The following is a 505,684-nucleotide window of genomic DNA, read 5'->3' as shown; positions in this document are numbered from 1 at the left end:
TGTGAAAACAGGGAAAAGCTCGAATTTGAGATTTCATGGCCCAGATCTATTTTGGTCCAGTGATAGCAGTAGGGGCTGTTGCTGTGCAACATTTTGTTTGGACAGCTAGGATTCAAAATCATTGAATTATATCTTCTGGCGAAGGGGAGGGAAGAGGGAAGAACAGATTGTTTAAATGTACGATTTTAATCATGTAGGAAAGTGGCAGGAGAAGAGATGATGTAAAACCCCAAACTTTCATATGTTTTCATTTAAAGATTGTAGATTTGACCAAACTTCTCTTTCTTCCTCTTTTTTTAGGTTCTGAAAATAATATTTATTATTTTTGACCTCCTTTTCATAGCTCATTTTATACTTTTTTTTCCCCGTCAATCCTTGAAAAATGTTCAGGTTATGTTTAAAAATAAACGCCTAATATTATCCCTTTGCTGCATGATTGTAAAACTACAGATAAAGATTTAAGTCAAATCACTTGGAAGGACTGATGCCAGACTGGAAATTTCTAGTACTTTAGACACTACTTGGGAACCCAGTGTAATAGCTAGGCTCTGTCTCAAGGCTGGTGCCTCGGAAGACTATGGCTGCATTATAACTGCTTTCCTTGGGGAACATGAAATAATTCCTTCAGGGAACAGAGGACATGACATAATAAGGCTGGGTTTCTTTGGTGTGGGGTGGGAATGGTGGGAAGAGTTAACTGCATACATACAAGGCCCTAATTCTCAGACTTTCAAATCCCTTAAGCTCAAGGAAGCTGGAGTAGATGTCATTTTAGGGAAGCATATAGTGGAGCATTCACCAGGGTCAACTTGTACAAAAAATTCAAAGTGAAGAGGTTGCTGATTCCCCTTTGGAAAGGGGAAGGAGGGCCAGAGAGAAAAGTTGAGAGAGTAGAGGATGGCATCAGAACAAGGCGAAAGAAGGCAATTCACCAGTCAGCACTTCCCTATCTCCGGAGGCTTGCGTTTAAGCACATCCATCCAATGCAGCTGCAGCTTCATTTTAGGAATCAGGAAATAAGCTGAGTGGCAAAGAAAGATAGGAACTGACAGCTCTCACTGTTCAGGCTCTGCCCTTCACACTGGGAGAGCAAGTAGAGAAGAGCTTTTCTCTTGCAGAAGTGTGTACCATTCACTGTTGGGCATCATCACTTAGTGGAGAAAATGGTAGAGAGAGCGAAGGACTTGTGGAAGTGTATGGTCCCAGCTGCCTGACTGAATTAAGCACGGTGCCTGTGCAGGTTTTGCTGACTCTGTGCCTCCCTGGGATCGGGGCTGGGGGGGACACAGGATGGGAGAGCAAATGACAGGTGTGAATCTGCTGACATTTTGTTTCCAGTGGCTTTGCCATTAACGGCTAAGCTCCTGTTCTCCACTTTAACAAAACCCTTTTAGAGCCCCATTAGTGCTGCCTTTGTTTTTTCTAGTCTGTTTCATATATAATTGTGTCTTGTTTATGGAAAATCCTGAGGTGAAGTGGAAGCAATTTCTCTTCATTCCAGGTGGCAGCAGAGTGGAAGCCAAATCCTGCTCATGCCAAAGACCAGTGTGTTCCTGAGCCTTCGTGCTTCTTCCTTTTTACCCTCCCATTGTATTCCTGCCAGGACCAAAACCAACACCAACTTGGTGGGTGGTTTTTCTTGAAATAACTGAAGATGGCCTATGGGCTCTTTCACACCATTTTGAATTGCACTGCCTTTTGTGGAGCCTGGGGCGAGAGGGGACACCCATATGCAGACAGATCATACCCTTGATGGTGCCACAGCAGGGTGCTGCCATCACATCTCTGCTCTTACAGTAGAGCTTTTGGCAACTATATGTACCTATGACCTGAGCGTCTCTTCCAGCAACTTCTGGTCTTCTGTGATTATCTGTCAGAGATTTTTAAAAATGATAGTGATGCCACTATCAGCAGCCAAGACTGATCACAAATTATGTTCCCAGTGGGTAACAGGTAGAAGTTAGCACTCAGTGATATTTACTCCTTGGCTTCTTAGAGGGCTACCTACCTATCTAGCTGTCAGCTAGTCCATAAATAATAAACATGTGTGGGGCATTGAATATACAAGCTGACTGAAGAGTAACCCCTGCCCTGATAATGGTTAGTTACAGCAGTAACAAGAAATACTAAACTTAACATCTTTGTCTTCCTATGTTACTTTTGGTCATTTAGTTGGCTTCTGTTAGATGGTGCCTATGTAACTTGTGAGTTATGAGGCTCACAAGAGGCCAAAGCAGTGTAGTCTGCTCATCATTTGTATAGTGGCAGTGGGGTATCTGTGCTGCTTCATTGATAAACCTATAGAATCCTGCAGTTTCTAAGAAGAGGTGTACAGAAATTGGCTTCTTGATTAACACTGTTTTCACATCCTAAGTCTCATGAAGCCAAACACTGGACTGAAATAACTTTTATTTTTAATTCCTCTCATCCCTCCCCCTCCAAATTAGAAACATAAAAATGTTAATTTGGCTTCAATGTAGTGTTTCATTTACAAAAAAGTATTTTTATTTTCAGATAATTAACATAGTAGCCAGTGAAATATAAACTTGGTATGTCATAGAATTGCCTGATAACAGATTATATCACCTGAACCTGTTCAGGTATTTTCCCAGAATATGAGAGAGAGAGGTTCAACTTGTTCTTCTGGATCAAGGAGATTTGGATCCAAAATTACATTTTCTCTCACTCTGCCTCTCTCCTCAGTACTGTGTTTCTAAGTTCCTCTCGGTTACTATTGCTGTACTTCAAAACTCTGTTTGGGAGTCTCCATTCAAATGTGATCTGTGCTGTGAAGAGGCTTGCTGACCCCATCCTAATGGCTGGTTAAAGCCACAGTGCACTGCTTATGTGCTGGTTTTCTTCTTCCTTATAGATTAGTCAATCAGGAACAGTTTCTCTAGTGACTTCAGAGAAGCTGAAATCAGAGGAATGCTAATGTAAAGTGATTGAGGAAGAGTGATGGGATACCCTGCAGTTGTTAATCTACTTTAAAAAACAAATAGTCCTCCCAAACAGCCTCACCACAGCTATTCCAACATCTATTTGCCACCCTGCTTCCTCTGCAGTCCCTTGATTTAGCCTTGTTTACTTCATATTCTCTTGGACTTTAGGAGCATCTAAAGTAAAAGAAAAAATCCTCGAAAAAGTTATGCCTTCTCTTATTACATCTCTTGTTCATACCTTGCCACCTCCTATTGCTGCCTGACTTAATACAGTCCCAGTAGATCTAGTTGGGGGCAGCTTACCCTGACAGGTACCCTGATACCCAGTATCAGGTCATTAAAAGCAATTGAACAAGAAACAAGGAAGCTTTCCTGTCTTGGGAGGGGAGCTCTGCAAGTGCCTCTAGGCATCACTAGAATGACTAATGATTTCCAAAGAGAAACTGTGAGCAGGGGATTAAAGTTTAGACATATGGAATCTCCTATACATAAAAAATTGTGCATAGAAGATATAAATATATATGTAAGTATCTGTATTTGCATAGAGTATTTGGATTCTAGAAGAACTAACTTCCTTAAACCAGCTGCAGTGCTGGTATATGGGCAAGTACATGTTACCATGTACCTCACCAGCAGAAGAAAGCTGTCAGGTAATGATTTTCATTTTCTTCTTGTGGGCAAACTGGCTGAATTATTGATGCTTGACCTCACCACCAGCAGCCTGCATTATGGAGGTGTAATAGCAGCTTCTCCTGCAGGTCACAGAGGAAGAGATCAGGTAGCTTCATCCTCAAGAGATGAGTTTACTGTTTCTTTCCTTTCCAGGTTGTGTTTTGATTACTCAATTCATGTGGGTGTCTGGTGTGTGCTCTTTGGTCGTGTTCCTGTTATTCTGTGTATGATTTTGAGGGCTATCTTTACATTCAGAAAAAACAGACTCCCTTTTTTTTTTTTGGTTGTTTGTGAGACACATATGAGAGTTCTGGCTTTGCAAGAGTGGATTTCCCTGGATTGATTTTGCTGTGCATATATGTATCATTCCATATAGCTTGGAGGTACGCTGGTGTTTGGCTAGAAAGAAGTGTGTGCTTGCATATTTCTTATACCCAGCTTTGCTTCAGTTTTCTCTTTTCCAAGTAATTTCTGTAGTAGTCCTTCCCTTGACCTCTCATCCCATCTTGTATTCTTCCATGCCTACTTCTGTTTTGCAGAGTCTCCCAACAGTTTCATCTCCCATCACAGGTTCCCCTACTCCTGAAAGATACTCCTGCTCATCTGTCTGCTCTTTTCCACTAATTTTAACTTAAAAACGACCTGTACCCCAAATAATTTTGTCTTAATCTCTTGATTAGTACTTTTAAATGGCTTTACTTTGGATTTATGTTCTGTTCACTTCATGTGTTTATTTTTAGTCTGTAATCCTATTCAAGGTGGAAAATATGTCTGCGTTTATAACCCGCTGTATAAATCCACAGTGCTATGTATACCCGATTTTAAGAATTGCTCAAAATAATCCATAGATTCAATAAAGGAAGGCAGCACAACCACTGGGGTAAAGGTAGTTAAAGAAGTGTTCTGTTTCCAAGGCATATGGGCATAAGGAAAGGGACAAAACTCAGTACCTCTGTGCTTCGTTCTCACTTTCATTTATGTTCCTTGAAAGCTATTTAGATTCATGCTACAGCTGTGCAAGAGAAGGATTCAGGTGATATTAACATGCTGATGGAAAAGCAAAAGGTGTCTCTGAAGGCTTCTGTTGCTCTCTTTTTACCTTTACTAATTCATCATGTAGCAGATGTCAACTAAGACCCTACACATCTGCACCGTGGGTTAATGAATAAGTTTATAGAGCGACCTGTGCATTTTTAGGGAGCAGAACTTCCTTTCTATAAAAGCTGGAGATACTAGGGCAGCCTGTGCAAGGGATGGATCAAGGTAAGACAGGACCAAGGCACTCGATCTCATTTTGTGAGTGATACTCCTTCAATTGTAGCCCCCAGTCTCTCTAAGAATTCCCTACTGTTGGCAGTGTACAGTACATGACAAAAGTTTTCATAGCTGAAAGTCTGGAGCATGAGCTGGCTTAATTAGAATTTGAATTCTACTGTACTTCCTATTTAAAGAGCCTTTTTTGTGTTGTGACTTCTTATACTTTGGGTAACCCATCAACACTATGTGCCTGTTCCCCCAAGGTCAGATAGAAAAGGCTCGTGGTTGTCATTGACGTATCCTGGTTGTCAATTCAAAATGAAAAGTGAAAGTCTGATAGCCTGATAATGATCCCCTGGGATGTCCATTTATCCTGTGCATCATTTTCAAGTCCTTAAACACTTGGGAGTATCACAGAACAAGTCCTCAATATGTCACTGGCACCACTCAGAGAGGGTGCAGCAAGAGATGGTTCTGACATGTACTGTGGCATTTGCAGCCCTGTTATTGTGACCTAATCCCATGATAACATGAATCATTTTAATGGAGATGTCATCAGTGGTTTAAGCCCTCACCATCCGGTCAGCCATCATTACATCCACCGAGTACAGCAACATAACTCAATGATACTGTTCAAATTACACCAACAAAAAATGATTGAAATGTTACTCTTGGTTTCTACTTTTACGAACGGTGTATTCATCTCCTGCAGCACAGACATCAAGCAGAAGAGGATATTGAGGGTAGAGGTGCTGCTGTTCAAGTGCAATTAAGTTTTCCTGTCAAAAAGCAATCATTTCCCTTTCTTAGGGTCTTTCACTGCAATTGAAGGACAGAACTTCAGCTGTATGGGATCTTAAAATGTGAAAGTTATATCAAAATTCTGGATGCCACTTTTTTTCTTCAATGAATCATTTGGGTTTTTTTCCTGCTTTGTTAAATCTCCCTCCACAGTGGGAACTGCAGCAAATACGAAAAGCTGAATGATTATGCATCAGTGTTGCATTTAAGGTCTGGAAAAAAAAAAAACCAAAACCAAGATGTGCATCAGATGAGAGTAGTTAATATTTGCAGTACTGGACGTGCAGCTGGGAGCTGAGGACTAAGTCAGACTGGAGTATCTCTGCAGACAGACAAATGGGAGGTAGTTTAAAGAACATGAAAAGCAGAATTCCACTGATCTGTGGCAGAATGATTTTCTCTCTTTTTCTGTGTATATGTATAAGGTTAGTTTTTAAGAAGCTGTTCCTTTTAAGGTAAGAGGCAAGCTATGCTTTGATCAGGGAAGCAGTCAGAAGAGAATTGTTAAGCAACAAAGCAGAGATATGTTATTTCTTGGCTAATAAACTTCCCTCTCTGAAAATAAATTGAGGTTCAGTTTAACTTTGTGTTGGTCATGTGTCCAGGGAACTCAGCCCACAGTTTCTGCTAACTGGCATTCTCATAATTAGCCTCAGCACTGATGCTGGGGGCTGAATGGGCCTCATACACCAAGTCCCTCACCCTCATTTTCAGCAGTTCTTTCCCCTGGTGAGGACTGAGATGTTTTAACAGGAAGTAAAGAAACTTTCTCTGATGATGCCCAATTTTAAGTACAGGTAGTGAGCATGTGTTTCTCAGGAACATCATACAGGCTAGTGACTTGCTGGATGTATAGTAATCAGAGGGCACAGGTGATCTAAGGATGAGGCAGCTATCCAGGATTTCAGAAACCTTAAGCTCAGTTCCTTATACCACTATAACCTGTGTTCCTCTGGACTGCCTTCTAGAAATGTTTTGAAGATGACCACAGTAGAGATTTCAAGGCATTCATGCTGCAGAATAAATAGTTACAGCCAGAAGTCTTTAATTAAGAACTGGTGTTAAAGTATTCAAAACTATTTAATCCACCTTATTGTGATTAGCCTAGAACTCATTGAAACTGCTGTCCTAGCATGCACCATTTCTAGTTTATATTTCTCATGACAAATAAACCTTCGCTTCTCTTAAATGAGTGGTCAGGAATGTTGGAAAAATATTTTCAAGGCATTAGAGCTTGGAAAGAAGGCTTTGTCTGAAGGCTGCCTTCCTTTAGGGAAGGCATGCATGAACAGTGTTAAACAGCTATTTTACTATTACTGTTAGCTGGTTTTTCCATATGTCTAGCATAGGACAGCCTAAAAGTTGTTTATCCAAAGACAAAGCATGCTGCTTTTTGTTGGGGTCTTTTGGCTGTACTAGTTTTTGTAAATAACAGATTTCATATTTCTTCCCATTAGCATGAAAAGCACTTTCTACAGAGAGAACAGTTCTTAGAATCAAATTATCTCATTAATTCCTAGGACCTAATAGAGCACACTAGAACTGCATGGATGCTGTGGCCTGGCACTGGTATTGAGCTGAACGTGGCTTTAGGCTGGGTTGGAGCTGGTGTAGGTCCCTCAGACGTCATTTCGGCTGCTCTAACTTAATGTAACCTTGTGTCCCAATTGTAGAAGAAACTTCTGTATCCTAGAGCAAAATCCTCTTCAGGATTCTGACAGTGGCCTGAAATCTAGCAATATTATTTTCTTTTAATGAAGTTGTTGTTATTTAATGTCCTCAACTGCTGGTGAACTCAGGTGTGGAAAACCTGGCTTGAATTCTAGAGATACTTGTGAAATGGGGTACCTTACCCTAACTGCTTCTAGCTCCTTCTCCAACAGCTTAAAGGTGATTGTAATTTAGAGCATATGTTAGAGGGGGTTCACTTGTCTTTGTATTTTCTTTCTATTTGATACATTGTCAAAAGAGAGGAAAATCATAGAATTTAACATAAATGTTAAATGATTAGGAAATGTCCTCCAATTTTCAGGACTTAACTACACCGAGGTAGTTTCATGTACATCAGAAGGATTATTTAAATCAGTAATAGTTCCAGATTTAGATAATAGCTTCAAATTATAAAAAGATGATGTTAGGAATGGAAGAGAGTGAGTTCCCACTGTGATTATCAGTGAATGGGACAATCATCATGAAGCATGGATATATAAAAGATCTGTTTCCTATAGCTGCAAATGCAGAAGAGAGGGCTCTTAACACACACACACACACACACACACACACACACAAAATACAGAAAGGGAAGAATGATAAATAGAGTGGAAGCAGCAGGAATGTGAGAGAGCGAGAAAGACAGGCTGGCTGCTCTGTATACTCTCTATTGCCCCTCTTCTCTCTTGGTGGTCCGTCAATAGCCAAGAGAGAATGGAACAGGCAATGTTGCTGAAGACTTGGGGGAACTGGCCTGAATGTTGCAATGTGCAGTGCTCTGGAGGATTTACTTCTCATCTTTTTGGTATGCTTATCTGCTCATGCAGGACACGTTAACTTGAGCTATAGTGTCCTCTGGATCAGTGGTGTGTTGAAGATGTCCCAACTGCTAAGAGTTATCTTTAAATTCTAACATGGTAAATAATTGATTTAACTCAGTCTTCTTTCCCTGTGCTTTCTTTATTAGTGATCCATTTAATGGAGATGTTTAAAGTAAATAAGGATCTTGAAATATGCTACCGAATTTTGAGATAACCTCCATTGCCCCCCTCTGTGGTGTATGAGGCTGAGAAGTCATAAAGTATTCACCAATCTTGGTTCCGTTCTGTGCCAAGGGAAGAAAGCTTTGATAAGAACAGGGAGAGAAACCTTTAGCTGACAAGGCTTATATTTGCCTATAGACTTCTTCAGCCTCTTACAATATCCACTCTGAGGGCTAAAAACTTAGCATATCTGTTCCCAAGTGCAGGAAAACTTGCAGCCATGGTTTCAGCTCTCACTGGAAAATTACAGATCAGTTTTAGCACCCCAAAAATAAGGAAAAAAAAAAAAAAAAAAAGATGGCAACACCTCTTTAGCTGTACCACTGTTGTCGTCCAGAAGGTGGCAAAAAGGTAATTCAGTTCAGCCCCTGCAGAGAGGCAGCACCTACCTGTATTTAAGCATTTCTACACTTCTGGTATGCCAAAAAATGCAGCTAGGCCTTGAACTGCTTGTGGACAAACAGCATATTAAATTCTACTCTAGTGTTGCTTGTGTGAACTAATTAAGCCCATGAGAGTGTGCAAGCTATGGCTGAGAGTACCATCTGATGTAGTTCTAGTGCAGAGGTGGCTGTGTGGCTGGGTAGGATTTCAGGATGATGGGCAAACTGCATGTCTGAGCAACTCTGTACTTCCTGGAGACAAGAAGGGACCCTCTAGGTTATGAGTCCATCAATTCACTGGCTTGCTAGCCATGTCTAGGCTATATTGCTATGGGCATGAATTCAGGATGTGCATCTTTTCTTTCCATAGGCTGCCATGTGGATGTTTCTCCATGAAGTTCAGCAATAAACTGGCTCTAGGTCCAATTGATGTTAATAGCAAAAGTTGATCAGACAAGATTAGAGTCATTCTAAGCATATAAGGGACAGTGTGTGACCATCCATCTCAATTTAGGCTGAGAAATTCTATTTCATTAAATTCAAAGGTTGATACTACTGATCCTGATAACTTGTTTTCAAAATATTTATTATGAGCAAGCTTTTGAACACAGATATTTTCACTTGCATGGCAGGGAAAGCAAGACAAAGCAGGATGGTATCCTGCAAGTAAGAAAACATCAGGAAGAGTAACTCCCTAGTAGCATTGCTAATTTACATCCCCATCAACATCCAGTCTGGGTTAATTTCTCAAACCAAGGGATTCTGAGAAATAACCAAGCATGTGTAAGGCACAGCTCTGCACCTCAGCTTCTGGATCCAGCTTCTCTGGCAGCTGTTGTTACAGCTTGGATTAGGTGCTAAACGTTTACCTTGACAACCTCTCTATTCTCTTCCATTCACTGAGCCTCTTGCTCTAGAGAATAGCAGCAAGTGATGCTTGTAGGACTCAAGGCCAGTTCAAGAATTGCACTTTAAAAGATATGATTCTCCCTAACAATGCAGCAAACCCAGAAGAGTGGAAACTAATATTTCTTACGTTTTCTGGATGCATTAATCTCAGGGAAAGGACTCGGGAGAATAGCGATCTCCACATTTGTATAGCAAATGGTCCACAGAAGTTTCCACCGAGCTCAGCTGATTGCAGTGACAGTGCTTTCAGCGGTCTTTCTGCCTTGGACCTGTTGTGTCAGTGGAGTGGTCATAGACCTCACTGTACTCCTGCTTGCAGACAGGAGAAGCAGCTGTTTCTGCTGGCACTGAGGCCAAGTTTGGCCTGAAAGGGCAATTTGTGCCTCCCATCGCAGAAGCGTGGCCTGTCTAGCCTGATCTGTTGCTACTTAGAGGTCTTGCCACTAGTTGTCCTGCCTAACTTTGTCTTTAGTTGGTAGCATTGGATGAATATTTGGGAAGTATTCCTGCTGTAATTACATTGAATTGCATAAAGCACTGATCTTCTTAAAATAAAGTATGTGATAAAAGCTAAAGCCTGCAGGTGATACAAACATTGTCTTTAGAACCAATGTCTCTTTAACGTGATCATCAGGAATATTCCCAGATTTAAAAGATATTTCACAACATTTCATAGAGGTTACACCAATTTTAATTTTTATTTAATTTGATTTTCAAAAGGTCATCAGATGCTGTGATTTCCTCCTAACTCACTAAGCTCCACTGTGACACTTTGTGTGCTTTTGAGACTAATTTTAGCTTAATTACTTTTTGCAGGGGGGTCAATATGGACAGAAGAAGGGTCGGTAGGTAGGCTGAGCTGAGCTTGCTTAGGTTTCTCAATTTTCCTCATTACAGTTTCCTAAAATTGTTCAGTTGCCAAGAAAATAAAGGAAACTGACTTGTGCCTGGATGAATAACATTGTTTAGTAATTTATGTGCAGTTTGAGCTTCTTACTTCGTGGGTTAAAGATCTCCGTGAAGAATTTAACAATTGATACAGCCAGTATTAAATAAAACCCATGTTTGAGGAAAGCTCCATTCCTTATAATTGAATAAAACCACTGAGAAATGTCACTGCTCATCGCTATTTGTCACAAAGATGCCTTTAGGGATTTGGACAAATAGCAGAAATCTCTTCTAAAGGGTGAAGTCATACATGTGCCTGTGAAAACTTGTCTCTCTGAAGGCAGTTTTAATTGCAGTATGTAGTAACTGGTTAATTTTTAACCTTGCTAAAGAGTTACTTTTAAATGAGTATATGACAGAAGTAATATTTTGATATTTGCTAGGAAGAGTTGACATTTCAAGCCCACAGGAGACAGTCTTTTACGATTAAGAGCTAAAATAACAGCATGCATAACCTTTCAGGTAACAAGCTAATTGAGCACAGCATCATCTTAGAAATACTGCTTTAGGGAGAGCAGTCTTTTATAATAGCTTTTGTCTTTTTTTATATGTGCAGCTCCACTGTCAAACCAGACATGATACTCAGAGTACAAGATAATATATCAATTTTAGCCATCAGTGCAGCAGGAACACATAGAGATAATTGTTTCAATCTCAAAATGCTAAACAGGTCACAGACTGAAAAATTCTTCCTCTTTATTTAATGTAGGGGTGGAAGAATTTTCCTTCCTGGAAGCACATTTGAGATGTTCTCTCCTCATGGCAAATCTCTGCTGTATATAACAAGTACTTTTAGGAAATTTTTTCAAAGGTCCATAGTACTGCCCTGTATTTAAAATGTGCAAAAGATGCAGTAGTCAGCATGAGAAGAAGCTTAAAAAGTAGCTGTCTGGAAAATTTGTGCTTTAGATGAGCAGATGAGAATCCCGTGATTGATTGTTTGATTATGGGCATCCAGGAGTAAATATCAACATGGTAGACTGTGCAGCAGCTTAGAAGATGGAAAACCTAATTTATTTGTGTTCTGGATACCAACTTGCCGTGTGCCTTTGGGACAAATGTCAAACTGTGGTGCCTGAACATGCCCATTGCTCTGAAGTGAACTTCACTTTGTACAGGATAAAGCACTCCATTTCCAATTCAGAAGTTGATATTACTGAGCATTGGACAAATATCAGAGTTTAAGGGTAACTCTCTGCAGGCAGCCCTCCATTGCTGGAACAGTCTTAAGGGTTATTTTGAGGACTGGTTATTGTATTTGTTCAATTTATGTGGTGTGCTTTATTTGATGTCTGTAAGCTATTGAACTGTCTGGTATTTCAGCCTCTTCTACAGACACAAACATTATTGGAAAATAATTTAGTGAAACCCCCTCCACTACTTATGTGTATTTTGAATGCTGACTGGTTTCTGGCACTGGAATAGCAGCCACTGTGCTCACTGCTCTGTAGTGTACCAGAGGAGCTGTTTATTCATAACTGTTTTAGCTGCAGTTGACATTGGAAGCTGACGGCTTGTGGAAAGCCTTAGAATTTTGTATGCTATATGTAGCTTTTTTTTTCTTTTTTTTACTCGGGTAAGAATAATTTTTTTTTTATGCGTCTTTTATAAAATGTTGATATAAACGTAATGTCAAAAATTAATTAGCTCTGGTCACAAGTGTTTCCTAAGAAACAATGCCACAATTTCAAAATTTGATGGCCATATTTTAGTAAAGACAGTGTGATAGTATGCATCTCACTTTGATTGAATATGGTTAACTGGATTTTTAAATGCTAGCTGTAAGAGTAGGTCTTACCTATTGATTTTAGTAGTTTCAACAGGTGAGTATGTGCTCCAGTATTAACAGTTGTCCTGAAGATAACAATAGATTTTAAATTAAAGAGATTTTAAGTCCTAATTCCCTATAGCTGTTCCAATGCAAGGATCTGATTTCATTAGGACTGCTTTTGTTGGTAGGGATTTGCAATCATGTCTAAGATATCTGTGGCTGAAAAAGTGTCCTCAGGTAGAAACGTTTTTCAGCTCACAAATTTAGTTTGTAATTTAGTTTGATGTTGAATGTTCATAGATTCTGAAAAAGTCACACACGAACCAGCAGAAAAACCATCAGCCTGCCTGTCTCTGGAGCTCAGACTCTCCGCAAGGTATTCTTCTGAGAGATCTGTTGTGCAAACCTGTTAGTAACTTAGATGATTCATGGATGAAGTTTTAGGAACTACCATTTAATGCAGACTGAGGATATTTTTTCATGAGAAACTATGTCAGTATGTTGTTAAAGATCCATTAAGTTTCTTCAGAGCAATGAGGTGACTGAATCTGCATCATTTCTGCTTTAGAGACAAATTCCCAGTAAAATGAGGACCAGTGGGATAGCAATAATATCAACTGCACAAATTCTTTGCAATTTATCAGACTTTTTTAAAAAGAAAATGTTCAGTGAAGGAAATTGTTCTATAATGCTTTTGGACAATCTTGGATGTACCTTACACTAATAATAATGTATTTTTGAGAGCTACATTTTCAAGCCATTTTCACAAAGTTGGTAGATGGTTTCAGTTGTCTCTTCTGAGCTCATAATTGCACACTTCATATGCAAATACTACCCCACAGCAAAAACCACTGAAAGAGGTATGCATTAAATGAAAAAGGTGGGAGGATTATTTAGAATGATTGATTAAATTTTCAGCTTACCTCCTACTTACTGCAAATGATAATGCTTGTCCTGTGCTTTTCACCTGCAGGTGTCCTCATCTCTGTAAAGCACATTTAGATATGTAAAGGGAAGAGATACCTGAAGTTGCAGGCAGGATAAAGCCAAATCTTCAAACATGGATTGCAAAGGTTGATTTAAATGCCTAAGGCTTATTGTCCTCTGGTATATACGACCTTAATATGGATTTCCCAGTCACTGAGGGCTCTGGTGGTTACTTGTCACAGAATGGCACTATTTTATTTTATCTTATTTTTTTTTCCCCAAAACCTGACGCTGGCTCTGCACAGGCACTTGGCAGAGGGAGGCCTGTCTGGAGGTGAATGAGGTACCTGTGGTGCCTGGCAACTCCGCCTGTTCCCAGAGGCTTAAATGGCCTCTTGTATACAGTACATAGCGTAGTCTACAGCCTTTTGGCCCAAGCAGTCTTCCCTCATACCATGCCTAGACCTCTGCCACTTAGGGCTGCTACCACTGTGTTTGCCACCATGCCAGCAGCACACACAACGTCCAAGCCTGGGATTTTTGTCTCTTGGAAGTGATGAACGTAGTGCTGCTATCACCTCAGCCTCCTTTCTTGGGCGGCTGTTTCAGCAGTGCTTGTGTGGAGGCCACACTGGTACACCTGCCCAGCTCCAGCGTGCACTGGGCCTCACTCTTCACGTGGGCTTTGCCCATTGACTAGTCAGATCACAGGTCAGGCGTCTTCAGTTTCTTGAGAGGCTGCTAAGGAGCCTGGGCTTTTGGGGGCCATAACTCTACTACATCTTTCTCGGTTTCTCAGGCAAACCAGCAAGCTTTGACTTATGAAACTCTGCAGCCTCCAGTGTATGTGACTCATGAACATTTGCATGCTGCAGGTATCTGGGCCCCTTCCCATGGATTCAGGATCTTACTTTTTTTGATACCACTTTGTTCCTTTTTTTTTTTTTTTTTTTTTTTTTGCTAGCCAGAAGTCTGGAAGGTGCTTATTTGAGCCAGGACTCAAAGCCTTCAGAGACTCTGCTCTAACTTCAGGTCCCAGGGCCCAAATTCCTGGGTCTTAGCTTCAAATGTGAGCTTTGATTTGAAAATAGAAAGAAGGTAGGAAACCAGCTGAAGGATTGGTGATGTTTTCCACATCCATAAAGTGATGCATTTTAAGCCCACAAAGATGGACAACTATACTGTGTTTCTAGAATATTTTTCAGTGCCTGTTGATGCTGAAGTGATCTGTTAAATCCTTCATCACCTATACTAACCTCAGTCCTCTTTTTTCAGAATCTTCTTTGAGAGTGTTACCATAATCTCACTGTAGTGTTAGAGAGTTGTACTTGCCTTGCGTTTGCCACAATAATTCATTAAAAGAAATGGTCCTAAACCAATCTCTGTGGTCTGGGGATTACATCATGGATCGTAGGAAAGGGTACAGGCTCCAGTGCCTGTGTGTCACTGAGTCAAAGCTGTCAGCGTAGCTCTTTTTGGAAGCAGGTGTGTTTTCAAATCTGAGGCTTGAGAAAACAAAGAAGTTTAGGCTCTCTAAACAGATTTCCCCTGTCCTTTCCATTGTGCTACTGTATTCTTTTATGCCTATTCTGAGTGTAATTAAAGGTGATAAATGTTTTCTGTGGGACTGAGGCACAAGCACACTTCTCTGTACTCTGAACTTTCCAGAAGGGGAATCTGGAGGGGGAAAAGGGGGATGTTGTCAAGGGACCATTCCTAGCAGTATTGATTGGCTTTAACACCAACTCTTTCAGAGTGTCTTTACACTCCTCAAGAAGAAGCATTGTATGTTTGGTGTGAAGAATTTAAAAGCTTTTTTTTTTTTTTAAAATACGCTATAAACTCATGCTGATTCCCTAGTGAAATTTCTCGACAGTATCTACACTATCACACATTTTACTCTGTCTGTAGACTAACAAAAACATGCAAGGCTGTTTTATATATTTGTGCTCTTGAATGTTAATTACTTTTTAATTATGCTGATTAGTAATATATTGAACGATGAAAATTTTCCATATTCTTTCTCAGGCCTGTTCCCCACTTGCCCATTTTTTTTAATTGCCTGTAGATCATTTTGTCTTGTTTCATTAGTTAGAGTGATTTTATTTTTCAGCAAATATTTTATTCAACAGGGAATATGGCTTAAGTTTCCATAAATATCAGCTCAAGTCACTTATTATCTTTAGTCTGTAAAGAAAGATTAAAAAACAAAGGTTGAACCAGTCTTAAACATAAAAATAAAAAATTAAGCCAGGTAGTCTGGGAGAAGAAAGAGGTGCTGGAGGTGATGGTATTCTCTCTCCCAGGTTTTGAGATATTGGAGACCTGAGTTCAAATCCTGTATTTGCCTTTAAAAGTGTGACTCTATGTCTCCCACAGGAGTGTTGTGACAAATGGACTACATAAATGTTTGACTTAGTTTCTCTCATTGTTCCTCTGATAATGTTATTGGGAGGACATAAGCTGTTGCCTCCTCCTCACAGGTTCTGTGACCATTGCTGAGGATAGCACAAAGTACACAAATAGTCAAGGGACGGCCAAAATCAAAGTAAAGCACTTTTGGAGTTGTACAAAATGTTTTATTCTTCATAAAACAAAAATTGCTGAAGTTCAGTGCTATTCAGAACCAATGTTTTCTCTGATGGGAAGTGAGGACGAGTGAAGGGATATTCTTTGGAGCAAAGTTAATCCACTATGATGCACCCTTAGAACCACCGTTCTGTGTTATGTCTATATAACTTTACTCCCTTAACTTCTGGGACTATATTGGTGCTCTGATTTTGACCCCCAGTGATGTCTGGGAAAGCTTGGCACTAGACTGGAACCTCAGAGCTGGAGTCCTTCCTTCTGGATGGCTAGCCCTGGGCACCAAACCCAGATACTTCTGCACTCTGGGAAGATGCAGATAGCTGCATCTGAATGATGTAGCAATGAAAAACCCTGGTCTACCAGAAGGGTGCATTTGTGGACTTGTTACACCTGAGAATCCAGTTGCAAGAGAGACAGTCTTTGCCAAGAAAGTTCTTTCACATGCTGCTGGCTTGTCAGTCTCCAGTGGTATCAGAAGCTTATCTGTCACAGGTGAATCACTTAGATGTAAAGTTGGCTGGCCTGATCATAAAAACAGGTTTTCCAGGGAGGTATCCCCTACTTCTTGATGCTGGTAAAATGGGAAATATCACAAGTAGAACATTTCTCACAGAATTTTGGCATTTTTTCTTCTAAGAGCAAAAGCACATAAAAATAAAACTAGCTTATTTGCAAAGATTAATGGAACTCATCAGAACCTCTACAAATATTTTGTTTAGGATTTGGGTGAATAAACAGTTTAGGTTCTTACTACAGCCAAGCATTTCTTAAACAGTGAGCCTAATGATTTGGGGAAGTTATTGTGTTACTCTTGTTCAACAATAAGAAATTAAGAGAAAATTTGAGACAGTGGAGAGGTAAAAAAAAAAACCAGTAATTTTTTCTTCCTTGCTGGATAAGACTTAGTTGGATTCAGCTAAAGTAAACCATCTGTCATAAGCTAAACATTCGGAACATGTGGTTATAATTTTGTGTATTAAGTAGAATATGACCAAGAAATAAATGACCAGATCACCTTTCTCACCTAAAAACAATGCTTATAAACTTTACACTCCTAATAAAAAAACCTCAAACCTCAAAATATTTCCTTAAGCATAAGTTTTACTCCCTATTAGAAAATTATGAAAGACTGAAAATCTGATAGGAGCTTTTCCATCTTTCCTGTTATTGCTGCTTTTGCATGGGATCCATGGCAGTAATGGTGGGTTGGAGCCCAATGCTCAAACTAAGTTAGAGATGTATTTGGGAAGTTTCTATTTCTGTGTTCTCTTCACTGTCCTTTTGTGGACTGTCATTTGAGCTGGGAAAAGTTTCTTATAATGTCTGTGTGGTTTTGTGCCTGTCTATAGAAGTGCATTAAAACTATGTACCTACCTTACATTTTCTAATGGTGTCAAGCTTCCATGAAGTGTGAAATTTAATAATTTGCAAAGAATATACTTATGCTGCATTGTAGTTGCATGGGTTATTTGTGTGCTTTTGCCAGAGAACTTCACTTCTGCCTCTACTGATGTGAAACAAAACAACTCACAGTCTGATTGCTTCCCTTTATTTCCCACAAAGCCCTTACAAGAGGAAAAAGAAGGCAGATCTGGGACATCTCTGGTGGAATTTTTTGTCAGCTGTAGAGAAATTGTATCAGAAAGAAATTTGGCCTTAGGAAACCCAGGGGCATGAGGAGTAAAAGCTGCAATGTGAGCTTGTACAAACCTGTAGTCTAACCTGGATTTGCCACCTTTGATTTATTTACTTAAAGACACAGACACACACGCAGCCAGTACCACCAGCCTGAGACTGAAGTGGGTATCAGGAGTACAAAATTCTGGACCTTCATTCTAAGTGGTAAGTGAGATTTGGATGAGTTATTGCAAGAGCTGTTGCAAAAGATGTGAGACTGTAATGTGAGAAAAGAAAAGCTTACAGATGTAGAACTATAGAACTTGGGGAGGAAACATGGCCAGCTGTTGAAGTTAATTTGTGGGGACCATGCAGTAATTGGGTTTATGGGGACAGAAACCTTATACCAAAATCAGTTTCAGAATAGAGGCCTTTCGTATGAATAAACCTATACAGTAAGAGTATTCTGTACAAAATTAGATGCAATCCATCCTAAGTGTGCATTTAAACACCTTGCTAAAGGGAGTTGTTTGTCTGCAACAACAAGGAACCTGGGTTTTTGCATGCTGAATCAGATAATTAACTTTTGTAATTCTGCAAATATTATTCACTGTGGTATCCTTCCATAGCAAATTTTAAGGGATTGCAGGAGTACCTACAGTCTTATGTAGTGAAGCATAAAGAATTTTTGGAGAAGCTGATGAAAAGCTTCACTCTTGTTTCAGTTAGTCCTGGATTATGCAACATCGGAAAAGCAAAGCCATCTCATTTCAGCTAGCTATTGTTGAAAGCAGCTTTGCTGTACCAACTCCCTAGGAGTTTCTGCACTGAGATATCCCCTCCCTTGTCTTTGTTACTTGACCAAGCTGGTATCACTGTAGTACATTCCTGCAGCTTTCTTCCTCAGAGCTGACTTGGGAGATGGCCTTCAGTGGCTTATGTCCACAGGCAGCAGCTGATGAGACCCCTCAGACTGTTGTAAATTCAGATGCTTTAACTTGTGGCTGGGCATAGAGGAGATCATTTGACATTACTTGAGAGGTGTGGATTTGCTACATATTCAGGTGCCATGGCCACAGATGTCTTTTCTGTAGAAAACAGTTTCCATTTTTTTGTCTGTATTCCTTGTTTGTCACCATTCACTGTGGAGCAGTGCCTTCTGGACAAGCTAAAGTCTCAGGAGGGTTTGGCCTTTGTAAATGTTGCCTGAGTGGTGCTAAATAATTATTTTCTTAATGGCCTGCAATATGGTGTTTCTAACTTTAGTACCTATGCTATATCTAAACCACTGCCATTTGCACATGACAAGGTCATCAAGAAGTTACAGGGTGTGGGTGCATGCAATTGAAATGCTGAAGAAGATATAATCCCAAGCATTTAAAGGAACACTCAACCCAGGGTATTATACCATTGAGAGGAAATATCATTTAAGCACATAAACAGAGTTTCCAAGGACATTTCCCAACCACTATTGCTTTTCCTAGCATTTGAAGAATTAGAAGACAGCACTGTTATTTGCTTGTTAATGCGCATGCTTCCCTGCCTGACTTACCTACACCAGATAGTTTTTTGAGGTAAAGCTATTTTTTGTGGTTTCTCCACATGAATTACGGTCTGTTTCTTCCCGCTAATCAGATGGTCATCTTTAGCAAGTATTATTATTAGTGCATATGTAAATTCAGTGAAACCAAGCTTGCAATGCAGATCCCTGTAATATCTGTGGGTATGCACAAAGTTGCTTTTTAAAAGATGGAGTAGGAGCAGGCTTTGTTTTGTGAGAGAATTCAAAGGAGGCAGTGGGGCGGTGGTGTATGCCCTTGCATTCTTCTGGTCCTTGAAAGAAAACACACAGTAACTCTATTATAAAGTCAGGATTATGCAAATCTGAAAATTAATTTTTGTTGGCTATAGCCGGAATCTATGCCAAAGCATGTCTTGTGCAAGGCATCTTGCTCTCCGAGGAGATAGACCTGTTGAGTATTTGACTCTTGGCCAAATGATTTCTTGCTTTATATTCACAGCTTTTGAGAAAGACTGTGGCTGATTATTCTGTGCAAAGCACAAACCAGCCTTAACACACATTTTCTACAATATATCTGAAAATAAAGTTGAATAGAAAATCATGAAAAAACAGAAGTTACAACAGAAGTTGGCCTCATGGCCAGCTATGTTTTCTTTTTGACACTTAAGTCTTTTCCTGGCATGATAGAAAATTCTGGAATTTATTTAATGAGCTTGAGCATCTCATTTTGGTAAAATAAGCATGTAAAATATAAACATATGTCGTTATGTTCACCCAGTTTTTGAAATATAAGAGTAATTACTGGTGTCTCTTGTAATGTCAGGTGGTTGTAAAGACTTAACATAAAAATACGTTACGATAGTCTGCACTAATAGCTAATTTTCCATGTGTTTTCAGGTTTTTCCACTGGTTTAGGAGAGTTATACAGACAATGTCATTATCCCTGAAAACTGGAGGCCTGAAAATGGGGAGCAACAACAGCTCACTGGAAGAATGCTGTCAATTAGGTTTTGACAAAATGGAAAGTTGCTGCAGTACGGAATTATCATGGAGAAGAAGGTGGGTCCCTGAAAGTTTCTACTGAATGAGTTGTGTGTGTAAACAAAGACAGATACATCAACTGTCAGTCATTTATATTGCATTCCAATCTTTATTTTTATATTTATTTTCAAGAAAGCTTATCTTGTGTTATGCACACTTGAACTCAAGAATCGGGTTCCCCAGGGAATGCATGCTCACATCGGGTAGATTTTTCCCAGCCAGAGTAACAGGGCCATGAGGGGGTCTCTAACACAGCATAAAGCTTCAGGAAAGCTTTGACAATGCCAAAGTAAGGATCAGCTGAGAAAAGATTTAGGATTTCAGTCTTGAAATGGAGTACCTTCCTCTTTCTTGACAGCATATTTAGCATGGAGTTATGTGATACAGCCTGTAGTTTACTAGGGATTCAGCCTGTGGTTTACTAGCTACATCTATAGAGACTGTCAGCTGCTATGATGTTCCTCATCAAAGGGAAAATGAGCGTCCTCAGTAGCCATGAAAACAGCTATCATACATCAGACTGACCTTCTGTGTCATTCAGTGTAATGTCAATGAAACATTGACAGCTCTGTAACAACCAACCACCACCAATCTCATGCAACTCAGTGTAGTGGAGGCATATGTGACAAGCTGCACCACATCTGTGGTTGGATGCTCCTGGCCTTCATTTATGTAGCCTGGCTTTTTCCCCCTGAATTAGCACAGCATTACTTGGTGACTGCCTTCTCATTTTTACCTCTATAAACCAAACTTTTTCACCTGCCTGTGTACTGTACAGAACATGGACAGGTGGAATGGCAGCAGCTGTTGTTGCTTTTGGCTGCCTTCCTTAGCTTGAATTTATCATGCCGCCCTCTATCATTTTATTATGTACAATGTTTCTTTAATCTGTTTCTCTATACGCGCTTTTATGCTTGCATAGTGTAGTGTTCAAAACAGGAACTTGTCTCTGTTTTTTTCTGCAGTTCTTAAAAGCTTTCACACTTTTAACCCAAAATATTTTATCTAGGTTTTTTTTTGAAGCCTAGTCAGGGTTGCAGGTGCCACTGTATTGGGATGGGATGACCAAAGGTTAGGTGTAAATAATTATGATGTTTGTTGGAGCAGCAGTGTCAGTTAGTCCCAGCTGAAGACATTAGACTATGTTCTCTGAAATTCTTATCCCAGAGTGGGCTTTACTTTGTGAAAAATAATGATTAGCCATCTGTGAAGAAGGAATGATGTCACGATGAAAATGCAGAACTGGCTCCCAGTCTGGCTCTAGCTAGAAATTAGGTGTCCTGCTCCAAATAAAGACCAGTAGGTAATCTTTTAGTGCCTAAATCCTTTTAGGCTAGTATGAAAACAGCAGGGGTTTTGCTTAAATTTCCTCCTATGGCAGGGGAGACTTGAGAAGATAAATGGACTCATACTTGCCAAGTGCTTTGAGCTCCCTCAGTAGAAAGTGCCAAAACCAAGATAGATGATAGAAGGTTGCTTTGTTTGTAATAATGTAAGAATTTGTTTAAAATATTTCAGAAGAAAAAGGAAGGAATGTGGAAGAGGTTAGGAAACACATATCAGAGAGAACCAATGATAAAAACTTAAGAAGAACAAGGAGATATAAAGTTATACAAAAAATGCCAAAAGGAAAGAGGTAGGAAAAAACTTGCTGTAGGGCAGATAACACAGCAGAAGCCTAAGGCTCCTCAACACTGTGGTAAAAAACAAGAGGAAAAATACATGGGAGAGAAACTGCAAGTTAGAAAAGGGAAGGGAAGGGAACAGCAGAAATATGTAGGGAATTGAACTGAGCAGGTTATCTATTATTTGCTGTGCAAGCCAGCACAGCATAATTTTTTTAGGCTGGCTAAGAGGAATTCTGAGCGCAGAAAACCTAGGGATTGTGCAGGTAGCCTGCAAGAAGGCCTTTATTCAGTCCCAAAGTCAAGGAGATGGAAAGCACTGAAAATATATTTAATTGCAAATAGAATCAATGTTTTTACAGCTTTAACATGATCATGGGAAAGACACATCTTAACATAATTTTCAGCCTAGTCATCCTTGTATCCAGCTGGGATACAACCTTATGCATAGGCTTCTATAGCATAGCTTTTTTGTTGTTTGAGTCCTGCCGTTGTGCACTCTCTTGAAAAGAAGTCAGTCTGTCTAAAACATTATCAGCCACTTCTTCTGCAGTTACATTTTTTGGGGGGATTTCCTTTGACCTGTCTTGTCATGAGGTGAAGCTAAGTAGACATCCTTTTAACTGTAAAACTTCAAGAAGAAAGTCATAAGACATTGCTCTATCTGGGCTATGAACCTCTACCTGAAACAGAAGAACAAAAGTACTCCAAGCATCAGTTCTTGGAATTAGAAAGAACGTGGAAGGTAGTTCTGATTATCAAAGTGTCCTGGGACTTGCCCAAGACTATAAGTAGTTGAATTAACTCTACAGTCATCAAGACTCTTGTTACTTTAAAGATACTTAATGTGGCAACATTTTCAATGCTAAAGACTGGGACATTCCAAAGTCAAGGGCAAAGACTCCCAGCCTGTACTCAGTGACACCAGTTCATAAGATTGTGATAAGAATTAAATAATAAAATACAGGAAGAAGGGAAAAACAATCAGGAGAAGCACTGTCAATAAAACCAGACAAGACACAGCAAAAGTTGAAGCAGCTAGGTTCTGTGGGATTCCCTTTATCATGGTGTAGACGATTTCCAACTCATTTCATGCTGACTGGTTTGATAATTTCCGTTAGGTCACTAGGCTTTCTGAGCTAATTAACTAAAAGCATGTTAAATGAAATAGGAAAGATTGGACCAGATAAATCCTTAGCAAATGAATCCCTTGGGATTGTATTATTTTATTTATTTATTTTCAAAAAATAGCATCAGGATTGCCTCTTTCTCTGCCCTCTATAAAATAAAGTACTTTACATGTCAGCAGGATAAGATCAGTTTTGCTTGCAGTTATGGTATTGGCATTAATCTTGCCCAGTGATATTTTGAGATTGAGTGTTTCTATCAGTTAGAAATGGAAAACAACCTTCTAATGTTGCAGATTATTTTATTCATTGTTGCTTACCTGCTCACACAGCCTGGATACTTAGCTGAGCCCAAGGAGGTCTTGTGAGGCAAAGACCACAGACAGCAAGATCCAAGACCATGTCTGCAAGGGATTAATTCTCAGTGTAGATGAGAACATTTCCATGACCATACCAAGCTGTGAAGGTCACCAGAAATCTCTACAGCCCTTCTAATGCCCCATGTGGTTGTTGTAGTTAAAGCAGACGTTTCAGGAACCAAAAAGCAACTCAGTGCTACAAGAGGCATGCAAGAGAGTACGCTGATAAAAGTGCGACACTGTGCCAGAATCAAGCATAAAGCTGTACTCATAGACTGTAAAAATAGCTCTGTGTCCAGTCTTACCCATGAAGCCACTTAGCTACATGAACAGTTCAAACCATCAAGTTTATGAAATCTTTTCTCCTTCCCCTTTTTACTACCATCACTGGAAAGTCCTTTTCTGTCTTTTGGTCCCTGATCATCAGATGCCTGTGAGAACAGCTTTTCCTTGGACCCCAATGTGTAAGGGTCAGTCACACTCATAGTTGTTTTTTTCAGTCACAAGAGACAGACAGGCAGGTGGACTCATAATCAAGAGGGTGAGAGAGCAAAGACTTTCCGTTGTTTGCCTCCAAGCTGGGCTTGTACACCCTTAGGACCTCAGCCTTCTGTGGCTTGATGGTCCACCAGCATGAACGCAGGCACACAGACACTGTGTGTCTGCATTACTGCTGATATTTTGCTATTGATATTCTCACTGAGAAAGTCTGACCTGATGAAGTTTGTTTTGATTAGCTGCTTAGACTTTTTTACTGCTATCCAGTTGTGAATAAGCAGAATTTTGTGGGCTTTTCAGCATAGAAGCTGAATCTCATGTGTTTTGTTAGACCTAAAGGAATAGATTGAAACTAAAATCATGGGCTTTAATATGACATTTGAGGGGCATAAAGTCTGAGTTTGTCTACTGAAGGATAAGGGACTGACATGATATTTTGGTGGAAATAATGAGCAATAAAGGAAACACAGTGCTATACTGTGAAGAGCATTTAAAGGAAATACTGATTCCTACGGCATAGCATCTATTATTCAGGTGTTTTATTGCCTTCGGGTTTAAATATTGAACATATACATTCAAATATACTCTTAAATTTATTGTTTAAACTGGTAAATATCCACTTAAATTTTATTATATCTCTTTTTAAATAAATTACTGAAATTTAACAGAACTAGAATTTGAAAGCAGACTATTAAAGTATTTTAAAAAATAAAACAAACTTGGCATCAATCTTTCATTTAACTTACACATCTAACAATGCATTATGTCATAAACTTCAGTGCCTACAAGATCATTTTTTTCGATTTTAGGATTATTTTAAAAATGTTTTTAGTGTACTGTGAAAGAAAAATAAAACAATATTTAAGTCAGCACTGTGTTAACAGTTACTAGCCTGGAATTTAGTGGAAAGTAATGACTGGTTGATGCGGGGTGAGCAGTGGACTTTGTCTACCTGGCTTTCTCCAAGGTTTTCAATACAGTTTCCCACAGCCTCCTCCCTGAGAAACTGGTGCATTATGGCCTAGACAAGTGGTCTGTGTGGTGCGTGGGGAACTGGCTGACAGGTTGCACCCAGAGGGTGGTGGTAAATAGCTTTTTTTCAAACTAGCAACCTGTCACAAGTGGGGTCCCCCAGGGATCGATACTGGGCCCAACGCTGTTTAATATCTTCGTAAGTGATCTGGATGATGGGATCAAGTGTACCCTGATGAAGTTTGCCGATGATACCAGACTGAGTGAGGAAGCAGAAACTTCAGAAGGGAGAGCCACCCTGCAGGAAGACCTTGATAGTCTGGAAGAGTGGGCTAACAAGAACCTTATGAACTTCAGCCAAGACAAATGTAAGGTCTTGCACCTGGGGAAACATAATCCAGGAGTGCAGCACAGGCTGAGATCTACCTGGCTGGGGGAGCAGCTCTGTGGAAAGGGACCTGGGGATCCTGGTGGACAAGCAGCTCTGTATGAATGAACAGTGTGCCGCTGCAGCAAAGAAAGCCAACAGGATGCTGTGTTGCATCAACAAGTGCATCACCAGCAGAGATAAAGAAGTCATTATTCCACTCTACTCAGCACTTGTCAGGCCACACCTGGAATACCGTGTTCAGTGTTGGTCCCCACTATACAAAAAGGGAGAGGGTCCAGAGAAGGGCTACAAAGATGGTCAAGGAACTGGGAAGCCTGTCATATGAGGAAAGGCTGAGAGAACTGGGATGTTCCAGCCTTAAGAGAAGGCTTAGGGGAGACCTTATCGCCATGTTCCAGTATTTAAATGGTGTCTACAAAGAAGATGGAGACTCCCTTTTACAAGGAGTCACATGGAAAAGATGAGAGGTAATGGATACAAGTTGCTCCTGGGGAGATTCCAACTGGACACAAGAGGAAAATTTTTCACAATGAGAACAACCAGCCATTCAAATAATCTCCCCAGGGAAGTGGTGGATTCCCCAGCATTGGACAGTTTTAAGATTCAGCTGGACAGGGTGTTGGGCCATCTTGTCTAGACTGTGCTTTTGCCAAGAAAGGTTGGACCAGATGATCCTTGAGGTCCCTTCCAACCTGGTAGTCTATGATTCTATGATTCACTTACCTGCTTAAGTAGTAACATATGGAATCAATTCAAGAATACACAAAGCTGGAACAATAGATAAGCACACTGAAATATTGGAAATATGCATAAACCCCCAATAAATTATTAACATAGGGTGATGACACCACATCATCCAAAACTGTCAAAGATATATGTGGAATACTTGAACAGTAATATGACTGGTTATAAAAATAACTGACTGAATATAAATGAAATTTTGTGACTATATCATAGAGAAAAAAAGATGTAATATGAATCCTCTTTGAACTCATTTAACCTGCCTAATCCACACCGTTGGTCAACAAGACCACTTGGCTATTGTTGCTAATGAAATGCCAGTTTTGTTTATAGTCACTGCATAGTCAGTATCTTCTTATTTAAATGGTTTTAGAGCAGGTCTTGACAGTTTCTTTAAAAGAAAAAAAAAAGTACACACTAGCACTTAGCATTCATCAGTGGAAAAATCTCTCCATCCATGATCATCTTCATTGGTCTTAAACAACTTAAGGGTTGCAGCTAAGCCATGTTCACCCAACATGAAGAAAAAAAATCTTAATAGTTGAGAAGTATTTCAGTATCTTTTAAACTGCATGCTATAAAGATTACCATCTTCAGGGACATGTCTCAACTTCTTCACATATGTAAGGCTGACAAATTGAAATCTCCTCTAACTCTGACACTCTTTTGGTAAAGGGGAAAATATGACATAATATCTTGCTGCAAAACCTTCAAGAAAAAATAATGGCTTACCTGCTGCTTGGTTTGCATGTATGTCCTAGGCAGTAAGCTGAAAGTAATTATTCATTCTGATTTTTCCATTAATTTGTAGATGGTGTTGGATCTTCCACAGATAGAATTAACATTTATCAATATAAGCACTAATTTATTGACAACATTAATACAATTTTATTTTAGCATATTTACATTTTCATATGTTCTTAATGCAGTTCTATTGCTGTCTTGGAATGCTCAAGGAGATAATGGATTATTCTATTTCAGCTGTGTGCTGACAAAACAAATAACACAAATATTGTGATACTCTGTCCCTTGAGAGATCAGAGGTTAAATAGAAAAATATGTATTTTATGCAAATTCTTCAATTGCTTAATTAGCAACAGAAAGAGGAGTCAATCTACTGTCTCTAATATATGAAGGTTTTGATCTATCAGGTATATAATTTTTGTTATTGATGAATCTCAAGGGAAAACACATATAATTTCCTGATACAGTAGTCTGTATGAATAATTATAGATGATTTTATGGTAAGCTTCCTTTACTTTTAAGTGGTTACCAAAAAAACCTTCAGGAAATCTTTGCTTTGCAGCTGTGCAGGAGTTACTGTCATGACCCACTTTGTATCCTGTCTTTCATCTGACAATCCACAAGGAGCAACTAAAAAGTTGTTTTCATGCGGACTATAGCAGTACTTATGATATCTGTGGCTATCTTAACCACTCCTTGAAAAATCATTTTATCACTCCTGCTAGAATCTTATCCTCTTTTTTTGGTCAGTATAACTGAATGGTGCACCGAGACACTGTTACGGTAAGCATAAATCAGCTAAGAGTGTAAATATAATACTTAAACTCAACCTTAAGTTACAATTACCCTGTCTTATCTGTACTTCATATGTGTTGGGAAACTGTGCTGCTCACAGCGGATGTTCACATCGTAGAGAATATGTGTTAAAAAGATGGGGTGTATAAGGTACTTTCAACAATCTATAGATATTCTAGAACTTTGATACATTGCACTGATATTACCTATATGTAAAGTTTGTAGAGAAAGTTAGGATCCCTTGGTTTTAAAGGCATAGCTTAATTATATACTGTTTTTGGTTGGGAGGTGTCGCATGAGGTGGTTTAGAGAAATTACATTGCAGATACCTGAAATCCAGTTATTCAGAATCCTACCAGGGAAGTCCATACGGCACATGCCAAAAATAATATTTGACCAGGCAGAGTCTCAGACATGAAGATCGCAATCATGCCTTCTACTTGGGTGTGCTGTTCAGCCTCAGAGCATCAGAAAGGAACCAGTTTTTGAGTTTTGTGCTTCATTTTTTCTTAACTGTCTAGAGTTCCTCAGGCTGAATCCTGTTGTAAAAATACTGAATCAGCACTTTACCACAGCCTAGTGTTCCACAAAGGTTTGTTTACTTGATTTAACTTTTCTCTTACTTATAATACAATTTTTAAAATAAGGCATGAGTGAACAATCAGCATAGATTTCTGCTTCCTCCTTTATCCTGCGTGTAACACAGTGATAGAGATATTTGCAGTAAAATTGCAGACTTGGTTGTTTTAATTACATAATAAATACATCCCTCTGTAACAGGACTTTGAGATGGAACCTTTTTTGAGATGGATCCTCCTGTCTCTTTTCATTACCATATGGTAAACACAAGAAAGGCTTTCACTCTGTAAGGTTGTATTAGAATATGAATTAGAAAAAGACGGGTTTGAGACAGAGAAAACTTAGATGTATTCAATCACATAGATGAAAATTAAAAGACTTGTAACCCGATTTCTCCTCATCCCTACACAGCCTTGCAGTGCCTTTCTTTCAGGCTTTCTCTTACTCTGGTCATTTTTATGCACTTTCTGAATTACAACAAAGTCCTCAGAGTTCCCCCAGCTTTTTAGTACATACCATTTTGCATCCATCTCTCCTGAGGCTTGCTTGCATAGTTTTTTCAAACTGAGCTTCTTAGAGGTCATCCAATCTCTGCCTATATCAGAGGCTCCCAGTTTGGGGGTCTGTTTCTTTCTGCCTGGCCTGGAATCTAGAAGGTTGCCCAGCTCCTCTGCATGCTCATTTTGAATTTATTTTTCACTTAAGGTAGGGCACTAGCAGACTCGGTTTGGTCCTGCAGGCTTGTCTAAGTGGCATATATAGCAATTAAAGTCTGCTAATTCACAACTGGAGTTACCTCAAAGACTAGATGACGTCATACACCAGCTGGTAGCCATGTAAGAGAGTATCCTGTGAAAATTAATGTAAATTTGGAAGAAAGAAGTGAGATATCTGGACACTGAATGAGAACTCTGCTGCCCTGTGCAGGGAAGAAGGGGGATATTCAGGAACAAGAACGCAGTTTATGTTGCCTCATGGCTACAGACAAAGTTTGTATGGGTATAAGGACCTTAAACTTTTTTGGTTAACTCCATCTTGTCTGGAAGAGACTGTTGTATAAACATCAGAGAGTGATATAACTCCTAAAAGACTGAAACCTCTAGGAGAACTTCAAGATTTTGGACTTTTTTTTTTTTTTCAGTCACACTGAGAAATGAAGCTATTTTAAAGCATCTATCCCAGAGTGGTGGAACTGCAGTTTCCTGTTGCATCTAAGGGAGAGCTGGTGTCTAGCACTAAGAGGCAGAAAGCTCCATGCAGACATGACAGGAGAGTTTCCCATGTTCTAAAGCAATGCTTCCAAAAAATGCAGTAAAAACATGCAAAGTGAAAATATGCAAAGTAATCAGAGGAACATAGAAACATTTTTTTAAGAGGTATTACAGAAAGGATGAATAAGGAACAAGACATAAATCAGGCCTGTTTGTGGCTGTTGGGTCATCAAAAGGATTCAGTTTCTCAGCCTTAACCTGGAGGGTCAGAAACAGCAGCTGGAAGCAAATACTTAGTAGGATGCAAGCAGAACTGGAGAGCCCGAAATAGATCACAGAGGAGGGGAAAAGAGTCAGATGGTGAAAATACCACGTGAAGTGGTGTCCTGGTGTAAGAGAAGGGTAAATACTGATTCCCATGCCACTCTTTCAACCCCCTCACAGCTCAATGAAAAGTTGTTCTGTGGCCAGGCTGTGGTACCTCGCTGAACTCTGGCTATCCCTTACACCTAATTCCTGTTCTAGGTGACATCAGGCCCTTATAGGAAACATCAAGCTCCTTCTCATGATGTTGCTACAAGAGCAGATGGTCCAACTGCTGCTGTGGGAGATGACTTGTGATTTTAACCCAGGATCTCACTAAGAAATTATGAGTCATTCACATGGCCTGTGAGCTTAAGGTGCTATTGAAAGAGAAGTGCTTTTGCATCCACAGGCTCTTAGTAAGTTGTGGTCATATATGTTGTCAGATGGGCTCATTAATTCTAATTGTACACAGCAGGCACTTCAGAAAGTGCCATTTTCTGGGATTGTTATACAGCAACTGACTCACAGGGTGGCCTTTTTCTTCATTGGTTTTCTTGTGTGACACACTCCTGTGACTTTCAAACTGTCTCAGCTACCATCCTGCTGTTTTGCCTTCACAGTTATGAGTGTTCTGTCTTGGGCAAATAGCAGGAGCTCCAGGTACTCCAAGTCATTTTTAGACTGCAGTTTTTCCTCATCTGTCTCCTTAGATATCTACAAGTCCCTAAGGGTTCTTGACAGCCCTTTCTAGTAGCACAGGCACTCTAGTTTTCAATTTTCCATTGAATGAAGAGTCAGCACATGGCAAGCCATACTTTGCTGGTGCCATGCTCTGATTTAACAATGCTGAATACAGCCTCTATCATTTTTCATTAGTAGGTGCTTTATTATTTTGACACTGCTTTCTACCAACCTGTTGTACCAGAAATAATGGGGACTTGTAGTGACATGACTTGTATGTACTTCACTGCAAACTGCTAAAACTCATGTTCATTAAAGGTATCCTGTTGTCAGACATTACTAACCCAAGTATTCTAAAATGCAGCAAGGATAGTACTGACATGCACAAATGACTGCTTAGATATATTTTCTTCTACACAGGAATGAATCTGATAGTCTAGGACACAAATAAGTTGGTTTTCTCCTAGCCAGCAGTGACAAATCTGTACCTGCTTTGATTTAGGGGATTACTTTTTTTTCCCCCCCTTACACCACCTACATCTTGACCTCTCCTTCTGGCCTGTGCAACAACCGTAACAACAATTTCCTCAATCTTGCTGCTTCTTTGAGGCTGGTGTAAAATATCATTGGTCCTACTTTTAGATTTTAAATCCCTAAGTGGTTCTGTGCATGTTCTTTTTAATACTTTTTTCCTCTGATGTCTGAGGATTTCATATGCATTGAAACAAAGCCACATTTAACAATTAAATTTAACCCTTTATTAGCTATTATAATTTAAAGGGGCAAAGCCACTCTATTAGCTGTTCTGCACCATTTGGAGCAACTAGTGTCATCTGTGGCACTGGCCACAATTACTTTCTGCAGGGGTTTGCCCTCAGCAACATCTGCAGCAATCAAAGTTCACATTTCGTCTGACACCAGACAGATAGTTTTTAAAAAGAGCTTGTGTGTGTAACAGATACAAAATCTGGTTCTGGATATTTTTGCTTCTTAGTTCTTTTGTCAAGTACTCCAGAGACCATGTGTCTAACCATCATCAGATCTTGCTTAGTTTTTATGCAACATTGCAATCATATATTTGAAACCAAAATAATTCTATAGCCTTTTTGCTTGTGGGAAAGGTTAGGCTGAGAATTGCCAGGTCCCTTAGGCTGTAAAGAGTTTTATGATCCGTGCGTGAAGACGTGAAGCTTTAATGGCTATGGAGTAAAGCCAAAGCTTCTTTCTTTATTTATGTACACTAACACCCAATTTCTTCTACGGGTAAGTGACTGCTCTCCAAGTCTGACTGTACAACTTTGAAAAAATTATCAATATTCTCAGCAGAAGAATCCAAGGACAAGTTAATTTTGCACTTAGATACCACATCTCTGTGACTGGACCATCTTTGGTTAATGCCTTGAGATTTCCAGATGGTTTTATAACAGTTAAATCCTACGTTTGTTAGACAGTTTGGTACAGCAGTATTCAGGATGCTGAGGCAGGTTGACTGAGCACACATTCCTTTACATGCTTCATGTTTCAAATGAGTCTGTACTCCTTCATCTTAGTGGGGCCAGTCTATCATCTTGCCACATTCACCTTGCTCTGCTGGATATTATTTCCATCATAAGGAATTTACATGGTATTTGTTTAGCTTTTGCCCTACAGCTTGTTTTCGATGCAAGGTTTATGAAGGCTCTGACTGCATTTTTCTCATATTTTTCTTAGATCAAAATGTCATGATACAGACTTTTGTACTGTATGTGCTATCAGAAATGCACTGTATCTTTCTATGCAGTGCACAGCCCAACAGAGAACAGTATATCCCAAAGAAGGTGTTGAAGCTGAGTGAACATTTGCGTTGCTTTCTGTCCCATGTAGATATGCATTTGGTATCAATCACCACTTCAGTGCTTTCTTCTTGTATATGGGGAATATTTTCCACTGGAAGTGAAAACTCCATCTTTTTTTCTGGCAGTGACTAGAACCCCATTGCTGGATCTCTTCTTGATGTGTGGGTAAGGGCTTCTCCCTCATCTCCCTTCAGTTCTGAGGAATTTTCTTGGTAGCATGTTGGGAAGTTCTCTTGCAACCCTATTCTGAATGTTTCTGAGATGTTACAAAGTTCTGTGCTGCCCTCTGTGTTGTGTTTGCAACAGTGGGCAATAATGGACACCCTTAGAAGTACGTAAGATTAAGATAAGCGTGTCTGCTTCCCTCGCCTGGGCTCCAAGAGGTTGTTCTTGAGTGACTGAGCCAGAGATGGTATCATTATTTAAGACCAGTGGGTTTTTTCAATTGCTGGTATCCAGATTCTGGCAGTGCTCTAGCTTGTGCATCAGTGCCCAACTTAAAAGCATGGAATTGTCACAGTTGCTTCCAGACTGACAGTTCAGTTCTCTGCTGATGCAGCCTTGTCCATTGCTCCTAATTACTTCTACAGAGATTTCCTCTGAATTAGTGGTGTTGCTGTCATCTTGTTGATGTTAGGTTTTATCTCTTGCTGTGCATGCTCTTGTACCATTTGCAAACTGTTGGTGAGTGGCATTTGCTTGTAGTTCATGTACCTATTTCCAAATGCTGGGCATTGTTCTGACTTCTGATGTTTTCACACTCTGCATATCTTCTTGTGTTTTTCATTGTGAAACATTTGTTTTTCCACATCGTGTCCTTTATCTTTAAAATCTTTGATTTTTGCCTGGATTGGATGACTTCCTTTGCTTGACAGATGTGGATTAGCTTGCTGAGGATTAACTGCGGACCTTCCAGTAGACCAAGGTTTACTTTTCTGAGCCAGGACTCAAACCCTCAAAACTGGCTAATGAGCCAGTTGGTCAGAGATTAGTCACCTTCCTCTCTGCTTTTACTTTCTGCTTAAAAGCATCACATGCATCTATTTCATTTTTACAGAATGCCTCACATTTCAGTAATGAGCCTCAGAATTCATCTGTCTTGGCCAGACTAAATGAAAACCATGGAAAATGTGAACTTCTTTAAAACTGAGTATTGTCAGAAACAGTGTGATTTCCTCTGTCTCTGCTGCTACTACCAGTTCCTTGCAGATACAGATTTTTTACATTTCTGTTCATAGGAGGGTTTAGGCAAGTATAGAAATTCCTGAGGTGCCTCTACTTTTTAACCAATTGGAGTAAAAAATTACCTGCTTTCCAGTCCCAGAGCCTCAGCCAAGAAAGTTATTTATGAAGAGATGGAAAGCTGGCAGACCTTTTTTTGTGTGTGTCTTGGGTAGGAACACACACTATTCTTGGTTTATTACTTTGCTTGGGGGACAGTTTATATAAATTTAGTTAATAAACAACCAATAATGTCTGTCTTTCTTGCTACTATACTGTTGTAATTGATGTGGCCATAGAGAAAAGTCTCAGAATGATGTTTTCTTCTAAATCATCCAGGTTGTGTTCAGAAATATGCCTCTCTAAATCTGTTGAAAATAACAATATGTTGCTGAACAAAGAGCAAATTTGGAGATCCAAATATATGGTTATAGCACAAAAGCAAGTTCTACCCTTGAGCAGTGCATACTTTCCATAGATATCAGTAGAAGATTCACAGAAGGTTAAGTAAATTCACTAAATTTTTAGCCTAATCTATGAACCACAATTTAAAATGCCATGCAGGCATCTGCCTTGAAAGTGCCAGACCCATCAGGGCTTTAATTCACATCAGCTCCAAATTTCTCCAGTGCCTACAGTGTGACTCGGGTACTACGTGATAAATTCACAACAGTTTCCAATCTGAATTATTGTAGCCCACAGCCATGATAAATGATGCTAATTTGGATTAAAGCACTCCTAATCCAGAGTAAAGGTATCCACATGGAGAATTAATCAGAAAGAATGTATTCGGATTATAAAAAGAGTATCTGTTCTAAAATAAAGTCCCCCTGTGAAGGAAAAAGCCACATGCAAACAAATTGAAGGCAGAGTGAACTAATGTAATTGAAATGCTGATGGACCAGAAGAAAAAGGACTTTAACAAGTAAAGTGATTGAAGAGCGAATGCAGAAGCTTGCAGGCAGAGTACCTACACCTTACTGTATTGCAGGTCCCTGTTGCATGTCTCACCAACTGAGGCTGTCTTGCTCAGGAGTTAGGTAGTAGTAAGTGAAGTTAAGGAAAGGAAGGTGGGTATCTAGGTGTGTAAATAGGTCGGATTTCTCTTTCAGGGCAGTCAGTGAAAGGACTTCCAGGCCAAGGGAATCTTTTCTATCATCTTAAATACAAGCTGAGTTTGGTTCGGGCAGTGCATGTGTCTCGTGTGTGTCATTGAGGCAGCTGCAAGGGAAGACTGAGAAGGGGGAACAACCCAGTAAGATGCTGAATTCAGCTCTTTCTAGTGAATACTAATGCCTAAAAAATTTATAGATGGATGTGTTCACGTCTGAAGGAACTGCCTTATGAATTTGCTGATCGTGCGGGAGCGGTATGCAAAAGAGGAGGAGGAGGGAAGGGAGGAAGGGCGGGAGGGTGGCTCTAGGACCCGTGCGAGCCTTCCCGAGCAGGAGGTGGGAATTCTCCTCCAAGGCAGCAGGAGCCCGAGCCCAGTCTCAGAGCTCTGCAGAGCCCTCAGGAAGAGCCGGGCACGTCCCCTCCAGAGCCGCGCACCCGGCCGGGACCTGCCCGCGCCCCGCAGAGCCATGAACCGGCTCCCGCAGCTGGTGCTGTGGGTCATCACAGTGGGTAAGGAACTTATTTTTTTCCCCCCTCATCTCCTTACGGTGCAAACTCTCTCTTATGCCCAGGGACTCAGACTTCTTTCATTGCCCCTTCCTTTTAACCTTTAAAGCCAGTAAAACATTCTTTTCAAAACAGGGGAAAAAAGGAGAGGGGGCAGAAAGTACTAGCATAGAAGGTGGGTGACATGTGGGAAGATAAATCTTGATGGTTATTGATTCGAAGTAAATTTTGTTCACTGAAATGAATAGGTGATTCGTAGTTTTAGGAAGGCTGCTGCTGCCCGAGGCTCTTAGGCTGGAAGCAGGCGCTGTCATTGTACAAGGGCTCAGCAGGAAAATAACCGCTATACCTCAGGACCGTTTTGCTTCTCTGATTACTGGATTGCTTTCTCTGGGACTGTTTTGGAGAGGTGGGTGAAAGTAATGCTTCAGGAGTAGTGAAGGTTGCTTACAAGAAAAGGTGTAGTTTGGAGAAGATGCTTTGTCTAAGGAGAGAGATGAGGGAGAAGGTATCGGGACTATGAAAGATGGAGTTAGGAGCTCCCTCCGAGAGAGGGGTGCTCAAGCTGAGTTTTGAAAGGAATCTTTTTGCTGGTCTGTTTGTCATTGTCAGCTTTGGTTCTGAAATGCAGAAAGAGGAATGAAATAACAGAAGGAAAGAAGGGAGGGAGATGTTAGGAGGGAAGCTGCAGTAACAGGAGAGAAGTTGGGAAGCGGCAGAATGCCCACAAGCAACGATGGAAGAAAGTAGGAGCGGGTCACGTTTGCTATATGTGCACAGCGGCAAGCAAATTCATTATGAAGATTAGGAGAGAAAAAGCTGTATCAGGACATGCTGAACTTCTCAGAGATTGAAGTTATAATAATGCCCCCAGTGCAGAGACAGGGATGTCATCTTGGTCCTTAGAGAAGGATCAGGAGACACTTCTGTATTTCTCAGTGTAATAAATCATATTACTCCCAGGCAGGGAAGGAGGTAAGGCAAACAGGTTGTTGGTGCTATGGCTTGCTCTTGCTAGTGCAGTTAAATTCTGTCTCTGGCTAAATGCTGAATCAGTATGTATTTTCTTTTATATGAAGACAGGCTGGGACATCAGTTTTTAAGCAGGTTTCATTGTTTAGTTCTATTTACAATTGAATGCCAAAGCATAGCTCAGAGCTTTTGGTTTCCTGACTTTTTCTGGCCTGTTATTCCTATTGGGAGGAGGTTGCTTTACCATCAGAGGGTCCCCGGGCAAGCAGAGCTGTGTGTCCCCACAGCCTCAGTTCTCATGGCATGTGGTCTCATCAAGAGCTGCTAAGTATCATCCCAATGTTTTTAGTGGAGTGACTTTCAACATGCAAGTAAGGTTAGTGTAAGGAATAGTCATTATATTTGCTGTATCTCCCAGTCTGTGGTTTGAAGCATGACTGTATTAGGACAGAGATAAAAAAAGGTGTTTCAGAGAGAGCAAGTAAAGAGCTAAATGAAAACAAATGTACATTTTACAATCTCTGTCCAATCTTCTGCCAAAAATAATCTCAATCACCCAGGGAGAGACTTGGATGCATGAGCATTTAACTGTGTAGCTGCTGTCACAATCTTCACATGGGGATTGCTTGTCTCACTGGGTTCTTATGGTCAGCTCTCAGACTCTGCAGTCAACTATTTTAAAAGCCACTTGTGTTTCCACTGAGGAAGTTTTCCGGGAGCATAATCTCAGTGTGGCTTTACATTTCCTTCTTTATTTGGAAAGCCCGAGGTCTTGGTGATGAGGGAATTTACAGGTCTGCTTTTCTCTTGTTTTAACTGCCTGGCATATGCCTTTCTAATGAGCTGTATCCTAAAAGGAAAATTTCAGAGTTCTCATCCATTGAAAAATTTTGACACACTAAAGCACGGTGGAGGTCGGAACTCCTTTTGGTGCAAAAATTAAGACTCTATGAGAAAATTCAGAAAGTTGTAGAGAACAGCAGAAAAAAACCCTCAGAAAAAGAACCCCAAAACTACCAACAAAAAAACCCAAAAAGGACTCAGTGCACAAATGTGCCTTGTTCAGTGTCAAACAACTTCGCAGTCATTCAGAGGCTGAGGTTGCACACTAGTCTCAGGAGATGGCTGGGAAGAAGGTGAAAAAAGCCACCAAATGAATGTGTGGAAGAATTTTATTTTTATTTTAAGCACCAGCCTTGCTTTGAGTCTTCATATTGGATGATCTTCCTTTGAATACTTCAGCTTGATTGAGGGGGTAGGTCAGTCCTTTTACTCCTCTGAAAAACAGGGTGGTGCTTGACCAGATGTCATGCTCTTTCCTTTGGGTGCAGAGTCCAATCTGTCTGCAAAATTACAGCACAACATATGTCCTGGGCAAACCTCAAACACCTTTCCAAAAGTGCAGTCATCTTTATGTCATTGTTGAGAGTTTTAGCTATTGAGTATAACCACAGTTCCTGAGATAATATTAATAGAGCCATTTCTCAAGTATTTCTTTACAGCCCTTTCCAGTACTTGTAGTGGAGCTGTAACAGAATAGGATATCTTACGTTTAATTTCAGCCTGAGGAATAGTTATGGTTTTGGGTTTTGTTGAATCCTTTCTAAAGCAGAGGGGCATGGGGAGGTTGGTGGCAGGTTTAGGAGTAAGACAGCCAGCCTTCTGTTTGTTTGTTTGTGGAATGGTATATCAGCATGGCAACGGTGAATGCCCTGTTGCTGCATGCTACTTCCTCCATGCATTTGTCTAACAAACTGTTTTCAGAAGCCCTGAAGGTTTTCTTCCTCTCTCTGGGTTTCTCTGCCTCTCAAAACCAAACTGGCCTGTTTTATAGAGTGAGTATTGGCTGGTTTAAATTTAATCAGTCCATACATGCATGAAGATACTTGTGTAGGAGTACCTCATTTTGTTGTAAGTCAACCTGAAATAAACCAGAGCATCTATCTCACTTAGACAAACCTTTACTGCTTTGTGTATCCCTTTGTCTGTCTAGAGGAGAGCATGCCAAGAGTGGAAGGGATGGGGCCCTATATTCTCTTTTGCCTCTTCATTGAAGAGTTTATCTCTTATTTTCTTTTTCTTGTGCCTATCTCCACTCAGTTAAAGTAACACACAGGTGCTTTCAGTACTTTCAGTATTCAGTTTTTAGTACTTTTCAACTGGTTTCAGTATTTTCACTTAAATAGTTACAACGAGGACCGCACCAAATGATCCTTAAAATTTGTCATAGGAGTTAGGTCTGTAGTTCTTTACTATGCATATGACAGCATATCCACCAATACTGTGTCCAGTCCAGATATATAATTCAAGGCACTATGACTGCCACTGAAAGTCAAATATTGGGCAGATGCCTTGAAATAAAAAAAAACCAGTTCAAGTCACAGACATTACAAAGCTGAGGACCCTTTGAAATACAGTGGAAAAGGATAGAACAGATATATGGGAATCCCACAGTAAGGGAGCACATGCAGATCAACATTGGGGATTTGTAAACTACATCAAGAGGGAGGACTAAGGTGGAGGAGGAAGAAATCAGGTAGTGAGCCGTATGTACTGTTACTTTAGAGCTGAAGACGTCGTCTTGTGAACAGCCACAGGAGAAATCCATCTCACTGTCAGTGTTACGTGGTTTCACGGTTTCTAATTAGTCCATAAGATCAAAGTTGGAGAAAAGGATGCCCCTCTCCAGTGGCGTTTCAAAAGCGTTCCTCTCCCACCCCGCAGAGTCCTAAACAGATACACAGGAGGGTCCCTGTCCTCAGCCTGCCTGTATGTGTGATGGGGCGCACGCTGGCTGTGCTGCTGCGTAGAAGTGCATCTGGGAGGTCTGTGGCTAGAGTGGAGAGATATTTTCATCTTGAAATAATTTTAGTGAAAAATGCTTTATGAAGTGGTCTAGGTTTTGAGCGGTTATGTATGGAGGTTTGTTTTGTGTGTGCACCAGTTAGATCATATTGAGACATTCAAATGAGTCTAGTTGTTTTAACGTTTTTGTTTAATTCAAACTTTTGCTCAGAGAAGTCTTTTATTCAAAAATCTTAAGTCTTTATTTAAAAATCTCAAAACATGACTTAGTATCAAATGTTTAGTTTTGACATGAAATGTTATAGTTCAACACTCCCTGAAATGTGTTGGTCTTTGCAGTTCTATAAAAATTCTGAAGAATTTTCAGGCTGACCTGTGACGGTTGGGGTTTTTTTAAAAATTTTTTTGGGCTTGCCGGTAACTTAGAAAATCCTATGTTAAAGCTGCTCAGTTATCTTGTAATACCACATACCAATTTGTACCTGGATTTGTGCATGCAGGTGGTTTCCTCAGGCTGATGTTCATTACTGTACATATGCACAGTGGCTGGTACTGTTGTTTGTAGCTTGGTATTGGATTGAATTCCTCAGAAATAAACAAAGACAACCTGAACTTTTTGCAAACCTTTAGTAAAAGCAGAAGCACAGCTCAGCTGCTGAGAGAAGAGGCAGGTGAGCTCTTTCCAGAAATAAATGGAGAGGAAGGAATCCATGGGGTTCTTACTTAACACAAATTGATGGACCTATACGGGAATACTGTTACAACAGTACATAATCTTGCCTACTGTATCTGGAGACTTTTATCTGAGACTCTTACGAGTAAGCATGATTTCTGTATTGAATACTTAAATCAGAGGAGGAAAATAATGACATTAATTATGTTAATTAATTGGATCAGGCTTGTAGTCTTTTCCTGTCTCTCAGCATCAGTCCTTCCTCTTACAATTCCTCTTCCTCCATTCCATTATAATTGCTTCCCTGCTTCTCTCCTCTCCTGGCGTGTAACAAACCCAGTGCTCTGATGTAGCCCCCCATCAGCAGGACAGGGTGTGCACAAAGATGAAACCTGCGGCAGGCAGGATAGCAGGCCAGCTTAGAAAAGTGGTGAGTTGAATGTTTGATAAGAGGTGACTTGCAACTGGTCTGACAGATGTGCTCTGAGTGAATAGGGAGAACTCTCTGAGAGTGGTGACAGATCACACCAGTGGGTTACATGTGTGCAGGAGGAACATATAGAGCCTTTGGTTCAGACTGTGACTGGTTCAGCACCATGCGGAGTTGGAGGGGCTATGCCTGGGGGATGCCAGTTTCCTGCCTTTATATGCCAGATGTGCGAGAGGGGAGCTAAGGGTGTAGGACCTTTACCACTGAGCAGATGTGACGCCAGGACCTTCCCAGGTCTCTGCATAGCTCCCAGGCAAGTGGCAGGGTGTCACTGAAGCGTTTTGCCTCCCTCAGGTGTGCTGTTTCTAAGAGCTTTCCTCAAAGTGGTGTACCTCCACACTGCAGCTTTTTCCAGTGTGTATGATACCAGCACAGCTGGGCCCATAAGGAGTAATGAAAACAGAGAGAAATGATATAGAAGGAAACAGAGATGACCTTCCAGACTTCCTCACCTAGAAAAGGCAACTCTGACATAAGTACTGAGGAAATGAAGAACTCAGAATTTAAGTAAGATGCTCATCCACAGGCCAGGTTTTAACTTTATAGGAGAATTTCAGGTTGGTTTTCTATATGTGCTCCTTAACATAAAGCTGACTAGAAAAACATGAAAGTCTACACAATTCTGTACAACTTTGTCTTCTACTTGTTGGTGAAAAACCTGTTAAGATTTCTAACTGGCTTTCTTTTAGGCAGTTGGACTACGTATTTGTTGTAGGTCCCTTCCAACTGAACTATTCTATATGAAGGAAAGAAATTCCCTGACAATGGCACTGAGTTTAAAAAAACAGAGACACATTGACACAGCAGACTCATCAGGATTAAAGGCAGTCAAGAATGAGACTCAAGTATAGAATTAAAAACCAAAGTATTTCCAAAAAGCACAGATCTAGCCTTGCAACTCAGCTTAGCTTTTCCCCTATCTATTGGGAGAGCCATGTATGTTAATAAGACATCACAGATTTTCAGCTAATTGGTATCTGAAATCCCATAAGCTTTGGCATATCAGCCAAGAATGATGCATTTATTCATGCATTTCAGTTGCTCACTTAGGATTTTTTTTTCCCAGTCTGTAGCACAGCATGTGTTTGAGGGCATAAACAGCCAAACTTTCTGGGGTTCAAGCATCTACACCTCTCCCCTGTGTCTATGTTTATGGAGATACATATTTATATTTTAAAAACATAGGAATGATAAAGTAACTGAGTGAGAGCCACACTAGGAAGTTACATGAAGGGATGTGATGGTGTTTTGGTCCACTGAGTAAAGTGCAGGAGGTAAGAAGTGTCTGTTCCTGCATTGTCACAGTGAAGTTTTTGTGCTATCCAGGAGCCAAACGAAACCCAGACTGGAACTTTTTTCCTGCCTTGAATCAGAACTAAGCCCATAACAGCAGTCATATTGGAACCTCAGTGAGAACTGAACCAAATAGATTACTGGTTCAGAGTCACAGTTCACTGAAATCTTGCTTCCCACAGCAGAGATGCTGTTGGCATGGGAGCAGCCTCAAACCATGGTGGACTTTTGAGTGCTTTCGCATTGATCTTCTGCTTTCCCATGGGACCCTCCCAAGTGCCTGCTTCCACATAGTGATGCAGACCTGGTTTGAGTGGCTCTGTGGCTGTGACCAAGGCCTTTTTCTACACGCCGAGGGTGAACTCTGAGTGCTCGGGCACTCCCCTTTGTAGCTCTGCCTCACAACTTCTGCTTCGCTTTCCTGGCCTTAGGGAGGCAGGAAGAAACTGTGGGGATACACGGAGAGGATGAGAGGTGGCCAGTGCTGGGCAGAGGAGCAGGATGGAGGAACTCTTTTTCCAGTGGAGTTTGCCAGCCAGTGTGGTTTGGGATTACCAAAAAGGTTAGCAGCTGTCAGTCTGAACCTGAGCAACCTCAGACAAAGCTGAATTTCAAGCTGGAACTGGGCTGAAAAACTTCTTTGCTTTACTAGATAGTTCATTTGACAGTTTTGCAGACCCTGGTGCCTTGACTAATACTTTAGACAATGTAAGGATCATGGACAATTGTGCTTACACATTTCTAATACCTTAGATGTCTTTTTTTTTTTTTTTTAATTTTCTGTTCCTGTTGTTATATTTAACTGAAGTTTTAATTTTCCAAGTATCTGCTATTTATAATTTTTTTTTCCTACTGAGCTCTGAGTGAGTAATACATATTTGCTACTTTGACTTCAGCAAATAGAATCGTAGAAAAGCGTGACTGCTTGAAATTTCCTTGGTCTTTAACATGTTTTTAGAGTTTGCTCTATGGCATTTTAATATGTACTGTGCTGGAGTTCAGATATCTTTACGTGAGTAAGACTTCTAAAGTATGTAATTCACAACAGGAGCATTTTCTGTGTTTACAGTCACTACAGGAGCCTGAATAGTATTTAAAACCTCTGAAAGCAGCTTTCTTTAACTCCATGCAGGCTAACAGTTCAGCCTAGATTTTAATGAGACACTGGACTTTATGAATCTTATAAGCCCTGATAGCACAGTCATCACAGAATACTTGCTATCACCATTTTTTTTAAAGTTTCCTGAAGTCCCACATGCCTCCTGGCCCTTCAAGATCTATTCGGTTCTTAGAAGAGTTTAAACTTTCCCAGAGTTTGACAGATTGTGTTTGTCAGTCTGCAATCCTAGAGAAGAAATTTGAAAGTCAATAAAATTTGCAAAAAATAACCTTGTGAATTAATTATAAGCAAAATGAGGTGAATAAACCAAGCTGACTTTTATTTAGTTATTTCAAAAGGGCTTGTATTCTGGCTATTCAGGTGGATATAAAAATGAAAGACTATGCAGATCTAGCTCTCTTTACTTCATCTAAAGCTGTACTAGATTGGTCTGATTAGACACACACATTTAGCTTCCCCTCTAAAAGCTATTTTCATTTTTGATTTCCTGACAAGTTTTGGACAGGGCATAGCTTTTCTTATTTCTTTCCTCCCCATTGTAATTCCCAAACATTTTTTCCTCTCTTGTGTGCCTTCCCACATATATAGGCATGAAATTAAATGAAAGGAAAAATCTGGGTTTTTTTTCCTGATGGAGAATAATTTTTTCACTTACTTTATGACCTGAAAAGATATGGAAAAAAAGCTTTGCTTTAAACAAGCTGTCTTCCACACTTTCCTTGGTGGATGCAGTTATCCAAAACTGTACAATACTCGGGGGTTGCTTATGATTGTTTATAATAATATTTTAATGATATATTTAATACATAGATTACCATTTTGCAGGGACATACATGACATGTGACTGTACAGGCTATCCGCTATGGTAAATCTAGCTAATAGTTATTTTTTTAATTAAGCTTCAGCAGAATTTACATTCACTGCTGTACCAGGGTACATGTGGAGTAAGCTAGATAGAAACTGCTTTGTGGCTGCAAGAAGGAGGATTGACAAAAAGCAACAGCCCAATTAATAATGTTACCGACATTCTTCCACTGAGAATGGTGGGGAGTACGTTATGTCAGGTGAATGTAGAATTTCAAACATAGAAGTGCTGATTCTTCTGCTGGATTTCTTAGGGCTCTTGAGACAGAGTCAACATGAAGAAGGTCAACATTCAGGCGATGTTTAGCTCAGCTCTCCAGCATTCATGCCCACCTCTCCTGCTAAACCCCAAACAGCAGCATGGACTCATCTTAGCTGTGTCAGTCAGACTGTAAGGATGGTTTGAAACTACCTAGGTTAAAAGCTAGCTTTCTTTTTTGTAAGTCATTTTAATGGTCCAGTTATGGTGTGACCCTATACAGCTTGTGTAGGTACAATTGAGGAGATGGTGATTGAGCAAGGACAAGAAGGGAGTTGGTCTCCCAATGAGGCCAGAGGAAGGTAGCAGGGGGAGGGGAAAGGGGGATGGAATTGTTTTGAGAAACTCTTAAACTGTTGGGTTTTTTTCTGAATCTCTCTCCTCAGTCATTGAATTAAGTGTCTTGTGAAACTAACCTGTAGGATTAGATACCTGAATTTAGACTATTTTACAGCTTAGTGATGTCTGTTTTCCATTCTTTTGCAAGGAAGCAAGTGCTCAATGTCAGCCTTGTCAGATAGATGTCAGTGTGCTGACAACCTCCATATGAGTTTTTACCACTGTGAAAATACCTACAATCCTGTTTTACTAAATAGAAAAACGTTGTTAGCTATCTAGTTTTGTATATGGTAATTTCTTAATTTTGGACCTTGTTAGTTTTTGGCATCCAGTTATCAAAACTTTTAACAGTTTTAGGCGTCGCAAAATTCAGACTAGTCTGAATCCTAGTATTGATGCTACAGTACTGAGGAATAAGAGATACACTGTGTTGTTGTGTGGCCTTCAAGGCTCCCCATAGCCCCTTAGACAAAATAGTCTGTTTTCAGCGTTGACCCGTACCATGTCGAAACTGTTGTTAGAGGAGGTATTCTGAAACAATTGGGGATAGGACTGAATCTGTTCTGAAGGTGGTGAGCTGGGGTTTACATTTATTATCTAAAAGGGAGATAGCAAAATAGTTTGGGGCGCAGGCTTAAATTTTATACACAGAATGTTTTATAAGCTCTAGCATGCACAGAAGTGCTCCCATGAGTTTTCAAAAAAAGGTCAGCTATATTTAAAACTATTCTTAAGCATGTTCTTTCTTTCTTGGTGACCCAAACACAAAAATTATAGAATCATAGAATGGTTTGGGTTGGAAGGGACCTTAAAGACTATCTAGTCCCAACCCTTCTGCCCTGGACAGGGACACCTTCTACTAGCCCAGGTTGCTCAAAGCTCCGTCCAACCTGGCCTTGAACACTGCGAGGGAGCGGGCAGACACCAATTCTCTGGGCAACCTGTTCCAGTGTCCCACCACCCTCACAGTGAAGAATTTCTTCCTTATATCTAATCTAAATCTACTCTCTTTCCATTTAAAACCATAACCTCTCATCCTATCCCTACACCCCCTGATCAAGAGTCCCTCCCCATCTTTCCTGTAGACCCCTTTAAGCACTGGGAGGCTGCTGTAAGGTCTCCCCAGAGCCTTCTCTTCTCCAGGCTGAACACCCCCAACTTTCTCAGCCTGTCCTCACAGGGGAGGTGCTCCAGCCCCCTGATCATTTTTGTGGCCTCCTCTAGACCTGCTCAAGCAGGTCCATGTCCTTATTATGTTGGTGCCCCCAGAGCTGGACACAGCACTGCAGGGAGGGTCTCACAAGAGCGGAGTAGAGGGGCAGAATCCCCTCCCTTGACCTGCTGGCCACGCTTCTCTTGATACAGTCCAGGATATGGTTGGCTTTCTGAGCTGCAAGCACACATTGCTGGCTCATGTTCAGTTTTCTGTCTACTACTACTCCCCCCAAGTCCTTCTCTGCAGGGCTGCTCTCAATCCACTCGTTGCTCAGCCTGTGTTTGTGCCTGGGATTGCCTCAACCCATGTGCAGGACCTTGCACTTGGCCTTGTTGAACAAAGGAGCAAGAAACAAATCTGGTGAGAAGTGACAGCTAAAAGTACCTTGCTTAGTCTTTCTGAGCTTGGCAAAGGATAAATGTATAGCAAGCACTGTTTTTCTGGTACTTAAACTCTCCAAGCTCAGGTTTCACATCACAGGATAGGGTTAAAAATCATCAAATTAAAACAAACATATTTATGAGCCATCTGGTTTCTGAGTCTTTGGAGTTTGTGTTTGCTATCCTGGGTAACTATTAAGCAATTTTTGTTGCTGTAATTTTCATGTCATTACATGGCTCCAGAAACTACACATTTAAGAAATACGCTGTAGAGGACTGAATTCAGAACAGAATTATAAGCACTGGCAGTACTTGAGACATTTGTTATTCTTTCAGTTGTCCTAACCTACTACTAAAAGTAAATGTACAGAATAAATCCATTTTTCCTTTTAATGTGACTTTAAATTTAAGTTAGGCAAAGTGAACTGGAAGGTTCTATTATCTAGTTCTCTTACAATATGGTAAGGGGAGTCAGATTTCCTAGGGCTGCTTTCCAGTTCTGCCACAGCGTTCCATATGATTTGGAGAAGGCTACTTAGTCTTGGTGCCTTAATCCTTGTCCTATTTTACCTGTTTCATCTCCCTTGTTTAGATGTGGTGAGACATAAAACAGTATGTTCTAGTTCCTTGAAACAGAACCAGTGCACCGAATTTATTTTTGGGGGCCTTTTTTTTAAGGCCCAAAAATTTAAGGAGACTCTATAACTCAGTTTCAGTGGACATTTAAACGTGTTGCTTTAGAAAAAAATGTTTATTCTTTTACACTGAATGTTGGGGTTAGTGTGGAAAAAAATATTTATTCTTTTACACTGAATGTTGGGGTTAGTGATAGGAGCTTTCTGACAGCATTGGCTTTTCCATTGGTGGAGGAAACAAAGGTGTTCTCCTTAAAGGTGTGCATTTGTACCGCTTTTCCATAACATATCCTTATCTGCTCCTGAGAAGGCACAGCACTGATGAATAGATGTCAAATTCCCTCTTGTTTCTCTGGTGATGTGATTGATACTCTTCATGCCAGCTCAGTCATTTGTGACACTGAGTCGATTTTCAGAGTATAATTTCATCTTATGAAGAAAGAGAGGAGTGCATATCCTATAATTGCTGGTGTTGGGTTTCTAGGTGCAACCAAATGCTGGTGCTATTTGAAAGTAACACGTTTTGTGAATGCTAACTGAAGTACAGCAATCAGCTTCTCTTTCTCCATCTCCCTCATCTTTTTGACAGAACAGAGTGGACTGAGCATTATCAGTGTTACTCAGTTCGATTTGGTTTTATGGGTCTTGGAACCTTTCCGAGTATTTTGCCTGCTGTGCAAAGCCATTCCCAATCCTCTGCACCTCGTCAGCCCTCCTGCCATGTCTTGCTCTTTCTCCTGTGGCTTGGTGTCTCTTACACACAGTGGGTAGGAGCACCTGGCAGGTTGAGCTCTGTGAAGGATGCACTGATGTCTTTAGGTCTTGTAACAAGTACACAGCTTGTTTTTTCTGCTTCCGTTACAAACACCTGGCATGAGATTTAAAAGAATACAAAGCAATCACTTGGTGTCTCTATGCCTTTAGTTTCAAAGCTCAGATTCTCAGATGCATAAAGAAGAAGAAATGAGTGTATGCAAAGCATAAAGTACACATTACTCAGGGTGAGTGTGCTCTGGAGGCGAGCATTGCTTACAGCTGCAGAGAATGCTAGCCATGATGCAAGGAAGACATTTGAAATCTTGGCTGCCAAACTGTTAAATACCCTGCTGAAATTTGTGCTTAGTTTCACATTCCATCTTCTTAGCCTCCTCTGAGTGTTTGTTTGACTGCTTTCCTCTTCTGGAGTCCAGCTGGCATTGAGAGGCTCAGCTGTTAGGAAGCCCATTTGGGAGTCTCAGCTGGCACTGGCAGACTCCACATGCTGCTGGAGCACTTGCTGGCAAAGTTGTGGTCCCTACCTTAGAAGCTGGCAACAATTTCCAGCTGAGGCTGTGAGGAAGATGTTTGAAAGGTGTTTGACTCTTGCCTAGAGCTGACAGGGCTGCGCTGGGGAGAGGATAATAGGGGTAGGTGTTTGTCCACCTTCACTGGCACAGTAACCACATCTCTTACTCAGAGACGCAGGCCTGGGCACTGCACTGTGCCTTTGGTGTGTTGATTTGGAGCTATAGCAGTGGCCACGACTGCCTTCAAAGCCAAGTGCAGGCTTCCCTGTGCCCAGCACACTGCAGCTTGCTCCCTTGCAGGGCTCCATCAATGAAGCCTGTCTTACTAGTGTCCTGGGAACTGAACTGGCTTTCCATCATGCCTCAGAACAATTTTAAAACCTAATCTTGGTCTGAGTAGAAGACAGTAAAGTAGGAATTCAGTGTCCAAACAGCAACTACTCTCTACCCAGCCTTTCCAAAATATTGTGATATAAAAGGATACGGTAACAGATTCTGGCTTGGATGCTTCAGATGTGGCTATGGTATTATGGCAGGTTACATGTCTCTCCTTTTTTTTAACACAAGATGAAATTACTTCTTGTCAAAGCCATTCCTAGGTGGAGGACAATTCAAATAGAATCACAGGATTATAGAATCCTGTAGGTTGGAAAAGACCTTTAAGATCATCAAGTCCAACTGTTAACCTAGCACTGCCAAGTCCACCACTAAACCATGTCCCTGAGTGCCACAACTACATGTCTTTTAAATACCTCTGGGGATGGTGACTCAACCACTACCCTGGGCAGCCTGGTCCAATGCTTGACAACCCTTTTGATGAAGAAATCTTTCCTAATATCCCATCTAAACCTCCCCTGGCACAATTTAAGGCTGTTTCCTCTTGTCCTGTCACTTGTTAACTGGGAGAAGAGACCAACACCCACCTTACTACAACCCCCTCTCAGGTAGTTGTAGAGAGCAATAAGGTCTCTCCTGAGCCTCCTCTTCTCCAGACTAAACAACCCCAGTTCCCTCAGCCGCTCCTCATAAGACTTGTGCTCTAGACCCTTCACCAGCTTCATTGCCCTTCTTTGGACATGCTCCAGCACCTCGATGTCTGTCTTGTAGTGAAATGCTTCGACATCTGCTTCTAGAAGAATATACTATCTACTATTGACTCTGCAGTTCCCTCAGAGTGCATGTGCTGTGCACGCTCTGTCACACTTTCTCATTACTGTAAATGGAGTTCATTCTCTGCTTGCAAAGAAGCAGTAGCTTTTATTGACCAGGTAGCTGGCTGATGTAGTGATACAGATTCTTGGAAGTGCTTAGGACACTTCTGGTATTTACAGCATCATTTGCGACTTCCTGATGCAGAAGAGTTGAGGCTTCTTCAGGGGGATCTGGCACAGAAAGGATGTTTTGAGATGTGTGATTCTGAGCGAGCTCTGAAAGAAGTTCTGTTGAGCACTGATGGGAGGCTGAAATGACACCAATGATTTTTCCATGTTACTTTCTCCTCCACTGGGATGATATCTACTGAAGTACCAGGAGGGCAGTGGGAACTCTTGACAAGCATATATAGAAAAGAACAGTACTACTCAAATATGTATTTGGTCTTTTCCTGTGAATGATAATCTGCTAACTACAGCTACAATTTCTGGCTGTTTACAGCTGAAAAGGTAAAATGAGAGCTGGGATGAGCAGTTCAAGTATGATCTAAATGTGTACAAACTCTGACAGGTGTGCTGCATTTGGTGGGCACAAGTCAGGGAACCCATGCTTGGTCTGGTAGCTCCTTTCTGGATGTCAGAAGAGTGTGCACTGAAAGTGTAGGAATTGTGTGGAACTGAAGAACCTTTCAGGCAGTGCATGTGTTAACCGTTAAAAGCTACATGCCACTGTTTTGTCACCTTGTGAGCTGCCTTATGTAAGGGACTCCACAGTGATATACTGCACTGGGGGCAGAGCCAGGTTTGCTTTAGGACTTGTCGTGATTCAGGCTTTTACTGGGGGCCAACAGAGAAGAAAACTGCACAAGCTCTTGACCTCATGTTGTTTGTTTTCCTCATTGTGCTGGCTCATGCGTGTTGGCTGGTATCCTGGGAGCAAAGAACTAAGGCTGTCTGCTGTTTGTCTCAGCTTTGAGGGCTGAGGAATAGAAACCTCATTTTTCTCCCTTGTGTGGACAGGTCTGGAGTGACCCCTTGCAGTGAAGAAACTCCAGCCACAGGCCAACAGTAGTCAGGCACTGGTCTTTAGGAAGGCTCTAGTGGGATGTGCAGTCTCTTTCTCTGATAAAGGTCTGATTAAAGTGAGTAATTACCAAAAGGAGCTGAGGGCCTCATACCATTTCCCCACCGATCACTTCCAGAGAGCAAGGGTTATTATTGTGATTCCTAAAGAACTTTTTACTTCGGAAGGTAAGCGGTGGTGAAGCAGGTCTGGACTCCAGCGACTACAGTGTTTCATGAGTTTACTCTAATAGAAGATAGTTTTGTTTTCTCTTGAACAAACATAGGAACTTGAGTTGAGATATCCAGAGATTTTCACATTTATGTGTTCTATTTGTTTTCATCTAGCGTATTCTACTTGTTTCTCGTGCACATAGACACTTTCCAGATATATCCAGAAATGCATCCAGTTGTGTTATTGTACTGCCTGCAAATGAAATAGCTCAGGACTAGTAGGAGGGGCTGTCCCCAGTCATTTTCTTTCAGGCACTATTTTGTTCATTAGTGTTTAATCAATTTATCCATGGTCTGAAACGAAGTCAGAAAATTTCCCAAGAATCCTTGTTTCTTTGCAGACACTCATTCTGGTTTCTTCTGCTTTGATGTCCTTGGACTGATTTCACACTGGGGTGGGGGTCTCTTGTCATATTCTCATCTTCAGCATGAAGCTTAAGTCAGGCTGAAACATCTTTGGAAGGAATGAATGAGAGAGGCCCCCTTGTTTTAAAATGGATCAGATCAGTGCCGGTATGGTTACCTATCAGTCATTTGGGTTTTCTACTACTCATTCCCTTCCATAAAGCTGTCTGGATGTAAGAGCTGGGGGATATTTTCAAAGCACAGTTTGTGGGATGTTAAGAATATCAGATAGTGTTGGCTGTGCCAGTGCACTAGAGTAATTAATAAGGTTGTCAAACCCTGAAGCTCATCCTTGCAGTAATGAGAGACAGTAATCTGAGGCCCTCTTCCTTGGAAGGAAAGAAATTCCTAATTTCACCATTCCTATTTTGGCACTGATCCTGAAAGGGTCCTTTAAAGGAAAGGAAGGGCTCATTATATTTAATGACTTACTGTCAGAAATAAAATAAAAGCATTCATATGAAATATCCCCCCCTTAGGTGCTTTCCAGTTGGGAAGTGTGGTATAGTAACCCAAAGATCTCCCCTCTAAACCACACCTTACTCTCTTGGAAGCCAAAAATAAAATAAAATGAAAAGCCAAGATAAAGAAGTATCCTTCTCATCGTAGTCATTCTTTACAATACAATTGACTGTCTTCTATTTTATGTGTTTTGAGAACATCTGGCTATCATCCCCTCTTTCTTCTATGTTTCTTTAATGGAGGGGAAAACAAGTGAAAAAACTGAAATGTAGGTGACCACTCTTCTGTTTGCAAATTCAGTTTCCTACCAAAAGCAGACTGGTACAATTCATAAATGTTATGTTGTTTTAGGCCATGAGCAAAAACTGTGCTATGTTTTTTCAACCCAAAGGTGATATTTTTGGATTCAAAAATAAAGTTCAGATCTTGGCACAAATGACAGAAATGTCTTTGAAAATAAAGAAACAATTTGCCAAACAGCCATAAGGTAGTCTAAGTCATCCCTAACTTTTAGTCCGTTCAGGAAGTCCTAAATACCAGGGCTCTCCCACCCGCTGAGAATCAGTTACATGAAGTTCATTGCTCACAACAGTAATCCCAACTGCAGTTTGAAAAGGATTCTGCACCTCTTACATTGAGCTGGCTGTGAATTAAGGTATTCATACTAGAGAATCATCTCTTAGGTGGCACATATTTTGAACAGTGTGGACAAGCTTAGTCCTAATCCTTTTCATAAGAGAAACGTGCAGATCTTAGTACACTTCCCAGACTCACCTTCCTCTTGAAGGCTTGGCTGTCATACTGTTCTGTAACAGCGATCAATGAAAACATCACTCTCTTTAATGTTCGGCATACCATCAGGGCTCCATACTTATTAAATTGTCTCGTTATTAAGAAGACTGTTTATATGGGTGCTGTTATTTGAGTTAGCATCCTAGCCCTGTCTGCACAGATTGATTTCCTGATGACTACTCCAAGTCTCTCCTTTTTTTTTTCAAGGTCCCTGATAGTTCATATTTTTTCTTTCCAATGGAGCTTTCACCAACCTCATACATACTATACCCTAGAAAGTGCCTTTCTTGCCATGCCACTGTGGCCTGCCAGGCCTCATTGACAGAGGACATCAACTGTGATCTCTAAACTAGTCTCCCACTTTTTGTTTGTCCTGTTGCTGTTGAGGAGGGACATCCTCTTTGTCACTGCTGTCCTTCTCTGAGACACTCTTTCCTCTGGCTCAGACCTCTTCTTTGCCTCCCTGATTTTTGACCTCCTCAGTCTGGAAATGGTGCCTGCCTGCCCCAACACTGTCATTGTCTTCAGTTTTGGCTGCATTGATGTTTGGAGTCTGAGGTTATCTTGCAGCTTGGTGCTCCCATAATTGCTGCTTCTCGCCACTGCTTTCTGTAGCCTGTCTTGTATCTGTGCACGGATCTGCTCACTTGCACTCAGTATTCTTGGGTCCACAACAAAGCCATGGCAGTGTGGCTTCAGGCAGCTTTTTTAAAGCTCTCCTGGGCTCTTCTTCCTTCCCTCTGGGCTGCAGCACACCATGTCCATGGGGACTGCTCTCGGTACTTTGGGCTCACTGATTTTTGCTCTCTACTTCTAAAAGGGTATATTGTGATGATACAAAACTACCAAGTAGTAGGTCTCCCTCATCCTCATATCTCTTTTTGTCTTTTGGTCATTGGTTTCTTGGCTTTCTAGTCATCTGTTGCTTTTGGAGAGAGGCTGGAGTAGCAGCCCATGGTGCTAACATAATTTCTGTCATTAAAAGTAAAAAAAAAAAAATCCATTCTGACTTTTCCAAGTGTTGGCTTGGGATTTAAAGAAATTGTGAACTGTCCTCTTGTTTGGCAATTGTATTATTTGTGTGTCTTACATTGTTCCATTTGTAGCTTTAAATGCATGTGTGTTTATATATCACACAAAATTGGAAAATTAGTCGTTCTTATTAAACTTCAAACATCTTCTCTCTTTCCTCTTTCATCATTTCTTTCCATCTCTCTTCTCAATTCACTTATTTTGGTTTAGTCATAGCCTACCTTGCGCAGAAATCAATAGATGTCTGATCCAGAGAGTCTCCATTCTAATTTTCAGTTTATGGATATGTGCTTAGCATTTGCTTTTTTATGTCTCTTTGTTAATTGTCATGACTGGGTTTCATGATCCTGGTTTGTTTCTTCCTTGACATAATTTCCATCCCCTTCTCTTCATTCAATAAGCAGGAATGTCCTGGGCATTAGATGGTTAGGGGTCAGTGCAGATTAACTGGAAACACTTTTCACTGCAGTTAACCTAATGATCTACCTAGTCATAGTTCAGTGGAAGTTAGGTGAGCTCTTTTTCTTCCGGGTTTGTTAACTTCTACGCTGGAGGCTGTGCCAGTGCTGATAAAACTCTACATTTTCCTAGGCTGCATGTAGAAATCTTTTTTTGTCTTCAGATTACTTCCTAGATATCAATTTCCTTGGAAACCATTCTTTTTTATGCCACGTGACTGCTGGACGGGGTCTGGTCCTTCATCTGCATCTTTCATCTTCAGGATTATTCGTCAAAGTTACTAGTTGATGCCAAAGTTCTTCACAGAATAATATAAACATCCTCTCCCTTTTCCATGTCCTGATTTTTTTTTTGTGAGGGAGGAGGTGGCATGGAGAAAAAGAATAGGATGTGACCCTGAAGAACTTGGAGGAGACACCAAAGAATAAGCAGGATAAAAACTTCTTCTGCCCTCTTTTTACAGATGACAGCCTGGGCACTAACAGAACAAACCCCAGGTAACACAGAGTGTTGGTAATGCACTGGGGAATTTAATCCAGGGTCTTGATCATGAGGAATGCAAGGGATACTGCCAGAAGATTCAGTTTTTAATCTTGTACTTTTCTCCAACTTAGTTCAGCCACTGAAGGGCTGCAGTCTTTTACTGTCATGTCAGAGAATTTTAGCACTTGTTAAGAGGTACAAACCAATTCACTGTGTGGCACTTACAATAAGACTCCTTTTGGCCAACTTGAGCCATTTAGTAGGTGAGCAGTTTAAGCTAGTCTCTAGACTCTTCCTGCAATGCTTTTCTCTCTCTGTTAACTAGCTTAGATTTTACACCTAAGTACAAGGTGACTGAAATCATAAATCCCACTCTTACATATTTACAAGACAATTTATGGTAAGAAATAGTTTAATCTCTTAACAGTACTCTTGTGCATCCCACCTTTTCACAACTTATGCCTATGAAAACTAAAGTTTGGCATGGAGCAACTGGAATTTCTCCTTCTGGAAAGGAGTTTGGCAGATACTGAGAGGAGACTTGTGGCAGTACTTCCATAGTTTCCTGGCAGTATTGAAGAGAAATTGTAGAGGATGGAATCTTCCATGCTGCTCCACATAGCTGCTGCCAAGGTGCTGGTGGTAGGCATACTGCTAGATGAAGTTTAGCAAAAAATTCCTGTATTCATAGTCTCATATGAAAATATAATCTGAGAAAGATGGTCCTTTCTGACAAAGGAAAAACACAAGTTCTGATACAACTGTATACATCTGATCTGTTAACTGGAAAGCTAAATTATACATTAAAATACTTGTGGTGTAAGTGAAAAGTAGGATGAAGCAAGTTACTGTGAAAAATAGGCTGGGCACTAGAAGCTGTTAGCTGTTTCCAGCTGTTAGCTGTTTGTAAAGTTGGTATGAGCTGCATTTCGCTGATACTAGAATCAATGGCACACCTATTAATGACCTGTGCCTGGCACACAGACTGTAAACAAGAGTACATAAATGTCAGTGATCAGATCAGATTGTTGCAAGTACGGTGGCAAAGACTCCTCTCAGAAAAGAAACAGAAAATGCAAAGGTTGTATGCTTCTGAAACCTGCTCTCCATGAGCAGACCTAGAAGGTCCCTGTCAAAGTACATCAGTTTATTATTTTTTTCTATTACATGCAAAGCAGCTGAATATCACTGTGAAAGCCAGGAGTTTGCTGCCCTAACACTTCCTGGTCTGTTCCCTGGAGACCTAGCATATTCTTTAATATCCATACTACACAGTGGCTCATAAAGAATGCAATACCAACAAATAAACTAATGAATGCCATTAAAAAGAAAAATCCATGAAGGATGGAAGGATGTGTTTTCATGCAGATTTAGTGAAAAAGATCTCAGGAGTAATCTTCTGGAAAGCTGATGGAGTATGTCCTTGTCATTAGAAAATCACCAGCTGCAGGTGTGGTTTTAAATTGATGGTTTTGTTGCAGCTTCAGGGTGTTGAAAGATTGAAAAGAGCTCAGGAGCTGTAGGGAATGTTCACGTGGACAGGGCTGTTAGAGTCTCCAAATAATAAGGAGCGTTTAAGGCAACTTTTTATTCCATGAAACATGGTCTTTTAAACTGTATTCCTATTGTTAATGAAACAAACATAATATAATTTTTCCATTATTTTGCTCAAGATTGTGATCAGGATCCAGCATTTCTTTGGTTTCCCTTTCACCCTTTTTAAACATCAAGAAAATGCTCACTTTCTTTTCATACTGAGATGCTTTCAGCATTCTGAGACTTTCTAAAACGAGTGTTACGACAGAGGTACCACCAGCCAGTTTGTTAAGGACTTCTGGGTTCAAGCTGTCTAGAGCTCTTTATTTTTAAATTGTTTATGCCTGAGGAGGTAGTGCTCTTACATTCTTACATGGCAAACGTGTACTGTGAGGTTTTTTTTCCTCATAAATACAGAATCTACTGTTAATGGAAAAATTTGCTTTTTCAGTATCATTATTATGAACCTTATGATTTCTATACAGTAAATGACCATGTCTTTATTTCCTCTTGTGCTATGTGCTACTTAATATTAAGCCACGTGCATTCAAATCTTGCAGGACTGAAGTAGGAGTGGTATAATATAACATGTCACTGATTTGTTTCTTCTTTTCTCTAACGCAGCCTATCCTTCCTATGCAGATTCATAATCTCATAGCAGCTTCCCTCATATCTCAAGGTTTCTGGAAAGGTGTGTACCCAGGAGCTAATTACAGAGACAGATACACCAGTTGCTGGTTCACTGGATATCTGTTAATAATTTGATACTTCTAACCTGGCTGAATGACCTCAGATTCTCTTTCTTCTCTGTGTGAGAGAACATCCGTTCACTTCTTTCATTTCTGTACTGTGGTTATTTTATTGCTCATCTATACCCTTGTGGTTATCTGATATATATCACTGTCACATGAGAATAAAAGCATCAACCATCACTTCTTAAAATCAGTTGAGGAAGTTTTGTGCACACATCAGCAAAGAAAAGGGTGAGGGGTTAAGAAAAAATGTTGGTAGATTTGTCAGATAGTGCTTACAGCTGTTACGTATGTGATCAAATAGATATTGGAATTGTGTCAACCCCTGAGGTGCACCAAAACACCAGGTGTCTGATCACTGCAAGCTGTGCGACATGGAAATGAATGTTAATTCTTGACTGATGTGAAGAGGGTGAATGTTGAATTCTGTTCTGCAGCATGCGATCAGAAAAGCTTTAAAATGACTGGCAATGGTTAGGCAGCACCCACTATACTTTGAGTGTGATGTTGCAAAAACTGAGTTTACATGGAAGCAGCTCAATTAGCAGAAAGACCTTAAAAGGAGGAGACAACAACTCAGTGCATGTTAACATCTAAGCATCTTCATTCTTAGATTATCATAATCAAAATTCCATAAAGAAGGAGTTCAGCCAGCACAGGAGAGCTTTGATGTGACTGATTAAAGAAAAACTGATCTTTTTATTATTTTTCAAAAAACCTGTGGAAAGCACGATGCGGAAAGCATTGAATGCATGATAGGGTATATACTGTTTACTTCTTCAGGAGGATAGATTCTTTAAGCATTGACAATAACAAAATAGGATTGTGGCCGTACTGAGGAAAGAAAACTTTAGAGACTAATTGGTAGGAGTTTGTTTATGGGTAGAAATCACATAGCGGTAAACACTCAAAACCTGTGTTACAGATACTGTAGCATCATCTACACTTCAGAAAATGAACATAATGTTGCAAAAGTACTTGCTACTTGGAATAACGATCATAAGTTTTCTTAGAGGCATGCTTGAAAACAGATAAACTCTTAAATAATGAAGGGGTTAACATGAGTTTGAATTGTGGTGGCTGGAAGGGGTTAGACTGCCGCCTAGCTCCAAAAGCATCATCTAATGAGGAGTGCCTCATGCGCTCCTTCCCCACCCCCAGGCCTGCCTCTCCTTCTCAAAATAAATCTGTGTCTGAATAATGGAAACAAGGAGTTTAAATAGAAGACTTGGAAATAAGGTTATTTCCAGCAGCACCCATTTCTGGAGAAAATGGCACCATGAGAAACACAAAATGATCTAATATACAAGTTTAAGAGAGTATTTAATGCAACTGGCCCAACTTCCAAGCATAAAAATATAACGTGCTTAGCGCTATTAAGTTGCGGAATATTTAATGACAGTATACATACAATTGTGTGAAAACATAATATAGCATGCGATCGGAAATCTCACATCACAGCTTCAGTGCCCAACTTATTACTGAGAAAAAGACTGAAACTTCTAACTTTTGTCAGTGTAACTGTTGCCATTATTTCTTAACCTTGATATTTACTTATATGTAGCCAATTCAGGAAGCTACATTAAATTCCTAGTAGTGTTAGCCCATAGTGGATGTTAGTCTACTTGAAATAAACAGGAAAGATTTCCTTTTATTAGCTGTTATTCCAGTTTATTCGCAACTGAACTGGAATAACTCCTATACAAATGCATCTGGGTAAACTTACATTTTAATAAATTAAATGACACTCACACTGAAAAAGTTGAGGGCAAAATTTATTCTCACATAATTCAGATGAGGCTTTCTCTACTTCCCTCATTTTCTCAGGTGCAGTGATAGGACAGTGGTTAAGAGCTTTGTGAACATACACATTGTTTTTTGGGGGGTGTGGTGTATGTTTTGTTTATTTTCAGAGCTGCTAGTAGACTGTATGAGTTTGGCTGAAGAATGGAAAGTAATGCTTCAGCTGTGAATTACAGCTATAAAGATTCTGGGATCATGTTAAATGAAGTTGATACTACCTATACTGTCCAACTGTTACCCCAAAGGCAGGAGGAAAGGAGCATCCTTGACATTGTCTCCCGTTCACCCCATCTAGGTAATGTTTTTGTAACATTCACCGCTGCTGGTTGCACCATGGGGTTTTGTGAGAGTGTCATTGTCATTGGGGTTCTCTGTGGGGACACAGGCCAAATTTTAAAAGGCAAATGCCTAAGTGGTTTTGTTGGTTTTAAATGCATTTAAAAACTCTGTCTAGCATGCATTTTACAAGAGAATGAGACCACACCATCTATTTCTAGGATGCAGAAGTCACTTAACTGTCCCTGGATTTCTGATGTAAGCGGATCCCTGAATCCCTGAGTAAGCGGAAGTCCATCCCAGTCCTGACATTTTAAATTTGTTTTTATTCTTAAAAGAAAAAAATGTGGTTATTAGGAAGAAGGGCTCTTTCTCATGATTTACCAGTCCTATTGGGCAGACAAATATCTCCAGTTCACTTTTGAGTGTCTGGGAAGTGAAGACACTTGTCCTTGGCTGTATCAGTGTAACAGTTCAGTCCTGAAACACTGGGATTCATTCCACCCAGGCTGTCCAGAGAGGATTCAATTCTGTTGCTAATCCATGACTGGCAGACATGCAATGAACTCTCCATGTCTGGAGGTACTTTTCTCTTCCCAGTGCCTATATGGGAAGCCCCTAGACAGGCCATGTAATTTGGACACCTCTCCATTTAGAGATGTGTAATCTCATTTTACTACTAGTTTTTGTTTTCTTGACAAGCTACTGCATTGCTTGGTGCCAGTAATTGCAGTAGTCTGCATCAAAGCTTCCAAGATGACAAAGCGAAAAAACCCCTAAACCTCTCATTCTCTCTTCCTTTAACCTTGAAGGAAGGAAACTTCCTTGTCTGTTACTCTACAGAATAGGTAGAGTGTGGGCATGGTTGAAATGGTGGGAAATAGTGCTGTTAATAGTTCCCTGTATGTAAATGGGAAGTGGATAGGACTTTTTGAAAATAGGAAGCAGGTGAAGAAGTATTATTCGGAGCTATACTGTGAATTAATGTTTCAATAATGACTTTTGTTAAAAATTTGGGGGTTTGTATGCAAGATCAGAAGTAAGACTAGCGAAGTAATGATAGTTTGTGTAATGACAACATGATACAGGAAAGAAGCTTGCTGCACTCTCTTAAAACTTGTTTAAGGGTTTAAAGTCAGCCTGGAATGTCATGGCCTGCAACAGCTGCACCAAGTCCACTGTGCTAGACTGGAACCAAGGTGCAGCTTCAGATCAGAGGAAAACAGCCATCACTTTCAATCTCTTGATAGAGAATTGATGAAAAGCAATTCTGTCTGTGTTAACCTTGTGATTTGATTTGATTAGCTGATGCATTCATTTGATGATTTCAGAATTTGATTATTTAAGACATCACCATTAACCCATTTGATTTATTGATCCGAATTCTTTGTGACCTAGACTTGGCTATAGTTAGATTTTAATTTAGAGAATTTAAACCAGTTTTGCCCTAGTGATACCTTGGTTTGTTCTTAATATTTCCTTACTAATTTTTAAAAAGAATATTTATGCAGAGTGCATAGAACTATGTTTTGTATATTCTTTGCTCTTTTAAAACCAGAAGCCTTTAGGGAAAAAATGTAATTTAGCTTTGGTATTTGAAAGATATTTGGCTCTCTTTAAATTAAATCCTTTGTTCCCACATATTGCACAATACTTCAAGCAGCAGCAAAATAATACCCTGTAAGTTGCATTTTGCTCATTATAAGATCCAAAATTAACTAATAACGGGTAATTATCCACAAAGTGCTATTCGCTCATTTCGGCAAATCTCTTGAATACATCAGTTCACACACATAAAACCAGGTCTTTATTGTACTGTGAACTGAGTTAGGAGAAATGTCCATATAAATAGCAAAAGAGAAAACGTCTAAAAACCCAACATCTAGCTCCACCAAAATACTGTAGTATCGTTCAGAATGACTCATCAAATTCACATATTTAGACACCTGGCTGGAGGTCAAAAGCTTTTATATTCAACAGGCTTCTTCAGTGAAAGTCAGTTAATCCTGAAACAGCTGTGAGTGAATACAGTGTGCTAAGGAGCTAGAACAGAGGGAAAGCTACAATGTCAAACTGTGTGTGGGAGTCAAGACTGGATTTCAGTAGAGAGGTGAAAGGCTCCTAGAAATGAAGGTCTGTTCTGCAGGAAGCAGAAATATGTGAAATATCTAAGCACAGCCTAGGAGGACACCTTGACTCTCTATTGCTTGAGAATACACAGAACACTGTTGAAAAACACTGCTGTGTCACTACTAAAGCAGCCTTACAGCCTGAATTCTTCATGGCTTTTTGTCTGGTTTGGTGTTCATGCCAGACTACTTGGACTTATGTAATGGTGGTGTAACGTGCCAAGGCAAGGAGGAGTCAAGTGTGTGACTTACTGACAGCAGATTCACTTGATCAGCCAAGCATGCTGCAAAAAACTAGAGGACTATAAGACCAGTTGGGTCCCTTGGGTTATTGAGTACAGCCCTGTCATGAAAATTTAGATGAGAAAGGACTTCCAAACCTCCACCCTGTGCTGGGAGTACTGGAAACACAAAAAAAAGCAGGAGCTGACTGTGATGCTAAACTCTCAAATCTGTGGCAATGGAGTAGAGCTGTCTTGTGGGTTTTCTTACCCAGGCCAAGTGTAGAAGCCAAGGATTAAGTCTGATCTCTTTTCCAGGTGACAATTGCATCATTCCACCTGAAAAAGATAGTTGCCTCATTAAGTGATGGCTTGATTTGAACTGTATCACAAAGACTGCTGCAGTATTGCAGGAGTATCAAGCAGAAGTGGGTAACTGAACATGTGCTCTAATGCTTGTGGGAGCAGCAAAAAGTAATAGTATAAGTCCTTTTCACTAGCTTGATTTTTCTAAACATCTGAAATCAATTTTGGACAGCTTAAATAAGTTTCCCACATGCTAAGATTCTTCCTGTTTAATGGAATATGCTGAAAGGAAATGACTTTGCTTAATTTCTAAAATGCTGGGTTTAAATTTTCCGAGCAAATTGTCCTATGTACCAGTCCTACCAGCAAGGAAATTAAGTACTAACTGTGCAGCATGCTTGCTGCCCTGATTTTTTGAGGTAATAAAGAACCTGGGGGCATCCTTCCTTGCTCATCTCTAACTCAGTTATTAGACTGGTTTCTAAAGAAATAGTAGAGTTAGGTTCTAACACCAATAACGATATTTCCCATGGATGTCTCCACTAATGGTATAATGCAATGAAAAGGTAAGATGTGCTTTTAGGGTATTTGCTGATTGCCTTCATGTGAGCTGAAAGTTCAATTGGATGTTCACTGATCTGCCTCTTTCCTTCCCAGTCTCAAATAGCTATATTACTGGGAATGGCAGAAGAAGCATGGACAGAAGACATTTTTGTCAGTCTTGGATTATGTGTTGAATGTTAAAACCACCACGACAGGTCATTTTCTTATGGATTGTGACTTTCCCTGTTTTGTCTTAAGGCAGGGGTCTCTCCTGTTCCTAGTCCACCTAACATTGATGGGCAATTCATGAATGAAGCATATGTGTGGAGAGCTCTCCAGAACCTTCTTTCATGATCATTGCCTTGTCTCCTCTGCTGATTCACAGTAACAGGGCTCACAAGCTAGGTGGGAGGGCACATCTTTCAGAGAAGACATAGGATACAGGGTTGACTCTATTTTTCATTTATTTCTTTAGCAACACCTGCTACCTGTCCCGGGGGTGGGGGGCGGGGAACCAACAAACCCAACAAAACCCAACTAATGAAGAAATAAAGCCTTTAAGGTTTTCCTAGCTTGCCTGGGGGTTTTTGAGCCTAATACATAAAGCAATGGGTTTTCGCATACACACATGTTGAGAAATGTGACTGAAGTGGTTGTTGAGTGTGTATAGATTGTAGAGTGACTTCAAAAATGTGCTTAAGAAAAGGAAGAGAGAAAGGCAATCAATTAAAAGCATTATGGATTCAGAAAATGTGGGCAGAACAAGGGCTGCCCTTTTCAGGAGGGAGAGAGAGCTTCTTGGCCTGTCAGACATGTGATGGGCATTAGCAGCAGAATTCAGACAGTGCCCTGAAGAAATCGAATTGTCTATTGAAGAAGCGCGTAAAATGTATATCCTTCCCTTTAACAAAAATAACTGCATTTTTCCTCCAAGAGATCAAGCAAGTCAAGTGGTTTTAGTGTCTTTTTATGGCCTAAACCAAATTTTCACAACTGGGTGTAAAATTGGGAGACATTTTCTCACATGATCTAGAGGAGTGTATCCTATATCCTTTTGTATTCCTGGGGGAGCATTTTCAGTACATAGTGTTGAGCAGATTTCTGTCAAGAAGAGAAACGTGATTTGTACCTAGGACCACTGTACTTCACAGACAGATGATTTTTCCTAAGACTCCTGATAATAATACATCCTTCTCTCAGAACTAGAGTAAAGTATCCTAGGCAAAAGCAAGTCTGTCATGCTTCAAAAGTCGTCTGCTCTCTTTCCCCCTACGCAGTTCTTCTGGACTGTGCTATTCATATTTGTGCTTTATTTAGCAGTATCTGGGCATGTCTTGGACAAAGATGCTTAGATGCTTTTTGGGGGGCACATACTGTTTCATATAAAGAAGCGTTGCAGTCTCCGGCCCTTTGAGAAGAGCAGGTAAGTTCTTTGGAGCAGGCAAGAGCAAGAGGTAAAGAGAACATGCAAGCAGAAAAAATTATTCTCTCCCCCTTGTGTGTTTACAACTTCTAAAATATGATTTTGCAATATAAAAACTTATCTTACCTATAAGAATGCAAAATTTCTGGAATCCAGTCCTTCAGTTCCCCTTTGCCATTTCTACTTAGACTTTTGGTCTGCTTTTTTTCTGCCTTTGCTTATTTCCTTCACAGAAATAAGCTTTTTTCCTTGCAGGTTCAACAGTCTGGCTGTCAGGCACACTGGGGCCACATGGCAGGTAGAACAGCCAGCAGCAATGTGTGGGGATTGTGCTAGCGTGGTATGAAAATGATTGAGATCTGAAGCTGTTACCTGAACTCCCAGCAAGACTTAAGTTGTAGTGACACATGTTCAGGGTCTAAGCTTCTGGCCATAAAGATACCTTCTGTAGTTTTAAAAAATGATCAGTAAGGCTTTCCTAACTTAAAAAAAAAAGCATTGCATTGCACAAGAAAAGTCAGTTTTATCAGTTGGGTTGGTTTTTTTTTTTTAATTGTGTGACTAAAATTAGTCTGCTTAACTGCACGTTTTCATGACTTTCTCTTTTGTACAAAACAAATGTAATCGCGTCTCAGTCACTAGTATATGCAGGCACACTCACATGCATGCTCAGTGATACCTATAGATAAAGGCTATAGTAATGTGTGAACTGTAAGTATCAAGTATATTCTCAGATACTGCCTTCTTATGTGGAAGCCCACCATAATTATGGTGTGATATATTTTTCCCTTCTCAGTGGCTTTAATAAAGAGTAGTGAGTGGGGCTTCTGAGCAAAATAATTCTGAGAAAGTCAGTATTTTATGGCAAAACACAAGTTCTGCTCCTCTAAAAAGACATAGGTCTTGTACTCATTTACGTGGTTACCCCAAGATGTATGTAGCTGGAGCATTTGGATGCTCGCAAATGAGAACCTATAGAAGTAGCTCTGTTGCAGTGTAGTAGTAAGTTTTATTAAGCATACTTTACCACTAACAGTCACGTTAAGTTCTGTAGTTTCCAGGAGGAAGCTACATATCTATATCCACAATTCCATATCTAGTCTTCTGCTTGGGAAAGCAGGAATTGACAGCACAGCTTGTGACAGCTGAATACTCACTTTGGGAGCCCAATGATGTATTCTCAAAGCAGTGGATGCCACCTAAGGTTGATAGCTTATTTCTCTGAGTTCTTTTTGTAAAAAAAGCTCATTTTAATATTTGAGCACAATTCAGTTGTGTCTGTCTCTTCTCTCCTAGCATATGTGTTTATTCCTCTTCTCTCTATGCATCTTTATTTGCTGTGACATCTCTTCATTGCCTCTTGTCTGAGAATGTGAGGTCTTCTGAGCTGGGATTTTGCCTTCCTCTACATGGGATAGAGCCTGGTCCTATTTATCTGTGTTATCTATGTGGAATGTATTATTGATTGGAGCTTCTGCCCATGCATAAACTGTTAATAATCAGTGGAAGAGCTGAAAATAAGATGCAGTTCTGCAGGTCTTGAGGGTTTCTCTTCCCCTCCTGAATTTCATAAAAGATGTTTCACACAGCTCTAAGAAACCACAGCCTCATACAGCTTAAAAAGAGGTGGCCAGCAGCCAACTTTCAAATAAACACTCTCTGCTCTTTCATTAAAAGAAAACATTATCATAATATTAAATTACAAGCCAAATGGTGAAGGTATCTTTCCTTGTGTACAAGCTATTATCCTTTGAAGTCATAGAGCCCAGAGTGATTTTCACATGAGGGTGACCAAGTAGGAAAAAGGGAAAAAGTAAATAAAACAGTAACATTGGTTGTTTTTCACATTCCTCTCCTGGTTATAGAAACAGACGTGTTTGGATAACAAGTTTCTCGTTACCCACATCTTTTTCTTTCCCTGAACTTCAACGCCCCTTATTCTTTATTTGTCGTCTAGGATATGTTACCTTTCTGGCATGCCTCTCCATATTGACAAAAAAGGCTAACATTGCAACTGTACCCTTGTGAAACATTTTAAAGTCATATATTCTATTCAAACCCTTGTTGATGCTGTTGCAAGAAAGTGTAGGAAGCTTGCCAGTAGATCTAGCTGAGATAAAAGAGAAATTTCATGAAAGAGCTGATAAAAGGCCAATTTTTGTCCTGGTCCTAGATAGCAAACCTGTTAGATGAAAGAGACTACTAACAACTAATCCTACCAATTATTGCTATTTTTTCTTCTTTTTAAAAACATGTAAATAAAACTTCTCACTCATAGACTAGCACTTAGCACTTTGTAGAATGCAGAACTGGATGATCAAGATGGGAAGTTAGGAGAGCAACCTGGCAAAGCAGTGTGTGGGTCTGCCTCGTTGCACATTTGCACCAACAACTATCTTTGGACTTTGTGATCACACAGTTTCTTGTGCCCTGACCCCTTCCAGCTCAGCTGGGGGCCTTATCTGCTGCTGACAGGGGTTTTCTTTGGCAGCTGCTGACTGACCGTCTCTGTCACCATGTATCACAATGTCTTTAGCATTCTAGACAGTACAAAGAAATAAAAAAAATCTGTTTCGTCCTTGAGGTTACTTTGGAGTTTTTGGTTCTGAACTCTCTTTTAAGGGTTCCAGACAGTTGCTCTTTATGCAAATTGTACAGTTGCTACCCATTAAAGTTTGCTATTGACTGTCTCTTGGAAATTCTGATGTTCACGTCTGCTAGGTGGGTAATTGGGTGACATTCTTGGTAAAGTCTTGCTGTTCTGGTTTCCCAGCATGTTAGTGTTTTAACTGCTGCTCAGTCAATTTGTCTTTGGTGTAAAGACATCAAGCATAGGCAGTAACAATTGCATTCTCCTCTCTTTTGTGAGTCTGAACTATTAAGTGATGAATGATATGTTGCAATAACTATCAGGTCAAATTACTTGCTATTTGTTCAGCTCACCTTGATACATTTGAACTTCTCTTTCAAATTAATTAACCAAAATGAGAACTGAAGCCATAACTATGGTAATCAAAATGCAGTTTACAGTGTTTTGCTACGTTATTACTGTGAAACTCCACTCCAGAAGAAACGTTAATAGTAGTGCTCAGTAATAATAGGTACCATTTCTGATACCAGCATCAAACCAAGGACAACCAGGAATATCGTGGTTCTAACAAATCTGTCTCATTCTACACTCTATGCTCTGTACCTGCTGCTGATTCCTCCTCTGGATGCTTTTTTCCAACAGGAGTATTTGTGCTATGTTAGAGATTTGAGCCTCATTCTTACACTTTCATACTTAGATCAGTACTTTAAATCACACATCGTGCTTTTGATACCAGACCGCATTTCAATACTAGGAAGACAACTGGGAGCTTTTCTTGCTGCAAGAAATTTTGCCTTCTTTACAGAGGTTCTTTGTGTACCAGGACAATATTAGAAGTAGTCATGTAACTGTAAGTGTCCTTATATAACTGACGGTTTAACAGCATTTTCCACAGTCTCCTAGGAAAAAACCAAATAGCTGGTACCTCTGCCTCTTCTCCCACTTACTAACTACTCTGCTCAAATTGTATGTGGGTTGTTTGTTTGTTTCTTTTTTTAAAAAGTTGGTTTTGGGGCAGGAGCGGTTTCTTGGGTTTGACTTATTTATTTAGTGGTGAATTTGCAATCCCTCTCAGTTTTCTTTTTGATAGATTTATTTAGACTTTTCCTAATCCCTTGCTCCTCCTTGGGTTGAGATGAAAGTCATCTCTGGGGCAGTCTCGGAAGTGATGAATAGAGGCAAGTAGAAGCAACTAACTAGCCGGCTCTTACAGGCTTCTGTCTTTCTAAAGGGGTGGTGTAACTCCTTCTTCCCTCTTGTTTTTCATTAAAAAGGAAGCTGAGAGCAGAGCCCCATTTTAAAGACACGAGGTAAAGACAGGGATAGCCTAACCTTCTTAATAAAGCAGTCAATCATTAGTAAGGGTGTGGAAAGCAAAGGAACTAGAGGAAGTTCACAGTGTTTACTACTGATTCCACAAGGAGGATTTTGTGATTTAGAAGAGAAAGTACAATATGCTCAATAGCAGAAAATCACAAACAATGATCTTAAAGATTGGTATGGCCAAATGAAATGGATACTCACTCTTTACAACTTACATTATGTGGATTAGACTGTCCTTTTTTGATTAAATATGAATTTTTCAGCTTAAAGCATGGCATCTGGTGCTTTCCCAAAGTGGTAGTTTCATTTTTTTTCTGCTACATTTGTCACTGTCACATCTTGGAAACAGCTGTATATATTGAGCTGCTTGGTTTATATATACTCTATTTAATTTATTATCTGAGTGTGTTCTCATTGTTAAAAATAGATGTGGCAAAATATTTTTCTTTTTTCATTGCTGGTCAGGCTGTTGTGCAAATGGCCTTGTGTGTGTGAATATCACATATTTGTGAATATCACAGTGCACAAATGTGCATACTCACTTCAGGGCAAAACTGTATTGAGAAGCACTTTGCATGCAGTTTGTGCAAGTGACTTAGAGTATTAACGTGACAAGAGTATTAACGTGGAAATCATCTGGGAGCATGCGAGTTTTGAGGCATTTCTCTTCTGTCACCTGTATCTTCTCAGTGTTGCAGACTTCAGTGGTGAATGTGCTCTTCAGTGGAGAGTGCATTTTGGTAGGTTTTAATGAAACTAGGAGATAACATTGTTTCTGATATGAAATTACAAAAGGATGGAATTATCTGCCATGTATGGATTAGTTTCAGATCCCTCAATAATCTCCTAACAGATTCATACAGAAGCTGAATATTGGAGAAAAACTTGTAGGGTTTCATGGCCAAGAGTCTTGGAGAAGGAAATTAGGTTGGCTGTGATAGTTCTTCCTTCTCCTTTAGGAGAACCAGGAGGGTAGGTAAGACAAGAGCAGCCAAGTCTTTGCATCACACTTTCATTTCATTCTGCTAAAAGCACCATCCCCAAGAGGTTGATCCCATCACCTGTGTTGTTATACTGGGTTGTGACTCAGAGGTCTAATAGCAGAGGGGTAATGGAAACCCTGCTCCTGAGTAGTGTCTTTGTGGCATGAGAACCTCTGTTCTTATCTGGGAAGAGTTACCAGAGAAAGGTGTGTATCTAATAAAAATGCTTACAATGATGTATGGAGCATCCTTATAGCTGATTTATGCTGCTATGCAAGGGTTAAGTTCTCAAAGGGGAATCCTTAGATGATGAAGAGCTGTTGGCAGCCATCCTTGTGTCAAAAGTAGATCAAAGAAAAAAAGCAGTGCAGGAAATGTGCCTTTGTGCTTGGATGGCCTCTGTGAGCAGAGCAGCCCCTGAGGGATTCTTGGAGCAGAGCATTCCTAAGGCTGTTCCTAGTAAAACAAGGATAGAAAGGAATATTAAGTAACCTCGAAGATCAAGGGAGCTCAAGGACAGCTTAAAGTCACTTTTGTCCTCTCCACTTAAGTTATGTTGTGTGAAATCAAGTAACTGAAAATAATTTTCTTTTTACTAAATTGAATTCTACAGGATCAATTTCACATTCATTGTAATAATTCTATCAAAACCTGGATCTCAAAATTATATTTCTTTCACTTTCTTGCTGGCACACAATTTCTCTTTTGCTGCAAAACGTTGCACTGCTGTGCCACGGAAGCTGAAGGGCAGGGACACATTGTTCCTGCCACAGGCCACAAAATGCAGAGGCATCTTGAAGCTTGTAGCTGAACATCTCCTAGAGTGCAGCTGTCTAGCAATTATGTCTCCCATTTCTCTTTTGCCTAGATTTACTGTTCACTCTAGGCAGCTCACAGAGCGTTTTTTGGCATTTTAGCATACGAGTTTGTTGAAAACTAAATATTCTATCTCATGGGAAACTGATTTTGGAAATCTTGTTTCATTTCTAATCATGATGAAGACTCAAAATCCTAACATTTTTCACAAACCAAATTGTTTCAGATTTATGCTTTGACTTAATCAAAATGAGTCATTCAGTATGGCAAAGTCTGTTTTGAAAGCATTAAAATATTTTCCTTCAGCTAGGTATTACACCATTTTACTGCATTAATGTTACAAACTCTGAATTTGAAGCAGATTACAGAGTAAAGAAGACATGTTTCGACCTTAACAAAATGCTCTAATAGTTTCCACGTGAATATTTGGAAGATATTAGTATTTCCCATTAAGTAATGGAACTGGCATTTTCATATAAAAACATGCCATGAGAAAATAATCACTGCTCAGCATTTTACAGTCATCAGCAGAGAGTGAGGCTATGAGCAGTCTTTTGAGGGAGCCCTTCTCTTCCGCTTTCTAACTCTCTCTGCGTCTACAGGCTTTATATCTTCCTTCACCTTCCCTTGTGACTAATTATGCCTGTCACATCTACATGTGTGAATTCACACATACAGATCTCCTTTTAAGCTGCAATTGAAAAACCCTATGAGTGCTGTTCTGAAGGAATAAAACAATTATTTCTTCCTCTAAGTTTATGCATAAGAGCACAACGGTTTTGAAGTGCTGTTCCCTTGGAAGGCAGAATGTATTTCCATCATGTATTCCTTCTTAGTTCTTCTTTGGAGCTGCTTGAAAACCTCTATTAAGAGTTGGACACCTGCCCCTTAATTTTATTCATCTCGGAGTTATATGTCTAATGTAAGTCAGTCATCCAAGCTATGCTCCCTCTGTGATGATGGTTCTTTGACAGTTTGTATTAAAACAGGTATCTTAGGGTGCAATTTCATATCCCTTTCCTCTAATGACAAAGCCAACTTGAAAGGCTTGCATCCTTCCTCTTCCCACAGCTTGTCATTGTGGTTTTGACAATATAACCATTTGCATGGCCTGACTGTAAACCTAAAAAATGCCAGGTTAACCTAAAAAATTTAACCAATGAGAAAGGAAAATTTTCCTTAAGAATGGATGGTGGGCTTATTGTAGAAAAATGAAAGAGTGTTTTAAGGTTTGAAAAGAGAATAAAAGGTCTCAGGGAATCAAAAACATTTTCTTTCACTTTTTGGTTCATTGAACACTTCTGATACTTTGGGTTCCCCCCCCCCCCCCCCCCACCCCCCCTCTTTTTTTTTTCCCACCTCTGTTTTGGCCAGTTTTTACAGACCCAAGAAGATCCATATTCCCTCTGAGAAAAACACAGTTATGTCTCTCTTAATTTACTACAAATTTTTCTTTCCCCGTTAATGTGTATGGAGGAACAAGGGAAGAAAAGATACCAGATTAAGAGTTCAGGATCTGGAACTCTGCTGTCTCCAGCACAGATGTGATATAAACAGCAAATGTGGTTTTTACATGCCATCACCCAGGAATGCCAAACATTCAGATGCAAGGCTGTAGCTCAGACCAATGAAATTCTACCAAGAAGTTGATTGCCAGTGAAACTTTAGGTCATACGGACAAATCGCTCTTATTTAGAACCACCATCAGTACAACCTGTGTTAGCTGTCAGTATAATTTCTGTACAGAGTTAGCAGAAAAGGAGTGGATGCCTCTGCTGCTAGCAATCACCCCAGCCTGAGAAGAGAAGAGAAGAGAAGAGAAGAGAAGAGAAGAGAAGAGAAGAGAAGAGAAGAGAAGAGAAGAGAAGAGAAGAGAAGAGAAGAGAAGAGAAGAGAAGAGAAGAGAAGAGAAGAGAAGAGAAGAGAAGAGAAGAGAAGAGAAGAGAAGAGAAGAGAAGAGAAGAGAAGAGAAGAGAAAGTAAGAAGTAGGACAGAATGGAGCTTCCCTGAACAGTGCATCTCAAAGGTCCTTGGAAAGCCTTCGGACAATTGGATAGCATGGGATTGATTCCTGGCAGCTTTCATAGAGGTGAGACAATGCAAAACCTAGTCCTTATTAGCTGTGAGTAATAAGCAGTTAGTATTATAAAAATAGACATATGAGTAATGAGCAGCTGTGCTATAAAAAGAGAAATCTTTCTAAGTTAATGTGACAATATGTGTACACGTGAGTATGCGCATGTATACACTACACAATTAGTAGATTAGGAGGACACAGTAGATGGCATATTTTTGGATTTCAAGAAGTGGTTTTGGCAGCCTATTTCTCAACTGTAATTAAAATAGTCATTTGGATCTATTTCAGTAGATGTACATGTACACTGAAAACTGAATAAGAAATCATAATTAGTAAGTTGCTATTCAAATGCAATATGCCAGGTTAGGGAAGTAGTATCAAAAGGAGGACCCAAGAATTCCATCTCATATCTTATATAATAGGTGAGTTTTGTGAGAAAAATGTAGATGGCATGGACAAAACTTCTGTCTAATAGCTGTAGCACAGTGATGGAAACCTGCAATGAACTGTATTTTGTGTCGGAGCTTAAAGAGTCTTTTTTTTGAGTGCAGCATGGTGATTTTATTAGAAAGAAAGATTTGAGGCATGAAAGGATGAGTACGCAGTCTACAAAGCATTGGAGAGGATAAAGAGTGGTTGGACAACCTGATTCAGGAAACATCACTATCCAGGGAAGGAATTGGCCACTGAGTGACCGAATAGAGAAAGTGAGGAAATGAGAGACAAAGCAGCATTTTGTGTAACTAGGGGCAGCAAGGAAGCAGGCATGCTGTGAGCAGTGGGGAGGAGGACTGTAGGAATTTTGTACAACTGCAAATCTCTAGTCATTCTGTATGTCATGGAAACTGCAGATGATCTTTGGCAATCCAAGTGAACAGTGTAACAGGGAGTTACTCAGTGCCTGGTTGTGAAAAGCTCTTCAGACTGATCCACTTACAACCCTTCAGGGAAGATTCTTGTCACAAGTCAGCAGGTGGGCAAGGAGGTGGTGTTCTGTTTCTTGTGGGTGGGATACCAGATAGGGTTGCAACAGCTGAGTAGGTTCTCTGAAGTAAATAAGCAAGGAGCTACAAGGAAAATCCGTACTAGCATGAATGACTGGTTTTAGTTTTGCAGAATATAACTAATTTTTAGAAATCTTCTAATGGTGCTGAAGAAGAGCATATACAAGGTATGTTTGTAGATGCCATTCATGTTCTGCACATAAAACAATACAGAAAGTTTTTTTAAAAAAAGTCTGTAAGTATTCTGCTAGCCAGGTATGTTGCATAAGACTTGGGTCTGTGAAATGCATGTCTATATTCTCTGGGGAAAAGAGACTCTGTGGTTTGACTGACCTCCAGCTCACTGGAGGGGAAGCAATCTTCTAGACTTTTTAGGCCAGATTGGTTTGGTTGATATTAAATTAGCAACCAAGGGAAATGATAGAAAAGTGAGGAATAAAAATCACTTGTTTAGCAGAGAGTCGAGAATAAAATTAATCAAGGCACCAAGGACTGAAAGAAGAGTTCTTTAATTGCCTGCTACCAACGTGATGAGGCTGGCTAATAAACAAGTGGCAATGGAATGGAATTACTAATTTCTAAACTTAAATGCTGATAAACTGGAATTTCTCAGACTAGGAAGGAGGATTTCTGTGATTGGAATCAAAGGACAGAAGTAGGTTGGGAACAGTACTACGTGGCAAAAATGACATTTCATCTTTCCCTAGCCATTGAACCAAATGATCTTGAAGGCCAAAAGATCAATTAATACCCAAAATAAATGTTGATGTACTTGCTGATGACTGCTGTAGACTGTCAAATCTGACTAAAGACCTGGATGAAATACAAACTAGCCCCTTTGTGTAAGGGGAGGAAAAAAGAGTGTGCATGTGTCTGTGTGTGTGTGTGAAGTCTTCAATACAAGTGACATCTTGGAGGTTTCATTGTGCCAGCGTGAGAGCATCTTTGCAAATGTTGAGTAGATGACAACATCTGAATGCAAATCCTCATGTCACATATTACAATGTTGTCTGAGACCTATTCTCAGCAAGTGAAGAATTGAGGTAAGAACTGAGCTCAGAACTAAACCCAGACGTTATACAAGTGGAAGTGATTGTGGCTTGAATACACACTTCTTTGAAACAGAATAAAATCTGAAGCGGTCTGACATGTACTTCAGTCTAGATAGTCTAACAAATGGACTTTAGTGCCTAAATAACATCTGAAGTGATGTATCCTGGTACTTCCAGAAGAGGTAAATCTCCCAAAGTTTAAAACAATGTCACACTAACTCAGTTGGAAGAAAGGCTGTGGACATAAAAATGCAGATAATGGTTGGGTTGTTTTTGTAAATGGCTAGCAAGCCACAAGCCTATAGCTGAAAGGGAGGCTATGCTGGTATAAAAATAAGGAAAAAAGTACATTGCTTGCAGTAAAAAGAAGCTGAAAAGTCAAAAATTTAGCAATAGATGAAGAAAGAAAAAGAAATTAAGAAGAAACCAGCAGCAGAGTTAGGAAGTCTAAGGATGTTTCCCAAGTGCATTAGTATCAAAAACATCTTAGCAATTATATGAATCTGTAATAGATGTGTGTAGTAGGTTTGTCAAAAATGGAGACAAAAAGAAAAAGAGTTCAATAAACATTTCTAGGAAAAAAAACCCAACAATTGATGCTTCACTGTCACATTGAAATGATGCAGAAGTTTTCATAACACAAACATGTGAAAAAAGCAGTAATTAAAATGCCTTGTTTGTAAAACAACTGGTCAAGATAGCTTGTGTTCAAGAATTTTGAAAAACTAGCTAAGGAGCTTTAAAAGACATCCATGTTGAATTTTTCAGTCAGTGCTGTGATACTGAAGAAATGTGAAGAACTGGAAGAAGGTTAATGTTTCATTAGTATTTAAAAGGGTAAATGGAATATGCTGGATGGCTGTATTTAATTATGTGTGCTGATATACGCTCTAGTCATGTGAGTAAGACTTGGTAATACGAAGATTGCTGCCTTAACATCAGTCTTGAGTAAAAATATCAGAACACTTGATAAAGGTTTAAAGAACTAGAAAAGGCTTTATAATTATATGTCAGTCTAAAGGGCTTATTTGAAAAGACATCTTGATGCACTGCAATTTTTTTTTTTCTGAGTTTACCAGTTTGACAAAACTCATAGTGTGGATGTAGGGCATTCCTACTTCAGTCACAGACTTAAATTGGGAACTCTTGATATGTACTTTGGTGTGTGCCTGGGCTGGTACAAATCACTATGTCACATGTAGATTTAAAATGAAAGTATAAATAGGAATTGTTATTGACTAACTCTGCCTGTAAGTTTCCTGTAAGGGTAAGTTCTGGGCTATGTGTTATTTAACAGTTTTAACAGTAAGTCAGAAAACAACGTAAAAACTGTACTGGTGATCTGCTGATAACATAAAGATTAAGATAGGGAAAAATAAGGCAGAGTCCAGCTCAACAGCGCACTAAAAACAGCTGTCTCAAAGGAAAATAATACACCTACGGAGGATAGAAATACCTGTTCTGGAAGAAAACATGTCAGAGAAAGACTTGAAGTCATGGTGGATGATCAAGTAAGAGTTTTTATTCTGGCCAAAATGACTGATGAGATTGTTGCACAGATGAACAGGGACATTTCAAGACAAAGCAGAACGGCCATTCTGCATAGCATGACATTAGTGTGCACTGATGTCTGCCTTTCAGTAAGAACCCTGAAAAACTGGAGAAGGCTCTAAGAAGATCCTAAAGTATCACCTCACATAATAAGCTTTGGCAAAACTGCATTTTGTCATGTTGCTCCCCTTTTTGACCATTACCTGCAATCTATCTGGACAGAGTACAAAAAGAGTGATGAAGTAAACAAGGGACATGGGGACCAACCAACTAATGAGCAAAGAATAAAAGTTTAATAGCAAGCAGCAGGAGATCATAGTGATATTTTCAAGGTGAAGTGTTAATAACTTAAAGCTGTAAATACTCATGAAGGAGAGAGATTGAGCTGAAAGTGGAAGGTTTAGGAGTAACTGAAAAATGCTAGGATACGTAGTAGACAAAGAGTCTTCTTTTCACTAGTCTGACTTCCTGACAGTCAGGTCTATTAGTCTGTACATTAGTTTAGCTTCTCAGAGAAGCAGTGAGAAATAATGAGTTGCTATTTTGATATTAGATGGGGAAAACACTAGAAAATTTTCTAAACGAAATTCCTTTAATGCTCTAAAGGAAGATGGCTTTGCTGACCTGGAATTGATTTACAATCATGAGTTCTAATTATTTTCTGTAGTTCTCTTCTCTTCTGCAAAGTAACATTAGCATTCAGGAAAAATTTCAGCTCTGCAGGTGTCCGAATGGTTTTTTTTGTAAGATAGTGAAAGAATTGGAATTACCTTCTGAGTGCTGGTGGCTTCTGATTTTACTGTGTTTGATTACAGAAAAAGCAATAGATTTGTGCTGTACTGTTAAAAGATCCCATATTTTTGCTGTGACAGTTGAGTAGTGATACATTTTCTGTTTCTTCCTGATCATTTTATGTTCCTTAATGGCAGACCTAGCTTAAAATCACTGATCTCCTTTCTCTTCATCTTTTATTCCTTTTCACTTAAACCATTGCCTTTTGGCTGATCAAAACAGAGAAATTGGGTATTAGATAAGCAATAGTCTTTATTATTTGTTTAATGCTGAAATTCATGTCATACAAGAATTACATACAAGCGTGTATGAGAGGATATGATGTGAGGTCATTAGAAGCATCTCTGGAGTTCCCAGTTTCAAAAGAAAATGAAGAAGAGTTTCTTTTAGTGACTGTGTGCACTAGATTTTAAGTTCACTCAGAGAGGTTGAATGAGTGAGAGAGAAAAATAATTGAGATACAAAGTCAGAGTGTAGGCTGGACTGGAGTGTTACAGAACCACTATCCAGATCTCATGTATGGAATCATCATACTGTAAATTCTCCTCTACTCAGCCATAGCCAGAAATTCTTTGCTATGAGGAAAAAAATGAATGGGGACGTATTTCTGTGGGTGCGTATGAACAAATTCCTTGCCTATCACTGAATCTAGGGTCTTCTGATATTTTGTTTCTCAGTGAACTCAGCTGTAATGACTGCCTTTTCTTCCTCTCATATGACCAGTTCAGTAAGTGGCATCTTCCCAGAGTAGGCAAATAGGGTTGTTACCAGGTGTTTGAATGAACCCTCTTGGCTTTTTGCCAAAATTGAATAGGGTGTTGCTGACAGAATACACAGCGGATAATGTAATTAGCAGATCAAGTTTCATGCAGTGCTCTTTGTGACAAAGCAGTAAAGTGTTAATATATCTTAATACCAGACCAGCAAACTTCATAGACGCTTACCTCAATGGTACAAAAAACTGTTGTACCTTGTTTGTCTCAGCCATCACCAATGCAATGGATTTTTTTTTTTTTTTCACACTGAAGCAGTAAATCCATGGTTCAAGTAGATTAGGTCTCTGTTCATGGTAAATCTGCCACTGAAACTTGTCTGCTAATGAGAAAGAAGAGGAAAATCCCAAAGGTGTGTATGTAATGGGTGGAGGGGAGTGCAAGTCAGATATTTTGATTAAGTTTTAGTTTTGTCAGGAGGAATGTCTCTAGCAGAACTTCTGCAATGACTGTACTACATTTTGTGGGTCCCATGATATTTAGGCTATTTCCAAAATATATGAGCAACTTGGATTGTAAGGAGATGAGTGGGTGGAACAGGCTTTACAGAAAGCCCTGAGGGAAGTAAATACTGAACCTACAGCAGTGTTTAACAAAGATCAGGAGATATAGGACTGAGCAACAGACACAGAACATAAGTTGGGAGGAACAGACTCAAGTTGTCAGAAGGTCTTGTTCTCTTTCCACAGCATAATTTCTTTTAACGTAGTGAAATAGATTTGTTTGCAGTACGTGATTGATTTTTAGCATGGATTTTTCATAAGGCAAGCCTTTCATAAGGCTGCCCAAACTTTGGCCAGCTAAGTGCCACATAAGAATTCACATTTTTTTTGAGGATTTCATCCCGTTATTGAAGATACCTTACTTATAAGACACTGACACTGATCTGCTATACAGTGCAGAATCAGCTTTTCCAACATTAATATCCATAAATATTTGAACACAGAGGCAGGAAAAAATGTAGGGATTGACAATTGTTCTGTGGAGACTACAGGTCTGGCATCAGTACAGTGTGTGTCTGCTGCAGCATGATGCTGTTCTGTTCTAAAGTTATCCTTTCCTTAGAACCCCATGAAGACTGATGGCTGCCTTTAGTACTATAATAAAAGATGGAAGGATATAGCATTCTTATGCTATGAAACATTTCACAGTATTTTATTCAGAGTGGTGCACGTTGCTGTATATGTTAAAATGAAAATAATTTTAACATTTTAAAATCAGACCAGATATTGCTGAAAAACCAAAAGCGGTGGTAAGTTTGAAAAAGTTGAAGATATGTTCAAGTTTTGGGTGGTTTTCGGTTTTCTTTTTCTAGATCCTTCTGTATGTTTTCATAATATTACTGTTCAAATTAGTTTTGCTGAGAATATCTTAGCTGTTATCAATGGGATGTCTACACATTTTTGTCTCAACTGCAATTTATGTGAATAAGATTCCTGTTTCCTCCAACATGATTTCACATTTTTATATTGCTGAATTCATAACCCACATGGCTGAGGTTTGAAAGAAATTCATTTTGCATCTCTCTGTCTTTGAACATCTTTTGAAAATAAATATGTTTTAGTCAACTTGTTTATGATTCCTAGAAAAGACTAACACAATCTTAAATAAAGATTACTGTGTGCTCAGTTTGGGACTTGTGTATTTTCACATGCACATGTTGGTTAAATAAGAAAGCCATTGTTGGTATGAGTTGTTCAAAAAAGAGATACGAAGGTAATGAATATTTAATAGTCAGAAGTACTACAATGGATAATAATTTTGGTAAAATTGTTTTCCTTTGAATAACAAAAACTTGATCCAGAACACCACCTCCATTTAAAATTGGCTAATCTTAGCATGCTGGATTTACTATTCACATTGGTGAAGTAGAAAATAATTTCTATGGCCTTCTATATCTTCTGAGATTTTGGTCTTTTTATCCAGCACAACCAAACTTTACATCAGGACTCTAAGGTCTGATCTAAGTAAAAATGCACAACTGTGTATGTCTTGGCGCCATAATCATGATCAAATGTCACAGTTACCTATGAAGGTTTTTATAGCTCTATGACAAAGGGATCCCTAAGATAGAGCAGTGCAGGGGGATTAATAAGAAGGGTATTGGACAGACTACATGTTCTAGATATCAGATACAGGAAAGTTACTTGATTCCTTTGAAAATCCCAGGCTTTGTTCCTGGCAGTAAGAAAGGAATCTGTTCTCTGGATGTGTGCAGTGATGCAAAGGTTTCATTAGTGTTAGTTTCAGATGGAGTGTTCTTGTGTGGTGAAGATGAGAGGACTTATGCAGGTCATCCCAAAAGATTGCTGATAAATCCATGTCATGTATTGTATAGATAGCACATATTTTACAGTTGAACTCTTCTAATCACAGAATCATAGAATGGTTTGGGTCAGAAGGGGCCTTTTAAAGGTCATCTAGTCCAAGCACCCTGCCATGGGCAGGGACATCTTTCCCTAAGACAGGTTGCTCAAAGCCCCGTCCAACCTGAATGCTTTAGAGGTGTAGTTGTTGGCAGGCAGCTGGGTGCTGCAACATGGGCACTACTGGAATATACAGTGTCTCTGTAGACTATATATGCTGGTAAAAATGTCAGTGGATAAAGAATAGTAAAGAACACATTATTAAGTAAAGTATTCTGCTGTAGTTATGTTTCTGGGAAGTGGTAGGTCTATTCTGAAACATCACTGGGACAGTACTGCACCAGTACACTGCAATGAGGTTGAGCGTAATATAACAGGGCTTTGTTAAATATATGTTTCTGCTTAACAATATGGGAGCATAGTTTTGTATAGAAACATCAAAATCTTCCCCTGTTCTTTTTGTTTTGTTATAGTTGTTGTCTCCTGTTCTGGATCACATGAAGAAAACTCTTCTTCACCAAATCCACCTCAGAAGCTCTCCCTGATAAAAAGTAGGATGATTTCATTGCATCAGCCTTCTAAACCAGGTACCATAAGTCCTCTTCCTTACATCCTCCTTATTTCTACTTCAGAATATAGGTGCCAGATAGATGCTGGCAGTCACAAGGACCCTTTACCAGAAAGTTGTGCCACTGGATTTCTGACTGGAAATGGAGGAATGACCCAGAAAGGCCAGTGTAACCTTAAGGGAATCCCTTACTTCCTTATTAAAAAAAAAAAAAAAACAAACCAGGAAAGAAAAAGTATAATCTTCTCCATCAGCACAGTGAAATCCACCAGATTTGGGGTTGGGAGTTCTTGAAATAAAAGCTAATTAGTGGAGCTACTTTCCAGCAACTATAGAACAGACTACCTTCCTTGATACCAAATTAAGTTTTTTTTCAACTGTAATTATAAAAGCCCAGTGAGCTGGACAAAATGCTTGTGAGATAAGTAGGATGAATTTTGTCTTACTGTGGTTCTGGGATAGATGAAGCAAACACTAAATGTCTAAGAGAAACGAGTCAGTTGTTATCAGTGGTGTGGCAACTTGGAAATTGAAGTGGTGCCTCTTCATTTAGTGGAATAATGACAGAATGTTTGAGGATGGAATGGACCTCTTGAGATCATCTAGTCCAACCCCCCTGGCTCAAGTAGTGTCAGCTAGAGCAGGTTGCCCATGACCATGTCCTGATGGCTTTTGAACATCTCCACAGATGGAGACTGCACAGCTTCTCTGGGCAACCTGTTCCAGTGTTTGACCACTCTTACAGTAAAAAGTGTTTTCTTGTGTTCAGATTGAATTTCCTGTTTTGCTTTTTTTAATTTGTGCCCAATGCCTCTTGTTCTGTCAGTGGACACTACTGAGAAGTGTCTGGCTTCCTCTTCATTCCCTCCCATCAGGTGTTTGTAGACATTGATAGAATTTGCCTAAGCCTTCTCAGACTTGAACAGTCCCAGCTCTGTCAGCCTCTCCTCTTACGAAAGATGCTCCAGTCCCTCAGTCATCTTTGTGGACCTATGCTAGACTTGTTCCATTAAGTCTGTATTTTTCTTATATGGGGGAGTCCAGAGCTGGACACAGTACTCCAGTTGTGGTCTCATCAGTGCTGAGTAGAAAGGAAGGATCACCTCCCTTGATCTGTTGGCAACGCTCTTCCTAATGCAGCCCAGAAGGCTGTTGTCCTTCTTTGTCACAAGAATGTGTTGCTGGCTCATGGGCAGCTTGTTGTCCACCAGGACCCTGAAGTCCTTCTCTTTAGAGCTGCTTTTCAGCCAGTCAACCCCCAGCATTTACTGGTGCCAGGGGTTATTCCTCCTGAGGTGCAGGACTTGGCATTTTCTTCTGTTGAACTCCAAGAGATTCCTTTCAGCCCAATTTCCAGCCTGTCCAGGTTGCTCTGAATGACAGCACAGTCATCTGGTGTGTCACCTGCTCCTCCCTGTTTTGAAACCTCTGTGAACTTGCTGAGGGTGCTCTCTGACCCCTTGTCCAGGTCATTAATGAAGATGCTAAACAATAAAGAAAGGCCTGTGCATGTTAGAAAAGTCACATACATTCCTCACAGGAGGTGGCAAGGTGACCTAGTCTTGCCAGAGAGGAGTTCCTTATAGTAACATCTTGCAGATGGTATCCAATTCTTTAAAGTGTGATTCTTCTTTCTGACATGCCCGGAACTGTCCATGAGCTTTCTTCAATCTAAGCTTCTTCAGAGTACTTTTGTAACATCTTAAAATATATCCTTTACTGATTGTAGTAACATAGATATATTTCTCTATTTTACTTTTTCCTTTTCATTTCTGTCACATTTTGCCTTTCTTTCAACCTGCCCTTGAAGTTCTCCAAGTTCAGAGTGCTAAACAAAGCTGGATGCGAAGCATCTGTAAAGTGGTACACAGCAGTGTCAGAGGCTGCAGCTTTCAGCGTTCTCTTTCACTGTGACCACATGAGTGTACCCAGTTCTTTTCCTCTGTGATTTATGCTAAACAGCAGCTTCTTCTTGATGGATCTTTCCATCGCAATGCAATGCACGTGATTGTCGGGGCCATCCCAAGCACAAACACAGGCTGGGCAATGAGTGGATTGAGAGCAGCCCTGCAGAGAAGGACTTGACTAGATGATCTTCAAGGTCTTTTCCAATCTAGATGATTCTGTGACTTGGGAGCAATAGTGGATGAAAAACTGAGTATGAACCAGCAATGTGCACTTGCAGCCCAGAAAGCCAACCATATCCTGGGTTGTATCAAGAGCAGTGTGGCCAGCAGGTCAAGGGAGGGGATTCTCCCCCTCTACTCTGCTCTCATGAGACCCCACCTCGAGTACTGCGTCCAGCTCTGGAGTCTCCAACATAACAAGGAGATGGACCAGCTTGAGTGGGTCCAGAGGAGGCCACAAAGATGATCCAGGGGCTGAAGCACCTTCCTTGTTGAGGACAGGCTGAGAGTTGGGGGTGTTCAGCCTGGAGAAGAGAAGGCTCCGGGGAGACCTTACAGTGGCCTTCCAGTGCTTAAAGGGGCTACAGGAAAGATGGGGGGGGACTCTTGATCAGGGGGTGTAGGGATAGGATGAGGGGTAACAGTTTTAAATGGAAAGAGGGCAGACTTAGACTAGATATAAGGAAGAAATTCTTCCCTGTGAGGGTGGTGAGACACTGGCACAGGTTGCCCAGAGAAGCTGTGGCTGCCCCCTCCCTGGCAGTGTTCAAGGCCAGGTTGGACAGAGCTTTGAGCAACCTGGTCTAGTGGAAGGTGTCTCTGCCCATGGCAGGGATGCTGGAAATGGATGATCTTTAAGGTCCCTTCCAACCCAAACCATTCTATGATGATCTATTGCCAGAAAGCTCAGAGTCCTTTTTTTACTGGATGTCAGCAACTTCCCTGATCTATTTCAGACTCTTCTTCCAGGAATTCAGATCCTCTCAGGCCTCACGTTGTGGCAGATAGGTTTTATACAGCTTGGAGAGTATGGGAATCAGATGCTTTTGAAGGAGAATGTTGTGTTCACTTATCTGAGCTGCAAACTGCTTTGTTATGTGAGGCATGTTTGAAGGATTAAGTTTGCATTTGTACAGTCCTTGCTACTGCAAGCAGGGATAGTGGTAAGATTTAATGAAATTATTTTGTCATAAATATTAGCTTCAAGTAAGCCTCTATTTAAAAAAGAAAAGGAATATTTTCTTTTCTGAGCTCTCAAGTTGCTTTCTTGCGCTGTCATGCTGTTGTGAGAGAAATTGCTTTCTGGGTTTTATGACCAACTAGATTTTTACCTGATAGGAATATTTCTACTACTGATAATAAGTTTGTGGATACCGAGTTAACCTGTCAAACTTTAATAAATTTGAAACAGCACAGCAGGTCTGGATCAGGACTCTGCTTTGTCTCACAGAGCCATGGAGTTTCTGAGCTATTGAGATCCCTAAAGCTGCTTCACTGGATCATCAAACCCTAGCCTGAAGCTGTGCACAGACACCTTTCCCTAGAGCCAGCAGAGCCAGGAGAGTGGCCGGTGTCCTCCATCCTGTGTCTTACTGGAAGCTGGCATTGCATACACACATACACACAACCTGTCCTAAGCCACAGCGATGTGCAACTCTAACATCTGTGTTTCTCTTACCCCTGCACACTGGGTGGTGTTTTATAAAAATGTAATTACAAGACTTTAAAAATTGGGAAAACTTGTCTACTTCGGCTGTTGCATTCAAAAGATGTTTCCATTTCTTCTTTTTCTGAAAGTTTAGTTGAAGTATAGCCAATCTTCTAGAGGCTCTTATGTTTTTATTTCTGCCCCACCTGTGTTGCCTGTGCAACTACCTATCCTTGTTATATCACTGACCTTAATTCTGTTCTTTATACCTGTCTTCTCCCCAGGAATAAGGCAACCAAAGGGATAACATTGTGTCATTCGTGTTTGCAAGGTTTGAATATACTCCAAACATCAGGATCCCAAATACAAATGTTTAGTCTTATTATTTCTCATATGGCCTAGGGGTCCTCCAGTTATTACTGTAATATTATTATTACTACTGAAAATAAATATCGTGCAAGTTAATATCAGTTTACCATATCTATTCAGCCTCACTCTGCGTGGGAGAGCTTTGTGCAGCTAACAGCCCTTCAGGGAGTTTATATTAGATTGATGAGAGAACAGTGAATTACTTCTTGTCTGGTTTATAATATGCTGATTATGAAAAATTCTGGGCAGGATGATCTAGTGTTCTCAGTGCTGCAAATGGACTCTGGAGTTTGTTAAGAAGGTGTTCCTGTCCATCCTGCTGGAGGAAAGCAAAGCTGTTTTAAAAAAATAATAAATAAATATGTAAAGCTTGCATTGCTCAGCTATTCTGCTTAAGACCCTGTCAAAATCTTTCTATTGCTGAAAGAGGGTTGCCCTTAGAGTTTCATTTGTTCCTCTCTGCCAAAATGCTAAAGCCATACAGTTTCACCATTCTTGCTGCACTAGGTATTATCCTCACTCAGGATTTTATATTCGTGTGGGTTAGACCTTCCACTGATGTAAATTCACTATTGATACTGGTGGGAGGATGCTGATTTACACCTGCCAAGAGTTTACAGGGTTGTTTTTCATTCTGGCATGTTCCTTTAACTGCCCTGGGAGAGACTCTGTTGTTATTGCACAAGACAAACTTTCTTTTTCCCCTCAACTCTTCCATTTCTTGGGAGAGATAGTCCCCATACGCTGTACATCTGCTCATTCATGTGTCCACATCACCCCTGTCCCTTGAACTGGGGAAGGTCTCATTGAAACCTTTGGTTTCTCATAACAGAAATCTCTTGTATCATCGGCTCAAGCTGTTCATGGGTGACGTCTACAGACAGTTTTGGAAAACCGGACTGGGTGTTATCTTCAGTTGGTGTCCTGGTGTCTCAGGAGAGGCAGCAGCTTCTTCTGGAAAACAGTTCCTCCCATGGAGATGTTGAAGGTAGGCAGAGTTACAGATCCCCTCGAATGGACATCTGCTTTCTCCCAGCACTGGTAGCAGCTGTGGGTGGTAGCAACAGAGCCAACATGCTGAGGCCTCAGGCACACGTCACTAAAAATACTGCCATATGCTTGTTCTGGTGCACAACTCGTAAGTGCACTGTCAGTGCCCAACAGTCACTAAGAGCCATATAATGTATGTGTGCTGCCTGAGTTGTGTATGTATGTACCTTGTAAACAGCCAGCCCCTTTATATACTCGTTTGGTATCTCCCTGTTTTAGGATAAGCTACTTTTGCTTACAGAGACTGGATTTTTCTTAGGAAACTCAATCCTTTACAAGCCAGGGCTGGCTTCACATGTCTGCTGTCTGACTTGCAAAGTCTTTGGCTTTTGTTTCATTGGACATGTCTTCACTCTGCTTTGTTTGGTTTCTTCTCTTCTCATTCCTTCTATCATTTCTTCACTTATTTCCCTCATTTTTTCTTTATTCTTCTTTCTCTACTTTGTTATTTTTTGGGGTTTTGTGCATAGTCTTCTCCTTTCTTCTTATTTCTTTCATCAAACTCCTTATTCGTTTTCCTCTTATTACTCTCTTATTTCTCTCTTCCATCCACACTGTGTGTCTCTTCTTTTTTTTTTTTTTTTTTTTTTTTTTCTCCTCACAGGGGACATTTTCCTTCTGAACACCAGTAGGCTCCCAGATAGATGTGAGTTCAGCCTGCATAGCCCCATCCTGCCTGGGAGCTTGGACTCTTGCGTGCTGGAACTGGCCATATGTTCACAGGATGCTGTTCCTCTCCTCCAGAGGTTCACAGTTGAAATCAGATATGTGGAGACGAACAGAAATATAATAATTTCTCTGAGAGTTGGCCATGAGGAGGATGCCGGGTAAGACAATCAATTTGCAGCTGTTTAGACTTTGAATTGCAGGGCAGGGTGGAGTCCCCCCATGCCACTGTTTATAAGCATCTTCTCCCTTCTTGAGATCATTGCTGCTGTTACAGCAGAAAATGAAGGTAGAACTGTCAGGACTGAAGCGTGCAGCTTCCTGACAGGATGTCTGTAACAGACCCAGGTTTTGAGTGTCCCCTTTGCAAAAAACACACTTGCTTAGGACTCACTCTTCTTCACTCACATGTGTAAGGGTCAAGACTGGTTGACACTCTCACTGATGCTAGGACTATAGCTGTGAAATGCACTCAGTCCAAAGACTGCCTTGGTGATGTGACTGGTATGTCGAAGTATTCAAGGAGTCCTATCATTGTTACAAGGGTCACGTTTCTCATTTTAGGTAGGGCTAACTTTACCTCTTTTGTATTTTCCTCCTTCTGTCTGCTAAGTTCAGGAGCATCCTCTGTTGCTTCATTTGTAGAGTTAAGGCAGGTGAAAAACAGAGGCTAGAGGTGAGAAGAGGTGAAGACAAAAAAAAAAGTGCAGCAACCCTGGATCTTGTTCTGTATTCTCTTCTCTTTGACCTTCCCAGTGTTTTACTTCTTAATTCTTGTGTGTAGCAGAATGCAGTAAGGAGGAGAAATGAGCAAAGGGAATCAATCATAACAGGAAAAGAAGGAGAAAAGTCCACGTGTCATCTGATTTTGCCATTTTCAATGTGCTTGTTTTTCCTTTGCTGCAATCTGCCTTGTAAGAACCTGGGTCAGACACACAACGGAGCTTTTTATTTCCATCACCTGACTGACTCCCATGGAGAACTTAAGCAATAGATCCCAGTTCTTGTTTTCTTTGAATTCTTTGGCACTCTCCAGGCTGCCATGGAGATCTGTAGCCAAGACTTCTGGTCAGCCAAAGATAGCAGAGTTTGACTAAAAAAAGGTGTTTATTTTCTTTCAGATCCTCCCCTCTCTCTCTCTTGCTTTTAGCTATTGCTCACTTCCTTCCTGGCTACTCCTTCCCCTTCTTCTTGCCAGTTTTACAAGGAACCTGTTGCATTTTTTGGGATCAGTTTCTAATGTCCTTTTTTACCTACAACTGCCCTTACTGCTTTGAATATTTGACAAGGCTCTGCAACTGCAGTCACAGCTCCATTCCCCTGTATAAACTCATAAAATACCTTTTTGATATACCTAGCTGGCCAGACCAGGCTTTGATCACAATCACTGCCATATCTCTGGAACAGATCGTATATGTTGTTTAACAGCTTATTTGAGCTCTGCAAAACAATTCTACATGCAATCAAGATTATCATCTCTCTAAAAGTGATGGCATTTAGTTTTATTAGAATGGAGTTAGCTTGACTGGAACTTGGCATAGACACTGGTATTACTTTTTCTTAGTGAAATGAAGCACTGATAAGCTCAGAGAGTTTAGTATTAAGGTTTTAAAGGTGGAAGGTGACTGAGTCCTGTTTTAAATCAAGATAGAAAGGAGGGATTGAAAAGAGACAAAACAGAGTTAGGAACCATATTAAGTCAAACAACCTTCCTTTTCCCCCTCATTACAGGGAAACTCTTTAAAATCTCTGCACAATTCCAGAAAAATCTGAGCGTGCAGGCAGGACAAAATTTATTTCTAACACAGTGATTGAGCTGCTTCTTACTAGGCAGGCAGTCTGAAACGAACATTCTCTCCATGATTAAGATTTTAGCAACATTGGTTGTTAAGAAGAGAGACCATCCTGAAGCTTTGCAGAGGCTTTCCATAGGCAATGAGAGTTCTACAAGCTTTTCGATGCTAACCAAGCACTGCTGCACAATTTAGAGCAGAACAAGGAGGACAATGAGCAAATGACCTTGAGATAGATGCCTATGTGTAGTACATAGTTTAACCATTGACAATTACTACTAAGGGATTGTCTTGAGATCAGGGTAGAAACTTAGATATAGAAAAAAGTCTAGGTGGCACTTTTTCAGATAATCAGGCACTCCAGAAAATCCTACTCAGTCCCTTTTGTCATCCCTCAATTCCAGGATCAATTCCTTCATCATGAATTCCAGCTGCACTACTAGGATTTATCGTTAAATTGTTAATATTTTCACATATACCTTATTCAAAGAACAAAGAAACAGATGGACCTTCAGACACCATGTCCTCTGAACAAGCAGGTCAAAGTCACAGTATTAATTGTTATATACCACAACCATAGGGCGTGGGTATTCTGAGTTACTACCATTAGAGGGAGAACCACTGAGGGAGTGAGGCATTTGAATTCTGTATATTTACAGAAAATATATAAAATTACATTTCTCATTATCTCAGTAGAGTTCAAACATCAAGACCCTCTAGCTTTGCTTGGAAGCCCAATCCTTCTTCATCTGGCACTTGGTTCAGAAAGCTGTCTTCACTTTCTCAGGGTTACAGTTATGGTGCTTCTTCAGGTCACATCTAATGTCTTTTTTACTATTTTGCTTATCCCACCTTTATCCTCTTTACCACACAGACCCAGGAACAGTCACAGCTGAAAATTCTTCCAAGTCCTGTATGCTTTTGTTTTGAATGGTTTCACATGCTTGTGTTTGTTGTTGACCACAATTATTTCAGTGTTGTCAGCCAAAACTGTTTCTGTAAGGAGCTAGTTTCTTTCAACTCTAAGTGCTCACAGTTCAGTGAAAATGAAAAAGCATCACTTGGGGCAGGGATAATCCTTTCACTTTCTGTGGTCAATAAGCCAAACTGATTTTGTTCTGTTTTCTTTCTGAAGTATAAGGCACTGACCATGATGGTCTGATGGGTCAAAAAGCAAAAAGTTCATGACCATGTGCACACATGGATTTTCAGTTAGCCAACCTCACAAAACAATTATTGCTTAGCTTTTTGTGTCTTCCCCCTTCTTTTGGGGGGTGGGTGGGGGTGGTGCTAGCTTCTGAGACACTTGTAGAAACTTATTATCTTTGACACTTCTGTTGTACGAATGTGGTTGGTTTTATCCACAAAAATTATTTAACTTCTACTATCGTACACGGAAACATTGTCATATAGTTCATCTGAATGTCTAGAAACATGTATGGTACTTGGGTTTCATAAATTAGGTGTCCAACTACATAAGCCTTTGAAAAGGAGTAGTCTGGTAGGCATCCTCAGAAAATGCCTAATATGTACTGACAACAATGAGCAGAGCCATTTTGATTTTAAAATGCAGCTAGAAAAGGAGAGGCTGTCCAGCCGTTATATAAGACCATGATTTTTGAACACTAATCTGGGAGTATGACTTACTGCTCCTCGTTCTTCTGTTAAAATTGCACCCAAAAATACACTGGGTCAAGTAAGAACCCTCTAACTGTTTGGTGAAGGCAAAAGGGGTAGGCACGTGTTCTGCTCTCTCATTCATTTCCTTTTAAGTCCAATGGCTACAACTGGATGTTTGTGAAGACTTGCAGGCAACAACTTCCTATATGTAGAAAAGTAATGTAAAACTTCTAATCTGTATGTTCACTGATTAAGCCTAGAAGCGTTTAGTGTGCATACCTTTGTACAATAACCCATGCAGCGGTCCCCCTAATTCAGAAAAGGTTTCAGCTTTCCTGTTCAGCTTCATTGAATTTTTCACTCTTCATTAAGAAATTGCTGTTCGTAATATTAAAAGTCTGTCTTAAAATTAATGAGTTAACTTTGTTGGATACAGAAAAGCATGGCATAGAAAGGAATGGTAAGGAGGGGGTGGAAACCTTTTGCTCAGCAATGGAGATTGCGAGGCTAATGAAAATCAAAAGTTGAAAATACAAATCAAAAGTTGAAATTATAGGTTTGCAGGGTGAATCTTGATTTCTCTTGCCTCTTAAGCATCAGGTTGCTTGCAACTTCAAACTTTCTATCCATGCAAATTTCTCAAAATTATGTCAGACTCTAGTAGCCCTTCCATACATACAAATCAATTTTAACATCTCTATTTAGAAGAAGAGTAATATTACCTCCTTACTTGAGATCTGGTTTGACGTAAAATCAATAGTAAAGGTATTGCCAAGCTTGGCTTATCTGGAAGCCTGCTGCAATGATCCATCTTCTGCTAGATCAACAATGGGCTTTGTTCCTGATTCCATTAAGAAAATTAAATTGGCTCGGACTAGCCCCTGTTTGGATAGTGGAACCAAGCAAAGAAGGTGTAATTATTTACAACATTAGAAATCTTGCTGCAGTTGGATCTTGGGGGTGAGGCTTTCTTTGAAGGGGAATACCTTAATGATGATGAGACTCCATGCACAGAAGTATTCTAGGTGATGCAAAGCTACTTGTCATTTTTGTGGTCTCTGGATGCTTGCCAGCTTTTGCTCTGGTGTTATAAATGGAGTCAAATTTCAGTACTAGAGATATTTCAGTGCAGAACTAGAATATTTCATGGTACCTTAGGGCTCTGACTCAGAAAAGCTGCCAGTTCACACAAGTAGTGGTTTAAGACAGTGGCCTTGCTCTTCTACCAGATGCCACAGTTCTCCCAGCAGAGATGTCAGACCGGACAATGTGTCTTTCTCAGTTGTGACGTTTCAGAGGTTGGTTTATTGACTTAGATCATCAGTGGTTTTCATTTATTTTGATATACCAGCTCTAAACGGCAAGTTCCAAAGTGTCTGGCTCATAAACCATGTAGGATTAAGGTGCAGCAGCTGAACTAGTCACTGTTTTCATCTGTGAGGCAGTAATCTCTTTAGCTGCTGCTACTAATTGTAACACTGGTTGTGAATCAGAGGCTGTGTGCTACAGGTTCCTGCACGTGAATCAGAGGCTGTGTGGTACAGGTTCCTGCACTCAGGGGTGTGATAACACTGGTGATACTGTGATGTCTCAGCTGCGGCGTGCGTTGTAACTTGGTGGAGGTACTGGAACTATGTCTCAATGCTTGGAAGGTCTAGTATGCTTAATAGGTAAATTCAAAATATTTAAAGACTGTCTGTACCTTCAGTGGCTCATTGAACCAATTTGATTAAGACCCATTGATTTTTGTGGCCAACAGGATGTAATGGAGTGATGAACAAAGCTGTGTCATGTAGCAGAAGTGATTCAGCTCTGGGTCAGTGCTGAATGATCTTGGATGTTGTGCCACAGTGTGGCGGGAGGGGATATATTTATAAGTGTATTTGTAAGGTATATTTACAAGTGCTGGACATTCCTGAAGCTGCACTGTAATGCAAAGTGAAAGTAAAGTAGTTGTTCTCCTTTGGGTAGTAGAGATGGTGCAGTTGTGGTTCAGGGCTGGACATTTCTGAAGCAGAATTAAATTATATTGAATTATTGAATATGATATGATGGGGCAGGAAATGGGAGAAATAGGGTTATCTTGATAAGAGGAGCTCAACTTCAGATGAGTTTAGGATATCTGTGGTATGTGTGTTCAATGGTGAAAGTGGAAAATGGGGGAATGCCATAGAAGGGATAGTAAGAAACTCACCAGAAAAAGGTTGGTTTGTGGAGGGAAGAATGAGTTAGGTAACTAATCAGTGACAAGTAAAAGCAGGGAGAGTGATAAAAAATTAAAGTTGCTTTGGGTTTTTTGCAAGTTGCAAATTAGGTGATCTCTGATTTTAATATTGTGTTCAGTAGAGATGTGTTTGTTGTCTGAGCGTTGCCTTCTAAGGTGTTTTTGGGGCAGGACAAGGGCTAGATGATCACTTCATGGCAGCTGAAGACATTTCTCAAATGAAAAAGTAATACTAGGAGCAGAGCCTGAGCAACATATCTTAACACTGTGGCCTGGCCTCCTTATCATCCCACTGGCACTGACTTAGAGCACTGACACCTCACCCCATGCCAGGCCAAGAGTGCCCCCGGCAACATCAGCAGCATGTAGGGTATGAAAAGAGCTTAGAGCAAGGATTCCTTTGCCAATATCCTTGCTACAACCCCTTTACAAAATAATAGTGTATAGTTTTAACTGTATTTTATTGTCTTGTTAACATGAGGTAGAAGGGCAGTTTTTAAAAATAAAAATAAAACAAAAAGACTTAAGAATCCTCCTGGATTTTTTAATGACACCTGGATACGCTGACTTCCATCAGACTGATTTGAGTGAGGTACTTTGACAATTCCCAGTTAGTATCTCTCTTAAGCTTTCAATGCCTAACAACCATCTTTAAAATTAAAGTGCATGGGACCATCTGTCTTTCTCTGAACTGCCGCAAGTGCTGCACAACTGAGAAACCTATGCTGTCTAGAGGCTATGGCATTTGTTCTGTGGCGAAATGTGAATTGCCAGAGCAATCTGCATTTTCTGGAACACCACTTCTCTTCTTCCCCTTGCTTTGTGGGTGCACTCTAGCTTGTTAAACTGGGAGATTAGATAGAGAACGCACAGAAAAAGGTTCTCACACTTGACACAACCACGAAACATTCAGGGCCAGACATTTACTTCCAGAACATACAATGTCACTCTCAGCTTGAGGACAACCAGAGACTTCTGCAACTGCTTGGTTGATCTGTACTTGCAAGAGCAAGCAGAACACCATATATGTGGAAAGTACATACGAGGCGGGTGTGGGATGTTGGTGTGCAAAATTGGTGATAACAAATCCCATTTTAACTTAAGAATCATTGGGAATGGTTAGATCTTTTAATCGTTAACAATAGGTTCTGCAGCAAAGATAACTAAACACGAGCTTGTTAGGCTGAAAATGATTTGGTTTATATTAACACCTGTTTGTTATGTTGGAGTTTACATTCATCGATCTATTCCCCATGTGGATACTATTACTTCTATTTGGTGCAGTGCAGAATCTTTATGCTAGAGACTCCATGGATTTCAGTGTGTTGTGTGTATGTCTGTTAGCTCTTTGTTGTTTTCTAGGATGAAATGGAAATACCTCATGGCCCAGATTGGCCGAATAGAAAGACCTTTTAAAATCACCTTGGTGTATTCAAACTGTGGAGCACAAGAGGATGGAGTACTGGCGGTGGGCTCCTTGCAACTCAGGAACTGCTTTCATGGTATGTTGCAATACAGTCAGGTTTGGAATAACCAAATGCAGTCAGAAAAGAGAGCAGCACCCTCACCAAAACCGGTGAGTGTGATCAGGGAGTCGGTCAGATGGGATTTAAATGAAAGCTGAGTCTCCTCTAGAGTTTCTAGCAGTACTTACCTGTCAAGGGTCACATTTGCGTGTGTTTTATGTGTGTGAGCGCATGTGTGTGTGCTCCAAAGGCAGGGTTGAAGCTCTGATTATATATTATATTATATGTAGCACTGATTTAAGTGATCCTCTCTGCTTTTCAGCTTTGCTTGATCTTTGTGTGAGAAAACAACAGGGTTTATGCTGCATCCAGCAACAGGAATGGAAAAAAGTACTTGCCTAGATTATTTTAGCATTTAATATTTTTCTTTCTTAGATAATCAAGAACAAAAGACTACCTTGTGTCACCAAAGCCTTTTCCATATTGGGGCTCTATCATCCAAATCTATAAAGAAAAGAAACATTGATCTGCACTCCATAGGGTCTGTTTGCTACTGCCAGGCTGAGAACTTCTGTCTGAAATGAAAATAATTGGAATGTAGTTACTTTCTCCAAAGTACTGAGTGCTGAGCTCAGAAATCATCAGTTTTACCTGGCACGCACAGTCCTGTTGTGAATGTCGTGCAAATGATCCTCAGTAGCTGTGCAGAAACTTGCTAATGTCATCTAGGCTTCTTGGAAGTACAAGAGTCTGTCAGCACAGGCAGCCTGCAGGTTGGAGACATCATCTTCTTCACTTCCTGTTTTTCATGCATTAATATAATGCTGTTGCCTCCGTTTTGCAGACACTGTAGAAATAGCTTGGAATGTAATGTAAAAACTTCGATTGTAAAAAGAGAATACTGAATACTGGTTTCACAGAGTTGTTTCATAATATATTATGAGACTAGTTTTGAGATTTAATTCTATTGCACTCATTAATCTTTTAATTTAACAAATGTTATATTTTTAATGTAATTATTTTCTGACAGTCATGGAGTTTTGAGGGGATGCATACAGCCTGAAGCACTATGCTAAACACTCAGTCCTTAAATAAGATGATACATGTTCACAGCACAACACAGTGCCATGGAGAAATACTATTTCAGACTGTGTACCTGGATTGCTGCAGAGGTGTCCTTTTCTCTTTCTTCTGGAATTGGTTCCCTAACTTTTGCATTTTTTTCCAGAGCAGTAACAATCTCAGTGGAACTTCTGTGCAGAGCTCTGCTAAAGGGGGCAGTAGGTCCAGAAGAGACCTACACAAACCTGCAGGTCCATTACAGATCCATGCACACACATCTATGGGGCAGGCTGGCTGCATTAAGAGTCATGCTTTTGGGAAATATCAGATTTAAAAATTGTGTTCAGTCTGGTCGCTGGGTACCTGTGCAGTCAGTCAAATGCTCCTGCAGTACAGCTGACTAGACTATGAGCGAAGTTGCTGTGCAATGAGCAGACTTGCTGGGGAAGCAGCTGTCTTCACGGGCTGGGTGCCACAGAGCTGGCACAGAAATGTGTCAGCAGCAGGACTGTTAGTTAAGCCTGAGTCTCAATAGGGCATAGCAATGTGTCAGTCAGGACAGGTATCTCTGCCTCCAGCAGCAGAGTGTCATGCAGCATGCCACAGCTGCCTGGCAGGCGCACAGTCGCGTGTGCAGAACTGAGGAGCACACCGCGGTAGGAAACAGCCAGGTCCTTCTCAAAATAAAAAATAAATTAAAAGTGTTTATCTAAAGATAGCACAAACACAGCAGAAGAGAGTGAATAAGAGAGAACGGAGCAGTAAATTTGGTCTCCATGAGAGCTGAGGTGATCTGCAGCAATCTCATGCTGGATAAAAACCTACATGGTAAAAAACAGAGGTGAGTATCACTTATCACCCAAATGACACTTTCTGAGGTCCTACACATGAAGGCTGATACACTTGAAGGTCATACACATTCTGCCAACACATTTCTGGGCTTCTTTCCCCTTTTTCCTTTAGATAAAGAAAACCAAGGTCTTTCTACATATGACAAAGGCTCCACCTTCCCCTGCCTTCATGGAGGCTGTGTCAGCCACCTACAAATATGTGAATTCATCAGTGATTGCCCTGCCAAAGAACAGGAGGGAGTGAGGTGTGGTGAGTATGTGGCATGGCACTTCATGGGAATCTTCATCCCATTAGAAAAAATAATTTAGAATGAAAAATAAGTTAAATTGATTCCATCTCTAGATTAATTCAGTGTTTGCCTTCTGAATTAATTTAGCCTATTTACATTAATTGGATATCAAGATTCTCTTTGAAAATTCACCCTATACAGGCTTAAATGGATTTGGGTTGTTTGGTTTGGTTTTTTTTAAGTATTACAGTAAGGATTTCAATGACTTGCCTTTCATAGTTGCTGTTACTTCAGAGAAAGGCAAAATGTTATTTACAGTTCTGCAGCTGGGTGAGAAATTCCTTCTGGACTCAAGGTCTGAACATCCCTTCAGTGGAAGGTGCTGATTATCTTTCTAGTGCCAGCCATGAAACACGGTCATAAATCTGTCCCTCCAAGATCCCCGTTTAGTGTTCTTCTTGCATATCATGACAGAGAAATCCCCTGACTCAGTATATGTGGTGCTAAGAAGCATTTAGCTTTATTGCAAGTACAGTGGCAGAGGTCTAAAATAATCTGTTGATTGTCCTTCCTTTAAATGGACACAAAAAATTTTGTGATGCCTGCAATTTCATATGCAGCAAGGCCTTTATAAGCATATGGCAGTGATTTACCATTCTTTAGATTGTGGGAGCTGCAGTTTTGCAGTGTCTAGAGCAGGACAGCACTGCAAAGTCTCAAATAACTCCAGATGCAGTGTTGGTTTTCTGATGGTGACTCTGGAAATAAACAAATAAGACATATTTAATATTTTGACGTTGAAAAACTATGTGGCATAGGTTGGGTAGCTTAGACCACCACAGTGAGTTTTGACTTCTGCTGCTGTTTGTGTTGTTCCATAATCAAGCTTCTTCTATTTTCCTGCTTTTTCTTATTCTCCATTGTAGACAGTCTCCCAAAGGGCTCACATTGCTCTTTTGAAGAGGGTCCATGTGGCTGGACACTGAATGAAACCACAGCATCTCCTTGGTCTATTCAAGGCTTTACTGAAACGATTCAAGATGACTCATTTGTAGGGTCTACCTTGCAAGCCACTGGTGGTAGGTTCCTCATAGTTCTCTCTCGCTCTGTGTGTGTGTGTGTGTATGTACATTAGCCTTGAACTTAGGGGTTTTTTAATTGGTTTAGAATCACTGCCAAAGAACCATTTAGCATCAGTATTATCTATAACAACTTTAAAGGTAGCTAAAATGAACTTTTGAACATGATTCAAACCTCTATATGAAACAAGTTCTGCAACAAAGTTAATGTAAAACTATCAGAGACTAGGGTTTTCCTTCACCTTAAGAAAATTATATCATGAATTCTCTTTTCTCTACATGTACTTCTTCTCTCCTTCCTCTTATGAGCTATGCAATTGCAGAGTACTTCAGCAGCAACATGATAGCTGCTGCATCACAAAGTAAAAATTGCCCAACAGAACTAGGCAGCTTGTAGAAACAAATAATTTGGAGACCCTTGCCAGACTCCGCCAGTGGGTTAGGAAGAGCATCACATGTAAGCATATCCCAAGGTCAAGTGATCGTACACGTTCTGTGCCATCCAATACCACAATAAAAAAGTCAGCTAATTCCCAGAACTGACAGCTTGGTAAATAAGAAAGAGAGAGGCCAGACCCCCACATATTCAGGTTGAAATTCAGAAGTGTTAGCACAGATGAGTCTTGCCTCACAGTTCCCTGTCAAAATGGTGTCCATATGAGCGTCCTGTTTGTCTCTTGAGAGCTTGTATAAACTGTCCCTGGGAACAAAGACTACAAATAAGCTCTTCCAGCCCAATGTTTGTCTCAGCCAGTCACTGATGCTAAATGGTATAAGAATTAGGGCCAATCAGGACTTCACTGATTGGTGTGAGCTTCCGTATGGGAAGATACTTGAGTGGTGTCTGAGGTTTGTGCACTCATCTCCCAGGAAAAGGTTTGGGATGTTGAATTCTGTGCTGCTGAAATCTACCAGAGTGCTTATTATATCCTCACTAGTAGATCTGCTCTCAAGCCACACTTGTCATCTTACTTATGCTGTGCTTCAGCACAATGATGTTAAATTATTTCAAGAGACTATAAAAAAAAGCAAAACATCATCTTGTCTTTTCTGATTCACTTTTCTGTTCACAGGACACTTCCTCTACCTGCGAGCAGACAGCAATCAGACAAGCGGTGTGGCCAAGGCTTACAGTACCAGCTTGCCAGCCAGTATCACCACTGAAAACTACCAGGTATATCACTCTGTCTTAGCACTGTTGTGGAGTTAATCATCAGGTTGTAGGCACTGTTTGCACAATTATCCCATTCTCCTGTGTCTCTGCACACTCTACAAAACACTGTAAAGCAGAAGAATTGGATATACCACCTAGCTAGCTGTGTGTTGAAAACTGGAAAGAAGATGTGAGGTGCATCCCCTGAAAGTGAAAGCAGGAGCCCCAAATCAACTCCTCAGCATAGGAAACTCCCCAGCCTAACTGTACCAACTGTTTCTCTGAAGGGTAACCAGAACTGTACGGGGTGGCCCTGGTTTGTAGGAAAGGGAGCTGCCTGGCTGGGCTGTTGAGTCATTCAGTATACGTGCTGCTGAGGCTTTTCTTCATAAATTCTGCAATACTTTCGTAGGAGTTAACAAACTTGACAGTCTCACTGAGAACAGGAGTGTGAAGTTAGCAGGCATTAGATTTTACAGGAATAGATGAAGATGATAAACTTCTGTTCATATTCTTCAGGAATTTCAAAAGGTGAGGGCAACCTGGCATGGATAAAATCACATAACCTGCCTTCAGCCCCCATCTCTACAAAGAATAAAGTGAGCTCCGAGATGCTGGAATTAAAAATATTAAATAATACTCATAACACTTAGGAAAATTAAGCTGCAAGTTTGAGCTGGAGTCAAGCCCTGCTAGGGGAAAACAAAAAGCTTTGATGCCTCCTAATTAGAGTTGGCAAAAGAAATATAGTGCAGGTGCCAAAAATGTAACTGCAGAATTTATATTTATTTATAAATCCAGGTCAAATTTGCTGGGTAGTTCCAATAAAATAAAATGTGCTTGGAGCTAGGTTCACAAAACCAGGAGAAGGAGTAACTGTTGGTTATGGTGTACAGGTCACAGGAGATCTGGGCCCATTCTCTCCTCCCCTGGCAAGGATTTGAACCCACATTTTAGGAGCAAGGAAATTCCTGTGGTTGTTCCTCGCAGCACATGCGTGTGCGTGCTCCCTTTCCTGCTGGTGCTGGTGTCCCTGCAATATAAAGAGCAGCTAACTGCTCAAAGCAGTGGTGGAAATAGCAGTTCTCTCTTGCTCTGTGGTAAAATGGAAGTTGTTGCTCCAAAGAAAGAGGAACGAGTCCTGCTTCAAAATATTCTTTGGCCTGGTGATCAGGTTGCTCACCTGTCATACGGGTGCTACGATCCAGATGGTGCCTATGACTTGGAGCAAGTGTAGGCATTGAGGTTTCTAGCCTCTAGAGACAGCCTAATTCCTTATTTCAAGGGCATTTGGGGCAGGGCATCTCTCCACTTGGAGTGCTTTTGTGACGTACATAGTGCCTGCATATAGACTGAGCCATATCAGTACAACACATTAACAGGGGTGGTTACAATGGGAATCCTTAAAAGATCTAAGCTGTGGTTCAAACCCTTTCACACAAATCTTTAAGCTGGTGAGAACGCTGAAGAGGAATACAGTTAGGATTGTTTTTCTGCAATAACCTGACTCTAGAGGAAGCATTCAATGATAAAACATTTCAGAGTTTAAGCCTGTGTTCCTCTACTTCACTACTTTTTTCTTCCTGAAGGAGGTAACAAGGAAACCAGTTCTCTCTCACCCAGATGGTGCCTGAGGCCATGGATATTGTCTCATCAGTGGCTGGGGAACAGCAGCCCAACAGGAGTGTCAGTCAGGGTGTCCACTGAGAAAATTCTGTGCTAGGAACACTGATGAGTCATACAGAAGCTGGGGGGGGGGCTTAGTGGTGTTCGTGATTAAACAGTTTGACCCAGGATCAAAGGTTTGGTGTGTCAAATCCAAGGAAAGGGAGAAGTGAGAACCTCTCCTTTTTTATCACAGGATACCATTCTTTTTCTCTTCTTTCTCTGTTACAGATCCAATTCGCAGTGCATGTTTTTGGCAGCTACAATGGTACCATCTCCTTGTCTGTCAGGGAAGATGTAATGGGAGTTCCAATCACCTTGCCAATGTGGGAAAGGGCGGGGAGCTGGAGTGATCACTGGTTTCTCATCACCTTACCAATGCCAGTGCTTCAGAACCGGTAAGAACTCCACTGGCAGCATCCAGGGTTATCCCTAGAGATTTAGTAAATTATCACTGCTTTTGTTGTGAAGCATCACTTTCATTCTTGCCTCCTTCCAGGGCCATTTCTACTGAAAAAATTGCAAGAGTACTGCAATTCTGCTTGCTGAGGAAGTATTCTGTCATACATGCATATATCTTCATGCATATACACAGCTCAGCTCAGAGCTCACAAGCCCACGCTGTGTGTCTGCAGCCTCAAACAGTGCTTAGGTATTGGAAATAGCAAGTGTCTGTACCAGAAACATTCTGCCAGTCTGGGAAAGCCAGTATACTCACAGTGGTAAAGTGCTCCTAGTAGGGAAACAGCATTATTAACATAGCTGCACTTTGTACTCCCACAGTAAAAACAGCCATGTGAGTCAAATGAGTGGTAAAACCACAGTTTAGCCAATACAGCTGTTTAGTCTAGGATCTATATCAGTGCAGCCTAGACAACTGGAGGTCATTCATTGCCACATCACTGATGCAACGATCTCAGGAAAAGACTGTTGCCCAAATCAGCCTTGCACTGAAGTTTTCAGTTTAGGTGTGAAAATACAATGTGACATTGGTTTTCAAATGAAGTCAAATACTGAAGATTCAAAGAATTTCAACCCAATGTAATTTTAATCTGGTATTTCTCTTCCCTCACCCAGTGTCGTTCAGTCTCAAGCCATGTAGTTGGTGTTGGCAGCTGGTTATTTTGCACGACACAAACAACTTTTAAATTGCTCCAATCTGGCTTTTTGCATCCTCAAGAAGGCCTGTTTCACATGACACTTAAGACAAAAAAATATCAAGGTCTATACAGTGAATATTATAAATGGAAAAGTATCTACCAAATATTGGCAATAAATAATGTCTCAAAACTTCATGGATTAGAAGGTGTGAGAACATTCCTTTTAACTTCAAATTTTCTCTCTATCTTTGTGTAAAAGGCTGAGGGATGTGGGTCTGATAGCAATTCAGACCCCAGCAGCAGTAAAACTCCGAGAGAGATGGTGTTGTCCCACCCTCTTTCTAGTTTAAATTCATTATTGTCTTTGGTCTCAGCACTATCATGTGTTGACCATACATACCTTTGTCCTGAATTATTACTTTGGGATGGGATAGGTCTGCATGCTGGCAGTGTATTTAGTAATCTTGTCTGAACTAATCTGGAGCCCTGTGGATTAGCATCTGTTTAGTTCTGCTTATGTAAAGTATGACCAGTGAATTTGCCCAGAATAGCTCTTTTCCCCAGGCATTTTCATGTGGACCTAACCACAGCAGAGCCCTAGGGGTTCTTCAGAGGTATTTAAGACCTTCTGCCTCCTCTGATATACGGTCCCTCGTGCTTATCCCCTGAAGCCTCCAATTTTCTACACCAGTCCTCTGTTCTCAAGCGAAACGGATCTTCTGTGGCAGGCGGGAATGGACAGTAAGAGGCTTTTAGGGAGCACTAGCCAGCACTGAATGAAAAGCATTACAGTATTTGAATATCAATGTTTGAAAGAGTTGAGCACTTGGACAAAATGAAAGAAGTAGGTAGGTCATGCACAGATGTATTATGACAGTCTGCTTCAAGTAGTTCTACCTTGTTTCACTTCATGTAACCTTCTTGTATGCCATTTTCAAACAAATTTAAAATTGATGTGGCACAACAGTGACAATCATTGTGGGTAAGGCTGGAACTGTTCAATCTGGCAAGCAAACCTGTGCTACCTGAGCTAGCCAAGTGACTAACAGAAGTAATATGTTGTCATTTGCTGCGCTGATCTATAACAGAAACAGCACACACTTTGCTGGAAGGTGTTGCAGCTGTTTGCCCCAAGTGAGGACAGGCCTCTTGCCTTGTTCCTTCCACGTTCTGCTCCTTCTGCCCTGTCTCACCTGCTTCTGTGAGCAGTCAGTGCCTTTCTTCCTTGTTTTCATATACTTGGTCTCTGTTCCTTCTTCAGGTTCCCATTTGTGAATCCATTTTATCTGTCTCATGCTTCCAGGCATAATTTTCCTCTCTGAACTCCTCCCTGATTGTTTTCATCTCTCTTCTAGCAGGTGCTATGTCTCTGTGTGTTGTTTTATTTTTCATTGTCTGACTCCCTTCCCTGCACTTCCATGCCCTTCTCCTCCTAGTTAATTCTTGTTCACTTTTATTTCAATGTTCCTAGACCTACAATAAAGGTTTATTCCCAGTCTTCCTGTTTGACTGGCTATTTGTTTCTCTCCATAGATCTCAGGCCCAAAGCCCCTGCACACCAAGTCCAAGCTCCCCTGTTGTAAAGTTTCCAGGGAGCTCCCCAACCTCTCCAAGATGCCACCTCGTTTGCTCTGGATTCAGTTTAGGCAGCTTTTTTCTCCTATTTGGTCAGGGTCAACAAAACAAAGAAGGTCTGGGGAAGAAAAGGTCTATTTGTTAATTTGGAAGGGCAGTTCTCACTTCATGTATCTGAAGCAGGACCTGACACCCTTCATAACAGTACTGCCATGGAAAGTACCATTTAGCCCCAGACTTGAAGATATCCAGGGAAGAGGTGACTGCAGGATTAAAAAAATTCAGCCAGGCATGGAAATGTCAGGGATTTTAAATTTTCAAGGACATTTTACTAAAATTTGAATAGATTCTAATTCAAATGGAAAAAAACTCATCCCTGCCATGTGAATCTTCCTCACAGATTTCAGATCTCACTTCCAATACCTGGTAACACAGAGCACTTAAAAACTTGTCAGCATTTTCGAGCATGGTCAAAATGATGAATCCCTGCATTGCCTCATCCTCAACACTGGCAAAATATTTTGACTGCTAGGCAAGCCATACCAAAGTGTTAGGTTAATGGTTGGACTAGATGATCTTCAAGGTCTTTTCCGACCTAGATGATTCTGTGATTCTGTGAAATCACCCAAAATAGAAAAGTTTAGCCTAAATTGGTTTAAAGTTGGTGAAGTTGCAAACAATTGTAAATAGAGGTGCATGGTGAACACTGCTGTACAGTCTTAGTACAGTTTGTTATAAACCTCCATGAATGACTTTTCCATATATTTATGAGTGCTGGCAGCTTTCCTTGGTGATGCAAACTCCAACAATGCTGTACTTAGGGAATTTTTTAGTACAGTGTTTGGGCTGGCATGTCATTTTTCCTGTATCCTGAATCTTCAGGAAACTCCTCTCCTTCTCTTGCAGTGCGAAAGTGTTGTATTTTTCCCAGGTTCCTTGAAGGGATGATAGCCAGTAGCAAAACGGGTGGGAGGGGACAGATCACACAAGGAAAAGGGGTAGACATGAACTGCAACACCAATAGTTGCTGTAGCAGCGCATGAACGGTTTGATGGGCCTAGAAGTAGAGAAGCCTTAGGATAGAAGGAGGAGGCCATGGAGGGGATACATAAGTAGTTTTTAACAACAGCTTCCTCCTGTGAATTTATTTCTTAGGAGAGAAGGAAAACAAACTAGAGTTTGCTGATCAACCTCTCAGTTGAGTGGGCATCTAGCTACTTGGAAAACTGCTTCTGGTGATCAGGTGGCAAATTCACTGTCTTAGTTCACACACACAGGGAAGAAGGCTGCTATCAGAAGAAAATCAGACAGGCAGAAGACCAGACATTAGAGAGCTGGAGAGTGTAATATGCTGGAGTCAGCAAAATGAGTCAATGCGCAGGAACACTGGAAACCCCTCTGGCTAACACAGCACAGAGTTCAAAAGGCAAATTCCTTCCCTTTTTCTGAAGTCGTGAGGAAGGGGAGGCATACAGAGCACAGAGCTTATGAGATGTCTATTCTCATGCACTGGGGGAGGAGGGGTCATTCCTCAGGCTCCCACTTGTACTCAGCTGGAACAGAAATCTACCTTGTAGCGCAGTGCTGTGGACCCTCTTGGGCTCTGACTCTGTGGACCAGACACAGCAGCTTGACCTGACCAAGGGTATACTGCCATGTGGGTGCCTTAAGTAAGGGGTAGGCCGTGGTGCTGTATCTATGGCTGTGGGTCCCAGAAGTGCCCTGGTCCTGGGCTGAGAGTGCTGTGACTTTCTCTTCCCTCAAATGGTTGGGGGAATTACTGTCTTGTGTCAGTAGACTTATGTATGAGGTCTGAAAATACAAAAGTATTGCTAAACCTGCTAATAAAGAGACAGGTTTCTGTAGGAAGGGGATCTAAATTCCCCTGCTAACCCCATAGCTAAGAGTGAGCATTCAAGAGACCCTTGATTTGCATTTGCTCCAGAGCGCTCAGATCCAGCAGGTGTGAATGCTTTCATTTAAGCGCAAGGGGCCACTCTTGAGTTAGGGTAAAAGCAGCTTATCCCTAAAGATTTTGATTCAGCTATGGAACATCCTATTAACTGTGGGTATGGACCAATACCTGGCTGATGGGTGGAATATGCACACATACTTTATTGCCACTAATTTAGGACGTGTGTTCCTATGCTGAATGATTAATTATTAGGTCAGTGCTTGATCTCTCATAAATCATCATTGAGCTTCACCACTGACAGCAGTAGAGGTCCTCTCTGTACGCTTTTTAATAAGCTCTAAATGGACTGGACATTGGACATCTGTTTATTTCTGAGATTTAATGACAATTCAGTCCTATCTATTAGAAGGAGATCCTCCACCCCATTTTCTTTCTTCCTTGTGAATTCAGAATGTGGCAATGCACATGGGACATGACAGACCTCCTAGATAAGTAGACAAACACCTGGTCATGGTGGAAGAAGATGAGATAGCCCAGAAAGCAAACACTTCAGGGAGTTATGGCTGAAATTTAAAATGTCCTGACCTTCAGCTGAAATAAACTCATGTCATCTGATTGAATTACATTGGCTGAGGATCAGGCCCAAGATTCCTGTCTATTTGGGTATTGTTCTGTTCAGTTTTTATTCTGGCTACCTCTTTGGGGATGGAAAGGAGGAGATTACTTTTTTCCCTTCCCTTTTGCACATGTCTAATCCCTGACTGTTTATAGCAATTGAATAAGGAGGATTTTCTGTGTTTTACTGAGGCACAGTAGCTTCTGTTTCTACATGTGTGTGCAGTTAGCAGGAGAAGTAGGGCTCTCATTTTTGTTCCCCACGAAATGTGGCATTATATGAATGTTGTTTGGTCCTTACTAACTGTTGATGTGTGACTGAGATTTCTAGCAAGCCCTTTTGGCTGCTCAGCAGAGCTTGTCTGGAAGAAACATTCTAAATAGTGATGATCATAATTTGATGATAAAGGAACATTGTGGTTTTAGTTGGGTTTTGTTTGTTTGTTTTTTCCCTTGCCCCTTTGTCTGTCTTCTCTAACACTTCTGTCTTATTGCAAAGGTTTCAACTGCACCTCCTGGCAACCTGGGGCTGGAATTCCCAAGCTGACATTGCAATCGACAATATTACATTTGGACTGGACTGCTTCACTGACGGTGAGCCACAAGTGTTGCAGAATCCCTTAAAGAATCTGGGTAGTGTAATCAGCATCCCACAGATCCAGGACACACATGCTCTGTTCTCCCTACAGAGTGCACATGGATCATTTGTGTTAGCTTTTACAGCACAATGCCATTCTACCTCAGACCCACTGAAGATGGCAAGTAGAGGCAATTTTACAGTGTGTCACAGTCTCCTAGTGCTTTTTTTCCCTCTAATCTGGGATATCCTGTATCACACAGTTGAGACCTGTCTGTGTGTCTTGGCAAGAAACACTAGACTTACTCCTTAGCCCCTAAATGGCAGGATTACATCACACTGTTCTTCAGCAGTCCCTGCTGACCTATGCACCCTGGCAATTGATAGCTGAAGGGAATTTGTTGAAACCAAAGGGGAAAGTCACCATATTTTAGTGGAGGGAAGAAAGAAAATGAAGGAATAAAGTGACTCTCTGACACTAAAGTTGAGATTATTGCAACAAGTTTGTTTTACTCCGCAAGGAGGTACATCAGCTGTCACTGCCAGATATATAACAGACATGCTTTCCTTTGCTTTGTTACTGTGAATGTGACTCACAACAATGTATTCCACTGAAAAATGGAGCCAGTGCTACCCTCTGAAGCATGTTAGCAAGAGTTGGATTTTCTTAGCAGACAAGTGGAAAGAGGTTGGATAGTTGAACCACTTGCAAATACTAGAAACTTCCTTCTTTTTGTCCCTGGAGAAAAGACCTATATGTTCTGTTGTAAAGGAACTGAAGAATATGCAGCACTTGAATTGTGACTTCTGTTGCAGACAAAATATGCATCAGTGGTTCTGTGCTGCTCTTCACGTGCCACCACACGCAGTATGTCAGTATTTAGGGTAATAACGTGTCCCTGCAGAGGCTAGCTGTAGCCTAACATAGCATGTGGGAAGTCTTATGTCAAAACAGACGTGTGTTAAAAGTTTATTACCAAAAGTCCCTTTTCCCTCCCACCTTTGTCTGATTCAGTCTCCTGTTCTCTGTCCCTTTCTTCTGTGGGCACTGAAACTACCCTTCTGTAAAATTCTGAGCATGCACATTTTCATTTGAAATTAAGAGGAAGAGATGTTCCTTGATGATAATGTCATTTGTTCACTCCAGCTCCTTAACACCCTTGGCTCCCAAACACTTTGGGACCTCCATGCTAACACTTTGCTTTGAAATCTTTTGAGGAAACTGAAGGGAGTGTTTCTAGATTCTCTTCCGCCAGCTGATGTGCACCCAACTGCTGGAGTTTATTGCTCTCCTGGGAGCCTTCAGTTTACCTGCAGACATTTTGCTGGCTCTAGTGTAGGGATGTATCCTTTGGCAAATAGGTGGGGCATAAATGCCACTGCAGCAATTTTATCAGAGCTTGTCCATTAGACTGCCGAAGTTACTCCTCAGTTTCAATTAGTATAAATCGCAGGAGCAGCTGGCACTTACCCCCTCTGAAGGTGTGACCCAGAGATGTGTGACTCATGCAGAAGAAAGGCATCGTGAAGGAAACATGTTTCTTGGAAACCTTGCACTTGCCACTGTTCCTTGAATTCTCTTTGCAAATGGACGTTTTCTCGCCTCTGAAAGCAACACTCTTACATTTGTCTTCTCATGACTTTAATTTAGTTAGGTTGCAGAGAAGCCCAGCAGCTCTGCTGTGTTTTCAGTAATGAAATTATTTCTCCCTTGCAAGGACAGGTTTCAGATGTCAGTGATGGAGCCAATTAAGATCCAAGCAGTGAATTCTTTGCATGAGGGCAGCAGGAAGGATGTATGGCAGGAAGGAAGAATTTGCTGCTTGCTAGGACGTAAATATTATTTTCTCCATCTATTTCAATCCTGTAGTTCAATTGCTCTACAAAACCCAGTGCAGACTCTGAAAGCACTGCTCATCTGTATGCAGGCTGGGAAAGAAGGTGAGATTTTCCATATACCTCAAAATCGAGGGAGAAGATTCAGTAAGATTTAGGAGGAAAACAAGTGGGTAGTGAGGGCAGCTCAAGGAACACCAATAAGGACAAAAAGAAACAGACCATTCTTTGGATGGCAGCTCCTGGACAGTGACAGATGTATTCCTTGTGAAAAAGGTGAGATGAAACCACCTTCTGGTTCATACAATCACCTTGTGTATGATGGTGTCACAGACCAGGTGACATGGGTCTGGTTCATTGTGAGAACTTTTAGGGGACAGGCATAAAGATATTTTATTGTTTTAGTTAACTGGTGCTTTTGTAGAAAGAGATCTGAATTTTGAGTGTCTGAACATGAAAATGTGGGCTGGCATGGCAAATAATGCTGACTGTTGCCCTCCTCAGTACCTATGCAGTCGTTGCTTTTACTATTATCTTTTGGTGCTCTGAGAATTATATTGTTCCAATTAAGATCACAGGTCTATGGTCTATCCAAGTGCACTCTACTGCCTTGGCCTAGGAATTACACTTCATTCTGTGCATCATTTACAATTTCCCAGAAGACTGATTTGTAAATGGCGAGATAGTCCAAAGAGAGCTTTTGTATAGCATATCTCTAGTTCTTGACTTTGGAGTCCTCGACCCAGCAAAGCCTGGTTCTATTGACCTGCCAGTCTCATTGCTTGAGCTGAATGGTGGGGGGTGGTTCAAGCTTCATTATGGCCTCATTTCACAGATTTAAGAAGCTGTTGACTAGAAATGCAATAGATCAGCCAAAGGGATGGGGAAGAGGGAAGCTGGTGCAGCTTCCTCATTCTCGATCCCACTCCAGGACAAGCTGGAGAGGCTTTCAGGAATACTCCAACCTGCATCACTAAGGTGGGATCTCTGAGGAGACCATGCACACTTTGAGTATCCTGTGGGGCACCTTACTCTGATTAATCCCGGCCACAGGACCAGTATATATTTTTTCATTACAGTCCCAGAGACAGAGAAGTGGGAGTGAGTTACTTTAGCTCTTTGCCTGCAGGAGATGCCCTGTCTTTCTCCTTTACACTTTCTTCTGTCCATTGTCAGTGTGGAAATCGACAGCATTAACTAAATCCTGGAGAAAAGTCCTGTGCTCTTCCTATTTTTCTGCTATAGGCACACCTTAATATGAATTAAGTCTTATTCCCTTCCATTCACTTACAGTCAACATATTGTCTGTCAGAGGAGGAAGTGGAACCTAAAATAGACTGGAGCACCAGCCCCTGGATCCCATGTTTGTAGAAAATGCCACCTTATAAATTCATGTCTGACAGTGCATAAAATATCAGCCTTCTAAGAGTTAACAGCTCATGTGGACAGGGTGATGCTCAGCCTGTCTTGCAGCTTGTCTGCTGCTGAGCACGGAGGAGACAGAAACTTTCTTCCAGCACGTGAGGGTTTGAGACTGTTTAGAGAAGGAGGAAAGATTGTTTGTTTGGAAATGAGGCATTGCCTTAGGATACACAGTTGGGATGCTGCAAAAAAATTCATGCAGACTCACAGACCGACCCTCTATTTCAGGCAGTGATTTACATTCCTTTGCTCTGGCAAACATAACTAGACTTCTTGTACGTCTTTAAGTATCTGAAACTGTTGTGACCTTTGGGATTCGTAATTCAGTGCAGGCCTTGGGAGACCAAGCATCTTTTCTGGCCATGCATTGTCTTTTTCATTTGCTTTTCCTTCTTGTGTTTGATCCAGTTCATTTGTTTTGGGTTAATTTAATTTTTCGCTGGCTTGACAATTTCATCAATTGAAGTTCTCTATCTCAGTACGAACAGAGTGTGTCAGTACAAAGCTCCCTTTTACTTCCATCCATCAATGTGCCTTCAGTCAGACCTGGGGGGAATATTCTCAGGAGTAAAAGCTCAGGAAGGTCTCCATGCTTCAATTAGCTATTTGGCCTTTCTGACACAGCTAACAAGGGTGTTAATTATCGCTATTTAGAGCAGTGGCTTTGCAGCAGAGATAATTGTCCAGCTGGAATTGAGTGAGTCTCTTTTGAATAGAGCATCAAACAGCTGTTAGATTCTCACAACTGGAACAAATTGAAATATTTGTAATGTTTTTCAACTGATGAAAAATGTTCAGTATTAAATTAACTGAGGGCTCATAAAATGGATGGAAGTCTCTTCTTTTTCTTATAGAGATTTTCCAATCAAAGATCTGCATAAAAATGGGTAATTTAACTATTGAAACAGGATGCTTGCAAAGCAAGGGCTCAGTTATTACTTTTTCCTGTTGTAAGGCAGCTTTGGTTGTGTGATATTCTCAATGCATTCAGATGCTTTGGATCAGCAATTGCTTTGAAGTCCCTCCTCTCTGAGAAAGGGCTGATTTTTAAAGGTCTGTTTCACTAGTCAGAAGTGTAGCATTTTACTTTGTGTTTTTCAAAAAGGTTTGTCCAAAGATTTACAGCTTGTGTCAAGGGTATGCTGCTGTTTCTTACCTGTGTTTGTTAGTGAGACATGTAATTTTATTTATTACTTTACTCTCTAAGCAAGGTCTGAGCTGCTCAAAGTTGGTTGCTGAAAGGGGAGAGATCTGTTAGGCTGGTTTACTTACAATGACGCCATTCAGAACCAAAGATAACAATGTTTGCTATCACTCTCCTTTACACCTCCACTCATTTGTCTGTCCAGAATTGTCACCTGCCTGCCCCTTTGAGCAGCAGAGCATCAATACCTGGTATCTGTTCTCCCGCACTATGCTTTTCCTAACTTCTCTTGTAATCACAGCCAGTGGAATTTGCTGGCCAAGGAGCTTATCCTGCACATGAGTCTGCATGGGATAAAATAGATTTTATTCATGTGAAGACCCACTGACTTCAGCACAAATACAAGTAGCTAACCCAAGGCACGGGCCCAAAAGAATAATAATAAAAAATGATTGTTTAAAACACCTTTTCTGGCCAAGGTATTATTCACTTATTTTAACCAAATGGTTGTACTTTGTTCATTCGTGTGATCTTTAAATTTTCCATCTCTCTTTTCTACCATTCTCCCATCTCTCTCATCCATTCTACAAACTATTACAGGAAGACAACCAAATCATTCTGGTGGGAAGCACCAGTACCCACAGGAGATTAGTATCCTGGATGAGCATCTTCTGAATCCCCTGGAAGAGCCCTCCCTCCCAGGTACATGATTCGGTACTGAAAACCTGTCTTTTGGCTATAAAAGGTGGCTCCCTTCCCATCTCCTCTGTGTGATCTGTCTGCCCTATAGCAACAGGACAGCTAAATATAATCCATCCCAAAGATGTGGAGACCATATCAGGCAGTGTCTGTTTGGCTATATGGCAGCAGTTTGCTGGAGTCCAACTCACCAGTGCTTAAATAACAGGAACTCTTTAAAGAAAAGAAGCTTTAAGTAAAAGCAGAAGCTGCATGACTCAAATTCGGAGTACACAAAAGCCAGCTCAGGAATGAAAGGTGTAGACCAGTACAGAAATCTGGGCATAGAAAGAGACTTACTGTGACTTAGTGAGCAGTGAAGCTGAACATAATGAATGGAGAATAGGGGTGTAAGGGGGTGTAAGGATGAAGATTCAGGGAGGGGAAGTAAGTGAGGATCTGGAAATCCATTGAGGAGAAAAACTGGATGAAAAACTAGGAGAATAGGGGGCACTGGGGACAGTTTACTGATAGCAGTAGAGACTGCCACTCTGGAGGACCTGAGGATGGGAGGTTGTGCTTGAGGCTGCTTTGCTGCCAACAAATACCTGTGTGAGACTGCACCACCTTCTGAAGACTGTGTCCACCTGAAATGTGACAATCTGTACTGCTGTCAGTTCCTGTTAGCTCAAGGGGCAGACATTTCTGTAATGTAGCTAACACTCTTATCCCAATGATCCATCTGCATGTTCACAGGATGACATCTGTTGGGTATAGTTGTGCTTGCCTTTTCCTTTAAAAAAGATTAGAATTTTTCTTTTAAATGTTTGTGATTTTTACTACTATTAATAATTCAGCTCTTAAACAGTTCTACTTCTGACTCTGGCCCTTGTGCATGCACTGCATCCTACAATTTTAAAATGCATTATTAGTTTTATTCTTAGGACCCATCTCATTCACCGGACAAGATGGATATGTCTGGGCCTTGAAGAAGGGTTGTGAAATGGAAGAGATGGTTATCTGCTGCACTGTTGTAGAAATGAAAGAATAATGCTTAATGAGAGCCAGGAAAAAATTAGCTTGAAGGAAAGAGCCCCTACTGAAAGTAGCAAGAGACTGTCCTCCCGACTGTTGCTGCTGCCACAGGGTTCTTGTGCAAGGCTGAGACAAGTCACTTAAAACCTTCACCATGTTTCGTAGATGGTCGCTAGTTGTAATGGCAGATGTTTTCCACCCTTATTTCTGTGTATATGCTTCAGTTCTCGACTAGAAAGTTGAATAATATCTCCTTGCTGCATACTGGCACTGAGAAGAGAAATTTGATAATGTCTGTGAGACACTTGGATAAACCCCTTCCTAGAAGTCCCATCCCTCCCTCCCCACACCCCAATTGATGGGCTTTATCTGCAGTCCATGATTTGTTAAATAGTGTGCAGGAAATAAGGTGAGAGGGGGGAAAAGGCAAATAATGACTACATACAGAGTGCTATGACTAGAATAAAGTTGGGATAATAGAAGTACTCTGTGATCATATAATTAAGGGTGGTATCTTGGTGGATGGTATTATGAGGGAGCTGCTTTAAAGTTGAACAGACAAATTTAACTTTAGCATGTACTGGCTTTCAAGTCCTCGACAGTACAAATGCAAGTTTAAGCATTTTTTGGTATGATTATAATAATAAGCATGTGATCAAAGAGACATATTGAGTTTTAAAGTCCTGTAGACAGCATATGGTCTTCCTCTTGATCATCTGTTTTTTTATATATGTCATTAACGTTCTTTGTGAATAATAATAATATGAATTTTGTTATCAAAGGATTAAGGAAAGATATCAACAGGAACAGTTGTTTGTTTCAATGACACTTGCCCTTTGGTTATATAGTTCTGTGAGTTATTGCGCATGTCTGAGAAATAAAGGGAAGCTCACATCTGCCCCAACTCTTGCTATTTTGGTCACAGGGGACACATCTGTTGTTCTCTGGTGGTTCACAACATGTGGTGCCAGTGGTCCACACGGGCCAACTCAAGCTCAGTGCGACAGCGCCTATAAGGACAGCAACGTGTCGGTAACTGTGGAGAAAGAGGGCAGGCTCCGGGGAGTGCAAGTCTGGAGAGTGCCAGCCACAAACCGATACAGGTGACTATCAGTGTGTGCTGGAGAGGCAGCCACATTTAACTACTTTTTGTTTGTGGAGTTTCAGCAAGCATAAGTGTGGGACCATCTGTACTGAGTGAGTGGAGGGGGCAGTTAAGTAAGAGAAAAATAGGAGCATCAGCTGTAAGGATCTGTGTCTGAGCTACTGTGAAGCATGGAATGGTGGAGTGGTGACTTAAATCAGAACAGGAGTGAGCGTGGGAATGTGGTCAAGTGGAACTGCTGCCATCATTTCAGTCCCAAAGTCTCGGTCTTTTAGATTTGTCTATATCAGCTCATGCTATTTGCTCCTGAAGTCTCTGTCTCAAGTGCTCTGGTGTAGAGTGGGTCTATCCTCTTGAGCAGCCTAGCTCCATGGGTCTCAGACAAAGAATAGCCATGAGATGCTGCAGCAGAGGAGCCTGCTCTGAAAGCAATGCCTGTTTGGAAGTGCAGGCTGGGGAGAGCTTGCAGATGGAGCTGCTTTGGGGATGAGAAGTATGAGATTTGTCTCTCTAACTACTTACTTTTTCTTCCAGGATTTCTGCCTATGGAGCAGCCGGGGGGAAGGGAGCCAAAAACCACAATAAGAGGTCCCACGGGGTCTTCATCTCAGCCACCTTCCAGCTGGAGAAAGATGAGCTGCTGTACATCTTAGTGGGGCAGCAGGGGGAGGATGCCTGCCCTGGGGTGAGGGCTGCACAAACACATGTGGGCAGAGACTTTGCAGATACGATTCAGTGAGATTCAGTGGGTGGCTTGGGGTTTAGTGATGAAAGATAGAAATCTCAGAATCCAGCAATGAAATCCAGTCAGGAGACTGGGAAGAACCAATAAACCAAGTTAGAAAGAATCTCAAAACAAATATAAAGAACTCTGAAAAGAAAAACAATCCCAAAATGCACAAACAAATATGAAGCCCACAGGAACTTTGCTTTAAGCTCCTGGTGTTTGAAGTAAGTTCTTCATCAGATTTCTTCTGCTTATTTTAAGCAGGGAGCTAGTAGCCAAGAGTTGTGTGCTGCCTCTCTTATTTTTCCACAGCCTGGGTTTCTTTCTGTCTGCCAGCATTTCAGATAATTTACTATTATTTATGGAAGCATCCAGCAGCGTTGTGGCTGCTCTCTGTTAGACACTTTCTAAGCTTAGAGACTAAAGTCTGAATCCAAGGTCTATCAAAACCAGTGGGAATCTTCCCACTAACTACAGTGGCCCCTGGATTAGGCATTTGTAATGACAAAAACCACTCATGAAAAACAGAAATTGATGACGTGAATGCTTATATATGTGTCCTCTAATGCTAGACCCAAAGATTTGAAAGTCCTTTTATCACTTAGGCTCAAAAGTTGCCTCTTTTCAACATGAATTCTTCGGTATTGTCTCTTTCGAGAAATGTGATCTGTCAACGCCTGCCCTGGAACAAAGCTGTTTTCTCTTTTCCCCACAGATAGACTGCTGAGTTTTGGAATACATACACTATTCTTGTAGGCATCCAAAGTTACCATTTACCTTGCCCAGAGCATATGATGCCTTGTGTAAATACTGCAGCAGATACAAAACCCAGCCTTTTTTTACTTTAGATAGTACAAGGATTGTATCTATCTAAATAAAACATACACTTGTATATCTGGAGTTCCCTCTCCACTGAACTCTAGGCTTAGCTCATAATCTGAAAAGTTGTCCATTATTCCATTGCATTTCATGACTTGTTCTCTAAATTGCAAAGTATAATGCACCACTAACTAGCTCCCTTTGGCAGACGCTATTGGAAAAAGTTTTCATTCATTTTTCCCATTTCCAAAGCCCAACTTTCTTTGGCTTTGGAAATCCTGATTAATCTATACGTTGAGTAACTAATGTTTGTTTTTCTTTCTCTGAAGAAGTTCTGCAGCTCCAAACCTTTGTTCTCTCTCCTTAGATTCAATTCACTTGCTTTTCCCTGGTCCTCATCTACCTTGTCATCTTTTGTCCTCTTCTTTGAATGAGAGGACACAGGCAGTAAAACTGGTGCCACGTTTCTGGCCTAGATATGTGACATGACCCTCACAAGTAGGGATTTCACCTGCATTGAGACAACATAGCAGTTTCTGAAATCATCCAGATTTCATCATCTGAGTGAATCTGGGCAGATTTACAAAGTCATTGAAACTTGTGGAACTCAGTGTTGAAAAAAAAAAAATAAAACCTAGAGATGGCCAAACAATCTTTATTTTTTATAGCTTTTTCAGTGTTCTCTAGTATTTAGAAGGAATAGGAAGCTGAGACTCCAGATTTCTCTTCCAAGATGTGTCAGTAGGTCACTTAACTATGTGCAGGTCACCTCTGTCTGCTTTATGTGTTTATGACCTTGAGAAATACCTAATAAATACAGCAGGAAGGAAGTTCTGAGAATTAATCAATAATTCAACACATTTTAATGTTCTTGGGTATAAGAAGTTCTAAATATACAAAATATGAATTATGTGATGTCAATAATGAGTTATTGCTGTATTGCTTTGTTTTTTTCTGTGAACATTGTGTTTTCACTTGCATGTGTAATGTGAGTTTGCAAATCAGAGGTTACAGAGACCTCAGCTGTTGGTCCTTGTAGAAGAGTTCACTTTCCACAAAGATAATACTGATTTATATATGCCTCATATACATCACAAACAATACAGTATTGTTATACTGATATATACAGACAACTCTCAAGAGTTGGACTTTGCTTATATCTGAGTGCATCTCTTGTCTCCATTCAGGGCAATCCTGAAACCCAGAAGATCTGCTTAGGGGAGTCATCTCTCATTGAAGAAGATTACAAAAAAAAAAAGGACCTTAAGGACTGGGCTGGAGGAGGTGGCGGTGGAGGAGGAGCAACCTACATCTTTAGAGTAAGTACTTCCTCTTTGCATCCTCCCTGAACAGTGCCCAGCAGAACAAGTAGCTTTCACTGTCAATCATGGCATATGATACTCAGTTCTTAAAAAAGGTGATGAAAAAGGAGTCGTCTCCTCCTCTCTTTCCGTCCCTCCCTCCCTCTCCTTCTGTCTCTCTTTTTGTCTTTTTAATTTAAATTCTTTATCTCCTTTCATATCCTTGATTATATTGTCATTGTCACTAAGATAGCTGAACTGGTTCCTCAGTTCTTGACAGCTCAAGTCTGGGAATCACACCAGGATCCCACTTTAATACTGGCAGTCCTAAAGAAAAAAAAAATCCCCAAACCTTGGTGTTCAGTTAAACAGTTACTTTTGCACACAGGAACACGATGTAAAACATTTTTGTAATGAATTTAGGAAACAATCAGTAGCATTGCACTGGCCTTGGGCCACTCTTCTTTGGCATGCTTTCATGCTTTTTGATGAGTTTGTGTGAGTTCACTTATCCAAGGGATGTGAAGTTTTTCTGATGTTTGATGGGGGGTTTTCCAGCAGAAGGATGGGATTTTCGAACCTTTGCTCATCGCAGCAGGAGGAGGAGGAAAAGCCTACCTGAAGGCTCAGGACAGCTCCCTGGATGATGCACCCCTGGAGCAATTTGAGAACAGCACTGCAGTACCTGGAGTCAGCGGGAGGACTGGGGCAGCAGGTGAGACATTAAAACCACAAAAGGTCTGAATCACATAGCTGAATACACACATTGTCCTGTAGGCACGAAGTGAGGAGCTTCTTTTCGATCTTTTGGAATTTTTCTGTGGCAGAAGTTAAAAATATGCTGGTAGTCTATAACAGATGTCTTCTTACATGGTGTGTCACCACTAAGATAAAAGAGAATGCATAGGACAGGTGATGAGTGCTCCAGTAGAGGCTATAGGATGACTCCTCTCTTCTGTGAAATAGCTCAGCGAAAATTATGTTTGGGGGATAGAGCTCACTCCATAACAGAAGACATTTTCCCTGTTACTCCCCTGAAACCCTAATAGCAAGAATTACATTATGGGAATTATATTAGAAATAGCAGCTTATTTATGATCTTGCAACAGCTGTGCCTAGAATCCATTCCTGAGACAAAAAAATCCAGTGGTTCTTCATCTCCTGCTGTAATAGACTTATAGAGGGACCACTAGCGGGAGATGAGGAAATCCTGTTTAATTTTATTTCCTGAGGGAACTCAGCATCTCACATGGCTGAAAACCCTAACCAGTTATCCCAAAGGGGAGTGGTGGGCTCCTTATTTCCCTAACACCACTAGAAATTGGTGCTAAGGTGCTGGTTATGCAACACATACCACAGGTTGTGCATTAGATTTCCACTTTGCAACTACCCATGGCAACAAGGAGCTTGTCTGTATATTCTCTTAACCTTAAAAAAAGAGTTAACTTGAATGCAGGCACGTAAGAAATTAATAAGGGCCAATCTCTGTCTCTACAGTATCTCTCCTACTTTCCTTTGCTTGTGCTTCCCTCATCTGTTCTTGTTTTGTTTTCTCAATCTCTGACTGAAGGTGGAGGTGGAGGGTGGCAAGATGAGAGTCTGCTTCCTCAGGCTGGGAAATCCCTTCTGGAAGGTGGAGAAGGGGGTCAAGCTTGTCCCCAAGCACTAACCAAGCTTCAGTGGGCCACCTCTGGTGGCTTTGGTGGGGGAGGAGGTGCTTGTACTTCTGGTGGAGGAGGTGGAGGCTACAGAGGTAAGTACTAGAGGAATAGTCATGATGTCTAATTTTGTACCCTTCAGAGCATCTGCAGTTAAGGGCTAGAGCTCTTAGGGCAGAGGTACACTGCTGCAGATTCACAGGTGATTCACAGATACTTCAAGCTGAACAGTATGAAACCTGCCCTACTCCCCACCATCTCTCTTTAATTGGGGAAATCAAGGTTATAGAAGTGTTCCTATGTCATTTAGTATTTGAAAGGTGTGCTGAATCACTCCTTCATTCATTCCCAAGTTGCCCAAGGAAAATGTTCCATTTCTTTTTTCTGTTTAAAGCAAATATATTTTTACCTTTCTGAACTGAGAAACCTACACCGGAATAAGTCACTTCACTAAGCTTGGTACTGACTGGGTCAAGTGAGCATTCATCCATCAAGGACATTATACATATTAATATCACTGAAAGGTTGCAGAGTGACCCCAAATTCCCCCAGGAATGAATGCAACACTTCGGAGGCATCACATTTTTTGCAGCACGCAGCACTGATCAGCTAGCCATTCTATTCTTTCCCCAGGGGGCCATGCCTCTATCAATGATGATATCACAGCTGGTGGGCAGGATGGAATCTCTTTTGTGAACCCCATTGGAGAGATCTTCTTGCATCCCCTGGCAGGTACAACATACTTCTTATTCCTCTTAGTTCTTTTCTTCCTCCTTTTTCCTTCTTCTTCTCTATTTCCTCTTTCCTGCTCCCTCTCCTCCTGTCTTTGCTTCTTATGCATTTCATTCAGGCATATTTCACTCTGCAGGTCAGATCTTTAGCTGTGGTTGTTTCTTTAAATATTTCTATAGTGCTCTAGGACCTTTTTCCTCACAACCTCTAAGCCAGGAGAAACACCAGTCATCAGGTTCAACTGCATATCCTCAGTCCCAGACATTTCCAGGTCAATTCACTTCAAGACCTCTCTGTTTGCTTGAGGGACCCAATACCTTCTTCCATCCTGGCCCCCATCAGGTTTCTGATGTGTCCACACTCTGTTGGACTATCTGATCTCCTGCAGAGGAGGAGAGAATTTTTGTGCCTGCTGGGTTTTGGGGTTTTTTTTCCTTACCAGAACCAGATGGGAAAAACTGAACTAAGCCCACCTGTTGTGTCTAATTCCTTGCTCAGCCATGGAGAGTCACGGTGAGGTGGAGGTTCAGATCTATCTTAACTGCAGCCACTGCCACTCAGACAACTGTAAGCGGGACCCTGACACCAACCTGCCAGTCTGCCAATGTGAGATGGGGGCTGTGCTAGCCAATGACAACGTCACCTGCACTGGTAAGATGTGAAGTTTTAGCCTCATTGGATAACGTCTGTATTCTTTCTATCGCTTCTCCTGGTTTTTGTGATTGTCAGTTCCTCAAGTTACAGCTAGTGGCTCCAGTGAATATGGTGTTACGAGAAATGTCAGTCAAACATATGACTGAAAATTCCTGATGTCCTTTCCTTACACACTGAGCTGCATCTCTGTCATCATCTCCAACATTCAGGTTTGGATTAGGTAGAAGGTAAAATACCCATAAAGAGACACAGTGTAAATTTCCTGAATGGGTACAGTGTATCAGATATTTAAGCGCAAATACCTCTCTGGTATAACATACCACCTACTGCTGAGTTATTTAAGCCACAAATTACTTCCTTCCACAGCAGTGTCCCACTGTGCCTGTTCAGCTGATGCCTGGTATTCACTGTTATTTCCTGATGTAGTCTTTTGGAACTCCAAAGCATAAAGGCTGTAGAGAGTTTCAACTTGTGAGCAGTGATGTTACCCAAAAAAATGAAGAATGGATAAGAAATCCATGTTTTAGCAGTTAGTTTTCTATCTTCACAATGTTTTAAAAATTATTTAGGTATTTTTTTCAACCTCCAGGGCTAGAGGGATTTGCTGTAATTTTTATAAGGTGGCCTGGCCATGATCTCTGTATTGTTTTCTGAAATAGGAGCAACCCTCAGAGGGATGCTTTACAGCAGCTCTGGTTGCTTTCTGATTAATGCACCTCTATTTTTCTTTTTCCAGTGCCCCAGGGTCCTATCCCAGAGGGACACCTGCCTCTCCCACTCCTCCTAGCTGTGGTGACTGTGATTGTGGTGCTTGGAATGATCCTCACTTGTGGCAGCCTATCTATCAGTAAGAAACGTTTACTCCTTATCACCCTTAGACGTGTCTTTTCCCAGCTAAATTAGACAAAAGGCAACCACCCAACCACATGCCACTACTTTTAATACTTTAAGCCAGAGTGTTGTGGTCTCCCAAGTGGATCAGAGGGACAGGGAGAAAGAAGTGACAGAAAATATCACAACTCCACAGTTAGGCACAAGCATAGCCCCAAAGGGTAAGGACTGCTCTGTCCTGGTATTTGCTACAGAGAAAAGAGCTTGGAAAGCCTTCTTAGCAGGTGTTTCTTCAGCAGCCACTGCTATATAGGCTGAATTCACAGTCTGTAATTAAACATATAATTCATTCAGGGAATTGCTATGCTTTTTGGGACTCGATGCCAGCAAGATGTCTTGTGGAGTACCGTTTCCTCAGCCAATATACAAAGAATCGGAAGAAACCTAAGTTGCTCTACACGAATAAGACTGTTTGCATATCCAGTATTAAATCACTATAGAATGTGGAGGAGAGCATGATACTCATGAGCTAAAGACACTTCTTAAGCATTTATAATTATGGAGTTGGTTTCTTTCTGTTCTGTGTGGTCAGCATTATCTTTTCTCTCCAGGTGTTGATCTTGTTTGTGCATTTTTATTTGCCTCCTCACCCACAGTTTACCACCTTAAGAAGCAGCAGCTGGAAGGAGCCAGAGCACGACTGCAGAGCCCAGAATATAAACTGAGCAAAATCCGCACATCGACCATCATGACAGATTACAACCCCAACTACTGCTTTGCAGGGAAGTCCGCCACTCTGAGTGAGCTGAAGGAGATCCCGCGGAAGAACATCTCTCTGCTTCGGTAAGGCTTGCTGCAGGGCTTGCTCTCTGGCACAGGAGAGGAAAGGCAGCCTGAAGCAAAGGCAGAGGTAGGGCTCACATGCTTGTTTTACTCATCATCAAGTATCCAGGACAAGAAAACAAGGGCCACCTGTCTGACTAACTGGAAAGCACCTAGTCTAAGCCAGCCAAAATATGATAGATGTGACACTATGTTCTCTAAGATATTTTGATTCCACAAAGTTCTCAAACAGAAGTATAAGTTCCTGGGTCTCCTGTTCCATGTTCCCACACAGAGCATAGTGTATTTCACCTCTGTATTTTTATATGATGTGCTAGATGACACTTGCCACCTGGCAGTAACTCCCTTCCAACCCTATAGCAGTATTTCTTTTCCAGCATTTCCTGTCACAAGAAAATACATGCTGGGTTGCTCTTTGGCTCTCAATACCATCCAGATGATATTGATCAAAGTTATGTAAGCTTTAGAAGAAAAAACTTGATCATTCTTACGTGCTGTCTCCTGAAGACATCAGTTTGCAGCTACCTTATTCTGTTGTTCTCCAGCTCTTTCTTGCCTTGCTGTTGCCATACTTGGTGATAGGGCCCTAGGATTGAGCAGGCTGCTTTATTTGTTCAGAACCATTAAGGACCCAGCCTCCCTGCTTCAGTGACAGTGACAGAAAATACCGAGAAGTTGTTTTCAGAAGCTTTGAGATGAAAACAAAACTCTGCTGTTGAGTCCATCTCTCACAGCAGGTTCTAATCCTATTCTTGGACTGGATGAAGAAAAGAGCTCGGCCAACACTGGATCCAGGGGCATAGTATCATCTGTTTTCTCTTCCAGGGCACTAGGACATGGTGCATTTGGTGAGGTTTATGAGGGAACTGTGGTAGGCATTGCAGGGGATCCCAACCCTCTTCAAGTTGCTATCAAGGTCAGTACCCACAAATTTCTTATACAACAATAATTACCCATAAGAACCATATTATCTTATTATCTCATAATGACATATGCATGTGTGTGGTGCAAGTTTCCACACATTGCTGCATCCAGGAATTATAAACTTTGATTTTTAAGCTGTATGACACTAGGAGCAGGCTGAAAGTAAAGCATCTTGTTTGCTGCATGCCTAACGGCTGTAAGTTGTGGTGTAACTAGAAGAATCTAAAAAAGGCAATCTGTTCTGTAAGCTCCATTGCTGTTGCTCAGGTGAGATAGAATCAGTGCCCTCAGATGGGAAGTTTTGTGAATTAGTCACCTGGAGACTGCATAATATGATTAGTTAAAATAACAAATTCTTTATCAACATAAATAAATATAGCTCCCTTGAAATCAACACAGAACCATCAGTTCACCCCAGCAGAGAATCTGCCACAACGGCTTTTCTGCCACAGTGATTTATAGATCTGAGTAGACAAGCCAAATAGAAACTTAAGAAGAAAAAATAGCAATAAATAAATATTTTGGGGACATTGTGGACTAGAAGGGGATTTCTAAATCTTGTCTAAAGAAAAGAAAGCCCTGGCAAATATTAGTATGAAGCATTTATGTGACAGCAAACAGCAAACATCTATAGTAATGCTTATATATTATTACTTCTTCATTTCAGTGATTTTGAGTGCTTTTTCCTGAGTTTTTCACGTGACGTTATCATATTTAAAAATTTGTATTGTTTCTCAGTTACATTTCCTTTATACTGAGAGTAGTGTTTGTCTGCCATATGCGAAAATATCCTATTATTGCACAGCGTTAAATATGCTGCTGTGAATATTTATTGCGATATCATGCTAATTTCTATGGCATTAATGGCAAGAGAGAACAGTCTGGTTTTCTGTGAAATTACTGCTGTTGCCTCAGGATTTGTCAGTTACTCAGCCCTGAAGTTAAGGATGCTCGTAGCCTGCTTTTGTTCTTTTATAAGCCTGTGACTCAGAGAACCAAATCTACTTCTATGAGTTCAGCCCAAAACATAGCCCTCATTCATAAAAAAAAGTTCTATTGTTATTTGTCCTGTCTTTCAAAACCCTCTTAAAAAAAAAAAAGAAAAAGTGAAAGGATCACGCATTATGACACTTTGTTATGAACTTTCCTGTGCCACTGAGCAAATGTGCATGTGTATGAAAACCCAGAACAGACACTAGCAAGCAGTTGTAACTGCCCAACCCAGTTTCACTGTCCAGACTGGAGGAAGCACCACAGCACAGTGGCAAACAGAAGTAGATCAGCATGTTTTTCACTTGTGATAATACAGTGAGGATGTCATCAGTTTTGAAAGTCTCAGCAATGATGGCTACTTGTTAGGGCCCTGTCTGCCCACCTGCCCCTTTTCTCACTCATTTCCCTGCAAAGTGACACCCTGAACATCACCAGAAGGCTGCTCTTCTCCCTGGCTGGAAACTGGTAGAGTATGCGTGGGGGCCAAGCTGTGATCACGCTCACCTTGCTTCGTGATGGAGCCTATCAGTCCTGATCTGACTTAGCAGAAGAAGCAGGTGTAGACTGGGAATAAATTAAAAAATATATTTGCAACATATGCTACATATTGTTTGTGGATATTCCACCAATTTAACAGATCATCTGCACTGTCCTGTGTGAAGCAATTACTTATTTCAGTAACAAAATGCAACCCTGTCTTCTGTAGCCCACGCTACTGATGACAAGACCTGTTTCTCCATCAGCCTCACCACACTAGGCAGTAAACGTCCCACCTCTCTGCATGCAGTTTGGCAGCGGGCACTACACGCAGCTGTGGCTAAACCGTTCCGTAACGTTAAAACAGTGGGCACAGCAGCAGGCGCTGCTTCTACTGCTGCCTGCGCTCTCAGTTTGTGGTTATCAGTGGCAGATGCTGTCCAAATCTGCTGGCAGGAGAGAAAGATACACGGCCACGTGACACAATTATTTAAATCATGTGGCTGTTTGTGTCATATGACATAGAAGACATATAGAAAAGGGAGAATAAATTAACACCTGTCATTTTAAAGTGCTTACTAGACCTGTAATTCCACACCTAATGCCTTTCTTGATGTGTACGTGAAGCTATTTTGCTCCAGAACACTGCATAAATTTAAATGCAGACAAAAAACCCCCCTCCAAATAGGTCACCAGCTCTCTGTTCTAACTTTAACTACCAAATGAGTCATTGGCAGTCCAACAAACTGGGTACTGAAAAGATGAGCCCCTCCTCGTAGATTCCTGAAGTCATTCACATGTTACATGCTCTTTCTTTTTTTTTTTTTTTTCTTTTTCCTTTGGTGGTCACCTAAATGTTCTCAATTCTTTGGTGGGATGGTCCTCACCGTCTTTACCTCTCAACAGACACTGCCAGAAGTCTGCTCTGAGCAGGATGAGATGGATTTCCTGATGGAAGCATTGATTATCAGGTATAGTTTAAGGTTTTTATATTGGTGGTTGGCAGGGGGGAAAAGCGTATTGCAGGTAATAAGAATCATTTATCCACTTGCTTGGATTTGGAAAAGAAATCCAGCCTTATTTTTCACCAAATGGCATTTTAGTAGCATATGAGTTACTGGTTTCAGCTACTTGTTCATCTCGGACAAGGTAACTGAGGTTCTTTTGTTGCACATCTCTTGTGGTTTAATGCCAGTAGGCAACTCAGCCCCACACAGCAGTGGGATGGGGAAGAGAATCAGAAGGGCAAGAAAACTCATGGATTGAGATAAAACCAGCATAATAGGTAAAGCAAAAGCTGCATGCGCAAGCAAAGCAATGTAAAAAGATTCATTCACCACTTCCCATCAGCAGGCAGGTGTTCAGCCATTTCCAGGAAAGCAGGACTTCATCATGCCTAATGGTTACTAGGGAAGGCAAATGCTGAACTCTGAATGACCCCCCCTTCCTTCTTCTTCCCCCGGCTGTATGTGCCGAGCACGATGTCATACGGTGTGGGACAATCCTGGGGTCAGCTGTCCCGGCTCTGTCCCCCTCCCAACTTCTTGTGCCCCTCCAGCCCACTCACTGGTGGGGTGGTGTGAAATGCCTTAACGCTGTGTAAGCACTGCTCAGCAATAGCTAAAATATCAATGTGTTATCAACACTGTTTTGATCACAGATCCAAAACATAGCACCATATGAGCTACTGTGAAGAAAATTAACACTATCCCACCCAAAACCAGTACAACATCTCAACAAAAATTTCTGCTGGTTGGTTCTGTTGGTCATGTTTAGAGGTGTAAAAAGGCACATTATTCTACAAACGTGTTCTGCATTTGAAATGTTTTCATTTTCAAAGAACCCCGTTGCTCTTTTACTAAATATAAATCATGTCCCGACACTCTTAGTAAAACAAATTTTCAGTGATGAAATGGAAAACAATAGGAAAGCTCAATATTAGAGTCACCTGTGCAGTGACTCAGATGTTCAGCCTCTGCAAGACCAGCACCAAGGTGGTACAACACAGGCTGTGCCAGGGAGGTACATTTTCAGGCTTGGAGGCTAGGGCTTAAACTATATTCTCTCTTGCAAATAAAAGTAAGAGTTTTTATAGGAGCAGGTTTGGCAGCTAAAGAAGGAGAAAGTGCAAAAAGCTTTTCCCACTGTGGCTTTCAGTCAGTAGCTAAGCGTACGTGCAGCCTTTTTGCTTTTCCTATCTGTGGAACTGTTTGCCATAAGTAAGCACTCTTTGTGGTGGAGGTCCTGGGCTTTTACCTTTCTTTGCACAAAAATAGCTGGGTGAGACACTCTGAAACTGCTGTAGGGATAAGGTAGTGAATACGGCTCTGTGTGTGTAGCTTGCACAGCTGGAACACAGCCCTTCTCCCAGTGTGGCCGCTTCTCTTAGAGGTGTTCTGGCTTTTGATGTCTATGCAAGCTTGACGGAACCTTTATAAGGTCCCATCTGCACGACCATCTGACAGTGAACTATGAGATCTATAAAACCTGCTTGGAAAAGGTGACAGCCAGCCATTCCTATTACCACCTGTACTTTAAGTATTCCGGTCTTGGAGTTTACTTCATTAACCCAAATCCATAACCTTAAAACAATAGTATAGTGAAGGGTGACTTTAAAATAATAGTATAGTCGGGGATGATTGTAAGTGATCAGAACTTATGCATTTTTAATTTGTGCAACATGAAGTTCCTCTTCTTATTGTCTGGCCCAGCTCATACTTAGATGCTAGTTTTCTGCTATTAAAGCATGAATCTCATGACACAGTGCCACTTCCTAAAGTCTGGAAGAACTTTGGCAGCTGAATGGGAGGTCACACTGATGTATGTTTTTTTAAAGAGCAATTTCAATCGATTCACTTAGTAGCACATGACTCTTTCTCTTTCCCAACTTCCTTTTCATTTTTAGTTCCTGTATTATCCAGGTAATCACTCTCCAAGGGAAGATGGTGCTTTCTAATGACTGAGTCTTACTGAGCTTCTTGACAATCTCAGCTTTCTTTTTTAAGAGGCAGAAATCTATCACATAAGCAGCTGCTGCAGTAGATATTAGCTGAATCCTGCTTTGGCAGACTAGACACTGAACTGAGTCCACCAATTAGACAGCAGTATATTTAACATAACTAATGCTGAATTAAAATCCCCACTGGTCAGGATTTTGTTTCAGAAATACCAATAATATTTACATATTTTAAGTGCTTAGCTTTCTTTTCCCTCTCACATCACCCCCATCTTTCAGTCAGTGCGTCCGTTAAATTCTCTCTTTGCAGACAGAAGGCTCTGCTTTGCTTTCAGCTTTTCATTCCTTCTGTTGAAAGCTTTTCATGGGCAAAGCCAGGTATAACCCTGATCTTGGGGCTGTCGTAATCAGAGAGGCATTTTGATATGGCTGAAGCAGGGATTTGTTTAGTAACTTGCACTGCATCAGGATTTGCTTCAACCCAAGTTGTCAAAGCTCAAGGCACAGTGAGTGTGATGGGTGTTGGCCAGGTACTAATGTTGTCTTTCTATTCCATGTTGCTGTGATCTTGGCTTTCAGTAAGTTCAATCACCAAAACATTGTGCAGTGCATCGGTGTTAGCCTACAGACGCTGCCTCGCTTCATTCTGCTTGAGCTCATGGCTGGAGGAGATATGAAAAGCTTTCTTCGGCAGAATCGACCCAGGGTGGTGAGATAACTTCCCTGCTAGGCTTGTGGTTGATTTTAGTATTTGTTATTTTTATGATAAATATTGGATTTTGCAAATTATCTCTGATTTCTAATACTATATTGATGCCAACCAAGTACAGTGAATATTTGGAGTTAATTTATGGTTGGACTAGATGATCTTCAAGGTCTTTTCCAACCTAGATGATTCTGTAATTAGTTTCAATGTTCTTATTATGAATAGCTTATTCCAGATATGTGTTCTTGCTTCTTAACAGTGTGATCCTGGGCACCTCTGTTAAATAAATATATATATCTGGTTGAGTGGAGACTTTTAAAAAAAAAAAAAAAAAGAAAAGAAGAGAGGCCTGATTTTACACTATTTCTTATTGTATTGATGTTCCTATGCTGGCTGCCTACAGGGGCAGGAGGAGGCTGACTGGTGCCTCATGTACTCCTACAGCACATGATGCAGTTGAACAGCTTCTCCTCCACACACATATACACCCCAAATAGTTATGACAATATAGCTTCATGTGTGTATAATCCTATGCTGGTATTAACATGTTGTTGAAAGACCGAGCTTAATCTCTTCTTCATACAGGAGTAAATATACTGATTAAATGCACTTAGAGTGGTATAACAGCACCCAGATGGAGGAGTTTGTATATCTTTATTTTTGGTATTTATAGTGAAAGTGGTACATTTTATGTGAGTAGATAAAGTCTGTGGGCAGCAGAGAATAATAAATACTCTTATTTGACTATTATGTATAGTAGTAATGTAAGGAACAATTATTTTTTAAATATCATGTGAAAACAAACCTGCTGCTATGTTAGCTGCTATGCTGGCAGATAGCAAATACAGTAGTTGAAGTCCCCCTTAGTTCTCAAAAAATGTCCCTGTACACCTTTTCTGAAAACAGAACTAGCCCCATCATTAATGTATTTCACAACAAGTTTCCCTGGCTGCAGAGAAAATGCGTGTCCATCACAGTCTTCTGACAGAGGAATGCCAGAGCAGAGCTAAGGTCTGGAAGTCTGTGGTTCTATTTCTCCTCCTTACTCTTACTTTCCTTTCCAGAAATGCCTACTTTTATAACTGCAAGTCTCCCTGGCAGATGTCCAAGAGCTTTGTCCAATAATTTGCCTAGCCAATTAAAATAGTGCTCAGTGGCTATAGTGTATGTTGTGTGGTTTGAGCACAAGAAATTACAGCAGTAACAGCATCCAGAACTAAAAGCAGCCTTAAAAAGAACAATTTATTTGATATCTCACAGACTTTTGATCAGCGGTGTAGTAATCTCTCCCTACCCTTCCCGAGAGCAATACAGAAGTTCCCGGAGAAGCACCGAGGAAATTTCTCTATGGCGAAATAAATGATGGGATGAAAATAAGCAGGGCTCCTGGAGAAAGACTTCTTTATTGTTCTTAGTTAGGGAAGTGCAGGTGGAGAAGGGCTAGTACCAGTCCCCAGGTCCTGTGGTAAAGCATCCCTTTTTTGTATACGGCTCCTGAGGGTAATCTCTGTCCTTCCACAAGGCTGGATAAGTTGATGAATGCTGACTGCTGGTTCAGAGATGTGCACTCGTGCATCTTTGCTCTCTCTCTCTGAGTTCATGTGCTAATTTCCATTGATAATTAATTACCTCACTCTTTAAAAATGGGTGGGTTTTTTTCTCTCCCATCTCACCTTTTAAACTTGCTTGTCTTTTGATTTCACAAACTCCAACACCAGTAGGGAATAGTTGTCTCCCACCCCCTTTACTAGGCTACTCAGGCCGGGCCACAACTCTCTCGCCAGTTTACACTCATGCACTGTCCTCAGGAGAAGTGAAATCTTCTGAAAGTTTTTTTGCTTAAATAAGAGTTTACTCATTTTCTAACTCTTTACTTTGATCTGCTTATATTCCTTTTCGCTCCTGACTCATTTAACCCTTCCCCACACTGTACGTATGTCTCTCCCTTTCCCTGCTTCTGCCTCTCTCTGATTATCCCCTGCCTGAAGTATATTCTTCTACTCCACTGTTCTTCCCTCATCATTTGCTGCGTGTCCTTTTCCAGAATCAACCATCCACACTAACAATGCAAGACCTGCTGAACATAGCTAGGGACATTGCCTGCGGCTGTAAATATCTGGAAGAGAATCATTTCATCCACAGGTGAGGAGAAATACTCCCTTCTGATGTACCTCAAGGTGCGTGAAGCTCACACAGTTTCTATTTGCAGTGGATTAGACAGAACTAATCTCCAGGGCGGGAGACAGAGATTTCCTCTACCAATATAGGCTTGTGCTTAGATGTCCGGGCCAGTCTCACTGGTATTTGGTAGGAGTTAGGCTCTGCACCACCCTTTGCAATGCTGGGGAGAAAGGAATCCTTTGTTCCCAGTGACCATTTTCAAGTGTTAATTTTCAGGTGCCTACAATGTCGACACATTTGAGATTAGCCCTGTAGTCCACTAGATGGTAGTGTCACTCTGTGTTAGCTTGTAAAACGATAAGGGATCATTTCTCTCTTTTCTCATTTCCCTACCTTGACTTAATGTTTTCCCTATCCCATCAGCACCCAGGTACCTGATATTTGAGCCATTGACTAGAGAAGGGTAAAACAGGGACAATAAGAGGTAAAAACACGACTCTAAGCTTCCTTTCCAGCTCAGCAGCTGACCTGCTGTGTGATCTTGGGGAGCCCCTATTTGTCTGTTCACACCTCTTTTTCATCTTCTGTAGAGAAAAAAATGTTGATATGTCAGGCTTCAAATAAGAACAAAATTTTATAGAAGAGGTAAAGGTTATTATGGGGAGTCTTTTAAAATTCCCAGTTGGATATTGGACTCCTTTGTTTCTGATTAAGTGTTGTTTCAGCTCATGATGTTCCCAGGCATAGTATAACAATTCCTTTCTGAGCATGAACTCCATGCTGAGTTCAGCCCTTGTCTGTAAAGGAAAGGAGAGGTCTGCACACAAGAGGGTCACACAGGCTCTAACTAAACCGACGTGCAGCCTGGTGTTATGCAAGCAGACAACTGATTCACCCACACGCCCAAGCACGTGTACGTACGCATGACATTGCACAGAGCAAAGAGGCAGAGCTAGGCAAGAGTGGGTAGAGGCTGGAGAAACTGAGGGAAACAAGTGGCAAGCAGCAGTTGGAGCAAGAAGCCATGAGATTGAGATATGGGATATGTTATGGCTTTATGATTAGAGCATCTGAGACAGTTTTCAGTCTCCTTTATATTGTAACAATAAATAAGTACCCTTTGAAAAAAGGATTAGAGTCACTAAAAAAGAGCAGTTAGAGCATGCAACAAGTTTTGGTTCTTGGATCTCTTAATAAGTACACAAGGGGTCAGTATTCTAATTGGAAACTTCAGAGTTAATTGCTACAGCATTATTTTTAAAAATCCTTACTGTAATAGTAATATCAAACTCCACCCACCCTGATCTATTGCATTCACGATAAGGGCCAATTTTTGCTTCTGCTGCAAGAAACACAGTAGAAACAACAGACATTTTCTCCACAAGCGTTTTATAAAACCAATTTTCATTTCTGCTGTCAGGTAGATGTTCCCTGGTTTTCTTATCATATGTCACTGAGCCCAGCAGTCATCACATAAAGCTTCTAACATTTATGTCAACAAATGAAAAGGCCAGCTGTTATTGCTCAAGACCAATCTCCATTTCAGAAGAGAAATGGAAGAAACTAGTGTTTGATTCTTTTAACAGCAGCATATCACTTTTAAAAAAACTCTCTGGGTCAGGTTTTGTGCTGTTAGATCTCTAGGATAAGCAACCTGGGAATGGACTTGTTTTGTTTTAGCCAACAATTTAAGAAATCAGTACAGAAGGAATTTCATTCAGGTTCTATATTAATATTTGTTAGTGATGTCAGTGTTACTTGGAGTGGGTTGGGAAGGGAAGAAGGTTACCATTTCAGGCAACAGGTATCCTAGGGGGAAAAGGTAGTGTAGTGGGGTTGTGGAGATGTCACTAAGGGCAGGTGTTGTCATCCAGGAGTCACAGTTGATGATGGAAGAGAAAGCTGAGCTTGACATCCAAATCCTGAGGGATTTTTCAAGGCTGGCAGTGGGAAGAAACATATGAGTTGTTCCAGGAGCTCGTTTTTCTTGGCAGTCAACAGGACCCCCACAGTGCTATGATTTTTAATGAGTTCCTTTTCACAATGCGTATTTAAAATGAACAAAAATCCTTCAGTCTTGGCCATGCAGTCATTACTGCCATTTGCCACAAGCTAAACCTGCACACAGCAAATGGCTGCTCCCATATGTATCTTTGCTTGGTTCCACGGGAGATATCCAGAAGCACCAAAGCAACAGTTTACTGAATCTGGTCCTACATTGACTTTTCAGGCAGTTTACTAAGACTACCCCGTAGCGTCACATCTGAAACTGCTGGAGACACTGCTGAGATGTCTCTCTTTAAAAAAAATAGAGCAAGACAGAAATCAGTTGTAATGCAGTTGAAGCAAAAGAGGTTGGATCTGTCCCTGGTCTGACACTGACCCTGTTTTCTGCCTTAGCAAAAGGACATAGGAGTGTGGAATGATTGGAGAACACTGGGTGGAAGATGTAATATAAATGCAGTTTAAGAATTGTGGTTAATAAAAATTACAGTGTAGCTGACATTATTTCTTATTTTTAATAAGGCTTTTCTCATTTGTGTAAAGATGAGTCAACTAAGACTTGCAGGACTGAATCTAATATTCTTTCTTTATTCCTTTAGCTAGTTAAGAGTTTAGAATTAGAATTGATAATTTTTTTTTTCTTTTTTAAGAGATATAGCTGCAAGGAATTGCCTTTTGACCTGCACTGGAGCAGGACGAATAGCCAAGATTGGTGACTTTGGGATGGCCAGGGATATTTACAGGTAAGTGAAAGGCCATTTCAGTTCTATGAATAACTCAATAATCTGTATCATTTTTGACCAGTTTGAACTGTCTGATAGAATCTGAAGCAGTGGAACCGTCCACTTCTGTGTCTGAGTTTGATTACCAGTTAACTAACTGGCACTACCAGACTGTAAATTAACACATCTATGCCTACTAGCCAATGGATTTCAACTGTGTTTATTCCAGATTGGGCAACAGAGAACGCTACAAACACATGTGGACACTAAACCAAGCATAAGCAAGTTTATTAGCTAGTTGATCATAAATAATCTTAAATTTTAAAAAACCCTACCATAATTCTCAGTTTTTGATGTCAATAAGACTTGCTGCATCAGCAAAGCATTGACAAATCTGATGTCTTCTGCTGTGCACCTACAACACGCTCAGCTTCCATCCCAGTTCCAAAGAGGGTATAAAATACTGCTTCAATGCACTGTTGGTGTTGATGACTTTTCCTTTTTCTCACTTGGCCCCCATTGCCGCATGCAGTCCCCAGCTCTGTTGCTGTGGTGATAAAATCTTTTATGTATCTGAGCCCTTTCAGACTGTGTGACATTTTCCATGTGTTTTATCTTTGCCAGAGCAAGTTACTACCGCAAAGGAGGAAGAGCCATGCTTCCTGTCAAGTGGATGCCACCAGAAGCTTTTCTAGAGGGCATTTTCACCTCCAAGACTGATACCTGGTAACAAAAGTCTTTTAAGCACTTCTGCTACTCAGTGATAAGGGTCAAGAAATGTACTGCTCAAGAAAAAAATATCTGCTCAGCAGGAGCCTTAAAAAAATGACAGAATTTCCCAGAAAATTATTGGAAGTCTTCCCTCTGCATTCAGTAGAAGCATGGCTAAAGAATTCTGAATACAAATTTAAAAACCTAATGTAAATGGAGGTAATAAAAATTCACTATACATAAATGCAGAGTATCATATGAAGACAATCAAGAAGTGAAAAGAGAAAGTTTAGATTCCCAAGAAGTATCAGTTAAAAATCCAGACAAATACCATCAGACACTTCCCTCAACCCTCAGTATCTGCCCCTCAGTTTCTATCAGTGATGAGTCCTGCTTGTATATCTTGTAAATGACTCTCTCTGTACCACCCAGGATTACTCTTCTGTATAATTTTTTTCTGTTGTATATAAAATGACAGCAGATTTAATCAGAAGTCCTTGCTGGTTGCTGAGGAAACAATATTTATATATTGATTCCTCGTGTAACTTGATCTTTCTTTAAAATAAGCACCCCCTCAGCAGTAGCACATTCATGCACAGGTGCTGGGGAATGGAAACTTTCCAGTTGCTTAAGAACACGTCTCTCTGCCTGTACAGTAGATTCTTCAATACACTGTACTGAGACATTCCCTTAAATGCCACACTGACCCAGTTTCCTGAAGTTGTTAGTGATGCCGGAAGACAAGGGATTGCTTATCAGTGCCTAACTGTGAACAGCCAGTACTAAATATTTTGAAGGAAAGTGCTACAGTTCCTGTAATAGGCAATAAGTAACATGTGTGTACTGGAAATTTCTTCCACCTTTGCAGCAAATAGTGACTCTTAAAAGTCTGACCCTGCTGAAGTCCTGGCAGGATCCTCTTGACTCCCCTGGCTCTAAGTCATGTGTTATTTTCAGTGGCACTGCCTGACTGACCCGTGGATATAAAAAAGGAGAACAACCGTATCATGACAAAAATAAGTGCTGCGGCCTTTCAGTTTCAATGGATGTCTCTCACTTGATTTTATTCTTGAGCATCCTGCTCCCAAACACTGATTCAAACCTCTCGAGTCTTCCCAAGTAAGGTAGGAATCTCCACACCAGATGTAACAATTCTTTTCAGTTGGACCATACATAGCAAAGGGTGTCCTGGCATTTCCTGTTCTAGAAATAACGAATGCAGCAGAAAGAACAACTTCAGAGTTATTAAAATATTTTGAAACATCTGCAAAGCTAGTTCTGGAACTTTAACAAAGGTTTTGATTGATTGCTTTTCTATATCAAGGTTGACTCATAATCACGCTAATTGCACGTTACTGTGGTCAGCCCACAGCTTCGAAAGGTTGTTGCTGTGGTTTTACCTACACAGCTTCGTGCCAGGTTTGTGGAGCACAAATGAAACCTAATTGGTATTGTTGGCTGGTTTCTGACACAGGTCCTTTGGTGTGCTTCTGTGGGAGATTTTCTCTCTAGGCTACATGCCCTACCCTTGCAAAACCAATCAAGAAGTGCTGGAATTTGTCACCAGTGGAGGAAGAATGGATCCACCAAAAAACTGTCCGGGACCAGTGTAAGTATTTCCTTACTCCTACAGGCCAAGGGATAGCGGGTATCAAACAGGTTAGACAAAGGCAAGCACACACCATCAGTCAGGGAATGGTGAGTGCCCCCAGTGTTAGGTGGGTATTGTTGAACGTCTCTTGAGCTGCTGCCTCTTGTGTACAGCTTAGACTATAGGATTTGCTTTAAGTAGTGGGCCCCTAATGGCTCAGGATCCAAGAATGCAGAAATGACATGTCCACTTTTGCTCTCCTCCTCGGGGCCACATACTGAGTGCAGTTCCTCTGGATCCATGATCACTTCATACTGAAACACATTTTACATAATTATCTTTCTTAATCGATACTGTTTTTTTAAAACTTATTTTAAGGTACCGGATCATGACACAGTGCTGGCAGCACAGTCCAGAGTATCGGCCAAACTTCTCCACCATCCTGGAAAGAATCAAGTATTGCACACAGGTAGGTCTTTGGTATCCAGGTGGATGATCATCCATGGAATGCCAACTATCCAAAGGGAGGAGTCCTGACAGACTGATCTAATTACTTTCTTGATTGTGGTGGTGCTGTTGGCTCAACTGCTCTTTTCATTTGGGTTTTCCAGTATCCATCCTCACTCTCTTATCTTCAGCCCAACCAAAATGAGATTATACTGTTCCTGTGCAAGCGGATCCTTTCAGCTCTCAGCTTGTTCAGTAGCAAAATGTCCTCCATTTTGTGATGCAAAGGTATTTAGAATCTCTTTCAAGGTCCATATTCTGACCTTGCCTAATGTTGCTCGAAAGCCACAGCTGAACTGGTATGGAGTGGAGGGGGGAATGAGACGGCAGGGTGAGTTCACCATCTGGTAGCACTTTACAGCCATAGGCCTGAATCCAGCCTCCTGAGAGAGAAATTATATATGAGTGACCCCCAGATTAGCCACTGATTTCAGTAAAGCACAGCCTCTGCTCAAAGGAAGCACGTAAATGAAAGAGCATTTCTGCAAGTCCTAACAGTGTGCGATATCCAGATGGCACATAGCACCTGGTACGATGTGCAGGAATATTGCCCAAACCTGATGTCAGCCTCTGCCAAAAGCTTTTTTGCTCCTGTAGCTATTTCTCTTAAAATGCAGGTGTGACAGTCACCCTCGTGAAGCTCAGGGTGTAACAGATTCTTGTCTCTCTTCAGGACCCTGATGTGATCAACACTGAGCTGCCCATGGAGTGCGGCCCTGCACCAGAGGATGAAGGGAGTACAGTCATGCGCCCAAACATTTCCAGTGGGATCGTGCCCCTGTTGGTAAGCCCTTCTCTCACACCTCAGACAACACCTAAAACACTGGACTCCCACCATGTTGGGCACAAACCTGCACAGTGTCCACAAGAGCTACTGGTGGAGAATCTGAGCAACTGGACTGCTCGAGGGCCCAGCCTGCCATGCCTCAGCGATTTCAGCAGCGGGTCCTGGTTCCAGCAGACCTCGAACCAGAAGTTGGAGCTCAGCAATCCACCAACCCACAGACTTAAAAACAAAACAAAAAATCTTTGGAACCCAACCTATGGATCGTGGGTGCTAGAGAACATCTGTCACTTCAGCCCCAGCTCCAAGCTCAAAGCAACTCCAGAGCGGGAAGATTCAGGCTTTGATGGGAATTGCAGTTCCTCTCCTAGCTCTCGGGCATCGCCAGCATCTCCAAGTCGAAGCAACCGCCCTCACCTGGATATCAGTGGGATTGAACTGGTGAAACTCCAGACCTTCCCCTGCGGCAACGTGAATTATGCTTACGATGACCTGTGCTATAGCAATGACCACCAGCCACCAGCATTGGTGGAGGTCAGAGCAGCTGTGCTGAGGAGCTCAAGTCTGCATAGAGATGAAAAACCTTTTTATAAAACAGAGAAAACATCAAGAGAGAGGGACTCCGGTCTGTCTTTGTCAGGTGACCTGAGTGTTACTCCAGTATAACAGAAATGATTCTTCCAAAGATCAGGGAATGCGTGTGTCTGGAAGGACTACTTCCTATTTCACCTACTTCCTCCATTTAAGTTCCTTCAGATGGGTGATGTTTCAACATCAGCAATGTTCTGCTTCCTCCTTCTACCTGCTGGATTCCCAGATCATTAAAGACAGTTGAATTTCTCTCTCTGCCCCTCAAATGTGTTCCACTGAACCAGCTTAGAGGCAGTGCTGCTCTGATTCAGAATACAATACTTAACAAAAGGATTCCTCCTCAATCTGCTCAGGTGAAAAGAAATGGACCTACCATCCAACTGCAGCATTTGGATGGAAGTAACGACCAACACAGATTGCGCTTCTTTCTGACTGAAGAAACCAAAAACACATGCTGTGCCAGCAGCAACCAACTTGCAAAGGCTGCTCTAGTCCCAGGAGCTTTTTACAGTCCTGATGACTTACTAATGCTGCTCAGTAAATAAATAGCAGCTACACTTGCATCTGTTTTATTAGCAGAACTTGTGGAAAAACATGAAAATGGAGCTACTGCTCAAATTGGAAGCAGTAGGAAGGGTGAAGAAAAAATCTGGGCTCCTCTGAGCATGTGCTTTGAAAACAAGCAATGACGAGGAAAACAAATTTACTATTAAAAAAGAAAAATAGCTGGTGGAGCTGACAGCATCCCTTTCAATAGTGAAGGAAATGTTCTGCTTGCCTCGTGGTGTCTCTTTCCTTGCAGCTCCTGGCATGGAAGGGGCAGGTGGTTTTTCAAGAAAGGGTGAGCTGCATGGCATGATGAGAAATGGACTGTTTTTATCTTTTAGGGGACTTTACTTGGGATGAACTTCATTTTTTGTAAGTACTTTGATATTCAGCAGTAATTTCCTGTGCTATGTTGGTAAGCATTAAGCTGAGGCTCTCAGGTAGCTGTCTAGCATTTGGTGCACTGGAGTTGTCCTTGGTTTTAGTACCTACTTCTCTAAGGTGTCAGGGCACCTTACAGTGCCCTTTACACAGGAAGGTAGAATAGCTCAACCATTTGAGAACCCTAAAACCATGAGTTGGCTTCACACACCTGTGCAGGTCTTCATTTATTCTTGCATTGCAAGCATACAGACTTGCTGGTAAAGATAGTTGTTTGTTTTGAAGACAGCTTTCTTCTGTTGCTTAGGGTCTAAACTGATGTTTACTGGTTAAAGCCTGCAAAATAAGGAGACTGAAAAAGTAAATAATTTGGATTAACCTGAACAGTCTCAGAAGCATTTTGTCTTTGTCCCACTCCTGAATGTTGCACTGCCAACCTACAGTGGCAAATTACATGCTGCCTTCGTGTGTAATCAAGTTGTCTGGTGAGATGTCAGTTGTAGACTCTGCCCGATTCCTTTCCCAGGGAAGAGATGCTCTGGTACAAGCTTCACGCTTAGCACTCAGCTGCAGGTACAGTCTGAACATGTGGGCTGGCAGGAGAGGGTTTGCTCTGACCACACAGACTGCCTGTCCTCTGCATCTTCCAGGGTGGATGCTACTGAGATGTGGTACAGAAAAGCACCAGGTGAAGAGTCTGAAACCATCTTGAGTGAAATGCATCTTCAGCCCAGGTTTATGCTTTGTTGGTCTGACTTTGTATCTGTTCCAAGCTTCCTACAGTTTTAGGCCTTTGGCTTTAGAATGAACAGCTTCACATACCATCATTTCCAGACCCGAGTGGTGGTGACGGCCACCTTTCAGCAATGACCCCTATGCTATGGAAATAATTCCCATGTTGTGAAATGACAGATGGTCAGAACAGAGGGGTGCCTCTGTGGGCCAATGCCAGGCATGGTGTCAGGACCGATGGGCTTAGTGACCAAGGGAGACCATTTCACTTTTGCTTTAGCTCTCTGGCTTCTCTCATGTTTAGCTCAGAGCCTGTCCTATCTTACATCCAGGAGCTGCTACAGCCCACTTAGATGAGACAGAAAAGCCCAGTTAGTGGGAAAATTTCTCATTCTTTCCTCTTGCAGAAGGTAGTGGTTTTGGTCAGGGTTCAAGCTGGCCACCTCTGGAATGTGCCAGTCACAAATACCTTATCTACTTATCTACTACTCCTCTACCCTTAGCTAATTGGAATAACATCAGTTATTCTTCAACATCCTTACCTTTCGGATTATGTTAGTCCTATGGTTTATGCATTACTAGTTTTTTTCCCCAAATGTGAGCTATCAGGTTCTCTGACAGTTGTGACTGGGCATCAGCAACTCAGCCCCTTCCTCCCTGCGGACGTGACAAGGCTGCAGCAGGGTGCAGTGCTCCTAGGTGAGCTGCAGTGGACGTGACGCTAGCTCGCTTTCCAGCCCTTGTCTGGAGCGGGCTCTGTCCTGAGCAGAGCACTGGTCATGGCTCTGCTTTTGCAGGCCCATTAGGACTCTGCTTTCACTTCTCAGCCCTCAGCATGGGTGGGACATTGGTGGTAAGAGAGGGGTGAAATAATGACTTGTTCAGAAGCCACAGGAGGTTAACTATACCACATTTTTCTTCCTGCAGACTTTATGTTATAAAGTAGCAGGCACAAGAGAGTTCTTAATTTTTTTCACGTGGAAATGACTATACAACCCCCTAAGATTCCCATGAGAAGCAGGTAGGATCCCTGCTGTCCATATGGTTACCCAGCTTGAGCTACCACTGTTTTCCCCATACGCAGCACTTGCCTCAACATAATTCACGAATTTAGAAAGGCCCATAGTGATAAAACAAGGTAAACAATTGAAAAGTGAGGCGAGGGAAAAGCACAGTCCTGTTACAACTGCCACAGGCAGTCTTGGCTGCAGCTATGCCTTCAAAGTTCTTCAGCCCAGCACTTTGGACAAATACCAGTTTATAGCTGCATCAAGGTACGTACTTACAGGAAGAGCACAGACAAAGCTGCGCTGAGCCAGCACACACCACCACCCTGCACCATATCTCATCTCTAAGAGCGAGCAACAGGGGGGTGTTGAAGGGCAACTGTAAGAGTAGGGTGAGCATGTAGCAGTTATTTCCCAGCTTTGCTGGTTTACAACAGCACGTAGCTCAGGGACGTGGTGAGCCAGATGCAGCGTCTTGTGATAGGACAGAACATGGACCTGCCCGTACCCAATAGGTGCTGAAAGAAAGAGCTGGGAATTTTAAAAGAATCTGCATTAGCAGCCTCAATTTTATACAAGCTCTTAAACATCTCCAATAGAACTAAAGTAAACGATCTTCTGTCAGTGCAGTTGCCATGAATCTTTGACCTGTAACAGTTTTTCTGTGCATATCTGATCTCTTAGCTGCTTTTTACAAACCCTCACAGATAATGAATTTTTAATTAATATCCTGGAGGAAATAATGCTAGTATCACTCCTGTTGTGATGCTGAAATGCTACATGCTGTCCAAACCATATTATCTAAAAAGAAAGCAATTGCTATGACATACACTACAACTTTCAGTCCTACAATTCTGAGACTGAAACTTACTGTTCATACAATCAGATCTCATAGTGCTCAGTTGCTACCCTTTCAAAATATAACTTGCTTGGAACTGTTTTTTAAGGAGACACTTTATAATCAATGAGTTGAACCCATAGTGTCAAAACTAGATTACTTTGGCAGTTGAAAGCCAAAACCTGTTTTGAGGAATGGCATGAGTTGGAGATCTGGGATTAATTCAAGTGAAGTCCTGTAATCCATGTGAAAAGTCTTCCAACACTTCCCCACTGGAGAAACAGCCATTTACAGGATTATTATAAATTGCTCTTCCATGGGTGTCTGTCTTTTAACATGTTACCAACTTGGTTTTAGGATTTGTGTGTATAGAGTTGTTGGGTTTTTTCCTTCTGGGCTCAGCATTAGTACTTTATGTTGCTTCATACAATCTCACATCTACATTTTAAAGAGGGGACTGAATAACAAAAGATGAAATAATAATGCAAATTTCAATTTGTCTTTCCTTTCTTTTCACATTTGTTGATATTCTTGCTTCTGATTTGTCATCTTTTCTCTCCTCAACTTCAGTGTTTTGCATCTTCACTTTCCCTTTAAAGAAACAGAATTTTTAACTGCACAGATTTAAGGTGTCCCCCTCATATCAACCCTCTTCCTGAGGTAAGTTCTCCACTGATTTGCCGATGGGCAGGTGTGTGCTAAGAAAGCTTTGCAAGTCTAATGAAATAATTATGGGCTTCTGCAAGCGTAACTCACTCCTCAGCTCCTGTGCCCTCCTGCTACTTACCTGAAAGAGAAGAGAAGGCTACTGCTGGGAGCAGAGTTTTCCCCAGTGTATTTGCATCTCCACAGCTGTGTCAGCCAGGGACCCCACTTCCCCAGGCCCTGGAGCAGCAGAGCTCCTGTAGCCAGGGCCGTGCTCGCTCCTCCTGTCTGCCTGCCCCTACCAGGGGCAGAGGCCTTAGGCATGACATCACTAACATCTTCCCCTCTCATCACATGACTCTTTCATTTAGTTGAATTGGTTTTGATTACCTCTGCCCATGGCAGCACTTCTTGCCAACTTACCTTTCTGGGTGAGTACTGGCTGTAAGTAGATGACACGCCTGCTTCTACGCGATTTAAAGCTGGACAAGTGTATACTTCTAGATTTGCAACACAAAATAAAGGGATGCTAATGGTGGCCGTTTCCCTCTCTGCTAAGCACTCTTTGCACACAGGTAAGATGGGTTTTGGAACCAAGCCTCCAATGCTAGTTTCTAGATGTATTTCTTAGAACCACTTTGGTGTAGGAAATATTAGATGCTAAAGACTACAAGCACAAGAAACACTGAAATAAATAGCTTTTGTCCCTTCTCTAAGGAAATTCTTGAAGATATTGCTGTCCTGTGACCAAATCACAGTGGACGTCTTTTTTCCTTCAGTCTCATTTATTTAGTAGCATACACACTTCAGAGTAACAAACACTCAACCAATACAGTCAATGTCAAAAGTGACCATGGTCAGCATTGCATTGTAGTGTTCAGAACGGATGCATGTGGATGATACAGGCCATTTGATCTCAATACCTTAGGAATAACAAATAATAACAACAGCAATAAAAAAAATAGCAAGAGCCCTCTGAGATACTTAAGGGTTTGGTCCAACTCCCATTGAAATCTTTCCCTATAATAGGAACTGGATCAGATGTTAAGTGAATTCCCCCTGTGTAAAATTAAGAGGGATTTAATTTTTACCACTGGTTAAATTTCATCCAAATTTATATCCTTGTGGGGCTGCAACACCCATCATTTTTAAACTTAGCTGATGTATCTCTTTGTACATTTCCTTCTATATTGCACCTTCCTCCAAAGAATCTCACAGCATCTTGCAAGCAATAATGGACCTCACACCATTCCTGTGAGGTAAGTAGGTACTATTCCCATCTGTAAAATGGGAACAAAACTGAGGCCTAGGACAGTTGTCCAAGGCCAAAAAAACAAGTCACCGACAAAGTTGAGGGAGAGAAGTCCTACTGCTAGATTCACACAGGAATACAGCAGTAAGCATCACTGCATTTATCTAGTGAGTTTAAAGACCTTAGTGCCAAAGTCAGAGGTTAGCTGTTCAGCACCGAAGTGCCTCTGGGCCAGCATATCTTTCCGTGCTGTGGAAACACAAGTGCTCTCGGTGGCTCCAGAGTGAGGCAGTATCTCCACGGAGGCATTAAAGATCTACATTCCAGATGCGTATGTGAACAAGAACCTTGGTCATCACGCACCAGCTCTATGTTACATGCCTGTGCAAAGGCATCACGTTGACCCTCATTCAAGGCAAGCGACTCCACAGTGAAAGGCGGCTGTGCCGCTTCCTTGCCCTCACAAGCGAGGGCAGGCAGACAGGCACTCTGGGCCAGCGATGGGAGTCAAGGTATCCAACTCACCCCAGGGTAGTTTGCTCACATGCTCAGAGTCTCAAGCCCCTTAGAGCTCCAGCGCTCAGCTGCAGTCCCAACTTGCAGTTTGCTAATGAAAAGCTGCCTCCTCTCCTCCTTTCCCATAACAGTAGCAGAAGATTGTGACTCCTTCCCTTTTAATCCCTTAGCAGGCAAGAGAGCCATCTCAAAACTAACTTGATAGAACTATCTGTCATCTAGAATGAGTTTCCAGACCAGGGTCTGCCATAGCAGAGGTTTTCTTTTTTTTCCCCTGACCTTTTCAACTACTGCAGAGGAATGGATCATTCTCTGTGTTCTCCCCCAAGACCAGGTCCTGCAAACCATCCAGGTGCTAGCAGCCATTGGTTTGTTTGAAGCCACTGGTACCACGTTGCTTCTAGTTGTCCTTTAGTACTCAACAGTCATTCTAAAAGTTTGTCTCAAATTCTCAACTGACATTTGAGCATCAGCTTTTACCCTCTAACTCTCCCCTCTAGAACATAAGTTACACTGGTGCAAAAGATTCACAGATGTGGTAAAAGAAGAAAGAAATTTAACTCTGAAGATTAATTAGGCAAGCCACTAATGAATTCTATCACCTTCACAGTCTCATTTCTAACTTTTCTAATTTTTTTTATTATGGTAGGACTGCTTGCAAGTGCAGTTTCATAGAAAAGGTATTGTTATTAACATCCTCCCCTGTGGGACCTGCTTACTTCCTATTCTCCTTAAGCACTGCTCACCAATGGCTTACCTGTTGGCTGCAGGGAAGGAGGAAGACTTTTAGTTTCAAATTGTATGAAATTCACCACAGATTAGTTCATCATCTCATAGCAGTTCAAAAGTTAGGAGGCATCTGGAATGATATCTGTGCTCTCTATTGAAGGCTTGCTGTCACTTCAAAAAAGAAAGGGTAAACCCTCTCAAACATCTAAGTGGAAAATTCATGAACAAACTATCATGAAAATAAAACTGAGAGGGACTCTGGAGGCCACAGCAGAAGTCTGAATTTGCAGCGAACTGCAAAAATAATTACCAGTTTGAAACAACTTCTGTTTTAGGATGAAATGTTTCCACATGTCATTACTTCCTACAGAATATCCACTCTATGTCACCTAATGTTTAGGTCACAACAGAGCTTGAATTTTCAATACTGTTGTTTTGTTTAGAGGTGATGAAAGAGCCATGAAATCTGACTGATCTCTTGGTACAGTAGTGTGTTATCTAAAGTAACTCCTTTTAGAAGTTATTTTAGGCTCTTCAATTCTAATTACAAATGTTATAGATAGATTTCATTCCGGATCTGGACTCTACAGTCTTTTTTTGCTCATGATCACAATTATTACTGAAATAGCAGTTTCCCAAAGCATGGAGTCAGTTTCACATATCCTAAAGTTCTCAGAACCTCTCCTGAGCACAGGACACCAGCAAAAGACGGCAATTCCTGGTCAATTACTAGCTTTAGATGTTGAAAGGCAATTAACAATCAAATAGTAATATAAGTCATGTCCTCATTTTGAAAACTGCATCACATTATTAATGTTAAAACCTGGAATGTGAGTGAACATGTGAATACTGATAGTATTTATACTGCTAGTATTTAAAGAACTGTTCAAGTGACTAGAGGCAACCAACAGAGAAGGTATGTGAAGCCATTACAAGAAATCACTTCAGTCTTTCTCAGTTTAACCTAAACACTGTGAATTTTCTGTGGCTGTGCCTGGGCCACAGCAAAAGAAGAATGAACCACAGATGGCCCCGCGATTCCAGACGGGGACTAGGGGCTGTGATATATTGACATCCCTTCCCCCAAACTGCCCTGAGTTACCAGCTGATACCCTGGAGGAAGGGTGCCTGGGAATTATCTCACCATTAGTGTAGTGCTGTGAACGCAGAAACGTTACCCTCCTGATCGCTGCGCCAGTCTATGCACTTAAGTGGCAGCATCGTCTTTGGGAACAGGAACATGGCCAAGAAGTCACGTGCATTAGGAGACAGTCCAACCACGATCGTAAAAGATCACACTAGTTGCTGGCTACTAGTGCGTGTGTGTGCACATGTGTAGGGCTTTTATCTTTAAAAATAAACAAGCCTTGGAAAAACCCCTTAGTTTCCTGGTCTGTGTGCGAAAGAGTCATTACTGATTTTCAGAACTGCAGTTCAGCTGCAAGAGGCCAAACTTGCCAAGCTAGGCACTTGCCCAACAGCCCACCCAGCCTGAAAGTCAACTGTGTTTGGAGACAACAGGCTGCTATTCTCTCCCTAGAGTGTCTGTAATCTCCTGAGAGGCTACATAAAAAGCAAAGGCTGCTCTTCGATAGAAGTGAATCAAGGCGAGGGTAGGGGAGAGGAGGAACGGTCAAGAGCAGTTACCACACCCAGCCACTACAAACTGCCGTCTCCCTTTGCTCCAGGTTTCTTCTCCCATTTCCACCTCGTGCACACCGTAACACAGTGCAGCAGAAGTTGTTGGTCCAACCTATAGCGTACACAAGAGCAAGGAGACTTGGAATTAGGGGGAAAAAAACCCACTCTTGCTGGTTTCAAAACTATGCAGTTCCCTGAAAAATTGTATTCCTACCCTGAATCCCCAAGAACTTGCTCTGGCTCACTAAGAGATAATCTGGAGTCCCATCTGTTTGCCAGAAATCGGAAGCATTCTGGGCTGCCACACAGACCTCTTGACTCATGCTGGTGTGATTCCTGAGTATGGAGATCTTCATTCTCTGAGGACCAGTCTGAAGCTGGGCTGGTGCAATACAGACCAATCCGGAGTTATTTAGGTTCATAGAGGGCCAATGCAAAGTCATTTTGATCACTAACTGCTGGGTTCTGGATGCAGCTCCCTCTGCACTGATGACCTCAGGAGTTTGAAGAGAGTTAAAGGTTTCCTTCTAACTGAGTGAGCCCAGTAGAGCAGAAAGTTACAGAGAAGCCCTGCAAGTTTTGTGCCATTCTCAACTCATCTTTCAGTGATGCTTTCCAAGATGCCAATCAAATTGTCCAACCCCAGCAGGTACCCATCCTCCCTGTTGCCTTCTTGCCAGGGGATCCTGTGATCCAGTGTCTGCCCATCAGGGAGAAGGGTGGTCTTTCCAAAATCGATCAGCCACACATTGGCATTCCCACTGCCATCATGTACAAAAAGTAGTGAACTTCCAACGACCTGGAAGACAGATTGAGACGACATGGTTAAAAACACAGCTTTGGCTCTCCCCTATCCCTTAACACTTCCTGGTATGCAGATGACCTCCTCAGATGACCTTCTCACCTGTGACCCAACAGACTTTTGGGCTCGACTTAAACACTGACAATTTACATGCCCCATTTGCATAACCATATCCATCTGTAACATATAAACAGGCGTGTAGATGGGAAAAGGGACCCTGTAGACAAAGGGAAGAAAAGGGATTCCCCAGCTCCCTGGGCAGCAGGTCTCAATTTGAGCAATTCAACAAAAGCCAGTGACTACTTTCAAAGAAAGACCATGACCCATCATTAACAAAAATGCCTCTAGCAACAAGAGGACATCAACAAGGTAAAACGTCTGATCTCAGAATCTTGAGCTGTGACAAGCAGAATGTACAGTGCTAAGCATATAAGCAGAACATACAGAGCAGAATTATACAGTGTTTCAACATAAATCCAGTATAATTAATATAGCCTTCACTGTCAAACTACAACTGAGTGCTACTGTAGCAAATGCAAGCTTCCATGTTGCCATTTCCATGTAAAGATTCCCACTAGAACACACCAAGATTAGAGAAACCACAGGAAACTGGTACTGATAAACCACTCCCTGCAGTGTCCCAGAGCTATAAGTGCTGGGATGTTACAAAGATGGGAGGATTTCTTATTCCTCAACTAGATTAATCTTCTGTATCGTTGTGATAGAAGCTTTGTGGTATCTGTGTTGTTAACATATATTAGTTTTCTTGTACTACAAACTCCTTTCTGCTAATACAGCAGGCTATGCTGAATTAACACCTGAAGACCAAACGAAGCAGCAATGCACCTCCACAGCATTACACTCACTGCTCACCTCATGTCGCTTGAAGAAGTCTGAGGATTCAAGAATGATATGAATTTCCTGCAGACGCTTGAGGTATTTTTTCTGGAGGAAGAGGAGAAAAAACCCAACCCATAAACATTTAAGTAAGGAATGAATGAAGATAGTCTGTTTACAAGAGTCAATATAATGAAGAGATCATGTTAATTTTAGGTCCTTCAAGGTCCTAGAGGTCCTTCAAAACATCAGGTTCATCATTTGGAAGTCAATCTGAGCATACACTTCAACAGGCCTTCATAGTGAATGAACAGCCTGGAGTTTCTCTGCTGCATGTGTTACACCAAGCATACTCATCTGCCTTGCTTCAGATGCAGTAAGACTTTCTGCATCCCTTCTTTCTTCTTTGTAAGAAAGAGAAAACAGTTGCAAGCAAATAAAAATCTTTCAGTTCTCCACAGTGAAAAGAATGAAATTGTGTTAGAGACAAGGAGCTTCAACTGGGGGGGGGGAGGATTAAAAAAAAAAAAAAGTAATTATAAAATTAAGGCCTAATGCATAAAGCTCCAGTATACATTTTTAATACTGCCCTGTGTTACCAAGCATGCTCGTCCTGGAGGGCTAATGTGCCTTCATAACAGCTTCTACACTGCAGCAAAACACTAGGGCATCCTTTGAAGTTCCAAAGACAGGAGACATGTCACGCCACGTACCCCACGCCTGCTGTGCTCCCGTGAAGCAGCGCAGGAACTGCTCTTCGAGGCGAGTCTCACCCACAGGAGCACAGCCAGCCACCAATCTCACTTCCTGCCCCCATGCTCTGGTTTTAGCCTCTCCAGACTGAATTCCCAAATCACAAGTTTTCCTGCCAACACAAACCTTGCTTAGACATCGTCATCCCTCTGATGCATCTAACACCCATGGTCGAAGGTGGCAAGCCGTAAGTTAGCTCGACTGACGTTTTGCTAGCACGAGGAACTCAGGGTGAACTCATGGCGAGAGCTGACAGAACTGCTCTCAGCCAACTACTTCTCACAGCCCACCAAGTCCCCATGTCCACTCCATCTGCTGAGAGGGACTGGAAGTCAAAACCATTTTCTTCCTTGGTAGCTTAATTCACTTTTCTTGTACCAGAGGAAGCACAGCCCTGAAGGAAGTTCACTGGGTCAAAGATCAGTGAACCTGAAGAGTTCAGACTCACCAGAATAGTTGTGTTGCCCTCAATGAATTCCACAAAAACCTGTAGAACTTGCTCCTGCGTCTTTGTAGTTTTGAAGTTTGTGTTACATGTTCCATCCGCCTTCTGCACAAAAACGCACAAAGACAGAGACGATTTACGCTACACACATATCATTCCCCTCATCAGTCAATCCTCTTGAACCATCAACAGCTCAGCTCTTGCTAACCAGATGAAAGGGAGTAGTTGAACAGGAAGAGAGCAGATAAACCAAGCAAGCAGCAGAGGAGAACAGATACAAAAGCTGATTGGGTGACTTTAAATGGCATTTCATTTCCTGTTGAGTGCAGTTAAAAAAAAACAACTCACGATATTACCAGTTGCAGGAGGGTTTTCTCACATGCCAGTACTAGCAGTGCAAAGTTCAATGGGGCAAACCGCAGTGACCTCTTTGGTTGTCCTCTCATCTAGCCTGGTGTAGTCAAACCCTGGCTGGGGCTGTAAGGGGACATTTTCAAACCCAATTTTACCAGTCCTTTTTGGTTTTGTTTTGCAATGGGGAAATCAAAGAATTGCGGTTAAGACTCTGTTTCTGAGATACCTTTGCACATTAATGTGACCCAGAAGACACAGAATGGAAAGCTAGTTGCAGTCAGGAACAACCCAGGATTGGCAATGCTAGCAGTGACAAAGCAGGTGTGTGAATTTTGGCAAAGGACAGCACGGGCATGCTGGTATCCAACTGGGTGCTGGAGAAAGTCAGAGTATTTTTGTGCTAGCAGGAAGGCTCAGTACAGAAGCATCCTGATGCTGAAAAAACAAGTCTTTTCATGTGCTGGTACTGACCAGTTTGTTTTTGTGGAGCTACAAGTAACTAAGAGCAGTGCAGGAATCAGAGAAATCTGTCAACATCGACTACATGAATATGCATTTCTCCAAGAACACCCCTGTTGCTTCAAGAGACACAAACAGGAGCTTTTAGGACACGCATGTAAAATACAGCAATTACTGCAGTTGGTAGCCTGTGTCCACTAAAAGCCTGCAGGATTACCAAACTGTATTCCTCTTTGTTGTATCAGTCTGAGTAAATCCCTCATTTCCATTATAAGAGTAAATCAACAGGTCATCAAAACGTGTTCCCTCCTACATGTTAAGTCACCGCACCAAAACTGGGTAAATTCAGCTCCAGTCTCAGCAGGTGAAACACTATTTACTCCACAGCAGAACTCAGCTCCTAGTATATACATGAAAAAAATCTGATAATGCTAAATTTCCAGATTTATCATGCAGGAGAATGAACTGACTGAATGGCAAAGCCATGCAGAACAGCCTCCCACCTACCAGACTTTCTAGCAGCAGAATAAACAGAATTTTCTTCCAATGCTGTGGGCCAGATACAAGTGTGGCATGTCAGCCCGATGAGATGTGTAAGTTATGCAAGAGAAGTTCAGCAGGTAGGCAGTGAAAGTTAGGAGCCATCTGATCTGGTGCATGGTAATACTCAACAGCACACAGAAATCTGGGACTCAGTCTGATGCCTCGTACCTCTTCACTGGAGTAAGACTGTTTTAAAAATAATTTCTCCCTGTGCCCCAAATCCCAGAATAAGTCTGGAATAGCTGCTGTGTGTTCCCTTTTCACCCATTTTTGTCTGGACAGACTAGTTGCTCGCTTCCCTGGTGTTTACAAACACTTTTATGGATTTTGTTCGTTTGCAGTGGTTGGCAGGAAACGTAACTGCTGCCTGTCTTTCCTTGCTGTAAACAACATCCAGGTTTTGAACGACACCATCCCTTGTATTCTACAGCAGGTCCTTGCAACAACTCCAGATGTACCTGATCCCCAGGAGGCACTTGCCTGACTCGCTCCTTGGAGTCACACCTTGGTCGAGGGCTCCACATCCATTCCTGCACAGCAGAGCGGGCCGTTACGTAGTGCAGCTCAGGGGCCACTTGCAGCACTTCTCATTTCATGGCTGGCAGGAGGGCAGGCTTGGTGGCTCCACAGAACAGTGCTACCTATCTTAACCTGCCTGGTCTCGCTCAGATTCCTCTGTGGACTTGCCTTAAAGGGCTCGGGGTTAAGGTCGTGACCTAAATGGATTCACAAAGGTTTATGAATCGTATCTGATGTCCTCCTGGGAAAAGGGCTATCCCAGATCTACAGCTAAAGGAATGGTACCAAAGGAAGAAGTAACTTCCCAAACTGCACAGAGACTCGGTGACAGAATGGGAAGCCAGAACGCCTGATTCTCAGCCCCACGCATCTCTGCTCTGCAAAACTATTTGCTTCGGGTTGTAGAGACAATGTTTGTGATGCCTAGCCTTCAGACAGCTCCTTCCAGAGAGGAAACCTGCGTTCTGAATCTGGCAGGCACAAGAGACTGAGTATCAGGTGCCAGCTGTAAGGAAACCCAATGGTTCAAACTATTTTTCATAAGAGGAAGAGTGACAAACCCCATAGATGAACCTGGCTCAATTTCAGAGATATGGAAGCAAGGCAAGGAAGAGAGACGAATCAAGCTAAAGAGAAAAGGTACCCCACTGATGAAGAAGGAGTCCATATGGTAAATCAGATCTCATTTATTGGCAGTCACTTCACAGAAGGGCTTCTATGATTTCACTTTCTTTGCTTCTGCTTCTTACTTCAGCAGCCCCAGGGCAGGACTATTTCTGAATGACCAAACCCAAGATACCTGTTCAGCCAACTCCAGGAGTTACCAGCACACTCGGGGAGAACAACCCCTTTTTCCCCATCAGCCACTAGCTGGCACCACTGATCCTTATAGGCTCTCCTCTCAAAATGGGGATCTCTGCAGCACAGCTTTGCTTTTCTGCAAATATACAGAACTGGATGCACAGTTCAGCTACAGTGAAACAGTGCAGGGAGTACAGACTAGCTGTACTGCTTGAACAAGTCACTTTCTGTCACCATTTCTCCATGTAAATAAAGAAAAACCACACACAAAAAAAAAAGTGATACCTACATCCCTCATAACAGCACAGGGAGATAGAGGAAAAGGTAACGTACTGCACTACTCCAAGGACTAAGTATTTGTGTCCTGTTTTGCAGTTACAGCATTGTCTGTAACAGAAATATCATGCAGTCTGTGTGTCATCCTGCTCCTACCCACCTCTGATAGCCAACCAAACCACAAAGAACAATCAGGAGGCTCTACTGGAGCTCCCCTGTGCTCCCTTAGCTCAGTCACTCTCCAGGATTCAACATAAATCTGTACGACTTCTACACTGACCAACTATCTTCCCAAGAACATATGTAAAAGGTTTCAAGATCATCTGGGCTTCTGATTCCATTACAGAGAGCATCCAAAAGACCTAAAATGGTACAGGACTAAAACAGGTATATTGATAACATCATGAGATGGCTAAAGGGTAAGACAGGAAGTGTCTTGGCTGGATGGGAGCCAGATCATCTACCGCCCAGACGGATCCTGCCTGAGGATGCCTGTGTCTAACAGCCAGGAGTGGGAGGCACAGCGTGCAGGGGGCCAGCACAGCATGAGCTGGAAGCCCTAGTTCCTGTATCGCAGCAGGAGAATCTGTGAGTGAGGAAGGGAGAAGACAACACAGGGAAGCAGAGAAGAAAGGGGTGTTTAAAGAGCCTTCGGCTCATCAGCGTCACCTTCTTTTATCCCTTTCTTCTTCCTACGTGCTTGAACTATGAAATGGAAGGAAACCAATCCAGATTACAATTTACAATGTCCTAACATATCTAAATTAAATGTGCATGCTCTGGGAATATCCTGAAATCACACAGGGTAACCCTTGCCAACCGCTTCACAGCTGTCCCACCACAGGCTTCAGGTAACAAGTACCCATCCAGGGTGTGGGTGGGTTTGGGCAGCCCTTGCCACGCTCTGTGCTGCTACAGGTACACCACCACTGAAACCCAAGCGAACCAGTTTAAGGCTAGCTGTGACAGGCCTCTGCAAACAGAAAGCAGGCTTCTGCATTCCAGCAAGTGTCAGCATTGAAGTAACTGAGGCAGGTGTTGATATTCTGCAAGTAGGTCCTAATGGGCTTCTGGGTGGGTACCTGACATTGCCACGGGGCACAACAAATATAAAGAATTAATGGGTAGGAAAGAAAATTGCCAAGGTTCTTTTGTGGCAGTAAGGTAGTATCCTAGGAATGGTACAGGGGCACAAAGATATCCATCAGGAACAGCAGATAGACTTTGTTGATGGAGAAATTTTATTTTTGGTTGTTTTGGCTTTATTCCAGCTACATCTATACCGGATATTGTCATGTACTTAAAAGGAAGAGGAGTTTCCTCGATCCCAAGAATATCTAAGCTAATGCTTTTAACATACCTTGCAAATAAACATAACTGGAACAAAAACACTTTACTGTGATTCACTTGGAATAAATATGTATAGTTCCTGGATAAAACAAGTAATTGCACGGGGAGAGGCAGTTATTTCTTCAGTTCTGAATTCTTCCTTATAACCGTCTCCTTTTTATTCTATCTACACTGTGTACCTGCTTCAGTCCTTCCTACAACGTCTCTGCAGTTGAACCAAGTATGGCTGATGTGCATTTGGTGCTTCACTTCATTGACACAACTCTTATAATTACAATGGATGTTTTAAAACCACAATACAGTGAACTCTGTGGATTCAATTAGTGCACTTCACATAGTCCTCTGGAAAACCTGGCTACTGATGCACACTACCTTTTTGATTAATCAAAAAAATCAAACAAGTTCAGCCTCCAAGAACAGGCAGAAGGGAAATTATTACCTTAATCCCTTCAATCCTGAAGCCCAGGTTGGCACTAGAGCTGATGGTTTCCCTCCACTGCATGTATCGGGGTTTGGTGACAGCATGCTGGGCATTCTCTTCAGCCGTGGGAGCAAGAGGATCCACTTCAATCATTTTCTTGTACATGTCCTTACGCAGCTTTGGTTTCTCACGGGCCTTAGTCAACTCCTCCTCTAGGTATGTCCTGCAAAAACATCACATCCCAACAAAACTGTAAGGACTCCCCAAATGTTTCTTTTTACAGCTTATAAACTGGCCTCAAGAAACGTCAACCAAGTGTTATCATTACCCCAGTTTCACATATAGGGAAACTAAAGAACACAGACTGATGACTGCACAGGGGTATTTAGAGAAACAGCCGCAGGAATCGGGAATTGTATCATGCATTTGTTCTAACTATACCTTTACTTACTGTTATATGTTATTGTTACAACTGCAAATAAGAGAAAGCTGAATTCCTACTGTGCCATGAAATAGAACTGTATTTTCAGAGGACAGTTAGGAGAGATCGCTTACAATGAAATCAAAAGCAAATAGGGCTGCTGAAGTCTTACTGTCTCTTCTCTCCTCAAAAAAAACTAACATCTGTCATGTGTGACTTTTTAGGCCTCAGAAGGCAATTAAGGTTTTACTTAATGCATCACAGTGAAAGACAGATTCACTCTTCATATAGTAAAAAATTAAAGAGTAAAGCAGATTATCTGAGCAGTTCCAAACCAGAAGAGCTAACCCGAAGAACAGGAAGGTGAAAAGTGACAAGCCTTCCACATTTTGCTGTTATCACACTCAATCCATCCATCTGGTAACCGTTAGAAAGGCACTACCTATGTTCTCTACATTCCCCTGGACTCCTAAAGCTTGCACCTTGTCAGGTGCCTGGAACGTACCTTCTTCATCACAGTGTAATAAGCCAGGCTAGTGTTTAGGAGATGCTGTCACTCATTACCAGAATGTCACCTACTTTGAATAAAATATGTACTGCTGCAAATCCTTCTACTCTTTCTTCGGGGCATAGCAGTGCTACACATTTCTACTCTGATTTAGCTGACAATTCCTTTAAGATTTTGCATCTATTTGAAAAGGCTTGTCTGCACTCCTGTAAATTGAATAACTCATTTATGACAATAACTCTTGAGCATCTGAGCTGACACCCAAAACACTATTACGACAGTTCATACCTCTCTGTACTGTTACTCCAGGCTCTGAACAGATTTCTTATCTCTTTGTTATGCTTAAATAACATTTTTGAGGTTTTCCTTAATCTCAGACAAGAAAAGGAAAAGAAAAGTGAGAATCTGGAGAACAAGGTGATAGCATCACAGAGATGTTAGAGTAGGGAAAAACACAGGTCAGTCCTGGGTACATGGTCAGCTCTCTGAAGAAAAGATTAATACCAGTGAAGACTCAATCAAGCGTTGGAAATGGGCTTTCACACTGTTATTCAGTCATTCGCACTGAGATGAGAATTTTACTCCATCAGGTTTCTTGAATCACTGAATACACGAAGATTAAATGAACTGGTAGTGAATGAATCATGTAATTTTTTCCCCAAGTATTATTAGGCCACTGCAGAAAACTTTATCTTAAACCACCCCTGAAAATTTCTCGGTATGGACAGGTTTTGAGGCTATAGATCAGTTTCCAGAATCCACGCACAATCAGGCAACAGGGGGACATACTTTCCCCTCAGGTTGTCCAAGGTGACTGCCAAACCAACAACAGGTTGTCTGGACTGAATCCCAAGGCTCTCAAAATGCTACCAAACTTCTCTAGACAGAGCATGACCACATCTCCCCCCTTCCTTCAAACACACTTGGGTTAGAAAGCACTTTCTCTTTCGTGTACCCCACCTGATCCCCATCTTGCAGTCCATCACACAAGGCCCTTCAAAATCAGTAAGCAAGTCATCCAGCTGAATGTAGCTCTCGCCATCTCTCTCCACCACACCATGGAAGCAAGGGACGCAGGAGCGTAGCGGGTCTTTCATCAATCGCTCAAAACACTCCTTTTCATTCTCTGAGAAGCGTTTGAGAATCTTCCCACTATCAGCTGCCTTGAAACTCCCTAGAAAAGAAAATCGAACACGTGCTGACAAGACTGACCCACAAAAAAGAAAAACACCTTCCCCCAGCACTCCAGCTTCATCTACCTCAGCCTCATGACACGAGTTAAAGACTTCCCCTGAACAGAAAAGATAACATGCTTTACATAAAGAATAAAACTCCCAGGACAAACACAGCCGTTGGCAGTGAAAGTCCGTTTGGATACGTTCCCATGTTAGAATTTATAGCTTTAAGGAGTGCAGCTGCTCCAGGCCATCGTTTTTTTTTTCCCCATGCTAAACTCTTTGTTAGGATATTAAACACTACTATACTTACTAAAATGCACAGGAAGAAGCTCTGAGTCAGAATTCATTAATCCTCTGACAGGCTATCTTAAAGCTGCATAACACTACCAGTGTTGGCTTTGTCCTCAATCCTCAGGTAGGGTATTACCTGGTGTGGGTGTGCCTACCGAGGCGCATGGGCAATCAGTGATCGTTAAACAGCCACCAGCAGGCCAGAAGCCAAGCACTGCCCTTCACACACACACACACACACACACGCGCGCGCGGTGACTGCGCAGGTGTGTACCGCCAGGTACTGCCTCTTCTCCAGAGCCCTGCTCATCTGCAGGTATAGCCTGTGGTGCAATTGTTTTTTTACAACCCTGTGTGTGAATGGTATCCAGTCCAAATGACAGTCTGCATAGGCCAGGACTAGCAGTAATTAGACTCCAGCTCTCTGGAGTCTCCTTGTCCAGACACTCTCCTGTCCTGCAACCTGCCAATAGCGTCTGTGGAAAGCACACTTTTCATTCAGAGGTGGTCCCTTTTAATCTACACAACACAAAATACGCGCCAAATTAGGAGCCTCATTAATCCTGGGGCTAACGCTCAACTTTTATCACAGCAGGATCCTTCAGCCATTGCAAACTGGTTCTTCTCTGACAAATCCTGGAACTGGCACTGCCACAGCACAAGGGTGAGGGTGGTGAGGGCCCAGGTTTTAGTTTAGAAAGAACTTGTCATATCAGAGAAGAACAGCTGCAAAAAGGGTGGAATAAATGCAACCACAGAAAACTATTTAAAGCAAACTGGAGCAGTATCTCTCCCAATCAGCTTCTAGTAACCTCTTAACCCTCCCTCTTCCACCCTACTACACAAGCCTCCAGAAGGGTTATGCTGACACGACCAGTGCACCACTCCCCACAGACCAAGCCAACCCCATACACACTGAAATAAAAACTGCAGTAAGATTGGGTCATCTTGGCACTCTGCGCAATACAAGTCAGCCCCTCCAACACCGCTGTGCAAAATGCAGCTGCTCCATTTCTAGGACTAAATAAATTTCTCTGCACAGCTTTGCGAGCACCATATTAGTGTATTAGCATATAAAGAGGTGTCTCAGGTACTGCATGAAAGCACGATGCAGCGTAGGTGCCTGCCCACATGTGTACTAATAAACCCCACACAAGCACGGAGGAACAGGGCTGCATAGGAATTAAATGAAGCACGAGAGAAGCAAACCTAATGACTTCCCTTTGTTGTTTTTTTGCCTTAGCAATGAAGCAAAGCCTACACCAGCAGCACACTTACTAACTTCTACAGACACAAAACTAGAACCAGCCAACTGAGCTGCTCCTTGCACTCATACAGTGAACAATGACAGACTCGCAATGCAAACACCTGGTCAGCAAGTCAGTTTTCACCAAATTTGTTTTCCACCCAAGGGGGTTGGAGTTGGTATTAGAAACACTGTCCTTGCCAGGGCTGAAGCACTCACAGTAATCCTTCCCACTAGGGAACTAATATATTGGCTACTCAGTCAAGAAAGATGATCCCATAGCACAACCAACAGCAATAGATGGACTAGGACTTCAACTCCCCAGTCCCTCTTGTTTCCCTCTAACACGTATTTTACATATATCACCTTACAAGGATTCATCAGCACCTGGGCCCTTCCCCAGAGTCTGACCATTGCTTCCTTGCTCATCTCGTTATTTGGGTATGTCACTCCCTTTCCCTGTCCCCACCGCAACTGAAAGACAGATGTTCTAGTTCACAGATTTACATGATACTGCCTGCTTCCTTTTTACCTGAAGGAAGCAAATAGAAAAACACTGAAACACTATTTTCCGTGCTGCTGCCATTCCCACCCCACAGACAAACACATTGAAGATATCCATCTCACCTGTATGCCCAGCCAGCTGCACCCATGAGTAGCGTTTCTTGAAGGGGCTGATGACTGGTAAGTTAACCATGGTTTTAATTGTATGCCATGCCTTTTTCTGAAATACAAAGAAAAGAAATATTAAGTTGGGCAAAAGCTGAAATCCTGACATGCCACAAACCTACCACATAGATTCATGCACATTGAATTAATTGTTCCTCTCTAATTTGTAAGTGCTCAAAGGTGGAACCACGAAACAGACACTATGATCATCGCTGGAAAAACATGCACATGAAACCAAGAATGGACAAAATACTTAAATATAATGCCCTACCATCCACAAGAAAGCTGCCTGCAAGAAATAAAAAAGTCATAGTGCACGTCACAGGCCTGTTCTTAGCCACACCTGACCCTCTCTGGGTGTGAGTCACACAGTATGGGGACGGCAGATGCTGAACATACACTTATGCACATTTAAGTTTCCATGAGACACGAACATAAACTGTTTGCCGCTGTCAGTAACACTTCCTTTCCCAGAGAACTTCGGCATCACCCCATGATTAACAGCTTTCTCCAAGTCAGCAGGTGAGTCTTACTGCGACAAATGCATAGAAAACGCATCTCTAGTTAGACAGGGAGGTCACCCAGGTTCCCCCAGCACCCACTCACAGTGTGCTGTAGAATCTACTCCAAGTCACAGATTTTCCTGCTCCCCACCCTCTTTCCCAATCTTGTTACTTTTTAACAAAGCTGGGCATTGCTCTGGCCACCTTTGGCTGCGCACAGTGCAGGTGTCTGGGTACCGCTGCAGGCAGACAGGGAAACAGAACAGCTGCTCACTGGCTGAGTGCTCCCTCACACAGGCAGAAAGGAAAAAAAAAAAGTAGAAAGCGAAAAAGTCTTATGCTCTGGAACTGAAACCCAGGTGGGAGAGAACCACAGCCCACTGGTGTTCATGTTACACTCTGAGGGATCGCAAAGTGCTCTATAAACAAGGACAGCAGGCTCATTTCCTCTGTTGCTAGAACATGATACTCCGCTGGAGAAAAAAAAAATGGAGCTGCACAATACTGGTGCATGACAATTTAGTGCTGAGGGTTTTTTTGCTGAGATCACATATAGTTGGCCATTAGCCTGCATTTACAGAAGTGCTTATCAATGGTCTAACTGGGGTCCACCAAAAGCAATTAGAGGCATTGACTTCACTGAAAATGAGTTTAGGTCATTGCTCAACGCCTGAAAAATCCACCTTCAAAAACAACCGTGTTTTCTCTAGCAGGGATATTGATCTGATGATCTGGATGCTTAGGATATGGGATTTTTATTGTCTGCCACACTGTGCTTCTGTAGAAGTGAAAAATACAAGTGAAATTGCAGGCAGTGATACACGGGCAAAAAGTAGCTTTTCAGATCACACTCTGACGTGGCCACCCTTCCCCAAACTTGTTCACTTATACCACGTTTCTTATAAGGCACCCTCTTGCAGCGTTGGTCACCATGTGAGGGCAAAACCCTGCAGCTGTCTGTATCAAGAGGATATGGGAACTCACAGTAACCAGTGATCTTTAAGGATTTGTCTTCACAATAAAGTTTTAAGTTATGCTGCAAATTAAACTGACATAACAATATAATCACCATATGAGCATACTTAACTCTGAAATAAGATTGCTTCTTCCTATTTAACTTACTTTGGTTCTGAATGCAGCTCAAGCTGAAATGAAATCACTCTCGGTCTGATCTAAGTGCCCCATGGAGCAGTAATACTTTTGAAAACATACTGTGCCAGGGAGAGGAAGCATCCAAAGAAAATCCTGGTGGTTTGAGAATCATGAGTCAGTTGCACTTATCACAACTCCACAGATGTTTCTAGCTCTAGCTAAACTCCAGTTTCATAAATACCTTCTGCAAGTTTAAATGACCCTTTCATATTCTGTATTACTTGGATTTTGTATTTTATATTATTTGCCTTAAGTCATTCCAAACTGCAACCCTGCAGTGCTAAACAGTGACTTGGCTCTGCCACAGAGCTAGCTGCTGTTTAGTGAGGGAGACTCTTGCACGCCACTTACAAATGTCCATAGCCTCCTTCTGGAGGAAAGTGAAATGTAAATATTGTTATTCAAGTATCAAAGATAAATTACTTTTGTATAGTCTATTTGCTGGAGTTAACTGATAGCAGAAGCCCTTCAGTCTACTCTGCTGTTTCTACTCCAGAGGGACACAGTCCCAAATTATTTAAAGAACAGTTGAAAGTAAACATCATTCTGAACTAAAATGACCCCTTTGAATGTAACTCCTGCCAAAGATTGAGTTTTTGAAGACTGCAGCCAAATTTTCAGGTAACGCTGCTTTTCCCCCATCCTTTAATCAGAAGTCAGCATTGCTCCATAACTCTCCCATAAAGATCCTGTACTCGTCATAATGTCCCACTCCCAACAAACTGCATCCTGTCTCCCAGTGACGTGTCATACTGCTATATCCAGAAGTGATGAGCAGCACAGGCTTTCAAGGAATGCACATCAACTGTCAGTGCCACACCACACTCCAGTGGCTTTCCCGCCTCCTCCCTCCCACCCAGCCCTAAGAAGATGCAGCTTTTATTTGTAGTGTGGGTGTGAAGGAGAGACAATGGGACAAATCCAGCCCCAGCTCAAGTGGACTTTGGCTGCTTAGGTTACAGCTGCCTTGGATGAGTATGTTTAAGCTACTTATCCAATATGCAGTCACTGATAATTTTTTTTTAAATTTAAAAACAAAAAATCTCTTCGTAAACCTTTTTCCCCCCACAAGACAGGGAAAACGTGAGTCTCAAGCTAGGAGGGAACGGATTGCTTCCAGACCCATTCCATGGGGCGTGCTGCCATCGGCAGGGGTTCAGCAGTTGCACTTTCCTCTACCGCAACTTCCAGCCTCCCAACTTACTCAAACCAGGATGCAAATTGCCAGGATGCAAACAGGACTGCATGCTGTTGGAGCAGTAGTGTGAGTGGGAAGATGAAAACTTTGTGTGCCTGCTGTAGGAGGAATCTTTCTCACTTCTATTTCTAAAGCAAGATCTCTTCCTCTTTGTTAGTAATGGTATTATGTGCTTTTCAAATCACTGCTTTATGCTGCAATGGCAAAGAGGACTGCTACCACTGCCCATCTGTATTTGCAGTCCATATCTCCCTCACTCCCTGTTTCTTCTAGATTCCTGTTCAGTATTCCTTGATCTTTTGCTGTCTGGGTTTTTCCAAGCCCTTGTTTCTTCTAGATTCCCAGCCAGCATATGCTATTGACATATATTCAACGAAAATTCAGATTATCTCTGTACCAGGATTACCTGAATCAGATGCCCTTGACATCACCGATGCTGTTTTATACGCCTCAAGATCAATATACTCAAGAGTTCTCCAACAGGAAAAAGGAAACCATTCCAAAAGTGCCAAGAGGCAAGCATGAGAAGTATTAGCATTCTTAGATTCAGCATATAAGTTACTCAATGTGAACTGTAACTAACACACACTACATATATATATATCTATCTCCCTAAAAAATAAAAGGTGTGGGATGCTAAAGAGGGGAAAAGCCAGTTTCCTGCCAACGGGTCAGCATGTGACAGGCTGTGCTACTGGAACCACGTCCCTGGTAGCAAACGAACAAAAATTCAGGGGAAGAGAATGGGAGAACCGATTCCAGCAATGGCAGCCACAATGCATACAAAGGACTGTGGCTTGGTATCTGACATTGATCTGTGTTATCTGGATTACTCTTTTGAATGACTCTTCCGACTTTGAAGCGCCACACTGAGGAGAAGCATAGAGCCACGCAGCAGACGTGGCAGCCTTGCTCTGTGTTAGCACTGGCAGACGCAGACAAGATGCTGGCCAGATCAGGTATTCCCAACCTATTCAACCCTGGATAAAGGCAGCTGCTGCCATCATGTCTATCCATTAAGAAACAGCAAAGATGAACAGCAGCCAAGAGCCACTGGCTCCTGAGAGCACAGCTTTCTCCAGGCCTCTTCTCATGATGAGAGCACAACTTCATACGTTACTAGTATGCAGAAGCACAGCCATGATGATCCTGCCCAAATACACCAGTAGGACCTGGCTGAGGAAAACCCACTAAACTCACTGGGAGGTGTTTCATCCATTTTAAGGGGTTTTGGCTTGGTCCCCAAGAATTAACCCCCAGGAACTACCAGGCTTTCCTGAAACCCTCCTACCATTCCAGAAGAAGAGCTGTATCATCCCAGTAGCCAAGCTCACTGAACAGATTAGTGCAGGCTCCCTGGATTGCGTGAGGTTTCCTTGGTTGCTGTTGTTGTTTTGCAGGCAGTATAGAACAAATGGAATCTCTCTCTGAGCATATGCTGAACCCCTCAGGGACAGGAGAGCCACTCTGACTCCTAAGGGCAACGGGGGATAGGGACCTGACCTTCCTCTGCTGTTCTGTGAAAAAATAAATATAATCTCTCCCTTATTTAAGGGTAAAATGAATACAAGGACCTCAGTTCTGTGAACACCTTAAACACATGTAGCTACCCTCAGGTAAGCATCGACAAACAGGTTGCAGAATGTAGTCCTAAGTGAAGCAATTACAATTATTAAAAACAACAAACACATCCAAACTGGGGGTGGGGAGGGTGGGGTGTGTGAAAAACCTTTTCTTCAGGAGGAAAAAAAAAATGCATCAGTTTTAATAATTCTAGCACTTTACTTGAAACTACAGTGAGTTAGAGAACAAAACTACACTGAAAAGTAACATAAATCAACAGGGTCCCTAAAAAAGTTAATTCTTCCATCAGCAGCAGAGTAAAGGAGTAGCTGCCTGTACTGGTAAATTTTCATGGAAATTCTGCTAGACTATAGTAAACAATGACCCTTGAATCCTTTTTCCAGGGATATTTCAGCAGTTTCTTTATCCAAGATCCTGTTGTCTTTTTTTTTGTGCACTAGTACAAAGCCTACGCAAGCCTACAGAGAGCTATTATGACAGCAAGAAACAAAAGGATAGTGATAAATTTCTTTGTAATTTTTTTTCCTAAAAGGCTTTAAGAAAAGAGTACTTAATTGTCAGTCATTGTAATCTACTGTTCTCTTAAAGTCTTTACATCATTTAGGCTAAATTCTGCCACTCTAGGACATGGGGGCTGAAAACTGATCTGTAACACTGGTTGCTGCTGCCTACTCAGTGTCTCACTATCTCCTAGAAGGAACAAGGTTCCTCCACAGGGACTTGCAAGGAGTACAGAAAACTATAATTATCAAAAAGTTACTACATGTGTTTCAAAATAATTCTGCAAGAGCCATGTGCCCAAAACACAAAAGCACTGAGCAATACCTTGCCTGGCAGTCTCAGCCAACACAGTGCAAATGAGCAAGCATGCGAGAAGGTGATGGGTGTTGGCCTCTTTCGGGACACAGTAACCGTAACAATAGTGACTGGAAAAATAACGCCTGGGAACCCGTCAGACCATTAGCTGGAACTGGCTTTATAAGCAGGCCCTAAGCTAACACTAAGCATTACTAAGCTGGGTATCAGTTATGACTTATCCATGCACAGTATTAGTCATTCTCCAGTGGCTCACCTTTCTGCTGTCATTTTTTCTACCCCTCTTCCCTTCCTTCTTCCTTTCTGGGTCACACACTAGCACCCATATTACTGTCTTTGAGTGATACCACAAATCGTCATGAGGTCCATAAGATGATTCACAGAGCTGTTGTAAGTATCAGTGTGAGCAGGTGGTAGGGTCTAGTCCTGCAAATACCTCTCTGTTAATATTTGTTCTCTCAAAACCCTGTGTATGTTTTACAGTTTTATTATTCAGTTTTACTTTTTATAGTATATACATTTACTTAACTCAGTAAAATGTTTTTAAAACCCTATCAGTTAATTTTTTCTACAAAATCCTTGACTGTTTTATTTACCTTGGTTTATTAAAACTGAAATAAATCAGCTTGAAAGCTAGTTTGTTTTCTTAATTCTTTATGCCATTTTACTCAATTATTTAATTCCATTTGGAAAATGAAGTTAACATATTCAGATTTGTTCTCCATTTTCAGCATTGTTTGTCACTTTATTTGAATGGGTTTTGACCTGTCATACTGGACCTGCACAAAGAACTTAAGTGTAGGTCCAAAGCTACTAACCATATTATTTTAATGAACTAAGCCTAGCCCAAACAAAACTTTGCTTTCTTCTGTCTCAATGCAGCCACTACCTGTCATTACCATAAAAACCTTCCGTAAGAAATCATTCTGAGTGGACCACAACCAAGACAATTACTAGCTTAATTTAACCACCCTGTAATTAGATAGGCTTCTCCCTCTGTGTGAATGTAATCAGTAACTACAGTGCTATAATTACAACCCATTAAAAAAAAATTACAAACACTTTAGCAAAGAATTTACCACTTTGACAAAAATCAAAATATTCTACGAAGACAAGTTATCAGCATAATTTCCAAATGAATGAGTTTTCCATGGGTGCAGCTTCAAAGATTATTAGGAATTTCATTTATTCAAGGGAGTGCAGCCCTGGGACAGCCAACCATATGGTTTCATCTCATGGAGATATCTGGGGATTTGAGTGATGTTATATTAAAAAAAAAAAAAAAAAAAGATAGTGAGAGTTGCTGAGCAACATGCTATCTTTCCGGTTACAGTCACAGAATTTGCCTACTGAGGGATTCTGGTTTTGAGTTCTTTCAGTTTGAGGCTTAGTGTCTTCATTAAGCTTGAGTCTTTGCAGATCTGAAAGAGACAGGCAGTTAACTTGGTCAGATCCAGATCCTGGAACAGCAGACATTTTTATGCCCAATATAAGCAAATTGGAATTATCCTTGGTTTTTCTTCTAGTAATATATACAGGGATATATATACACATACATGCACACTTTTAAAATATCTAAAGCAGCTAGTAAAAGCTTTTCATTACAGTCAATCAAAATTCCATGAGTTTTTTGTTGTGTTTTTTTTTTTTTTTAATTGTCCAAACTATAACAACTCCTAGGCTTGGGATCATTTGGTATTTGAAGAAATCTAGACCTAGCAAGGCATTGTACTGCAATGGAGAAGGTGAGGCATACGTGTCAATTTTTCCCTTATTTGTTGGGAGAAATATAACTTAAAATATCCACAAAGGTTCTTGTCTAGGGAAGCAAGGTGCAAGATTTGCCCATAGCTAAAACAAAACTGCCCCAAATAACAAAAAAATCCCTGAATTTGTCATATAAGGCACTTACTTTATACTTTTAGCAGCCAGTTTCTGTGCTTTTGCCCCTTATTAAAGGTTTCTGAAATCCTCAAACTAAGGAGATTCTTGCTGCCAAGTCTACTACCCACTTGGCTGAATCAGATATGAATCACAAATCGAGACAAAGATCTCAATGGGTGGGAGGTGAAAGAGCAAGTCAACAAGAAGAATGCTCCCCAAGCAAGCTCCGATGGGAGTATCTGAGCAAACACTCAAACAAATCTTTATAACTAAGTTTCTGATCACAACACTTGATTTGGCTCCCAAGATAGGGTGAGGCTCTTACAGCAACTGATTTTCTATCTTCTCTTGTCCCTGGGCAGTAAACAGGTTCCTGATGCACACAAACACTAGTCTGCACAGTAGCGATTGTTCATCGACAGAAAAAAAGGTGTTTAGGGCCAGAATTGTTGCTCTATGACAACCTACATCAATGGATAGCCCAGCCCAGAGTCTGGAGATTTGAGCATCAACTTTAAAAAGTCAGTGCCCTGACCTGATATGTAACGGCATCAACCTCAGACTGTCAGAGGTGCTATGCCAACCAACATCAACTGTTAATTCAGCCAAATCACTGCAACTGGCCTTCTGCCAGGGCAGCCGTGCTACTTCAAATGCTGTCAGGTGTCACTCAAGGAATACAAACAGCATAACCATGTCCCTGATCAAGGCAATCACTGAGTAGTCTCCACATGCCAGATGCCTTGGGAGCCTCGACCATCCTTGTATCTGCTTCAGTCCCCAAGAGAATTAACACTCGCTGCTTTGTCACACAGTTGATCTTCCTATAGCATACAAGAACCAGCTGGAGCTGTAAGAGTGATGATTAACAGCAAGGGAGAACGCCCGCTCCTCAAGAGCAGCAGTTTGCATGCTACACGAGCAATTTCCTGATCAGCAGCTCTCATCGGACTGCCAGGCAAACTGTGAACACACCTTCATCTCCCCCACATCTCATTCACCATCCAGCCTCCAAATTTTTGAGAAGAAAGGGTGCTCAGCCTGTGCTTAGCCCTTGACGCTTCCGGTTTTGCACTCAACCATGGGTGAGGGCCACAGCTGCTCACCCAGTGTTTGGCAGGTGTATCCTCTGACTGCAGGGGTTTCATTTCCTGTTTGTACCACACACATGATGGGCTGGGCTAAATCTTCCGAGTCATGAGAAACACTTAATGCAATAAGCAGAAACAACACTGCAAGACAGAAGCCTCAGGTTCCTGTGTTTTCTCCTCTGCCATGCCTCACCATGCAGTGAGATGCACACATCGTTTGGCTTCGCTACCCTTTAGGATACCTGGTAAGCTTGCTGGATACTCACTGTGTCTGGACTAGAGGAGGAAGCGAAGGAGAGAGAAACGGATGGTCGGTATCAGACTGAATTACGAGGAACACAAAATTTCATGTCCCACTCCACAGCTGGATTCTACTTGTAATTCCAGGAGCAGTTCCTCTTCAAATCAGAGGAAAATTAAGTGTGAAGAAGTGAAAGCATTGCTTGCCTTTCTGCAGACAGCATCAAGAGCCACAGTCTGCTGACTATTCTGCAGGAATCAACATTGGCATTTTGGTTCTCATCATTATCAACTAAAATATCTACAACCTTTATGTCGTTCCCAGGCCAAAAGCCAGAACAGTCAAGGAATCAATTAGATGGCTTTAAAGCTGCACTGTCACAAAGGTTTCCTTCACTTTTCTCACAGAGATGTTGTAAAAGCCAATACTGTTGACTCAAAGACAGATTTTATTTTAGTAAGAATCAGCATTTTCTGTTTTAAGGGATACTGAAACGTCTACCTTTGATAGCAGGCACTAAACATGCTACCTTCATAGCTTGGGCTCTGCTCTGAAAGACACTGGTTCTCTAATAGGATGGAGCTCTGCCACCTGCCCCTGCTGAACACAGGAAAGCTGAACCACAGAGATTCTGCCCCTACCAGGGTTCTGCCAGAACATCAGTCTTGCTGGAAACCAAAATGTTATTATCCAAGAAGTAAATGGAAAGTTCCTCACTATAGGAAAGTTGACTCACTTTCAGAGCCCAGACATTTGAGATTTATCCAGGCTGTCCATCACCCAGAACAATTTTGTGGTAAATCAAACATCACTTTAGCAGATGGTGTGGCAGAAGGAAAGAAATCTTTCTTAACCTCAAAAACAACTGCAGTTTAAATCTTCAGAAACTTTCTATGCTACAGTATGGCAATTTGAGAATTCTCTGCCCGTCCTCCATTTATCCTCTGCTTGTCATGGGTTACTGATTGACACCACCAGTCATGAGAAAGGAATATCTAGAACGACAACACTCTTTAGATGAAAAAATGAGCCTAACATCCTATTAGGTAGGACACAGAATTACCAGTTCCAAACAGGATGAATATTTGGGAATACTTAAAAACTAAACACATCCACACTTCTCTATACATAGACCAATAAACACGTTCAGCCTGAAATATAAGCACAATTTGTTAAGGCACAAACATGTCACTTGCGAACTGTGTATGACCTCAAATCAAATGTACTACAAGAAGTCCATTTAAATCAGGTGTAGTTTCTGCTTAACATGAAGAGAGACTGTGTTCTGGCAACAAGCCAGGAAAGAACTCCAAGAAGCTAATCTCCCCTGAGTGAACTCCAGGCACTTGGGAAGGAAGCTGAGCATGCGCTTCATCTTATGTGCAAAGGTGGTGCAGCCTGTTACCTAGACACACAGCTCTACCCTGCCTGTCCAGGGCTCGGTTCACCACCAGTTTAACACCCCAGTGATTCAGTGGCCACAGGAGAATCTCCAGTCTGAACAGATAAAGAGAAATGAAGGAAATTTTAATGCTTATCCTTTTTAATAATGCTTATTACACTTCCCCATTTGCCAAAAACCACTACCATCAGACAGAAATTGCAAAATTGTCTTCTATTAACCGGTCAAATACTCCTCTCTTCCTATCCCTAGCAGCTTGGGTTAGTGAACACATGTTGAAAGCTTACCATGCTTTCGACATATCCTCATGTAAGGGCCCCAGAAGCCATACTCCATATAACTCTGGAATTCTGCCTGAAAGGAATGTCACACTGGAAGATTATTGTGCTATAATTCATTTTTTTCCTGTAGGAAAGGATAGGAAGCACAAGGATAGAGTTAAGGTTGCTGTAAGAACCTACAGGTTATCTGTGATGATTGTGCTCCATTTTGGTCACTATTCCATGAAAGTTTTGACAAACTGGGGGAAAGTCCAGGGACAAATAACAAACATCATATCGCTGAGGCTGAGAGAATTGTGTTTGTTTATCCTGAGAGGACCAAGCATGGCAACTGTCTTCTAATTCAAAACAAGTTTTCATAACTATAAGAGCAGTCAATTTTTCTCCATGTCCACTGCGAAGGACAAGAACAAACAGCTTTAATTTGCAACAAAACCAAAACATTCAGGTGAAATATGAGAAAACGACTTTCTGGGGTATCAGTGAGTTTTCAAACAGGCTTCACAAATGCCTGTAAAATCATGGTCTAGCTTAGTCACAGGGGACAACACCTGCAACCAAGATAGAACCGGGCTGATCCCAGCGTCAATGAGTGGCAACACTTTTAAAGGAGTTCTAGTCACAAGCACCAAGATGGTTCATCATCAGTGGTCTAAAGATAATTCTGTCCTGCAGGACAGTGAAGAGTATTACATGATTTCTTTATGTGCTTTATTTCCACTTCCTAGAAAGTATTAAAACATTCATTAAAAAAAATTAAGTCCCTCAAATTAAGTCTGCAAATCAGGATTTCTGAAGTTATTGTGCGCATGCCTGTACATATGCACATACATATAAAGAGGTTACTGACAGGTTGGGGTTTTTTTTTTTAAATGTACTTATATAATTTTTTTCTTTCCTACCATGATAATTCAGCTTCTAACATCCTAAAATATCAGACACTCATTTGCAAAACATCTGAGCAAACTCCACTGCTTCAGTACGGGATCTAGGTCCAGACACATGCCCTTTCTCTGCTCCAGCTCCCACAACTGCAGGCTGCAATAGCTCCACTTCAGAACACTGTTGAACAATTTAAGTAATTAATGCTTGTAAACTAAATTAGAGGCACTCAGATAAGCCATTCAAGTACTCAAATAAGCAGCAATATAGTGTTAAGTGAAAAGGATTATTAGAGTCTAAAAATATGTCATGCAAAAAACAGATCAGACATACACTGGTAACAGTTTGCCATCTGCTCTTCTTATCTATCACAAGACAAAGTGCAGTACTCGGTCTCTCCTCTCCTCCTTTGTCTCCTCCAAACTCACACCTCCATTTTCCTCTAAAGCAGCGTAAGCAGTTACTGCTTCACCTATCACGTACGCACCGTTCAAATCCATCCCACCCTTTGCAATGGAATGTGTCAACACGCGATAGGCACTGCTATTTATCGGGGTGCGGTATTTACCTAGGGGAAAGCCACATCCTTCAGCAACCACTTTAATAACTCTGAGCGTCAAGGTAGTAACTATGAGATTATTCCAAACCACTGTGTTGAAAGGATTTAAAAAACAAAACAAACAAAAAACACACTCCTATTGGGTTAGCATCAGAACACAACAAGTGAGGCCAGTGTCCCAGACAGGTTGGGAGCCCATAAATGGAACGTGGCAATGATGGAGAAACCCGGAATTAAATGGAAATGGGGACCCTTCACCTTCCCCCATAGGAGTGAGGGGGACTTCTGGATTACACGGTAGTCATTTGGTTTTGGAGCAAATCTAAGATTAGAGAAACTCTTCCTGCCTCAAGACAGCACTAGGAACTATGTAAGGAATCTGGAGAAAAGATGACTTCTCCCTTGAGCAAAACCACAGGATGAAAAGAGAATTTCTGTTAACAGAACAACACAAGAAAGGCGAGTTGAATTCCTCCTCCGTATCAGAAGCAGGTAGTCCCAGCAGACAAGGGATTATTTAAGATTTTAATTTCCATAATGTAGCCTTAAGAGAGAGTCAAATTCAGATCTTACATAAGCAGGAGTGACTCAACGAAAGACTGAAACTGAAACAAGGCATCTGCCTTCCTGAAGAGTTGTGGGTGTTTGAACAATAGTGAATGTGTTGTACAGTGTATGTTTCCTCTGCCCTGAAGGTAAACAAATGTGCTTACAATCAAGATCCTGGAGATCCCACCTTTTTAGAAGCACAAACATCAATTGCCAATTATTAAGACGCAAACCCACCTAAAAATAAAATAAACAGGGTGTAGTTTATACATAGACCATTTATCTACCAAAACTTCCATTTCATAGTAAAAGAGACCAAAAAAACCCATAAAACTTTTAAAGAATTTCATACTGTTGGCTCCTAGCAACAGAACTGGAAGCCACGCTCCCATATCTTGCACAACCACCTACATCAGCCTCCTGAAATACGGAGCAAGCAGCTTCTATGCCAGATTGGACATAGGTAGCAGAACCCAAGAGTGACCAACATCAACACACCAGGGCTCAGCAGACAAAGAAAAGACAAACATTTGAAATGTCATTTGCACACAGGGGAACAAGCCATGCAGTTAAGTTACTTCATAAGCCGAGACTGATTTGCTGCTCCATCTGCTCTTTTTCTTGAAGAATGCAATGTAAAAAGAAAATTGGTGACTTGGCCACATTCATCATGTAGCCATCCCCTGTCCCAGACAGGATTGCTGCCTGTACAATCAGAGGACTGAAAAGGCAGACTGGCATTAAGGCACACAACTATGGCAATGAGAGAGGACGTATTTGTAGAGATAAAGCAGAAAATCCTAATGGATAAAAATGGATGGAAAAATGACCGTTAGTTTTCTGTCACTCCAGTGACAGTAATATTGGAATGGGAAACCATGCTCAGGACATCAGCCAGTCCTGCTGCTGGATGAAGACTTGGAGATTGCTGGCGTAGCAATTAACATGCACAGGGCTATTGTATAGCACAGGACTTCCTCCCTCCCTGGTCTCATTGCTGAAGGCTGTCAGTCAGTCATATATTCTCTTTGGTCTTGCTGTAAACTTTGGGAAGACAAGTCATGAAACTGTTATGAGGGCCTGATTAGTGCCCAGATCCATGCAGATCATTAGGCCAGAAAGAACTCCAGAGATTCACTTCTTCCTAACATATTTAAAATACAGCTTCATTATTTTTTTCTACTGAATGCCTTTAGTAGCCATGGTGGCATCATGAGCAAGTGACAGGCAAAAGCACTCGGAAGTCAGAAATCTCCACTTTAAAATCCTCTCATAGGATTTTCAACAGAATGGCAGGATCTGTCCTGAAATGAGTACCTCAGGATTCAATTGCTTACTCCTTCTGCGTTAGTATAAAGAAAGCAAAGAAGTTCCTCATCTAAACTCCACAGAACAAGACAATACAAACTGTATCCAATTACCAGCCCAAGATTCTGACACTCAGCATTTTGCACTATGAAAAGTGAAAACTGGAGCGTAGGAAGGTTTCCTAGTTTCTTTGGATTACATTCTCCTCTGAACAAAGCTGACCCTTTGTGGAACCGGCGCCGCTGTTTCTGCAGAACGTGCATGGGTGGGAACGGCTGAGGAGGGAGCCCACAGCAAGCAGAGCTTATCATGATTAGAACATTCAGGTCAAGTGCACTTAGCCAAAAACCCACTCAAACCCCGCAAAAGATAACAAACAGCCAATCTGCACGCACGAACACTGTTCACAGATTTTTATCCTTTCTATCACTGCATCACATAAGCATACAGCAATGGAGAAAAACACAGAGGCCACCTTTTAAGACTTGCTCTGCCTCTGCCTCTTACAGAAGATCAGGGTCTCAAAACCCAGATTTCCTGTACATCCACTAAAGCACCAATGCACAAGAAGCCCTTCTCTTTCTGCGTGTCTCATTCTGCTGAGAATTGCTCTGAGTTACTCACCTTAAAGAAGGACAAATAATGTTTGCTTCAGGCTGAACAATTCTGACAAAACTTCAGTTGTTTCCAAGTCTAAAAAAAGATACATATTGATCCCATTACCAAATTTCTGATGACTCCTCTGGAAAGCTTTTTAACCTTGAATTGTGAGGAAGGAGCCTGATATTTGACAGGAAGAACAGAAGCCAACCTGAACAAATCTGGCAAATTACAAGAACCTCGAGTTCATTTGCAGTAGACACTCATTAGTCTTTAGAAGTTACCTTCTGTGGAGATTGCTGGGCACAGCACACACAAGGGACTGCTGGAGTTCAGCCGTGAAGGGGATGTTCAGCCATCCCACTCTTCAGATACAGGAGGCAAGCTTGGGGAGGCTCAGCTGTGCACCTCGCTTTGCCCGATACAAGAGGGCCCTCTCTCACTGGGCCCGAGAGCCTGTCAGGGTACAGCGTGGCCACGTGGAACGGATCAGCCTGCCCTGGCTCCCGCTGCGACACGCGCTTGGGAAGGAAAGGGAAGGGAAGGGAAGATGAAACACCCTTGTCACGGGTGCCTTCCACTACTGAAACCTAGTCAGATGCTCTGAAATCACCACCTCTGCTGAAAATCTCCCCTGAGCTGTGGCAGAGGCAGTGGTCTTCTCTTGTGCTTTCACATGACCAGTCTTACGGGCAGACACGTTACAACAGGAAGCTGCGTGATTCTAATGCAGGCTAGTCAAGAGCAAAACTTTGGAGACTAGGGAGGTAAGAGGGCTGTGATAGGTACAGAATACACACAGGCAAACAGGAGGGGCATGAATGGGATGGGTCAGGAATGTCACTGGAAATGCGAGGGGAAAGACTAGACAGAAGATCAGAACTTAATGGGTAAGCAGACTATCGCTTTAAAAAACAAGGAAAATAAATTCTCAGCAAAAACACATCAGGAGAACATGAGACAACTGTAGTAAGAAATCGTCATTCAGTCAGGCATTGAAAATATATGAAATAAGAGAACTAAAGTGACTTCAGTGTGTGTATATTAATATTCTACAGTCTTTAATTACAAGCAGACATAGTACTTGATGCACAGAATGCACGACTCCAAACTAATAAACATCTGTTTCATATTTCTGATCAACTCAAAGGACAAGTTACAGTTCCATAGTGACGGATGCCATGTGTTGCAGGACCTCTGTTTCTTCATAGACAGGTATGCAGCAAATCAGGCAGGTCACAGGAAGAGAAAGACTGACTTGCCGATTTAACACTGCTTAATGCTGATATGGAGAACTGCTCGTCTTTCACAGTGTCCCTGGGAGAGACTACGCAAGTTCATTATACAGACTTTCACCATGGCCACTAATTGTATTTTTCTCATTCTCCTGTTGACTGACTTGAACGGATGGGTCTTACTGGCAGAAATGCTGAAGATTTGTACCTGCAGCCGAAGTTAATAGGAGCTGTTCTACAACACTGCTCTACAGTATTGTATACCCCTAGGTATTAGGAAAAGCAAAAATTGACACCTCAGGTCAGGCTTTCAAAATTAGTGGGTACTTTTCATATTAACCTATATCTCCTTCAGTATTTTCCCTATAAGAGATAAATAAAACAGTTTGCATAACAGAGGTTGTGAAAACAAATTCATTAAAATTTGGAAAGCACTCTACTACTGCAGTGATGGCTGTCTTAAGACTTCCACACTACTCCATAACTATGTTTACAGCAGATTTCCAGTAAGTGAAGTAAAAACAGTAAAGTCAATGAGGACAGAATAAAAAATAGGCTGCTTTTTATAGAGTAAGGAATTGTTTGTTTACACTGAATGAATAGGAACTACAATATGTTATTATATAATTAAAGACTATATCATAAGCTCTGCAGAAAAGGGTAAGCATTGCCATAAAGAGGATAACTTAGTTTGTACCGAAAACTTCAATTCTGAAAATTTAACTTTTTGAGTACTCTGTTTTGCATTTGAGACGTTATTAGAGTTCCAATGCAAGCTTAATTCTGCATCTGAACAGGTTCTAGTAGCGGAAGTGTTTCACCCTCCCTTCCCTTCCCAAGCAGAGGGAGACAGGGCGGGCTGATCCGTTCCACGTGCCAGCGCTGTACCCTGACAGGCTCTCGGGCCCAGTGAGAGAGGGCCCTCTTGTATCGGGCAAAGCGAGGTGCACAGCTGAGCCTCCCCAAGCTTGCCTCCTGTGTCTGAAGAGTGGGATGGCTGAACATCCCCTTCACGGCTGAGCTCCAGCAGTCCCTGGGTGCACTACATACAGACTTCAATGAGCACCAGCACCTCAAAGGTGAGAGGTAGAATCCTACATTTGATTCAGCACTCCACCACAGGAAGCAAAGCAAGTAGAGCACAGAAATGACATGCTGTCCACGGTGAACATTGCTGAGAAGAACCACTGCAGTGTTCTCAACTATAGGGAGCTGCTTGAGAAAAGCTAAGGCACAAAGAAAGCTGTGTTCTCTGTAGCAGCTCAGAGCAGTGAAGGCAGCTATAGCTAAGACTGGATCATTTTATGTCAGGATGTGGCAGAGACCAGCGGACAGAAGCAGTTACACTGACAATGAACGATGATTTCCTACCATCACTAGAGAACAAAGGCATTCTCTTTCTGTGCAGTGTTCAGTGTAATTTACCAAGAGATCTTCCTTATCTTCCCTTATCACATGGAAGTTGTATGAAGACTACAGCAATTTGCACTCTCCTCTGATACGTCACAAGTGACCTGTGCCATTAGCACTAGCTCTCTTACCCACACAGTTCCGCGACATCCCAGTTTCCTGTTAAACAGGTAATCATTTGGTGGACTGATGAATCATTCACATTTCAGTGCCAATTACATCCAGACAATAACGTGTATCTATACCTCTGCTTTATCACCTGTAACCACACCTCTGTTATTAACGTGGCTCAAGTATGGATGAGGTCAGAAGGCTGATGAAGAACTGCAAGTGTGAATCTGAGTAAAATAAAGGTGGTATCGGTGGGCTGGGGTAAACAGTTCAAAGAGCTTGCATTCACTGCACCACCTGACTTGGATATTTCAGCCTGTAGATAAGGAGTGTTCCTGGATTCTGGGTCACTGCCAAGCTCCCACAAAGCAGCGTCTGTGTCATGCTTGCTATAGTCACCAACTGGCTTGGAGATTCTGTCCTGAGCTCTAAATCTGGATCATGCCAGGTCTATGATATTGCTTCAAATGAGCTGCCAACTGGTCTTTGGCTAACTTCTTCCCAAGCTTGCCAAGGAATAGAGGGTTTGGGAACAGGCAACAATAGCCAGGCCTGATGGGTTCAGGGTAGGTTTCTTTAGCATCAGTCTCACACTTCCATGTTTTGGAATGTCAAGGAAAATTTCATCCTTTGTGGGAAGCTCAGCATTTCTTGATATAAAAACCCACCCAAATGCTGCTAGCTATGCATTATCGCAGAAAGCATTCTCCGTTACTGACAGGAATGGATCGGTTGAGGACTGGTAACAATACACTGGTGTGTTTTCTAGTGTGGCACTGGATGAACAGGTAGCTCTCCCTCTTCCCTACGGTTTTGCTCAGAATGAGATGATTCAGACTAACACCTGCTTTTTTTTTTTTTTCCCCTATGACATTTTTCCCCAGGTATGCTATGCTATGGACAGACAACACTATCTTGCCCAAGTGGGGAGCTTTTTAGAGAAAGCTCTGATGGTAGAGAAGGTTGATAAGAGCATTTAAAAATGCAATCTAAACCTACGCTATGCAAGATCCAAATTAACATGGACTGACAAGCCAATTCTTTCTGCCTCAGCCCCCTTTCTCTGCAAAAACTACACTGACAGAGAAGGTAGAAGAGAGACAGACAGTGAGTCGACCAGCACTGTACAGTAAGACAAGATCCCTTTTTCCTTCCAAGATGTGCAAGAATAACATTACCTTTTCTGCAATCACATTTTATAGATAATCACCACAAAACACAGTATGATGATCTTTAGTTCTTGTCTCAGTCACTGCTAAGCAAAACAGCTATCTACCGCATAAATAAAATGTGCATTCTCAGCTTCCAGAAATATTAGCTTTATTAAATTGCATCATATTGTGATCATTTAATCAAACTGATTCACTTTAACACATTCCATTGATAATAAACCTTAGATGTGAGTTAGGAGATTATTCGTCTATGTTAACTACTACTCATACAATTAAAAAAAATGTTCACCCTCATCAAACCAGTCTAATGGGGCAAGAGTGTCAAAATCCAAAAATATACAGACATGCAAAGTTTCCAAACTATTGCTCCAGCCACTACCCTTATTCCTTTTGAGACTGGCATGAGTTTTCACAAATAAATCTTCAACTCTGCTGAGTTGATGGTAGCTTGAGAAAAATCTGCTTAGGTATGCCTTCTTTAAATATGAATGCATCACCCGATGATAAGTCACTGTTACCTTCTTTCCAGATGTAGTAAGAACTATAAGGAGGTTTGAACCGTAGAAGTGCACATATAGTGAAACTTCTATAACATACCTAATCCAACAGGTCCATAAGAAAAATACATAGAGCTCTTTTCACTTTTAAACTGTACACCAAAGCAACAACATATCCTTTAATGTATGAAAAGTGAAAACTATCAGAGGGAAGTTGATTCATGAGAATAATCTTGTAACCTTTAAGTCACCAGTTCAGATATACCGAGGATCAGAAGCTCTTAACTGATAAGACATTTAATTACCTCTCTCTCAACTGATTTGGTAAGAGCTAACTCATTTCCTACTAGACAAGAACCCACATTACTAATAAACAGTCACCACTAGAACTGATACTGCTGATGTTTCAATATACTCCACCACTTGTGTGTACAGTGGAGAAGAAACCACCCTCAAACTGAGAGAAGGCTCTGAATTCAGACTTTTGGCCCAATAACTGCAACATGGGAGTGTGGAACATACTCTACTGCTGCTCACCTAATATTTGTTCAGTATACAATAGAAAGATTTCAGTATACAGGCTTATTATAAATCAGCATTTTTTAGAACCTTGAAATGCATTCAAATAAAAATAGATGTTCCATGAGCAGTAAACTAATGAAGCCCGGTTTCTACTTGACTGGTATCTACTGTCCTGGACCCTTATCAGGGTACCTACAGCTTGTCACTGTCCTCTATAAGCTTGTGCCAAAAAAACTTCCAAACCCTGTCACATTTCCACATCCCCCCCACAATTTCCTCACCCTCCTCCCCTGTCCCTCAACTAGTGCCTTCCACATTCCCTAACCTCACCAGCCCACAGCACTATATGCTCCCTCCCATACTTTCTCCTTGTTCCCCTCAGGACAAGAGACACTACCTGCTGCGGCTGGCTCAAGCACGTAAGCACGGACCGACTAGCCAGTACGCACATGCCAATTTGCTAGTTAGCAAGCAAAACAGAAGACAACTGTTCAACTCCTCTTGCACCTTCTCCCCCAGAGAAGAAAAGGTATGCGCTTATTTTGGTTTCCTCTCTGATCTCTGTGGAACTTTAAAGAGCTCTTGAAGAAACTTTGAGATGTCTATGGCACTGCCAAATTTGGCTGAAATCTACTAAAGTTGTTAAAATGGAATTGATAGAGTGATTACACAAGCTTTCTTTCCTTTGGAAAGTAGGCTAAAAACCCATTAACAGTCTTACTTATGTCATCCCTTCATTCCCATTCTTCATTTAAAAATAACAATTCTATTCTACTGCATTAGCTTATGTAACCCACCCCTGAGCCAAAGTAGTTGAAACTTTCGGTCTGCATCTATTAAATGTGCATGCCTCTCTATGTGTTTGTCCATTTTAAGGTGCTCGATATTATGAAAAATAATGGTGAGAAGATCAGTGAAACCAAATAAGCCTCACTAACGACTATCCCCCAAAGTTGCTGAACTGGTATCATTGCAAGCAAGCACTGAACTGCTTTTTCTCTAGCAAGCTGTCAGCTGTTCTCATGGTTACAGATCTAGGAATTTGGAATGACGGGTCACAGTTATGAGAACGAGTAGATTTATTTGGCATGTTTCTACCTAGTAAATAACATTCTCCTATGAAGAGGACAAGAGGCTGCTGTACATTGTCACGGTGTTTATTCTCTGTGAAAACCACTTTTTAAAGTCTCTGTCCCAACAAAGAAGGTGCTAACCAGACTTAGGTATTTCTTAAAATTGCTCACTCACAGAATGAAGACAAAAATATATAACTCTTGCACTCTCTCCATTACTATAAATGGACCACTGGTGCTTTCACTGCAAGATTCAACTGTGTATATACACTTCCCAGATGGCGTGAAGCAAGGGTAGAAAAGCACGCTTCCCATTTAAATGCAAGGGAAGGAAGGAATGTTAACTGTTGTCATAGCGTAAAAATCTATTCTGTCAATTGGCTATTTAAAAAATAACCAGTAACTTTTGATTAAGTTAACTGTCAAGATTTGTGAAGCTCCAGCTATGGTGTTATGCAAATTACATTAGCACAGCTATGCACAATTGATTTTCACAGAACCACAAGTTCAGCTAACGGGACAGCAGCAGAAGAGGCTTCTCTCACACTTCCAACTCTTCACTGCTGGAGGGGTCTTCCTCCAGGAAAGCCAGGGCAGTCCAGTTTCCAAAGCCTCTGTTAATTACTGCAAAATGAGATGCGGAACTTGTGCCGAGGAACTGGAACACCACCCACAGAGCTTCTCCAAAAGGTGGGCCTGCCTAGATACGAACAACATTTCGATCCTGCTGAGCCAGGCTGGAACTGTACTGTAATCGTCAGTCATCAGGCCCAAGGTGAACACCCTTGGGTTGAGGTTCCCCCAACAGGGGCCCTGACACTCCAGGGACATGCCCACATACTGAGCTCAGTAAGAAACAAAAATTTAACGTTGTCATGATGTGTCAGTTCATCCAACCCAGAATGCTCTGTGAAACGCTTAACTGAATCACTCATCCTCTCGGAGAGCTCTCTGTTTGCCTAGTGAGCTGCCAAGGAGAACCATCCTCCAAGGGGCACAGTCGGGGACAGTGCTCCCAGACTTACCATCCCAGGGTTTAAGGACTGATAATGCCAGGGCGGCAAGCCCTGTACTCAGAGGAAGGGCTCCAGAGCTTCCTCTCTCTCACGTGGGCCTGCACAAGGTAGCTTGAGAGCCCACAATATTTCAAAGATCCAACTGGGTCTTGATTTCCAGGTCAACAGTCGAGAGGCCTCCAGCCAAGAGGCCTGGGAGGGCCTTCTTCAGCTTCGGTCTCAAGCTCCTGGGTCTGCAGATGGAAGCCTTGAAGCCCTGATAACAGGAACATTATCAGAACTTCTGCTCCCGCAGTTGAAGACCTGGCCAAGTTTCCAAGGTCCCTGCTAAGCACTGGGGAGTCTGGTAGGCTTGACGGTCCAGCAGTCCTCTGAGCACTGGTGTGAGCTTAGTTATAAGGTGTCAGGCTCCAAATTAATTTCTAATATTTCCAAAGAAAACTCTAAGGAAATTCCAATACAAGGGAAACTTTAAAATGTCACCATTTCCCATGAATTAGGTAACAGCAAGTTTGGCCGACCTCTGATTCCAGTTTCCTTCAGAAAAACCTCTATCCTTTGTGTCCCACCCTGAGAACAAGCCTTCATCTATTAAAATATATACACCAAAACCGAGAAATATGAACAAAATGTGCCAATTTGCCTCTAAACAGAATCTTCAAAATATAAAACCACTCCTTGGGTTATCCTAAAATTTCTAGTTATTTTCACATGTGCCTGCCTTGAACCCAGAGCCTTCCGTTCTAAAACATACTTACTCGTTCTGCCTCAAGATTAATTAGTAGAAGGACACATCCTGTAAAGTTGAACCCACGGAGGTTCGAAGCACAGACTCCTACTTCGGCATGCTATGAGCTCACTGCTTCACTAAAGAAACAGCATCTGTAAAGACTGGACAGCTGAGCACAGGGATTGCTAGTACCACAGCCCTGTCCAGTATGAAAAGACATCAAACACGAGAACAAGCCTGTCCCGGTCACCTCCAGGTATCAGCAAGCACCTGAGATGAAGGGCAGTGTGCCTGACCACAGGGAGAACAACAGATTCCCGGGATTCAAGCTCATGGTGGGTAGTGCAGCAAGGAAGGGAGGGATGAGCTACATGAGCAGGCATTACGCAGATGAAAGATTTGGCCCATTTAATTTATTAGGCAGAGTCATGAAGTTGTGACACTTAGTTCTGCTGGTTTAGAATCCTAGGTACCAGCCCCAGCTCTGGTTTGCCAACTTGCCACAGAAGTGATAATGAGATAAGGAGTATCAGTCATAACGCAGGCTCCTGGTGGGCAGTTTGCCCCATCTTCCCCTGCGCTGCAGGTATGCAAAAATAACTCAGTCTTTAAAACCGTGAAGTATTTTACCAGTTGAGTGAATACTTACTTTACCAATGAGACATTAAAAAATCCTGCAGCTGCACTAAACTTGGGAAACGTGCAAAAACTTTTCAAAAATTGAATTCTCATACTACTATTAAAGTTCTCAACTTCCCACGCACCTAAATGAACAGGACATTCTCTTGGAGTTTAAAACATTTATAATACAGCTATTTTTAGTTGGTCTATAAATCATTGTTAAAGGCAACCTTCTTTACTTTCAAAATTTTTTTCCTGTAATTAAAAGGTGACTGAAGCCTTTCCCAATTCTGCAGTGCCTAGAAACTTCATATAATTTAAAAGAAAGGAATACCAGCCACATCCACTTATGCTGTATGTTTTTGATACACATGTGGCAGGCTACGGGGAAGGATACAGTTCTAAGGAATGATTTAGGACTCAATATTGTATAAAATACCAGTGATTTCAGAGATGCAGAAGCAAAACCTTAGAGGTAGCAAGGCTTCTTGCCTGAAGAATCGGGTTTGCTTCAGTCTGTATTCACAGACAAGTTAACCAGACGCCACCATGACATCTCAGAGTTCTCTTCCGTGTTGCTAAAGTGTTACTGCTAAATCCTTGTTCCCTATTAACCACGCATATAGCCCACTGCAAACTGCAATAGCAGGGATATTGAGTCAAATGATCCTGCACTCCTTTTCCCTCTTTCATTTCTATTATTCTGCTATTTTCACAAAATCCCCACTAGCATAGCATGTATTTGAGAAAAGAAAGCAAAACAGTAGAATCTGGTGCGCAGGGGAAACAACTACTATCTCAGGATGAAAAATACAAATTAAGTAGTATTATTATCGGCTTCTTGACATGCAATATGACAAAGTACAAAACGTTCTGTTTTTTTTTTTCTCTTCCAAAACCAGGCCACAAGTTGATGCAAACAAAACCAGTATTGCACACAGCATTTTAGCTCCTGTATTATGTGTCCTCTAAAGTAGTAAACCTACAATTACCATGAGAAAAGTCCAGCTGGAGGTATCCCCTACAAGTTGCATTACTTCTTGCTTATACATTTTTCAAAACATATGTTCTGCTTGAAAACAATTCAGTGCCAACGAGCTGGCAGTAGAACAACAATTTAAGTTGCGGTCTCAATAAAGGTAGGAGGGGGAATTTGCTAAAGCAACGTATTTCAGTTACAAAACCCCAAGAAGCATACTATAAGGAGTCAGGCAAATAGATATTAAAGATCATGACAAAGCAACTAACTATATGCCTTTAAAAGTGAACTTCATGGATGAAAGCTGCCAAATTACAGAGGGGATTTACTGAGAAGAATGTGTTGCTGCCAGAACGGACAAAAGCACGCATTCTACCCATTCCAAGCTCCTCCCCATCTCCTGTCATGCTCACAGCAAGGAGCAGCTCAAAAATTGACAACCACAGACTCCAGGATTGAAAGAGACAAAAATTACCTGCTGGTAAATGCCTGGAAAAATTTTATTTTGAAGATCTGATAAAGGAGACTAGGGAAAAAAGAAACAAAACAAAAACCAACGCACTTATGATCCAAATACGTCCCCCCCTATTCTTGGGACATCAAGCACAGTTTCACAGTAGAAAGGAAACAGCGCACACCTGGCCGGGCTTTAGAAGAGCCAACGTGAAGCGGCAGCGTTTCTCACACAGGCGCAGCAACCTGTGTCCCGTCGCACTGCTGCCGGCCCCGAGGCGGGACTTTCCCGGAGTTTTCGTGGAGTCGGGTCACGGCAACCTCACTCCAAACGGGAGCGCCTGGGGACCCCGGGGGGCAGCCGGCAGGCCCGCCCGCCCGGGCAGAGCGGAGTGTCCCAGCTCCCCCCCCCCCGCCGCCGCCGCCGCGCCGCGTTCCCCTCTACCTGGTTGGTGTCCTCGCCGTGCTCTAGGTGCACGATGCCCTGGCTCCTGCCCTCCGTGTCGCTCAGCACGTCGTCCTCCGAGTCCTCCAGGAGGGACGAGGAGCCGGTGGAGGAGAGCGAGGAGGTGGAGAGCCTGCGGGACTGCAGGTGCAGCGAGCTGTCCGTCCTCAGCCAGCCGCCCTCCGGGTGCGGCGGCCGCGCCTGGGGGCTGCCCTGCGCCTCCTCGCCCTCCTCGGCGGTGACGGTGAGCCGGGGGATGACGGGCGGTAGCACCCCGTTGGGGGGGCGGCAGCCCCTCTTCGCCGGGTCGGGCAGCTGCCGGGCGGCGGCGGCGGCCACGGCGGCGCAGCGAGCCTCGAAGAGGGAGCGGAGCTCCCCCACGCTCAGCCGCTTGGCCCGGCTGAGGTCGGGGCTGTTGTGCAGCCCCGCGCGGGGCTCCATGGCGCGGTCGGCGCCGGGCGGCTGCCGGGCAGCGCCCCAGGGCCGGCGGCCGGGGGCGTGCATGGCCGGGGGGGAGCGCCGCGCCGCCGCCGCCGGGGAAACTTCTTTGTGGCTCAGCCTCCGGCCGCTGCTCGGAGCCCGGCGGAGCGGCTCATGTCCAGCCCGCCCTCCCTGGGCAGCTCTGACTCACCCACGGCGACAGCCGGCGGCGGCTACCGTGCCCGCTGACCCGGCGCCAGGGCCATGGGGGCGCGCTGAGCCCGCCCGCCCGCTCGCCGCCACCGCCCCGCCCCGGCGCTGAGGGGAGGAGCGAGCCGCGCCGCGCCGCGCCGCGGGGAGCCCCTGCCCACCCCTCTCCCCGGCGCCGCCCTTTTGGTTTCGCTTTCCCTGAGGTGGCCCCCGGGGAGCGGCCTCAGGGTGTCCCGGCGGGGCGGGGCGGGGCGGGGCGGGGCGGCTCCGCCACCCCCCCCCACACACACACCACCACCCCCCTCAACCCGCCGCCTCCCGCCTTTACCTCTGCGCGCGCCGCCGCCCGCTCCAACGGCCGCCGCCTCACGCCGGGTAACGGCTCCCCGGGCACGGCGGCTGCGCAGCGCGGGATCCCCCGGCCGCCGGCGCGGCCCAACCCCGCTGGGGGCAGGGGGGGAGCCCTCGCGGGGCTCCGGCCCCCTCAGGGCTCCCCGTGGCGCTCTGGGGTTTGTGTGTGACTTCCCCCCCCCCCCCCCCCGCGCGGTGGTCGCTGCCCGGCCCCGGTGGCCGCGCTGCCATGGCGGCACCTCGGCACCCCCGGGGCTGGCTCAGCGCTCCCCGCGGCGGGCGGGGGGGCACGGAGCTGCCGCCAACCCGCGGGGACCGGGTGGTTGTGCGTGAGGGACCCGTGCAGGGCGTCCGCCTCGCCCCGCCGCGCTGCCTGGGCCGCGCTCGGTGCCTCCGGCGGTTCCCGCCGCCGGCCGGGCCGGGTTTGGCGCCTGGCGGGGAGCGTCCCGCGGAGGTTTGCGGCCGGGCTGTGCCGACCGGGACAGCGGCTGCGGGGCAGAGCCGGCCGCCTGCGAAGCCCGGATTTTCCCTCAGTCAGCGCTTTGCCTGCTGAGCAGTGCTTAATCAGGCGGCCTTAAGCCCCAGGTTGCTGAGATACCCCAGCCCCCTCCACGGAACGAATTTCAGCAAGTAACCCCCCCGCCTCGGTACTTCTTGCCTGCTTCACTCCCCCTCTTCCCCTAAACCGTAACCCAGGGCTGCGGCGGGTGCTGCAACGGCAGCTACTAAGACCTTTGGAACAGGAAAGGCGTCCTACCGTAGGGTTACATCAGCTGAGATGATTAGTAAAATTAATCATTTTAGAACCAAATGCTAAAGTCTTCAACTTCGTTTTTGCTCATTTATCTCATTGTTTCCTTGTACTCTCCCATCTGTCTCCTGCCATCTGTTGTCTCTTGCCTGGGACTTGGGCTGCGAGCTCCTTGCAACAGAGGCTGCGCTCACCCAACACCTAACGCAGCGCAGCCCAGACCATGGCCCCGACTCCGTGGCCCTCTGATACTACCGATAATTTGTGAACCCATCTTGATTCGTTCAGATTATTCGGTTGTGGTTGACTTATTTTACAGCCCGATCTTGCAGATAGTCGTTGAAAAAGTCTGTTTGAACAGGCACCACACGACATGCCTTCTGAGGCAACGGCCGTGCCCACAGCTTGCAAATGCCCGGGAGCAGACAGGAAGGCAGCCGGGGAACTTCATAAATAAAAATTCAGGCGTTTTCAGATGTTATTCTAGAATTAGGTGGTGCCTAGCTAGGAATTTGGGCAGTCTGAATTTCCAGCTTAAACGGCCAAGTCTTGTGGTGGATTCAGTTCTTTGTGTAGAAGGAGTGTGGTGGATTTAGTTCTTTGTGTAGAAGGAGCCGTGGGAGTTCTCCCAGTCTGCTGCCAAGGTGTATGTGGCGGGTGAGGCAAGGGTGACAGCTACCTGTAAAAGTAAAGGCACTGGCAGTAAAGTGCAGAAGAAAATGGTTGGCAGTGCAGCTTTCCACCAACAGAGAGAGAGAAAACCAAAGGAGGGTATTCCTCCATGGCAGACCTTAACAGGTTTAAATTCTCTCTGAAAGAAGATACAGTCATCACTTTTGTTATTAACTTTGTAATTAGTTTCAAATTTTATAGTGCAGAAAGGCAGTGTCAAAACATGAAGACTGATTAGGCCTAATACATACCTAAAGTCAAAACAGTTTCATCAAAAGCATGATTTTATAACTGATGGTTTTATAAGAAGGCTCCCAGTGGTAAATTTATAGAAAGAGCAGAAAATGCAGAGGCCAGTTTTAAACGGTTATCCAAGATTACACACACACGGGTTGGACCCATTTAGCTAATCTATATAGCTGTGGCAGCTCCCATCTGTGGACAAGCAAGATAGCAAAAGAGTTTATTCGGAGGAAAGAGGTTAAGTGCGAGCTTTGACAGGCCAAACAGGAACCCTTTGGGGAGCCCTGCTGTACGTGGAAGGACAGTTCGGTTTCCAGCCTCTTTCAGCCGTTGCTCTGTCTGCTGATTCTGCAATTACAGGATTATGTGTGGTCTGTGATTAGGAAACCTTGTTTAAAAGGTTTCCTTATTTAGGAAACCTTAACCTTAGCAACGGTTCTGAGACCACCAATTCACTCTACATAGGGCTAAGATTAGTTAATAGTTCAGTTATAAAATATAATTTTAAAGGATTTAATTTCAACTAATGAGGATAGAAACAAAATATATGCAATACATTTAATTTTAATAAATGAGTACATGTATAAAAATAGGAAAATGTCATTTTAATAATATCAGTTAGTAGTGATTGGTTGGATAAGATTAGATAGGTTTAGCTCACTGCTTTTATAGCATATCAGCTTTAGAGAGCTACTGATCTGTGACGTTTGTGTAAGATTTAACTCGAAGTCTTTCAACACTACCAGGAGAATAAGGAGATTCTTCAGTCAGTTGGGTATCACCACTTTAACTTGTAAGTGTACAACTGTTTTAACAAAAGGAGCGGTGCTCATGTCCTGGCAAAGTGGTAATGACTTGTACTTTCCACTTGTGAAATCCTGCATTCCTGACAGCAAAGGGCTGTCAGCATCCATTATTGACGCTTGGCAAGAGCTGGATATGATAAGATACAGATCTGTGTGTTCCTGTTTTCCAGATGGGTAAACTGATGTACAGACACTACATGAGTGAGTTGACTACAGGCATATAGTGAGTCAGGGGCAGAAACGGGTGCTTCAGGTTTGCTCTCTGCTACTGTAACCACCAGATCACGTTCCCACCTCCAGGGGTAAAGAGTTTTGTTTATCACAGTCATTCTGATTCATATCAGTGTTGCTTCTCACTGCGGGGTTTCACATTTCATACACTCCTGCTACAAAAAGAACTTTCTGCCTGTATTTATATTGGCAAAAAAACCCCGACTATTTCATTCCCATGAAATCCCTTTCTAAACATTGTTATCACTAACATATCGCTTATTTTTACTTCCTCTCAGTTTGCATTCCCAAGGGGTGTCTAAGCCTTGGCAATACAAAGGCAAAGAAGATGCTATGGACACTTCTAACAAATGTGAAGGATTTCACATAAACAACAGTTTAAATGCGATCTAGAGGAGAGCCCTGGGTTTAACTTGGCCTGCTTAGTATGTACAAAATACTTCATTGCCCACATGAGACTTCTCAGAGGGCTTAGAGCATGACAGCTGAGAAACACCATGTCCTTCAGTTCCAAACTGAGCACAACCTAAGACCTGAAAAGTAACTCAGAGTTGCGATTTGCCTGTCTCTCTTGGATGCAACTGATAGAAGGAAGATAATAAGTAGCTATAATATCTCTTTCAGGATGTAAATGGGGGGGAGAAAAGAGGTGGGTACGTTTTCATCTAGGAAGGCCCTTTTTCAGAACTTGAAGAAAGGTACATGAGCCTGAAAGCTGGTCGGGCCTGAGGGAAGATCCCACCTCGCCACAGGCCTGTCATGACTGAGGCTAAGGTTCCCCCCGGTGGCTGAAATAAAGATCCCAGCTCCACCTGGAAAGTAAAAAAGACAAGCGAGGGATGGGCTGACTTCCCGGCAGGAGCAACTCTGCGGAAAGATGACTCTTCTCCACCCAGAGAAGGTGGGAGCTGAGCAGGCTGTGGGCTGGTGAGCCTGGTGTAGCTGGCAGAGTCGCAGGGGCGGCGAGGGCAGAGAGCTTCATCGTCTAGACATCAACTACAAACGGGCTGGGGACCCCGGCCGGGTGGTTTAGTTGCTCTCTCTTTGTTGCTCACTAGATTAAGTGAGCAAGTTAGTGCCCGTTACAGTCACATCCTCTTTTTGTCATACAGACATAAGCAGATCAAATTATCCAAGTACATAGCTACTGCATGCAAGAGGAGAACGAGACTCCAAACCCAGGTTATATGATGTGAAAGCAGTTGCTGCAATAAATGTGAGCTCTTTATTTTTTTCAGCTTACTTTTTGTAGGCTATTTGCCAATTTTCTCTATGCAAGACTTGGAGTCTTTTTGATATGAACTCTGGGCATCTGCTCAATTAATGCCATATGAAAAAAAAAATTTAGGACTCTGCTTTTACCTAAGAAGCTGCATAGCTGTAACTCAGGCAGCAATTCTTAACATCATACCGTGACTGGATTATTAACATGTGCAGTGACACAAACAATGCTTCAGCTGTCCCCTGCCCTGGATCTCTGTCCCAGAATCTGTGGATCAGCACATGCAGAAATCACTTTTTCCATTCCCCAGTCCTGCTGTCAGCTCAGCTGTAGCACCCCAGAGTGTTACTCCTGAGCAACCCAGAGGCTATGGAAAGTTAATGACCTGAAAGGGGAATCCAAAGCTGCTGGGGAAACACAAGAAAGATGCTGTCGGGTTTAAGCAGTGGAATAAAGTTGGATGCAGATTCCAAGGGTATGACAGTTGACTTAGAAGGGGATACTGGGATCTGAGCAGATCCTCAGCTAGGAGGGAGATACAGTATTTTGGTGGAAGTGAGAATGGTTATATAGATCTCAGTGTACGGATCAGCTGAACCTGCAGGAAAGACAAAATAAACCATGAAGGTCCCCTCGTGGCTGGCATTAAAATTACATTTCCAAGTCATACGCCTGAACTCGAGCTATTCAGCTACCTCCCATACTCGGATGCGAGAGAGGGAGCTAGTGGGGAAGACAACATACCTCAAGCACAGCCAGATGCCACTGGCTCCTGGGAAAAGGGGTTGCAAGTGTTTGAGATCATAAAGTGACAGCCATGCCAGTGAAAAAAAACACGAGGATAAGGCCAGGGGGAAGGAAGGAGTGCACACAGCACCCCTGCTACCAAAATGACTCACAGTGGTCTGCTGGTGTACAGAGCGTAGGGTTACTCTCTAGGGGGGGGTAGGGAAGTACTGTGGGAAGTAAGAGCTACACAGGAGGTGAAGAGAGGGAAGATTTCAACAGAGGGGAAAACACCTGTGTAAAAAAGTGGGGTTTCTCGCACATCTGCCCCGTCTCATGCTGCAGACAGTGGCTGTTCTTCCTTATGAAAGGGGAAGAGTAAGGCCTTTTCATCCCACTTCCCTCTCAGCCTGTCACCACTACTTTTCTCCCTCGCACTCTTACTGGTGGCCTGGGGGCCAACAGATCCAGGGAACAGAATAAGATGGGGAGGACAAGGGGCCCCGGGTGTGCTATTCCATGATGGGAAGCGTGTGCTGAAAGGAGCGGCCAGGTAGCAGCATCGCTGACTGCAGGTTGTTAGTTTGACGTGTGAATTGTGGGCTCCTTCCTCAAAGTGCCTGCAGCTTTGTAAAGAGCATCTGGGATACTCTCATGGTTTCTGCTTGTGTTTTGCCTGTTCTTGGCTTAAATAAAAGATTCATCTTCCAGGGCTGTCATTTTAGTAGAAAATCCACACCAAGATATTATAACAAAGGAAGAAGAAGTTTTGCTGTCATGTGTTTGAGATGATTACAGGTAACACTTCACCCTAATAATCATGTTCTTCTTAGTTCTCTGTGAGCTGACTGTGAGAACTTCAGTATGAAGATTTCATTTAAAGATAATTACTCCAGTGAAACCACTTATTAGTTTTACGCTTTAAGTAAGCACAGTTGTTATTTTTGGTTAGCCATTTATAGCCCTTCAGAACATCGGGACATATTTGCCTGTGTTTACAGTGATGCTTACACTACATTCTGTGGATTTAATCTTGTTTTATAATAGTGTAAAGAAGAGCAGGATACGTCTCATTGTGTATACAGACAGACTGTTTCTAGAAGTTTAATTTTACCTCTTCACCCTGCTATCCAGGGGTGTACTTAAAGAACAAATCATTGTTCTTCCCTATCAGAAGAGGTTAAAAGACCTCTCAGCAAAAGGCTATTCCACTTTTAAGACATTTAAAAGTACAAATTATAAAAACCCCTCCAGATTATGGAGAAAGTCTGAAGTAGCTAGTTTAGATTTTAACAGAGATTAAAGCAGAATCTAATGTTTTCCACAGAAACTATCACTGGTAGTATTTATTACAACAATGAATCTAGCATGGTAGCTGAATAGAAATAGTCTTTTTAACGAAGAATGTTACTACACAAATATGGTCAAAAGTTTATATCTCAACAGTCACAGACTTTTATTTCCCTTTTAAAGAGGGAAATTTCTGGAAAACTCTTAAAACTTATTGAACAATTGAATAGCGTGGGGGGGTGTGTTAGTACATTAAAGATTTCTTTGTCCACACAGTTTGCTTTGCCAGTTCATTTGCCAGTGCTGCACTAAAAATCAAATACAACGTGAAAAGTCGTAGACACACTGTAGTGATATTGATGATGCCATATGAGTGTATTTTAAAGAAAAGGTAAACAGGAGTAATTACTAGGCAATGAGCAAGCAGCTTTTAGTGTAAGGGTCCAGTTTGTGCTTGTGCAAGATTACTCAGAATGTTTTTTAGGGTTTTCTAGGCTATATAGGTGTTCTTTGGCATGAACTAATTGCAAATTAATGCCAGTCTGTCTATAACAATGATCACTTTTCCCTGCCTATTCCCATCATGCCTGTTGGCACACACATTTGCCCGGTTCTGTAGACTAGATCACAGTATGATGAAGGACTTGACAGGGATTCTTAGTCACAAGACTTGGTTATTTGTCCTCTGGAGCCGACTGAAATATAAAATGAAAATAGAAATACAAAATAGAATAAAAATTAAAATAATCTGCAAAAATATTCAGGAAACGTTTTCTCTGGGGTTTTTGTTGTTGTTTCATAAAATTGATTATTTGCATGCTTTTCATTTATTTGCCTGTGAGAAGTACTTGCACATGCTTTCTTTTCTTGAAGTTGTAGAAACAAATTTAGCACTAATATAAGTAGATGCTTATTGTCACTGTCTTCACAGGGGTTTTCACTACCTGTATCTGGCATATTCTTAGGAAAGTGTTGCAAAGGAAAGTGTTGCATTAACGGCTTAGTCCAGTCGATCATAGACGTGCCAGGGAAAAGAGCGATGGGTGAAATTCACCCAGAGCAGCAGAACTGGCCGTTTCCAGACGCCCCGCTGACGTCAGCGCCATGCCCCGCGCTGGGGGCGGGCGGTGGTTTCAGGACGGCGGACAGCTCCCAGCACAGCGGACAGCTCCCAGCACCGCGGACAGCTCCCAGCACCGCGGCCCTGCCTCCGGGGGCTCAGCCAAGACCAAGCTTAATGGTTGTCCTCAGTTACGTCAGCAGTTCTGTCTTCAAAACAGAGAACCCCTAATCTGTCATCATCTAGAAATCCCCAAAACTACCGCTACTAATAATGCCTCTAAAAAGTGGCTGATAAGATTCTTAAACAGTCAAGCAATGATAACACTGTAACCATAACGATGCTGCTAATGCAAGCGTGACATAACCATTGATGCTGTGGGACCAATCACAGTGGACAGCCTACTGCACTAAAAGTTGGAAGAGTAAATCAGTATAAAAAGTCGACAAAATAACATGTAAAATGTATGCTTAAGATCTGGTTCTTCCAAGCTTTTTCTGTGGTCATGTGTATAAAATTTTAATTACTTTTTTTTAATATTGTCTTGAAGGTAAAGTGAGTAGTAGGCTGAATGGAAAATAATCTCTGATTTTTGCATTAAAGAAATATTAGCTCTCAACTTCTGCTGAAGTAGATCAATAATGGGAACTGTAAGAAGGTCTACTTTCCCTGGGGCCATAGATCTGTCTTTTTATTTCTTTTTTTTTTTTTTTTTTTTTTTTTCAAAACAGAATCTAAATTGCTCTTGTTTTCTCCTTCAGCCTATTGGAGAAATTCTGAGATTTCCTACACCTTTGTTCAGATGGATTTCTTCAATTCTGTACATGAACAAACTACCCAGGACCCTGCTGCAGAAGTTAATGCTGTCATATCCATGTGCTGAGCTAATATCTGGCACTTGTCTTGGGTGTTTCTGCCATTGCTAAGAGCACAAAGAGTTCTCTTCAGTAACTAAACTGGGATTGCAGATCATTAGATTGGGTTTCCATCTCTGTTTCTCTTTCCAAGACAGCAGATTGCTGGAAAAAGACATGAAAGCAAGACAGGCTCCTGATAAGGAACTACATTACTATATTATAAGACAGGGGTGGTCAATCTTTCAGCAAACTCTTCAGATTACTCTGACAGAATAGGTGGCTCAACCATCAAACATTCCTTCAACCTCCTGAACTCATGGTACTTTTCACTGTTTCATCTTTTCAATGGGACTAGATGCATAAAGTTGTCCTAATAAACAGGGATAAACAAAATAGCCCTGCAAAAGTACTAGGGGAAAAATACTCCACGCTTTTACTGGCATAAAAAACTATTAACACGGTCTTTAATGTCATGGAAAAAATACAGTGAAACAGAGAAAAATGTCAAGGGTATTTTACTCATGCATCCAATACATTATTGCTTCAGGTAAGTGCAATTTTGAAGGCTGCATGATGACCAGACAGGAAACAAAAAAACCCACATCATCTTTGAAATTGCAGGAAGACCTTTGCTTCTGTAATGGGGTTGTTATCAACTTCAAGAAACACTCTTTGATTTGAGCTTGGGTCTTTTTGTTCAGTTGGTTGTGGGTTTTTTTTAAAGTTAAGGGTGACTTTATTAATTATCATATTTACTAACTAGAACCTAATGTTTTTTGTGGGTTTCTTTCTCTGTATCAGGTGGAGGAATAATAAATCCTCTTTCTCGTATAATGTTATCAAAGTACTTGGCAAAGAGTTTGAGAAATTGCCTCATGAGGGCATAAGCACCTTCAGAAATAGAAACAGTGGGCTGAGATGATACAGGGAGACCGCTATGAAGTGTCTAGGTGTTTGCTGGATTTCATTTTCATTCTAAGAACTGCATTTCTCTCAGAGGCAGTTTTTGGTCATTTTCATGAAAACCTTTTCCCTTTGATACACACACATATGGATTCCTGAAAAACAATGTTATCTGCAGATTTCATTGTGTTAATACATCAGCAGAATTTTAGCTGAGATTAACAATAGAGGTATCGAGCTGCACTTTACACAGAAAATGCCTAATGGTTAGGTGTTCATACATAACCACATACCACACCCTGTTTTCCAGATTGTCACCTGAAGATGAAACTCATATAAAGAGATATTCAAAGAGGGTGGATGGATAAATGTCTCCCTGAAACAGTCACAGAGATGAATCAAAGCACACAAAAGAAAATGCCTTTCTAAATGCAGGCAACAGAAAATTAACTGTCTTCATAATTCATTTTTCTATAACATTGAACCATAAAATTCAGTTAGAGCTTAACAAGGGTGCTGATAAATCAAATCCATAATGCCATATATTTCTGCCCAGTTGTAGGCCAAAAAAAAAAAAAAAAAAAAAAAAAAGAGAGAGATAGTAGGCGTTCACCATGGAAGAAGTTAAGTGCAACACAGAAACACAAAGTTCTTGCTAGAGCAGCACAAGATAATTTCCGGTGTCAGAAGCTGGACAGTCCTCACATCTTGGCAGGTTAGAGAGAAAAGTTTGTGGCAAACTGAAGAGCAAATTACTGGGACAAGAAAGCCGCTAGTGGCCAAGTTGAAACTGAATTCTTGTCCCGGGGAAAGAGGGAGATAATCAGAGGGGGGGGGGAAGAGCAGAGGGAGGAAAGAACAGGCACGAGAGTCTTGAGGTACAAGACTTCAGGCCAAAAAAAGAATGGAAATGCACCAGCCGTCAAGTGCCTCTCCTGGGGCAACCCTCCTTGCCTGGCCCACGGAGCACCACCAGATGGCCTCATAGGAACGTGGATGAATAATCGTTACTCGCTTCAAAGGCACGTGGCGTTTAAATCTAATTTCCAAGGATGCTAGCTGCCAAAAGAAAAAAGAAAAAAAACCAAAAATAACCCAAACGTCCAAAAGTCTGACCACAGGAGGCTGGAGAGTTTGAACAGCTCCAAGTTCAAAAGCTTGCATTAGAATCCACAGCTCGAGTCCTAGGATGTTTGGATACAGTATTGTGGTTCAGTCTTAAAAACACGAGAGGTGACGTACTAGTACAAGGGTGACATTGAATTCACAGTACAAATGGGAATGTAATATGTGACATACCCGAGTTCGTGCTTCCAATCTATGTGGCACTTGAAAAGTTACAGGATCGCACCCAGTTTTGGGCATTGTACTTCAGGAGAGGTGGAGACCACCTGGAACTGGAGAGCTTTCAAAGGAGAGCAGCACAGATGAGTAAAAGTTCTGCAAAACATAATCAGTGTGCAAAGCCTGAAAAGAAATGGCTTGCTAAGCTGTTTGATGAAGAACTTTGTCAGCCAGTTGAAGGCAGCAGCTGGCATTGTGGGCAAGGGTTAAAATAAGGAGGTTTAGCGGGGAGCTAGGACTCTGGTGCCATGAGCCAGCAAAGGAGAGATAACAAATCCTGGACCAGACAGTGTCTTGAGGACGCCTTCAGGTTCATTTTCTAAAGATGTCTAGGAGATTTCTTTGCAGGGGAATTGACAATTACACATATCAGTGGAAAACCACTGAATGCTAATTTCAATACCTGCAGGAATTCCACCAAAATCTTTTCTAGAAAAGGTGAAGTACAGTGTATTTGGCATCCTAGGCCTTTTGACAGGGGTAGGCCAGATGAATGTAAGCTTAATTATAGAGTAGAATTTAAGAGACAATGAGTCCTTGATGAACCAGTGTTTATTGTGAGGTTTATTTATTGAAGTTTAGTTAGTGAGGTCTATTTATTGAAGTTTATCACTTCAAGGTGCAGCAGTGTTGGGCTGCAGTTCTCAGGCTTCTTGACCCAAACAATTCCTGGCCCTCACTGCTGTCCCAAAGGTTCTTGTACACTTCAGTAAGGGGATTCAACTTGGACTTTCCAGTTCTCCTCTTCCAGGTGCAAGGCATTGTGTTCTTCTAATCCCTTATCTCTATTGTTGAAGTGAAGCATGTTATGAATATATTCTCATAGATGCTTGAATTACTGCTGTGGAAGTTTACAAGATCTGTATTCTCTCCTGCCCATGACTACTTGAAACTTCCAGGCTGGACAATCCTGAGCTCACAGCCCTTGAGGCATTCTTTCTGGTCAGTGTGCACAGGATACACCTGTCCCACAGATAAAGGACTATGATATTTCCAAAACTCAACAGCCACGGCAATCCTACTTTTCTTCTCAGACAGAACATTAACCCTGGAAGTAAAAAAATTTGATCTAGAATCCTCTTTAGCCTTAATTCAAAAGTGGAAAGCACCCCACAAACATAGCTATAGCATAAGCACGTTCACTCCTCTGACAGGTTGATGTAATGTTGTGTAAGCGTCCAAAGCAGCTTGCTAGTCCATACCCATACCAGAAAGTGTTGGCATGCTTTTCAGAGTTCATGTGTCCCCCACCCTGGAGGAATGTCCTGTGGAAGCCTCTGTAGTCAGACAGCAACATGAAGCACTGCAGTGCAGCCCTGTAAAATATTACCAATAACTGAATAGTTCATTCCTTCCTTGCTTTCAGATAGAGATGCACATATTGGCTACACCTTATCCTGAGCAAGAGAGCAGGAAGTATTCATTGATGTACTGATTGGTTTGTATATTTTACCCTTCAAACACCACAGGATCATTATAACCCATATAGACACCTTCTGCTTCAACGATAAATTTGAATTGTTAATTGTTACTGCAGGGTGTTGTGTGTGTCCAAGTTATGGGCCCTTTTAGGTAGACCTGATTACACCTTTGCCTTACAGTGTGCTGCCCTGAAAGACAGAAAAATATTCTAAACTCAGAAAATCCAAGGTTTATTAGAACACAAATTAGGAAAAAAATAAAACAAGACAAACACAAATTGACATACGTGGTCTTTACTAAGGCTGCAAGAATTAAATTCATATAAAGAATTTATAAAACAGTTTACATAAGAAATAAATGGTTAAAACAGCTATTTCAGGCTATTTTTTGTGTATATTATTACAATTTTAGAGAGACTAAATATTCTCATCAATGCCTAAACCTGCAGTTTACAGAATGTAAAGGCCAAATCTCTTTCAGATACAAACAAAACCCCAAAACCTGAGTAGAATGAAAAGCCTTGGCAGCGGCTGTAAGCAGTGCCTACCACATAGCGCACAGTCGGCTGTCAGCAGGGAGACAGGGTACTCCTGAGAGTCCCATGGTGCATAAACCACAGCAACAGGAACTCGGGGAAAAAATCCAAATTCTGACACAGTATACAGCTAAGTGGGTGTCTGGCTCTGCACAGCAACAGAGAATATTACTACAAATAAAAGCATTGCTATGACCTGTTGTTTAAAATAACAAAACATAAAGGGCTCTACCTGTAGCAATAGTTGCTGTGCAGCAAGACCCCAAAAAAGCCCATAATCGCAGCCTTCCAGATAGGAACCTAATAAAGAAAGACCAAAAAATGTACAATTCAGCTACTAAATACCAAAAATCTTCAGGATAATAATTTGCTTATATTGTTTTGATTTATTTTCCCCGTTTTTTTTTTTTTTTCTTACCTGTGCTTTCTTGCTGGAACAGGATGGACCCAGAATCAATTGTTTAACGTTCAGATGTCAGGCGGATTCTTTCCCAACTTCATTGCTATATTTTTCCATGCTTATCAAAAGCTAGAAGTCTCAAGGGGGTCCTTTACCATGCAGGCACCCCTGGAAACAAGTCTTAACAAATCTCTGAGGTTAAACAAAATTTAACCCTGCAGGGAGTGATGGCCCTTCATGAGACAGTGTTTCCTGTCTCTTTTGGTTAATGATTAACAGGGCCCTCTGAGACTTGATGTCGATGACCCCCAAATCAGCTTTCTCCCTTATCCACTAAACCGATCTGAATGGAAGATGAGTTTATTCTTAGGGGGCAAAATGTCTTCAAAACATCTTTCACTTTTATATTCACATCTCACCTTGTAGTAATATCTCACCCGTGGAGCAGGTGCTTGAAGGACTTTCTCACACAAAAATCCTTCTTACAATAGTTGCAGTACACCTGGCAACAACCTGTGACTAAGTCAGCATCTGCAGCACCTGTTTGGTGGCCCCTAACTGTGGGAACTCAGCATGAGTCCATACATGCAGTTCAGGTGAATACTGAAGAAGGGATCTGGGAAAAAAAGGAGAACAATGCAGTCAAGTGAGGTGAGACTCAGGATATTAGTCATAGATTTGAGGTGGGACTCAGGATATTAGTCATAGATTTATAGGTAAAAAGCTTTCCCCATAAGTCCGCTAAATCACAGAAAGATAAACCGGAATATGCCTGCCTGGCTTTGGGTACTTGTGCTAAGTTCTGCTCTGAGCTCCAGTAATGGCTGAACTGTTGTACCTTTGGTGAGGCACCACAAATGATGTATCATCTCTTTAACAATGTCTCTACACGGTGGGGTGATGGGACTTTTTGAGAAAGCCCTTTCATCTTGATAAGCTTTGGTACGTGTCCAGAAGAAGCTAGAAGAAGGATCCTGGAGGTAGAAAGAGTTCTAGTAGTTGTGAGCAAAGGTGAGGCGTACGTGGGTAGCTCTGAACCACTGTTGAGCCGGTTCCTTTTCACAGACCTGATCCTGTGATGTATCACTCATTTTTGATCTGCTGATTCACTGGAATTTTAGTCTCAGTATACTGACTGAGATTTATGATCACTTGAGCTTTTTCTTTAAAAATAGTTCTTACTAGGAGCAGCATTGTAACTGCACACCTGTGTACATTCAATATACAGTCAAAACTTCTAAGAGGACATCCTGAAATTTCAGACACATCTATCAGGTAAATTCTCTGCCTATTTTGGTTTTGGTTAGTTTACATTAATTTAAGTAAATTATATAATTTAGTAACTTTTTGTTTTATACTAAAGCATGACCTAGCATATAATTCTGGAAGGTCGGGAGATAAGAAGTGCTGTGACAGCAAGAAATCGTGCCAGGCCTACACCACAATCACAGAGCATTAGCGTCTATTTCTTTTTCATTTTCTTTTCCTCTTTCCTTTTTCCTTTTTCTTTTCTTGTTCTACCTCCATGACAGACAAGCCAAGAAAACTGAAGATCATGGAGATAAAAGCTTTTGACATATAACAGTGTGAATGCAGAAATAGAATCACCTTCTAGCTGTGAGCCGTGAGGGCTGCGGTTTGTTTGATGCACAACGACCTGTACAGGTGATGTTTCCTCTCGTTCCCCTTGGTCAGAGGACACTTCTGTGGAGCAGTGAGCACTCGAAGTTTCTTTGCTCGTGCCTTTTATTCTGTTCACAGCTGTCCTGCTATGGGAAGTTCCCTGAACAAGAAACCATTAATCACAGTTTACCTTTTAAGATTCACATTCAAAACTGTGTGAAAAATTAGAACTGCTTATGGCAGAATCATCACTTCTAAGTGGAGGAGACATCTGCTTCAAGAAGTGATTGGTGGTAAGGTCTCCATTGCTGACATACACTGATCAACCATCAGATCTGTTATACTTTCACGAAGAAAGTATGATGTCAGGCTTGTGGATACCTATCTGGAAAGGAGGTGTGTGTCGTTATCCATGAGAATAGGAAAATTCTCTCTTATTTTCTCACTGCTGATAGATTTGTAGGAAAGCTGCAAGCTTGACTTTGCAATATTTTTTCTCTTCCTTTCCCCGCTTAACTCCATCTTTTCTCCAAACTGGAACACTCATTAGTATTTGTTAATTCTTTCAATTCTTTAGAAGTCCTGTGAGACAGCTTTATATTAATGTACCAAAGCAGAGCCAAATGGCTTTGTATTTGTTGTTGTCTAATAGCGTGTGGCCTGTGTTATAATTTGAAACAGCTCCAAATCTTTTTTTTGAAACAGATGTTATTGAGAAGGATGAACAAATAGACTAATGTGTTAACTCACTACAGTTTATTACGGTAATTAGAGATTAAACATAGCAATGGTCATATCACAGGCATATAACAATACATCAGAAGATGAATTATGGCACCCCCTACCCCTTCGAATCCACACTGGGGCCTAAGCCCCAAGACCCACCACACCACCTCCACCCCTGCTCCCAACAGCAAGCACCCACTTTCCTCCCAGGAAAACATCACCCAGAGTGAGCATCCAAAGAAAAGAAGTTCCACTGGGGGGTCTTCTCCAGACATAGGCAGGAGGGAGGCCGGCCCATCTTAGAGACTTTGTTCTGGACAGTACGCTTGTAGGGGAGACAGTACAGGAAGCCTCACTCCCAGGCCATGAAGTCATCTTATCATTTTCATCATAAAGTTTACATGTTTGCAGTTCTTGTGGGCTGACTAGGACTAAGACCAGAGCCTTCATCAACTTCTATTACATTACAATATCAAGAATGAACTAAGAGTAAGCCCTTTTATCAGTGAACTTACAATGCTGTCCAGTGGAATGAGCCATGGGGTTCTTCTGGGCCATAAACAAGGTGGTACAGTCCCCACTCTGCTCTAGGCAACGGGCAGTTGCTCACACATTTGGAAATATTATAGACCAGAGTTTTCTGCAAGCATTGCTGCTTGACAGCTACTGCCAAAAAATACAGGCAACTTAATACAAGTACTAAATACCTCGCAATTTTCTCCTGCAGACTCATTTTTTGACCTCAGCCCAAACTTCTGTGCCCATCTTCACAAGCTGTGAAAGCTTTTTACAACATATAGCGAGTCACCATTGTTTTCATTAACTCTGAAACATATTGCAGAGCTCTTACGTACTCCTGCACCACTGCACAGCAGCTCTTGGGGGGTGATGTTAGGAAGTATTCTCAAGCTCACAGAAATGGAAATGCGGTAAATTGGCTTGAACATTAAAAGATGCCTGCAGGGGAATGTTACAAGATCCTTTTTAAGGTAACGTCAGTTTTTTCTCTTTTCCAACAGATATCAAACCGTTATTCTCATTTTGTTAGTGTTGGTAATGCACAACTTATACCATTCTTGTGTGACACTGCTTCCTAAAACTGTTGTTATATGTGCACACACGCACACACATGTCCTCTGCAGGTTTCTTTGTTGAGACCCACAGCAGCTAAACAACATTATAGCAGCCAGTGGTTCCAGGCAGTGTGCTACTTACAGTTTCCTATAGGCAAATGTCAAATCTGAAAGTCCATTGTGAATAGTTACAGAGAATTTTCTGCATCAACAGATAGCCTTCTGTTACTGACTAGCGCTTGTAGTGAATGAACCAGCCATCTGTTTTCTGTCACCACTGTAGGAAGAATATGTGATCCTGTGTGAAAGAGGAAATAAGAATAGAAATCTACTCATATTTAACAGCAAGAAGCTGGAGGGGAGTATTAACACTAGAGTGCTGATAGCAAAGACACCTATCAAACTCTATCAGTATCATTTCTTCAGTTTTCCTAGGCTGGCTGATGGTGCCAGAAAATTAAAGTGTCTTTGCTGAAGCTTATAGCTCTGGAGGGATGTATCATGTAGAAACAAGTTATGAAGCAAACTTTATTGCCCTCTTTCTCTGTGTGATCTGGCAAAGAAAGTAGGAGAAGCACATAGCTGGAGATGGCTCTGATTCAGAAAAGAGAGAGAGACTGCATCCCTCTGCATAGCCTTAACTTTGACGGGAGTAATTTCCAGCTTCCTCCACCTCAGCACAATTAAAAAGTAAAAAAATCCACGTGAACTACAGGGTTGCCAGGGTGGCATGAGCAATCCAGCGGCAAGGGATAGTAGGACTGTGGGGACACCAAATATGGTGGTGGTGAGGGTAAGATCCAGAACCATGAATCACTCCACATAAAATCACAAGCTATTTAAAAAAAAAAAAATGTTTTGCTGTTCCTACTTGGTCTTCTCACTTTGGATCTCTCCCTGTGCCAAAGCTGCCCCTTTTATGGAATAGTCAGCCATGCAAGAGCTGCCAGATGTACCAAAGGGGAGTCCTGGCTTTGTGTACCATCTGCTGTCAGGGAGGGATGCAGCGAGCTTCTTCCTCTGCCTCCTCCTGCCACCACGGTCTCATCAGTGTCTGCAGCTGATGTCCAATATATCACTGCATCTTCCCTCTGGGGTAGACCACCCCTGCATCCTACTCCCTGCACTGGGAGCTCTCTTTGCAACCCTCATGGCTCAAGTCCCATTTTTCCCAGTCTGCTTTTCCGTCTCCCTTGGCCATGCTGCTGGTAGCAATGGCTATACAGATTGGTGACTGCAGTGTGATTAAGTTATTTTATTGCTGTCCTTTTCTATGTAATGAGAAGCTGTGAGCCAACTTTGGATCCAAGACTAGCCTGCCAGCCTCTGTACATTTGCAGATATAGCTGACAGGAACTAAGCGCATTTGTGATTTTCAAGTTAGCTGCCGAGAGACTGACATCCCCTAAAGGTGGTGCTAATACTCATGATTTGTTTCTAAAACTTGCTACAATTAATATGGTCACAAATTAATTTTCAATGTGACTAGGCAATAGATTTAAAAAAAAATGGGGCAAGTCTCATACTTAATATGGTAGCATTTATAGACTCTCAGTGACCTAAAACCAAAGCCACCTAGGAATATTAGAAGTGGATAATGGTTTGAGTTGCTTCTCCCACATGCTTCATTGCTCCCCTCACCATAATTCTACAATTTACTTGCACTCAGTCTCCTGTGAGGTGAGAAAGCAGGTAGAACAAATGTATTATCTGAGGTTACCCAGCTCCACCTAAGTGCCATGCTCAGGTAAGTCCCAATGGCTCATGGGCTCCAGCAGGCACAAATGGGGAAAGCCCAAACATTTTCCTCCCTGTGCTGACTGGCCAGTCAGTTGGCTGGGAGGTAAGTGCTTTTGGAGAGTAGATAAGAGTCACCATTCCACTGAGATTTTAGAATCTGCACCACTCCAGTTGTACACTTTAGAAGGTACCTCTAACTACTTGTCTAAAAAAAGATACATTTTTCAGACCTCCCCTCTTAAATCAGACCATAATGCTCACAAAGGCAGTGAGAAGAGTTTGCAAAGTCACCGTGAACAGCAGATCTGCTCATCAGAAGATTTTGAAGAGATGTAAGGGAAACCCTGGCTGGATTGCTGCCAACTATACTGCTTGAGGTATGAGGCTGGTGGGCTGTGGTGAGAGCACTGCGGGAGGGATATATAATCAGGCATTAAGTTCTGTGCAATGCAGCTTCAAGCATCTGAAGTTATTTGCTCCTTTCCTAGACAAAGAGTGGTTTGGCTCTAAAGCAGATTATTTATTGCTTTGTATGTCTTTTGTCAATAAAAAATTAAAATAATTTATATTAAAAAACCAGTGTTCTAAAAATATTCATTGTGAAAAACGTTTGTCATCCTTCCCCTATCTCTTACCAACAGACCAAAATCTATCATGTATGAACAGTCTTCGTGAAACAAACATATGCCATTAATGATCAATAGGAAGACAGTAATTTCATGTAGATAAAGCACTGTACAGTACCACAGATCATGGCAGGGATTTGTTATAAGAGTGCTTAGGATGATAAACAATGTCTCTAAACAGCAGTAAAATCTCTGCAGCAGTCAGCCACCAACCCACCTATCTAGCACCTGCACCTGTGAGGTCCAGTTCAGTCCATTTTGTACAAAGTAAACTGTTCTTTGATGAACCTACATTAGTCATTCAGGGAAAAATAATCCTCATATTTCATAGTATAGTTGAACAAGAAAAAATCCATTTCATACAATTTTTTGATCTTCTCAATTTGTTCTGAGTTCAGTTGTCTGAGATACTCCAAGGTGATATCACCATTAGTTCGTTTCTCTGAGCCATACCTCTTCAAGCTGGGATAGTGCAGGCTCTCTGGTGCTCCAATGACCTTCAGAACATGCTCAGAATCTAAACCAAGAGTTTCATACTTACCCAGAACATCATAGTGAATGTTGCAAGGGTCACAGAGCAGAAACATTGGCTTCCAGTGAATGTCGAGAGTACTTGGCGGTTTTGCTATAATGAAGTTGACAAACTCCTGGAAACTCACTTTTTCAGAAGAATTTTTGTTTTTCCTGAACATTGCCCTAATCTGATTAGCAACAGTGATACTGTAGAATGGCTCAGAGTGCAGAAGTTTGTCTCTGTAAGCTGAAACCAGACGTTCCAAGGGATGTCTGGTGAACATCACTTTGGTATAATTGTTCAGAAATTCCTTCTGTATGGCAGGAGGGTAAGTCACCAGTTTTTTGATCAGCGAGGTTTGGTGGATGTGGTCATGCTCAATTTCTGAAGCTTCTGCATTCAAGTCTGCTTGGAGAAGAAAAATAGTTCTCTTCCAGTTGGAGCAGCCTACCTTGGGCACCTCACAGTACATAAATTTATGTTTGTGCTCCACAAAGAGCTGGTTTGCAACATGAGAATCCAATTTGCTTCTTAATTTAAGAAGGTTGTTCTTCAGGCAGACAGAAGCCAGTGTGCTTTTGCGATCATTTTGAATTGCCAGCCAATCTTCTGTGCGATCAGGAAAAGCACCTGCAACCAAGCAAGAAATTTAAACCATTAGTGTGAAATAGACTTATATAAGTCTCTTTCTCTGTGACAATCATAGCACTCAGTCTATCTCCCTGCATACAAAAATTAATGAAGATGATAAAATCAATTTTTTGTTTACTGTCACGAGACTCTACTATGGCAAACATGCAATAAACTATCCTGCTTAGTGAGAATTTTGTTAAAATTCAAACTTTCAACGTGTTAGCAATATTACTCTAAGTAAGATTAACGTTCTAACACTTTATTGTGGCTTAACCTCAGCCAGCAACTAAGCACCACGCAGCTGCTTGCTCACTCCTCTCCCTTCCCTCCCGGTGGGATGGGGAGGAGAATTGAAAACAAGTATAAATATAAAAACAGTTTAATAATTGAAATAAAATATAATAATAATGATAATGATAATGGTCATTATCACAATGATAATGATCATTATCATTATAATAGTAATGAAAGAAATAGTAATAAAAGTAATGAAAAGGAAGATAACAAAAAGAGTGAAATAAAACCCTAGAAAGACAAGTGATGCACAATGCAATTGCTCATCACCGGCTGACGAATGCCCAGCCAGTCCCCAAGCAGTGATCTGCCCTTCCTGGCCAACTCCCTCCAGTTTATATACTGGTCATGACATCATACAGTATGGAATATTCCTTTGGCCAGTTTGTGGTCAGCTGTCCTGGCTGTGTCCCCTCCCAACTTCTTGTGCCCCTCCAGCCTTCTTGCTGGCCGGGCATGAGAAGGTAAAAAATCCTTGACTTAGTATAAATATTACTTAGCAACAACTAAAAACTTCAGTGTGTTATCAACATTATTCTCATTCTAAATCCAAAACACAGCACTGTACCATCTACTAGGAAGAAAATGAACTCTATCCCAGCTGACACCAGGACACACTTCTAATGTCTATGTAGTTATGTAGTGCTCTTTCTCTCAGACATTGCTAAGATAGCTATCACAGTGATAGGGCCTTGGATATTTTCATAGTCTTGTTTATCCCTTAGGCTCCATAGTTACTTTCTATCACATTTGGGAAAGGTGTCCCTGGTTCTAGAAAACATTAAGTCCTTCTGTTGGCAAATTCTTTACTCACCTGTTAGGGTTTTTTGTCTCTTACAGAAAAACCCAAAGAGAAATATCCCAAAAATAAAATTTGGGAGAAGGAAAACTAACACCTTCTGATTCATATTATTTTCACAGGAAGGAGGATGACGTGATCTCTAAAGTGGAAATCTGCCTTTCTGTCAACAAAGAAAGATAATCCAAGTCAGATTTTGTATGACATATAACAAAGATAACATGGCATTCTCTTACAGAATTTATGATAGCAGAAGGACCTTTCAAGCCCTATAAAAACAGGCTTTGCTAACAAATAAAATTTCTCCTATGACAAAGATTCGCCACAATTATACTGTTAAACCAAACAGAAAAAAAAATATGACCATTTCAAAGTATTACAAAATTCCCCCCACCTTGTCATAACAATGAGCTGTGTATGAGCAAATATGCCTCCCTTCTCATTTAAAGCTGGTGTTCCTGCCAAGAAAACTGTCTATTCCTTCCCATTGTGTAACGATAACGTTATTTAGGATTACAGAGATGTATTTTTTTTAAATAAGTTTACTTGTTGCAGTCTGGGAGTACAAAGTTTTCTGTAACCTGCAACAGGCCTATCCACAAACCTATGATGCATTCAGGATGAGATTCTTCTCATCTCTTGCACTGAAGCTTTCAACTTTGTACAAATAAATTTATATTCACTGCAGGAGAAACTCTTCCACATTCCAGCAGAGAATCCTAACTACTAACAATAGATGACTTTTCCCATTCTCTCCCAAAGTCACAGCACTGCATATATGTTTGCTGCCGCTGGTGCTGCAGCATAAGAGCCCCAAAATGGTTCACTATGGTAGGAAGCATATAGAAGCAGCAGGGGAAACAACAGAAAAGGAGATGTTCCTTGTTCACAGCTAAAAGGAGAGAAGGCCAATGCAGTCTAACACTCAACATATTCCCTTCCCTGTACTCACTCGTTCTGTCCCCTTGCATTTTGTGGAGAGCTCTCTAAGTCCTCTGTAGTCTTACTGTGTTGCCCCCATTAGAAAGCTCTTCATCACCATACTTTTCACTACTTCTTATTTGAAGCAGCAAAATTAAGTGTAAAACCATAACTACTGGCAAACATGACCTTCTACCTCTGTCCCATAAAGTCTGCACCATCAAAAAAGTCAAGCAATACTGTATTCTTTTTCTGCTTTGCAATTTTTCACCCTGAACCTGCTGGGAATAAAAACATCATTGCATGGATTTCTTGAGGATGTAACTTCAACATTTTTTTGTTTTGTTTTTACAAAGATACAACAGGACCACCCTGGAAGTTATTTGTGGTGTCACCCTCTCCAGTGTGGATGTACATAAACCCCAGCTGCCATAATGGAAACCGGTTTCTTGTGTATTCTGAGACAGCAATAGAGGCAGCACTAGTTAAATTGCTGAAAATGTACTTTCACACAAGGTTTCTTCCTTTCAGGGCTGACAGGTGATTATTATCTCATTCATCTTTACCTGAATATCTTCAAACTCATACAGCCAACAGCATTACTAATTATTAAATCCCTCTTAGTGTAGGCATGATCTGAAAAATGGAGAGGGATGACTGTTCACTATCTCTGACCTGTAAACATCATTATGAACAAATCTGCAGTCACATGTGTTAACAATTCACTGGCATTTACATTAAATTGTTAAAATACTCATTCAAATGAATGTAGTATTTTTACACACAGAGGCATTTAGCTAATATTTTTGCATTTTCTTGGCTGCATAAGACCATTGTAAAGGCTACAAGAAAAAAATATGGATCGATCTTTGGCCTTTAACCTTTTCTTCACTGCACGTCAATTCTCCCTTCGCTGTGCAATCTATTGACTTCTAATGCATCAAGGGCTGTTTTCAAGGCCAGCTAAAATCAGTCAGATTGTTCATTGATCTCATGAGGTCCAAGACTGAGTGATCCCTTTTTATTCTTTTTCAGAATTGGATTGAAGACACAATTTCACACTGTGTAGCAATTAAAATAAATATGACACTAAATAATTCTGTACAGGGACTCCTTGTTAGAGTATGCTTAGGAGAAAGAGGTTGGGCTTCATTTACCTTAAATGCTGTCACCTCAGGGTAGTTATTGTTATCATACCCATCTCAGGAATCAGAAAACGTACTAGATTCATTTACTCTATTTAGATACTTGTATCATATATATTTGATAATTAAATTACTGGTACAGAATATAAGGTCTGCCATAAGACACACTTCATGTTCAAACACGTCAGTGAGTCACCAGAGGGAAACTTGCCTCCTTGAGGGAAAGAAGCTGTTTATGAGCTAGTCAAACACAGGAGACAACTCCTATTCTAAGACACGTGCATGTTTGTGGAAGCAAAAGAATCCTTATTTCAAACCAGGAGAACAGTCAGACCATAAGGAGGGATAGAACGAGCTCCAAGGTGACAGGTGAGATCTGTCTGAGCCGCTTAGAAAACTTCAAAGTGCGTATTGTATGTAAGAGCTAAAAAAGTGCATCGACAAGTGAGTTCCACATGACGATTCAGAAAAGCTACCTGAAGGTGAAGTCTGACGGCTTCTTCTGAAGATGTTTTCTGATGGGAGACCCCAGTATGGAGTTCTGTGTAGTGCAAGGTCTCCAGCGATGAAAATCACCTAAGAGCAGCCTGAGGAATAAGAGGAAAGAGCATTCTTAGAGCCATTTTATCAGAAAAGGGACAAGTCACCTGGAAATGAAAAAGTGGGGGGAAAAAAAACAAACAGAAACCACTTTTGTGATATATTCAGTGTCAGTAGATCAGATCAGATGAACTTCCTCTTCTATTTCTTCACTTAAGTCTTTTTCACATATTTTCAATTGTGTTGTCTATTTTAGACGTAATGAATTAATACTTCTCTTTGCATTTTACCTCATCCTACCTTGAATTAAGTGTGATTTAAGGTGACTGGGTAACTACAAGGCATTCCTGAGCCAAGGTGTGGTGAGTCTATTAACACAACTCCGTAATAAATAGTCTAGTTCTGCTGTAACCAAAGAGCAGCAGAATGAGCTCCCACAGGCAAGGTGGCAAGACAGTACCATAGGACTCAAAAGAAGAAAAAAAGGCAGAAATGTCTTCTAGTGAAAACAGATCTGAATGTCTCTTTGGAACTAACATAGTGCCAAAGAGAAGAGAAAATACTAAAAACTAAATACAGGGAATTAATCTGCTTTGTTCTTATTACACATAGTTGTGGGGGTTTTGTGGATTTTTTTTGTCTTTTGGGGTTTTTTATTTTTCTTTTTAATGAAGCATAGAATCTCCTAGATAACAGCCTTACACTGCACTGTTGGTTTCTGCTTGTTCTTCAGATCACACCATTATAGATCAACCATACATAGCTATGGCTTAATATTTTCAACTCTGCATGTGTTACTGGATTCTGCAGATTTCATCAGAAATCACTTTTTGACTCTTCCTTGGACATTACTAAACAGTAAACCAGGCAGCAAGAGGAATGATCTTCACAGAACTCTTTCTTGCAGAACCCTTTCAGAAGGATTTCTATCAGGTGATGATATTTTCTGAGGCCTGTCAGTTAGCTAGTGTTTAATTCCTTCCATGTGTGTCCAGCTGATTTGATGGCTTTCTACCTTCTTAACCAAAACATGCTGCAGTATCAAGTTGAATGCTTTATACAATTCTAAATCCACTATATCAATGTTATTACCTTAATCAACTAAACCCAAACTAACAGTTTGGTGAGATCCATTTCCAAAGTTTCTATGTGAGAGCAACCAGAGCAATTCCTCAAGCCAAGAGTGGTAGCAAATGGGGAACAGATTATTGGAGAAAACAATGCCAATCATCTCATGTGCATGCAAGATGGCAAAAAGACCTGAATGCCTCATAAAATGAAAAATATGTATTGAATTCCAACCTTCTTTGCACTACTGATAATTTTACCATCTCCCCCTACTAATCTGTGGTGAAGATTCTTTTCTTCCCAGCACACACGGTCCTCATAACAAAACCAAAAATAGTTGTATCACATTCATATCTTTGTTCTCAAGTTTGCTGACCATAAAATGTTCTTTCCATCCTTCTGTTTCTTTCAAGAAATTTATGACAGTTTTCTGCTTTTTAATTACTTTCATCATCCCCCTTTTCTATAGGCTACACTGTGTATGGAGGAGTGGCTGGCAACCTACTTGCACATCCCCTGTATGTCAGGCTAGATCATTTGGCCCAGAAGAGCTCTTTGTCTCAAAGATGAGATTGTACTTTTCCAGGGTTCTCACAAAGTTGTCATATGCCTGAGTGGCTGGATAATTTTTTCTGTTAAATTGATTTCTCTTAGTTCATTTGTCTCATACTTTCTGACCGTTTTGTGATACTAGACCTTCTGCAACCATCCCATACATCTGTTACAGTCTGGACTTCAACTGTTTGTACCATATGTAGCTACACCACAAACACTCACATTTATCCAACCACCAACTTTGGTTTTGGAATGAGTTCCTTTTCCCCTGACCAAAACAAGGTCTGATATAGAATCTCTAGTACTCTTTCAATTAGGAAATATTTAGACAGTCTAAAGAGGTTTTAATGATAAAGTCATGTGAGTACATGACCTAGTACATCACAGATTGAAGGTCTCCCTCCTGCCATGCAGGTTTATTCCTAGCACAGGCACCGAAGGAGTAGATTGTGTTGCCTTGAACAGGTATCTGGTACATCGTTCTGCCCTTGAACTGCTAAAACAATGATTCATAATTTATCATTCCCTAATCCTTCTCCTGGAACTGCTGAGCCATTGCAATTGAAAAATCTGCAGTTTTTAAAGAAGTATTTAAAAAATCAGTCTGAAAAAAACAGTATTTTGATAATTTTATAAACAAAGAGAAGTCCGATAACTGGAAATGTTGAATAATGTTAAGTCTTTATCTATGGCACCTATTACCCAAGTACAGAAATACGTGTACACACACTCATGTGTGTGTGTATATGTATATCTATTTCTGAACTATACACATGTGTACACATATATATACACACACATATGTGTAGTTCAGAAACACATTAATATCAGTTATACTGGCATATTATTTGCTCCAAGTAAACTAAGTAGGTTGATAAGGATTTAAAGTCTCCTGGTGATAAACTTACAAAGGTGTATCTCAAGCTAATTTTTCGCAAAGACAGACCTAGGTCACAGCTGAGCATATGGAGTGATCCTCTGTGCCCTACTTGATGATAAGTGGGATTTACCGGATTAAAAAAATGAAATGACAACAATACTTATTTGTGTTCCTGATACATTTAAAGCCAGAAGTAAAAAAAGGTACCAGTAGGGCAGCTCAGAGGAAGGTAGGGAAAATCTCTGGAAACAGATAACATTCTCAGTCACCGAGCCCCATTCTGTACTTAAGCCCTGTTAATCCCTTCAAAAGATGACTGCAAATACATACATACTGATATGTACATGGGTACATAGAAGGTGAGGAGGGGATGACGTGTAGAAACACCCCAAGAACAGCAAGAATAAAAAACGAACAGGACAAACAAGCTTTGCTGGACTCAATTCTGAGTGTGTTGTTCTAACAGGGTGAATTGTGCCTTTAGAAGCAAGACCCTTGCTCACCCAAGTCTGCAGCCCCCTTGTTCCTGTACAACTAGCTATGGATGGACAGGAGGGAGGGAGACCCCAGAAACTGGAGTCTCAGCAGGCAGGCCGGCCTGCTCCATGAAGTGGAAAATCATTAGTGGATTAGGAACCTCCAGCAGGCTGCAGACAGTCAAGGGCTAGAAGAACCATCTGATCTGGGTCATTTTGCCAACAGGAGCTAGGGTGTGACATCATCTCACCTCCAGCAGCAAGGGCTGAAAGGTGTTGTGTGAGAACAGGTACAAGCTCAGTAGGGAGACAACATATGAGCTAGAATGGGGGCTACTGAGGAAGAGGCTGATGGGGTTGTCCTACAGAATAGCACACTTTGCAGCAATGAGGTAGGTACGAAGTCACAATTTCCAACATAGGCACAAGCAAAAACTCTTGTTCCCTGCAGTGGCCATCTCAGCCCTCCACTAGTGCATCAGATTTCTTTCTGGTCTCAGCAACTGCACTGCTGTCTTCCTCATTGCCATCATTAAACTGCTTGTTATTCTCATTACACCACCTTCTCATGCCTGTCTTTTAGCTTCTCCTCTATTCCATCCCTGTCTGCCTTCCAAGGTTTTTCTGTACCTGTCGTTTCTCATGCACTATTAAAAGCTCAACTTTACTTTCTGATCAGTCTTATTGCTAGCCCCTGCTACCATTAGCCCCTGATAACAAACAAATAGCTTCTGCTTTCTCCTCTGCTGCCCTTCTTTTTGGAAAAAGTTTCTGAAGCAGCTGCAGAGCTATTACATTTTTCACCTAAAATCTCTCCTTAAAATCTTCCTTTTCAGGGATGCCAACACCAGTTAGGCTGCCAGTGTGCTAAAACTGATATCAACCAGCCGGCAAAAGAGCAAGTGAAAGGAAGAGCCAATTTGGGGATGAAAAGAACCAAAGTGAGGAGAGAAAAAGAGTACATGGGAAAAGGCAGCACAGTTTGACAGAAAAATTCACAGAGAGGCAGGGAGCAGCAACCTGAGAAGTAGTGGAGCTGGGGCCATGGGAAATAGAAAGGCTGTGTAGCCTGCTCAAAAGATGCTGTGGGAAAGAAAGGTTGAGAATGGGAGTGAAAAAGGCACAAAGTATAATTTGGTAAAGATGAAGAAGAACAAATTCAAGGAAATGAGTATAGAAAGGAACATGCAAAACTATCCAATAAATCACGACAGACATTTAAAGAAGAATAAGATTAAATGCACTACAGTCACTCACACACTGGAATCCAACCCTTACTATGTGATCAAACTTGTCTCTGTTTTCCTTCCTGGAGTTGTAGCCAGAAAGGCCATGGGCTTTTGATTTTGCAAGTATGGCCACTTCCCACTGATACTGTCAGGGAGCAGTGAGGGACAGCTCTTCCTTTCGGGATGGGGAGCTGGGTGCCAAGTGCAATAACCACATGGCCAGTGTGGCAGGGGCCTCACCAGCCTGGATCCATCACCACCCCTGGAGAGTGAAGACCTGGAGATGGTGGCCAGGTCCAACCAAGAGACCAGATCATCAGGCAAAGCCATGGTCACGTCAGCTCGTGAGTAGACCCAGCTCAGGTGGGCCATGGGAAGCTGGCATCCAGCCCTGCTGCGGCATTGCTGGGGCAGGGACCGATGGCCCTGGGGGGGCTGACATGAGGTCCTGGGCAGGGACAATTAGTGCTTTTGGGGCCTGAGAGATAATACGAGAACAAAACACCCCCTCTGCTTGGTTACCTGCTAACAGGCTGTGGGGCCTTCTTATCTAAATGCTTAATTCAAAATCCCACGCACTTATCAACCATTTAAACCACTGCAAAACCAATCACAGTAGAGCAACCTTCACCACTTTCTTTTGGGGAATCTAGATGAGCCTAAGAAACTTGGAAAGGAGGAAGAAAGGGAGAAAGGGGAGTATGGAAAAAGAGCTTAGAACACGATGCATGCCTATCATGGTGGCAACAAATGACCTCCTTCCAGGTTTATTTCATGGGAGGTGGGCCCTCGCAAAATCCCTCTGCTTTTTTCGTCATATAGATAACTAGGTCTCTGGCTTTTCATGTGTCTTAGACTTCCCTCCCATATTTCTCTTCTCAGTTACTGTTGGTAATAGCACTGTTGTCCTTGCCATTCAGGTCTACCCACCTTGTCTCAACCCTAGATCCTCTCTGTCCCCTTTTGCTTTTCTCCTCCCTATGTAAACGTGATTCATTCATTCCTGTCACTGCACACCAAATAGCATAGCCAGAACAGAACTGCTTAGCACACAGCCCCCAGGCAACCTCCTGGCTGCTGTTCACCTCATTATATCCTTCTTGTATTCCCTCCACTAGTACCCCTCTGCCATAACTGATGACAGTCATGATTTCTCTTTTTACACTCCAGTGCATACAAAATGTCTCTGCTTAGATTATTTTCTTTTTTTGCTCCCATCTTCTCCAGCTTCTTCTATCATTCTAGTCCACTTTTTGACCCTTGTTTTCAGGATCCATCACCAGTTTGTCCAAAACCATACCTCTACTCTCATTCCCCCCAACTCTTTTCTTTTTTATACTCCTCCAAAGTCTCCTATACAGAAATCATGCTCGTTTACAGAAGTAACCTCTTTGCCTGAAACATCCTGACCCTTACAAACTGTGCATATGCATTCTCCTCTCTTCCTACATGAATCTCGGCCTATTTTTCCTTTCCTTTCTGGTCTCCTCTGGATTGCAGGACAAGCTGTTCAGCAGAAATATTATGTTTTTATGAAACATATTTTACATCATACTATGGGACATACAGTATCAGATATTAAGACATCAGGAAATAGGATTAAAGTGGTGCATGAGCTAAATCATAGAGAGCATAAGATGAAGTATCTGCTGGCTTTTGGCAACACAGTCTTGAAACTAAAGAACTGACATGTCAGAGTATTTAACGTTACAGTGCACTCTAAGTTCAAAACAGTCTTGCTCATTCAGTTACAGATATGAATGCTCAAAAGATCTGCAGATCTGGCTTCCAGAGCCTGCTCAAGTACCCAGAAAATGGAGAATGGACAGTCCATGAGAGTCTCTGAAAAGGTGGGTGCCCCACACCATGTGGGATTATTGTGACAGACAAAGAACCCAAATCCTCATCTTAAAACCTCTTCACTGCACGCTCTCCCTCATTTGCTGTAGACAGTGGGGATCCTACTGCACAGCCCTAGAGTGTCCCAAGAGCACATGAATTGAGTGTGTCAAGTTGTGTGGCATATTTTGTTTCTTTAAAAACCAATGTTGAAAATGTATTCATGTGGCATCATAACAACATGCACAAAAATCACTGTCAGTGGTGAATCATTTAGCTCCCTTGACTGATCTTATCACAGTCACTCTAATGGAATAACCAATAGTGGCAGCGGGTTGCTGTCTTCTGAACAAACCCAGCATCAACAATGACAAGACCCAAGCTCACCAGACTTACCTGCTGACAGCAACAAAATGGTGAGACTCAGGCATGTGGGATGCCATTCCTGACGCTGGAGGAGAATGGTCCCTAGCACAGCTTGTTCCTGCTTCCCCAGCTCCCACCATCAGCATGGTCTGCCTAGATCTTCCATTCCCACTACCCCCAATTCCATCTCCTTGCACCCCACTGCCCAGCAGCTCTCCAACACTGAGTTCCCCTCCTCCTGAACATATATTTGCATGGGCACCAGTGCTTTTCCCTCAGCCCCTGCCCCAGCTGTGACCCCTTCTTCCCCAGTCCCTGCTTCCACTCCTCAGGCAAAATTTTAACCCAGTCTCCAGCAAATCCTCACCTCCAAAAGCCATTCTCATATCGTTCCCAGTCCACTTGCCCAGCAAATCCTGTTTTCCAGCTTCCCAAATGCCCATCAGCTCTCACCCTGATTCTGCTGTTCAGTCTTCCCCATGCACAAGCCAGCTCTTTGCTGGCTCCCACTGCCAGACTCCTCCCTTAATCTCCTCAGTCAACCTCACAGCCCTCTGCACCAACCACACTTCCGAGCCCAGCTCATCAGATCTGTCTCTCCTTCTTCTTCCAAACCTCCCACGCAGCCCCACTGCTTCTCACTCTCAGCTCTGCACTCATCTAGTCCCAAACTCTGCACTTCAGCTCCCCTAGCTATTTTAGTATCTCCCAAACTATACTGACACATTTTCCTTTCCCTCCTACAGCACTTTTCACACTACTTATCAAGACACAGTTTCTTCCTGCTCATTTCATTCTTTGAATCTATTTTGCCAGTGATCCCCAATGCTTTCCCCCCAAAAATCTTGCTTGTGCTTGCCTTATTATTTAAAATGGGTGGTTTGCTCCCCTGTGCCACCTCAGTCCAGAGAGGTTTCACTGTGAATATACAAGAGGAATCCCCTTAACCTCATTTTTAAATGCTTTTTCCAAAGCCTGCAGAGTGCCTGAACTTCTTAGAAGAAAGGTCACCAGAACCATTTAAGATGAGAAAAAAGAGCAGTTTCCAAAACACCCTGTATAAAAATTTGTAAACTATTTTTTCTCAAAGGCTTTTAAAAATTATCCTGAGGTAGATAACTAGGAAATTACCTATGCAGTTGCCAACTGTATTGAAAGAGGAGTGTCAAGAGGCATACTACCCTTAGCAAAGCCAGAAAGCCTCTGTCTCTTCATTTCATGCACCAGAATCCTCGTAACATCAACTTTTAGCTGTACGTTAAAATCCCCTGTTCTTAACTGAGGAGAGTTATAGCAATGAAAAAATTCCTCTGTAGATTCACTTCTTCATGGTGTGATTTGTAAATCTAAATAATGTCTCAGCTTATTTATCGAGAGATTCAATGGAAATTTCTAAATATATAAATGAAAAAAACCCCAAGAGCTCTGTGACAAAGAAATCTCTCTTTGTGGAGATTTGACTACACTATGAAAATCACAGAAACATTAAAAGCTACTAACAATCCAATTTTACTCACCAATCAGACAACCTCAGTGGAGATTTCCCATTCCTCTGAGTGATGGTAAATAGAAAACAAAGATTGAGACAAAGAGCTATCAGTCCAAAGAGACACATTATTTTAATTTTATGCCTAGGTCTGCAAAGGAAATAAGGGAGAGGTTTTTGTCTTCTCCTTACCTGGACTTTAAGGCTGGGCAAAGTGTTTCTGCATCCACACAGATGCTTCCCCAGAAGAGCATCTGAAACACTGTATGTGTAGTAGTTCTCTTTGACTAAATGCCCAGCTAAAAGGTGCAAGTGTTTCCCTGTGGATGTTTAGGTAAGCATCTCCAGTTGCACATTACAAAGCAATGTGCTGTGTCTGTCTCTGGGTGTAATGAGCAGCATTTAACCACTCCCTGTGTATGGTCTACAGCAGCTGTCAGAGCCTGCCAAGTGCTTCAACAGCAGCCTGCCAAGAGGCTGCCTGCTAAGCAACCAAGAAGAAGGATGGTTTGGAATATGAGGGTAAAGGTAATTTGGTTGAGTGCAACTGTGATGGGATAATGTATATTATTTTTAGATGAGGAACAAGAGGAAAGATCAATTCAAACCCAATGAACTCTTTACAAGAAGACTCCAATAAGCCCTGGGAACTGGAAGGTAAGTTCTCATGGGAAACATGGCTAAAGCAGAAGGAATTCAGTAGAGCTGGCAGTTCCTTAAAGAAATGATGTTTAGGGTACAAACACAAACAATCCCACACAGTAGGAGGATAGGAAGTATGGTCAGAGATCAACTTGGCTAAGCAACACGGTCTTCAATGGCCTGAAACACCAGAAGGAAATGTACAGCATGTGGAAACCAGGTCAAACTCCTAAGGACAAGTATGAAAGAATAGCACAAGATGCTGAAACAAAGTCAGAAAGTACAAAGCACAAGCTTAACTGCAAAAAGTAATAGACATAAGGGATAACAAGAAAACAAATCAGTAAGGAAAAGAAAAACCTAGTGATACCTCACTTGCAGAAGGCTAAAGTACATTTTCTATCACTCTTCATAAAAAGATGATCTGTAATTACATGGCTAACAACTAAACTCAGTAAGAAAGAATCCTTCTAAAATAGGAAAAGAACAGGTCGGAGAATAATTTGGAAATACTGCAGTTCACCTCATCCTCAAGTATGTCTCCAGAAGAGCTCTCTATTGGTCATTGACTGTACTAAGTATCCCTTGACTGATAGGAACCTACACTCCTGCACAGATATTGGTGGTGATCTTACGGGCAGCTAAAGTTAGGTGAAATGAGTCCTATCCATAGTAACAGCTGGGTCTGAGGAAATGCACATGAAGATACCTTGAGAACAGAGTGAAGCAAGCTCAGAGCTGTTAGCTTCCTCTGAAAACTCTCAGAAGTTGTGTGAGAAATGTGTGAAGAGGTAGACACAGTGCTTATTTTAAAAAGCCAAGAAATGAGGAAGAGACCAATTCTGGAAAAATACTAGAATAAATGAAAAAAAAATATTTGTAAAAGGTTAGAGATAGTTAAAAAAGCTATACCGCCTTATATTTTTGGCATGCTGGCTATTAATTTCTGTAACGGGGCAACAAGTCTCAAATACAGAAGCAGCAGGTCATGTAATATGTTTTAATTTTAATAATGTTATTGACATTAAGTTATAACATTTTCAGAAGTAAATTAAAGTGTAACTATTTCAAGGAGAGTGCAAAATTACCTGGGGAAAAAAACAAAACCACAGACTTTAAAATTAGTTTTTAATAATTTGCTATCAAACTCAAAAAAATATCATCAGTGAGATTCTAGCTGGGTCTGTTCTGGGCCAGGTAATGGCCCAAGTCATGAATGACTTGCATAAAGGAACAATCCTTCAACCCTGTAGACAACAATAAGCCCAGATGAACAGCAAATGCATTTCATGATACATTCTATTAAGAATGATCTTGACATATAAGAGAAATTATCTGTAGGAGAAAACACATCACAATGCACTTGTGTTTACAACTGTGAAGTTTTGAGGGGGAATAACAGTTTGTAAAGACGTAGGAGTGGCAATGACCAATTAGGCAGCTATTGTGCCAAAGAGGGATAAAAGACGTAGCAGTCAGTGACAAGGTATACATGAATAAGTAGTGTTACACCATACGTGTACAAGAATGCAAACCACATATTAGGAAGATAAACTGGTTTGCTTGTACAATACATTAAGGAATACCTCCTATTATATTTCTGGCTAGCACAGCAACAAGTGGCACTGTGTCCTGTTCAAGCAAAACTGTTCAGACAGAAGGTAGACCAACTGGAGAGTCCAGAGAAGAGCAGAGAAAGTGGTCAGTTATCTGAGAAAAAAACAAGAAAGAAAGATTGAAAGAATTGGGGTTGCTCAGTCTAAAGAAGAGAAGGCCAAGTGAACAAATGAAAACTATCATCTATATAAGTTACCTGGAAAGAGGTAAGGAGGGATTAATATTTTTTATCTGTAGTGGATATAAAGTGATGGGTTTAAACTATGACACTGATGTTTATGTTCTACATTAAGAAATTCTTATTAACTTTTCATTTCTGAGGTACAGCTGATTCTCTCTTGGAGCTTCAGAATGCACACGATGAGGTTTTGAGGTCTTTTCTGGTCTCCTTTTGTGTAAGTCTGTGGTTCATCCTGTTGTGTAATTCAGAAGCCCTATCTTACCTCTCTAGAGAAGCTACATTTATCAAAGTTTTCATGCTGAATTATACAAAGCCAGATTGTTGTTTCAATATAGTGACTAAGAACCAGCAAAGCCACTATGGGGCTGACCACTGCCCGGATTGGCATGATGCCAATTTTTCTACTGTACATCCTTTTAGCTCTCATAAGAAATGTGAAGAGTTGTGACAAAAGGACTGTTATCTTTCAGAGACTAGTGTATCTGATATGTGATGTTTGTGCACTGATTTTCCAAATGTCAAAAATGTGCCTGTTTCTTTCCTGGGGATTCCTAATGGACTCTGCTAGAGAAGTTGTCCTGGATTTGGCTGGGATAAAGTTAGGGTTCATAAGAAGCTGGGAGGGGGCACAGCCAGGACAGCTGACCTGAACTAGCCAAGGGGATATTCGACAACGTCATGCTCAACCGGGGGAACTGGCCAGAGGAGAGGTGGGATCACAGCTCAAGAATGGGCTGAGCATCAGGTTCTGGGTGGTGAGCAATTGCACTGTACATCACTTGCTTCATATATTCCTTCATTAGTATTATTGTTATTATTACTTTTTCTCTCCTTGTGTTGTCCTATTAAACTGTCCTTATCTCAACCCGTGAGGTTTTACCTTTTTCCTGCAATTCTCCTCCCCGTCCCACTGGGGGTGAGAAGTGAGCAAGCGGACACATGGTGCTTAGTTGCTAGCTGGGCTTAAACCACAACGGAAGTACTCTTATCTGCTGAAGCATGTCCTTCTGGTGAGCTGCCTCACAAAATGCTAATAAGACATGAAACTCATTGCCTCAGGGGGCATTTATGATAAGAGGTAGAAGAGCACTAAACTGAGTGAAGTGAGATGTGGGTAGAAAATATAGAGACACACTTCCTTAGAGGGCTGCAGAATCAGGTTGCTTCATCTCAGTATTTTTTCATGTGCTTGTTCTTTGTATTAATCAAACTTCAATATCATATGAATTTAATAATGTACCCTCACTGGGCAGGAAAGGTTAAATTTCTTTTGTCTGCCTTCTACTAAAGATCCAATTCTGTCACTGTATAGACGCTCTTCGAAAAAGAATTGTATCATATGGATGACCAGCTGAAAGAAAATCTCACAGAGGGGTATTTGTTGTACTAATGCTTTACAGGAGTTCCTAGGACACATGACTCCATAGACAGCAAATATCAGTGTTGGGCGTTAACTGTATTGCCTCTGCGATTCACTTATGTAGACATGTTCAGGTGATTTTGTACAGAAAAAAAACTCCTTAAAGCAGTTTTAACCTTGCAGAAAAACTACATTTTTCACATCTTATGAACTACTGAACCAGGAAAAATACATCTGATACTGCTTTCTGGCCTTCTCAATTTTTCCTGAACACTGCATTTGTCTAAAATACACAAGATAATCAGTTTCTGTGAGACATATTTTTTAAATTCAGAGTAATATACAATGTAGCATGAAATCCATGCTTATCTAATATCGAATACTACAGGAGTCATACAACAAATACTGTTTTCAAAAATTCACTATCCTATGATTTTTCTCTGGGTAAACTTTTCAGACTTTGCTGAAGAAAAGTTTTGGTGAGGGCTAGGTATTTCACCTTGAATAAGGTTGAGAAGAAAGTTGTTCAAAAGAACAAATAAACTAAAGCATTCATTTATTCTATCAGAATTTCAAAACTTTATAAAAACAGGGAATAACCTTACATATAAAGGCAATGTCTGTCTTCCTGCCTGAGCATAGACCTTTCATCTATAACCACATCCATCTAAACCCACCATGCAGTATCAGTGACTGAGCCCCAAAGGTAAATGACAAGAGCTGTGCTCCTGAGCCCATCTTCCAGTGAAATTTAGTGGAAGATGTAATAAATTGTTTGATAAACTTAAAAGTCCCAGGGTCCAAGTACACGAAGCAATAGCTATCTTGAGAGAAAAGTCCTGGTTCTTTGAGTTTAAAAGATGCCAAAGATATTTTCAGATGTGACATAGATTTTTGTGACACTGTGGAATTGTTTTATAATATCAGTATTCTTATAAGGCTGCAAAGATGAGAGATGTTAATTTAAACCATTTTAATTAGTATCAACAGCATCTAAAACCAAGTAACAATTAAGATAAATCACAGCTTTCCCACAACTTCCTCTCTCCAAAAATAAAAGAAGCAACAGCAGCATCTGGATGTAGGAAAACTAATGTAGCCTTGGAAAAGTATATCTGCATGAAGCTCTGCAATGACACCCTCTGGAAAGATCATAACTTTTTAAATTATTGACTCTTCTGATTGTTTTTTTTTCACAGATCCTAGTTCAGCCTGAATACAGTAATACAAAGTAAATATGGCTTTTAATGGCCCCTTTCACAGTTATTTAAGAAACAGGACATGGTATCACGTTGCATAACCATAATAGGGTTTGTACAAATGTGACTAACTGTACATATGCTCAGCTATGACCCAGGGCTTGCTCACCACAACAGAATGAAGACTATCCATTTGAATGAGAGAGGAAGATCGCAGAAGCACTTTGTACAGTCACAATTAAATAGCACTTTTAAAGGTATCTTTTGCTTCATCCACAGAATACAGGGATGATTAAATGTATAAAGCATACCTCTGTTTTACATTTATGTGCTTACTCATAAAATCTGCCAGTACAGGTGACAAGGATCTCTAACTAGTGAAACACTCCTAATATATGTGAAGCCTGAGGGGAAAAACCCAAGGTGATCCTTCATTTCGATTTTCTTTGGTTCAAATTTAGAACTATTATTATCTTTCAAAAGGTTAAAATTTTAAAAATATTAAAGCAGAGTGTGAAATAGAAATAGAAGCTAGTAATTAATTTGTATTCTCAGTAAACCTTGGCAACCCCCACTCAAACACTGCAAGAGCTGAAAAACGAAGGTAGCATACTGCTTCCAAAATAGTGTAGTAGAATTCATCCTACAGGTAAAAGTGCAAAAAAATTCAGAAGTTTTATTGTGGAAAGATTACCAAAGCAGCTTTAGGTTTTGACACGTAAGAATGCGAAAGTAAAGAGTATTCTGGAAATAATCTCAATAATGAAATGACAGTAAAATAAGGAACTTGTGTGTGCTTTTGTATTCTCTGTATGTTTTCATGAATAAGAGTCCTTCCACTAGCATAAAAATAAGTTTACGACATCATATTGGTAGCTAAAAAAAATTCAGAAGTTTGAAAGGGCAAAAATTCTTGTGCCTTAAGAGGATTTTCCAGGGTTTTGCAGCTAAAGGTTTTAGGTATCAAAGAAGAAACTGAAGATGCTAAATAAGATTGTGTCCTGGCTTTTAATCAAAGCACACATAACAAATTACAGAAAACTTAGAATGTAATAACCCCTAAAGTAAATAGTCTATAAATAACATCAACAATTCTTCTTCATACTACTACTTTAAATCTATTGTCTACAAAATATTTAGCATTTTATCTGATTCGTGCACCTCCTTTACACTGATAATTACACACAATATTTCTCGGGTAACAGGAATTAGTCAGTGGATATCTAGCTAACATGTTGTGTATTTATTATTTCCTTTTCACTGCAGTTAAGGCAATGTAAAAAAAACCCAAACAACCAAACAACAAACCACATCAAATCATTAACAACTGCAAAATTATTTCTGCATCTGAAGAGATCAATTGAAAAGCCAATCTCTTTTGACATCACTAAACATAAAGTCACAACTCAGTATCTTTTAAAACACAAATAGAGAATACAAATGCTTTGATTTACTAGCAAAACATCTAGAAGGAAAAAAATCATATTAATATTCTAAGAGAAATAGAAAAAAAGAAGAGAAAGTACGTACCTCTACAACATTTTCTGTCTTTGGAGCTTGATGTCTGGATACAGCTTTGCACAACTCTGGCTCCAGTTTGCTTTTTGTTTACTTAATGCCTTAGCTCAAATAAAAAGAAGGTGTATCCTTGAATACTATACGTACAGCATGACCCATTGTAGTCTCTCTTCAGCAAGAGAGTTTGAATTTTTTTCTTAGCAATATTAGACCCTAGGAAAAAATGGAAGAAAATATTTGGGCTGAGTGACCTTTGCCTTTATTTTTAACATTTTCTTTGATTTTAAAACTTTTCCTTCATCCATGCACTATTCTTGCACTATGCAACCTGTTGATTTCTACTTCAGAAAGGGTCTGATTCAAAGCTCACAGAAGTCTGCTTGAGAATTGACACTGATGTCAAATACATTGATTTCTACCTATTCTGGAGCAGAATGCAATCATTTCACTTCTAGCCTCTCTGGGTTTCAAGAGCTGTTTGGTGACCTAAGGACGGACAAAAGTACATATTTGAAGTATTCAGAGAGATGTATGTGAAAGTGTGTGCGTTGGATTCATCCTGACATTCACATTTATAGAAGGAGAGAGGGATCTATGAAGGCAGGAAAAGGGTACTTTAATACTATGCATTTGGCAATCTTTTTCCAATATCTGTCCTTAACTCTCTTGCAGCTCACTGACGATATTATGAAAAAAGTTCAACTGTAACAAATATGTAAATAGAAAATGGGCCTATCCTACACATAGAGCTCTGTGTACTGTGACTGCACCTTTGTCATGAGCAGGAAGGGGATTGTGTGAGGTAAGCTGGACTTTCTGAGCTGACACTAACAGCAAGTTAAGCTCACAAAAGCTTTAGGTTCTATTCAGGACATGGTAGCTCCCTGTAGTTCTGCCTCAACAGTTCTGCCTAGCCTCTTGTCTTTTAGCTCATTTCACACCCTCATTTGTACCTCAAAACTGAGAGTCTGCAATAGAGTTAGGTGTTTAGTTTGGGAGATGAAAATCAGACCGCATCATTAGACCAGATCACACTGACAGCCTAAAGATGTGTATCACTGGTACTCACCTATCCAAAGAGAAGGGCAACAACCTAAGAACCAAGTCCACAGCAGGAGCCTCATGTGTTCAATTCCTGTAAAGCCTAAAAGTGGTATGGTTTCTTTTAAAAAATGCCAAATTGCAAGTGGTTTGCTTGATAAAGTTGCCGATTTTATGCCTTCTGCAGGAATAGCACTATGCTAACTACTGTCCATTTAAACAAAAAGGAAGAAAAGCCACAGAAGTTCACTGGAAGTTGCTCCCCAATACATTTTTTTTGTCATCTGTGAGCTATTCATCCTTTGATGGATGATGGACAGTTATTGACTATTTTGGTCAATTACCATTTAATGAGTTTTTAAGATTGAATCGTTTCCAGATAATCTTTGTACTGTATCTTGTTAGGCAGAGCAACACCTTATCAGCTAAAACCACAAGCACATCAGTTATACATTACATGTATATCTTTAGAAGTTACAGTACCAACCAAAACTATGACAAAAGTATGACCTACAGGCAACAATCATGACTGTTTTTAAGACAGCAATCCCTAGAGAAGAATCAGAAGATCATTGTTCTTATCTGCATGTAACAGAAAGACAGTCCTCACCCAGGAGGCCTGAATTACAAAGGAGTACTGCTGATAGAACAAACTGATCCTGAGGGAGTGTCCTCATTATTAGGGAGCCTAAGCAGAAGCCTCCAACATATTAGGATAAGTGGCTTTGTTATTAGAGAAATAAGGGTTTTTTTCTTCCTTTATCTTAACTCTCATGTTTTTATTAAAAGCACAGAGAAATATATTTATGGTAGAAAAAAGGCATAAGCAGATCACAAAAAGGTGTTTTAACATGCTTACATTTGCAGATGTGAGAGAGATCAGCAAATGCTGGTATTATTACAGAGCAACATGCAAACTGAAGAGAATCTTTTAATCTCAGTCTTTTACAAAAACTTAGCTGCTCTCTCTGGTAGAGCTTTTTTTCATTCACTTCCATTTCCACCTGTGGTGGGAAAAGGAGAAGGTATAGCAAAGTTTAAAAAAGTGCCCATGCTTTCAGTTGTGATGCCCTGTATTACAGCCTCCCACAGCTCCTGCAAAGCTGTACAGTCCTGCTTGCCATACATACAATTCTTAAAGAATTTTGTTGAAAATTTCCATGACTTAAAAGGCTTGAATTATTTAGAGAGATATAAAGCATCCAAATATGGATGTATTTTCACAAAGTTTTATTCCTGTTCCTGGAAGAACATTCATACCTTCCTGGTTCACATCACAGTTGTATGAGAGTTTCTTAGTGAAATGACTGAGAACTTTAGTATGGGAAAAACATTCCTAGATGTGATGGGGCAAGACACTCTGGTTATGTAGGCTAGTCTCCTGCAGATCTCACATCTGATTTAATTACTGCTTGAAACGAAATACAAGGGTTTGGGCTAAAACACACTTTTCAAAAAAGCACCCAACCTCAATTAAAATTTTTTTAATGATAAGAAATCCATCTTCAGTTCTTCTATCTTAACTCACCACCACTCGTGCCTTTCCTAATAAAAATTTTCACCTTCTTCCCAGCCTGAATTTGCCTAAACTCAGTCATCAGTCCCAGAATCTTGTTAAACATTTCTCCAGTCAGACTGAACAGGCTTCTGCCATCCAGCTTTGGTCTGCAAGGTGGGACAAAGACAGGAATGAAAACAAGCCAATAGCAGCCAGTGACTTTGAAATGTACTCATCATAAACACATTTCAGGTATTTTGGTTATTCTTATCACCCTTCCCAATCTTCAATATCATCTGTAAAGTACAAACAGAAGTACTGGAGCCGATGCCACAAAAGACCACATGTCAGTAACACAGAGAAAACATTCAGCTTCATTAAGTCAGTGTTTGAAATGCAGTATTTTCCCAAAATGTAACACAGAGGAGCCTAAAGGGCTGGCCTCATGCTCTCTTGTCATATGATGGCTTGTAGCAGGCATCAGTTATTAGTCTCTTTTATCCTTTATCTTCTAAAACAGTGACCTGCAACAAAATGCACCAATCTTGCTTTGGAAATATCAAATAAATTCTAGTTTTAATTGCAAAAAGTAACAAGTGAAAATCAGACTTGTACATTTTCAATCTGAACAACTAAATTTGGGAAAGAGTATAAGTAACAAACTCTTACAATGCAAAAAAGTGGTACAACTTTAAATGTAGGAGTATCTGTATATAGCACCCTTTACCTCCATAGGTGGATAAACATTAACATATATACTTACATGGTAGTTCAGAAGCATAATAATATCAGTTACATGCAAACTGTATTATTTGTCCCAAGTAAACTAATGAAAATGGGTGATACATATTTAAATCTTCTGGAGATAAATTTGTAAGTACAGGTGTGTCTCAAACAAACACTTGGCAGGGAGAAATCTTGGTCACAGTCAAGCAGGGTGATCTTCAGCACTTAATCTGGGGATAAGATTTCCTATGTAAAAAATAAAATTACAATAATATCTGTATATGTTACTGATATGTTTGAGTGCCAAGGCAAATAGTTGAAGTGACAGGGTTACCTCATACGAGGCCAGCCAGACCTCTGGAAGCAGCAGGACTAGCGATTGGGCTGCATTCTCTGCATAAACTCTGTTAATCTCTGGATAGTTGATTTGTCACCCAGTTTTTCCATAATTCAAAACTATTTAAATTTGATTATTTAAATAACTGATGCAAAATGAAGTTTGTTTTGGGGTATTTTATAAACAAATTCCTTCAATAGTCTGACAACAAACAAACGAACAAAACTGTTGATGCTCTGATCTGGGTTTGGAAGAGACATTTTCTCTCCTGACAGGGGAAAGGAGGGAAAGTAACGTATGCTTGCTACACGTGAAAAAGCAATATTCACTAAAGAACTTAAAAAGGAAGAGAGAACATGCAGAGAAACCTCCACAGTCCCTCGGTTAATATGGCTCAAAAAAAAACCCCTCAGATTGTTGCTCTTCACACATCAGTTATTAGCACTGCCTCTTCTCAGACCTTAATAAATGCAGTCTTGCCCTGCTGTAACCACTAATTCAGTAGTCTGTCATGTCCCATCCACTCTTTACATCTCCTTTCCTATGTTTCAATCACACCACACATCAAATGCTCTGAAGACCCTGCATGTCTTTACAGTGTTCATCAGAAGTGCAGCTCTCTCAGTGGCAAGATTTCAAACTGATACTATATCAAAGGTTCTCCTGAGCTCCAGGCAAATTAAATCAACAACATTTCTCTTAACTAGATCATATCAAAGATTTTATATCAGTACAGCATGATCTGCCTTTCGAAAAATGTATGTTCCATTTTATTGTCTTGCCTTAATTACTTCTTTCCTTTAAAATCTGTTCTAAAGCTTTGCACACTGTTGAGTCAGACTAATGGCCCTATTGTTGCCTGGATCAGTTTTACTGCCACTCCTGGTCCTTCTTTAGTACGGTTACAATATCTGCTAGAAGAGTAACTGATAGTCCTGTAAAATGCATGATCTGAAGCAGTCCAGAGCTGCAGTGGATTGAGCATGGCTCATTCCCCACAGACACTGAAAGAATTTGTGTGCTAAGATCTGGGTATCTAGCAATCTTGTAATAAACAAGCTGCAGTTTGATCAAAGTGAGCAGTTTTCATTCATCCAAAAAAAGTCAAATCATTCTCCAAATCCTTGACAGTACTACAGCTGTTCAAAGAAAATTCACTATAACTTTATTTTCAATGTGGGCAAAATGCCTGCATTCCCCAGACTCGCACTCACACACTTGAAGTGTTTTGGCTGTCTTGAAAAGAAAAAATAACTCGTTTTTTCTTCTCAGTTGAACTATTTAGTATAATCATAGAGGCTTCCTTTTCTTATTTTCTGCTTTATTGATCTTCAAAACAATGTGGTGTGTTGGTTAACGCAATGATGAATTCTCTTAGGGGTAATATCCCTATACCCAAAGTTCTGCCATTCCCTCTGTACACATACTAAAGGAATTGGCACATGCACTTGACCAGTTAGGGATATTTCTCCTTATATGGAATCTGAATTATATGGAATTTGAATTTAACCTTCTTTAATTGAGGCTAAAACATATGAATATGTTACTAAGAAGGAACAAAAAGCATTTTTCTTTACAGCCCCGAGAGGCAGAACAGGGTAGGTCTGAGGATCTTAAGAGCATTTCATATCTTCAAGTATGAACAGATGACTGGCACCAAGGACTGCAGCCTTGGCAGGTATAGCTAAAACTGTCATAACTAGCATCTCCTTTCTCTGGAAGAATTAACCCTCTGGATGTGGGGCAATTGTAATCTCTGTGGCCTATTTTCTCCTTTGCTGCTGACCGAGACCAAAACAGCATCAGCAGTCAATGGATACAGATGAACGACACAGATTTTCAAAAGAATATTTGTGAAATGTTTTGGTTGCTTACCTATACATAAACTGTATTTATTAATTGGCATGTAGATGTATAAGCATCTTGTTCAAGCCTGGATATAACAAACTTACTAAAATTATATCCTGAACAAAAACTTCCCCCAAACTTCAGAAATTCACATCTAAATTTTGTTTATGCCTTTCTGGGTATTTATATCATGATCATATACACAGCTATGACTCTTCTTTACTTGTGCTTCTTAATATGTATTTTCCAACTTCCACTTGATAAACTCTTTCTAGTTAAATAACAATCTATTGTATTTAAGGTTCCTCTAGGATATTCTTAACACTATTGTGTTAGAGGAATGTTTCTGGGCTTAAGTATGTATCCAAAACCTCATTCCTGAAAAAAGTCATACATTTTAGGGTAGCCAACAAACAGGTAGAGCAAGAAACAGTGCCAAACCTATAGCAGGAAGTATCAGATAATCTTACTCTTATGCCAGGGTTTGTTTCAGAGAAAAGACCAAGAATGATAAGTTTCAAGAAATTCTTCATTAAATCCTTACAGGCTAAGCAAACTTGATCAAATCCATGTTTTACTCATTTACACATAAAGAGAACTGCGAGCCTCCACATGGGGTCATTCAATAAAACCTTTGTTTTATATTCTAACATTGTTTTAAGGATTATGATTTTTTCATGTTTACTTGCAATTAGAGGAAATAAATTTTTTCCTGTACTTTTTCTGTTAGTTTTTAACTGTGTATATATACTTGTGTGTGCATATGTGTATTCCAATTCTTTTTAGTACAGTTCAGTTATACTTTGACATTTCTAAATGAAAAATTGTACCTGTTCTTTATGTGTTTTCTCTTTCTCATGGGGACATGGCACAAGGAACATCCTACTGATTAAAAAAGACTTTCTACAAAGAAATTTCAAGACATTTTTACTGTCTTTATTCTATTGTCTAAATTCTGAGATTTAGTAGTCAGTACTTTTATGTTGAAAAAATAAACTAAATAAAACATAAGAAATCCAAGATACATTGTCTTAGGGAACTAACAACACAATACAAAACTGTTTCTCTACAGGTTCTCAGTTCAAATAGCACTTTTGCAGTTAAGGAACATCTGTCTTCTGGCTGCTGACTCCTGATTTAGGTCAGAGCACACAGATCACTTCTTAAATTCCACTAGCATCTACCAACATACACAGAAACCCTCTGAGGTTTGTCAGAGTAGTCTTGTAATAATTTCATACTTCGCCTTTGTTCAAAATGTAATATTTTCAGTGGCTTAGTTGATAAGTGAGACACATTTTACATTAATGTATTTCACTCTGTGGATTCCTTTATCATGTTTCTCAGAATTATTCACTGAATTGGTGAAAGAACACACAATGGTCTATTATTCCCATATGGGGTTGGTCATCTCTGGCACAAATAGTTTCCTGTTCCTTCCACAGATCTTTCCGGTGTACCTGGAAGACATTCACATCTGCATGGAGCTCTCTCTACTCAGTCTCCCTAGATTACAAATGCCAGAGTGCATGCCCAGGAGAAGTCACCATTCTGCTGAACTATCCATATTATTCAGTAATAGTTGGACATCTCTACTAAAAGGCTAATAAAGCAATAAAGTTTGATTAAATTTCAGAGTTGGTCAATTTAAACAACAGTTTTTTCCTCAATGATTTTTTTCTGGATGAGTTCACTCTGTGAGCCATCATTCTGGAAATGTTTTGTACACTGAATCTAATAGCTACAAATTTTATGATACTTTCTCTGGAACAGTAAGGCCACTTCTTGCTCTGCACCTTTAACATTGGGGAACCCTGGGACACTTTCTCCAATGTAAATCTGAGCTTGCAAAAAGGCAATTTCTTAGCAGTCACAAAAAAGCCATTACAATATGGTTTGATTGACATTGCATACAATGCATAAGTTTTATGACAAAGGACATTCAAAGACACAGCATGCTAACTGAAATCTTCGTTAGCATACATAATACATGACTCCTAGTGATGTAAAATCTTAGCTGTAACACTATAATAGGAACAACCTTTACAGAAGGAAAGAAAATGTAATTAAGAACAGGAAATGTGCTTAAGCTTGTGTATATCAGGGCACGTGAACAAGCAGCAGTCAAGTGTTTCAATATTAGCATAAATGCTCTCTCTGTTGTTCAGAAAGATTAATAATATGGATGTTCACCTGTATCATCATGTGTCATTACGCATAGGAAAAGGAAGGAGACAGGAAAGGGCTATTGAAATAATGGTCAGTTCTCCAAAACTTCACACTCCAAGCAGTTCTCACTAATTACAAAATTAACCTTATTTAATAATCACTGCATCTCAGTGTATTTGCTTGATGCTATAGCTATGCTTTTTTGTAGACCAAATTTCCTTAGTTTAGATGGGCCAAGGGAGCCACGTTCAGTTGCAGAACAGTTTTATGTTTGGCAATTGCATCACAAACAAACCAGAACTGAGAGGTGATTCTAGTGTTACATTATTAGGCTGTACACTGAAGGGTTTGCTTTATAATAAGAACCTGATGTCATACTCCTGGACTGTGATGTTTGGGGCAGCAAGCTGTTTATCCTTGTTGCAACGGAAAATTGAGAAAAGCTCTGAGAAAAAGAACATTAAGCTGTTTTCCAAACAAAAATAAAGACAGATTTTCCTGAGATTGTCATATGTTTTATTCAATTTTGGACACAGCACTTCAGGAAAGACACTGTCAAACCAAAGAGGACTCAGGAGAGAGGTGGAAATGATTAGACATCAAAAGACTATGACCTTTGGTAAAGAAATGTAAAAGCTGAGGTTATTAGACTAAGAGAAGACTGAGATGAAACCTAACAGTCCTCAAATATGTAAAAAGTACTTCTGCAAAGAAAAGAAAATAATCTCTTGTCTTTGGAAATAACAATAAATAATGTGTCTGTATTACAGCAAGGAACTTCAGTTAGTTATTAAAAATAAACTTATAGGGATAATGCCAGTGACTATCCTAGTAGGCTGCAGATTCTCTGCCTACTGGGGCTGGGCGTTTGGTGGCTGATCTGCAGGTCTTCCTGCCCTTCTTTTCTATGACTCTCATGATATGGTTTTCTTAGTTCTCAATGCTTCCCCTCCACTAAGGCCAGAGTTAATGAGACCCAACCCTCTGCATCAGAAGGTCAGCTCTGGTTTCCCCTTTCCTGAGGGAGAAAGGGGGCTCTTTTTGCAGAGCGTGCTGTTCCCAGCCCACACAGCCGTGTAGCTGCAGTATAGCAGCAGCAGAGCTGCCTCTGGAGAACCGTCATTACTTCCCCACGCAAAGGAGATTTGTTCTGCTGTGGTAACCTACAACAGGGACCAAAATTCTGTTCTGTTGTAGAAAATCTATGCACACCCACACATGCACACCAGGGTTGCTGCTTTTTCATGCTTGACGGTGAATACCGCACAATGTGTGCATCAGTGGCCAGGGACAGACAAGAACAATGACTTTCATCTTTGATGCAAACAACTGCTAGAAGAGTGCCTCCAAAAGCCTGAAGCATACACATTAAGCTCTCAGAAAAAGAAAGCTTTTCTTTTGCCCAGATTTATGAGCATTTCTCAACCAAGTCAGGGGTCATAATTATGTCGAAGATCACCTGTCAGCACACTATGATTATATCTTGTCACATACCTCTACAAATGTGAATATACCATCAGGTGTGCATTATACAATGGGTGAAGAAAATACATGTCCTAAATCTTCTGCCCAGTTGATAAATGCAAGATATGCCACAGAAAAGGGAATAAATATTCTGTAACTATCTTGTACCACCACATCAGACTCCACAGAAAGCTTAGTCTGAGTCCACTGTAGTGAAGTTACAATAATGAATAATTTGGTTTCTCTTTCTGCTAAGAAATCAGACCACCCTGAAATTTCCTGGCCTCCAGTGCAAAGGGAGGAAAGTTGTTACAGAAAGGTATGGATGCAGTTCAATTCTTAAAGTTCAATCAGCTGTGGCTCAACAGCAATAATTAAAACAGTGCTGGCACCAGTCAGTATAATAATTTTAGAAAGCTTCTGACAGTGCTCTACTAACTGTAACAGAAATGTAGTAATCAAGAATGTGGTTGTCAGAAGGTGGTGTAATCTTTTATTCCCTCATTTTACTTGGAATATTGCATTCTCTGCTCAGAATGCTGCCACTGTGCTGGTAGGTAGTAAGACAAAGACTATACAATCACAAAAAGAAAAGAAAAAAAAAAAAAGAGCTGGTCAGAAGGTTCCTCTGGAAGTCTCCTGGTCCAACCCACCACTTGAAGAGGGACAATCATCAATGCCAGATCAGACTACCCACAGCATTGTCAAGTCTTTAAAAAGTGAAGCATAGCAAGTTGGAAGGTACCATAGGAGGGTACTACTACAGCTCATACAGTGTTTGTGCTCATTCTCTGGGAACATTTCACTGAGATATATTAATGGTAAGAAGACAAAAGCCCTTGGACAGTGTTCTGAACACACTTATTTCTACTCTTTAGTCTTTGTAATACAACATAAGGGTGATTGAAGACAGCTGAGGAGAATAATCTGTTTATATTTTAGAATACATATTGACCATTTGCATTAGCTGCATGGTTATCATTGCTTTGACAAAATCTCAGAACAAATCTGACATGAACAACAAGGTGTATTAAGATGAGCAGTATTAAAAAATAGCTATCTTTGTTCCGTAATAAAGTTTTCACCTAAACAACTGTTCCAAGAGTTAAAGACTCTTGAAGGGTCACAGACGACGTTTCATTGCTAGTAGAAGTGTTAACTCTGAAAACAATCAAAGATAGGGCTGTCATCTAGAGGGTTTGGAAACTGCAAACAGGAAGTTTTTGCTGAAATTCAGGATAAGTTATCCCATTGAGAAGAGATCAGTGCACATTCACTAGATTCAGGCAACTTCAGGAAGGGCCTAATGAATCATAGAACAGTTTGGGTTGGAAGGGACCTTTAAAGGTCATCTAGTCCAACCCCCCTGCAAGGAGCAGGGACATCATCAGCTAGATCAGGTTGCTCAGAACCTGATCTAATGCAGTCTTTCCGATAACCCTAACACACAAGGAAACTAGTGCACCCATACCATACCTGGTAACAGTCATCCAGGCCTTTACTCCTGACCATCTTCACTTGTCCCCATATGAGAGGACAGTTTTTTTCTAGAGACACCTCCTCAGAAAGTCCCTGTACTTTCCTTAATGCCAGCACAGTCATTATGTCCTTTTTATAGGCAGGGGTGTATCTGCATATCTGACTCTCCTGGGACCTTTTCCATAGCTTCTTGTTGTACAGCTGAGAACAAACTGAGGGGTTAAATAAAACTGTATTTACATTGTGCAGTGCCAGCAATTACGGTCAGCTATGTTGACTGGTTTTCATACAGTGTGTCTTGATTCCTGTCCTGTGCTTTGTAGTAAGATTAAGTTTACCACCAGCTTTCTGATGGTATCTCAGTACAATCACGTACGATACAGCCATTGTGCAACCTATTCTCAGACTCCACTATACCTCTATGACTCACATTTTTGATAACTTGGAAAGAGATTTGTATGAAGTTATTTGTCTTAACTACATCCTGCCAAGAGTGATACGGTTTTATAACCTTAAACAGTGCTTAAACAGCACTGAAAATGTACACTAACAGCTCAGGCCTGTCAGCACTTACCATACAAGTAAAACCTGGCTTGTGCTAAGCAGCCCAAATCATCCTGCATGAGTCTGCTACAATAGTGAGCCTACCACTGCTGTGTCTAGTGAGCGTCCCTTCACTACTCTGCAGTTGATGTTTGCGGTTAAGGTGGCCCTTCCTCATCAGCCTTTTGCCTGCTGCTGGGAGGAGTGAGACACTGTGCCACATCATGCCCTTCTAAGCAAGCTACAGCCTGATGGAGAGACTGCTTTGGACCATATGCTGCACCTCGAAGGACTGGATTGCCAGGAAGCTCGTTAAGATGACCTACAGGGAGAGTTTGGTTTTGCTACACACACTGCCACATCCTCACAGGAGACAGAGAGGAGAAAAGGCAAAATCTAGATCCAGGAACTCCCAGGCAGGAAGAAAGCAGAGATTTCTTGAAGCACTAGGCTCGGTGTCCATAGGCAGCGCTCCCAATGGAAGCTGGCAATGGCGTGAGGAGGGGGCTTTCCAAGGAGAAAGGGAGAGGCTCTAGGAAGCTCAGTTCCGAGGAAAAGGCAGGTTAATATACTTTGGGCTATCACCTCAGAGCTGCCCTAAAAGCCAGCATATTACAGGAAGGAGGGACTGCAAGAATCCCTTCAAAGAGATGCAGAGAACATTTCCTCTTCTTATTACCAAAAGTTTCACAAAAAACAATCTTTTTTTCTGCCGCACAGGAGACTCCAGCCTTTGCAGAAGAGTGAGGAAGGCATGCAAGCATTGTGCAGTCTAATACATAAACAATTGTCTGAGAAATTGGGGAAGAAGAAAGTTCATTATTTTGTTTAAAGGTGTTCTCCTACACCAATAATTGGGTATCTCATAATAAAACAGAATAGGCTGGGCTTGTGCAAACAACTTGGAAAGAATGTATTTGAGGTCTTGAAGATTTGTTGAAGTGATCATTAAACCACAGAATTTACCTGTATATGACTGTTAGGGGAAATCCTTACTACTGCTTATCACTTCATCTTCATGTGTTTGAAAAGCGTTGAATAACTTTTAAAACGTTGTTAAATAAAATGGAAAACTGGAGCCTGCAGAAAGATCAGATTACTTACTCTAACATGTTCTTCTGTAACATAGAGAAAGGGGTTGGCACATTGCTCCAATGAGTGGAAGTGCCCTGCACTACATGAGTTGTATTAATCTACTAGAGTTAAACACATTACTGATCGCTGTGCATGAAAGTATTAAAGGCTCTAATCTTTAACGTCACTTTTGTTACTCGGCACAGTTTGAGGAACATCCTAAGGAATAGCCATTTAGGGAAAGTTTCAAAGAATAAAAACTGAATTAAGATTACCAGGGTAGGGGGTATTTTTCTTTTTGCAGACAGCCTCAGGCTACTGCCTGCATAACATTCTTGCAAATATCCAAATAAGCTCTGGGGAAAAAAAAAAAAATCTTTAGTGCTTTGGTTTTCTTCAGCTTTTTAAAGATAAAGCTTTCCTTCCATAGTGAAGTTGAATAAGCATGCTTTAATCAGCTGTTGCTTTGATGCAAAAAATAAAGCCCTTTTCTGAAGTAGTAAGTGGTACCATTTTCAGCTTAAGAAGTTCCTAACCACTGATTTTTTTGAAACATAGGTGGCTATACTGAACTCAGTGTGCCTGCTGTGGTCTGGTGTATACAGCTCAGTCCGAGTTTTACCAGTCCTTGTAGCTGCCAGCATCAAGTATTGTTATAAAGGATTTAGTGGCCTCTGCAAGAAGAGATCCCATTTTGCCTCATTCCTCTCCTTGTCATCACAACTACAAGCATATATGGATATCCAGGTGTTCCTACTACCTGATATTCTCTTGGTAAATGTGCCTTAGCATGTCTTTGTCACAAGAAGTACTCTTAGTTTCCCTGTCAGAAATCTCAGCAAAACTGAAGACCTAGTGCCACAGGTGCTCCTAAAGGAGGGAAAAGAGGTGTTTATTTTGACTTCAAGACAAGAAGGTGGAGTTTGGGACTCCAAAGAGCAAGATAACACACTAATCACTGTATCTAATATTAAGCACTGTCTCTATCCTATCCTAATTTGATGAAAGATAGCCAATAGAAACAAATTAATGTGGAAGATCTGAGCAATCATCACACATTTAAGTGCCTAAATACTTGGGAAGCTCTGGGACAATAATTGTAAGTCAGGCTAAACACTGCTGATTTTAATCCCCGTCTTCGCCTTAAGATAGATACCAGACACCTAAGAAGTTTCCAACCAGAAAAAAGTTATAACAAGTCTGACTGAGGCTTCAGACTCTGTTTGCAGGGATTTGGCAGAATATGAATTTGGGAAGGCAGATGAAAAGTACAGAAACAATGAGAGGAGAAAGTCAGTCCTAAACATAGGTCCCCACACACTAGGGAAAATCCTGAAGGGAAAAGCACTGGAAGAGCCTACTGAAAAGATATTAGCTGTGAAAAGGAAAGCTACCCGAGAGTCTTCCTGTACTCAGGAATGCAAGACTGATGTCCTTCTGTCACAGAACGAGGCAGTCTTCATATCTGGATCTTCTGTCGTTTTTTCTTCCTCCTACATGACCCTGAACTCCGGCATCTTCCTGGAGCAAAAAAAGGGGAAAATTTCAGGTGTCTTGCTCTTCTGATTTTGATACATGTTCAGAAGCTGTAGTTTCTGGGTTTCTTCTGGTCCAGCTATTCCATAAAATCTAAAATTATGTGTAACCAAGAAAACAGGTATATCATTTTAGAAAGTTTTGTGCTGTAAATAAATAATTTGAACCAGTGGACAAAGAGGGGGTCAGAACAGCTGGTGACCACTGTGAGGTTTTCTGATTATGCAGAGCTCTGCACTATATTTTTAGTAGAGTGAATTAGAGAAGTCATTACACTCCGGTGAGGCCTTCTTTCTAATATCAGACAGTCATTTCACCAACATTTTCTATAAACAACCTGAGCTGGATCTGACAGCAGGAGAGAGCTGCAGGTGTCAGGTACCACAAAAGACAACCATGAGACAAAGGTTTGACCTGTCTGGCTTAGCAACAGGAAGTCAAATTAAATACACCACTCACCCACTTATTTGTTTGTCATAGCACAGCTTTGCACTAATAATTTGACACTGAAACCACAACCCTTCCTCAGGGCAGCGTTCCTCAAACGAAGGCTGTGCATGTGGAGAAGCTCCTACCTCCAGGCTGGGGAGCAGCAATGCCGGCTGCTCCTGCGGGGCTGGGTGCAAGGGGATCCTCAGGATGGCAGGGCCTGTCCCACCACCCAAGAAGGCAGCTGGGTCCAACTGAGAGGACCTGGGCTCATTCTACTGGGGCAGGGCAGGCCAAAACACCAACCCACCAAGCTGGGGTCAGCTTCAGACATAGCCAGGCAGGGCCATGGGGACAGACCAGGACAAGCCATTACCCACCAGTGGAGGCCCCAAGCAACATGCTCCACATGCACACCTGAGTAGAACACAAACACCCCACTAGGTCAGTCAGGGCTGAGCTAAGCTTAAATAGAACCCCTGAGCCCATGGGTGTGGGGAAGCCCCAGCTGAGGCTGGTTGGGGCCATCAGGGCATCTTCTCTTTCTGCTTATTATACTCCTGTATTTCTTTTATGCAATGCTTATTTTGCACTATTTTAATTTGTCCACTGCACTTTGTGAAAAACATTTTCAGTGGAGTCCCTTAAAGCCAATCCTTTTGTTCAGGCTGGTTGGTCCTTCAAGTCAGCAGGATCCCACTCACCTCTGGGTGCCACAGCTTCCTCAAATCTATGGCTGAAAATACTCTGTGGACTATTTTCTCCATAGGTCCCCAGACATGTCTTGGAGACGAACCACTCCTCCCATCTAAACCCTGGTTAACACAAACTCTCTGGGGCTACCACAGTTTTCACAAGGTGCTCAGCACAAGCTCCCCAGCTTCCTTGCAGTGCTGCAGTGACTGTTGCATTGATATGGGTTGTAGGGCTTTGGTTTCCCATGAAATGCCCACGAGTCCTTCTTGTCTTGTGCTCATGGAGTTAATAATTTTTGAAAAGCGACCTTCCCAACAAAATTTCATATCTGCCCTTGTAGCTTTAATCTCATTTGCTGGAGAAAGTAAGATAAACAGTGAATGGAAATAATCATACTGCTGTGCCATAACTCTGTATTTTCTTTTCATTCAGCTTCTAATAGACCTTCAGTAATCCTCTGAAATGTTCAGTTCGCAATTCAAGTTTAAAATATTTTTTTTTGTTCCTTGTCCCTTGTCTTGTTTGTTCAGTGTCTCACTCCCACTATTCTACTGGAAAAGAAGAGAGTGTGAGTAACTAGGCCAGAAATAATGCATGCACCAAGCTGCTACAGTAAATCCACCAGTTCATGGATAATCTAATTAGATTAATATAGTCTAATTTTAAACTGTTTTTTGTAATTTATTTTCTGTACAAATCATCACACTCTCTAATCTATGACACCAAAACCTCTGAACTCCAAATCAAAAACTTATAAGAAAGGTCTATTTTTAACATAGAGTTAAAAGACTGTAGGCGAGAAAAGGGAGTTTAGGATAGAATGAAGTATTGACAGAAACCCAGTATATCTTGCACTGCCTCATATCAATGGTTGATCTGGGTCAGTCATGCCAGTTTCAGAAAGGGACAACTTTACAACTCTGTCTTCCATAAGAAAAAAGTTTACACATCATTTCATGACTCTCCAGAACAGCTCCTGGGATTTGCTCTCTACAATGTTTGGCTCACTCCTGTCCATCAAAGATGTCAAATTTTGACAGCCTGTCCTTTATTTTAACTTAGAAACTCCTACCTCTCTTTTTTACCCCCTTCCCCTTTTTGTGTAAGAATTCAAATTTTCACTATTCCTTTTATATACCTGATCACGTTCAATAATCATCTTGCAGGAACCTGATGAAAATTTAGAAAAGCCTCCAGTCTTTTCCACCTTGTTTGCCACTGTCTCAAGTCTGCTTTTCTCTAGAACATTTTCAGTTTTATTTTTCCCTTGTGCAAGTAATATCACAATATTCACATTTTTAAGACAGCCCATTAGGAAGTCCAGTTCTCAGCTTTTTATTGAAAATGTCATAGGTTCAAATATTTTTAGCTATGCCAATTAAGAATTTGGGCTTAACTCTTTAGTCTTTTTAAATGTCTGTACTTTTTCCCCAGGAATATTGGACTGTGGATACTCTATACTCAATAGAAAATGGGTACAGTCATATTCTTTCACAAAATGTTTGAACTGATAGTAATCAAATTGGGTACTATTTATAAGCAGTTATCACATTTAGTATGGCATTACAAACATACCAGATATTACTTATAGCTTTTTTTAAAAAATGAGATTACATGTTTAGTACTTGAACAGTACTATTTCTGCAAATTGAGAAAATAATCCAAACTGGTACAGAATTTCGTTCAAGCACATGCAAGCAAATCTAGGCCATGTTCAACTGCAGATCTTAAGTTTCTGCAGTTATCATTACAAACTTTTCCTGGGTACTTCTGAGGTTTTTTTACATTTCACATTCTTTGATATACTTCTACATCTACATTCATTTGAGGCCAACAGTATGCAATTTTAGCCATTTTTATATTACATTAGTCCCTGGAGCTAAAGCTAAGCTAAATTTTACACCTTCATTCTCCATAATTACTACAGAATTAAGCCATTTATAGGCTTTTCTTTGCTGTTCTGTTTATCAGATTCCTCTCTATGTTTTTGCTGGAGCACTAAAGAAACATTTGTAGATTTTTTCTTTTTGGCAGTACAACTACATCTTATATTACAATGATTTCCTTCTCACACCTTTAAAATGTTTCTAGATTGATCATGGTGTCTGTAAGTACATGTCTACCTAATGCACACATCCTCTTAACAAGCCCTGGCATGTTTACAAGCATGGAATAAAAGTTTTCTTCTGTAAAGCAATTATAACTATTTATTTCCAAGATTTTATATTTATATCTAAATTACTTATGCCTGGGAAATTATTTCTGTGCGGTACATTCTGAATCATGTTTAATGAAAATATATTTTTCTTTTTTTTTCTTACTGCACATGAACCTAATATCTCACTGCCTGATAAATGCCTATTAAGATTTCAGCCAATAAGTAGACGATTCAGTCTCTTGACACAGCTCTCCCTTTAATGTCTTCAAAATAATTCTTTTGTGTTGTACAAAATACATTTACTCAGTTTCTTGGTAAGCATTTTCAGTCCTTCTCTTTGGACTTTTGTGAAATAGTTTTGCTCCTGACAGGTGTACTGTCTCTTTACAAATGCTGTGGGCTGCTTCAGCCTGTTATTTCCCTGTGCAGCCCTACATACTGCTCCCCGTTAGTGCATGCTGACTGCCTTTTGCAGACTCCTCCTTGGACCTTTTCACTTCCATTCTCCTCTGCCCATTTCCATTGTTGTTGGTTTTGGTGTTTATTTAATATCATCCAGGATTATATAAGCTTTTTCCCTTTCAACACTCAGAGCATTGTTGGTTTTATTTTGCATCCTGGTGCAGTTTGATTGTTGTTTTCTAACTTTAAACTGGGAAATTTCATCTATATTTTCCTCAGTTTTGGATGTTAACATCCTATTGCAAGATGCCCTTGGGTCAGATAGCCTCTCCCCAACACTCTTTTATTGTTGTAAAATTTTGTTGTAAGGATTTAAACTGTATTTCTTTCTTTCTGGAAAGTCAGTGTTCTTTAGTACCTGATTGACTTTTCTTAACTTACCTTGTATTTTTGACAGATACCTAGGCTCTGATCCAGCAACTATTTAAACAGCTGCTTTACTTCTCTTTCACATGGCTCTCTGGGCTCTCAAGGTGAGACACAACTCTCACCTGAGCATCTCCAATTTGCCTGCCACACTCCTGTGGAGTTTCAGGCACTTGGGGTTTTTGGTTCCCTCTTCTCACACAAGTTCTTGTGCAGCTTCTTGACACGCTTTTTTTCCTACCCTGCTTCTGGCACAATTGCCTGGCTTGGCTGCTGATGAAGATGAGGCTCTTGGTACAAAGATGATGCTTCTGGTACCAGGGAGCACTCTTCTGAGGCAGCGAGAATGAAGTCAGACTTGGTGGCTCAGAATTAAGAGGAGCCCTTAATAAAAATCATCAGCTCCCCAGGCCGGGCACCCCCATGTCTCTCTGCCTCTTTCCCTGAGGTTTCCTCTCAGCAAGGCAGACAGGAGGGCCCGGCAGCAGGGCGGTGAAGCAACCGTGGGAGCACAGTACGTGCTCTTTGAATAGACAAAGGACTTTCTCCGGCAGGGCTGCAAGACAGGCACTGTTCACCAGCACCATGTTTGCCCAGAGTAAACAGAGGCTAAGGTATTGCAGATCATAACATTAACAAATCAGATGCTGTAGCAATTTAACGCCAGGATTTCAGCTTCTCCTGAGTGAAATTTCAATCTTTCTGTAACACCATTTTCCTTCTTTCTGGATCAAATTATTCACTGGTTTAAATCTGTTATCATGAGCCTGGACAACAGACTTTTTTGAATCCAAAAGGACAGATTTCTGTAGAGGGCAGTCATAGTTCTTTTTATTCCTCAGTTTCCTGTGAAATTCACATTGTGTGTGTCAGAAATATTCATTCCTAACCCTGATGCATTTAATACCTTCATTTAGACCATGGGGCAAAGCTGAAAACATGTTCAGGCTTGGGGAGAGAGAGAGAGGGAGGGAGGGAGGGAGACGATGAAACAGCCATTGTGGTATACCATTGTTTGACCACTTGGGAACTCTATGACCTTTGAGTTTATTGAGAAATATTAATAAACATGTGAACATAGCAAACCATTTCTCTTCTCTGAGAGCTTATTGTGTGGTTCAGGTTTTTGGAAGAGACTTTTGTAACATTTGTTTGTGTCAAAGATAAAAGACAATTCCTCCTTGCTACCTTTACTTAGCACCAGTGCACACATTGTGTAGTCTTTCCCGTAGAGCATGAAAAGAAACAGCAACTCCAGCGAGCATAAATATTTGAGGACAGAATAGAATTTTCTGTCCCTATCATACACTCTTAAAATAAACCTAGTTTGGGGGGTTTTTTTGCTTTCCAGGAGGCACATGCAATTCTGCAGAACAACTATTCTAGAGGATGGAACAGAAGGTTATGTGCATTACGATGGGGAAAGGACAGAGTTACCAGCAGCCCTGAGAGGGAGTGATGGACAGGGTTGACAAGCAAAGGGCCTATGATGATGTGAATGAAAGGGAACACAAAATCAACAAAACAGGGTTAAGCAAGGTCATCTCAATTGCTTACAAGCAATTGCATGTAAGCAAGGAAGTGCCTACAAAGCACCATTATGTGAAAACCCACCAGCTTGTCAGTGTGCCCTCCTGAAGTGCCTGTAGACTCATGGTTGCAGCATGGGGAATAAACATGAGGAATTAGAGATCTGTGTGCAGTTTCAGGGCTATAATCTCTTTAGGATCACAGAGACGTGGTGGAATGGCCTGTGTGGCTGGAGTGCTCCAACGGGGGCATGCAGGCTCTTAGGAAGGACAGGCTGGGAAGACGAGGAAGAGGAGTTGCCCTCTATGTGACAGAACAGCTTGAGTGCATGGAGCTTTGCCTGGGGATGGGTGGTGAGCCAACTGAGAGCCTATGGGTAAGGACTATAGAGCTGACCATTATGGATGACAGTGTAGTGTCTGCTATAGGCCACCTTGTTACCTGTGTAAAACCGTGTGTTTGAATAAGTGCCTAGGTTATAGTGACACTATTCAAGTCAGAATTAGGTATACCGCATTCAAGTCTTCTGAGGAGCACAGGGAGTCACGGCTTTACTATCTAAGTCTGCTTATATATAATATAAACAACGCAGGCCTTACTAACGACTAGGCCCTTGCAGAGAAACTGACTGATGAGAAAGGAACGTCATGCCCAGAAGGTGCTGAAAGTTGAGTAATTGCTAATGAAGCATAAAGTCAGCAAAAACCTATGGTAACTGGGGGAAAGGTAAAGACAGCATGGGGAGATCGCAACCACCAATTCAATTTAAGACCAAGAAGACGTTTGAGTCACCCTTTGAGTTTGTGCAGAAAAATTAAAAGACACCATAACTTTAGATCAAGACAAGGCATGTTGCTAACCAGTGAGGGACAACGCAATAAGAAACAAACCAATGGTCATTACAGTAAATGCATATTCATATAGTTTGAAGTGTATAAATATACTGAAGTTCTTTCGTGCAGTGTGCTGGCTTTGCCGAATTACCACCTTGCACCCATCTTTGCGCAAACACGAAATAAATAAAATACCTCTGCTCTGTGTGTATACTGGTGTATTGTACACCAGGTAAATGGCCCTGCTTGTGGGACAACAACCTGACCAGGAAGAACAAGTGGGTGAGGCCTTCTACAGACAGCTAGAAGTAGCTTGACTTTCCCAGCCCCTTGTCCTCTTGGGAGACTTCAACCACCCTGAGAAATGCTGGAGAAACAACACAACAGGGCATAAGCAATCCAGGATATTCTTGGAGAACATTGATGGCAAATTTCTGACCAAACTGACAGCAGAGCCAACGAAGACAGGTGCACCACTAGACCTCATACTCACACACAAGGAAGAGCTCATTGGAGATGCAAACATCAAAGGCAGACTTGGCTGCAGTGACTGTGAGATGGTGGAACTCAGGATCCTGAGAGGAAGGAGTGGAGCAAAAAGCAGGATCACAACCCTGAACTTCAGGAGAGTAGACTTTGGCCTCTTCAGGGATCTGCTTGAATGAGTCCCATGGAATAAGTCCCTGGAGAGAGGAGGAGTCCAAGAAAGCTGATTGATACTCAAGGATCACCTCCTCTAAGCTCAAGAACAGTCCATCCCAATGAACAGGAAGTCAGGAAAAAATGCCAGGAGCCCAGCATGAATAAAGAAGGAGCTCCTGGCAAGAAGTGGCGAAAGGAAAAATGGGGAAAGTGTGGGCCTGCTGCTGAATGGAGTAGGGGTCCTGGTGACATAGGACATGGAAAAGGCTGAGGTACTGAATGCTTTTTTCACCTCAGTCTTTACTAGCAAGACCAGCTTCAAAAATCCAAGGCCCCAGAGAACAGGGGGGAAAGTCTGGAGCCAGGAAGACATACCCTTGGTGGCAGAGGATCAGGTTAGAGAATACTTAAGCAAACTGGACATATATACATCCATGGGCCCTGATGGGATGCACCTACCAGTGCTAGGGAACTGACTGATGTCATTGCAAGGCCACTCAATTACCTTTGAACAATCATTGTGACTGGGAGAGGTGCCTGAGGAGCAGAGGAAAGCAAACGCCAATTCTATCTTCAAAAATGGGGAGAAGAAAGACCTAGGGGACTACAGGCTGGTCAGCATCACCTCGATCCCTGAGAAGGGGATGGAACAACTAATCCTGGAAACTATTTCCAGGCACATGAAGGATGAGGAGGTTATTCAAAGTAGTCATTGTGGTTTCACCAAGGTGAAGTCATGCTTGACCAGCCTGATAACCTTCTACGATGAAATGATAGGCTTGGTAGGTGAGGGCAGAGCAGTGAATAATGTCTATCTTGAATTCAGTAAGGCTTTTGACACTGTCTCCCATAAGGTCCTCATAGAGAAGCTGATGAACTGTGGGCTGGATGAGCAGACAGTGAGGTGGACTGAAAACTGACTGAATGGCGAGGCCCAAAGGGTGGTGATCAAGGGCCAGTAATTAGCAGTTTATCCAACATGTCAAATACTGGGTCTGGTACTGATCAATATCTTCATTAATGATCCGGATGATGGAGCAGAGTGTACCCTTGACACAAAACTGGGAGAAGTGGCTGGTACACTGGATAGTTGTTTTGCTATCCAAGGAACCTCTACAGACTGGAGAAATGGGTTGATAGGAACCTCGTGCAACTCAAGAAAAGGAAGTACAAAGTCCTGCAACTGGGGAGGAACAACCCCAGTTACCAGCACATGTTGGGAATGAACCAGCTGGAAAGCAGCTTCACAGAAAAGGACCTGGGAGTCCTGGTGGACACTAAGTCAAACATGAGCCAGAAACATGCTCTTGTTGCAAAAAATAAGTTAACAGTGTCCTGGGCTGCCTTAGGAGGCATGTTGCCAGCAGGTTGTCAAAGAGTGGTTGTGCAGTTTTCATCCCTGGAGATATTCAAAAGCCATTCAAAAGCCATCTGAACATGTTCTTGGGCAACCTGCTGTAGGTGACACTGCTTGAGCAGGGGGGTTGGACAAGATGACCTCCAGAGGTCCCTTCCAACCTCAGTCATTCTATGGTTTTGTGATTATACAACAAGGACTCTAACAGCTGACTGAAGATGAGTGTTGACTGGCTAATCCAAAGGGAGCTGTGGCTTTGGTGCAATAAGAGAGTCAAAAAACAAGTGAATTACAAATTCCATTAGTATGAGTCTTTCCAAACTGCCATCCTATAAAGTCTGGAGATACAATGGGCAGTGAACTGCTTTTCTTCATTATGGGAGCAATCTCTGAGCTCTAATCATAACAACTTAATGATGAATTTGTAACTGTTTCATAGTTTTAATGAAAATGTTAAAGCACTACTGAAAAATAACACCCGGAGTTTGAATGAACAGCACTGTCTTCCAAGGCTGCAGAATGCCACAGTTAGGTTTAGTTACTGCATTGGACAATGTCCTCTGTCCACACAAAGATGCCTATTCATGATGTTGGAAGTGGGCACAAACATAAAAGATGCAATGTTTTAAGAGAAAATTTTTCATTCAAGCCCTGTGATTAATGCAAGGAAGTACTGGAATTAATACTTGTAAGTAAGAGCAATCAAACAACTCATAGATTTGATTCACATAAAATACATTCACACAAAACATTTGCTTTGTTCATTCAGATGATAAATACATCAGTAAAAAATCTCAAGTATTAAACAGAGTAAAGGGATTAAGTCATTGTGCCTTTCCTGTGATACTGATCTGACACTTTTTACAAGAGTTTCCCTATGGGCTTGTATATGCTGGTAAGATGTGAGGTGGAAATATTTGTTTGCTCCAAACTGGGTTGACATTGGCAGACAAGAGATCAGTATCTTTGAAATTAAGCCATATGTTCATTACCTATTTGAGTGGTGTCTGAAAAATGAACTCACCTGATTTATATTACCTAAGCCAATCAGATCCTGAAATTACACATTTTCATTTTTTACTTGTATCCCGTTTAAAAACATGCTGAGATTTTGGAAGAAAAAAAAAAAAAAAAAAGAACATTTTAATCAGTTCATCTCTGTACTTAGTTACTCATAAGAGGAAAAGACTGAATGAAAAGAGAACGTGTGCTGCATATCATTTTAAAGTGGAAAAAGTATGTGATATGGAGAGAGAACAAGATTACTAAGATGTAATGTAAAAGCTGTAAAAGAACCAGAGAAATTTGTGATTTATTTTTCCCACTTTTCATTGCAAAATTAAATTTTCAAACACCCTTACAAAAATCTCAGATAGGTCTGAAGAAAGGTTCTGTGGAAGGAGAAAATATGTGGAAGGCAATACAATTATTATCTTTATGGAAGGTGAGAAAATAAATATTCTGAATACCCAGTGTATGGGTATAAACTTTTCATCTGGAACATTTAAGCAGCCTTTAGGCTCATGATTTAGTTTCCTTTTCAAACACATTAAAAGAATAGTTAAATAAAAAGATACCACTTATGAACGTTTTCTCAACCTGCTGCATTTGCACAGAACTCAGCTGCTTAAGGTGCTCTGTGCTGGGGAATAGCAATCCCTCATTCTCTCCTCAGAGATGTGCCCCTTAAACTCTGCACAGCCTGCCTGAGGCATGCTTGGCGTTTTGTCCCGAGGCCCTGTATTTGCCTTGGATGTCGTAGTAAATATTGCAGCGATCACAGAACAGGGACGTGAGTTTCTAATGAACAGCCAAACAGCTGAGCTGGCAAATCTGCTTTTTTTAGCCCTCGGCCCTTTGTGGCTCCACAGGTACTAAAGGATCAGGAAATATTGTTGCATTTGAAAAATCTTTCCTCTCTACTTTACTTACCATGGCTTGCCACAGAGGATTAAGTTTTCTGCTTTTCCCCCATATCTGCTCCTCAAGACAGGAGGTCTGTGTTTTATTTGCTCTGTGTTACCTTGTCTTCTGCACTTAAGCAATGTTCACCTAGCAAACTCACGACTAATCTCTTCTTCAGACCTCATCTTAAAACAAAAAACTAAAGCAAAGTAAAGGAAAAGCTGCACTAAGTATTACCAAACTGAAGTGGCAGCTGAGCAGCAACGCTCGCCAGCTGGCAGGATGAAGAACCAAATGGCAGCGAGTCTGTACCCCCTGTCCCAGCCTGGAACATGGTTTCCCTTTTAACAACCTGTTGAAAAAGGCTGTCAGTGACTTGCAGCCCAGAATAAGACTGCAGGAGCTGATGCTGGCACTGCAGGCAGCGTCACCGGCAGCCGCCACTGAACGTGGGCTCAAGATCATGGAAAAAATATCTCTGCTGCTTGCGCCCTCTGGATGGCTGCAGTCCCGGCCGCCAAGGTGTGCTGCCCAGGGCAGAGCTGGGGGACACAGCTAAGTCTGACAGGCTGGGAGGGGAACAGGAGGGGAGGAACGCGTGGTTGGAGGTGACAGGGTGGGGGATTGGAGCTCTGCAGAGGAAACAGAAGGATGATTTGAGACCCTTGAGAGCGTTTGCACAAAGTGCCTCTGAAACCTGACAAGCAGCGTGGTAGAAAGCGTGAAGGAGCTTGTCTGAAAGACGTTTAAGTTGGCCATAGACGTTAGAGGCAGGAGTTGGCATCTCATTAATGATGAAAGATAATTAGTAGGGTGGGGATAAAGAGCAGATAGCCTTAAAAATGAAGGCATATAGCCAATGTAATTAGAAAAGTATATGGCAGAAAAGGGTTCAAAAGAGAGAGAGAGTGGATATGTTGACAATCCAAATGCAAGAAATAAGATTTTAGGACAAATCCCCAACAAAGTTATTCTGTAATCAAATTAAGATGATGGCAATGTCATGGGGACGGCATCCGACAGGTTCTGTAACAATTTATCCACAATCTTTTCTCATGACAGCACAGCTCAGCCCTGGCAACAGAGGAGATTTTGAGCACAGCTACCTGCCAGAGGAATGATGCTCATTGCCCCACACCAGCAAAACCCCTGTACTGGCTCTGCTCACACCTCAGCAAGGAGCACACGGCAGCAGCCAGCCAGCTTAGAGGGGTGGCGGTTGGGCAGGTGCTCTGCTCCTACGCTGCTCATGTTGCAGTTTGCTCTCGTTCCAAATAAGAAGCGGAGGCTTTGAAAAGTATCACTGACATCTGCTCACCACAAATGTTCCTGTAATACCCAAACTGAAAGTACTCAAACATCCGTTTCCCCCAGTACCACTTTTTGTCTTAGTTCCTCTTCACCCATTCATTGCTTGGGAAAAGAAAAAAGAAACAAAAATGAAGATCTTTAGCAATAAGTCAGCTATTTTAAAGAGTACAATCACACCCCACACTACGCAATTCCTCTGTAAATTCTGGATGTGATGAAGACCATCACAGTTCCTCCTCCTCCAACAGACTCTTACTAATGAATCTCAGAGACTGCTCCTCTCCATGTCTCTCAGCCTCTATCGCTTGTGAAAAATGTAGTGGTTTCTGCCACTTTGTTCTTCTCTTGGTTCCAAAAGAGACTGTGAACAAACCCAAAGAGGCTAGGTCTGCTGGTGTAATAGTTTTGAAACAACCTCTGCCTCAGGATGCCCCTGAACTGTGGATGTTGAGAAGCTGGGAGAAGATATCGAGGGGAAAGATCACTTTCTTTGCGCCCAGTTTCTTATACTGTTGTCCTAATCATCCCACACTGGCTGTTGTCTGAGACAGGATAATGGCCCAAGGGGGTATTTGATTAGACTCAGCAGGGCAGCTCCAATGGCAGCCCCTCCCCGCCTAGAAGAGGAATGCTGCTTCTCCCTCTAAAGCAGCAACGGAGTATTCCCTGGCAAAACTTCTGACAGTATAACTGCCTTCTTGTGGGAGCCCTTCCCCACCTGGCATCTTTGTTTCCCCACTTGACAGATTTGCAGGATTTAGAAGTCCCTCCTATTGGGAAGCTGTTTGAAAAATGTACTGTATTTCTCCCTCACCACACAATTTTACTGTCAAACTTTCAGTCCTTTTCTATCAAAGAGATAAATCAGTCTCTTAGAGCCTGGTCAGATAAGAAAGTGAAGCTTATTATAGCTGTATGTCTGTCCCACACAGGAAATCTTTACTTTTTCAGAGATCCTCACAAGCATTCACAAGCATATTTTAAATGAATCCCAAATCAATTTAAAGACCAAAAAAAGACTATTCTGCAAAACTCCTGTCCCTCCAAGCCTGACTACCAGCTTCAGGAATCTCCGTGTTTAATTTGTGGAAACTGAATGCAGTGTTCACAGCTGATGTGAGTTAGCTCTGTAGCCTCCTGGTCTGCTATTGCCTAGAACAAGAAATTTCACCTTAAGTGTTCTACCATTACAAGTAAGTGCACTGCCTCTTTTTGTCTTGATAATGCAAGAAGTACCTATTTAATTAAATTACATTTTGTAAAGTCTGGGATCAAGACACATGAGACAAAAAAAGATGTAAACATTTTATCAGGTGTAAGCTAGAGCACCATCTTGACCTGTTCAGCAAGCGAGCCACTAGCTCTTCCACAATCAAGCAAGCAAACCAAACAATTTCACTCACATCCAAAGACTACAGTCTTAGTTCTGCTGCACCAAGAGAAACCCCTCAAGAAACTTACCTTTTGCTATCCTTGCTCAATGTTAGAGTTAAAAAAGCACCTGGAATTGTAACAATTGCCCAAATGCTAATCCATTAAAAGGAGATTGGTCAAATCATATGGCTCAGTCCACATTCAAATGACTACTCCTCCCTGGATTTTGATTTTGTGTGTCTGTTTCTCCTCACTAATAGCTATTCTAATAGACTCAGTAGCTTTGTCTCAAATTCTTTTTAACAGTCTAATTTCAGCCACAGAACTTTTGAAACAGAGTCTCCAGATTTCCTAAAGGCTGAGTCTTCAAATTGTCTTCTGCTTGTAAAGATAGGTATCAGGTAAGGAATTTTCATCAATTTTATATGAAATGCTTTATTGAAGAATCTAGTTTCCTGATATGGTTGATTTCCTGGATGATGTGCATGCTGTAGCCATTTGTTACTACCTTTTTTTTTTTTTTTAAGAGAGATTTAAAAAAAACCCCATGTGCTCCTCAAGGTGATCTTTTTGAATGTGCTTGTCCAAGTGGATGGTTACCATAGCTCCCTGCCATGGCTGAGCGGTGCTTTTCCTCCCTGAACTTGACAAATCGATTCTTTTTAATACTGAATGACTTTCTACAATACCATGTTGGTCTTTTCCCAGGGTTAATTTTCAGCCACAGTAGTAAGTTAAGAGTAGAAATATACATATAAATGTTTACTGTTTTATAAAGAAACCAAAGGCAATATTAAACTCCAGGCACATTTTTTCCAGAACCTAATCAAGTACAGCTGTGTTATTACAGACTTGTGCCAAAAAGCTGGTGAAGGCATTTGGAGAAGGGTGCTTATGAGACGCTGCTGAGCTGCAGGAGTTGATCAGCATGCTCAGCAGCAATGTTGCCTCCTCAATCTCCTGAGCTCAGGGGACTGGGAAAACAAGTCAAGGGACCACCAGTGGAGCCAGTGAAGCCAGGCCCTGCTTCAGAAGAGCAGTTCCCAGGTTTGTGTGGGTCAGCCTTCAAGGCACTGCCTCTCATTCCCCTTGCTCTCCAGGCACCACAGCCCCAGCATCACTAGATCCCCTCACCCCATCCCAGCACCCCAGTCCTTGCTTTCTCTGAGCCCCATGCTCCCCCTTGGGAGAAGGATGCAGGATGAAGGGACAGTCAGAAAGGTTGTTTGAGGAACAACGCTGCTGTGCCTCCTTTCTGGTTTCTGTTGTTGCCACCTTGCCAAACAAAGCACAGAGCTCAAGTGAATAAGCACAGCAGAGCAGTAGGGCTTGGACCCCACAATTCATCTTTGGTGTTTAAGAAAGCCCAAACTCAGCCAAAGAGTTCAAAGTGTTTTCACACAGCATGGGCCACTCACTGTGTCCTCTGACAGCCCACTCAGCGCCTCAGCTAGCCTCTCCTTTCAAAGTTGAGGTTCAGATCACGTTTGATCCTGACAAACTCCCACTTCAGTCTGGCCCTATTTTAACATCTGAAAAAACATCTATTGTTCTGCTGTGGCCATCTGCTACCATCTCCAAGAAGTCAGGCAAAAAATACCCAGGTACTTTGAAGAACTGTGTACTTGAGACCTAATATGTATAAAGACAGTCTGACAAAGGGGATAGCTTAAAACCTTTTATGAATGAATGGGACTTGGCTTCTACCTCCAAGAGTAAGTTAGCATCATTACTCCCTTTGCAAAGGGACTGCAGCAAAGGGAACTAATAGACCATATATATATACAAAGTGTGATAAAATTAAGTATTTCAAGGTGAAAGTTAATGAGCAGGAACACAGAAAACAAGGGGGCAACAAGCAACCTTCAGAACGGAAATGCTCTCTCATTTTGTAGTCATAACTTATGGTTAGTAACCAGGCATCAACAAACTTGTCATGAGTGATGAGTCACTTTATGGTAGATTACAGTGGATCCCATTACGCATCACTTCTTGAAGAGAGCAGGACCAGAGGAATTACCCAGGCTGTCTCTGCCCAGCATTCAAAACTTCAGTGTGTGGCAGTCTACGAAGACCTCAACCTTAGTTTTCAGTAAAATAATCACCACGGGAACAGTCCTGCCCTGTGACTTTACAATTCAGGTCACCTGTGAGTGAAAATATTCTTTATGAGGACTCTATCCAATTCCCACTGCCTCCCACAGAGTCTTTCCATTCGCTGCAGCAGAGGCTAAATGGACCATTATATAATATTTGGGACTGTACGTTTTCAGGCTTCTGGGCATTCAGCCCTAAAGTGTTGCGAGATACAATTTATAAACATAATTTCCTCCCCCTCAGTACTCTTATCTGTCTCTGGAAGAGTACTAGTTGCTGTGAACAGATCATGCTAGCTGAAACAGGCAACACAGTGACAGGAAACTCAGGAGTGCATTCTGTAATATTAATGCTGTAATATTGAAAACTCTTCAGTGCTAAGCAGTAAAGGGATTTTAGCTTAAAGTGAAAGTTTTTGTTAAAGACCGTGTATCCCATGCTGTTACAATAGTTCATTCCCACACCCAGACTTTGCTTGCTAAGCTAAATTGCAGAACTCCTCACAGCAGACCTTTTACTAGAAGCAGAGCTAAAAAACAATTTTACAAAACGCTAAAATTGTTCTCAGCTTACTTTTAATTTCAGTTTTTGCTATCATGCTTTGTTATCTTCAACTTCCTGTCTTTGATTATTTGGGAAAATATTGTGGAAGTTTGCAATGGATATCAATTAATAAGCAACTAATCCCAAATCAAAATTGAAAATTACTTCTTTGCATTTAAAATTCATCTAGTCTTTTTCAGATGAAGTCAGCATTTATTCAAGTGTTCAAGTTTACATTAATAGTGGAAAAAGTTTGCCTCCATGGTCCATTACAATACTTCCAAGGGCAGAGTTTCATTACACGAATAGCTACTCTCAGTTTTTCATGACTGGTAAGTCTTCAAGAGCAAAGCATGAAACAAAAATTTGTCTTTTTCCTTTTCAGTGTTTATGCTGTATATGATCTGCTTTTCTAGTCACATAGATCAGCTTTTTTCCCAAATCAAGGAAGTCTAAAATATTAAACGAGCTGTTGAGCTTGTGTTTGTGCTAACTGCAGCCAGAAAAACCACTGCATTAGGGCCACTCTTGGGAGAAGATGTAATTTTTCATAGTAATCTCCTAAAGCATATCTGCTTTTGTTCTAACTGCCATACCATCAATCATTAAAAAAAGTCAGTTGTTGCTTGAATAAGAAATACCTGGTATAGGTAAGCAGCAGAGGCTGTAACCAGAACTGCCACCTCAGAAAACGTCCACATGTCAGCTGCCAAGTCACTGGCTTTCAGACAGCCTCCTCACATCAGCGTGTGCTCCTCCACTACCGCTTCCCAGTAAAAGGCCTAAAAACTGATAGCCACACATCTGGTTTTAGGAGCTGATCTTTCGCACAGCAATTTCACCTTGAAAAATAATGGAAGTGAGTTACCTGTTGGCAGACGTGCCACCAGGAAGAATTACAGAGAAGGGCTGAAGTAGCCACCATTGACGCTGTTGCACTCAAGGCAAACACTCCTGTGCCCCAGGTGGGATATCTGGCAATTGCGTGTTTGCCCACAGTCATGAAGGAGAGCAAACAAATGATTCGAGAATGGTCTTTTCATAAAGCACAAAGTCACAATCATCACGGATTCCAGATAAAGTTTTATCTGTTTGATTTAGCGGCACATTTTGCAGCTCTTGAGATTTCCTTCTCCCTGCTCTTAAGTGAAGATCTTTTGAATTTCTTTCCTGTAACAGGTGCAGTGAAACAAGGCATAGTGATCTTGTTCATACTGTTTACAAAGGTAGATCACTCCCAGCTTCTAATCAGTACTGCCCCTTCCTCCAATCCACTGAATGACAAATCCAAACTCCCCAAAGACTTGATGTATTTTGGTCATTGTACATATATAAACTCATGCCAGAAAATAGCCTGTACTCTTTACTTCCATGTATGTTATTTAGCATTAATCTGTACTTATGAATCTTGTCTAAAAGGGGCTTTAACAACTTGACAAAGTTACTCATCTGCAGTGTAATTTGTTACCCTATCCACCCTTGTATTTTCTACAGAACAAGCCAATAGGTTTACTGACAAACCAAAAACCTGACCCAGGAAGATTAAGGAAATGTAATATTTTTACTTGAGAATTATCATGAGATTCAGGACACCAATCTGAGACTTCCAGCAAATTTTTTCCCCAATGGTTTTCTTCCCTTTTCCTTTGTTGTGATCATGGGTTTCTGCACTGACCTACCATAATTCCTCTAGAACAGTATCCAAAAACACAGGTCTCAAAGCAAAATTTTATATATTTACTAAAACTAAACAAATTTTAATAATTTATGCACATGCAATTAAGTCAGTGATATTGCTTGGAAGAATTTATATGAGTAACCACTAATTTCCCAATTAACCTATTTCAAAACTTTAATGTTCCTTAAAAATGATTCCAGAAAATTACTTACTGCATGATGGTTTTCTACATCATGGGGGAAAAAAACATGGTTCACTCAAACCAGGTGCCACATTTGGCACAGGTGGAAGGCGAGTTATCAGAAAGCAGCATGTATTATGTCTTGAAGTGTACATAGTATTCATTCTCATGGACCAGAGGTTCTCAGTATTTTCCAGACTATGACCACTCTTTCCCACACTCATTAGGGCTCACTGTTTCTTCTGTGGCCAAGGGATTCAAAATGTGTGGAAAGACAGAAGCTCAGAATGGCATATAAATAGCTTTAGTAGAGCAGAGTCTGCAGCTAGCTTTCAGGAATTAGAAAGACATCAGCTATTGTCAGGATCAAAAAAAGTCATAAGGAAAGTGAATCAACTTTTTTTTTTTAAGCTTGATATGGAGAAAAGAAAAAAACACAAAGGAAACCCCTCCATAACTATTACTCTTTAAGAAAGGAAATTACACTGCTTTACTTCATACTGCATAAGGGTATGAAGTCTCTTAAAGCACTCAGCTCACTCTTTGACATTAAATGCCAGCACTTCTAAAGATAAAATGGTCCTTATTTCAAATAATTCCTCTCATGTTTCAATGCCAAAGACCGAGCGCAAAGTTAAAGAATACATTCTACCCCAAATACATTCTACCTAACCTAATCACACTCAGATTAATTATTTGCTCTACAGAAGATACACTTTATCACCCACAGACTACTGTAAAGCAGGATGCTGAGAACTTAGGAAGAGCCAGTTGTTAAATTCCAGGTTCTTTGCGAGAAGGTGAGAGTCGCTGTCCCCCCAGCAGTGGGCTACGGTAGCAGAACTGCTTTTTACATTTTCCATTCAGCTAAAAAATATAAATTAAGAAATTTATGCATGGACTGTATAATTAGAGAAGCCAGACTGTAATTAAATCAGTAGCCTAAAATCCTCATTTGCAAGTAGCTAAGCGTTGGGTTCGGCAACCTGGATAACTCCTATCACTTGTCTTAAAACAGCTTGACTACGGAGCTGACAAGTTACAGCAAAGTAAACTCAGGTTTCACTTCAAATTTACTGTAAATAGGGTCATAGTATAATTTAGGTTGAAAGGGACCACAGGAGGTCCCTAAGATTAATGTCCTGCACCCAGCAGGGTCAGCACCAAGGCCACATTGCTCAGGGCTTTATCCAGTTGAAACTCCCCCTAGGATAAGCTGCACAACCTCTTTGAGCAGCCTGTTCCACTGATTCGCTCACAGAGGGTTTCGTTACCTTTAATCAGAACCTCTAGTTTCAAATTATGCCATTGTCTCCCATTCTCTCACCACAGGCAACTATAAAAAGCAGACTACTTTCCTGACAACTCCTCCACATTTACTGGAAGGCTGCTATTAGCTCCTTTTGAAGTTGCCTCTTCTGTTACACCGAAGACCTTGTTTATGGGCAAAGAGGAAGCATAACATGTATATAAGCAAAGCTAAGAATTTATTGTTAGCATATGGAAATCTTAACCTAATTCAAGGATCACTATTAGCCTAGATCTAATTATTACAGGAAAAGAAAGAATAATAATGCAGTTAGAGTACTTTTATACAGAAGTAGTTGCAGTAATACAGCTAAAACTGTAACACACGTTTCTCAGTTTCTATCCCTTTCTTAGGGGTTATTTTCACCCTTCTATTGCTCCTCTGGGCCTCTAAGTCAATAGCTCCAGACTGCTGGAAAGGATAACGTGAAGCTGTCAGCATGTGGAGTCCTTTCTCAGGAGGAATATGCTGCTGCTTTATTCCTCCCCCCTCGAGGATCCACTTGGCATTCTTTTTATATTTGCTAACATGCTTTTACATCTTCCTCTTTCCTCATTGGTCTACAGCTCCATGCTATACCCAAATTTGTGATATATGGTTTCCTTCACATATGTTAGATATGACTTCTTTGTTCTGCTACTCCCTAAACACAGTTTTGTCCAGTTCTGGTTCTTTTTTTTTTTTGTTTGTTTGTTTTAAAAAAAAAAAAACAACAAAACACTAACCTAACAAGAACCCAAAAGAACAAAAAAAACCCAACCAAACATAAAAAGACCCTTTATCCTAAAGATTCCTTGAAAATCTGTGACCTTGCACAGTAACTTAAAAGCACGTGCATTTTAAAAAAGCTCGTAGGTAGAAAACTCAAAATGTATTTTGTCGTTCAAAGTGCATCAGACACTTGCTAATCAAATCTCCACTACAGCTCTTCACTCTACAGTGTTAAGAGGCTGAGTCTTCCAGCCTGTTTGGTGATAAATCTACACAATTTTGTTTCACAGACAGCCCTAGCATGAACTCCGTAGACGCACACACCCAGAGTCTCAAAAAGGATGTGTGTGTTGGGAAAGGCCACGCTCCTCATGGTAAGCCACTGTGTCTGAGAGGCAAATTGTGTGTGCTGCATGTAGGAGGGGCATGGGGAGGGGGCAGTGCCCACAGGGCAGACAGACAAAACTGGAGAAAGCAATATGAAATTACTTATAGAATCAGAAGCTAATTCGGGTCAGAGGGGAGCTCAGGGAGGTCTCCAGTCCACCTTCCTGCTCAAAGCTGGGTAAGCTACAAGGTTGGATCGTATTACTCATGGCATAATCCAGCCTTCTCTCGAAAACCTCCAAAACAGAGATGAAACAATCTCTCTGGGCAACTTAGTCCACTCTCTGACTGTCTAAAGGGTGAAAAACATTCTTCTTACACCTTGGCAGAACTTGCTCTGTTTCCAAGTCACACCTGTTGTGTCTTATCCTCCCACCAAGCACCCCCTGAGAAGAGTCTTGCTTCATCTTAATTCAGTAGCTTCTCTAAGTTCAGCTAAGGACTTTAGCATCTTTGATCACAAAAGTAGTCTGGGTTTTAGTGAAATGTAGCAGAGGTGCAAGTGAACTGACCTTCCAAGAGGCTCCATTTGATTCTAACAAGGAGCAACTCGAGTTGTTAGAAAGTGATTCAAGAATCAACAGCCGCTCTTGCAAAAGAGGGGGCTTGCTTTCCATTAATTATTTTACAGTATTAGTATTTTAAATAAAATCATCCAGACTGACAAATGAAGTGTCAGTTTCTGAAAAAACAAATTCCAGACAAGAAACCCTTAGCACCTCAGATCAAGGGATAAACAATCAACCTTATTAAACCAACAAACCAAGTTTATTTATAGAAGTCTGTACAATTGTGATGAACTATGCTAGGACACCAATGAAACAAAGCAAACAAATCTCTCCCTCTCTAACAAGCGGGAGGTGTAGTCACTCACCTTTACATGCACTTAAAGGAAAAAAGATTACAGCTTTCATACACAGTTCTGTAACTATTCAAGAGTACTTTCTTGATGTATTATTCTCAATATAAGAGGTTTGCATGATAATTTACTGACTGTTGCCTCTCTTCAAAGCAGTATTTCAGCAGAATCCAAAGACTTTGAGAGAATAAGTGGCAGTTATGTAGTTGCAGATAACTAGGACATAGCCCATCATTTGGATCTGCATTCTAAACTCGCTGCATCTCCCCTGTTTCCGTTATCTCCACTAAAAGTTACTTGCAACACTGTACAGCTCTCATCGATATTTTGGCTGTAGTACAGACTATTCGTGTGTTACCAAATGTAGAAGTTACCTAGAACCAATACATGAAGGGCAAGCACATTAAAAATACTGAATTTGAGTTAACTTTACCTTTAGAGACCACTTGTCATTGAACCTCAGAGCTCTGAGGCATTTCTGTGGAAAAATCAGTTCCTGAATCACTTGATTTGGCAATTATTTCTTCAAAGCATTGGAGAGTGATTATTTTGAAAACTGGCTATTGCAAAATAACTTTAGATTTTTTTATTACAAATCTGTAACATCATTGAAGCTGTTTAAAAAAACAAAATCATATCAAATGCATATCTACACAGTGAATCACGATGTCTCCTATGAAGTTATCATGGTAGATTCCATAAATCCACTCTTAAAAAGTTAAAAGTACATATATGTGAAAGCCTACTACAACTCCAGAGAAGCTGCTAAAATAGGCCATCAAATAAAGCAGTCTATGATTACATATTTACAGAATAACCCACATATGTCCTAGAACTATGGACTATTCGGTAAATAAGCACTGAAGGATTTCTAATTATTTGTTTACATGGTAGATACGAGCTGCTTCATAGGTTGATTTTCTTTTTATACACAGTCCATAGTATCAATCTGCACACAATTACATGGCGTTTCTTTAAAGCTACTGTTAAAAAAGGAAAAGAAAGTTAAATAAGAACTAGATTAAAGTTTCATTAAGAATCCAACAAGAAAGTATCAAACACAGGTTTAAACATAACCAGTGTATGATTTCAGAAAAACAGTAATGCTCTGACACAAGAAGAGCATCAGCATTTTCCCTCTTCAGGGTCCCCCAGAAACATTCCTATCCAGTTCAGTGCTTAAGTTATTATGTATGTACTGGCCTGAGTAGGAACAAACACGTGCTTGCACGCTTACCTGAACGAGGGCCTCTAACCTTTTAGACTTCTAATTCTCTTTTAATGTAGTTCTTAGCTCCATATATTCAGTTGTATCTTGTTTGGAAAAGTTCTTTGTTAAATGTCATTTATATTTACACTTTGATTATTTTTTTTTTTTTTTACACCTGAGTGATAATTTAGCTGTCACCTTGTGTCCAGTCAAATATTCCATAAAGCCATACAATTCTTGTGCTAGTGTTGCACTCCACTTGTACCACTTCATATATGAAAAATGTGCATCAGCTACTTCTCATACATTACCCACTGACCTTTCTACTATGTCCTTACTGTGTCCTTCCCCTTCCACACAAAGTGATTTTTTTTTTTTTTAATTTTTTGTTTGTTTATAGAAGCCCCGTTTAAATGGTTCACAAAGCAAGAAACAAAGTGAGCTGGAGCCCAGTGAAGACACGATGACTTAACAAATATGTAATATTGGAGGCTTGAAGAAGAAATTAAAGCCCAACCAATGAGCACCCCCGGGCCATCCCAGGAAAAGCTACTCCACTCAGTTACAGCTGGAGACCCCGGATGTGCTATAGATGACAAGTCCCACATCAAGAGCTGTGTACCTCTCTCATCAGCTAAGTGTAAGTAAAAAAGGGAACATGACGTTAAACAGCTATATCAGCCAAGCCGTTTTAGTAAGAAGAATCACATTTAATGAGTTTCTTTCTTGCAATTTCAGATGCTCAAGTACAGCTGGTAGAAATTCAAAACAGCCGTAAAGAACTGTGACAGACGGATACAAATAGTACTGCAGCTTAAAAATGATAAAAAACACCTGAAAAAAAGTCACACAACCCTCCCAAAAAAATTTACACTTTGAACCTAAGCCAGTTTTTGAAGATTCCCTTCTCCATAGCTAGGATGAAGGAGGAAGAAGAAGAGGAAGAAAGTGCAGATGACCTTCCAGCCACAAAGGTCTTGCGCCAATGTTTATTCACTGTGCCTGTGGTGGTATGTAAGGGGAGATCACCAAGTGCTGATTCTGCGACCACCAAGAGATTCCTATGTAAATCCAGACCTCAGGCTAATACTGAACACAGAGTGGACCAACGAGCTGCATCAACAAAATAAAAACAAAAACTCAAACTAAAAGAAATGGGAAAACCCCAAATAGCACAGATCCACATTTGTGAGGGGGGCAGGAGGAAAGGGCAAGAAGGGAGGTCTATACAGTAAATAGTTGTATGGTTTATGTTACAGATGACTGGCAGTTTTAAAGAGTCTCTTCCCAGCTCCATTGCTGCTCCAACCCAGAAGGGAGAACTGAAAAGGGAGGAAGAAAAGGTAGGACATCGTCATGGAGCATGCAGGATCAGAAGCAGCAGAGTGGGCATGCTCAAATAAGCCCCCGCCTCTTTTTGTAGTCCTCCAAGTTCAATGATCGCCGAGGGGCACCATCTTTTGCTGGTGGAGCCTTGGAGGTGATGGCCAGTGCCTTGGATTCTGTTGGGGATAAGAAAACAGTGAGGACCAAAACACATGAAAACTACAGATTTTTCTTGTTGCTGTTGCTGACAACTTCACCACAAAATCATGTTCGGCTTCTCTAGTATACATCAGGTTAGAACTTCAGTTAATAATGCAGGCAGTATCTGGTAGCTTATCTTCATAGATAAAGCAGGTGCAATTTTGCCTCTGTTAATCCAGCCTTCTGCTGATAAGTATACTTTCATTTCTTAAGAAAACTACTCTGTAGTGCACTGAAATCACAATAGAAACAGCCCTTCAGGCTCAGTTCTGGCATCTTTGATAAATCATTATCCCATGAGAATAGCAAGCATAAAGAGACACATAATAAGTGGGCAGAAGTCAAACTTCTACATGTCTACAATACAAATTTTAACCAGTCCCCAGGTCCTTCTGTTAAGAAACAAGACTGCACAAAGCAAGATGCCAAAATGATGTTCTGTCTGAGGAAAAAAACCAAAACAGCCATACTTAAACCTCTACCTATATTGTGTCTCCCTCATACTTCTCTTTTCAGTCCCCTTCCTGGTTTTCAGTGTCCTTTAGTGCCTAACCCTCATCTGCTTGCTAACTCTCTGAAGTTCATAACTCTCACTATCTGTTTCAGGAAGTCTCCTATTCTTGGCAACATAACTCTGTAGTCTTACATCCAGAGTTCCAATCTTGACCTAGTTTGGAAAGACCACCTCTCCTACTTTCCCTTCTTAACAAGGTTTTAAGTCTTTGTGTGTTCTTACAGTATTTCCTAAATTGCTGTCTTCCAAGAAACTTCGGCTCCAATACTTCCAGAAATGCAAGAAAAAGTGAGCCTTGTGAGTCAAATTGCACCAGTATACTCCCATACTTTCTCTCCACTGGAAGGCAGCTTGAGAGGACGAGAGGAAATGGCCTCAAGTTGCACTGGGGGAGGTTTAGATTGGATATTAGGAAAAATTTCTTCACTGAAGGGGTTGTCAAGCATTGGAACAGGCTTCTCAGGGAAGTGGTTGAGTCACCATCCCCGGAGGTACTTAAAAGATGTGTAGATGTGGTGCTTAGGCATATGGTTTAATGGAGGACTTGGCAGTGTTAGGTTAATGGCTGGACTCAATGATCTTAAGGGTCTTTTCTAACCTAAACAATTCCATGAAGCTAAACTGTTCCTGTCACACATCTCAGGCTCTCAAAGTCAAGATCACAAAGATGACAAACACGGAGTCCTTTCTCCAATTTTCAGAAGTCCACCAATGACTTTGAAAGAGCTATTCTGGAAAAAGTGAGCTCTACCGTAATGAGCTGGACAACCGCATCCCCAAATTCAGCTGGAACACCTACCTGAACTGGGAACCTGAAGATCAATCTTTACATCAAAGTCATGCACTTTGAAAAGATCTTCTGAAAGGTCACTGGCTGATTTAGAGTTCATATCTTTATCCTTCCCTTGACCCTGAAATAAAAACTACAGGTAAGTTTCCAACCCTTATCTCTTCAGATAAACAGAGATAAAAATGCTTTTCCCCCACTTCTGTCACAAACATACTTAGTTTAGCTTTCATACTGTTAGAGAAACTTAATTTTCTTTCCCCAAGAAAGAAAAAGCTGTTCCTTTTCTATGATAATGCTCTACAGGACACCTATTTCTAGAAATGAAGCATGCACATCTACTATTAGTCATAAGCTTCTAGAGCAAAACAGTGACAGTAGGAGGAACGTAACAGAGACAGAAATGGAAACTTGCCTTACTCATGTCCTTTGGAGCATCTGGTAATACACCAGACCCGTATTTTGCATTTAGCTGGGCAAGGATGGCAGCTTGGACAGCAGGATCTCTGGACTGCAGGGGGAAAAATTTAAAAAAAGAAAAAAAAAAAAATCACTGTATTTAAATTGACGAAAACTATAATGCCATTTTGTTAAAACAGCACTCATATCCATGAATCTAAAACCATAAGAGACTGTAGATCAGTAAGCCCGATCTTCAGGATCTCAGTGACAACTGAAATCATCCTGCTAGCTGTGTAATGCACCTGTCGGTAACAAACTACGTTATCCTTCAGAAAGTCTTTCTTTGAGAAAATGAGAAATACATTTCCTGTTGATGTGCTTTGCTCCTGGGACTGGTCTTAACACTACCATTAGATGTATTTGTTTCCAGCTTACAGTTCTAGCTGAAACACTCTACTAGAGAGAAGAAATCTTTAAAAGACTTTACATAATAGTTGTTTACCATACTAAAACTACTCAGTTATGATTCTTTTCTAAGACGTAATTATTTAATTCAAGCCCTGCAACAAAGTTCCTTTTCTATTCCCTTGCCAGTTTGTGGGGACTGATGAGAGTCAACTGATCAGTTTTTATTCAGCACTGATACCAGAACCATATACTGTTCCAGAACAGGCCTCAGCAAAGCCAGATTACTTAGAAGTAGGAGCTGATGACCTTGCTATCCATCATTCCTATAGCTAGGGATTTCTATAGCCAGGGACTTCAGTAGCAGGCTTTGCTACAGTATCACAGGGGAACTTTTTGTTAAACTACTTTATCCATCACAGGCTCGAAATGTCTGGTCTCCTCTCTCCTTTCACAGATCTTTCAGGAAAGTTTCAACTAATTAGAAGTGAAACTCACACCTAAAGCAAGCTACCTGCCCGGAGCTAACTAAATCTGAGTAGTTCTACATAGAACTCACTACAGAAATCTAAACCAGTTGCTTCTCCATGTACATACCCACATCACTTATGTCCTTCAGACTTTGCATTAAAAAAAAAAATACTGCTTTTTCCTCCTTTTGGGATAGTGAGACCACGATCTCACTCAACTACATCTCACCCTGGCATCTGGAACATTAACAGCGTACGGCACAGCTGGGAATTAATACAAACCACATTTTCCTTCCTACTCTCCACATTACACTGGTTTCTGTTTCTCTGCAAATTGCTTCAATTGAACTGAAGTATCACACTCACATTAGACACTATTGTGGGCTTGCACTGCCGCCTAGTAAAGGGGTCCATTTGTTGGTTTTTCATGCTGTGACTTTCAGCCTGAAGAAGAAAAAGCAAATGGTTTTGCAGAGTTAGCTACGTGCACCCTTCTAAATCCTCCCACAGCATTCTGTCCATACAAGCACTCATCAGGTATAATATCAAGATCAGAAGAAAACCAGCAACAGCATTACAGATTAGAAAGATTTTGACATACCCACAGTCCTATGCTTCACAGGGCAAAACCAGCCCTGTTGAATATAACACAGAAAACAGACGCACATATCTCAGGATAGCTAAGGCTTAACCAGTTGTTAAGCTTAACTTTTCCTTAATAGAAGTGTCACTGCAAAGAACTGAGTATTCCCTTTACTCTTTTATTGTCTGAAGTCTCCTTTCTGATTTCTTTCCCATACAAAATGCACAAAGTCACTATTACAGTGAGTAATCTGCTGATAATTGAGTTTATCAAAAGGACAAAGCAATCTGCTTCAAAATTATGTCATTTGCCTATATGAAAGATTTTATACATCATTAAAAAAATTGAGTAACTTCACCATGCAATTATCCCCGTTTGCATCATTTCATCTCTACTTGTACAGAAGTATTAATTCAGCACTATTTACCACAAGCGCCTTCTCAGACTCAACAATATTCCACTCTCTGTTTCTCTGGTTGATGTAACTGCAAAAAGGAAAAAAGGGAGGGTGGGGGAAAAGACAAAGAAAATGACTGTCATTTATCAATCCCTACACAACAAAATGTCTGACAGCATTCTTGCAGCTTCATCCTGATCACAAATTACTCCTATTGCAACACAACTGCCAACTAGGGTATATGGACAGGAGTTTGCATTTTTGACAGTTTTAGCTGAATTACAGATATGAGGAAGTGAAGACCAGCAAACACTAATAGAGCCATCATGATACACATTTCATTAATATATTGTACAGAAGAGACAAAATCTTGCAGTTAATTCACTACTGCATTAGTTTCTCTTCTCTGTATATTTTGATTGATATGATTTAAGAAAGAAAACTCCCAATATCATCTTCTTACCTGATTGCAGAAATGTTTTTTGTTCTTTGACGATCCAGGGCCTCTGCTCTCTCTTCAAGTTCATTAAGCTGATCTTGAATCTGTTTGGCCTTATCTTGGTCCCCCAAGTCCTCAGCCATAGCCTTCAACCAAACAGTAACTCATTAGGCACTACTCTCTACCACAGAGCCAGTCAGAGAAACAAGGGATAGACCCATGAATCAGACAGCTAACCCTATTCCAGTTGCAAATGTTCTACCCCACGTGGTAGAACACAACAGAGAGCTAAACTCTCCTTACAGCTCAAGGCAAAACAGGACTTCTTACTCTGAAGAACTCTGAAAACCTTTGAAACTCCTTAAACTAAGGAAGACACAGGAACACTAATCCCAGCATGAGGAGGGCAAGTCAGTTAATGACTTAAGTTGCAGGTTTGATTAAAATTTAGTATCACTATTTACCAGCTCAGGAAAAGAATGATTATTTCTGCAACTGTCAGTTGCTACTTATCGGGGAGTTGGGACAGTCCCCTACCACACCGCCAGACCAACAACAAGAGCTTATTATGCCACCTGGTGACAACAAAAAGCAATTGCACTCTTCTGCAATGAGACACTAACAATTCGTGCATAGTAAAACGATGACCAAACAATACAGTTAATCCAAAGAATGTAGAACTAAAGATTAATCCAAACTCTTTGGTTTTACTGTATATGAAGCACGAATGCCTTGAAAAAGGACTGCGCAAATAAAAACAAACAAAAACATGTTATGTCTATCTTCAGAGGTACTTAAGACTGCTTGTTTTCTTGACTTCTTGGCTTTGGCTTCACTGTTAGGTCTATTCATTCCAGGTGGTCTACATGTGAAATAGTTCAGCGGCAAGTAAATCTTTCGGCAACAGATTCTTTTCAATATAAATTACCGGCCACGAAATGACAATTCAGTCACCCCCGAGTAAAAAACAGTTTAACACAACTTTTATTTTTCCTATCTAAAAAAGTATAGGAAATCAACTTTCAAATGTTACCATGGGGTACTCTAAATGAAAACAAAACAAAAAAAAGTTTCTAAAGCAGAACAGCTTAAGACCTTCTTGTTTAAAGAACACAAAGAGACAGCCATGATTGTTGGCAATTGCCTTTAGAAAAAGAATGCAACAGCTTTAACTGGGTTCTACATGTTCTGAACCCAGCAATGAACCCTGAGATCCACCTTTTAGCTGAGCTTACTGCTGACTACCACCAAAATCCAGATGAGCTCCAGTTCTTCAAAATCAAAGACTGAATTAAGCTTGCAGGCATCATCTCATCTCTCACCTTTTCCTTTAACAGCTGGGTTTTCTTCATAGCATAATTTGGAGGTGCTTTTCTGAACCTTTCCTTCTCTTTCACAATCTGTAAGATGCAGAGGAAACAGCAAGAAAATGCAAATATGAAATGTCTATTTCAATACTCAGACACTAGAAGCAACAGATCAATATCACCTAAGAAATGTACTTAATGCCAATAGAATTTTACTCATGCTCTTCCTCTGCTGGATTTTTTAATTTGTGACTTGGTAATGAGTTACAGCTCCATTCCCCTCACTTAATGACCTACAAAAATCTGATGCTAATCACATTTGGTCAGTATTAAGCAAGTATTAAACTGTAGAAACTGATAAATACATCTATCATGATACTGTTAGCTTTTCAGAACTTGAGAACTAAGTTGCCATACTCAGGAGTTCTGAGCTCTGCAACACAAGTTCAAGAGGAGGTAACAGGACACAAAGGATGAAGTAAAGCATGAGTGAGCACCAAACAACAGCTGGATCACCAAGTTACTCTATCCAGTTATGCAACTTCATTTTGAGCCTTTTATTTTCTTCTTAGGAGGCAAATACCATAATCATTTTGCTTTGTAACAGCTAGGGCTCTACTCCACGAGCTCCTGTCACCTTTAAGCACTGCCACAAACTCACTACAACACACTGTTTACCTCCTCAATGTCCTGGTCATTAAACTTGTAGTTGAGGGCTTCTTTGATAGACACTTCTTTCTTGTTTATCTCATCTAGTGTGGGTAGTTGCATCCCAGCAGAGAACATCTAAACACAAGAGACAAAGAAGTTACTTTCCACTTAAAGTGTCCCTGGCAGAAGGCTCCTAAGAAGAAACTAAAGTCTGGCAAACTTACCGCTTCCTTCCACTTCATAAACTCACTTTCAGTAAATTCCTGATTTGAGACAAACTCCAAACGAAACACACGTGAATCGCTGCCATGCCTGCAACAAGAGAGTGTAACAACATCCCTTTCTGATGGTACAGAACTGTGATCTTGGATCTACAGGTGTAAACTGATTCAAGGAGCCCAAAACCAGACACTTAAGGCTACTCTTGTGGCTTGCATGCTATCTATTCCTAACTTCAGTCAGGTCAGTCACAGTACAGGAGCCTATGTCAGCTATTTGTAGCAAAGGGATACTAGAGAGAAAGTCTGCAGGAAACCTTGTGGCAGTTGTGGCAGTAAAACCCTCAGGAAGAAAGAGAAACAGACCTCTCTCACACCTAAACCTTACATAACCAATTTGGTGACCCATGGCACGATCTTCGGAAACACAAAGCTCCTTCATGTTTGGACCAGTATCAGTCCTGAATTATACAATGCTGGAGCCAACCCCTATCTCATTTTTCATTCGTTGGCCAGTCAAAAGCCAGAAATTCAAAAACATTTTCAGTGGAGCACCACCTTTGGCACTACCAGCTAAACTAGTATACTGCTACTAGCCAAAACTAAAATTAGTTGCCATGGTGTAAATTTCACTCAAAGCATGGAGCTCTCTCTGACATAGCCTAAGAAGTTATTGAATGTCACAATGGATTTAGATAAGATTTTTTTTACTCCACACTTGCACCCACGTGCATTCTCCACACGCCTTCCTGTTTCTCCCAAATGGTTAACATCTTGTCCTATCTCACCAGGATGTTTTGTATTGTAATGTTAACCTTCACCTCATGAACCTTATAAGGGCCGTAAGAACAACTGAGAAATCCAATGCTACATTCAGCAGCTTCCCCGCAAAGTACCATTTTATGTTGTAACACATACGCCAGACCCAATCATGTATGCCTTTAAATGATGCACGTTTCCAACATCTGATTATAACAACAGTGGAGAAAAGTTATAAGAGAGTATTGCAAAGCTCAAGAGGCAATAAACGATCATGGGTTACTAACACAAATTAATTGCTCAGATGTCGACACAATCACAAGTCCCTGCATGAGGTTTTTGGTTTTTTTTTTTAATATAATTATGCCCAAGGGGGGAAAAAACCCCAAACAAACCGAACCCCAACATTCTAGCAGTAAGCAGCATGGCAAGGCCCAGTCTGCTTTTTAGCTCTCGTTGCCAAACCACACACAGAACATTATTTGCTATGAAAAGGGCACCGAATCACAAACTGATGAGGACTACTTTGGTATCTTACCGCAACTGTAGTCCTTTGTTTGTCCGGGTACCACCAAGCTGGTAAACTTTTGCAGTCTCTACCACACCAGTTATTTCAGCAACCTATACCACAGAGTACAATACACAAGAGGAAGGATGTAAGAGGGTTTTTACTAGTGTTCCTGGAAAACACACACCATATTCAAGCCTTTTCACTAGGGATCAAAAACCTTAATCTAACAATTCTAACTAGATCAAGGAAAGCAAGACTCTTCAGTGTACATTATCAGGTACTGAATTAGTTGCTTCATGCATCACCTTTGAGTTGACAAATTATACAATTGGAATACTTGATGCACTTTTTCTATCTTCTCAGTTCTGCCTTCCTGACCAAACAGTGTACACTTTCCTACTTTTCCTATTTCTTTTTCAATTAATGATGTTTTGGATTAACATATGTCCCAAATGAAATACACCAGTGCTGCTCACATGCTGAACACAGCCCCTCTGGGGACCTTTTTAATGTAGTTTTTGAGAATATTATTGTATCCTATGATTGTGTAGTTGCAGCAATGAAAAACAAAACTGTGTTCTCAAGTCCCTTCTCTGCTGAGGCACACTGAGGTACTAGAAACACTAGAAACTAAAAAAAGAACCGAGATCATGCAGTAAACCTGGGAACATTCCCAGAAATAAGGAGTGAAACCTTACTTGGTCAAAGCAGAGTCCTGACCTCTAGTTTGCAATACAAATGATGAGACAAGACAGCATGAACCAAAGCTGGAAGAACAGGCTTTGTCAGTGCTCCCTCTCTCTCTCACCAAATATATCTCTTCACCTAACTGGTCCCATAGATTTATTTTTAAACCAGTCTCCTCCACTTCTTCAGCAGCAATTATGTTTTCCGGTTATAAGCAATCTTTCTATGTTAATCACTCAAACAATCACAGGTACCTGAGAATTCCTAAGCTGCAAATATTATATTGCAGCACTATAAAAAGAACTAAATCCCTTGAAACCAAACTCACCCGATAAACAGGTTTGCTGTTGTGATTTCCAATGCCAATACGGACAAAGCAGCCAGTGACTGTCTTGGCAAAGAAGGGCATATGACACCAGCGTTCCAGCTTGTGTCGTGATAACCGTACTCGGTTCAGTTCTTCAGGCAAAGACACCGGCTGGGACTTTGGAGGAATTTCTTCTTTCCTGATTTGGGAAAGGTGAGAAGGAATAAAGAAAAAAGGTAGAGACATAATCACCAAAAGAGGAGTCCTGAGCAAGGTGCAGCATGAGTGCTACCTATTTAAATTACTAGTAAAAGGAATGATTCATCACGTTGACTGTAGTTGACTGAATTTAGCATTCATGAGGAACTGAATTTAGGATTCATGAGGAAGGCTTAATGCAAAGTCCCTGACTTGTTACCCACTGCCCCTGCTACTTCAGTAGACTCACACACCAAGGCAGTTTATAGGGCAATGCTTTCAGATAAGTCAGCACATACCTCTGCCCTGTTAATACGCCATGGTTCTGCAGCTGCTAAACTGTAGGACTAAACAAATCTGTAAACAACAGTGCAAACGGGCCTAACACTAACAGCAGGGAACTGAAGTTACAAAGCTAGCCGAGGTAAATCAGTCCTGTGCACCATGATAGAGAAGCCAAGGACTCAAATCCAAGCAATGCAAGTGTGCCCAGAGGCAAGACCACTGTAGAGACACTAAACTGCCCCCAAACAAGGCTCTAAAACAGCATGTGTCTACTTAAAAGTGGATCTCTGTTTCTGAACACACACTTACATGTAATCATAGTCCAATGTTTACTACTTACTCTTCCTCTTCATCAGAGGATGAGGATCTGGATGAGCGATCACTTTTCTCACTAGACTTATCATCCTCTTCCTCCTCTTCATCATCAGAGTATACTTCACTAGTTTTTAATGGCTGTTTTTTTGCAAGCAATTCAGCTGGGGGAAGGACAGAGAACAAGGAAAAGTAAGCTGTAAATTTTTTGTGAAATCTTCCTTTTAGAGCTGAAACCTTATTGTTTTTTTTTTAAAAAAAAAAGAGGCAGATAGCTGTTAATTTTACACTGGATACAAGTGCCACATGTTCAAATCCACTAGTAAGCTAAGCACTCCATTGTGTATATTCAAAGAGAGAAATCGAAAAGCACCTTAAATCTCAGTTGTACTTATCTTCAGTCTCCCAACTTGACTACATGTAGCAATACAAGATGGGTATAACAACTGGATATACAAGATAAAACTATTATGATCAGACAACTCATTGTTATTTTGCAAGGAAAAAAAAAAATCTCATGTTTGGAGAGGACAATAAAACCCAGTAGAGTGACAAAAAGGGTAGCATCAAAAGTCTGTGGCAAGACAGACAAGATGATGTGTCAGTGAAGAAACAAGCAAATGTAGATGAGGTAGCACGAGTACGGTAACTTCGGTTTGGATGGTTCAGAGATTAAATACAGAATCTAAGTGACCAATTCAAATACATGAACTAAGCATTACTAAGTGCCATTTGATGGACTGCGATGAAAGTTTGTTTTGTTTTCAGATCGTTCCGGGGAGGAATACAGCATCAGTAGTGCCACACAATACCCTAGGTGGTCACGGTGGGCAAAAGACCAAGGAAAACACAGACACAGAATTCATTCACTCCAAGGTGTAGCATTGCTGCATTAATTAGAAACAGGAAGTAGCACTTTCAGAAATCTGTAATAACGCCTCAAACCGTAGCAACATGCTTTCATACCTGTTCTATTCTTCCTTTTCTCTCTTTCTGCTTTTAGCTCCTCCATTGCCTGAGATTTCTTGTCTAGCTTCTCATCCCGCTTTGATCGCCGCTCTTTGTTATGTGACATGACCTAAAAACATGCACAGAAAGTCCCTCAACACCAAGTACAATTCATAAATTGAAATGCATTAAAACAAAGATTGTTTACATACTTTGAAAACTTTTCAAATAGAAACTACTAACAAACTCCATTTTGAAATCATTTTTTTCAAGTTCATTTTTACAGAGGCGAGGGAGAGGGAAATCAATCTGAAGCATATTTCTTTTTTCTATTTCATATCAAAAATAATGAACATATTTACACTTCAACATTTCTGCCACCAAGTTTTAGTCTCAAAACTCTTCCTTGAAGTTAAAAAAGAACTAGAGAAATAAAATGGAAGTAATTCTGCAACTAAGAAGTAATGAGGAAAAAATGCGATGAAAATTCTTCTCATTTGCTTCTCTTCCTGCAAGGCCAAATCAAGGGACTTGTTCTCATTCAGTAGCAAAGAGAAAAGTTACGTCAAAAAATACTTAAAGCACAAATAAATTGTGTGTAAAGTCTGCAATACGGATCCAAATCTTAAAATGTGTAAGTCTTCTAATATTTTCCGTTTCTAACAGGTCTATCTGGAATACTGGGTAGCATAGAAATCAGCTTCTATAATAAGCATAAGAGACAGCCGTTTGAAGTAAGTCAAAGTAGTTTCTGGAAGGCACTGTAAAAGAACTCTGCACAAGATCCTTTTATATATGCATATATGTATATGTGTCTACACATTATGTACTATATATATGGACTATATAAGTATACACATACGGAGTTGAGAGGGTTAGGGAGATGAGATTCACTCCACTTAATATGTGCCTAAGGGAAAAGTCATCTAACCTAATTTAATTTAAGTGTTCGACATCTGTTTCACCAGAAAATAACATGGCATGAATTGTCAGCTGGAGATGCCCTCCTCCACTGCACAGAGGCAACAAGTGCAAACAATCAACTAGTTCTTAGATGGCTGAAGTTAGGCAAGATGAATCCCATTCCATTCTGGGAGCCCATCTGCCCAGACGCTATAAAGAGTTAAGGGCAGGATCTTAATCATCTGAAACTATAGCCAATTCAACCATTTGCAACTACAGTTCAGTTACAGAGGCCTCACCCCAAAACCAGGTATTATCCTCTTTCTATTGGAGGTGGAAAAACTACGGAACTACTTCTGCTCCTCCTAGCATTCAAGCTTTTCCTTGACACCCCTACCAGTAGAAACTAAGCATTCTTTCCATTGTATGTGCATGCAAAACAATTAAGGGCTGAGCAGTTTCTGGCCTGCTCTCTCAAACTTTCACTTGTGAGAAAGACTGCGTATCTAATCTTTCAGACTGAATGACAGAAGTTTGGCTAAAGGAATTGCAAAAGGTTGCTTTCCTGTTCTCATATGGGAAGACTATCACAGCAACTGCATTTTTCATTAAAAGGAGTTATCAGTGCACCCCTCAGCAGGCCAAAGATGTTAATTCCCTTAAATGAACTGGAAAGGCTAAAGATAGCTTGGGCATATAAATGAACTAAATTCTGACCTGCTTACTACACTGTTTGACATTAAGGGAAAACATGAGGGGCAGAGAGAGGGAGCATCCTATCTCCTATTGCCAAGGAAAACGGTTTGTTACCAAGGACAGTTATTTCCTACCTGGGATTCCTGGATCTGTGTGAGTTTTTTCTTCTCCTGCTCTTCCTCTTGCTTTTTCTTTTTCTCTTTCTTTTCTTTCTTTTTTGCCGTTTTTAGTTTCTTCTTGATTTCAAATCTAGTAGCAGATATTGAAAGAAAAAGAATGCATGAAAGAATGCTCTCTCCCCGAGTGCGCAAAGTACCACTCAGATGCTATCACAGCTTAAGCTGTTAGTAGGTTGTAAGGAACACTTCCAATGCTTGTCCAAGATGGAGAACCCTTTAATGTTATCCTGTCCCCCACTCCCATTCCCTCCCTTCACCAAGAAAGAAAAAGGTGAAGAAAGGCTGAGCATAGAAAACTGCAGACTTACAGACACCTAACCTAAAGGGCTCTGGAGACCACATAGTAATGGCTACTCCCCAGAAAGCTGTTCTTACTCCATCTTCATCTTTGCCAGTGTAGTGACCATTGCATGTTGCCTCCAAATATAAAAACAAGTGGCTATTTCACATCATTTGAATCTCAACAGCTAAAAACTTGGTTCTTTAAAGCCACTATCATGTTAACTTTTTCATGCTCAAACTCCCTTTCTACTGGCACCGGTCCATATAGGAATGACTGCAAAGACAACACAGTGAGTCCTCCTTCAGCAGCTACATTCCAATCAGACTCAGGCAGTTTATGCAGTCCAGTGTAGGCACTTCCATTTCTACCTTCACAAAATATATCACCCTGAAATCTTATTTTCAGCCACTGTATTCAGAAGAGCAGTGATTTCACTGGAACTTTTCTGTAACTGAGATTCCATTGCACCATGGACTGGTAATTGCTTTAGTGAAGTGTACATATGGACAAACACAAGGAAAAAGAATTACTTAACTTCCAATAACTGAAATTCAAAATATGTTATCCACATGCACATTACACAGTCCATTCTCCCCGAGTCCTTTACACCTGGATTTTGTGGACAACAAACTGAAGTGCCAGATGAGCTTGCTGCCCTTTATGCCTTTAACATGGAGCGTAACATATGGGGCACAGGCACTGTATCACATGCAATGCCTGCTGTAATCCCAACGAACTCACAGCACAATGTACAACGTACAAAGAGCTAAACAGCATTTTGAAAGATTCAACTTACCATAAAGTTAAATAACTACCCCCTCCCGCCGCCACCACCCCCTTAGTTCTACCTGCCAACTCCCTTACACAGAACAGGACAAACTCGTTTAAGATTAAATCAGTAACTCAAGCTTAGATTGTTTAGCTTGTTTGTATCAAGTATTCTCCAGTGTTCATTTTAAAAGACAGACTTTCAGTTACCATGGAACAGTGAATGAAATTAAGAAATATGGTGTCCTTCTACCCAATCTAAATCCAATCTTTCACTCATTCTGATCCCTTTGAGGAGAGCAGCAAACTAGATAAGACACTGAAAGTGGTATTAAATCCACAGACAGACAAGCAGCACTCTAACTATGGCTTGGACAAGTGGACAGTCTGACAGCAGCCTGTATTGACATGATTTACTCAACAGATGTCAGTCCTCTAGAGAAATTTCTCAGCAAGTGAGAGAAGAAAGAAGTCACTGAAGAGGGAAGAAACTGGAGAAAACTTGCCCCACACATGCCAAATCTTTTCTGTAGACACATGGGAAGAAAAATACCTTTAGTACAAGGAAGCTGCCTGATAGGACGAGTGTTACAGTAACAAACAAACAAAACCACAACACCTAAGGTACAAATCCACAAATGATCCCTTGAAAATGACATATCCAACACCACTCCTCATTATTTCAAGCTCTCTCCTGTTAGGGCCCCAACCAGCTTCACACCCATACAGAGGCAACCCTAACACTGCTCTGTGCTTCACCGTTGTTTTCTGGAAAATTCCAGAAGCTCATATACATCTTACACTTCGTTTGCCTTTTTTCAAAAGTATCAGCGTGTAACAACTAATACAGAAAAGACAGAAGAGAAAGCAGTCTGTCTGACTGTCTGGCATCTAGTGCGCAAAGCAGTAATAGGGCTACAATGGTAGCTGACAGAACCATGCGTATTCAACAGCTGAGAAATTTTCAGAAACTGACTTTTACAAGAACACGCAGAATTCCTGCTGTGTGCTTCTCAACTAGCTACAAGGACAGTTTATGCAAAAAATCTACAGTGAAGCTTAATTCACTTTATAGTGCTGAACGCTTGGACCCCAAATATGAGAGCACAGACCATACTCTCCATACAGATAAAAATTCACCTTCTCTTTAGCACTTCTCTCTTCTCTATCCGGTTAAACAGCTCCTGCTCTCTCTCCTTCTCTGTCATTTGTTCCAGTCGAGCTCGGTCTTCTTCATCTCCCATCAGATCTTCTCCATAGCCATCATGGAATTCCTCATCTTCAGATGAAGAATCTGAATCTGAGCTAGATGAGGAGCTGTTGCTTTCTGAGTCAGAGACCTCTCCTAAAACAAAAATACAAGGCAGTGAGATTCAACTGGGGCAAAGCCCAACCACTTCATTACAGAATGTTAGCAAAGGATACGAAGAATTAATTTTACACTCCACTTCCACTATACTTGGTGACATGCTTATGTCCCTGAGAAGTTGCTTATACATCCATAACTTCGTGTGTACGTCCACACCTCAAATGCCACTATCAACCACCACAAATATTCCTCATTATAGCGACCTGAAGAACCAAAGTTTGTCATTTGAAGACTGCAATGCTACGAATTGTTACATCGCAAGACAGAGTTGAAACATACTACCCTCAGGACTGGCAAGGCTGCGATGCTAGCTCCATGACTGTAACGAGCCCTCTCAGTTACACATGGGCTTAGTGAACAGCTGGCTTCCTAATAAGATTGGGTAACAACACCTTTAAACTTGATCAAAGTCCAAGTGCTTTGATTATCTCACCTAATCAACTACATTACACCAAATTACAAAAGCAGACATTAGGATTCTTTCTTTCGCTTTCATTCTGGTCTCAGTATTTCTGGAAACTTCCAGCTTACGCTGTGGAAACCCTTGATTTGTAAGCACCAATATATACAGGTTCAGTCACTTCATGCTTTGGTCTGTCTCCGCTGTGCTTGATATACTTAAAATTGTAGGCTACTTTATATTCTTTCTTAACTTTGCTTTTTTAGTATCAACTGAAATCGCAACTAACCACCTGCAAACCTTCACGGGCATGATGAAAACAAGAAAGAACGCAGGACATTTGCCCAGCATTGGAACAGATTCAATATTCACGTAAAAAAACTCTGACAAAGTTATAGTAATGATTTTTCTTCTTCCATTTCGGTATAAATGTGCAAGAAATCCAATTCAGAGCAAATGCATGCAAGATAAGCTCCTATTTGCATCATGCAACACTATACGCCTCTCCCTTTGTCATCACAAGAAGTTCGGGAAGGGAAAACACATCAATGAAAATAAAAGAAAATGCTACCCACACTACAGATGGGACATACTAGAAGGAAGAACAGACTTTTCCAGGAGAAAGTCAAGTAATGAAACGTGTCATACATTCTTCAGTTGAAACAGTATTTAGTGTAGTGTTGCAGTTGTGATGGAGTGCTTACGGCAGTGCTATACTGAATTATATGCACTTCAAGTCAGAGCAAGTTTAAGGGTCATCCAGACTACCGGTAACACAAAGAAAACTCTTTGAAGGTAGTCTTTAACATCACCATTTAACATTACTCTTCAGTGTGCATAAAGGGGTCACTTCACTTGGAATTACACTGTAAGTAGATGCACATGTGTCATCTTACCCTCTTCAGGTGCTGAGCTCTCAGCCGAGCTGTCTTTATCTGAGCTGCCTGAAGAGGCAGCTTTGTTTGTCTGTTTCTTCATGGCTCCTTTCTTCTCTGCCTTACCCATTTTTCCCTTTTTCTTGTTTTTAGAACCTCCAACAGTCCACTGCAAGGAAAGAACCAAGAAAAGGATCATGAAACATGAACATCACTCTTCTCCCTCCCCCAAAGCACTGGAGTAAAAATGACTGAGAAACAGTCCAATACCTGACAGCAACACATCAAGCATACAAGGTAAAAAAAGAAAAAAAAAAAAGCAACAAATAGAAAACTTAAACGAAAGCATTTGATGAAGTTTTTTGGGTTTGGGTTTCTTCTTTTTAAAAAAACCCATAAATCTGTTATCAGTGCAAGCCAACAGTTGGTAGGACACTCCTTTCAAAAACAATGAAGGCTTCAGAGTCCGCAATATCTGCCAGGAGAAAAGAGGTACTGAAAACATCTTCCTAGGAAAATAATTTTAAATAAGTGTCCAACTGCATTTGTAAAGATTAGCTTCAGTTTACTACTATTGAACAGAAGCAACAGATGTATTTCCAAAACTAGTTTATTCAAGAGCACATTTGAGATGTCATGAAGGCACACCAATTATACATGACAGTCTTTCCAAAAATCTCAGTTTTACCAAGAGTACACAGCATCTGTATTTTCATGCAACAAAACAATAGCACACTCGCCCATAGACAGTAGTGCCACCACCTGCATCTACGTTTGTAAGTCAGAACCAAATCAGAATCACAGAAGTCAGGAAAAAAAGAAGAAAAAAAATCAAATACCAAGTCTTAATTTTACTTTTCTCTTAATATCTTATCTTCAATTAACTTAAGACTGCAATTTCCACATACAGGACTTATACCACCACACACATGAGGGTAGCAACTTTAAATCCTAAAGTCCCAGGAGAAGGACTAGTATTTACCTTCCACTGTGACTTCTTATTAGAATTTTTACATTGTCCCAACTCCCTGGATAAAGCCAGAAGGGAACAGAACTGGTAAGGATTGCCTGTGTATTATTTTAAGGCTGTAAAATATTTTGCACTTCAGTACCTCTCCTAGAAATTCTCCAGGCACAAGACCTTTGGGGATAAGAGTTTCTTTCTACATATATATATATATATATATTTAGACTGTTACCCTCTTCATACCTGTATATTACTCTCATCATTCATGCAATTCACCATCTGTTCAAGCATACAGTATATTAAAAAATACATTCCTAAATCAAATGAGGAAATACTCTTCTGCATAACTGAGATCTTGCGCTCAAAACTACTCTTAACTGGAAAAAAAAATCTTTAGATTTGACCTCAGGTGCACACAAACTTCAGGTTTCTCACCCATTCACTCCCTCCTGGGTGATGAATCAAGTACAACTCTGCAGGCAGTAATCATTCCATCAAATTTGATGCTGACTTCTGCCTGATTAGGCACCATCTTCAGAGAACCCTGGTGTTCAAATACTTTAAATGAAACTCATCTGAGTAGTTAGAAGCTACTACCTGATCTACTAATATCTTTAGAATTTCCTAGGTTTTGGTTATTCTCACATCCAGCCTTGTACCTTACATATTACCAACTGCTTCATTACCATCTTTAAGCATCAGTTGTGCATTCAAAAGTATCTGTCCAAGGCCAGGCAGAGGTTTTGTTTTCTGAGGTAAAAGTACAGCTACCTAGTGGTGAGCCTCCAACTGCAACGCTGCCCTATGCAGTTCCCCCAGTCTGTTACGGTCCATAGGATAGGTGAGAAACTGCACAGAAAGGATCTGGCTTTCTATCAGCCCAAGCTTGTACTCAGGCCTTTATTGGCTTGTTATAATACTGCTGCCTAATAATATTCCTGGTTAACTATGCCCATGTAAATCAGTTAAGAACAAGTCTGTACTCCGCCTGAATCTGCTCAAACCTTAAGGAACCATCTCCTAGGTATTACAGAAAAGTCTATTTTTGCTATTTGCTCAAGAGCTCGCCTACTGCCAGCATAGCAGTGAAAACACAAGTGAGAAAGTTAAACTGAGCATTTAGCAGGGAAGAGCAGAGCCCTCTGAACCAGGGATGCAGAGGTGCTTCCTTCCCAGAACTGTGCTACCTCCTTTCAACGTTCCAACACCGAATTACACCTTGCATCAGCATGCTGTATAGCACAGAGAAAGCCATAATATGCACCACACTTCTATCAAGACCCTGAGAGGTCATGCTGAGATGAGAGAAGCTGAGATCAGATAAAAACAGCAGGACTTCAGTTGTTAATAAAATGTTTAATAGCTGTAGATACACGTGTTGCGGATCACTGTTCTCAGCCTTTGACTCACAAATGGAATTGTGGAGAGAACCTGGGTCCAGGAAGATGGGACTGAAGAGAAAACCATGTGACAACCTCTTGAATAAAAGAAGTAATAAAAAAAAAATATCTCCCCTTATCTACAAAATTTTGCTTTGGTTTCTATTTCACCCTGGAGAATACACTTCATCTTGCTTTTGTTTATGCAAGTGACCTTTGTGTCTTTTAAGTCACAATAACTGGTTGTGACCTCCCAGTTTCAGTGCTGTCACAAGCCAAATTCCTCCTCATCCAATTCAGGTGCTTCAGGGGTTATTCAGCTACCCCAATCTCTCATGAATGCCTGCTCATTCCTGGTACCTCTACAGGACAAGACAATGGTTCAAGCAAGTCTTAAGGACAAGTAAATCCTCAAACCCAGGATGTAGACAGTGCCAGGCTCTTTTAGACTCAGAGAATCCTCTGCAGGCTCAGGAACCATCCGTTGTCATTTGGACACTGAATGAGCACTCTGTATTGTTCAGAGAGAGACTAGCCAACATGGAGCTTCTTCTTAGAGATTAGCAGGTCTGGGGTGGGGGTGGGGAAGACAATCCTGGAAAGCCATGAGCTGCATGGCAACCTGCAATCCAAACCAGTGTCTTGAGCCCCTTCCTCACACTCTAGGACACCAGCAGAGATCAGAAAGGCAACATGTTTGCACGTAACATTGAGTAAAAATGCAAAGAGTTATAGTCAGAAGCATTTGTTCACTGCGTTTCCCTTAACTCCGCGCATCTCAAACAGCAAACAATAAACATATTTTTCAAAATCAGTCCTCTGTTGCAGCTTCTCCAGGTTCTCTCTTCTGTGTTCCAGTCAGGCAAAGCCAGTCAATGCTTCTCACATGCTTTCCATGACTATAACGCCTCCCCTAAACAGCCCCTCTATTCACTGCTGTGGCCACGGCCACCATCTGGAACCCTCCATGGTTCCAGACACAGCAAGTTAATAAACCCATGCAGAAGTGTGCTGCAACACGGCTTTCTGCTTACTGTTTAGTACTACTGAACAACAGAGCTTTATGGTTCATTCATAAGTAGCAGCCAGAAGAGCATCTCAATTTTTCCTCTTGCTTCCAAGGTTCACAGTGCTAATAGCTTGCATATTTCCCCCAAGAAACGGTTGGATACAATGATCGTAAAGGTCCTTTCCAACCTAAATGTTTCTATGATTCTAAGAAGTCCAAGTTAAGCCACAGTACCCAGAATGGACTGCCAATAACAAAAGAAAAAAAAAAAAAGCACATTAGAAATTAGCCAGATTTAGAAGTCAGCTCTTACAAAAGCAACTACACAAAGTGATTGAAGAAAATAATTTATAGCCCAGCAAACCTTGACCATATTTCCACTAGGAAGATGAAATGACATCAAGGGGGAGTCGGGAGAAGAAAGAGATAAGTGAGCTGAGAGTGCAGAATGCAGAAGAACTGTTTTACTCCCACTGCTCAGATAGTTGCCATTTTCTTCTATTCACACGGTACCCAAACGCGTTATTTTTGAGATTTTATTTTGTAAATACGTATTCTCCCCGACTATTGTGGTTTTGTTTGGGGTTTTTTGGGGGTTTGGGGGTTTTTTTGTTGGTTTTTTTTGGGTTTTTTTGTTTTTTCCACAAACCTGACAGAGATGCACAACCAAGGTTACCAGCCTGTCATTGCCATATCCTTACCCCCGGGTATGGCTTTTATAAGCAAAAGGCAAATTATAAGCCACAACATCAAAGCAAAACAGGTCCCTTACTAATGGGTTCCTTTCCTAGGCCAGATAAACTTACACACCATGACAACATGACAGCTGAAGAGCACCAAGGTACATAACATCAGCCTACTTTACAAACTTTCATCTGCTCTCCTCCATTCATACAGGGAAAACAGAAGGCAGTCCTCCAAGCAAGTCACCAAACTGCAGTTTCAGCCTGTTTGAAGACAACAGCAGGCAGCACAGATATGAAGGCAACATTTACTGTCTTCAGGGTTTCTCAAAACTGGAAGAACTCTGGAGACAGCACTCCAAGAGCTACAAGGAGGAAAATGCTCTCTACAACTACTGTTAAGACTAAACAGTAAATAAAAAGCCCCTTACTTTTCATGCTCAGGGCCTCAAACACCTTCACAATGACAACAGCCCAGTACTTAGAAAACTTAACGGACCATTTCAGACATAAAGAGGAGACTCAGGGTGTCAACGCCAAAATGGAAAGGAGATAAGCAAATAAAGGAAATACTTTCCAAAGCCACAGAAGAGGCTTTGCCAGGAACTGGCTGAAAGAAAGCTTCGGTCCAAAATATCACCAGACACCTAATCCACCCTTATTGTCTGACTGCTGCTAAAAGGAGCTCACAGAAAGGTAACTAGGAATAAAAAAAGTCTGCCTATAGTAGGTTCAAATTCAGTTTAAACTGCAAATTAACATTTGCTCTAGAAGCATTTCGAGGGGTCCATGTATTGAAAAATGGCAAGAACTGCTGAGTGACAACACCAACATGGTAGATAAGAAATGCCAGTGAAGCAGCACTTTCCGTAACCAAAACAAACTTGGGGATGCTACTGGCTGTGAATACCTGCAGTGTTTTATTTAGGAAGCCTGGGCCAAACAGCTGGAGATGGCAACAGCCATAAAACACTTGGTCAGCAAGTGTCTTGCATGGCTCTAGCACCACCAGCCAGCAAGCATCATCTGGACTAACAAAGGCTTAGTGACTTCTCTGGATATTAGACAGTGCCTTATGACTGGATTGTTCTCAGCAAAAACTGCTCGCTGGGTACAAAGGAAAAGTTCATTCGGTGAAAAAAAAAATTAAATGAAAATCACATATTCAATTCCAGTACCTCCACAAGTCTATCTCTGGAGTAACCTGCTCCCCTTCAGAGCTCCTGCATACTCTCATACTACATAAATCAAGTCCCCAGAAGTTATCCCCATGTAGTTTGCAATTTAAAGCGGCTACTTACAGACCAAACTTTATACCTATTTTGTCCACAGCTGATTCATACTACTTCTTTGGACATGCCAGCCTCCATACAATTACCCTGCGCTATTCAGATTTGCACTTGCACTTTGTTTGGGGTGGGGAAAGTAAGAGCACCTCTCTTCCTTAAGGAAAGCTTTACTATTGCACCCACTAACAGCTGAAGGAAAGTGTCTCCAAGAAAAGTCAAAGTCACAAAGCACACAGCTGATAAGGCTGTGTATAAGAAGATTAAAGCACAGTCTGTTTCAAATTTCCTAAGCTTGAAAAAATGTATGGCAAAGGCCTCACAGGACTGGAGAACCCACTCATTCTTGAAGGTCTAATTAAGCAGTATTATGAAATAAGAGCACACAGGAAAAGATGACATTTAGCATCGTAATCTCTACAAACCCACAAAAGACACCCCCAAACCAGAAGGAACACATGCAGTTTTCTGCTATCTGTGGTACACTAGAGTGCTCTAACTTGAAGTGCAGTAAGTAGATCCAAACTTTCAAGTCCTTTGAGGGGCATAAAGTCTCCTAGGCAGTTACTCGAGACTGATTTCCTCACTAGCTGCATGACCACTGCTCACCACCGCCTCTGTCCCATCGTTCTTGACAAGATCATCAGCTATGCAGTTTCCTACTGAATCTGCACATTTGCAAATAAAGGCATAAATGGATATTCCTCACTAAACTCCAGACTAGTACCAAGCATTCACGGTATAACTTTTCCTGTCTGGCAGTATCTTCTGCTATCATCCTGGAGCTGTTAAAAGGCACAACCGAACCCCTCGCAACATTAGAATGAGCACAGGAGGATGCACAGACTTACACCAGCACTGCTAACGACAAATCTTCCGAGAGAAACAAATGGGGGCTCCCTGAACATCGTGGCTTTCTGTCTAATCTACACTGATGTTAGTGAAGTTGTTGCAGAAGTCATCCAGGCTTCACCACACAACAGAAAGCATTCTCTTCCTGTAAGCAATGATGCCAGGATAAAAGAAAGAGCAAGAACCCAGAATTAACCTCCTGCAACTGAGGAACACCATCCACACAATGCCTTTAATAAGCAACGAGGGTACCTTGTGGACACATATATCTCTAGCAGTCACCCCAGCCGTAACCTGGTTAACACCAAACTGTTTACATACAGCAGGCTAACAGTTTGGGATGGTGAGCTCTTGAGTAGTCACAGCCACACGTTGCTCTACAGATATAGGAACTGTCTGCCTCTACAACTGCTTCCAGCTCAGTGTATCTCTTTGCAAAGTCAGTACTTCCTACTGCAAAGTCCTGCAGTCACTATTTGTCAGTTCTCTGAACAACAGCTCAGAGTCAATTCAGCCATGCACGTTCCACAGACCCACCAGAAGAGGGTTCAAAGCATCCCTCCTATTTCACTGCCTGCAACTCACCTTCAGTCCCTTAGCTAGGTAATTTGATTCAGACCACAGAAGTCCTTAAAGTGTTACAGAACCCAGCATCTGCACCATGTGGCCAAGAGCTTTCACAGACCTGGTGTGACCTGGTGTGGCCAAGAGCTTTCACAGAAGCACATTCCCACTGAGACATACAAAATATAACATTAAAGATCTACTGAAATCCCTTGGACACCACTGTATAGATGTGGCATGATTTGTACAGGATGTTATTCTACAATTCTAAAAGTGCACTTTCTCTCCCCTATGCCCCACAAACTTTCCTCCCTTTAAAAAATGCAGAATGCAGCATTAGCCTCTGAAGCAGAGATTTAGGCTCCTTTCCTGTACATGCAACATGGTGACAATCCTGGAACGTTTAGAGCTTGCCAGGAACCACAATAGATGTGCACACTACAAAACCTTGGTGGAAGCACATGGCTGTGATTAAGCACATTTGCCCAGGGCAACAATTTCCATGCCTTTGCCTCAAGGTCCTCATCTTGCAGGAAGGCCAGTAAGACGATTTCAACTTTTAGACCCCCTCTCCCAACCCCCAAGGTTGAGCAAACTTCAAACCAACCACAAGAACACCGATTAAAACCAAAGTTGTTCAGCAGGAGTAGTGTAGTCAAGACTAGGGATGCACACAGCTAAATGACTGGCAGAAGCATAACTGTTATAACCCAGCCTGTCTCACCCTGCTGTGACAAGCAGCAGTTCAGAATGCATATTTCAGGCACAGGAATAGAAGCAAGTGTCCTAATTACCTCTTTGCTAAATCTTTTCCTCTTGCTGCATGGAGGTCAGAAAGAACAGAGTATCAATTAGAAATGGTACACAGATTAGAAAGAGTATCAAATGCACACAGTGCCACAGAGATACCACTGCATCTGCAAGGTCTGTGCAAATTCGTGAAGAAATACATTTCATATTCTACATATAATGCAAAGGCAGACCTTAGGTGTAGTTAGTTACACAAGCTAAAAAATATAATTTGAAGCATATTATTTATTCTCTCAGTTTTCAGAGATAAACGCAGATCAGAAGGCTTTGTCATTGACATGCTCTCCGCACCTAAGTCTACTTTTCCAGACAAGCTGGTCTCCACACAGCTTAGAGTAAATAAGCTGTGTGCCAGCAGATCAGAACACACACGGTGACAGACTGAGTGGTCACCCAATAACAAATCTAATATATCTAGTTCATTCAGAGTTTTCTCTCTCCTTATGTCTTAACCATGTATTAGATACAAGAGTCTTTTTTTTTTTAAAAAAAAAAGGATTGATTGAAACAGAGTTCCAAGCATATTTATTTCAAAAATGCCTAAGAAAATTAAACCAGACTTTCTTTACACTTATTGGAAGAACCCTGCTACACTACCAAATGGTTAACAGTTTATCACTGGCCTACCCTATTGGTCTTCAAATTGTCAAAATGAATAATCCTTCCTGTAGTTTCAGAAAAAAAATCCACCCCACATAGCTGTTAAATTTTTAAGAATAGATGGAATAAATGACCTCACTATATTGTACAGAAAGCTTTCAAAAGACATTTGTAAGCCTTCAAGAAAGTGTTTTTATTCAAATACCTGTATGACCTGTTTGTCAGTTCCTCTGTTGTAATAACTCTATTTCAATTTTCACTTACAGATGAAAGCAGAGACTTTTAACCAGCTCTAGAATGTAGTCCCGAGAACAAGTAATAAAAACAGATCTAGCAGATAAGCACTGCTACACAACCAATTGACAAAACTCTAGAACAAAGTAACACTAAACACTTCCTTGCCTCACTTCAAAAATGCTAATAAAAACACACTCTACTGCATGTTCTAATGGCCAGACAAGCTAGTTCACAGCAGAGGTCCTGGAGAATCAAAATTGCTAAACAGAACAGTTTTACCACCTGCAAAATAGTACCACCATTTTCTTCTCTGAGGAAGGAAGCTCTCTTCTAAAGCTGAAAACCTCTCTCCCTTAATTCAGAGTCCAGCTTTAGCAGCTTCACTATCACTCCAACCACAAGCATTACACAGGAAAAACACTAGTTTTAAGCAGGCAGATCACCAGACCATTCAGATCCCATATGAACATGGGATTAAGCAGGCAGTCATATTTTCTACAGACATTCAGACTATTTTGTATACAGTTACAATTCAGAGCCTATTAATTAAAAGAAAAAGTATTTTTGAGTACACTTCTTCTGGGCTTAATGGGTCTCCCTCAGTCCCACTGACAGCCAGTCCCACTTTATGAAGTCAGCAGGCTAAATATACTGTATGATAAATACACTGGCACTGCTTAGGTACAAACGGACAAATAACCCACAGTAATTTCACTGATAACATGACAAACTCACCTCATCGTCACTGTCTGACGTCTCAGAGTCTGAAGATGCTGTAGGTTTGCTCACCGGAGGCTCCTTTTCTTCAGAGTCACTGCGTTTACGTTTGGCCAACGACAAGAGCTCCTGGTGTGAAAAACCACACAATTATTTTAAAATGTTGTAGTTTTACCAATCCAGGTCAGTGCATATGAACCTTCTCTGTGATATCTGAGCACATCCCAGTAACATGATTATCCCCACTGACTAAGGAACAGAGTCTACTTACATTTCATAAATACATACACACACACAATTTTAATACATCTGGATACTACAAAAGGATTCTGGACCTATAAGCAGCAAATACTACTACCACTGCTTTCTTGGTATAAATGATATAAGACAAACTACTTTCAGAGTCATGTCCAGATCTGTTTTATTTGGATTGGGTAATAATTCAAAAGCATCCTAACTACATTATGTAGCATTTACCCAAAAAGCCAAATACCACTAGAGAGCAGCTCCTTCCTCTAAACAAAAGAGATGTTTGCAATTATACACTTTAAAAGAGAAATACTTCAGGCATCACCACAATGTCATGGCTGATAATATTCAGTCAGCCTGTTCAATTTCTTTTCACTGTCCCTACACACCACAGAATACACTTAAAGCTTTGGACAGACACACAGCCCGCATCCAGCTCAAACTAAGTAGAGCTGTTCCCCTCCAAAGGAAGCACTTTCAAAGGCAACACACACCAGCACAAAGAACTAAATGGCTCTCACAAATAATCTCATCATCTGCTGTTCACAGCTTGTTCAAATGACAGAAGCAGTAGTACAAAACAAACATTTCTGAAGCTGCATTACTGTCTTTGTAGTCCATGACACATAATTTATTTCTGAAAACATTGCTCGAGGGCTGATGAAACTTAGGTATGAGTAGAAATACAGTCACACCAACTTCTGCAGTTTTGGGAAGTCAATACTAGATTGGTTTGTGTTAGTTTCACAACTGGAAGATTATTTCCACAGCCAATGGATTACAATTTAGTACCTCAAATAAGAACATATACACTGCAGAAAGTGACGGCTTAGCCTACTTACCAACAAAGAAACTTTCCACTAGTAATGGCATTTTACAAACCTTTCTCTGAAGAAGGCATGCAACATCAACAGAACACATTTGTACAATTAACCATTCTCTTCAGGAAGCTCCTGATGTTTGCTACAATCTTTTCTAGAACTTCTCTGTCACAACTGTCTCTAAGTAGTCCTTCAACCCAGATTATGGCCCTGGATGATATCTTGGCATATTTACTACTTTTATTCCAAGCAATTTTCCTTCTTTCTTTCTACCCTTGTTCTGTTTTCCACGATACTGTATTAGAAAGGCTCCTACTCATTTGATTCAACAAGCCTAGACTGCCAAGGGAAGCTGTCAAACATTTAACCTACGGGGCTTCACTCAGTATACTTTCATCCTTAAATCAGACCACAGAAACACTGCTTCCCTGCTAGCTAATCTTCATCCGTGCACATCCATATCCCTGCTGTTATAGTTGCTACAGACAGCTCAGCAGAGGAAGCACCTACTAGTCAGGTACAGCTGCAGATGCATGCTTCCAGTGAACGATGGAACAGATGCAGAACCAGGCGGCTATTCCTACCGCCATCATTCTGATTGCCTGATGTAGGCTAGAACTAGTCCAACTCCTTCTATTTTCAAGCACTGAAGAAACCACCAAACTAATGTACTAGTGGTGAGATGTTGGCAGCTCTGAAGACTCTAGAGGCATGCAAGATCAACAACATCAGGGCAAGCTCTGCTCCAGCGTATTTGTCTAACAGAGCCTCCGATTTGATTTTTTTTGAAGCTCCAAGCCACAAAACTATTTTTGAGTGTTTGGGAAGGCTTTGTATTGCAACATAGCAACAGCTTCTATATTAAAAACCCTTAAGGTCCAGCACATAAATTACATCAGACATGTAGGCTTCAGCATATTTAACCAGCCAAACTTCTCCCCAGAACAAACCAGCTGTAACACACTTCACCTATAATGTCTTTATTTATCATCTGAATCACATCATCAACACCTGCTACACCATAAAGGTAAGGCTTTGAAAGCAGCCCCCTCCAAAGAGGAAGACGCCCCTTTGCAGCCCAAAGACCGTTAAACTGACACCAGACATTGCATTTCCAATCCCAGGAGATGCCATGACATTAAATACTTCCCCTTGTTACAGCTACAGGCTCCCAACTCCATGCAGTTTCCCATCAAGAGCTCCCCCAACTCATCTGCTAACACTAAGGAAGAAGCATTAAACACGATTTAACGACCCCCCCCTTCCCGGGAGCCCTCCTGCCCCGAGGGGCTCACCGGGCCGGTGGAGGCAGGGACCTGACACGCTGCTCTCCCGGCGTGCGAAAGCAGCACAGAAAAGTTGCCCAGCCCTTTGGGCCTCTTCCCCCGCTACCCGAGGGGTGAGGACCGCGGGTAGCCGGGCCTCGCTCCCCGCCCTCCTCAGGGCCAAACCGCCCCGGGAGCATCGCCCCTCCGAGCGCCGCCCTCCTGCAAGCACCGGGCCCGCTGCACAGAGCCCCCGAAACCCGCCAACGCGGGCCGCCTGCCGGGGGCAGGCCGGGGACGCGCCGGAGGAGAGCGGGCTCTCCCCACGGAGGCCACGAGGGCCCGCATCGCGCTGAGGAGAGCGACGGTGGCGCGCAACCCCCGGGCGGGAGTGAGGGAACGAGGGAAGGATGGCGGCGCTTGAGCCCTGAGCGGGCCGGAGATCCCAGGCCCCGCGTCCGGGCCGGGCCTCCCCCTCGCACCTGATCTAGGTTCTCCTCGCTACCGCTATCCTCAGTATCGGAGTCGATAAGGACGCGGCCTTTCCGCTTCTTCACCATGGCGGAGCCGGCTTTTTTTCCCACCCCCTTCCCCGCCCCGGCGCCGACGGCGGCGGCGGCGGCGGCGGCGCGGCGCTCACAGCGGCCCGGCCTGCCCCGCGCCGCCCGCCCGACCGGGACACAAAGGGCACCGCGCATGCGTACCGTGATGGGGCGGGGCCGCTTCACTCCGAGGCCACCGCGATGCGGGACCGCTGAGCTGTGGAGCCGCTGAGCTGCGGGGCCATGGCGCTGCGGGACCGCTGAGCTCTGGAGCCGCTGAGCTGCGGGGCCATGGCGCTGCGGGACCGCTTCGCTGTGGAGCCGCTGAGCTGCGGGGCCATGGCGCTGCGGGACCGCTGAGCTCTGGAGCCGCTGAGCTGTGGGGCCACTGCGCTGCGGGACGGCTGAGCTGTGGAGCCGCTGAGCTGCGGGGCCATGGCGCTGCGGGACCGCTGAGCTCTGGAGCCGCTGAGCTGCGGGGCCATGGCGCTGCGGGACCGCTGAGCTCTGGAGCCGCTGAGCTGCGGGGCCATGGCGCTGCGGGACCGCTGAGCTCTGGAGCCGCTGAGCTGCGGGGCCATGGCGCTGCGGGACCGCTGAGCTCTGGAGCCGCTGAGCTGCGGGGCCATGGCGCTGCGGGACCGCTGAGCTCTGGAGCCGCTGAGCTGCGGGGCCATGGCGCTGCGGGACCGCTGAGCTCTGGAGCCGCTGAGCTGCGGGGCCATGGCGCTGCGGGACGGCTGAGCTGTGGAGCCGCTGAGCTGCGGGGCCACTGCGCTGCGGGACGGCTGAGCTGTGGAGCTGCTGAGCTGCGGGGCCATGGCGCTGCGGGACCGCTGAGCTGTGGAGCTGCTGAGCTGCGGGGCCATGGCGCTGCGGGACCGCTGAGCTCTGGAGCCGCTGAACTGCGGGGCCATGGCGCTGCGGGACCGCTGAGCTCTGGAGCCGCTGAACTGCGGGGCCATGGCGCTGCGGGACCGCTGAGCTCTGGAGCCGGTGAGCTGCGGGGCCATGGCGCTGCGGGACCGCTGAGCTGTGGAGCCGCTGAGCTGTGGGGCCATGGTGCTGCGGGACCGCTGAGCTGTGGAGCCGCTGAGCTGTGGGGCCATGGCGCTGCGGGACCACTGAGCTGTGGAGCTGTTTTGCCACGGGGCCACTGCGCTGCGGGATCGCTTCGCTGTGGAGCCGCTGAGCTGCGGGGCCATGGCGCTGCGGGACCGCTGAGCTGTGGAGCTGCTGAGCTGTGGGGCCATGGCGCTGCGGGACCACTGAGCTGTGGAGCTGTTTTGCCACGGGGCCACCGCGCTGCGGGACCGCTTCGTTGCGGGACCGCTTCTCTGCGGGGCCACTGCGCTGCGGGGCCGCTTCGCTGTGGAGCGGCTTCTCTGCGGGGCCACTGCGCTGCGGGACCGCTTCGTTGCGGGACCGCTTCTCTGCGGGGCCACTGCGCTGCGGGGCCGCTTCGCTGTGGAGCGGCTTCGCTGCGGGGCCACTGCGCTGCGGGACCGCTTCGTTGCGGGACCGCTTCTCTGCGGGGCAGCTGCGCTGCGGGGCCGCTTCGCTGTGGAGCCGCTTCACTGCGGGGCCATTGCGCTGCGGGACCGCTTCGTTGCGGGACCGCTTCTCCGCGGGGCCATTGCCCTGCGGGGCCATTGCCCTGCGGAGCCGCTGCGCTGTGGGGCCGTTGCCCTGTGGAGCCGTTGCCACGCGGGGCCGTTGCCACGCGGGGCCGTTGCCACGCGGGGCCGTTCCACTGTGGGCCGTTTACCGGCCCTCGCCAGTTTTGATTTGAACCATCCCGCCGACACGTTCCTCACAAACAGGCATCTCCCCCTGACCAGCCTTTCTTTAAACGCAAAGATATTTGCGAATAAACCGCTCGGCACCGCGGAGGCAAAAGATTTCATCTCTGGCGGGCCCGTGAGGGCGGGAACGCTGTGGCTACCGCCGTCGGCGGACCCTGAGCCGCGCGGTGCGTGTTGCTCCGCCGGGCCCAGAAAGCGGCTGGACCCGCCGGTACGGGCGGGAAGGTGAGGCGGCGCCTCAGCGCTGGGGAGGCCGTCGGTCACGGGTGTCGAGGTGGGCGCTTTTGCGAAGAGGCCGCTGTCGCGGCCTCGCTTCTGCCCGCCGGGCTCGGGGCGGGCGGGAAACGGGCCCGGTGCCCAGGCCGCGGCGCGGTTCGTGATGAGGCGCAAAGCGAGACCGTCGCTGGAAGCCGAGGTTTTGTAACTGCTGGGTGGTGGAGTAGTGCTGCCCTTAAATCGGCGTTGCGTAGGGGCAAAAATCGGGCAAAAGTAACATTTATTTCCCATTTTCTCCTTCGTGGTACTCGGAGGAGACAAGGACAAGGTACTGCTGCGTGGGGGGCTGCAGCCCTCCTGCTGGTTAAGCTCTGGGTTGGGGCAGGTTTGCCGGCGGGGCCCAGCAATGGACGGGTCACTGTTGAGGCTGTCCTTGCTTTCACGGCGTGTGCTTCACCTCAGTCCCGGGGGCTCAGAAGTCCTGCGAGGGGGGGGGGTCTTTTTTAGGAACTTGCCTGTCTTACTGTGGGATGGAGAAAATGGGAGTTCTTCCCATGTGGTTTTAGTCCGCGGTGTGTAACTTAGAGAATAATAGTAGTGAATTTTACCGTGAGAAAAGGAAGATATGTGGCATATAGAAGATATATGTGGGATGACTGGCTCCATTCTTAAGAGCTCAGAGAACTGATTTGATGTTGTTTTGCGATTTATTCTGTGGAAAAAAAAACAAAACAAAAACAAAACCAACCCCAAACCAGACAACTGGTCTGACTAATTTTATGAGTCAGAGGTATTAGCCTCTGTACAGAATGTTGAACATTAAGGCTCTTCCTTATCAATTACAGAATAGCAATGTGGCATAGCTGTTCCCACCAACAGTGATGCAGAGAGAAGCAAAGACAAGATTTTCAGAATTTTTTCAAAGCTTTATTAAAAAACCCTATTGAATTGCAATCTTTTATGTTAAATTCTTTGGTCTTTACAAACCCCTCTGTAATCCTGAACCAGATACGTTGAGGGGGCAAGGGGCTAGATGACTTACAGAAGAAGCAGGCAGTATGGCTGCTGTAGGACATCATATCTGAACAGTCTTGTCACCTGTGACTGTCAGATGAGACTGTCGTTCTGGTCCATATGGCAGCAGGGTCTACCTGGTGTGAATTTGTGATTTTCTTATGGGGGATAATACTTTAAAAGATGGCATCTATATAGCTATAGAAACCTTCTTCTTGAGGTTGTTTTTGCTGGTGTTACTTATAATACCTAAACTTACTTACAGAGAAAGGGATGAACAGGAATTGCCTTTTTCTATTTTCAGTTCTATTTGAAGTATTTTACTTTGTTTTTCTTATCTGCATGGGTATTTCACATCACAGGGAGGGGGGAACACATAGGGTGGAAATCATTACGTAAACTAGAACTCTGAGGAAGTGTAATACTTGATGTTATTTTTTTATTCCTTTTTCCAATGTCTTAGATTTCTAGTTACTATCTGGTTTAACAATTTAACAGTTTTACAAGCATCCTATATGTAATTTTTTTAATCTCTTCTCTTTTTCATTAAAGGTGGAGATAAACTAAGATAGCTCTGGATACTAGTTTTGTTGTTAAATTAATTTCAAACCCGTTAATTGCCTTGCTGGAAGCAAATTCTTCAAGTTTACCATTATGGCTCTGACTATTACGTGGCTGAACAATGCTTACTTACGTGGTAGGTGCTGCAGGCAAAAAGTTTTGCACCCTTTACTCGGACCTCTCCTCAGTGATTCCATGTCAAAATTGTATAGCAGCTACAGGAGACCAGGGTCACAGCCTGAGAAAAAAAGGTCTTGGCAAAATACCGATTTCAGTTTTAAGAAGGGCATTGATGTCTTAAAGACTCAGCTAAGCATGCTAAAGAAGGAGACCGAAGATTACTTAATAGGACCTGGAGGCCATCCACTTAGTCAGTACCTGTTGGAACAGACAAGGGTGTTGTGGGAGTTTCGAAGCCAAGAAGATTTAAAAAAATGGGTGATTTCCTCTGATGTAGAGATTGGAGGGAAAAGTGAAGTTTACCTCAAATTGGGTAGGAATAACCAGGCTGCTCTGCTGTATGGAACCCTCAATACGGAAGTACCTCGTGATGGGGAGACAAAATACAGTGGATATTGTAGTATGAGAGCTAAACCGCCAGTGGTAAGTACAGCTTCGTGTTTGCATAGCATCTGTTGTTTAATTGGAGAGCATTTTTGTGTAGTCCCCGTGACAACACCTGGGCTGTTGTTTACTGTGGTTGAAACTGATCACTCTCAGGAGTATTAGATATTCCTTCCGGAATGTAATTGCTCTGTCCTTTGACCTGGAAAGAACTTAAACTTCTTCTTGGATTTTGTTTTCCTTTCTTAGAAAAGGAATAATATATGTTTGATCATTTATTTACGTTCAGTAGGGCATTAAGACAGTCCTGTTTGCAGCCTCCTTGCAAATGAAGGATCTGTAATGAACTTTTATATCCGAAATTGGTATGATTAAAATAGATGTGTCTCTAAATTTGAAGTTAATTGAATGTGTCATAAGGACAAATTTTCTGAGCTTTAACTTGGCCTATTCATCAAACTTGGTTTAGGTGAATGAGCTCATCTTTTTTTCTCACAGGAACAGAAATTATGCTTTGAAATGTACTTTTTTAAAGGTCTGACTCCTACTGTACAGTAGAAAAAGTGAGACACAAATTTTTGATAGCTCAAAATTGAGCAAAACAGAACCAGAAATGGATGTGCCTATTATTGATACTGCTTGTTTCGTTCCTTATTTTTAAGCACCCTTAAAAGCAAAGCAACATTTCGACTCAGTGTGTAAAATGTTTAACTTTTTAGTCTGTTCAATTGTTTGTGAGTTGGCACAGGTACACAGGTAAAACCTTTTCTGGGCCAGAAACTTGAAGAGCAGAGAAAAAGAGCGAGCAAAATCAATGGGCAAATGAGAGGGAGGTGAACACTGATTAAAATGGTGACACTGGGTTGCTCAGAAGAATGGAACAGCAAGTTGAATCTCACCTGAGTTAAATCCCCAGGACTGCTACTGACTTGTGCAAATGGGACTCAAACTTTCACCTCCTAATTCCGAAGTAGTAGAGTGTATCAGTCTATCTTTATAATGCAGTTTGAAATCAGAGGGTAAAAACATAAATACAAAGGTGCTGCTTTATTTAAGTAAAAAGGCTCAAAACTGGCAAAACCATAAAATTGTGTAGCCACGGGCCTTGTATTAAGGTATTGATGATCTACTCATCCTGTTACCTATCAGATGAGTTGGTAGAAGGACAGTTGATAGGTAACAGCAGTAGTAGTGCTGTGAAATAAAGGGAAAACCTCTGAACTTTTAGTGCTAATTTTGTCTTGGTTAAAGCAATTCTGGCCAAGAATAGACCTGACCCCTACCCCCCATCTCTCCAGGTGACCTCTGTGTAAGTCTCTGAAGATTCTTGGATCTGCTTATGTGCAAATCACAACACCAGGACTTTTAAGATCTTTGGAAAAAAAAATGCAGGCAAGAATTAGACATGCTTGCAATCCATATCTTTGTGAACAGTTAATGACAAAAAGTATTGGAAAACATTAAATGCTTCTAGGGCTTATGTCAGTTTTCAATAAGAGAAGTTATCGCAGGAGATAAATCATCCCCCTTCTTCAATTTCTTGTAATCACCTCTGAATAACCTAGTACTGGCCACAGAAGATTAAACTTGATGGACTACTTTAAACTTAATGAACTACATAACTACTCATTCATCACTATATTGTTTGTGTACTTGCCTGGTAGGTAATTTGGTCCTAGGAAGGAGGTCTGATTGCTGATAGTTACAAGATTGTGGTTTGTAAGTAAAGCATGAGTCCTCAGAGTGGCAATACTGTGATTTGTGGGCTCTAATACAGTGCTGAAGGAAATTCAGTGAGATCAGCAACTAGTATGATGAAAGAGTAACCCAGTTTTTACTGTGTCACAGTAGATACTATTTGATGACATAATGAGGGCAGTGATCAAAGCAATAGTGCTCTGTTCATTGTAATGGAAGTTTCCCTTTATTAAGGAGGAATAATTCTATTTATTACCAATTTGTAGGGATCTTTTGCTAGGAAGAAGTATTATGACTGGTCAAACTTCAACAGTCTGTATTTACGTGTCCGTGGCGATGGCAGACCTTGGATGGTAAACATTTATACAGACCCTTACTTCTCTCATCAAAAGGATGATCTCTACAACTACTTCATGTTCACCCGAGGAGGCCCATACTGGGAGGAAATAAAGGTGAATTAATGAGTCTTTCAAACTAATGAGACTGTCTTGGGCCTTGGCCATAGCCCTGTGGAAGGGGAATTCCTTCAACAGCCACAGTCTGTTGCTATTGCTGTCCATTCAACGACCTTCTGTTACGTATCATCATACAACAGGCACGTGCCTTTGGCTTGGGAGTTCCCCAAACTGTAAATCTCTGGATTGTGGGAGGGCACACTGCGTCAAGCGTATTAAAGATTTGATCCGCTATACGTTCACGGAAATGCCTGCTGTTAGCTATTACTGGAGTAACAGAACAGATGCAACGATGGAAGCTCAGCAGGTGTTGCCAGGAATATTCGCTGCGATAACCATTTTGTCTGTAATACAAATGGACGTAGGCTGGCGTGGGGTTTGTACCTGTGACAGGATTTGCTTAACTCGCTGGAGTCAGTCAGAGGCTCCCGTCTGGTTTGTCATTTATGGCCTTTGAATGGCCTTTGAATCTGTGACACAAAATAATATTTGGAAGAAATTGGAGTTTTGGCTTTTTTCTGAGGAAACCTGGAGAGCTTTTGTAATTTGCTGATGACAACGTTAAGGAGGTTTGCACGTCCTTATGAATTGGCATGGAGTGCTTCATAATCCCGTTGTCCAGTCGTATGAGAACAGCCCAGTGTCGTGCAGAGCAGGAGTCAGGAGGATGAAGATGGGTGTGCCCTTGCTGGCTTGCATGCTTTCCTCTCACCCCCACCAGCCAGCCCTCCTGTTTCCTACCTCTTATCACAGCACCTCCTCCCTCTTGCTCCCATTCAAAGTCACGTTTACCTTATTCTGAACTGCTTGGCTAGAGTGCTGATGTCTCAGTGTGAAATTTGCACTGTGAAATAAATACTCAGCTTGGGTACAGACGAGCTGTCGATACACACGCATGCTAGACTTTTCATTAATTTCTATTTTATGTTGACATTATTGGAGGGAGATGTTCTCGATGTGAACAGCCACCTTCTGTGCTGCAGCCTCTCGTTGTATCCTAACAGGGTGACAATCCTGCACGATGGCTACCAACGGCCACCACAGCACAGCATGGGCCTGGAGCTGGCTGTGAGTGGTCAGTGACAGGGTCAGTGTGGCCCATTTCTCTGGGCCAGTTCTATGTACCCAACCAGTGCTGGTACCAGGTGTAGCAGAGCATCATTTAATTTGCTAAAGCAGACTTTTTTTCTCCTTAAAATTTTTATTTTATGTACTGGTGACACTAAAGTCTGGTTTTGTTTTGTTTCTGCCAGATTCCGTTCTCCAAATTCTTTCTCTCCAGTCGGGGAAGAGTCCAGGATGACCAACATCCTATCTGGTTAGACAAGGCAAGTTTTCTATAGGATTTATCTGTCTGAAATTTCCTGTAAGATTATATTATCATGATATAGATAATTTACAAATCCTTTAACGTTTGTGGATTTGAAATCAAAGGGCCTCTTCTTGTTATAAGGTACTTATTATTGTATGCTTGCCTTTGCATTTCAGTTATCCTACTTTGTGATAGCAGTGTCAGTTTACTTCAAAGGAGCTCCAAAACTATTTTTAAGAAATCTATATAACCAAGAAACAATTCACAACTTGGCTTTTAAAAAAAAAAAAAATTTTTTTTTGAGGAATGATCAAAGTAACTAAGAAATCTAAAACGCCAGTTGGCACAGTACTGCCAAAAATAATAAAAGTAAGTGTCATAAACTTTCTTCCTGACAGAATACTGTCGGCGATATCATGTGGTGAGATTTTACGTGAGGATGTACTGTATTGGTGACCTTGATGGCGAGCAGCACACTGATGTATTTATAGGCTCTTTTTTTGTTTTTTCAGGCTTTCTAGTCTAAAAAGTAAATGTGTTGAGCATTTTTAATTTTATTTCTGCAGGTAGACTAATTCACTGGTTCACAGGAGGAGACATGTTGGAAAAAATTGTTTCTGTATCTTTTTTTCCTTTTAAATTTCAGTGACCCTCCAGTATGTAATTGAGGGCAGCTTAATACCCAGTGACTACCAAAAGGAAAACAAACAGTGTTAGAAATCTATATTTATATATCTGAAAAAAAAAAAAAAAAAAGGAAATAATTGAGGGCAATTCAGTGATTGGCAGCATGAAAACAATGTTTTAAAACAGAAGTTGAGGCTGTAGAAAGGAGATATGAATGATATGAAGAAGGTGGATCAGCTACAAGAAAAAATATGCTTTATGGGAAAAAGTTGTTATAAAAGGTCTGTGTTTAAATGCAGAAACTGAAGAATTTATCAGGATTTGGAATATACAGTCATTCAAAATGGGAAATGAAAATATAAAGTGGTATATGGGATGTTTAAAAATACTCGCTTGATCTAAGCATCCTCCACTTAATTTTCATTCCTTGTTATCTTATGCTTTGTATTTCACGGTAAAAACGATGCACTTGCATATAATCTGAAGTGTAATTTTACAAATGTGTTTTAAAGAAACCCAAAACTGTGGAAAGCGGAGTGAAGGCAATTAAAGAAATCTTGATCAAATGTCTTGGTCCCTCACGGTACTGCTGTACGTTTTCCCAGGAACCAAGAATGACATTGTTAAACAGGAATAAAAAGGCAGGACATAGCTGGTGTATCTAGGGCTCGCCAAGGCCTGGAGCAGCGTTGAGGTGACTCCTGTTGTCATCCATAACAATCTGAACCAGACAGGTGGAGCTTCACAAACTCTCCAGGCTCCACAAGCCGAGGGGCTGACTGGAGAGCTTGCTTCTGGGGAAGAGGCAGCATTTAAAACGTGAGAATGGTCTGAACATCAGTGCATCTACTCTCTTCAGCTTTGTTCTGCTATTTATTTAGCGTACATTCGCAATATAAATTTGGTCTCAGCCTACAATTTTTCAACTTTATCTGACACATCCTAGGCATTAAATGATGTACAGCTGTCCTTAAAATCATGGGTACGGCTCAGACCTGCACTCCTAGCAGGGCTTAAGGGCAGCTAGAGTTTAAGAGTTGGCCTGCCACTGGTGACCAGCTTGTTCTGAGAACGGCTAACACTGGAGGCTCTGAAAGGCGACTGGTGACACGGCAGAGCTTTCAGGCCAGCCACAGGCTCATGGGAAGCGTGCCTGAGCCACACCGACTTTCATGGCATTTATTGCAGTTATAATAAAAATTATTTTTTTTTCTAAAATTGGAAGAGTGGTGGAGGAGAACGTTGGGGGAAAGGAATGAAGAATGTTCTTGTATTTAGGAATGTTATTCTAATTGGGAAACAGTGGCTAAGGACCATGGCTGAATATAAAACCCAGTAACAAGTTTTTATGCATTTTAAAATGTGTTTTAGTGCACTTTCACTTTATACTGGGTGTCTGAATTGGTCTAGGAAGATTTCCTTCCATCCTTAATTACATGGTCTGTGTTTGCTGCTCACGAAAGAATTGTAACAGACTTCATGAAAATGTGTTTGTAGACCCAGTCACGGTGAGACTGGCCCTACACAAACCTCAAAGGACACCAACTGCAGCGTTGCTTTGGGCTCAGGCCATGTTTACTAAAGGGTTCGATGCGGTGGTGGAAAGGCAAGTGTGAGGTGGTTTCCCACTGGGGTCTGGATTGAAAATGTGATAGTGAAGTGTTCCAGCCTTAAGAAAAGCTGCTGCATTTTGAACAAATATGTTTAAAGTAGATGGCCATCACTTGTTTGTAAAATATGAAAGTGGTAGATACAGTTGTGTTTGACTGTAACGTTGAGTACTGTTCTAAGGTCTGTATCTCTTCATTAGATCAGTACCCTTGGATTCACAATCGGAGATAAAGTAGATGGTCCGTTCCAGCTGGAGATTGATTTTATCGGCCTGCTAAACGATAGAGCTCATACAGAGGAATTTGCCTATGAAACATATGAAAAGAATCCTCCAGTCTAAGGTGAGCTGGTGGCCTTTGGGACATTCATCAGACATTCATTTTGATAAAACACTTAACATGTGGCTTAGAATCTGTGGAAACATTAGAGAGAAGCATTGACTGTAGTAATCTGACTAGAGTGACACCGTTGGTGCAGTTGAGTGGCCAAATACAGAATCCTGGAGAGATTGTACATAACATGGACTGGAGCAGAGCCTGAGGAGAGCTGTGATGTGTTCCTACAAAGTAGTGACTGCTGACTGGGGAAATTGATGTTTTGGCTTGTCGTAACCTTTACAGAAATAAAAGTATTTCATGAGCTTGGTGTAGGTTCTTTTGTACAGTTTCATTTTCTACATTAGATGGTTTGTAGACAGTTGTAAAACACCCCCATCTACTAGTTTTAAACTGGAGAAAGTGTGATGAGAATTAATACCCTGAGGAATGGTGCTTAAGTGTGACTCAGCTGCTGAAGTTTACAAAGAACAGCACCAGAAGTGGAAAAGGCAGAAGTATTTCAACCTTTAGCTGTGGCTCCTCTGAAGAACTAAAAAAAGAACATGCTGCCCCTGCCAAGATGGAAACAGCAGCGATGCAGTGGGCTTGGCCTTCAGTTCAGAGCTGCTGCTGCCTGACCCTCCTACAGCTTTCTGGAGCTGAGGCTGTTGAACAGAAGTAATGCTGCCAGGGTGGGGGCAGGGGGAACCCCCCCTCCCTCTGCTCCTTGGGGAGGCAGAGCTCAGCTTGATTAGCACCATTACAGGGCAGAGCAGATCATGCTTCTGAACACAGCTGTAGTGTAAGAAGCTCCACAGCACAGAAGCTCAATACCTCTTTTTCTGAGAAGTCTGGTTTTCAGTAATTTGAGAAACACTTTAAAGAACAAGCAGTGAATTGTTCATTTCAGCTGTCACAAACTTCATCTAATCAAAGCACTGACCTCTGCTGCAGTGACCCTGTTTAAGTGTACTTTACAAATGTTAAACATGCCTACATTTTATATGTAAGAGGCCACAATGAAGCAAGCTGAAGGAGCGCCTTGTATTATCATTGTCCTCTTGCACAGAATTAAATAGCTTAAGAGCAAAAGAAGGATAAGGGTTATTGTTTCTAAATATGTTTTCATGAAGCAGGAGGCAGGCCCATCGGTAAGGAAAACTCATCACAAAAAAGACACTTTAGTAAATACAAGTGTAAACAAAATGTGCTACGCTAAGGAGGTGGTTATACATAGTACACTAGATGATAAAACCAGTGATAAACAGCATATGTACAAGATGTGTTTCCCCCCATTAATTTTATAACAAAAAAACTTTGTTCTTGACATTTCAGCATATATTTGATAGGACACTAAATTCATTGAAATAATTATTTGCTCAAAGTTCTAGCTGAGATTACAACTACTAAATTGCCTTTCAAGTTCCATCTATAATAAATCCAGACAGCTTTTCTATGTATTTTTTAAGAGTAACAATAACAACAGCTTTTAAGTAAGGTATCGAATGTGCCTCAACACTACTGTAGCTTTTTAAGCATTATAGATATGAAAAGCAGGATTTTGTTAACATCTGTAATTTACCACACAAAGGAACAACCTTAACTGTTCAAAGCATCCAGTTGGTAGTTTGTAAAGCCACTTTTCAGTTGTGACTTTTTAAAAATAATGTATTTTACAATTAAGTTATGCTGTGAGCTTTTAGTTTTCCAGAGGGCTTGCCTATTTTTTCTTCTCTTGGAAATTCCCTACTATTTCATAGGTCTGCAATTAAAAATGGTGAATAATTACTGTAGCTGTTGTTACTGAATTTAAGGATGGACCTGGAGAACAGGGCAGGCAGACGTTTACAACTCCTTTAATTTACCAGTGGAACATTTTGAAGCTCTCTATCCAAAGCGAGCATTCTAGGGGGTAACAAATGCGTGCTGGTGGACAAGTCTGGCCTAAGTTGAAAGGAGGCTTCTAGAGTATCTTTTTTTCCACTTACATGTTCTTCTTTAACATCTTTTGGTAAATGAGTTAGTTAAATGAAACATTATTAAGGAACTAAAAATATTTCTAAAGTTTGTGAAAGTTTAGAGCTCTTAGAGAAGTTGATCACTAAAACATTACGCCCAGATGCATTGTAAGGCCTCATTCAATGCTCTCTGGAGTCCACTAGCTGATAGCAACCTGAACCATACACAGACAGCACAAATATTTACATGACAGGAACAGTATTTACAGGGATTTCTTTGATATTTCTTCTTCCTCCTAACCCACAGGGAGTCCTCTACGGTTTCCAAGAGCCTCAGCCTTTTTCTTTTTTCTCTCTTGCTCATGTTTCTCACGCCTTTCTTCCCTGAAGGGGAAAAAGAAGAGACACAGCCCATATCAAGTTAAATTACAGGCAGAGACACAAGCAACCAAAGGAATCCGAAGCTGACCAGGGCTTAACATCTACTTGACCAGCGTGCTGCATTTGCCATGGGCAGAGAGAAAACAGCACCATTTTGGACTGAATCCAAACATTCAGGCAAATACTTCTGCTCAGACATACAGGTTTAACATTCAAGGTAATCACATGTCCCTATTCACCACTTCTTCCAAGGCGAAGGTAGATCTCCAAACACTAGCACTGGTAGCTTTCACAGAATAAAAGTCGTATCCGATTCAGAGCCACGCTCTTTGTTGGCCTCTCTGATACCAGACAGACTATTTGAGGCAAAAATTGCTTGAATATGCAGTTCAGGAAAGAACACTTTCATATTGAAATCCTAACAAGACAAATGAGCCATCGTATTTTAAATAATACTATTCATAAAAAGCTAGTGGTGTACTAACCTTGTCTGGAGAGGTGGCTGTTTGTAATCTTTCTTACGCAAAGAGATGTTGCTACCGCCAGACTTATTGAGGACTGTATTCTCTTTACATTCTCCCCAAGGTTTTAGTCGTCCTACAATTTAGGGGCAAGAAGAGAGACTATTGAACTACTAGTTTAGTAGTTGTGTGCTTAACTTCTCATGGTGAATTTTATACTAGCAAGCCTGGTTTTTGCTGGTTGACTTTAAGATGAGATGCCTCTTCAGCTGTATTATCAGTTTCACAAGCCCATTCCCTACAGGTAGTTTTTCTGTAAGTAGTAACAGGTGACTGTACTTACAAGCAGCACTCACCACACAAAGTTCAGCTTCTCACACAACAGTGCACTTAAAAAGCCCCATTGTGTAAGGAATATGCCATATCTCCTGTACATACATCTATTCAGTGGAATACAAGGATGTTTATTCTTATATTTATGGGCTTTTGGTCATACTTATTCTTCATTAGGGAGGCTCTTAAAGCATATATTATGTAGAAATTTAACATCAGTCCACTGATTGTGGGGGAATCCAGAGAGAAAGGGGAAGGGACGGGGAAAGAGCCTGCCAGCTTTGCTGTCATGGTTGTATCAGCACCTTACTTTGAGCAGTGGAGTCTGAGGGGTGTGAGCAACCCAAACTGCCCAGGATCACAGTACCTTTGTGTGGCTGATACCGAAGCGGCCTCGAGAGACTTGCTTTGAGATCAAATGTCTTCTTTGCGCTTGTGGGTTCTGTAGAGTGAGCTGCAAACTTGAAGGGGGTGATAACTACAAAAGGCATCAAGAGATCGTACTTAATTACAGTGGCAAGAACATCGCTGTACGTAACAGGTTGGAAAGTGCCTGTGAAAAACACCTTACGACTATCAAGACCAGAAAGCCATTAAATGCTACCTACGGCTGCCTCTAAAGATGGAATTGCACAGATACAGCTCACTTGAAATAGGGAGCTTTGAGGTCTGGAGAGAGCAAGAGTTATAGAGCATTAGCTCTTTTGCTCCAGTTATGCTACACAATAGCATATATAGCTCCATGTATTTTTCTAGTCCTTCAGAGCAAACTGTGTTTCCTTGTCTCTATGCTTATTTGGAACAAAGTGGATTTTTACACTAAAAAAAAGCAGCATTCTTCTGGAACACACCAGCTTCAGATCTGCAGTGGAACTTTTCTTTCCCCCTAAAAAATGTCAATATTTTCATACAGTAAGGCAGACAGCTCTGGGTTCCTGCCCTGTGCTAATGTACCTGTGACGTTAAAGTATCACTGGTTAGACAGCAGAGCCGTGCCAGTGCAGAGATCATTAGTAATCACAAGAATTTTGCTTTTTCTTACAAGTTTTAGTTCCTGAGTTAATAAGGGTTGCTGAGGCTGGCAATAACAGGGTGTCCTGCAACACAGCCAGAAGCCTGGTGCATGCCAATCCCGCAAGGAGAATGAGACCTCTGAGAAGGTGTCAGGGACTCCTCTCAACCACAGACAAGATCTCCCTGTACCTCTTATACAAATCTTTTGCTACATAGTCCCTAAAGGTCTAACAGATTTTCTATATTCTTTTCTGTAGGTAGCTAAGTACCATATATTTAAGTCTTAGCACCTAATCATTTTAGTCAAAACACTGAAAACCAAAGGAAACAAAGAAACTACTGCAGTTTCTAAAGAATCAGTCATAAATTAGAGAATGAAATTAAAACCTGGGTGCATGACATTAGCTTATAAAACAAATTATATAACAATTCAATAAGACAAAAGTCTTCATCCAAGAAAGCCAAATATTTACCATCCACTTTACCCACCCTTTGGTGCAGTCACATCATTATTTCTTGCATTTCCCTTGCTGTTTTTCTGACTTATTAGTTTGCAGCTCTTTTGGCTCTCAGGTGTGCAGATCGCCTCCAAGTACGGAGACATTCTAGATGGAGTCTTGGTAAGAGAGCGTTTATGCTCATTATCTTCTGTGGCTTCCGAGAACCTGAAAGTTATTAAAAATATGAAGACAAAGTCATCTACAAGGAACGTAAGCAATGTGACAGAATACAGCAGGTTCTGTGTTCTACTTTTCTTACAGGTAGAAAGTTTTACTGTGTATAAAATGTTCACAGCTTATGCATAAACTGCACTAAAAGGAACTTAAGAACTGCCAGCAAAGATATAAGCCTTCATCGATAACAGTAAGTAATATTAGGAATTACAAAGAACTGACTTTCTTATTTTGGAGAACAAATATATTTGGATACAATAAGTTAGTAGATTTCTTTACCAACAGAGATTATTTACTTTAGATTTGAATTCTGTAGTAAAACATATAAATATTGTTAATTTTAAAATTCGAATTTAAAAAACCGAAAGAAAATTAACAACAAAACTCTAGAACTCGGATATACAAGGGCAAGAAGCTGGAAATTTTAAGTCAAAAAACCACGTTACCAGCATACCAAGACACACACATGTGCTGTACATATGTGTGTGTATACATGTATTTTTAATGTATATGTGTGTATACATGTATAAACACACAAAAGAAAATTCGGAATCTTGCATGAAGTAATACCCTTACCAAAAAGGTACTGAGAGTAAGCTGAAAGCCTACAAGATACGGAAAGACAGTGAGTAAACGTTGAAGAAAGCTATGTTGTGAGAACTAGGAAGTTTATGGATGAAGTACAGCTTGCAAGATCCACCCTGGCACATCTTTGGACAAATGGAATGAAAGCAAATTCTAAGAGTTTTGTTTTACATATTGCCAGGAACTAAGTAGGGCTGCAGTGAAGACAAAGACCATTCAACAGGACACTGGAGGAAGAATGAATATTGTTTTCATTTTTTGTTACTCACTGAATTCAAAGATAGCACATTTAAAGTAGAAACAAAGCCAGTAAGATTACAAGCTTGATTTTACAAGGAACCTGTAATCTTGACCTTTGAAGAGCAGAACTGCATGCAAGAGTCCCATAAGTATTTATTAGGAGATGTCAACATTACAAGTCACACTGACTTCACAACAATCCCACACACACTTTATTCAGGGACAAAAAAGTCACAGCAGCTATAATCTTGACATGTAAAAATTGAGAAGCGAAGGTTATCAGGAAAATGGAAAAATAACACAACTGAGACCTGAGATTAAGTGGGTATTGCTAGCAGGGGGAGAAGGATAAGGGCAGATTATAGACTGTCTAAATCTGAACTTCAGTCACTGTGGAAAGTTTAGTAAACTGAATAAAGCTAGAATTAGTACAATAGTTAGAAACCAACAAAGAAATAGTAAAGACAAGGAAACACTGGAAAGAAAAATGGGCAAAGGTCATTTATCAATGGAGCACCATACCAGACTGTCCTATTGATTCCTTCTTTTAAAGTTTTTTGTTCTAAGCATATTACTAATTTTTACAAAGTCAATAAAATTTACCGATAGCAAAAGTTAATGAAATATTAACATAACAGAGAATTAGATTACTGTGTAGGAATAATGAAGTGCATGTGATGTTTTAAAAGGAACTGAGATGAGATTTAATAGCACTGAGTACAACTTCATTCATTTAGCAATTCCTCATGACTTTCTGGTGTCAACTTTTGTTCCCATCTGCTAGAAACAATCTGCTTGTAGTAATCACTCACAAGATGAGCCCCTGCTGCAATGTTGGGGGGGGCAGGGGATGGAAGAAAGGAAAAAGATAGTACCCAAATAAAACCCAGATGATAACTCCATTGCGAGACTCACCAAGAATGCTGCATACAGTTCTGGTTAAGTAATCTCAAAGATAAATTATTCAGATATAACAGACACTATTATGTTGCCTGACAAAGTGGAAAACCTAACAAGTAAGAGACAAAAAACAATTTGGCTTGGCTGGTTCAGCAAAATGAAAGCTCAAAAGAGATGCAAGATTCCTCTACCATCAGACATCAAAATGAAGAATCAAGATAGTAACAGCACAGTGAGGCTTAAACCAGCCATTAAGCTAGGCTGAAAGTTAGCAATCAGAATTAGTCTCATGCAGTTTAGTTCATGCCTGGAATAGAAATCATGTAGTCAAATCACCGTCAGTGTTGATTATTTCATGTGTATCATACCAAATTTCTCACTGGTAGCTTGTTTGTTCTTTTTACCTGACATTCATTTTGGATGTTGAAAGGACAGAAGGATTAAATGAAGATTTCCTAGATAAAATACTCCGACTGGCAGCGTTCAGAGAACTCCGTGGTGAGCGCCGGAGGTTACTAGGTGTGCAGGTGGCAGAGGATCTGCCTCTTTCTGGATTTGAGCTGAATAACAATGTCTTGCCACTGGTTTGTTTCTAGGAAAAAGCAAATCATGAGTTAGCAGACTCTGCTAAAAGTTTATCAGAAAAGCAGCTAAGGGAAAAATACACAGTGAATCAGAAGCACAGGGTCTCTTGAGTTTTCCCCTTCTTTAAAAGCATATATTAAACATAAACAGTTTTATTTTCATTAAACTGATCCGAAAACACGTACCTTAGAATTGCTACGTGGAGTGCCTTTTTCTGATGCTCTCAAGTGATACAATTTTTTGGCCAGCACCTGACAATAGTTATTTGCCTTAAGTACACATTGTATCAGTGTATGCCATAGAAAAGAGAAAAGTGGTGTTCAGGAGTTTCAGTGTTATGGTTTTGGTATGGCCATTGACAGATTCATTCATTTATTAATCAATACATTACGGTGACTTTTCTAAGGTCTGCGGCACTCAAAGAGGCCCTTTTAGCAGCTTTCACCCATGCAAGCGTGAAATACAAGAACTGACAACTGGGGCCACTGGGAACAACACAGATTGCATATATTTTAAAGGAGAGTCATATGCAGCCATTAGACAATGGTTAAGGCACAAAAGAGGAACTTAATGTTTAATTCCTGCTCTTTGAAAAAAATCTCATCCCCGTTCTGCAGCAATTCAAGCAGTTGTAAACAAAAGCTCCAGGAGATCCTTCACAAAAGTAATTGTGACAATTATTTTTACTCAAAACTGACAAGTTATTTGTTGGTTCCTATAGCTATAACCATACACTGTTAATATATAAAAACTTATATAACCATATAAGTTTTATGCAAATAACTATATGTAACTAGTTATATAGGACTGCAGCTAAATTTCACTGATCATAACATTCCACTGCATGTACACATGACCAACTACTTACCGCTCTAAAGAGATTCTACAGGACTTTTACAGAGAGGCTCTGGAAATAAGTGAATGCAGGAACAGTGGGTATCTTCCTGTGTTATCACTTACCTTGGCTTCATTGACAGAACTGCTGCAGTTTTCAAGCAATTTTTTTTTTCTCTCAATGTAGTCAGCAATAGATTCCATTTTCTTGAAGTGAGCCTCATGCAACTTCTTAAAGTCTAAGAAGTTCCAAAAATAAGAAGAGTCACATATCTGATAAGCTCCTAAGGAAGTTTACTTAATCGGAGAATCTTGCAACACCTATCATTATGGCCTCAAGGAAAATATAACATATGCCCATAATTAAAAACTGTGTATGTACAAGTAACCAAACAGTATGAAACAGAATCTACTTCACCAGCTACAGCACCAGTCACCTGGTGCATGCTCTGGAGAATTATAGAATGGTTTGGGTTGGAAGGGACCTTTAAAGATCATCTAGTCCAACCCCCAAAATCTGCAGTTAAAGAAAAAAATAAATACATTCATTAGTTTAAAATTTGGAAGTATTTTATGAAGCGATGAAAATGAGCTATTACATATAAATGCTACTGCTGGGCTGTGTTACTGAAGTGAAAACTACACAAGCAGGAGTAATAGCATGTCTTCATGTGCTTTGTTGTTTTGAAAACCATGAATGCAAGTATTATATCCAAAACACAAAGTGTTTGACAAATCAGTTTTATAACATACATGCGAGTCATTTACTACTATGAATTTACAAGTTGGAAGATATATCTTAAAACGTAACCTTTGGGAACTGTTTGCTTGCTTTTTAAAGAGAGGATGTTCTCTTCTTCAAAGAGAAATAGTTTTTTACAACCCAGATTTCTAAGTCAAGTCTCCCCCTCACACGCAAGCAATACAGCTACTTCTAAAGATGGTAGGGTATCTTACTTGGTGTAGTAGCTTTCACTCCTGTTTTCCCAGACCTAGATACACGGCCTACATATAAAGGGATCTTCCCTCCTGTGTGATGAGCATCGCCTAGTACAGTAAGAGTACACAAAATCATTAGAACACCTGGAAAATACTTTGTCATCACAACCTTTTTGAAATTATTTGTCCCAAAACACACCTAAAGTGGGTTTAGGTTTTGAGAAATAAAAACATCACTGGAATAGATAGGTCTTAAGTCTCTCAAAGGCCTTTTAAATCATATGTATGTCAGCAACAGCATGTATCTTACAGTCATACTGGGTTATTACCTTTCAATAGTAAAGTATTTTATGGGGGAAGTTAACAAGAGAACTATGCTTCTGGGAAGCAAAACCAACTTTAAACTCACAGGTCTTGATCTGTTTCATAAACTAGTGTTTTTTAAGTGTTGATAACAAAGAAGAAATACCTTTTGGCCATCTCTGCTGCTGCTGCCTTACATACATACGCAGATCCTAAGTTCTTTTTATTATCTCTGCTCTCAGGTATAGTATTAAGCTCATGTTCACATTTTAGTGATTAATTTTATTTTATTAAGAAAAAAATCAGGTAAAGTCTCCACATTGAGCTCAATATTTGCATATTGAAAGCAAACATTTGCTTTTCTCTTAATTCACATCCCCTTTAAAGTAAACTTGGCTGATCTCAATATACTGAAAGAAATCCTCACTGGAAGCAAATAATGGGTGGTTATTGAAAAAAAAAAAAATAATCAACTTTTCACCATTAAGTGCAGACATAGTATTTTTGTCACACAACTCTTGCTGTCTGAAACTACTGAAAAGAAACAAAAAAACCCTAGAAAGTATGGAAACTCATAATTAGTTACAGGAAGAGAGGTGTAATGTGCCAACTATCAGGATGAATGCTGCCTCAACCAAAGCATTCTCTACATATTCTATTGCTTCTGTTTTTAAAAGAACCTTCATTGAAAATCTTCATTTGCTAAATTAGTTTCAAAATTAGAGGTGGCCTCCAATAAAAATATCCTTGTAAATTCTACTGAACAGCAAGAATATCCATAACACAGCTCTAGGACTATGTATGCTTGGTCTAACAGGAACAAATAATGGTATGTATCTTATTTGACAGACCCACAATATCAATAAATTATCAGATCAAGCAAACTAATTTCTTCATGTCAACTTCATGCACAAAGGAGTGGGGGAGAAACAAATTCATATTTTCAGCAGCATCATGCTTGAATGTCTAAAAGTCACCAGATAGAAAAATGATCCACTGTAATACATTCAGGTATTAGTGGGCAGTTTAAACAAATTATAAAGGTCTATATGCCCTTTTCTATTAATTTTAGAAAGAAAATGACAAAATCTGTTCATCTGGAGGAAAAGAAAAATGAAGCATGAGCTCTCCCTTTCTTGCTACTTTTTAAAGGAGCCAAGTAGCATTTCAGGTTATTCCAAAAGGCACTGATCCTAAATATCAGGTCCAGAGCTCTGAAGGCAAGCCAGCACAATTCCTACACTGCAGCATTTGTGGATTTGTGTTACAATATGTCAAACAAGTACACAAACGAGACAGATTTTTTCTGGTATCCCCAAATAAGGTACTGATCATCAGGCATGCCTCAAAAATCTTAGTAGACAATAAAATAATCAAAAGGTGCATTTTAAGTAGTACAAATTACTAAACTTACTTTTTGAGAATTTTCTACTTACATTTATCTCCACTACCTTTAGTAGAAGTCTTCTCTGGTTGTTCTTTCTGATGAGTACCTATCCCTGGATTCTCAATATCTTTCTTTTTAGTTACTTCTTCCTCATTTTGGAATACCTTCTGTTCCTTTTGATGCTTGGCCTGAGGCACTTCATTTTCTTTCATTTCCGAATGCTCCTGCTGTTTAAACATACTTCATTTAAACAGTCTGTTCTGACTGGATATAAAGAAAGGCTGTTGTTTTGAGAACAGTCAGTCAGTGGAACAGGTTGCCCAGAGAGAATGCCTCCATCCATAGAGGTTTTCAATATCAGATTAGATAATGCCTTAGGCATTGTGGTCTGACCTTGTAGTTGACCCTTCTTTGATTGGGAGATTGAGCAAGAGACTTTCTCAAGTCTAACCTGAATTAACCTGTGAAATACTCGTACTGTTATTTCACAAACAGATCTATATTAGAAAGCTTTTACCTGCACAGCTCTAACATTTTAGTATAAAAATGCCTTTATTGGCAAAAGCTAATTATTTGCAAGTGAAAATAAATTTACTGGCTATGTTACTTTTTACTATTATAGTTTTGGTTACTGTACAATCCTTTATCTAACACTAACAGACTAGCACTCCTCATCTTCTCATTTCCCTCCTCTAACTCTAAATCAGTAAAAGTCTTTCATACAGTTTTCAGTTCACCAATACTTGCACGTAATTCTAGAGAAAAACAATCCTACTGCCATCTCACCTGGAGACTTCCCTTCCCTCAGTCATACAACCCACAAACAAAGAACCCACCGAGAGGAGTGGGAATTCAAAAAATTGTGAAGTTAAGGCAATCATCCAACTTCTGTTAATTTTTTTCTACGTAAAGAAAGGGAATACAGCCTTATTTTAGATAAATTCTGAAACTCGTCTCATATCTGGAATACTGTAATGAACTAGTGAAAGAAGCCTTACATTCAGATAAAGAGTTTGGAATTGTATATTTCTTAGAGGAATTTAAATTATTTCCTTGAAGTAATGACTAGCAAGTAATCTCTGTTCATTATGGAATAGCACAGAGTCAAGATGGACAAAATCAGTGGTACAAAGTACAGAAGACCAGTACCAGAACATTCACGTAAGAACTTCTTCTATATATAAACATCCACACACAAAAAATATACACCACGTGCTAAATGGCAGTAGGAAAAAAATCAAGTGTTTAAATTATGCTTGGGAAAAGGGGAAGGGTGGCCAGCACACAAAATCAAGCAATGCAAATCACCTCTTTCTCATCACAAAGCCCTGTATTTTCTTCACTGGTATTATTTTCCACACTGGAGTTTCTCTTTTTCTGGGTTATTTTCTTTCCTTTACCACGTCGTTTTGTAATAAAACGTACTGACTCAGGCATAATTTCCTCCCGATTCCTCAGTTCATCTGATTCAATGGAAGAAGATGCAGGTTTTTCAGAGTCCTGTAGCAGAAAAATACTATAATGTGGAACATATTCGACACAAACATAAATTAGATACTCTAAAGAGACAGTTTCAATTTTATTATTGGAAAAAGCATTTCACACAGAGGAAACACAGTAGCATGCCATTTAGGAGTGCAGTAATCAAGAAATTGGCAATATCTATATTTCCCTAAACATCAAAGCTCATTGTCTGAAGACTTTAAAAAGAAGTCCTACAGTTGTTTTAGTATATAGCACTTTAAATAAGATGATAAAAATCTAATCCTTTATATTTGTAATCTGACTTGCATGATGCTGTGACCCTCCCAGATTTGTACATTCCTGTGGAATACTCTTCACTAAAAAAATCAGAGCCTCTTCCATTCTTGTTAAAATTAAAAATAAGCTGACAAGGATTACACCTTGCCCTCAAACCTTTAAAGATTTTAAAGGAAGCACTTAAAAGGAGATATATTTTAGAAAAAGCAGATAGCAATTTACTTTCTATCAATAATGTAAAAAACATTGCCATATCCAACAAAATAATTCAGCTTACAGAAGAAAAAACTTCAAAAAAAGTTAAGAAACAATACATTAAGAGGAAACATCATGATTATATCACTTTTATTATAGTGTAAATAAAATGCAGTAATACAAAATCCTTTCCAAAGAGTATCTAGTCCCTTTCATCTAAGCATGCAAAAATGCATAAGAAATTTTTATATTTGGTACTGCCTGGAGCTAAACAAGCAAGACTTAATTTTGGACTGATGCTGAAAGATACATTGTTAATTTTGGCAGCTGAAAGGAAATCAGCTTTGGATCATATAGGAGGCCACTTCAAAGACAGTATTAGCACATGAGTTTCTATCAGTACATGAGTGCATTAAACTAAAAGGCACTATTAAGAAAAATGTAGTTTTATTACAGCTCACATCATGGTAAAAGCCAGTCTCAGTACATGCCCTGCTCTACTAGTTACAAAGCTAGGCCCGTCTCTTAAAAAGAATGGCTGATTTATCATCTATTACCATATTTTCATTTTCTTGTTTTGTTCCATGAAAATGTTGCTGCAGTGCCTTCAACAATTTGTCTGCCTGGAGAGAAATCAAAACAACACATGAACCAAATATTGGATTAAGTCATCAAACAAAAAACTGCATAAACCCAACTAGTGTCCTATAAATTGATCCAACAAACAAGCAGAACATTTCCTGAGTCCAGTGGAATAAGGTATGCATAGAGCTTCATTCAAGTCAGTCAAATTAGAGAAAGTACTAATAAATATGGATAATATATAGATAAATAAATTAGCAAATATATGTGTTAACAATTACATATAAAGACAAATATGCAGCATATTCTCCACAGAGGCACAAAGACAAATTTATCCAACTAGGTTTCTGCCAGTGTGTCTATTTTCCAGAAAGTTTAATTGTTCAAGGATGAGCGAGACTGTTTTTAGAAGTGCTACATAGCTGAATGTGAATTAAAATTGTATCAGATTTCTGCAATAACTTCTGTTTTGCCCACAGTACATGCAAAGCATTCTTCTCACCCATTGCATACATTCAACGATAACAGCAGTAAATAACAACTACATCATTGATATTTTAGGCTATAAAAGACTCTTAAATACCTAATTGGAAAGGACAGCATAAAATCAAACCTGAACTATAAGTTCAACGACAAAATAACGCACAACTAAAACCCCAAGCTAGAAGTCTTAGCCTTGTGAGGACAGGGAGTTCCTTTGTCCACTTCAGTCGTGGATCTTGTTTCTTTTAGGGCTTCATGCCTGCTCCCACGGTTGTCGCAGCGGCCTGACTGCACCCCAGGGATTTACTGGCGGTGCCTACCAGGAGAGACCGAGCCGCTGTCAGAAATCTGCAGCTCTAGGCTAAAGAGACCGGTGCATGCTTCAGTTTCTCTTTCTTAACCACGACGGGTAAACAAACATACGCACTCTCATCCCTTAAGGCACCAGCTCCGACTCCTAAGAAAACCCCCACAGCTAGCCGCACGGCGGGGGCGAAATGCCGGTAACAGGCCTGGGGGCGACCGGCCCCCCCACAGGATGGAGCCGTGTCCCTGCCAACACCGCCTCCAGCCCCGGAAAGGGCCGGGGACCGAAGGCTCCCGTCGGCGTAGCACCCAAAACGAGAACAACTCCCACAAGGGCGGGCGGGGCACGCTCCCTACACGACGTCCACCCCCCTCAGCCCCAGAACCGGGACCACTCTTCGCAGGGCGGGCGGGCGGGCGACCGGAGCCCCCCCACCCGCCCCTACCCCAGCCGCAGCGCTGCCCCCGCCTCACCCGGAGGTTGGCCTTCAGGCCGGCGGCCTTCGCCACCCGCTGCAGCTCGACGTATTTCAGCGACTCCAGCTGCCGGAGCGAGGAGAGCGCCATGACAGCAGGAACGCCCCAGCGCCAACCGCCGCGCTTCAAATCTCGCGCTCAACTGACGCGGCGCGCCTCGTCCCCGCCCCCGCCGTTCGAACTCGCCCGCCTCGCTGGGCTATTGGCTGGACGAGCAAAGGGGGCGTGCCTGGGGGCACGGAAGCCACCAATAGCGGCACATCCACCGAAACGCAGTATTTTTGAAACGCCATAGGCCCTCCTGGCGAGGGAAATCCCCGCCCTCTCCTGTTGATTGGGCATCCGAATGACACGGTGCCGCCCACTTCCCAATCGTCTCGGGCGGCGACGATTGACGCACCCGATGCCCAATGGCAATGCAGATGAGTGAAGCGCGCGCCAATAGCGAGGCCGGGCAGGCCGGGGCGGTGCGCTCAAACGCGGTGCGGGAGAAGATGGCGGTGCGGCGGCAGCTGGCGGGCCTCTTCCAGGACCCGCAGCTCAGCGGCTTCGTCACTGTGGAGCGGCCGGTCTCCCGCGCTGGTCCCCTCTGCCCCTCGCAGTTCTCTTCATCTCCCTCGCCGCTGCGGTCGCCGCCGCTGACCACGGAGGTGGCGACGTCGCTGCCGCGGCTGTGGGGGCCGCTGACGGAGAGCTGCGCCGTATTCCACTGCCGCGGGTGCTGGGCGGTGCTGGGGGACTCGCTGCACCTGTGTGCGCAGGAGGAGCAGCGGGGGCTCGGCTTCCTCGTCTGCTTCAGTCAGTGCTGGGCGGGCTGGGGGTTGGGCAGGGCTGGGGCCCGCGGGGGAGGGCCGGGGAACCGGGTGTGGGGGTGTCTCGGTGTGAGCCGGTCTCTCTTTCTCCGCAGAAGTCACGAACGACGTGACGTGGGAGGACTCGCTCCTGATCGGCCTCGAGGGAGCCCTCCTGGGATGGTGCGTACCTCGCCTTGCTCTTGCTTGTGGACCCCGGCCTGCTGGGAGCAGCCGCCGCGGTAAAATCCCCTGGGTAGAACCGGGCTTCTGTAAAGCTGGGAACTGGGAGCCCCGCTGGCTTGTGCCCTGGGGTTTCCTACGGGCTTGGTAAGCTCCCAAGTGCTTTTTGTACCCCTGCTTCGTCATTTCGGATGGAGAAACCTTTTGTAGGTATGTAGTTTTCGCTTTTGTCAAAATCGTAAGTTTTGCTGCTCTAACCTTAGTTAGTGGAATGTTTGAGCAGCACAGTAAAAGACAGCCTAGCTTTTCGGTATCTTCTGTAAGAAGAAAAGATCTACTACCCAAATTAAAGCATCTCTGGGTTGGTGTTTGTTTATTTGTTTTTTAGGGTTGGGTTTTTTTTTAAATACTAAAAACGAATAACTTCTGCAGCGCAATTCACGACCCTACAATTAGCAACAGGTTTGGTAACACTGGGATTAGTCTGATGGGAAGGATGCAAATACCACCTGAGGACTTACAGAACCAGTAGTTAAAATGATGTTTAAAGGCTATTTTTACAAACTATAAGGGCTGGGAACTTTTTAAATATAAGACTTTTTTTTTTTTTTTCGTTTTCCTCTCTTTGTATGAGGCTATTATAATCTGTTTTTATCAGGAGGAAATTTCACATCTGTGATCTGGCACAGGCATTGTTTTACCAGTTAAATTATGTTTGAGTAGTATAGCCTAAACCACTCTTGATAATGACATTTTCTTCTTTATAATGTATTTTTCTTTAATTGCAACTTATTACAGAGATTATATCTCTCATACAACATGCCCAACTTTTTATGTTCACATTCTCTTTGTATGTATTATTTCTTTAAAGAGAAATAATACATACATTTTCATTACTATGTCTTGATTTGCTGGCCTAAGAGAACTGAAGATTTGGTGTCCTCTGACAAGCATGCAGCATCTATGGTTTCAGAAGCTTCTGTTTAATATTTTTCCCTTTCTCCTTTTAGTGCTTACAATGCATTATCCTGTCGGTTATGTGGCTTGATCGTGGGCTTCATTCTTTATTCTGCCTCCCGTGACCTGGCATATCTCCGAGGCTTCTTCTGTTTCTTCAAGGACAGCATCCTCTGGTGAGTATACCGTATTCATATGGTCAGTGATTTCTCGGGGAATTTGTAAGTTATTACAATACAGCGTACAACTAATTTACAGATAACAACAGCGGCTTTACCTTTGACTGAGCGCACTGGTGTGGGATTTTAATACCCTCTATGTTTAAATTGTTTGTGTTGGTGTGACTCCATTTGATTTGCTTCTTGAGTGTCCTCATGTAATGTCAAAGTTTAAATTTAGTTGTTTGCAATACTAAAATCTCCTTCAGTTCCAGATCTGCTTAGCTAATGTAAGGTATTAACGTAGTTCCACGATAAATTGAGGATATGACTATAGAAACTGTGAATTACTTATAGCTGATGATGAGAGGCTCTTAGGATTTCAAAGTAAAACCACTGTTATGTTTTAAATATTTTCATAATGTATTTGACTACTTTTGGCAACAACTTCAAAATCATCTTAAATAATCTGTCTAAACAATGAATGCAACTATGTGGTTTTTAACTGTTTTTCTTGGGTTTTCTTCCCTTCCCCCTTTTGTTTTCCAGTTATGTCTTAAAAAACCAAATTATAGTAGAAGCTTCTAAGGTGAATTTTCCTACTGTGACCTTAAAGGAACAAGTGCAGGAAGTAAGGTTTCTACATTAATTTCTATGGAAAATATTTCTTAAATGCTGATATTTTTGGGTATTAGTCCAAAAATATTGATACAGTTACTTTTTTTTTAAGTGCATAAGAGGGAGAAAAATACTGACTTATACTGTGACTGATTTAAATGCGGGAGACATGCAAAACATTTTCTAGAAACACTTATCTGCAAAACATACTGAGTTTTAGCTAATTTTTTTACAAGAGTGTGTTATCCTTTTATCTCTGCGCTTTGAAAAGGAAAAAACCAAGAATCATTTAGACAAAGACTTCGCCTAAGTGTTACTACTTGTGTTGTACCTATAATTCATAAGTCACTGTTGAATAACTTAAAAAATAGCAGTTTGCTAATTTGTAAGAGATTCTAGCACAGCTGCATTTATGGCTATGTAAGCTCAAAACAGCATGGTAGTGTTTACTTTTAGCATCAGAGACGACACTAGATTCTCCCTTTTCTTTTGGTGTTTAAGTTGGATGTTCTTTTCTGTAACTTGGTTAGTTGTTAACTTAGTAAATTATCTGTCCCGTGGCTCAAATAAAGTTACTGTGTGTAGGAGACAGCCAGTCTATTCAGTATTTATGTGCTTAATTGTTCCTTACTTTTTTTTCTTTTTAGTTTCTGTCCTAAGCATGGAAATGGGCCTGTGACATTTCTTAAATTTTGTCCTCTTTAAAGTCATCTTCCAGTGTCTTACGTTGGAGTGTTTTTATAGGTCAAGTGAGGCTAAAATGCAAAAATCTTACCCAGGCAACACTTCTAAAGTTGAGACACATTTTTTTAAGTAAAAAAAATGGTAGTACTCCATTGCAAACACAACTTATGTGACTGTGGAGAGTTTGCTTGTTGGCTAGAACAAGTGCAAGAATCTGGTGTTTGCTTTTTGAGACATCATGTCAGCAGGATTTTACTCTTGTGCTTTAGATGTGTTAACTTAAACCCCAGATTCTAGAAATGGCATTTTTGAGGGACTGTCCACATGTAATCCTGAACTCATAATGAAACTGTGTCCACATATTGTCAAAGAAGGTCTCTGGCTGTGTAAAAACTTGTAATGAGTTAACTAGGAAAGATTCGATTGATCATGTTAAGGCTCCAGCAACTCTGCCTCCTTAAGTAGAGTATTTCTGTACATCTCTGAAAAGGGTTATGCTGGTTATACTCATTCCTCTTTCTCCTCTTCATAGCGCAGGCCTCTGATTTGGGTGCCAGTTCTGGCTGTAACTAGCCATGCATTTTTGAGGATAAAGCCTGGTATAATTTTCCATCTTGGAAGTCAGCTGCTCTTTAGCCACTGAAAGCGGGGTACAGATCATTCAAAGATCCAGTGTTAGGACACTTGTCTCTAGCTTTAATACTCTTATTTCTCTTTTTTCCTAGCTGAAAGAAAAACTCGTGGAGATCCACATTCGCATAGAATTGCTGATGAAGCAGCTGCAGGAACTGAAACAAAATAATAATGTGTCAGAAAGGTAAAGGTCTGCATCAAATGCACTTGGCCAGGATATGCAGTAGTCAGGGTCAACTAATAATATGTAATTTTCAAGAACTGCTGGAGTTGTTCCTGCATCTCTGCTGAGTTTCATTATGATGAAGTAATGCACCATAACAGGTTTGAGCGTTGAGCTGTCACTTTATCTGTGTATGGAAAGAACTGATGCTTAAGTGCATCCCTTCAGTCTACATGGAGCACCTGAAAATCTGACAAACTGAAGTTATGCTTGGGGAAAATGAATAGCTCACCCATGCAGCACATCACTCTCAGACAGTGTAACTGTGACTTTGTTTTTGCCCCTGAAGTCATTATAGAGAATCAGCCTTTGAAATACTAAAATTAGGTTTCTGGAACTATGCAAAACATACTAACAAGATGATATTCAACGCTGAACTTTCTTACAGAGATCTTAAGCTCCTACCTTTTCATAGAGGTATGGTGTTAATGGCAGGTAGCTGTTGGTCAGGTGGCTCCTTAGCTACATCTGGTATGTGAGACACTGCTAAATGGCCTCCTGATTAGTTCTTTTAGATTTGCTTGGGTGCGCGGCCTGCAAAAGGAGCAAGCTAGCATGTCACAGAAGCTGCACGGTGTGCTTAGTGCATGAATCTGGATGGCAAGATGCTGGCTGGAGAACAAGGTTTTGGATTTCAGATTCAAGGGCAACCCACATGCCTGCCAAGTCCTCTGGAAGTGCAGCCTCATGGCTGCACAGGACTGAGGCAAGTTCTGGCAGCTCCATGAAGCTTAGGCTGTGAGCAACTGCCTTTAACAGATTTAAGCCTTTCTTTCTGAGGCTGAAGCTGTGAAACCAAGGAACAATCTTTTCTTCTTCACTTGTGCTCAGTTGTGAGAACACTGCTCTGCTGAAGTTGTGATGACCTGCCTGCTGCCTTCGCTTGGGCAGGCAAGATGTTTCATAAAAAATCTGTAGTGGGTACTTGTGGGCTCTTCTCTGTTTTGAATGGGTTCTGCTTCTTTCCAAACACCTAGAAAGTAATTTGATGGAAAAGAATGCTACTTACCCCTTGTTATTGGGACAGAGTATCTTTTATCCTTAATTCTTGGTAATTGGAGGATTAAGGATACTTTTTCCTCTCCCTTTTGCTGCCTAAAGGGCTGATTTTTTTAAACCTTCCATAAAGATTAGTAGTTGTTTGTAGTAGTCAGAGGTTGGTATTTACTTGATCAACTTCATTCCAGTGATGCAATTTGCCATTCCCTTCTGCTTCCATGTATGACTGGCTGATTGCACTCTCCGTTGCTGCTGCTGCCAGTACTCCCTGTATTTCATGGTCTTACTTGTAAAATAACTCTTGTAATAGGCTTGGAGCAGAAGGGACAAAACTCACTGCAAGGCACTTCAGAGGCTTTAGGTGGGCAGCTGGTACTTCTGCTAATGTTCACTGTGCTGCTTGTTTGATTAAGAGTTCTGGGTTGTCTCAGTTCATTCTGATTAAGCAGTAACACAGAGTATCAACAGCCATTCTGCAGGGAGAGGAGGGGTGCTGTCTGTTAAATTCTAATACCGTATGCTGTCTAAATGATTTTTCTTGTTTGTTTTACAGATTTGACAAGCATAAGTGCAAAAATACAGTGCTTATCAGTGACAGCTAAATTCAGGATATTAAAAGTAACTACCTGAAGTAAAAGTTACATGCTTGTAAGTTCTGTTTCACGGCCTGTAATGATAAATACTGTCTTCTCTAAAATGAGCTCTATCCTGAATCCTTAACTGGAAGGTTGTTCTGAACAGTTGTCACAGTATATGCATGTAAAGTTTAGATTTGCTGTATTTGATTATTTCATTAAGAACAAAGAATTTCTTGAAGTTGTGTTGTGCAGTGACTTATGCATTATGTTTAAGGGCCTGTTGGTCTCTAACTGGGGTCTTGTGACTATGCTCATACTGTGCAAGCATCTCCCCATCTCAGGTAAATGTTTTCCATTATATAACTTTACCTTTGTGTTACTTTCTAAGCGACAGCCCTTTTGTTGTTACGTCAGTCTAAGAAACATGATTGATAATGGGACTACTCACTTCTGCCCTTTGTTTCTGTATTGAGACTGTTTCTTGTTACATACTTTAACACTGTTATACACAGTATAGATGTAAATTGTCTTGCTTCATTTAGCTAAGTGTCCACCCCTAAAAGGAGAAGAAAGCTGTCAGTTACATTTTTTTATATTATTAAGTTGTAAAGAAGAAATGTTTTAAAAAAAGCTGACATTCAGAAATACATATTGTGCAGATCACTGATGATATCATGTGAGTCATGAGCCGACTTTCTCATAGATTATGTTTGCAGAAAAAAAACCATCAGTTTATTGTGCTTGGATTATTGGTTCATTATGAAGCATTACATTAATGATTCCTCATATTACATATTATTTAGTACATAGCATGAATTTGAACAAATAATAGCTGGTAAGTTGTTAAACTACACTTCTCTAATCTCTGGAAGTGGGAGGCCCTCCACTGTGAGTCAAGCTGTGGTCCTTCATGTCTATGTCAAGTGATGCATTTTCTTGGCACTGATGATTGCCTGATGCACCTGCTGACACTCACAGCAGCACAGTGTTGGAAGTAAATTCTGGTTTAAGAAGCAAACCACATAAAATGAATGCATGATCTTCAGGAATTTGAGATGAATACTTACTGAGATATCAACCAATGGGTGCACTCTAAGTGATGCTATGAGCTTTTATTCCTGAAAGACTCAGCGTTTGATTCCCACAGCCTGTCCCAGATTCAAATTCCTCTTAATCTACAGTTGATCAGTAAATACTCATTTTGCTTATTCTAGTGTAGAACCTAATCTTCTCTAGCTAGGCATCTTGAGAGATGTGTTCTAGCTTTAAGTGCAGCCAGGGCCAGTCTGGCTTGGGAGAGATGGGTTCCCTTTTTAAAGGAATACCAACCACTTGGAAAGCAAGTCTCAAGGTCAGGCCTTCTGATGTTAGCTATCCAGCAACCATCTTCTCTTGATCTAAAGAGAAAAACAACTAGAAAATAAAACAAATTAAGGTGGTTGCATAGGCTACTGAAGTAATTAACAATCATACTGTGAATTTTCTGTAAGCTAGTGTAAGGGTTTGCAACCCATAACAGGTTTTGGAAAGCTTACAGCAGTGTTGGGAGTCGTGGCTTCTTCAGTGTAGTCCCCATGAGGGAGACACAGCACTTCCCAAAACTTTCAGCAGCAGCTGCAAGAAAAGCTGTGCCTCCCTGCAGGCTGTGAAGGAATTTTTCAGAAATGTAGTTGCCAAAGCAAGAAACAATCCACATATACAAAACAGTTGTCTGAGGGCCTTTTTAATTTTAGGCAATCTATACAAGCAATGGAAGCTTTCTGCTACCACCTAAAACAATCCTTGAAGCTTTTATCTGAGTATGAGTGAAGTAACAATTTTTCTTTGGTTGCCTTCCAAGAAGTCAGAGGCTCTTGGGCCTGAAGTCTGCTGGAACAGCTGGACCCAAAGCAGATATCCAGCATATGAGAGTTTATCTCCAATTGCTAAGTTTTGACAAAAGTACAGCAAGTAGAAACATCTCAGAAGTTGAGTGTAGTGTACAGGAAGTTGGTTAACTTGTCTTCTGAACAAATGACACATCCAGTTTTAGTGCATTCTCAGCCTGTGCTGCTTTATTGCTAAAAAAATTTGTATACAGGTGCAGAGTTTCCAAGTTCATTTTTAAACAGTTCCTCTTTACAGTGTCAAAAGAATAAAATCTTATCTTGAAATCCTCAAAGATGCATAGATATAAAAGCAAGCTGCCTTTTGGAAAAACATCAGAATTTGCAGGGAGACATTCTTTCACTGTTACCATGTAAAACGTGTGCAATGGGAGTACATAGTTCCTAGTGACACCAATAATTCCCTTCACTAATCTGTATGAACATGCCATCAGAAGTTCAGTATAATAAGTATTTTCTAGTCTGGTTTTTTAAGTATGAAGGTAACTTAAGAATCTATAACTAATACTTCTACTTTGTTGTTACATCATACTTTTCAGAAGGAGGATATCTTCACTGACATCCTAAAGTAGTTTATCCCCCAGCTTTTATATTGAAGGAAATAAGCATTAACAAAGGATACAACTGATTACTCATCACACAAAATAAAGTATATTTAACAGAGTTTAAAACCATGCAAAGTGTTCTAAAGAATACCCACTAAAAATTAGGTGGCTATGGTTAATTGCTGGGTCTACTTTGTTTTACAAATTCTCATTTTGCTTGAAGAAGTTGGCTCAAAGGATTTCATTTAGTCTAACTTCTGATACCATAAAATAGTTCTTTTATAATATTCCTATCTTCATTTGGCAATTCTTGTGTAACTAGAAAGAATACTCATGAGAAAAATGCAACACACACACACACACACACACCCCCCTTCTAAACCCAAATCACGGTGCTTTATGGATGGTTGGATATGAACAGGTGTTAACTTGACACACAATTTCTTCCTGCAAGACCCTTCCTCTTTCTGTTTAAGAAAGAGGACTGAGCCTCTGTACATGGAGAAGTGTTCTGCACAAGTTAAGCCCACCTACGAAATTAAGCTACGCTAGAAGTATGGAATTCTGCAGTAACAAGCTAGTATTCTACATGCTTGAATACAAGTTTAAACTTGGAAAAGTATTAGTGATGGAGGCTATGCCACACATTCTACGTTATTTTCAAACTGCCAGCAGAAAATCACTGCATTATCCACTAAGACTCGGGAAATATTACAGAGAACACACTAAAAGTTTACAGAAAGATGGCACCCAAATTCCCTTTTATTTAATAAGTGAAATAAAGAAAAAAGACTATTGCAACCTGTGTTGCAGAAGATAAAAGACCTTCAGTGATCAAATCTCATTTTCTGTTTTTAAAAATCTCTTTAAAGAACTTAAAAAATATACAAGATTACCAGTATTTTCAGGATCATTCCTGCAGGTGCCATTATTGCTGGCTGGTACCAGTATGCTTCAGTACAGCTGCCTATGTGGCTAGAGAGTTACCTGAAAATACTGTCTATTAAAAAGCTATTCAACACCTGAAATATATGTACTGTGCTTATTAATTTCAGTCTTCTCCAAATAATTTCTCTCACCACACCCAAGCTTATTACCTACTGCCTGGCAAATACAACACTCAATTTGAGTCTGTGGTTACTTGTTTTTTTGTGTTTTTTTCTGTTTGTTCTTTTTTTTTCCACCCATTGCCCCCCCCCTGCACCTTGTAAGAAACTCTGCACCCTTTTCCTTGCTACAGCTGCAGCAGGTGAGAAACCTCATCTCGCCCCTAAACATGCTTAGTTCATGCCCTGCTTTTTACATGCTCAGGGCACTAATATGAACCAGACGAGAGGTTATAAAGGCGAGTTCTGCTGATCCTGGTTCCTGATTTACAGTTTTGGTGCCATGCTTCTGTCCCTATCTATACATTCTGCCCCTTTCTCTACAGAGGCAGCACATTCTCTAAAAAAACAAAATTTGAGAATCAAAGCAGGAAGTTCAAGCTATTGGTATATTAATTCCTATTGCTTCATTATGTATAAATGCATATCTCAATTTACTGGTAATAACTACATTACACTAGACATTTTGAATCATGCATAATTAGAATACTAGCTCTAAGATTTGGTTTGTGGGCCTGTGCCACCTTCCTTCAGTTTCTCCATACAGTTCTTCATGCCTAAGGCATTACCAACTAGGCACCTTTTATTTGACCTGCGAACACACTCATTTGGAGGGGAAGTGGAGAGAAGCAGACAGGATTTACACAGGACACACTAAACAGTAAGTTATAACAGTATAACCTTTTATCTTTAACCTCAGATGTTATAAAGCCTTAGGGAATCTGTCTATTATAACCCAGTACATAGGCTCAGAGACAGAAACTCACTCTGCTTACGTCATGAACACCAACACTTTCTCTAAAACTCCAGAGAAAGCGTAGAGCAGACTGAAAGGGAACAGACATCAGAATCCATGGTTAGTGTTCTGCACTGTTAAATGAGACACCCTGGTTCAACTGTTGGCTTTTGTGTGCCAGTCAAAAGCGCTACAGGGGCAAAATGCTGGATCATCCAATAGAAATCTAACTTGAACTGCCATTACGCAGCTCTGTACCTGAACAGCAGGCAGGATTATTCGTTTTGGAGGAAGACCAGACAGTTTCCTAGGGATGCAGGAAGCAGCTATTTCTAAAATTGGTTATCCATCAAAAACTGTTCTTCTCTCTCCTATTTTTCCCTTCTCTGCTCAAAAAAAACCACTGCCAGCTCTTGACAATGCAATCCTTGTGTAAAGTGTCAGTATCCTGAAGCTTGGTACAATTTCTTCTCACTCACTATCAAGGAGTCTTTGCAAGACTCTTTTTTGTCCTAAATTTGACAATTATCCTCAGTTGCAGAAGGTGCAATTCCTGAAGGTGCAATTCTGAGCACAAGTGCTAGACCTTCTGCAGCAGCACTACTGGGTATGGAAACAGCATTTACTCGTATCATCTGGGTTTAGTACTGCTGAAGGGAGCATGTCAGTACTGGTCACTACACCTTTGATATCCCACACTGAAGTGTGGTAGCATTTAACACTTCCACTTAGTTTTAGAAGCAGTAAAATCAAGGGGGTTGGAGCAAAAGTCATGCCATAGTACACGAGCTGAAAGGCAAAGGGATTATTCCTTTTGTTGCTGTGAATAGTAATTTCTAGTCTAGTAGCCCACAGAATACAGATCATTATAAAGTCTGAACTGGGAAGAATATGCAGATTGCTTGCCTTGATTTCCTCCCCCCCTTCTCTGAATAAACCCTTGAATAATTCTGTTCAGCCACAAAGTTCATACTTCTGAAGTATGAACATGACCGTGTTTTCATTATTATTTCATTATTATGTAAATGTACTTGCTGACCACAGACCAGAATAAATTTATAATTTCTCTAGTGTAATCAGATAACCATCATATTAAGGTCCCCTATGGCCAGCTTCCAATTTTATCAATAATTCAATAGTTGGAATTTAAGCCGATTAAAACCTTCCAGATCAATTAGCTCTTCATACACATATTACATATTAGCTAACACTTAATTAGGCATTCTCATGCTTATCTTGGTTACTTTATACCATAAAAACGCTCACAGCCCTCACAGTCCCATTATCAGCTTATGAAAAGCCAAAGGGCTGCACCTCCAGAATTCTGAAACATTTGAAGCCTCCAAATTACAGTCCAAATTACTTCTGCTTTCTAGAAGAAATCCACGAGATAGAGCTAAACCTCTGATGTAATAATTCTGTTCAGAATACATTATTATCTGTTGGGCCATATTGTCTCTATAGACTACATATCTGCACTGAAAACAGTGTCAACTATGGACATTTTAGAACTCCTGTGGCTCTCTTATGTAACCCTTTGATTGCAAATACTTTGCTGGGTGCAGAGGCTACAGCTGTAGGCCAATCTCCCTTTGTGTTACCAGAAGCTTCCCAGTTCTTGCCTCTGCAAAACTCCAGGCATCAACAGCAATCAATTATGGTCTGAAATAGAGTGTTTAGCAAGGCTAAAATTATTTTTTGCTGTAAAGTAACGTTTTTAGAATTCTACAATTGTGCTTGGGATGTACAAATGTTTTGAGTGTCAAGTGTTCTCTCATTTCTTATTTTTTATTTAAAGACCATCACAGATTGGTCTTTTTAAACAAAGAAAGCAAAAAGCCCTTCCCAAAATAAAAGCTTCTAACTTCAGAATCAGGTTCTCTTCACAGTCCAGTATTTTGAAGGGTTTAGTTTCTTCCCAGAGAAAGAGAGCAAGTGCTAGACTACAAGAAAGAAAAAAATATAGGGAAACTTCAGCTATCCTTTAAAAAAGAACTGTCTGCCCTTCCCCCAGCACTCACTGACAGTGCTTCAGACATGTGACAAAGCTAATTTTTTTTTTTTAAATCAGGTTCATTAACTAAGTATTCAAGTGCCAAATTCCCTCCAATGAGAGGAACGTAAGAGGAATTCGCCCATCTTCTCAGGAAGAGACTCTTCAGACAACTACCTGCAGCACAGAGCGCCACAAACTTATTTGGTTATTACCCACTTACTCTACTGTACAGTCTTGCTAATGCAAGTTAGTTACTATCACATGCAAAACAGTTATTGCTACTAAAGTTCTATTTTCTTATTAAATCATCTTATGGCTTTGTTTGCATCAGGGATTCTTCCCCCTACATACTGTGCTATTTTGCATTCCAGTTTCAGAGGTATTTTTCAATTGATTCTCCCAAGCACTAAACTACTTTATTCAATGGTACAGCTACTTCCATTTAGAATTGAACCTAACTCTCAGCACAGGTCCCCCAGAGCTCTGCTGTAAATGGCCCACCTGTCCAATTTTCTTGGAAATGTATTAGATGAAGAGGGTTGTTTGTTTAGGTTTGGGTTTTTTTGCCCCTTATGTACATTAACTCTGCACAGATTACTGGTTTTGCAACAAAGTACATGCTTCTTGATTAATTAGTTGAGAGATATATCGTATGAAAATTTCAAAACCAAGCAACCCATTCCCTCCCTCCCATTAATGGCCATTTACAGGCAGGTCTCAGGGAAAAAAAAGATGCAGTATCCTCTCTAAGTTGAAAGAGAATTTTGTTCTTGTAAAAGAGAGAAATGGGTGAAGAGCAACACTGGCACCAAGTAAAAGACTTTTTCCTAGGAAATCAGAGGATGCCATCCACAGAGCATTGCGCATCTCAGGAATCATACCAGTCTCTTATTTGACCAGCCCAAGCTGCCCATTGAGTGCTAAATCATTTGGACTTCCCCTGGTCTAAACTTTCCTTCTGAAAAAAGCAGAGGGAGAGGCAGAAATTATTAAAACTGCGCTTAGAGCTGGAAAGCAATACTGGAAGTTACCTAAAATACAGGCTATTGAATTCTCAATAATACAGGGGTGGGGAATCTCTGATCCATAGGCTAGAGATAGCCTGCTGCACAGATACAGTCTGCAATGTTGTTTTTCAACAGCCCTTGACCTTATTATATTCTCTCTTCTTATTATTAACATTAAGATGTATGTAAATGCAGGATCCACCAAAGGTGTTAAAAGATTCAATAGGACTTCAGCCAAAAAAGGTTCCCCATTCCTGCAATAATGGATAAGTCTTCTACACATAATTGGCAGATAGCGTTTTGCAACCATTAACTTATTATATAATGAGGATAGTGTTTAACTAGTTATTACAACTATATAGTCAGATCTGAAAAAAAAACCCAACAGATTTTGTAAATGATCTTCAGGTAGCAGAGATGTGTACAAAATGCACACAAACTCCTTAGCATATTCACACTTTTGAGTCTATCACAGGTTGGGTAATAATAAAATTGAAAATGCTGCACACGGAAGAAAACACACTCAACAAAGACTAAAAAGAGAAGAAATCCACTGAGATGAGAATTCTGGACACTTACATACACTAGCTTACTATTGCAGCTGGACAGACAGACTAAAAAGACTAAAAACAAAAAGTCAACTATGATTCTATGAAGCCCATTAAGTGAATGCATTCCATTTCTAAAGATAGCGTTGCCATTGTCAAAGGGAGGATACTGCATGTTTAGACCATGTTTGTGACATTTCTATTGTATCCTTTCTATTGTTAATTACATTATCACTGTTTATTAATAAATTTGTCACTCTGAAATTGTAAAAATACTACTAGGCTCATGCACTGATCCTAACATGGCACTACAGTTTGCTACAAAGCACTAATGCTTATGGAACTATACACATCTCAAAATGGAAGACATTGGTGATTTTGTTGTTTTCAAACAACTTGTAACATCATTTTGTCCACAAGTATTAAAATATATATATGTATATATATATGATCTATTGCACATGCCCCTTGTTTTTGTAATCCTTCATGTGGGAAGATTTCCAACCAACACAGAGAAAAAGTGGAGCAAGAAAAAGTAAGTAGGCTGTGGCAGCATTTCCTAACACAGCAGTTTTATAAAGGTGCTGGCCGGAAAGGTACAGCAATGGGGGTCTTCTGGGCATGCACTATTGGACTATTACTTGTGTGGAAGCCACAGATCCTTAGCCCTGCTGAAAATATTATGTTCTAAAATTAAACTTGAAAACCGATGTTACATTATCATGGATAGGAGTCAGGAAAAATCAGCAATTCTATTTTTTTTGTTACAATGCAGGGTTACAAAATGTTGAGGGTTATTCCTATAGGAAAAGAAATCAAAGAGATTAACTTCTACTCTCTAGTCAGATAAATTCTTAGTTTTCATACATGCCCACAGAAAACAAAAATACCTTCCTGTCCCCAAAGTATTTTGTCATCAAGCTATGCAAGAAACAACTGCTAGCTCTAACATCAGAAGGGTAAGTATGGGCAGAAGGAAGAAAAGAAAATTCCCAGATCTAAAATCAGATGTTTCTTATACCAGATACCTCCCAACCACTTATAATCCTATGATATTGACGGTACTTTCCATCACTTAAGAGATGGATCCTGCTTCTACAGACATCTACATTAAATCCCATTGGTTTCAGCATAAGGAGGCCCTAAAAGGAAATGTGCTTTTCTAGTTGCCTCCAATGCCAGAAAATTCAGACCATATTCAGCAAAGAAATCGTACACTCTTAAAAGAAGTCAGGCCAAGCTGGTGGTAGCCTCATCAAGATCAATGTAACTCTTATCACACAGCTCATCACAACATTACACACAATTTTAGCGTGCCTCTCTGCTCATTACAGTTGGCATTGTTTTGATATGCAATGTCTTGCCCGTCACTCTTTAGCTTACATGTCTGATATTTTCTTCATGGAAACAAAAAATGGGTAAAGCTGTCATTAAATCTTATTGTTACAACCCAAGTCTAAACACAGACTTTACTCTAAAGATTAGGATCAACATCAACACTTGTCCTTATGGAACTTGGTCCCATAAAATGTCACATTTTAAATATTAGAATGTTGCCCTTGCAACCTATCATTAAGATTTAAGAAGGAATTCAATTGTTGGCTTTTTCAGCCATTTTCAGACTGTCTGGCTCTCTCCAGCAGTTTTCTAAAATGAAAAACAGAACAAAACAAGCAATCTAAAACACCCGCCCCAACCATGCTATTATCTCCCAAAACCTATTAACAGAACCTATATACCTTTATTTGATCCAGATTTGAAAATATTGGTTTTAGCTAATAAGTCACATTTTCTAAATCACAAGCTTGGAATAAGGTGCACTAAGAAGAGCTCCAGATTTGAAGTGGAATAGAATACATATCCCAGTTCTGGGGTTTTTTGCCAAGAAATCTTACTTGCCATATACAATACCATAGCAGGGAGCATGTAAACAATATACGCTCCCATCTCAGAATGACAGAAAAGACCCTATATAATCACAAATGATGGAGACAAAGAATCTTGTGTAAACATAAGAACAACAGATTGCGCCTTAGTTTGGGAAGGAATAAGAGGAACCAGAAAAAGGCCCATCCTAAGTATTTCTGCTCTCTCTCAACTCACCCCTCTTATGTGGCTAACAGTTCATTCTCTTGGGCCTATTTCTGCCTAGATGGTGGAAACATCCCGGACATCTCAGCTCTCAGTCACAGAAAAATCAAAAAGCATCAGCAGTACAAAAAGCTGAAACTGTGCCAAGGAAACCGAGTGGATAAACTGCAACTTTACACCTCTGGTCTCTCCCACCCCATCAGAAGTTAATTTATTTAATAAAGAAAGATGTTCTGCCCCATCTCTTCTACAGTAGAATGTTTTTGTTCTTTTTGCTGCTAAGGATTCATAAAAAGCCAGAGGGAAGGAATGATTTAACATAAACCTAATCGTTATCCTGTTACCCCAGAGGCCTTTAAAGCTTCCATTTTTCTTTGCTAAAAATGAAATGGTGCAGAGTAATTTCTCCTCCTGGTGAAAGCTCTTCATACCCAGCACTTACATACGTTTACACATGCAAATATACATTTTGATCACAGACTGGGACGATGCATTTCCACACTACAGACAAGGTGATTCTGCATTTGTTCCTGTGTATTAGCTGCTTTATGTGAGCTGACATCAAGACATCTATCTACAAAGTCAAGCCTGGGTCCTGGCCTAGAAAATACCTGTATGGGATGTCCCCAGTTGTTTGGTAAGTTTCTCCATCGTGTCAGAACAGAAAATACGTTCTGGTTTTCCTGCTGCAACTTTTCATACGTCAGGACAGTCTGACATAGCAACGCATGCAGACACTTTATCCACTGGGAATTCCAATACGACACAGTGAAGTACTTAACCTTCCTAAAATGAAGAAGGAGGTATCAGTGAAGAACACCAGCTTCCATTTGCGTCTGATTAGAAAGTATTTCTCATTTTAGAACAGAATGCAGAAAGCTGGATGAAGAGCTGGCCCAGAAGACATTTCTTCAGGGAAACAAATGTTGATTTCTGTTACTCTGCTTTTGAGTTTTGATAGAACAGTGGGGTACTTCTGTGGGAGAAGTCATCTGGTGAATCAAATGTTGGGTGAGATGGTTGAAACAGGAAGTGGAGAGATCTTTGTTCGTTCAGCTCCATGGAAGTGAAGGACAGGTTTTTGCTTGCTAGATGAGAAGCATCCACATCTCGCAGCCTATGAGCAAGCAACAGGACTACCTTCTTCTTGAATGTCAGGAGAGGATCTGGAATCCCAGAATAAAAAAACAGGAGAGGTAGTTTAGGAATCAGAATAAAATACATTCAACATTAAAATGCCCACTGGTTCATTCCTTTAAAAGCCTGACTCCAATGGACAAAATTAGCTGGCTTCACAAACTGCAATAATCCCTTGCTCTGTAAGGTTTTATATCTAACTGCAGATGTCCATAAGATGGCTAAGGAGATACTACAGAAATGCTGAACTATATGCTTACTCAGAAGCAATGCATCTAAAAATATACCAGTGTTAATTAGCTACGGGGTTTCTTAACTGTGACTCCAACATACAGCATGACAACGTTCAGGTAGCACCAGAATGCACACTGCACACATCGTATATTCTGCTATAGCAGGTCACAATTCAAAGAGACACCATAAACTATCACCTAATTAACTACGAAACTGCCAGTGCTGTAGAGAAAAAAGCACTTATGACAGTTCTAAGATCACACAGATTAGGTACTTTCACTCATTTCTCCCCACTTAGCCACAGCGCAGACATACTTCAATAACTCATCTTGTCACTGATCTCCTGGCCTTTCATCAGTGACACTCACCTGGTATCACCTAGTCACAGTAGCTGTTAAGATATGATTTTTTTGCTTTAAGTTTGATGCCAGCCTGGATTGGAAGGTAACGTGGGTGCACTCCTGCATAGCTAGTGCCAGAAACATTTCATTATCGTTCTCCTGTACTACAATGAAAGATGTGAATTTTTTTTTTCTTTAGTTTCTCTCTCTCACATAAAAGAACATGAGGATACACCATGTCTTCTAACCCCTCCTCTCTTGTCTTTGTCAGTATTTCTCTCTTATTCCAATTACCTTAACCCTTTAGTTGACCAACTTCAGAAATAATCTTCCAGTGACAATTTTCAACTCCTATGGCAGAAGTAGTGAGCAGATCATGAAAATGGAAATACAGCACACGTCACCATCACTTCCTCTCGAGACACTCAAATATTTCAGCTGATCATGAACTTGACCATCCATGCTCACACTGTTGGGAAAGTCTTATTCTTGTTATGAAGATGGGGAAAAACAGACCTGGAGAACTGCAACAAAACATGCCAAAGGTTTGTGGCAGAGCTGAGAACAGAATATAGCACCCTGTTACACACCTTAACTACCAGAATATCTTTATTTCATTCACTGGAAAAAAAAAATATCAAAACTCCAGAAGTTGACTGTCATCCTTAGAAATTTTGAATGTACTTTTTTCTATTTGATAATTGACATTTGGTTACGTTATCGTTCTTCCAATCCTACTGTTTAACAAATACAACTTTTAAGACAACTACTCCAAGTTAATACAATTATGCAATCCGTGTCTCTCAGCAGAGCAAAATGACATCACAGGACAGGAATTTCATAACTTTAAAAGCATTCAATACTGTTAGAATATATAGTTATATCAAAGTTTTTTTCAAGTGAAGCCCAAGCTAAAAGCTGACACTGTGGCAACATTCCAGTTCTCTGAAAGTATCCTACAAAAAACTAAAATCTCAATGACTGATTTATTTGGATGGAAAAAAAACCCTAAATCAACCAACAAACTTGGTAAGTTTAGTACCTGATATTTAGGACCTAAATAACCTTATGGCTTTACTCACCATTATTTTTGAGCAATCCACATCCTCTCAGTGAGCCTAGAGAGAAAGAGACGAACAAATGAAATTAAATTTGTATCTAGAAAGCTATTCAAATCATACATGATTATCTGCACATGACACAAAAGATGAGCCGTACCTTCCAGGAACTAGTTAAGATTTTTAGACATTCTACATAAAACATGCCGATATTACTTTTCAAATGATCATATTCACCCCCTTCCTTTAGTTTAAAGGAAAGAATGGTCAAGTGAGTTGGGCCCAAGTATGGAAGACCCAGGACAGGCAAACTTTAACCAAGAACAGGCTGGGGAGGAGAAGCATATACCCAAAACACGGATGAAAGCTTTTGTTCAGAAACCATTCTGCTTCCTGGAGTAAAATCATGTGTGTAGGTCATTCCACAGAATGTAGTTTACACAGTACAATACCTTTTTTCCCTGAAATTTGTTAGTTTCTACCTTACTGAGAACAGCCTACAGCCCATGCTGGACTGACTATACCTGAAGCATTAAGTGTACACCACTACTGAAACAACTTTTTAATGGAGCATATTTTGAAGATCAATGACCTTGGTCCTTATGGTAAGCTATCATCAACAGACACACACTTCAGTTTCATAGGAACTGAGATGGACACAATTTGAGTCTCCAGTAAGGCAAGAAACTCATGTTAATAACAAAACGTTGTAGCAAGGAAGCATAATGACTGCTCTCAAGGATGCTGAGCTGACAACCTGACTGGAAGAATAATGGATTGCTATAAGCAAAACTATCTGATCACACAGAACACCGTTAAAAACTCCCAGTATCCTCACCAAAGTATTACTAGCTTCCATCCTCCTGCACAACACAGCATTTCTGCAAGCACCAGGGACCTGCACCTGCAGAAAATTCAGTGTCATCAGGTAATCGCTAGCCCTCGATTTCAGGGTCGTTATTCCATTTTCATGTTCCAATTCTGACCCTTCCCATTCCAAGTCCTCCCTCAAGAACCTGCCAAGCACTGTGTGACTTTAAGAGAGGGAGGAACCAACAGCAAATGATTCACAAAGCAATTAATTTGATAAGGAAGAGTTATCAGGAACTCTCCCAAACTTACTTACCATAATGGAAACTATTCCCAATGCCAGTCTTTGAAAAGTTGGGTTTTCTTTCACTTAATCTAAAACTATGAATTAACTAAACTAAATACTAAAGTAAGTCTTATTACAAAAAAGCAGTAGGTGACAAAGCAACTCATACAAAGAAATAGTTCATCCAATACTGAAATTGGTTTAAAATAAAATAAAAACTTGGTTAAACAAGTTCACTGACTTTGGGTGCCCCAGTTTTTAACTACTTTGCTCGATATACTTTCTATCTGACTTTCATAGATTATGTGAGAGCAGAGTTCACACTAGTACCAACAGAATTTGCAAAATCAACTACATATAAATCAAGGCTATTAAAAATTAGCAGGCACTAAAAGTGATAGTGACAATACCAACTCTACAGTTAAAAGCTAGTGGAAATTATGAAGAAAATTTAAGAAAAAATAAGACTGTTTTTCTTGTTTCATACCTTACCCACATTAATTGATCTGGAACAAGAAATATTTGTGAGAATGCAATATTATATATATAAATCCTTTTCTGTTAAAAATACAGGAAATACTATTTTTATTAAGTTTTGACCTATTGCCCATTAATTTTTTTTTTCCTCTACCATAACTAAAGGTTAGTTTCCATGAACTTTAAATCTCACATTCAGATAGACAACTTCTTGGAAACAGGCAACTAACTTCATGAATTTCAAAGCCAAAGAGAGATGATGATACCTCATACATAAATTTATCAGCAAAGTTGCAGTATTTGTCTTTTCATATAGATCAACATGCCTTATTACCAATGTAGCAATGGAAAAAGAAAATAATCATCAGCAGCACACCAGAGTTGAAAACTATACTAAAATGAATAGTGTACGGCTATGCTACCAAGTTTTACTCCAGCCCTCACACTCTGTTTTAAGTTACCCTTAGTTTTAATTACAGTGGTCAGCAAAAACTCAGATCCATCAGATTTGGCTTTCCAAAATACTACCCTTCTCTCTCTCAAACGCACACACAAACGTGCCAGGAGATAAGCAGAATTAACAGGGACATAGAAGATGATTCTTCCTCTCTTCCCTACAACCTGAGAAGTATGTGATAAAGGAAAGATCTAGAAACAGGTTTATGTAGAAAGACCAAGACACAAAAACTTGAAAGTTAAATGTGGTGGAGATGTGTGAAGATACAGAAAGCCAACTTAGTGCTACAGATCACATGTTCATTAAGGTCTTCCCCATAGCTTAAGAAGTGCCAAATTTAACCTGGAAAGCCGATAATGACAAAAGCTTAAATCATAAACACAAAATACAACAGAAGTAGCTTACAGTCCTGCAAAAAAATCAGCTGCCTTTGTGCTCCTTTCATTTTCTATGGACCTTTTAAAAAGGCATCTAAAACCAATCTATGAGGCAATGTAGAGAACTGTAATAGACTGGTGTGACTGGAGAAGGGAGTGCCTAAGCGTGGAGGCACCAACAGGAACAGAGAGCAGGAACAGGGCTCTCAAAAGGGCTAGTGTTAAGGGCACACTCGTTAGCAGGTCATCAAGGCCCCAGCACACCCCTCCTGCAATTTCAGAAGACACCCAGATCTGGAGACAAAGAACACTGATACTCCATGGAGTGGAACAGGGTGGAGACTCAGAGCATTGCCACCTCCAAAAGGGTACACAAAGGCGTATCTGACACCGAGAATGGTTGTCAACTTAGAAGAGGCCAGAAGACATAAGGACCCCCCAGCTGATGTCCCTTGTCCTCTACATGGGGTCCTAGACTTACAGCTCCAACACACAGCTCCAACACGCCTGCTGCAGTGCTCGGCTGCTGGGCAGACGTCGCAGGCACTACTCACCTTCTGCCACTTTGGAGACCGCAAGCCTGAGCGTTTTGTTTTGCTTCACATTTTAAATAAAACCACCTTCCTCTCCTATGAGGTTGCCAATGGATATTTCCTACACTCTTGGTACAGCAGCAGAGAAAATAGGGAAGACTTTTACAGCTGAGCTTTTTACTCCATGATACACATACCGTAATAATGTGCTCCTTGAATACTGTTCAGGCAAAGAAACATCCCTTCCTCCACATTCTATTTTAGAGAAATCCTCCTTTTTTTTTTTTTTTTTTTTTTTTTTTAAATCCTTCAAAGACTGCGCAGGCCCTTGCATCTTGCATTCACATAACCTCCGGCATGTCAGGATTGGTTTCAAACACTGTTCCTTTTCTACGTTTTTAAGAATGAACGTGGGAGGTGTTCAAGAGATGCTCCAGACTCTTCACAGACTCAGTCAGAATTTTTAGCCTTAGTTGGCCCACCATTTTTGACACCCCTCAATGACAGGTCACCATCATAAGATGCATAGCCTGTTCATGCAAATTTTCACAGTGCAGACTCACAGCGCTGTTGGCAAGACTGTAAAACAGTGCATATAATTGATTTGACATATACCAGGGTAACAGAAAACTCCCATTTTTTTTGTTTTTTTCCCTAAGATACTACTTCTCACAGCTCTTGTGCATTCAGAACAATTAAGAATAAATACTATTCCAAATGAATGTACTTACTGCTAAAATAGTGTTACAACTTCACATGAAAGAAAGTTGATTGCTTATTATTCTTTTAATGATAATATAAAGCACAATTACCTTTACATGTAATATGCCAAAGGCAAATCCCCTGGCATATTTTAACAATTCATACACAGACATGTATAAGTAGGAATATTCATCAGTAGCAGCATACTGTGCCTTAATGTTATGTTGCTCATAAGCTGCTATTACTGTTACTACATGAATAATATAGCACATGAAATTGGTAAAACGTTCCTTAGGAAATCCATCTCACAAGCAGCTACTGCTTCCAGAACTAGTTGTGACAAACACACCTAGCAAATTTATTTGGAGTTATTTCACCAGTTACAAACAACTACTTCATTATTAGATCATGTAAGATAACATGCCATATGTCCCCAAGATCTAAAGCTGTATTTCTCATTTAACCACTTCAATTTTCTTCTGTATTGTTATCAGATGTAGAACATAAGGAATCTCATGCTAGTGACAGTAATCCTTTTCCTTTCAGTAAGAAGTATCCCTGCCTTTTTTTTTTTTTAATTTAAACAAAGTACCATGTAGTACAAAATACCTCCAATAATTTTTAAAAATTCAGGGCATACCCGACCTGCATGTTACTAACACGGAAAGGAGAATGGTTTTTAGTAAGTTTCACATGTTTCATCGTGTGTAAAGTCGTTTTCACCTTATTCTCAACAATCACATGAATTCATAAGGCTACAGTCAATTCAACTGTAATCTCTCCACTCTCTGTAAAACTTAATTTTGCACTGTAAATTACTTGTACGTTCTGGTTTTGTAAAATGATTTGGAAGCCATCCCCCTTTGTGCACTCCTGTGTCAGCATGACATAAAGTCACCAGAAAAGGATGTAACTGGTCAGATTAGCAAAATCGACCTAGCAAACAGATTTCATGAATAACAACGACAACAGAAGAGTAACTATGATCAGCTCTATACTTGTAGCCAGAGATGAAAAGGCTCATTTCAGATGGTACGGCTTGGTTTCTCCTCTCCACATACGCCGTCAGCTGCAGCTGTTCACCAAAAGCCCGTTCCCGGCGGTTCCCAACTCGGCTGCCGGGTGTTGCTGTGCAGGGAACAGGCTCTCCCGCCCAGCCGTCTCCTGCCGGCCGGAGCTGCGGCTCGCCCGCGCCCCGAAATCCGAAGTTACTCGGACTTCTCAGGGCGGCGGGCGGCTCGACCCTGCCCGCGCCCCCCCGCCCCCCCTCCGCCCCGCCCCGCCCCAGCAGGTCTCCCTGGAGGGCGCCGGTCGTCACCACACGGACACCACCACCCCCCACCCCACCCCACGCCGCTCGGGGCCAGCCCAGCACTGAGGCCGCGCTGCCGGGCGGGCGGGCTGGCAGCCGCCCTGCGGCGCTCCCCGACCCAGCCCAGAGCGGCGGGCGGAGTGCGCCTCAGGAACCGGCGGGCGCGAACGTGCCCGGGCCCAGCCCAATCACGGAGCAGGACGGGGAGGCGGGTGCGCGGGCGCCCGGGCCCAGCCCAATCAGGGAGCGGGGCACCAGGCACCGGACTGGGTGCGGTCCCGCGCCAGCAGCCGTTGTTCCCCGCCGCACTCACCTGAGCGCGGCCGGGGCCGCGGGGCCACGGCCGGCCCCGGCCTCTCCGTCTCTTCCTCTCACTCCGCCATCTTCCCCTCCTTACCTCGGCCACCCGGCGGGGGGCTCGCGGCGCCCGGCGACGCCGGGCCCGCCCACTCGGCCGCGAGCCTATTGGGTGCCGCTCCTATGCATCAGCCGTCCAGTGTTGGCAGTGATTGGTCAACAGCGCGCGTCCATCAAGGAGGGCGGCCTCCCGCCTGCGAGGCTTTCTTTTCTGATTGGCCCCGGGGAGGGCACGCGCCTGGGAAGGGATTGGCTCGAGCCGCGCGAGCAGGGCTGGCCTGGGGCGAATCCTCCGGTGACCTCCACGAGCATTTAAAGGAGCCGCTCGCCAAGGGCTGCGGCGGCGCCAACGCCTGTCCCACACCCCCGCGGGCTGAGGGGCCCCGGCCCGGGACGGAAAGGGGCGGAGGGACCCGTTCCGGCAGCCCTGCCGGCACCCGCCTCCAGCTACGGGGCTGGCGGCAGCCCGCCCCGCCCCGCCGCCGTGCAGGCCGTGGGGAGCTGCTCCAGGCCTGTGCGGCTCTCACCGGTGCTCCGGGTCAGCCCCGTGCCTCACCGGCACGGCCCGTTCGGGCGGGGGCTCCCCTCGAGAGCCCCAGGGCGGAGCAGTGCTGCTGCCGCTCCCCCGTCCTCCATTTCACCGCGCAGCAACAGCCGCCCCCCCCCCGGTTCCCCGCCACCCGGTTGCGCGTGCAATCCTGGCAGCAGCAGCCCTGCCGCCTGCCTGGGCCGCGGCTAGCAAGCGATCATGATGGCTCTGAATGACTGCCTTTATTCATTCTGCCAGTTTGTGTGTCATCTGCAAAAAGTTTTTTTTTTTTTAGCAGCGGTAATTTTACACTTCAAGCTGACGGGTGAATGTACTGAATTGCATAGAAATACAGTCTGAAATATTTGGGATAATACATACTTCCTCATATATTCTTATGCTAGAGCTTTCATAAATACAGCTACCACCCTCAACACAAATCTAACAGACCAGGACTTCCGTACTGGAAAATAACTACTGATTATCCAGGCCACTATGATTGAAAAAAAAAAATCAGTACTTTGTTTCATGACACTATTACCAGGGGGCAGTGACAGAACTGTAAGCCCAGATTTTTGGCATGGTTAGTTTTCTTGCATTATGTACACTTGTAAACAAGTTTACACTTTCAGAGGCAAAACCACCCTGATGAGAGGAGGGATGCTAGAGCAAAGCAAGCTGGAGAGGGCACTTCATGGTCCACTGGCTGTCAAGCCTGCAAACTATTCAAAGGAAAGTTTCTGCATCTGTTAGTGGAACAATTTAAGTGATTTAGTGCAGAATTCCTATTCCTTTTGAGGACACCACAGCCTGTCTCCACCACAGACTCTCCTATTGTCCCTGTGAATTCATCCCACAAAGAATAAAATCTATTCACAGTACTTTAAAGTACTCTAGGCTATCATCATGCATTCAGTGCTAGTTGTACAATGAAGCCATAGAAATTGAGAAGTCCTCAAGTAAAAGGCAGATTTGGAAGCAGCAAAGAAACAAATCTGCATGTAAAGAGCCAAATGGGAAAGGGGAAAAAAAAAAAAAGAGGCAGCTGTAATGTGATGTTGCTACTGGAAGCAGAAGTGAATCATTATCACTGCACCTAGTATTTGAGTAGGTGCTTGTCTCCAAAGTGTTTTCAGAGGGCACTTCTGTGGCATGTTCCAGTTTTTCCATCCTCAGATTCAGAGCTCAGAAGAATCAGTTTGTAGATTAAACACCAGTACATAAGGAGAGACATTTTTGCTGAAACAGTAGTGCAGAAGGAGACAAGGGAGAAAGGGTAAAAAAAACTGAAGGAAAAGATTTTAAAAAAAATTAAAAATGCTCCTTTCCAAGTTGCATGGCAGCCATTTCCCTTTGTTCCTGATGCACAGGGAATGTTCACATTGGTAGAACAAATCAGGGAGAGGTTGGAGATGTATATGCACCAGTAGCAATGCTCTGGGGGAAGGTGCTAACGAGAAAATGAAGTTCTATTCATTATATAGTAGGGGTAGAAAGGAATAGGTTCTCCATCCATCAGTGAAGAAATCGAATGCTCATTTTCTGCTCTACATCCACTTTCTCCAAAACCTGCAACAGAATTCAGAAACAGCTACTTAAGTTACTGTACATACTTCTCTCCTACAAGGTTTCTTACTCTACTATAGAGGAAATGGGCAGGAACATGGGATGTCTTCAATTTGGCATGCCAGTCTTTCATCTAGAGACTGCTATTTTTCATTCCAGACTAAGGTCCTTCCAAGGAAAGAAACTTCAGCCATTAAAGCTGGAAGAAGGCGTCAACCAAAACGTTAACTAATGCAGTTTCAGTCTGCCAACAGCCCAGAAAGGCTTGGATTCCCAAAATTAGACTGTGTGGGAATACACAGCCAGGAAACAGAAGGGAGAACAGAGTAGAGGAAGTGGCAGGAGCAGTCACTGAAGAGCTAAAAATCAAGACCACAGCATCACTAACACAGATAATTGTAAAAAACTTCATTCACTGAACTGCTATTAACACCAAGGTATGAAGACATTAGGCTGCTCCAGGCTGTTTCAGGCAGTAGACTTTACTGTTCCAAGATTAGAATAATTTATATTTGAAGAGTCCTCTGGAGGTCTTTTAGTCCAACTCACTCAACTCCTACAGGTTGCTCAGGGCCTTGTCCAGTTAAGTTTTAAATCTCTCCAAGGAAGGAGGTTCTACATCTTCAGCAGCTATGATCACCCTCTTAGTAAAAAGTTTTCCTTACAGCTAACCAGAATTTTCCATGTTGGAACTTGTTTCTGTTGCCTCTTGTCCTGTCTTTGTCCACCTCCAGGATAAGCCTGGTTCCTCTTGTCAATACCATCCCATTAGGTAGTTGAAATTGTTCTACTATAGGACAACTTTTTCCACTGACTATGTAATGGCTCCTTACAGTTACCCATTTCTGACTAACAAAAGATGTAATTCAAAGGACTGCTAGAGCTAGGAACTTGAATACTGGTATTAGTTGTGTCACTAAGATAAAAATCTACAACTGAAAACTGATCAGTACAACGATAGCAGACAAATTGCTGTGTTATAACTGTGCTAGTCAGGCTACTTGTGTAGCAAGTGGTTGCAAAATAAAAAAAGTGAAAATTCTGCAGTATATTCAGTGCTGTAGCTTATGTAAGAGTATGAAGAAAATATGGACTAATTATTAGCACCCTGACAGTTTAAAAAAAAGTCCTGATAAAGAAGGGAAGAAAAAGAACTAGCAGAAGGCTTGCTTTGCCCAAATGCAGGCAAGACTATTTGAAAGACTTCCTCTCTGTTTCCATTTGCATTTAAGTCTGAATGACTTGCCCATTACTGAGCAGTTTCATTTAGTAAGTAAAAGTGTAGTTTACCAACCTTTACAAACTCTGCAAAGGAGATGGCACTATCTCCATCTTGGTCAGCTTCCTGGATTGTCCTGTCAGCAATGCTGCCCAGCTGCTCATCTGAAATGTTGACACCAACCATCATCCGTAATACCTGTAACATACAAAAGTCCCCAGGTTTATTTTTTTTTAAAAAACAAAATAACCATTATTGACACAGGAACAGAAGTATTCTTAGTGCTGTTTTTCTCATGTATACTGTGAAAATAACATCATACAAGAACAACCCTGGAGGATTTCCAAGGAAGTAATTTCTAGACAGACTCCTATCTGTCCTTTGTACACCAAGGCTTTCAGGAAAGACAGCTTCCTTTTGTAGCCACCTCTGACAAAGAATCTTGCTTTTTTATTAGGCAGCAGGAAGAGGCAGAAGTATGAGAAAGCTTTTGGAACTAGGAATGAGTACCTTTTTTTTCCAATGCTTTTGTCTATTTTTTTTCCCCCCCACAAAACATAACATTCAATTGAGTATCTGCTGTTTGAGACAGTTGCCTACAGGAATTTTGTAAGTATGGTCAAATTATAACTGCCATTACTCTCTACAGTTAGCAAAGCATTTTCTATGCAGATACAAGAGGGCAGTTTCAGTCAAAAGGAAACCCTTGTCCTACATCAGGAACCACAAATTGCCATGTCTACTTCCCAGGATTAGTAGCATGTAATTACTCCCAGCTCAAGCCTAGTTTCATATATATGCAAGTGTTGATGAACTTTGATTACCTTTGCTGCAATTTCAAGAAGTTTTATTCTATTGAGAGGATGCGCAGAGTATCAGGCAAACAACCTAATCCACCTCAAGGATTGTCCCTGTGAAGTCCTGACAGAAGCACCTTTGAAAGTCATAGAAAGTAGTTCTTAAGGGGCTTAGTGTATTTGTTGGATATTTAGGTATCACTTCCAACAGGATCTGCTTAGCCTAGCACTATGCCTTAAATTTGAATCTAGCACTCCCCATCTGATAGAACAGCCTGGGCTACCAAATGAGATTAAAGTCTCATACCATATCTAAAGCTTTAAACCAGAGATAAGCAATTAGCCACCAAATTCCTTCAGTTCTTTTGAGAGGACTGTTGTTAACTTCCCTCTTCATGCTAGATGGGTGTGAAGTCACAGAGAAGGTCATGATAGAGTCATTCAGAGAAGCCCTGTGCTACTTACCTGAAGAAGCTCATCCCTGGAAATCTTGTCATCTTTATCTAGATCATATAACCGAAAAGCAACTACAGGGAAGAAAAGAATAAGCAGTTTAACTCAAGTGCCATTATTTTTCTTCATAACAATACATTTATGTAAAAAAAGTATTAATAAATTATTGTCAGAGAATTAGCTTAGAATTTTAATTCACCATGAAATTCATGTTACCACTAATTCATTCAATCCTTTAACTTCAGAGCCAACCATTTTTACATTACCATTCATTCCCTTTGACTATATTCTGGATGAGATACAACAGAAATTTTAGGTGATCTGAAGACTGTTGCCAACTTTGATTAGTGAGCAGGAGCATTCTGCTCATATACTGTAGGCAGACATCCAAATACTCAAGAAAAGTACTCAGCTGAAGGTGAGGAAAACGCACTATATTATATGGAAGACTGGAGAAAGAAGCAGAAAAGCCCATTCATGTATGGGATGTGGCTTCTAAATCTGAAATAACTTTGGATGCAAACTATTTTGAAACCCTTCTGTTACGATACATTTGGAAAAGCAGCTACGTTACCTGAGATTCAATCAACTCCACCAAATTCCAGTACAAGAATGGGTCAATTGTTGACATTCTGAACAGCTAAGTTTGTAAGTTAAAGAAAATCAGCTGTTAGAGGATATCATCTACAGGGAATGACTGCACAGAAGATCCCAAGCCCCTTCACTCCCTTCCCAGAAAAACAAAAAAAGAAAAATAATTGCTTCTATAGGAAGGTTCACATTTCTTACAGTGGAGCTTGTTACTTCGGCTGTTGAGTGGTTCTGGTCCATTCTGGTCTTTGCTCTTTTCATTATCTTCTATGGGTCGGAAGTGGGCTAGTGTCCTCATGAATCCACGGAAATTCACCTGGTCCTCTCTGCATAAGCATTTCAACAGGTCAGTTTTAGTACAGCTTATACAAGTTCTTTCTTTCAGTAATGAAGAGTATGAATGTCTAAAGTATTAACACCATGTAGACTCTCCCAGTCCCACCTCCCCAGGGTTTGGCTGCCTATGCTCAAACCCAGCTCCAATACAGTGCAGCTGCAACCTGGGATCATGCTGTTTTGAAGCATGATGTATAAAAAAAAAAAGCCATGAGAAGTCTTGTGGAGGGCTCTCCTCCCCTTGCCTGCTAGCTTTATTTACACTGAAGTTCTCACCCTTGGCTCTTGCCTGAGCTATTCTGCAGCTGTGCCTGAGTCTGGTAATGTATCTTGCTGATCTGGACCCTGATTCCCTGGACACACCTAAGACTTGCTTCGCCACTGCCAACTTGTCTGGCAGCCACTGGACTGCTGGCTGATGTGACAACAGTCACTGCACCTGCTCTACATTTCCTGTTCAGGTGCTGTGCCCTTTGTCAGTGAGTACATCGCCCCTGCCAGCTCTGCTGTCACCTTTGCCTCCTGCTTGTGAGGCAGCCATTGCCCACTGCTCTCCGACAAATAGCTCTCTTCTCTAGAGTTTCTGTGGGAACCAGCTACATAAGTACTTTCCAGGACTCCTGCTTTCTATTCAGGAAACCCTGCCGGGTATTAGCTGGTATGACTTGATTAGACAATCCAATCCTCACCAATCAGTAATGCCAAATGTGCTCAAGAACAGCACCAGATCCCATAGAACAATCTAGAGAGGTACAGTGAAGAGAGACAGTACTGAAAATTTGATCATCTCTTTGGATTTATGTTAGAAGTGCCATAAACTATATGTTAAATGTCATCAAAAACTAAACAAACAAAAAAAGCTGATCTAATAACAAATGTACGCTTAGAGGCTAAAAGGTGAAAAACAAGACTGAATTGGTTACTTAGCATAAAATAGTATTGCTACGAGTTTGCTTTAAGAACCAAAGTCCATACCTGCCCTTGACTTTCTTTAGAAGTGTTCAGCAGCAGAGCAAAAAGAATGGAAAACTGCGACATGAAGTCTGAGTTTGTCAATGAATAAAGCACACAAAACTCTTGTAAGGTTGTGAAGTATTTGTCATTACAGAGTGAAAACATGCTGAGGAAACAATGTACCCTCACACATTTTGTGGTGTTTGAGGTGTTCAGCTATTAGTAAATTCAAATTCTGTGCTTTAATTGTCAGCATTTCACTCCTATCAAAACTTCATTTTGTGCCTGCTCGCAAATTCAGTCTGTTGGAACTCACCCCTCTGGAAAGAAGGCATTGATAATTCTGTCTCCCAGTGGATTGATGGCAAGCTCTGGAATCCGCTGGAAGTCTTCACGGCTAAATAAAGCAAGAACACAAGTCTGCATAAAGTTGAAGTCAGAGGAGAAAGAGTTGCTTAAAAAGAATTCACAGTAAAACATCCGTTGGGTTCTATTTCTGCTGCAAGACACTTGGTGGTTTTTAAAATGTAGCTCTTTAAATCATGTTTTCCCTATGACTAATGGCACAAAACAAAACAAAAGACAACGCCAAGCCTCTATTACATTACAGACTAGCAGCGTTCATTTATCATGTTAACAGCACTTCTCAGATGCTAACATTGTTTGTGCTAGAAACCTTCCTGTAATGATGCCAACTAGTTTGCAATTTAAGAAAAGGAAAGCTTCTGAAATGGCTTTGAGGGGAAATATGGCTTCAAAATAAAAATTAATTACTTTTTTTTAATAATTATTTTGGTACTGAATCATTTGAGTTGGCATGATTTTTCCAGACTACCCCTTCCCAGATTTTGGGACAACACCATACACCTCCAAACATACCACATTGAGAGAATATTTTTTGTTTAATGCAACAACTTTAAATCTTATTATAAATGCCAAATTTCAGATTATTTAGCTTCAACCAAGCAGCACCCTATTTTAAAGTAGTAAATTTAGACTTTGATGGGGGCCTGTACACCAGATGTAACTTCTCCAGTACATTGCAAATACTCACTGCTCTTGCCAGCCATTCTCCTTTCTGCTCATGATTACACGTACACAGTATAAGCATAGCTATGCTTACATTGTTACAGCTTTTTCTGATCTGGAAGACATCATGAACTGTACCGATATAAACACATTTTAGATCAGTATGACATGAACATAGGGTTCTTTCTATTATTAGAGTTGCACTAATTGTTCTTTTTCTTTTAACCTATTACAATGTCACTAATGGGGAAGTGGGATAATCTTGGTCTGACCAAGGCAGACACACCAAGTGTGCCTTAGTGAACACTTTGGTCAACAGGTGTGGTTTTGGGTTGTTTTTTTTTTCCTCCCCACTACAACAGAGCACAGCAATTCATCAGTTAGTACAAGATGTACTCCATAACCATTTAGGTTTTAAATTGCAGAGATAACAGCAATGGCGTAAGGCTGTAAAAAAAGAAAATCTATTCTGTCTGAATACGTAGCTTGACATTTCTCGCCCAATCTCCAGAAACACTGGCAATCCCCTTCAAGTCAAATGTAGTCCTGCTGATTTTGAAATTTGGATCAAAATCTCAAACTTGGTTACTAAATGTTTGCTACTTTTGAAACCTGTGCTCACTAAATGAATCAGCAACAATTCATGTCATTACACCAGAAAATTGGCAGAGTAAAGTAAACACCAACAGACTTTGAGATTATTTAAGCCTTTTAAATAGATTTAAACTCCTACTGTGATCTTAAAGACACGGGAAAAAAAGGAAATAGCTAACCTTATTACTAGTCTAGCCTGGGAAAGGCACAGAAGCAAGACGTTCTAGTTTAAAATGCATTAGCACTCCTTGCACCCAGTCGCACCACAGCACTGTTAAGAGTCCCAATTATAAATACCTCTGTTACAGCACGGTTAAACTGTTTGACCTTCTAACGGAGCAACCTGACCATATTTTTAAGCTATCCCAGCAAACTTCTGCTCTGACCAGGTCTGAATTATTTTTAATAGGCAAAGTTAACATCTGTATGTTAACTGTAAAAGCTCGTTACCAGGCCTTTCAGGACTGCTGCATTTTAAGCTATAGCTGAAAGGCAAAGTATGCATTAGCAATTTAGACAGGAGACGCAGTGATGTGGAAAGCCTATGTCCTCATAACAAAATTTTAACAGGACTTCTGTGTCAATGCTACCATTTATAAGCTAAAAGCAGCAACTGGCCTCTCTTCCATTTAGAGCAAAATCCTAATGTTTCAGACTTTTTTACTTGCATATCATTTTTTCTTAGTATTAAGTCTCAATTTATACTCAGGATTTCAGCCTCCAGTTGTTCTGCTTTCTAACAGATTAACAATTAACCACAAATAACTCCCCAGGTTTCAAATCTATTTGTCCTGTCATTATCAGAATTGCAATAGACCATTTTTGCTTATTAAGAGCACATTACTGAGTGACTGTTATAATTGAAATAGCTGCAACAGCCATAAAAGTAAATGAATGCATGATGCAAGTTATTCTCCACTTTATAAACCAAGGCTTCCTGCAGTCATTAGGGACCAACTTCACCTGGTTGAGGCTGGAGTTTACAGGAAATCTGATGCTGTCTACTTCTACGTTCATGTGCCGTAGCAACAAGGCTCTTTTAACATATCTTTCCAGGAACCTGGCTTCTGTTAAATCCTTGCTTAAACATAACGTGCAAAGCAACCTTTAACTGCACGTCACCATTATGCAGGCCAACCATTTAATATATATGCCAGTGCACGCACACTTAGACATACTCTGCAGTAAGGAATTTGTAGATTCCAAGACAAGTATTTCTAAGCATGAGTACACCCTCCAAGGCACACAGCAGATCCCTGCCATAAAGGTGGCTCTGCCTTACCCCAAAGGCTGCAAGAAACCTACTAGAGCTGTTTTTTCTTCCTTTATTTCTGGTTGTTCATCCTTCTTTTACTTCTAGATAGTAGCAGAAAGTACCGTTCCCTCAACAGGGGTGAGGGGGGTAGGGATCGAGAGCTGAGAGAAGTAAAACAATGGAGAGAAAACAAACCATATGCGAAACAGAAGTGGTAGATGAAATGAAAAATGTCCAGAGGATATAACAAGAAATAACTTCAAAAGGGGAAATAATTAGAAGTAGTAAGGTGTATCATGCAAGATGGTCAAACAGATTTAACAAGTAACTGAAGAGGTTTCATTGTTCCCTTCCCTTGCTAACATCAGCTTTGTCATTCATCAAACCTTTTGGCAGTCTAATGTATCTCATTAACCCCCAAAAAAGCTCCTCACCTTCCTCCTCTCCATCCTCCCAATTATCTTTCTGTTGAATTAGCAACTCAAAGTGGTTCAAAACACTTCAAGAATCTAACAGCACCATGGCTGACAAAGAGGTGCTGGGAGACCGGAGAAATGACAGGGAAAGAGAATGGATATCCTCCTCTTTCACAGCTGTGTCAGCCACCTCATCTAACTTCATCTTTACACATGCTCTACACAAATTTTAAACATTGCTTAATTATCAGAGGAGTAATTGGCTTATAAACATTAGGCCAAGAAGTATGCTAAAAGTAAAGGTGATCAGATGAGCAAGGTGGGGGAGGGGGGGAAAGCAGTGTGAACAAAGCATGGTCAAGGATGGAAGTATAGACTATAGCAGTACCCGTATCTCGCCTGTCTCATCTGTTTTAGACAAAGCTAGAAATCCTGTGCATTTTCTTAAGCAAAGGTAAAGAAGTCCACATTCAGGGAGCTACGTTTTACATTTTACTTTGAAATCTTGCAATATCAGTTTGAACTAGTAAGAACAAGCCTGACACCTTTCCAGACTGAGATGATACAATTCACTGGTGAAGACCAACAGATGGCCTGGCTAGCTTGTTACCCTTCTCTCAGGACCAGAGGCTTTCTGAAGGTCTCCAGGAGACACCCTCTTGTGAACAGCTTTCATAAGCATAAGATATGCACAAACAGCTCAGCACATCTATTCTCCTCACATATCAGCTTTCAGAACACTTACCTTCCCTTCCTCCTTTCACACTCACCAGACCATACCAACTGCTGTACAGTAAAAAATACTTCTGAGGTGCTTAACCTGTCATTTTCCCCGTGCAGAAGGAACTACTGTAAGTGGGAGGCTCCACGCAAAAGTTACATGCACAAGTAGCAGTTTAGACAAGTATCTCCTTTTTATAGCTCTGTATGTGTCTGTCTAGAGGTACTTATACTAGTAGATAAATTCTGGAGCAGATTTATTCTTGTGTGGTGTACACTTCAGTACCAGCCCAACAAGGAGACTCGCTGAAGCAAGCATATAGTTATCTTGGTCATATGCTTCAATTTCCTCATCTTGGAAATCAGAATGTAAAGAAAACATGCACACTGGCTTCCTGCTGACCTATAGTTAAGATGTAGGCAAAACAAACATGCTTCCAGATTTCACAATGTAGATGTGGCTACAGACATCCAGGGTACCAACCTTTTGTTCTGGCAACTCAACACATCACAATATTGAAATCAAAAGTGACAAAAGAATTTTCAAAGGAACAGTGTTGTCCTGGCTTTTACAACCTAGTTCCACTCAGATGGGGCAAGTCTGAGGGAGCTTACACATTTTGTTTAGGAAAAGTGAAGCTAAGGAAAAATGTAACATTTTTCTACACTTTTAAAGACTTGATAAGAGTTAATAAGTAATCATGGCTGTAGTCATTCAGAGGATAAGAGGAAAGCCAAAACAAGGCATATGAAGTTTTGTCTCCGATACCCTTCTTACACCTCATTTATGTAACGCTATAAAAACAAAGTAGCTTGAAACCGCACATAGGTACACTGGTGTCCTCGTCTGGGCTGGGATAGAGTTAATTTTCTTCCTAGTAGTTGGTACAGTGCTGTGTTTTGGATTTAGTGTGAGAATAACATTATTAGCATACTGATGTTTTAGTTGTTGCTAAGTAGCACTTATCCTAAGTTAAGGATTTCTCAGCTTCCCCTGCTCTGCCAGTGAGCAGGTGCACAAGAAGCTGGAAGGGAGCATGGCCAGGAGAACTGACCTGAACTAGCCAAAGGGCTATTCCATACCACAGAACATCATGCTCAGTGTATAAACTGGGGTGGGGGTTGACCAGGAAGGGCAGATCGCTGCTCAGGCATCAGTCAGCAGGTGCTGAGCAATTGTGTTGTGCATCACTTGTCTTCTCTTGGGTTTTATTTCTCTCTGCCTTTTTAACTATACTCCTTCTCATTACTATCATTATATTTTAGTCATTAAACCATTTTTATCTCAAGCTGTGAGTTTTACTTTTTTTTTTTCCAATTCTCCTCTTCCTCCCACTAGGAGGTAAGAGGAGTGAGTGAGCAGCTGCGTGGTGCTTAGTTGCCAGCTGGGGTTAAACCATGACAACTAAATAGAAGCATCTGGCTAGGAAAGATTTCAGCTTTGGATTATAGTTTCAGAATAAACTACCTGTCTTCTCTAACCACCAGGATTAATCATCATCTACCAGAACTTCTGTAGAAAGTGCTGTTTACCTTGCCCATTTTTAATACATAGATAAGGACAACAACACAGCTTTTCCCCTTCTTCAGAAGGGTGATACACATTTAAAGATTTATTTCATGCCATAAAGAACTGCCTAACACCTCTCCTGATCATAGTCACATGAGTGATTTCTGCCATGTCTGATTTGCAAGTCAAAGGTGTAAGTCATCCTTACAGAAACAATCACTCATAGGAAACAAACAGAAGACATGCCTCCTAAACTGCCTGGCAGTAGTAAGCAAGTGGTAACTTTATCTTGCTTGTCTCAAAGTAGCAAGTTCTCTTTGACCAGTATTTCAGAAACCAACATTTATGACCTTCCGAGCTGTAGTTCTTACTCTCTCCTCATTGTTTTTTTCAGGAAGTAGTTTTCCATTACTTAAACTTAATGGTTTCCACATATCGTGGGTGGCAGGACAGGTTTTAAATTTTGAACACCACTAAGTCTGCCACATTTGGGAGCAGGCTATGCTTAGAGGCCAAGACTGCAAGTTAATGGATCACAGCTTGCACAGTTGCTGAGATTTTCCAAACAAGCTTCACTTCCTTTCCCAAGTACCACGTGATTATCAACAATGAAAGTCAAACTCCTCCTGGTACATAACACTATGAAACTAAGCATTGTGCAACAGACATTCATAGCATATTTAATTACTCCTCTTACGTAAACTGAGTACAATCACTTTGAAGTTTATAAAAACTTTATGGACTCAGGTGAATTTAAAGTTGGAGGGAAGAGTTGAGGAAGAATGCATGCTAGATTCAAATTGTGCTAGACTGGCAGCCATCACCTGTATTCATCAGTGAAGACTAAACCCATGTGCAAAGTTTGAAAAGGCTGTTAGTGTCGTTTTTCAAGTAATATCATTTTGAGCCACAAGTTGTATTAACCTTACCTACAATATCATCAGTTGATCTGTATGTCACAATTGCCAATTAGCCAATACCACAATTTATATGATACATCGGCTTCGGTGACAGAGTGGGCTTAAGAAGTTCCTGCCCATCCCATCCCAATTGTTTCCACACCCACAATCTGTTTTGTCATCCCTTCAGCTATGCAAGTCCAGATATTTACAGTACAGCCACAGTCCAAATCACTGGAGTCAGTCAGCTTAAAAATATCTATACAAACCAAAAGGGGAGGGAGAGTATTTTTAACCAAAAATAATCACTCAGTAGTCCTGTTTACAGTACAACTCCACAACCAGTTACTTAAATGTTAACTGAGAAGTCGGCAATTTGTGGCACCAGAAGGAACTGCGTATTTCCTTCAGGAAAGGAAACAGCAGTAAGCCGGCAGTAGACAGTGTATCTTACAACTTGTCACCTTCATCTTCTTAGCAGTGATTCTGGCTTTACAGTTAGGTTGGTTTATAGGTAGGTCTAGCTTTTATAGCACATCCTAAAAAATCACATTTTGCAGTATCATATACAAAACCCCAGGTGATCACTGAATCTATGTTTACTGGGTTTGACTGGGATGGAGTCATTATGAAAAAAAAATTAACTCCCTCCCAGCCAGACTCCACATACTATGCTACAACAAGGTCCCTTTCCCCTTCCTACTCTCTCCTGCGTTCTCCCCAGCTTCCCTGTGTATTGGTTCTGGCATATGCAGTGAAGGGGAAAAAACCCACCCAAAAACTGATCAGATTCCTTTTCTGTTTTGCTTGGCAAGCTTTCAAAGCTCTAGGTTAGTTTCCAAAGATGAGCCCTGAGTACCAGCATCAACACAGAAAAGCAACAGACCTTCAGTGGCAGTATGGTCTTAGCCCAACTATGACAGTCGCAAAATCGCACCCCTGGTGCAATCATGGACAGCTGCTCTTTGTCATACCCTTCATAATATTAATGTAATCTGTAGGCAACATCAGAAGAGAATAATAAGCAATTTAATAGAATCAGAATTCATAATTAGTTCAGTAAATAAAGCGCAAACCAACACAATATAACCAGAATGGGGAAGGCTAGAGAAGAAAGCAGGCAGAGACATTTTAACAGGCATTCATCCCACTAGAGTTTACCTTTCAGTTGAGAATACTCTTTCCAGCAGACTCAGTCCATTAAAGTGAAAAATGTTTTGCAGAAAGTTTAAACCTCATCTTTATTTCATCATAAGTTGAAAGAAACCATTTCATGTCTGTAGTTTTCAGATTGTAGACAGAAGACAAACACTTTAAAGGCCTTGGAATATCCTACACTACTACTTTAAAGAGTAAAATGTGTATTTGTTTAGTCACAGTGACTCAGTTCCAGCTCTTTCTTTTTATTTCTGAGCATACTAATAGACATGGGTGTACAAAAAGAGGTGAAGAGTTAAGTACAGTAAAGGGCTTGTACATCAAAGTAGTGTTAGAAGACACTGGGTATCAAAAACAATTAAGAGCCCATGGTCCCAAAATTATAAATGATCTTTTTGTTATGAAAGCCAGGATGAAGACAACATAGTGGAACCATTCTTATAATAATTATTAGAAGCAACATATAAAGAAAGGTAAGAAATAACAATCTAAAAACATGGTTTCACATTTCTGAACATTTGTTGTGAGACCTTGAATGTCAAACCTGACCTTCCTTGTATTAAATGCTACAAACCTTCAGCACTACAGTAAAGACAGTCGGTATTTAGAGCACCTCAGTTCAACCATCAGACTTCTCCTGACCTTTCATAAAAGAGAACAAACTTGAATGTCCATGTAGACGGTAGGTATGAAAGAACCTGTTATAATAGCCTTACTGATTCACCACACGAGGAAAACATGCAGGCATCCTGCGACAGCAAGCCACCATTACAGATGTGTGTCAATGCAAGGACAGCTGAACGAGTGGATACCCACCTAAGAGTGCCATTTTCTCCTTTGTCTAAGCTGGTGAAGCGACTGTACAAGCGGGTGATTTGACTGTGGGAGACTGAAGAAAAAAAGAAAGAAGAAACACAAATTAGCATGTCAATGATTTCTCATAGGGACAGACCTCATTACACTGAACTACTCTGTTGTCAGAAACTGTTCAAAAAAAGATTACACAAAACAAGTTAATTTTGAAGAACATAGCAATCAGCAGTTTAGGGGCTTTGTGAGCTATAAATTACATCTTAATATTCAAGAATCCACAAATAAGGCCATTCTTCAAAAACGTGGCTAACTGCCTTCTACGCGTTTATATTTTTGGTCTCTAATATTCTTTGGTCATCTGGTTCAGTGAATGGCAATTAAAAAGAAAACAATAGCTGATTCACAGTTCCACTGTATTTCTCTTATGGTTAGAAATGATCTGGACACAGACAACTCCACTGATGACCTCTACATTGTTCATGACACCGCAGACCTCTGCGGTAGTATCTTTTTTTCCCTTTTGCTTATCTCTACTACTGTTGACTTTTTCCATCTAAAGATGGAAATTGTACTCAGTTTCTCTGCATAAGGAAAGTAATAAGAGAGACTTTACACCTGATCACTTTTCTTCCTTTACAGGACTGCCTGAATCTAAACAGTTTGTTCATTTTGGGGTTCGCTAAAGTAATTCCCAGGTTTCTAGGACACTGAGTTAAAAATCAAAAAGCTTATTTCTAAAGAAGTTCAGGAGGGAGTTGGGACACAAAGCAAGCAGAAAGCTAATGCAGACTTTTTAAACCTGCAATTTGAAACAGAAATTCCAAAGCCAGTATTAAGCTTAGCATCATACTGTCAACATTACCAAGATATTAGACAACCCAGGACACCAGACATCTACATCTTCAGAACAGTCCATGATGGGAGCAGGTTAAACCTATCTAGAATAGCAATTCCTTTTACACTGAAAGAATGCCCTACAGAAGATCTTGGCTTTTCAGAGCCTCTTGAGATGAAGTTAATAAATACATGAAATAAGACTGAATTGAATTTTAACATTTACTCAGTAAAGGTGTGATTTTCTACACTGTTAAACTAGGACTTAGTGTCATTTTCAGATTCAGTTGTTTTAAAAGCCTTCACCAGGACACGTACAATGCTTTTGTTACTTGCTAAAACTTATTTGGGAACAGGTTGCACAGCAGTTGGCTGTTCTGTGACAACAGAGGCAATATTTTTTTTTTCAGGTTTGTTCTTTCTCCATGCTATTTGTTTAGGTTCAACTGCTCCCTCCTTTAGGATGACCTGCCAGCAACTGGCCTTTTTTTTTTCCTTCTCTCCTTGGCAACTTTCATTCTTTGCATAGGGTTGGGCAATTTGCTCAGTTCCACCTAAGACAACTTCTCTACAGTAAGACTGGGCAGCTTGCTCAATTTCAAGTTAAGCAACAAACACAGAGAAAGCAGGCACCAGTGTTCTAAAGACTTAGAATTCCTGCATGTCTGATTTAGTGTTTTAGATATGATAGGCAATAACAACAACCGATGATGAAAAAAGAATAGCCTGGAGTTACATATCCAATAAGAAGCCCTGTACTCCCACTCCTCCTTGGAAAGAAAGTGATGAGAATTCTATTCAGTTACCATTTCCAAACTAATATCAGCAACTCCATTTTTGGAACTCCTCCATAACAGCTAGTATGTGATAAATAGTATGTAGCTATTGACAGGAGAAGAGGTGTTTTTGTTACCGTCATACTAGACAAAAAGCCTATCATAGCTATACGGGAAAGGAGGATGATTCGGGTCCACCACTTTATTCTTTCAAAATTTCCTTCTTGGTTCTCATCCCTCACAGAATCTGCATCACTAGACACTTTTCAGAGCCTTCTCACACAAAAATAAAGATTTTGCTATTGCCTACTGACCATTCAGGAGAACCAGAAACAAGATCTGCAATTTATGACTGCTTCTTAATATCAAACGTTAAGGCTGAAAGCTAGATGAAATATGATTTTCTCTATGCTGCTGCCCACTAAGGTCCTTCTAAAAATTTAAGCCAAGACTTCTAGAATACAAGCTGTAACCTCTATTTTACTTCTATTATTAGAAAGTTTTTTGCAATTAGACACTCAAACTCTTGTCTAAAACATTAGTGTAAGCTCATATACATTTATATACTTAGAAAATACATAAATATCCATCAGAAAATCCATCACCATTTACCACTAAAATATTTTCTCTCCTAAACTACAATATGAGCAATAGTTTACTATTAATCCTTAGGTAGACTGCTTCAAAGCATGGGAACAAAGGGTGTGAACCAAATAGTTTGAATACTGTTACATTCCAATGGCTTTCCAAAAGCTTGCAACAGAATGCAGACAAGCAACACCCTGGACCTCGTCTGTTTCTTGTAGTTGTTACTGAAATACAAAAGCAATTAGGACTACTTGAAGGTTTTTTCAAACTCAAATTTCAAAATGTTTATATGCAAAACAAACAATTTCTGTACAACATTATATAAGATTTAGGACTGTCAACTTGAGGCTTAGCACCTGTTACTGAGAATCTGATGGAGACTTTCTGTCACTAAGTAGAGGTTTTTTTAGTGGATGCATTATTCCCCAGTTCTTGGAAACATTACCTTTGCAGATGTTTCTGAACTTATTATAGTAAGAAGTGTTTTTCACCACAACATAAAAAAATAATATAGACTTTTAATCCAAACTTAGATTTAATTCAAGAGATTAAGTGTCATTGTATGGCTTTTGAAAGACTATGCTTCAAGTCCCCTAAAAGATATCTTTATCTCTTCAGAGAAAGAACATTAACATGTGATTCATCACTCACATTAGTATCATCAGCTATTCAGTTTTGTGCTATATAAAATTGAACAAGTGAAAAGTCATATAATTCCACAGTTGCACTCAACTGAATTGGTTAAATGTTCTGTTCTGTGCTTCCCACTTATCCCAGATGAGCTGAAGGAGTCATGTTTCACAGTAAGGAGGCCAAAACCAGAAACCTTAGGAGCACTTACCAGAACATCAGTTTAAGGTGGACATGTAGTACTGCCAAATTTTTCCACCTCTACAAAGTCCCTTTCTCAAACTCATCAGCATCAAGTTTCTAACAAACCATGGGATACTCTATTCAGTAACACTAACTTCACATTCTCTCCATGAACTTTGTTCCAGATAAACTAGTGTCCTGGGTTTTTTTTCCCCACCTTGTACCTTATATAAATATTTGAACCTATATGAAGTGTATAACAGCGCTAAGAGCTTGGTGGAATTTTCCATCTACCTAGAGAAGTTTAAAGGCAGAGGAAAATCACATTCCTAGACTGTGGATACAGGCTGGGGAGGAGTTTGATAAAGTCAACGAGACATTCAAACAAGCATGAGTCAGAAATTAGCAATGCTTGATTAACAAAGTGGTAAAACTTATAAAACTGAGTAGCAAAAACACAACTGAACTAAACTCAGGCCTCAAAGCTTAAACCCACTGATGACAACCTTAAGCTCCTGTAGTGCTAGGGCCTGAATAATAGGCCCTGAAACAAAGTTGACCTCTAGATGAACCTCACAACCAAACATTACCCATTATTAATATCTGCTAATTCATAAAATCTGTATTACCATTAGCATTTATTAATTAGTATCTGATCATTAACAAAATATGTATGCTCACTAGTGAAAGATGTAGCTTAGACAAAGTGTAATTAGTAGTGAGGATGAAATGCTGTGAGAATGTGTATCCAACTTCCCTTGTTCAGCCTTGTTCAAGGCTGAGAACCCAAGTGTTTGGTCTTGTTAGAAACTCCCTTGGTTCTCCCTCCCTGAGCCCTGGCCAGGTTTTGGGTGGAATCCAACAGGAGGATGAAACCAGATGTTTCCACTCAAAGAAAAGTGCAGGTCATTCTGACTTGCTGATTTTTGATATGTAAGGCTGGACCCTCTTGCCGCAGCTTTGGATGCCTCACCTACGGATGGACACATCGCGTAGGACTTTCCACTCGCAGGGAAAGGCTCTCCAAATCCCCGCTGCAACCGGGGCTCCCCAGCACCTGCGGATCTGGATGTTGGTAACGTATGCAAGCGGTGATGGATCCTTCTTAATCACTATTCTCCCCTTTGTGTAGTAATGATTAGGTGCATTACCTTGCTTGTTCTTATTTTCTATAATTAACTGTATGCAGTAATAATTAAGTGTACTATTCTGTATTTTTCTTATTATTTTTGGTATTACTTGGTTATATCCTTTAAGTATTAACAGTAAAATAAACCTACTCTTTTCACTCTGGTGTCTGAGTTTAATCGGCATCCTCGATAAGCAAAACAGCTCCCCACTTTGAAGACAGAACAAAAGCATTTAGAGGCTAGAGTCGAGTGGTTTTACTGCTTAGACTGCCTATATAGCCATCTTACTGGTATTTAACTATCATGCAAGTAACATTCTAAGAATAAGGCACCACTGACAATAAATATTGTCATGAGGGGAAAAAAGTAAAGCCTTTTAGAGTAACATTCCAGATATAGGGTTTGGTTTTTGAAGCATCTTTATAAATGAGGTGAGGCTACTGTTACTCTATGATCTTTGTGAATAAAAAGAAAAAACCCCAAAACACCAGAAAGTTCTTACTGGATAAGTACACTCTGACATGCCTACTTGTTTATCATAGCCTTCCTGTAGAAGGTTCTCTTGACAGATGGAAAAAGGATCATGGAAACTATGTTAACTCACTCAGCTGTCTATTACTCTAGCCAGTACGGTCTTAATTTTCTTCCACTTCTTTCCTGTAGCCACTCACTTTCCCGACACAAATAAACTATCACCTAAAATTAATATATAACACCATTTATATTGGTAAGAAAACCGAGGAAAGTATTTGCATATGGCAAGAACAGATCAGCAAGCATAAGCAGGAAAAAAAACATGATCTGGGAAGACCTTGTTTACCCGAAGTCGGGGGGGGGGGGGGGGGGGGGGGGGGGGGAACACCAGTGATGTTATGACCTCCCCTCTCCAATTAGTTGAGGACTCCCTCCACTTACTATCATTCAGTATTTGCTAGAATTCCGAGACAGGCAACCATTCTATCAGTCAAATTAACACTGTGATCTACCTGTTCTAAGGTATTTTATATTTATGGAAAACAACTTGATCAAATACTATAGCGTAAAGTAGCTATATATTACAGTCCAGCTTGAATAATGCTCTCCCAATTGCTGGCTAGTACAGGAAATCTAACTTTTTTTAGTTAACCATACACAACTTTTCGCAAGTTCCTTTATGTTTTAAATGCCCCTCAGCATTCATTCTGAACACCCTTAAGGCAACTTTAGCGATAGCCTATGAAACAAATAACATTTGGAAAAAATTCACTATACAAGGAGAGCTTTTTTGGGCTAAAAACAGCTGCTGGAGGGAAACACCAGCACCAGAAACACAGACTGACAAGTCTTTGAAATCCAACTAGTTGTCTCTGTGCGAAGGCAATACTGCAGATACCTAGAGCACCGCTCCTCTCTCTTCCCACCCAGGGGAGGGAGCGGCTTCCACTAAATGCCGTTGTACAGACGATCTTCCCATCCTTAACCCAGAGTAACGGCTCCCACGCGAGGTCTCTCCTGCAACCCTAGCGCGGCCAGGAACCGAGGGCACTCGCAGATCCCAGCTGACTGGGTGACAGATTTCGCTTTCTACTCTGCCAAGCAAGCACGTACCAGCCCCCGCGGCTGCCCCTGTCGCGTCTAAGCCAGCCCAAAGCACACCTCAGCTCCCCAGCAGCTGTATTTACAGCCGGCAGCTGCTGCCGGCCCCAAGCGAGCGGGAGAACGGCAGAGCCCCGGGCCCCATCACCCCGGGGCCGCTCCCGCGCGGCGACCAGCACGGGGCGGAGGGGGACGGACGGGGGGACACGGACACGGGGACGACGACACGAACTAAGAGGCATTTCCCAGGTTTCCGCAGGCCTACAAGGCATGCCCGCCCCCGGTAGCTGGGACAACACGGTCCCAGCCCAGGGCCGGCTGGGACCAGACACTGCCCAGCCGGGAAGGCAGCGGTCGCCCTCATCTCCCGCCGCCGGGCAGGGTCGGCCCTCCGGAGCACGGCTCGGCGCGCAGCCGCGAGGGGACAGACAGCGGCGCGGCTGGCCGAAGCGCCTCGGCGGCTTGAGGGACAGGGCGCTGCCCCGCGCCCAGCCCCCACAGCGCTGCCCAGCCCGCCTCGCCTTAGGGCCCCGCACTCACAGCCCGTCTCCTTCTTGATCTCCTCGATCTCCTCGTCCCGCAGCAGTGTAGATGCCCGCGAACCCATCGCCACTACTGGGCCCAAAGGGACGGGAAGGGCCGCGCTCCGCGCCGGAGAGAGTTACGTAGCCGAACGGCGACGGCGGTACCACAGCCACCCCCAGCACAGGCCCGACTGCAGCCGCCCAACTGTATTGAGGCGGAAGGCAAGCCCGCACCGGCTCTTATCGCCCGGTCCGGCCCGGCCCTGCCCTGGCCGCCCGCCTCACCCCGCCCCTCAGCTGCACGGCTGCCGCCGACCGACACCGACACCGGCGCGCATGCGCACAGCGCGCCAGGCCGAGGCGCGGGCGCCACCCCTGGCGGTGGAGGCTGCTCCCAGCAGGCGGCGCGCGGGGCGGCCGCTACCGCCCTCTGTCTGCAGCCCTCCCGCGGGCAGCTTCCCCTCCCTGATTGGCTGTGGGCTCCGATGGTCCCGCCCCCCCGCGGTGTGGGCGGGGCCTCGGTGGCGCCTCAGCCCCTTCACCGCTCTGTCCGGTGGCGCTGCCGTTCTGCGCTGCCATGGCCCTTAGCAGTGAGCGCTTCGGTCCCTTTCTAGAGAAAACCATTAAAATCACCTTAAAATGTGGTGTCTTCCAGGGGGTGCTGTATCACGTCAACTCCGACCGGAGCCTCCTCCTGCGGGCAGGTGAGGCCTGTCGCCGCCGCGGAGGCGGGCGGGGCCGCGCCGCCTCCCGCCGGCCCTTAGGGCGCCCCACGCCGCCTCAGCTGGTGTGAGGGGAGAAGGAGGGGCGCGGGCGGGCCCAGCGCTGCCGGCCTGGTGGCTGAGGGAAGGGAGGGCGCTGGCGTAGGAGCGGCTGGCTCGGCGGTGGGCGCTGTGTCGCGGGTGGCGCAGGCAGCCTCCCACGCCGAGCCTGCCTGCAGCGCCCCGCGGAGCGTCCGCGGGTGCTTCCGGGGAGCCCAGACGGGCACTGGGATGAATAAAACGTACACGTGGATTAGAAGTTGGCTGCACCTGGCTGTGCTTTCAGCTGTGGGACCGTGTAGGTGTAGCAGCCCTGAGTTGTGTCCTGCTTGGTGCACAGCCCTCTTGGGCAAACCCTCTTCCGTAGACTGAAAGAGCTGTTGCTTAAAACCTATTTGTTGATTATTTTTTCGCAGTTAATAGTACTACCTTGTCCTACGGTCTTGCTTTGTTTTGCAAATGATAAGCTTTTACTCCAAACACTGGAACTTGATGAATGTCTGTATCTTTTCCACTCCCTCATTTCAGTGAAGAACTTCGAAACTGGCAGAAGCATTCCAGGAGTAAAGCTGTTTTTTGACCGTGAAATAGTCAATGGTGAGGCTTTTCTCACTTTGGGGCACGGGGGTCATGCTTACTCTTTGTTCAGCATTTTAAATCCAGTTTTTGGTCGCTGTGATGAATTCTTCAGTTGCACAGCTTTCTTTTAAAATCAGTAGGAATTAGAACATAGCATAAATCACACAAGTTTTGTTCCCCAATTATCATAAGTGAAATAATAATAATTCCCCACTTTGTGAAGGTCTTGTGACTGTACTGCATTAAAGCTTATTAGTTAAATGTCCAATAAAACCAGTAATGAAAGTAAATCACTCCAAAAGTAATCAGTTGAGATAAATGTGCCTCCTGTTCACGTTCTGAGGGCAAGTTATATTCAGTGCATGTGTTCTTACATGTGCAAGACTTCCACTAATTGACTCTCCTGGGAAGTTAAATTGTTTAAAGTTCTAGTTAACTTGGTTTTGCTTTTACTTGCACAGGCAAAAGCATCTCTGTTAAATGGTCTGAGCCTCTTTCCATGATACACTACTGATAAGAATATGATATTATTTAAGAAAAGCATTTCTAGTGTATAAAGGTCTTGTGCATTTCTATTGGCATTTGCTTTGCTTTGGGGACAAGGAGCAAAGCACTGAGGGGGAAATAGCTAGAAGGCAGCTACTGGATTTATCAAGTGATAGTAACTGACTCCATTCTGCCTTTTTCCTTGCACCTGCTTTATATGTAATAATCTGTAAAGTAATTAGTTGTAGTTCAATACTGACTTTGGTTTTGGTGGGATGCTAAGCCATTAGTCTTGTTTAAATGCTAGAGTTCAGAAATACACCTTATCTGGACTAACAATGTAAGTTATTTTGTAGAGACTTGTCTATCAGAGTGTATTTAAAATTATTCAAACTATACTTTGAGTTCAGTTGCTTTTTTTTTGCATGTATGGCCATGTCCATACAGTAACAGTTATGGTTCTCTTTTATTTTGGGGGGGGGGGGGGGGGGGGGGGGGAGGGAGATGAGTGTCAAAAAACTGCTTGTTGGTGCTAGAGTATAAATTGTTTGTTTCTATTGCAGTGGAATTGCTGGATGAACCAGATTCAGGGAAGGGAACAGCTACGGTCTCTGAGTATGTTAAAATGTTTCCTTTCTTTCACAGTAGGCGAAGGGGTGGGATGCGCTTGCTGGGGGAGCCACCACTTACATTTAGTATAATACTGATGTTCAGACTCAGCTGTGCCAAGTTTGTATTTCTCTGCTCTAGAGAGGTGAACAAGGTGGTGAGCAGAAGACCTCCACTGTGTAAAAGGGTCTTTCAAGCCATTGCTTACAATTTCCCTCACTCGCTTTTTTCTTTTTTCCTTCACACTAGTGCTCCTAGGTAGAAGAATTTGCTTGGTTTGTTTCCTTGTCAACTTGTGGTTTCAGGGGGGGTTTCCCATGAGCACTTCTTCTGTGGTGGAATAGTTCCAGGACAGTTGCACAGGGAAGATTAGGTTTATACACATGCTCACAAAACATATAAATGTGACTTTGGGAAGCTGGTAAAAATACGTTTCAAACTCCTGCAGACCCATGCTCCAGATGGCTTTTCTTTGAGTCTTGTCACAAGACCACATTTGAATAGTTTATTCTTCCTCTTAAGAGAAGTAGGAATGAAGTGGTGTCTACTGAATAGTCCTTAAAATATAGTTAAGAAGCATCTAGAATTGTGATTAGCAGCAGTTGTCTTGCTTGCTGCGGTCTTGTCTTCTTTCTCCCTGTTAACTAAGCCTACATTCACACATGCTTGAATATACTCACCTCGGTAGCAGACTCCTGTGTTAATCCTTTAAATATACAATATTTATATACAAGATTCTTCAGCTACATCTAAAGGCTGATCAGAAAGGTTTTTTTATGTTTTATTCTATTGAGCTAGAGATGTAATACACATGATGGGAGATACATAATCGTAATGGGATTTTCTATCAATATAAGGAAATTTATACTAGTAACTCATGTTGCCCAGTGAAGTATTCTTGACCTGTTGTAGAAATTAAGCATCTTATATGTGACATCTTTCAGTCAGGTGAATGTTTACTAACTTTTTTTTTTTTTTGTCCTGAGATGCTACCATTTTATATGATTTAATAGTTTCCATTTGATTATAGTAAAGTTGTAGTGGATATAATTGGTTTATGTATTGGTGATCTTGTAAAATTGCCCTCCAATTACAGTAACTAACTGATGGATCAGATATTATTGATTCAGTGTTCAGGCTTAGATATTTAAATTGCATGGTTCTTGGGCTCAGGTCAGGTACTCCATTCTTTGAACTCTTTCTTTCCTTGAAACCATTGCTGACCTTTGCAGTGAACAACTGTTCAGGTTCTGCCTTCACCTTTAAGAATAAATATGAATCTTATCTGAAATAAAGGCCTCTTTGTGCAAAATATACTTATTGTTGGGTAGCTTCAAGATCTTCTTTAAAAACCATGGACACTGGATTAGGAAGTTGCTTCACATCCACCAGTTCACTGTCTGGACACAGGTAGGTGGCATTGGATGAAATAATTTTCTTTATTAAAATGTCCATACTCGTGGAATGTGTACTGTTTTGACTTCTGTGCTATGTATGGTTGCGTTGCTCGTGCAGGTGCACTTCAGCTGATGAAGGGAACAAACAAGCAGACACGGGACCAGAAGATTGTGGCCCCTGGAGTTCTCCTTGTGTTTCCCTAGAGAGCCAGCTCAGACCCTCAGACACCTTAGAATACTCCCTCTCAGGTAACGTGGGTATTAGTTGAGCAGTGTAGTTAGTTTGTCAGACAGCATCTTTCCCAGAAGCTGTGATCAAGTTTGCCTGTATCAGAACAGGATGTATGCTGAAAGAATAGTGGTCACAGAAAGATAGGTACAGAGCTCGTTACCTGCAGATGTGCTCTTTGCCTGCAGATACGTACACAACATCAGAAGGAGACTCATCTGCTTTCCAGAATGTTTCTCCCGTAGCCCTCATCAACTGTGAAAGTGGCTGAGCAGCACAACCGATCTTTTGGAGAAATCAAAGTGCTTCAGCCAGTGAGCATTCCTCTCTGGCGATTGCTTTAATCCTATACTTATTCCTGAAATGTACGTGGCATGATAAATAACTCAGAGCTGAGTCAGACTTTGGTTCTGTGCTGACTGTCACGTGCTTGCATTGATTTGGTTGTGTGGTTCCTGCTGTACACATACACACAGGTACAGATCTAAAATGTGACCGGCTTGTTCTGTTCTCATAGAGCCATGACAAGAGTGCAAGGCCTGTATAAGCTAAAGGAAGGTTAGCTGTGTTTACTTGGCTAGTGTGGGAGAAAATGAGCAAGGATTCATGTGATCTGGGAAGAGCCTTTAAAAATTTGTTCTTACAATCTTTCAATTGACTGTTATTTTAGAGTTTAGAAGATTGTCCTTGTGTTGTCATGGATGTATATTATTAACATTTGCATCTTACTTGAAGAGAAGGGAGAATCTTTAAGGGAACCCTTCTTTACTTGTTCGTTAGACATTGTTAAGCAGATGTTAAAAAATACTGAAATCTGGCTTAAATTCTCTTTGACCCCTTGATCACTTAGCTGTCTGTGTTCTGTGGTGTCACTGTCTGTAAGTTTTGTCTTTGTATAATCATTTTCCTTCCCTGGACAAGCTTGGGAATTGATGTGCTGCTTTTTTTTTTTTTTTTAATGGATGTAATTTTTTAAACTGAAACCTTTTTGTTTCCTTTATGCATCATAACAACAAAAAGTAATGCTGCAACTTGCTTTTAAATAGCCAGTTTTTCTGTTGAAGAACAGAATTTAGGGTCATGCTCTAGACTGTACACAACTGAATCAGACAGTTCAGTAATCTAGTTGGGTGTGTTCAGGAAATAGGGAAGAACTGAATAGCTAAACCAGAAAAGTAGAGTGATGACATAACTAAAATACATATCTGTGCAAAGTTCATGCAAGTAGAGGAAGTGTCTAATGACTTTTTTTTTTTCTTCCTTTTAGAGGAAAAGAGAGAAGAGGATGTGGAGTACACAGTTGTTGATTGTTTCCAGCAGAAATTTGACCCAGCAGTAAGTACTACAGAAAGCTCTTCTGCAGCATATGTGTCTTCAAAGCCTGTTCCGTTCTGTGAGTAGACCCATTAGGTGGCAGGATCGTGAGCACTGCTTCACAACGGCCTACGCTGGAAGTCGCTTTTACAAGACTGTAGTGAAATTTGAGTAATAGGTAGTAACTGACTTTTTTAATTCAAGTAGAAATGGTATCTCTGGTGGCATCAAAGTATGTTTAAAGTGTGCCTATATGCAGGGAAAGAGTGCAATGAACATGAGTTTGCAGTGGGTGGATGTAAACCTGCATCAGTGTGTGTTGGTTGCTGTTTTCAGACTCTACCACCAGTAACTGAGGTGAAGGGTCAGTATTACTATTTAGTGAACATTGTTTTTTGTTTAGGAAGGGAACAACATGAGGATTTGTTGGCTTTTGGAGGGGGAATTGATTGTGTTGGTTTTGTAGGTGTTTGGAACTCCAGACATGCTTAGACCTTTTTCTCTTAAGTCATGTATAGTAACACAAGCAGAGTTGGTAGAAAAGCTTTGTTTCAGAACTTGAAGCCAATGATAGATTTATTATTAAATTTAATAGCGTTTTTTAGATCCCGAATTAGACCAGCAATACTATAGGTCCTCCATGCCATTTTGTCTTGCAGTAACATCAGTTGTGATTTAGATTCTTATGGTAAATGTATTGTACATACAGAGGAAAAAGCTTTTCCCCACAGGAAAAGATTTTGCTGCTTACAGAGGAATCTAATTGTTGCTTGAAAAATAAGCTGTTTTTTTAATTTCTGTTTATGTCCTCTACTCCTGTGTTACATATGCACTACAGGTTGCTTTGTCTTAATTGTGTGAAAACTTTTTATGTCTGAGAGTAACAGGTTTTTCTTTTGTGCCTTAGAAAATGAAAGGAACACCTTCTTTATGTGATCTTAAGGAAGTTCCTAAAACCTACTTAGGAGAGTTTCTTGGGAAGAGATCAGGGGAGTCTATATTCTTTGGTTATCCATAATCTCTGCTAAACCTATCATTGATGTTTCTAGTTGTGGAATTTCCAGCTGTCTGTCTGTAACTGGACTGACACTGTGTCTGGTCCTTTTGGATCAGTATATATCTGAGATTCATTGTGGTTTTGGTCTGTATGTACCTTTTTAAATACGGATCATGACCAGAAAAATTGCAGTTTACTATTTGTCCCTCTGCCTATCGTTCTCTGGCACTGTTTATTTTATCCTTATTTTTTCCATTAGGTGCTGCACCTAAAACAGCAGCGTGTTGTCAGTATAGCAGGAGAAGGTGTTAATTTATGTCGTCATGGAAAACTCTCTTGGCTTGAGGTAAGAGGCAGATATTTCCCAAAATGTGCCACTAAACAGAGGCAGAACTGAGAAACATTTGGGGATTAGCCTATGTTTAAGACTCACTGACGTAACTGTTTTGGTAAGGGATATGATGTTCTTCAAGACAGATCAGGTATTTCATAAAAGACCTGTTACAGAAAGAATTATGTCATTATAAGACAATATAATAATTACTAAACTTATATGTAATATATACATTTGTATATGACAATGTATTTGGTTTGACATCTTTATATACGTGTATATGGGTAGAGATATTACACTTGTCAGCTGTTACCTATTGAAAAACTGCAAGACCTAATCACAATGCCAATATAATTGAAGGTGTAAAATCCATCTAAAGAAGGTAGAGTATCTTAATTAGCTGTGATATTATCAACATCTGAAAAGGAAGGGACAGAAAGGAGAATAGCTTAATATGTTAGCTCAAAATCATCTTAGTTTATTTTTAAATAGGTTTAAAAGTGAGTGTTTATCCGAAGCAAAAACTTGTGTGGGAGTTCATGCTTCAAACCTAACTCATTTATGCAGAAGTAAGCGTCCACAAAATGTTTGCTTTGGTATGGCTAAATTGCTTTCAAATAACAGCTTTTGTTAAACCATAATGAATTTGAACATAGGCAAAACCTCAATTCTATATCCTGTTTGAAATGCTAGGATGGAAAATGATGTCCTTTATTTCTTTGGTAGTAGTCTTTGACAATGAAAGGAATGTCATGGGCACAAGAATTTTGTTGGAAGTGGTTCTTTAAAAGTGGCACCATAATAAATGTAGGAACTTATTTTAAGTACTGTGCATAGGGTTTGTTCTTGATATGTCTCAAAATCCTGTAGTTAACTGTGTATAGTAGACTACTGGGTCGTTCTTTCTAATTATTGCGAGAGTCTCTGAGCATCTCTGGGAAAAACAAGACTTTTTTATGAATTAGCATTAAGGAAGCTAAACCTGCTCTCCCCATCATAAGCCTGTACATAGGAGTTTATGGCTTGTGGGCAACACTGCGCTCTCTCCTACTTTCTTTGTTCTTCTGCCCCTCACTCATTTTCTCTGCAACTGAATTTGTTGTAGATAGCAACGGAGCGCCATATTTTTCTATTTGATATCTTCTTTCTGGGACCTCAGGCTTTCAAAAATGGATTACAAATGGTGCTGGAAGATAAAAACATTGTGAAGGTAAGGGTACAGTGTGTGTGAGAACATTTGTGGTGGCAGAGGTCATATACATATATAATGATCTACCTGCACCAAAAAAGTTGCAGTTGGACACAGATTTGTCTGACAGCTCTTGCTTGCTTCAGGTCATGCATGACTGCCGCTGGATCTCAGACTGCCTCTTTCACCAGTATGGTGTTCTTCTCTTCAATGTCTTCGATACACAGGTACTCTTCAAATACTCTGGTTGGGAACAAAAATTTCAAGGAGAGAAACTTCAGCCTTGTTCAGGGCGTTCTCTCAGAGAAGGTTTAACATTACTAGAATGTGACAGTTGTTGAACCATGTAGTGGTTTTGTTCTAGCTAAAAAGAACCAGCAGGCAAGGCTGATAGTGTTTAGAGCCTTGTGTAGACTCATTTTAAAAGGTAAAAAAACCATCTAATATTAGAAGCAAGTTTAATGTGGTATTTTTTAAGATATATTAACTGGTCTTGATCAAACTTGGAACAACCTGAGGCTACTGTGACTTAAACAGGAGCCAGATCAGCTTGTGCTTTATATTCTTTGCTATTGTTTCTGCCCCTTTCATAAGTGTAGAAACAGATTCAGGCTACAGGTATCCAGCACTGGGAAACACCTGCTAATAAATGCAGTGGTGGAAATGAAAGAACAGGCCAGGTTACCACAAAGATCTGTGTTTGCTGGTGCTGGCCCAGGTAGTTGTGGTAGTTAATGTTGTGTGACTAAAAGGAGAATTAGAGCCTTTTGAGTGAGAAGAAAATAACACATTGGCTGTGATCTTTCATAATAGGCATGGATATGGTATGCATGGTTATGTATGACTTGTCCTTGCCTATATACTGACTTTTCATGTCAGATATAGACTGCCTATAGTAACTCTTCAAAGCCCTAATCCAGGCTATGTAGTAAATTTAATAGAGCAGAGGTTTCTCTCAGTCCCCTTCTGATCTTAGTTTGGCCTTTTGCCCCTAACAATTATGTTATTCCATTACAGGTCAAATATCAGTGTCAGTGTTAAGTCTTGACTGCATGAAAAACGTAGGGGTGAAAATTCCCACCAGTGCTCCAAACTGTACTGGCTAGAATGTGTAATTGATACAGTGGAAATAACTAACCAGAACTATCCACCTGTCTGAGGTACACAGAATTGCACTCACTGTTCTGTTGTCTTGGTATGAGCTGACATGCCTGCCTTTCTTGCACTGATAGATCTCTGGGCTTAGATTCAGTTACTCTCATTTATGGGCCTGAATCCTACTTCTAATGTAAATAAGACGGTGAAGTAGTCTGGTTTTGGCTACCCTGCAGTGTACCTGATATTGTGGGATTAACCTGTCTTGTCTTCTACTCTGTACTGCTGGAGCAAATAACTGCGAGATATTGCTGAGCAAACTCCCATAGATGCTTTTTGTGAAGCACTTCTTAAAGACAGCTTCCCAGTGTTGTTAAAATTGGACCAGACCATGTGCACAAGTGAGACTCTGCTTAAAAACACAGCAATGGAATGAAGAACTCTGGTTGAGATGGGATCCTACCTGCATAATTTGGAAGGCGTTATTTATCCCTGGTTTTGGCCAGTTGCTGCAACTGTTTATTCCTTGTAATAAGTAACCTAATATAATTAACACAACATGTAGAGGATGGCGGTGAAAGGTTCACTGTCTTCCCCACTGATGTTCTTGTAGTACTTAAGCATCACCTGTTGAAGTAACTTTTAATGATAATGTTTGTGGAAGTCTGGTACTGCTGTTTCACAATTGACTGTCTTGGGGGGCAGGGGGTGTCCCTGTTGGGCTATAGCAGCCTAAAAAGCTGCATAGTGAGTAGGCAGCTGGCTGTTGTCGGTACTTACATCCCTGACATTGCCTTCTGGGACACTTCTGCATGCAGAGGGTAGAGCATTCTCACGCTCTGAAATCCCTGCCTGCTCTAAAATGTTGTTGGCTGCATATCTGTGTACTACCAAAAGAAGTAATACTATTCTTCCTAGAGCTGTATGCTGAAAGAATAAAGAAGAATGACTGCTTGAGACTTTCCATGAGACAGAGGTCTGTGTGAGGCTCAACCATAAAATGTACAAGTGAAGAAGTCACTGCTGCTGTCTGGTTCCACAGATCAATGCACATCCACTACTCTTTAGTGTGTTGCAGTTTTTCTGCCCTTGAATCCAAGCCATTAGCATGCAGTGACTTTGGACAAAGATTTTCACACTGAAAACTAAAACATTGTTTTCATTGTGGGCAAGTTTATTCTATAACTCCATTCAGATTAGACTCTTTATGAATATTGATCACAAAGATGCTTTCATTTTTGTTTAAATATTTAAGCCTTTTCTCTCCTTATTTGGAAAGCATTGAAGTTTTTTTTTTCTGAGAACTGCCTCTCTAACCATCTAGAAGAATGGAATATATTTCCATAGATTTGGACATCATCCTTGTTTTGACTTTGAGTAAAAGTAACTGATTGCTTGAGAAGTTCTTTCCTGAGGTTCCACTTCATCTGCGTTTGGCCACTGAGAGTGAAAAGCCAGAGAAAGTTTTAGTGGTCAGAAGTACAATACAAAGGACTGTTCAGTAATGAATGATGGAAACTTCCTTTTTACCTAGGGATTTGTTTTTATAACCCTGTGAAGGTCAGCTTTACCTGGATCTTCTCCATTTTCTTTTCTTCAGTGAACTCATCAGTTTGAATTGTTGCAGTTCCTTTCTCCAGGTATGTTTCCTGCCACTTTGCAGCTGGTGGTTGTAGACTTCTTTGGACTGCAGCAAGGTAGTCAGCCTCGCAGAAGTACAGGGAGTCCTAGTTTCTCTATCGTGCTACTGAGCCTAGGAAGTCTGACATTTCTTTCCTTAGTCCAAGATTGCTTGGTCTACTTGTGCTCTAATGTTTTGCATTTTCTTCATAATACCTTCCTATAATCTTTTATTCCTTGGAAATTCAGTAAATGGATTGGATTGGCACTTTCTTCTGGTAGGCTTAGCAAATACATGGCTTCTGTCCCAGAGAAGGCAGCAGTTAGCTATTTAGCTGATGCCTTAGTGGCAGCCTTAGTCATTAATAAATCATACCAGCTTGTTTGCCTTTGCTGTTGTCAGAGAGAGATTTGGTTTTTTTCCCCAAAGACTTAATAGGTAAGTTAGGAATGGGGGTTTGGTCTTGGAATTTACCCTTGCTATAAGAGGCCAGAAGAGGTCAGTGACAATTCTGTGGTCGCTATTGCAGGGGCTGAGCTGGTGCTGCCAAGCATCTACGTGGTCTGGTCTGGGCAGCACACGGGCAGTGTGTAGCAGAACAGCTCGAACAGTCGCTTCAGCTGTAACCCTTGCAGTAAAACTGGGGCGGCCTGTAAGCTCGTGGTTTTGTTGGTGGGATTGTGGATGCTTGTGTTGAGTGTGGCTCAGGGTTTCTCAGGAGGGAGTAGTAAGAAGAAAAGAAGGGCTATGAGAGGTCAGTGGGGACTTCAGGGAACCAAAATGGGAATCTGGGCTTTTGAGTAGCAGAGGAAGTCTCAAAAGGGAAGAGGAGGGTAGGCTGTTCTAATGACAGATAGCTCAGTCTCAGATTTTGAGTGTGGATGCAGGCTTTTTATTTTTTCCTCTCTGTTCCTCTGGTGAGTGGACTCTTTTCCAAGCTTCCCTTTTCCATGGTCTTCTCTCTGCACCTGTTTCAATAGTCCTACTCATCTTTATGTTCCCTGGTTAGGGACAAGAGTCGGGGCTGTTCTAGCTCTTACTGTAAAAGGGATGAAACCAGGAGGAGGAACGAGCAAACACCATGCTATGCGGTCACTGCTGGAGGCTGTTGTCTTCTTTCCTTCTCACTCTGTATGCTGTCAAAGATGAGTCTTACTGGCAAAATCAGGTTTTAGGCACAAGGTCTTTGACAATTTACATATTCTTTCATCATGTTTTCCTTACGTTGCATCACTGTTTTGGGTAAAAGGCAAAGCCATAAGTATGCTGGGGAAGTATCACTGTATGTTTACTCTCTTCTGATACTGTTCCTAACCACCTGATGTCTGGAGACAAGAGTACTGGGCTAGAAGGAGCCTTAGCCTAATACAACATATATAAGTCATTCTTAGAACTTAATTTACCCTTTTATGTAACTTAACAGCTTTAAGGAGTCAGATTACTAGCTCTGCAACTGCATGCAGTCAAAATGAGGATCAATTTGTTTGCAGTGGACTTTACTTCTAATATGCATCCCCACTGTCAAACCTCCACATTGTTTGCCTTGGGTTAACGGACATATCAATCCCTTCCATCACAGGTTGCTGATGCTCTGCAGTTCTCGATGGCAACAGGTGGCTTCCTTCCGCACCGTGTCTGCACGTTACAGGAGTGTTTGATGCAGCACTTGAAGATACCTTCCAAATGGGATGCCATCATGAAGCAGCAGATGGCCTCAGTGAGTGATTCAGTGAGGCACCTTCTGAAGACTCTGTTGTGAGCTGTGCTTTGCCCATCTTGAGATGTTTCTATCAGGTTTTTTAAGAGCATGGCACTGTGCAGTCTTCAAATTCCTGTAGCTAAGGACATTTTGTAACACTGACTTGGGAAACAGATGCAAGCTTTGGTTGGCATCAGTGCTTGTCCTGGTATTTCCTAATAGCTCATTTGAAATTGGGGTTTTGAAGAACCACAAAGCTTGTACAATAGAGGATATATATAACTTGGGTAAAAAATGTTCCAGATATCATAATATATTTGACTAATTCTGAAACCTAGTTCCAACAGAACAAGTTGGTTAAAATGAATTCTTAATCAAGTAGGGAAAGAGGAAACTTTTATTGCCAGCACTATTAGCATGAAAAAATGAGAGTAGCAATTTTTTTTTCTTGCTTGTGCAGCTCAGCAGCATTTGTCAAATCATTGTTCTCTATTGTCTTCAGTTTTGTTAATCTTTCAGATGGGGAGAAGCAAGGGAAAACTTAATGGGCCAGGAGCTCCTAAAATCTGGGGAATGTAAGCTTGATAAATAGAATAAGACTAGATTATTTCAGTTGTAAGGGACCCACAATGATCATCTAGTCCAACTGCCTGACCACTTCAGGGCTGACCAAGTTAAAGCACGGTATTAACAGCATTGTCCAAATGCCTCTTAAATGCTGACAGGCTTGAGGCATCGACCACCTCTCTAGGAAGCCTGTTCCAGTGTTTGGCCACCATCTCGGTAAAGAAATGCTTCCTCATGTCCAGTCCAAACCTTTGAACCATTCCCGTGTGTCCTACCACTGGATCCCAGGGAGAAGAGCTCAGCACCTCCCCCTCCACTTTCCGTCCTCAGGAGACTGTAGAGAGCCATGAGGTCGCCCCTCAGCCTCCTTTTCTCCCAGCTAGACAAGCCCAAAGTCCTTAGCCACTCCTCATAGGACATTCCTTCCAGCCCTTTCTCCAGCTTTGTTGCCCTCCTCTGGAGCCATTTGAGGCCCTTCACATCCTTCTTGAACTGTGGGGCCCAGCACTGCACACAGCGCTCCAGGGGAGGCCGCACCGCCGCTGAATCCAGCGGGATAATCCCTGCTGGGGACCGGCTGGTTCTACTTACTGTGTGTGATGCACCCCAGGGTGCGGGTTGTCCTCGTGGCTGCCAGGGCACACGGCTGCCTCCCAGTGAGCCTGCTGCCCACCAGCACCCCCAGACCCCTTCTGCAGGGCTGCTCTCCAGCCACTCCTTTCCTAATTTATACTTGTGCCCGGCGTTACTTCATCGCAGGTGCAGAATCTGGCATTTCAACTTGTTAAATTTCATCCCATTAATCGTAGCCCAATGCTCCAGTTTATCTAGATCCCTCTGCAAGGTCTCTTCTCCCTCAAGAGAGTCAACAGCACCTCCCAGTTTGGCATCATCAGCAAACTTGCCAATGGTGCATCCAACTCCTGAACCCAGATCGTTGATAAATATTTTGAACAGAGCTGGCCCTAGAATTGAGCCCTGAGGAATACCACTGGTGACTGGTCACCAACAAGATGTAGCGCCATTCACTACCAACACTTTGAGCTCTGCCCTTCAGCTCGATCTTCACAGAGCACCCCACAAAGCCGCTCATCCCACAGTAGGACAACTTGTCGAGAAGGTTGCTGTGAGGGACCATATCAGAAACCTTACTAAAATCCAGAAAAATTACATCCACTGCCTTCCCTTCATCCACTAGGTGGGTGACGTTATCATAGAAGGACATCCAATTATTTAAACAAATAATATATAAATATGCTAGTGCCAGTCGTGGCATATTTTTGCTGAGTTTTTAACCACCTGATTTCGCTTTTTCAGGGGTGGGGGGAAAGACTTGCAAAGAAGCTATTAAATATGGGAACTAGATACTTAATGAGACCTCACTATATAGGCAGGATTTCACTACTGAATAAGAACAATCTCCTACCAGAGCATTTTCTTCTCCCTTCATACTGGTCTTGTAACTTCCTGAGTAAATTTGAGTGGTTTTGCAGTGCCTGTTCATAGACTTAAAATCTTTCTCAAAAGCATGGATTAAATGTTATTTGATATTGCTATAACAGCTACTCAGTGAAACCTCTAATTTGAACACAGCTGTATTTTTATATAAGTTTTGGAATTCTAATAGTGTCTCTCAAAGTTTCAATTTAGAGCATTCTGTATGGCAAGTCTAAGCCAAGTGACAGTATGCCTTCCTTAGTTTACCAGACCAAATCCTCTTGTCTGAAGACTAAAAGTAGAAAATGACTGTGTAATATGTATGTAGTAAGTATACCAGTGTAAGCCACTCTGTAGTGACAGTTTTGCTCAGGGTATCATGGTCATGCTGCTTAATTGGGGCTTATTTTCATGTTCTTCTGGTTCCAGTTGTGATGGCTGAAGATGTTACTATTCCCAGCTGCTTCCCTGGCTCTTTTGATGGGAGGGTTTTTTTTTCCACTTCAGATCTTTCAGCTCAGCTGTTAGGAATCCAACCTAGTTTCAAGGGTGGGTGAGAGAGAAAGTAGCATTAAATGCTGGAATAGGTGTGTGTTGGTGTTTGGTTTGTTTGGGTTTTTTGAAAATGCAATCCTTCCACCCAAACTCCTTCCTCTTTAACGTGCACAGGCTTCTACACAGATGGCATTAGAAGCTGCAAGCATTCAGTAGCACTAAAAATAGAGATCAGCATTGGGAGATATGTTGTAAACTATGGAAGAATGTGATTAAAAGCTTTGTTACAATTTTTGGTTAAATAACTATTTTCATTTGCATTGGGATACACAGGAGAATCCTGACATATGGTTCTTGAGACCCTTTCCAGCTTCTCTGCTGAAAGCACTTGCTCTGAAGGCTATGTATCTTCTGCTGCTCCGCTCATCTCTAATGGATAAATTGATGTCTGACCTAACAGCTGTAGTAACTGATTATTTAAATGCTTATCAGACTGGGTCTGGAGATCACCTTGAGAGCACAAAGGTAGGTATGCCTTTGCTTGTTCTGTTGGTTAGTGATTTGATTGAAGGTTCTGATGGATAAACTCTGGAGCACCTAGCTACAGCAGCTTCCTTTTCTACAACTGTACATCCTGCTCAATGCCACATACCTGGTTCCCTGTGTGCAGGAAGAGAAGTGATGGTGTCTGTCTCTACCTAGCTGCATTTCATGTTAATCCATTAGCGCAAATCCACCTCAAGCTAGTATTGTGGATGGTGACCTGTAGCTGTTAAGGGACAGGCACGTGTGCCCTCTGTTCACTCTCATCTGAGACTGGGCTCAACAGGAGCTCTGTATGTGTGAGGGTGTGAAGAAGGACAGGCTGTTGTGAAGTGTTGGTAGCTGGAGCTGCCAGAGTTGTTTTGTTATGGTAAGAGCATTTAGTCCTCAAATCTTGTTCTGTTTTTCTCCTATTCTGTCTTCGCCACTGAGCTGTTTTGCATGTACTGGCTGTTTCCGAGAAATGTTGTCTCTTGTTGGTCAAAGATTTTTATTTCTGTAAAAGCATCTCTGAGTTATCTTGTCTTCCTACCTAACAAAAAATAAATCAAGTAACGTTTTTCAGCTTTGGTTACACAGAACCAGTAGTACTGCATGCCCGGATACCTTGGAGTGGCTCTTGGATGGTGGACACTTGTGTAATTGCTAGTTAATTTTTAAAGCAGGGGTGGGGAAATCAGATTTTTGGTCAAGGAGCTTGACTTCCTCCACTAGTGGAAAGAACATGTCCATTTAAACCAAACAAACAGTGGTATTGGTGTGGTCTGTCTCTCTTCTCGATGAAAAAAATCTTAGGAGGGCTTGCAATAACTATGTAAGATACTGCTGGTATTTGGGTGAGAAGTGAATGGTCAAACATCTTCATCACAAAGAGACTGAACTAACATGGTTGAATCCTGTTACTGCTTCACTTTTGCAGTTGTAAATGTCTTGAAATATTTATTAGGAAAAGAAAATGCAGGTCTATCTTCATGGAAGAAGTTGTCTTTTTCTTTGCCCTGGTTTAACAAAGCCCTGGGGCACAGAGTTGAATCCTTTGGGAATTACTTAAGGGCTCAGACCAGTAAATCCCATTATTGAGGATTTAGGAGATTAGTTTAGATAACCACAAGAGGTCATAGTTGCTTCACAGATGGAAGAAAAGAGGTCATAGCTGAAAACCTTTTCTTTATAGAGGAGACCTGCCAAAAAAAAGAAGGTTGTTCATAGTTCTCGGGGGGAAAAAAAAAAAAAAAAATGAGCGTGACTTCTGAATTTCCAATGTGAAATGCATGTAAAGTAGGCATGACACAAGGGAAAAGAACATTCTGTTAAAGTGAAAAGAACACAAATTCTGTTTTGCACTGGGCTATTTGTTTGTAGATTTATTTTTTTTAAAGTGGTACTCAGGTTACTGAAGACAATCCTTTTGTAAATCCATTTATTCTGTAAGATTAGCCGAGGAATTAATTTGATCCTGAGCATTTCAAATGGCATTTTGAAGATCTATTTAATATCACATCTGATAATCATACTTCCTGCAGTTGCTTTAGAGATCTTGTAGTATGGACACTAAAAGTAGCCATTTTCACCATCATTTCACTCTTAATCATTTTCTGTTGTTTCTATATCTTGCGAGAAGATCACACAAATGAAAGTTTCTTCTACTTTATTTAAAATCTGTTTGCAATGCATATTTAAACTCCAAACATGGAGTTTGGTTTAGTTAAATCTGGTCTATGACTTCAGTTTCTTTGCTAAGTAAACAAAGTTGACTTTAAGGGAATCCTTTGCAAGTTGATGAGTTTCAGCTAAATCTGTTTTAAGGGAAAAAAAAAGGCTAAAAAAAAAATATCTTTGTTTGTGCAACTACTAGGCTTTCTGGCTAAGTCTGTATTAATTCCCTGAATCAAAAAGCCTTTGTTCAGATCTGATTCTCAGAATAAAGTAATAGTCAAGATACCACCACACCCCCCATTTATTCTAGTGCTTTTTCATGGATATTTAGAAGTAAAATTTATCTATCACTAAGGTCTGTGTTATGCCTTCTGTGTACTTTGTGGAGCTACAGTTGAAAGTTACCTAGAAAATGCTTTTACTGGACTATTTTACCTTTTTGTATTTTACTGGACTATTTTACTTTTTACACTGACCAGTTCCAATTTCCACTTGTGCTCCACCTTTGGACCCTTGGTGAACAGCAATCTGGTACAATGGGCTTGAATTCATCTCGAAGCCAGTCTCCAACAGCAGCACTGGAGTCCTGTGCTTGACAGCTGTGTCCTCCAGACAGGATCTGGTGCACTTCCAACACTGCTTCAGCAGAAGTGGTGGATCTCCTTGGATTCTGAAGTAAATACTTGTGACAGGGAAACATTTTGGAAACCTGAAATACATTATCTACTATGCTCTCTCCACGCTGGAGAACTGGAAGAGGTGCCTCTGTTGCTGAAGCAGGACTGCAGCAAAGCCAAAGACAATAAATGCTCCAGGGCTGTAAAGATATCTTGCACTACTACTGCTTCTAAATTGGAAGGTGGACATAATTCATGAGTGAACGGGAACCATCTGTGGTATTTCAAGCGTTTACTTGAAAGTTGTGGGAGTGAAAGTCACTAGGCAAGGGAGTCTTCTAGTTAGCACAGCCTCTTTGATTTATAGGCACTTGGAGAAGGTGACGTGATCTGGAAACTGACTAACTTCCATTACTCCAGGTAAGGAAGCCTCTTCTGGGCCCTTCTCTATTCTGTTTTAGTTCTTGGATTGTGCTCTCTGAACAGAACCACCAGGTCTTCAGCCTTTTGACAAAGGGAAAGTTAGTTATGCAGACATGCCTCCTGCAGTGCCTCTGGGCTACAGAGGTGTTTGAATATGTCATACCTGACCAGAGCAATGAACAGAGCCATGCTTCCCTGGCTGCTCCTGTTTCCTTGATCTTACTGAGTAACATCATGTCACAGAGAAGAATGCTTTTTTTCCTTTTCACATTCCCCCAAACTTACAGCAGTCCCATATAAACTATACTTGCAAAACAAGTACACAGATACAGACGGTTTCAATCATGAGACTTCATTAAAAATGAAGTGCTGAAGCACTACATACCCACATTCCTTCCCGTCTCCAGCTGTCACATGTTGAATCGCAGCTCCTGGATCAGGGTTTACAACACTGAACTTCAGCTTGGACTAGCACAGTAACATCCTCTTAATCTTTCCTGGGTCTCTGCCACATTCAGAAGTTCATAGTGCTAATGGCTTTTGTGTGTAGTAACAGTATCAGGATATACTTGGTGAAAAAGATGCTTTGGCTTTCCAGTCCAAGGTTGCCTGTGAATTGAATAAGGCTGAGTAATGACCAATAACGTCGAATAATGACTACTGGGGCAGTTACCTACTCTCTCCTTCTCTTGTTGAATCGTGGGGTTCAGCCTCTGGGAGCAGATCCAGACCAGTATCTTCTCCTCTTGGAAACAGCAGCAAGGAAAAGTGAATACATGTAATCGTGGAGCAAAAGCCAAGCCTGTTTGCTTGCCCTCATGGATCACTGCATCCACTAAGAGTTGAGGGAAGACAACTGTGAGTAAGGCTGATGAATGTAATTGTCAACACCCTTCCTTGGGCTCTCTGTGCCCAGCCTCTGCAGTCAGTTTTCCACATGCATCTCCTCTTCCTCAGTGAGAAGTTTCTGTGTGCTCTAGCACGCCCCCATTAGTGGGAGAATACAGGAACCACTTTCTGGCTAAATGCACAGCTCCTGCTAGGGTCAGATCATCCTTGTGGCCTTCAGCATGTTCAGGAATGCTTGATTTGAGACTTATGCATAATTACACATGCCAGTGTCTAATTTTGCCTTGTTTTTTGAACATGCATGACTGGTGGGGGTTTTGATTTGTTCCAGCCTGTTTCAACAGAAGCTTGTACTTTCCCTTTACTTAAGACAAGTTTTCATAAATAATTTGATGGGAACAAAGTCTTATGTTATCAGAGGCCATGGATAAGCTGGTAGAAATGGAGATGAATGACAGTTTATTGCTTTCACAGCAATAAACTGGTAAGAGCTGAGCAAGCAGCAGTATTTTGTGCAAACAGTATGTTTGAGTCTTTGACTTAGATGTCATAATTCTTGTGAGCAATTGCAGCAGTCACTGGTGGTAGTCCTGGTTTCACCTGAGGTTTCAGCCATCTTTTCTTTCCCTTGATCCCTCTGATGTTTTGCAGGAAATGGCAAAGAAACAGAGTCCTTGTGGTCAGCCAGTGGGCAGCTCCTCCAGCAAGAGTTCGACCTTGCTTCTGGACAGCCAAACACATTCTTTTGTCATTTGGTAGTTGTTTCAGCAGTAACAGAAGATGTACTGAGGAGCTGGCCCATGAGCTGGTATGCCAGGTGGGAGACATGCTGTCAAGGTGGCAGGATGCAACTCCATGGATTAGAGCTTTCCTCAGAAAAGGGTTGTGGCAAAGATGGGGATCATGCACCCTAGCAGTAAAGTATTGCCAGTGGTCCACAGCAGCCAAAAATTATAAAGCAACACCCTTGTTGATGTAGTACTGGGAGAAGATAAGGGGGTGGGGGTGGGGGGGGTGTGTTTGTGGAAGAAAAAAATGAAATAAAAAGAAAGGCATCTCATTGATCCTAACAATTTTGGAAACGTATGCTGACACTTTCTATCATTTCTTGTGCCATTACCTGCAAGTAGTAGTTGAGTCTTCTGAATAGTGGACACTTCCTCTTAAGCAACTGACTTTTTACCCACAAAGCAGATGCAAACCAGTAACTTCTGATCCCCAGTGCTTCATTGTCAAAACCCTCAGCTTCCCTCTTCAGCACCTTTCTCAAACTGATAGTCTTTCTTATGGCTGTGGGGGAGAACTTGACACAAACTTCCCACCCTGAAGGTCTCTGCCGTTTCTGCATTTTCAGCATAACTGTCTGCCAGGAGTAATTGTTCTTCTTATGGATGCAGACATCAAGTAAAATAGGTTTCTGTGCTTCTGCAGCTCTGTCACGAAGAAGGAACTAGTAAAGAAGCTACGTGTGCTAAATTTCTAACTCTCCTTGTAGATTCATATTGTGGTGGTGGTGGTGTTATATTGTTAGGTACTTGGAAATGCAGCTGCATTTTGATGTTTAGGACTTAAATTCAGAGAAGCAAACGCAGCCTGGGAACCCATCAGTATAAAGAAGCAAATGTTCTCCTAGAAGCACAGTCCTTTCTTGTTTGGGTGGTGACCGTTCACAAGCAGAGCTCTGGTACCACAGGGGAGTTGCACACTCCTGTGCAGCAGAGTTGATTTCCCAGTGCACTTAAGGTAAAGATGCAGTAGGTAAGGTGCGGTGCAGCATATAATACCAGATAACATGTTCAGGACATGTGATGGCATAACCACTGCTCTCTGTCTAAATATAACTGCATGCCTGAGCCAGAAGTTTTCCTAATGGGCAGGTGAGTTGGGACTGCACACAATGCATATTAATCATTATGAACATACAGCCCAAATTTTCATGCAACTCTGCTTTAAATGGTTAAGGGCCTGGATCACCTCTCACTGTAGGATACTGTAGCAGTTAGGAAGCTGGATGTATGTTCTTCTGGTTAAAGAGAACTGAAGGTAGGGTGTTTTCAAGTAAGTGCTTGCTCTGCTTTTTTCTGTAATCCTGTTTGAATTATTTAGCCTTCCTCTGGATCTGTGCAAACTTTTAGATGCAGGTTTTGAGGCATGGCTTCCCTTTACAGACGTTGTGGTAACTCTCTTCCAGTGCATCGCATCTGTATATCCTCTCATTCTATTCTTAGTGTTTCTACCAGTTTCTGCTCATACAGACATCTGACTTAGCAGCATGTTTCTTCCTGTATCTTTCCTGGGACCTCCTTTAAACCATCTTCCAGTCCCTGGGTATCGAGGCAGGTTTTAAGCAAGATACTATAGTTCAGCTTTCTTCCACTGTTCAGGAATTTTGGGTGAAATCCATCTTGCTGTTGGTATTAAGTATTTATGGGACAATCTGAAATAGATTCTGGGTATATAATGAATGTTTTTGGTATAGGAATCTCCTCATTTTTTTCATGCTGAATGTAGAAGAGAAAAAATGTTGTGTGTTTTACTGTGCTGCTTTTGTATTCTGATTGCTTGGCCCTGCAGCATGGTTGACATTTTGTGCAACTCTCATGTTTAGAGAAATTTTTCTATGAGTTCTGTTATATTTTTGATAAATATTAATAAAATTATTCTGTCCTGCCCTTTTGTTTTTTCTGTAACTTCATCCTTACTATTTTCTTCACTTGGATGTGTCTTTGCTTTCCTGAAGGATGCTTACTTCATAGTCTCCATCCCCCTAACCTGTAGTCCTGCCAATTTCCTTTCACCTTTCTGTGATCTTTTGCTGTTAGGTAATGTTTGCTCTATGCTGCTTGTATGTTGTCTCTTCAAGTTGTCTTCATGCTACCTGCTAGGATTGAATTTGCTTGGCTGCCTCTTACTACTTTTATCAAGCTTCCTTATTTGTGTAATTCTCCTTTCTACAGCTGAATGCAACTGTGGATTTTTTGTGTTGTTCCTACAAAGATGGTGGGCATTGCAGTGTTCTTTAAGGGACAGATCCTTGAATGTAATATTTTGAACAATGTCCCATGCACTGCTCAGGATGAAATCAAGGAGTGTATCAACTTTCACATACTTCCTAAGCAACTGTTTCACTGATTTGTTAGCTATGTTGGCTTTTTCCATGTAAGTGGTTGTGGGGTTTTTTTTAGCTATAAGATAGAATACCATGGTTTAAAATGAAAAGCTGGGAAAGCTGCCTTTAAGTGGCTCCTACAAGCAACCATGAACTGGTTATGCCTCTTTTGGGGGTTTACAACAACTTCACAGTGCAAAAGGTTCCTCAGGAGACATCTAAAACCTGTATGTGAAGTATTACTTAAATCTTGAAGATCTTCTTCATAAAGGAGTAAACAATAAATGCAAGTCTAATATTTTTCCCTTTGGGTTGCCTTTAAAAGAAAGAGTGGGGGGGGGCTTTTTTCCCCTGAGGTATTGTTTGGGTAAGCAGGTAGTTGATACATTCCACAGATCCAGTGAGAGATGATTGTTCTGTTCCATTTGCTAATTACAGAGGGAGTTCTTACAAGCAAAAGTAGAGCATGTGTATACATATGTATTGATTTGATTTCTTTTCTGTTTCTTTTCTTTTTCCTTATCAGCCCACTTGCATGGAGCTGCCACAGGAGCTGCGTCAGCTGGCAGACATCCAGAAGCTGCGAAGGGAGAAAGCAATCAAAGACTACAGAATGAATGAGGATGGTCTTCTGATCAGACCAGCCATGGAATTCAAAGCGAGAAACGATCCACAGAAGGATGGAAGCTACAGAGATGACAGGGATTGCCTTCCCACAAATAAAGCGGTGTCTCAAATGACAGCCTTCTACAATCAGGATGTAGTTCGTCAAGAAAAGTTTGAAAATCAAAACCAAATGCTGAATTTGTGGAAGAATCTTATACCAACCTCAAGCTGGCTGTAAGAATCTAATACCTGATACAGATGACTTGATGAGCTCATACCGGGTATCCAAATGAAAAAAGGGGCTATTCCCCGTGCAGAAGTGTCAGACAAAAGCTCCTTTCTTTACAATAACAGGTAAACCCATTGTTGAATGGAAATAATGATGGTTTTTCTTTAGAAGGAAATTCCTTCTGTGTTTGACTGTTCTTCTCGAGCTCTATTTTTGAGATCCGTTTTTTTCAAGAGCTATTTTTAATTTTAAAACAGTGACTTTGTTTTTCTTGCATTGTTATCTGACCAATGTCTTAAATTGTATTGGTTCTTTTGTTACCTGTTGCAGATAGGCAAAACTCTCATTCGATATGTAAACAGGGGAGCTTATAAAATGCCTGTTCGTTGAGATTAGAAGGGGTTTGCTTGGAAAAATTAATAAACCTGGCTAACCCATGTGGGCTTGGTTTATATACAGATAAATCTCTTGGCATAGCTATACAAGTCTTTCATAGGAGAGTGAAAAAGATCATACCCTAAATGAACCACTATGCTGGCAAAAACAGCAAAGCGGTGTGCTAATAAAAAGGACTTTTCTGCCAAGTCAGAGTTATTTTAGGCTGAGAAAAGAAGCTTCCCGCTGAAAGTTGTTTGCTGCTCTTTGTCAGCACTGCTGTATCAAACTCGGGTAGATAAGGCTGTAACACTGATGTGGTGTGTATATATAGGCAAGGGTGTATAAATGGGGGAAAAAAACAGTTAAAATAGTTTAAAATGTGTATAGGAATCCCCCCACAAGCAAAATAAGATCTAAATGCAAAACCAGTTTATCTTCAGAATACTTGCTTTGGCTGGTATTCACTGAAAGTAAAGCTCCTCCAACTGATAGTACTATTCTACCAGATGACAAAATTAACATTGGCCATGCCTGAGCCTTGGAACGTTTTTTTGGCCTATCTCTATATTTGACTTGCAAGCAAAGGACTGTAGAAAATTCTTTGCTTTTGAAATTCTGAATTTGTTTCTTTAAATACATAAAAAATGCTGCATGTTTTGCCATTCAAATGCTTCAGACAGGGTGGGGAACACCTTAAGTCTATGGAAAGTTTTGTTCTTAGGGCTGTGGCTATGAGTATTGGTAACTGCTGATGAACAACATGAAATGGGGAAGAATGGAAGAGATAAGTCACTGTCCCGACCAGACTGCAGTCCAAGAACGATCTGGGCATCAGGCTGCAAATTTAGTTATTAGTTAGTAGTAGTGTTAGTAGTAACTATGTTTTAGTAGTAACCAGTAACACCACCTTGCAAGGGACAGGATGTCTCTGTGGGAGTAGGCACCAATACCTATTTGAGCTGGTTTTCTGTGGATGTAAATTGGTGTGAGTAGCTGCTTATGATGTATCTGTGGGTATTTCTTTTAAATATTGTTAGGGGAAATGTGTGTTGGTGTTTTGGTGTTTTTTCCACTCCACAAAGAGTACTAGACCAGCAGTATTTAAATAAGTCTCTTCTTTGAAACTACAGATAGGACTTGCTCACTTCCAGGAATGGCAGAAAAACTTCCAAGGTTTGCTCTTTATCACTGCATTTTCTACTTTTTTTTTTTTTTTGTAAACCCTTAACAGTATTCTCTAATCAAACTGTATAGTTCCTTTTGTCTCAGTTCACTTTAGAAAAATAAAACAGGTTTGAAGCAAGTTTGTCTTACAACTTTTTATTTGGAAATTGAGCGTTTCATCTGGTCTGCTAGCAGATGCTGGCAGCGGACTGGGCTCCTCTCCAGCACTGCAGCTCATGTCATTCGTCGGGAGCAAGATTCTTCCAGGCAGTGATGTGTTCTCAGAAATCTGTGAGGTACAATGGGGAACATGCAGGCTCTTCTGAGCCAGAGACAGCTCCAGAGCACTTATGTTTTATTTCCACAACTGAAATCATTTGGGTCCATCCAGTTGAATTAGTGGGGGGAGAGAAAAAATGGCGATATATTAGATCATGGAAGGACGAGGAGGTAGGAGACAGAGACAATCAGGTCTGGGATGTAGAAGAGTGGTCTAGAGTGTCTCTGTGCAGGATACAAACTAATTGCTCAAGGCACCTTTCTCAGCAAGAGACTGAGCCGCATTCTCAGCGTCTTCTAAGAAGTAAAGTCTGGCTGGAACTGTATTACAAAGGAGTAACGATTTCCAGACAGAGACCTGACAGTGTCACTGCAGCTATGCCACTATATTGCTTTAAGTAGCACAGCCTTCCTGGGTAAAGGCGGCTGCAGCTCTCCCGTTCTCTTTTGGGAACAGCACAAAGAAAAGAAATAGATTGGAATGGCGTTGTCACTCACTGATGCATAAGATTGAAAATGGCAATTTTTTTTAAAGGGGAAAAAAAAGGTGGGTGTTTTTTTTTTTATAATGGTCTGTAACACCTTGTCACGCACTTTTTCCTAAGTTTGGTAGTGATGGGTGACAAAATCATGTACACTACTTAAACTATGTAATTGCTGGTTGTATTTAGGAATGCAAGGTACAGTAACTACTTAGGGACAACTGGGTAGCAAAGTTTTTCTGGGGCAGTAGCAATGGTTGTCGTTATTTCCTAGTACTTGTGGTACCTACTGTGTGCGGGGATGACACAGAGCTTAGTCACGAAGTAGGAATTTCTATCTCTAGGCAATAGGTGATCTGGCTTAATCATTCATTTAATCGTTTACTGTTAATGTACTACTTGATGTGGGAGACAGCTCACGGCCCCACCGCGTTTACATGGCAGTGTCTCCCCACGCTTAACTTTCAGGCCTATTTTGTCACGAGCGCGTGACAAAGCCAATGTGGTAAAACGCACGTAGCTCCAAGTACCCTCCTTTTGCCCGTAAACAGCAAATTAACCGTGACAGTACCCCGGTTCCCGCGCCGTCTGCGCCTCAGCCCTCCCCTCGGTGGCGGGGGGCCGGGCCGGGCCACGCTGCCTCCGGCGGGGTTTAGAGGAGAAGCCTCGCTGAGCTCCGCGCCGGGGGGGCGGCAGCTCCCTGCCTCCCCACTCCTCCTCACGCACCGCGGGGGCTGAGAGCGGGCCGGTCGCCCCCCGGGCGGGGGAGGCGGTTAGCTCGCACCGGGGGGACCGGGAGGGCGCCCCCGGCCGTGCCCGCCCCGCTCCCCCGGCGCCCCTCGCCCTTCCGGCGGCTCAAGGGCGAGCGCGCGTCACTTCCGGCCCAGCTCCGCCTCCCCGCGCGGCAACGCGAGAGCCCAGCCCGCCTCGCGCGAGACTCGCGGGCTCACCCGGCCGCTTCGGCCGAGTCCCTTCGGCAATTTCCGTCACCGCCAGACTCTACCAATCGGCCGCGGGAGCGCATCGATGGGAGCGGGCCCCCCGCGGGCTGCGTGTGGGGACGGCGGCCGCGGTGCGGGCGCGGGGACCGTGCGGCGGCTGCGGCGACGCGAGCGGGGCGGCGGGGCCGAGGCGCGGGACCGGGGCGGCGGGGAGGTATGCGGGGCTCGATTGTTCAGGCCTGGCCATGGCGCCTCTCCTCCCCCCCGCCATGGCTCCCCGTGTCCCTGCTCCTCTCCTCTCAGTGAGCGAAAGTGGCCGCCGCCGCCGTCCCAGCGCCCGCAGCCGCCGCCTCCTCCTCAGCAGCAGCGCGGGCGCCATCTTGGCGAGGCAGGAGTCGAGAGCGCCCCGCGGCAGGACACAGGCAGCGCCAGCCCCGGCAACGCGGCGCGAGAGGCCGGGTGGAGCGAGCGGGGGAGCGAGCCCAGGAGACACCCCCAGCCCCCAACCGCCGCCGCCGCCGCGCCAGAGCCGGGCCCGCTCCCCAGGTGAGCCACCGCGGCGACCGAGCAAGGACACGCCGGGCCGGGACTATGAGAGGCGGTAGCGGGGCCCCGCCTGGGCAGGCCGCGGCTTCACCCCCACCCCCCCCCGCTCCCCCGCTAAGCGGCGGCCGCAGCAGCCGGGCCTCTTCTTAAAGGGACAGGCCCCTTCCCCGCCCTGCCCGCCGGATGCGCCCCGATATACCGGCGCAGGATCCGCCTCTCCCCCGCCCGCCGCGGAGCGGAGCGGCCGCCGGGCCACACGCCGGGCGGGGAGGGGGAGGCAGCGGCGGCGGGCCCGGGACGGGGGGGGGGGGACGGGGGGGGTGATGGCGGGGGTGCCGCCGCCGTGCACCTGCGGGCGCACGTGCGCGTGGGGGGCGGTGGCGCGTGCGCGTGGGGGGGGTGCGCGGGCGCGCAGCGAGGGCGGTGGCGCGGGAGGGGCCGGGCCGGGCCGGAGCCGCGTCTCGGGGAGCGCAGCCGCTTCCTGCGGGCCGGGCCGGGCCCCTCCGGCCTCCCGGGGGTGGTGCCGCCGCGCGGGTGCGGGGGCAGCGTCTGCTCCCGTCCGGGGCCGGGTGTGGAGGTGTCGGGCTGCGGCCTGTCGCTGCCCCCGGCTGACGAGGGCAGGGCGGCGCGGGCAGCCCTCCGCGCCTCCGGCCGCATGATGCAACGCTGCCCTTAACCCGCGGAGGCTTCTCGGAGCGGGCTGCTGCTTCCTGGCAGCGCCGGGCTTGGCGAGGGCCGGGGCCTGTCCCAGCAGCGACCAGCGTCCGCGGGAAGGGGTTGGCGTGCCGAACTGGTGTCCTCCTTGAAGAGTGTACATAAACCATAGTTGAATGTTACGTTTGCACTGGTGAATACTTACACTAGAAAATACTTCTTTAAAGCTGTGGCATAGTCTAATCACGTTTCGCTGCAAATACATAGCCTAATACAATTTCTGCTGTGAGTAGTATTATTTAGCATTATCTGTTCTTTCTGTTACCCCGTTGCTGATCTTGTGTGGTAAGTTTCCCTCTCCGCAGTGTTGTAGATGATAATAAATTCCTTTAGATTATTTTCTTCGTTGCATGAAGAAAATGGTGCAAGTCAAGTTCCTTTTTTGTAGTGAAATGTCTTTATGTGTCTTAATAGACTTTTAGTTTTCTTTCATATGAACAACTGTGCTGTATGGATTTGTACAGGATATCTGATATGCCTGTGTGTGACCAACACTCATCTCTTTTTAATTTACATGAATTGGAAATGATGTGTTTGTGTTGTCATTCCTTTAATGTGTATGTAGAAGAGTACCTCATGGCATCCAGAGGTTGGTAAGATAGTGAGGGAAAAGTACAAGAAATAGGACTGTAGCTTGAACCCTTTCCCAGTGTTTAAGGATATTTCCTGTAATTCACTTCTAGTCCATCTTTCACACATATGTCGTTAAAATACTGCTTTGCATTTCTTGATGGTTCAAATGAGCGAGTTTTGTTCCATTTGGGTATAACGTAATAAGCTGTAAATTCTGTCATAAGCATGCTATTTGACAAGCTAAATTACATGCTAGGGGTTGTTTTAGATGGCAAGAAGAAAAGGGTCCTCTTAGAGCTTTCTTGGACATAGTTCCCTTTTCGTGGTCTGGGGTGGAGGGAGTAAAAACCGAACAAAACCGAAAACATCCATGCAGTTTGTATTTTGTGTACACAGAGAGAAGGGGTGAAGCAGTGACAGTGTGTGAGGGTAACAGTTGGCGCTGTTTTATAGAGTGGAGCGTATGAATGTGTCGTCAGAGGTGGTCATAAATACTGTTAACTGCCCTTTGGGACAAGACATACTCTAACTGAACAATTAAATAGATTTGTTTTCCTGCTAGTTTAAACATGGAAGCAGAGCTGTGACATGCCAGCTTTTGTGTTTGGTATGTTTTAAGGTGTTCTGGTTTTTACTTATGTATATGCTTCTGATAATTTTTTTGTAGAGCTGTATAGCTTTTTTTTTTTCCCATGATAAATTAGGCCCTATCTGTGACTGTTACTTCAGCAACTCGAAAATTTGGAGCCTGTGCCCTACTGGCTCTTCTCTGTATTTATAAGCAATTAAAAGGTGGAACAGAGATCAATGAAATGCTGTCTCATTCCTTGGAAAACAACATAAAACCTTACCACAAAAGCAACACAGCAAAGTAAATTACTGTATATAGGACAGTACCTAGTTTTAACTGATTTCATTACTCAGAAAAGCGATCAGAATGGCTTCTTTTTAATTTCAAACTGAAATGGTGTGAACTCATACTTCAGTTGTACGTACATGCCTTTTATTCATTCAACTTGAGTTTAGTGGAGACTGGGGGCTTTAGGTTCGTATGAAAATCCTCCGATCTGCTTTTTAAAAAGCAATAATCTCTTATGTGTCAGTTATATTTAAGACACTGCCATAAAAAAGACTATATGTGGATTATGTTTTGCTTTAAGACCTGGCATATAGTATACTCTGGAAAATGGTTGTCAGTGTAACTATATGTTTATCAAAGCAAGCTAAAATTTGAGAGGGGAAAGAAGAGTGTGTAATTCTCCTCCAAGCAAAATACCTCTTCAAGTGTTTTATGCCACCACAATTGTCTGTATTGGAGATTATATGCTTATAAAGAAATCTGACAAATATCTACCTAACTGATACTACTGTACTAATGTAAGTTTTCCAAATAGATTTTGACTTAATCTTCTGTGTGGATATGTATGTTTGTGTCAGGGGTTATTCTGAAGACGTTACTGCAGGAAATTCCTACAGGATTCTGCTATTCTGATGAGAGTCGTATGTCTCAATTGTAAATTTCTTCAAGAAAAAAACTATCTTAAGTGTTTATGTCAGTTTGGAAAAATCTCTCTTAATAAGTTGGTGTCAAAACTCAAAGCATGAAAAGACCATGTGTGGAAAAAAACAGAAAACTGCTAAAATGGTGAGGGAACTAAGATAGCATAGAAGGTTGTATTCTTGCTCCCAGTTTTTAATCCTGCTTTATGGATAAAACTTTCAGTTCTGTAAATAGAGATAGGAGGAACACATACTTCCTGTGTGTCAACTGGGATTTCAGGTTTTTATCCCCTTGAATGTTCTGTCAGTGTGCTTACGCTGGTTGGATGGAGGCAAGGTAAGAAACTCTGCTTTTGTGGACTGAAATATTCGAACAAATAAGCGTGCTCACTTGTCAGCTGGTAACACTTCATATACATATCACTTACTGTGTGCGGGTGAGACTGTTTGAATTAATTTTGCCTCCCTGATTTGCCTTGTGTTTGTCATAGGCTAAGAGGAGGTACTGTGGATTAGCTGCTGTGTTGTACCTTTTACCTCCATGGCAGCTTGTGTTTGTGTGTGTGCCGTCAGCTAGGAGTGTAGTTGTTACCATTATTTACTATGATGTTAGTGTTAGGCATAAAGAGAAGAAAAAGTAATCCTCTGGGCCTTACCTGAGATGTAGAGATGCCCGCAACTGAGGGGGAAAAAAAAAGAAAACCAAGAAACTCCTGGAGGAAAAAGTGCTATTTCAAAACAGCTGTACAAAACAAATCCTTTCTAGTTTGCAGCTAGGCACAAGTGCTGAACTGTGTGCTTGCCACTTACGGGGCTCCTGCTTTAAATTGGTATCAGTAGCAAAAACTTGTTGAACTTCATTCAGAAATAGCTAGTGGCTATTTGTTTAAACTGGGAGAATCTACTTTGAAAGCTAAGCCGCTTCGTGAGAGTGGTGTTTTTGCTGCGTGGTTGCTGTGGGTCTGTGGGTATAAAACTTAGAAACCTTGTTATAACTCTGCTCTCTGAGGACGTCCTTGGAGGATACTTCTCCAGTGCTGGGTGTTTACTTACTGACTAGACGTTGTAATGGGCAGACTTGAAAAAACAGAGTGAGTGAAGAAACCCCACCCCTATATTAACATTGAACTAAGCAATGTGATTTAAGACAGGATAAGGAAGCCTTCTTCAGAACTGAACTTAGACCTTTAAAAATATGTATGTGATTATGAGGGTTATTTGTATGAAGTTGGTGTGTGTGTGTGTATATATATATATATATATATATAAACTCCTAAATTCAGATCCTGCTGATGATATTTTACCTGTGCTTTTAATAATTCAGAGAGCCACATCATTCAATTAAATGGCTTCAGTGTGGGCTTCTGATTAAATAAGAATGTTACGGGATTCAAAGTGCCAGCCAAGCAGTGCAGCAGCTATTTACTTCCAAATGCCAATTTTCTAAACTGTTACAACTGTAGGAGAGATGAAGGGAGAAAGCAAATGACTACTGAATTTCATAGTGAAACAGCATAAAATTGGCGCATATCAGTAAGAAAGTCATGATGGCAGAAGGATTACTCTGTAGCATCCAGTCATTTTACCACCTGTAGCATATGAGCATTTACCTAAATGTTACCATCAGTAAAGAAAACATTTCAAAAATCGGTATTTTTGCAATATTCCTTAAACTGAGGAGGCAAGAGGATAGATTTGTTTCAAAAATAGCAAAAAGTGGAATGAATGTCATCACCATGTAAATCCACTGAAGCAATGTCTTGGGTGATGTCTCGAACACTGTCACCTGCTGTAGTGGATCAGGCTGTTGTGTGCCTCTCGCTTGTTCCCATCTACTCTCACGTCTGTATTCAAGTGTTTTTTGCCATTGGAAATCTTGGTTGAAACGTAGAGTGGGAACAAAATAAAGAAGTATCTGTCAATTAGCTTTCTGTATTATTACTTTGATCAGCAGAGAAGCACTGTGTGACTCTTAGCATATAAATAAATGAAAGGCTGAATTCAGTGGCTGAGCTCTTCTCTATTCAGTATGCCTGTGTAACACTTATTAAATTTGTTACATTTAAGAATATTGTTAAGCTCTCCTGTGTTTATTTGTTTATTCAGTAAGTGGGATGCAGACGAGTAACTGTTTGGAAGATGAGTAATTAACTTTATATATACAGGAGCCTCATGGGACAATTGAAATAGGAAGACAGGCAAAAGCATGTCTTTTTGTACAGGTGAAATGCAGAGTACTTACACTGTGTCAGCACAAGAAGGACTTTTATTAAATGCAGAAATGTAAGGTTTCATGATCTGGGAAGTAATAGTTAAGAATATATGCATCTGAAACAAGTACAGATGAGACAGGTACTTAGCCTGTACACAGGCTAAATGTACATGCTTAGCATAGTGTACACAACAAGGGCAATTAATGTATTAAACTACGGGATGAAACCTACTCTCCACAGTTACTGCAGTCATTGCAGACAGAGGGTGTTATTTATCACTTGCTTTCACATTGGCCTGGGAACTCTGTGCAGTAGCAATGAGCCACTTCTGTGAAAATGTCTTAGTTTTCTAACTACTAAACACATCTGATAGCATCTTCTTTACATAGGGTCATTTATATCTTACAAGTAAAGAAATAGTCTTCTGCTGAGTTATCTCCTAAGCCGCCTGAGCGTGGAGCCAGACGAGCCCCCTTGCCTGTGTGGGGCAGAGGCACTGCTCTGGTCTGGTGGATCCACCTAGACCAGCACTTAGGCAAGTGTGTCTGGGCAGCTGAAAAAGCGTCCAGTTACTCATTTTAGATCAGGACTATGATAGTGTTTGTTTTGCCTCTGGCCTGTTTGCTGTCCTGCAATTAAAAACTTGGCCTCAAATGGATCTTAATTCTTTCCCTTTTATTTTGTTGTTAAGCTTGTATAGTTTTGTGAGGGCAAGGCTCACGGGGGTGCAAAACAGTACATTTGGTTTGTTAGCTTCCTCGGAGGTGGTGAATCCAAATAAAGTCCTGTGTGCTTTGTGCCCATTGGAGCACATGTCTTTCTTGCAGTGCCTCGACAACAGGCAGTGCCACTAAATGTTGAGTTTTGGGAAGGAGGCTTTCTACAAAGAGCAGACAGGTGCAAGATGCCTTGTGGTTCTGAGTAAAATCATTAAACAATGGTTCCACATAACATTTTGGTTGGGAAAGTAAAATAATACCATGTTAATGTAACACATGCTCTGTGGAGTGGTAAAAGGGATCACCGTACTTTTTCTGGCATGATACTAGGGATTGAATCTTGCTCCTATAATATAGATCATTTTTTTTAGTGATCTGAAGGAAAACCACTTTCACCTTCTTGGTGTCCTTTTCTATCTCCTGAATGATTTCTTCAATCAGAGACACAAGTTTCATGTTTCCTCTCATTTTCTAACCGCTTTTACTTTCTTCATGGACCTGTCTCTTGGAAGACAGTTTTTGGTTTTAGGGTGGTTTTTTCCAGATGGCTGTTAAGTAATATGACATACATAGATGAAAGTTTGGAAAACTTGAAACTTAATGCCCTTATCATAGGGCAAGCTTTCAGGTTCCTTGTTCTGTCTGTTAACTTCTGCTGGAAATGGGTATTTGGTGACAGAGTTCAATCATTCCATTGCTGTAAGGTGTACGAAGATCTAGCATATAGAAAGTTGAATGTAGATAGCTTCAGTCTAAAAATAATTTTTAAATTAGGCCTGTTATCCCATCTAACAATTTCTGGCATGCTGTTTATTGTGTATGGGTAAAGATGTTAATTCAAGGCTAGGTGTTTCTTAAGAAGTAATAAAATTTGTTCCTGTTCAACCACAGCCGTTAGTCTCAAGGTGATAATCGCTTACAGTTTTTTGTAACTTTGGAGGTTCTGAATCTGTTCTGTAATTTTTGAGGATAAAAGAAAAAGTTAGCTGCTGGTTTTCAGACTGTATATGTGAAGAGAACAATTTGAAGACCAGATACTCAATCTGTGTTTTCACTTAAATAAGCCTAAAACAATTCAGTCATTTACAATTTAATAATTGAACAAATATAAAATGTGTTGCACTAAATTAATGTGAAGCTTGCTTCAGGTTTTGTAGTATTTTTAAGAAGTGATAGAAACCAGAGAATCCTTCAGCAGAACAGTTAGTCTAAGTCTTTCAAAAGCTGACTGGTTTTATTTTTGTCTTCCACCAGAAGCAAAAGCTTAATGCATTTATTTATTAGTAAATATTATCATATTCAGGGTATTGACAGCACTTTCATTCATACAGTGACAACTGTGACTTTGGAAATAGTTTAAAATTATCATTCTCATTATAACAATGGTGGCATCTTCTATAATCGAAGAAAACTAGAATTCCAGTTGACAGAGGTATTACTGTAACAGTTGTTAGGACATCTTTCGTAGTTGAAGGAAAATGAAATGGCAGTTAGCAGAGCAATAAAATGTTTTGATAGCTTTGTTATTAAAGTACATATTATGCAAATGTTGTTTGTTTTTTTTTAAGAATATAAAATCCTGAGAATAAATAAAACATTAAAATCAGGCAGGCTATTTTTACTAGTTGAAAAAAAATCAAGCTAGAGTATACTCTACATTTGTAAATATAAAAAGTATCTAGATTGCTAATTATGTGTTACTTTTTCTTCAATAAAGATAACAGTCTATTTTTAGAATGGAAGTGGTTTTGGTCAGGTATTTGGAGCTTGTTTGTCAACAGATAACAGCTATGTTTTGAGTGCTGTAAGAGTAGCATTACTTTAAAGGAAGGTCTTACAGGTATTCTGTAGGCTACAGCTGGGAACTGAGTGGGAAAAACAACAGAAGAACAATATTTTCAGGAGTTCTTCCATTTTGGAGTAAGTTTATATAGATGATTCAACTTAAGAATGATAATTTTCCATACAAGTTTCATGGTACACAGCTGCCCTCTGTTCAGAGTTAAACATGTTATCTTTAATAGGGATGAAATTACTTTAGATGTTCAAGGACTGTCTTCATTGTAGTTTGCATTTCTCTGTCACCACTTGGATTATCATACTAGGTCAGTGCAGTGCTCATTCCTATTAAACAGCATCCACCAAGTCATAAAACAGAAAACCAAGAATCTAGTTTTTGGCTATGGTAATATTGTGGTGTTTAGTGTGAATTTCTGTTTGTTTGTTTGTTTAATATACTTATTAACTGCAGCCTAAGCTTTTTGCCCAGAACTGCCTCAGTTATGTGTTCTGTGAAATAACAGCATTTGGTGTAGAGTGTAGATTTGCCTGCTCACCAAGTTGGTTGCTTTCAGAGGTGGTGGTGACTGTTGTTTCTTCTTAACAGCTGTGTGTTCAGAGGCACCTGTGCATGAGGAGAAGTTTGTTCTATGGCCTCAGAGCTGGGTGCCAGGGAGGATGGCAGCTGCTCAGAGCTGGCAAAACCCCTTTATCTGCAATATCTGGAGAAAGCTCTGCAACTGGATCAGTTTTTACGACAGACATCTGCCATCTTTAACAGGAGTATATCCAGGTACCAAAACCTTTTCCATTTTCCCTTGGGAATGCCAAGGAAAGGCAAGCATTTTTATTATATTGTTCCCAGTCAACATCATATTAAGGATTTAGTAGCAACTTATTCATTATAAACTCTTCTCCTCTAAAGATTTTGGGCTGTGCTTCTCTTAGCTCACACTGATAATTCAGTGTGTACACACAAATTAGCATGTTTTAAAGCTCTTTCTAGCTGAGTAGCCAAAACTTTCTTTGTCTGTAAAAAGAGGATGAAGAAGCACTAAGTTGATTTTTTTTCATTTTAGAGTCTGTAGCCGTAAATGAAATGCAAAGACTGTTGTCAGATGCAGAATTTATCTGTAAGCTGTAGCAATGATAAGCGAGTCATCAAGGTACATTTCTGTCCCAAAACAATTTACATTTACTTTCATCAGTGTTTTGGAATTGTAGAGTTACAGAACTGGTAACTGTATGGGTAATAGATAACAGGTATATTTACGAGCATGTAGTAAGATCCACACAAGGTATAGGAAATGTACAGCTTGTACATGTACGGTAGTGCTGAGGATGATAGTATTTTGCTTTGGTTTGACTTGATACTAGTTTCTTGCTTAGTTCATGCTTCTCAAATCAGATACCTGCTGAGGAGTTAACAGGAGAGTATTAACAGCAATATTTCTATTGTGTAAAGTTACATCTGAAGCTGTCTCAATTCTCAAATCTTTAGACAAATGACCATATGTAAGAAAGTTGCATGGGCGTCTCCTCTTTTGAAGATTTTAATTTCACTGTCACTATATTATGTATCTTCTTGCAGCGATGAAAGTGAAGATGGATTGGATGACAATCCTTTGCTGCCTCAGTCTGGGGATCCCCTGATGCAAGTTAAGGAAGAGCCTCCAAACTCTTTGCTTGGGGAGTCTTCTGGAGCAGGGAATTCCGGGATGCTGAACACGCATTCCCTGAATGGAGTACTGGAGCCAGGTAGGCATGTGCTAGGTTGAATCTCTGCTTTCTTTGGGATAAGCTGGAAAAAGCATTATTTCTTGAGAGTTGTTCTTTTTTTCCTCTAAACAGAACCAAAGTCTGAAAAAGGGGGCTTGTATAACTTTTCCAAACTGAAGAAGAGCAGAAAGTGGCTGAAGGTAAGAATATTGGAAAGAAATGCAGCTGTTATGAAATCTGTTAAGTAGAGTTCCACTAAATACCCTGTAGACGGTGGTGAGTGATTCCATCTTGTCATCTGGCGTAGATCATGGTGTAGAAACATGGAAGCAAGTGGATGGCAACAAGAAAATAAGTTGAGCACTGGTCAGAGCATTATCACAAATACAATTTCCAAATACCCTAACTTTGTCATCTCAGTAGTCTGTTTAATTTTGCTTTACATGTACTACTGAAAGCTCAGAAAGCTAGACTGATGTGTTTTAAGAGCTGCCCTAAATAATGTGATGCAATTTAATTGATGCAAAAATCTTACACTGAAAGAGAGACATATGTGCTAATATCTTGTGTTGCTGAAAAGAGGGCTCCAAATGAATTTTTCAGTCTTGTTCTATATTGGCTTGTTGTTTGCTGCACTTTTTGAGGTAACTCAAGCTAGTGTCCCTTGTGAAGAAGAAAGGAATGGGTTTTTTGGGGGATATTTTTTTTTTTTTACATTAAGAAAAAACACTTAGCAAAGGAAAAAATACATTCTACAGAGGCTTCTCATCTTGGAAATGAAAAGAAAGAAGAGTATGCGATAGTTGATAATGAGTATTATATTAGACTTCGGGTAGAACAAAGTAGAATTTTGTATCTTTCATTTTCATCATGTAGCAAAATGGACAAGTAGGCATTTCAGTTTTGGTGAGCAGCAGCATTTTAGTTAAATTTCACAATGATTATACATTCAGAAACTTGAAGTAATTTTAGTACACTGTCCAAATTAAAATGATCTATTATGAAATATATTCAATGGACATTTGGGTCTCGGCTGAAAATTTGTGTCTAAGATGAGCTCATTACAAGGTCCAAATGAGGATGGAAGGAGAGTGGAATGGTGGCTTTATGCCATCTTTGCATTTTCATTGTACTGTAGCCTTCTCTACTTAGCAAAAGCAGGTTGCCAAGAGGTCAGACGAGAACCAAACCTGCTGCAGCTGATACAATTGGAAGTGTTAGAACAGCAGGACGAACTATAAATGGGATAGGAAAGCACCTGCGATCATACATCACAGAATTCCCCTGATGGTATCCTGGGTTTTCTCACTGGTGCTATTCTGAGACCACAAACAGATAAATTGGATTCTAAAATGACTTAACTATCACCAAACTAACAGAAAACTATCTCCTCCCAAATCAGAAAGTGTTTATTGCACTCAGTACTACACAGCACTGTACCTCTGAAAACTCTTTTTCATTTGAGGCGTTTCAGATGGAAGACACTTTGTAAATACTAAGTATTGTTGTTGGGCCAGCCCCACAGTCCTTTATTAGGTAAAGGTTCAAGAGTGCTTTGCATAAATAAGCAATTCAGTATAGGGACTTGAGATTGTTAAATGAGTTTCCATTTATTCTTGTTAGAGTATCCTTCTGAGTGATGACTCCAGTGACACAGATTCGCCAAGTGATGAGGACGGAGAGGAGGAAGAAGAATTTTCTCTTTCAAGGGAGGAACTTCACAATATGCTGCGATTACACAAATATAAGAAACTGCATCAAAGTAAATACAGCAAAGACAAAGAGGTAAAAATCCAGAATTTTTACATCTCCGTCATTTTTATTCTTTCCTTTAACTCTCTTATTTTAACTGCTCTTACATTTTAACCAAAAACCGTAATATTTTGTGGACTGAAAAGGATTCTATTGTTTGGTAGACTTAGAACAATCTAACATCAGTTTCAGACAAGGGTTATATAATTACATACAGACTGAAAAGCTGTTGATGCGTAATGTTGAGAATCTGTCAGTAATTTATGTAGTCAGTACTGGCACATGTGTTATATATGGCTTCCACAACACTGTCCCAGTCATTAGAGCAACTATAGGGTGCTAGAGTGCAAGATTTGGGTAATATATATGAAAAATAAGGTGCTGTGGGTTAAAGTCTAATACAGGCAGTAGCTGCTGTTCAACACTAAAATGTATATTTAAACCTAAAGCATATACTTGCATCATCATTGAGGTGACAAGTAGTAAGATGATGTTTACTTTCTTGAAAGGGAGTTCCTAGTTTTCTTCCTTATTGTTTTCTGTCATTCTTTGGGGTTTACTTGACTTTCTTTTTTGCTTTCTTGACTTTCTTTCTTTTTTGCTTTCTTGACTTTCTTTCTTTTTTGCTTTCTTGACTTTCTTTCTTTTTTGCTTTCTTGACTTTCTTTCTTTTTTGCTTTCTTGACTTTCTTTCTTTTTTGCTTTCTTGACTTTCTTTTTTGCTTTCTTGACTTTCTTTCTTTTTTGCTTTCTTGACTTTCTTTCTTTTTTGCTTTCTTGACTTTCTTTCTTTTTTGCTTTCTTGACTTTCTTTCTTTTTTGCTTTCTTGACTTTCTTTCTTTTTTGCTTTCTTGACTTTCTTTCTTTTTTGCTTTCTTGACTTTCTTTCTTTTGATTTTCTTCTAATCTCTTTTTTTCCTTCTTATAGGAAAATAGTCTGCCACATTTCTGCATTTTTCTTAATATTAGGCCAAATTCAATGACTGTTTTGATTCTTCTAATAACATATTTCTTCAAATTATAAGGGCTTTTGCAGAAATTTTCATTGCTGTTTTGAATTGCACCAGAAAGTAGTCTCAGATGAAGGAAGTCATCCTATTCTGCTATCAGAGGATGGGTCTGAAATTAAAATTTGTCTTCTTGTTTCATATGGGTTTGAAATTTCTCCAGAAGAGTGAAGAAATACTTTCCCACCCAGGTCTTTGCTTCTGTTCACTTCTTTCCTTTGTTTACTTGTTAAGTTCTAAACTGAGATTGTGTTAGCTTCTTGAAATATTACACAACTACACAAATATTCATACACCCAATTTTGATACAGGTCATAACTTTTGTTAGATTTTACATAAATATTTATTTTCAGACTAGTAAGAAATAATATCCAGTGGAAATAACCAGGGTATTGTCAGATCAGCAGTACACAGTTATGAGGGGGGAAACACATCTGTCCAAAAAAATTTGTTTATGCTGATGTTTTTACCTTTCAGAAATCTTTTATTAACTTACTAGTATGCATAGGTTTTAAATAGTTAATTTCTGCCCTGTACTGTCTTTAATTTGCCTGTTTATATGTAATCTGTATATAGTTCTTTAATATTTCAGTTGAATAATGCTTGGAATATACTGGCTTTTTTGATAATTTGGGGAAAAATGCTGAGGCAGCTATATTTTTACTTGACAATCTGAATGTTCAAGTTGTTTGTCCTTGTGGAAATCTTTTAAATGCCTTTTATCTAAACCCATCCTTTTACATCCTTTGGAATGATACAGTAGAACACGCATGTAATTTGGGATTGCAAGCAAAACAAATAGGAGGTCTGTAATTGGACCGCTTCATGTAAAGCACTGTCTGTCTTGGCAACACCCCTATGGAAAAGACAGAGCAGTGTGTTTTGACAGTGTAAGCTTCACTGCCCGCTCTTCCCATCTTAATTAACTGGGTGGGCTTGGCTCCCTGTGTAGAACTTGGAGGCCACCTCTGGGAGCAGTGGTTTCACTTTGGACACTATGATCCTTGATAATGATGCTAAATATGGAGAAGTGCATGTTTTCTGATCTCTTACTTATGATCAAGATCTGAACTCGTTTACCTGCTGTCTCTGATATCTGCTATCTCTGTTTTCCTGTACCATGCTCATTTATGTCCACTCCAGTTGCAGCAGTATCAGTACTACAGTGCAGGACTGCTGTCTACACATGATCCTTACTACGAGCAGCAGCGCCACCTGCTAGGGCCCAAGAAAAAGAAGTTTAAAGAAGAGAAAAAATTAAAAGGTAAAGTCACTAACCTTGTGTTTTTAAATGGCTGCTGTGATTAAACTTCTTTCCTACATTATTTCCTTTGAATAAACATAAACGTTCAGAACTTTTGGGTTTTGCATGGAAGTACCCAGTTCTGTCAAAGAAAAAATCTTCAGAAAATACTGTGCTTTATCTTCTGGCTTCTAGAAAGCTAGAGTGAAAAAAAGGAGCGTGAATTGAGAGTTCATGGCTTTAGATTTTCTTTGTGGACCTCTGAATCTGGAAGTTGGAGTTATGCAGTAAGTACCTTATAGCTTTATTCATTGCTTCAGAATCCATAAATACCATTGTGTGTCATGGTCCATTTACTCAGAGTTTTTTGAAAACATGGTAGTTCCTTGAAAAATGTAAGAACTTATCTGGTACCTGCTGCACTTACTCCTGCATATGTAATTCTAGTGAACAAGAAATGATAGGGAGTGAAAATGTTTTCTGGAAATTAGAGTGAACTCAAAATTTATGTCCAATGTGAGTTAAAATAGAATTACTTCTGTAACCTCTCAGCTGGAGTTTCTCAGATGCATGTTTGCCAGGAAGTACAGTTTCCTTTCTTGATTGAGCTGGCAGCAGCTGTAAATCTGTAAGGAAGCAGGAAGAGAAGTCTATGAACTGTCAGCATAAGGTGAATTCTCTCTAGTGCAAGTACTTAACTTTGAGCTGTGTTTTAAGGGGGCTATTTTGGGCTTCCTTCCTTCCTATCTTTCTGCAAGTTCCTTTAACAGTGTATTTTTTTTCTCCATTAATCTTGCAGCATCCATGATTTTGCGTACTCGCAAAGAATATTTTTAATATCTGATACCAGTATCAGTTTCCTCTGAAAGCTGGTATCTGTAATACATGATAATATGCCAATCTTTTTCAACTGCTGAGAAGTTTGGTTTGAGACTTATCCTACCAAATGCTAATGCAGTTACCTTTAAATGTCTTACCTTTACTTGTCTTTAAGTAGATTTTTACCACAGAGCAAGAAACATCGCACTAGGTCCCAGACATTATAATTCCTAAGACATGTTTCCCTGGGTGGAAAAATTAAACAGGAAAAGATTTCCATTATAAAGTAATGAGGAAGTATCTAATATGATAAACAGGTGGTACCAGAATTGGATAAGTTTGACTTTTTTGTTGGTTCCACACATAAATTGACTAGGATAGTTTACTCAGGAAAGATACCTGACTAAATGTATCCCAAAAATAGAAAAAGAAATTGATTTTTATGATCATTGTTGCCATGCAGGCAAGTTGAAAAAAGTAAAGAAAAAGAGGAGACGGGATGAAGAACTCTCTTCAGAGGAGTCACCACGACGCCACCATCACCAGACCAAAGTTTTTGCCAAGTTTTCTCATGATACACCACCACCTGGGTCCAAGAAAAAGCATTTGACTATTGAGCAACTTAATGCACGTCGGCGGAAAGTGTGGCTTAGCATTGTTAAAAAGGAGTTGCCAAAGGTGAGCTTGGCTAATGGCACTGGATCTGTGATGACAGCAAGAAAGTGGAATAGAAAATTAACTTAGTGGGGAGTTGACACTTGCCAAAACATAGTGAAGTAAGACATGATTTTTCTGGTGGTCATTAACAACCAAACTGATACTCTGTACTCTGTAAGCAAAGTGTAGGTTGAATTTATCACCAGTGATATCCAAGTGGATCATGCAGTGCTTTGCCACTGTTTTCATTTGACTATCCCACCCTTTTCTGTGAATAGTACAGTAAACTCTAGCAGATACTCCTTCCAATCTACAGGATAACAATGTAGAGCAAACCAGTATCTAGGTTTTACATAAAGTTCAGGAAGGGCGTGTTTCAATCATGGTAGCATGTGTGTTTTTTGAAACTTATTTCAGAAACAGTCTATGGAAAAATGTTTGTATCATATAGAACGAGCTTCAGGCACATTTGAAATAGGCAGCTGGGTTCACTGTCAGTAGTTTTCTGAGCTGTGATTAGAGTGGACCTTACAACCTGCTTCTTGGAGTTCACAGTTAAGAGGTTTTGAATTCTAGGCAGTTGAATATGAGTGACGGCTGTATCATCCTTTATAAGCTTAAAAGCCGGGCAAAGGGTATGTGCGGTGTGATAAAGACTGTTTTGATCATATAAAGAACAGGATCTACATTAATTCTTAACATTTTTAGGATACAGTGGAAATTTTTGTTGTTTACTTCAGTGATAATAGTGGAATAGGAGAACCCTGCTTTGCGATAGTAGTAATTAAAAGAAACGATTCTGAAAAAGGAGTTGGTTTACATGCTTCCTTCAGGAGTTGGAATACATTTATGTATGCCTTCAATAATTAAGGATGAAAAGCTGTTTTAGTCAAAATAAAGAATACTTACCGTACCTGTACGCAGTTGTACAATAGTGTGCGTGGCTGAAGTTGGCACATGTATCTGCTGAGGACTGCACAGTGATCTTTTAAAGTACTGTGAAGCCATTACCCTTGTAACTAATTTTAAGATGATATTCTTTTGTAGGCATACAAACAAAAAGCCTCAGCCCGCAACCTTTTCCTAACCAACAGCAAAAAGGTAAGTTGCCTAGCTTTATACTGTTCTGTGTACTGGATGTAATAAGCAAACTGTAACCTCTTTATATTTCTTCTGTTTCTTACAATACTGACTATGCTAGCAGGGCGGTATAGGAGAAAGCGTGTATAGAAGTAATTTGTCATTTAGTATAAGGCTTTTCATTTTTTAGATGTGTCGTTTTGGCATGTTTCATAAGAAACAGATGAGCACCATGAATTTCTCTCATGAGATCTTTTTTGATTTCGTAAGATTTAGTTTGTGTATTTTTAATTTACTGATCTTTGATACAATAACTTAGTGACCTTGGTACACTTTGTTGGCTTTTGAACTACCTATCTATCCACTAACTAGAATTTGCTGGTTATAAGCATTCTTGATTAAATAAAGGAGCTCTTGGAATATTAAATGTGTTCATTTACATAAATATATATAGGAGCTGAGACTGAAAATAGAACAATTTTCTGCTGAAGTGATTGCAAAAAGAGTTCATGTCATCAGAGTCTTCTCTAAGAAGTGCCATTGTCTCTACCTAGAAGGCTTTACTTTAGGAACAGTCGGTAATGGCTTTCTGAGCATTTTTCAGGTGTTACGCTCAAGTGTTTAATTCATTTATATGGCTAATGAAGAGGTAATCAAGTATAGGGCTGAGAATCGTCAGAGACAAGGCGATGTAGGAAATTTTCCATTCTGTGTATACCTTATGAAGAAAGGGAGCATTTTCTGTGTAAGGAATGCAGAAAAAAGGACCTGCATGTATATATTTAAGAAACTTTGCTGTAGGTAGTTTTTTCCTGTGGTACTCCTTAGCTAGCAGAGACTGGATTTCTTTCTGATGTCTGGGCAAATAGCCTGTGTTTATTGTGTTTGTAGGTATCACAAGTTGCATTTTAGCAAGTGAGTGATGCAGCAGACTTAGAGGTTTGGAAATTCTATTTTTTTTCTTTGTTTTTGTTCTGTTTGATCATTTGAAATCTGCCTTAGAGTTGTTGACGTGCAGATTTTAGTGGAGGAAAACAACCTGTCACAAACATCAAACCCAGCAATTTTGACTGTTGTGACAATGGCATTAATTTATTTATACTAGAATGAAAAAGTTACCTTATATTATCCTTCTTGAGATGGTAGAAAAATTGTAGGATACTCCGTTGCTTTTCAGTGTATTAACATGAATGGGATTGTGTTCCACCAGTACTGCTACTGCAGCAGCCTTATTAAAACAGGAGTAAAGAACCACAGAAAAGTGTCTAGAATAGGTGAGTCAGAGTTGCAGTCTGGCCTTGAACTGTGATCTCCTGAGTTCCTTTCAAGGATCTCCCCACCAGAGCAATACTTTAAGTACCATGCCATGCTGGAACTGTCTTCAGGTTTTGTCTTCACCATCTCAGGAGGTTTTTGGAAGTTCACATTCTCTTACACCATTTCAGAAGCATTACTGCTGAGTAAAGTTTTTCTTCTTCTGAAGGATCAGACTTGGCTATAATTAAATCTGGTGTTTAAAATCTGTTTCCAAAACCTTTCTTCTCTCTAGCTTGCCCATCAGTGCATGAGGGAGGTCCGTCGAGCTGCTATCCAGGCCCAGAAAAACTGTAAGGAAACTCTACCACGGGCACGTCGTCTTACCAAGGAGATGCTTCTCTACTGGAAAAAGTATGAAAAGGTGGAGAAGGAACATCGCAAACGAGCTGAGAAGGAGGCTCTGGAGCAACGCAAGCTGGATGAGGAGATGAGAGAGGTACAGCAAAAACACAGATTGCTGATAATTAATCTGTTGAGGAGACACAGAAGTGACCAGATGATTTGAGTTTCTAATTCTAAGCCATGAAATTCAGTCATGTGTTCTGTTTCAGCGGTAATTCACGTCTTCCTTCTGCTATCTTTAAATTCTTTACGTAGTTCTTCAAATGTTAGCTAGAGGTGATAAAAAAAGCCTTCAAACTGCGTAAATTCTTTATAAGTGACTAAAATGGAGGAAGGGATTAGAGAAGCAGCATGTGTCTCAAAGACATACATAACTCAGTGTTGATAAGGGCCAACCTTTTGTGATGGTTTGTACATAATTTTCAGTCCAGAAGGCAAGCCACCTTCTCATTCATACTGAATTTTCTTTTTTTTTTTCCCCCCTCTTTTTTTCGCCTGCTGTAAAATTATATTGTAATTTATGGGGCACATAATTTTTCTGTGATTGCTTTTTTTGTTTGCCAAGTGACAGCTTCACGGACTCCCTTACAGAGTAATAGGGGCTGAATTTAAGAAAAAGCTTCCTTGTCAAAGCTCTGTGGTGGATTTGTGGTTGTTAACCTTACGTGTGCAGTGATGAGCTAAGGTTGAATCTTTAGAATACCTTATGTTTAGCTTTATGCTCAAATTATGCTTTTGTTTATTGTGTTCCTGTCATGGCTGGGCCCATGTAAACCTCCTGAAGTTCAACAAGGCCGAGTGCAAGGTCCTGCACATGGGTCAGGGCAATCCCAAGCACAGATACAGGCTGGGCGATGAGTGGATTGAGAGCAGCCCTGCGGAGAAGGACACGAGGGTATCAGTGGATGGAAAACTGACTACAAGCCAGCAGTGTGCGCTCACAGCCCAGAAAGCCAACCGTGTCCTGGTCTGCATCAAGAGAAGCGTGGCCAGCAGGTCGAGGGAGGGGATTCTCCCCCTCTACTCTGCTCTCGTGAGACCCCCCCTGCAGTGCTGTGTCCAGCTCTGGAACCCCCAACATAAGAGGGACACAGACCTGCTGGAGCAGGTCCAGAGGAGGCCATGAAGACGATCAGGGGGCTGGAGCACCTCCCCTGTGAGGACAGGCTGAGAGAGTTGGGGGTGTTCAGCTGGAGAAGAGAAGGCTCCGGGGAGACCTTAGAGCGGCCTCCCAGTGCTTAAAGGGGCTACAAGAAAGCTGGCAAGGGACTCTTGATCAGGGAGTGTAGAAGTAGTACAAGGGGTAATGGTTTTAAACTGGAAGAGGGCAGATTTAGATTAGATATAAGGAATAAATTCTTTACTGTGGGGGTGGTGAGACACTGGCACAGGTTGCCCAGAGAAGCTGTGGCTGCCCCCTCCCTGGAAGGGTTCAAGGCCAGGTTGGACGGGGCTTTGAGCAACCTGGGCTAGTGGAAGGTGTCCCTGCCCATGGCAGGGGGGTTGGAACTAGATGGTCTTTAAGGTCCCTTCTAACCCCAACCATTCTGATTCTATGATCATTGTAAATTCATAAGCATTTTGTGAAGGTTTTGGCTGAATTAGATTAATAGACAACTTAGAGCATTCTTTTAAACGAGAACCTAAGAATTAACAGAGTTTCTGCAATGTCCTGCTGAATGCCAAACAATGAAAATATCTCAGCTGTATTACCTAGCGATGTATTTCACGTATTCTACCATAATTCTCTTTACTAGTAAATAACAGAACGTTGGAGTTAGGTTATCATGAGAGCGTTTTTGTAACTGTTTAGTTCTTTTACTGTAGATGACTAAAATCCTGTTTATTTTGTCAATCTTTTAATTTTTCACTGTAAACAAAACCTCTGAACTTTCTTTTTTTAGATTATGGTGTTCTTTGCCAGGATTGCTGAATTTAAAAGAACTTTTCATTTACAACAATTTTATATTTTAATATAGATGTTTATGGTCGTGGTTAGTGTTCTTATGCGCAACTAATATTCTAGCATTTTGATATCAGTGATGTGCATAACATAATTAGATTAGTTGTTGATATATTATTAGATTAAAAATTTTTTCTTTAATGATATTTTAGACATTAAAATTTTGTCCTGTTTTTTTTTTTCCCCTTCATCTGTTTTCTGTAAATCCTCTTTTCTTAGGCTAAGAGACAGCAGCGAAAACTGAACTTCCTGATCACACAAACTGAATTATATGCCCATTTTATGAGTCGTAAACGAGATATTGGACATGATGGAATACAGGAGGAAATCCTACGCAAACTGGAAGACAGCTCTACCCAAAGGCAGATTGATATTGGCGGAGGAGTAGTGGTCAACATCACCCAAGAAGATTATGGTAAACGATTCATCTACAGTCCTTCCCATGCACTTTTCTGAATTTTACTGTACTCCACACGTTATCATGTAAACTTAGAATTTCAAGCACAGAATCCTTCTGTGTAAGAAGCACTACTATAATTACTGGAATTTATCTGTGTGTTAATTTCGGGGGTTACTGCTGCAGAGCTCTAACATGGAGATGTTGTTTTCAGATAGTAACTATTACAAGGCCCAAGCTCTGAAGAATGCTGAGGATGCTTACCAGATTCATCAAGCCCGGGTATGTATTTTTTGGCTCCATGAAGTAGAAGAGAAAGCAGAGTAATTTTAGAGGCCACAGAACAAAGATCTTTCATAGCAGCCAAGTCAAGTAGTTTGGTTTAATCCTGGATGCCAGATTTGAATTTAATTTCATTGCCACTTTCTGTGCTAAACAGGTAGAAATCCAGAATATAAAGAGGAATAGGCTTGTTTTCTCTTAGTTTCTGGCTGAGATGCTATGTCGTAATGTGAAATGTAAGGCCTTTTACTATACAGTTTCTTGGTAAGTTAATATGTTCATCATCTTATGCATACTTTCCTCTTCCTGTTTAGACCAGATCATTTGACGAAGATGCAAAGGAGAGTCGGGCAGCTGCTTTACGGGCTGCTAACAAGTCCGGTACTGGCTTTGGAGAGAGTTACAGTTTAGCAAATCCATCTATCCGAGCAGGAGAAGATATTCCACAGCCTACCATTTTCAATGGAAAACTGAAAGGTTACCAGCTGAAAGGCATGAATTGGCTGGCCAACCTATATGAGCAGGTATCTTAGTACATCTTGCAAAATTTTAAAACTTCTAGGATTATTTAAGTCATTAGAGTAAACTTGGTAAAAAAAATTAGTGGTTGTAAAAATAAGACTGCGTGTACTCAATCTGTAATATCTTTAGAAGAAAGGAAAATATTATGTAAGCCACATAGTGGTGTTCTTGATTATTTAGGAAAGAACAACTTTGAATGGGGGCATTACGTTCAGGATTCTTTGTGGATGTTTATACAACTGTTCATCACTTGGATTATATGCTAAGCAGACTTTTGCTGCTCGGAGCTGCATACTGTTTCAGGCTTGGGTCAGCTGGTGAACTGCAGGCAGCCTCGTCCTTGTGTGTGTAACCCAGTTCGCAATGTGATCGCGAAGTGCAGACAGGCTGAGGGAAAAAAATCAGACTGAGAAATGAATGAAAGTGCAGCTGAGATAAATTATCTCGTAGGAGAAGATGTAAGAGACAATAAAGTGTTTCTGAGTTGTTGCAGTGGGGCTGCTCACCCTAAATTCACTGGCAACCGTTCTGCTAGTCCTGTATGGATTAAAAGGAGTAAGGTGAAGGTGTTCATTTATGTATCTTTTGCAGGGCATCAATGGAATCCTGGCAGATGAAATGGGTCTGGGTAAAACAGTACAAAGTATTGCTCTCCTTGCACATCTGGCTGAGGTAGGTGGATTATAGCTTATTCCTGGTCAGTATACTTGATAGAAGATGCATACTCTTCACATGTTGAAAATGAATTCTAGGTTATAAAGCTTAAATGTCTTTAAAGGCATTTTACCCTTTGTTTTAAAGCGGAGCCTTTGAAATGGGTGTGGGTATGTGTGTTTGTGTATATAAAAATAACCAGAATTTTCATTTATTTATAGAATAACAACTTTTCACTTGCACTGAATGTGAAAGCCTGATGAGAGCACAAGATGTACACTTCAGGGTTCACTGAGTTTTACAAATCAGACTTGTAGAAATGAAACACAGATTCTGAGCTTTGTGGCAATCAGTGTGGATTTCCATAATTCAGCAGGGTATTTTTGGGAAGCATAGTGATTCTTCTGTGCCAGGGCAGACAGACAAAACAGAAAAAGCAACAGGAACTTCTTCATGCAGAAATGGCTGGTTTTATTTCTAAAAAAAAGGCTTGATTGGCATCCAGTAACTTGCCTTAAATAGGGGATATCAACCAAGTGATACTGAGAGCAGAATTAACTGCAGTAGTGACCAAATGACAATTATGTGCATTTGTTTATGTTCCTTTTGATACCAGTCCACTGGCACTATTGACCACAACACTGGAAGGGTGTGCAGAGCTGAAGGCTCTTGAGCTCATCTGTATGGAAGGGATAACAGATAGGCTTGTCTCCCTGCTGCACTGCAACTTGACATTTTTGGAAGCCTGCACAGGGCTTTTACTTTTTCTGGCTCTTCATTATGCAGGCCAGCTTGTAACTACTAATACACCAATGGATCAACTTAGTTATTCACCAGAGGGCATTCTAATCTGATGTGATGGAGCAAAGCTTTCTAATGCCACCTGAAGTTCTTTTCCTCCCCAAAATGATAGGGGCTGTTGGTACTCAAAGGTGGCAACTTTCAGAAACAAAGGGAATTGTTCTGGGACCAACTTTGCTGTTATGAAATTAAGTCTTAGTTAAACATTAGATCTGCTCTATTTGATTCTGTATCACCCTGCTGTGCTGGGAGGATTTGCTGTGTTGGATATAGTTTGCTCATTTAGTAGTTGTAAAGCTGTATCAAACTGTCTCTGTATCCCTTCCCCTCAATTAATTTGCGGGTCTTTTTTTTAATTTTTATTTTTAATGTGTGTATTCTAGAGAGAGAACATCTGGGGACCTTTTTTAATAATTTCACCTGCCTCTACTCTTAACAACTGGCATCAGGAGTTTGCCAGATTTGTACCTAGATTTAAGGTAATAAGCATGTTCAAGAAAGTTCTGTTTTCTCAAAAGCAACCATTTTGTTCTCCTGAGTTCTTTGCCACATCTGGGTGTCTAATTACCTTGGAATTTGAAACTCTGTAATGAGCCTGATTCTGATATTTTTCCATCATCTGTTTTTTCTGGAGCATTCAATTATCTAGGGCTTAAAAATGTTCTTACTCTAGTCACACGATTTTCATTTTGCATCAGCTTGAAGATACCTTCTTGTGTCTTTAAGCTGATGTGTGTGAGGAATTGAAATGGGGCAGGGAAATGATGTTCAGTTCTAATGTGTGGACCTGACAGCAGATTCAGGAATAATATTTCAGTCTTATGTACTGTCTTTAGGGTTAGAGCAGTATTTTCAGTCATTCGTATCAATTTGAGCAAGATAAAGATTGTACATGAACAAATCCTGGCTTGCATTAGAAATAGCGTGGCCAGCAGGGACAGGGAAGTGATCCTACCCCTGTACTCGGCACTGGTGAGGCCGCACCTCGATTACTGTGTTCAGTTTTGGGCCCCTCACTACAAAAAGGACATTGAATGACTCGAGCGTGTCCAGGGAAGGGCAACGAAGCTGGTGAAGGGTCTGGAGCACATGTCGTACGAGGAGTGGCTGAGGGAACTGGGGTTGTTTAGTCTGGAGAAGAGGAGGCTGAGGGGAGACCTCATCGCCCTCTACAGCTACCTGAAAGGAGGTTGCAGAGAGGTGGGGATGAGCCTCTTTAATCAAGTAATAAGTGATAGGACAAGAGGTAATGTCCTCAAGTTGCGCCAGGGAAGGTTTAGACTGGATATTAGGAAGCATTTCTTTACAGAACGGGTGGTTGGGCGTTGGAATGGGCTGCCCAGGGAGGTGGTGGAGTCCCCATCCCTGGAGGGGTTTAAGAGTAGAGTCGACATAGCGCTTAGGGATATGGTGTAGTTGGGAACTGTCAATGCTAGGTTAATGGTTGGACTGGATGATCTTCAAGGTCTTTTCCAACCTAGGTGATCCTGTGATTCTGGGAAAACTGAACTCTAAACAGATTAGAGGGAGAGGGTATGCAGTTGTTATTGCAGAAAGTAGAAGAACCGTAGACATGCAACCAGTAATCAAGAAAAATGAGAGATGTGAGGCATAAATAGATAAGAACAAAAATATTAGAAGAAAATAAATTGAGTTCTTAAGGTATACTGTAAGTGTGAAAGCATAGTAAGTAGAATGCAAAGAACAGTCACTGAAAAACAAGCTGCCTACCTAGTCCCCAGTGAAAAACATTGGAGTGTTGTAAAGGAAGATTTGAAAAGAATGTGTACTGCTGAAACAGTGTTGAAATTTTAGAATTAAATATAGGCAAAAGTGTCAGAAGCTTGCAGTTACATCTGCAAAGCAGAATATAGTTTACATAGTTGAGTTGTTAACATAGTAACCTTTGATATGAAGAGGTCTTGATCATTTTTTTTAAGCATCTGATTTTCTTTTTTACAGAGGACAGTAAGAGACACCTAGTTATAAGTAACCAGTATGCCAGTAACATTCAGGCTAATTGTTTGAATGTCTTGGTTACTTGATAAGGTGAAGGAAAATACTTTGGAAGTACTACTATGAGTAATATTTGATTTCCTGATGTGGGGTAGGGCAGTATTAAAGGACTTCTCTTTTCAGATAGCTTGTTCTGCAGGTCCCTGATGAGACTGTATGTGGGTTATGGTGGTGTATAGTTTGAGGTATCTATATGAGGAGAAGTTGTGCTAGAACATAGTTCAATACTGGATGATTTGAGTATTTTGGGATAAACTGGGATGTGTATAATTTGGGAATATATTTTGGGATAAATTGGGATTACTGAGACTTCAAAGAAACTGATGAAGAAATAGAAATGCTTAAGTTAGTGAGGAATTACTTTTAAAAAACCTAAAAATAATCCATCTATGTATTTGCATGGTCCAAAATAATAAGGGCCCTGATTAAAAATCCTGGAGTAGAAAACATTAGAGCAGTTGGCTATTCTACCTACTTACTTATCTCTTGTATCAGTTCATTGTATAGAATAGGCGAGCAACTGTTAATGCTTTCTCCTTCTCATAAATGAAATACAGAAAAAGTTTTAAAAACGCAGTCAGGATGCTTGTGAAAAGATAATTTTCCCTTTTTTGACTTGGAAAAAAACCCCAAAATGTTTCTGTCATTATATAGCTGTTCTTTGGGTTTATTGCATAGTAATGTTTACCTCATCCGTGGAACAGAACATGTAAAAAGTTTTCTAAACTTATGATTGCCACATGTTTACAACTTCAATCTTTTTCAACCAGTTTTGTTCCTGCTTCTAATCATACAGAAATGTGTAGTCAGTCATGCTTGTAGTAAATCATAGCAAATTAATTCCTTCAGGTCCATGGCAGAACATGTAAACTCAAAGGCAAATCACTTTTTTATTAGCCTTATTATTTCAGAACAGTTGGAATAATATTCGACTAAAGGCACTTTGAAATTTGGAGCTTGTCAGTTGAAGCATGGAGACGTTTAAGACCTTTCACAACCTCAGAAAGCAGCATTCCTCACTTTGTCTTAGTTGAGTGTAGTCCTTTCGTCAGACAGAAGATGGCAGTACAATATTATTAACCAGTAACTGGTTTCAGTGCAGGGCAGAGATCTGTTCTGAGTAATGGACCCATGAAATTCTGAGCTATAAATGAATTAACAGATTCCTCTGGCAGCAGTGCTTGATTTTTAAAGTTCTTATATTAAATATGTCTAGACCAGATGTTTTAACTTTAGCTCAGATTTCTGGGGACAGTTCTGCAATAAAAAAAAAACAACGGGACAATGGGGAATGTTAAACAGGAGAAAAAGCCCACTAGTCCTGTAGGGTTAACTGTAGCGGTGGAGGACAGACGTCTTTCTGCCATAAGCAAAGTATCATTTTTAATTTTTAGAAAAAATTACTATAAGGTATAACATGCTACTGGCGTTATTGAGATTCTCAGCATAGTCTGATTTAGTCTTTATACTAGACATAAGTTGTTTGATATCTTTGCCTGGAATGCTCTGTTTGTAAATGGTTTTAAGTGCTTTCTGATTTTTCTCTGTGTTAAGAAAGATAATTTCCCTTTTCATTATTTTTGAGAAAGAGATCTGTCTTTCTCATTTTGTAGAATACATAGTATAAAATTCTAGAGCAGATATGTCTTTATTTGAAAATAATATCTTTCTACTTCTGTACTGTTCTAGGTGCTACCTTACTGGGGAAATCCCCATGATAGAAAGGTGATCAGGAAGTTCTGGAGTCAGGTAACAATAGCACACTCATGTGCTTTGACCATCTTTGTTATTTGTGCAGAGTAAACCAGAAACTGTTGCTACAAGCCACCAAGCTAAACAGCGTGAGGAGACAGAGTTCTGTTTCTTCATCCATGTAGTAGCATTTTCATTAAGTTAATGAGGTAGAAGGCTTCTGTTGTGCTGGAGAGCAATACAGTACAGGGCACTTTAGGGCAGTATGGAGTTCAGTGAAAGAAACCAGAGCTCTGTAAATAAAGCGGGAAGTTTCATTGTCAAGGACTGTTTATTCTGTTTGGGTAACCTAACTCAGGATGCCCAAGTCTAGCATCCCTGCAGGCCTGTCAGTTTGTTCCTGATTTAACAGCAGCATTTTGCAGGGTTCAATGCCTGAGTCTTGTCTGGCACATTAAGAAACATCTGAAGTTGTTCAGGGACTAATGGGCTGAAGTCCAGATCCACCAGTTGAATAACTGTGCTGTAATTAATTAAAAAAGTAGCTGAGGAAAAATGCAGTAATAATGAGAAAAGATTATGAAACAGAAGTCTGAAATTACAGTATACACAAGTGAACTCTTCACAATGTATTTACATAATGTGGACATTTGTTTCTTATTTTGTGGTTGTAGAAGACATTGTATACTCAGGATGCTCCTTTCCATGTGGTGATTACCAGTTACCAGCTAGTAGTACAGGATGTGAAGTATTTCCAGCGAGTGAAGTGGCAATATATGGTGCTGGATGAAGCGCAAGCACTCAAGAGTAGCTCCAGGTAATAAATTAACTGGAAACAAAAACTTCTCTCTCTGTCAACCTCATGAAAACATCAGGATTACATAAATTGATAGAAGTTAAAATTGACATCCATAAGACCCTAGTGTCTAACCTAGTTAAGTATCTAACTTAAGTATGTGTATAACTCTGTGACACTGGATTGATCCACTAGATTTTCCTTCTCCAAATATGTAAAATGTAATTAAAAAGTAATTAAATTAAAAAGTAATTGTGGAGCAGAAACTTTCATTGAGTACAGGATAGTTAAACAAAACAGTCTGAAATGCTGTTCATCTTCTTTCCTGGCTACTCACAGAATTCTGCCTAGTGAATACTTTGTAGTCTTTAGCATATATTGCTTATATTGGCTCCATTAAATGCATTATTTTGATTCCTCCTTTAGTGGCACTTCCAGACACAAATGAAGGTCAGAACCTTGTGAATGTTCTTGGCTGCAATAAAGCCCAATCTTTGCCATAAGACTCTGTGCCAGAAAGCTTTCTGTTTGTTTTCAAATAATGGATTTGTCCGTCTTTATTTCTGTAATTGCTTTCCCATAACCTTTGTCCAGGTTGTCACTGTACACAGCAAGTTGAAGACTGCTTTAGGTGCAGACTCATTCTTACCAAAGTCTGTCTCTTCAGCGTTCCTTGGAAACTGCCCCTCTTAAGTGTGTATATATATGTATAGCTCAGCACTCCTGCCACAGTAGACCATACACTTAGTGTTGTAAAGTCTGAAAAATACATGACATTCTGATTCATAACAACTGTTTCTTTTGGGGAGTTAATTATTCTGATAATGAGACTTTATTAGTATCCAAACATTTGTATTAAAAATGAGTAAAATGATACTTAGAAAAATAAAATAATTGATGCACATTTCTTTGTAATTTGTAAAAGGCTACTTCTTCCTGTAATTGTCTTTTGAAAGACTGGGGAGTAGCTGTGACAGTTTTACTCAGTGACCTCCAAAAATTATTTAGGAAGGTCACTGAAAGCAATTGGTCTTAAAATTCCTTATGTTTTATTGTCTTCTACAAAAAACAGTTTTAATGATTTTTCTTAATTTTTTTCATCAGCGTTCGCTGGAAGATCCTACTACAGTTCCAGTGTCGAAACAGATTGTTGTTGACTGGGACCCCAATCCAGAACACCATGGCTGAGGTATTTGGAAGCTCACAAGAGTGGACGTTTCTTTATAAATAACAAGAATATATACTAAATATATGTGAACAGTTAAGAAACCTGTTGTATTTGTGTGGTTGTGGAATCGTGCTTGTAGCAAACCACTGGCAAACAAATATGGGATCAGCTCTGGGAGGGGAAAATTGGGAAATGTGTCACACATTCAAATAAAAATAAACTGAAGATACCCAATGATTAGTAATACCTAGATTACAGGATGAAATCTAATTCTTGGGGCTTTTCCTTCTGCTGACTGTAATCATTGTGCTGTGTTGCTCACTGCTTTCTAATGGTGTGTTGCTAAGTTGATATATCTGGCATTTTTCTGGGTGTCAGGGTGGGGAGGAGGAAGAGGATGCAGCTGGGTTTTGTTTAATTTTGCCATGTCTCATGATCTAGTAAAGTGATTTTGCTCATAAAGAGCTGCAAGTGTTTGGGATCCCCAATTATCTTGTCCACAGTAGGGTGACTTTTGCTGATCTACTGTTTTCTCCTTTTAGCTGTGGGCCCTGCTGCATTTTATCATGCCAACGCTGTTTGATTCCCATGAAGAGTTCAATGAGTGGTTTTCTAAGGACATTGAGAGCCATGCAGAGAACAAATCCGCCATTGATGAGAGTGAGTGCAGTGTGTAACTGCAGTAGTTTTTATATTAAAAATGTGTTGCCTTTTCCAACTACTAATGGATAAACTTTGTCTCTCATTTTTTGGTAGGAGAAATGTCCTCTAAAGCACAGGGTGCATAGTGTGATTGAAATGTTATGGTTTGTTGTCCACAGTTTATGTCAAAGTTTGTGTTTCTGACTGTAATGTAGCATGTGAAATGAATAGAAAAGCATGTAGTGAAAATGTTGACTTGCTATTTGTTTCCAGTCCTCCTCCTTCCCAAACACAGGAGAACAAATATTTTAAGTGTTTCTTAAGTTTCTACAGAGCACATGATCTTGGAGATCTTCTGAGTCTGTTGCAAGCTCTAGACATAAAAATTATGAAATGAAGCCCTAAACACCTTTTGAGCTCCAGAAGAGAAGTATAAAAATTTTTTTTAAATTTTAATTTTTTTTAAAAAAAAAGTATTCACAGTAAATTTTAGGGAATAGTTATGTAGAAAATCTAGGTAAGTTAAGTAGCTAATTGGAGTAGAACAGCACAGTTGGAACCTGTCACAAAAATAAAGGCTTTAAGAGTTCTCAAATACCCAGAACTTTGTTTTTACAGGTTATCATAAAGAGTGCAGTAGTCTGTCAGTGCGCTATGCCCTGTTCTTGTGATGCTACAATTTGGGGGGCACGAGACTTAAAACTGTAATGATCTCTTTTCATGAATTAGCACTGTCTCATCTGAAACTTTCTTCTTCACTAATAGTGATAAATTTAAGCCCATATTGTTCAGCCCAGAGGAATATAGAACACATAAAATGCTTTAGAAGTTTATTTTTTGAAGCAGATCTTTAGGTTCATAAGTTAAACAGTGGAGCTTGGCACTCATTTAAAAAAAGAAAAATCAACAGAGAAATGTGCTGTAAGAACTCATATGGGGGGAAATGGCTAAGCAGTAAGGGACTTAATTTGTAGTAGAACACCATATAGTTTTCTTCTTTGGTGAATTAATTGTTCCTTCTTCCCCCTTCCCTGTGTTTCAGACCAGCTATCCCGCTTGCACATGATCCTGAAGCCTTTCATGTTGAGAAGGATCAAGAAGGATGTGGAGAATGAGTTGTCAGATAAGGTGAGCAAAAGTATTTATCTGGAATGAGTATTTCAACTTTATTGTCATAACTCTGTTCTCTAATCTGGTTTTTGCAAACTCATTTGTCAGTCTGCAAACCTTAAATTTCATTGTAGACCTTTCATGGACCTTCAGTTTCTGGCACCATGACCCAGCAGTCTCATTAGATGTAAATGTAACTGAAGAACCCCTAATTAATAAACCTTTCTTCTAGGGAAAACATTTTGTTAACAGTTACAAATAAAAAAATCTTTAAGCCTGATTAAGTTGACAGAAATACCACTAATTGAAGTGAAGGAGATGGATACAGCAGTGATTGGGTAATAAACATCTACAGTTGCCTTTGTGAAGTATGTGGCGTGGATTCAGGATTCTTTTTGCTTGCTTGTACAGAGCAAGAAATGCATAGTGGCAACATCATACTCTTCTCTCTTGTTAGTCTCCTAATTTCATGTGGATGTTAGCTATACTGGATGATCTTGTGGTCAACATGTCCCCAGGTTTTGGGACCACTGGCTAAGAGACATCTACTTTGTTCTGGTGTGCTTATTATTTTCAAAACTAGAGCTTCCCACAGACACTGTTAGGTGATGCACCTGCCATTATCATGGGCTCCTGACACCTGTTTAAGATGGCTCTAAATGGGTAGCATTTTAACAGTAGGATAGTAGAATCGAGGTCAGATTTTAAGCTGATCAGCTGCAAATATGATGTTTTCAGACCTTCTTAAGAATCTGTTTGCTTAGTTGTGCTCACATACTTTTAAAGGTCTGTCTCCTACATCATTACCAAAGCCTTCCGAAACACACCTATCGGTTAAGTCCTTCCCAGACTGGATCCTGAAATACAGATATGAATGCAACTGCCTATATATGTATTTTTTGAGAAAGTTATGTTTTCCTTAAGATATGTTTCTCTCTGCTTTGTGTGCACTGATGTGGTCATCCTCCATTTCAGAGATAGAAAAGGCTAAATCTTCATTACTGTTTTGCAGATTGAAATTCTTATGTACTGCCAGCAGACAAGTCGACAGAAGCTGTTGTACCAAGCTCTGAAAAACAAAATCTCTATTGATGACCTCCTGCAGTCCTCAATGGGCACTACTCAGCAAGCACAGACCACCACTAGTAGTCTCATGAATCTAGTCATGCAGTTCAGGAAGGTAAGGCTATTTTAAGTAATAATTTTTTAAAAACATAATCATTCATTAGTACAGAACTAAAATGTGGCTTCTAGAAAACACCATATAAAAAAAAATTCTGGCATAGGCAAGCAAATTTGCAAGCAGTTCAGTTGTGTTTCTGATGCAGTGTAGCATGATGTTGGGGTAGAAGAGCTTTAGCCAAATGGTGCATGCATCTGCTAACTGGTTTGGTTCCAAATTGGTTGTTGAAGGAAATCATTCACTTGGGAAGAAGAGGCAATAGCTGTTATGTGAATAGGAAAAGGTAAGAAGTAGTGTTCAGATTTGAGCAGATGTACTAAAATAACTGTGACATACTAGTCTAATATTAAAGTTTTAGTGATCAATAGTTATAGCTGATTTGGGATGTCAGTGCTGCATCAGACTAAATTAATTCCTCCCGGTGTTTGACATGCTCTCTTTCTTACAGGTGTGCAATCACCCAGAGCTGTTTGAGCGACAAGAAACTTGGTCTCCATTTCACATCTCCCTAAAGCCATACCAGATTTCAAAGTTCATCTACCGTCATGGACAGATCAGGGTCTTTAACCACTCACGGGACAGGCAAGCCTTCTCCACTTCCTCTCCAGCTTAGCATATTTAGTATTATTACTTAGATTTATTTGAGCTTTGTAAGTGCTAATTAACTGCCTTACCTGATGTGCTTAAATGACATTGGCCAAGCGATGCATTCCTAGTTTTCTTTCATTCATTCAGCTGTTAAGAATCTGATACGTGATGCTGTTTCTCGGTGGAATCCTGATCATCAAATATCCCTTTGATTGAATAAGAAAGTCAGGAAAGGGAATTTAAGAGTTGTTGCTGATGATGTGTAATAGAATTAAACTTTAAAAGAATTCTTAAAAAAAAAACCCAAAACCAAAAAAACCCCTGGTTTCCCTTCAGTGAGTTTTCATGTTTAAGGAAGCTATTATCTGTCTGTTGTGACATGGTATATTGTGAGCAGCTGCTAGTCCCTTGACAGCTTTTAATGCTTACGTTGGATGAATAAAAGCTGCCTGAGTGCAGTTTTGTCTGACTGTGGGAATTCTTGATTAATTTTGTTTGCATTCAGTTATGAGAAATGCTCAGGGCAGAGATGAGAAAGCTATGTTTGAAGGTAAGACTAACAGTTCTACAGCATCAGATGCAATTCCAGAACAATGGTGTGTCCCAGTGTCAAATGAACAATAATGCATGTGGACTGATAATGCTTTTCTCTTACTGCCATGCAATTCCAGATACCCAGAGTGCTGAAATACTTACAATGAAGAACTGAATGGTTACTCTGCATTTTCTGTTGATTATGTGATTGAACATTGTAAGTTTTAACACCTTAGTGATTTTGTTTGGTTTTGTTGCTTTCATTTTCAGGTGGTTACGGGTTTTACTTTCGCCATTTGCACCAGACCACATCCAGCAGTCTCTCTTCCATAGGAAGGGTAGGTTTACAGTCCTGGGAAGCAAGTTGGGTTGCACACTTGCATGTGATGTTGTGTAATACGTCTTATTTAGGGGGAAGGACTGAGATGCCATATCAGTCCTCTGAGATAATCTGATTAGAACCTTTTAGAATTTTGTTATCATTTGTACTTGTACATATATTTCATTTGCTCAGTGAGGTAGAGGATGGAAGCAGCTGGAAGAATAATCTATGGACAACTTGTTACTTAGTTACTTCAGTCTCTTGTTCCACTCCTCCTGTCTTGTTTTAACCTGCTTCAAGGGATTAATGCTGCCTTTTTAGTCTAATTTTTCACAGATTCAGTTCAGAGAAATCTTGGATTAATTTCAGAACACACTGTATTGTATGTTAACCTGCTAACTTCTCTTTCAACTAAAAAGTAGATAAGATGCAAGTGACCCAGGATCTAATCAATGAGCAAAAAACCCACATAAGCTGTTTATATTGACAAATACAATTTATTATTATAGACGATTGAAATTTTTTTCACTAAAAAGAGCTAATTAGATTGCTCAGCTGCTGGGGTAGGGAAAACTTTGGGAGAAAAAAGCAAGAGAGATACTGTCTGCATTACTATGCTGAAATCTGTTAGCATGGACCTGTTCAGCTATGCAAAACCCTTTTCAAGTAAGAATAACCAGATGCAGCTACAGGAGTCTGCAGTAGTTTGTAATGCTCTAACTTCCGTATGTCTCGCTAATTTTTCTGGTTTCTGTTTGGTTTGGTATTTGTAATAGACTGTTTTCTTGGGGACATTTTTTTGGCATACCATAAAAAGAAAATAGTTTTCGGAATATAATTTTTGTGTAGAAGTTAAAAGGTAAAAAGATATGAATGGTATTTGGGATATGCAGTGCACATGGGTAGGCCTGAAAGACTTTCTCCATTGACATGGAACATAATCTCTTCTGCTCCTCACCCTTCACTGCAGCATATCCATCATCCTTGCTGTATCCCTTGCATCCTTATCCCCATACTCACATTTCCCTACCAATTCCTACATCTCCTTCCAACCCGTTTGACGGACTGGTTGGATGAGAGTGAGAGGGAGCATGTTTGGCATGAGCTATGCGTGTTCTGGTCAGCTGTCTGGCAGATACGTGTTTTGATTCACAAACGTGCATGCTGCATATTGATTCTTAGTAAGTTAAATCAATGTCCTTACTGGCTGCATGGTTTTCCGGCCTAGAACATGTTTGTCTGTCTTGGTAAATACCCTTCTCTTGCCCAGACTGGAAAATGAACTGGAACTTGGTGTCAGGCAACAGCAGTTCAGATTAAATTTTCAATATTTCTGAAAGATCTAGGTTAAATTAGGATCTCCTGTTTATTTACCTAGATTTGTCATATGTCAGAGAATGTGTACCTTGAACTGATGAAGTAAGTTTATTGTTTTCAGATATGAGTGTCTTGTGAAATGTGTTGGCCTAACTTCAGTATTTATTTGACATAGGCATCAATGAAGAAAGCTGTTTTTCTTTCCTCCGGTTTATTGATGTCTCTCCGGCGGAAATGGCAAACCTCATGAATCAGGGACATTTAGCCAGGTGAGGACAACTGAGGTTTTCTTCCTCTGTTTTAGTAATTATAGGAACAGTAGAGGTGATGTTGGAGGCATCTCTCTGTAAACCTGTGTTTTCTATGCCTCCTAATATTATAAATTGTCTATCATTATCTAATAGGTATAGGACACCACTATGCAAGGCAATTTTTATGCCTCTGTCAAAAGAAAACCTCTGTTACAAAGATTTGACATTGTAAATACACAAGATGGTCAAAGGGCAGCAGAAGAGTTTGCTTAGGATCACACTGTAGGTTGCTGGCATTATCAAGCATGAAATCCAGACTTTTGAAGGCCAGTTTATTGCAATGCTTACCAGTTGCAATTGAGCATATGTTTTAACACACGTGGAATAAGCTTGTGCTGTGGTAGTTGTTCTTCAGCTCCGAGCCATATTGTCTACTTTCCACATGTCCTGTTTTTAATATGGAATGGAATTTCAAGGCGTAGGCTTAGGATAATGGATTTTTAGTATCCTGAACTGCATTATCTTGGAAAGGGAAGTGATCTGTTTTAAGTTATAGTGTACTCTGCAACGGACAGTACTCTGACTGAAGTTAAATAGTGACTGTAAGAAATTTGAGATTAAAAGCAAGTCTTTATTAATAAATAAAGGTGTTTTGCTTAGGGTTTTGTAAGTGAAATATTGTTGTGATTTTGGACTGCTGTTTCATTTGTCTGTGTTTTAGTAACATAATACAAATTTCTCTTGATCTGTCTGAAGGATCTTTATGATAAATTCTGCATTCATTGTGCAGGTTGTTATGAATAATTTATTTATAGAACAATTTACAGAGGAGTCAGAGTGCAATTCTAAGTAGTAGTGGCTAACTCGGTCTGGACCCTTTTAAACGAAGTGCTTCAAAGTGTATTCTGATTTAATCCCTTAGATTCAGTTAAGCCACCTTAGAAGGAAAATAAAATAAGAGTAATATAATTGGAAGATGTCTAGCAAAAATTATTTCCTTTAAGTCAGGACACTTGTAAGCCTGAAATTCTGAAAAAACATTTGTGTCAAATAGTTACGTTGTAACTCACACCTTTCTTTCACAAAGCGGTGATTAAATTTATCTACTGTGTTTTGTTTCAGATGGTTAGCTCTTTTCCTGTCTCTGAAGGCATCCTACAGGCTCCATCACATGCGTTCCTGGATGGAGACCAACGGGGAGAAACAGCGGGGGTCACGTTTTCTGGGGAACAGGGATTTCTTGCTTGATGTAAATTTCCCTCTGTCTTTCCCTAACTTGCACAGCTGCACTTTGCTGCAGGTAAGGAAAATTTCTGTGATAAGGAGACAGTAACAAATCCTCATCAGTGAGAAATTAGGAAAACCTTTCTATCCTTATAAAACAGAGGAAAACAAACTTGAAAACAGGATGACTTTATTATCTGCTTTATTAGATTAAATTATTAAGTTAATAATGTTCAGAGTGCTGAATAGAAAAATAGTTTAACTGCTGTCTTCCTCCCATGTGGTGATAAATTTCAAAACTTGCTATAAAAAATAAATCAGTTGAATTAGAAGTCTTAAAGATATTACTGGAGCAATACGGCTAGAGTCATGATTTGTCAGGGATGGATTCTACATGCGAGCTTAAGAGTTTTATAATATTTTTCTACATGTAAGATGCTTGTTTTCTGACTGAAATAAACTCTTTTCTTCTCAAATTCAATACGTTGTTGCAGCAACTGGGGAAAGCAGAGACTTCAGCCTAGCAGTGTTTCAGAGCTGATGGACATGCATTGTGAATGGTGTCTTTCTACTCTGAAATTTACTTCTGCTGCTGTCTGGTAGACTCCAAATGTGTTCATCTTACTGTGTAATGGAAAGTAATTTTCTCTAATCTTTTGCCTGTGATGTGTGTTAAGGTTTTGTCTTTTTATGACTGAATTGCTGTTGTTAGGTTATACCTCCGTTGATTCGTTCAACTGGGAAGTAAGTTCACAAAAGTGGTAACATAGAGTCAGGAAAGCATCTAGGTCAGTTAGCAGATATGCAGTAAAAAAAAAAAAATCTTTTCTGAAACAGTGAGATCGTGCCAAATTTCTCTAGGGAATATTGCTTCTGTTCACGAGTCTGGAAGGGGAAAGGAGATAGCCAGAATTCAATTGAATAGCGTGTAGAGGAAGTTGAAATTGAAGATGCATAAGCAGTAGGAAACCAACTTTGGACTTGGTGTCATGTTTTGCAGTGTTAACAGCAAAGCCAACAAAATGAGTCGTCCTAGTTATCAAACAAAGAGCAAGCCAACTGAGTGTGTATGCCAGTTAACTCTGGCTGTGCTGGTCTTCTGTGTTTCCATGTGTAGCTTGATAAAATGTCTGCGTTATATGGATTTGCTGTCAGGTTGGGGTTTTTTTGTCATGCATTCAGCTGTTTGTATACTGACAGTGCAATGCTTATCTCAGAAACTATACTGCAGCTCTGTCCTCTCATTGGTATGGTATGGTTAAGGAAAACTTGTGTGGTGTCAAATGTTGCAGCCTAACAATAAAGGAGTAGATGGTATCAGAAGTTGTATGCGCTTACAGAAGATAGCATTCATTTTTACATGTGTAGAAAGACAATCTAGATCTTTACATAACCTTTGGGTTAGTGTGTATAAATACTAAAATGAAAGTCATTATATTTTCTTAAAGAACAGAAGGTGAAATTATAGATACTAAATATGAGGTGTGGAATATGCACATGTAGGTTTTAATACTAACAATGAACTGTAAAACATTTGGATAGGCTACAGACCCACCTGTACCGCAACCTGGCAAGACTTAAACATGTAATTTGCTTTCTCCAAATAATTTCTGTTCTTTGAAGAAGTCATTACCTGTGTCTCAGGGGATCCCAGTGCTGTGACTGGTGTAACTAGTGACTGGTGTAACTAGTACCTTTTACATAGAAAACATCCAGCTGAGGAGCAAAGTTCATCAGTGTGTGCAGTACAGAGCATTTGTGATAACCCCAGTATATCTAAAGGAAATTTAGCCCTACAGCTAAGACATTCTTTAGAACTGTTTTCTAACCTGCATGTTAGACAAATTGTCACCTGGAGTCACTTTAAAATAAGCTATGTTTGCAGAATTTTGTTTGTACAGCTTACATATAGAACATTTTTAAAAAAAAAACCAACAAAAAACAAAAACCACTCCAACCAAACAGGGGGAGCAAAACCAAAGAAAAAACCCACAAAAACCTTGCAAAACCGAAGGGAGAGTTGGAAAACAAACGGCCCTTTATGTGCATGTCTTTTAGCAGCATGCATCATTGTGAGTGAAAATGAACTCACTTTTTTTATCTTAGCCCAAATTTGAGAAACTGTCAATGTAAAATCCCCTGAGGCTTCCTCTAGGGCTTCACAAGATAGTAACATGTAGGGCAGTGAGGAGGGGGAGAAACAGAGGAAAAAGGAAATGGTATAAATCTGGAAAGGCTTTTCTTAACTGCTCAGATCAGCATTTCCGATAGAAGAGACAAAATATGAAAATAAGTCAGTAGACAAAAAGCACATTTATTTTTAATAGATATTTCTGAAATTGAGGTAACACCTGTCTAAAGATAGTATGAGTTTCTTCATGTAAACACAGAAATCCCTTGCAGTGTGAGGTCTCTTCATTCCCTTTACTCAGCACCTCCACAACATGTGTATTAATTTGTATACATTGATTTAAATTAATATAAAATCTGATCTGTTGAGATGAACCCTTCTCTCCTTTGCTTTCCTAATTTTCTTTCTATATAAAAAAATGAGTGTTAATGAGCTTAAGATGCTGGTAGCAATCACCCATATTTATGTGCAGCTCTGTTTGCAATATAGGAAAGCCTCTTTCAACACTTAACTTTGGACTGCATAGTTGCAGTAGATGTGTACATTCTCATTTTTTAACAGTCCTCCTCTTCAGTTCTTGTTTGTTGTACTAAGGTATAGGAGCCATTTCAGAGCTGTGGCTGTGTTCAGTTCTGTAACCTTACCTGGTCTTTTCCATGTGTGACTGATGGGAAGCTGGTTTCTGCTGTCCCTGTTATATCTGGTGTCTGCTCTGTCCATGAATGCTTAATGGCTGCGTATGTCAGGGAATTTAGAGAGGAATGTTTAAGTAACCTCCTCATAATTCATACACAGGAAGCATGGCGCTGAACACCAGTTTAATGCCAGTGTACAAGACCTACTTCTAATACTGTGTGTATACAAAAATAGCATTTTTCTCTTATTTTGGATACCTTCTTGGAAGTTTTCCTTTATGTTTCTTCCTGGGTACTTCTAATTGGGCTAAAGCCAGCTTTGATGGCTCTTTGATACTGTCTTCTAAAAGGGAATTAAATAACAAACTTGCATAGGTTTGGAATTACAGTTTGTTAGCTTCCTCTCTATCCACTTCTTGTATTCTCACTTTCCAGGAAATAGTTACCAAACCCCTCTAATGACCAGGCCCACAATCGGTATGCCAATGCTTGTTGTCATAAGACTTACTGGAAAGCTGTTGTGACTGCATGCAGTGCTGATTCCTCTTCATAAAATCAGCTGTACGCCCAGTGTGTGGGCCAGGGGTTAGGGAGAGAGGGGCTTTGAGCTTAAAGCAGTTGTTGTGACTCTGCCTAGTAGCCAGCTGTTGCTGAGAAGGGAAGTCACTCTTCCCCTCTAACTCTTGCTGTCCTTTCTTTACTGCCAGCCTCTGAATCCTGCCTCTGCTCATGTGGGCTTGCAGTGTCGCATCCCCATGGGAGCCAATTGCAGAAAACTTCCTATTTTCATGGCTGCTGAATTTGTTCTTTGATTAGATGTGTAGCTAAATAGGCTTCTGGAGGGGTGTGACAGGTGATAAAAGTAGCACAAGAAGTGGCATGGTATGGGAAGGGACTCCCCCTTCTCAGCAGCAGTGCTGGTGCTTTGTTGCCACCGTTTCTGGTTCTCAGATGAGTAAGCCAGCATTCACACTGGTTGTCCACAGCCATGTACTCCCAGCTGTGTGCTTCCTACTCTGCTGTTTCAGCACATGGCCTCTTTTACCAGGTGGTGAAACAGATCACAAAACTAGCTTGGAGTGAAGGGGCAAGTATTTGTTTTCATCTTGATCAACATCTTGATGAGTACAGACAGCTAGGCCAACAAGAAGGGACTCTGCGGGGACAGGAATGAACATGTGAAGCAGTTGTTGCTTAAGCCAGCATTACTGATAAAGAATTGCCAGCTGAGTAAGAGCCTAGTTTTGGGATCATCTCACATTATTCAGTGTGGCCCAAGCTTTGACCTGTGATTTTTTTAACCCTGCTAAGTGTCAGTGAAAGGCTGTCAGCTCTTTCTGCTCTCACCTTTTATATAGAGGAGCAGATGCTTAGTCAGAGAGTATGAACTTTCTTTTTCCAGCTCCAGACCATGAGTCACACTGGTTGCAGCTGAAAGGCTCACATGCTAGGATTGACTGATTGTATTTCTTAAGTGGTACTAGCACGTATGTACAGTAAGACTATTTTTCTCCCTTGTCATCAGGTTCCAAATTACATGTGCCAGCCATCTGTATCTTGCCCAGTGCATCTGTATGTGGAAATAGAAAGGGCCCAGAATGCATGGTCTGTAATAGACTACTGCTGTGGATGTTTTCTAGCATTTTTTGGCATACATGGGAATGCATATATCCAGTGTATGACATTATATACAGAGTGTCTGCTTCTATCATGTGCCCTGATGTTTAGAACTTAAAACACTGGGTTTTTAGAAAATTGGGAGGTTCTCATGCAATTCATTTTGGTGCATTAGGATGCAATTAATTTTGGTGTGTTAGGAACTGAGGCAGAACAATGCCAAAGCTTTAGATGCTCTTCACGTTTTACTGAAGTGAACTGCTGGAATTCTCAGGAGGGCACATCTTGTGATCCTGTGACGTGTGGCAGTGAGAGGTATACGTCTTAATGTTTCTAAAACTGTTGCTTGTTTCCTATAGTATGCATAAAAATGCTCTGCATACTATAGGAAATGATTATACATAACAATAACAATTGGTTGCTATGAGTATAGAAGTGTCAGAATAAAAACTAAGCAGCAAAAATGGCTTAATCTATAGGCAGTTTATTTCATTGTTTGATGCAGATATAATAAAAAAGTAAATATAATAACTGATGCAAGTGAATAAAATTTAGTTTTCTGTTATTTTCTGTGTAGAGTTGAGCACCTTCAAAGAGCTCTCCTTTCTTTAAACTGCAATGTCATCTCAGTGTCCCCACTTTTGAGTCAATATATTTTTCTCTATCAAAAGGACGTTGATACATTTGTGGCAAATTCCAGGTTTCATACATGGAGGGGTTCATATGTGTGAGTAACCATGCTAGCACCTTGAAAGTCTTTGGGATAAAATTCAGAGCCATTTTGCACAGAAAAGGAAGAAAAGGTTGGAAAAGATGAAAGTCCAAAGATACCAGTCCAATCTCATTTAGAGTCTTAATTTTTTTCTCCGCCAAATTTCATTTTATCCCTGCTTCAGAATAGATAAAGGAGTAGCTAGAAAACAACTTGAGGGTCAGACATACTAGAATATTCCCATCCCTCCTTCATTATAAAAGCTAAGGTCAAAAGGTTCAAAGAAGGAAAAACTTGTTTCTGGTGCCAACTGAGTGTAAAGGCAAGTATTGAGGGGAGCTATTCTGATTTCAACCATTTCAGGATTCGAATGTTCTGATAATTACACAAAGATCCTGCACATTGTCACTGCAGAAGATGTGTAGAGTTTCCTTTTTCAATGAGAAATATTTGGTGAATGTCCTCTGTCTGTCCTTCTCATGGGTGGTTACAAGATTTAAGAGGACTTTTTCTTTATAGCCATAGTAACTTCCTAATTTTAATTTTGTTTTCAGAACCTTGTGTTCAGTAGCCACTCTAAAGCAGTTACTGGCTATTCAGATCATGTCATACATCGAAGGAGATCAGCTACCTCATGTGTACGGTGCTGCCAGGTGACTGAGCTGCCGTCCTTCCTGTGCATAGCCAGTCCGCGGGTAAGTCAAAGTTAACTTGTAAATTATGTATTTTCTATTGTGTTTTAAATCTTGTTAGAATTGTGTCTTAGGAACAGGATGATCTATTAGTTTCTTGTGGTTGGGTAAAACTGTTGTGAGGATATCCTTTCGCTACTGTACTCAATAGCACGTTTTTTCATAGAGGAAGTGACTGTAATGTGTACTGAAGGAAAAAGGAAAGTTGTAAGATGCACCCAACAGGAGTTATTCTGAGATACGTAGACTTCACTTTCTCTCCTAATATGCAAAGCAGTAAAATTATAGAAGAGATTGTCGAGTAGATTCCCCAGTAATCTGAGGAGGAGATGTAGGTATGACATGAACAGAACGGATTGGTTGTTTGGTCCACTCTGCTGACAAAAGGGGGCTGAGGAGCAATGCTTTTTTGAAAAGGATGTTCATTTTCTCTCATTGTGTCAGCTTATGCTCCAGAAAGGAAACACCAAATTGCAATATACAAGGATTACTTGAGTTTGCATTTTCTAAATCATTTGGATATTAAGTGGTACTGCTTGGGGTTGTCCATCAACTATTACCTGAATTTTGAAATTACTTTAGCTGAAGCTTCCTGGGCTGACAAGAGACCTTCATAAGTCTATGGCTGTTGTTTTCATTCCATGTTGTTGGATCTTGACAAAGCTGGACAAAATGTAGTTATATTACCAGGCTATCCAGATGCCATATTCTTCAGTTACTGTTGATATTATTGCTGTAGTCTTGATCAAATGGGGCTGCATGTGCAATTATACATTGGCATCTGGAGAAGAGACGATGGCAAGTAAGACTCTGCTTTTCACCTACGTGCTGCTCCTCAAGCTGAATTCATGTGTGCCTGCAGCTCTAGGGCCAGGGATCCAACTGAATTTTCAAAGTCATGTATCGCCTCCTAGTCACAACATACTACCTAGTTCAAGAACGAGCAGTTATTCTGAGAGTAAATTGTGAAAACCACTTCTCCTTCAGATTCCTTTGATTTGTTGTCCTTTGTAGTTGAATTTGCATTGCAGATAAATATGTTGAATACTTCCTATGCATTAGGAAGGGAGGAGAGGGGTTCAGAAGGCTACATAGGAAGGGGAAGGAAAAGATGAGGAGAGATCATATCTGACATACATTCTGGTGAATACAGATTGCTTGTTTTGGCTTGGCTGGTGTATAAAAATGATTAAGTGGAGGCATGGATTTTTGTTTCTAGGAATACAAAGGCTTAATTTTACGCTTGTTAGAAACTTTTGGCAGGAGTGTAGAAGACCTGAAACAGCAGAAAGAGCACATATGTTCTCAGAAACGATAGCCTTCTGTTGTTGTTTGACCTGTGATGAATTTTGGGAAGTTAATGGAGCGAATCATAGAAATAGGAGTGTATGTTTATGTAGCAGCTGGGGGAGTGAGTAGTGGTGAGGGGGGGGCTTCAGTGTTGTTTCTTTCCACGTCGGCAATTTTCCTGAGTACAGAGAGGCCTCAGTCACAAAAAAAAAAAAAGTAACTGGAGGATGGATCTTGTGTTCTTGTATTCATTAAGAAAGGAAGCTGATTAATTCAGTTTAGAGTAATACTGTTTATTTTAGTTTAGCAGTTCAGTAAAGTAGTGTGTCAGAGTTATTGTGGTCAGAAGTGGGTTTGGGCATCTCACAAAGTCTGAAAGATTAACTTTGCACGAAGATAAATGCATTTTACATTTTTACAATTTTACAGTTACCCTAACTAAGCTAGGTTATTGAATTTAAGGTGGCAGTGCATTCATATATCCCTACCACTGTATTTTTTTGGATGTATTTCTGAACCATGACTGTTACATTCAGTCAGTTTGACAAGAATGTGTTGACATAGGAGCATTTAGTACTAAGAACTACCCTACCTTTTGTTATGAGTAAAACCACAAAAACAAACCTGGAAAAAAAAAAAAAAAAAACAACTGTGCCATGGCAAAAAGGAGAGAGGGGAAGCATGAACAAGCTTGAATGGAAGGTTTTTTGGCTCTGTCTCAGAAATGTGTCATTTTTTCTTGTAAGACCGTGTAAAAGATGCAGAGCTCTACCCTAGAAGTGTGTGTATGCATTTAAAAAAGTGTGGAGCTGACAGTAAAGATAGTCTTATATCCTCAGATGTCAGTCAGTGTTACACAGGCATGCTTCCTACATGGGAATATTTGTTCTTCTTAATGTAGAAATTGCACTGAGGCACACACACACAGAGTTTGTCTCAAGATTGTCTCCTAGCTCGTCCTTTAGGTGAGGTATTACTTGTGAGGAATTACTTATTAGCTTGTAGAATTTTATGATGTGACTTCATTTTTCTTTTAAAAATCCTAGTGTACAAATCTTCATATTGATTTCAGTAGATAAGCCATGTTTCTGTGTCAGAACTTAGTCTGTTCCGTTTTGTGTGTAGTTGCTGCTGGTCCTAGGTGTCCTGGAAATAAGTAAGACAGGTTGTCTGTGCCTGAAAGACTATTTGTTCCAGTCTGTCCAGTGTAGAAATATGAAGTGAAATGTGATGGTTAGCAGTGTCCTTTAAGAGAAACAACCTAAGTCTGTATCATCATTGCGGTGTACATCGATGTTCAGGCAACAAGACTTGAATTGTGAGAGGTCTTGCCCTCTCCCACAAAAGACAGTCGTATGCTTTGACTGCAGATGGCAGTACAAGATAGCATCAACTCTAACATTATCTAGTGAGTAGTGGGAATGTGTACAAAGTCTTACTTAACACAGTCTCTTTCAGTTTGCAGTGTTTCATGTGACTGTGTGACCTATAAGCCAATCTGGTTTAAAAATAGCTCTTGGCATCTTGCAAAACAATACCTTTACCATGATTGCTAAGATTTTGTATGCTTTTTTGATTTTATTTTGATATGTACTATAATTGTGCTTATGAATCTGTTTAAACAATTGATTTGCCCTTGCAAAAATACATCTCTGTGAGGTTAATTTCTTCCTATGAGAAGAGCTCCTGTAAAACAGGAGTGGACCACCAAGAAGATCTTGCTTGATAGCTTTTACTTTACTCTGAACAACACAGCTGGTAAATGTTCAGAGAGGAGCAGCCAGCATCTAAGATATCAGACAGTCTGTCCTGAGGTATGGGTTGCTTACTTCATCTTAGACTTCTAAAGTACATTATTTAAAACTTGATATTTAAACTATTTTATTGCTTATTATTTAGTTAAACCATTAAAGTATTTTCATTTGCATGATACACTGTTACATATGTTATTCTCAATATGTAGCAGTTAATTGTGTCATGCCAGAGTAAACTGGAACAAAAAATTAATCATCCTTCAAATACATAAAAGTTTTTTGTCTGCAATACAAAGACAGTTCTTTCACTACGTTTAATGTTTCAGTTGTCCCATTATCAAACCAGTTCCCACCCTTTCTCAGTTCTCCAGAAACTTAGCTAGTTGCTGTTGGCTATCAAACCCTAGAGACTCCCATACTGTTTCTTCCTATGCAGCGCTCTCCTTTTCACAAGCTTTCACAAGTTTGATTTCCTTTGTGTTCCTTTTCATTTGTTATGTTGCTTTTCATAGTCTCCTAGGCAATGTGTTCATTTTGCATGTTAGGATTCGTGACACAATGTTTTTTAACTTAAATGAATCTACGTGGATGATCTTTTAAAAATTGTAATTCTGAAATAAAAACAACAATGACTGCTAAAGCAGTGATTTATTTGCTTCCTATATTGGTGAAGAAACCAACAAAGCATTGAAAATTTATAACTTTTCTGTGTTTTAAGTCCATACTGTAAGGTTAATTGTCTAATATTAATTTTTAGTCTCATTGTTAAGTGAGTTTACAATATGTTATTAAGTCTGTTGATAGTATGTGAAAGTTTCTACTAGCTTTCTTTTATAAATTAGGTTATAAATAGCTTTGTAAATGCTTACCCCAGAATGTTGGCCCCAAACAGACTTACACTTAGAAAAAACAGGAGGAAGAACTTGGTGATCTGCATTTTTATTGGAAGGAATTGTGCTAGATAGTGAATTGTTGTGTATTTATATTTGAGTGAAAGTAGTGTAATTGTTGTATTTGTTTTGGATCATACAGTTTAACTCTTGGTGAAGTATCTTAAGAAAAACCCATCAGAATAGGCTGTCCTGGTATGTACCATGGCTCAGTTATGCTTTGGGGTTTTATTATTTCAGTATCTTGAAGTTGTCCTATGAAGGACAGCCTTGTCTGCTGGGATGAACTCTTTACTCGAGGACCTGACAGCCACTGGGCATACAGCTGTTTGGCTAACGTGGACCTTCCACACTCTGTCCAGATTTGGATGGACAGGGCAGAGCAGGGTAGTTGAAGTGATGGAGCCATGCCAGAATAGCTCACATAGCATGAAATCAAGAGTTCCTGTGTTTGCAACACTGGTCTGCCCAGCTGGGTTGTATGTACTGAAGCAGGTAATAGGGCAAGGGATTCATAGAATGGCCAGAGGAAGATGGCCACCTTGTGCTTGTTTGCACTGTTTCTGTGGTCCACTTCTGTTCAAATCAGCTGTCAAGCCCAAGAAATGTGCTGTTCCAAAATGAGGCTGTTTTCCTGTTCATTTTTTTCCTTTCTAATTTATGTATCTTCCCAATTTTAAATTATCGCATGAATTTCTGTTAAGGACAATATGTAAATCTCATCTCTGCTAGGTAAATACTTGATTGTGGAGGGCAAAAATAAAAATTTAAAAAATGAAGAAGAAATCAGTCAAAATGAGACGTGCAGCAAGGATATTATTCTTTTACTCTCAGCTTTGCTATCAGTTGTGTAGCAATTGGCACAAGGCATTGTTTATCAAAAGGCAAGTAGGCCATGCTTGGTTATTCATAGGACTTTTTTTTGTGGTGTGGGAAGATGTTGCATCTTTGCTTATATTAAGCCAGTCTAAGATTGTTTTCCATTCGTACATGTCAGTAATGATTTGACTTTTAAAATTTGATCCTGTGGGAAGGTGTCTGAATCGGGGATTTGGGGATGAGGGGGAATCTGAACAAGAATATTGATTATTATTTTACTTGTAGGTAACAGCTGTGCCACTGGAGTTCTACTGCAATGACCGAAGTGCAGAATACGAGCGCAGGGCACTAAAGGAAGGAGGAAGCCTGGAAGCAAAGCAGTGTGTACTCAATGGAGCCCCAGAGCTAGCAGCTGACTGGCTGAAGCAATGCTCCCAGTTCTTCCCAGAGTATCCAGGAGGGCTGTTAGGGATCAGGCCTCAGAACGGCTGGTCTTTTATCAGGATACCAGGTAAGTTTGGAGGTTGTCATGGAACAGAGATGAGATAAGTAAGGACATCTGCTCTTTGGTGGTAATTATGCTTGGTTATGGGCTTTTTGAGGGGGTGGTAGTGGTTGTGTGTGTTTTTCCTCCCAAGTGAAAGTTAACTCTGGTATCTTAAAATACACTGTGATTTCATATCCTCTGTCTGGAATAAAGCTGTCAATGGATACTGAACAAGTCTAATACAAACTTTTCTAATGCTTACAAACTCCTCTTAGCATGCCAGCCCACCACATGACTGTAAAGAGATGGATTTGCTTTTGAAAGCACAGTCTACTCTCACAACCAAATACTATTTTGAGGTTGGAGATAGGAAGATTGCAGGAAAACTAAGTTATACCTTGCCACCTAGTGTATTGGAAGACCTTTCTATTGACCTAAGGGATCTTTTCTTGGTCTTCCTAGTGAAAGAATAAACATTACTGGTAGCAGTCTGCCATGAGAAGAACGGGTTTGGGGACCAAGTTCAGAGGAAACTGGCCTGGAAAACAAAGCATGAGGGATTTACTGAGTTTCAGTTGCAATAAAGAAGACTTACTCATATTTCCCAGTAAAGTGGGAAAGGTACCAGTATACTAGTAAAGTAAATGCCCTTCATTTTTTGCTATAATTAGATGAAAGTAATGCGAGATTTGCTAAAATTTGATTGCCAATACTGCATTGACTTTCATGGGCCGGACACGCTCTTGCTGTTGGAAGATGGTCCGGAGCAGTGAGCCGAGTTGTGCAGAAAGTACTAGAGATCAGAGAGATAGCCAAGAGGAAAAACAGCTTACACTGCCAGATGCTAAGTTATTCCCAGACCCTTTTGGGTCAAGGATGTTTGGCAGGGGAAGTTAGTGCAGTAAAAGGAAAATGGCCTTTTGCTTGCTGTAGTCCGGTTTAAGAAGGTACCTCATAAGTACTTGGAGTCATTTGCACATTTGTATCTGTGTAATGGAGAAACCATTTTTCATGAGCTTGCACTAGATTAGTATTCAATGACAGCTGATGAGTTTATAGTTTCTTCAGTAATTCATTGAATTGTTTATCAATTATTTGGAAACAGAAAATGAATTGTTGTAGCAGAAAGTAGGGAAATAGTGAAGGGATTAATTAAAGTAAAAGGCATGCGTAGAGAAATGAAGAAAAGTAGATGATGTAGAATAGAGAGGGCTGCATTCTCTTGAAAAGACTTCCATTTTAAGCTGATGACCTTGTCATCAGCAAAAATTTGTAGAGGAATAAAGGTGGGGTACAAGAAGCTTACAGGAATGAGTGAATAGGTGCAAGGTTAGACAAATTGTTAAAGCACAGCAAAGAATTTAGTTGAGAAGGTGGCTGAGATTAGTGTATTATGCAAAGCTGGGTTAATTTAGGAGGTCTTAGAGCAAAAAGTGGATTAAAAAAAAAAGTAGTTTCATACAGCTGTGTTTTAATTAGGTAGAAAGTAGCATTCAAAAGCTAAATTTACTGTAAGAGGAGAGGGCACATACCACAACAGGACAGCTGTGTTTATAAGTGCAGGAGCAGCCACAGTGTATTACAGAAGGTGATTGATGTGCTGAAGGAGCCATTTACAAGGCTGAAGTCTAGCAAGTGTCAAATGTAATGGTAGGTGTGAAGGTCTGTGGTAAATAGGTGGCAAGAAGAAAAGGGGATACCACTCTCTCCTAACCCTGATCTATCCTCTTCCAGTCTCAGTGTTCCCAGTACCCTGGCAGCAGACTCAGCTGCGATCACTGTGGGAATCTCTTGAGGCTTTTCCTGTTCTTTGAAAGAAAAATGGTCCTGGATTAAATGGCAGGAAGTGTCTGAGTCCTTTTAGCATCGATAAAAAGCACCGGCCTCACTGGCTGTTTACTGTGAGAGCCAGCTAGCTCCTCACTGACCCCATTGTGCCGTGCAGACTGTCGGGAGGGGAACCAGGGGTGTCAACTGGAACCCAGACTTTATCTCTCTTTCCTCTGCTTTTTGCATGTCCAGAAGCACTTTTTCTCATTCTCCAGAGAGCGGTGAGCCCAGCTATGGTCATCGGCCAGAGCTCCTGACAAGGGTTATTTTGAGTCATAATCATTTATAACTATTCTTCCCAGGCCGTAGGATCCCACTGTATCCCCTTGTAGATAATTTATGTTTGTATCCCTGTGTGGCTGGAGGCAGGGACTTTTTTTTCAGACTGAAAGACATACAATATGATTTGACAGTTACTTTCTTGTTTATTTCATACAGTACTGAAGAACCCAAAAATTGTGTCCTGGGGAGAGTTCTTTGATGTGCAGTCCAGGACCTCTATCTCCTGACTTGCTTAAAATTTTAAACATTCCTTTGCTATTAAAAAAAAAAAAAAAAATTAAAAATCTGAAGACATTGTCATTGGAAATTTTCACCGATCATTAAAAATGGAAAATGTAGAATTGCAAATTTTGGAAATCCCATTTAAAAAAGAAATAAACTGCCTTTTTCTTCCCCAGGGTAAAAGGGAATGAGAAATAGAGGTGAGAGAAACCAGAGTAGAGGTGGAAGACACTTTTTCTGTTTTGAATAATTGTGGTGTTTTCTGAAGATGGCATGAATAAAGTAGTACGTTTTCTGTTACTGCTTTCCAGAATTTGTCCTTTGAAGCACTAGGTGGCAGGCTTTAAGCATGCAAAAATATTCGATCTTGGAAAACACAATGGTGTCAAGATATCAGCTTAAAGATGCCAGGTTAAAGTCAAATGGTTTTCTCTTCCAGAGATGATAAATCTTTTTTTCTTAGTTTTGTTTTGCTTTCCTAAAAAAAACCTCACTTTCTCACCAGTGCAGTCTGCTCTGATGCTGAGATATTGGACATATTATGAACTGTTAACAAGTTACTAAGTTTTCAGACTGTAAGACCATCTGCAAATAAGTTCTTTACTTGTAATTTACATTTTACTGCTATTTAAAAATAGTAACTTACACAATGGAGACCTAAGGAGCCAGCAGCAAAGGACGTGCATCATTTCCAGTTACCAAAACTTAATTCTACCTATTCATGCCTGTGTGAGAAAAACAGTAGCATTTTGCTTTTGGAAACTTGCTAATGTGTTAATCTGAGTCAGTCGAGGTTGACTTTTGAACAGACCCTGTTTGTTCTCTCAGTTTTCTTCCAGTCAGATGGCTTTTGGTTAATAATCATAGTAGTTTGTGATATATATCTAGAATTTTCATGTTGCTTCATTCAATTTAATTAATTCTGAAATAGCAAGCTGACCGATTAGAATAAAAGCAGAATGTCATGGCTGTATGAACTTAAAGGAAAGAATAACATTTTGTATAAAGAGTAAACATTCCTACTGTGCAGAGTTTTTGATTTACATAGATGTATTTTAAAACCAAATGACCGTAAGTCATTTCCATTTTTACTTAATTGCCAAAGTTCAAAGTTCGGTTTCCCTTAGAAGAATGCATGAAACTATTAACTATTTGTACATAATTGAGACTGAGTTCTGCTCTAGAGATGAGCGTGTCGTCATACATTATGTTGCACTTAGAAGAAATGCCAGCCTGAGCTGTGGTCTTGAGTTTTCCTTGCAGTATCTCCTTGTCTTGGCGCTCTAGTTGACAGATTCCCTACGGTAGTTGCTAATGATTCAAGCAATGATGTGGCACTTGCTTCTGACAAAGCAACGAGACCACCATCAAAAGGGAGAGCAAATGGGAGAAAAAGAGTGACTAGATAGGCAGACAAGCAAGAAAGAGCAGAGCTCTCCTCTTGGATTCTTAGCTAGTGAATTGCAGGAACATGGCTCTAAACTTATGAAAGGAGAGAGCGTTCACAGCATTGGCTTATAGTGTAAATATAATAGCTAATAATTTTAAACAATATTGACAACTCACAGTTTTTTGAATTTCAGAAAGCAGAACTGTTGGCTGCATCTTCTGATGTCCTAATGTAGATCCCACTAATGCCAGCATCAAATCCATTATTTATATTTAAGCTGAAGGATGTTTTTGAAAGAGACCTTGATTGACATACTAAAGCGATGAAGAATCTACCATGTTTCTGGATAAAAGTATTGCTGACTTGTTTTTCCTCACTATTGGAAGGATAAGAGGGAAGCATGCCTTGTTTTTACAGTTTTAACAAGTCACTGGATACTGTGGCTTTCGCTGATAGTATGAAGTTCTCTTCTGTTGTTAAAAACCTTTGTCCAAAAGAAGAACCGTGAATAGTGCCAGTTGCTTTTTGAAAAATGGAAATGGATCAAGTTTCTGAACTCCGTCACTGCCTGAAAAGTTTTTTAACACGCTGAAATCTTGGAGATTTTCCCTGAATACTTTCTGTTTTTTTCAACCTTTCTGAAAGGTGTACTAAACCTAGGCATATTATTTCAAAATGATCTTTTGAATTAAGTATAGAACAACAACTACATTCCTGCTTTTCTCAGCAAACCCCTGGTTGTGTGTGCAAAAATCAAACTTAGCCCCTCTGTGCCACATCACTGCACTCGGGCACTCACAGACTGTGTTGCCTGCTGTGCTCATAAGATCTTTTTAGGAGCACTGTTGTGTGATCCACACTCCTCTGTTCCACTAGTATGAACTTGGTTTTAGCTATATTAAATGCATAGTGCTCAAATGAATTAATTAATTTTTGTATATACTCTTTTTTTTTTTAAATCGGAATATTGTGCAGAAAGCTGGATTTTCTTCAGCCCATCAGCTAATTCATTCTGTGCAGCGAGAAGCCTGCAGAAGTGTTTACCTGCTAGACATTAGAGAATGGTACCTGCTAGACATGTTGAAAATATTTGGATCCTGTACTAGCCTACACCATCTGCAGTTGTCGACTTTCCGTTTTGGCTGTAAACCTAAATTCAGACATCCCAAAGAATAAAGAATCATCAGTAGCCTTTCCAAGAGATAATTTTTTTGGAAGAAAATTTCTCTTCATCCTCTTTCAACAGTAATGTATTGTTTACTGAAGTTTATGTACAGAATGTACAAACAGGAAGATCTCCTTCCTGAAAAATACTTCATGAGCAGTGCTGAAATAGAGAGGACATGAAGTATAAAATCTGAAGTGACTTAAAAGATTGCCATCTGGAAACATTTCTTAAACAAAACAAAAAAAAAGTGGAGGGCAGGGAAGAAAAAGAAAAGTTAAGGCAGTGCTGTGAAGGGGCTGTTATTTTAGAGTGACCTAGAGAACTGTTCTTCACTTTCCATGTTGGTGAGGGGTTTGGTCTTTATACTAGATCTGTGGAGGATAAGTCTAAAGCTCAGCAGCAGGTAGCAGCAAATGTCCAAAAGACATTAATGTGTGAAGTAGAAAAGACTTTCTTCAACTGTCAGGGCATGTTGTGGTTGTTGATCTGGTCAAGATGAATCCTTACGTGAAGGAAAAGGCTGTCCAAAAAAAGATTGAGTCCATACTCGTGAGGAGATCAATCTGTGAGATTTTGCCAAGTGGGTATATTCATATACTCCTGTCCCAGCAAACAAACATTATTGTTAGCAGTGTGATTGTAAAGTGTCAGCCAGAAGGGATGTTGCAGTTTCTTCCATCACAACTTGTTACTTTAGAGATTATAATGCAGTGAAGTGCTAGGAAAACTTAGAAGTGAACTTGTTGCGTGTAGTTGTTTTGGGTTTAGTAGTTACCTGCTTTTGTTCCATTTCTTTTTTAGACAAAGAGAGTCTGATCACTGACAGTGGAAAACTTCATGCTCTTGATCTTCTGTTGACACGTCTGAAATCTCAAGGACACAGAGTTCTCATCTACTCCCAGATGACGCGGATGATTGACTTACTGGAGGTAGGAGAGCTATAGCATACAGAAGCCAAATTCTGAAGATGCAGATTTAGCAACAACGTTTTGAGGAAAATACTATAATTTGGATGCAGCAAACCTAGGGTAAAAATACTATATTGAAGCATACCCAGTAAATGCGTTAACGTGCAATATAAGAGCTGCCATCCAAAGATAGACTTAAGGTCCAGCCTAGTGTCATTCTTCCCCCAGTCTACAACAGCCGGTGGTATGAGAAAGATGTACAAGAATCATGATACTTCACAATTAGTCTCTCAGTGTCCAGCAGCTTGCAGCTCAAGGTCATTCTGAGCCAGATGTGCCTTCTGTGTAGTCAGTAATCCTAAATGGATTCTCCTTCCATAAATTGTTCAGTTGCATCTTGAGTCTTCCTAAGTTTTTGTCATCTGCACTGCCCTGTGGCAAGGGGTTCCATGGCTTAATTAGCCTCTTTTGCTGGTTTTGAACTGTTTTCTTCTATTTTCATTTGATGCCCACGTGTCCTTTTATTGGAAGGAAGAGGGAGAACAGTGATGAATGTTATGTTGTTTGTAATTTCACAGACTTTTACTGTTTCCCTCTATCATCTTATTCCTGTGCAGAAGTTTGGTAGACATTAATAATGAAAGGTTCTCTGGCATATATGATAGGAAAGAAATTAGGAATTAAGTCATTACTCATTATTTAAATACAGTCAGCCTGCCTCAGAAGAAAAAAATCAGTGTTTGATTAGCAACCATGCCACCAAAGAACTAGTCTGAAGAGGCATTAGTAGGAGAGCTATTCATTTGGTTTCCTGTTGGTAATACTTACAACAATTAGAAAGAGAAATACTTCTGTTTCTCTGAGGTTCTGTTGAAGACAGCAAAGTTTGAGTTTTTGGCTGGATCTGAAAAAAGGAATATCTTGTGTTACAATGTCTCTGTCCGTTATCAGTGAAGGATTAGTAGTAATAACTTATGACTACCTAATTCTGAGTAATAAAATAGGAGGCTTGATGTACATTAATTTCAAAGAGGCGATCCTGATAAAGTTTTCTGTCTGGTGGGAAAATACTTGCATTGGGCAGTATCATTTCAGTACTGCTGAAACAGCAAGATCCTGTGTTCCTTCAGCCATTAGTCCTAGGTGTCCATGGGCTCCCTCAGCAGTGTTTGACATGGGATGCTATCTTCTCCACAATAAAGCAAAGGGAAAAAGTGAGAACCGTGAATCAATAGCTGCCTAAATCATGAGTCCTGTATGAGCAGGAGTGCATTTTAAGGTCAGCACTTAATAGTTCAGCAACAAATCACAAGCTGAATTTTGTTTTTGCTGCTGTGAAGAAAAACAGAACTTGTATGGTTGTAATTCTGTGTTTTGGCTCTTTGCCCAGCATTGCTTCCTATGTCTCTTTTTTTGGCAAACATTGGACATGGTGCAGGTTTGTTGACACCCTACATTACACCAAGAAGCTCATAAAGCTGAGTGTTTAGTGCGTCTGTTTTCTGTTAGCATTCAATTTTAAAGGCTTGGGAGCACACCATTTTGCTACGTCACCTCCTAAAGGCTCAACTTTACTTGTTGGGTTTTATTACCCAACAAGCCACCTACCAAGTCCTCTGTTTTTCCTACTCCACACCAATGTAACAGAAGCTAGAGTTAAGCAAGCTAAAAATCAAGCAATTACTGAGTTTATAAGAAAATCCTTGTAAAAGTTGCGTAGCAGTAGATATTTATTTTTTTCCTGAACGGAGATATCAAAATGGATCTCCTCTGTCTACTTCAATGTGAAAGAACATAAGATGTCCTCTTTCTTTTAATAGTATTTTGACTGTGTCAGTGTAACTGCTACGATATCGTACTAACCTAATTATGCAGAGCAGAGAGCACAAAACACATTGTTTACAAAGTTATAAAACCATGTTTGTTTGATTTAGCTTGAGCTGAAGAACTGCTGCTTAATTCAGCCATTATAAAATGTCAGATACAAATAGAAAGAGGAAAACTATTTTCTTTCAACAGAAGGGGATAAATTAGAAGTTCAGTACTTCTATTTCATGCAGATAATTTTAAAATCACGATGTTTGTTTTTCTCAGCGCGTTTGCTTTCTCTTCTGTGGGAGAGTAATTGTCCATTATTTCAGTGGGAATCGCATTCATGTGATGAGGGGTCAAATTATATTCTGCATGAAGTCAAATGTCTTAGTTACATTCTACCAAAAGTTTATTAATTGTGTCAAAACATAAGACTACTCAATTTGGACTATGAAATAACATGAAGGGAAAAAGTCTTATAATTTTTGAAATATCAGTGTCAAAGCCCATAAGAGCACTGACTTTAATGGCACTGCATTCTTATCATACTCAAGGCATTGTGTGGTTTTCATGTATAGGTACTCTGTTGCCAGGACCACTTTTGTTATTATCCCTAGATTGATACTTTTGGTGGTTTGGTGACCCCTTATACTAAACAAGATTGGCAGATACATTTTTTCAGACAGGTCTAGAATAAGTGTCTCCCTTGAGATTAAAGCTTCCCCATGAGGCTTTTCCCAACCCACCCCATCACTCCTTGTGGGAACTATAAGAATGAGCAGTCATCAAGTGCCTTCCACAGTTACTACTTAAACAGTTGCTTTGCCATCAGAGTGCTCTTTTTCGTTTTTTGGGGCGTTTTTTGGCATTATTTTTTTTGCTAAAAGCACGCCGTGATCAAAGGAAGGTGATGGAGGCAGAGCAGAACCTGTTAAGCAGTGTTGAACAGACAACTAGCTGAAGGCTCGTGCACTAAGCTGGTTTGCGGGGCAGGGGAACAACCCGTGAATGCCAGTATCCCAGGTGCAGAATAGCTTATTCTTTTGTAATTTGTGCCTTAGTGGAAATGTCTGCAGTCTGGGATAAGGATAAATGCAATGAAAGAAGTTGTTTTCTAAAGTTTATTTGGAAGATGCTAATGGAGAGATTGTTACTAGTGAGATGAGAGATGAGTAGATCAAGATGTTGAAAGGTTGAATCATCATAAAAGCAGATAAAGAAATGGAAGAAAAAGGCCTTTGTGATAATAGAAAAAGGATCAATCAAACCTGGAGAAAAGGTTGCGTAGTGCCTGATAGACAACTATATCTCTCTGGTTTTAGTTGGTGACAGAAATCTGTCAGAAATTGAAGAAATCAGTAGTAGATTAGGGCTTGAGTGTCTGTTTGGTGAAGTAGCTGTTCTCTGCTTTAAACTTCTGTTGTTGTACCTCTGAAATCATACTAGCCATGAGCTCTGTTTTGTATAGGTAGACCAAGATTTTAGCCATTTCTACATTGTTAATTTTATTTACTTGTTTTTCCGCTTTCATCTGCCATACATTGAAGCTTTTTTCCAGTACAGCAGTCTTTTTTCCAGGTTCCTTATAGTATGGCAGCTCTTTCACCTTTTCCGCAGTAGCAAAGCGGAACAAAAAGGAACAGGAGCCCTGAAGGATAGGTGAAAAGGAGAACTGAGTGGTACTGTCAGAAGGTTCATTAGAGTGCAAGCACCACCACGTCTTCTTGCAGCACATTAGTTCTGTATCTTCTGAACACTGCAGCTTGGAGCAAGATACATCCAGTAGTTCTTGCTGCTAAAGCACCATCTATTTCCTTTCTGTCTTCATTTGCAGTCACAGCATCTCAAAAAGGCACATGCACCAGTAGGGTTAAATCTAACAAATGTAACTAGTAGGAGTTGCATCTCATCAGCCAAGGATCACATTGTTAAAATATCAGAGGGTATCTTTCCAAAGAAGTTCTATGGATATCTGTATAGCCTGAAGAGCTTTCTAAGTAATTCAGATTCTATCGATAGTTGCACAGGTATCAGGAAATGCTGAGTGCCTTAGAGCATGAAAAATGTGTCTCACTGGAAAAAGCCTTTGCCTACAGCATTCCTGGTTGATGCCATTTGATTTGTGTCCCAGTCAGTGGTTTCAGTTCTGCTGCTTGACAGGAGCTGTGGGCTGACACATCAATGTAATGTTCAAAGTGTTCTTGTACGCAGTGAGATTCACGGGCTCTTTACTAGGTGAGATAAAGCCTGGACAGACACTAGTGTACAGTACTGGGTTTTTAAAACCGCTAGTCAGGATTTGAAATCGTCAGGGAGCAGATACAATTGGTTTGTTAGGAAAGGTTCTCTTACGCAGTGAAAGCTCAGGATTTAGTAAAAATTTAGTCTTTGTGAAAACAAACTTCCTATTTTAGTAATTTTATTTAAATATTTATTTATAGAAAAAGGCACAGTACCATAACATTGTCTGCAGTGCGGCAAATGCACCCCCAACTCTGAGCTGACATCATTATTTATCTCCTATGTGAAATGCAAAAACTGACATGATTGAGTAGCTTTAATTTCTGAATTTCTATTATTATAAAGTATTGCTTACATAAGATTGCCTATAGCATATTTATTGATGACATTTAGGGATATTTTTTTTTGTAAGTAGAAATTCTGCTTTTTTTTCTTCTGGGAGAATCAAAATTGAATGGTTTCAAGAGCAACTGTATTTTTCTGGTGTATGTTCTTCACAGGAATACATGGTTTACAGGAAACATACGTACATGAGATTGGATGGTTCTTCAAAGATTTCTGAACGAAGGGACATGGTAGCAGATTTTCAGAACAGGTAATTTTTTTACAAGGTGTTTCTGTGCTAAATTGTGTGTACATAGAGAGTTGGTGTAAGATGTAATGGAAATAAATGAAATTTACACTTAATCACTTAATATCACTTTCCTGATATCATATGGACCTCATTTATCTAAAAGAGTTTCTAGGTGGTTTGCTGACCAGGAGTCACTGGTGTTGATATGGAATGCAGTTGTATGTAGGATATTTGTTATCTGTGAAACAGTATTGGAAGGAATTTTAGTGCACCCACCTATTGTACTTCTTGCCTTTCCAAATATACTATTGCTTATAAAGAAGCTGAGTAGAAAGGCAGCAAATGTTTGTTGGTTATTATATGCTCTGACAGTTGACACTGTGAAGATGAGACTGAAAATCTTGCCTATGCTAGAGTTTTGAAAGTGACCTAGTTTTCTGCAAAACAAACCATTTAAGCATGTTATGTTAAGAAACCTTAAACTAATATACAAGTGATAAAATGGGGATTTTATTAGATAGTAAGATACGCTAACCCGTTTCATTTAGTAAAACAAACTGGATTCTTGTAATTTTTACAAGCACATCAAGAAAGAAGAGTATGTAATAATTTTATTATAAGTTAATGTATTTTAATATACCTTTGTCTCCACTAGGGTGCATTATTTATAATGATTGAATTTATGGTTATTAAGTTTCCTTTTAATCATGAGATATGGCTTGGTGTCAATTTGGTATGGTAGTTCAAAGTAAGGTTACCCTTCCCAGATGTTGATGTGAGCTTGTAAGGAGGTCACTGTTGTCATTGTTGTTTATTGCAGGATGAAAGCAGCATTCTAGACTAGAGAATGGTCCTTGTGTTAGCGGTCCCAAGGTAGCTGGGTCCCTTCATAGCTGAAGATAGGAGGGGAAGCAATATGCAGCCTTTCAGGCCACTGGTTCATGAGGCTTAAAGACCTGAAGGACTGTGTTGCAATGATGAGCCTTATATAAAGCAATAAAACTTGAAAAGAATGTGTGCCAAATACGGGAAGTGAGTTTCCAGGTGTCAGAAACAGATTCCTTGCAGGTTATGATGTCCTTCTGGAATCTTGACTCTTCTTCCTGTAAGGTTCTTTAACCAAAAGAAATGGAGAAACTTTTAATGAACAGAATTTGGTTTTATTAATGAATAGAACAACTGAAGAAAAATAATCATTTCAGCAGGATATCCCTCTGAGATCTAGGTCAGCCAGTCTAAACAAGAATTCCTATTAAAATGTTGGTTGAGTTCCTCTTGTACATGATTTACTTATGAGAAATATTTTCAGGAAAAAAAGCCTGATGGAGACTAAACTATCCTGCAGGATATCCTAGCAGGGTGCTGCAAATATATAGCTGTGGAATTATAATTTGTTCCTGTAGTCTGTGGCACTGTCCACTTTCTTCCCTTCCCGTATGGCATTTCCAGAAGCATTTCACAGCTGGATGTTCAGGTGACTGTCTATATGCACGTTCCACTATTGTTAGAAGAGTGAAAAGATTTCCTGGCTAAGGATCACCTACATTGCAAACAGGCGCCTGCTGACTCCTTTGGCTTTGTACCTGCAGGATAAAGTCAAGAGATTGACAGCTTGGCTTCAGTTCCTCCCAGCTGCCCATAGCTCTGGATGGATTTTTGTACTCTTAGATTTTGGACTGCCAGAAACCTTTCTAGTTTTAGAGTTCTTGGTGCTTTTTTTGGTGTGTGTTAATTCATAGTTTTCATAATCATTTCTATTGTGTATTGGTAATTTCTTTAGGGGGGCAGGCGGAAATCTTACCTTGGACCAAAGAATGGGTTCTTTGAGAGTCTGGTTTTTTTTATACAGCCTTGCGAGGTCTGTTTTTTTTTATACAGCCTTGCGAGGTACTTGTGAATGTCTTGAAGTTTGAGTCCTGAGAAAATAGTTCTGCTTGACCTTCAAGGATATGGATTCCAAAGCCCTTAGTTTTTTTAGATTTGTTTTGTTGTACTAGCATGTGTGTAATAGCCTGCAATACACCCAGACTTCCTCCAGGAAGGACAAGAAAGAGCTTTTAGATTTGATGAGTGGACTTCCAAGGGCAGACTGCCTACACATAGTTAGTCAAGAAGGAAATGTCCCGTGCTGCTCATTCAACAAGAGTTTCTGGTGCATTACTAATTTTGCACTAGTGTACAGACAGTGTGGTACGAAAAGAACACTGGCAATGCAGTGTCTTCTCTTAAGCAGAGGGCTTTGCTCTGTCACTGTCAAAGTACAGCATGTGAACCTCTTTGGAGTCCTTACTGGTACTGTCTGCTTTGTTTGCGTCAACTTATTCACAGATCCATACGGTGTTAAACACTTTTAAATACTGCTGACGCCCCAGTGACACTAGTGAGGTTCACGGCCTTAACAGAAATCCTGATTTCACTGTTGCCGCTTGTCGCAGATTAAAATATTTGACACTGTTATGATTTAGCAGTAATTCAAGGTTTATTAATGGTATGAGGAGGATCAAAAGGTTGAATTTTAACAGCACTTAATGATTCACCAATTTAAAGATTAACAAGGTGATTTGGTAGAATACGTTATAATTACTACAGCGACTTAATTACAGATTGGAGAATGACAAGATTCACACTAACTTACTACATGGTACCCTAAATCAAAGTATATATATGTGAACACAAAACATATACACACACAGACAGTCAAAAATATTTGGATTTGGTGACACTCATGGAGGCAAATGTGCATATTTGAACACATAGATGGGCGGAGAGTTGGATGGAAGAGACTAGTCTGTAGTTAAAATTTCCCTCTTCTTGAGTCTGGAGCAAATACAATGCATAGGTACTCCTCAACGGGCGATAACTGAGCCTTGAGAAGTCTGACCTCACCCTGGCCTTTCATCAGCTTTATGGGCAGATGATCTTCAAACCTTGAGGATTGTGTGCCTGAGAGGCATCCCAGCTCAGGGGGGATGCTGGTCACAGCCTGCTGTGATCCAGGTGAGCTCAAAGGGTCTCACTTAGGAACACTGTTTATAGGGTCCGAGATAATTGGCTTTCATCAAGTACTCTTCCACTTCAGCCCAACTCAGAGGACAGAATATGCTGGTACTTTCTCCCAGTTGCGCAGGCCTAGAACTTGCTAGATCTTGAAGTTCTGGTGTCAGCCCCTTTGGGCCATGACCCAGGTACAGATGTACTGGGCTGTCGGGAGATGATTGATTATCATTACGGTTCCCAGACGGTAGGGTAGGCAGGAGCTAGGTGTGCTAAGGGAGTGCCTCAATGCTCTGATCCACTACCTTTCCCAGTTCATCTTGGGTTGGCCTGTGGCTCAAGTAGGGGGGGAATTGCACCAAGCAGCCCAAGAGAGGAGGGGAGTTGCACCACCACACCGCTTGAGTTGTCATCAGTACTGGTCATCCTATGTATAGGCCTGTCTCCTTTGTCTTCTGTGTGAGCAGCGTTAGAACTGCCATTGAATCTCGACCATCGTTGTCCATTTTGTCTGACTCCTCAAATGGTAGCTACGGACTAATGCACTGTTACAGGTGCTTGTCTAGTGCACCCCACCTTCCTCAGTTATGTAAAGGGTTATTAGGCTTAGAGGATTATTCCCGGGTATTGGGATGCCTCATGTCTCTCTTAACAGCCAACACCCTAAATCTGGTGCCAGCAAGTCTGACCCTTGACACTAGTATGACTGTATTAGGGTTTGTGGATGTCCCAAGGAGGTGTTCAGAGACGGCTTTCACGAAGTGTCTTGTGGAATGATGATCCATCTTCTACTAGGGCCTTCTGTCTGGAGGGCCACGTTCACCAAAGGCAACTGGTTTGTCATCGACTTCCGTGCTGTCTGAGGAATCCCGAGGAACATAAATCTAATACAGTTAGAGCAAACTGAAAACGCTCCAAGGTGGAAAGGACAGCATGTGTACAGTAATAATGGCATTCACTTACAGACTGTGTTTCAAAGAACTTAAGTTAGAGTGAAATGAATGACTTGCTTTTGTGCGATATCTGATCATTAGTGCTGTCTACATAATCATCCTTGAAACATTTTACGGTCAATCACAACTGAATTATTATATTACTATCTTGAGATTAATCAATTTATCCTCATTTTACAGATAAGAAAAGTGGACAAAAGAAATTAGAACTTTTAATGTGAATCAGCAATGCAATTAGGACTAGAGTGGAGAAGTTCTTAGACTGAAGGACTTCTGTTTGTGCCAGTGGACCCTTGTCCTTTTCTCATGTACTTCTATGTTTGCCTTTGTATTAAGATTATTCTCCCCCCTGCCTCCTCCCCGAGTTGTTTGTTCTGTTCAAAGCACTGAATTTAGAACAAAGCTTGCACCTACACAGTTTCAACGTTTATTTTTCTTTCTTTATCGATTGAGAACTGTTAAGGAAAGATTTTTTTTTTTTTTTAACATCAATCAGTTTTGTGAAACAATAAATTGTTCTTTGTCCATATGAAATCTTAATTTCCAATGAGGGCAAGATAAGCAAGCCCTAGTTTGTTTTGATAGAGATTAATAAGCTGCTATTGCAAACTGAATGTTTGCGTGTTCTGACAGTCCTGATTTGTAGATTAACTTCTCTCACTCATTCATATGGGGTTTTTTTGACCATGAGCAGCACAAAATGTTCTGAAGTCTTCAAGTAATAGAAATAGCCCTGATCACTTTATATGGGCCAAAAAATTTTACTTCTGTGGTTATTTCTTGTTCATTGTGCACAAAATAGGTTTTGATCTCTTTCCTCTACAGGAATGATATTTTTGTGTTCCTCTTAAGCACAAGAGCTGGAGGCTTGGGCATTAACCTTACAGCTGCAGATACGGTAGGTGAAGTTTGGTAAAGTAATACAGAATAAAAAATCAGATGTTTAGGTTTCAGTATAAATATTTCTTTGCTTTTCCTGCCTCATATGTCTCCAGCCACAGTTTTTCCCAAGATGCTCATCTCCTGCCTCCCAGCCTTATGATTTATGTAGGAAAATTGGTCTTTCTGTGTGAAAGTTGGCACTCTTTTAGCCATGCTGGTCAACATTTTTTAGTACTGCCATTCACATCATGAAATTTCATAAACTTGTTTACTTTGCTCATATTTACAAAATAGTATTATCTTGATGATAAAGTTGTAGACTACTGGACACTTGGTACACAGTTTTTGGTTACAGTTGGAAATATTTTCCTTCTCCCCACATACTTTAGTAGCAGAGTCTAGAAAGGAGTTGCATGACTGAAGGTGTCTACAGATGCAAATGGCACTTTCATACAGTGAATGTTGTTTCATGTATGACTCCGCTCTTAAGGTTCAGCTGCAAACGAATCAGGAGGACAGGTACCTTTCTTCTGTGCACAGAAGAATGAAGCAATGCCTCTAAAAGTACAAAGTCATTTTCACTTGAATATTGGCTTGTCAGGACTGATAAATCGCTTCCTTCCCTACTCATCCAAGGTGTAAAGGCATTCTGATTTAGGTGAATTGCAAGGATTTGCACTCTGGAGCAGCTGCCACTAATCACTAGGGAAGAAATACTGACCTACATGAACCATTTATCTCTTCAATAACAGCTATTCTTGTGCATCTAACCCAATACCTTGTGTGCATGCAGATTTGACCCCAAGACAGACTGTAATCCTTAGCCACACAAAACCAAAGATCTCTGAATCAAAAATATTACATAATTTATTTATTTTTTTAAATACCCCATCATATCTTGCTGTCACTTAAAAGAAATCAGAAGAAAGCAAGTATCTGTAGGATTTCCAGGGTTGAAAAGTTCTCTTCATTGAAATTGCTTCAACAGGGGAAATAAACAGATGGAAGCACAGGCATACTTCTGCAGACTCCTTACATGAGCATTTTTAGTTCTGTGTTTTTGCAACTTTCTGAATACTTTGCTGTCTAAAATTTTTTTAAATGGTTTTGTATGCTTACTGTGCACAAAGTACTGTTGGAATGATAGGGCAATATGAATGTAATGTGGCATTTCAGGTTTTTGTAGTGAAAGCACTAGAAGTGTTAGACTAGACTAGACTTTATCCAGGTTTGAAAGAAAAGAAAATTGGAGTATTACTTTAAATGTGAAATTGTAATTTGATGGGCTTTTTCTTCTTAAGGTAAACACTAAAATGGCTCCATGTTGTGGTTAACCTATAATTAATAATATGACAGTGACTTAATGTGGTGACAGACTTAGGAATTTTGTGCCTCCAAAGCAGATCTGTTGAAGAAGATATTAAAGGGATTTTATGGAAGTTGAAACATTCACAATGTCAGTTAGTTTGAATTCATCTGAAATGCAATGGAAAAAAATTCACAGGACTAGGCAAAGCTAGGTTAATACGGCCTGCAGTGGGCCAGTAATTCTGTGGGTGTATAGTAGAACTTTTATCAGCATGTTGGATTTCTGTTTGTTCAGTCACCAGGTGCCTTAAACGTATGGTTTTATTTAATCCTTTCTGTTCTGGTGTTCTTTTGCAGGTAATTTTCTATGACAGTGATTGGAACCCAACAGTAGACCAGCAAGCCATGGACCGGGCACACAGGCTGGGTCAAACAAAACAAGTCACTGTGTACCGGTTGATATGTAAAGGCACCATTGAGGAGCGCATCTTACAGAGGGCTAAGGAAAAGAGTGAGGTAGGAATAAAGAAATCATCTGGAACAAGAAGTTACAGAAACAGTATCAGAAAACATGTATCAAAATGAGTAAAGAAACAGAAAAGGTATCTGCAGGGAGACAGAAGAGAAGCCAAAAGGGAATATTCAGATAAACAAATCTGTGTCCCTAACACAGCAACATTACAGCTGCATTATATGGACTAGGAAGAAGCTAATTATTTACACTATGACTTCATGAAAACTATTCCTTATGATGCAATGAAACTACTCAGGTCCTGCACTTGGGCCACAACAACCCCATGCATTGCTACAGGCTTGGGGAGGTGTGGCTGGAGAGCTGTCTGGAGGAGAAGGATCTGGGGGTTCTAACTGACAAACAGCTGAACATGAGCCGGCAGTGTGCCCAGGTGGCCAAGAAAGCCAACAGCATCCTGGCTTGGATTAGAAATAGTGTGACCAGCAGAAGTAGGGAGGTGATAGTCCCCCTGTACTCTGCACTGGTGAGGCCACACCTGGAGTATTGTGTCCAGTTTTGGGCACCTCAATACAGGAGAGATATCGAGGTGCTGGAGCGAGTGCAGAGGAGGGCAACAAAGCTGGTGAAGGGCCTGGAGAATAAATCCTGTGACGAGCGATTGAAGGAGCTGGGACTGTTTAGTGTGAGGAGGAGAAGGCTGAGGGGAGACCTAATCACTCTCTACAACTACCTGAAAGGACATTGTAGAGAGGTTGGTGCTGGTCTCTTCTCACAGGTAATTAGTGATAGAACAAGAGGAAATGGCTTTAAACTGCAACAGGGGAGGTTCAGACTGGACATTAGGAAAAGATTTTTCACAGAAAGAGTGGTCAGACAGTGGAATAGGCTGCCCAGGGAGGTGGTGGAGTCACCATCCCTGGATGTGTTTAAGGGTCGTTTAGATGAGATGTTGGGGGATATGGTGTAGGGGAGAACTTTGTAGAGAAGGGCTGATGGTTGGACTCGATGATCCCAAGGGTCTTTTCCAACCTGAATGATTCTGTGATTCTATACTTAGGTTTCTTTAAGACGAGAGCTTCTGTCTTTGCTGTGTCAGGGCTACTGATTCCTCTCATGATATACTGTTATACCACAGCTGAATTTTTTTTTAAAGAAATTTGGAAGGTAATCAAGTGAAAATTATCTGAGGTGTGAGGGTGGCTAGAATTGCTCAGTGTCCTGAATGCCCTGAGCAATTCTGCAGTAAGCAGTAAATCAAGCAGTAAACCAAGGATCAAGCAGTAAGTGTATTAGAAACTTTAAACCTCCTGACACTTTATGGGCAAGAAAAAATTAAGCAGATTAGCCTTCTTTGGTAGCAGTAGGTATACTATATACCCCATTCAGATGTTTTGTGTACTCAGGCTTTCTTTTAGCTTTCATCTTAGATGCTGATCATGGTGCTGCAGGAACTGAAGCATCTCCAGCTGAATGCATTCGTGTTTCCCTTCTTGAAACTCACCCGTTTTCTGTAGGATACTGCACTAGAGTCGCCTGTTATCAACCTGAAAATAAAGTGTAGTCTTTTTGCTGGTGATCCAAATCATCAAAATTGGCTTATGCTAAGGCTTGTTCTCTTTTGCTAAATTGAAGCTCTTCTTTGTTGTTTTGTTTTTTGGTTGTTTGGGTTTTTTTAATACAGTTGCGATAATAGAGGTTGAGTGAATCGCTTAAACTGAGACACTGACTCAATATGGAGATTTAGTTTTCAGTCAAGGAGACTAAAAGTGTTGTACCCTTTAAGAATGTGATCTGCATGATCCTCTGTGCAGATTACTTGAAAAATTGGACTGGTATTTTATACCTGACAGGAGTACTGCTGTATTTTCTTTTTGTTCAGCAGTATATTAATACTGTTATCATTTGTTGTTTGTTACATGGTGCTTTAGAAGAAGTGCAACTTTGCAAAAGGGATGGCAGTTTTCTGCTTTCCAGCTCAGTTGCTTCTCATATTTTATACCCTTAATTATACTCTTAATAAATCTTCCCTGAAATTTTGCTACTAACTTTGGTATGATAGCGAAGTTGAGTCAATTCTGGCTTACACAGATGCGCTGGCATCTTTTTTTGGCTGACTTTCACTGAAGGGTAGTGAGAATGGTTCATGGCTGCTTTGAGTAATTTTTCCTTTTTTTCTCTCTTGGTTTTTTCCTTCTAGATCCAACGAATGGTGATTTCAGGTGGCAATTTCAAACCTGACACCTTGAAGCCAAAAGAGGTGGTCAGCCTTCTGCTGGATGATGAGGAACTAGAAAAGAAATGTATGTGAAATTCATGTTGCAGCATGTTCCCCATCTTCTACTTCAGCTTATGAAATCTGTGTTTTTATCTCTACAAACACATGTATTGCTGATAACAACTTCTGTTTCCTGGCTCTTTTTGTATTGCCAACTCTTGTTAGTACAAGCTGGTTTCATATCACTGCTGAGCTGAAAGATGAAGTTGTGCAAAGAGAGACATGATGATGTGATAAAGTTTTTATTGGCACTCATTCAGGATCATTACATTGTTCCTGAATGACAAAGCTTTGTCAAGATTTATGTAGGTCATGACAAGAAAAGTATTAGTAAAAATGCTGTATTCCAATATACTTTTGAATCTGTATTAGAGGTACATGTTTTTATAGTGAAATTCTTCTTTCGAGCAACATAAGACTTTTTAGTAATTTGGATACAAATAGTTTTAGTAAGTAGTGTTTTCAGTGTGGTTTAGTTTTGCTACAGCTGACTTTTCTTCACAGTTCTGTTAGAACTAGAATTTCTTGTAAGATTCATGAAAGGTATGAAATCTTTCCAGTGGTGACAACTTTGTATTTCTTTTCTGACAGTGCGTCAGCGTCAAGAAGAGAAGCGACAGCAAGAAGAAACAAATCGTGTGAAGGAACGTAAACGTAAAAGGGAAAAATATGCTGAAAAGGTACTTTGATGCAAAGAGGCTGTCTGTGTCAGTGATAGAGCCGGAAGAGCTCAGGCTCACTATTATGCGGTGTGGAAACGTTTTATGCAAAAGCAGTCTAATGAGTAAAGCCTTCTTCCCTGTGGCACTTCCTTACACAGAAGAAGGATATTACAAAATACCCAATGCATAGTTATCTGTATTTTAATATCATTAGTAACCTGAAAAATAAGGAAGTACTGCACATCCAAACAAGACTGTAGATCACCAGTAGTCTGCAGACAACAATTTGAGGACTCATGCTTGAAAAAACCAAAATGATCAACTGATCGTTCTATGACATATAAAATGGTGGCTTAATCAAGATTTTGTTCTGCAAGGACAAAAAGGGAATGTAAACAAAGCACCAAACACAGATAAAACCTATATAGCTGCGTGGCTTCTGTGAAACATGGAAAGATCAGTTTGTTTAAAAAAGATAATTAAACTAGTTTATGAAAAGTCTGAATTCTTGAGACAGGGAGACTTTGCATTAGTTAATTGCAATTTTGTGTAATGGTGAAGAATTTCAGGCTCACTCTAAAAGGCCATGGAAACCAAAGTAATTCTGTAAGAGTAATTCTCCATCATTCCATCTATTTTAGGAAGAAAAAGTACCAAACCCTACTTAAATCTAAAGAAGGAGCCTTTAAGGAACCTGTTACTGTGTCCTTCAGAAACTTGTTCAGGGAAATTCTGGGCATGGCATTCCTTGAGTTATAATACTGCATTAGATGTTAAGATTCTGGGTTGCTTATTCCCTTTCTTCTGTTTTATCATCTTTTTCATTCCTGGTATTATTTTATTTATTTCAGAAGAAGAAGGAAGATGAATTGGATGGGAAGAGAAAGAAAGAGGGCATGAACCTTGTGATCCCATTTGTTCCCTCAGCTGATAACTCCAACCTGTCTGCTGATGGGGACGACTCCTTCATTAGTGTAGACTCTGCCATGCCCAGCCCTTTCAGTGAGGTAGGACTCACTGCTGCTTTAAACTATATACTGTTTCAGTTGTGGCCTTACATCTTGTAGGATTCTTGCTTTCCATTATTTTAGCTAGTGTAGAACTTCGAGTATGTGGGGAAGTGAGATGTCTTAAAGGTGAACCATAGAAATTAAAATAATTTATTGAAAACATAACAGCTGCTGATAAGCTACCTTACAGCTCCTCATGTTATTTGACTTTTCATTATTCCCCTCTTTGCTCTCTGCCTCCCTTTCTTACAGAATTCATGCCTTGACTCTCCTCCCTTTCAGCCCCTGAAATTTTTCCATTCCTGCCTGCAGTCCCACTTACTTTCTTCTCCCTTTTTCCTGCCTTTGTCATGCTCACATTTATAACTGTGTGCCTTCTTCCATACCAATACCTTCCATAGCAAGAACAGTCTCTTTCTGCTCCTGAACCAAACAGTATCCCTCAAACAGCTCCTTGACGTTCAGTTTCTTTGTAAGTACTCCTTGCTAGTCTCATCTACATCTCCGTCTCTGCTTGCTTCCTTGCTTCTGATTCTGAGTTAGCGTGGGTTTTTTTCTCTGGAATTTAAATTGTAAATTCTCAGTGGCACACATCTTATTTTCCTTCCTCTTTTTGTAAAGAATTGCAAATTGGTTTTGGCAGCAAATATATTTTGTTCTGTGCTGTGTTGATTAAGATTCCTATGTTGTGTTGTTCCCTTATTGACCAAGATTTTTAGTAGCAGTAGTATTAGGTTAAGAATCCTGTTGTTTTCTCTCTTGCAGTTGAAGATGCACAGTTGAACATCAGTTTTCCTAAATCTCTGCTGAGACCATTAGTCTCCTCCTTCTTAACTTAACATCTATTTTCATGAATTGAAATTAAGTAGCTCCTGGAGGTCTTTACTGCTGCTCAGCATGTAAATAGAGCATGTGGTATGATTAGGCAGATCATGTATCATGCTGCTAGTCTCACATAGAGAAAAGGAGAGAGAACAGAACAAGTACCAGTTAATTACTTGCAATTGTATGTCTTTTAAAGATCTTACTATGTTTGTACCCCTCCCTTTCCTAACCTGAGAAGTGACCGGCTTTGTTCTCTGTCATGTTTAGATATCCATTAGCAGTGAATTACATATGGGCTCTATCCCTCCCGATGAGAGCAGTAGTGATATGCTTGTGATTGTGGATGATCCAGCTTCTTCAGCACCTCAGTCAAGGGCAACAAACTCTCCTGCTTCCATTACTGGCTCAGTTTCAGATACCATGAATGGTCAGTACTTTTACCTTGACTTACTACAAATATTTATTAAACATTGACTTTGTATGGCTAGGTGATACCTTTTCTGTATTTTAACCAGAATATATGCATGGTTGGCAAGATTTGGGGAAAAAAAATTGCCTTTTCATTGTGAAATTACCTCTGATTTGATAGGAAATATGTTTATAGTCTGTTGTTCACCTCACTTTCCTCTTTTCTGTGTTAGTTACTCTTAAAAAGTTTTGTCCTTTGTTCTTGTGTTACAGAGGTGCATTCTATTAGGTGCATGTGACCAAATTACAGACAACCACAGAACTATTAATCTGTAAACTTTTCCTTGAATTTGCTGTTGGCCTAATAATCAGTTGTCTATTTCGAATCGGTGATTGGAGTGGCTGTAATTTTAAATAACGGCAAATATTTTTAAATACCATAGTTTTCTACACTGAAATAAGCACAGCCATAGTTCTTGACAAGTTTCTTTAAGAACAGCAAGTGGAAGAAACCAAATATCTATCTTCAAATAAGAAAATGCTTCATCCTGAAGTAGAACCTAGAATCTTCCACCTATTTGTGGATTGGATTCATAATAATAATGACAAGAAGTTGGAGTTAATAAGGTGTGGTTGATGGAGAGTGAACTTTTGTATACATGATTTCTTTTCAGGGGATCACTGCTTGCTAACAGTGTCTGTATTAATGTAAATGAAAAGTGTCAGTTAATAGGAATGGTATTAATGTAAATGGTAGGTCGTTATGATGCTGTATTCATTTGTGAGTCTTCTGAAATACTATAGCAGTTATTGTTTTAACATTCTTTCGTTAAGGTGTTTCAATGCAAGATACACCTCTCACTGGGAGAGGCCAGTCAGGTCGAAGCCGGGGTCGTCCTAAAGGTTCGGGCAGTGGATCAAAAGGCGGCACTGGGAAAGCCAGAAGCCGGAAATCAATAGCGGGAAGTGCAGCTGCAATGGCAGGTGCCAAAGCAGGGGCAGCGGCAGCCTCTGCAGCGGCATACGCAGCCTACGGGTACAACGTCTCTAAAGGTATGTGGGGAAGGGGGGACAGCAGGCTGCCCAGAGCAGAACCAACCCCATGAGTTTGGGTGATTGTTGTTTACAGCCTGTCAAAAAATAGATATAAAGCATTGTATTGGTGGTATTGTTTGTCCATTATATTCTGAGATCAGGCAGTACACAATGTGACATGGTAGTGGTGTGGGAGTATAGCCAGTTTCACTGCAGATGCCCTTGAGAGGCTAGTCCTGCAGAAGTTTTGTCTGCCCTTTGAATTAATCTCATACCGTGTATTTTTCCTCTTTGTTTTTTTATTTTGGTGTCCTGACAAATCGGATAGTGTTGTTTAGCCCATGGGTATGGCTGTGGCTTTCCTGCATTGCTGTCATGTTGAAGTTACAGCATTGGGTCCCAAAATCTGCTAAACTGATGGTGATGGTGCTTCAGCTTTACACCAGCTGAAGGTGGCCCAGGGTATAACTGCAGGGTGTTTTGTATCTTAAGGACATGCCTCTTCATTAAACTCTCGTAAATCATATTGAATACAGGATGGTCATAGGACTGATTGTTAGTACATTGTGTGTTGTTGAAGAGCCACAAGTGGAATAATATGCTCACATGGAATTTGATTCTCTTTTCCATTACTAGGCATGTCTGCAAGTAGCCCTCTACAAACAGCAATTATTCGGCCTTCTGGACTTGCAGACTTTGGACCTTCAAGCGCCTCTTCTCCCTTGAGCTCCCCTTTGAGCAAAGGAAACAGTGTTTGTGGGACCCCCAAAAGCTTAAACCTGACCAGCAGTCTCATATCAGAAACTTCAATTCGGAAGCAAAGCAAAGGTGCCCACACCTCAGGTGGTCGGTAGTAATTTTGAACCCCCAAAGCTTGTCTGAACTGCGTTGGCTTTCAGAGTAGACCACCCTGCCAGTTGGAGGCATGCAAATGAATGCCTTGTTACTGTCTAGCATGTGTGTGAAAAGAAAATCAAAGCACAATGGGAGTGGGTGGTTTATGTGAGCACTTTGATTATGTGTATTCCAAAAAAACTATCTTTGCAGACACTGCGAGAAGGAGGGAAGGGAGTCTGGGGTTACTGGGAGAGTGTCAGCTTGTGTTTTATTGATGCATCTGACAAAGATTCCCATGAAGGCATCCAGCTACTCCATGCAATATCCTGCAGCTGCGTGTGCTTGAAGTCACACCACTATACTTTCTCTCTTGTAGCTTGAGGTGGAACCCAGAGTTAGCTTTATCCTATGAAATCAGTATATGAACCCCAGGAGTATCCTGTAGAGTCACAAGACATTTCCGTACTGGCAGCTGGTCAGTGTATGTGCTGGGGTAGTTGGAAGCTAAGCTGAAGATGATGTGTGATCAAAAAAAAATCTTGGATTCTTCTAGCGTGAGCCTCTGGGTTCTTTAAAGATTTGAAATGCAAAGCAAGGTGTCTCAGGTGGTTTCCAGGTAATGGACTCTTTTCAGCACCGTTTGTCAGGAAGAGGTTCAGAGCTGCAGAACAGTGTGCTGGCAGGCCTGGTGAGAGCAGCAGCACTGCCTCTACTTCACGCGGGGGAAGAAACCACAGGCCAGTGGTTTGGTTTCCTTTTTGGAGTTCTCATCGGCACGAACGCTCACTGTGTTCAGAACAATTTGTCTCACTTCTGAGGTGGGCAGAACTCTTAAAAGCTTAGAAACAAAATAAGGCTGTAATTTGTACAAATAGCAAGAAGAGGGAAAGCTGAAGTGCCGTGGAAGAGTTTGCGGCTGCTCCTCTCACTGTGCCGTGGCAGAGCGTGGTTCTGCAGCTTGCAGTGCTGCGAGGGGAGCAACAAAAAACAGTCCCGAGAGAGAGAGAGAACTGTGCCATTCCCTCTTCCAGCCAAATCCTGGGGAAAAAAATTGTCTCGTATCCCAACCATCCATTGACTGTTCTTCCAGTGTGTTTTCCCTTCATCTTTGTGACCATCACACGTACTAGCTTGGTTGAGTTCACTGCAGTGTGCAGGTACCAGTGGCCATGTCCCGTCAGGCTGATAGAAGGCAGCGCTGCCAGTGCCCGTCTGTGTTCTCATTCTCTGGTTGCTCCTTCCCCGATGCCGATGCACAACCCCCCCCATAGCCCCTTGCTTTGCTGTAAGCGTTGTCTGCATTGCACTGAGATTTAGGTGTGGGGCAGTTCTTCTGTCTGACACATTGAATTAAAAGGCTGTTCTGCCGGGGCACTTTCATCCCTTGAGAGAGAAGCAAGTTGAGTTGCAGATCTGGGCTGTAACAGCGAAAGATGACTTTTTTTAATTATTATAATTTTTTTCCAACCCCAAATCCTTTGCCTGGCGTCCTACAGTGTGGAGCGAGTGCTTCCTGTTGGCTCTGCCTCTAATTTGCACACCTGAAAATAGCAGAACTGAGCTTAGTTAGATTGATTTTTAAACAGATTTGCAGGGGATAATTGAGGGGGAGGTGGTGTTTAATTAACTCATGAAGACTTCCCCCTTCCCCTCCTATTCACATGTATATATGATATTTAGAGGGAATCAGACAAATGCCAAGCCTTTTTTTCTCTTTGAATGTGCTGTCTATTTTTATAACTGAACTTGTACATATGTATAAAGAGAGACACATCTTTCTTTTACTAACTGGAGAAGAAAATCTTAAATAAAATGGAGTGAGATAATTTTATGTAAATCAGCGTCTTTGTGTTTTTTATGCATATAGCTGTATGAATGAGAGGATTAGGGAAGAGAGCGCGGAGGGTGTGCATCTGGAAATGCATCTAGAGACATATGCTGCTCAATGTAATGCTCTAGAGTGTCTACGCTCTTCTGAGTAGCACGTTTGTAACCTTTTTCAGTTACAACTGTACCCTTATCACGTGTCTGTATTCACTGATTATCTCATAATCTGTTCTGGAGTAGGTATGCAGCAGATCACAAGGAAACAGAAGCAAGTATAATATGCGTAATTACATACTACCCGAACGATGATGGTTGAATTCAATACAGTTGATTGTTCTGGGACATCATATTCTACAGTTTTTTGTTTCTTATTTTATTTTTTTTCAGTGGGAGTGGAAAGGACTATTTTATGCATGGTCTTGATTTTCAAACTGCTGGACAGTTGTATCAATTTGTAATCCAAAGTGGAGAGAAAAAAAATATTTGTAACTTGAAAAGATTGCAGAAATGTAGTATGTACTGTTGCATGCTATACTTTTGGAAGATTAAATATTGATATTTTTAAAACTGGTAATACAAAAATATATTTAAAGTCATTTAATCTTCAAAAGAAATACCAAATGACATCACACGTTGTGGCAAAAGTAGTGGTAGACTATCTGCTTGCGAAACTTGCGTCAGGCTAGTGAATTCAGGAGGATCTATTGTTGAATGGCTAGATTGTATCCAGTTCAATTTTTGTAAAAAGTTAAACACAGGCATTCTTTGTATTATTCATCACAGAAGAATTGAGATTCTGTGATACTAATCAAGGAATTAGGAGGAATTCATGTGATGGCTGATCTATTCAAATTTCTTGATTTGGGGAAGGAAGTAGTGCTAGAAAGACAAAGATGGAATTTTTTTAAGGAGGTGGAGGTAGTTTTGTGATCAACACTGTGGGGAATGCTTCTATGAAATGAGTAAAATGGACATGCACACTGAAGCTTTGTTCTTTGAAGTTTCAGTCTGAGCATCTTTTCACTCCAGCTGTGTGTTGTGCACTTGTCTTGTGGATTAATGGCAGAGAAAGTCACTTTCCTCTGGGGGATCAAGATATTTGCTACTGGCAGAAACAGAGTATTGAATGAACTGAGTTCATGTTTTAAGCTGGAATGGTGAAATAGGTGTCATTATGTTTTGGGGGATGTTGGAAATGCTGTGCATTGCTCATGCTATTTGATGATGGCATTTTACTCACCAGTTACTACAAAACTGTTAAATACAGTTCACTGATGACTACTGCTGTTGAAGACATTTAAAGGTGATAATTTTCTTAGGTCATCTGAGAAGTTAGGACTAAAAGGTGCTGTCATGTCCCACCCTCACACACATCTTTGTAGTTTAGCCTACGAGGGATGTCCAGTTCAGCAGGGTCCCCAGAACACCCGTTCTGCCGACTGCCATGCATGGTCAACAAAGTCTTAACAAGGAGTGACGTAATAAGTCTTAAAGACCAAAAACTGCAACTGCAATATTCCTTTGGAAGAAAGCAAGAGTAATTGAAACCATTACCTTCTCAAAAAATTTTGCAGGGTAGTTGGAGGCAGGAGAAAGGGATTTCCTTCTGACCTCTAATGCTGAATTTAACCCTTAAGCATGATGAGCCCCCATGCTGTTTGCCCTCTGTCTTCTCTCTGGATATAGTTAATCTTCAGCACCCTGAAGATGGCGAAACCAAGCAAAAAAACTGGGGAAAAACCAAGTCAAATGATGCATCAAAGAAGCAAGAGAAAAACTTCTCCTTGCTCACCACAGACAGGTTGTGAAAGCCAACATGTAGGATCATTATTATGTTATAAAAATAGAGCACTCCAGCATCCTCTCAACTCCTCTTCAAAATCATCTATATCAGATACAGGGACCTGCATTGCAGTCCTCAGAAATTCTTCTGTTTAGCTGTACAGTCACTCTGCAGCCCCTTCCACACAAATTCTTGGCATTTCTTAAAAATGGTTTGGTTCCTTGTCTTCACAATGTCTTCAGAATTATTCTAACTTCCATTTTTAATTATTCTGTGGTAAATTGGAGTCCACTTAATTCAAATCAATTGGAGATTAATTAGCCGGCGAGCCATTCTCTTCTTCTATCGTGGGTCAAGTCTGTTGTCCTCCTCATTTAGTCAGCCACTAGATCTCTTCCTCTTCTGCAAAGAGATAAACAGGTTACTGTAGGAGGGGTTTCAGCTAGAACTGCTTTAATTCTTAACTTCAGGATATTAATACTGCACTGTCCAAATGTAGTGTTATTTCTGTGCCTTCTCCCTTTCTGTTGCATGCTTTCCCCACCACAGTGTATTTGCTCTTTGCTGTCTCACGATCCATTTGTGGAAAGCTGCCTGTCTGCCCAGGGCTCTATCTTGCTTTATTCCAGTCTTCCCAAAGTATTTCCTTTAGCAGCATGTCCCAGTGGGGGAGGCACAACGAAGCTCAGTGGGAAAAGCTCCATGCGGAAGGGACAGGGGTCTGCACTACTTTGATGGTAGCTCAGGAGCAGCCGAGTTGCAGCTGGGAAGAGGAAGAGCACAACTGATAAAATCACTTGGGGGCAGGATGTGGATCAGTGTAATTTGGGAAATGCTGCCCTGTCACCACTGCATTGCCAGTCCTGATCTCCTACTCTCCATGGAGCGAGCTGGCCTGCTTCTGCTCCCAGATACACTTACAGGCTCCTCGGCTTCTCACTTCTGCCTCCGACTTTCTTTTTTGATGACTGTTCAGTCTGAAACATGCATTATAACTCTAAGGGAGCCTTACAGGCATGTCTTGTCTCCCCTTCCTGCTCAGGAAGGGATGCTGAGCCATTCCCTGCTGTCCTTTGGAAATTTCTGCTCTAGTGGCCAGAAAAACAATTTGTAGCTCACTACCCAAAGGGATGCTGCTTGCATGTGAAGTGTAACTGAGATGTGCTGAAACTGAGGCTAAAATAAAGGCAATCACATCTTATGCTCCTAGGTGTAAGCACTCACTGAATTGTGAAGGATTTTTTTTTGATTTGCAGACTGCACCAGGTGCACAGCAGTGAATGAGAGAGGGGAAGGGGCAATTCATCCTTTCTCTCAGGAGCATCATTATTAGGATGCTACAGATGGCCCAGCTGTCAGATTCACCCAGCAGGTCTGTATTGTAAACAAGTCTTTCTTGTAGCACTCAGATTAGCATTTGCTCCTCAGAAAAAGCCTGCAACAAACGGCTTGTGAAACAGAAATGCGTGGTAAGATGTGTTGGGTTTCTTCCAGCTTCACCCTCCTCTTAGCTACTGCCTCTTTCCTCAGGAAAGTAAAGTTACTCCAAAGCTAATGGGTCTTTCAGGCTTTTTGTACCAAACTCTATTTACGTAGTGTTCTTCTAGGGGCATATGAGGGAATTCATTTGCATCCCAGGCATGAGGAAGTGTTTCAGGACTCAGGTATGAAATGATGACTCCTTCCTTCCTTAGCTGATGAGCATCAATGATAGAATGAGGTAGGGGAAGAAAACATTAAAACACCACTTCTGTGCTGCTTGAGTTTTCCTGTGGACTGTCTCTTCCTTCTTTGACAGTATTGCTGGTTGTGTTAAGTCTGTCGTACTTTGCAGGAGCTGATGTGAGCTTCCAGGCATCCAGGGATTACGGTGTCCCTTGTCCTCTCTGTGACATTGATTTGCAAGCACCTGGTTTTTCCCTCCCTGCTCCTTAGCCTTGCCCAACTCTTCTCAAGACTCAGGTGTTGTCTTCAGGGCTTTTGTTTGGCAGGAGAAACATTTCTGTTTAAAGGTGTTAATTTTTAAATGCATTGACCCTCGTAGCCTTGCATCTCAGCGTTACGAGAACTGTGAATTAAGATAAAGGTAAGCATATATGCAGTGTGTGCGCACTGTTACCCTAAATATACCTTCACCAACTTCTTCAAAACCAAGAAAGACTGTTACTGTTGCTGAGAGATTAGGACCTACTTGGAAATTTACTACTGGTTTGGACTGTCACACAAAACTGATGCGTAGGATCAGACTATTTGTGTGTATTTTCTTATAACAAGAAACTAGTGGCTTTATTCTCAAGATGTATTTAACAAATGCTATCCTACTAGGAGAAACAATTCCTGTTTATCTCACCTCTCACCTGTTCTTGTAGTTCCTCTGATGTACCCCTACATCTTAACTTCCTATCTGGGCCTTCCTCTAGGAAGGAATAAATCACAGGTGGGAGACCTCTCTCCGTACTGTGATAAGATGTCTGTCTTTCAGGTTTCTTTTAAATTCTGACATTACATGTTCCACTGATGTTATAGCAGAGTTCAAATGTAGAAAGTCTCATTTGTATTCAGGCTAGTGAGTGCATTTCAGAATTTTACAGCTACTGGGCAGACAAGCGGTTTTATGATGTTTGCTCTGTAATGATGTTCCCAAATAACTCCCCTCCTAGGTAGGCTCTTTGCAAAGAAAGAACATTTGCGTTAATTGGGAACAACTCTTCTCTAATTCACATCATTCTTTATTCAAGTAACTTCTCTCCATAGATGACCCTAAACTTTGTATCCAAGTTGCTCTAAAACCCATCTAACTGCCACACAGAAAGTGTCTTCAAAGCAGTCGCCTTTGGTAGTCCTTACCCTCCCCACAGCCAGCCTTAGCTGGCAGTGCACAGAGTGCTTGTCTGTATTTCACTCAGCCTATAGAAGGCTGCTGGTTTGTTGTTTTTTTGGGGTGGTTTTTTTTTTTTAAGAATGGAAGAGTCAGCAAATTTCACATGTAGTTGGCTGAATGTTGCTTTTTATTATTTTTTTTTTTAAACTACATTAAGCTTTTGGCACGTGACTGCAATTAGCTACGTGCTGATCAGTGGAACGTGCTGCTGCTCGGTAAATGCAATGGCATGAGGCCGGACACACCCTTGAATGAGGCTTCAGTGCATGTGACAAAGCTCCAGGGTTTTCCTTTGCAAGCAGAGGAAGCAGAAGGGATGTTCAGACTATATGAATTTTGAGAGAATCTTCAAAATGAACATCCAAAAACCCCATTTTTTTTTTGGTCATTCCCTGGATCTGGGGGGTGCTGATGTGAGGACTCTTCTGTGTCTTGTTTCTTCTTGTTGCTCCTGCTCTTTCCATAGAGTTCAGACGAACGCTTTTGTGGACGATTTCTGCATTCCTACAGACCTCTCTTTTCTTAACATTTAATTCAGATTTTTGTTTCATTTAATCTCATTTACAGACATAGTACTATGGTATTTATTTGTAATGGATCTTGAAATAGCTCTAACGATACATAATGGTACATTCCAATCTCTGGATTTCAAGTGCTCCCAAAACAGTAATTCAGCTTCGTGGTGTCAGTTTGCCCAGGAGACTGCAGTCTTTCATCATTTCTGTCATGTTCGGAGTTTGGAAGAAGTTACTGTAGTCATAATTTTACTGTGATATATATTTAATCTGGTTAACATGAAAAAAATAATTGCTGCCCAGTTTTTTAGTAATTTGTCACTCAGCTCAGTTCCTATTGACTAGTTGAAAATTTACTGACATTGTGATGCTGAATCTGTAATGCACAAGTAGCTTTTCAAACATGGTGTTGATTTGGGAGTGGAAGTCATGATGATTTCTTTTATGGGCTGCTATAACCCCAAGTGATTTACATGTTTTTGAAACACACCATCATGAGCTTTGCAGGAGGTGGCTTGCTTCCCTGGGTTTGATAACTTGCTATTAGCATATGCAGTCAGAGGTATATATTGTATAACTAATGTAATTCAGTTACACTGTGGTTTGCTGTCCTTAGCTATGTATCATTGTGTCTGTCTGGAATCAAATAACTAAATGTAAAGAGTGAGAACTGGTTTGGGAGAATATTTGCAGACAGATTAGAGAAGCCCATCTCTTCCTTGCAGCGATATAATTGATAGCAAATGAGAAAAGTAATGCTGTTTAAATTTTTAATTTAAAACAGATCTCGTGTCTGAGCTGTTACAGGAATGTTTATTCTCACATGTGAGAAGTTTGGAACTGCCAGCAGCTGTGAGCCTCAGCCGTTAGCTAAAAAAGCTTGAGGGACTGCAACAAATTTGAGTGATGTGTACAAAACAAAAACACCCCAAGCTATATAAAAATGTTTCTGTTGAGCTTAATTTTTAGTTGGCAAATAAATATTATGCAAGCTTAGGTACATGAAGGTTTAAGAATACTGAGAGCAAATTACTAAACTTGCAACCAGGCAGATTCTCATTGGGCAATGGCAAACATTAAGAGTATCTAATGAAAATTTCTGATGACTCTCGCATCCTTGCACCAGGATCTAGTGCTGATTATGCGAGCACACATTATCTTTATTTCTGACGTGGTATCTCTGAATACCTAACGTACAGTTCCAAGTACTCTGAAAAACATCATCCCTCAACGTTTCACACAGTGCCTTCAAAGTCACTGTACGCTTTTGAAATCATGTTCTTGATGTCTCGGTTCCCCATCTGTATAGTGGAAATAATATCTCTTCACAGAGGTCTTGTGAAGAGGAATTAAAGCTTGCAAAGGTGCTACAGTGATTTGCAAAGGTCGCTATAGTGATTTGCCAGAGAAAAGTCGAAATGGGGAACGGTCCCTCTGCATTTGGAGCAAGGTGTGCATAAACAAATATAGGATCGTACAGGAGAAAAAGGAATTGAACTGGCTGCTTATTTTTAAGATCCTCCCATCAGGTGAAACGAGGCAGGAGTCCTGGGAAAAAATAGTGGATATTTATTCTGAATGAGGCTAGTCCCATAGTTACTTTTTAACCCTCAGTCCTGAACTCGTCTGCCCTCAAATTATAGGATGTATTTCCAGGAATAGATTCAATATAGATGTAGTTTAGAGACACAAATGCTGCCAAGAATTGACTGCGCTGCACAGTGACAAGAGACACAGTTTCATCTGGCCCCTGCCTAGCAGGTCCAGAGGTAATCGAGCCTCTTAACAGTTGGAAGATGAAAAGCATCTATCACAGCCGTGGGGAGCTGCGCATTCCTGCTTTTCTCCCTCTCTAAAAGTGGGACTGTGTGTTCATGGAGAGGAACGTCTTGGAGAAAAACACAGTCTTATAAAGCAGGCCAAAAGAATGAATGTATGTGTAATCTAAAATGAATTTATGTATAATCTAAAGGCCTGCTAGCTGTTTGGAAGGTAGTTTTGGCTCAGTTTTACGTAATGAAGTGGGTACTTCACTGGAAAACAAAAATAAGTGAGCGATTTCAGCCCGTGATGTCTGTAGAAGCATCCTGAGGATAAAGCTGCTGACACCAGTTGTCTGTAACAGTATCTCCCACCCCTGGGGCCCCCGGCCGATGAGCGACGTGCCAGCCGCAGTCCAGGGAGGTCACTTGCAGCACTGGCGGTTGTTGTGACACGTGAAAAGCACGCACACCAGTGCTGCCCTGGGTTCCTGCGGGGTGAGCGGAGGGAACATCAACACATCCACGGGCAGCCCCTGCCTTTCCTCACCGGTCCCTCCCTCCCGTGGCATTACGCGCTTCCTTGGTGCCAACTTGAGAGTTTGGAAAGGCTGGTGTGCCGTCTAGACAAGGAGGGGATAAAAAGCTGCTTTTTTAGTTTGTTTTCTAAATGTTTTCAAATGTCGCATACGCTTTGTGTAGACAGAGTTTAATATCAGCAGGCTGGCTGTGGTTGCCCCCGAGGCGGTTTGTTTGTTGATGAGGTTATAATTGCTGTAAATGAGTTGGATTCCAGTCTGTGAAATTACTTCAGTATTGTCTGTGCTGTTGGTGTTGCTTGGTCCATAGCTCCAGTTCAAGGCAAATCAGATAGCCAAGGCCATGAGCTAGCGAAAACCCAGTGCTGGCATTAGCCTGGACCATTCCCAGCCTCCCTTCACCTGTGAACAAGGGCATGCGGGGCAGGAGCAGTGCTGTGCAAACGAGCACGTCGTGTCATCTGTGTGCACGTGCTAGTGAACCCCCTGGTCTGCAGAAATCTGCAGTGGGAAGTATGATCCACGGCTTCGTGCGGAGCGTGGGGTGGTGTGCCCGGCCGTGGCCGCTCTGCACGCCGTCTGGCACGGCACAGCGGGGCTGCACATCCTGGCACGTGTCCAGTCAGCCCCGGTGCACGTTCATCGTGTTTCTGAAGGACAGGCTTGCTAACCAGCAAGGTTGAATGAAACCCATCCTCTCCAAAAGTCATCCTCTGACTTGTCTTCCCGTGGGTGAAGTGCTCACAGATTCCTGGGTGCCGCAATAGCTGATATCTGCTTGCAGATGAAGCAGCACTCTGGGGCTCATTCCTACTGTGTGAGCCAGCGGGGCTCGAGCAGTTGGGATAAAAACTTCCCTTTTCCTTTGGTGACAGGAGTTTTAAGTGCCAGTAGCTATCAGGTGTCTTTTCAGTTGTCAGGCTCAGGCCAAACTGATCCCTGGTGGTTTTAACTGAACCTTCATGGAAATGAGTCCCATTAAAACAGTGAGGTGAGGGAGGCAAAAAGCAGCGTAAACAGGCGGACGCAAGAGAGAAGTCTTTGTTCTTGTGTCCCCAGAGCAGCCCAGCGTGGTCTGGGAACAGTGTAGTGTCCCCAGCTAGGAAAACAGCACCTCTCTGTCTTTGAACTTCCCTGACCTTTTACGTTATTTCAGTCTCATTCTCTGGAGTTCAAGGTACTGGCTGTGCTTCAGGAATTCGCAAGCATAAACACTCATCAGTGTGGCTGGCACTACGATGAGATGAAAAGGGAGTTGAGAAAGAATAAAACACATCCAAAAACCAAACAAAAAGTGTACAGGGTTTGTAAACAAAGCATGTAGAGCTTCCCTAGTGCTGCCCAGAATGCCCACTTCCTTCCGCCCTCCCTTCTCTCCTGGGCCCAAGGCTCTTTCAAAGCAATATGGGGCTTCTCTCATAACTTTAATACAGCATATAAATTAGGGAGGTTTTCACTTAAGCCAGGACAACTCATTAGTAGGAAATTCCGAAGTCTGCTGAGCAGCTGCGGGCTTTGCTGCGAGTGTAGTTTTTCCACAGCCTAACTGTAAATCTAGTTTTTTTATCCCTTCCTGTGCCTCCGGTGCGTGGGGAACCATGCCGTGCTGAGCTAGGATGCGTGCCAGTGGCACATGGCTGCCCACTCATGCACTTTTTAATGTTGCATCTGTCCTTGAGTTCTAAAAAAATCTCTTTGGATTTGGTGCTACTGAAGTATGTGCCATGTTGTGAAAACTGGCAGTACCAAAGCAAGAAGTCCGACTCAGGGAAAATCTCCCATCCAAAGTCTGCTCATTTGCTTTCTCCTTTGCCTTTGGGATGAGGTTATTGCGCTGAATGTGATATAACCCGATTTAAAGTTTTACAAAAGACTTCCAGGCCTAGATTGACTCCGAGGTTTTTGGGACATGTTGGCAGTGCTACCTACCATTCTGGCACTGAACTATCTGGAACATGTTATATGGAGAAGCATTGAAGCGCACAGGTGACCACATCTATGTGTTTTGTGCTGGATATTTTACGCAAAGTCAGTCTCACTTGTCCTGGTGCAGCTGTACACCAAGTAGACCCTCCTTCTTTCCCCTGCTTCACCATCCAATCTCTCGGGGTAGTAGGAGCAGAAGAACAGGCTGTTACCAAGCAGACGTTGTTTCTGGACACATCCACTCGGCATACCGTGTGCACAAAGTGCTGTCCAGCCTCTGCTGCAGAGGGGAGCCCTTGCCAGAACGCTGCCTTTGCAGAGGCTGTAGCAGAAGATCACCAGCTGCTCCCTCACTTGCACCGGCCGACCAGCCCGTGTATCGCTGCAGAGGCTGTCCAGGAGCAGCAATAAGCATTCTTTGAGTTTTTTATCTTTTGCTTTTCCTCTGCCTGTGAAACATCTGTAGGTAATTAAATCCACTTTTCAGCCTGCCTCTTGAGCGGCAAGCAGACAGTAGACACATATGGGCTAGCACGTGCTACCTACAACCAGCTCCTGTAACAGCTGCTAAATCCAACATGTGCCATTCCCTGTGACTTGCACGCTGCCTGCCAGCCTCTCGCCAGCATCCACGGCGGAGCCCCAGGGACCCTCTCGAGGCAGGGGTATGCATGTGGAGCTACGCCTCTCCCCTTCAGCACCCCCCAACACTGAGATCCCACGCTGGTTTCTTGATAGCCTTCAAAGTCTGTGCTGGCCCCACTTTTTGGATGCTCAAACGTATGTTCTCCTCAAGCAGACCCAACCAAGACGTTGGCTGCTTTTGCAGCCAGCTGAGGCATGCTGGTCTGTTCCCCACCCTTCTCCATCCTCTCCCACCACCTCCCTCCCACACTAAGCTGCATGCCTGTACTGCCATCAACCACAAACATGAGTTTGGTCTCACGGATTTTCTGACCTGGCATCTCATCTAGAAAAGTACACCAAGTGCAGCTAAGTTCACACTTTGGTGATATGTATTTTAAACTACATTTTTACTAAAGCTGGAAGTACTAAAGCCTAGGTAGAGGTTTACCTGTGTGAAGTCTCCTCAGTTCTCAACACTCCACCTTGAAACGGGGATGATGCTGTAGCACCTAATGAAACAGAGACTTTTTCTTCTGGTTTTGGCTTCCCTCAATCCTTTTAACATTGCTGAGTTTCTTTATCCTTTCTCCTGCCCTATTAAGGACCATGTGCCCTCGGGAGCGCTTTATACATATGAAGGGCACGGCTGGATTAACTGTTGTCATCTACTTTATTTAGCTGGCTGTGCCACTGCAGAGCAGCTGGGTAGGTCCCGTCCTAATGTACTCAAGGAAGCAGTAACTCAGGGCTGTGTGGGAACTGCCGGGCAGCAAAATGGAAAAGGTTGAAGAAGGGTCTGAAATCACATGAATTATGCTGGGTTTAGACTTGGAAAGTGTGTGACTGATAGTGCTTGTAAACATGTTTCTATTGCAACCAGTTTCTAATGTGAGGTGACCTGATAGGCACGAGCTTGCCACAGGGAAGCCAGAGAAGAGACAACTGCATGTGCAAGAGGAAGCCACTAGATAGAGAAGCACCTCCAGAAGCGTCTGGCAGCACTGCGCAAACGAGGGTGGCTGTCACCCTCTGACAAGGTGAGTGCTCCTTCCCCGACCAGCTATCAGGCCAGTGCCAGAGCTGCACCCACAGCCTGGGCTGGCAAGTTGTGCCATGGAGAGGGAAGGCCTACGTAGGGGGTAGGACACTGTCCTTGTGTGTCACTGCTGGCCTGGCACTCCCAAGGGCCACAGCTGTATGACTGCCTCCAAGCTGCAACTATCTTCCTCACATCTGGTTCATCAGAGGCAAGCCACCATGGTCCCCTGTCTTTGAGCAGCAGTACAAACATGAGCTGGGCATCTAGCAAATGTTGCAGGGTGCCGTCTCTCCACACTCACATGGCCAAAGTTCAAATTTGGGATGCTAACCTCTTAAATTCAGCAACTGGCCAAAACGTGACCAGTTCCCAGACTCACAGGACACAATTAAAGCCTCAGAAGAAAGAACTTGCATGGTATCTCACTGTCTGTCCTAGTGACCTAAGCTGCTGCCGTCCTGTCACTGCATCTTTTTCGTTACTCCTGAAAAGAAAATGGGGTCCTTTTTTTGGAAGTCCACTGCAAAGAACTTACTGGGAAGGAAAGGGTAGTTCAGTGAAGTAGGGCATCTGTGCTGAAAATACTTTATTGTTCAAGGGAAGAAGAAACAGCAGCTGAAGGAACACGCCTAGCACTGACAGGTTGTTCACAAGCACTTGCTGCTTGTCTTTTACCAGCGATGTGAAAGATCACGGGGCCAGCCCAGGTGAAAGAGGATGAACCAGCAAAGGGCTCTTCCTGCAGGGCAGCAGCATGGTCCTTAGTGCATATCACCTAGTGACTCCTGTCAGCAGGGTCCCTGTGCCTTTGAAAATTTGAGAGGTAGGAAGATGTTTTTGTTTATTTTGGAGATATTTTGGTATAACCACAGGCTTGTAGCAGTAAGGGAGTGTTTCCCTGCAGGTAAATTGATTCTTTAACCCTTTGATTTTCCAGCTGGGGGATACAGCAGCTCAGGTGAAGTGAGAGCCTCCACAGAACAGTGAAAGCATGGTTTCCTCTAATCTGTTATCCCTGAAATATACACCTGCCTTTAATTAGTGGTAAAGTCAGTTGTTTCAATTAGTTTTCACTCCATCACTTAAGTCTTGAGGCAGGTAATACTGGTAGGTACAGTGACCTGCTAGTGCTAAGGCAGCTGGTGACCAGAGGAATCAGACAGGAACCTTCCCCCCGGGGGCACGCAGCAGAGGAGCAGCAATTGCTCCCTCCCTGCAGCCGGCAGATCGGGCTGCAGCAGCAGCCTCTCATCCTTCCACTGTTACTTCTTGGAAACAGCCACGCCAAGTTACACTCAGAACAAAAATCCTTCGACCTGCCAAGGGAGAATTGCATTTCTGTGCCTGCCCTGCATGGTCAGGAGGGCCGGCTTGTAGCTGAGGTCAGCACCAGCACTCCGGAATCAGCCAGAGCTGGAAACTGGGGAAAGTCGCTGAATCCCCTTCTCTCAAAGGGCAAGAGTCAATGGGCGCCTCTCAGGAGATCCAGCATGGGCAAGCTGCTCAGCAGGGAGGTGGGTTGGTTTTTTTTAAAACACAGCAAAAAAACCCCAAAACCCGTAGGAAATACAGCAGCATTACAGCTAAGGTTTTGTTTTTTAAAAAAACAAACCAAAACAACACATTAAAAAAGAAGGATCAGTCTGACATTTAAGTCAGTAATGAAGAAGACCAACACCAAAGTACAGAGGACTAACTTTGTCAGTTTGTTTTATTACTGGGCACAGCACAGTACCACTTCATACACATACAAGCCACAGTAATACAAACAGTCCCTCTCCTTTTTTATAATCAAAACCCCACCTGGTATCTGGGAGGAGTCAGCTGTCCCAGGGGTCAGCTCTCAAGAGCTGTTTTGCTGCAGTTGCAGTAGTTTTCTTACCAAATACTATGGGTTTTCATACTGTTAATATGTGAAGCTGAAAAGTCTGAGCCTGCAGCAGCGCCTCTGCTCAACACCAATCGAGGCAGGCTCTGCAGCAGCTCAGAGACTTGCAAGTATGCTCAGTCACGGTCCTTCGCAGCCGAATAAAAGCGTCACCAGACAGGCACCCCGGTATGGAACTAGAACCCTCAAATGTTTCTACAGAAACCCACGTTATCCTGAAGCACCACAGGTTCATCCTGGACTAGCTGCAATGCTGCTGCGGCATCCAGCCAGCCTTCCTGCAGGCAGCACGGACTTCCCACGCAGGCAGGACCGTTTCTTACCGAGTCGGTTAGCAGCACAAGGTCAGCGGAGCTTGGAGAAAAGCTTCTGTTATTAAAGCAGGCTTAGCTCCTCAGAAAACTGATTTAAAACTAGAAGGCACAAATGCAAGGTTGCATGTGGGCTGCATGCCACTGTGGCATGTGAACAGTTTAGACACCCCTCGTAAGGGGAAATACAACACATAATAAATACGACATTTTAGAAAATAAGTGCATTACTGTGATCCTTCACAACATAAGGAAGTAGGATCCACAGGAACCTACAGAGGCCGGTTCACTCCATATTGCACAGAAGTCCTGAAATTTAGTGTCAGGTCATTGTACTGGAGGTGGGACGTGGCAGGGGGAAAAAAAAAAAAAAAGGTCTTATTTGGCAGAACCTGCCCAAGTCTCCACCACCACAAACAGCTTTTTGCCAATCTGAGGTAGAGTTACATATATACTGCTTAAACCCAGTCAAGTCCTGCTCAACTAGTCTTCAAAGAAAAAAAAGTGCACAGAATAGATGAGCCTCTTTCTTCGCTAAAGAAAGTGAGGTCTGACCCCTGGAAGCAAGCCTTACAGAGCAAAGTTCCGGCGAAGATCCCTGCTCCCCTCCTGGAAAGCAGCGACAGCTATCGTGGTGCTACAGGTAAGGAGTGTAACAGGTACTAATTGCAAGTCCTACAGCAAGCATGTTTTACTCCACTTCCTCCCTCCCCTAGTACTTGCTCATTCTCCCTTTATTCACTCAGTCCAGTATATTTTATCAGAGTTAAGATTGTCCCCATTGCTTTCTCCCCTATGTCCCTTCTACTGGGACCCTGCAAAAAATTATTTCAACTCTTAGACTTCTGAGGGTCACTTGCAGTTTCTTCTAGGGGCTCCTCTGTGCAGTACAGGCACGGAAGGATGGAAATAAGAGCCTCTTCGATGGAGAAGAGATGTTTATCCTCTGCTTGAGGACAAAAGTAGCGCATAAAGTCTGCCAGTCTCAGCAGGTACTCAATGTTGTGACCAGCACAACCGCTTGAGACTATGATCTGAGCTGCAATGTCTTCTTCAGACGCTGGGCCAAGGTACGAAGGGTTCTGGGGTGTTGCAATGTAAACAAGAGCCAGGATGGGTTCCTCTGCATCTTTCTCCTGAGGGTGAAACTTCACTAGCTTGGTGTCGTAGCCTCCCAGGACAGCTTCTCGCATGTTGAGATACTGGAGCGATGCAGCAATTTGTTCCCCACGGACTTCATAGGCCACACCCCACGTGCATGCCTGAAAGTGAAAGAGCAAGGCGGTTATGGGATGCTCTGACTGCAGTGGACACGTCCGCTAGCGTTGCAAAGCGAGCCTGCCTTGCTTTGGGGGTCTCTGCACAGCTGATAACAGGGCAGAGGAGGATAACACACCCCCGCGCCAGTCCCAGGAGGGCAGAAGAGCACTCGGCTGCCGACACCAGCCCCCAGTGTGGGGAACACGGCCCAGCCGCGGTACTCACCCCGCCGTCCTCCAGCAGCGTCACCACCCGGCCGGGCTGTGAGGGAGAGTCAAGAGAAGAAGCCGTTAGAGCCGAGCGCGCCCCAACGGCCGCCCTGCGGGCCCCCCACGGCCGCCGCCGCCGCCCTTACCATCCTCTCGCTGCCGCGGTGGAAGGTGTCTCCCTGCCAGAAGCGGCGGCTGTACCCGCGGATGAAGCCCACCTTGCGCGACGTGAACTCGAAGCCCGGCCTCCACACCAGCGAGCCGTACCCGAAGATCCACACCGGCGGCGTCAGCTGCGGCTCCGCGCCCTCCGCCTCCCCCGGGGCCGACGACGAGGTGGAGGAGGAGAGGAGGAAGGGGGGCAGCGGCGGCTCCGGCCGGCACTCGGGGCGCTGCGGGTCGCGCTTCATGGCTTTGGCGCTGAGGGGGTCGCGGCGCTTACGGGGCGGCACGCGCCGGCCGTGGCGCTTTAAAGGCGGCGCCGCCCCGCCCCCTGGCGGCCGCCCCGCCCCGCCCGCGGCTCGCGGCGGGTGATGCAACCGGTGCGGGGTGTTTCGCCGCCCGCGCGTGGGGCCCGGCGGCGCGCGGGTTGCGTCAGGCGGGGTGGCGGGCGCGCGCGGGCCTGCCCGGCGGGAGGGCCCCCCGGCCCGGCCCGGGAGGGCCTGAGGGGAGAGCGGGGGGATCGGGTGGCGCTGCCCGCGCTCGGTGAAAGCTGCCGGGGGAACGGGGCGGTGCCGGCGAGGGGATTCCCGCCGGGTGATCCCCGGGGATGGCCCGCCCCGTCAGAGCCCTGCGCGCGGGGAAAGAGCGGCCGCTCGCCCCCGGCGGGGCTGCGCCTGGGGCGGCTGGAGCAGGCCGCGGCGTGCCCAGAAAGGAGGGCCAGGGTCGGCAAGTTCTCCTCGGAGCCTGCCCCGCGCTGCCGCCGCTGGCTTCAGCCAAGAACGGGAGCTGCTGCGCTGGAAAACCAAGCAGCTAATATTAAACTGGGTGAAAGGACAGCTCCTGAGGTCGGCGGGGCTGAGGCGTAAGGCATATGGGTGAAACAGAGCCATAAAAGCCACATAAAGGGGAGGAAATGGTGCTGGATCCGGTCAGCTGAGTGCATTTTCCCTTCTAAATCCAGGCTGGAGTGTGGGCTTGTAATACATAACCTTTGTTACATAGATGGGTCCAAGAGCTGGCTGTGTATGAGATGGAGACCCAGCTGTAGGTCAGCTTTAAGCAGGTTGTGACAGCCGAAGAGCCCGGCTAAAGCGGTGGGTTCAAATTACAAAACTGCTCGTTTTGAAAACAGGAGAGAGAAGGGGGGGAAAGAATGAGTAGCAAAACCATTTTACAGAAGTACTTCCCATTATTGTTCTTGTCCTCTGCATCTAATCACTCCAAACAGTCTATTTACAATCTTTTCTTTAGTTTCCTGTTGGGCCCCTTCCAACCATCATCCACCTTTCCATTCCACTTAACAGGGCGTTGCAGCTACAACACACACAGACTGTGGTGGGTGCTCCCTGTGCCTTGGCACATGCACCACGGGTGACATCAACAGCCTGCGTGGTTCTCGCATCTGCCCTGCCGTGTCTTGCACAGCATGCCCTCCTCTCCTGCCCTGCATGACGGGCTCTCTGACTTGTCACCTTGGGTGACCCTTCACAAGGTCAGTGTTAACAAAGCTCCTTCATTCTCCTCTCCACTTGCGCTTTTCCCAGTCACCTTCTCTGTCTTACTCAGGCTCAAAGGTATGGGGTCGGCACTGCGTCCTCCCAGCCCTTCACACCGCACACCCGTGCTGGTACAGGCTTGCAGCCTCTGGTTCCTTCCCCACCGGTCCCTTTCCATAGCCAGAATGTGAATCCATCCCCTGTTTATACAACCGCCATACCGGAGGCCTTAGTCACAGACAAAGAAGTGCTCTAGAAAGTCTTCTTCTTTGCAGCCGTCTGTGTCAAAGCTCTGCTTGGCAAAACAAGAAATAAATCTACGTTTTCCGTCTTGCGGGTCCTGGCTCCTAAGAGACAAGACCCCTGCCTTAGCTGTGCAGTTTGTCAATGCCAAAATAATGTGGCTTTTCAGTCAAATGAAACCAGTTTCATCTGGGAATTAAACCAATGTGTCCTCTGTGTCCCATTGCAGCAAGCGTATACTTTTCATATTTAGTTCTTTATTTTTTTCCTGCTAAAATCAAGGACATTTGAGCGAAACCCCAATATAATAAAAGCATTCAAACATTTGGCTGTAGCTGCATCATCCTTATCAAGCAAGGGCACAAACAGTGACAGACAAATCAGTGTCTAAAAGATAAGCTGAAGAAGCTCTTGCTAGGTTCTGGTCTTAGTGATACCAGTAAAAAAAAAAAATCTAGCCTCTTTCTTCAGTTTTCCCCAGGATGTGAATTTTATCCATCTGAGAAATGCACTGGATTATGCATGTCTCGTAAATGAAGCACTAGATATCTTATCTGCTAGTACAAGCTAAGGAAAATTGGATCAAGAAATAGAAAATACGCTACTGGGAAATGACTACATGCTTGCTGATGGGAGTGGGGGGAAGGAAAATTGCTCCTTTCCACTGCAGAGCTGTCTCAGCTGTGTGTCTGTCTTTGTCAAAAGGCTCTGCTAGGTGGCTAGGCCAGCTTTGCAACGGAGAGCCAGTGCCTAAAGCAGAAGCCTTAGGGGACCAGCTTCAGATCCCGCACCAGTTAAACACTACAGATCTCTGCTCCCTTCAGTGCTGTTACACCCAGATCATTTAGGTATGAGGTTAGAAACTCCTTTTGAAGTCAAGTCCCTGATTTTCTTGTGTAAAGACATTGGGATATTGCTCCACCATTAGGAGCACAGCCTGGGGGAAGGCTGTTACTGAAGTTGTGACATAGCAGCAAGAGGTTAAGCATTTATTTTGGTTTCAAGCTTTCATTAATCCATTTCTTGTTACTGACTGTACCCACATTGTACTTTGGTTAGATAAATCAAAGGGCATAAGGATCACCAGGAGTGAAGGGCGGAGCAGAAGAGGTGTCCTGGAGATGGTATAGATGTGGCTATGCAAGTAAAGCAGGTGGATGCTAAGGAGAGGATTTAGTGTCTGTCAGTGTTGGAGCTCGTGTTCATTCGTAAGGCGAGGAGAACAGCCTGCCAAACTGAACCACTGGCATGCTCAGGCAGGTGTGAGGGAGGACGTGGAGTGGCAGTGGGGTTAACTGTTAGGGAACACGATGTAGATTCAGGAGTACAACGAAAGGAGATGGGAAAAAAGCATAGGAGTTTGACAGTTTAAAAGTGACTAAGGGAAAAAGGAATGGAAGATAATGGCCATACTCTGTTAATGATAAAAAATTTTAAAAAGCTTAACAGTAGTAAGAATTTTTATTTTGGCCTGGAAACCTTTAGGAAGGAGAAAAAGGCAGTCGTCGTAGCTTTATTTGTGACATCCTGAAACTAGCTTTTCCAGGTTTCGGGAAAAGGAGGAGCTAGTTTCTCTTTAGTAGTGTATGTTCTGCTTCCCCAGAGTGAACGTTCCCGCGTTAGTGCCGAGTGACTAACAGTGCCAGGGTTGCCTGTTTTTCAGGATAGTGGTGAATCACTCCAGAGCCAGAGGAACCAACCACAGGGCTGGCGTGACACGTAGCAGTGGATTGAAACTGCCATTAGCTTCATCTTGTGTTTCAGGCTATTACTTGCTTCAGTAAGCTGAGGACACACACTGGGTTTTACCGAAAGTGGTTCTATTCAGAAAATACCAACTGGGGACAGGAGGATCACCAGTTCGTTTCCAGGTACCCCCACATCTTCCTCCAACAGCTTGGCACTGCTTTCCTCTCTCTATAGTGAGCGGACAGGAGAATCTAAAAAATAGCTCTGCCCCTTTTCCCTAAGGCTTCAGTGAAGATTACAGCTACTGCAATTGGAGGTGAGGTTCAAACAATGCCACAGACGCTTTAAGGCGATGTAACTCAGTACTATTCCCCTGATATTCACGATGCCATATCTATGTGCATCACCAAGGATCTCACATCTGTTTGCTGAATCCTATTCTTATGGCATTTACAAATCTCCTCCAGATGTGAACACTTACCATATAAATATGCATCCATATAAATAAACATCCTTGTTTCAAACACGGAAATACAGAAGTGGCAATGTCAAAGCTTCCACATTAAAGCTTGGGGATCAGGAATGATGTATGGAACAGTAGGCAGGGGTGTATTTGGATTTGTTTGCTACATCCAAAGGGAATGTACTTTCATTGTTAAATGCTTTAACTCATGGGGTTAAACAGAGTTCCAAGCAAAGAGAAGAAAAAACGGTAAAGGACATACCAGTACTTTAAAGAGAACAACCCTAAACTCTAGTGGCAACAGTACTGTACAGACACCAGACTGACAAACAAAAGCCTGCGTATCTAGGACAACAAGGAAACTGTGCATACAAAGTGCCATTCAGGTGGAAATCAAACAAGGCAGGGAAACCAGTCTCCACATTTAGGTGGCCTGCATGTCAACACTAGTAATAGGATTAATAGCTTGGGGGATTCTTTTTCAGGGCAGAACTTAAGCTGACGCTGATGCTGACCCACTCCATGTTCAGTCTGTCACCCCTACAGCTGCTACAACTCTGGCTGTTGTCAGCTGTGTTGGTGGTTTTTGCAGTGTGCCCAGTTCATATCCCAAAGGCCACTGAATGCCCACAGATGGGAATGACAAACTTAGTTGAGCTATGACAAACTCGATTTGTCATTGAATTAGTTATGTGAGGGGGGATGAAAATAAAAATCCATAGATCTGAAGAGCATTAACATGCCAACAATCCCCAGTGTCCTGGTAGTTGACTGAGAAGTCCTCTGAAGAAAACCCAGCATTATTGTTTTGGCTTTTGAGTCTTGTACACCAAAGTGATCTGCTGCACTATGCTTTTTGCTGACTTTCCCTCCCATTCTCACTGCAAGCTGGTGGGCAGTTTTGACCCTGCTGGCAGGAGCTCCCCTCGGTTGCTCTGGTCACCCTGTCCCTCTGTCACATTCTGTGTTGCTGACTGATACTGAGGTCCCCCCAGCACAGGCCCATAAAAAATTTCTCGGCAAAGAATCAGAACTCCAATTTCAGGCTGGATTTTAGCTTGGTTAAGGGCAGACACAGTGAGCAGAGACAGTGTGGAGGGCTGTAGCAGGATCTTAGGGAATTTTGTCTTTTCTTCCTTTAGGGTAGAAAAGAAACTCAAACACTTCCTACAAGCACAGCTTGAGGGATGAGCATACTGGATACTGGACGTAAAAGCTGAGTACAGAGCTGCTGGAAACCCCTTTTGCCTGAGCCCATAGCATCCCAAGCCTAGGAGCTCATCTGAGTGCCAGGCTGGGAGCTGTGAACTAGATTGGCTCATCCTTCGGTGCTGTGTAACTCCCTGCTCTTTGCTCCCTATGGCCTTACTCTGCTGCCCAGATGCTACGCTGACACCTAGAAGGGCATTTTGAGGAGTCACGTGCATGTCCACACAGGTAAGACACAGATGGAGATGGCATGGGCTCAGATGGCTCCGATGGCTTGGGCAGGAACCTCAGCCTTGACTGTAAATGTCAGTGCCTTATCCGGGCTGATTTAGTGTTGGCATTTAGTTTCACGTCAGGAGGTGATTTAGTTTTACTTCTAGTATATAAAGAGAAGAAAAATGGGTTTATAGCTAAAATTTTAACAAAGCATGTTTGAGAAAAACCTGAAGGAACTGGTTGATACGAGCAGGTAGGCTGAAGAGTCCGAAGACAGAAATGTGGAAGACCCTCAGTCAAAGTTAGAAAGCAATCTACGGTTTGCATCCTAAGCAGGGAAAGAAAGGTGTTTAGTGAGTAACCAGCTGATTTCAAAAAGGGTTTAAGAAATAATAAGGAGCTCATACAGGATGGAAAAGGAATAATGCAACAGAGAAACCTCTGTTTGGCACTTTAGAATGAAGCAAGAGCTTTAGAAGTTGGGGGTAATTTACACATTGCAAAGAGTTTAAAACTCAGTAAGAAGCTTTCTAGTCACATAAAAAGAGAATCAAGAAAGAAGTGAGATAACAGGCAGCAATATGACTGCCAAAACTAAAGATAGCTTAGATGCAAACCAATAAAAGACAGGATGGTGATTGTTATGAGGCTTTTAAAAAAATTACCACATCTGAAGCAAAATCACAGTTCTAAGAACTCCTGGTGCTTGTGTCAAGGGAGGTGAAAGAACAGACACAAACCAACAGTTTATTAGCAAAGAATGTAAATATATCTAAGTGGGACAGGTACCACATGACTGGAAAATAGCAAGCAGTGCCTGTATTTGAGATGTGAAAAATAAAATGCAATGTAGCAAACTGAAGTTAGTTAGTCTGACCTCAATAACACACAAATCTTTCTATTATGTGCTTTGACAGAAAGAATAACTCAGGATGCAGATATAGTTGAAATACACAATGGGCTTAGCAAAACACTTCACTGCAGACTAACTTCACAGCTGTCTTCAATAATTGACTTCTGCAGAGAAGAGAATATGCAGATGTAGTTTGCCTAGGCTTCAGCAAAGTATTTAATAGGGTAACGCATGACAAGTTATTAGGTGAGATGCAGACAGGAACTGTTACAAGGGAGATGACTGCACTGGATAAGAGAGGAAAACTGGGGGGCATTAACCGGGTACTGTTATTTTGAGACATGCTGGTGTGGTTCTGGGCTGCATGAGGGAATCACCCACCAAATCAGCAAGAGTTAATGCACAACACCCTGCTGAAGCTGCAACTGAAAGACTGTTTACAGTTCAAAAAAAAGATGAAAGCATGGACAGAACAGGGGAGAGCTGTTCAGCTGATCGAGGGAACAAAGAGCCCTCCCTCCTGGAGGATGCTGGGCTTGCTTAGCCTGGCCGTATGTAAATGGGGGAACAGGACTGGTTTACATCATGGAGTTTACCCTGGTGACTGGTGAAAGAGGAGGAGAAGGGAGCTGTTACTCAAACTGAATTGGTACAAAAGCACATGAGCAGTAACTGGACATGAGTGGCATAGCCTGGAGGTTGAAAAGAATATCCTAACCTGCAGAGCAGCAAGTTTTTAAAATTGCATCGCCCACTCCTCCAGATGAAGAACCAATAACAGAAAAAAAACAACTTTATGTAGACTTAACTGCAGTGGAGATTGTGTGATGTCATTATGTCTATTAACTACAGTGCCCTTCCATCCAAAGCTCTTGTTTGAAGAGCAGAAAGTTTCCATTTCAGGAGCATCACAGGAAATAGCAGGAGCATAGTCTCAGTCAGTTGGAGCCAAGCTCCAGAATTTCCACAGATTTGTGGTGTCAGAAAGGCTTCATCAGTTTGCAGTGATAAGGTTCTGTCCTGACTTGCTTGCAGCCGTTCTTGCCCACATCATCACAGAGTCTTCACAACAAGCATTGCTTCTCTGTGGCCTAGATGTTATGGATTCATATTCTACTAAACCCAAGACACAGCTAGCTAGAGGATGACCACAAAGCCCCAAACAGGCACAGAACTGAGAGTTCTGAAATATCTGATTGACGTACTGATGGCAAAGCAGGAGCTGCAGAACAAATGCAAACCCTGAAGCACCATCTCATCCCCTGACTACTGAGGAACCCCAAACAAGGTAACATTACAGCATCATCTGGAATTTTGAAGACAATTCATGTTCTACTTGCCAGCAGAGAAGTGAGCTACAAGGTCTGTCACCAAGCTTTAAGGAAGGACCAGAACTAGCCGGCATGCTTTCTGAAGATAGGAAGCAGCAACTTCCCAAGTGTGATAATGGCACAAGAGGTTTAATAACAGCACAAGAGGTTTCTCCTCAGGAACAAAACCCATAAACCACACAGCTAAAGAGACACGAGAAAGGCCTATAAAGAGAGAGTAAGGATGAAGTCTGAAATGAGACTAAGGAGCACAAAGAAGAACCAAATGCTCCCTCTCCCAGCCATCTGGTAGAGCCCAGCATGCCCTGGTGTAAGGAGGGCAGCCTGATGCCCAGCAGCCCTGCCCCTCCTTGTCGTGGCCGGAGGGAAGGATTTACACCTACAACAGTCACTAATAGTCTTCATCTGAGAGAGAGAGGAGACCCACCTGCTACCCACTCATCCAAATCCTTATCACGGCAAAAAGGAGAGTAGTAACAGTGCTGCTGTTTAGACTCTTGATTGCTCCAGGGCAGGAAGGTGTGTGTGTTGACTGTCCAGTCAAAGCAATAAACCAACCACTCACCATGTGGATCAGTGTGAAGAAAGAGAGATAAGTAGCTGTCTTGACAAGAAGCTGCTCCTTCACTGAATCCTTTCTCCTTTACAGTTTCTGATGTGTAAGTGTGCCTCACATTGTATTTCACTCTTTTGAACATTTGAGTGTTGCTACTAAAAGTCTGGTTGCTGTGGCAAAAAACCCTAAATGATCCTGACGTTGTGGTTCATACCAAGCGGATTATCGTTAGTGACAAATACTGAAAGACTTTGCTTTAAACATGGCCACACTGAGCAGACTTTTGTGTTCTGATGTTAAGACTATGTTTCTGCCTGAAGGGAGAGTCCCTATAATAAATGGCTGAAAATATTTGTCTTTATATTTTAGTACCTCTGGCACCTATACTGAGAACCATTTGAGGTTTGAAAAGTAGATGTAGAGGTGTTGTATGTGAGCTACTCTGTTTGTTTTTGTGGTATTAATAGAACAGATTCTGGCTCAATGGTAACTCCACTCCTTCTGTGGAATCATGTCCGCTTAGGTTTTGGGCCCTTGGTTCTCAGCTGTCTCAAAATAAAACGCTGCTTTCTTCTCCCTTTGCTTTGGTAACCTAGGTCTTCAGCTTCCCTTGATGAATCTTTTTGTGATTAGCCCAGCAGATCTGAAGATCTGTCCTTACTAATTACAGGTACTCTTCCCAAAGACGAGGAGCAGAATGCACCAATGATCACCACCTTCCTTAAAGCACAATGCTATTTATTTAGAACAAATGTTATGGAAAAAACACTTGATAAGCCAAGAAATGATTCGCACACCTGCTAAGCGTTGCCTGTCTTCCTTGTGGTGCCCTGGCAAATATGATAAGCAAGTTCTGCCAGCTCTTTAATTCAGAGAGAGCATCTGTGTGTCAGATCAGGCTGTCTCTCTGCCCCAGAAGACAAAGCCGAGTGCCAGGATAACAGGCACGGAGGACTTGCGTGAATACGCGCAGGTTCCACAGAAACACACTCATTCAGCCTGGAACACAAATGCACAAGTAACACGTGCTGCCCAGCAGCCTGTCCAGACCACCCTTTTCATGCTGAGGGCCAGCGGTCAGTTCTTGAGCATCTCTCCAAAGCTGGATATGCTCCTGCCTGTAACCTGGGTGCCAGTCATGCTGCTCTGTGAAGTCAAGTGCTTGCCACCTTCTTGCATGCGGGGACAGCAAGAACTTGTGTGGCTGGACAGCTGAGAGTACTCAAAAGTAATCAGTAGCTGCTGGACTTTCTGTATGGCCGGTAATGGGCATTGTCCTCCTACACTCAACCACACGTAAGATCAAAACACGAAAAGCATCTGCCTGGACAGAGCTGTTGTGTGTGTTGGCTGTGACCCGTCCTGGGTGGACCTGGTCCATTCCACGCTTCGTAACCTTTGTGGCAGTTCACTGTAGCAGCATTTGAAAGCTCGGTGTTATCACTTCCATCATGGGGATATCATGACTCTCAAATACTTAAAAACTATTAAAGATGATGAAGATAAAGTGATTTCAACATTAAACTTCTTTCAGCTCGGTTTAGGAGATACAATGCTTCCAATCCTGCTGGAATGAGAGGTCAGAAAGTGCAGCAGTAGCCCATGTGGGAACAGAATTTTTCTAGTGAAATAAAATGGATTCTCTTTTTAAGACAAGTCATGATTTCTGTGGTCTGTTCTCAGACTGGCAATGGCTCTCATCACAGCCTCTTTGAAGTCTGGGTTTGGCTTTGAAAAGAAAAACAGCCATACGTGTGTGTTACTGTCCTCTTTTTGGGGAGAGAAAGTTTCCTTTCTGTCCCATATGAAAAACCCGTGCCATGTGGCAGAATTGTTGTACTGTCCTGCACTCAGATGGAAACAGAAGGCTTGTTGAGGGCATATTGCACCAAGTCACAGGCTGTGGTGGTAACAGAAGGCAGGTGGGAGGAACACCAGCGGCCAGGCTTCAGGCACTTGACTGCCTGGCCAAGACTGCTGTTGTAGTGGCTGCAAAGAGAGAGGCTGATCAACAGGGTGAGTCAGAGCATTAGCATAAGTTGGGGTGAATTCCCTGTGGCTGCACTGTGCCGGGGGTGTGTTTTGGGGAAGCTGACTCCAGGCACGTACGAAGACCGGGAGCCGCTGGGCTGCTCCACCTCTCCTGCTCGTGACTCATGGCACTGCCAGTGCAAAGAGCCTTGGCCTGTGTGTCTGTACCAGCTGGGCTTACTGGGATCACTGGCATTTCTGCCCTAGCTTTGTGTCATCTAGACATTCCTGCACCTGGAGGCACCGACTTCACCTCCCTTCTCCAGGCAGAAACAAGAAGTTACTACTCAGAGGCGGTGTCCTTATCTTCTGTTCCCTGGGCATAACAAGGCCTGGGCACATTTTGCATGAAATGGTGGCTGTGTTGCCATGCTGTGTCTCAATGCCTAAGCAAGCAGGGCTCCTGCAGCCCTGAACAGCCAGGCCGTTAACCAGTTACAGCTTCCCTGCTCCCAGTGCAAATGTGAGAAGGCCACTGCCAGCCTTTTGGTCGAATGCACGGTAAGGAAGAGTAACTCGACAGCTTTTCTAGGTGCAGGGAAGATGTTCCCGCTGCACCTCCTTGCCATGTAAACTGTGTGTGGGAAGCGTTGACAGTGCAGTTCTGTGGTCCGTGCTCCTATTTGGAACGCAACAGGAAAGTGACTCATGTGACATTACATCCCGTTCTGCGCAGGGAACGTGGTGACTTGAGGGACAGGCGCTGGGCCACACTGTAGCTGTGAGATTGACAGCAAAATTATATAGGCTGGCAGTGACCAAGCTCTTGGCTGGTTGAGATCACTAGTGAAGGCATTTGAGCTCCACTCAGCTATCAATGACCTGTAGACACCAGCAAATAGATTTCTACTCCATCAAGAGCTGTCATACTTTGCCAGTGTTTTAATTCCTGTGGCTGAAAACAGCATTCAGTGTTGACAGAAGAAGGTATTTACCCAAGCAGACATGACAACAGGCTGACAGTAACTCCTCCCTGTGTGTAGCTGCAGTGACATAGTCTGAACTTTTTCCTATGCTCAGTGACCATGTCCTGATGTTGCTCCTCTCTTGGCTGACTCTGACCTATCAATATTTCCTATGAGATTGGTTCTGCTATTGATCCTGACCTGGCACTAACCTTTTCCAGCTCTGCCATGACATCTCTACATTGCAGATTTTAATTCTTCTTGTGCTCCTAACCTTGTCTTATCTCAGACCCTGCTACATGCTGAGCTTTTTGTAACTGACCTAAGAGCAGAAGCTAAACTGCTGAACTCAGTAGCTTCATCTATTTATACCAAGGCCAGTTTTCCTCATCGCTCTTCACCCTCTAATGCCAGCTCTCAGCAGCTCTTTGGTAGTTTGAGGTGCTGTGGTATCTTCCCAGTGCCAAATACCCTGCCTAGTTATGTCTGTCTGTGCGTGGTGACAGTGACAGTGTCACCAGATCAGAATGTAAGTGCAGTTTACCTGCCTTGGCTGGAGTAAAAGGTAATGTGGGTGCAGGAATACAGACATCTGGGCTTGCTGAGCTCTTGAAAAACAATGGGACTTTTGTGAGGGGAGGTGGAGAAGAGGGAGAAGTGAGGTTGATGTGGCTCATGTGCTTTTTACAAGTAATCTACTTAAATTAATCCAATCTGAATTCCCCCTGCATCCCTGTACCTCATCTGTAGCACTCCATCCCCCAGAGCCACCCCACCAGTCATAACAACACAGGGTGAAGTGCGATGTAGTTTGGATGAATCTGGATCCAGATTTTACCAGGGCACCCTCCCCGTTTAATGGCCAGCGTGAGATCTGGCAGGGAGCTGTACAGTGCTGACTCTGGGGAATCTCCTCCTGAGGCAGACTAAAGCTGGGGGCACTCTGGTCGCACAGACGCTGGAGGCTGATGACTGGTGTGTCAGTGGAATATCAAAGTCATAACCTGAGTGATTGGTACGTGATGTAATGATTGGACTGGAATGCTGTACACAAGCAGAGGCATCGTCACCGCCTGTTTACTAACTCTGGTGTTACACATAGCCTGAGGTAACCTCAGGCTAAGGAGAGCGCAGCCAGATTTTTGTGAGGTGGGAGCACTAGACTGGTGCCAGGACAACAGCTGACAGTGTCAGCTTTTTTTTGGTAGGTATTTTTCTCCTCTCATTTCAAGGAAAAACCTTGAAATGTTCCCTTGATGGTATCCTTGGTATAAGATTTCACAACTCTCAGCTAATACATGTATTTTAAACCCTCAAAGATGTGTGAACCCCACCTTGGTACAGATTACACTGTTGAGGAAAGACTCTCTGTCCTGTTACCTGTTGTGTATTGGATAGAAACCAGTTCTTTGAGTCCATCTTTCCTGCAAGAAAATAAATAAACTCTTACCCCAGAACCCCAGACAATTATAACAAAGTGGTTGTACAGCTGCTTCTGATGAATGTGAAATTTCTCTCCGCAGTGCTGGGACATGCACAGCCTATTCTTAATTTTGCGGGGTACACATACATGTCATGTTGCAGTACGGTGAGAGCTTTCTAATATATTTCAGTCTTCTCTAGTATAAGTCCCATTTAGGAAATCTGCACCAGCTAATATAGGAAGGCTGTTGCCTTATCGCCCTTTAAGAGGCTAATGATTCTTTAGGATAATCATTTTCTCTTTTTTAAATCGCCCTCTAATCTCAGAACGTCCAATCCCATAGCGCTTGGCCACAGCCTGCCAAGACCCCAAGCCTCTAGCAGCAGGTAGCTTGTGATGTCAGCTGGAGTGCCTGGGCGATGTCTGGGGGAGAGAGGCTTAATGTGGAGGTGGATGCAGGGTGAGAGGATAGTAGTGTTCTGCTCTCTAGGATCTTGGTTGGCAGAGGCTTATTCCTAAAGTCTGTCACTGAAGGCTAATGCCAAAATCTTTAGCTTTATTCCATATTCCACTGCTTCAGACAAGAATGGGCAGTCACAGTGCTGCCCACTCATGGAATGACCATCTGTGTGTATAATGTTATGATCAGACCCCGTTATGTTTTAAAGCTTACACAAGAAATTAAGGATCTTACCAAAGCAAGACTTGATCAAAATTATCAGAGGTTCCTGGGTGAAGACTGTTAAGAATGTGTTTAAATCACTTGATGCTGAACTTAATCACATGCTTAAAATTAAGCAGTTAGTGATTCCTTTCATTTGAGTCTGAGTCTATGCGTAAGTCTATGCCTTCAGAACCAGAGGCATGAAGAATCCCTCCAGGTCTGCCAGTGCCTTTTCTGTCCAGTCCTGGAGATGGCCAAGATGATCAAACTGTTGTCCAGGGACCATTTAATGCTGCATGTCTAGTTGAATCATTGTCCATCCCCCCCTCCTATTCCCCATTTCATTACCTGCTGGGCTGAAATAGGAGCCTATAATATGAAAGCTCCTTGAGCAAAGGCTGTGGATGGCTGTTCTTTTCTAGATCCATCTGGTGGGAAAGTTCCCCACACTTGGTCTGTCCCAGCTTCTCACTGTCCCTCCAGACCTGCTGGCAGGGTTGTGCATATGTATTTTTAGCCTAAATGAGCAGGGCAAGCAAACTGCTATTCAACAGGTTAAGCTAACATCTGATGGCACAGCAGTTCAGAGTGCGCAGCCACCTCCAAGCATTCCTCTTTCCCCTTAGCTGCCTCATTAAACTGGCTTCCCAAGTTTGTGCTGCCATGTAGTGCAAAGCAGTACAGTAGAGCCCTGGGATTTCTTAGCCCTTGGATTTCCATGGGTGAGCAGACAGAGGAGAGGGAAGCAGGCAGCTGTTGCATGTCAAGGGTTTGGCTATGAATAAGCGTGGAGGATACAAGGGTAGGCAGGTTAAGTGCAGCAGCAGAAAGGATTTAGATTTTGCTGCAAGGTGATGGAGTGGCCCAAAGCAGTGATGGATGTAGCTGAAGAGGGCTCCATTCATCTAATGCAAAGCCTACGTACTGCACTTCTTGCAGTCAAGCAGTAGAACTATGAGAGAGCAAATCTAAACCAAGAACTGAGTCTTTTCCTCTCTTCAATCCAAGGTGACTTGGTGTATGTTGAACATAAATATAGTTCTGCCATGCGTCTTCTTTCAAACATCAGCAGGTGTGAGGTCTTCTAGTTCTGTCATGACGATGAGTTCTGCACTGAAGAACAGTCAAAACTAGGCTCCGTAGCATCCTCTGTGAAACCTTCAGCCTAAGAAGTGACCCCTCTGTCAAACTTCAGCTACTTTCCCGTAACAGAATTTGCCTATTTTCTTTGAGCTATTTTTGGCTGTTCTTTAGGTATACATGTGGTAGAGGAAGATTATGAGAGCAATTAAAAAGGAATTGCAAGACGCTGTGCTGGAGGTAATGGAAGAAAGGTGTCATGGTATGGTTGTGCAATAGCTTCATGTTTTCCATATTGCTCATGCTGGAATGCACTGTGAGACGTGAGGACTCAGTACCTGAGTGGAAGGGTCATTGTGGCATGTTACAGTATTGGTGATATATGTAGCAAAGGTTGCATCAGATGGCTGAGCGTTAGCAGTAAAGAACATCCAAAGATCCCTAAAGTGGAGAAGGCCAGCTGGTGGCCACATGTGCCTTTTCCGAGAAGACATCAGATCAAAATAGTTACAAGCTGAATCCCCCAGTTTTTCTGTGCTTGGATTTGAAAACAAATAATTTCATACTCGGTGACCAGCCTAGTCAAAAAGCAGCTATAAATGGAAAACTCAGAAACAATGGCAGGGCAAAAACCAGCATTAAGCTCTCAATATGACCCTGTAAATTGAAAAAGCTAAAAAAGACAAACAAGGGAGTTGGGGAACATGCAGTTTGAAAGCATCATTGGTTTTTGTCAAATTTTTATAGACAAATATTTTTTCTGGTATGTTGCCTCTGTATGAGAGAAATTAAAGCAACTGCTTAGATACTGTTATTTGTCAAATATTATAACCTAAGGATCCTGTAAGAAAATTGAGCAGGCAAATTTCTCCTCTTCCTACACAGGGTTCTCACTTAGTTTTCTTCCTTTGCTGATCTCTCATTCTCCTCATACATTTCCAAGAAACCTAAGCAGAACCATTCGCCTCTCAGCAAGCTCAAATCTGTGTATGGAGAGATGGTGTGAAAGAAAGATGCTGATAACCATGACACCTGAGATGATTTTATGCCTTCAGTAGACCACAAGTACCATGGAACCATAGCGTTGACTTTGCTGTATTCATTGCCTCTAGCCTTGAGCGTACTTCTTGCCTGAGCAAGCTCAGACATTGCATCAGTGTCCTCTAGTAATGCATAGAACTCTTCTTACACCAGCTAATTGAGACTAACTATCCCTCTCAGAGGCAGATGAGTAAGTATTAGCCGCACTTTACACCTAGGAAGAGTGGGAGGGGAAAGTGGCTTGCCCAAGTTTAATTGGCAGCCAGTGTGAGCAATGTCAGAGTACCCCGTTTGCCTAAGCTTGAGCCCTGTGCGTGCAGAAATTGTAAAGTTCTTTATGGAACATGGGAGATGAGTTAAGCATTGGGCTAATCCATTCTGTGTTAGATATTATATCGCTTGCTGGGTGCTAGGTAATGTATTGAGAAAGATGTGAGGGGAGCAGGCTCAGAGGCACAAGTTGCACTGCCAAGCAGAATAACAGTACTAGTGACATGGTGGCAACAGGCTTGCACTGGCCTGCTGAGCGCTGGCAGGAGGACAGCCTGGGTAGTCCGACGGCAAAAGGGATGCTGGCCTTATTTCAACTGCTCAGTCTGGCTGCATCAGTGCCCTGGTTAGTATTTCCTTCCTTCTTCTCTAGAGAAAAGACAAGATAATTTGAAGCGCAAAGCCAAGACTTTGCCCTCTGGAGAGATTCCAGAGTTGCAGATGGACCGGGCTCTTCGCAGTGCTGCTGGAAAGCAATTACATTTGCAGTTCAGGGGAAGGGAAGAGGAGGAGGGAGAGTCACTGAACTGACAGCAGGGATAAGAAGGTAGCTCATTAGCACATCATCTTTTCTGCACCCTTCTGTGTGGGAGCAGATCTCCATATGATGACATTCAGAGTCTGGCAGGAATGTCATCCTGAGCTAGTAGGAATTTCTCTGCAAGAAAGTGTGAGTGGGTAGGTTTAAAGAGATCAAAAGTGAGCTCCTCTGCGGTCCAAAGAGCATAAAGGTTCATCCTTCATGGTCATTCTCAAACTTCACCAGCAGCTGCTAACCTGAAATATGAAAAGGAAGCATGGAAGTAATGAGGTATTCATTAAAAAGAAAAACAAAAACCACCACCAACAACAAAAACCTTCTGCTGCACATCTCATCCACTTTTCTTGTTCCAGCCTTGGAGTGCACTCCAAGAAGCACCTATTTAATGCACTGAGTCTGTGGTAACTCATAGCTGGGAAAGATGGTGTCTCCCTTTACTCTGTGAACACCCTCTATGGCAGATGAATTTTTAAGTGAACATTAGCAGTAGAGAGCTGATTATGTACTGAGCAGTGTCTTGTGCTTGAGGAATTCCAGTAGAAGCTGTGCAGGAGACCTTGCTGTCTCTGTATGGCATTTGTAACAATTTGGAGAATGTGAGTCCTATGGCAGTGACAATGGCCTGTTGAAAACCCCATAGTACACCAGTAATAAAGATGTAATACACTTAATTATGAGCTGAAGGGTGAATTCCTTACAGGCTTATTCAAAAGACTCATGTGATTGTTTAACAGCACTAAGGTGTGCATTCTCTCATCCCCTGAGCAGTCCCCACAGCCCCAGAGGAAAATGTCAGCGAAAGCATAGCTTAACCATTCTCTGAAGGAGGTAGTCGTGAATGGGAAATGTGCTCATGCCTCACCTGCCAGGCAAGCAGAAACAGCTATGCACCGAAACAGTCCTCCATGGCACAGCTCGTGTCTCCTTTTTGTGAAGATGTCTATGTTAACGTGTGAAAATATCTGTGTGAGGTTCTTGAGTCCTTTTGTTGAGATGGGGGGGAGGAAGAGGCAAAAAATGAACCCACACTGAAACATTTTAAACCCAGTGAAGCAGCAGGTTTAGACCAACCCTTATTTTCTCCTAGTTCTTCTGTCTCCTCAGTATAAATGTTTTTCAGCTCAGGGTGGGGAAATTGGAGTGCCCACGGGACCTGCAGCGCCATGGTGTAGTAACACCTCTTTTTGGACAAGTGAGCAGCTCTGGCAGCCTGGTTTTGCAGTCAAAAAGGGGCTCTTCAGCATTGCCTTCAGCTTGTGTCAGTACAGGAGCTGTGCCATTCCCCTGGGCAGATTCTGAAAGGTGACAGTGTCAGCAAGGTGGAGGGCAGAACTGAAGAGAGGCTTTTGTCTTTAATGGTAACGCAGCCTCCACCCACAGAGGATCTCAAAGCACTGTACAAACATCTGCTGTAAACTACAGTGGATAGCAATACCTGACGGGGAATGTGAGGGACAGAGAAAGAGGGTGAATTCTGCAGAGGGCAGATGCAGAGACTGAACAGTAGGAGCTGGGAGAAGAGAGAGGGAATAGATGCCTCACCCTGAATTCCTGTGATCCTGATTTACACCCATGTAACTCTGTTGGAGTCAGTGCAATTACATTAGTAGCATAGCTGGCTGAGAAATAAAAAATGAGCTCTATGTCTCTTGACCAGTTGTTCTTTGTACTATTAGCACAAGCTTTCTTCACACTCCAGAACATGCTCCATCCAGGTTATAGAAAATTGCAAGCTGTAACTGTTCAGCAATGCTTTTTATAGATAAAAAAAGCTGAGAACAAGAGGAGGACACAAGACGTGTGATCAAATATTGCACAGGTTAATGCAAAGGCATTTTGGACCTAAACACCCAGCCCTAGAAAATTACAGCTGGGGCTATTCAGCACCCTCAAGGCAGCTGCATGCCTGCATGAAGAGGCATTCCCTTTCATTTGTCAACTGCAACCCTGTGGCATTAACTGCCACAGGACACAGAGCGGTGGCTGGACTAACAACATTAATATGAAGGTGTTGTTTATGGAAGTGAACAATTAGGTTAGAAAGATATAAAGGGTGGCATCTACCCTTCTTCTGGAAAATGACTGATCTCTGCATGTCTGGGGTGGGGTCTTCTCCTGTGGTATCCTGTGGGTTGCACAGCAGTCCCTTGAATGCCTTTGCCTTGCTGGAAAATGACTCAGAAAGGTTGGAGAGCTGCAGTTAGTTATTCTCAGGAAGGAGGTGGCAGGGCCTGGAGAAATGAAACAGGAGCTGGAGTGAAAGAAAAGCAGAGGTGGACAGCGAGGAATCCTTTTCAAAGTAAGTGTTCACAGTGCAGCTGCTTGCCATGACATGCTGATGCCTTTTGCTGTAGGCTTACAAATACCCCTTAAACTACTCTAACTGCCCCTTTGCTAGTATAATTTCCAGCACGTGTGCGAGCCTGAGAAAAAGAAATTGAAAGCCAACCAGCCATACCCCAAAACTTCAATGCTGCAGAGGTGACTCACTGTGCCAGTCCCTGAGGGGACAGGGTGACACATCTTGGTCAAGGTCAAGGGATGGGATTCTCCCCCTCTACTCTGCTCTTGTGAGCCCCCCACTGCAGTCAGCTCTGGGGGCTCCAACATAAGAAGGACTCAGACCTGCTTGAGCAGGTCCAGAGGAGGCCACGAAGATGATCAGGGGGCTGCAGCATCTCCCCTGTGAGGACAGGCTGAGAGAGTTGGGGGTGTTCAGCCTGGAGAAGAGAAGGCTCCGGGGAGACCTTAGAGCGGCCTCCCAGTGCTTAAAGGGGCTACAAGAAAGCTGGGGAGGGACTCTTGATCAGGGGGGTGTAGGGATAGGACAAGGGGCAATGGTTTTAAACTGAAAGAGGGTAGATTTAGATTAGATATAAGGAATAAATTCTTTACTGTGGGGGTGGTGAGACACTGGCACAGGTTGCCCAGAGAAGCTGTGGCTGCCCCCTCCTTGGAAGGGTTCAAGGCCAGGTTGGACGGGGCTTTGAACAACCTGGGCTAGTGGAAGGTGTCCCTGCCCATGGCAGGGGGTTGGAACTAGATGGTCTTTAAGGTCCCTTCCAACCCAAACCATTCTAGGATTCTGTGACTCTCTGATCTTTAACCAATCCTGGCGAAGCACATGGCCTGTTCTCCCCACCTGCCTCCAGGCTGCCCTGGGAGTCAGGCTTTGGAGCCTGCAGTCCCACAGACATGTGTGCTGTCTCTCCTGCACACCTTCCAAAGCCTTGTGCTCCCCGGCCCCTCTTCCTTTGTGCCCCAGTGGCAGTGATTAAATATTGATGTGCTAATGCACCTCTGACAAGAAACACAATGCTGCCCTTTGCAGGCTGCCATTTGGGGGGGGGGGGGGGGGCGGGGGGGGGGGAGCTGGAGCAGGTCCCTGGCTCCCTGAGGCCTCCCAGTGGTACCAGGGACCCCAGTGTGCTGCTGAGCCAGGTGTACAGGTGTCCCCTAAAGCAAAGAAACAACTGAGAAAACCACAACTGAGAAAACCAGAAAGGTTTCTGCCCCCTCAGGGCACAGACCAGAGGATGGCTGCTTCTCAGCCTTCTAGTTCAGCTATTTTCAGTCAGTTTTGTGATAGCAGGCTGGGGAGAGATGAAACTTGCTGTCTCACGCACAAACCTCTTTGTTTGTTAGCTTGCTTGATTATGCTGAAGAACTCCTGGTGCTACAGCTGCAGTCCAGGGACCCTGCTTGTGGCCGGGGGAGCACACCAGAGAAGGGTCCTGGGGTAGGAATCTGATACTGAGGAGAAATGATGCTGTTTGCTTTCTCCCTGCACCTGCTGCTTCTCTGCAGTAATGCTCCTTGTGTGGAGCTGCAGGCTGAAGCTGAAACATGAGCAGTGCCTGTCGGAGAGATGCCCTTCCCGGCCCTGCATGCCAGCGCTGAATTAATGTGCGCTACCTGGTGTGCTGCATCAGATGCTGCACGGTGAAAGTCACTGAAGGCCAGGGTATAAATTCCCCAATCCCCTGGGTTTCTCGAAGTGTAGAGTTTGCTTTGTCTCTTACAGCTGTGGAAGAGGACATTAGCTTTCAGTCTCATTGAAAATGCCTGAGTTACATCCCCTTGGCTGCAGGGTCCCGTTCTGATTCCTTGTCTGTACTGTAACGTGGGTTTCGATGCCGCACACCCCCTTCCCAGGACTCCAGCCTGGCAACTGTCCTTGCAGACAGCATTCTGCAGTGCCTCAGTGCACTTCCCATGGTGATACAGACTTCTTACTTATGGAGTCACTTGTGACCTTACCATTGCAGTCCCAGAGCTGTGCAAAACCTTCTAACTGTTAAAAAAGTACTTTGGCCAGGCATCTTCAATCTGTGGCTGTGCAACGATGCACCTGTATTCCTGATATTAGTAAGCTATCCCTGAAGCCCCAGATCTTGCTCACAGTAACAGTACATGCCTGTAGCCATGCAGCACAGGGCGTTTTACTCTCTGTTAGCCCCACTCCCCTGTTCCCCACTAACCAGAGTGCACAGTGACAGAGCGCTGCTGTGTCTTCAGTTACAAGAGACCCTACAGCTCTACTCTGTCAAGGTGCTTCTTGTGACAGGCAGATGTAGTCTGCCACCTACCCCGAGCCTTCACAGCCTCAAAGCTGCAGTCTCAGGCTGCAACTACTCTACAGACCTCTACTGGCTAAGCAGTGCTGATCAGGGATGCTGGATTTCTGGCTCTGGAGGGACTGCGAGACTGCCTGTGCTCATCCCTGTGTGAGGCTTTTGGAACTGGTGCAAATACTCACTCCCTTTTCCCGCTGCTCTCCCTGCCCTCCTGCACAGATGAATGTACTTGGCTTTCCAAAGACAAAATGTGAGTACAAGAGCTGGTACATGGCAAAGAGCTCCTTCAACACCAGAGCTCTCACCACTCCCACGTGCTGCCAGTTTGGATTCGTGTGGCACGATCTGCTCCTCTCCAGCCTGTTCCCAGCAGTGTGCCCCACAGTTACTCGTGGTGGGACAGTCCGTAACGAAGGTAATGTACAGAAAATGCCCTGCTCCCATTGCCTGCTCAGATTTCTGACAACACCACTCAAATGGAATAGCCACAAAGCTTTATACTGCAATGAGACCACTCATAACGGTGCAGCCTTGTTTCCATGTGTTTTAGTAAGAAAACTGCGCGTTCAAAGCATGCATATGTCATGTTCATTTAGGGTCAGCTAGGGAAATCAGCTTTCATTTTTTTCTTGTACATCAGTTATTGCCACTTTGATGTCTTCATTCTGCAGTTCAGGACGTCCAGGGTCTTTCCTGTGCTGTGTTTCAGAAGCACCTGAATATCACGAAAGCTTCAACAAAGGACAGTTCCTTCCTCAAATAGTTTACAGTTTAAATAGGGCAGGCAAAAGGTGAGGGAACAGGGGTCCTTTTTTTTTTTTGCCTACTCTAGGTGAGATGTGAGGAAATAAAAGTGCCAGCTCATGGTTTCACTGGTGTTCTGCTAAGCTTAAATGGACACATGCCTCTGGTGTATGTCTGCAAAGGCTATTTATTTTTCTTTATATTTGAAAGGTGATGACCTGACCCAGTAAGTAACTGGTAATATGTATTAGCTGGGTCAGGCCCTGAACTGGGTACTGGACACTAAAGAGGATTCGCTTAATCTGTCTGTGACAGGTCATTGCTGCAGTGACTGCAGGAGAGCAGGCAAAGGCAGAGACGAGAGCTACATAACAGCTACTAGGAGGCTCTTGTGTGCTTTAGTGTGAACTTTTATTAAATGCAGATTGTTCTCCTGTATGTCCCTGTCCCCCACCCCCCTAAAAATCAGAGCATTTGCTTTCTGCCAGCCTGTAGACTGCTCCCTGTCTCCAAGAGATCTCCAGGATCCTGTTAGGACTTGTGATACACCATCAGGCAATTGGCAAAAAGGCAGAAGTCTTCCCGGGGTTTGGGAAAGGGACCCCTTCTGGGGTCCATGTAGTTCTTGGGTGCTTATACAGGGGTGTAGAGAGGAGGAGGGTGTTCTTTCCATCCGAGCCAGGGAGCTCACCTTGGCGTTAGGGGCTGTGACATTCAGGGAGAGACTGAAACAAGACTGGGGACATCGTTTGATTACAGGTAAAGAGAAAATACTACACACTAAAAGGCCTTAAATAGAGTGGAGAAAGGCATAACCAGAAGTGGCTAGATGCTGAAAGCAAATTCAGCTGTGAAAGTGAAACGGTTCTACCATGGGGGTAATTAGCCACTGGGACTAGCTACTGGAGACCGCATTAATCCCCCGTACTTTGATGTCTTAACATGCTTTCCCACAGCATTTGCTTTAGGCAGGTCAGTGCCAGGTTGCTGAGTAAACAGAAATCGCTGTGACATACAGGGTGTCTGAAGAGGTGAGCCCTGTGAGTCCCTCAGAGCGCGGACAGGGCCGTGCTTCTCATGGCAGCCTGCAGCAGCCCCCACCACCAGGCCGGTATCGGTGGTGGTATTTTTGTGTGAGCTAAAAAGGGGGGTGCTGGGAAGCTGGTTCAGGCTTGGGAAAAACAGTTGGCACGGTCGTAATCGGGCAGGAAACAGGAAACAGTGTCGTGAGGTAACAAACAGGAAGCGATGATGGCAGCACAGCGGCCCAGTTTGGGCTCAAACTCAAGGAGAGCAGTGCTCCACTGCGAGGGGAGGCGGCGGGAGCCACGTCTGCCTCCGCGCCCGCGTACCACCGTTTGGTTTGCCCAGATGCTGTTTACACTGAGCAGCTATTTAAACAATAAGATGAGACCGGTAAAGGCTTATTTGCACTTCCGCAGCCGCGAGGAGTCTGAAGGAGATGAATGAGTCCTCACGACATCCTTCTGAGTCACGTTAGCATTAACAGCTCCACCTTGCATGTCGGGAGAGGGGAACGGGCAGCTGTCAAAAGGGAGGCTTTCTCAAGAATATGTAGGGGTTAAGCATCTGCATCCTGCCCTTCAGAGAAGCATTGCCTGCTCCTCAAATTTACACCTAAGGATGCATCTTGCACAGCCCAAACCATCTTAAAGGTAGTTGTCAGGTTTCAGTTAATGGCGTTGACCCTTCCAAGAGTCACCCTTCGCTCCCAGTTACTTCAGATGCCTCTCCAGGGGAGAACGCTGGAAGGATCTACCTTTCTCCGTGAACCCTAGATGAGCTGCATGGTTGGCTTAAACTAGACGCTTTACGCTTGGAAGGCTGCGGTGAGGTGAGATGAACCTGCATCTGTTGAAGATGACTGAGAGCAGATTGTGGAGCAACTGCCAGAATGGTGAGGAAATTCTTCCTCTTCACATATGAAAAATGTGTGTCTGATGTAGGGGCTTTTTAACCGTGCTGTCTCCATGAAAAAGGAGCTTTTTGTAATTATAAACACATGGGCATTTCTACCCGTTCCTAGGATGTAAGTGAACTCTGTCTCCAGAAACCTGGCCATGCATTGTGAATGGTATCTAGAGTTTTGGAGAACTTCAAAAACCTCCTCCTAAGCCACTTATGACAAACATAAATACCATTAATAGAGTGAAAATCAGTGTAAACTTCATCAAGGGAGGGGGTCTGGAGGAAGAAAAGATCTTCTGTGCTACAAGGAGACATGAGATGAGGAGAAGCTATTGATGATGAAGCTAACACCAGGACCTGGTGGGCTGAACTGAAAGAGGGGATTAGAGCAGGGCCATTTCTTTTGTAATCATCACACTTTTATCCTGTGTGGATTTTTCACCCCCCAGATACATTTTGTTCAGATTGTCTTGTGTTTCTTTTCAGTTCCAGAGAACAAATGAGTTTCTGGGCAGGAACAAAAAGGCTTTGGCAATGCTTTGGCATTTTCTGCAATGCAGAAAGCGTAAGGCAAATATTAAACGGTGTTAATAGAAGAGGAATTTCAAACGCACAGTCATTCATATTTGCACCAGGAATTTTGACCCTGCTCACAAACCATTGTGGGAGCTGTGTGCCCAAGCACAGGAACTGTCAGTGCTCCCGCATGGTGCTAGGAATGGTCGAATCCTGTTCTGACCAGTGATGGCCTCTCCAGCTATAAACCAAACTCTCAGCAGATCTGTTTGGATGTTAAATATAGGTTGATTTAATTTAATTTATAAAAACAGACACGGTGCCTCTGTGACCTTCTAGGCAGGTAGTTAAAAACACGATCAACAAAGCCACTGTGACGCCAGCAATAACTCAACAAGTAAGTCATAAAGCACAGATAAAAGATGTCATCACCAAACAGCCTCTCCTCAAACTGCATGTTTTCCTCATTTATCTGTGTATTTGCAAAACATGACTATGAACAAGGTGCTGTTTTGCACCTTGGGACTCTTCCTGGGAAGGACCTGGTCCTCATGCAGAGCAGCCTGCAGGGTGGGTTGGCTGCAGGGTTAGATGGACTCTGACCACTGCCTCCACCTTGGTTGGCAGGAGGAAAGGCACGATGCTCAAGAGGAAAAGAGGAAGGATTTTTCTATGGTAGTTGTGTACTACACTGCTACCAATGTGAGAGGCAAGTCCGTCACTATTCTATGGTGTGTGGGAAAGATAAAGTAGTTGTGGGATCATCTGTGTTATGCAGGTCACATAACATCCAGGGTTATGTTCTCTCCAGATGTGGACCACTCTATTTGCCTTAGCTGTTAGGTCTCCTCTCTCACATGACATGTCAGTCAAAAGCCCTGAGTGACCCAGTCAGAGGCGAGGACAATGAGTTGGAGACTTGCAGAGCAGGAGTTATTTTCCAGTCCACTCCATGCCCTGCAGTTTTGAACTTTACCTGCTCTTCTTCCTGCCCAGGCGTGCACTCCTGCAGCGTGGAGAGCTGCACAGAGCCTGTCACCACCGAGTCCCTCGGGCCCATGTGTGGAGGGTCACTAGAAGGCAGTGAAGACCTTTGGGTGGCAGTGACTGCTGGATGAGTCTTGTAAATAGATCAACGCTGGGTTTCTTCCCCCTTGCATCTCCCAAGGGCTGAACAGCTCATCAGAGGGGACAGCTGATCTATCTGTGGAGAAGGCAGTGCCTCTGGGAAAAGGTGACAGTCTGCCATCAAGATTGAAAAGGGAAGGGACAAGGGTACGTGCTGGTCCCCAGAATCAAATGCTGTGCATGGAACAATTGCTCTAGCACTTGACATTATTGCTCTGTATACAATAATTTACCTGGTGAATCAGAGAGTTCTGTCCTGACCCCGCAGCATGATAGACCACTGTGCTGCAGAAGTATGCTCCAAATCTGCACAAGGGGAAGAGCAGCGAGGCCAACGGAGGTGGTAAGACCAGCAGAAGGAGGAGAAAGAGAAAGGGTTGTTTTATGGTGCTGAGTCACCCTGTTGCCCAGACGAGGTCTGAGAGCAGAGTAGGCAGGGTTAGAGCAGGCGCAGGAGTGATCAAGGAGAAATCTCACTGCTTTGGGCATCACCAGTCAGCAGGATCACTGCCTGTAAGCTCTGGGAGCTGAGCTGGCAAAACTTAAACAGAGATAGTGTGGAGGGGGGAAAATCTTGCTGTTGACTCTCCAAAGAGGCCGTAAAATTGAAGTTATGAAAATAGTGAAGCGCGGCAGAGGGCCACTGAGTTATGTCAATTCTCCACAACTGGAATTTGGATTGTGCTGGGAGTGTCGTCTCTGCTGCATAAAATCAATACGGTATGTGAGATAAGGGATGTGAGATAAGGGCATGACAGGCAAACATAGATACATAACTGTTGCTTAAGCCACTGTAGTACAGGTTTGTTAGTGACCTGCTGTGCCTTTCTCATTTTAGCATGAATTAATGAAAAAAGACTGAGGAGCAATGAAAATACTTGAAACGCATTTTTACAGAAATGGTTTCATCTGTTGGACTAGATGGTTGCAATTGCATAATAACTAATTCAGGCTTTCTCAGCAGCTCTTTCAAGGCTGAGAGCTGTGCTGGACAAGTTTTGTGCATAATAAAATGCATTCTGCATTTTATCCCATTTTAGGCATGTCCTGTACCAAGCCTAGTTTCTACAATCATCCCTCATCCACACTAGCCTAACGGAACTCGCTGCCCTGTGCTGTTTGCATCAGCACAGTCCTGCTGCATGTTGTCTCAGCACCAGTGGGTGCTATAGTTCCGGGTATATCCTGGCATCTGTTTCCCCTAATCAGCGGACTGTTTAAAGAGGTAAATGATGAAGGGCTGGAGCCGAACATGGAACAACTCAAGTGAAGCACCCCTCTCACTCAATTCAGCTCTGAAATTGTTCAGACTGTAGGGCTCTGGGTGACTGTGAAATAGTTTCTGTCAAGTACTAATGCAAGGAAACACCAAAGAGTTTCTCAGAGTCAGGACTCCATACTTAAAATGGTTCTTAAAACAGTTTTGTCACATTGCTTTTAAGTGAGTTTGTGCAGTTTTGTGAAACCGAAAGCTAAGTTTAGGTGCAGTCCTCGAGCCAAATCTGTAATCTTGCCATAGTTGGTGCAAATTATGCTGAGAGAAGTTAGTTGTACAGTTGGGTCTGAGAACTCTGTAAGCTTGTTGAGAGAAAAGACGGTATTTGTTGGTACATTGATGGTCCTGACATCATCTGTGGCCCTCAAATGGAATCTCTGAAATTCAGGTTGAGTCTTTAGAGCCCAGGAGGATCTCAGAGCTCCTCCTAGTGAGTTCATAGACTGTGGCTCAGAGATGGACTCACCTCGGGGCGGGGTGGGGGCGGGGGGGGGGGGGGCGTGGGGGGGCAGGCTGATGAGCAGCTAGTGCACAGCAGCCTTCAGTAAGGAAATTTTGGACCAAAGATGTGGGTTAAATCCAGGTCATATTATGTGTTCAGCTAATTTGCTTGTAGTTTCTTTGGCAAGGACTTGGGGATGTGCACACGTGCATAGATTCACATATGCTTTCCATCTCCTCCTGTGTGGAAGCAGGCACTGCTCCTGTTTTTCCTGTGTAGGATCTGTGATCTATTCTGGTAGCGGCATAGTGCAGTACTCCCTCCAGTAAATATTCACAGATTTCCTTGTAAACTGATGCTTTTTTTTCTTTCCTCTCTCCTGTGTGGATACACAAAGGCATGTGTTGTACCTGCTTTACCCTGTGGGATCTACATAATCAGGTCCATGGGTTTTAATGGATTTCAACTCCCTTCTGTCTACGGACACCGTTTCCTGTCTCATTTTGGGCAGGAAGAGCTGAATCTTTTTTGGTCTTAGCATTCCTGCTTGCCTAGGCTTTGGGAAGAGTTCTCTGGCTATTTTCCTGTTTGATTTTTGTGTGTGTTTTGTTTTAAGCAGGACAGAGTGCATGTGTGTATGTAATCCATGTGCTCAATTAAGAGAGGCATCTGTTGGGTTTATTTCACATTGCCGAGGAAGGACTGCAAGCAGGGAGCATCTGCTCAGCTTTTTGTCAATGGCTTGTTTTTCATAATTTGCTCTACAGGGTGAATGTTTGGGGAGGGGGAGGTGGCTTTTTATTTCTGAGTTTCATCTTAGATTTATTTTTATGGCAGCCAGGGAAATTGGCTGGGATTTGAAAATTAGTTTTGCTAAGAAAAGAAGTGAAGAGGGAGAAACAAAACCATCCGAAGTAAATAGTATTTATGTAACCTTAATAATAAACTCAGAAGGACCCTTATAAACCATTATTTGCAATATTTTAATGACAAAGTAAAAATAGTTTGTTACAGTGCATTTTTAACACCAGTGGGGTTTTTTTGTTTTGTGTTTTTTTTTAAAAACTAGCAAATTTTGGTTAGATTTTATTTTGGGGAAAGATAGGAAAGGCATCCAACACTAAGATGCTTTTTTGGCATTTTGTCAACAACAAAAAGAGTCTGGTTTTAAAATAGAGCAGCAGTGGTTTCCTGTTCTTATAGTTTTTGCTTTTGTGCGTTCAGATGTTGGCTGTATTGCACCTAGCTGATTGAGTGAGAGATTTAATTGTCTGTCAATGTATGTGCTTCAAAGGCTACTAAACCTGCTGGAAGTGTTTTACACAAGTGTGCTTTTTACACTTTTTTTGTGGATATGTCCTCCAAAAGGGCTGTGGGGGATAATGACTTTGTGATGCCCTGGGAGGACATGGTTGCTGGTGTAGCATAGGGAACTCCGGAGGAGAAAGCCTGAAACTCCCCCTAATCCCACAAGTGAAAGACAAATCTTACCCCTCGCCATCAAACAAACAAGGATACAATCCTGCAAGTGTAGATGTAGATGCTGTGCAAGAGTAACCTGAGGGCAAGATGTGGGTCTTGCTGAAAGTATTTAAAGAAATGGGATTAAAAAAACATAGTAGTCGTATCTTGTTCTGTAAGTGAACCCCAAGCCAGCACATTGATTAAGCCACTTTGAAATGGTATTAAATCTTTATCTTCCATGCCACAAGTTGTCACGGAAGAGGAGGAGCAAAGCGTTAATAAAAATAACTTTCCTGACAGTTCAGTCCCACTCCATAGCAAGAGAATATATATATAATTTAAATGTTATATATCACTATAAATATGTATAACTTTTCTGTCAGACGAATGCCACTCAGCTGAACAACTTTGTTGACATCAGTTAACAGTATAACCCCTTCATAAAAAGCAGCCGACAGCAGTTGGTGTGCAAAATGTAAATGTAAGGCCGACGGCAGGGAGCAGGCAGACAAGCTTACTTCTGGGGCTTCAAGTAACCTTGGCTGTCACAGAATCATGGAACCTGAAGGGTAAAAGGACAAACCACAGTAAACTTCGTAGTAGCAGGAAAGTATTTTCATTGCTTGAAAAAAAAAATAAAATTCAAACTTTGTCATCACATTAAAAACATTACATGAGAAGTAATAAACATATTTACACTTCTGTTTTGATTATAAATATACATTATATACAAAATAATGTTATAAAACGTAGAAAGTTCAGTGCTTCTGATTTTTTTTAAATTACTGAAATACTAGTCTTCAAAATAAACTACAAACGGACAAACTAAAACCCATATTATTGATTTCTGAAGGTCATCTTCAAAATGGTCCTACATGGTCAGAGCAGAAGGTCAGTAGTGGACATTATGAAGGGGTCTTGCCTGCACAGTTCAAGGCAGTAGATGGGCTAGTCCAACACCAGGATTTACAAGGGCAGGAATATCGTTGTCCCACAGATAGCACAGTCTGGGTTTCTTTGAAGAGATCTTGTTTCCTCCCTCCTCATTCTGCCCCACCCCACGGTCTCATCCCATTAGTGTCACAGCACTTTCCACTGGGGTGTCCGGTATTATTGCAGTAAATATGTATATAAGAAAAGAGCTTCTGCACGCCTCTGGTTTCCAGGGCCAGGTTTCCCCTTTTCCAGGTAGCAGTGGGTGGGTATGAAAGAAACAGGACGAGCCTAGAACCTTCTAACTCTAATCTCCACCTGTTTTGGCAGAGGGCGTCTCAGTGGGTGCTTCGCTACTGGGCACTTGGAACCGGGATGAAGGACAGGAGTTGGAGTTTTACAACCAGATGGAGAAATGGGGGGGGGGGGGTGGTGGTGGTGGTGTCACACTGCTTCTTCTCCTTCAGAAAGTAACAGCTGCAATTTTGAGACTATTTGCAGTAGAAGGTGGCACCTAATTCAGAAACACGACATAAACCCCCAGATTTGTGTCAAAATAAGGCGGGCGGGTGGGGGGGGGCGGGGGGAGAGAATGAGGAAGGAGAAGAAAAAAGTAATGTCTATTCACAACCACTGGTAGTGCAAAGGGCATGAAAACAGCTGAGACAGCTCAGCACATAAAGGTTCTAGGAGCTGATTGATTTTAAACGCATTTGTAAGGCTTTAAATAGAGCTGGGATCACACCTCCTCCTTATCAATGGGGAAGAGGCAGTACACATTCCTTATCACAACTTTTCCTTCTCGAATGTTTAAATCCACAAAAATCCTGTCCCATATTGTGGCTTGGGTCAATCTGTTCCTCAAAGCATCACCAAATGAGATGACACGTAAATTCGGTCTTCCTCTTCCCTTCCTCCTCTCACCCCTGTCTCCAGTACATGCAGCAGGAGAGAGGAGACGCAAATAGGTGTGTAGCAGGAAGTATCAGCCACCCCTACCCAATACTGTTCAGGTAACTGCAAAAAGAGCAGTCAAGTCTCTGTTTGGGCTTGTTAGACTCTCTTGACACATTTTAGGCACTTTTAAACCCAGAAAAAAAAAATGGAGACCTCGTTTATACTGTATCCATTATCTGCATAGCAATGTGTCTTTCTTCACACCTTCCATGGCAACATCTGTGATAGTTAAGTGCCTCCTCATCTACTGGCACCTCCCATAACCAGAGTTCTGGAAAGCCAGGGGTCTGTCCATGAGGAACTGGCCTCAATATCTTTTAAAAACAAATTAAAACTACAACATTTTTAACCCCTCTCTCTTCCCTCTGCCTCCCCTCTTCTATAGCCAATGAGATTTCTGGTATCAAACTTCAAACAAGGGCAGTAAGAACAAAAAGGTGTATTGCATCTTTCAGTAAATTCACAGTCTGTCCAGTTCACCCAGTTCCATCCTCCGCCTGAGAGCAGCAAGTTGCATGTAATTAAAAACAGTCCAATCCAGTTCTGAATTGTAAACAATGCAGCAGGAACGTCCATCTACTGGCATTACCAAATCTGAGGTGCAAACGGGCTGATCTTCAGTCTTATACCTGTCAGGATATAAAATAAGGAATGAGAAGGAAGCACAGCATGCAGAGTACTGCAGAACTAACAAATTGTAATTCAAGTATGTCAAAACAACGCAATTCAAGCCAGACATTACTGCAGTTTAACTATCAGCGTTCAGTGGTTTTGGCTGGGTCCAGAGACAATTAATCACCAGCAAAAAACAGTCGTCTGTATGACGAGTAGCCTCTCTACCCGGACTGAGGGGAAGAAAGCTTACCCATCTGGGTGCCTAACATTAGGTCTCTGTAAAAGCATACGGTATAGTTAAATAGCTTGTGTTCAGAAGCATTAGGCCTGAATGATGTGGAGAGAGGTTTCAGGGGCCATCATTCTGAAAATAAAAACACTTCTGGAGATGCCTGATGTAAATCTCTGAGTCTAGCTTTGGTCAGCAAGATCTTCAAAGGAAGATACGGTATTTAGGTCAGTTAATGGGAATGAAGCATCTAGCTGTCATTTGTATCTCTGAAAATCCTTTCACTTAGTCTTAAACTTTTAATATTGTTGGTTGACTTGTGTTCCAGCTTGCCTCCAAGAGGACATCTGATATCCACCCTGGCAAGGGAGACAGAATCCTGCAGATCTGACTTCACAGATCACTGCTATATGTCACAGCAAGCTTCTCCCTCCTGGAGTCTGAAACTAGTCCTAAAGATGGCTACACGGAAGAAGGCAGGTGTTGGTTAATGCCTTTGACTTCAATTGAGCCTTTTTCCAAAGGATCGGTAATTCCTCAGGAACTGGTTGATTCCTCAATAGCAGCTTTAAAGTCTTTAAAGTTCAATGTTAGGCCCTTCCTTTTTCATGTATCTGTCCTCTGGCTTTTCAATATAACATCAAAATCTAGATGTGCTTATCAATACCAGTGTTAACTTCTGTTAGAGAATATATAGCTGGAGCTTAAACTCCAAGAGTTGAAATTACTTTATTACAGGCTTCCTAAATGGCTGTTATGTCCATCCGCTAACACATTCAGGTACCTTCCACCTTCTGCTGGAAATCTATAGCTTTGCCTGTTTCCACAGGACACAGACTATCCATTGTAGTCATGGGAAAAAATGTGGCTTTATATCAGTGGGCCTATGAACGATTATTATTTCCATTTTTGCTGACTACATATTTCAGAGGAAATAATCCTACAATGTGCTGAGTTTTTATAGGCTGATGTTCTGTGGTTTCAGCTCCCGCTGACTTATCTAAGCTCGAAATCTCTGGTTTAATAAAATCAGAGCTGCTAATTTCTTTCTTTTCCCCACCACATGTTCTGTGTGGGCCACAGAAGAGGAGAGGTGAATGCTGGGAAGCATTGGGATCCCTGGAATTGGAGTAACCTTCTCCGATGCAATTCTAAAGGCTAATTTACCCCTTTACTTTGTGAATTCATGCCTGTCCACCTGTGTGCTTACTTACCTCTGTGGCTATGATGCACTCATTCCTTTCTTCTGTTATCACAAAGACGGACTGGTACATTGAATCCCTCGGAGAGCATATCGCTGATATCCTACATTCTGGCTTTTCACTAAGGCAGGGCAGAGAGAAAAGAATGTTAGTTGACTACTAACAAGCCTGACACTCAAAATCTACCATGAATATGGAAAGGTGGAATGAGATAGCTGTGAAGGTGTGGGAGGGAAGTGCAGAGGATGAAGTTGCACATGTTCTATATGATGGCAGGACATTAGACTAGAGAAGTGGCAGTAAGGAATAGCTACTGTCTTCCTGTGCTTCTGCCCTGTCCAACCTAACAGCATGCTCCTCAGATCCCTCAGCGTAACGGCCACAAGCAGATCCCAGACAAGACTTTCAGTACATGTATCAGAAGACTGATGAGCCAGTGATTAGCTGCCCTTTTCTTTTTTTGAAAAAGAGTAGTTATTTTTACTCTATCATTCTCAGTAAGCAGATCATTTTGCCCTCTTAAGAAGCAGAATACTTATTTTTAATACTATATGCCTTAATTGTGGTTCCTCCACGATCTATTGAGGAAGGAAAACCACTTTTTACCTTCACCACTGACCTAGCCACTCCCATGCCCCTTCACAATACCTGTATTAGCAGCACCCTGCACAAACACTCAATTTAATTGACTTAGTTAAGGATACTGCTTGCCTGTGACACACATACTCCAGTATGAAGATTCCTGGCTTTGCTCTCATTTGTATGTTATCCTCTCGAGGTTTCTTTTTCCCCCCATATTTTCTTATCTGCTTCTAGACTGGTATGAAGATGAGAGGCCTTAAGAAAGACTAGAAGGAAGACTGCATTCTCACCTGTGTAGCCGGAGGGGAGACTTTTCTCCTAAACACTTTTCACTTTTGTAGTATTTATCTTCCTGTGTCCCTCTACTTGTCAGGTCTTTTACCAGATTGTAGTCCAGTTTATGATTCTTGGGTTTGTAGTTTGATTTCTCCAGTCCACAGTCCACTTCAAGGTCTTTATTTTTATTGGTGTTTTTGAGCTGGGAAGCTGGAATGAGATTGTCCTTCTGGAAGTCAGACAGGTTGTTCATCGTCTCCAAGTCCTGCTCTGGGTGCATCCTCATCTGCCTGATGACCATTGCAATCATGCAGAACAGTATGAGCAAAGCCACCAGCCCCACCCCCATGGATATAGCAATCCAGGGCACTGGTTTAGGAGGAAGCGTAACGGGCACTGAATAAACTGGCAATTCGCAACGGTTGCCCATGAAGCCAGAAGGACAGTAGCAGACAAAGTTGGCACTATAAAGTCCGCTGTAGCATGTGCCTCCATTCTCACATGGCCCAGAAGCACATTCATCTCTGGTTTTGATGTCACAGTTCCTGCCACTGTAGCCTGGCAAGCAAGTGCAGGTGTAATCGTTGATCAGGTCATGACAAGTTCCCCCATTGGAACATGGGTTTCTGGCACAATCATTGATGTTTATCTCACATTTCTGACCAGAGAAACCAGCCCGACAACGACACACACGAATCTGACCAAGGTAAAAGCAATTACCATCTGAGGGAAAAAAAGTGAAAAAAAGAAATAAAAATTAGTCTGCAATGCACTTCACTCAGAAACCTAAACCCCTCCCTGGTTGGCATTTTATACTATCTCAAGAAGAAGGAGGTTATCTTACAAAACAACTGCACATCTAAAAGTTCCTTCTAGTTCACCTAATTGTATCACCACGCCTTAAACATATGCCCCTTCTAAATATGTAATAAAGTCAATTTAATTTACTTAATTCTGCCATCTTTCCCATCACAAGATAAACCTTGTGCACTGTTTCATTGCACAGAAAATGCCAGTGAAAGCCCCCCGCCCAGCAACAGACTAAAATTAGGGTAGATGCAGAACACACTGGGGGAGAGGAACTAATATATTAGAGGAAGAGTAGAGGTCAGATTGGATTTCTATCACTTCTGCACTGAAAAGCACAAATGAGTCAGAGGCAGGAGATTTTTGGATAAAAAGACTCACCATTTGCACAGGGGTTGCTTGTGCACCTGTCTACTTTTTTTTCACAGTTTGACCCTGTGAAGCCGAAAGGGCAAACGCAAGTGTAGCTGGCCCCTTGTTCTTTTTCCAAGCACGTGCCACCATTAAAGCACGGAGAATCTATACACGTCAGAGCGCTGTGCTCACAGTGAGTGCCGTAGTAGCCAGGGGGGCACAGGCAGTGATAACCATTCTCCATATCCTGCAAAACACAACATTAGGCCGCTGTTATTTGATGGCACCACAGGATAGCTGCTTGCACACTTATTTTTGGTTGGCAGCGAGCGCTCTTCAGTCCCTTCTCATCCACACTCGGATGCGGCAAAAGCGACATTTGGAGTGTAAATAACTGCAGGCTGGACTATGAGGGATAGAGCTGTGAATCGGCCATACTCAGCGTGTAGGAGTAATCATGCAGCTATGCCAGCAGAGCAGATGCCGTTGTAGGGAGCCTACCAGCAGCTAGACAAAAATATTACTAACACCACTACTGTTTAATGGGATTCCCGAGGTCCTCCCAGAGCAGAATGGCATGTGTCAACCTACACAGCTGTGATCAGGCCATTTATCCTCGGTGTGAGAGCCCTTTTGCTCTTTACAAGGGCTTACATTGCTTTGCCATGGGGAAGTCGCACCACTTGGATCACAACAAAACTGTTTCTTCTTTCCAAGTGCTGTATGTCCAAGGCCTTGAGAGAAGGGAGCTAGGGTCTTGCGTCATTAGCTTTAATCTAAGCATGCATCAGATTACATCTGATATCTATAATCGATCAGTCTTTATCAACAGGTAGAATCAATCGTTGACTGGGGCTGAAAACACACTGAAACACTAGACTGCAGGAAACTAAAAATGCAGAACCCTGTTTCACAGAAAGTGTTTCAGCTGATTGCCCTCACATTGACTGACGCTACGCTCCCATGGCAAAAAAGCAGAAGTCTTCTTTTATTTGATATTAAAATACTGATTTAGCACATTTCTGTATGAACCTTGGTTTGAGAAGCTTGTTTTTTACAGATCTGCTCCCTCACCGACCTTGGATCTTGCCAAGCTCTCATAATGGCTGCCACAGAAACCTAAGGATCAGTTGACTGGTTCTAATCTAGATGATACATCTCCTCCTGTAACAGACTTCCTCCCCCGACACCTCTCGGGAAGGGTTCAGTATGATAGTTGTGAGCGTCAGTAATGAACCTGTGTACTATCGAATTCCCATTATGTTGTTACAGAACCATTTCTGAAAAGGTATCCTGCTTCACACAAAGACTTTACATTTAAAATGCCCTTACCGTGCAACTACCGCCATTCCTACAGGGATTGCTGTCACACTCACTGATCTCATGTTCGCAGTCAACACCGGTAAAGCCAGGTTTGCATGAACACGTATAGCTGCCCTGGCCAGTGTTCATGCAAGTCGCTCCATTTTTGCATGGTCTGTGGTGAGTGCAGTAGTTCAGATCTGCAAAGATACCCAGAGTTAGAAAAGACGTCTTTGACAGCTGGGAAAAGACATTCATACAAAAACACTTTAGTCAACAAAAAGAGACAGAATTTTCAGTGAAGTATTTTAATTGTGCTATCAATAGCAATATTGAAGATGGTTATCCAGGTTATTATCAGTAATAATCAGATGTTTCAGATTATCATCGATTTTAGGTATTTCTCTATGTCCATCACTATAATAGGTGAGCTCTCAATTTTGAAAGACCTGGCAAAAATTTAACTTTCTTAGTGCTTTGGTATACTTTCCCTTTTTTGTGTGCATAAACCCGTTGGCTGCAATGGGATTTAGATGCCAAGTTGGAAAACGTACTTTGTAAGCGTGTGTTCTCCGAAAAACATGCCACGGCACTATAGCCACTTTGTGTGCAACACGTCACATACTAAAACAGCGAGCCCCATCTTTAAGAGGTGTGCTCCAAGGCACATTCTGGGGAGGCAGGGAGGAAATAAAGATGTTTTGGCTTGGAGATTTAAACAAACACTAGAAATCTTCTATTGTTTATTTACCATGCTCTCTTGTTATGAATGTTAGTAGTTTAAACTGTCTAAATGCTCTGCCAAGCTTGACGGTCTTTTTTTTTCTTCCTTTAGAGACAGAGGTTAAGCACACAAGTTCATAGGACATAAGTAGAAAGTCTTTATTGTCTCTATAAATACCATAGAGTAATTGGAATACAACTGGTTAATAGATAACCACAAGCAGAAAAAAATCTGCAACTTCACTTTTCCTGCTTAGTTCAGACTTTGCCACCTTAATCCTACAACTGTCTTGAAAACACTTAGCTTGCTTTGAGCACTTAATGATCTCAGTGCCAGCAGTGCATATATGGCCTTGAGGACATGACTGCTCAGCTGGCTACGGTTCAGTGATTCAGTGGGTTGAATAGGTGGAAGTGGTCTGGTGTACCTTAAAATGGAACCTGTACTTTTCATTCTTGCTTACATGATTTTTCTCTCATGCTCCAGACTTATCACATGAGTTAACTTCCTTGTATGCAAAATAAGGAAGGTCCAAATGATGGTGTTTACCGCTGCTGGAAACTGTTTAGTAAATTGTTATAGTTGTGCAGGGAATAAGTTAAACTTAGCTTGAGCAGGCAGAAAACTTGCCTGTTCAACACTCATCTAGGTTGCTGGGTTTCTTCCCCAAGAGAAAAACTTTTTTTTTTCCCCAAGAGAAAAACTGCAGCTACCAGAACAGTTTGCTTGTTTTCAAACAAAACCACCACAAATACAAGAATTGGTATCTAAGACAGCGGTGGTATAAGCTGATGCCTGTGAACATGTCCCTTCCATGCAGAAAGTTAATTCTAGATCCAATGGGTCAGATTCCTTAGTCCGGCACTGAGGAGTAGAGCCTAGAGCCATGAGCACAACCTTCAGAACTAACCTTGATCACAGAAGAGGCCACCCCATCCTTCATCACATATGCACTGCCATTGTGTTTTACAAGTCCCGTGGCGGCAGCCTATATGGGGAATGCATTCATCACAGTAGCGGCCTTGCCAACCGGGACGACAGCTAAAAGAAAAGTCAAATTAAAACATTAATGACATGGAAAAGAGTTTAAGTTTCTGTTACAAGGTGACATTTTAACTGAAGTTCAGATTGCAATTGCCATCTACTCACATGCACTCTCCAGGCTTGTTGCAATATCCATTCTGTTCAGTACATCCAGACAGACAGATGGCTGTAAAGAGAACATAAAAAAGCAGAAATGTTTAGGTAAATACACACAGCACTACAGAATACACTTTTAAAAGGGCAAATGCCAGATTTTAAAAAACACTTTGAAAAACAGTTTTGCACTTTCAAAGCTTTGTTTTAAAAATTCTCGGTACGGGGAGTTCTGGAGCAGGAGGAAGTGAACAAGGAGAGGCAACGTTTGACAAGTTGTCCTTTAGTTTTTCTGTTTATACAACAAACATGAACTCTTGCAACTCTTGCTAGAAAAGGAGCAAGAGGAGGTGGCTTTGGCTTGTGTTAGTGAAAGACTGAAAAAACCCAGCAGGACCCCGAGCTCACCGTAAAGATTCCCACTACTACACCGCAACACCTGTCTCATTCTCCTCTGGCAGCAGCAACGGTGGAAGCATTTGTGTGGGCAAGCTGCTAGCATTTTAACTTGGAATAGATATCGCTGATTCAGGGATATCAGCCAAGATCCTTTCTCTGCTAGCTCACTCTTTGCTGCTAACGCTCACAGAGGTGAAGTGCAGCGTTGGTGGTTGCAGCCAAAGGGAGCAAAGTCCTCAGCGTGCAACTTTCTCTCTCCAGGCAGGAAAGGTCAACGTGAAAACATGGCCCCGGGTGCCTACTGGGTAACTGCGCACAATGCTTTGTTACAGCGTCGTTGAAGCCAACGTATTTTAAGGACTGATCGCAAAGACAGCTACCACAAGGGTCAGGCCAGCTTGGTGGAACTGGGCAAGGGGACATGTTTTTGGGACTCAGGTCCCTTCATCAAATAAGCTCTCCAATGCTTTGCGGGGGCTGCATTTCCTCAAAGGCCTCTTGGGCATCGCCCCTAGCCCACGCTAACACCCACGTAGTGTGGATCAGGGCCTAGGGAAGTCCAAGCGGGGCCATGCTCCTCAACATGCCGAGGCCTCCATGAGCTCCGCAGGCCCCGCCTGACGCCCACGAAGGCCCCAGGTCTGTCCCCGTCCCCGGGGGCACTTACGCTCGGTGCAGTACTCGCCGGTCCAGCCGGGCAGGCAGGCCAGGCTGCCGTCCGCCTCGCAGACGTAGTGTCCGAAACGGTCGTCGCGGCGTTTGCAGAGGCGGGAGCAGCTTTCGCCGTAGTAGTTCTCGCTGCAGACCACGCGGTAGGAGTAGCGCAGCTGGGTCAGCGGGCCGCTCTGCACGTCCTGCGACCAGTCCTCGCCCACCGCCAACGACCGCTGGATCGACATCTGGCTGATCAGCCAGTCCTCCGAGGGCGGCCGGGAGCCTGTGGGACAGCGGGACCCCACACCTGCGTCAGCGCCCGCCGGACACCGCCCACAAGGTCCCCCCGCCACCGCCATGAGAACTGCCCGCCCCGAGCGGTGGGGAACCCCCTGCCCCGCCGGAGGGGAGCGCAGCGAGGTCCCGCGCCCATATATATATACACATAGGTGTGTATGGAGATATATACGTGGGTAAGGGTATGCCCCGCGTGCAGAGCAGGAGCGCGAGCGCCGGCCGAGGGGGGCTCAGCGGAGGGGCCTTTGCAAGCGAGGGCTGCTGTGAAATATCCTTTTCCTCTTCGCTCGGAAAAACATCCCAAAGCCATTATTCCTTTCCAAAGGGCGGAATTCGAGCAAGGTGTAAAATACAGGAAAAGGCGGCCGGGGCTCGCTGGCAGCCTCCCGGCTTTCTCACCGCAGCCCGCCTCGCTTTCCCACGCCAAAAATAAACCGGAGGAAACGCAATTGTGTTGGAGATTAGGGCCGGGGCAGAATCAAAGCGGCCCCTGATGGATATCGTTGGGGGACCGGCTCCCGACAGTGGGATAAAGCGGCCCGGGGGTTAGATGGTATAAACAGCTGAGCCGGGGGCGGCCGTTAACCGTTTCGGGATGGGGGGGGGAAGCGCGAAACGGGAAGGGGGGGGCGCGAGGGGCTCTCCCGCCGCCGCGAGGGCGCCCCCTGGCGGCGGCGGCGCGCGCGGCCGTAGTCACCTTCCGGCAGGTAGTTGGCGGGCGCGTGCCAGGCCTGGATGATGAGGGAGAAGGTGCCCTGCGGGAAGGGGGGGGACAAAGGGGGGGGACAAAGGGGGGGGGACAAAGGGGGGGGGACAAAGGGGGGGGGACAAAGGGGGAGAAACCAGCGTCAGTCTAGCGCCCCGGCACCCGCCCCACTCCCCTGCCACGCCCTGCCCCGCTCCTGCCACACCGTGCCCCGCCGCCCGCCACCGGCCCCTCTCCCCGCGGCTACGCGCTCCCCCCCCCCCCCCCCCCCCCCGCTTTTATTTCTCTTAATAACATTTATTCTCCCAGGTGCTTCTGGGCTGGATGCGCTTTTTCATCGCCTTTTTTTTTTTTTTTTAATTTTTAAAGGAAGTTCTGGAAATAAATCTACCGGCGAAAGCAGCGTGTTTACGTGAGGGCGGGCAGCGCCCTGCGGCTGCCCTGCCCCCGCCGCCCTCCTGCCCCGCCACCGCCACCGGGATTAAAGCGGGATCTCACCGGCCACGTGAAGTTAAAGGGCAACTTAATGGGGCTGTCAAATCTCTCCGTATCCTTGATGCTGAAGGAGTTTATTCCCAGAACCGGGGTGATGATGCTGCCGAAAGTGCAGGAGCCCGGGGAGACCACTGCCTGAAAATGCTTCAAGCACACGCGAAAGAAGGTCCTGCAGTGGGGGGAGCAGGGCTTCCCGCTGGCCAGGGACCCGTGGCTGTTCACGAATTCGTGCAGCTCCAGCTGGAAGACGCCAGAGCCGGACACCCTCTGCACAAAGGGGAGACACACAAAATAGCCAAATCAGACCTTACCCCGGCTTTGCCATGCAAACTTGCTTCCATCACCCACTTTACATTTCGCGAACCCTTTTTTTTTTTTTTTTTGCGGTGTGCGATTACCTGCTGCAAAATCATTAACAGAAACGTCAAGCCAAAGATGCGCAAGGCTGTCATCCTTGTGTTATTCAAGCTTCCCAGTTCTTAGTGGGCTTAATTTTCCTCCTGTATTCCTCAAATGGTCCAAAGCAAGCGCTTCTGGGTCGAGGGAGAAAAGAGAGGCGTCACGGCGATCCTCCTGGAGCAACCTGCTCTTCCAAATATTCCCCGAGCACCAGCCGAAATCGGAAGGTAAAATCCAGGTGTCGATCCGTCCCTCTTCTGGGAATTAATCCTGCAGCCAACCGCCGACCTCTGATCGCTGTCGTCGCCTTTATAAACTCCAAAGCCGGGTGGGTTTGGTGAGAGACGCGGAGGGGAGTGCTTAGTGTGGAACCGCTCCTCCTTTAACCGGTGCTAACAGCGCTCAGTAAATGGAAAACTTGCTTCCCTTCGAGCTGTTTATATAGTTGCCTCGCATCCTCGCAAGCTCATTATGTAAACTGTCAGTCAGACTCACGGGCGATCCCTCCCCTTTTCCATCTTTCCTTTCTGGAAAAAAAAAAAAAAAAAAAAAAAAAAGAACCAAATGTTGCGGAGAGCCCTCATATCCAGAATTAATACCCTGCCGCCGCTGCCGCGCTGCCCGCCGAGGAGCCGAGCTGATTACGAACAAGCCCAGCATCTGTTGAGATATTTACGGCGCTCGCTCGGGGAGAGTTCCCTCGAAAATCCACAGAGCAGCTTTCCACAGCGCCCCGGCAATAGGGGAGGGAATGTTTAAAAAGCACCTTTCTTAGTTTGTTTGTCTGCTTTTTTACCCCCCTTCCCGACCTCCACGGGTGCCCCCGCGTCCCGGGGCGGCGGGACGGGGCCGGCGGGCAGGAGTTGCCCTGCCCGGCGAGAAAATAAAACTAAAAGTAAAAGGGTGCTTCGGACACCCGGGACGGCCCCGCCGCCGGCTCCGGGGCGCAGCGGCTCCCTCCGGGGGCAACCGTGCCGCAGGCCCGGCGTTATTGCCCACCGCGGTAACGGCGGTGCCCGAACCCCACCGAGGACGGGGGGGCGAGCGGGGGCAGGGAGGCGGCCACGGCGGGGGCTTGCAGGCGCTCGGTCACCCTCCCGAGATGGGGGTGGCCCAGGTCGGCGGCGGGGACGGAGCGCGGCTTTGCTGCTGCTGCCGCCCCGGCCCCCAAAACCCCGGGCAAGGGGGAGACTCGGGGGCTTGCAGGCGAGGGGGGGGCCTCGCCGAGGTGCCGGGCAGCGGTCTGGCGTGTGCCAGCAAAGCCCTTGGCCTGATTGCAGCCTGCGCTTATTGTTGGGTCGCGTGTCCCTCATTAAAGCCAAGCACAGAGAAGGCCTTTCATGTGGCTTTTTATTTCAGCTTGTTAAATGGATGGGAGGCCGGGGGGGGGGGGGGGGGGGAAGGGAGAGATAAACCTTCAGCTGTATGATAATGAGGTCTTGCCACCTTTATGCCAGCGCTCGGCTCGCAAGGCTGCGGACCTTTCCGGCGTGGATCACCTGGGGAGCAGCTCCCTGAAAGTCGCCCTTCAACCTCTGTGCTCGCCCAAAGGGTCGTTCCTTGCGGCGTTAATTCCTCAGTCCGGTCCATTTCGGGGGGGGGGGGGGGGAATAAAAAAGGAAAACCGAGGATCTGGCTTGTTTGGAGGCGAGGCAGCATGGGCAGGGCGCACCCCGGCTAAACTTCCCTGGCTTCCCCCTAAATTTTCACCAAAACGGCGGCTTTTCCTGGAAGCCAGCTTTGGGCCGGGATGGGGTTTGGGGTTAAGGCCCGCTATGGGGGGGCACGGCGTGGCTCCCGCGGAGAAATAGCTGAGCTTCCCGCGGGGAAAAGCCACGGACACGGCCGCCGCCGTAACCTGTGCCATGGCACCAACGCGCGTGGGTGTGGGCGGGTTTGGGGGCAGGCCAGGAATCGGGGGCGCCGCCAAAAGGGGATTAAAACTTCTCCTGGTCCCCGCTGCGCCCGGGAAAGACGGAGCCGAGATGGGGGGGGGGGGGGGGAGCACAAGCGCTGGCGATGTCGGGGAGCTGCACCCGGGGCCGGGCGCCCTCGGCTTGGCTCCGTCGGGAGCGGCCCGGCTGTCGCCTGGGGGGTGCGTGTTCGCGCGTGTACGTGGCCTCGGTGGGCACGGCTGGGAGCCGTGTCCGTGATGGAGATAAACCGCAAGGCAGAGGCACAGGCGAGGAGCTCTTTTGTCTCGGCCTCGTAAACAAGTGGGAAGG

At 41.7% G+C, this 505,684-nt stretch overlaps 12 protein-coding genes and 3 long non-coding RNA genes across 26 annotated transcripts; 6 read left to right on the top strand and 9 right to left on the bottom strand.

Moving 5' to 3' along the window:
* Positions 1 to 34,738: 34,738 nt before the first annotated feature.
* Positions 34,739 to 137,726, top strand: LTK (leukocyte receptor tyrosine kinase). Its single transcript, XM_074867820.1, has 29 exons — positions 34,739 to 34,843; positions 78,042 to 78,155; positions 82,893 to 83,048; positions 83,715 to 83,937; positions 90,776 to 90,915; positions 92,905 to 93,042; positions 93,949 to 94,101; positions 95,175 to 95,275; positions 97,151 to 97,317; positions 102,624 to 102,718; positions 107,704 to 107,805; positions 109,742 to 109,919; positions 110,456 to 110,606; positions 112,655 to 112,786; positions 113,327 to 113,483; positions 114,339 to 114,521; positions 115,060 to 115,158; positions 115,657 to 115,809; positions 116,549 to 116,659; positions 117,300 to 117,486; positions 118,312 to 118,402; positions 120,787 to 120,851; positions 123,416 to 123,545; positions 125,587 to 125,684; positions 128,318 to 128,410; positions 129,014 to 129,115; positions 130,575 to 130,709; positions 131,070 to 131,160; positions 131,872 to 137,726. The coding sequence occupies exons 1-29, from the start codon at positions 34,801 to 34,803 to the stop codon at positions 132,646 to 132,648; spliced, it is 4,365 nt and encodes a 1,454-aa protein (XP_074723921.1). The 5' UTR covers positions 34,739 to 34,800; the 3' UTR covers positions 132,649 to 137,726.
* A 2,785-nt stretch (positions 137,727 to 140,511) lies between these two features.
* Positions 140,512 to 177,738, bottom strand: ITPKA (inositol-trisphosphate 3-kinase A). Its single transcript, XM_074867819.1, has 7 exons — positions 177,048 to 177,738; positions 152,692 to 152,788; positions 150,310 to 150,523; positions 148,439 to 148,643; positions 143,701 to 143,802; positions 142,536 to 142,607; positions 140,512 to 141,659 (listed from the first exon to the last, which is right to left on the bottom strand). The coding sequence occupies exons 1-7, from the start codon at positions 177,549 to 177,551 to the stop codon at positions 141,456 to 141,458; spliced, it is 1,398 nt and encodes a 465-aa protein (XP_074723920.1). The 5' UTR covers positions 177,552 to 177,738; the 3' UTR covers positions 140,512 to 141,455.
* An 18,833-nt stretch (positions 177,739 to 196,571) lies between these two features.
* LOC141942246 (carbohydrate sulfotransferase 9-like) lies at positions 196,572 to 198,894 on the bottom strand. Its single transcript, XM_074865195.1, has 2 exons — positions 198,534 to 198,894; positions 196,572 to 197,422 (listed from the first exon to the last, which is right to left on the bottom strand). The coding sequence occupies exons 1-2, from the start codon at positions 198,625 to 198,627 to the stop codon at positions 196,572 to 196,574; spliced, it is 945 nt and encodes a 314-aa protein (XP_074721296.1). The 5' UTR covers positions 198,628 to 198,894.
* A 51,080-nt stretch (positions 198,895 to 249,974) lies between these two features.
* Positions 249,975 to 280,610, bottom strand: RTF1 (RTF1 homolog, Paf1/RNA polymerase II complex component). The gene is made up of 18 exons (XM_074867813.1): positions 280,395 to 280,610; positions 277,596 to 277,706; positions 268,495 to 268,642; positions 266,970 to 267,174; positions 264,734 to 264,848; positions 263,019 to 263,130; positions 262,081 to 262,216; positions 261,279 to 261,456; positions 260,291 to 260,373; positions 259,000 to 259,087; positions 258,803 to 258,910; positions 258,140 to 258,217; positions 256,842 to 256,963; positions 256,409 to 256,466; positions 255,765 to 255,842; positions 254,537 to 254,632; positions 254,134 to 254,245; positions 249,975 to 252,795 (listed from the first exon to the last, which is right to left on the bottom strand). Exons 1-18 carry the CDS (start codon positions 280,608 to 280,610, stop codon positions 252,689 to 252,691), a joined length of 2,151 nt encoding a protein of 716 aa, XP_074723914.1. The 3' UTR covers positions 249,975 to 252,688.
* Positions 280,611 to 282,267: 1,657 nt separating this feature from the next.
* NDUFAF1 (NADH:ubiquinone oxidoreductase complex assembly factor 1) lies at positions 282,268 to 290,956 on the top strand. 4 transcript variants are annotated; one of them, XM_074867811.1, is made up of 5 exons: positions 282,268 to 282,484; positions 284,042 to 284,653; positions 286,579 to 286,764; positions 288,021 to 288,095; positions 290,517 to 290,956. In XM_074867811.1, exons 2-5 carry the CDS (start codon positions 284,144 to 284,146, stop codon positions 290,655 to 290,657), a joined length of 912 nt encoding a protein of 303 aa, XP_074723912.1. In that variant the 5' UTR covers positions 282,268 to 282,484; positions 284,042 to 284,143; the 3' UTR covers positions 290,658 to 290,956. The 4 variants fall into 4 exon arrangements, with proteins under 4 accessions (XP_074723912.1, XP_074723911.1, XP_074723910.1 ...); XM_074867810.1 differs by lacking the exon at positions 282,268 to 282,484 and adding an exon at positions 282,496 to 282,674; XM_074867809.1 differs by lacking the exon at positions 282,268 to 282,484 and adding an exon at positions 282,497 to 282,803.
* Positions 290,957 to 291,665: 709 nt separating this feature from the next.
* On the bottom strand, positions 291,666 to 305,122 carry NUSAP1 (nucleolar and spindle associated protein 1). Its single transcript, XM_074867808.1, has 11 exons — positions 305,030 to 305,122; positions 303,742 to 303,807; positions 302,537 to 302,728; positions 301,278 to 301,455; positions 299,557 to 299,646; positions 298,726 to 298,838; positions 297,585 to 297,772; positions 295,271 to 295,446; positions 294,135 to 294,245; positions 293,459 to 293,570; positions 291,666 to 292,976 (listed from the first exon to the last, which is right to left on the bottom strand). Exons 1-11 carry the CDS (start codon positions 305,120 to 305,122, stop codon positions 292,889 to 292,891), a joined length of 1,407 nt encoding a protein of 468 aa, XP_074723909.1. The 3' UTR covers positions 291,666 to 292,888.
* Positions 305,123 to 305,510: 388 nt separating this feature from the next.
* Positions 305,511 to 311,528, top strand: OIP5 (Opa interacting protein 5). 3 transcript variants are annotated; one of them, XM_074867805.1, is made up of 6 exons: positions 305,511 to 305,830; positions 305,940 to 306,006; positions 307,017 to 307,139; positions 307,671 to 307,752; positions 309,149 to 309,240; positions 310,832 to 311,528. In XM_074867805.1, exons 1-6 carry the CDS (start codon positions 305,527 to 305,529, stop codon positions 310,878 to 310,880), a joined length of 717 nt encoding a protein of 238 aa, XP_074723906.1. In that variant the 5' UTR covers positions 305,511 to 305,526; the 3' UTR covers positions 310,881 to 311,528. The 3 variants fall into 3 exon arrangements, 2 of the variants coding, with proteins under 2 accessions (XP_074723906.1, XP_074723905.1); XR_012628858.1 differs by having other exon boundaries at positions 305,527 to 305,830; positions 309,149 to 309,750; XM_074867804.1 differs by having other exon boundaries at positions 305,527 to 305,830; positions 309,149 to 309,246.
* Positions 311,529 to 312,882: 1,354 nt separating this feature from the next.
* LOC141943131 (uncharacterized) lies at positions 312,883 to 328,428 on the bottom strand. Its single transcript, XR_012628859.1, has 4 exons — positions 326,679 to 328,428; positions 323,566 to 323,601; positions 322,778 to 323,007; positions 312,883 to 321,937 (listed from the first exon to the last, which is right to left on the bottom strand). It is a non-coding gene; the product is annotated as an uncharacterized LOC141943131 (long non-coding RNA).
* A 1,176-nt stretch (positions 328,429 to 329,604) lies between these two features.
* Positions 329,605 to 350,243, bottom strand: CHP1 (calcineurin like EF-hand protein 1). The gene is made up of 7 exons (XM_074867806.1): positions 349,948 to 350,243; positions 343,695 to 343,767; positions 335,614 to 335,694; positions 334,206 to 334,333; positions 333,429 to 333,490; positions 332,242 to 332,364; positions 329,605 to 330,950 (listed from the first exon to the last, which is right to left on the bottom strand). The coding sequence occupies exons 1-7, from the start codon at positions 350,012 to 350,014 to the stop codon at positions 330,897 to 330,899; spliced, it is 588 nt and encodes a 195-aa protein (XP_074723907.1). The 5' UTR covers positions 350,015 to 350,243; the 3' UTR covers positions 329,605 to 330,896.
* A 194-nt stretch (positions 350,244 to 350,437) lies between these two features.
* On the top strand, positions 350,438 to 374,453 carry EXD1 (exonuclease 3'-5' domain containing 1). Of its 4 annotated transcripts, none has more exons than XR_012628857.1 (14): positions 350,438 to 350,635; positions 351,221 to 351,289; positions 352,321 to 352,372; positions 353,663 to 353,776; positions 353,882 to 354,012; positions 355,260 to 355,327; positions 356,563 to 356,649; positions 357,743 to 357,847; positions 357,973 to 358,053; positions 362,122 to 362,259; positions 365,074 to 365,265; positions 367,419 to 367,976; positions 368,578 to 368,837; positions 369,480 to 369,786. XR_012628857.1 is itself a non-coding variant. In XM_074867802.1 (12 exons), the coding sequence occupies exons 1-12, from the start codon at positions 350,509 to 350,511 to the stop codon at positions 372,779 to 372,781; spliced, it is 1,482 nt and encodes a 493-aa protein (XP_074723903.1). In that variant the 5' UTR covers positions 350,438 to 350,508; the 3' UTR covers positions 372,782 to 374,453. The 4 variants fall into 4 exon arrangements, 2 of the variants coding, with proteins under 2 accessions (XP_074723903.1, XP_074723904.1); XR_012628856.1 differs by having other exon boundaries at positions 368,690 to 368,837; positions 369,480 to 369,785; XM_074867802.1 differs by lacking the exons at positions 367,419 to 367,976; positions 368,578 to 368,837; positions 369,480 to 369,786 and adding an exon at positions 372,464 to 374,453.
* Position 374,454: 1 nt separating this feature from the next.
* Positions 374,455 to 376,339, bottom strand: LOC141943127 (uncharacterized). Its single transcript, XR_012628855.1, has 2 exons — positions 375,647 to 376,339; positions 374,455 to 374,681 (listed from the first exon to the last, which is right to left on the bottom strand). It is a non-coding gene; the product is annotated as an uncharacterized LOC141943127 (long non-coding RNA).
* Positions 376,340 to 376,437: 98 nt separating this feature from the next.
* INO80 (INO80 complex ATPase subunit) lies at positions 376,438 to 448,414 on the top strand. The gene is made up of 36 exons (XM_074867800.1): positions 376,438 to 376,562; positions 384,668 to 384,853; positions 385,652 to 385,818; positions 385,912 to 385,979; positions 387,403 to 387,564; positions 389,683 to 389,803; positions 391,065 to 391,279; positions 392,306 to 392,359; positions 393,888 to 394,091; positions 396,180 to 396,375; positions 396,572 to 396,639; positions 396,954 to 397,163; positions 397,753 to 397,833; positions 399,000 to 399,095; positions 402,322 to 402,381; positions 402,999 to 403,141; positions 404,225 to 404,309; positions 404,831 to 404,948; positions 405,973 to 406,058; positions 407,053 to 407,220; positions 407,672 to 407,805; positions 408,616 to 408,683; positions 410,160 to 410,253; positions 411,358 to 411,535; positions 417,109 to 417,249; positions 422,285 to 422,510; positions 428,180 to 428,307; positions 432,840 to 432,934; positions 437,686 to 437,758; positions 439,408 to 439,566; positions 441,723 to 441,825; positions 442,392 to 442,480; positions 443,314 to 443,469; positions 444,565 to 444,724; positions 445,540 to 445,758; positions 446,377 to 448,414. Exons 2-36 carry the CDS (start codon positions 384,711 to 384,713, stop codon positions 446,592 to 446,594), a joined length of 4,686 nt encoding a protein of 1,561 aa, XP_074723901.1. The 5' UTR covers positions 376,438 to 376,562; positions 384,668 to 384,710; the 3' UTR covers positions 446,595 to 448,414.
* A 12,743-nt stretch (positions 448,415 to 461,157) lies between these two features.
* CHAC1 (ChaC glutathione specific gamma-glutamylcyclotransferase 1) lies at positions 461,158 to 463,591 on the bottom strand. Its single transcript, XM_074867799.1, has 3 exons — positions 463,289 to 463,591; positions 463,159 to 463,194; positions 461,158 to 462,935 (listed from the first exon to the last, which is right to left on the bottom strand). The coding sequence occupies exons 1-3, from the start codon at positions 463,550 to 463,552 to the stop codon at positions 462,504 to 462,506; spliced, it is 732 nt and encodes a 243-aa protein (XP_074723900.1). The 5' UTR covers positions 463,553 to 463,591; the 3' UTR covers positions 461,158 to 462,503.
* Positions 463,592 to 463,889: 298 nt separating this feature from the next.
* On the top strand, positions 463,890 to 495,310 carry LOC141943124 (uncharacterized). Of its 2 annotated transcripts, XR_012628854.1 has the most exons (4): positions 463,890 to 464,796; positions 466,808 to 466,914; positions 468,338 to 468,632; positions 494,454 to 495,310. It is a non-coding gene; the product is annotated as an uncharacterized LOC141943124 (long non-coding RNA). The 2 variants fall into 2 exon arrangements; XR_012628853.1 differs by lacking the exon at positions 494,454 to 495,310 and having other exon boundaries at positions 468,338 to 469,122.
* DLL4 (delta like canonical Notch ligand 4) lies at positions 491,992 to 504,209 on the bottom strand. Of its 3 annotated transcripts, XM_074867797.1 has the most exons (11): positions 503,459 to 504,208; positions 503,064 to 503,327; positions 502,557 to 502,614; positions 501,576 to 501,845; positions 500,522 to 500,582; positions 500,283 to 500,413; positions 498,679 to 498,848; positions 497,374 to 497,593; positions 496,200 to 496,908; positions 495,340 to 495,448; positions 491,992 to 493,910 (listed from the first exon to the last, which is right to left on the bottom strand). In XM_074867797.1, the coding sequence occupies exons 1-11, from the start codon at positions 503,510 to 503,512 to the stop codon at positions 493,905 to 493,907; spliced, it is 2,052 nt and encodes a 683-aa protein (XP_074723898.1). In that variant the 5' UTR covers positions 503,513 to 504,208; the 3' UTR covers positions 491,992 to 493,904. The 3 variants fall into 3 exon arrangements, with proteins under 3 accessions (XP_074723898.1, XP_074723899.1, XP_074723897.1); XM_074867798.1 differs by lacking the exon at positions 503,064 to 503,327; XM_074867796.1 differs by lacking the exon at positions 491,992 to 493,910 and having other exon boundaries at positions 495,310 to 495,448; positions 503,459 to 504,209.
* Between the last annotated feature and the right edge of the window lie 1,475 nt (positions 504,210 to 505,684).

The sequence above is a fragment of the Strix uralensis genome, chromosome 4 (genome assembly GCF_047716275.1).
Source record: "Strix uralensis isolate ZFMK-TIS-50842 chromosome 4, bStrUra1, whole genome shotgun sequence".
NCBI classification, from domain to species: domain Eukaryota; kingdom Metazoa; phylum Chordata; class Aves; order Strigiformes; family Strigidae; genus Strix; species Strix uralensis.
The sequence above is the reverse complement of the archived record's forward strand: the minus strand, read 5'-3'. Positions and strand labels throughout refer to the sequence as shown.

Excerpts from the sequence above, each read along its gene's own strand:
- INO80 (XM_074867800.1), top strand. The coding sequence starts at position 384,711 with ATGGCCTCAGAGCTGGGTGCCAGGGAGGATGGCAGCTGCTCAGAGCTG. Across the intron at positions 439,567-441,722 it reads GGGCTAAGGAAAAGAGTGAG|ATCCAACGAATGGTGATTTC; the intron begins GTAGGAATAAAG and ends TTTTCCTTCTAG. Across the intron at positions 442,481-443,313 it reads GGGAAAAATATGCTGAAAAG|AAGAAGAAGGAAGATGAATT; the intron begins GTACTTTGATGC and ends TATTTATTTCAG.
- DLL4 (XM_074867796.1), bottom strand. The coding sequence starts at position 503,512 with ATGACAGCCTTGCGCATCTTTGGCTTGACGTTTCTGTTAATGATTTTG. Across the intron at positions 502,615-503,063 it reads CCTTTAACTTCACGTGGCCG|GGCACCTTCTCCCTCATCAT; the intron begins GTGAGATCCCGC and ends CCCTTCCCGCAG. Across the intron at positions 501,846-502,556 it reads CGCCAACTACCTGCCGGAAG|GCTCCCGGCCGCCCTCGGAG; the intron begins GTGACTACGGCC and ends GCTGTCCCACAG.
- NDUFAF1 (XM_074867811.1), top strand. The coding sequence starts at position 284,144 with ATGGCTCTGACTATTACGTGGCTGAACAATGCTTACTTACGTGGTAGG. Across the intron at positions 284,654-286,578 it reads TGAGAGCTAAACCGCCAGTG|GGATCTTTTGCTAGGAAGAA; the intron begins GTAAGTACAGCT and ends ACCAATTTGTAG. Across the intron at positions 288,096-290,516 it reads ATCCTATCTGGTTAGACAAG|ATCAGTACCCTTGGATTCAC; the intron begins GCAAGTTTTCTA and ends TCTCTTCATTAG.
- CHAC1 (XM_074867799.1), bottom strand. The coding sequence starts at position 463,552 with ATGAAGCGCGACCCGCAGCGCCCCGAGTGCCGGCCGGAGCCGCCGCTG. Across the intron at positions 463,195-463,288 it reads ACCGCGGCAGCGAGAGGATG|CCCGGCCGGGTGGTGACGCT; the intron begins GTAAGGGCGGCG and ends TCTCCCTCACAG. Across the intron at positions 462,936-463,158 it reads CGCTGCTGGAGGACGGCGGG|GCATGCACGTGGGGTGTGGC; the intron begins GTGAGTACCGCG and ends TTTCACTTTCAG.
- ITPKA (XM_074867819.1), bottom strand. The coding sequence starts at position 177,551 with ATGCACGCCCCCGGCCGCCGGCCCTGGGGCGCTGCCCGGCAGCCGCCC. Across the intron at positions 152,789-177,047 it reads ACGGCGAGGACACCAACCAG|AAAAAGGCATGGCATACAAT; the intron begins GTAGAGGGGAAC and ends TTTGTATTTCAG. Across the intron at positions 141,660-142,535 it reads ACTTCTTCAAGCGACATGAG|GTCGTTGGAAGTTCACTACT; the intron begins GTGAGCAGTGAG and ends TCTGTCTTCCAG.
- OIP5 (XM_074867805.1), top strand. The coding sequence starts at position 305,527 with ATGGCGGTGCGGCGGCAGCTGGCGGGCCTCTTCCAGGACCCGCAGCTC. Across the intron at positions 305,831-305,939 it reads CGGCTTCCTCGTCTGCTTCA|AAGTCACGAACGACGTGACG; the intron begins GTCAGTGCTGGG and ends CTTTCTCCGCAG. Across the intron at positions 307,140-307,670 it reads TTCAAGGACAGCATCCTCTG|TTATGTCTTAAAAAACCAAA; the intron begins GTGAGTATACCG and ends TTTGTTTTCCAG.
- LTK (XM_074867820.1), top strand. The coding sequence starts at position 34,801 with ATGAACCGGCTCCCGCAGCTGGTGCTGTGGGTCATCACAGTGG. Across the intron at positions 116,660-117,299 it reads TTGTGGCAGCCTATCTATCA|TTTACCACCTTAAGAAGCAG; the intron begins GTAAGAAACGTT and ends CCTCACCCACAG. Across the intron at positions 129,116-130,574 it reads ACCTCCAAGACTGATACCTG|GTCCTTTGGTGTGCTTCTGT; the intron begins GTAACAAAAGTC and ends TTTCTGACACAG.
- EXD1 (XM_074867802.1), top strand. The coding sequence starts at position 350,509 with ATGGCCCTTAGCAGTGAGCGCTTCGGTCCCTTTCTAGAGAAAACCATT. Across the intron at positions 353,777-353,881 it reads AGTTCACTGTCTGGACACAG|GTGCACTTCAGCTGATGAAG; the intron begins GTAGGTGGCATT and ends TTGCTCGTGCAG. Across the intron at positions 354,013-355,259 it reads CTTAGAATACTCCCTCTCAG|AGGAAAAGAGAGAAGAGGAT; the intron begins GTAACGTGGGTA and ends TCTTCCTTTTAG.
- NUSAP1 (XM_074867808.1), bottom strand. The coding sequence starts at position 305,122 with ATGGCGCTCTCCTCGCTCCGGCAGCTGGAGTCGCTGAAATACGTCGAG. Across the intron at positions 298,839-299,556 it reads AGTGAAAGCTACTACACCAA|ACTTTAAGAAGTTGCATGAG; the intron begins GTAAGATACCCT and ends GGAACTTCTTAG. Across the intron at positions 295,447-297,584 it reads ACATCCAAAATGAATGTCAG|GTTCTCGGAAGCCACAGAAG; the intron begins GTAAAAAGAACA and ends AATAACTTTCAG.
- LOC141942246 (XM_074865195.1), bottom strand. The coding sequence starts at position 198,627 with ATGAATCAGAAGGTGTTAGTTTTCCTTCTCCCAAATTTTATTTTTGGG. Across the intron at positions 197,423-198,533 it reads GAGACAAAAAACCCTAACAG|GTGCTTTTCCTGATCGCACA; the intron begins GTGAGTAAAGAA and ends GCTTGGTTGCAG.
- CHP1 (XM_074867806.1), bottom strand. The coding sequence starts at position 350,014 with ATGGGTTCGCGGGCATCTACACTGCTGCGGGACGAGGAGATCGAGGAG. Across the intron at positions 334,334-335,613 it reads AATGCCTTCTTTCCAGAGGG|AGAGGACCAGGTGAATTTCC; the intron begins GTGAGTTCCAAC and ends ATGCTTATGCAG. Across the intron at positions 330,951-332,241 it reads CCTTTGCAGAGTTTGTAAAG|GTTTTGGAGAAAGTGGATGT; the intron begins GTTGGTAAACTA and ends ATTCTGTTGCAG.
- RTF1 (XM_074867813.1), bottom strand. The coding sequence starts at position 280,610 with ATGCGCGGTGCCCTTTGTGTCCCGGTCGGGCGGGCGGCGCGGGGCAGG. Across the intron at positions 256,964-258,139 it reads CCCAGCTGTTAAAGGAAAAG|GCTATGGCTGAGGACTTGGG; the intron begins GTGAGAGATGAG and ends GTTTGGTTGAAG. Across the intron at positions 254,246-254,536 it reads CTCCAAAGGACATGAGTAAG|GGTCAAGGGAAGGATAAAGA; the intron begins GCAAGTTTCCAT and ends TTTTTATTTCAG.